This window comes from Schistocerca piceifrons, chromosome 5, assembly GCF_021461385.2.
Source record: "Schistocerca piceifrons isolate TAMUIC-IGC-003096 chromosome 5, iqSchPice1.1, whole genome shotgun sequence".
NCBI classification, from domain to species: Eukaryota; Metazoa; Arthropoda; class Insecta; order Orthoptera; family Acrididae; genus Schistocerca; species Schistocerca piceifrons.
Window position 1 is genome coordinate 383,340,365 of NC_060142.1, and position 576,716 is coordinate 383,917,080.

General features: G+C 42.0%; 4 protein-coding genes and 1 non-coding gene across 8 annotated transcripts in view; 3 read left to right on the forward strand and 2 right to left on the reverse strand.

Annotated features, from left to right (window-relative positions):
* The first annotated feature begins 22,707 nt into the window (after nucleotides 1-22,707).
* On the forward strand, nucleotides 22,708-100,526 carry LOC124797907 (eEF1A lysine and N-terminal methyltransferase homolog). The gene is made up of 11 exons (XM_047261028.1): nucleotides 22,708-22,927; nucleotides 23,026-23,148; nucleotides 35,877-36,093; nucleotides 36,186-36,410; nucleotides 48,273-48,535; nucleotides 74,277-74,463; nucleotides 74,546-74,726; nucleotides 74,841-75,022; nucleotides 75,100-75,235; nucleotides 75,437-75,565; nucleotides 98,850-100,526. The coding sequence occupies exons 1-11, from the start codon at nucleotides 22,836-22,838 to the stop codon at nucleotides 99,131-99,133; spliced, it is 2,019 nt and encodes a 672-aa protein (XP_047116984.1). The 5' UTR covers nucleotides 22,708-22,835; the 3' UTR covers nucleotides 99,134-100,526.
* A 44,763-nt stretch (nucleotides 100,527-145,289) lies between these two features.
* LOC124797897 (SUN domain-containing ossification factor) lies at nucleotides 145,290-403,468 on the reverse strand. 2 transcript variants are annotated; one of them, XM_047261013.1, is made up of 9 exons: nucleotides 403,337-403,468; nucleotides 375,373-375,583; nucleotides 375,163-375,293; nucleotides 162,298-162,794; nucleotides 154,347-154,582; nucleotides 151,235-152,779; nucleotides 148,357-148,611; nucleotides 146,793-147,033; nucleotides 145,291-146,709 (listed from the first exon to the last, which is right to left on the reverse strand). In XM_047261013.1, exons 1-9 carry the CDS (start codon nucleotides 403,393-403,395, stop codon nucleotides 145,844-145,846), a joined length of 4,041 nt encoding a protein of 1,346 aa, XP_047116969.1. In that variant the 5' UTR covers nucleotides 403,396-403,468; the 3' UTR covers nucleotides 145,291-145,843. The 2 variants fall into 2 exon arrangements, with proteins under 2 accessions (XP_047116970.1, XP_047116969.1); XM_047261014.1 differs by lacking the exons at nucleotides 375,163-375,293; nucleotides 375,373-375,583; nucleotides 403,337-403,468 and adding exons at nucleotides 163,913-164,132; nucleotides 177,393-177,546 and having other exon boundaries at nucleotides 145,290-146,709.
* Trnai-aau lies at nucleotides 257,169-257,241 on the reverse strand. Its single transcript has one exon. It is a non-coding gene; the product is annotated as a tRNA-Ile (tRNA).
* Nucleotides 403,469-404,023: 555 nt separating the features above from the next.
* Nucleotides 404,024-455,050, forward strand: LOC124798284 (E3 ubiquitin-protein ligase MARCHF2-like). Of its 3 annotated transcripts, none has more exons than XM_047261608.1 (5): nucleotides 404,024-404,222; nucleotides 404,392-404,524; nucleotides 433,825-433,988; nucleotides 434,649-434,863; nucleotides 453,839-455,035. In XM_047261608.1, the coding sequence occupies exons 1-5, from the start codon at nucleotides 404,157-404,159 to the stop codon at nucleotides 453,999-454,001; spliced, it is 741 nt and encodes a 246-aa protein (XP_047117564.1). In that variant the 5' UTR covers nucleotides 404,024-404,156; the 3' UTR covers nucleotides 454,002-455,035. The 3 variants fall into 3 exon arrangements, with proteins under 3 accessions (XP_047117564.1, XP_047117563.1, XP_047117565.1); XM_047261607.1 differs by having other exon boundaries at nucleotides 404,024-404,246; nucleotides 453,839-454,959; XM_047261609.1 differs by lacking the exon at nucleotides 434,649-434,863 and having other exon boundaries at nucleotides 404,024-404,246; nucleotides 453,839-455,050.
* Nucleotides 455,051-503,405: 48,355 nt separating this feature from the next.
* The window catches only part of LOC124799005 (adenylate kinase isoenzyme 5), a 466,936-nt gene continuing 393,625 nt past the window's right edge, over nucleotides 503,406-576,716 (forward strand). Inside the window, exons 1-2 of the mRNA XM_047262541.1 lie at nucleotides 503,406-503,427; nucleotides 571,927-572,103. Coding sequence (XP_047118497.1) covers nucleotides 503,406-503,427; nucleotides 571,927-572,103 — 199 coding nt within the window. The remainder of the gene's footprint in view (nucleotides 503,428-571,926; nucleotides 572,104-576,716) is intronic.

Here is a 576,716-nt window from a genome sequence, read left to right on the forward strand (position 1 = left end):
ACTTCCTGTCAATCTCATTTTTGAGACGTTTGTATTCCTTTTTGCCTGCTTCATTTACTGCGTTTTTATATTTTCTCCTTTAATCAATTAAATTCAATATTTCTTCTGCTATCCAATGAATTCCACTAGCCCTCGTCTTTTTACCTACCTGATCCTCTGCTGCCTTCACTACTTCATCCCTCTGAGCTACCCATTCTTCTTCTACTGTATTTCTTTCCCCCATTCCTGTCAATTGTTCCCTTATACTCTCCCTGAAACTCTGTGCAACCTGTGGTTTAGACAGTTTATCCAGGTCCCATCTCCTTAAATTCCCACCTTTTTGCAGTTTCCTCAGTTTTAGTCTACAGTTCATAACCAATAGATTGTGGTCAGAGTTCACATCTGCCCCTGGAAATGTCTTACAATTTGAAACCTGGTTCCTAAATCTCTGGCTTACCATTATATAATCTATCTGATAGCTTCTAGTATCACCAGGATTCTTCCATGTATTCATCCTTCTTTCATGATTCTTGAACCAAGTGTTAGCTATGATTAAGTTATGCTCTGCGCAAAATTCTGCCAGATGGCTTCCTCTTTCATTTCTTACCCCAATCTACATTCACCTACTACGTTTCCGTCTCTCCCTTTTCCTATTCTTGAATTTCAGGTACCCATGACTACTAAATTTTCGTCTCCCTTCACTATCTGAATAATTTCTTTTATCTCATCATACATTTCTTCAATTTCTTCGTCATCTGCAGAGTTAGCTGGCATATAAAGTTGTACTACTGTAGTAGGCATGGGCTTCATGTCTATGCTGGCCACAATAATACGTTCACAATATGTTTGTAGTAGCTTATCCACATTCCTATTTTTTTTATTCATTATTAAACCTACTACTGCATTACACCTATTTGATTTTGCACTTATAACCCTGTATTCACCTGATTAAAAGTCTTGTTCCTCCTGCCACCGAACTTCACTGATTCCCACTATATCTAACTTTAACCTATCCATTTCCCTTTTTAAATTTTCTAACCTACCTTCCCGATTAAGGGATCTGACATTCCACGCTCCGATCCGTAGAACGCCAGTTTTCTTTCTCCTGATAACGACGTCCTCTTGAGTAGTCCCTGCCTGGAGATCCGAATGGGGAACTATTTTACCTCCGGAATATTTTACCCAAGAGGACACCATCATCATTTAACCATACAGTAAAGCTGCATGCCCTTGGGAAAAATTATGGCTGTAGTTTCCCCTTGCTTTCAGCCATTCGCAGTACCAGCACAGCAAGGCCGTTTTGGTTAGTGTTACAGGACCATATCAGTCAATCATCAAGACTGTTGCCCCTGGAACTACTGAAAAGGCTGCTGCCCCTCTTCAGGAACCACACGTTTGTCTGGCCTCTCAACAGACATCTCTCCGTTGTGGTTGCACTTACGGTACGGCCTTCAGTATCGCTGAGGTGCGGAAGCCTCCCCACCAACGGCAAGGTCTGTGGTTCATATGGGGGGGGGGGGGGGAAGGGGGGCACATGTGATACTGAGGCGTTAAGCTCCCGGCTTGAACAAACAAGAGCTGGTGCAGGACCCTGGCACAGTTAAAGCAGATTTGAAGAAGATGAACAAAACTACGCGCAAACTACAGAAGCAAGTTGACGCTTTTGATTCAAACATTCCACACACATTCTTACGCTCGCGGAAAGATGAGATGAGCTACCAGCATGGTTAGAAATACTTGAAAACCTAGCTGAAAATAAATTAGAGGACACAGCTCCCAGTGCATTAATTGAATCTCAGGACTATCAGTCCATGCCGCAAACATTAAACTGGCTTGATGCACATAACATTTCGCTACATAGGAAGGTTAATAGTTTACATCAGGAAGCAGGCAGTATCAGAAATTTTTCTCCATGTAATCAGTTTTAAACTAACGTGCAACAGCAACAGTCACCTAATTTTCAGCCTCACAATAATATAAGCTGACTAAAAAGAGCGCGTGAGATTGATGCAAACCAGCCATCACACAATCGAACCTTCTCAAAATCTCCAACACAAAGGGTTCGACTACAAACATTTCCTACTTAAGGAAATTCAAGGTGTTTAGAAATAATCACACAGACCTGCATCCCCTCGATTGGGTGCAGCAATTTTCATTTTTGCTGCCACCAAACTGGCTAGTGATGCATAAGCTCGAATCATTCTGTAGCTTTTTAGAGGGAGGTCCTTTGATGCATATGAGACCCATAGCAACGCATTGTTACTCCGACGAAGAGTTCCAAAATGTGTTTCTATCTGTGCATTGGTCGGAAACGACTCAGCGAGGTATTAAAGACCGGCTTATCAGTTTACCCAATTTCGAACACTCCAGTTTTCCCATTATCACCCAGTTTTTTTAGTATGGTTCAACAAAATCAGTACCTGACCGAACCATATAGCCAATCTGCACTCATACTGTTACGCACCTCAAGACTTCCGCGCTCATTACGAGTTTCCCTTCTCACCGGTCAGCAAAAGGAAAGTACTCCAGCACTCAGGGATTTATTGTAATTATTATAAATTCAGCAACCAGACTACTCATTCGCCAATAACAACCTTAATAACAGCAATCAAGGTAACAACTCATTCGGTTACAACGAGCAATCCCACCCAGTCTATAACAAGAGAAATAAAAGATTTGGTTCCAATAACGATTTTCATGGACATTTTAATAAGAGACAACATTCTGATAACCAGTAGATTCAGCAGCAGCAACAATGCCAGAATTTCGACACCAACAGCCACAGTCTCCAGACGCAATTCTTGCCGCAGCTGCAGCAGCCCGGAAACATTCAACAATACGGTCTACAAGCTCTACTACCAGAGTTCAGTGTGCCGCTGCCCAGCTTTGCCAATATGGCCGAGTCTAATAATTTTACGCAATCGCAAGGGAATAATTTCACAAAAGCCCATGGTCGCAGTCACTTCGAAACAATCAACAGCAAAGTAATTTTCACCATAAACATACAACGGAATAACCAACAATTTCAGTAAGAGAAACTTCATCAGAATCAGCCTCAGCCGCCTCAATTAATTTTTAATGAACCTGACATTCGTTTCCATGCACCGTAGCATACTGAAGGCCAAAACAACCATACAGTACAAATAATTGAACTACCACAGCAATCTTCTGCCATCAATCAGCCCACTAGTAATGCATGATTAGAAACTACCGACATTGTTCAATCGGACAACGTACAATGCCATTCTGCTACTCCTCATACCGTTCTGGAAAACGTCATAACTTTCGACGACATTACGGACACACTATTACAAGAGAGACACCAACCTCAAAATAATATTTTCTCATCCCATAGTTTAAATTAAAATTGGCTTGTATTTATTTTCTGCAGTGATCAACTCTGTTTCAGGTATAACGGTGATAAATGAAACAGCATTTCAAAAAGGTAACGCCGACAATATCTGTCCTACTTTTCCCCTTGGTAAAACGGAAGTTCGAGGCGCAGTCTCCAACAAGGGAGTAGATGTGAAACTACAAACACACCTATCTTTGGTACTTGCTGATCACACATTTCATGCTAACTTCTGCATCGTTCCCCTCTTAACAACCAACGTCATTCTTTGCATGGATTTCCTTGTCGAACATGACGCTGTTATCAACTTTAAGAAGTCATTGCCTAAATTGAAATCTGATACGCAACAGCGAGCTGTTGCTTTTCAGAATACTTTGTCAACTGAGGAGCAACTCGTTAAAAGATTAGAGGTCATTTCATCATCTAAGAATATCAGTTGGCAGATGACATTTTTATAGACACTTATTTCGATAGTAACAATATCCCTTATGAATTTGATTATGACGTTATGCAGACGATCAACAATAAAGTAAGTGATGTAGAGCTTGGACCGACGATGAACGCCAACAGTGTAGTATATTCTTTTAGAGCTCTCTGAAGTGTTTAACAATGTATCATAACAATGTCCAGTTTTGTTTTCGAATTCCAAGTAAAACCGCACGCTACATTTAATGAAAAACAATATTCCATTCCGTTCATTTACAGAGATCAAGTCAAACAAGAACTTCAGGCTATGTTAGACCGAATTATCATTAAACCAGCCGTTATTCAATATATTAACCCTCTTCACACTTTTTAAGAACAAAGATGACTCACTTCGTCCTGTGATGGATTCTCGTCATATCAACGAAATCATCATTACTGAAACCGATCGTCCGCAAACGCTGGAAGAGCTCTTGCAAAAGTTTTACGGAACGTCGGTCTATTCTACTTTGGACGTAAAATCTGGCTCTTGTCAAATTCAACTACACTCCTGGAAATTGAAATAAGAACACCGTGAATTCATTGTCCCAGGAAGGGGAAACTTTATTGACACATTCCTGGGGTCAGATACATCACATGATCACACTGACAGAACCACAGGCAACAGAGCATGCACAATGTCGGCACTAGTACAGTGTATATCCACCTTTCGCAGCAATGCAGGCTGCTATTCTCCCATGGAGACGATCGTAGAGATGCTGGATGTAGTCCTGTGGAACGGCTTGCCATGCCATTTCCACCTGGCGCCTCAGTTGGACCAGCGTTCGTGCTGGACGTGCAGACCGCGTGAGACGACGCTTCATCCAGCCCCAAACATGCTCAATGGGGGACAGATCCGGAGATCTTGCTGGCCAGGGTAGTTGACTTACACCTTCTAGAGCACGTTGAGTGGCACGGGATACATGCGGACGTGCATTGTCCTGTTGGAACAGCAAGTTCCCTTGCCGGTCTAGGAATGGTAGAACGATGGGTTCGATGATGGTTTGGATGTACCGTGCACTATTCAGTGTCCCCTCGACGATCACCAGTGGTGTACGGCCAGTGTAGGAGATCACTCCCCACACCATGATGCCGGGTGTTGGCCCTGTGTGCCTCGGTCGTATGCAGTCCTGATTGTGGCGCTCACCTGCACGGCGCCAAACACGCATACGACCATCATTGGCACCAAGGCAGAAGCGACTCTCATCGCTGAAGACGACACGTCTCCATTCGTCCCTCCATTCACGCCTGTCGCGACACCACTGGAGGCGGGCTGCACGATGTTGGGGCGTGAGCGGAAGACGGCCTAACGGTGTGCGGGACCGTAGCCCAGCTTCACGGAGACGGTTGCGAATGGTCCTCGCCGATACCCCAGGAGCAACAGTGTCCCTAATTTGCTGGGAAGTGGCGGTGCGGTCCCCTACGGCACTGTGTAGGATCCTACGGTCTTGGCGTGCATCCGTGCGTCGCTGCGGTCCGGTCCCAGGTCGACGGGCACGTGCACCTTCCGCCGACCACTGGCGACAACATCGATGTACTGTGGAGACCTCACGCCCCACGTGTTGAGCAATTCGACGGTACGTCCACCCGGCCTCCCGCATACCCACTATATGCCCTCGCTCAAAGTCCGTCAACTGCACATACGGTTCACGTCCACGCTGTCGCGGCATGCTACCAGTGTTACAGACTGCGATGGAGCTCCGTATGCCACGGCAAACTGGCTGACACCGACGGCGGCGGTGCACAAATGCTGCGCAGCTAGCGCCATTCGACGGCCAACACCGCGGTTCCTGGTGTGTCCGCTGTGCCGTGCGTGTGATCATTGCTTGTACAGCCCTCTCGCAGTGTCCGGAGCAAGCATGGTGGGTCTGACACACCGGTGTCAATGTGTTCTTTTTTCCATTTCCAGGAGTGTATATCCCAATAGCACAAAATACACTGCTTTCTTATGTTTCGGTAACTGCTTCCAATTTTGTAAATACACTGCTGTCTTATGTTTCGGTAGCTGCTACCAATTTTGTAAATTGCCTTTTGGTTTAACAATTAACTCCACTGCATTCATCAGTGCGATGAATACTATTCTTCCAAGTGAATTAAAAGGCAGAATCACCACATAGGCTACATTGACGACATTCTAATTGCAGAACCTTCGTGGTCGGAATATAATTCTGTTCTTCGCATGCTAGAAGGTGTCACCGTGACCCTCAGTAAATCTCATTTTGGCAAGGCTTCTATTAAATTTCTAGGACACTTAATTTCGGCAGATGGCATTGCGCACGATCCCGACAAACTACAAGCCATCCGTAACATTACTTCACAGCTTCCTCCTCTTTTGATCAGCTTTTTTCACCGTTTTATACTACACTCTGCACTAGATACCCTAGATTGTCATCATACTGGTAAAATTACTATATTGTCGTGGAATGACCAAGCACAGTCCAATTTTTTGAATCTAAAAAAATGCTTTACTTAAAGCTGCACTCCTATCACATCCTGAGCCGACAAAGAATCTTTCGATTGCTACAGACAGCTCCAGGACTGCTCTTAGTGTCCACGTATTTCAGGAAATGTAGGAAAACGGCACAACTGTTAAGAAAAACATCGCCTTTTTAGTCGCATCCTCACATCGGCTGACAGAAATTATTCCATCACCGAACTCGAAACATTATTTGTTGTTTGGGCTTTCACTAAGTTCCATCACTTTATCTACGGCAGACACACATCAGTTTACACAGGTCACAGAGCTATTCAGTTTCTCTTATCATCTAAAGTCAAACATGACACCCTTAGTCGTTGGAAACTTTATTTGCAGGAATTTGATTTTACGGTTGTCTACATCCCAGGAACCCAGAATACTGTAGCAGATGCACTTTCACACTCTCTGTGCAGTAACCAGCAAGAAATCGCCGCTAATTTCTGTCAAACCAATTTCAACCTTCTTTATATTAAACAGGTAGCTTTTGAAAATTTTATTTCAGCGTTATTAGAAGAAATCGTCAGAAAGTAGAGCAAACATGATGTCTGGAAAGAGAACAAACTTGTGCGGCGTGACGATCCAGACAACAATCAGTTCTCACTACACCGTGCACAAATATTCTGTTTCGTCACTCTCGTCCTGACAGCGACAACTGGACTCCCTGTATACTTGCAGAACTTGTTAATAAATTAATCTGGTCTACACACTTGAGTTACCCCATTATGGTGCTCGCAACTACTTCTTGATATTACGACAGAACTGTTATTTCACAAATATGGAAAAGGCATATTCGACGAGCCTTGGCAACTTGCAGAATTGGATAAAAGCTAAATCTTCTAAATTGCTACTCTGTAGCCTATTGTACCCATCACATTAAGACAAATGGCAGATGTTGAACTATTTGAAACCATTTCAAGAACTAATAAACGTTTCTGCTACTTAATCGTTGCTATAGTACTACAAAATTTGTATCTTTCACTCAGTTACGAAAAGCCACTGCTAGAACTGTTTCTAATGTTTTTACTACACATTTTTTTGCTTCATGTTGGACATGTTCAGAAGGAAATCTCCAACAATGGATCGAAATTTCGATCAGTAATATGGAAACGCAAACAGCAAGATAGAAATATTACACCCATTATTATCTCCAGATACCATGCTTCTTCCAACGCAACATGAAAGAGACTGGAAAACTTTGTGGTAACTGCTGTCACAAAATACATATTGATTGGGACAAGCACATTTCAGATTTTCAGGACATCATTAATTTCATAAGAAACGACTCCATTTAGCTTTCGTCCTATCTTGTGTTGAAAAACACAAATCCACCTAACAAAATTAGTGATTTGTTGTCAAGTTCTTGTCAAAAACAACACTGAGCAAGTCAAAGCAGTTACTGAGCTACTGAAACCTTTCCTTTCCTTCAAAACCATAACAGCGATGTCTGACAAAACACAGAGGAAGTTTACCCTTAAGCGGTTCTCTTCCCCTGGCATGGATTTATCCCCACTTTCGTAAGAAAACTGCCTTTTAATTGCTGTATATCTGCATTCTGTTAACTCAGCAACGTTTCCTAAAGATGCAACCAATTCCTCTTCTTCTTTCTGAGCCTTTTCAAAACTGTTGGCTCTATATTCCTCATTGGCACTAAGTGTTGATTTCATTAATTTTACTGAAGTGCTTTACATTCTGCCCAACACGCAAAGAAAACTTAAATTTTGAGATTTCTTTCAGGGGACTAGATACTTCACTGAAACACTTTAGGTCATTTCTTCACATGTTTTTTAACTCTTACCGCAAGTCTTTTGTTATCAAGCTCAGGTATTACATCCCCAAACATTTCAACTCCCAGCCCCCCATCTTGTATCATACAGATGCTTCAGAGTCAGGTTAACGTGATTCTTAAGTGCTTCACAGAGGCATAGAATAATCTACATCGATTCTCCACAATCCACTGCATCCATGCTAGTCATTTCCGTTCATTTCCACTCGCAAACAGAAAGAGGGAAAAACGACCGTCTCTGTGCCCCCATATGAGCCCTAATTGCTCGTATCTTATCTTCGTGGTCCTTACACGCAATGTAGTTGGAGGCAAGTGAATCACTCTGCAGTCAGCTTCAAATGCCGGTCCTCTAAATTTTCTCAATAGCGTTCCTCAAAAAGAACGTCACCTTTCCTCCAGAGATTCCCATTTGAGTTCCCAAAGCATGTCCGTAACATTTGTGTGTTGTTCGAACATACCAATAACAAATCTAGCAGCCCGCCTCTGACCTGCTTCGATGTCTTCCTTTAATCCAATCTGGTAAGTATCCCAAACACTCGAGTAATACTCAAGAACAGGTCGCACTAGCATCCTATATGCGATCACCTTTACAGATGAACCGCACTTTCCTAGAATTCTCCCAGTAAACCGCAGTAGTTCATTCGCCTTTCCTATCACAATACTCACCTGCTCATTTCATATTGGATTGTAACGTTACGCCCAGAAATTTAAACGACGTTACTGTGTCAAGTAGGACAGTACTAATGCTTTATCCGAACATTATGGGTCTTGTTTTTCCTACTGATTCACATTAACTTGCATTTTTCTACATTTGCTAGTTGCCATTCGCCGCACCATCTAGAAATTTTGTCTGAGTCATCTTGTATCCTCCACAGTCACTCAACTTCGACACATTACTATACAACACAGCGTCATCAGCAAACAACCGCGTAGTGCTGCCATCCTGTCCGCCAAATCTTTGTGTGTATAGGGAATAATAGCGGTCGTATCACACTTCCCTGGGGTACTACTAACGATACCCTTTTCTCTGATGAACACTCGTCGTCGAGAACAACATACTAGGTTCTATAACTTAACAAGTCTTCGAGCCACTCAGATATCTGTGAACTTATACCATATGCTCGTACCTTCTTTAACAGCCTGAAGTGGGACACTGGCTCGAACACTTTCCGGAAATCTAGAAATATGGAATCTACCTTTCTTCTTCAATGATACGAGCTTGAGTACCACTCTTCTTGCTCTACACGTCTCTCCTGCTGTCGTAATATTGTTCTCTACGAGCTGCAAGCGTTATGACAAGGTTATTTAGTATCTGAAGTAACGAAGTCCTGTAAGATCTCTAAAAAAATCTTCAGTTGCAGCTGTTTTGGAAAACGTCGCCTCTTAACGAAAGATTTCTTTCGGAAAGGAAACATGCTACGGAAAAAAACCCCAACAAAACTGATCTCCACCTCTTTTCTTCGTAATTATTTTAGTCTTGAGTTGAATGATTAATTAATTTTGAGTCGAGAATGTGCAATTCACATTCCCTAAAGTTTTCCATCATTTGGAAGATGGTGAAAGCCATGAAAAACACTAAAACACCTCCTTGTCTCGCTGTAAACAGAAAATGTGACAATTATTTCGCTAATGTCTTGCAGAAGTACCTTAATTTCTCATATAGTTAAGTTATCATTTATAATATCTGACCAGATTCCCAGATCGCTAAGATCATTGACAATTTGAAAGCCATTACCTTCCTTATATGATTTTCTTTCCTCTTGGAGAGGAGTTTCTTCTGCAGAAACGTTATTATTAGGTATTTCCGCTAGTGGAACAGTTTCATCGACTAGTTCTTGTCTATATGAAATCTATGGTTCTTCAGCATTATCAACTAACAAAGCTTTAATAACATCACTTTTTAACATCACCTTCATTAAAACACTGTCAGTTCTGTTTAAGATTATATTTTATGGAAATACCTATTTTCGTCTGTTCAATGGCAGAACGACTGCTGTGGTATTCGTCAAGACTGTCTTATTTAATAAAAAATAGAATCAACAACGAAGATGCTCTCGACAGTGGATGTAGCGTGAGTGAAGCCTGTTAACATTTTAAATTTGAATAATTTTTTTTCTTGTTACAGGAAAGCACAGTTTATTAAGTAAGAACAAATATTTACAGGGTTCATGGTCCCCCCCCCCCAAGCTCAGGATCCCCTGGGACTGCAGTGACTGCAGTACCCTTAAAGAAGCCCTGCAGCGCTCAGAGCCTCAACTCTGCTGGTACCTGGTGTTACCCAAGCAAAGAATTCTGACAGGGTGGCCTAGCGTCCCAATGACATGGTCGACAGTGGTGTTGCTCAGGCTGACGAACCATGGGCTAATGGCTGTTGAGAAGCAGCTGGTGTTGGTGGACCCCATTGGCACAGATATGAGAACACCTCAGTTCATACCTCGAACTGTGAGATACCAGCAGTTTCCCCAGCAAGTGGTCTTGTACAAACGGCGGCAGAGTGAAGGTGATCTGACGGTTAGGGTGTCAGGCACTAGTCGTTCGTTCACATTCCGGTTACGATGATTATAGCTGCTCAGAAAAGTGTCAGCGACCCAACAGTAAAGACCAACTCACAGTGGGCATCGATGCATAGCTCTGCCAGGTTGATGCCCTGCTCACCTAGTGTATGCAAAGAGGGGTCCAGAAAAATGTGGATGTTCTTTGATAGTCAAAAGTAATGGAAAAAAAGGATGGACCGTCACAGTTTTGGCATGGAGGGAAGGTTATTTTATGTGTCCAAAGTGACTTCCATACACAGCCAAACAACGTCGATGCCAATCACCTGTTGACAGAGCTAAAGCTGTCAGTGTTTCTGGTGTGATAGCCACACAAGATGCCTTGATAGTTTCTCATAGCTCGTTCAGTGTAGCTGTCTTCTGTTGATGAACTCCATTTTTCAAGGTTCCCTATAGGTAGAAGTCAAGAGGTGTAAACCCTGGAGTCCACGGTGAGTACTCAACAGCTCCTCTCAGACCTATCCATTGTCCAGGTAGATTTTCATCCAGTAGCCTCTGACATCTCTGTTGTAGTGATGTGGAGCATCATCTTGTTGTAGGTAAAATCGTTCATTTCCGAATACCTCTCAGATGGCAGGTATAATCGATGTTTGCAGTATATGGAAATACACCTCACCAGTTATGGTACCTTCAAAGAAGATCAGGCCAATCAAACCACACAATGACAACCATGTCACACATTAACACCCGGTAGATTAACATATTTGTCCATGTGAATGTGACGATTTTCAGGAGCCCAGGACATGCAGTTGTAGTGGTTTACAGTATTATTCAGTTGGAATTCCACCTCATGAGACCAGATAACCGTACCTGGAAACCATTCAGCCTCATGAAGCATGCTTACAAACTTCCCACTGTACTCCACCCTTCAATACAGGTCGTCCTCATTTACAGCGTGCAGCAATTTCGTAATGTACACTTTCCGCTATACTCTCTTCAGAACTCGCTGTGCACTTGATTGGCTTACCTCGCTTTTACATGCATCTTGCTTCATAGATTTTTGAAGTGACCTAGTAAAATGTTGCAACACAGCAGTGCTGGAAGCTGGATTTTATGTTTTAGATCGGCCATACCTTTCCTTATGCAAATCCTGATAGTACCGTCTGCTTCAAATTTATCGCGAATATGAATAATTGTTGAATATGTTGGTGGCTGAGGTCCATACGCATTATACCATTGCCATTGTGCCTGCGTCATGTTTTCATACTTCCAGTACTACTTTAATACGGCCTTTTGTTACTCAGATAACAATCTTACTTCATTCACTGCTACATTGCTATCTGCCAGAAATACATGCCGAGATCTGTTGAGAAAACAATGCACTATGCTACTGTGCAAACTTGCAACGGTATGCCATTTTCTTCCAAAGATATGAGCTATCAAAGAGTATCTATATTTTTCTGGACTTCTCTTATATGGCTAAAATGGGACTGCTAATGCAGAAGACAAGTACTGACACATACTTCAGTGTTATAGAAACTTCCTGAAGAAGGCTCACTGCCCAGCGAACTGTGTCACTACTAAAGAAACTGCAAGTATGGTGAAATGTTCAATTGACTGGCAGTGACTCATTCCCTGGATATGGCACTGGGCTCCTATCTATGTTGCGACATTATACTAGTCATCATTAAGGAATATGTATGCAACTGTGACAGGAAACTAAATAAATTATATACATATATATATATATATATATATATATATATATATATATATATATATATATATATATATATATATATATATATCCTTTTACAGCTTATGATAAATCTGTGAAGCATACACCCCTATTGTGTGAAGAAATTGGATATCCACTTTTTGTGCTGTTTGGGAGGAATCCATCATGTAATGAATTGCAAAAGCAACTCTCCCAAAATGAGGAAATTACTGTAAAACCATCAATACTGCTTATGCAAGTAGGAATACCATCACACAGTCTTTCAGTATAGTGTTTGTGTGTGTGTGTTTTTTCCATGAAAGGCAGGGTGAACTCCTCTATAGCATAATACTGCCCCCACCGTCCTGCACTGTGCAAAGCATGTTTAGAGTAGTTATTCTCTGGATGTCAGTGCATCTGCACACATCTGTTGTCCTGATGTAACAAGAAATATGATATATAGAACTATGCAACATGTTTCCATTGATCCACACACTAACTGTGATGATCCCCTGCCCATCGCACCTGTAACTGACAGTGTCATTGGGTCAACATGGAAACATGAAGGGGTCATCTGTTGCAGAGTTCCATGTTCAACTATGTGCATCCTACAGTGAACTCTGAAATACTTGCAACAACACCAGTATTGTTCTCTCTAGTCATACCTGCCACACATCACTGTCCCAACTGCTTTACAGAATGGGCAAGCGTCTGGCATCCATGTTCTGTGATGACGTGTGGACATCGAACACATTGTTGCCTGCTCATTGTTTCATCATCTCTCAATTACTTTCTATAGATCCTCACTACAGTAATCTGTAAATAACCAATCAGCTTTGCCTTTTCCAAAATGCTCTTTAAAAGGTGCCAGGCCATAACTGTCTGCTCTTTGTCAAAGCAACTTCTGTCATTGAATTTTCCCAGTTGTGGCCCATATTGTTGCTAGAATGATTCCCTGTTCAGTCAAACCATTTGAAGTAGCCTATCTGTAGGTTCTTTCTATAAATAATTGAAGACATACACAGAAAAATAGGCTAACCATCAAATGTAAGAGCTTAGAGGTAAGTATTGCCTTCTGTTACTGTGTTTGGAAACTATCAAAATTGACATTTGTCTGACCCCTAAGTGATATTTAGGGGTGAAACCAATCTCAATTTTGATACTTCTAATATCCAGAAACAGATAGCAACACTTATCTCGAAGTTTTTACATTTGAAGGTTAGACTGTTCTTCTGCACATGTCCTCAGTTTTGTAGTATTAGGACTGACTATTCACTGAATTAAGCAAGATTTGAAGTATTTGTAGTGTATGAACATGCAAAGAAGACAAAGAATTTCAAATTGTTATGACTAACCAAAAATATGATAGTCATGAGTGAAATCAAAGTACCTCTGGAGACATATGGAAAGAATTGATTTCAGTAATTGCCTGACAGTATGCATATGAGAAAAGTCATATATGAACAATTTTTTATTTATTTGACATTGGATACCAAGTCTTTACAAGCACTCAGAATGCTTATATGTGCTATTATTAACAATTCTAAAAGCTTCACACATTCAAAATAATGAGGACACAAATGAAAAAGAGACTACAGTTATGTGTAAAGAAATTTTAATAACAATATTATGATTACAGTTCTTGTGAAATGGTGCAATTGTACATAATAGCTATTGACACTACCATTGAAACACCAATCCCAGGACATAAGAAGGGAGTGGATGGCTTCAGTGTACAAAGTCTTAGACTGCTGACATATCCACCTTACATGGTGCTCTGCCCTTCCTTGTCACTGGTGAAACTCTGACTTTTCGGAAATTGTTTTAAGGATACTGACGATATATTCATCTCATAGGGAGATATTGGGGCTGTAGGGAGAATGCTCCAGGACTTCGTGTCGAAATTTTTGAAAGAGAATCTCCTTGGCCATACACCTTGCCTCATAATGCTGACACCACTGGAATATTGTGTATCATGCAAGACACTGTTCTCCAACACCTTTCTCATCTTATGATACATCTGTGAAGCATACACCCCTTCTGTGTGAAGAAACTGGATATCCACTTTATGTGCTGTTTCGGAGGAATCCATCATGTAATGAATTGCAAAAGCAACTCTCCCGAAATGAGGAAATTACTGTAAAACCATCAATACTGCTTGTGCAACTAGGAATACCATCACACAATCTTTCAGTAAACACATTGTCTGACTGGGATTACATACAATGTCGCTACAGTGAATATCTTCTATTCATTTGGCTTACCTTACATATATAATACCACACATTATTTTTTTTACACATTTCAGTTCCCTTATATTGCTTCATTAGTTTATAATACATATCACACAATACATTCTCTATCATAAGTTAATTATTATGTTGCTTAATTTATTACATATTGATTTCTACAGTTCTATGTCTTTGTAAATTAAAAGTGCTGTCATACAAGTTGATAGCCCACAACTCACACATACTAGCATATTTTGCAGTTAACACATTTCTGTTGACAAGTAAACTAGTTGAATGTGACGATGGGGAAGAAGTAACACTAAAATAATAACATTTGAAGTGATCAGTGTAGCATCGTAACACATTTTACAAAATGCAATAGATTTATATTTGTCATTATGGAGCAACTTTACTTTTCATTTACGAAAAGAGGAAAATAATAACAGAAAAATAAACTGCCTGAATACAGAGTAATTCTAGAGTCCGTAAAAAGACACTTCAAACCACTCATAGTAACTTTAAAAAAGGAAATTTCTTGCAGTAAATGAAACTTGAATTGTGTCAAAAATGGTTAATCAAAATGTATTCACAGAATCTTTAATCTCAAGTTACTATTAAGAGTATACAGCAAATAGGCTTCAGGTAAACTCATAATTTCTGTTCCACTACAATGTTTCTATCAAACCAAAGCTCTGTGGTAGTTGTTCACTGGAACACCAGAAACCACATTATGTGAGAAAACAAACTGTTGTATATTAAAGATGTTTAGATTTTCTATCAAGAATCACCTCCCACCTATTAAAAATAAACACTTTTCCTTACTAAATCCATAACATCAGCCCTACAAGGTTTCTTCAGTTATAAAGTTCTTGGATGATAATGTTATTTGGGAGACATAGTAGGAAAAGACAGGGAATACATTGTACTTAAGGAATAAGAGAAATACGATTTCCAGTTTTTTTACAATTTTCAACATGCTGTTCCAATAAAGAATAACTCTCTCCAGGCATATCCACTTCATGGATATATGTCATTTTCTACTAATATTGAAAAGCATAACCACATTAATGAATTACAGTTTTGTTACTTAGCTGATTCTGTTGCTGGCCTCCTTATCTTGTTTTTGGGGGTGTGATGGTCTCAGATACTTCCTGTACAAAGAAATCAAAACTTTCCAGAACTGTAAATATTTGTTGAGTTCTTAACTATGAAATGAAGAGTTTTCACAATTTTAACTTCTGTATTATGAAACGTTTCACTTGACTGACTGAAAAAAATTACTGCCGCCAACTTCCAATCTTTAACTCCATACAAAACATGGCTACTCTTTACAACATCTACAGCAGAACTTGACTGTTACCTACAATACTGGTAACTGAAATGCAACTGCCTTCTTATAGCTCTTCCTACCAAGCATGCACAAGATCAAAGATTCCATAAAAATTCATAGAATTAATTATTTACATCTCTGGTAGAGATCTTATTTGAATCAGATAACATATTTAATGAAACTTAATAGAAATAAATTTACATTTTTCGCAAAAAACTTAAAAATTATCCTACTCACATAAAATATAAACAATCAATCATGAAATATTGCATTTTAGTAGGTTTTCCATGAACTTTTTCACATACAAATGAAAATATTAATACCTATCAGTAGTAGAGGGTTCAAAATGTGTATCCAGCTTAATTATGCCACAACATTCATTTAATAGTTGATTTTGTAAGAAACATTTTTTCTATTATGGAGAATGTTCGTCAACTTGCCAGACAATTTAAAAAATTGAAACAAAATAGCAAGTACATGTAAATATGAAATAATTTACTTTTGATTTTGAGGTTACTGTGCACAAATAATATTACTAGTGTCAAAAAAATTTAACTACCAATGCTTTTTATCTTCATGTACCCAAAAAACACAATGTCATAACTGCCCAATTTTCCTGAGTCAGTCCATCACTTCAAATTGCAATATTTTTTGTGTTCTTTCTTTAACCTATGTTTTTATATTGGAAATCAGCATTTTTCATCTACTGAGAAGTGGCAGTTGAAATTAGTATGCTAATTATTATGTGCCTTATATTTAGTGTTATTAGACAAATATCATAGCTTAATTTTTAGAAATACATACGTTTTAATGAGTGCTTGAAATAATCTTATCTACTGACTTCTGATTAAGCAGCATTTTTTCTGTGTTTTCTGAAAAACACAATGCTTTTTTTCATTTTTCTTATTTTTTATCTATGTATGTTTCGATACCCATGTCCCATTTAGTGGTCTCAATTTCATCTCAGTAAACTATTATATAAAGCTTTGTTTGTTTCTCTATTTCAGGCTTAAAAAATATAAAATATGTTTCTTATTTTGTTGTGATTTTCAGGTGACTAATCACAATAAAATAAAAAGTTCTTGTTATAGCATTTATACGCAAAGTAGAAAACCAAGCAAAAGGTTGTATAATATCTTACAGAAATAAAATGGGACTTATTGCAGGTGTCGAACATGTACGGGTAAAAAATGAGAATAACGAAAGAAACACTGTGTTTTGTAGAAGGCAGTTGAAAACCAAAAATAAATCAGCATATGTGTGGGTAAAATTATAAAGATGGACCATAATTGTGGGTACTCTTTAGAGCCAAAATTTCCTGTATCTTTTATGTTTTAAATATATGCAAGAGTTGTTGATAACACTAGCAAATATAAATAGTAGATCTATCTCAATAGATCTATTTTTTTCAGGTCATTGTAAATATGATAAGAAGAAGGTGAACAAATGTGAGGAACTGAGAGATGACTTAACTGACTCATTACTCTAGATGTCACCTAGTTCCAAACTTTATTTGGAATTTATGTTACTGCCTCTTGTATGAAAGACATGATTTGAAAATATCTATGTATTTTCACCTAAATCCATATCACTGTGCTTTTTTTCAAAAAATAATGAATGTGTTACATAGTTGTGATAACTGTGGAATCAAGGAACCATTTTTTGCATGTTTTCTTGCACTGAATACACTTTTGTAGATACTTCATGTAAAACATAATCCTAATGCCCAATTTACCATCTCTAAAGCAGAGCATGTAAAGCCTGATTAACAAGTTTCTTCCCAAGAATTTTATAACATTTTCATATGTGAATTTTCAATAATACTTGAACAAATGGACACAGTATTACTGACACCAGTCATATCGTAATTCTTAACACAAAAATCTATTAGAATAGTTGATTAAGAGGTGGGTACATCTCTCTCTCAGCAATAAACAAATAATATGAGCAAACTTTTTAAAAATAAAAGTGTAAAATGAAAATGAACAAATGTTCATCAGAATATGCTAGGGTATCAGAACATTAATATGTAAGCAGCTGACTGACTGCCATACAGCAAAGTTATGACTCATACCACCTTCATTTGGAATAGCAGACACATTCAGTTCAGCAACTTGGAAAGTCAGAATTGTCCGCTGAAAAGAAGTCTAGCTACAGAATGAATTGCAAAAGAAGAAGATAAATATAGCCACATTATATGAAACAAAACTAAATTATGGGGAACAGTGGATCTACAAGAATATAAATTACATCAAAATATAAGAGAAGCAACTATCGCCACAGTAGAGAAGAAGTATTACACGTATATCTTTTATAATGAGAGGCTTACGTTAGTGCAATTTAAAATATCTACAGGACATATGACAATAGTAGAAGTTTACAGTCCATAAGACGGCAGAAAAGAAGAGATGAGGAAAATCTATGAGAAATTGCGATCCACCATCAGAGAGATTAATAAAACAGATATGCCAAAACTCTCTGGAGACTGGAATGCCTGAGTTCAGAACACTCCTATCAAGGACATTGTAGGATACTTTTGGAAAGCCAGAATTAACACTAATGGTGAGAAGAAACGAGAATATTGCACATTTAATGCCTTAAAGGTAACTAATGCATTCTATAGGAAAAGGGATATTCCTAAGTACACTTGGAGACATAGGGGTTCTAGATCAAACATTGACTATTTGGTAGCTAATACAAAAGGAGTATCTCTAGTGAATGATGTAACAGTATCTAGAGGATGTGATATATACATCGGTCATTATCTGCTGATGTCCAAAATAGCTCTTGGAATAAGACAGACAAAAACTAAGAACGACATTATTACTGCAAACTAAAATGAAGGAAATTATAGAATTATGCTGTTAAAGAAAAATCAGTAGCTGGTCTCTCTCTATCATCAAATATTGAACATATATTTGGTAGAAAATGAAATATAGTAGGACATTAATGAAGAACAGCAGAGCATAAAGAATTGCATGAAAAGAGCTGTAGCTGAAGTGAAACAGAAAATAGTGTATGAAAATTAAGTACAGCTAAAAACAGATAAATTAGAAAACAGTACATAACTGCTAGAAACACAGCCAAATGTCTAACAAGAAGAGCACACTCAGAGACAGTTGGGAAACATTTGTGACGTGGAACATGATGTAGATGGGGCCAAAGGCTTCGCCTATAAATTATTAAAGGACTAGCTGATAAACCTATCACTGTCCAGGTATTCATTTTGCCAATTTTCTACTACAAGCGAAAATTAAAAATGTTTGTAGTGAAACATCCAAGTAATCATGAAAACACCTACAAAATGATGAAACCATTATGGAAAGAAACGCATAATTTATAAATGTATGAGTACAGTATCCAAATTAAGGAACATTACCCCAGACAGTTTCTGTAGGCTGGACACAGCTGCTTCATGTGTCTACAACACGATTATGTAGACATCTCTATGGAAATGCCTTTGCATACCTCTATAACTGGCTACAGTTCTGTTTTCGCCTACAACCATTTGTGCTTCACAATTGAAAGCTGTCAAAAGCGCTCTCAAGTGTCAGGAGTTTTCTTAATTTGAATCGACTGTATGAGTGTCTTAGTAGTAAAGAATAAAAGTATTAAAGCTCCATGCGCACCAGTTTTTCAGGCATCTTATTGTTTATAACGCCATATCTTCTGAACTATGTTAGGTAGGTGGTTCTTATCCTCATAAAAATCGATGCCTGACAGTAAAGGATATGTGTGCCAAGTTGGGTCAAGATCGCTCCAGTGGTTTAAGAGGATATGTGGAACACACACACACACACACACACACACATATTGACCGTGACTGGGCCAAATATCTCACGAAATAAGTGTCAAACGAAAAAACTACAAAGAACAAAACTTGTCTAGCTTGAAGGGGGAAACCAGATGGCGCTATGGTTGGCCCGCTGTTTTATAATATGTATGGATTTAAATATACCTCAAAGAGACAACACACAAATAGATGTAATAACACATGGTGAATGAACTGAACGCTATAAAAATGTCTAGTTTAATCCCAAGGCAAGCATTTCTACTAATCTTGAAGATTATTAGTAAAAAGTATTGACTTCCTTGCATTAGGAGGCAATATTAAAAAAAGAACAAAAAGTCACTGGGACTAGATGGCATAAATATAAAACTCATAAAGAATGGAGAATTTTTACTCTCAGACTCGGCCTTCTTCGTGTGTTAATCGTCTGCTGGCTGACAATGGGGTTCCCTGATCCCTGGTTAATAGTTACTGTCTCTCCTGTATTTAACAAAGGGGAAAGTAATAAACTCACAAACTGCAGAGTTATAAGTATATTGAATTCAACCTATAAACTATACACAGGCATATTAAGTAATGGATTCAAGCCAATAGTAGAGGCACTCTTGCATGAAGAACGTGACGATCAGGATAGTTTCTGAAAAGGGAAAGCTTGTATTTACAACGTATTGACTATGAAACAGCTGCTAGAGGACAGAAGGGAATATCATTTGCGCAGATATATGGCATATGTAGATCTAGAGAAGGCCTTCGATAAAACAGACAGGCACGAATTATGAAATAAAATGGCTCTACCAGGCTACCTTAAACACATAATAAAGTGTATAAAAAGTTTATAACATGGCACTTACTTCAGGCTCAATTTACCCAGTTACAGTAGGAGAAATATAGTTATTAATCAGGAAATAAGGCAAAGATGTGTATTATAACACAGGCTTTTTAACATTTATGTGGATGATATCCTACACAGATGGAAGCATGAGGCGTGACCCGGAATTATGTCAAGAAGGACCACTTCAAATGTTCTAGCATATGCTGAGGACTAAATGATTATGTAAAACACTGAAGATAATGTTCAAACAGCTATCTATTTACAAAATAACTTTAGTAAAGAATACAATTTTAAAATTTCTACATCAAAATCAGTAGCCACAGCATTCCACAGATATGATTAATTAAATGACAAAAGTTTAGAATGGGTTCAACTTCATCGCTATTTAGACTGTGATATCTCGTGTGATTATGATAGATACTTAATAAATTAGGATGTTACCAGGAAATACGCAGAACAATTTGCTGAAAACAGCACTGACCGAAACACAGCTGAAGCTATATAAGACGATGGTAGTGCTAGTTATCCTATATGGCAGTGAAATGTGCATGTTCAGACAGAAAGACCACAACCACATACAAGCCACAGAAATGAAATTCCTTAGGGCACTACTCGGACACACACGCTTTGATAAAATAAGAAACCAAGGTATGCAGAATCAGTTACAAACATTTGCAATATGGGATAAAGTGGACAAATATACAGGATGTTCGGAAATTTCCGCTACAAATTTCTAGGAGTTGTAGAGGGGACTGAATAGACAGTATTTTGAAAGTACCGTTTCCGTGCTACAGCCAATTGAAAATATGTTTGCTAGGTATGCAAGCAACAGTTTATTTATGTATAGGGTGCTTACATCGAATCGGCTGATGTCATTTGATATCTGTCACACCCCTCTGGCTTGGTTCGTGCTTCATTACATGTCTGTGAGTGTTAAAGCAACATGGCTGAATACACATTACCAGAATACACCGACATATACTTCTGTATGGCGAAGTTCATGACGATGGAAAAGCTGCTCATTGCCTTTATCAAGATCGTTATCCACAATGTCTGACTACATTGCATACACTTTTGCCCACAATTACGCAACAGCTTCGAGAAAGGAGTAACTTCCCCAACAGCATGCTTGACTGTGGTGATCCAAGGAGATGTAGCATACCCGAATTGAAAGTGGCCCTACTGTAAACAAGAGTGTTTGTGAAAATTGATTAAGTTTCCTTTCTGTTTCTTTCATTATTAATTAGTGAAACTGTATAACAAGTTATGTACTAGGTCACATCTAATAAATAAGGATAATTGTCAAAGTACTTTAAAGTTTCAGTGCCTCTATTAATTCGAATTAAGATACAAAGTTCGTTCGGAAATGCATGCATGTCCGAAGGAACAGGCACTGTGGCGATTATAGTCGACATGAGATAGAGGAAATGTATTCGTAGTTGCGAATATGGACTACCATCAGCTAGATAATCGCATGACGACAGTGAAAATTTGTGCGGGCTCGAACATGGATTTCCTGCATATCACGTTAACAGCATGTTTTAAAATTTTTGCAGTATGGGAATGGTACAATTCTGGACATGAGCTCCAATGCAAAATATTATCTACTCAGTCCCCTCTAAAGTCCTAGAAGTTTCTACTGGGAATTTCTGAACACCCTGTAGAAGCAAGTGGGAAGATCATTTAGAAAGAATGGATAATGCAGTGTCTCCGAGAGTGACACTGTCACACAGACCTATTGGCCAAAGACACCCAGAAAGCCGACACAAAGCTGAACTGAGGTCTTTTTTATTTTTATTTTTATTGGCTTCCGGCATATAAACTGAACTGAGGTCAGAACAGGCCGAAAGAATATTACCTGAAGAATGATGATGATAATCACTATTCTCATAGTCCTAAGAAAACATCATCATGTGTTGGGGCTAATTAGTGTTAAGAGGCTATTATTATTATTGTTATTATTATTATTATTATTATTATTATTATTATTATTGGCACTAATATGGACACTTGTATCAAGCGTTATTATACTGGCAACCAATATTGTAATACTATCGAATAAACATCTCTCTGACACATGAACTGAAATAGGAAACAGCATAATAAATAATTATATATTACAAGAAACAGTATCCCCTGCCACGCATCTAACAATGTGTTTTCAATTTATGGGTATAAATATAAAGTGGAAAAAGTCGCAGTGCTATATGACGCATTTATTCGAGTCGGTGTGGTATCGATACTCTCGTAGTGCCAGAGCACTTAGGTAATTTAAAATGAAATGAGGAGGTGTGAGGGAATGTCCTCTGGTTAGAATATTTTTTGTTGTGTTCATGTAGCCGCTAAGCTTTCAGACGCTGAAAGCTTGTTAACCTGTTGCGCAGAATATAAATGAGCCTTTTACCAAAGTCTCACGAAGAATTTAGTCACAAGGATTTCTGGAATTCGTTTTTCAAGAAACGGGGAACCAGGGCTTTTGAGTGGTAAGGCACTCGTTTCGGCGTAACCTATATGACATGTAAACATGATGTTGACACCGGTACTTTGTGTATAATAAGCGTTAATGGACCTTAATTTGCAGGTACGGAGAGTACCCGGAACTATGTGGCCTGTTGCACAAATATATCAAGCCAAAGGACATTATTCTTATGATAGGTTGTGGAAATTCCTCACTGAGTGCAGATTTATATGATGTTGGCTACAGGTTCGTAAAAAACCAAAAAAATTATTGGGTATTAACGTGTAAAATATGTGTAGCTTGGAGATCTGCAGTTAAAATGATGGGGAAAGATGAAGAGAATCAAGTTGGCGACGGGTAAAAAGTGTTCGTCGGAGGTGTGTCAGGTTGAGGGGTTCCGATGCACGTCTGTGGAACATTATGTAATTTTTTTTAACACATGAAGTGTCATATTTACTTACTTTAATTCGCCCATGGATCATCTATCAGTGACATACGAATTGTCATGGTAATGAAATAAAAATCAGTATCACAAAATATAGGTATACACAGAATAAATAAGTATGCTCTGCAACAGTAGGACAGTGGTCAGGCATAATCTTGATGAAGAAACCATCCTGGCATTTGCCTGAAGTGATATAGCAAAACCCAAATCAGGATGAATGCAGAGGCTGAAGTCTGGCTCCTCAAGTATGAGGGTCAGTATCATAACGGCCTCACTGCCTCATTCAATTGGTTCATGTTACACAGTGTTCTTTGATTTACACACAGTGTGCTTCAGTTGATATGTAAAATCTATTTTTGCTGTTTATCACTGCATACACTAATACGTGCTGAGTATTTCCGTATTAATCAACTTCAAGTAGAGCTGTTAGTTGTTTGCCACTTGTATTTTGCCAACTTTTAGAATTAGGAAAGTATAGATACATTCAGCTTGCACGTGTTAATTAATGTATATAGGGCTTCTTGCTCGTCATTTAGGTTTCACAGACTTTGTCAAGCACTTGTACAACTTTGTATTTAAATTATTTGCTAAAATAAGATTTATTACAGGGTAGTGCAGATCATTTGTTGTCAAATTTCATTATTGCATCAAAATTCAAATGTGTTGGTCACAAATTTCATCTGTAGGTAAATATGCAGTGATTAATTTTCCCAGCTCATTCAGCATATACCCACAAGAAGTTTGTATAAAAGCACACGCAACTCAAAATAATTCCTTCTGTGCATGAATAATTAACCTCCAAGTGAGAAGTTACATGAAGATAGTGTACTCAATATGTGCACTTTGGAACTTTGATCCCAACAGACTCTCCTCCCTCATCCACCCCAAATTGTGGCGTTAGTGACAAATGGACTACAGCATAATTTGAGAACTGTCTTATTGTTGGTAGCACTTACGTTAAATAACTTATACACATCATCATTATGATGTGGACCCTGTTATGTGGGTGATTCAGCTATTTATAAAAATAATCAGTCATTGTTGACTTACAGTCCATAGGTATTTCAAACACTTTTCTTATCAAACAAATAAAATTGCAAGGTAAATTCGAAAATCTATTCTGATATAGAGAAATCTGAGGAGTGTTCTGATGCATGTTATAAATGTCAACTCAGACTTCAAAGAGGGTGGGGCGTAATGTATCCTTTACTCAGAACAAGATGAGCTGTGCTTCTTTATGTTCATTTTGAATTAGTAACTTGTATAAACATTTACTGCTAGTTAGTTCCATGGGTCATTTTGCATGATTATGATGTGGAATGAGTCGTCTTACATTATGATCACAACTTAATTTCTACGTATGGGTATATTCTGAACATGCACAGAGGCAATGAAACAGTCATTCTTCCCATGCTCCATACGTGAGTGGAACGGGAAGAAAACCTAATAACTGGTACAATGGGATGTGCCCTCTGCCAAAGACATCACAGTGGTTTGCAGAGTACGATGCAGATATGGAATAACCTATTTGCTAGACCACTTTATTGCCAAGGAGTCGGAGACCCTGTCATGCATTAGATGTGTGGGATTAAAACATTAATAAATAAAAATAATAAAATTTATTTGAATCAGATAATTTCCCAGTAGGATGTCAGTCACATTTCCAAGAATTATCCAGAAAATAAAGTAATTTTAAGACAATATAAGATTGCTGGATTACAATGTTCCCTGTTATGCATCCAGAGGTTAAGTAAAATACTACATAATTATAGCAGAATAATTGTAAGTGGACACTTCATCAAAACCCGCAGAATGTGTATGCCCCAGTAGAAGCAAGATTCACTAATTATCCTGTTGTTGCAAAGGTAGGTAATAATCCTTGGAATGTAATAGCTGAAAAACATTTTTGCTTTCCGTGGACAATCCTTACAATGGTGCATGTTAACTTGCCTGTGAATTGCTTTGAATTATTTAATACATTGGGAAATGAGTATGTTAAGTATTACAGGACTGCATCTTTTTCGTGTTCTGTTAGAGATATTAATCTCATAAATTTTGCATTTGATGATTTATGTGGAAGAAAGAAGTGATCCAGCACTGCAGTCAGAATTTGAGAGAACAGTAGGTGATTCATGAAATCAGATTTCCTAAAGAGTATTTACATAACATTGTCAGTGGCGAGGTTAGCAAATAAAACATTATGCTTTTAAATTGCTTAACAAAAAAGAGAAAGAAAAATTGAAGCTCCACTCAATGAAGATTACATTGGTAACAAGAAGGGAAGACATACAAGAGAAGAAATTCCGGCACTGAGCAGTTTGACAGGGTGAAGAAAAAATAAAAGTACCTTCCTTACATTTGTGGACACATACAAAGCCTTCAGTATTGTGAGGTGGAAATATATGTTGGCAATCCTTACAATATTATGGCCAAAGGAAGTCTGATGAGCTGTCTAAAAAGTCTACCAAGCAAAGTGGGCATTACAAAAGTGAAAGATCAAGAAAAAGTTTTTATTAAGGAGAAGTTAAATTAGGCTAGTTGATTATCAAGACTGTTGTTCCACTTGCATGTGGGAGAATCAATAAACCGGAATATATGTTAGAGGATTTATTGGGATGATATTGGCATCCAACATACCCTTGTGGCTGAATGTTTATTGAAAGGAATGGACAACATGCTTAGCATAGAATACCTGATGTTTTTCAGGACCTCACTGACAAACTTGCAGAAATGATAGGTCACACAGTGGATTTTTTATTTTTATTAAGGTTACAGTAATGAATAGTAATTGAATATATAAGAAACTATCAGCCTCGATTGTGGTAATGAAACCAACCTTTACCTAGATTTCAGTCCAAATAATTGAGCCTTCTTCAGAAGATATTCCTGAATCTATAATTTGTCTAAGAGGGCATGGTCTAGAAATGAAACTAAAACAGCCTGAGTAGGCCATGCCCTCTTAGACAAATCATAGATTCAGGTATATCTTCTGAAGAAGGCTCAATTATTTGGACTGAAACCTAGGTGCAGGTTGGTTTCAGTATCGCAATCGAGGCTGATAGTTTCTTATATATTAGATTATCATGATTGCTGACTGTGCTGCAATGTTGAAAGCAAAAGAATAATAATTGCACAAAAATTACTTACTATTGTTATTAGTGTTATGACTGTAATTGTCATAAATTGTTCAAAAAGCCTACTTTGTGCCCCAGTACATGTTGCACACATTTGTATCAATACCTGACCAGCTCCAGAGAGCATGTCAGGATTCTGTCAGATTTTGTGGAATGCATAAGTGTTTCGGCCTGTCAGCTCAGCTCTAGTGGTAGTTGGAGTAATGTAAACCTGCTCTTGGCATTTCCCCATAGAAAATAACCAAGGGGTGTCCACTTGGTCATAAAACACCTCTTCCTCATTCTACCAAGGGTTCCCCGAAATCGAGCATTAGCTGTGCTCACGTAACAATGCTGAACTGTGCTGGAGCTCCATCATGCTGCAACCAGAGACTTGTGTGCATAGCAAGTGGGGGGGATTGTCCAACAGTTCCCGTAGTGTGGTCTGCAGGAACTGTAAATTACCTGCTCCAGTTAACCCAGGTGAAATATTACAAATCCTAGATGATCATAATCCACAATTTCTGCCCACATGTTTATGGAGAACTTTCGCTGGTACGATCTAACAGCAACCGCTTGGAGACTCAAGTATTTCCAGAGTGACTGTTCCTGCTGTTGAAATATCTGCCACGTGTAAAGAAGGCCCCATCTGTAAATAAAACGTGTTGAAGGCAACATTATTCAATCTGTGGTATATGAACCATTGCATTTGATGTGGGTAATAAGCTGGTCATAAAAATCTGCATCTTTTGAAGACTACACTTCTGGGCTGTAATAATCTCCAAGGAGATACAGGACCTTATATAGTAACTTGGCACACAGCACATGTGATACTTCAAGGTTCACTGCTAAATCTACAGATCACTTTGCCCTCAAAATCTGGTTCTTGTATCATGCCTGCAATCACCAGTATGCTAAGAACGTAAACTCCGTTTCTTGTAAGCATCCACGAATTACAGCAAATGTACTGCGATGTGGCTGTTTTCTGTAAGGGAATAGATTTTTGTAGATATGAAGAACTGCTCTGACGCTACCTGTTGCCTCACTGTCATTAAGCTCATTAAATCTATACTTCATGCATCGTTGAGTGCTAACAGCAAGAAAACTTGAATTAAGAACTAGTAAGCTGCACGGCACTGAAGATACACTTACAACAATTCAAGTGACAGGATTGATAAAAACTCTACATAACAACTTCACTAGGAGATGCAAAAAATGGACCACTAGGTGGCAGTGCACATCATGGGTGTGCACATAAAACATAAATGGCAGACCAAAACACATATGTTCTTTAACAAAAGATGATCATCTTTATGTGACCTACCATCCCTCAGTTTTTTGGTGAGGTCCTGAGAACCTTGTATAGTAAGGACAAATAGAGTTAGGAATAGAACTTAAAAAGAGTGGCACAAAGGAGAAAAATGTCTTCCTTAACATCAAAATTGGGAATGATTTGGTACTGGATGAAATCTCTGCAGTCTTTTCGTGACTGCAAAAAGTTTTTCTATTTCAGGGGAAAAACACACATATTTGTTAACTGTGGTAGTAGCAGCAATTCAGTCACAATATAGTGGCAGTTGCAGTGTGGCATGCATAGTTGGCACAGAAGCTTCGAAAGAGTCTAGGATCGCTATTGAATCAAATGAAATCATACTGTTACCATTGGTGGAGACTTTAATCAGCCAACAATTAAATGCGAAAATTAGTGTTGTTAGTGGTTGGTGTGATGAGACATCTTGTGAAACAGTACTAAATGCCTTATCTGAAAACTACCTAAAATTGGTAGTTAGGCACCCCATTCATGATGGAGATACATTGGATCTAATGGAAACAAATGGACCTGACCTCTTTGAGAATGTCCACATCGAAACTGGTATCAGTGACCATGACACAATTGTTGAAATAGTGATTACCTAAGTATAAAGGACAGCTGAAACAAGCAGAAAGATTTATATATTCAGTAAACCAGATAAAAAATCATCAGTTATCAATGAGGAACTTGAAACTTTCAGCACACTGCAGGAGCATGTAGAGGAACTACTGCTGAAGTTTAAATGCACAGTTAACCTTGCACTGGATGGATGTGTACCCAGTTGAACAGTTCATAGTGGAAGGGACCCTCTATGACATAGTCACTGTACAGAAACTTCTAAAGAAAAAGAGATCACTGCATAATAGGTGTAAAATGTAGTGTAGGGCTATAGATATAGAGGTGCTGGATGAAATGTATTTGGCTGTCAAGAGAGCAATGCATGATGCCTTGAATGTCTACTGTGGCTGAATATTGTCAGATGATCTTTCACAAAACCTGAAGAAATTCAGATATGTAAAGGCTGTTAGTGACACAAGTCAGTTTCCAGGCACTCATGAGTGAGACGGCAGTTGAATTGAGGGTAGAAAAGATAAAGATGAAATATTTAACTCTGTTTTCAAATGTTGCCCCAGTTTAATCCTTGGACCACCGAAACATGAGTGAAATAAGAGTGTGATGTTGAGAAACAGCTGAAATCATTAATACTGAACAAAGCTCCAGGATCCAATGGAATACCTATCATATTCTATACTGAATTTGTGGCCAGTTTTAGCTCTTCTTGTACGTATAATCTATTGTAGAGCCCTTGAACAAAAACTGTTTCCAGTAATAGGAAGATAGCACAGGTCACACTCGTCCACAAGAACAGTAGTAGAAGTGAGCCACAAAAATACCATCCAGCATCCTTCACATCAATTCGTTGTAGTATCTGAACATTTTCTGAGCTTAAACATAATGAGGTATCTCGAACAGAATGGCCTCCTCCCTGCTAACCAGCATGGATTCAGAATACTTTAGTCATGTGAAACTGAGTTCACACTTGTATCGCATGATATACTGAAAGCTTGGGATCAAGGCAGTCTGGTAGATGCAGAAGTTCTTGATTTCCAAAATGTTTGACTCAGTACCACACCTATGCTTATTGTCAAAAGTATGATCATAGGGTAATCAAATGGAATGAACTGAAGACTTTCTGGTAGGGAGAATGCAGTATGTTGTCGGAGATGGTGGGTCATTGTTATATGTAAAAGTAACTTCAGGTATGCCACATGAGTGTGTTCAGACCCTTGCTGTTCACATTTCATATAAATGACCTTCTTGACAATAGTAACCTCAGACTTTTTGCAGATGATCCAGTTATTGTAATGAAGTAGCTGCATAAACAGTCAGTCAGACCTTGATAAGATTTCAAAGTGTTGCAAAGATTACCAGCTTGCTTTAAGTGTGCAGAAATGTAAAATTGTGCCCTTCACAAAATGAAAAAAATATAGTTCCCTATGACTACAGTATAGTTACAGTTGGAACTTGCCACCTCATAGATACGTGGGTGTAACACTTTTTTGAGATATCAAATGGAATGATCACATAGGATCAGTTGCTGGTAAAGCAGGTGGCAGACTTCAGTTTATTGATAAAGTACTGAGGCAATCCAGTCTGTCTACAAAAAAGATTACTTGCAAATCATTCTAGAATATTTCTCAAATGTGTGGGACTCATATCAGATAGGACTAACAGGGGATATTGAGTGTATACAGAGAAGGGTAGCACAAATGGTCATAGGTTTGTATTACCCGTGGGAGTGTGTCACAAGTGCTGAGGAAACTGAACTGTCAGATTCTTGAAGAAATTTTACTAACAATGTTTCAAGTACTGGCTCTAGGGGTATGCTACAACCCACTTATCACCCCCATAGTGATTATGAGGACAATATTAGAAAAATTACTGCATGCACGGGAATGGAATGGGAAGAAACCTTATAACTGGTACAATGGACATACCATTTGCCATGCACTTCCCGATGGTTTGCATAGTGTAGATATAGATGTGTAGAGTGAAGAAACTATGCCACACTTGGCAGTCGGCATGTGATTCCTCATCCCCATTCAAGACAAAATTGTATCTACCAAATGTAGTCCTACCAATAGGTTTAATAGAAAAGTCATTTAAAAAATAAAGAAAGAGGCTCTGACAGTGCTGTAAGTATGCGCAACATGGTGAAGAACAAGTAGCATGAACTCTGAGCTGTGTTGGAGCTGTCTCATTAGCTCTGTGAGACAAGGCAATATCATGAGGAACAGATATGCCTACTCACTGATGTTTGGTGATATTTGATGCGAACATGACTCAGTGTGATTGTATCAAATTTTTGCAGTTAAACATCAAATTGTATCTAATTTCCACCGAGCGAGGTGGCGCAGTGGTTAGCACACTGGACTCGCATTCGGGAGGAAGACGGTTCAATCCCGCGTCCGGCCGTCCTGATTTAGGTTTTCCATGATTTCCCTAAAATCGCTCCAGGCAAATGCCGGTATGGTTCCTTTGAAAGGGCACGGCCGGCTTCCTTCCACGTCCTTCCCTAACCCGATGAGACCGATGACCTTGCAGTTTGGTCTCTTCCTCCAACCCAATCCCACCTGTTACTGTAGCCTTTATTTAAACATAAAAATATAACATGAACTACTTACAGACGTAAAGGACTACTTTGATTCGTCCACGTCACAAATAAAGCCTATAGAAAATAATAGTGGATACAGTAACATCATCTTTATCCAGTGAAGTAAAAAAAAACTTGCAATAGGTAGGCTACACTACCTGGTTCTCCTCCCACAATTTCAGCCCGCAGGTTTATACCAAAGTGCACCTGAAAGTCACGTTTACGAGTGACATGTAGGTTGTGTTACACCAATAATGGCTGTTGCGAAGTGTGAAAATAGCTCTAAGAGTGAAGCTAGATTCCTCAGTCCATATATTGTTGTTTATAAAATGTTCATTATGTTCCACTTGGTGTAAAAGCCATTCACGAAACTATACCCATTAAATGCCGTTGTCTGGCTGCTTGTGTTTGGATAACATGTAATGGTAAGGATTCAGTTCTTCATTGTGCAACACTTCAATAACCAGTCTTTCATATATTTGGAAATGCCTTGCAATACCATGGGTATGTCACCATGGTGATTGGTGAACGCTTTCAAGAATCACGTCCTCTGTATGTGCTGTGTGATAGGCTTGAACGACCTCTGTCCATTACTTGTTGACAAAGGTTACCAATTTCCCAAGGATGTTGTTCTGAGTGACAAGAAACATCCTTATCTTGATGGTGCCTTTGAGGGACCATACAGGATATGCATGAGCAGCAGCAGCAGCAGCAGCAGCAGCTTGGTTGTCAGCTGCACCCAGCACCGATCGATAACATATTCATTGTTTGTGTATTCCATTGGGAAGCAGCCCTACATGAACCAGTTACGTTTGTGCACTGCGTGTTTAGTAGACACGTGCATGCAGTTTAATGGATGTCACTGTCATGTAATAGACTATTGTCGTATGATAGAATGATGTCCTGCTTATAAACAGTGAGAACTGGAAATTAGCGTTTAAAAAATAAAAAAAAAGAACCTGATAAGGATTCAAACTATAGCTCGATTGGATGTGGGTTTGATGCCCCACCATCTAAGATGACTGATGCAGTAGTGTGGGCTGATAAACATTTCCATGCATATGTTGTCAAAATTAATCTGATCGGATTTTTCTAGATAAAATTTTGTCTTGAATGTGGATTATGAATTGCGTGCTGACCGTACAGTTAGGTATTTTTCTTCACCCAGTAGGTGTAGCAGATAAGTTTAATAATCATTTCCTAATGTTGCAGAAAATGTACATACACAGCTCAAGAGAAGAATCTCAGCAGTTTGTTGAAAAAGCAACTCTCGTAAGATTCAGATATATGATTGTATCTCCAGCTCCTCCTTCTGAAATTAAGAAAGTTATGTATCCTCTCAAAAATACCTGTGTGCATTTGATGGTGTTTTCAACACAGTACTAATGATTTGTTCCCATACAATTGTCATCAGCCAATTCGATCACTTGACGGGTTCGATTCATGGCGGGGTCAGGGATTTTCACCTGCCTCCAGATGCCTGGGTGTTTGTGTTGTCTTCAGTATTTCATCATCATTTATGACAGTGGTGCAGTTGGACTGAGCAAAGGTTGGGACTTTGTATGGGTGCTGATAACCGTGCAGTTGAGCGCCCCACAAACTAATCATCATCATCGATCACTTGATGATTTGGCCTCTTTGAGCTGGCGTGCAACACAAGATACCCACAGGTTCTTCCAGTTCTGCCAATCTTGAGCTCCCTTTTACCAATTCAATCAAGATGTTTTTATTAAGTCTCTGTCCAATGTTCTTCCCCTTGGTAGTTTTTGGTAAATTGGGCTCCAGTCTAGTACTTGTTTCAACCACCTGCCATCTTTTGTTAGTGACATGACCAGCTCAATGCCATTTCAGGGTATTCACTCTTTCTGTTACGTCACTGACCTTTGTTCTCTGCCTGATGTAAACTCGTTGCGTAGCCCAGCATTGATCTTTCCATTTCTCTTTGGGCTACTGTTAGTTTTCTGACAGTGAACTAATTTAATGTTCGTCTCACAGCCACAAGTTGTGACTGGTAGTATACATTAGTCAAAAACTGTCTTCTTCAGCTTGGCCAACATCTTGGACTTCAAAACTGAAGGGAATCTTCCATAAGCATGCCAGCCTAATTGAATACATCAAAATATATCTGGTTTTAGGTCTCCTTTCATATTTTGCAGATGACCCATATAGATATATTCTGTGACGCTTCGCAGTTGCGTCAGACAGATATATAGTATTTCCCTCCCTCTTAATTTTATCACAGTTCATTTTTAGTCCAATTTCAGAGCAGACTGACACAAGTTCACTAACCAATATTTGGAGTTGTTCTATACTATTTGCAAGTAGTAAAATATCATCAGTGAACCTGAGGTTATGTAATCTCTTTCCCAGAATTTTGATTCCCTTTATTTTCCAGTCTAATTTGAACGTTGATTTTTCGAGGACTGCTGAAAATAGTTTTGGAGATATAGTCAGCTTGTTTTACACCTGTTTCAATGGTAAATCCATTGGTTTCTTAACTACATATACAAATGCTGTGGAAGTTTTGTGTGCGTTCTATAAGACTTTTAAGCCTGTCCTATTCCTTGCTCTGTTAGAACTTCAAACACAACTGTGTGACTTGAATGCCTTTTCAAAATCTATGAAGGTAAGGCAAAGAGGTAGCTGGTACTCATTTGTTCTACTAATTGTTTTGCGTGGAGTGAGGATATGATCAATTGCACTAAACCCTGCACAGAACCCAGCATGCTCAATGGGTTGGATGAGGTCAAGTATACTTCTCAATTTGATAATCAAAATTCTAGTAAAAAAATTTTCTACAGTTTGGACAGGAGGCTGTTAGGGTGCTAGTTATTTAAATCTTTAGCACTACCTTTCTTATGTATTCTGGCTTTATTCCAATCTTGTTCCATTGTGCAAATAACTTTAAAATATTGACTGAGATGTCATCACTGTCTAGTGTGGTCCCTTTTTTATCTTGTCTGTAGCATGTTTGACTTCTGAGGTGATTATTTCTGGTATTTGGGAAAAAGAGGCATCCAGTTCATCTAGATTAAGATAGTGACTTTATCGTACATGTTACTGTAAAAATTCTCAGTATATTAGAGTATTTTTTTCTTATCTGTAATTTGCCCTTGTTCTGTGTCTGATGCTATTAGCTGATTGGAAAGAATCATAAGCTTTTGTTTGGTCATCTTTAAACGAGATTTATTTTCAAGACTGGTTTTTAGCATACTTCTTGATGTCATCTTTCAGACTCTTTTCAGTGCCTTGCACTTTTGTGTATATTCTGTCTTATTTTTGTCTGTTAGGACTTTTATTATTCTTCTCTTGTCATCAAACTTACTGTTTGTCAGCTTCTTTGATTGGTTTTGAGATCTGCAAAAGCCACCCACTTCAACTGTTGTGATTAGTGTCTGTTACTGCTTCTGATTCATATTCTTTTAATTTTATCTTAATTCTTTCTTGAAATCTTCTTTCCATTCCTAGAGATTTTTGAAATTAAAAATTTTTCTTTTTCATTAAATAAGTGCCAATCTTTTATCTTCTGTATTCAATTCAGTGCCTGCTCTTATTAATCAGTGATCACTATTTGTATGGAACCTGGTCAGCACAGAGATATCTTAAATGTTTTGAGGTCTGTAAAGTCTCTTTCAAAGTTGGGACCCCCTAAAGTTGATTTGCAGGTAGGATAATATAATAAGCCCTACTTCATTGTCTGAAATATGTAATTTATCACTAACTCAAGGAATTTTTCTTGAGATATTGAAATATGTCACTGTTAAATAACTCTAAGAAAGTTGATAGGTGAGATGTCAGTACAGTTCTTCATTAATGACCTTCTGGTTCAGGATGTGTCAGAAAGTGATGTACCGTATTCTGGAATAGTATCCCACCTAAGCAACAATATTATCTTCAGTAAATAACCGTTTGCATTTCAGGAAGGTTGCTCTATTGAGAATGCCATTTACACATTCACTCATCAAATTTTACAAACATTAAATAACAAAGTATTGCTAGTTGATGCTTTCTGCACCCTGTCTAATGTTTTGTGAATCACAATATTCTCCTATATGAAATGAAGTTTTATGGTACTGATGGTGTAGCCAACCAGTGGATGTCCTCATAATTTGTTGTAAATAATTCACTGCAGTTCAAAAGGAACAATTATGTACATAATTACAGTGGCGGAAGAAGAAAATGACATTCATCACTCCAAATTAAGAATGTCTTTAATACAAAAAAGGGGTGCACCATGCTGCACCCAAAATTTTCAGTTACGTACCCAGTAATATAAAAGTCTGACAGACAGCAAAGTAATATTTGAAAGCAAGCTAAAAAATTATCATTGATAACTATTGTGTTGAAGAAATTCTATTATTGTAGTGTGTAAAAGGGCACGGGTAGGAATTACTAACTTATACCTGGAAGCGGGAGGGGGGGGGGGGGGGGTCGGTGATGGCTTGTCAATATCAACATGCAGCCTTATATAATTTGTGATGTGAATGTATAGTGACTCGTTCTTCCACATCATTGAGTTCTATCATGCAAATGATCCATGGAACATCAAACTAATCTATCACATTTCATGCAAGCTACTGCCTCGGACTGTGGTTGGTATTTGCTAAAAAGCTTTAGAGATGCTTGCTTTACTAACTTCAGATGACTAAAATAAATGAGAGACCAGCAGACTCCGCAGATAATATTCTGTGGCATAATTAACACTTGAATAAGTAGGCCTAAATAAAGACATTCCCTCTTCCTTTATATTGTAAAACCCAAATCATGATGCCTGATAGACTAAATTTTTATTTGTGATATTATAGAATAAATGGAAAATGCCATTTTAGTATGTATTTCATTGTTCATTACAGTGAGCAACCAATCATTAGTTGATAAATAATTGCATTATAGTAGAGTTATAAAGACAACATTTATCACAAATACTGATCTGTGTTTTGTTTTTAATAGGCATCTAACAAATATAGACATTAGTCATGTTGTTATACGGCAGATGATTGAAACACATGGCAAGGACCGGCCAGATATGGTTTATAAACAGATGGATGCCTTACATATGACATTCGATGATAATGAGTTCAGTGTTGTCCTCGACAAAGGAACACTTGATGCTTTGATGCCGGACAACAGTGAAGAAGTTCAGAAGAGAATAGATAAATTATTCAGTGTATGTACAATTTTTTATACTTGTAACTTTTATCTTGCATTAATGGCATCCATTAAAATATATTAAATCTTTTTCTTATTATTATTGTACAGGAGATAGATCGTGTCCTGCGGGTGGGTGGCCGTTATGTCTGTGTCTCTTTACTTCAAGAACACATCCTTCTGAAACTGTTGGAGTACTTCCCAGCTGCAGGGTGGATGTTCAGAGTTTGCAGATGTATTGAAGCTGAAAGAAAATCACCTGATGGAGATGGGCCTGCCTTCCCCGTTTTTGTAGTAATTTGCACTAAGTTTAAGAAATTGGCCAATGCAACACCAGTAAGGAAACATACAAATGTTATTAAACTAGTAATATTTGTAGTTGTTTATGTTAGTCCATTATTTTGGAAACAAAATTTATGATACAGTAAGAATTGGAGGGGTTGGGAGAAGAAAGTGCTACCCCACAAAAGTGTATGTTGAAACACATGGCAAGGACCGGCCAGATATGGTTTATAAACAGATGGATGCCTTACATATGACATTCAATGATAATGAGTTCAGTGTTGTCCTCAACAAAGGAACACTTGATGCTTTGATGCCGGACAACAGTGAAGAATCTGTAGATTTTATCAGCTTTTTACTTAACTTTTATCCAACAACTTTGCTCTCATCTGTGTCCTATTATTGCTATCCTGTTTTTCTTTATCTTTAATCTGCATTTTACTCAAGATTTTGCTTTTTTGATATTTCCAGTTCTTTCTTTGTCTGCTTCTCTCGCATTTGGCCACAGTTTTTGATTAATGTCCTGTCTTCAGTTCCCCATCTTTGATCTGTGGTTGCTCTTGCTTCAGTGATTAGCAGCTAGTTAGTTATTTTCTCTCATCCTACATATTCTACATTTGTATTTTGCACCAGTATAACATCCCCACGTGTGGGTCCGGGGGTTAGAATAGGCCCAATGTATTCTCTGCCTGTCGTAAGAGGCGACTAAAAGAAGTCTCTCACATTTTGGCCTTTGTGATGGTCCCCTGTAGGGTTTGACCTCTAGTTTTCCAAATTTTCCCAAAAAGTGAACCAACTGGGGAAGGGCGCCTTATATGATGCATCGTGTCCATCACGTGCTGAGACTTCTTGCATCCTTCGTCGACATGGATTTACACTTCCGCTCATTCTCCAGCTGTTGGGCGAAGTCACCCTCCTGCATGTGTTTTCCTCCATCCACTGCGCAGTATCATTTTCTGTGCTGACGATGATAAAGGACCTGTTTGCTTGGCTGCACCTGATGTCCTGCATGGTAGCCAGTCCGTTGTGGTGGGGCCGCCGTGTACCCTGTAGGTTGTAGCCCCCTGACCACACAGGGATCGCTCTGCTGATGCCTGTGCCGTTAACTCCCCACGAATGCCAAGGAGTAGATGCTCGTCACCCGGGGGCAGCGGGACTCCCGGCAGTGGCCATCCTGCCTTTGTTGCAGCTGGGTGGTGCCCATGGGGAGGGCTCCTGGTCGGAGCGGGTGGCATCTGGACAGATGGCACGCGATGAAGCGTACCACATCATCACTTGCTGGTGATCACACACCAGCCATCTCCAAGTGTTCCAAGTCACAGTACAATGCTTGGAAGTACGACCCTAAATCATTTCCCTCCCTGGCCACACCATGGGAGGGATGCCATGCTAAGGACGGCAGCGAACCTTGTTTGCCCTGGTACCTAATATGTAAGAGAGCTGATGGGGACTCCTTTGTTTCAATGAAGCCTCAGTTTTTTGTTGAGCATTTGGAGGACAAGTTTGAGGAGGTGGAGGGCTTGTCAAAAATGTGGTCGTTGTCAGACTTGATAAAAACGGCATCCTCTACCCAGTCACGGGCATTACTTGCTTTTGAAACACTGGGGTATGCTTCCATTACCACCAGGCCACATAAGAGCTTAAATATGGTCCAGGGTATTATATTCCACAGGGACCTTCTTTTGCAGTCTGATGACGAGCTGCACTCCAACTTAGAGCGCCGAGGTGTTCATTTCGTCTGGTGTGTCCATAGGGGTCCGAGGGATAATGAGATAGCCACCGGTGCCTTCATCCTTAGAGGGTGATACATTGCCCGAGAAAGTCAAGGTGATGGTCTACCACCATGATGTCAAGCCATATATCCCTCCCCCGAAGCGGTGCTTTAAGTGCTGGGAGTTTGGCCATGTGTCATTCCACTATACTTCCAGCATCATGTGCCAAGATTGCCGATGCCCATCACATCCCAATACTCCATGTGCCCCACCTCCCATCTGTGACAACTGCGGAGAGCATCATTCACCTTGCTCGCTTGACTGCAGGATTCTCCAGAAAGGAAGGAAAATTATGGAGTACAAGACCCTGGACAGACTGACCTACACCGAGGCTAAGAGAAAATTTGAACACATGCATCCTGTGCGTATGACATCGTCTTGTGCTGACGCTCCAACAGTTCTCGCATTATCAGCACCGTCAACCCAGGTCACCTCTCAGAGCCGCAAGACTACACCTGCCCCTTCAATGGTGGGGGGCATTTCCCTCCCTGTTGCTCCTGCACCACCTACTTCGGGAGCAACCATCAGGGACGTCCATACCCACTTCTAAGCCGGAGAACTGTAAGTCTTCTTCAACTTCGCTCACTAGGAATGTTCCATGCCTTCTCAGTCTCACGATGTCATCCTCCAGTGGAATTTCAGCGGTTTTTTCCACCGCCTGGCTGAGCTACGGTAACTGTTAAGCTTTACACCTGCTATCCGCATTGCTCTCCAGGAAACCTGGTTCCCAGCAATGCGGACCCCTGCCCTCTCCGGCTATAAGGGATATTACCTTAGTGACTATAAGTGTGTCAGGTGGAGTTAGGGTTTATGTTCTAAATTCAGTCTGTAGTGAACATGTGCTCCTTCAAACCCTTCTTCAAGCTATGGCTGTCAGAATAAGGACGATGCAGGAAATAACTGTCTGCAATGTATATCTTCCTCCAGATGGTGCAGTACCCCTGACTGTATTAGCTGCACTAATTGATCAACTCACTAAACCTTTCCTACTTCTGGGAGCTTTTAATGCCCATAAGCCCTTGTGGGGTGGTACTGTGCTTACTGGCTGAGGCAGAGGTGTGAAAAATTTACTGTCGCAATTCGAACTCTGCCTCTTAAATAGTGAGGCCACCACACATTTCAGTGTGGTTCATGGTAGTTACTCGGCCATTGATTTATCAATTTGCAGCCCAGGACTTCTCCCATCTATCCACTGGAGAGCACATGACGACCTGTGTGGTAGTGACCACATCCCCATCTTCCTGTCAATGCCCCAGTGTCAGGCACATGGATGCCTGCCCAGATGGGCTTTGAACAAGGTGGACTGGGGAACTTTCACCTCTGCTGTCACCACTGAATCCCCCCACACAGTAACATTGATGTAATGGTTGAGCAGGTGACTATCACAATTGTTTCTGTGGCAGAAAACGCGATCCCTTGCTCTTTAGGGCACCCAAAGTGCAAGGCAGTCCCTTGGTGGTCGCCAGAAGTCGCTGAAGCAATTAAGTAGCATTGGCAAGCTCTACAGCGGCATAAGCGGCACCCTTCCCTGGAGCACCTCATAGCCTTTAAACAGCTCCGTGCCCGTGTTCACAACCTTATCAAACAATGGAAGGAGGAGTGTTGCGAGAGATACGTCTCCACCATTGGGTACCACATGGCACCTTCCCAAGTACGGGCAAAGATCAAATGTCTTTACAGGTACCAAGCCCCAACACCTGTCACCAATGTTACCATAAGTGGCAGGTTATGTACTGACGCAAATGCAATTGCCGAGCGCTTTGCTCGAGCCTCTGCTTCGGAGAATTACCCCCCAGCCTTTCGCACACTCAAACAGTGGCTTGAACTGAACGTCCTCTCATTCACTACATGCTGCAGTGAATCCTACATTGCCCCATTTACAGAGTGGGAGCTCCTCAGTGCCCTTGCACATTGCCCCAACAGAGCTCCTGGGCCCGATCCCATCCACAGCCAGATGATTAAACATCTCTCATCTGGACTACAAGCGACATCTTCTTGTCATCTTCAACCGGATCTGGTGCGATATCGTCTTTCCATCTCAATGGCGGGAGAGCACTAGAGCACCATCATTTCGGTGCTCAAACCTGGTAAAAACCTGCTTGATGTGGATAGCTATTGGCCCATCAGTCTCACCAACATTCTTTCTAAGCTGCTGGAATGTATGGTACGTTGGCAGTTGGGTTTGGTCCTGGAGTCACGTGGCTTTGTCAGGGCGGCTTCTGCCAGGGTCGCTCAGCCACTGATAATCTTGTGTCCATCGAGTCTGCCATCTGAACAGCCTTTTCCAGACTTCAACATCTGATTGCTATCTTTTTTTTACTTACGTAAAGCATACGACACGACTTGGCGACATCATATCCTTGCCACATTGTATGAGTGGGGTCTCCGGGGACCACTCCTGATTTTTTATCGAAAACTTCCTGTCGCTCCATACTTCCCGTGTCTGAGTTGGTGACACCCATATCCAGGAGAATGGAATGGAGTCCCGCAGGGCTCTGTATTGAGTGTCTCTCTATTTTTAGTGGCCATTAACGGTCTAGTAGCAGCTGTCGGGCCCTCCGTCTCACCTTCTCTGTATGCAGGCGACTTCTGCATTTCGTACTGCTGCTCCAATACTGTTGTTGCTATGCAGTGCCTCCAGGGAGCCATCCAGATGGCGCAGTCATGGGCTCTAGCCCACAGCTTCCAGTTTTCAGCTGCAAAGTCGTGTGTTATGCAATGCACTTCTGTCGGCATCGTGTCGTTCATCTGGAACCTGTACTTTACCTTAATGACAATCCACTCAGTGTAGTGGAGACTATCAATTCCTAGGAATGGTTTTCAACACTCGATTGACTTGGCTCCCTCATCTTCGTCAGCTTAAGCAGAAGTGCTGGCAGCACATCAATGCACTCTGTTGCCTGGGCAACACCAATTGGGGTGCAGATCGCTCTACGGTGCAGCATCTCTACAGAGACCTTGTCTAATCCCGAATTGACTAAGGGAGTGTGGTTTATGGTTCGGCAGTGCCTTTTGCTTTGCATTTACTTGACCATGTGCACCACTGTGTGGTTTGATTACCGACAGGAGATTTTAGGATAAGTCCGGTGACCAGCATACCGGTGGAGGCTGGTGTCCCAGCACTGGAGATCAGACGTGCGCAACTGCTCGCCAGTTATGCAGCACACATTCATAGTTCCCCTGAGCATCCGAATTACTGTCTCCTTTTTCCGCCCGTGGCAGTCCATCTCCCGCACCGGCGGCCCAGATCAGGGCTAAAGATTGCGGTTCTCATGTGGTCCCTTCTCTCCAAACTGCAGTTTTCCCCTTTACCACCACTACTTGCAGTCTGTTCACGAACACCTCCGTAGTGTACGCCTCGGCCACAGCTTCATGTGGACCTTTTGCATGGCCCTAAGGACTCCGTTAACCCTGCCGCTCTCCGCTGTCACTTCCTCTAGATTCTTGACGTGTTCTGGGGCTCTGAAGTAGTTTACACCGACGGCTAAATGGCTGATGGTCACGTAGGCTTCGCATATGTTCATGGAGGACATATTCAGCAGCACTCGTTGCCGGTTGGCTGCAGTGTTTTCACTGGAAAGCTGGCGGCCATATCTTGTGCTCTTGAGTACATCTGCTCGTGCCCTGGCGAGTCATTTCTCCTGTGTACTGACTCATTGAGCAACCTACAAGCTATGAACCAGTACTACCCAAGCCACACTCTGGTAGCGTCCACTCAATAGTCCATCTATGCCCTGGAACAGTCCTGCCGTTCCGTGGTGTTTGTGTGGACCCCAGGACACGTCAGAATCCCCGGTAACAGTCTTGCCGACAGGCTGGCCAAACAGGCGACACGATAGGCATCTCCAAAGCTGACCTGCTTTTTGTCTTACACCACAGGGTTTTCTGGCTTTTGGAGACGGAATGGCATAACTGCATGCACAACAAACTGTGTGTAATTAAGGAGGCTATGAATGTGTGGAAGTCTTCCATGCAAGCCTCTCGCAGAGAATCAGTTGTCCTCTGCCAGCTCCACATTGACCATACGTGGCTAACGCGTAATTACTTACTCTATCCCGAGGACCCACCTCAGTATCGCTGTGGCTCCCAAATGACAGTCGTTCACCTCTTGCTGGACTACCCACTTTTAGCTGCTCTGCGGCAGACTTTTAACTTTCCCAGCACCCTGCCTTCGGTGTTAGGCAACAGTGCCTCCACAGCAGCTTTAGTTTCACATTTTATCCGCGAGAGTGGGTTTTATACTTCTATGTAGATTCTAGCGCATGTCCTTTGTCCCTCTGTGTCCTCCACCCTAGTGCTTTTAGGGTGGAGGTTTTAATGTTTTTCAGAGTGGCTAGCTTTCCTTTTTTATTCTTGTGGTTGGCCAGCCACTGTAATCTGCTTTCATGTTTTACTCTCTTCTGTTTCTAGTGTCTCTCTTGTTTTCTTGTCCTCTTTTGTTCCTTTTAGTGTTTGTTGCCTTCCCTTTGTTCCTGTGGCTTTTTCCTTTCTTTCCGTTTTGTGTTATATGTTTCGTCCATTTTATTCTCACACTTGTGGCATTGTTTTATTAGGAACAAGGGACCGATGACCTCGTAGTTTGGTCCTTTCTCCTGCCTTTAAACCAACCAAACGGGAAGACACCTGCCCTGTTGATGGTTGGAGGTACTTCCCTCCCTGTTGTTCCCGCACCACCTACCTCAGGAGCACTGCCCCCCCCCCCCCCCAACCATCGCGGACACCAGTCCCCACTTCTTAGGTGGAGAAGCATAAGTTTTTTTTCGGCTCATCTCACTCGGAAGAGGTCCCTTGAGCTCGCTTCCCAGGTTTCTGCTAGTGGGAAAGATGACAATCATCAGTGGCGGAAGTTGAAGTGCCCAAAAACAGCTGGTTGTAGGGCTTCATGATCATCCTCAGTCCCTGAGACTGAAACAGTGAAGCCCTCCCAGCCAGAGAAACCCAAGGAGCAGCAAGAGAAGCCCAAAAACAAGACCCCCAAGACCAAGCGAATTGCAGTGGCACCCACACCACTTCTACCTACAAGCTCTGATTCTGAGGATGGGGTGCAGATTCTGGCGTCTGCTGAGGACCTAGATCTCACTGGACCCTCAGATACAATGGATATAGGCTGCTCAGGAAATAAGTTGGTGGCGGCAGGTGACCTTGAGGCGTAAACTTCCTCATTGAATGCTTGATGCCTTCCCAGCCTCAAGATTACATTATCCTCCAGTGGAATTGAGGCGGTTTTTTCCACCACCTGGCTGAGCTACGGCACTTGTTACACTTTACACCTGCTTTCTGCGTTGACCTCCAGGAAACCTGGTTCATGGCAATGCAGACCCCTGCCCTTCGCAGCTCCAGCGGGTATTAAAAGAACTGTAGTGAATATAATAGTGTGTCAGGTGGAGTTGTCTATGACCTGAACTTAGTATGTAGTGAGCCTGTGCCCTCTCACAGCCCTCTTGAAGCTATGGCTGTCAGGACAGGGATGACACAGGAAACAAATCTCTGCAACGTATCTCTTCCTCCAGATGGTGCAGTACCCCTGAACGCATTGGCTGATTCCTCAACTCCCTAAACCTTTCTTACTTTTGGGAGGTTTTAACACTCGTAACCCCTTGTGAGGTGGCACCATGCTTACTGCCCGAGGCAGAGATGTCGAAATGTTACTGTCTCAGTTCGACCTCTGCGTCTTAAATACCGGGGCTGCCACATATTTCAGCATAGCTCATGGTAGTTACTAGGCCGTTGATTTATCACTTTGCAGCCCAGGACTTCTCCCATCTATCCACTGAAGAGCACATGATGACCTGTGTGGTAGTGACCACTTCCCCATCTTCTTGTCACTCCCCTGGCATCATGCCCATGGTCACCTATTCAGATGGACATTGAACAAAGCAGACTGGGTAGCCTCCACCTCTTCTGTCACCGTTGAAACTCTCCCACATCGTGCCATCGATGTCGTGGTTGAACAGGTATGGTACCATCGATGTTGTGGTTGAACAGGTAACTAAGGCGATCGGGAAATGTAAACCCTCATTCTTTGGAGTTCCCCCGGGGAAAGTCGGTACGGAAAATGTAAACCCTCATTCTTTGGAGTTCCCCCGGAGAAAGTCGTTACCTTGGTTGTCGCCAGAAGTTGCTGAGGCAATTAAAGAACATTAGCGAGCTGTACATGACATTAGTGGCACCCTTCCCTAGAGCACCCAATAGCGTTTAAATGGCTCCCTGCCCGCGTTCGCCAGCTTAACAAAAGGCGGAAACAGGAATGTTTGGAGAGGTATGTCTCAACCACTGGGTGCCATACGTTACCTTCCAAGTCTGGATGAAGATCAGATGTGTTTTTGGGTACCAGACCCCAACAGCTGTCCCTGGCGTTACCATCAATGGCATGTTACCTACCAATGCGAGCTCTTTGCTGAGCACTTTGCTCGGGCCTCTGCATCAGAGAATTACCCCCCAGCCTTTTGCATTCTCAAACGGCAGATGGAAGGGAAAGTCCTCTCGTGCACATTGCCTCAACACAGCTCCTGGGCCAGATCAGATCCACAGTCAGATGCTTAAACATCTCTCGTCTGACTACAAGTGACATCTCCTCATCATCTTCAACTGGATCTGATGCGATGGCATCTTTCCATCACAATGGCGGGAGAGCACCATCATACCATTGCTCAAGCCTGGCAAAAACCCGCTTGGTGTAGATAGCTATCTGCCCATCAGCATCACCAACGTTCTTTGTAAGCTGCTAGAATGTATGGTGTGTCAGTGGTTAGGTTGGATCCTGGAGTCATGTGGCCTACTGGCTTCAAGTTACAACAGTTTCCACCAAGGTCGCTCTACCACTGATAATCTCGTGTCCCTCGAGTCTGCCATCTGAACAGCCTTTTCCAGACACCACCACCTTGTTTCTGTCTTTTTTGATTTGCGGAAAGTGTATGACACCACCTGGCGACATCATATCCTAGCCACATTGTACAACTGGGGTCTCTGAGGCCCACTCCCTTTTTGTACCCAAAATTTCCTGTCGCTTCGTATTTTCGGTGCCCAAGTTGGTGCTTCCCATAGTTCCCCTATATCCAGGAAATAGGGTCCTGCGGGGCTCTGCATAGAATCTATCTCTATTGTTAGTGGCCATTAACGGTCTAGCAGCAGCTGTCGGACCCTCCATCTCACCTTCTCTGTATGCAGAGGACTTCAGCATTTCATACTGCTGCTCCAGTACTGGTGTTGCTGAGCGTTGCCTACAGGGAGCCATCCACAAGGCGCAGTCGTGGGCTCTAGCCCACGGTTTTCAGTTTTCGGCTGCAAAGTTGTGCGTTATGCACTTCTGTCAGCATCGTACCGCTCATCCAGAACAAGAACTTTACCTTAATGATGATCCACTCACTATAGTGGAGATGTATTGATTCTTGGGACTGGTTTTCGATACCCGATTGACTTAGTTTCCTCACCTTCGTCAGCTTAAGTGGAAGTGCACATCAATGCCCTCTGCTGCCTGAGCAACACCAACTGGGATGCAGATCACTCTATGCTGCTGCAGCTCTACAGAGCCCTTGTTCAATCCCGCCTTGACTATGGGAATGTGGTTTATGGTTCGGTAGCACCCTCAGCATTGCGTTTACTCGATCCAGCGCACCACTGTGGTGTTCCAATTAGCGACGGGAGCTTTTAGGATGAGTCCAGTGACCAGTCTCCTGGTGGAGGCTGGGGCCCCTCCATTGGAGGTTAGGTCTGCACATTTGCTCGCCAGTTACATTGCACATGTTCGTAGTTCTCCAGTGCATCCGAATGACCGTCTCCTTTTCCCATCCACGGCAGTTCATCTCCTGCATCAGTGTCCCAGGTAGGGGCTTACAATTGCAGTTCATGTCCAATCCCTAGAATCTGAACTGGAGTCCTTGCCTTTACTACCTATACTTCAGGTCCATTTGCGTAGACCTCCATGGTGTACACCTAGGTCGCTGATTCGCCTGGACACACATGGCCCTAAGGACTCAGTTAACCCCGTGGCTCTCCGCTGCCACTTCCTGTCGATTCTTGACATGTACCGAGGCAATGAAGTGGTTTACATCGACAGCTCAATGGCTGATGCTCAGGTCGGCTTCTCGTATGTCCATGGAGGACGTATTGAACAGCACTCCTTGCCCGATGGCTGCAGTGTTTTCACTGCAGAGGTGGTGGCTATATCTCGTATTCTTTAGCACATCCATTCATACCCTGGGGAGTCGTTTCTGCTGTGTGCTGTCTCCTTGAGTAGCCTACAGGCTATCGACAAGTGGTACCCTTGTCATCCTTTGGTACCAACCATCCAGGAGTCCAGCTATGCCCAGGTGTGGTCCAGTTGTTCAGTGGTGTTTGTCTGGACCCCAGGTCACGTCGGAATCCCAGGCAATGAACTTGCCGACAGGCTGGCCAAACAGGCTACACGGAAACAGCTTATGGAGATCTGCTTCTCTGAACCTGACCTGCGTTCTGTGTTATGCCACAGGGCTTTTCAGCTTTGGGAGACCGACTGGCATATCAATGTGAACAAGAAACTTCATGTCAGTAAGGAGACTACGAATGTGTGGAAGTCTTCCGTGCGGACCTCTTGCAGGGAATCACTTCTCCTTTGCTGGCTTCGCATTGGCCATACATGGGTAACGCATGGTCACCTCCTTTGTTGCAAGGACCCACCTCAGTGTCGCTGTGGCTTACGAATGACGGTTGTCCATCTCTTGCTGGACTGCCTACTTTTAGCCGCTCTGCGGCGAACTTTTAACTTTCCCAGCACCCTACCTTCGGCAGCTTTAGTTTTACATTTTATTCATGTGGCTAGGTTTTATCGTTTGATCTAAGTTTTCGTGCATGTCCTTTGTCCCTCTGTTTTAGTGCTTTTAGGGTGGAGCTTTTAATGTGTTGCAGAGTGGCTGGTTTCTCCTTTTCACTCTCATGGTCAGCCAGCCACTGTAATCTGCTTTCTTGTCTTACTCTCTTCTAACTGTTTCTATTGTGTCTCTGTTGCTTTCTTGTCCTCTTTTGTTCCTTTCAGTGTTCATTACCTTTCCTTCATTCTTGTGGTTTTTTTTCTTTCTTTCCGTTTTGTGTTGTACGTCTTGTTTGCTTTATTCTTACCCTTGTGGCATTGTTTTATTTGCAACAAGGTACCAATGACCAAGCAGTTTGGTCCCTCCCCCTCTCTTTTAAACCAACCAACCAGACATTTCCCTTCCCTCTCTATACGTGTGTTTCATCATAATATGACCATCTACTCTAATTTTCTTTCCAGATAGGGTCCCTTTCATCCTGGTTTCTGAGTGACCTGCCCTTCTCTTTTAACCTTCCCCAACTAATTCACTTCTTCTCCTCAAGGGAAGAACTACTATTTCTGAAAACAAGAAAGTGTAGTAACTTTTACTTCTGTGTGTCTTATGTCAGTACTATTCATGTCACATCCTGAAGGTAAGTAATGGCCAGTAATCCTGTCTTATAATGCTAATTTGTAGTTATGTTGTCAGATGCTTATTTTTGCCTTGTATTCTTTTTGCGTACATTTTAGCATCTTGAGTGACTCTGACACCACCTGTACAACACACATTCAACTTGAGGATATCTGTTGCTTTTATTGGCACTGAGTTTATAATCTAACAATTTTCTCTCTTTGTTATTTTCCTTTACATTCATTTTTGTCAGACAGTGCAGTTGAATAAGTGTTCTACTGCATTTTTTGACAGAATTATGAAAATGATAATTACTACTCGCCATATGGTGAAGATGTTGAGTCGTAGACAGGTAAAACAAAAAGACAACTTTTTGTTGTGCCTGTCTGTGACTCAACATCTCCACTATATGATGAGTAGCAATCTATCCTTTCCATAATTTTGCTATTCCATTGTTTTAATTTTATATGTAAGTCATATTTAACAAACCAGCTGGTAATCTACGTATGTTTCATTAATTTAGGCGCTTCCTAAACCACAGAGGCTGTCACTGTGTGTATTACGCATGCTACATTAGTCCTTAGTGTAAGCGCCTTTTACCTTCATGGCCATATCTTTTATCTGTTACAATAAAAATTTCCTTATTACCATAACATGTTTTGTATTTCTCATATAGATATAAAATATGTATATAAAAGTTGCCAAGACCTTAGTTTTAATCACAAAATGGGCACAATTTTCTACAGGTTCTGGAAGTGTGCTTTACTTGTGAACAAATTCAGAGAGTAAAGACACAATCAGATGTTGTTATTGCTGTGAGGTCTGTGCAGCAATCGGCAATGGTGTGTGCCCGATTGAGTCGTGGCACTGTTGCAGGCCATGGTGAAGTATCATTAGATTTGCATCGACCTAATGAAGATACACCACGTTATACTGTTTATGTACTGGATCAGCCATACTCGAGAGAGACCAGTCGTCGCTTCGCAGCTTTCATTGTACCACAAGGAAGGTAAGTGAATATTAAGGCCTCTGCAATGCATGAAAGTATTGTTTACACACTACTGAGACATGCCTCCATCCCATGTATGTGTCTGCCTTCAAAGCTAGCGGAAAAAAGGTTACTGTCAATTTAGAGTACTCACAATTGTGCGTGCATGAACTGTGTGTGTACACTTAAGTCTGCCACTTTACAACATTCTCAGTGGGTGTTAGGCTGCATGCACAATAAAATTGTAGAGTTGATTTGTGTGTGTGTGTGTGTGTGTGTGTGTGTGTGTGTGTGTGTGTGTGTGTGCTTACCATTTATTTGAATTGTCTGAGCTTTGGGTAGGTTAAGAGCACTTAAAACAGCCCTCTCTGGAATTCCTCTGTCTTTGCAATTCTTCATTTTTGAAATTTGTGACAAATGTCTCACTGAACACTTTCTGCAAGTTCAACTCCTCTTATTTGTTCTTAAAACCAAAAATATCTTGCTACAGTGTGAAAGACATTGCTCCCCTGTCACCCTATGTGGAATGTTCTTATTTTTAACTTTTCATTCATGTTTTGTTTTTGTACTGTTTTCTCCTTCTGGTGCTTGATATTTTATTTCATAATTCGTCGTAATCTTAGATAAGTGTAGCGGCTTTTACCATGTGGTTGACTAATGAGTCACCATTCCGTTTTTCTCATTTAGTTCATGTTAAGAATCTTCGGAAAAAAACTGTTTTCTATTCTGGATTTGCAGATTTTCTTTTGCATGTTGCTAGGGACCTGAAAAATTTGCATTTGTGATAAATACAGATAAAGATGCAAATTCTGTCTCATAATGCAAATTCATGATTAAATGCTATTTCATAGAGGATTGTGTCCAGATGAGCTATTTTATCTGAGATAAATCTGCATGTACTGGGAAATATTGAAAAAGTAACATATTTTTGGTTACTGGTATTTCACATATGCCGAAGCCCAATTTGGTGTGTGTGTGTGTGTGTGTGTGTGTGTGTGTGTGGGGGGGGGGGGGGGGGGGGTGTGTAAGAATGCCTTTGGAAAATAGAATGCATAAATGCAACTAATCAGTGCACTTGTAAGTTACACTCTGGTCCCGTATCAACTGTAGGAGGTTGAATGGTCACTGTGAGGTACATGCTGCCTATAGCCACATAGGTTTCACCCCGTAGGACCTAGCATTTTAGAACAAAGCAACGCATTTTTATGGGGTATTTTGAACCACAGTTGCGTAAGATTCTAGTAGAGTTTGGGCCTAAACCACCTCATTAGTGATGTTGCCAACCTTGACAAGGAATGGTGCTGTAGCTGTTACTGAATGCTTTGTACTGTGTATGAATCATTGTTTTCATTTCATATTTTAATGTGAGTGAAGACTCTAACACTCACAACACCAGAAAGGATTGGCGATTCTTGTGACCATGTGTCAGTTCTGCTATCACAGAAACACACATGACCGTCCTGCAAGAATGAGGTGCGGCTTCTACACCTGCACCATTTCTTTCCCCTCAGGTGATCAGTGTTTTCATTTGTTAACATTTGTGGGAGACTGCCACCTTTGTATTATCCGCACTATAGCAATTGGAAAAAAAAACTAGGTCAATGTATTTTGCCTGCATTGAAAGTGTTCCTGTAAAGCTAGCTAAGACTTCGTTGGTTCTATGTGTAGCATTTTCAAGTACAGGCCACACAGCTGTGAATGCCCACAAAATGTTTCTGAAATACGCTAATCAGCTCTTATGCTATAGATACGAAATTGATGTTGTGCAGGTATTGAAGTTATCAAACTGGGTGGGAATAGAAAAATAATGCCAAGGAACTCCTTAAAACACACAAAAAATAGAAGATATAGTTTTACCACAAATAGTTGCCAATTTCTTAAAAAATTCATGTGAAGCTTATTCCATTCTATGATGGGCTGAAGTACAGCAACAGACCTCCACAATTGTATAAAAAGAGACAGTCTCAGTTGCAGAGCTATTTTTATTGCAAATAATGCATTTCGCCTGGTTAAGCTGCTTCCGATTTTCTAAATGAAAAGGAAAAAGCAAGAGTGTAACTGTAACTGTTACCGCAGGGGGGAAGGGGGGGGGGGGCGGAGCATGGTTTTGAGCTGCACAAAACCTTTTTAAAAATTACTTATAAAAATTTAAAAAAACAATTTAACACTAATGAAAGGCTATCAAAACCACACACATAACTAACTGATGGGGCATTTAATCAGGACGATAGTAATAAACCATCTAAAGGAAGAACTGTCGAACAAGATACACTGAAACAAAACCAAGTTTGTACACTTAAAAAGATGAAAACCAAGCATAAGTCTCTTGGTAGCCTTTATTGTTTTAATGGCAACATTTATTTTATTATATTTCTTAACCTTAGTTTATTTTTTAATTTTTTATCCTATGTGCTCTCACGCATCTTAACTAAGATGCTGTGTTTTGCCTGTAGCCACTTATTCTTATAGTCTTATGCCTGGATTTGTTTAATTTTTACTGACACTAGTGCCTTCTGTTGTTTTGTCCTACTAATATGAGCAACGTGGTTTTCCTGTGCACTCTGTTTTCAATGTAGCCATCTATTAGACTGTTTAGTCACCTGATATCCAGGACATTCAATGTGTATTCCTATGTGAAATGCATTACTAATAGAGGTAGTCAGCACATGCATCAAACTCACTCATTACTCATGGTCTAGCAGGTGCTTGAGAGTGGGGTAGCAAGTAATTCATGACTCAAGTGCAAGTGCTCATACCAAAGCGACTAGGCGTGCTCAAATCCAAAGGAAAATCAAAAAAATGTGATAACGAATTATGTTACCGTGAAAACTACACGCATGAGACTAAGACTTTCAGTGAATACATTATTGCATCAACATAAATATTTTGGTCTTAGTGTTTTCTTGCTCTTGTGTTTACAAACACCGTAGTGTCTTAAAATGGCCGCACTATTCATCCATTGACCATGTCCCTAAAAGAAAAATTTTTGTCTGCTATAATCATATTCTGTAGGGTCATTTCATGACTGTTCTTTGCAAGAAATAAAATTCTTTATGATATTCAAATGAAAAGTAAAATAAAAAAATAAAGATAGTTGAATCACCTCAAGCTGTTGAGTATCTCCATAAGATAATTAACTTGTCACCCGTTTTGTTAATTCGTAACATAAAGTCAAAATTTCGATCGATACAACTAAACCTGCCCTGCGAAAATCTGTTTCACTTGCAGCACGAGTGGTGGGATTTCTTTTGGAACTTTAGATTGTTTGAGGAAGGCACAGGCATTAGCCTTCGGCCAAAATGTGTTCTTGAAGTCATCACCTGGCTCATCCATGTTTAATTGTCTATAGTTCGTCTTTACGTTTAGAAGTTGATGAATACCAGCTCTGGCAGTTCTTTATGGGAGAGGGGATGGGAGTCTTCTTTTTCTTCATCCACAACTATGCTATCTAATTTCTGTCACTCTTTTCCACAGAGTACCTTACTTCACTACAGGCGAAGTAAGTTAATGCTCTAACGCTTTGGGCAACTTAAAGTGGTGAGTGCTTTGGACGACTTAAAGTGGTGAGGTATGTGTGTAAAGTCCCACTTCCTTAACGATACGACTTACTTGAGATGGTCAGTCGACTTTCCTTGCTGGTTAGCTTGCTGCTGCAACCTCCTTTTCTCTTCATCTCTGAAGTATATTTGCTAGGAACAGAAATTTCTCAAGACTCTTTGTGCTTATAAAAATAAGCAGACGTACATAGTTTCTTTTGCTTCACTTAACAACGTATAGCTAAACATCAAACTTTTATAAATCTCATTCTCCACATAATCAAACACAGTCAAGTAAGTCTCCTTGTGTCGCCACAGAATACATAAACACTCTTTGTTCTTTCACTACGGCTTCCATGGTGCGACCGGCAAACACACGTTGGTGCCGTTTGATTGCTGCGTCTACAATCGTCCCATGATAAACTTCAAATCTGCACACACAGACAGGTGATGTGCAGTAATAGGGTTCCTTTCTCCCACTGACAACTAAAATATCGGGTGTTCGAGACAGTGGAAGGCCAATGGTTCTAGAATTTACACAGAAATTCTTGAAGCACTACAATGCTTCAGGGATAATACTACTGAAAGGTGGAATTTCTGCAGTAAGTCCATGTGGCGTGTACAAGCTTGAGCTTGGCCATTTGCATTGCTACATTTCAGCAGAAACCCAAGGTTATTAAGCCAGTGAGGTCATCAACTAGCCGAGCATTCACAACATTAGTAATAGGCTAAGAATCTCACCCCTATTATGGGTACCGACATGTCCGCAATTGTAATGTCCCATGCCAGGTCACGCCACAGAGATCCAACTTGATTTGCAGTGTACTGCACGTCAGTATGTAGCATTATTAGCTGCAGTCAGGCAGAAGGTGGTTGGTGGTCATTTGCTGTGTTACTGTGTGCACAGAAGTACACTAAATATTTTTGTCCGGACTTGAGTTCACTTATGAACATTTACTGTGACGTAGCCGGGCAGTCGGCTGATAGGCCTACTTCCGACTGGCAGTGGCATTTAGGCGAGCACAAGGCATTGTGCATTCACACATCTGGTCTCCAAATCTTTTGTGACACCAACAGCCGGCCGTTGTGGCCGAGCGGTTCTAGGCCCTTCAGTCCGGAACCGCGCTGCTGCTACGGTCGCAGGTTCGAATCCTGCCTTGGGCATGGATGTGTGAGATGTCCTCAGATTAGTTAGGTTTATGTAGTTCTAAGATCTAGGGGACTAATGACCTCAGATGTTAAGTCCCATAATGCTCAGAGCCATTTGAACCATTTTGGCACCAACAGATGGAGGGTTGAGTCCTCCCAGATGCTGAGGAGGTACTTCACAAGAAGCTTCTCAATTTTTTGCTGTAATGGCCTCTGTTCTTGCTGCAATGTTGGTGAATCAACAGCTCACTTATCCGCTTAACCAGCAAATTGACCTTGGCCACCAGAACATAATCAGTGCGTGTAGCAGTGGGCATCGACAAGCTGTTGCATGATGCTGTCACTGCATTTACGGCATGGGTGTTATTGCTTTGAGTATTTTATAGGCCAATTCAGCCACTGTATCCAATACCTTGTTGGTTTGAGATGCTTATAACAACAATCACTTGGGGTGGCAGATGACTACTCCACAATGTATGCAGAAGACTATCAGGCACAGTATTGGTGTCAACCTTACTCCATAATTTCTCAAATATTCCTACAGTCTCTTGTCGCCTATGTCGTCTTGTGTTAAAACTTACCTGATGTGTTACTCGTGAGACACATACCTTGTGGATCAGTTCCATCTTAAGTTTAAGTTTCTTGTAAGCACCCGTTGCAACAGGAGCAGTGATTATGTCTTCAATCTCTGTAGTGTATTCTTGTATGAGAATTTTTTTTAACTTAATTCAGATGTACAGAAAGGAAAAGCTTGTCAATGGAGAATACAGTTTGAGAAATTCCATCTGTAGGTAGTATTGTCCCCGAAAGTATTAACTAGGCTCAACATGTAGCTAAGTAACTCTTTATAACAAGGAAGGTGCTATGTTCCACCGAAGAATAACAAAAACATCATTGCAAAACACAGCACTTGTAGAGAGTGACACGAAAATAATCACATGTCAACACGCATTCGCAACACTGCACTACACTGGGTAGTGGTGATCTTGGCTGCTACATATTGTTTAAATGCCTCTGAGCTTGCTGTAATTAATCAAATCTTGTCCTCATTATCCCCATAATAGAGATACAAAGAGGTTTGTTGTATATTATTAGTCATAATTTAAAGCCAATTCGTGAAACTTTGTAAGCAGGCTTTCTTGGGATAATTTTCAACTATCTTAAAGAGTCTGCCAGTTTCTTCAGAAACTCGGGGCCACTCTCATATGGGGTCAAAGAAACCTGTGACCATCCGTGCTGTGCCTCTCTGTACATGTATAGTATCCCCTGTTAGTCCAATGGTCCTACATACTCGAACACTATTCAAGGGTCACATAAGTGATTTATAAGCAATCTCATTTGTACACTGATTGCACTTTCCCAATATTGTATGAGTAAACAAAAGTCTGAACCCGGCTTCACCCATGACTGGGCCCATGTGATCATTCCATTTTATATCCCTACAAAGTGTTACACCTGGGTGTTTTTACGAGTTGGTCAGTTCCAACTGTTAGTTACATGTTCCATAGATCACCAGCAGTTCTGACATCAACATGATGTGGGACCAGTCAGTTTATGGGATATGTATACATGACTGTCAACATTAATGAAAACATTATTTTATCCGTACACATGCACCTACACCTAAAAGGTTTTTTGTCGTTTTTATTTTGCTACAAAATTTTAAGTAGAAATTCGTCAATGGAGGAGCAGCAGTTGTCCAGGAGATTTAAAACTTACTTTGCTACCTGTCAGACATTTTACGTTTATGGACAAATGATCAAAACCTTTTATTGCTGGTTATTGAATTCCTCTCTGAGGCTCTGACAGCTTTAACAATGTGTAATAAAAGTCATTTTTCCCAATAGTGTTACAGGTAAGTATATCACTCTTTCTCAAATTGTGATGGAATATTTATGACAAATTTCATTAGCAAAAATGTATGTTATGAAGGCATAGTTGCGATATTATGAGAAGGAAAGTTGCTACTCACCATATAGCGGAGATGCTGAGTTGCAGATAGGCACAAAAAAAGACACTTACAATTTAAGCTTTCGGCCATTAAGGCTTTCGTCTAAAATTCTCTCTCTCTCTCTCTCTCTCTCTCTCTCTCTCTCTCTCTCTCTCACTCACACACACACACACACACACACACACACACACACACACACATGACTGTAGTCTAAAGCAGCTGAAACCACACTGTGAGCAGCAGCACCAGTGCATGATGGGAGTAGCGACTGGGCGGGGGTAAGGAGAAGGTGGGGCGGGGATGGGGAGGGATAGTATGTAGTATGGTGAGGTTGGCAGGCAGTGAAGTGCTGCAGGTTAGGCGGTGGGCACGGGAGAGGTGGGGAAGGGGGGGGGGAGTAGTGGAAAAGGAGAGAAATAAAGACTGGGAGTGCTTCTTCCAGTTAGTTTTCATCAGTATGTACACAAATTTGGAGTGTTCTACTCTACTTACTGACTCCTGATCACGTGTCACACTGAAGAGGGAATGTGAAAGTATCACTGCTTGCCTGTCAGTCATGCAGAGAGAGCTGATTTTACTGTTGCACCCACTCATTTTGTTCAGGGTGTGGGCTATGCTGAGAGAGTGGTAATGAGAAGTGATAACAACACTCTCCGGAAACATATTTATTCTGCCAAATGAGTAAATGAACAAGTGACAAAAATGAAATTGGATCGCAATGGCCATTGACCAGAGATCGCAATTACTGTGTTTGCGTAACAGTTCCACTCGAACACTGTTCCCAGGGAGGGGGGGGGGACGACACTGATAATAAAAGGTAACTAAATAAAACAGTTATGAGTTTCACTGTTGAGAATTCACACACTTACTTGGTTGCGGGAGTGTGGCATAGGATTCAGTCCGGACTCAATACTTCAACTCAGCGGAGGTACAGAAATCATGCGAAGTGTCTATACTCATGTAAGAGTGGTGTCGTCACACGAACGCAGTTCCTGGAATTGCGATGGGCAAGCCCAGTGGTATGGAGGGAGATATCCAGAGCCTGATGGGAAAGGGCACAAAAACCCGGCATGTAAGCTAATCTGGCCTCAATGCCTGATGGGGCGGAGGCACAGGGACAGGAATATGAGACCGGGAGCTGCAATGGGCAAGCAGTCGAGCACGGGAGATTGTTTCCAGAGTTCAGCTAGAGATGACATGCTGATGACTCGGCTCACTGGAGACAGGGTGTATACAGCAGGGGCGCCTGCAGAACTGTTAAAGACGCACCACGGGCATTTGAAACGGATGCAGTGGCTGCAGCATGTGATGTAGTTTGCTGGTGGCTGTGGTGGGGTTGGCCTGTGCTCTTGGGGTGAGTGCAGCCTGGATGGCTGGGCCTTCGGTCTGAGCAAAGTGGGGTGGGCCACACGTGGCAGCATGATGACAGCTGGCACGGTGCGTGCGTCATTGGCAGCCACGAATGCAGGCTCTGTCTTGATCGATGATGGAGGAGGAAGCATTGTCCATTAACAGATCTTCCACAGGGTCGAAGAAGTGAATGGTGGCAGGAGCATTCAAGACGTAAGCTTGCCTGACTGTCGATTAACACTTTCACCAGCTTGTCGCAGTACTTAATGTCAAATGTTCCCTCACCGCAGGTGATGACACAGTGTGGACCTGAGTACAGCTGCTGAAGTGGTCGCTGTACTATGTCAATATGTAGCATGTGTGTGCAGCGCTGTAGGTCGGCATGTACAAATATTTTGTCGGTGCCGTGTGATAGGAGGTAGTCCATATGGGCGTGCAGACATTCTGCCAGTGGAGGGGCCGATGCGTTGCACGTTAATGGTATCTTCTCCATAAAATAATCAGGGATGGTGAGAGATTGTCCGTACATAAGGTAAGCAGGTGAAGTGCTGATCTCTTCTTTCAGTGTTACTCACAGGCTGAGCAGTACCAGCAGGAGTGCATTTGCCCAGGCTGCATCATGGCAGGTTAGGGTGGCTTTTAGTGTTTGATGGAGCTGCTCAACTGTGCCTTTAGATTTTAGGTGGCAGATGGCAGTTGTGTGTAACTGCACATCACACAGTTGGGCGACTTGTTTGAACAGCACATAGGAAACTGCCGGCTGTGATCCATTCTGATGTGACTGGGGCAGCCATACCGTGTGACCCATGTGTTAACGATTGGCATTGTCTCGGGCCAGCACGTGAAGTGGTCTGCTATTGTCAGCAGATAAAGCTTGCCTTGGGACAGAGGGAACAGGCCTCACTGTTGACATGGACATGCGCAAAACATTGTGTCATGTCGGGAAAGGCACCAACAGGTGTGTGGGTGTGCCTCCCAACTTTGGCATGCTGGTGTACACTGCAAGTGTGTGCCCATTGATGGAAGTCTTCCTATAGTCATGGCCAGACAAAACATTGAGCTATGAGTGACACTGTGGTGTCACTTTTGCCTGTTGAAACTTCACACCAAATTTTGTGGGCAGAGCCAACCAGGCACTAGCCTGAGCTGTAGGCTGCTGGAGGTGTCATGGCGGAGGCGGTCCAGTTGTTTGTCATTTTCCTGTTCTTGGGCAGTGTTCTTGAAATTCACAGGAGGAGAGATAATGGCACAATTGCAGGATGAGAAGTCGGTGATTGTATTGTCAATTCCAGAAATATGGTAGATGTTGGTGAAGAACTGTGACATACACTCCAGCTGTCACAATTGGCACGGCATACATTTGGTATTATTGTTTGGAAATGGGGGAATTAGTGGCTTGTGGTCGGTGAAAATGATGAAGGGACGATCTTGTACCAACAGGTGGAAGTATTGTACTGCCTCAAACACCCCAAGCAACTCACCATTGCAAGTTGTCCATGCACATTACGACTCTGAAAGCTTGCACAAGAAGAAACCGAGTGGCTGTCAACTGCCACTGATGCGTTGTTGAAGCACTGCATCATGGCTCTCTGGCTAGCGTCCATGACCACGGTCAGTTCAGCGTTGTGCGAGGCTTTGTTTGACTTAAGAAATTTTCTCTGCATTGCCTCCATTCATTTAACAGGAATCCTTCCCTTCGAGGTAGGTCTGTGTAGACCACAGTCAGGGGTTGCAGTGCCGTGAAAGTGTTAGGCACTTGCCAAGATAGCACCATAAGTGTTTGTGCATCTGTGGGCACAGCATGTTGAAGGTCCTCTGTACCTCGTGTGGTACTGGCATGGGTCCACGAGGGATGAGTAAATGCTCTAGAAACTCAATTTCCGTGACCCAAGTATACTTTCTGAGGGATTAATGACAATGCCGGCCTCTCAGGTGCTGAAAGATGGTTGTTAGGTGGTGGCCGTGGAGTTTGGGAGACTTCGAATGTCATCCAGAAAATGCTGCCAGGTGTGGGTGATATTCTGAAGACCGAGCATCATGTATAAGCTTTTGAAAAGCCTGCAGTGCATAATTGCTGTTTTTCTGAACGTCTTCATGTGCTACGGGGTATCTGCACGAACGCATTCATGCAGTAGTTTGGTAAATAAACTGACCCCACCAAAGCGTGGCTAAAATACTGCAGGTGCAGTACTGGATGTGGGTCTGGCACCATTCATGCATTCAAGGTACAATAGTCTCCACAGGGTTGCCACGAATTATCTTTCTTTGGCAGTAAGTGCAGGGCCGAGGACTATGGGCTGAATGATGGTTGAACAATGTCCTGTAGCAGCATGGCCTTGAACTCGGCCTTTGCTACAGTAAATTGTTCGGCACAAGCGAGGTGGATGGACCAGGTGTAGTCCAGTATCATGGGCCATTGACATACCTCTGTGCACCAGGTGGATGAATGAGGTCTGGAAATTTCTCCAGAATGTCTGTGTACAGTCTGGGAGACTTCATTTAACACAGAAGAAGGCAGCCAGCTGTCACTATCCTGCTATCTTCAAATTTATTCTTGAATCGATCAGCAGGGCATTTGCGAAGTCAGCTAATAAATCGTAGTGGCGGAGTAAATCCAAACCCAGGATTGATTCATTGCCACCAGCCACAGTAAATGTCCATGGAAATGTGCATCACAGTCCAAGGTCTAAATTTCAGTGAGGAGTGCTGGTACGTTTTTATTGTTGAATTGTTTCCTGCTGTAACAGGCAGTGCCTCAGCCTTCCAGTGGTTTCTTAGCTTAGATTAGGAGAAAATAGACCTATCAGAACCCTCGTTAACAAGGTACTTCACACTGTGAACCCATTCCATTGCGAAGAGATGCCTGTATATTGTACTGCAGCCGAGTGCAGCTAGGCTTGGTTGTAACTGGAATTTGGGTGCGAGGAGGGAGGCAAACACTTTGTCGCTTCACTGCAATGCAGGAATGATACCGGAAAAGCCCGCTCAGCTGCTGCTCTAACATTGTCAGTGTACCGGAAAACGGCTGGTACTGCGCTTTCGGTTGCACGAGCCAAATTGCCGATATCAGGATCTGCTGCCACTAATGGTGCCAACTGGTTGATCTGCATGCTGAGTGCTGTCACCTGTGCAACCAACTCCTGGACTAGATGGGGCATCCTGGCGTCTTGTGTCGGTGGCTGTGAAAGACACGTGTTGGTGCGGAGTCAAATTTGCTGCCATGGCTACAGCATTGGGCGCTGTTCTCAGCGCACCATGCACCCTATCAGCCAAGTCCATGACGGCATCCAGCTGCATTTCTGTTTACACGGCAGTGTTTACTTGCACTTCTGCTGGAAGGCTGCGCATCAAGACGGTAACAGCGAGTTCAGGACTCCACAAGTGGTGCAGCAACTGAGATGGACCTGTTGCCACACTCCTTGGAGCAGCAACTGATGCACCCATTGTTCCTGTGACTATGAAATTCACTGGATTGTCTCCTCTTTTAGTCGATTACATGAAGACTGCTTCAGCGGTGTGGCGACTGTGACCCGTATTTCAGTGGCGTAGTGTTGATTTAGCTGGCTCATTACGTGTCCAAAGTTGACGAGGTCACAGGCTGAACCATATGATTTGGTTGCAGAGCCAAAAGGGCAGCAGCCTAACCAACACACATCCTTTGCTTGCCGCTGCTCCTGTGACAGTAAAAGGTCAGTGTGGCCATGCCTTGTGCATGGAAGTTTTCCTCAGCTAGTTCTGGGTGGGCAGATACCAGACATGTGGAGAGTACCTGTAGCTCGCTCTTCGGCCTCTGGTTGTGCACTAACAGCTCATCTAATTTTTTTCATCTGTCTATTGCGTTTTGCAGTTCTTCCAAAGCCGTCATCTTGCTTTAGGGCCTAGTTCATGATTGTTTGTTCACAAACTAACTCTTCATACGTGAAGATGTAAGTGTTCGATCAGTTGCCGTTCCATGGCACACACACCAATGAAAGTTCGTCACCACGTATTTAGCCTAATGAACACATCAGGGTAGCACACACGTTTTCTCCATAATTTAGGGGAGGGTCTTTTTTCAGAGAACCACTTAAGAATTTGGAAAATATCATTTACTAACTTTTCCGTTGCCTTCTCTCTAGTGAGATTTATTATAACATTGGTTTCATCTCAAAAAGTACAAATTTTGCTTGTTGAATATTAAGTGGAAGGTCGTTGATATATATGAGGAGTAAGAGCGGACCCAAAATTGAGCCCTGTGGGACTCCCTTTGTGATTTTAATGCAGTCACTAAAATTTTGTACCTTTCCGACATTGCCTGAATTATTCACCACAAGCTTTTTCACTCTGTTTGTGAAGTATAATTCAGACCAGCTGGGTGTAAAGTAATCAGTTCCATAAAACTAGAGTTTTTGTAAGACAGTGTCATGGTATACGCAATTTGAAGGCCTTGAAGGGATCACAGAAAATACAATCTTTAGATATATTATTTCTTAAGGCTTTTACAATTTGATGAGGAATGTATAAATAGCATTCTCAGTCGAGCAACCTTTTTGGAATTCTAACTTTGATGTGCGGAGTAAATTGTTTCCTCTTAAGTGTGTGACTACTCTTCAGTACATTACTTTCTCAAATATTTTCTAAAAAATGAGTGTCAGGAAATTGGATGATAAAGTGCTTAAGTCTGTCTTATCACCTATCTTATAAATTGGTTTCATAATTGCGTATTTTATCCTGTCAGGAAAAACTCCAAAAATTGCCTGTGACTCATAGATCCTGTGTCATAAGCTATGTTTTGTTTTGTGGAATGCAGAATTTTACATTTCTGAACATTTAAAACAAGTTGCCAGTCTTTGCACCATGTTGAAGTCTTAACAAGATCTGAATTAATATTAATGCAGCTTCTTTCAGACAGTATTTCATTATAGATAGTGGTATCATCTGCAAAAAGTCTGAGGTTATTATTAATATTGTCCACAAGATCATTAATATGCAACATGAATGTGAAGGGTCTACACACCCTTTCATAGGGCACATCTGGAGTTACTTTTACATCTGACAATGACTCTTTCCCAGACAGTATGCTGTGTCCTCCCTGCAAAAAAGTCCTCATTTCAGTCTTAAATTTCACTTGATACACCATATGATTTGTACTTCCGACAATTAGTGTAGATGTGATACCGAGGGAAATGCTTTTTGGAATGCTGCATCTACCTGACTGCTTTGATCCAAAGCTCTCACTATGTCATGTGAGACAAGCTTGAGTTGGGTTTTGCACGATTGACGTGTTGAAAATACTTCCTGCTTTGCATGGAGGAGGTCATTCTGTTAGTTTCCTCATTGTGTTTGAGCTCAGAAAATATTCAAAAATTCTATAATAAATTTCTGTCAAGGATATCAGATGGTAGTTCTGTGGATTACATTTACTACCCTCTTGTAAACAGATGTGACCAGTGCATTTTTCCAACTACCAGAAAAGGTTTTTTGTTCAAGGCAGCTGCAATAGATTGTAATTAAGAAGGCCTAACTCGACACCAGCACATTTCATTCGTCTTTTCAGTAATACGAAGATTGAATTATGTGGAAAAGGAGTTAAGCCTTTCAGCTTTGGCTTTTCTATCCTCAGTTTGTTGCTGTCTCGCTCATGAGTGACAGTGCACTAACTTTGCTGCCATTATCAGGTTTTACATATGACCAGACTTTCTTTGGGTTTTAGGAAAGTCCATTTGACAATACTCTGTGATAGTAGTCATTGAAGGTTTCATGCATTGCTCTCTTGACTATAAAACATGTTTCATTAAGCATCTCTCTATCTATAGCCTTCTACTTTATTTACATCTATTACACAGTTGCCTCTGTTGCTTTGAAAGTTTCTTTATGGTAACTATATACCATGAAGGGTAGCTTCCATTATAAACCATTTTACTGGACACATATCTATCCAGTGCATGGTCAGCTATTATTTAAAACTTAAGCCATAGTTCCTCCACATGCTCCGGCTCTGTGCTGAAAGTTTCAATTTCCTCATTGATATGACACTATTGATTTTTTATTTAATTTACTGAATATATACAGGGTGTTACAAAAAGGTACGGCCAAACTTTCAGGAAACATTCCTCACACACAAATAAAGAAAAGATGTTATCCGGACATGTGTCCGGAAACGCTTAATTCCCATGTTAGAGCTCATTTTAGTTTCATCGACCTACGCTCAATGGAGCACGTTATCATGATTTCATACGGGATACTCTACCTGTGCTACTAGAACATGTGCCTTTACAAGTACGACACAACATGTGGTTCATGCACGATGGAGCTCCCGCACATTTCAGTCGAAGTGTTCGTACGCTTCTCAACAACAGATTCGGTGACCGATGGATTGGTAGAGGCGGACCAATTCCATGGCCTCCACGCTCTCCCGACCTCAACCCTCTTGACTTTCATTTATGGGGGCATTTGAAAGCTCTTGTCTACGCAACCCCGGTACCAAATGTAGAGACTCTTCTTGCTCGTATTGTGGACGGCTGTGATACAATACGCCATTCTCCAGGGCTGCATCAGGGATTCCATGTGACGGAGGGTGGATGCATGTATCCTCGCTAACAGAAGACATTTTGAACATTTCCTGTAACAAAGTGTTTGAAGTCACGCTGGTACGTTCTGTTGCTGTGTGTTTCCATTCCATGATTAATGTGATTTGAAGAGAAGTATTATTGAGCTCTAACATGGAAAGTAAGCGTTTCCGGACACATGTCCACATAACATATTTTCTTTCTTTATGTTTGAGGAATGTTTCCTGAAAATTTGGCTGTACCTTTTTGTAACACCATGTATATCTTTCTGCTTGTTTTAGTTGTCCTTTTTCCTTGATAATCATTGCTGCCACAACCATGTCTTGCTCACTGATAAGTTTCAATGTGGACATTCTCAAAGAGGTCAGATCTGTTCATTGCCATTAGAGCCAATATGTTTTCATCATGAGCTACTAAAACTGGTGGCACTAATGTGCATTTCGTGCAACTGTTTCAGCGTCATGATCGGCCTCATCTTAATGCGGCTGTTAGATGTGTTAACATGGAGCTGGAGGGGGTGGTGATGGCAGAGGGCATGGGTCACATTTCAGTGGTGCCAGTGAGATCCATCAGTAGTCTGGTTTCACTAGGCATGGCCTGCACCTCTTTGGCGGGTTCGTGCTTCGCTACCAACAGGGCCCTAGACTTTGCAGAATTCTTTCCCTTCCATTCTGCATGTCTATCCTCTTTCTATTTTTTCCCCTCCCTTGGGGAACATGTCTGGGTTATTATTGGAAATGTTCTGCATTCTGTTGCTGACATACGAACAGTCTCACCTTTGTTTTTCTCTCCCTTTTCTTTTCTTTGTTTCCTTTCTCCTCTCATTCCTCCACTTCAGTGTTTGAGGATCCTCTTTCTTCTTCTTCTTCTTCCTCCTCCTCCTCCTCCTCCTCCTCCTCCTCCTCCTCCTCCGTGTGCACTCCTGAAGGCCAGCCCACGCGACTGACGGGTAACAGGGGACTGGGTAACATATAATTCCTAGCCCCGGGTCAACAGGTAGTGTTCACACGTACCCTCTGGCCAGGCCCAGGGAGGGGTGACCTGAGCTATGAACAATCACCTAAGGTGGGTGCACCCTCTTGGGAAGGGGTCCCCAGTTAGAAGGAGCGCACCATCGGAGATGCTGGCTATCATGGGGATTTCCTTGCGATGAGTCAATCATCTTCCCACTCAATGTCTACAAAACATAAAAGCAATGAAGCTAATTATTCAAAGACCCTTCCTGCTGCACCACGGTTCCTCATGGTCTCACATACTGAAGACTCAGTCCTTTGCCTCCGTAAATCCGTGTATTATTTAGAAAGGTGTAGATGTAATTGCTGGCCCTGTGAAAAATTGCTCTCGTTTACGGAATGGCACTTTGCTTTTGGAGACCAATTCTGATTCTCAAGCATAAAAAGTGCTTCCCGCCCCGCTTCTCCACAGTTACCCTGTTCATGTCAAGGCCCAAAGAACTTCGAATTCTTCCTGTGGTGTAATTTACACCAGGCTCCATGAAGGACATGTCCATGCAGACATGTGACCTCCAATTTGGCTCTTAGGTTGTGAAATCGCCCAGGGTCAAGGTAGCATTGCCATCCCCCTTGTCCAGCTGTGCAACAAGCCATCAAACTCTTGCCTCAAGGGGTGAAACCACCAGCTACCCCACTGGTAGGCCGGAAAGGACAGGAGGAGTACTCCCATGAAGACTTCCTCTGTCCTTCCAGCCAAACAACACCTGAGTCTTCCTCTAACCGGAAAGGCTCAAAGAAGTCCACTAAAGGCAAATGGTCTTCTCCTTCACCACCTTGAAGATGCTCTTCGATGGTGGCGCCACATGATACTTCACCCAGCCAGCCTCCATGTCACTGGTGTGCACCAACAACTGTTTTTCAGCATTGGACTCCACAGACCCCTTGTACTCTGCCTTTAGGAAATGAAATTATGCCCTCACGACCGCTTTGAGCTTCCACATTTCTTCTGACTCGTTTTGACCTCCCTGTGCGGTCTGCATTCCATCTCATGAGGGCCAATCCATATGAAGTGGTTCAGTGATGGTTGCTTGACCATTTTTAAATATTTTAATTTTTTATGTGAGATTGCCCTATATTTGAAAAGTTCAAAACAGATTTTTAAAATAATTTATCTTTCACCTTCACTGGATGGCGGCCATTTTTATTTGTAGGTGCGAGACAATTTTTCAGTCTGGAGACATTAGCGAGCATTTGAATATCTCTGCACTGTGTTAAGTTACAACATTGCAATTGACATGATTGTTTTTAGAAAAGTGTCCTGTTTTTAGAAAAGTATCCTGTACAAGATTGTCTATTACACAAAATACCCTAAATTCAAAAATAACCAGTCAAAATGACCTCCAGAGTTTGGCATCCAAATATTCAAATATCCAGTTTTTAGGCCCAAAAATAAGTTATGACTGCATGATGAGTTCGTGTAATAAATGCCCTGGCAAGGAAACCGTAATTGAATTGTTTCACGAATATGAGAGGAAATGCCTGACAGTATTACCTTCAAACAGTGGGTCACAATTCACAGTGCAGAAATGATAACAGTGGTTAAATCTCAGGAAGAGTACTTGGAATCTTTAATTGTTAAAGTACAAAAACTCAAGGCACCACTATGTTTATAAAACCCAAAGTGAGTTTTTGAAGGACAAAAAAGCTCAACTTCATGAAACTGAATGCATAGTGGTAGCTGATTATGCAGAAAATTTTACATTTGTGATTCAGGATGCAATACACGGGTACCACTGGGTCAGTGACCAGGCAACTGTGCATCCATTTATTCTCTACTTTAAAAATGAGTAAGATGAAGTTTGCAGTTCTTCAATTTGCATTCTAAGCGACTACTTGGAGTACAACACTTTGGCTGTACATGTTTCAAAAGTATGTAATAAATTACATAAAAGGAAATTTTCCCAAGGTTGAGAAGCTGATATACTTTTCAGATGGAAGTGATAGTCTGTATAAGAACAAAAAGAATTTTTCCAATCTGTGCAACCACAGAGTAGACTTTGAGTTGGAGGCTGAATGGCACTTTTTTGCATCTTGCAATGGTAAAAATGCTTGTGATGGAGTAAGAGGTACAACAGAACGTGAAGTAAGTAAAGCCAGCTTACAAAGACCAACCACAGACCAAATTCTCACAGTACAGGACATGTATGTCTTTTGCAAAGACAATATTAAAGGCATTACCTATTTTCTGATCAAGAAAGTAGTGGTTCTGCATATGAAAACAACACTTCAAACCAGATTTGAAAACTGTATAGCAATAAAAGGAACAAGTCATTACCACAAATTCCTCGACATTGCAGAAAACTTGGTTCTATGTTATGTAACATCAGAAACAGAAATTTATGAGGATCATTGAGTCAGTAAAATTACATCTGTCTTTAACTTTGAATGACATAGTGGCATGTGCGTATGATGTACAGCAGAGGTTGAAAGAATGCGTTTGGAAAACAATGTTACTTTTGCACATTTTTACCACCCTGCTGGCCCAAGAACATAATTCAGAAATCTAATAGTAACAAAATTTGGATACCAATGAAAAATGTTTTAAGGAAACTTTCAGTGCTTGAACCACAGCAACTGGGAGGTCTTATTCTATATCACAGAAGCTGTCTGAAGAAATAAGTGTTTGTAACATTCACCACCAGGTTTAGGAACAGTTGCATCTTGAAGAATGTTAATTGAAAATATTTATTTTAAGTATGTCAAAATAATATAAATGTTACTTTCAGTGATGGTTCCACTTTTTGTATATAATTCAGTACCTTCAATAATTGATTACATTCCACCAACCATAAGATCAGTTGCAGAGTAATGTGAATTATTTCATTTTCAAAAATTCATATCTTTGTTCAGTCGGATATCAACATTGAAATTTTTACCGTGCATTGCTATCATATAGGTGTACAAACTTGCAAAAATCATTTTTATATTCAGTCCCACCTGAGATAACTAACCCCAAACGTTACAAAAAATGAAAATTTTCAGATTTCAAAAATTTATAAAAAATTAAGGAAACATTTGTCAGTGTTCTCGCTGTACATGAGGATAGTAGTGTATGATATCTAACCATAGGAAGAAAATACTCTCATAAATCACTCCTTGTTTATTATTTTTGGGCCTAAAAAGTGGATTTTTGAAAATTTGGATACCAAACTTTGGAGGTCATTTTGACTGGTTATTTTTGCATTTAGGGTATTTTGTGTAATAGACAATCATGTCAATTGCAATGTTATAACTGTTAAGATTCTCGTCAGTTGTTATGATAGGTGGCCAGTGCTAAATAGAAACACATATTGCAGGTTTGACAGTGAAGTCTGTAGGAAGCTAGCAGCATAGTCTGTATCTGCAACAACTGAAATAGTTAGTAGTCATTGGTAAAAAATAATAAATATTGTACTTAACTTGTGTTGCAGGCTTCTTCATATGCTGCATACATAAATTACAAACAGATATCTAGAGAGGCAGTACATATGCCATAATTCACTAAGCACCTTGTTAGAGGTTGCTTCCTATCAGCTGAAGGCTATGCCATGTTCCAAGTTGACGTCCTGAGCAAGAGTGGATGAGAGCTCATTAGATACTTGTCGCAAGCCACTGAGCAGTGCCAGTTGCGACTCACGGGTCCAGCGATATCTATTACGTACCACGGTCGATATCTGCAACCCCTAACGAGTGTGGTATCCAACGTTGATACCACAGTAACTTAACCCAGTGCAGTGATATTCATATTTTTGCTAATGTCTCTGAACTGAAACATTGTCGCGTGCTTGCAAACGAAAATGGCCCCCATTTTTCAAGGTGAAAGGTAATTTTTTTAAAAAAAACCTGATTTGAACGTCTTAATTGTAGGGTAATCACATATAAAAAAAATTACAATATTTAAAAATGGTCAAGCAACCAACTTAATTTTTATTGGACCACTTAATTTGGCTTGACCCATGGAAGTGTCAAGCTGTTCATACAGGATGACATTCAGTCAACCCATCTTCCCTGACTACCCATCTTAAATCTGTTACAGTTCGCCTTTTCGTTCCCCACCTGACTTTTTCCCTATGTACCATATATGTCCCTCCATCATTTGTTGTCACCAGGGCAGACTTCCTTCAATTTATTGGGCAGCTACCTCCCCCATTTCTGCTACTCGGTGACTTTAATGTGCATCCCTAGCAGCAGGAAAAGACAGTTTTATTTACAAAACAAGTATTGATATGCTTGTTGTGGAGGATGGCCACACAAACTTGTCGTGCATCATCCACTTTGGGGTTCTCCCAGGACATGTCAGAAAGGTGCTCTCTTGGCTGGCCTCCTTAATCAACTTAACCTCTTCTGCCTTAACACTGGAGCACCCACCTTCCTCTCAGACTCCTTGCACATCTATTCCCATTTGGACCTCTCCTTGTGCACTGCCCAGCTTGCCCCTAGTCTTGAGTGGTCCACTCCTCGACACCTACTCGAGCGACCATTTCCCGTGGGCTATGCGTTTGCCGACTCCTACCCCATCTGCGTGCACGCCTAAATGGCAGCTTCCTAAGGCTGACTGGCAGCTTTACTCCTTCCTGGTGAACTTTGAAGAACAAGATTTCCCCAGTTGTGATGACCAGGTAGAATGTTTCACAAACGTTATCCTTACTGCTGCAGAACATTCCATTCCCCGCACTTCCTCAGGCGCCACAGCCTTTTCAATTGTGTCCTGTGCTCAGACTCCCTCAGTGCCCTTCAGAGTACATGCGCTGTACACTGCCCATCCCCTAGTGCAGCGAGTCCAAGAAAACTGTCACTTGCTCACTCTTTGTGGAGCCAGTGTTATGTTTCTGTGGGTTCCTGGCCATGTCGGTCTGCCAGGTAACAAGGCTGCTCACGCTGCTGCCAAGGCTGCAGTCAACATACCTATATTGCCTCAGATGATCTCTGTGTTGCCATCTGTCAGGAGGTGGTGTCCCTTTGGCATCGCTAATGGTCCTCCCTTCACAGGAATAAGCTCCGGCTTATTAAGCCTCTCCCAGCAGCTTGGACGATCTCCTCTCAGCCCTCCTACCAGGAGGAGATTGTTTTAACTCGTCTGCGTATTGGGCATTGCCTTTTTAGCCATCGTCATTTGCTAAGTGGTGCTACCCAACCACTTTGTGCACATTGCGCCCAAGTTTTAACTGTCTGCCGCTTTCTGATGGAATGCCCTTTTTTAACCACTTAAGTTCCAGCTTGGGTTTGGTGCCTGATTTATCAGCCATTTTAGCAAATGACACGCGGGCTCTCTTCTATTATGTTAATTGGTACCGACATATTGTCACTTTTTAACTCCCCTCTGTTTTCATGTTCTGTAGTTTTGACTTGGGCGCGTATGACCCCAGTTGTTTTTTGCACCCTAAAGCACAACAAAACCAAAAACCAATCAATAGGTATGGGAAGGGGAGGCTGGTAAAGCTTACAGGTGACAGTGTAGTGGGTGGTGGTGGGAGTAGTTGGTGTTAGAGCTGCATCTTTTTTAGATTGAAGTCAGCTGATAGGTATACTTGTTTAAAGGAAGCCCCTCTAACTAAGGACTCGTTTTCAGAGGATGCCATGTTTCCAAGTAGAGAAGGAATTACCATATTTCATCAAAATATAGGAAGTATTAAAGATAAAGTTAGTGAGCTGCTTATAGATGTTGACTCTGAAATTACTGGTATGTCGGAGCACCACTTAAATAATTTGACAAGTCGGAGGCTTCCTTTACCAGGACACAGATTAGCTGGCTGTTTTTCAAGGAGTTCCTTGTGGGGTGAGGAAGTGGCTATGTACATAAAAACAGTATTCTATTTGAGTCCATAAACATATCATGGCACTGTGCTGAACAGGTATTTGAATGTTGTGCAGGGGCAGTTGAATTTAATGAAACTAAACTTCTAATTGTTGTTGTTTATAGGTCCCCTAACTCTGACTTCAGAGCAAATCTGCTCAAGCTAGAGAGGGTTCTTGTTTTGCTTTGTAGGAAGTGCCAGAAATTAGTTATATATGGTGACTTGAATATAAATTTTGTTTATAATGGTGCAAGGAAAAGGATGTTGGTAGATCTCCTAAATTCATATGATCTGATGCAGACTGTGTTTTTTTAAAACTAGGGTGCAGCGGAAAAGTAGCACAGCCATAGACAGTATTTTTATTCATTCTTCATCACTAGATGGCCATTCTGTTAGTAAAAGGGTGAATGGCCTTTCAGACAAGGATGCACAAATTTTAACACACAAAGGTTTTTGTACTCAAACGTCACATGTAATTACAAACTTTGTAGAAAAGTTAATCCAACAGCAATAGAGTTTTTTAAACCTTGTCAAGGAACAAGAGTGGCAGGATGTTTATAGTGCTGATAACATAGATGATAAATATAATGCTTTCCTTAACTCATTTCTCATGCTCTTTGAGGGTTGCTTTCCATTAGAACATTCTAAACGGGGTGCTAATAGTAATAGGCAGCCTGGGTGGCTGACTAGTGGGATAAGGAAATAAAAGTAGAACAAAGTGGGAATTATATCAAAATATTAGAAGTAGTCACAATCAGGCTACAGTAGCCCATTACAAACAGTATTATAAGGTGCTTAAAAATGTTATTAGGAAGGCAGTGTGTATGTGGTATGCAAATGGAATAGGTAATTCACAGGATAAAATTAAAACCATATGGTCAGTTGTGAAGGAAGAGTTATCAGCCGAAGGTCGTCGATATAAAATCAGTTCATAGTAAAAATATTTCTATTACTGATAAATCAGATATATGTACAGTATTCAATAATCGTTATTTTCTACAGGGAATCATATAACTTTTTTGGCAAATGACTTTCTGAGATTGATGTGTGAAATACTACTCGGTGATCCAGACAAGGGGGAGATTGAGTCTATAATTAAATGACTGAACACTGAGGACTCTCATGGATATGATGGAGTGCCTAGCAGAATGTTAAAGCACTGTGCGGCACATGTTAGCCCTGTATTCAGCCATATTTGTAATTTTTCCTTTAGGCATGGCCAGTTTTCTGAACGATTACTCAGTAGTAAAGCCGCTTTATAAAAAGGGAAAAGGAATAATGTAGAAAATTTTAGACCTATTGCCATCAGTGTTTGCTAGAGTTATTGAAAAGGTTGTGTATGTAAGGATAATTGAGCATTTTATATCATACAATTTGCTATCAAGTGTACAGGTCAGCTTTAGAAGTCATTTAACAAGGAAAAATGCTATATTCTCTTTTCTCTGTGAGTTACTGGATGGTTTCAAACGCTAGGCATATTTTTTGATTTAACTAAGGTGTTTGTTTGTGTTGATCACAAAATATTGCTCCAGGAGTTGGATCATTATGGAATACAGGGAGTAGCTCACAGTTGATTCACCTCTTACTTCAGCAACAGACAGCAAAAGGTCATTATTCACTATGTTGAGAATGGCTGTGATGTGGGTTCTGAGTGGGGTATGGTCAAGTGGGGGGGGGGGGGGGGGGTGGTGACCCAAGGATCAGTGTTGGGGCCACCCCTGTTCCTTATTTATATAAATGATATGCCCTCTAGTATTATGGGTAATTCTAAAATATTTCTGTTTGCTGATGACACTAGCTTGGTAGTAAAGGATGTTGTTTGCAACAGTGGCTCGGTTTCAAATAGTGCAGTCCATGACCTAAGTTCTTGGCTTGTAGAAAATAAACTAGTGCTAAATCACAGTAAGACTCAGTTTTTACAATTTCTAACACACAATTCAACAAAAGCTGACATTTTAATTTCACAGAATGAGTATACGATTAGTGAAACTGAACAGTTCAAATTTCTAGGTGTTCAGATGGATAGTAAATTGTCGTGGAAAGCCCACGTTCAGGATCTTGTTCAAATACTTAATGCTGCCATTTTTACTATTGGAACTATATCTGAAGTGAGCGATCATTCGACACAAAAATTGGTCTTCTTTGCTAATTTTGATTCAATTCTGTCATATGGTATTATATTTTGGGGTAACTCTTCCATTCTAAAAGTATATTTTGCTCAGAAACGGGCGGTTCAGGCAGTAATTGGTCTAAGTCCATGAACCTCTTGTCGACCCATGCTCACGAGTCTGGGTATTTTGACATTGGCCTGTCATTCCTTGTTAACAATATTAGCTTATTTCCAAGAATAAGCAGCTTTCACTCAATTAATACTTGGCAGAAATCAAACCTGCATTTGGATGGGACTTCTTTAACTCTTGTGCAGAAAGGTGTGCAGTATACTGCTGCATCCATTTTCAATAAGCTACTGCTCAAATTCAAATATTATATCAATAATCAAAGTGCTTTCAAATCGAAACTGAAGAATTTCCTCATGGGTCACTCCTTCTATTTTGTCGATGAGTTCCTTGGAAAATTAAGCTGATTCTTGTTGTATTGTTGATTGCATTTACTTTGACTTATGGATTGACTTTTTTTGGGTTCATAAACATTTTATTTTCGTCTGTTATTACTTTTAAGTTGCAATTTCAAGTACTGACATGTTCTGTGACCCTGGAGATTTGCTCCTCAAGCTGGTCCTAAGGAACTTCGTGTGCAAATGAAAAAAATAAATAAAAATGAGTAGGGTTTAGAACTATCTGTTCTAGATAGTTTCTAGAGAGGGCATTTAATAATGTTTTACAGGATGTCTTGCCATGACCACCACTAGCAAAACTGTAATTTTACTAGCTGATGGTTGGTTGATTAAATTCTTCACCGATGAGCAGGGTATGATTGAAAAACTTACACACTAGTTAATGGAGTTTTGTAAGTTTTCTGTTACATTGGGTTATAAGTCTGGTGGACAATAGGACGACATATTTACAATTTGTGCCCACCCCTACTACTAAGTCTTGCCCAGATGAACTCACGTGCCATTTCAATTTATATCTTTGTGAATTTGAGTTTCTTGTCTACTGTGACAACTACATTCACCACCATGACAAATATATTCACCACCATTTCCCATTAGCATATCCTTTCGATATACACAGATTTTCCCCAAAAATGTTACTGCTGTCAATTTCAGGTTTCAACCATCTTTCTGTACCTAGTATTATGTAAGCTTCACTGCATTTCAGGAGTGCTTCAAGCTCTGGTGTGTTGTTGTGAATGCTTCAGCAGCTAATTACTAGGATTTTAATACTCACCACTATTCTGTTTTCGTGTTCAATAGTTTTGACTTGGGTGTGTATGACTCCAGTTGTTTTTTGTGCTCTGAAGTACAACAAAACCAAAAACCAGTCAATTGGTATGGAAGGGGAGGCTGGCCAAACTTAAAGGTGACAGTGTAGTTGGTGGTTGTGAGACATCACTTGCGGAAAAATTCCTGTAGCTTCGGTGGATAAAATGTAAAATGTGGTAGACGGCCCGCGTCATTTGCTAAAATGCCTGATAAATCAGGCAGCAAACCCAAGCTGGAACATAGGTGGTAAAAAAAGGGCATTCCATCAGAAGGTGGTGGACAGTTAAAACTTGGGCGTAATGTGTACAAAGTGGTGGGGTAGTGCCACTTAGCGCATTCTCTTGAATCTTACACTTATACTTCTGGTCTCCTACAACTGTCATGAGCTGGACTGGTTGGAGAGCCACCTAACTTAAAAAGCTCTTGTGAGCACCATCTACACAGTCAGCTGCGTGGGTAGCCGCCTCTGATGTGTAGTGCACACCTGACCCATTTAGGGGGACCCTACCAGTTCTCAGCCCTATGGCACAAGTCCAGGAAGTTGCAGCATAGCTTTTCACAGAACCTTTGAAATATTTGATTCAGTCCTTCCACTCGACTCAGAACCAGGGGGCCATGATCAATTCTGGGGACAATGCTGCAGATTATGAGCTTCACTGAAAACTCCATGCACAAGGTAATGAATAAGATCTTCTTTTACTGCCATCTTTAGGCAGAGATGTTGAACTATCATAGCCAAAATGTTTCCTGTGATACATCAGAGTAACGATGTCCCGACAGAATGCGAATGCAAGAAGTCAACACCATGCTGTTTTTTGACTCTTGAAAGAGGAAAGTTCTTTCAAGTATCATTGGGCAGGAAAGGGTTCATACAAAGTTCTTTGTAGGTATACTCCTTCCCAATTCATCACATTGCAAATTTAAATCTTATTTGGCTTTCATACTTGTGTACATCTAGTCTTGATAGTGACTGTTAGATGTGAGTATGAAGTGTGTTTTCTAAGGTAAAAGTATCCCTAGTCTATTTTAGGTACTTCATGTTGTCCTTCTTTACAGAGAAACTGAGTGGCTGTTTGCAACCCCAGAAGGCAGAGTTGCATTGCTAAAGTCTGCTGGCTTTGACAGGTTGGCAGTAGTAGCATTACATAGAGATCACACGTATAAGGGTTTGGATGCAGTACAGGAAGAATTGTGTGACAGTATCTTGCACTTAGCGCCGCCAGGATGTCGACAGGGTAATCAGGTTAAGTATCTCATTTCTTATTAAATTGTAATTATTTTTCATTAATTGATTCCATAGACAATCTAATTTTTGTATTTCATAGATTCCCTTCCTATCAGTTGGATCTGATGTTGGCCGTAGAGAAGTCTGTTACCGAGGCCATAGTCAAATGTCAGGTGACTTTGTGGTAGAAGAAGCTGAAGGTGATGGTGGAAAACTATTTAGAAGACTTATTTTCCTGAACAATCAAGGCACAGTACAATCAGAAGCTCGTTTGAAGATACGTAAGTATTAGCAATGTGTCATCATGCAGCAAAAATATTCAGATAAACCAAACTGGGCAATGTTGTTTATGTTAAGTATTGCTCAGGATGAAGGTGGTTTCTCACAATTTTCAGTAAAATCGAGGAAAGGAAAGCCAAAGAAAGTTGTTGACATTGGATATTTGGCTAGTGACTACCTCATTTATATGACTGTTGGAGTGGCTCTGGCAGCACCAGAAAATTCCGTGTGTCATGTAGCAGTAATTGGTCTGGGAGGTGGTGGTCTATGCAGTTTCATACAACACTGTTTTACAAAGGTAAATATTGTTTTCTAAGTCCTGTTATATATCTTACTTTAAGAAGCTTTTAACATTTATTATGATTTCCTTCACAGATTCGAATAACAGCTGTAGATATAGACCCTGTTATGTTGGAAATTGCAACAAATTATTTTGGGCTGGTTCAAGATGAGCGCTTGGGTGTATACATTCGTGATGGCATTCAGTATATTCAACAGGCTGCAGAGAAGGGTAAGGATACAAAGTGTACACCCCCCCCCCCCCCCCAATCTCTCTCTCTCTCTCTCTCTCTCTCTCTCTCTCTCTCTCTCTCTCTCTCTCTCTCTCTCAACTATTCTCCTCCCCTCCACTCATGTGACACACACACACACACACACACACACACACACACAAGGGGCAGGTTAAAATAGTAATATTTGTTTTTAATTCCAGGTACAACATTCGACGTAGTGTTGTTTGATGTTGACAGTAAGAATCATACACTTGGTATGAGCTGCCCTCCAAAGGAATTTCTGGAGCCAGATGTTCTGCAGGCAGTTAAAACATGCATTGGAGAGACAGGTCAGTTTACTATAGTGCTGCAATAAATTTTTGTAATTATGTTTGTATGAAATGAGGGTAGTATTACCCTGGAAGTATATTAATTTCTTTATAGAGTAAATTGTATAGGATGTAGTCCATACAAGTTTAAATGTGTGCATGTAGTATGAGGGGGATTCAGTAAATAATGCAACTCACTTTTTCTTTGCCAATTTCAGTTGAAAAATTTCTTGTGAAAATATTTGCACTTCAGACCTTACAGTTCCATGAAGTTCAGACTGTTGGCAACACTACACACAGCCTTCAAAATGGCATCTGTAATGAAAGAATTGTCATTGAGTATCTTTTGGCAGAAAACCAGAGCATCACAGATATTCATAGGCACTTGCAGAATGTCTATGGAGAACTGACAGTGAACAAAAGCATGGTGAGTCATTGGATGAGGTGACTGTCATCACAATGAGCTTGTGCAAAACTTTCCAGTCTTCCGTGTGCCGGCCAGCCACACACTGCTGTGAGGTGATGAACGGATCTCCGTGAAACACCTGGATACTCAACTGGATGTCTGTTGGTGGTCTTGACACACTTGTTCACCAGTTTGGATACTCAAAGGTGTGCACCCGATGGGTTCCTTTCCACCTAACAGAAGACCATAAAGAGCAACAAAGGACCATCTGTGCAGAATTGCTTGCACCTTATGAGGCTGATTGTGACAATTTTTTGTCAAACATTGTCACAAACAATGAAATAATGATTCATCACTTCAAACTGGAAGTGAAACAGTAATCCATGGAGTGGCGCCACATTACCTTTCCTCCAAAGAAACAGTTTAGTGCCGCACCCTCAGCAGGCAAAGTCACTGTGACTGTCTTCTGGGACTCTGAACAGGTTATTTTGTTTGATGTCCTCCCTAATGCTGCAACGATCAACTCTGGTATGTATTGTGCTATCCTCAGCAGATTGAAGAAAAGACTTAAGTGTGTTATTCACAACAAAAGTGCAAACAAAATTCTTCTTAGCAATGACAATGCAAGGCCTCACAAATCTGTGCACCCGAGAGAAGCTCGCAAAACTTCATTGGACTGTTCTTCTTCATCCATTCTACAGCCTGGATCTTGCACCTTCAAACTTCCATCCGTTTGGTCCAATGAAGGATGCACTCCACAGGGAGCAGTATGTGGATGACATTGGCTCCGACCTCGAGAAGTAGAGTAGCGCCATGCGGACATACAGGCTCTCTGTGAGGTGGCATAAGGCCATTGCATTGAAAGAAAATAATGTTTAAATTTTGTAGCAAAAGAGTGGAGGATAATGTGTATTAGAATCCTGAATGAACCCAACCTGCTTTCAGAAAAAAGTCTGCATTAGTTATTGAACATCCCTCGTAGTACAAAGTGCCAAACTGCCCTGACATTGTATTTCAGTTGAACTTCCTACTATATCTTTCATCCTGAAGATAACAGTTCAGTGGAGTACCAGGCTCCTACATCAGGTTTGAATTTTGGGGAAAGTAACCAATGCAAACATGATACTTTGTCAGTCTCTGAGGTGTGCTCGGGTAGCATATTTAACAATGCAGTGGCTTGGTATGATCCAGGTTAGCGTTTTTATTCCAGCACACAGTACTGTGTTTTCACAAATTGTCATTTTTTCAGTATGCCTTCATCATGTTCTCATCATGTTGTCGTTTCCTTTCTTCTGCATTCAAGGCCTTCTAAATTTAGCATTTTATTGTTAAAAAAGTTTGTCTGTTTTTTCCAATTCATTGATGTTGTTTCTTTCTAGTTCTTTCATTATTTGTGTAACAATAGCATATTGTTGATTTCTTCTTCCAGAAATACATGAATATTTGTTTCGTTAGCTTGTTCTCATTCATTCGGCAGAGGTGCCTAAAAACTTTAATCATCTTTTAGGTATTAATGGTGATATTTTCTCTATTCTTTTAGATCTCCTCATTACTTCTCATTTTCAAGCCATCAGTAGTTTGTATTGCACCCAACATTCTGATCATACAGCTGTGGTATAGTCTTTTAATTTTGTTATTCTACATGTGTGTTTCTTGTTGTGAATATTATTTTCCAAATCAAGTGCTCTCTCAATTTTGTTAATTCTTGCATCTACTGCAAATCTTTCTATTTGCTATTTCTTTCAGAAGATTTGAATAATTGCATATGTCAGATTTTCTGAATGTATTCCAGAATAGTCTGCAAAAGCCTGACAGTACACATTAATTCCACATCCCTAGAATTTTTTTTCTAGAACACAGTTTAATATAATTTTTTTTAATGTCTAATTCCATTGGGAACCATGTGGACCAGGACTATATTATTGTCACTATATTTTGGATAAAGGGCAGCATCAGTTGTATAAAGATGTTCAACATAAACCATCCCTTTGTCTAACACCTGTTCTTATTTCAAATGGCTGAAACACTTCTCCCATAAATTTAAGTTCAGAAATTGTATTTGTTAAGAGTTTCACATATCATTTGCTAATTTTGCCTTAACATTAAATTCTCTAATGATTTTATCTATTGATTCTCTGTCTACAATGCCAAACGCTTTCTTGAAATCAATAAATGATACTATTATAGGTTTGCTGATTAAAATTTTCTGACGAATTATTGATTTTAAATTAAAAATCTGTTCGATGCAGGCTCTTCCCTTCAAAAACCACCCTGATATTCTCCCAATCATTTGTCTAAAATTTCTACAACTGTGTTCAGGAGAATTTTTGATAATATTTTGTATGCCACTGGCAAAAGTGACACTCCTCGGCAATTATTGACATTTTGTTTGTCTCACTTTTTGTGTAATGAGTGAATTAATGCTGTTTTCCATTCTTCTTTGGAATGTTTTTGGTTTTTCCAATTGTTGCCAAAACTTTTCTTTGCTTCTGACCATTTCATTAATTCTGCTGCACTTTAATCTTTGTCACTTGCTTTGTAGTTTTGAGTGGTATGATCACTTCATGAATTTCTTGCTCTGTTGGTGAGAGATTTTTCACTCTTTGGGTTTTTGTTGTAAAATCTAATGTAAGTATTGGAACTAGACAGTTTAGGAGTGTCAAAACATTTTGATAGTATTACACTATTTTCTTTGTTATTTAATCCTATTTTGCCATTTTCCTCTTCAGAGCAAATACTTTGTGCTTGATACTGTTTAAGTATATATTTAAAAGTTTGGTAAAAATTTCTAGTGTTGTTGTTAAAATTTTCTTGTGTTTCCATAAACTGAGATTTTCAAAGGTTCTTGTGCTTTTCCATATTATTTTTTTGTTTCTTTTCTTTGTTTGATTTTTTCTGAAAATGTTGTTTTCTTCTTTTAATGTCTCCATTTTTAGCTCTTTGTTTTAGTGATTCTTCATGGTCGTTGTTCCACCATGTCTTCCTGTTATTCTTGACCAGTCGTAAAGCTTTCTCTGCTGCTTTAGTAATTTTTACCTGGAGTTCATTCCAGTCACCTTCTTTTGTTATCTAAATTTCATCTCCTTTTTTTTCTGTTGCAACATTAGCTATAGTGGAGTTGCATGAGACCAAATTCTGGTTTTATTTTTTTGTCTTAAAAGGGAGAAATAGTATTTTAATCTTAGTAGAGAAGTAATAATCTGAACTGAATTCCCTATTTCTGATTACTTTGGCATTCACAATTTCCATATTTCTTTGTATGATAAGTTGAAATTTTCATAGGTTTGGAGATAGCCAGGTTTTGGCTTTTCTTAACAAGGTAGGAAAAGTTAGATTGCTACTTACCGTAAAGATAACACCCAAAGTTGCAGACAGGCACAATTAAGACACTTACAAATAAACTTTCATCCTCAGCCTTTGTCGGGAAAATAAAAATGCATATCATTCATTCACTCAAGCAAGTAAAGCTCATGGCACCAATTCTGGCAGCTCAGAATGCTTACTTGTGTGAATGAATGATGCGGGTTTCTTTTTCCAATGAAGGCCAAGACCGAAAGCTTGTGTGTAAATATCTTTTAATTGTGCCAGTTTTCAACATAGCATGTTATGTTTATGGTAAATAGCAATCTTCCTTTTCTTACAGTCTTGATATTTCTAGCTGAAGTTTCCGTTGTTTGGTTTTGGCTCTTCTTGGTAGGTCATGAAAATGTGTGGACATTAATTTTAATGGGAACATTTTACACATATTGATCAGTTTCGCACCATTTCTGTTTTATTCTTAAGTGTGTTGGATATTCGCCGACAATATTTTAAAATTTCTTTTCATTCCCAGCTTGCACATTGAAGTTGCTGAGGAGGAATTTAATGTTGTTTTTAGGTATGTTGGAGATTTCAGTTTCTCGTAGATCCCAAATTGATTTTCTTTCTGCAGGATTCTTCTGTTGCTATCATTTATAGATGGATGGTGATTTATAAGGATATAACTTTTGTTCTAGCACTTTTTTGTAAACATGGACATTCTTTCTGATTTCAATGTAAATTTAGTTATGCTGTCTACGATCTTTTGTTTACGTAAAGTTCTGTTCCTGACAGAGGCACGTTTTCTGTTATTCTTATTGCTGGTTTTCCTTTATAAATTCTCTAATGTTGTGTCTCAATTACATTCTCATCTAATAATCTCATTTCCTGCACTGCTAAAATTTGTATGTAGTTCTTCTTTAGAAATAACTCCAATTTCTTCAGCTTCCCAATTTTCAGAAGAGAATTTACATTTAGTGTTCCAAAGTAGTGCTACATCTTGAACTTAAATGTAGAAGGCTTTTCGATGTAACACACTCTTCATCACCGTAAATGTTAAGTCTCCCTAGAATCCTAGGTCCCAGTGCATTACAAAATGTAATGGTGGATTCCTCATCAGAGTTACCATCTGGGGTACTGCATCCATTGCGCGAACTTGCCATTTTGTGATTTGAAGTTACAAATTGTAGAAAGCAGGAAATCAAGGATCATCCTTGAATTCCAAAAATAAGACAGGGTTGTTCGCCTGGAATTTACTTAGTCAGGTACCGTTAACATGTGGAACGGACTCTGTCGGGGGTACCACTGTTAACATGTGGAACAGTTGTTTCTTCTGTCCATTTTAGCCATGGAGAGGAGGTTGTCTCTTTTGTCAGCTCTGCCATCTTCATCTTCACTGCCAATAAGGTATTTACTGTAACCTTGTGGCAAGGGCCCTTACGTGGTGCTGTCAGCCATGCCAGCTGAACCAAGGGTGTGTGTGTGTGTGTGTGTGTGTGTGTGTGTGTGTGTGTGTGTGTGTGTGTGTGTTTTAACTCATCTGTCATTTCTCCTTTATTCTGGCTTGGGACAGGCAACCTCGGAATCTTCATGACCCAAGTTGACAGAAATGACTGATTTTGTTGCTGTTGTTATGCCTTGTGTAATTCATAGTATGTATAAACTGAAGAGATGAAAATTGGTTATGTACCAAGGACTGAAACTTTAAGATATTGCTATTTTGGTGTACGTGAAAGTTTGCTGTCTAGTTTGAGTACTACCTGTGTTAATGATCTGCAAGATTCTTTCCACTATCGAGATATTTTCAGTTTTCCAATTAAAGTATGTCAGGTGGGCTCTGAAAAATCTGTAACACTTTGTCAGAGCAAGTTTGAAATGTGGCTTTCAGTGATTATTCACAATTATTTTCATGGTTTGTAAACCCTCCCTACGTAGTGTCTAGAACAGTAAATCAACCTCTACACTGTGAACGCTTTACTTACAGGCAACTGTATTTAATGATAGTTCAGAAATAATATGTCACTAATTTAAACACTGTTTTGCATTATATATAGCAAATTTAAGGGTTCTAATCAGTCACAAAGTCTGACATTGCCACTTCTGTGTAGTCATGTAAGGCAGGTTTCTTCACCTAATTTATGTAATGAATATTTCAGTTGTTTAGTTCCTTCACCTGAAATTGTCTGACTTTTCCCAATATTCAACTGTTATACAATATTGCCTGTAAAGAAATTAGTTTGTTGTGTGCTGCTAATGGCTGCCATACATGCATCATTCTGCAGTCTTCAAACTGCTCATTACTCAAGATTCTTCACAGTTAGCTTCACAAAATTATTTCCCATAAATATTTAATTATCAGAATTTAAGTATTTCTTATCACTTTCAAACTATTTATTCTTCAGAATTAATCTTTTACCCTTGCTTCTGGGCTGCAACCTAACAATCATCCTTCATCACTAGTCATCAAATGACTAACTCCAATGTCTCAAACATACTCAGTCTACTTGGGATTCCCCGATGATTGGTATATCAACGATACTGCGATCACCAGAAATAACGTACTAATGTAGACTTCAGTGAGTGTATTGGCAGTGGCACCCTTACAACTTTAATTTTCCCACTGACTAAACCGTTTGTATGAATTTCTGGCAGCGCAATTGGTTTCTTCCACCATTTTTACATCTTGGACCTATTGCTCTTCTGTTCGTTTTAACTACAAAATTGCTCGGGCTCATGCTCAATAGAAAACTTTCTTGGTCCTCCCACGTGACTTACCTGGTAGCCCACTGTATGCGGTCCCTCAATGTCCTACATGTCCTCAGTGGTACTTCCTGGGGAGCAGATTGAACCATCCTCCCCCGTTTGTACCAGTCCCTTGTACGTTCGAAACTAGACTATGGGTGCATCTACATTTTCGTCCCTTATGCTATCTCCATACTATCCATCATTGTGGCATCCATTTGGCCACTGGTGCCTTTTACACTAGCCCAGTTGACAATCTGTATGCAGAAGCTGCCAAACTACCCCTCCCCTTCCACCGTGACTTTCTCCTCAGCAGATATGCATGCCGTTTGTCTGCCATACGTGGCTGCCCACCCTATGCCTCCTTCTTTGACGACTCCTTTAAGTGCCAGTAGTGGGCACATCCCTTTTCTGTTGTCTTCTGGAGTTCACTCTCGGCTCTTGCTCCGGCAGCTCAACTTCATGTTACCAACCACTTTCCCAATGGGTGTAAACCCTTCGCCACCTTGGCTTCGTGTGCTGGCCCATGTTCACCTTGGTCTTCATTCGCTTCCTAAGGACAGTAGTACTGCCTCACTCTGCCTTCAGTTTCACGACCTGCGCACGAAACTTTGTGATAGTACTTTTGTGTACCCTGATGGCTCTCGGACTGACTGTGGTGGTGTTTTCACCTTCGTCATTGGTACCAATGTTTTTCAGTATTGGCTCACGGAACACTGCTCGGTATTTACAGCAGAGCTCTTTGCCCTGTATCAGGCTACACAGTACACTCAGTGACACAGGCTTTTCAATTGCTTCATCTGCTCAGACACTCTGTGCCCTTCAAAGCCTGTGTGTGCTGTACACCATCCATCCCTTAGTGCAATGGGTCCAGGAAAGCTTGTCACTTGCTCTTTCCTCCGATGATGTGTGTTGCCGTCTGTCAGCAGGCAGTGTCACTTTGGCATCGCCATTGGTCCCCCCTTCTTGGGAACACACTCAGGAGCATTAAGCCTCTCCCAGTGGCTTGGATGGCTTCCTCTCAGGCCTCTCACCTTAAGAGGTTGTATATCAGGGACTGTCTTTTTAACAGTACCATTTGTTAAGTGGTGATCCCCCACCCCTTCGTGCTCATTGCCCTCAGCCTTTGACCGTCTGCCATTTCCTGATGGAATGCCCTTTTTTAACCACTTCATTTGTGTTTGCCGTCTGAGTTATCAGTCGTTTTAGTGAACGAGCAGGCTGTCAACCACATTTTGCTTTTTATCCGTTACAACAGTATGGCTAAGGACATTTGATCTTTAGTTCAAGACCTCTGTTTCTCTAAGGCATATTTTATAGGCCTTTTTTTCCACGTCCCTGTTTTTAGCTGTCTTCTCTTTCGTTGATTGGGATTAATGTGTAGTTGTTTTTAATTCCTCTTTGTCTTCATGTTCTACTGTCCTGACATGAACGCATATGACCCTAGTTGTTTTTGCGCCCTAAAACAAAGCAAAACAAAACCTACAATTATCAAAGTATTTAAAAGGAGATAGGATTTGTTCCCAAAGGAAGTTGGAACAAAAGTGTGACAGATGAAAACAGGTAACATCATCCTTTCTCTCAGCTCAGTAAATTTATCACATGGTTGTTTATGCCTCTGAACAGACATTTTAAAGTTTATTGTTGATTCTTGAAGACAAATCAACAACACAGGTAACATTAAACCACTCGAACTGATCATAAGTGTTGTATGGTGAGTTAATGTGAAAGTATGAACTGGACTCTGTGAACAGCGTGTTCCGAATGACACCATCCTTTACTTCTCTTAAAATTGGGATAATCTACATTGTACTCATATCGTAACTAGAATCAGAAATTTTGTCCTTAAAACTCATACCAAAAGCTTCTTGATGCATTATTAGTTACTTTTGTAGACCAAATCTCATGCAGTCTTTTGAAATGAATAATCTAGTGAAGGAGCTGCAAATTTTTCAAGTCATATATATTTGGCAACATCTAAAGCCCAGTTGCACAGTAGACCCTAAATATCTAAAACTAAATTATTTTTAAATTGGCACTGACGCAAATAGTTCTCTAGCTGCTATTGTTCCAATAATTTACCAGTGCCTTTTCAAAAAGATGATAATAATAATAAATAAATAAATAAATACTTTCTGGCTTTCATTTACAGGTAGTTACTCTCTCATTCAAGAATGTAACTCTTCCCTATTTCACAACCATTTCACACATAGGATGCTCTTCATGCATGTTTTCTGTTGATGACATCAGCTGGAATTTATTGTAGATATCTCCAGGAGCCTGAAAAAAATTATTTATACTCACAAAGAAGAGCCACAAAAATGAATAATCTATTCATTATAGTGCAACTCACATCTGTTGGTAATGGTTACTTGTGCTCACTCTTATTTATTGGTCCTTAGTTAAAAATTACTTGCATTTTGGACCATCTTAATCTGTAGCAACGACATTTCTTTTAGAGTGTTACTCATTTCACATCTTCAACAGCACATAAACCAGCATTTCATCATACGTCAATTCACATAGTGGTTATATATGTGTTGAACAGTTCATCAGCAAGTATTAGACTTACCATGTAAACCACATGATTTGTCACATAAAGCTATACCTCCCATTCCCTCCATGTGAAGTTCCGTAACAGTTTTTCCCATAAGGAATTTACTTTCTGCAGCAGTGTGTGTGCTTATTTGAAACTTGCTGTCAGATTAAAACTGTGCGTCAGACCAGGACTGGAACATGGAACCATTGTCTTTCAATTGTTCTATCAATGGAGCCACCACACTCAGTTCACGACTTGCTGTCACAGCTTTGTTTCAGTCAGTACTTCTTTTTTGTTTTTGGACCATCTTACTTCTACATGCAGTCAATGGCTCATTTCCCACATGGGAGGAAAAGAAAGAATATCATTTACTACTTAAGCACTTTTAGCAACTGTAGTTGTATATATCAAAATATTCAGCAACCAGTTTTATAAAAGAAATTTAATTTCTTAACTGTTTTCAGGCACTTATTCGGAAGGTTGAACAGAAAATAATACAAATAAGTAGAAGTTAGATAATAATTTTGAAATTAAGGATGAAAAGTTTTAAAAAATATAAAAAATTAAAGATCAAAAAATAGTTTGTGCTCATAACTAATGGATCATTTGTGAGTGTCAACAATAAGATGCATGCAGTGTATTGCTGTCACTCTTCAAAAGCATAATGGCAATAAGTAATACAATACTGAATCCATCAATACAGTAAGAGCTCATAAATGCTTACATGTGGTTTATAGTACTGGTACAGAAATAGTATATAGGAGCCAAATAGCAAGTACAGACATCATTCCAGAATGGGAACTATTCAGCATATCAAGAAGTTGGTCTCGGGGAGGGGCAGGGTGTGTAGTGCGATAAAATAATAAAAAAACAAAACCGTACAAAACTATAGTTGTCATTAGGCGTAAACAGAAATGTAAATGCACTTAAGCAGCATAGTAAGATAAAATGTGTTAATACCAACGACGAGAGGTGCTGTGGATATGAAATTTTGAAACTAATCTCCAGACAGCTGTAGTGGGATAAGTAGCATGCTAGTAGGGAACCTGTCAATAGAAATAGAGGACAAAGTGCATCATAGGGCTGGAAACCTGTGGCTGGAGTAAGTGGAGAAAGAGTCCTCAATCGTTGGCTACTATTAACTATCAGAAAGTGACTGTAGAGGAAAAGAAGCTCAAGTGCAGTTATATTACAGTGAAACAATTAGTACTGGAAGCATGTTTCGTGAAAGAATTGTATCTAACAGCTTTTATACAAGTTACACAGTTCTGTACATTTAAGAACACATCACTGAACTGATGTACAGATGTCAATAGCATGGCAGCAGGAAATACAGCTGTGTTGTAATTGCAGTGCTTCATTATCAGTTCCTGAAATATAGTTGATTCTCCTCTCATATATAATTAATTACAGAAACCTGTCAACTTTCATAGATAGAATGTAATTACTTAGTAAGCCACAGTTAGTGGCACAGTTACAAATGGTATGTTACACTCCGTAAGTTACAATTAATATGTTACTTTCAGTAGTTTGCAGAAGGTTGCTATAATCATGAAGCAACTAATTATCACGATTGCTACACCTTATCAGTTCTAAGAATTTAGCTGTTCAAGCTAATTTTGTTCCTATTCATCACATTTCCCCCATGTATCCCTCCCTTCCTGAAACCACCATCCCAAGTGCCTCCCCCCCCCCCCCCCCCCCCCCCCCACACACACACACACACACACACACACACATTGCATTTTGCTCACACAATTTTGCATTTGTCGTTCAGCTTCTTTATTTCTTTCTCCCCACCCCACCCCTTTCTGTGTATGCAGAACTCATTCACCCTCCCCCCCCCCCCCAGTTTGTCCCCCCCCCCCCCCCCCCACCTCTTGCAGCCAGCCAACCAACCATTCACCCCCACCAGTTTCCCAACTCCTCCCCCCCCCCCCCATACCACACACACACACACACACACACACACACACACACACACACACACACACATTTTTTTAAAGATTGCAGTGCTGTACAGTCAGCCTCCAGTATATAATTGGGTTCTCAGAGTGTAGGTAGTTAATTACCTGACCCTGTTAATTTTTGTAGGCAGAATATTGTCATTTGGTAAGTTACAGTTCTTACTAAAATTAGTTATTTGCTGTTATATTCAGTAAGTTGTAGTCAGCAGGTTGCGATCAGTACCAAGTTTCTGTACTCAGATGGTCACTAATTTGCTATTCGTAACCACTAAATGTTTAGTAGTATTTTACACACTATAGCTTGACCATGCATTGTTGTTTGGTTGCTGTTACATTTGCAGTCGCGTTTAAACAGCTGCTCACAGCTACAATTAGTCCACCTTTTACTATTGGTACATTTGTTACTGTAGTTTGTTCTTTAACTTTTTTATGCAGATTTTAGTAAGTTTATCTTCTATATTCATAGGTTGTTAGATATTACAGTTCTAAGTAGTCAAGGATTTTCAGTTCTAAGTGGTTAGCTACTTACAGTCCCGGACAGTTAACCATTTATTATTGCAGATACTAAACCATGTACAATCTACAGGTGGTTATCTCCATGCAAACAGTGACCTAAAGATGCTCTATTCTGAAAGTTACAGGTGCTCTACTCTGTAGTTACAAGTAATGTTAACGGTTAATAACCACTTTGTCATTCATGATCAGGTAGTCGAAACTATTGTGCTTATTTCATACATCTTATGGTGTCACTAGTTATATTTACTTCATGAAGTATACTTAAGACTTTGTATACATACCTGAACTGGTTTCTCCGCTGTATCAAAAGATTTCTATGATGCCCACTTGTCCTTTCTTGTAAGGTTAATTTTGAGTCTTCATTTTTGCTACTGGTTAGGAATTGTTTCTCCATCTACTCCAGTTATTGCTTTTCACTCCTTGACGCATCTCACACACAGTTTGTGTGGTTGTATTTCCTGATGCCATGCTGTTGGTATTAAATCCACTAGACACAATTCTTTCATGAAATGTATCTGCGAGATGCTTACATTCTAGTACTAGTTGTTTCACTATAATATAATTGCCCCCGCACTTCCTTTCCTCTAGAGTCACTTTCCGACTCTTAATATTGGCTACTGCAGCCACAGGTTCCAGCCCCATGATGCTCTTCACACTCCTTTTGCTGCAGGTTCCCTACCTGCATGCTACTGATCTCACTGCAGCTATTTGGAGATCAGTTCCCAAATTTTCCATCCATAACACCACTTTTCATTGGTATTGACATGTTTTTTTATCATTATTGCTTACTATGTTGCTTTTGTATATTTACATTTTTGTTCACATCTCATGAGAAGTATAGCTGTGTACAGGGTGCATTTGGGAACAATTGACAAGAACGAGGGAAAGGAATATGGTAGAAGAAGAATGGGTAGCTCTGAGAGATGAAATAGTGAAGGCAGCAGAGGGTCATGTTGGTTAAAAGACAAGGGCTAGTAGAAATCCTTGGGTTACAAGAGAGATATTAAATTTAATCGATGAAAGGAGAATGTATAAAAATGCAGTAAATGAAGCAAGTGAACAGGAACACAAACGTCTCAAAAATTAGATTGGCAGGAAATGCAAAATGGCTTAACAGTAATGGCTAGAGGACAAATGTAAAGATGTAGAAGCATATATCACTAGAGGGTAAGATAGATGCTGCCTACAGGAAAATCAGAGAGACCTTTGGAGAAGAGAGAACTACCTGTATAAACATAAAGAGCTCAGATGGAAACCCAGTCCTAAGCAAATAAGGGAAAATGTTGAAAGGTGTATAGGGGGTCTATACAAGGACGATGTACTTGAGGGTAGTACTATGGAAGACGACGTAGATGAAGATGAGATGGGAGATATGATACTGCATGAAGAATTTGACAGGGCACTGAAAAGAGGCCCCGGGAGTAGGCACCATTCTGTTAGAACTGCTGATAGCCTTGGGAGAGCCAGCCATGACAAAACTCTTCCATCTGGTGAGCAAGATGTATGAGACAGGCGAAATACCCTCAGACTTCAAGAATAATACAATTATTCCAATCCCAAAGAAAACGTGTTGACAGGTGCAAAAATTACTGAACTGTCAGTCTAGTAAGTCTTGGTTGCAAAATACTAACAAGAATGCTTTACAGACGAATGGAAAAAACTGGTAGAAACAAACTACAGAGAAGGTCAGTTTCGATTCCGTAGAAATGTTGGAACACGAGGCAATGCTGACCCTACGACTTGACTTAGAAGTTAGGATAAGCAAGGCAAACCTACGTTTATAGCATTTCTAGACTTAGGGAAAGCTTTTGACAATGTTGACTGGAATAGTCGCTTTCAAATTCTGAAGATGGCAGGGGTAAAATACAGGGAGCGAAAGGCTATTTACAATTTGTACAGAAACCAGATGGCAGTTAAAAGTCAAGAGGCATGAAAGGGAAGCAGTGGTTGAGAAGGGAGTGAGACAGGGTTGTAGCTTATCCCCAGTGTTGTTCAATCTGTATATTGAGCAAGTAGTAAAGGATATATTGAGCAAACAGTAAAGGAAACAAAAGAAAATTTTGGAGCAGGGATTAAAATCCAGGGATAAGAAATAAAAAGATTGAGGTTTGCTGATGACACTGTAATTCTGTCAGACAGCAAAAGACCTGGAAGAGCAGTTGAATGGACTGGACAGTGTCTTGAAAGATGAACACCAACAAAAGCAAAACGTGGATAACGGAAAGTAGTCAAATTAAAACAGGTGACGCTGAGGGAGTTAGATTAGGAAATGAGACATTTAAAATAGTAGATGAGTTTTGGTATTTTGGCAGCAACATAACTGATGATCGAAGTAGAGAGGATATAAAATGTAGACTGGTGATGGCAAGGAAAGTGTTCCTGAAGAACAGAAAATTGTTTACAATAAGTATAGTTTTAAGTATCAGGAAGTCGTTTCTGAAAGTATTTGTAGCACACTGGACTCTCGTTCGGAGGACAATGGTTCAATCCCCCATCCAGCCACCCTGATTTAGGTTTTATGTGATTTCCCTAAATCGCTCCAGGCAAATGCTAGGATGGTTCCTTCCCTGTCCTTCCCTAATCCGATGAGACCGATGATCTCGCTGCCTGGTCTCCTCCCCCAAACAATCCAATACAATCCAAGGTATTTGTATGGAGTGTAGTGATGTATGGAAGTGAAACGTGGTCAATAAACAGTTTATACAAGAAAAGAATACAAGCTTTTGAAATATGCTACAGAAGAAAGCTGAAGCGTAGACAGGTAGATCGTGTAATGAATCAGGAGGTACTGAATAGAAGAATCTGTGTCACAACTTGACTAGAAGAAGTGATAGGTTGGTAGGAAACATTCTGAGGCATCAGGGGATCACCAATTTAGTATTGGAGGGAAGCTTGGAGGGTAAAAATAGTGGAGGGATACCAAGAGATGAATAATAAACTAAGCATATTCAGGGTGATGTAGGTTGCAGCAGTTACTGAGAGATGAAGATGCCTGCATAGGATAGAGTAGCACGGAGAGCTGCATCAAACCAGTCTTTGGATTGAGGACCACAACAGCAACAACACAATTTTGTTTTATTATTTTATTGTACTTTTGCCTCTACCCTTAGACCAGCTTCATGATACACATGTCATAGCTGATTAGCTCCAATACTGGCGTGATGTCTGCACTTGATGTTTGGCTTCCTTATACCATTTTTGTACAGGCACTATGAACCACATGTCTTACAAGCTCTTATTGCATTACTGGAGTAATTATTGCAGTACTTACTGCTCTTGAATGTCTTAGGACAACAGCAATGTGCTTCATGCATCTTATTGTTGACACTCACAAATAATGTGATGGTTAAAAGTATGTACCATTTTTTTCTGTTAATTTTAAAAATTTTCGAACTTTTCATCATTAAGATTATTATTCTAACTTCTGCTTATTTGTGTGTATTTTCCTGGGGACAGCATTTGGAAGAAGGGCACTAAGTGCCTGAAACCAATTAAGAAATGAAGCGTCTTTTTATGCAACCGTTATTTGAGTATTTCAGTATAAGAATGTAAAGCAGGGGCTTATATAAGTAAAAACTATGAGACATTCTAAAACATAAGCAAATATTACTTTCAACACAAACTTATGTTATTTAAATGGACACCCCATATTATTTCTTATACGCAATCAGTAACATGAAATATCACAAAAAGAATGGCGTTGGTTGCATTGCAGTACATCAGTTGCAGCCTGAGAAATTGCAAAGTGAAGTTGACACTTGAAATAAACGAAACGCGCACTATTTCACATCCTGAAGTGCAAGCATCAACCCTATGTTATTCATAATCGTTGTGAGATTGACATACTCTGATGTGACAAATGCTGTATTTATTGCTGTTTACACTGTTAGTAAGTGGACAGGGAAACAATACAGATGTCCAGTCACACACATCGAAAAATAAGGAAAGAGTTCGCTTGTTCATGCTTTATCTATATTACAGTATTAGAATGGACATAGCGGTATGAAATACTAAATATCAATGGCCAGGATAAACATAATTAATAGCAGACCAAGGATCTAACAGAGAGGTAAATGCTAGTTGTACATCATTTACATAATGGTACATGATATTTGCAGGACATGTCACTGACAATTTTAATCACTATGTTAAATTGAACTTGGCACATGATGAAACGATTACATAAACATAAAATTGTACCTACAAAACAAACATGCGTCTTCTCATAAACATACAGTATGTACACTGAAATGCATTCACATTTCTCACAGCAATATCACACCATACATTGACACTCAACTTATGGTGATGTTCTACCTGACAAAGCCAGTGTGGGTTTTCCAGTGAGCAGTAGTGCATATAGTGTAAGTTGAACTCCGACGGTTTGTAGATGTTACTTCATTGGTACAGTACCCTACGAATAGTTGTAGCTGTGCCACAAAAACCACTGACAGTATTCCAGGCAAATTTGAGAGTCATGGCTATGAAGCCCTTGATGTAGTGACATATTCTGTGGATGGTATTTATGCCTGTGAAAAGCACACAGCACGCTTGTTAGAGAGATGTCCACTGGTCTCTCCGTTGCATGAGAATTGACACGAGAATTTATTGCGGGGCCTGCCAGAACACCTACACAATATGATCAAAAGTATCCAGACACCCCCAAACACATAAGTTTTTCATATTAGGTGCATTGTGCTGCCATCTATTGCATGGTACTCCATATCAGCAACCTCAGTAGTCATTAGATATTGTGAGAGAGCAGAATGGGGTGCTCCGTGGAACTCATGGACTTTGAACGTGGTCAGGTGATTGGTTGTCATTTGTCACGTATCTGAACGCGAGATTTACACACTCCTCAACATCCCTAGGTCACCTGTTTCCAATGTCATAGTGAAGTGGAGATGTGAAGGGACATGTACAGCACAAATGTCTACAGGCTGACCTCATCTGTTGACTGACAGAGACTGCCGATAGTTGAAGAGGGTCGTATTGTGTAATAGGCAGACATCTATCCAGAACATCCCACAGCAATTCCATACTGCATCAGGCTCCACTGCAAGTACTATGACAGTTAGGCAGGGGTGAGAAAACTTGGATTTCATGCTAGAGCGACTGCTCGTAAGCCACACATCATGCCAGTAAATGCTAAACGACACCTTGCTCGGTGTAAGGAGCGTAAATATTGGATGATTGAACAGTGGAAAAATGTTGCTTGGAGTGACAAATCATGGTTCACAATGTGGCGATCCGATGGCAGGGTGTGGACATGGCGAATGCCTGGTGAACGTCATCTGCCAGCGTGCATAGTGCCAACTGTAAAATTCATGATGTTTTAAACACCTTCTTGCTTCCCACTGTTGAAGAGCAATTCAGGGATGGCGATCGCATCTTTCAACATGATTGAGCCCCTGTTCATAATGATGCACGGCCTGTGGCAGAGTGGTTTCACGACAATGACATCCCTGTAATGGACTGGCCTGCACAGACTCCTGACCTGCATTCTATAGAATACCTTTGGGACATGTTGGAGCGCCGACTTAGCGCCAGGCTTCACCGACCGACATAGATACCTCTCCTCAGTGCAGCACTCTGCAGCCCATTCCTTGCAATTCCCAAAGAAACCTTCCAGCACCTAATTCAACATATGCGTGTGACAGTAGAAGCTGTCATCAAGGCTAAGAGTGGGTCAACACCATATTAAATTCCAGCATTACCGATGGAGGGCACCACGAACTTTTTTGTCATTTTCAGCCAGGTATCCGGGTACTTTTGATCACATAGTGTACTTTGGCTGCATTGTGTGTTAATCATTTGTTCCAGATCCACATCCTTGGAGATGTGTCCTGTCACACAAAGCCTTCTAACAATATTCGTGAAAGTAGTGCGGGTCAGGTATTGTCTATTGGGGTAACGGTGGGCATACAGTTGTGGCGCATGTGCCATTTTGGTGACGTTCTCCATAAAATAACATGTCAACCATTACTTCACTTGTGAAAACCATGTTGAATGCGTAGAACAGATGGACAGGTAAATTAATATCAGGTTTACAACTCAACATCAGTTACAGTGTACACATCATGCCAGTTACAGTGTACAGTACACAATGCTATTTACCTATACACACCTCTACACAGATAATCCTGCTTTGTAGTGAGCGCCACACAATGCCAATTGCAGTCCGTTCCAGTGTACAACTGCAGAGGCGAGTGGTTAGTGTAACAGGTCAACTTACACCGACTATTACTATTCTATATTGTATAAGTATATAAATAAAACACTCAAGAGGAAAACCATTACATACAGATCAATGTTTGTAGCAGGAGACCATATTATTCCTTTGGGCCCTCATGATAACAGTGATAACAAGATTATGTACATCAATCCTATCACGATTACGAGCAATGTGGGGTTCACACTTGCATCTAGGGATGTGCAGTAGCAGTGCATTCCAGTCATTTCAATGTAGTTGACTAAATGTGATACAACCAACGCCATTGTTTTTGTGATTTTTCAATTTATTGATTTATAAGAAATAATACAGGGTGTCCAATTAAGAAGCATAAATTTATGTTGAAACTAATATTTGCTTATGTTTGAGAATCTCTCATAGTATTTACTTTCATACCCATGAGTCATGTTCCAATACCTATTGTTGTCCCAGAAGTATTTGCCCTGAAACATTTAAGTGGGTCATCCTGTAAAAATATGTATTTTGTGTGTGTACATGTGTGCAATCAATGCCGTTTATACTCTGTGAACAAGCCAAGTATTTACTGCAAAATAATGCTAGTAAAAAAAAAAAGACTTCCCTGCCTAATGCTGTCTAAATCTGTAGAGTAAATTTTCTACATAAATTATGTAAATTTCTTAGAATATGTAATTTGGTCCCTAGCCACAATGAGATTATATAACTTTCTGCCATTTACTTGAAGACTCGGGTAAATGATAATGCTGTGATTGAAGGAACAATCAAGGCACAAAGAGCTGCTGAAATAAGAACAGTTAACATGTACAGTAAAACGTTTAAAGAGGATGGTCACATTTTTTCAATTAGTGGCTAGAATGTGGGCAACAAATTTGCAGGGGAAATGTTTCTAAAATTCATACAAATAGTTGATCAGACTCTAGAAAATATATAACATAATAAACAGATAAGAGACATTCTTGACATAAGAGTAATATTAGTAAACTTTTTAAGAGTCAGCCCCTACTGCACAGTAGTTGCAAAGGCAAGCATAAACATGTAGGTGGTCAGATCCTGATTGAAACATGCTTGACTACCAGTAGGATAATGTCTAAAACAATCAACTACTATGATAACAAGTCATCATATGACAACTCCCAAAAGTCTTGAGAATTATTCTCAGGTGCAAAAATTCCAGAGGAGACATCAAAATTAGGATGGACAGTTGTTGACAAGACAGTGAATGAAGTACATAACAGTTTGTGAGTGACATAGTAATAAGTAATAATGATTAATGCTGCCAGGAAATAACTGCTATTGCTGAAACTTGGCAAGACTTTGGGGCCTGAGAGAATCCCCTGTGAGATTTTGTGCAGAACCTACAAGTGAATCAGCTCCACTCTTAACCATAATTTACCACAAATTTTGTGAACAGAAAACTGTTATAACTGGAAAACAGCACAAGTCACATACAAAAGCCATCAGAAGTGAACCACAGAACTAGCCTTCTACTTCTGTTTGCAGCGGAATTCTGAACTTATACATAAATGACCTCTCAGAAATTGGCAGTTGGAAAGACTGTGAAAGAAACAATTGACAATTCAAAAATTGGCTAATAAACTCAATCAGAACATTGTTGGATTCAGAACTCATATGGAGGAACTGAAAGCAATAATGAAGAGATGGAAATTGTGCTTCTGTCTTAAGACATATTTTAAGGAGTCTGATGCCCAGGTAATAAGTGGATGTAGCCTTCGCAGAATGGGCAAGCTCAGACGGGACGTCTTCAAAAATAATATATGCCACTCAGTACATCTCTTTACCGACCTACACAGAGGTGGTTACTTCCACAATTAACATGGATCAGATGATCACTGTATGTTCCCTCTGTCTTTTCCCTGTCATGCAGGTCTAAGTAGTTGCTGTTATATGAGAATATTAATACATACAGTGTGCAGTGGGCCCCCACATCCACCTGCCCCGTGAGTAGAGTCACTGAGTGCCTGCTATTGGCAGATCATAGATGTCTTCTGAATATGGAGTTATTCTCAGACATTGGTCATTTGATTTGCTCTCTTACCTTCATATGAGCTGCCCAGCAGGTAGTTACTGATCGGCATTCCAGTGACCATAACTTATTTGGATATTGCTGCCAGACAGAAGAATGCACAGTAGAAAGTTGTGCAGGTGGGTTCTCAGCAAGACAAAGTGGGCAATCTACTAGCTTTGAACACCATGACAGTGTCCAGGAGTTGGTAGAGCCTAATCACACACACAGTCCACCATGATACTGAAGCACCTATCACACAGACTTCGGGCTATCTATTAAGGTAGCCTTTTTCTTGGTGGAATTGATAATGCCACTATGTTACTTAGAGCAGGCAGGTGGTTCTGCATAATTTAAAACACAACTTCTCACCCCTGAGTACTGAGGGCCAAAACCATTGAATTTCATAAGTAAATGTCATGGCAACTGTTTCTGAACACTACAAACCAGTACAGCAGTATGGGAGGCAATTGTGAGGATTGTAGAGAGAGCTACCTGAGAGACATCAATCAGACTGCAGCAGAGCATTTCACCAGAGTAATCACACTAAACACCAGTATTTGGCTTCCTTACCAGTTGCTTATGACAGTTGACTGAAAGAATAGTCAGACAAGTTTAAAGCTTTCATCTGAGGAAATTGTTGTCCAAGCTGTTCTCACACTGCTTTAAATTTCCCTGAATTGGGAATCAAGGATTATCTTTTAAATGTTTGATCAGTTGGTGGTGATCCTGCATATGCTCAGATAATACCACCACCACCACCACCAATACCAGCAGCATCTCTACAACCAAATCGCCATTCTCATGGAAACCAAAAAGTTTCATGCAAAGCCCAATTTGTGCTCTTCATATATGATACTCTGAATGCCATCAGTAGAGGTACCAAGACGGGTTTGATACTTTCTGTAAAGCTTGTGAAGCTTGTGATTCGGTATCATGTTGCCGCTGATTAAAGAAAATATGTTCGTATAGGACATACAGCCAGCATTGTAATCACATTAAAAGTTCAGTAGGTAGAATACAGCACATTACTGTGGATGAGTTGTTATCTACTGATGTACAAACAACATATGATGTGTTCCTGGAAAATGAAATGGGATCATTAGAGTTACACATTTACTTAACAGATAATATTGGCTGCAGTCAGACTTTTGTGGATGGTTCATGAATCTATGAGAGTTTTCAGATTGTAGTAGTACTGAGTTAGGTCAGCTTAGTGCAATGACTACTTTTATCTGCATCAAAAGCTAGTCATCAGAGCTGTGCACTTCAATAAATGTAAAAAATTAGTAGCTTTTTGTACATGATAAATGTGAAACAACTAAAGACAGTAGCAATATAAATACCTGGGAGGAACATTGTTTAGGGAATGTTCTCATACACTCAGCTGCGTGTATAGTACAATTGCAGGCTTCTATTAATTGTTAGGATTCTGGGGAATTGCAGTTTGTCTATATTTGATGTAGATTACAAACCACTTGTACAGCTCATTCTACGGATATTGGTCAAATGTATGGAATTTGTATTAGTGCATACTAATGGAGGATAGTTTTTCTTGTGGGGCAGCCACAACTGTATAAGTCCAGTTTGTAAAATGAAGAAACTGCACAACAGTTGCTGAATCGACAACCTTTTATTGGATACAGGTCTAGTTTCAGGATACTTAGTTCTTCCATCTAGTGTAAACTGTAATAATGAAAATATTGTATTACAAGACTGTGGGAAAGTATCCTCAAGTTCAAAAACATGTCAGATAAAGAATTATGCAGATGAAATTTTTAAAATGAGAGAAAGTAAATTGAGAGGAAGAACAGGACGTTACTGAGAAGTAAAAATCACTTAACCATCTGAGGTCATCCTAAACCCAGCGTTGCCATGGAACAAAATTTCGATTTCAAAATAATAAAAAGGGACCTAGGAAAATTTAAAAAAAAAAAACTAACATCACGACCAAACACTGAAAGTTACCAGATTTATGAAATGTGAATTGCAATAAAGGCAGAAGATAAATCACACATTGTATGGAACTATTTACACAAATTCCAATGAAAATGTTCACCGGTGATGCCCAACTGGGAACACTGACAGGAAAACCATGTAATAGTAAATACTTGCTAGCCACATGTAATAAGGCTGTATGTGACTCAGAACACAGGTGCAGTATGAAGCAGGTATGTGATTGATGAACTGTTTAAACAAAAAAACTGGAAGGAACTGCAGAAAACAAAAAACCATCACAACATTAGGAGGGATGAGAACTTTGTACATTTAGAAACAAGGAAGAACATTACATTACATGCACACCTTATCCTGCATGAATAATGTTATAACTAACAAATTTTTTTTTTTTTTTTTTTTTTTTTTTTTTTTTTTTTTTTTATATACACGGAAAGTTATCTGAGAACAGTGTGTTAATATACAGTACTGATATCATCAAATTGATTTCAAATGCAGCCTTGCTGACCTCAGTAAGACAGAAAACTCTACTTTTTACACAGCTTTGTGAAACAAGCTGGGAGATTTCTCCTTAATAATTCTCTCTCTCTCTCTCTCTCTCTCTCTCTCTCTCTCTCGCTTAACAGGTTGTGTAGCCATCTTCGGAATGAAATACATCACTGATTACACATATCAGGGATCCAACTGTTTGTTGGTAGGCTTGTAGGAAGATTAGATGTCTATGCACAGGTCACGTAAATAATGGGCCACTAATCCACTTACATGGTGATAACCCCCAATAGTGACTCAAATGGTTCCAAAGCATTTACATCAGGCGATAATTCATGGTGATGTTGGGTCAACTTGTGAATTCCATGTTCAACAACGTACGATAAACATTGTGATCTTTTGTCAGATATGCCGCATATCACCATCTGTCCTACTTTACAGAACAGACAAGCCTCCAACCACCACCTTCTGTGAGGAAGCATGGATGTCTAAACACTTAGTGTCTAGTGGTAGTTTCACTGTCCTAACTCTTTCCACAGATGCTCACGACAGTAGTACATGAACATTCAACCAGCTTTGCTGTTTTCAAGGGTCGCATAATGTTTTTAAGGTGGGCAGTGGGATGAGTACTCACCCTCCCTCCCACTTGTGGTTCCCCTTGCATGGCTGTCTTCTTCCCCTTACATGCAGATAGCAGCTCAGGCTACACATCTGATTATACTCTTAATGGGTCATTAAATGTGGCAAAAAGTTGAAAGCACTTCAGAAATATTTTAGGACATGTCAGTGTTGCAGATGCAGCATGCACGCATTATCCTACAATAACATTTGACAGTTAAAAATGCAACAGAATTGCATCATAGGCTTAACGCAATTTTTATGTGTGAGTGTGTGCCATTTCTTCTAATGTTTGATTAATTATGAAAATATCTAGTTTGACCAATACAAAATCAGTAGTGAAGGTCCCAAAATCTTTCTTCTGAGTTTGTTATGTGATGAATGAAGCATCCATGGTTCTAAATCTGACTGTAGTACAGTAGCAAGATGTGTGTAGTTAATGCTAGGTTAAGTAATATATTTCACAAAAATTTTCCTTTATTTCAGAGCAAGTCCTTGTTGTTTTATAATTTTGCAAGTACAGCAATTTCTTCTGTGTTAGGGTTCTTCGTGCTGAATCTTGTGTGCCGAAATGTGGATTTGAGGATGCAGGCGCTCAAGAACCTCACTGCAGTCTTCGATTCTGTAAGCTCTTTCAAACTTGAACAAGAAGTTAGTGAAATAGTGTTTTGTTGTGGCTTTAAGGTTGTAACTGGTGATGAGTGGCGTAGTTTGATTGAAGCTGCTGCGGTAAAAGTTAATGCTCTTGCAAAGAAGCGAAAATTGCAGACAGATAATTTGGTCGATGTCACTAACCTTGTCAGTTCCCTTCAAATTAGTACATGAATCCTGAAGAAGTAATTGAAATAGCTGTTAAAACATCGTGACTTGCATTGTTGTGATAAAAGTACATACTGTGGAGTTTCAAAGCTATACTGAAAGTCAAAGCTGGTGACATTACATTGTGTCATGTATAAATGTATGTGTTTCATAATTTGTGTGGCTATTCGTAGTCACAGGTTTGTAGATAGTTTTCTATTCTGATTTGTAAATTTGTAATTAGACATATATGTCAGCAGAACTATTGTTTGTCAACTTTTGTATATTGTTGAATGGAAAAGAATGTTATTAAACAGAGTACAAAGTGGGTGATCACAGTTCATTGTGTTTTGTACAGTAGTATTACTGTGAAGTTGCAGAGCTAGTGTGTCATTTGTCTATCTTCTATCACTTGCTTAAATGACATAGTGTTGCCCCCTGCACTTACCAGAATGTCACTGTTCAGGAAATTCAAAATGGTAATGATAAGAAAAGGTAAAACAAGACTAAAGAGAATGTTACCTTGGCATAATTTTTTGAGAAGATGGAGCTTAGAACAGGTGAACAGTGCAGAATGGAAAGAAAGTGTTCTCACATGGTGCTGTATATATGATTGCATCTTAAGTTGTAAAATATCTTATTGAAATGTTATAGACTTACCTGTTAGTTCTCTCCTCATAGCATTTAATGTTTAAATGATTTGATCTACCTATAAGACACAAATAAGAATTCTGGCATGGCTTATTGATGTATAACATCTTTAACCATTAGTCTTTGTATTGTTATTTGTTTATGTTCAGTTTATGACAAATTTAAGGTGTTTGGAATTACTGCAAGTTCATTTTAATGCTGCATTGCACATACAGCAAAATGGAAGTTTTCAACTACTAAGGTGTGTCTGCCATGGTACACAACTGTGTCCATCTGTAAGAATTTCTGATTACAGTAACTGATATAGAATGAATAGGTTGTGTGTTGCTACATAGGTATTAATTTTGAAAAGTCAAGGAGAAGTCTTCCAAATTATAATACTAGTATGAGTTTTGGAGATTTACAGACTGGCCTCACCTTCATAAATTTGTAGACACGATTATATGCACTTTATACTTATGCTGTGATGATCACACTTTATCTGCTCCATTCTATTAAACCTTGTATGTTGCATTCTCCCTGGCTCTGTAACGGTAATATAGTTTGCACTATATTTGAAAGATTGTAGGTATATTTTTTTGTGGGGAGGTTCCTGGAGGACACAGAGTATGAAAAATGGAAATGATTCTAGTAAATAGTTTATAATTATTGGAATGAGACTGATTTTTTGGCCTGATGCATAATGAAAGTAGTCAGTTTGCAGAATTTGTGTGTGCTTCAAAATTGTAAATACCTTACAGTAAATGGATTTATGTTAGCAGTTGAGAAATGTTTATTGTATTCATTTCATCTTTATGTGAAGAAAAGCTTTAATATTTCATCCTCTGCAAATTCTCAGGAAATGTTTGACTTACACTGCAGATCATGGAAAATAGCTACTATTGACATTGAATTTAGCATAATTCCACCTTTCATAAGACTTGAGGGTTAGAACAGAATAAGTAAATATTACAAAATTTCTGAATGTTTTTGATGTTCTAGATTGTTAAAATAGTAAAAACAAATATTTAAAAGTCATAACAAATGTTTCCTGTTATTTCAGCACAATTTTCACTTATCTTGCCATCAGCAACATATAATGAAAATTATTCTTGTAGCTGAAATAATGGCAACAAAGATGAGTGATTTTTCTGTCATATAAATGTGAAAAAGAATAAATGTGTGCTTCACAAAGATATTGCTAAAAGCATTAAGTATTTCACGCACACATATGCGCGCGCGCACACACACACACACACACACACACACACACACACACACACAAATTAGCTGGACACCGTTACATATGTGGAATACATTTTAAGCTGTGTGGTGCAGATACATCGAAAAAGTGTTACAGAAAGCTGTTTACATGTAAACGGTTGTGAAGAAACGGGCTCTTCCCAAACTAGTAACTAGCCTCAGGATGTTGTTCACATTGCAGAAGTGCTAATTATGTGAAAGCTATAAATGTACAGGGATATACTAAATTAAAATTGACCTGTATCATGTAGAAATCAGTTCAGTCTTACACAATCTTCAGTGCATAAAATACCTCTCAGATATCTTGAGCTGGAGGAATGAATGAGAACTACCAATGTTAACATAAAATACACCTGAAGTAAGTTACTCTCCTCTACATAAAGGTTTTTAGTTTTTCCAACAACAGTTGTTTTACATTGTCGAAGTTTGGACCCTAATAAATGACACTGTTGGATACATGGACCAATAAGATGCCTTGTTGCCCATAGGCATAGCCCTTGTTGTTTATTGCCTACCTCTGCTGACTCTGACAACATATGACCCCTCAAATTGTTCAAGATGTAATTTATCTAAAATGACATAATTATTTTATTTACATTTCACCATAGACACTTTAAAATGTGACTCCAAATGAGAGAACACTTTCAGATAAGTGAATGTTGATAACCAGATTGAAGTTTTAAACATGGCTATGTTGTCAGTTACTGTTACAACGTGAAATTAAAGCAGTAAACAGCCCTCGGTCTCAAATGAAGTCTTTTTGTGACTGAGAGCTGTTTATTGCTTTAATAACCAGATTGTTAGTTAAAAAGTTCAATAGACTAGTACAGATTGTGACATAACGTGGCCATTTCATGGCCATCCACAGAGGTTTATCCAAGAGGAGATAAGGTTCATTTTTGAATACATCAGATTAGTTGAGTTTCATAATATGTCATGCCCCCAAGAAATAATTTGACTGGAAGGACACTTAAACTTTTGATAGTTACACAGTCAATATTTTTAAAGTACTATAGATTACTTCTATACGTTAAAGGTAAGCATATTTCACTAGTATATCCAGAGCACATTGCTTTGTATTATCAACGTTATTATGGGTGTAGCAAGCTTTCGGAAACAACCATCAAAATTAGCTGGTAGAACCAATTCTTAAACTAAAAAGTAAATAAATAAAATAAAAAGCATACATCCAATTGTCTCTGCTCTGCAGTTTGGTTCAATATTGTGTAACATGGCAATTGGACTACCGAACTCAGTGGTTGGGAGTCGCGCAGGGCTGCACTCCATTTAGCTTAAGAAGGTCCAACACCTTTTCAATCATGATATTTCATTATTTTTTCCTGCTGTTACAACAGAAATTTATATCTTTCCTGGATCTGCTGATGAAGACACCTGTGTTATAGCATGACTGTGTTCTTCATACACTACTACAGTCACTCAACCATGTAAAACTGAATGAAGTCTCAGCAAACCTTGGTGGATGAAATGCAAACTTACTGTGGAGATTAAGATGTGCACAAGCTAAGGGACAATTCTTGTGGGAATTGGGGACGTATAAAGCAGCCATACTTGTAATGTGCTAGGTGTTGGATGTGTCTGTTTCTGTAGCTCAAAAGGGCTGTGCTAGAAAGAAATACAGAAAAGTCAGGTACTATATTTCAGTAATGTTCTGTAAAGGCTGACATCCCCAAAGATTACAAAACAATGCCGAAACTGCCGCCTCAACAGGAGAAAATTATAATTTCCCTTGAACAACCCGTTTGCCAAACAATGTTGTATTTACTAAAGCCACAGTGTTACCTCTTGCATGCAGTTAAGTAGAATCAGAGACAATCATTCCTTGAAATGAGAATTTTGAAATTAATAAAAAGTCCACAGCGGATTGCAGGAGAGGGCAATTGCCCCCCCGTTATGGACACCTGTGAGCCATTTACTTAGAGAGCGTTGCCAAATATTAAACATTGTACTCTGTTAACGGTTGTTAATGGTGTTCTACAAATCCAATTTTCAATTACCTCACCAGCAAAAAAGTTGCTTGAAACAGATTGGCACAATGAACACATTATGATTTCTGCAAAATAAATAAAAAACAAATTCAAACCTGAAGTAAATGAAAGATCAGGCTGCAACATTCTCACTCAGATACAATCCATCACTACAGAATTCATCATTCCACAAATTAATTTATTAAGTGAGTGGTTCAATTCACTTATGGAACTGGAATCACATCCAGAGAAAATATGGTTCAGATTATTTTCCAGGCTTTTAGAATTAAGTTTCCTGTGATTTAAGAAAATTACGTCAAGTAAACAACAGGATGATTCTTTTGACAAGGTCACAGCACAATTTCTTGCCCCAGTGCTTGTCCTATGTAAGTCTGTGATCCATCCCTGATATTTGATGGTTGTAACTGGCAGCTTTCAAAGCCATTGGTTACCATATTTACTCAAATCTAAGCCGCACTTTTTTTCCGGTTTTTGTAATCCAAAAACCCGCCTGCGGCGTAGGTAGGTGCCGCCACAATTAACTTCTGCTGTAAAATTATGTAGTGCTACACAGGCATGCTTTGCAGGCACAAAGATAAATACTGGCGACAAAACCTCTGTGTCAGTAAAAAAAAAAGGTCGAAGACGAGCTTTTTTCCACCGCCCCGAGTTTCGACCACTGCATTTTCATACATTATCCAACGAAGTAAATACAAATTCCGTATTGTTCATCTTCGAATGTAGCAGCATTTCAACGTACTATGAAAATCTGACTGGCAAGATTGTTTGGGTTGTTTGTCAATATGGCCAACTCTACGTTCTGAATTTTTTCCTACCTGTGACAAGAGATCGTTGCTAATAAGAACTTTTAAAATTTTATGAATTGTGAATCGCATGCAGCATTCTTTTCACCATAAGAATAATACTGTACGAATATAAACATTTCGTCATGTATTCTTTTGTGTTTGCTGCTATCTCATTTAAATCCTGTCTGCCTAATAAACTATGAAACTAGAGTGAGACAACAGCAAACGCAGAATAATATACATATCATTTCATGTTTATATTCATATTGTTCTTATGCCCAATAGTGATACAGTCAGAAATGAAGCATGGCAATTGACAAGATTTTTAAATCTAAGATGACTAATTTCTGTGCAGAATGTAATGTACTACAGAGGCATCTGCAAAGATTTTCAACTGGAGAAAAATTTTCGCTAAACACTCGTTCAGAACATCATCTATCATACGCAATTTTTTTTAAATAGGTGGTAGCGCGCACAAAAGCAAGCCATGCCGCGAGCGGCGACAGGTCGTAAACACTCACTATCAGAATGCTACAAACAATGCATGACACAGTACAGTTATGCATTTTCTGCTTAGAGTGTTGTAAACATCTATAACAAAGAGGACGGCACTTACCAGATCAAAGAAAAATAAGCAATCAATTCAAACCAGACGAAGCACATGAAAAAGGAATGGTACCCGGAGCACCTGACATAGCAATGGCTACATGGTAAAGCTTAACTGCTAAGCTTAAGACTCGAACCAAACTACTGCAGCTGTATCGTCATTCATTCGACCTAAATTGTGTCTCATATTACAGTGGACCAACTTTGTTTCGATTTGGAGGTGCGGCTTAGATTCGGGAAAATATTTTTCCTTGATTTAGAGTCTCATTTTTCAGGTGCGTCTTAGATTCGAGTAAATACAGTACTTTTTCAGGCAGAAGGATTGAAGTGGAAGGAAGACTGATGAATAAAAAGGACTGGAGAGGTCTATGAGGACTTTCGTTGTCATCCAGTGCAGTAAGCCTCCCCACCCCCCCCCCCCACCCCCCTCTGCAATCCGTGGTTCTCAGTGACTTTCCCGAAATATACCCCTTTCCCTAGACCTCTCCAGTCCTTCTTTTCCTTCAACCCTCTTCAACCCTTCTGCCTGAAGGAGCCACTGGCTTCGAAAGCTTGCCAATTACAACCATCCTTTGTGTGTCTGTTCTGCCACCGCTTGGTGAGAAGATTTTTTATCTATCCCATTAAATTATTTTGTCAATAATTGAGTGTTCCCATTGTTAAATTATCCCTGGTGTTTGGGATGATAAGAGTTTATCTCCCTTCTTTTCATTTCTCCTGTTTATTTTCAGTCAATTTCGAAATAAAGGTATTAATTTCATGTTTGAATATTTTACTATGATTTCCATGGTGTTAACAAATATGGAAGAGAATGTTGTTGAAGATGAAATGGGAGATACGATACTGCGTGAAGAGTTTGACAGAGCACTGAAAGACCTAAGTCGAAACAAGGCCCCGGTATTAGACAACTTCCCATTAGAACTACTGACAGCCTTGGGAGAGCCAGTCCTGCCGAAACTCTACCATCTGGTGAGCAAGATGTAGGAGACCGGCGAAATACCACCAGACTTCAAGAAGAATATAATAATTCCAATCCCAAAGAAAGCATGTGTTGACAGATGTGAAAATTACCAAACTATCAGTTTAATAAGTCACAGCTGTAAAATACTAACACGATTTCTTTACAGACAAATGGAAAAACTAGAAAAAGCCGACCTCGGGGAAGATCAGTTTGGATTCAGTAGAAATATTGGAACACGTGAGGCAATACTGACCTTATAACTCACGTTAGATGAAAGATTAAGGAAAGGCAAACCTACGTACCTAGCATTTGTAGACTTAGAGAAAGCTTTTGACAATGTTGACTGGAATACTCTCTTTCAAATTCTAAAGGTGGCAGCGGTAAAATACATGGAGCGAAAGGCTATTTACAATTTGTACAGAAACCAGGTGGCAGTTATACGACTCGAGGGACATGAAACGGAAGCAGTGGTTGGGAAGGGAGTGAGACAGGGTTGTAGCCTCTCCCCGATGTTATTCAATCTGTATATGGAGCAAGCAGTAAAGGAAACAAAAGTAAAATTCGGAGTAGGTATTAAAATCCATGGAGAAGAAATAAAAACTTTGAGGTTCGCTGATGACATTGTAATTCTGTCAGAGACAGCAAAAGACTTGGAAGAGCAGTTGAAGGGAATGGACAGTGTCTTGAAAGGAGGATATAAGATGAACATCAACAAAAGCAAAACGAGGATAATGAAATGTAGTCTAATTAAGTCGGGTGATGCTGAGGGGATTAGATTAGGAAATGAGACACTTAAAGTAGTAAAGGAGTTTTGCTATTTGGGGAGCAAAATAACTGATGATGGTCGAAGTAGAGAAGATATAAAATGTAGACTGGCAATGGCAAGGAAAGCGTTTCTGAAGAAGAGAAATTTGTTAACATCGAGTATAAATTTAAGTATCAGGAAGTCGTTTCTGAAAGTATTTGTGTGGAGTGTAGCCATGTATGGAAGTGAAATGTGGATGATAAATAGTTTGGCCAAGAAGAGAATAAAAGCTTTCGAAATGTGGTGCTACAGAAGAATGCTGAAGATTAGAGGGGTAGATCACATAACTAATGAGGTAGTATTGAACAAAATTGGGGAGAAGAGGAGTTTGTGGCACAACTTGACTAGAAGAAGGGATCGGTTGATAGGGCATATTGAGAGGCATCAAGGGATCACCAATTTGGTATTGGAGGGCAGCGTGAAGCGTAAAAATCGTAGAGGGAGACCAAGAGATGAATACACTAAGCAAATTCGGAAGGATGTAGGTTGCAGTAGGTACTGGGAGATGAAGAAGCTTGCACAGGACAGAATAGCATGGAGAGTTGCATCAAACCATTCTCCAGACTGAAGAAGAAGAAGAAGAAGAAGAAGAAGACGACGACAAATATTCATGTAAAAATCACCACATGCACATACTATTTTTCATCTTTCAACATCTAATATAGTACCATTAATAGGTTCTGATATTTGATACTTGGAAAATATTAACTTTTTAATTGTTAATAATATTGTGTAAACCAGGGACATCATTAAATCTTTGTTTTAAAGCTAGTTCTGAAAATGAAGCAAATACAAATATACGTAAAACTACCTACTTCCTTTTGAACCACAAGTTGTGCAACATTCAGATGTGATTTAAAATAATCACTTCTTATTCATAGTGAACTTCTTAACATCATTGAAGTTTCTTTGTGATAGTATTTTTTTCATTTCCTTATTGAAATGTCCACACCTTTCATTTGTGGACTGAGTATGGGACAAAGAAATTATTATACTTTTTGTTATGTCATAATTATTCTAGAACTGTTTACATAAAGTCATCCTTATGCTTTTTTTAAAGAGTTTCTACACATTCACAGACTATTCGTTTACATAAGTTATTTGTAGAGTTCGTACACTACAAAGTTTTCATGGCACCACAAGAGAGATTTACAGAATTAATAGTGTAATGCATGCCGTACAAAATTGACTTCTTGATCCCAATCATGTGTAAAAATTATGCCAACATCTTAAACAATTTTATTGGAAACAAAATTTTATGAAAGGTTATAAAAGTGAATTACATCAGTTGCCGATGGACAGTGAAAATCTTCTAGAGATCAATGTGCCAGGACTATGTCCTTGACATTGGTAATGGTGTTTAATTAGAGACAGGTCCAAGAAAAGATACAGTAGTGAAAAACAGGAAAAGTTTACAAGATATAGACATTTTGTCTAAGAACACTAGTTTAAATGAAGCATAGGAAAATGGAGGAAACCAGCTAGGTCAACACAAAGGAGTCCAGTTCAGAAATAAAAGGATTTGAATCTACCAGGTCGTCCTGGCTTATTGTTTACCCTACCTCATTCCAGACAAATGTTGCAATGGCTCATTCAGCTAGGTTGTTACTGATATCATATTAAACTTCTGTCCAACAGGGCAACAGTGTTTTTCCCGAAGGAAACAGGACTTTTACAACATGAAGGTAGTTAAATATATGCACAAGAGAGAATAGTCATTGTAGTTTGTAAATAGTACTGCCAATAACTTTTAACTGTTTGGTGGAGGTATTTCTGGATATTTACTCATATAGGTTGTCATAGGTGGGAGTGCCCGAGCCCAATAGAAATAGATAGGGCTTTCAAAGAGATTCTTAAGATTTCACAAGGCTCGAGATTCTATGTGAATGAAAATAAAAATTCAGTGTAAGTTTGAGCAATGAAACTAAATATAATCTGGGTACCAACTGCAAGCCACTAAGTTGTGCATTTGGTGGTAGGGATATCCCAGGTACATGTGACTCACTCATCATTCATTACCCAGTGTGCTTTGAGCTGAGATGGCAAAAACATAGCAACAAACAGCATGTTGTGTTCACTGTTACAATGGGTGCAGTTTAGTTACAAGTGCACATCATGATCATAGTTTAAGAGTACAACACTGCACCTATGACTAGCTCGAAGCATTTAAAGATACCAGTAGTTTCACAACACTGGTTGCTTATGTAATGGGAAATTTACAGCTTGTATTTTAGTGCTCATTCAAGATGGAGATTATATTGATCAAAGTTTTGCACATAGTTCACTGAAGTCTACTTACCATGCCAGCTAAGAGTTAGCCATTCCTCCTGTGTGTGTGGCATGTTTAATGGAGCTGTTTGTGTTTCAAATCGTACATTCATTTGGTACAATAACAATGTGAATTCATTTTGGGCATTGATATAGTATTTCTTCTGAATAGTTGGTATTCAGTAACGAGGCTTCATTCCATTTAAGTGGAAAATTGAGCCATCCTAACATAACAGTGAGAAAAACTGCTACATACCACAGAAGAGTATGAGAGAGATTTTCCAAAGCTTGTTATTTGCACTGTTTCCCTAGTGAAGATTTACAGCAACTTAGTTCTTGCAGAAAAAGCTGTTAAAGGACTCACATGCCTGGATGTGTTGAAGACCTGGTATACCTGCCATTGTGGGAACATGCTGAAAATTTCATTTTTTCAACAGGATGAAACACCACTGCACTGGCACCTCCATGTAGTGGTTCCAAACATTTGGCAGTAGTCTCAAATGCATTGTTTGCTGCAGAGCTGCTGATCTTTTCATCTTCATCCTTTTCATAGTCCATCATCATCACACTGCTCTTGCTCAATGCTATACTGTTACAAAACAAGATCACTAATATGATCATCACCAAGGTCTTCATCGGTAACAGCAGCTTCACCACCACCTTCTACTAGTCAGTAGATGTACAACATCAGAAGGCCAGATATCATTGTGAAGAGTTTGCTGCTGTAAAACTTTTTCTTCTATTGTAGAGCTTGAAAGTGCTGGTCCCTTTGCTTCTCCTAACAAAACCAAATCCACAGAGTGTCAGCCAAGAGCTTTATTTTTTGTTTTCTCAATGCTTTTTCTAATTTTTAAGCGTTATCACCAACTACAGTTACAAAAACAGTTGACGATCCTTTGGTTCTTTTTCTGGTCTTAAATGGTTCACTGTCCAGCCCCATTTCAGAGGCTAGTTTAGTAACTGACTCACCTTTGTCAGAACACTTAGTTTCTGTTCAGTTGTGCACACAACACGTTTCCTTTTCCGATTTGTAGCAATTTTTAGTCTTTCAGAATCCCTTGCACTATATAGTCACAACTTAATTCCAAGTAAATTCTCTAAAACTAAATTGAAACTTTAAAATTAAAACAAATACAGTGATAAACTTAAAAAGCACACAGGTAAACAGCAGACTGTAGAGCGCAGTACAGTAGTTTGTCATGTGACACAACCGGACACTTGTCACAGGAGTAAGACTGATCAACAATTCTGGCATGCTGTTTGGTTTGAAGTACAGAAAGATGGTTGAACATGTGGTCAGATAATCCGAGGAGTCAGTTAATTGAAGGTGGGGTAATCAATGTTCTACTGTATGTGCCTTCTACCCTAACAACTTTGGGTCAACTGTGATGCTGCATAGCAACATCAGTGAATGGAGTAACACTAGACATGCTTACAACAATACATACTAAAGAGCCAAAGAAACTGGTACATCTGCCTAATATTATGTAGGGCCTCTGCAAGCATGCAGAAGTGTTGCAACATGATGTGGCATGGACTCGATTAATGTCTGAAGTAGTGCTGGAGGGAACTGACACCATGAACCTTGCAGGGCTGTCCATAAATCCCTAAGAGTATGAGGGGCTGGAGATCTCTTCTTAACAGCATGTTGCAAGGCATCCAGATGTGCTCAGTGTTCATGTCTGGGGAGTTTGGTGGCTAGCGGAAGTGTTTAAACTCTGAAGATGTTCCTGGAGTCACTCTGTACCAATTCTGGACATGTGGGGTGTCACATTGTCCTGTTGGTATTACGTAAGTCCATCGGAATGCACAGTGGACATGAATAAATGTAGATGATGAGACAGGATGCTTATGTACGTGTCAACTGTCAGTTGTATCTGGATGCATCAGGGGTCCCGTATCACTCCAACTGCACACACCCCACACCATTGCAGAGCCTCCACCAACTGGAGCAGTATCGTGCTGACATGCAGGGTCCATGGATTCATGAGTTTGTCTCCATACTAGTACACATCCATCTGCCCTATACAATTTGAAACAAGACTCGTCCGACCAGGCAACATGGTTTCAGTCATCAACAGTCCAGCGTTGGTGTTGATGGGCCCAGACGAAGCGTAAAACTTTGTGTCACACAGTCATCAAGGCTACATGAGTGGACCTTTGGCTCCAAAAGCCCATATTGATGATGTTTCATTGAATGGTTCACATACTGACACATGTTGATGGCCCAGCATTGAAATTTGCAGAAGGGTTGCACTTCTGCAAGTTAACTGATTCTCTTCAATTGTGTTGGTCCCATTCTAGCAGGATCTTTTTCTGGTCGCAGCAATGTTGGAGATTTGATGTTTTACCGGATTCCTGATATAGTACACTTATGACATGGTCATCCAGGAAAATCCCCACTTCATTGCTGCCTCAGAGATATGATGTCCTATCACTCGTTTGCTGACTATAACACAACATTCAAACTCACCTAAATCATGATAACCTGGCTTTGTAGCAGCATTAACCAATCTAACAACTGCGCCAGACACTTGTTGTCTTATATAGGCACTGCCGACCACAGTGTCATGTTCTGCATGTTTATCTCTGTATTTGAATATGCGTGCCTATACCATTTTCTTTGGTGCTTCAGTGTGGTATGGGTTTGACTATCGTCTAGATGTTTGTTGGGAATCTGATGGAGGGTACATTGAACATTTGTGAAAGGAACATCAAAATACTGATAGTAAATGTAACTGTAAAAAGTACCCCAAGGTTGTATTTGCACTCCTGTAATTCCCCCCTTTCCCAGTCAGTGGTATGACTGGTTTTGATGTAGCCCACCATCAGTTTCTCTGTTGTACCAAAGTTTCTTATGATTGACACAGAAAGAAGGAACAGTCTAATTTAAAAAATGAAACACAGTGGCTTAAGAGTGAAGTAGAGGAAGTGTATGAATTTATAAGTCCAGCTGTAAGCAAGTACAGTCCATTGCATGCAGACATTGTTTATGCACAATTGGCCTAGGGTGTTCTATGCTCTGCATTTTATTAGGCTGAAGTGTTTCACACAGTCACATATTCAAGGACTGAGTGCAGGGGGTCAGATGTAGGAATCCTACATTGCTGTCCTGGAGAGGGTCTTAGTGGATGCAGTTTGCCATTACCTTCCTCTGACCTGTTACAAAGTGTCAACTGTGTGCCTGTGTCATATGGATGACTGTAATGAGTGCTTCCACATTATAGTGTTAAGTTTATGTTATTGTAGATGAAGGGAAAGGTGAGTGTGAGACTGGTACCAGCACAAGGCCTAATCCTTTTGAACAGCACCTCTCCATGTGCTGGCCAAATATTGACAGTAAAAATATTCCACAACGAGGATTCAGATGTGCTTACCTCAGAATCAAGCGCAAGTGTGTCAAACACAAGTGTATGTTAATGACAACATAAAATATATGGAGGTAGGTTGAAGTATTTGTTTGGTGTATTTGTGAATTTTGTACTCCATTTCGCCTGCTGTTGTGTATGGCATTTACTTTGCAGCAAGAATTGTATTACCCGGCAGGTGCAATTTTAAGGCCTGCGTCATTACCCTTGGCATCTAGAGTCATACCTAACCCCTACCCCTTAAGCCTGCTTTTGTGAATTATGTAGATGGTAGATGTTTTTACCTACGTATGTTATTTATATAGTCAGTAATCTTACTATTTACATTACTGAAATGTAACAGTTGTTTTTCAAGTTCATAAGAATCAATTTCTGTTTCATTTTCATCAAATAACATTTTTATTGTAAATGTGACACTAAGGGATCAGTCACCTGTCTGTGTCCAGAAAAAATCTCTCTCTCTCTCTCTCTCTCTCTCTCTCTCTCTCTCTCTCTCTCTCTCTCTCTCTCTCTCTCTCTCTCTCTACCCCTGTTTGCGAACATGTTTTTCTTCATGTAAGAAATTCAGCATATCATCAATAATTGGTCTGCTGCAGTAGAAATACATTTTCTACGTGTTGAGTGTTTTTTCACTTAAGTGAAGTGATCCTACATCGTGTGACAGTCACGTCTGCGTAATGACAGATAAGCAGATCTGTCAGCTAGGAAAAAAAGAGGTAGCGCAATAACAAGTGGAATAATTCCTGTAGTCACTGGTACGTGATTGGCCCCATTTTTAGGTTAACTTCTTCATCCAGGCTGGCAATACTTGAAGATGTTAGAATAAATAAAGATCTGAATATTGCAAGAATGCAGGAATTGTGGAATAAATTTAATTCCATGCACCAAAGTATTAGAATGTTGAATCACAAAAGCAGTCATGTTGTGTACCAGCTCTGCTGCAATTTCTGCACAACATTTTATATGAGCACAACCAGATCCAAACTGTGGCAAGGAGCAGAGTTGACCATACTGCTCAGCATAACATATTTGATTTTAAGGGTTGCGTCAATACCCTTGGCATCTAGAGTCATACCTACCTCCTACCCTTTGTGCCTGCTTTTGTGATCTACATAGATGGAAGATTTTTTTTACCTGTGTATGTTATTTATATAGTCAGTAATCTCATTATTTACATAAATGAAATGTTGCAGTTGTCTTCAGTCAGAAACTTAGTTTGCTGCAGCTCTCCATGCCATACAATCCCGTGCCTTCATTTTTCTACATAACTACTGCCACTTACCTATCAAATTGGTGATTGCTTTATGGTTCAGGCTGTGTCTGCTTGAGCAATCCCTTGTGCCATAAATTTCCTTTTCCCTATTTTGATACAGTGCCTCCTCATCATTTATTCACCCTCCTCAACTCATCTCTAGCATTTCTCTATAGCACCATGTTTCAATCCCGCGTCCGACCATCCTTATTTAGGTTTTCCGTGATTTCCCTAAATCGCTCCAGGCAAATGCCAGGATGGTTCCTTTGAAAGGGTAAGGCCGACTTCCTTCCCCATCCTTCCCTAATCCTATGAGACCGATAACCTCGCTGTTTGGTCTCTTCCCCCAAACAACCAACCAACCACGTTCCAATAGCTTTTATTCTCATCTAGTTTGGACAGTTTATCGTCTATCTTTCACCTCTGTGCAAGGCTACATTCCAGATAAATACCTTCAGAACTTGCACTTCAATTTATATAAAATGATAACAAATTCATCTTTTTCAGAAATGGTTTTCTTTTTAAAGCCAGTCCACAATTTGTACGATCTCTACTGTAGCCATCATCAGTTATTTTGCTGCTCAGATAACAAAACTCGTCTACTACTTTCAGTGTCTATTTCCTAATCTAGCTTTCTCATAATGTGCCTGGTTTAATTTGTCTTCATTCCATTACCCTTGTTTTACATTTGTTATTGATCATCCTATAACTTATTTGCGGGACAATTCATGCCATTCAACTGCTCTTCATAGTCCTTTGCCATCTGACAAAATTGTTAGCTAATCAGCAAAGATTGTATTTCTTCTCCCTGAACTTTAATTCCCTTTCCAAATTTCTTGTTGGATTCCTTCACAGCTTGCTTAGCATACAAGTCGCTTTTACCTTCAGTATTTCAAAGTGTGTATTCCAGTCAACATTATTAAAAGCTTTCTCAAAATCTATGAGTGCTACCATTCATCTTCTGTTGTATTCATTTCCCCTGTTCCATCCAGTGTAACCTAATGCTCCCTCTGTAGCATCCAGCTCTTTCAATTTATCCAGGTCTCATCTCCTTGATTTCCTACCATTTTTGCAATGTCTTCAGTTTTAGTCTACAATTCATAACCCTCTGTCCTGTGGAAATGTCTTGCAGTTTAATTGACATCCTCCTCGGTAGTCCCCGCCCAGAGCTCTAAATGGGGACTCTTGTACCTCTGGAATACTTCACCCCATCTGGAAGTATGCACTGTCTGGCACACTCAGTGGTGAAAGGGTTAAATGTGTTATCAGACTATGGTGGCAACTTAACCATAATAGACAAAACAACACTACATCATGATGTAACTAGGGAAACCATTGGAATTATTAATGAACTCAGTACGCCTTTAGAAGGGAACTGCAGAATGTCTGTCAGAATGATGTATATGAGGCAGAGGATGTAAATTCTAAATTTCCTTTTTCCCAGTTAAATGTGTGAAATATAGCACCATTGGTAAATGATAACAAAAGACATTAACATGACTGCCACAAAGACACAACAGAGCCTCACTCTTAATGGTCTGGCTGTGAAACATCCATCACTATGCACGTGGCAGTCAATGTGTTGCATTTGGTAGGGGAAGCAGAGAACTATACCTAATGAGCAGGATAAGCATGAAAGTGCAACTATCACATCATGGAAGGTATTGCTTTTTATTGAAAATGTTGTATAAAAATCCAAAAGCTTGTATGTCATGTCAGAAGTTAATAAATCTCAAAATAAAATCAAAACAGTGTGTACCAGTTAGTAAGGAAACAAGATGATCTAGTAGTAAGAATTTTTCACAATATCAAATATATAACAAGATTTTTTTACCAATCACCTTATAAACATTCCAAGAAATTTGGTTCAATCAGCTCAAAATAAAAAAAATGTTGCAGAATTTACATCTATACCTGCACTCCACAAGCCTTCTTACAGTGTGTGGTGGAGGGTACTTTGTGTACCACTGTCACTTCCCCCTTTTCCAGCTCCAGTTGCATACGGGTCATGGTGCAATGCAATCAAGCTAATGATTTAATAAGAATACTATGATAGCAGAGGGTATCAATATCATCAGTTACGTAATGATAACCTTGTAAAATACATCTCATAAAAACTAGTTATTTCGTACTTGAATATTTGTATTCTACATATTTGAATTTATGTGGAAACATTTTACTTAAAATTTTGTAAATTCATTTAATTGATTTTTAAAGATGTAGTGACGGTTATAGTCTAAAATGTGAAATCTTTGGTTTGTGTTATATCTCTGATCTTCAGTCTTGGCAGGAGTGCCATTGAAAATGTATTGAGTTCTTAGACAGTATTGAAAATGTAGGTCAAGTGCTTCTGTAGGCAGAAATGTGTGTTAATTTTTAAGTGTGTGAAATGTTTCTGATTGTAAATGTTTTAAAGTTCAGAAACTTTACCTCGTTCAATAATTTTTTATAACTCACCTGAATTTCTCAATGATTTCATCAGTTTATTTTACTTCATATCAGAAGAGAATTCATGAACAGCATGCTCCTATAAAAGATGAGGCTATCAAGAAGAAACTCGGCTAAGTAGTATTACCTAACTTTTTATGTGGATGTGTCCTTCGATGCAACTTACTCCAAGATAATGAATAGTGTCTGGTTTGGAGACAAGTCGTGGAATATGCAGCATTAATGCAGAATGAATGATTGCTGGTAAGCCTCCGTGTTGGCCTAAATCTCTCTAATTCATAGTGTTTTCACAATTTATACACATAGGGGAAAGCAATATATTGGTTGACTCTTCTAGGAATGTACACAATTGGAATTTTAACTGCAGAATGCCTCTTGAAGTGTCCGCCACTGCCAAGGGCACCTATACAATAGTTTGTTGGAAGGGGGAAGGGGAGGGGGGGGGGGCTAGGCCTAGGACTAAGACAAATGGCAACTTGTAAGTAGCCATATAAAAGTTCCAATTCTGATCCTTCAAGAAACTGCATAATACTAACATTTAAATAATTTTGTTGAAAGGAAGCAAACCTGACTACACTACATTTTTTCCTTTCCCTGAGAGCTGGAAGCGAGGGGGGGTTCTGCTATGGTAGTGTGGGCCCACCCGCCACCATTGCCCGTAGATATGTGCGCGCTTCACCACTGGAGGTGACCAAATATTCTTTGTGATGCTTTTGTGCTTATTAAATGAACCTGTAACAAAACATGCTGTTCTTGTCGTATTTCATCTCTCAATCTTATGTGGTGCAGATCCCATACTGGCAAGCAATATAAACAAGTGTTTTGTAAGCTATTTTCTTTATTGTTGGACTAAATTTTATGCTGATTCTTTCAGTGAATCAGTCTGGCATTTGCCTTACCCGTGATTAATTTTATGCAGTTGTTCCACTTCAAATCACTCCATACGCATACTCCTAGATATTCTGTGGAAGTAACTGCTTCCAGTGGTTGTTCTGCAGTTGCATAGTCACACAGTAAGGGGTATATTTGACAATCATGGCCCTAAGCACTCAGTCAGTTTGAGAGCACTCCAATTTCTTCCACCGTAGACAGGAAAATAACCAAAAAAAGAAACATTTTTCGGGTTGATAAGATTTCAAGCAAAATATTAAAATCATGTTACTGTGATAAAACTACTGTGCTCAACCTTTCATTACTCAATTATTTCCACACCGTGTCTTTCCAGAAAGACTAATGTATGCCATTGTTAATTCTCACTGGGGAACACCCATTGTACCATGGGATGGACCTGATCAGTGATAATTGTCACAATTCATGGCAGTAATGCAACCTTGCAGAGTAACCATGGGGCCCATGGAATACCACAGTATAGCTGCCCAAATCATCACTGAACCTTTGCCATATTTCATTTGTGGGATGTAACTCTGCAAGGACTTGGAAACGTGTGAAACAAGATACGTCTGACCAAATGGTTTCCTTCCATTGTTCCATATTTCAGGTTTTGTGGCTTCAGCACCACATTTTTCTGTTATGGGCACTTGCATCACTGCAATTGCTTGTGTGTAGAGCTCCCTTCATGTTCTTTTGGTGCTGACAGAGCTCACAAATGCAACATTCAGTGACTTTTGCAGCTGTCGTCATCTTACTTCAGTGACAGTCCACAATCAGTCAACTCTCACTTTCATCTGCATTATGACTTAGCGGTTCATTATTTTCTCCTTCCCTTGTATGTAGCACAAATTGATGTGGTGCCTCTTGAGACACCAAGCATTTCAGCTCTCTTGATGGATTTTTTGAATGGGGACAAATTATTACTGAAATTAAATTGTGGAAGCACTCATAAACAAACTTCCATCTCACACTCGCGAAGCAGAAATAGTACATTTTGCTGACCACACAATCAATCAATAAGCTAATTAAACAATGTAAAATGCAGGATGAAATAAAACATATAGCAGAGATGCTGAGTCACAGATATTGTTGTTGTGGTCTTCAGTCCTGAGACTGGTTTGATGCAGCTCTCCATGCTACTCTATCCTGTGCAAGCTGCTTCATCTCCCAGTACCTACTGAAACCTACAGATAGGCACAACAAAAAAGACTATCACAAATAAAGCTTTCGACCAGTAAGGCCTTCATCAAAAAAACATGCACATGCGCGCGCGACTTCAGTCTCGGGCAACTGAGGCCACACTGCAAGTGTGCCCATAACAGAAAAACACCACTGCATAATCGGAGTGGTGACAGGGCGATGATAAAGAGGAGGCTGGGGTGGGAAGGGGGAGGGGGAGGGATAGTAGGTTAGAGGTGGCGGCAGTGAATTGCTGCAGGTTAGATGGAGGGCAGGCAAGAGGTGGGGAGGGGCGGGGGTAGTGGAAGAGGAGAGAATTAAGAAGACTGGGTGCGATGGTGGAATGAGGGCTGTGTAGTGCTGAAATAGGAACAGGGAAAGGGCTGGATGGGTGAGGACAATGACTAACGAAGGTTGAGGCCAGGAGGGTTAGAGGAATGTAGGATATATTGCAGGGGAAGTTCCCACTTGCAAAATTCATAAAAGTAGTTGGTGGTGGGAAGGATGTCATGTTGGGAACAGTGCTCAGCAAGGGTACCGTGCCCAGCAACAAGATGGTCCACTTGTTTCTTAGCCGCAGTTTGTCAGTGGCCATTCATGCAGACAGCCAGCTTGTTGGTTGTCATGCCCACATAGAATGCAGCACAGTGGTTGCACCTTAGCTTGTAGATCACATGACTGGTTTCACAGGTAGGCCTGCCATTGATAGGATGGGTGATGTTTATGACCGGACTGGAGTAGGTGGTGGTGGTGGTGGTGGTGGTGGGAGGATGAATGGACAGGTCTTGCATCTAGGTCTATTACAGGAGTACAAGCCATGAGGTAAGAGGTTGCAAGCAGAGGTTGTGTAGATTCTGTGGATGGTAGAATACTAATGTGGGAGGGGTGGGAAGGATAGTGGGCAGGGCATGACAAGAGGTAGTCGAAACCCTGGCGGAGAATGTAATTCAGTTGCTCCAGTCCTGGGTGGTGCTGAGTTATGAGAGGAATGCTCCTCTGTGGCCGGACAGTGGGACTTTCGGGAGATGGTGGGAGACTGAAGACATAAGGCATGGGACATTTATTTTTGTACAAGGTTGGGAGGATAATTGCAGTTTGTGAAGGCTTCAGTGAGACCCTCAGTATTTTTCGAGAGGGACCACTCATCACTGCAGATGCGATGACCATGGGTGGCTAGGCTCTATGGAAGGGACTTCTTGGTGTGGAACAGGTGGCAGCTGTCAAAGTGGAGGTATTGCTGGTGGTTAGTAGGTTTGATATGGACAGAGGTACTGATGTGGCCATCTTTGAGGTGGAGGTAAACATCTAGGAAGGTGGGTTGTTGGGTTGAGTAGGACCAGGTGAAGCAAATAGGGGAGAAGTAGTTGAGGTTCTGGAGGAATGTGGATAGGGTGTCCTCACCCTCAATCCAAATTGCAAAGGTGTCATCAGTGAATCTCAACTAGGTCAGGAGTTTAGGATTCTGGGTCTTTAGGAAGGATGTATGTCTGGAGTACAGCATTGTATGGTAGTGAAACATGGACTGTGGGAAAACCGGAACAGAAGAGAATCGAAGCATTTGAGATGTGGTGCTATAGACGAATGTTGAAAATTAGGTGGACTGATAAGGTAAGGAACGAGGAGCTTCTACGCAGAATCGGAGAGGAAAGGGATATGTGGAAAACACTGATAAGGAGAAGGGACAGGATGATAGGACATCTGCTAAGACATAAGGGAATGACTTCCATGGTACTAGAGGGAGCTGTAGAGGGCAAAAACTGTAGAGGAAGACAGAGATTGGAGAACGTCAAGCAAATAATTGAGGACGTAGGTTGCAAGTGCTACTCTGAGATGAAGAGGTTAGCACAGGAAAGGAATTCGTGACGGGCCACATCAAACCAGTCAATAGACTGATGACAAAAAAAAAAGGAAGGGTTCCTCTAGATAGCTCATGAATAGGTTGGTGTAGGATGGTGCTATGCGGGTGCCCATAGCTGTACCCCGGATTTCTTTGTAAGTAACGCCTTCAAAGGAGAAGTAACTGTGGGTGAGGATATAGTTGGTCATAGTGTGTAGGAAGGAGGTTGTTGGTTTGAAAGGTGGTGTTCAATAGCAGTAATGCCATGGGCATTAGGGATATCAGTGTACAAGGAGATGGCATCAATAGTGACGAGCAGGGCACCATACGGTAAAGGGACAGGAACTGTGGAGAGTCGGTGGAGGAAATGGTTGGTATCTTTTATACAGGAGGGTAGGTTGCATGGTAGGTTGAAGATGTTGGTCTACGAGAGCAGAGATTCTCTCAGTGGGGGCACAGTAACTGGGCACCATGGGGCATTCTGAGTGGTTGGGTTTATAGACTTTAGGAAGCATGTAGAAGGTAGCAGTGTGGGAAGGGGTAGGGGTGAGCTGAGAGATGAACTCTGGAGAGATGTTCTGCGATGGCTCAGAGGATTTGAGGAGTGATTAGAGATCCTGCTGGATTTCTGAAATGGAATCATTGTGGCAAGGTTTGTAAGTGGAAGTATCTGACAGCTGACGGTGTTGTTCTGCCAGGTAATCCTTGCGGTTCACAACAACAGTGGTGAAGCCTTTGTTCACAGGTAGGATTATAAGATCGGGATCAGTTTTTAAATGGTGGACTGCTGTTCTTTCTGTGAATGTAAGGGTAGTTCGCATGTTGAAGGATTTGGGGAAAGACTGTGAGGCAAGGGTTCGAGGTTAAGAAATTCGGGAAAGTTAACGGGGATATTTGGGGGGCAGTGGGTGTGGATCACGGTTGGATGGAGGAATGAACTGAGTCAGGCAGGGTTCAACATTGGCCTTTGGTTGAGTCTGATTGGTAGGTTTGGTGGCAAAGAAGTGTTTCCACTGTAGAGACAAGGAGAAGGAGAGAAGGTCTTTAACAAGTCCTGCAGGACTGAATTTGGGCCTTTGGAAATGACTGATATTTCTGTGGGGGCTAAGGCTTCTGAAGGAAAGGTTTATTTCTGTATTATGGGTCTGTTTATGTTCTGGATTCTGTGTGGTGGTGGGAGGGAGTTGTGGAGGGTGGTGTAAGCGTAGTAGGTCTGTGAGACAGAGTTTGTCATCTGTGAGGGGACATGGGGGAGGTTTGGAGGTTGTTGTAGAGGTGGAGAGTTTTTTGAGGTGGTGTTGTGCATGTTGCTCTAGCTCCTTGAGGGCAAGAGTTTCAATGTGTGTTGTGGGTTCCAGGAATTTGGGATTGGATAGCAGGAGAATTTTGTGGATGGAGAGAAGGTACTGCAAGGTGATTTGGGCTTGGTTGATATGACTTTGAAGGACTGTGTTGGGAGGGCTAAGGATTGGCAGAATCTGAATAGGTGGAGCTCGTTGTGGAAGGATGGGTGGCAGACAGAGATGGATAATTTGATGGCAAGGCCATTTGGAGAGGATTCCATGAGCCAGGCAACAACACAGGAACAGTATGTGGGATTGAGTTCTAGCTAGGGATAAGGAAACTTTTCTGTATAAATGCAGATAGAAGGAGCAAGGATCCATGGTGGAGGAGAAAATGCAAAAAATTAAATAAATAATTAATAACTACATCAGAAAAAATTCGGAAAATACACCCAAATACACATGAAAAATCACGAGAAGGATGAAACAGATGCAAAAGGGGGAAACAAGATGAAATCAGAGGGAATCAATGATAGTGAAAGGCGAAAATACACTAAAATTGGCATGAAGTCACAATGAGATTAAAGAAAAGATATAAATAATAAAAGAAGGGGGACAGCAGATGTGTCTGGATGAGGTGGAATTCAATACTTGACTACTGTCTCTGGCCACTGAAGCCTTCCTGCGTGCAACTGTGGACGACAGGAGAACCGGTCTGGGTAGTGAGAGTAAGGAGGTGGCTAGAGTGGGGAGGGAAAGGGATAGCATGATGGGATGGTGAACAGTAAAGTGCTGCTTTGGGGAGCATGCAGGGACCTGGTGGGTACAGGGTTGGAAGCTAGATGCAGTTGGTGGGTTAGATGGGGAGGTGGGGGCAGAAGAGGAGAGAAGTAGAGAAAAACAGGTGCATTAATGGAAGGGTGGCTGAAGGACAAGGGCTAACGAAGACTGAGGCCAGGGGAGTAATGGGAAGATAGGATATATTGCAGGGAGAGTTCCCACCTGCACAATTCAGAAAAGCTGGTGTTGGTAGGCTATGAATCAATCATTGAAGTGAAGAAACGTACTGTTGGGCAGCAGGCTTAGCATTTAGGTGATCGAGTTGTCTCTTGGTTACAGTTTTTCAGTGGCCATTCATGTGGACAGACATCTTGTTGGCATGCCAAAAGGTAGTCGACACCCTGGAAGAGAATGGGAGTCAGTAGCTCCTGTCCTGGGTGGTACTGAGTCATGAGGGAATGCTCCACAATGGTCAGATGATGGTACTCGGGGAGGTGGTGGGTGACTGGAGAGATAAGGGAGGGTAATTTTGGTCTGTGAAGGGCACAGTGAGATCCTTGGTATATTTGGAGAGAGAATGCTCGTCACTAAAGAAATGACGGCCATGGGTGGCCAAGTAGTTCTAGGCACTTCAGTCTGGAACCATGTTGCTGCTACGGTCGCAGGTTCGAATCCTGCCTTGGGCATGGATCTGTGTGATGCCCTTAGGTTAGTTAGGTTCAAGTAGTTCTAAGTCTATGGGACTGATGACCTCAGATGTTAAGTCCCATAGTGCTTAGAGCCATTTGAACCACTTTTTCGCCAACAACTCTGCAAATCAGACTCAACCCAAAGTCAATGTTGTACCCAGTCTGACTCAGTTCACTTCTCCATCCAACGGTGACGCACCCCCCCCCGCCCCCCCCACTGCCCCTCCAAATCTTTCTCTGTTAACATTCCAATTTTTTTTTAACCAGGAGCCTTGTCTCACCGTACTTCCCTAAATCCCTGAACATGGAAGCTAACCAAACACCTGTAGGAAGAACTGCAATCCACCACCTAAAAACTGATCCTGACCTTATAATACTACCTGCTGACAAAGGCTCCACCAGCTGTCAGATTCTTCCATGTACAAACCCTGCCACAGTGATCCCATTCCAGAAATCCAACAAGATTTTCTGTCTCTCTTCAAACCTTTAGAACAACCTCCGAGTCTCTCTCTTCCCTCACCTCTACTACTTCCCACACTTCTACCTTCTACATGCTTCCTAAAGTTCTAAACCAAACCACCATAGATATCCCATTGTGGCTGGTTACTGTGCTCCCACTGAGAGAATCTCTGCTCTTGTAGACTAACACCTTCAGCCTATTACCCGCAACCAACCCCCATGTATAAAAGACCCCAACCATTCCTTTCACTGACTCTCCGCAGTTCCTGTTCCTTCACCATACGGCACCCTGCAGACACACTTAATGCCCATGGCCTTGCCACAGCTGAAAGCAATCTATCCTGGTGCCTGACAGATTACAAACCTACAACTTCCTTCTTGGTCACCATGACCAAGTATATCCTCATTTCATGGCTCTTATCCCTGTAACAGACTTATTGGAAGACCTGTCCCATTCAACATACCACCACCATCATCTGTCCTGTCAAAGGCAGGGGTATGTGGGAAAGCACTCATGTGACCTACAAACTAAGCTGCAATGACTGTGCTGCATTCTGTGTGGGCATGACAATCATAAGTCTGCGTGAACAGCCACCGGCAAACTGTGCCCAAGAGACAACTGGGCAACCTAGTTGCTGAGTGTGTGGCTCAATACAATGTTTTGTGCTTCAGTGACTGCTTCACAGCCTGCACCATGTAAATCCTTCCTGCCAACACCGCCTTTTCTGAACAGCACAGATGGGAGCTCTCCTTGCAATATGTCCTACATAACTTCCCTGGCCTCAACCTTCGTTAGTCCCCATCCTTCACCCACCTATCCCACTCCAGCATTACAGATCCTTTATCCCACAAACAACATATCCTTACAGCCTCCTTTTCCCCCTCCTCTCCTGCCCCAGCCCCTCCCTCACCTAACCTCCAGACTGTGTATAGCTGCCCTGTCCTGTCCTGTCCTGTCCTCACCATGTCCTTGCATACTCCCACATGCAGTACTTCACTCCCCCCCCCCCCCCCCCCTGCCACCGCCACCACCACCACCACCACAAAGATTGCTGCTCATCCCATTGTGCTTGCAATATGCCATCAGTGGCCATTGGTGCGTGTGGTCTACTTTAGAAGGAGGCCTTTTGGCTGAAAGCTCACATATAGACATCTGCACCAGATCCATTTTACAATACTGAATACATGTTTTATTTCCAGCAGTTCACACTAAAATTAACAGAAATTTTTAAAGTATATTAGCAGCTTATAAGACCAGTTTAGGATGCTTCAAAAATTATGACAGCAGTAAGTATCCAAAAAATGCTGCTTGAATCATCATGTGCCATTTGAAACCCTTTGTATAAAGGCTGCATCCAGACTTCACCATTCATTAGTCTTCAGGTATGTACCATAATCTTGCTCCGATATGTTTTCTAAGATCATCCACACTCCTCCACTAGTTTGTCTTGTCTCTTCATATCTTGTAATTCAGCAAAGAACTTCCTTGGTGCATAAAGTATCCATTTATGTGATTATTGATCATATGCACCATAATTTCATTTGCACAACACCAATCATAGAACAACAAACATGTGGTTCCTGAAGATGGGTTGCAGCCTTTTCAATAGCTGCAGGGGCAACAGTCTGGATGGTTGACTGAACTGGCCTTATAATATCAACCAAATCAGCATTGATGTGTTGGTGCTGTGCACGGCTGAAAGCAAGTGGAACTACAGCTGTAATTTTTTACTGATGGCATGCAGCTTTAATGGATTGTTAAATGATGATGGCATCCTTTTGCGTAAAATATTCCAAATATATAATAGTCCCCCATTCAGATCTCCTGGTGGGGACTACCCAGGGGGATGTCATTATCAGGAGAAACAAAACTGGCATTATACGGATGGGAGCGTGGAATGTCAGATTCCTTAATCAGGCAGGTTGGTTGGACAATTTAAAAAGGGAATGAATAGTTTAAAGTTAGACATACTGGAAATTAGTGAAGTTCGGTGGCAGGAGGAACAAGACTTCTGTTCAGGTGAATACATGGTTATAAATATAAAATCAAATATGAGTAATTTGGGAGTAGGTTTAATTAGAAATAAAACAATAGGAAAGTGGATAAGCTACTACGAACTGCATAGTGAATGCATTATTGTAGCCAAGATAGACATAAAACCCATGCCTACCACAGTAGTAAAACTTTATATGCCAACTAGCTCTGCAGATTATGAAGAAATGTATGATGAGGTAAAAGAAATTATTCAGATAGTTAACGGAGACAAAAATTTAATAGTCGTGGTGGAATGGAATAGGACAATAGGAAAAGGAAGAGAAGGAAAAGTAGCAGGTGAACATGGAATGGGGAAAGGGATGAAAGAGAAAGCTGCCTGCTAGAATTTTGCACAGAGCATAACTTCTGACACTTGATATAGAATCGTGAAAGAAGGTTGTATACATTGAAGAGATCTGGACACTCTGGAAAGTTTCAGATTGATTATATAATGGTATGAGACTTCAGAACCAAGTTTTAAATTGTAAGACATTTCCAGGGGCAGATGTGGACTGATCACAATTTATTGGTTAGGAACTGTAGATTAAAACTTGAGAAATCGCAAGAAAGTTAGGAATTTAAGGAGACGGAACATGGATCAACTAAAAGAACCAGAGGTTGTAGAGAGTTTCAGAGGGAGCATTAGGAAACAATAGACAAGAACGGGGGAAAGGAATACAGTAGAAGAATTAAGAGATTACATAGTGAAGGCAGCAGAGGATCAAGCAGGTAAAAAGAAGAGGGCTAGTAGAAATCATTGGGTAACACAAGAGATATTTAAAGTAATAGATGAAAGGAGAACATATAAAAATCTAGTAAATGAAGCAGGCAAAAAGGAAATCAAACGTCTCAATAATGAGATCAACAGGAAGTGCAAAATGGCTAAGCAGGAATAGCTTGAGGACAAATGTAAGGCTGTAGAAACGTGTATCCCTAGTGGTAAGGTAGATGCAGCCTACAGGAAAATTAAAGAGATCTTTGCAGAAAAGACAGCCACCTGTATGGATATCAATAGCTCAGATGGAAAACCAGTCCTAAGCAAAGAAGAGAAAAAGCACGAAAGTGGAAGGAGTACACAGAGGGTCTACCCAACAGCGATGTACTTTGTGACTAAGCACGCTGGGATATTTTTATTTCCCCTCTTGTTTTGCCATCTGCCTCCTTAAAATTCATTTTTTTTCAATTTTAACTAATTTCCGTTAACATACGTAAATATTATCTGCATTTCCATAAGACAGAAAGGTTGGCTCTCAGTTTTAAAGAATATATCACCAGATCTAATTTCATGCTTAGTTTTATGTGTGTAATTGATTTTTTAATTTATTTTGACTATTCCTAGTTAGTATCTTTCATTGTAGGGAGAAATCAGTAATTGTTTTGTAACTTAAATTATATTGTTGACATATAAACAAATATAAATTTTGAACTAATTATAAACATTTGAAGGAACATCTAATTGTATTCCTAAAGGATCTACGAGGCATGTTTTTTAAGTAAGTACCGTTTTGAAATTAAAAAAAGACGTGGTAAGATATCCCAATAATTTTATTTTTACGTGAAAGCCTGTGCCTTAATCTACTTTTCTACATAATTTCCGCCAGTATTGAGGCACTTGTCAAAACGTTGTACCAGTTTCTGAATACCCTCCTCATAAAAGTCTGCTGCCTGACTTATTAACCACTGCATCACCACTGTTTTGACTTCATCATCGTCTTGAAGGAGCTGACCGCCCAATTTTTTCTTCAAGTGCAGGAACAGATGGTAGTCACTGGGCACAAGATCGGGGCTGTACGGAGGATGATCTAGAGTTTTCCATTGAAAAGATGTGATGAGATCTTTCGTCTGATTTGCCACATGCGGGTGGGCATTGTCTTGCAGCAAAACGATGCCCTTGCTCAACTTCCATGGACTGTTGCTTTCATTCTGGTGTGACATAGGCCATCCATGTTTCATTGCCCGTAACAATTTGGCTTAAGAAATCATCTCTGTCGTTGTGGCACCGCTCAAGGAAAGTCAATGCACTGTCTAAATGTTTAGTTTTGTGCACATCAGTCAACATTTTCGGTACCCAATGTGCGCACAGTTTTCAGTAATTCAAGTGCTCAGTCACAATACCATACAAAACACTACAAGAAACATTAAGAAAGTCATCCCGCAAGGAAGAAATCATAAAGCGACTGTTTTCTCTCACCTTATTGTCCACTTCCTGCACCAAACTTTCATTAACGACCGAAGGACGCCCACTACGTAGCTCATCATGCACTTTTGTGCGGCCATCTTTAAATGCTCTCACCCACTTTCTTACCATTTCATCACTCATAATGTTTTCACTGTAAATCGCATAGATCTCATAATGAATATCGATCGCTTTTAGGCCTTTAGCACTAAGAAATCTTATAACAGCCCATATTTCACAGTCGGCGGGACTCACGATTATCGGAGGCATCTTAAACACTCAGTATGAAACGTAAACAGGGAAGAATCAGGCTGCAATGGTGTCAGTGTGTAGGTTAAGGTACAGGCTTCCATGTAAAAATAAAATTATTGAGATATCTTAGCACATCTTGTTTTAATTTTAAAATGATACTTAAAAAAACACGCCTCATATTTGGCTCTATTTGAAAACATGTTAGCAAAACCAGCCCTTAATTAACTCCAAAGTAATTAACCATTTTGTCAAAAGTATTGTTTGCATAACTATATTGGTTGATTTCACAATTTAAACAAATAATTCAGCCTAACTCAGTAAAAGAAACTGTTAAAAAGAACCAATTTTTCGATGTGTTCAGTTAATTTAATGACTTAAGTTTTAAATGTAATTGCTGTAAATTCAACATCAAACAATGTGAAGTTTCAGTAGGGGAGAGTGGGGGCACTCTGAACCACATGGCACAATGAATCAGGTAGCATAATTTCAGTATAAATTGGTAAATTATTATTTTCCTCTGTGCACATGTTGTCAGTACTGTTCTACAGACTCATACTCTCTGCTGGAAATATCACTACTGTCCTACACTCGTACTCTCTGCTGGAAATATCACTTTGCCACAAAGAAAAATGATCCTAATCCTACTCCTAATGATCCAAATCCCCAAGACACTTTCCAAATTGAACCCTGCCTGGAACAGTTCCGTCCTCCGTCACAGCGGGACCCACCTCCTCTTCTTCAAAATCACCCTCTCCAAACCTTCCAGGAATTTCTGACTTCCAGCCTTGCCTCTCAATCCCTCTTAAAAAACCTTAATCCTACTCCCAACATCAACACTGCTGAAGCCCAGGCTATCCGTGATCTGAAGGCTGACCGATCCATCGTCATTCTTCCGGCGGACAAGGGTTCCACGACTGTGGTACTTGATCGTCAGGAGTATGTGGCTGAGGGACTACATCAGCTTTCAGACAACACCACATACAAAGTTTGCCAAGGTAATCCCAATCCTGATGTCCAGGCGGAGCTTCAAGGAATCCTCAGAACCTTAGGCCCCCTACAAAACCTTTCACCTGACTCCATCAACCTCCTGACCCCACCAACACCCCGCACCCCTACCTTCTACCTTCTTCCTAAAATTCACAAACCCAATCATCCCGGCCACCCCATTGTAGCTGGTTACCAAGCCCCCACAGAACATACCTCTGCCTACGTAGATCAACACCTTCAACCCATTACATGCAGTCTCCCATACTTCATCAAAGACACCAACCACTTTCTCGAACACCTGGAATCCTTACCCAATCTGTTACCCCCGGAAACCATCCTTGTAACCATTGATGCCACTTCCTTATACACAAATATTCCGCACATCCAGGGCCTCGCTGCGATGGAGCACTTCCTTTCATGCCGATCACCTGCCACGCTACCCAAAACCTCTTTCCTCATTACCTTAGCCAGCTTCATCCTGACCCACAACTTCTTCACTTTTGAAGGCCAGACATACCAACAATTAAAGGGAACAGCCATGGGTACCAGGATGGCCCCCTCGTACGCCAGCCTATTCATGGGTCGCTTAGAGGAAGCCTTCTTGGTTACCCAGGCCTGCCAACCCAAAGTTTGGTACAGATTTATTGATGACATCTTCATGATCTGGACTCACAGTGAAGAAGAACTCCAGAATTTCCTCACCAACCTCAACTCCTTTGGTTCCATCAGATTCACCTGGTCCTACTCCAAATCCCATGCCACTTTCCTTGATGTTGACCTCCATCTGTCCAATGGCCAGCTTCACACGACCGTCCACATCAAACCCACCAACAAGCAACAGTACCTCCATTATGACAGCTGCCACCCATTCCACATCAAACAGTCCCTTCCCTGCAGCCTAGGTCTTCATGGCAAACGAATCTGCTCCGGTCTGGAATCCCTGAACCATTACACCAACAACCTGAAAACAGCTTTCGCATCCCGCAACTACCCTCCTGACCTGGTACAGAAGCAAATAACCAGGGCCACTTCCTCATCCCGTCAAACCCAGAACCTCCCACAGAAGAACCACAAAAGTGCCCCACTTGTGACAGGATACTTTCCGGGACTGGATCAGACTCTGAATGTGGCTCTCCAGCAGGGATACGACTTCCTCAAGTCCTGCCCTGAAATGAGATCCATCCTTCATGAAATCCTCCCCACTCCACCAAGAGTGTCATTCCGTCGTCCACCTAACCTTCGTAACCTCTTAGTTCAACCCTATGAAATCCCCAAACCGCCTTCCCTACCCTCTGGCTCCTACCCTTGTAACCGCCCCCGGTGTAAAACCTGTCCCATGCATCCTCCCACCACCACCTACTCCAGTCCTGTAACCCGGAAGGTGTACACGACCAAAGACAGAGCCACGTGTGAAAGCACCCATGTGATTTACCAACAGACCTACCTACACTGTGAAGCTTTCTATGTGGGAATGACCAGCAACAAACTGTCCATTCGCATGAATGGACACAGGCAGACAGTGTTTGTTGGTAATGAGGATCACCCTGTGGCTAAACATGCCTTGGTGCACGGCCAGCACATCTTGGCACAGTGTTATATACCGTCCAGGTCATCTGGATACTTCCCACTAACACCAACCTGTCTGAACTCCGGAGATGGGAACTTGCTCTTCAGTATATCCTCTCTTCTCGTTATTCGCCAGGCCTCAACCTCCGCTAATTTCAAGTTGCCGCCACTCATAACTCACCTGTCTTTCAACAACATCTTTGCCTCTGTACTTCCGTCTCGACTGACATCTCTGCCGAAACTCTTTGCCTTTACAAATGTCTGCTTGTGTCTGTGCACGTGCGGTTGGATATGGGTGTGTGTGCGTGTGTATACCTGTCCTTTTTTCCCCCTAAGGTAAGTCTTTCCGCTCCCAGGATTGGAATGACTCCTTATCCTCTCCCTTAAAACCCACATCCTTTCGTCTTTCCCTCTCCTTCCCTCTTTCCTGATGAAGCAACTGTTGGTTGCGAAAGCTTGAATTTTGTGTGTATGTTTGCGTGTCTATCGACCTGCCAGCACTTTCGTTTGGTAAGTCTCATCATCTTTGTTTTAGACATATTTTTCCCACGTGGAATGTTTCCCTCTATTATAAGTATATATATATTTATCGTATTGTCTTTATTCTAAATTTTTTGCTCATAATCGTAAATGTTTAATTGAAAAGGATGAGCTTTTCCCAAATTGTCTGCAAGACCAATAAAATAAACACTGCTTACTGGGCTCTTCATGAAAACATTTTTTTTTTTCTGTATCCAAGTCATGTAGTTCGCTGATTTCCCCTGTATTGTTGTTGCCTCCACACCTAACATTTATCGAGATGTGTCAATTCTGGCTTGGAGAGATGTACTAAATAAGTAGAGGCTGAATTCTGAAATTTCCTTTTCTTGAAAAGAATAATGTGTACTGACAAAGTGAAGGCAAATGTGCTAGAATGCAAAAAAAATATAAATATTAATTTGAAACAGTGGTACATTATATACGATGTACCACACTATTTTGTAGCTTGTTCAGTATTAATCTAGAAGTAAACAAATTTATCTTCCAACGAGACAGTTGTACTAATGTAAGCCTACTGTCACAATTATTCACTGATGGAAAATGTTACATCCTGAACACCTGGGCCAAAGGCTCCAAACTGACAGTTTCCATGCCTGTGGGATTTGTTAGTTATAGTTTCAACCCCGTGTGTGCGTATTTTCATAACAGAGGGAAAAGAAAAAACATTGCCACAGATGAAGTGTGATGTTGGTACATGGTGGCTGTATGGCACATCTGTTATCCAAACTTTTTGGGTGGAGATTGCAACACAGGGTGCCTAGAGAACAAACGTATAGGTCTTCCAGACACTGAATAAGGTCATATCACTGGCTTAAGGGACATGGGAGCACCATGCTGACAGACCGCATAGGCAGTGGCTACAATGCAATAACTACTCCACTAGATGAATGATTGACTGTCTCTGAGATATATATGAATTCTGCATAGCATGACACAATGAGTCACTGGGAACAGATTACTGATAGGTAGGTAGACATCTGGAGTTGCCTTTACCGTTCACTGCTGATATATCATAGACTTGTAGACTTGCATGGTATAGAGCCAGAGACAACTGTAACATAATGGCATTCTCCAGTGTCTGGTGCAAGTCTTGTGTCTGTTTGACGGGCAGATCGAGGCCGACCTCTCCGTCGACAACCTGATGGAAAATAACAGGGAGCAACAATCGTCGATATCCAAACCACTCAATCTCCTGGAATCATGCTGTATGGATCCATTTGATATTACAAAGACTGATTTGGTATTTGCAGAAGTGATGTTGTACAAGGGTACCAAATAATGTATTCCTGCAGGGCAAAGCTGGGCACCATACTGCAGTCTCAAGGAATGTACAGATACCTGACTGGCCTGCTTGATAGCCTAATTTGTCACCCACTATACAAGTCAGATATGTGATGGAAAGATGTGTACTTTCATAGCAGCTTCCAGGCAACCTTTCATGAGCTGTCACAGTGTTTCAGGCTGCGCAATAAATTATTCAAGATGACAGAGGCCATCTGCTTCCATTCCACAACAAATAAGTGTGTATTTATGTCCATGACATCATACAGATGGGCATCAGTTCCAAATGGAATGAAAGTTACATCATTTAACACCAACTGTCAGGCCTGTATTTAGTGCACGATGACCCTGGACAAAAAATATCTGCTGACACCCTGCCTGCCCTGACTTGAAATACATATATCTATTGAAGTTTGCCTAACATGTGGGCATGTTTTTTGTCAAGTTATAAAACTACAGCCATGCTTTTTATAAAAATTACAAATAGAAAAACAAATGTAAATGGAAACACACTAATTGTGAAATAAAAACAATACTAACAATTTAAATTTCATTCAGATAGGCACCAGAGGGCAAAGCAGATTATTTAAATAACATGGAGGTTTTTCCTTGCTCTGTCATTTGCAAACAAGTTTGGTTTCTTCATAGTCCAGTTTCAGGACTCCAAGATAAACAAATTGAATAATTATTATTGCATCTTATGCAAAAAGTTACCTTTGTTGCGTAATTGGAAGCAGGAGTGAAAGTATTTTTTAAGAGCTATGTTCAAATTTGGATAAAAATTCTCTAAGTTGCTATGTTTTAGCACCTTGTTCAGTTCTGGAAGTGAGTGACTCACTTTTATTCTTTACACCAGAGATGTAACTTTTGAAGTATGAACATTCAAGTATAAATTCCGAATCTTCAAGATCTGAACTGTAGACTTGCTGAAGCCTGGCTGATGCTTCTTGGATTGCTAGTGGACTTAGCTTCTTCACATCTGAAAAAAAAGCAGATGGTCCACTGAAGTCCTTAAAAGAACAAACGTTTTCAGTCCTTTTATCAAAACAATGGATAGTTGCAGCTCATGTGGTTCATTCGTTTTTTCAGTGTGTGAATCACATTCATTAAAAATTTTTTATCCTTAACTTCACTTTGTTGAATTTTAGCAATATTACAAAGATACTATTTTCTTCTGACCTAGGTTCTTGAAACTTTGTATCCAATCTTCGTTTCTTCCCAAAACCAACCAAGAAACTGTACAACTTTAACAGTGGCTATGCCCATGTCTACTGCTTGCTATTACTAACTACAATGAATCTTTTTAAAATTGAATCCCAAATTTGTCTCCAACCCTTTCCCAAAACTACACATTTCTTCTTTATGCCTCTAGCTCCAGATTTAAACAAAGACTTCCCACTTTCATTCCCAATGATTGACAACAGTGCTCCGATGATTGCCTGGCAATCTTTGTTCAAGCATCTGCAAGCTACATCTTAAGCAAACAATCACATTATAGAGAGAGATTTACCAGTCAAGTTGTCTCCATTGAATATGCTTAAATGATCCCATTCCTGACTAGAACCACTGAAAAGTAAATGTTTCTTGCAAAATGTCAAAAGAATTTGCATAGTTACAACATTTTGCTGCACATGAATCCACCAGATTCAGTCTGTGCACTCAACAAAGAATACGGTAAGCATAAGGGGAGAGTGCTTTAATTCTAGCTTGCAAGCCTGAGTAAGTAACTGACACATTTGGCACATTGTCTTAATTCTGTCTTCTACATTTCCATTATGCCCAATTCAAATCTCCAAAGTAAGTGGAGTACTGCAACTGCCAGGTCCTGGTCACAATGTTCTGGATTGAATTAAATTCAAGAAATCAGTCTTCTGATAATCCCAGTTTGACATAACTCAACACACAGCTTACCTGATCACTGTGTGCAATATCAGAACTTCAGTCAACAATGACAATATTTAGCTGCAATAATTTCTATAACATTTCTTTAACTACTCTCTTCCATGTGCTTTCGATAATTCCCCATATGAAGCAAAACACAGCTCTTTCCCCACGATTTTGGTTACTTTCTTGTGTGCAGCAAAAGACCAGTATGATGATTTTTCCATTTCCAGGACCTTATATTGGGACATGTGCGTACCAAACAAAGCATAAGTCAGCAGTAAGTTCCATACCCATTAAAAAGTTACCGTAATGAACACTTACAAGTGCATTGTCATCACCATGGAAATGTAGTACCTGTGAAGAAACTTTCTCCACAACAGCAAGAACTCTGAAACATTATGCTTCTCGTTGTGTGAACAATTTGCCGTCCATCTTGGTCAGAGCCAATCTTCTGTTTTTAAAACTAAGAACACCATCTCAGTGCCTTGAACTGTTTTCATGAGCTGCAATTAACTCTGGACACTTCCAGTCTGAGGTACCACAATATCCTGCCAAGTCTGATGTTCTCTCAGAATACATGGTGCACAAAATAATTTTCCCTATCTTTCTGAATATCTCTCAATTTCGTTGTGTGCCAGCTATCTCAAAAAAAAAGCTAGTACAGCATTTTATAGTACCATCTTTGAACTAATGCTCTGAGTTTGAAAAATCTGTTTCTACATTTTGTTTTATTCCCTTTGTTGTGGCAATAGCAGTCTAACAAGTAACTGAAAATATCGACTAACCTGGTGCCCATGTGACAGACAATCTAACAGCATCTGTGTTTTACTCCTGATTTTGAGAGAGCTCTGGTTTTCTGTTTGAGTATTTTCTTCCTTGATATTCATATTTGATTAAAGTAATGAACCACAGACCTTGCCGTTGGTGGGGAGGCTTGCGTGCCTCAGCGATACAGATAGCCGTATCGTAGGTGCAACCACAACGGAGGGGTATCTGTTGAGAGGCCAGACAACCATATGGTTCCTGAAGAGGGGCAGCAACCTTTTCGGTAGTTGCAGGGGCAACAGTCTGGACGATTGACTGATCCAGCCTTGTAACACTAACCAAAACGGCCTTGCTGTGCTGGTACTGCGAACGGCTGAAAGCAAGGGGAAACTACGGCCATAATTTTTCCTGAGCGCATGCAGCTTTACTGTGTGGATAAATGATGATGGCGTCCTCTTGGGTAAAATATTCCGGAGGTAAAATAGTCCCCCATTTGGATCTCCGGGCGGGGACTACTCAGGAGGACGTCGTTATCAGGAGAAAGAAAACTGGCGTTCTATGGATCGGAGCGTGGAATGTCAGATCCCTTAATTGGGCAGGTAGGTTAGAAAATTTAAAAAGGGAAATGAGTAGGTTAAAGCTGTATATAGTGGGAATTAGTGAAGTTTGGTGGCAGGAGGAACAAGACTTTTGGTCAGGTGAACACAGGGTTATAAATACAAAATCAAATAGGGGTAATGCAGGAGTAGGTTTAATAATGAATAAAACAATAGGAATGCGGGTAAGCTACTACAAACAGCACAGCGAATGCATCGTTGTGGCCAAGATAGACACGAAGCCCACGCCTATGACAGTAGGACAAGTCTATATGCCTACTAGCTCTGCAGCTGACGAAGAAATTGAAGAAATGTATGATAATATAAAAGAAATTATTCAGTTAGTGAAGGGAGACGAAAATTGAATAGTCATGGGTGACTGGAATTCAGTAGTAGGAAAAGGAAGAGAAGGAAACATAGTAAGTGAATATGGATTGGGGTTAAGAAACGAAAGAGGAAGCCGCCTGGTGGAATTTTGCACATAGCACAACTTAATCATAGCTAACACTTGGTTCAAGAATCATAAAAGAACGTTTTATACATGGAAGAAGCCTGGAGATACTGACAGGTTTTAGATAGATTATATAATGGTAAGACAGAGATTTAGGAACCAGGTTTTAAATTGTAAGACATTTCCAGGGGCAGATGTGGGCTCTGACCACAATCTATTGGTTATGAACTGTAGACTAAAACTGAAGAAACTGCAAAAAGGTGGGAATTTAAGGAGATGGGACCTGGATAAACTGAAAGAACCAGAGGTTGTACATAGTTTCAGGGAGAGCATAAGGGAACAATTGACAAGAATGGGGGAAAGAAATACAGTAGGAGAAGAATGGGTAGCTTTGAGGGATGAAGTAGTGAAGGCAGCAGAGGAAAGTAGGTAAAAAGACGAAGGCTAGTAGAAATCCCTGGGGGACAGAAGAAATATTGAATTTATTTGACAAAAGGAGAAAATATAAAAATGCAGTGAATGAAGCAGGCAAAAAGGAATACAAACATCTCAAAAATGAGATCGACAGGAAGTGCAAAATGGCTAAGCAGGCATGGCTAGAGGACAAATGTAAGGATGTAGAGGCTTATCTCACTAGGGGTAAGATAGATACTGCCTACAGTAAAATTAAAGAGACCTTTGGAGAAAAGAGAACGACTTGTATGAATATCAAGAGCTCAGATGGAAACCCAGTTCTAAGCAAAGAAGGGAAAGCAGAAAGGTGGAAGGAGTATATAGAGGGTCTATACAAGGGCGATGTACTTGAGGGCAATGTTATTGAAATGGAAGAGGATGTAGATGAAGATGAAACGGGAGATATGATACTGCGTGAAAAGTTTGATAGAGCACTGAAAGACCTAAGTCGAAACAATGCCCCGGGAGTAGACAACATTCCATTAGAACTACTGACCGCCTTGGGAGAGCCAATACTGACAAAACTCTACCATCTGGTGAGCAAGATGTATGAGACAGGCCAAATACCCTCACACTTCAAGAAGAATATAATAATTCCAATCCCAAAGAAAGCAGGTGTTGACAGATGTGAAAATTACCAAACTATCAGTTTAATAAGTCACGGCTGCAAAATACTAATGCGAATTCTTTACAGACGAATGGAAAAACTATTAGAAGTCGACCTCAGGGAAGATCAGTTTGGATTCTGTAGAAATGTTGGAACACGTGAGGCAATACTGACCTTACGACTTATCTTAAACGAAAGATTAAGGAAAGGCAAACCTATGTTTCTAGTATCTGTCGACTTAGAGAAAGCTTTTGACAATGTTGACTGGAATACTCTCTTTCAAATTCTAAAGATGGCAGGGGTAAAATACAGGGAGCGAAAGGCTATTTACAATTTGTACAGAAACCAGGTGGCAGTTATAAGAGTCGAGGGGCATGAAAGGGAAGGGAGTGAGACAGGGTTATAGCCTCTCCCCGATGTTATTCAATCTGTATATTGAGCAAGCAGTAAAGGAAACAAAAGAAAAATTCGGAGTAGGTATTAAAATCCATGGAGAAGAAATAAAAATGTTGAGGTTCGTCGATGACATTGTAATTCTGTCAGAGACAGCAAAGGACTTGGAAGAGCAGTTGAACGGAATGGATAGTGTCTTGAAAGGAGGATATAAGATGAACATCAACAAAAGCAAAACGAGGATAATGGAATGTAGTCGAATTAAGTCGGGTGATGCTGAGGGAATTAGATTAGGAAATGAGACACTTAAAGTAGTAAATGAGTTTTGCTATTTGGGGAGCAAAATAACTGATGATGGTCGAAGTAGAGAGGATATAAAATGTAGACTGGTAATGGCAAGAAAGCGTTTCTGAAGAACATTGAGTATAGATCTAAATGTCAGGAAGTCTTTTCTGAAAGTATTTGTATGGAGTGTAGCCATGTATGGAAGTGAAACATGGATGATAAATAGTTTGGATAAGAAGAGAATAGAAGCTTTTGAAATGTGGTGCTACAGAAGAATGCTGAAGATTAGATGGGTAGATCACATAACTAATGAGGTGGTACTGAACAAAATTGGGGAGAAGAGGAGTTTGTGGCACAACTTGACTAGAAGAAGGGATCGGTTGGTAGGACATGATCTGAGGCATCAAGGGATCACCAATTTAGTATTGGAGGGCAGCGTGGAGGGTAAAAATCGTAGAGGGAGACCAAGAGATGAATACACTAAGCAGATTCAGAAGGATGTAGGCTGCAGTACGTACTGGGAGATGAAGAAGCTTGCACAGGATAGAGTAGCATGGAGAGCTGCATCAAGCCCATCTCTGGACTGAAGACCACAACAACAATAAAAGTGTATAAAACATCATCTGCATTCAATTTTGGATAACACTGTGCAACAATGAAAATTTAAGTTGAATGATAATAGCCAGTTCCTAACAATTCTAATATTCCTGGTCTTTCTGGTGTGCAATATTTTGGTTATCAACATTTTGATACCAATTTTAGTGATCTTATTGTCTCCCTTCACTTCAACTTCAGTGACTTTATTAATGCATGTGATAATTTTTGCACATTTGTTTCCAGATTAACCACCAGTTGACATTGGCTTCACAAAAACAGCAAATAAGTCTATTTATTAAAAAGCTTACAGTTGTTATTTTGGGTGCAAAATAGGTGATCAGGATGAACCCTGGGCTGCACATGTGATCTGCAACACTTGTGCCAGGAACCTCAGGAATTGGGTGCATGGGAAAGGATGTCCAATGCCCTTTGCAGTGCCCATGATTTGGCGTGGGCCAACTAACCTAGTCAGTGACTGCTACTTTTGTATGGTTCCTCCTATCAAGAAGGGAATATTGACCCATCCTAACATTTCATTTGCTGTATGTCCAGTTCTACATGGGGGAGGACTGCCAATACCTGAACCACCGACAGAGTACTAGATTACTTCTGATTGAGATTCTGAATGTCCTGAACCATGTATATCACAAGATTCACAGTTTCTTCCAAATTATCAACAACTGATGATCTACAAAAATTCTCTCAAAATGAGTTAAGTGATCTCATTATAGATTTTGAGCTCTCTAAAGCTAAGGCTGAGATTTTAGCATCAAGATTGCAGCAGTGCAATTTTCTGGAAAGCAATGTAAATGTTTCATTCTACTGCAGAAGAGTGCAACAATTCACTCCTTTTTTAAACATGAAAGATAGTTGTGTAGACATGGTGTAATGAAGACTCTCAGAATAAATTACAACCCTGATGAGTGGAGATGAACTACTTATTTGTCAAAGTTGAGCTTAAAAGCAGTGCTTTTACATATTGGTAATGAGCTTCCTTCTATTCCAGTTGGGCGTAGTGTGCATACGAAACAGTCATACCAAAACATGAAAATTTTACTAGAAGCCATTAGGTATGACTCAATGGCAGATTTGTGGTGCCTTTAAAGTGGTTGCACTGCTTTTAGGTATGCATTTAGGGTACACTAAATATTGCTGCTTTCTCTGTGAATGGGATAGCAGAGCTCATGTATCTCATTACAGTAAACATGAATGGCCCACCAGAAAATCTCTTCAACCAGGTATAAAGAACATTAAGAGTGAACCTCTAGTAGACCCTAAAAAGATTCTGCTTCCACCCTTGCACATCAAGTTGGGTCTCATGAAAAACTTTGTTAGGGGAATGAACAAAGATGGTGACACGTTTAAGTACTTAAGGCAAACATTCCCGTAAGTGATGTTAAAGTAAAGGACGGCATCTTTGTAAGCCCAGAGAACCGAGGCTTTTTAGATACCATACTTTTGACAGAATCGTACAATGCGTGCATGGGAATGTTTTAATACAGTCTGTTTACAGTTCTTAGGGAACAAACGAGCAAGGAGATTGTAGATAACATGTTGTCATGTTATGAAAAACTTGGTTGCAACATGTCATTGAAAATGCATTTCTTGACTTCTTTCCCCAAGATTGTGGTGCAGTAAGTGATGAACATGGGGAGTGATTTCATCAAGATATTGCTACATTTAAGAAGAGGTATGCCAGAAAGTGGAGTCCTACTATTTTAGCAGACTGGACTGTCATAAGGGATGCTCCCGAGTATGTGTATAAAGGTCAAGCCAAGTGAAAACTGCTATCATCTGAATTTATCTCTCAACATACCTAATTGTATATACTGTACATATGGACATTTAGCATTTGTAATCCTTTATATACATTTGTGACCAGTTAATTTATATATTTTCTTTTGTGCTTAACATACACTCCTGGAAATGGAAAAAAGAACACATTGACAACGGTGTGTCAGACCCACCATACTTGCTCCGGACACTGCGAGAGGGCTGTACAAGCAATGATCACACGCACGCCACAGCGGACACACCAGGAACCGCGGTGTTGGCCGTTGAATGGCGCTAGCTGCGCAGCATTTGTGCACCGCCGCCGTCAGTGTCAGCCAGTTTGCCGTGGCATACGGAGCTCCATCGCAGTCTTTAACACTGGTAGCATGCCGCGACAGCGTGGACGTGAACCGTATGTGCAGTTGACGGACTTTGAGCGAGGGCGTATAGTGGGCATGCGGGAGGCCGGGTGGACATACCGCCGAATTGCTCAACACGTGGGGCGTGAGGTCTCCACAGTACATCAATGTTGTCGCCAGTGGTCGGCGGAAGGTGCACGTGCCCGTCGACCTGGGACCGGACCGCAGCGACGCACGGATGCACGCCAAGACCGTAGGATCCTACGCAGTGCCGTAGGGGACCGCACCACCACTACCCAGCAAATTAGGGACACTGTTGCTCCTGGGGTATCGGCGAGGACCATTCGCAACCGTCTCCATGAAGCTGGGCTACGGTCCCGCACACCGTTAGGCAGTCTTCCGCTCACGCCCCAACATCGTGCAGCCCGCCTCCAGTGGTGTCGCGACAGGCGTGAATGGAGGGACGAATGGAGACGTGTCGTCTTCAGCGATGAGAGTCGCTTCTGCCTTGGTGCCAATGATGGTCGTATGCGTGTTTGGCGCCGTGCAGGTGAGCGCCACAATCAGGACTGCATACGACCAAGGCACACAGGGCCAACACCCGGCATCATGGTGCGGGGAGCGATCTCCTACACTGACCGTACACCACTGGTGATCGTCGAGGGGACACTGAATAGTGCACAGTACATCCAAACCGTCATCGAACCCATCGTTCTACCATTCCTAGACCGGCAAGGGAACTTGCTGTTCCAACAGGACAATGCACGACCGCATGCATCCCGTGCCACCCAACGTGCTCTAGAAGGTGTAAGTCAACTACCCTGGCCAGCAAGATCTCCAGATCTGTCCCCCATTGAGCATGTTTGGGACTGGATGAAGCGTCGTCTCACGCGGTCTGCACGTCCAGCACGAACGCTGGTCCAACTGAGGCGCCAGGTGGAAATGGCATGGCAAGCCGTTCCACAGGACTACATCCAGCATCTCTACGATCGTCTCCATGGGAGAATAGCAGCCTGCATTGCTGCGAAAGGTGGATATACACTGTACTAGTGCCGACATTGTGCATGCTCTGTTGCCTGTGTCTATGTGCCTGTGGTTCTGTCAGTGTGATCATGTGATGTATCTGACCCCAGGAATGTGTCAATAAAGTTTCCCCTTCCTGGGACAATGAATTCACGGTGTTCTTATTTCAATTTCCAGGAGTGTAGTTATGGTACAAAGTACAGGGTGATTCAGAAAGAATACCGCAACTTTAAAAACGTGTATTTAATGAAAGAAACATAACCTTCTGTTATACATCATTACAAAGAGTGTTTAAAAAGGTTTTTTTCACTCAAAAACAAGTTCAGAGATGTTCAATATGGCCCCTCCAGACACACGAGCAATATCAACCCGATACTCCAACTCGTTCCACACTCTCTGTAGCATATCATGCGTAACAGTTTGGATAGCTGCTGTTATTTCTCATTTCAAATCATCAATGGTGGCTGGGAGAGGTGGCCGAAACACCATATCCTTAACATACCCCCATAAGAAAAAATTGCAGGGGGTAAGATCAGGGCTTCTTGGAGGCCAGTGATGAAGTGCTCTGTCACGGGCTGCCTGGCGGCCGATCCATCGCCTCTGGTAGTTGACGTTCAGGTTTCATAACTAACCTTTTTCGTAGGACTCTCCATACAGTTGATTGTGGAATTTGCAGCTCTCTGCTAGCTCTGCGAGTCGATTTTCCTGGGCTGCGAACAAATGCTTGCTGGATGCGTGCTACATTTTCATCACTTGTTCTCGGCCGTCCAGAACTTTTCCCTTTGCACAAACACCCATTCTGTGTAAACTGCTTATACCAACGTTTAATACACCACCTATCAGGAGGTTTAACACCATACTTCGTTCAAAATGCACGCTGAACAGCTGTCGTCGATTCACTTCTGCCGTACTCAATAACACAAAAAGCTTTCTGTTGAGCGGTCGCTATCTTAGCATCAACTGACGCTGACGCCCAGTCAACAGCGCCTCAAGCGAACAAATGTACAACTAAATGAAACTTTATAGCTCCCTTAATTTGCCGACAGATAGTGCTTAGCTCTGCCTTTTGTCATTGCAGAGTTTTAAATTCCTAAAGTTGTGGTATTATTTTTGAATCACCTGTATTTTCATTCGTGTAATATTATCTTCATTTTTTACTTTTGTACTTACAGAATGGCACTGAAATTTATCAATGCATAACTCACAACGTAATTCAAGCAATTATTCGCTTAAAATTTGTTATGCTGAATCTTTGAACATGGATGCATATTTAGCGAGTCATTTATACAAAAATATAGATTACTTTTTTAAAAAACTAGAGCTACATATTTATGAAGATGATGATTTTGTATCATTTTACACTGAAATAAACACAACTAACTCAAAAGCACACACTTTCACTTCAAATTTGTTGTTCAGTGTTACAGTTCCCACATGCAGTGACCCTGATAATGGCAGATAAGCTCATCAAGACAGGTCAAGGACACTACAGCTCCAAGATACTTGCTTATCAGGTGTTTCAGAACTGGTGTTACCTTCCAGCTAAGTGTTGAGGCACTTCACACCTTATGCAGCTCATCACCAAGCTGCATCATACCACCTGCACCGCTTATTAAATTATTGCAGCGTTGTACATGGCGCAACAACCTGATTTTTGGTTGCAGTTTCTTGAGCTTTGCTTTGAAGCGTATCAGTATGGCACTTCAGATGTTAATATCCAATTCATCTTCCCTATTGGATGCATTTGACTTATGAGCTTTATGGTTACAGATGTTGTGTGTAACATACCTCCTTGAGGACACACACACACACACACACACACACACACACACACACACACAGTACGCTACGCCAAGCTCGAAAACTGACAAACATCCACATTCAACAAGGTCCCTTTTGCATTATTGCATCACCTACAGTCACTGGTTTCCCCAACCAAGTTTTCTGGTTCCACACTGATCTGTATGAGCTAGTTACTTCTCAGGTTGAAAAGCACAGTGATTCCCAGTACACCCTGACCTTTCAACTGACAGTTACTGATTGTGGATCAACTTTATCATGTTCTATCATTTAATGACACAAATTTGCCACCACGAACTGGACAACATGGTGTCATGGGCACAGTTATGGATGCCGCTGCTAAAGAACGGCAGCTTCCACTTCTAGAACAAGTGTGTGCACTACGCTGTAGCATCAACACTAGGGAGCTCTAGCAACTTCCAGCAGCCCTCAGCCTACCAGATGCTGCACTCAAAACTGTCGGTATCATTCACACTTCAGACAGCTGGCCCACAAATGGATCCAGCCATGCGATTATCCAAATGGGAGCTGCGACTGAAGTTAGGCACAACTACTTGCGCCAGTGTACAGCACCTACCTACCACTGCGAACACTTCTACCCCTATTAGATGAAGATGTGCCACCCATATTCCACCATATGATAGGTGTATTCCCCATATTGGGGATGTATCTACCTGAAAAAGCCAACAGGCACACTGTTGTTCAGTGTTCCAATGTCACATCAGCTGTACATTACAGACACATGGAATGTGCTAGTTTATGTAACTGACAGACGCTCAGACTTCAGTCAGTATCCTCCCTGCAACATTAAGAAACTATTCATACATAGACTCGTGGCTCACAGTAAAATGCCTATGTTCAGTCACCGAGATACAGTCTTGAATTTATCATTCTCAAAGAATTTCTGAAGGGCTTTTCTGATCTCTAACATCACTGAGCCCACACTTGGTGTGGATTTTCTCCACTGTTCGAACAGAACTGTGTCCATATGGGAGGTTGATCTTCACATAAACAATGAAATTGTACATGGTCATTTGATAATGGCCACAACACTGTAGGTAAAATGATTGCTGTGTATTCTTTGCATCCCTGTTTGGGTTTCAGAATGATGTTTTATATACTGATGCCTTAGTATGTAACATATCAGTAGATATCAGGGAAATTAAAGTACCACATACTCAGAAACAAAGTAAAGCAGTACCTCATACTACTGCTCCTACAATTTTACCAGAATATTTAGACACGTGTGTGTGTGTTTTATAAACTGGCATACTTATCGAAAAAGCAATTTCCAGAAAGGAAGTGATTTTGTATGTGAAAAATTCAAATAGCACTTACACAGAACAGATATGCATATCCATTTTAAATGCATACCTAAATAGGCACACTATTTAGAGAAATTTTGAAATACTTTGTTAGAAATATTGCTTTCAATTTAGATTTCCTCCATTATTACTGAACAACAGCACCCAAAGAATTATTTTTATTGATGTGGATAAAGAAGTTCATCTGTATATACATAGTTGGTCCACAGTGCTCAACATGTCATAATGGAAAACAGAAGGTAGTAAGGTGACTTAATTATTAACGAAAATAGCTAAATTAATTATAACATACATGTAGCAAACATTTGAGCCATTTTTCCTTTTTTTCTGAAGTCATGGCAACATCATCAGTGTCAAACATTCAGTTCATTAATGTCACTCCAACATTCATTGTAATTTAAAAAAAAAATCTTTGTGCTGTAACTCGAACAATGAATGAAGATCCAGAGACATCTTTTCACTATTCCTTACAATACAATGTAATGGATAGAGAACCACTCGCTGTAGAGTTGAGGTACCTATCTGCAGTAATGGCACCATATACCTTAGCTGTGTGCATGCACACACTCTGGAGGTGTTTTCTTGTTTCACTAATTCTACCCCAGATTTAGTACTGAATACAGGCAGTGGTGCAGGATATCTACATAATGTCTTATGCACAGAACTGATCTTTACAACCATCATGCACAGACACTGGCAGAAGCAACTGGGATGTTCATTTCTGAAACAAGGTATTCTGATCACAAACATCTTATGTTCTTTTGCCATCTAAAATCCTTAAAAATATTTCAATACAATGTTTTGGTGCTAAGTACAAGTTGATGATAATAAATTCTTTTGCCTTGATAGTAGTTGTATTTTCGGGTTGACTATATCTGTAACTGTCTAGCCAAACACATCAGGTTAGACATTGTCTAATGCCCAGTTGTTAACATTACAGTACAATGATTTGTTTTAAGAATCTCAATTACACAGCAGCAGTATTGAAACAAGAAGTGATGACTGTGAAATGTAACAATGACAGTAGTGACAGCAGCAAATCGTGATATAGTTAAGTTATTGGGAGGTCAATAGGCAGTTAAGACTGGAAATATTGCAAAGCTTTTTGATGATCTCCTCCAGAGCAGTACAGAACACACACATGCATGTCTACATTATTCTGGACATTTACTTAATCATTATCTTAAGGAGATAATGATTTACAACTTTCAAATATTTTTGAAAAATCATGATTTGGCACAATAGCTGTACGTCTTTTACTAAAACTGGTTGTTTTAATAAAATGACAGCTATTATAACAAATCATAATTTTTTGTTACTCGTTTAAGTTAGGGATGAATTTTTAAATGATAATACTAAAGACACCACTTTTTAACTTTAAGACTATTCAATAAGTGAGAAAAATGGCACACACTGTACCAGAAACTTTTATATTTAGAACACAATGGAGTTTATGGAAATAAAAACTAAAATAGACTTTTTATCTGTTCTGGAAATACCTGAATCAATCACTTCTCCCCAGTTTAATCTTCAAGTACATGAATTTACTGGACTTACACTCTATCAAATGTAAAATTTACAGATTCTCCCTGCAAGCTCAAACGTTGTTTTAAAAATTTAGTTTGATTAATCTCAGTGATATTGATCTGTATGCTATTAGTTTCTCTTTCCAGAATAAAGACATAACAGATCATGAGTTATATCCACACCAGTATACTGCAGCACCCTTCGGTGTACATGGTTGTTTTGAAAGAGGATGAATTCTATTCATGTTGCTTTTGAAAGGCATACAATTTATTCAATACTATTGGTGTTCCTGTGGTCAGGAATGTCAGTCTATAAACAGTGTGTGATGACTTGTGTTTTCTGATTTTACATAAATACATACATTACAGACATAAATAATACACCAGATAAGACAATGTCTAAAACAGTACAAAAAATAAATAAAAGGATATAAAAGAAAAATATATTGCAATTAGATGTTTTAAATACAATAAAAATTACAACAAAAGTTTCTGGAATGAAATTGCATTTGTTCAGACTTTAATCTCAATTTATTTACATAATTTAAGTAATTCAGTTTTTGAACAGTGACTGTATTCTCCAGCTTCCTATTTTCTTTAAGCCACCGGTTTGCTTCTTGCTACCTTCTTTACGTATTGGATCTACTGTGCTGCTCAAATTACTTGTCCTTTCTAATGAATCTGGAGTTGCATGACTACTGCCATCACCATTCTGCACTGTTTGTGTTGATGTCACTGTATGACTAGAACCATTGCCCTTTCTACTACTGTACCACTCCCAGTTGTCAGACTTCAATTTAGCCTGCAATGTCGGACTCTGCTCTGAGCTACGACGACCACTTCTTGCAGCCATTGCAGTCTTCATAAACAAAGGAGCTGACAGATTGCGAATCTTTGGACTCAGACCCTGATGTTTCACTGAACCATTATTGGGTCCTAATACTGGTACAGACTCACTTAGGTTAACCTTATCATTCACTTGTTTGTTGGAATACAGAACTTCGAGCTGTAATAACCCTCGCCCCCTATTGTGTAAAGATGAATCTGAGGAGTCAGAGTATTGCACTGCAGAACCTGTAGTTTTCAATAGTGATTCTGCACTTGAGTACTGTATATTGTCTGATGATGTGCACTGAACCACATTTGATAACTGCTCTGCTTCAGATTTAAGTTCTTGATGGTCTGATGAATGAAAACCATTTATAATTGATGGATTATTAGCTTCAGGAGATTTCTCCTGAAACAGAGGATCACTCTGTGTATCTGTTGGCTTCTGTAGTTCAGTGTTGTAGTCTGATCTTGGCAATGAATCTTTTTTCTTCCGTCTTCTTCGTTTATTCTCCAACCTCAATACACTGCGGACACCTCCATCAACTTCTGATGCCTGATTATCTGGGATGAGTAACTCATAATAGCTACCTGAAATATGAAAATTTATTTAGATAGTTTCTGGAGTATCGGATATTTTCTTTATAATAAAATAATAAACTTTCAACACTTACCTGAAACTAAAGTATCTTCACTTGGACGCCGCTTCTTTAATCTATGTATTTCATGCCCAGTAACTCCTTCAACAGATCTCCTCCTCTTTTCAAATCTATTTAACTTTCTGCTTCTATATCCAATGCTAAATCTTCGTTGATTATCTTCATTCAGCTGTAAATTTGTGTGATTTGCATGATGCTTCAAGTACTGAAGCATTACTGCAAACACCACTATGAAGAAAAGAGGCTGCATCAGGGCCTATAAACAAACAAACTCCTTCAAATTACTTTATTCTAGCCAGCATATCTTTGCAATTATACAGTGCACATTAGGAACTAAGGAACTCTTTATTTGTGTTAGTGAGCAGTAATATAAATACAAAATGAGAAAATTTATGTTTGAACTTCACTGTCTGCAAGAATAACAACACTCTTACCAATTACTTCAGTAGTGATAATATAAAATTAGATTTGAATCATGCAGTATGAACTGTAATCACTAATTCACCAACACATTCAATTCAATGTACTTCAACGTTCGTTCATAAAGCTAAGTTTAAGGCACAGGTCACCATTAACAGTGTCCATGACTACACTGCACAACTCTGCAGCATTGACACGAAGTCTGGAGATAAGCTATTTCACAGCACCTGCACCTCTCCCTCTCCTCTCCCCCCTCACCCCCCATTAGGCAAATACTGGTGATTAAAACTTTTTCTGCAACCTGGGACCTACATTGTCTCGTGCCTCGTTACAGAGAATAACATTATTACAATTCATTCACAATTTGTTATCACAGTCACCCACATTTCTGTGAAAATTACTTCACAACATTAAGCCTGTAATAAGAAACAAACAATATGTACAACACACAATAATGCACAGACCATATAATGAAACACACACACTTTTATAAAAGTGTGTTCAGTCTATTCTGTCAGTGTACAGTACAGCAGCATGTAGCAAATGCAGAACTGTTCTATTACAGCAGCATGTAGCAAATGCAGAACTGTTCTATTACCAGTATTGTTCAAAATTCTGACAACCTTGATCGCAGTAGTGCGTACAGTAATGCACCCTCAACTGTCTTACAGGCTCAAGAATTCCAAGAGATTAGATTACTTTTTCCGTAAGTGCAAAATCCTAGCAACCAGGCCCACATCACTATCGACCAGTCTCTTCACATGCCCCAGGAAAAGAAATCCTTTCATGCCACGTCTGGTGACCACGCTGGCCATGGAACAGGACCACTTTGACCAATTCACTATCGTCCAGGCTAAAGGCAATAACATCATATTGAGTTGCCAGAGACTGTGTGTGCCTTATATCAAAATACACAGTAGGTGTCCGCAGTATTCCTGACCTACCTCTGAAGGTTCATCTCTCTAGTCCTGCTTCATTCTGTAATACAGAAGTACATGGATACTTTGTAACCACTAAAGAAAGAACCAGCTGTAGACTTCAGACTGTGCATGGATGAATGAAGTGACCAACTATTTGCAATGCTTTGTTCTATATACCAGTATATTTGTGCACTGAATGACTTACAATAATTCAAAATTGTACAGAATCATTTACTTACATAACCTGTGGCAGCCCAACTAGTTCTTTCATTAACTATAGTTTCAACTGTTGCTGAAAGGATCGCAAGTTGTTGTTTTAGCTCAACAATCTCTTCTAGTCTTCTTTTCTCTCGTTCTTCTGCTTTACGATTTTGATCCAGAACGACTGACAATGTACGATTGAAAGACTTTTGCATATCCTCCACTTGTTTCTTGTACCTCTTACTAAGTTCTTCGAGGTACTGGCCACTCAGGGACATATTGCGCTCCAGAGCCTGAAATGAATTTTTTTTAAATTGTAAGTTGCCTTTCAATTTATAAAGCTTGAAACAGTTATGCACAAGCAATATCTTTACACTGAATTAGCGACTCAGGGGATATTTCCAGCCTGTTTTTAATATGGTATACCACCACTCATGTATAAAATTGGAGATAAAGCAGACAACCCAATTACAGACTTTTCCTCTCCTTCCAGTCTTTCCAAAAGTCTTCAAAAAACTTTTTTATCTAAAAATACTGACTCATGTAACCAAGCAGAACTTGTTAACTGCCTCTCAGTTTGGCTTCTCTACAGAATTCTCGACAGAGAAAGCAACACCTGTTGAGGACAAAATTCGTGTTGGCAAACTGCAATGTTATGGAATCTTTGGTGATTGTATAGAGTCTTGCAACATAAGGTGTAGGGTATCAGTAACAGACTGTATCACAAGGCTGAAATTAACCTCAGAATGGGGAAACAATTTCTGGAATCCCACAAGGATTGGTACTGGTTCCACTCTTGTTCCTAACCCAATGACTTTAAACAGCAGTTCAGAAACTCTAATGTTTTGATGATGAAAAGATGGTGTCCAAACTCAATTTTACTAAACACAGTTCAGATCCTAACCAAACAGGCCTCCAATGGGTTCGAAGCGAACTGCTTAAAAGCTGAATCTTATGAAGACACATTATGCAATTTGGAATAAGCAAAAGTGACCTGCTCGCACCAAAAGTAGACAATGGCCTTGCATGAAATGAAACACTATATAAAATTCCTAGGAGTGGATAATAACTTAATTTTCAGTCAACACACACCAACCAATCAAGAAGCTCAGTTAAGCATGATTACCCTAGACGCCCCACTCATCGTGTCAATCTATTTTCATTCTTCACTGCCTTACTGTATTATCTTCTAAAAGTAAATAAATTGTGTGTTCAGTAAAAGCAAGCACTAAGAATTCTGCAAAAATTATGTAAATGTACATTTTACAGATGCTTTTTTAAGGATCTTTGAATTCTTACACTCCTCCAAATACACTTACACCTTCATTATTTTTGTTGCTGAAAATAAAAATCAATTTCAGATTGACTATGATTTCACAAGAGAAGACTCACAAATAAAATTAATGTAGATTTTTGCCTCTTTGTCTAGGGTTTGAAGTAGTGTTACATATTCTGGTATAAAGTTATTCAAACAAGCTATCAATGTGAGGAATTTGAAACCCCAATAAGTTCAAAACAAAATTAAAATCCAGCTCATGAGTCACTCTTTCCCCGAAGTATTTTAATATCTAGAGTGAACATTTGGTTAGCTACATGGCAAGTAGTAGTGTTCACTGAAAAGCTGCATGAAAAGTAGCAATGTACCATATATGTGACTCTGTATTTAAAGATAATTTTATCTAAAGAAAAATTCGCTCAAAAAAGAAACTAGGAGACTGCTGCCCAATATTCACATTCATGAAGCAAATACTGCCAAATGAGTCGATAAAATGTGTAGCACTGAATTACTGTTCAGAACTATTAGTATCTTACTCACGGAGAAGAGAGGGTAGATGGATCCTGGGACCTGAGTAACTTTAATTTTTTTTTCATACTCCCTCTTCCTCCTCTCCCCCTCCCCCCCCCCCCCCCCTCCCAAAGGAAGAAGTAATAGTTTCAAAATCTAACATAGTGCGATGTACTTGCGTGTGTCTCCACAGCAAGTATTAATCAATATTTAATGACATTTGTAATTATTTTCGTTGAAAAATCCCAATGTAATTAAATGAATATTAGTACGACTATGGAGGCATCAGCATTTTTCAAAGCAGCAGCTTCTAATTTTCTCAATTGACTGTAGATGACTTAAGTATGAATAGCATTAAACAGCATAGGATTAGTTTATTGTTAATACAGTGTACAGCTTAAGATTTTATAATCAGTTTGTCTTCTATTAAAGTGTGCCTCGAGTGCTTTCACATCCCTCACAGTTTCTCCTCCATGAAATCCATGGATGATAAATGAATTAACGAACAGTGTGCAGGACAGTGCATTTAGAACCAAGTGTCTCGTTCATAATGGTTTAATGTTTCCATGTGAAGAACAGTTTAAAAGCAGTGACATTTAAAAATTAAATGATAAATGTAAACTTATATGAATTAGCTACACAAAATGTCAATTACAAGACATGCAACACACTCATTACAATAACTTTCTGTAATAGTTATTGCACCTAAACACTAGTAATCTCGATTCAGAAACAAATCAGTTTCATATTGGTTCAAGTGGCATTACCTCTACACCTAATACTTTAACAATGATAGGATGTTGCCCCTCATCTCCATTCAACTTCTCTAGTTTGTAACAGTGGAAATAACTACATAAACATTTTAAATACATGTGGTGTTGGGAGATGCTGGTGCTCTATTTATTCACAATGCTGTTTATGGCAATTGAGAAACCCGTGAAAAGCAGATTTTCAAATGTAACGACCTTTGAACTTTTTACGTTTAAATATAAATAGCACAAGATAGGAAGTCAACAGCCATGAAGCCCAGTTATTATAATGCATGAATTATTCTGCGAGAGCGCAAGCGAGAGTGAAAGCGCAAGCATTCTGTCAATAACAGAATCCTGAAATCATTTGAAGACATTTACCTTGATCTTGTTTGCAAGCCTGACAAAAACTGATTCTTTCTGGACTTGCTGTGTCGGTAAACTTGGTGGTGCCATAGTTGTAGCTACAGCTGGAGCAGTGCTGGTGTCAACAACTCGCTCCAGGTCCTTCAGTTCATTAAGCAAGCTGTCCAGTGAAAGATTATCTTGCGCTGGTTCCTCTGCTGTAACTGGCATGGTGACACTCTCTTCCAACACCAGGCCAAAATCTTCTACTTGTGATGTACTCGAGTCTACTAACTGTTCCTTAGTTTCAACAGCCTTTGTCTGAGCACTTCCATTTGCACTGTCTATTGCTTGTATCACTGAAGATGCTTTTAACACTGTATCTGGTGCAGGTGGCAGCTCTGTAACTACAGTTTCTGAACTGGGTAGTACTTTACTAGCTGTGAGAAGAGAAGGTGCTACATCTTCATCATCAACCCTCTCCAGTGTTTTAGTTGGCTTAATTTGTGCAGCAACTGATGAGTCAATATGAGATACTGTTACAGGCACAACATGAGAGTCTATGTTCTCTGCAGTGCTACTAATATTACAGGGTTCGGTACTTAAACTAGTAGTCATTGTACATGTTGGAACAGGTTTCAGGACGTTTTCCAAATTATCTTCCACGATGTGAGATTCTGTGTCTTCTTTTTCTGTACTTTCCAAAACAGGACTAGCATTCAGTTCTTCACTAACATTTAAGGCCACTCGCTTTTCAAATACTGCTAACATATTACACAGGGCTGCTATATATTTTGGGGGGAACAGTGCCATAATGTAGCCTCCTGGATCCACTTGCCTAATGCCAAACATTTTTCCAGGTTTAAGAGGGAATGGAGCCCCCAACTTGCGACTTGGGAAATCTAATCCATATGGAGCACACAACTTTGAGTCCCTGATGGTGTCCGAAACGAAAGGCGATTCTATTAGTGCATGCAGATTCTCTTCTTCACAACTAAGTAACTTAAATACATCACCATACAGTGAATCACTACAGTTGTCACACACAACAATATGCCTAGGACTCCTACAAGGTTCTGCACTGGGGACTTGTGAATGAAAACTTTCTGTTGTGTTGTTCTGCATGTCTGTATTATTTCGAGAGTCTCCACTTTTCCCTAGAGCTTCTGCTGCTTTTGTGACAATACTTAATATTGCATAACGAGCATTATCAAATATGGTTGATGGTTCTCCTTTACCAATATCAAGTGGTTCATCATCATCTTCAACATCATCATCGTCTATATTTTCATCTGGCTCTAAAACTTGATCCACTGTTTTCAAAACTTCAAACTCGCTAGTTCCGTATGCACGAAACAGTGACACTGGGCAGAAATGTTCTGAGCCATAATGGGAGTGAAATTCTACTTTTATAAATTTTCCAAACAAGTGGGGATGTAAGTTAAAGCTCTGGATTGTTCTTTCATCTTCTGCAACAAAATTGCCTACATTTTGCCAGTCTCTAGTTGGAAACCTGTCACTAACATACACAGAGAACTCTCGTGGTGGTGATGAAAATAATTCGAAGTTGGCAATCTCAATCTGAAACAAAGGTGAAGTAGTAGTTAATAATTTTGAGGACCCATAATCAATTTACAAATACTATGTTTTAAAGTTAAAACCGATACTGGGTGGTTATAGTTTAAGTACAGCTACTCATGGAGGTCCAGTGTGGTCTGCATCATCATATGGCAGCATGAATTCGAAGCTATACAAATGCATTAATGCAAAATCTATTAATGTTGCATTTTTTTTATTTTTTTCCAAATTGTGGTCACCAGGTGCAAATCTGGCACTGTACAGGATCTTCACAGTGTCCCTTGTGCACATTTTGAACAAATTGTGTAAGTAGTAGTTAATAGTAAAATCAACATTATGCCTTTCTTACTTGTGTGATCTTTTCTGCCCACATCCCTTTCCTAACCATTAAAATGGAAACATTTCTATACATTTTTTCCTTTCATTCATAGTGCCAGATTTGCACCTGGTGGTCAAAATTGGAAACAATTTTTTTCCAGCATAAATTGGTTCTGCATTAATACATTATAATACCTATCTAGTTTTGTTTGTGTAGGATAATTACAGCACACACTAGACCTCAGAGTGACACTTTGATCATAACAATCTTGTATTAGGTATCATAACTTTATAAATCTACAACCAGAATTAATTACTTCTCAACACTAACATATAAATGAGGCTATAAAGAAATATACTATCAGAGAGGTGTCACAACCGTATTTGATGTCTGTGTGTCGAAAATTTCAGATATTTTGCTGTAGCTACCTATAAACGTGACAAAAGAATGGTAGTTTTCTATTTTTACATTAATTTTGAAGTTGTTTTGATTAAAATTTAAAATAATTTAGTTCAATATGAAGTAATTGGAGAGAGAGAGAGAGAGAGAGAGAGAGAGAGAGAGAGAGAGAGAGAGAAATCTAGCTAAGTGGTAGCAGGAGAACACACACAGAAAAGGTATTACAGTTCACAAGATTTTGGAGTCAAGGACTCCTCCTCTTGACAGAAAGATTGAAGGGGAAGGAAGAGGGGTGAAGGAAAAGGACTTTTGAGATTTAGTTTGGGAATGTTGGACAGAAACCAAGGTCAAGGGAGACTTGGCAGAAGGGATGAGAAAGAAAGACCTCTCCAGACCTTTTCCTTCATCTCTCTTTCTTCGCCTTCAACCCTTCTGCCAGAGGGGAGAGCCACTGGGTCCAAAAGCTTGCAGACTGTATTACGTGTATTCTCCTACGACTGCCTAGAGAATAGATTTTTTTATCTATTCAATTACCTATATTTTAAAACACTGATTTTTTAATTGATATTAGTTCAATATCAGAGTGATAACCACAGCAATTTACAGGGAAATTCTTGGATGCAGCAACACACAAAATAACACTCTCTCTAGGAGAGAGAGAGAGAGAAGAGAGAGAGAGAGAGAGAGAGAGAGAGAGAGAGAGAGAGAGAGAGAGAGATATCAACTAGTGGGTAAGCCTGTTTTGCATTATTTTGTGTTTCTATGCTCCACACATTGACCCACTGTAGGTGAGTCGTTGCCTTTCCCTTATTTCACGCAATGCAACATAAGATTTAATACTTCCAAACTCACCTTTTTTGCCTGTATAGCTTCACACAATTCAACCACAAACCAAATTCGACTGGTGCAAGTGTTCAGAAGGTACTCATCTCGAGATGGAGATAATACTGAACTGGCACTTGTAGCTTCAGGATTAGCTGCAACTATTTTTGCACCACAGTCTGGAGATGCGTAATTTTTTGAATGCAGTTTAGAACTTCCAGCTGGCCGACTCTGGGTGACAGGAGGAGATGTTGCATTATTCTGATCTACAATGAAGAGAAATTTATGTAATAAATCATTATCTATTATACCAATTGTCATTATTTTGCTAAATTTTAATGACATTCATAATGAGTAGGACAAACAGATGAGTTCAAAAGGAAACATTTTAAAATAATTTTGTTTTGTTGTATATAATAAGCTTTATAGCAGGGGAGTTCTCTATCATTATGCAACACAGCTCTGGATAAAAGATGTGGTTGAAGTCCTTTGTATCAGCACACTTGCCATGTTCTTAGCTTGGTCTGATTAGAATAAATAATACAAAACAAAAAAATTGTAGCCTACACCTATGATATCACTTGACAGCAGCCAAGGGCTTCCTGTCACATCCAGTATTACAACACCCTTATCACCATTCAACTTACCATAGGCAAAACTGTGTGTGCTTACTACAGTGCACATTTTACTTTGGGGTTATCCTCGTTTCAGAAACACACTAATTAAAAATGTAGCCATAGTATTTTCTTTTCCACTTTTCTTCTTTCTCATCAATAGTGAGTGTGATTGTATAGTTGCTTCATCCAGCACTCCCTTGTAGTGCATTGGGACCTAGCTACGATTGGACACAGTAGTAAGGCTACTACACCAGCACACAGTACTGAACACGGTAATAAGCATATGTAATTGCTTTTCTGGTGACAAGGCAACTAACCGGCTTTAGCAGTCAATTGGTCAGTCAATTCTTTTTGTCAGTTTTTCCAGTAAAATGACAATCAAATGAAACTAGTCTCCGTGGGTACGTCAGATATACGCAGGTTTCATTCTGCAGGTTTGAGTGGTTTCACTCTTGTGAGACAACTGACTGACAAGTCTCTGACTATTATGTCATTTATATGAACCTTTTCACTCAGTCTCCATGTTTGAGTTCATTGTCAGTTATACATGTACCATAACTTGAGTTCACATGTTATTTGTCTGTAAGTAAGTTATTTTATTTCACAGAGAAGTGAATAAAAAGTACTTCTAAAACGAAATATTTTCAAAGTTTCTGTGTTTATTTCTTAATTACATTCTTCTCATACTTCTGGTGCTAAATGTACAGTTTTGGTTATTATTAAACAGTTAATAACTGGTGCTACATTATGAATTTACTTTGTTTAACTTTATAAGAGCTCTTCCTGTTGTTTTGTGTCCATCACTGATGTGTCTCTCTCTCTCTCTCTCTCTCTCTCTCTCTCTCTCTCTCTCTCTCTCTTATTTGTAATTTGTTAATTTTCTTTGCATTTCTTTAATACAGTTTCAGCATGTGAATCATCCTTGTGTATACTGTATAGTTCATTGAATTAACACTGAGGATCACTATTTATCCAGTCATATGTGTTCTTTCATTCCCACACCATTGAGTGTTTCAGTATTTTGATCCAGGCATGAAGTCCACTATCAAATAGAGTGCTATTCATAAATATGGATGAAAACTGAACTAAAAGTTACTTATTGGCACTTAACAAAAAGCAAATATTGGAACAACAACAACAGTGACAACAGATGTTAAAGTGCAGTCAATACTAATGATTTATCTGTGTCAAAACAGTCAAATGTTTCCATTCAGAAATGAATCTGCTGGGTATCAGGCGACTGTGTCTACTGTTTTCATTCGATTGCTCCCAGAGACTGGTTTCACTCAGAATTACAACTGACACAATCAGTTCATTCAGTTTCTCCCGTATACTGCACTCAAAACAATGAACGAATAATTCAACCCACAACCAAATGAACCTATTGTTTTTCAACAACCAACTGATTCAATTCTTTTCATTCTGTATTTCCCTTCACTACTTTTATCTGGTAATTTTCAATACTTTATTCCAGAACCTGCGTTTATCTCATGTAGTCCACATGGAGTCAAATTCAGTAAATTTTACCTAGAATAATTCAGTTGAATGCCAGAACAAATATTCAGTAATGGATTATATAAGCTTACTGAGAAACTGAACTTGGGCCACAAAAATTAAGCCACATAAAAAATATTTTCTTTGATAATGGTTACACTTCTGATGGATATTGCAAAGCCATTATATAGAGCACTCTTAAACAGAATACTGATTAACAGAATAAAAAGTTTGTATTCTTAAACTGTCACAGCCAAAAAATTGCAACTCTACCTGTGAGTGTCAAAATTCATGTAGGTAGTGCAAACTATGAAGCCAAAGTGGATAGAACATGAGATGTTTGTGCCTGTGCTACCACAGGAAATCAAATTTAGCAAAACATGCACTGGAAATGGGACTCAACTGTTTACACACATTAGATAACACTAGGAAACATAGTGTCTTAACTTTTTTAAATTAGATATTTCAAGCCTCAGGTCATAGCATCTATAAAGATGGAGGGTGGTGAGTACAGTTTGGGATCCAGCCATCATAAGAATTCAAGCAGACACATGGCCTTACGTGGGATGGACAACCACTGATGACACAGCCAGTTGCATGACTTTATAATGACGAGACCATCACCAACACAGAAGTCTGTTAACAGTAATACTTGATTCAAAACCTTATGGAAAATTAACTGGAAGCTCAGACAAATTTGATTAAATTATATTGTATGTATCAAAAGGCAAATTAACTTGAGAAAAATATAAAATCAGAGAGAGGCAGAATGCCTGACCAACCACTGATACCTTCAGGTGGTGAAATTCCAGTACCACCATATGCACATTTTAAAGTGAACAAAACTACTACTACATTTTGGAGCTATTAGGTCCTTCCTCTGGAAGAAAGAGTGTTTAGATTGTGAAAATTTAGAAACAGGGTGGGAGGCAGCTGATCAGTCATACCTTAAGATGAGGAGGACCCACCCATTATTACAATTTTTACTCTTTTTTTTTTACTTTTTTAATTATTACACGATGTGCAGGAAGCAATCAAACTTTCTATTCAGATTATTAATGTGAATTGCATTCACAGTACACACAGATATATTAACTACAAAACTAATCACATGTAAAAAATGAAAGCTAGACCTTTCACTGGTTATCTATACTTATCTCTATCTCAATACTGATAAGCAGACAGAAATACCTGCCACCAAAATTGTTCACAGTACTGGGATAACTGTTACGAAATGAACACTCGATAACATTGCTGCATTCAAAAACAGACGTGCATTAATAGAAAAATATCAACATACATGTTGATTTGCTGTTGCTGCTACTGGACACAAAAATTAAAGTATTATCCCTAAGAACATAAACTACTTACAGCAGCTTTGCATGAACCCTAAACAGTGGTAATTTGTCCCTTGAAGAATAAAAACAAAAAAGAAAAAATTAAACCAGATATTTCTCAAGTTCCCACAATATTAATGTAGGAGTAGATTTAAGTATTGGTCAGATTTACCAAAAACCATGTGATATCACATTAATATTAATGTCATAGCAATTATAATCACTTTGTAAATTGAGTGGTCGAATAGGCATGAACAGTTTGCTACCACCTCTAAAGCAACGAAGGTAGTGTGGTCAGTATAGCATCATGTTACGATGGAGTGGACATTTAGCAAGATGAAGCTTCTCCTACGTTTGACATTAAAGAGTATCAAAATATCACTTTCAAGAATACCTGTGGATCATGTTTTTACTTCTGCAACAGTAGATCTACACAGTGCCATTTTAGTAAGGATACAACAAAATCACTCAGAAACATTCACAAAAATATTCCTAAAAGTGTATTGAGGATATCTGAAGAGACAGTCTGAAGAATGAAACAAGAAAACCCATGTTTATTCTGACTAATCTTAATACCTAAATGATCATGATGGCAGATAGCCCTATTACAACATATAGCCTGTCATATCTGAGAATGACAGAATATTATATTAAATGGGTTTATAATGTAACTGGATAGAGAGAAGATCTATTCACAAAGCAGCAGCAGAAAATATACATGTAAAAGTTAAGGAACTTTGCAGGCTTTCAGAGGCAGTAACTTTCTTCTGGCAGAAGGGATGACAAGGTTTAGGAAATGGGGAGTGTTTGGAAAAGTAGTCCAGAACCCTGGGGCAGAGATTGAGAAGAGAACGGAAGGAAACACTGATTGTTGGGGACTGCGTTGTTTGAGATTTGAAAACAGGGTTACTTAGAGGTGGATGACATAATACTGACAAAACACCATGGGGGTAGTTATTAACTCCTGCTATTAGGAGCATAAATCTATGAGCAATGTATGTGATAAACGTACAGTGGAGAAAAATAGACAGGTCAGAAAATAAAACATATTGGAAACTAAAAGAGACTAAAGAAAGGAACAGCTACTGAGAAGAAATGCTGAGACAAAAGAAATTAGCATAAATTAAGGCCGGTTGGATAGCAAGACCAAGGACATTGTGTAATGACAGTTCCTACCTTAATTGTGAGAGGCTAGTGTATGGGAGAAGAATCCAGATAGCAGATGTGGTAAAACAGGCACCAAGGTCATGATTGTCATGCTGTAGAGCATGCTCTACAACAGGATATTGTCTGTTGCCATTGTACGCCCTTTGTCTATGTCCATCCATCTTGACTGATAATTCGGTGGTAGTCAAGCTAAGTAAAGGCCAAAAATTGTTTGCATAACAACTGGGACATGCCAGGTGTCATTTCACAGGTGTCTCTCCCCTTGATAGTGTATGATTTGCCACTTACAGGGTGATATAGATGGTGGAAATAGAGTGCACAGTGCAAGTCTTACAGCTGGGATGGTCACAGGGATGGGAACCATATGGGTGGAGGAGTAGTACAGGATCTCCTCAGGATACTGCGGACATTTTGGGGTGACAAAAAGTTATTTGTGGTGCAGTGGGCAAAAAGTTGGGCAGAATGGACCTCATTTAAGGGCATTATTTTAAGAAATCATACCCTTGTCAAAGTAGCTGACTGATAAATTCAACACCAGGATAAAACTGGGTACAGGTGAACTACTCAGATGTTTTTGTGGAGGGCTCAGGAGTACCAGGATTGGATGCGACGGCCCAGCAAATCTGCTTTTGAACTAGGCTGTTGTGGTAAATGTGTCTAGTGAAGGCTGAGGTGAAAGCGTCGTACTCCTGTAAAGAGTCCACATCTGAAATAATACATTCACCTCTAACGCCAAGGTTGAAGGGAGGAAACATTTGACATGTTAAGGATGCCAACTGTCAAAATGCAAGTGCTGTTGTTTGTTAGTAGTTTTAACGTGAACTTAAGTGTTGTTGACCCTTGGTGAGAGAATAGGACATATGAAATCTAAGTGGGTGAATGTATTTAGAGGTTTCAAAATTTTTAACAGGCCAGCCTTACTATGGGACCATATGTGAAAAATGTCTTAAGTGTATCAGAAGGCTTATGGACTCCACGAAGAACCCCTCCAAGTGTCCCATGAAAAGGTTGGCTTAGGAAGGAGGCTTCCTTTCCTACAGCCTTCCTTTTGATCTGTTTGTTTGTCTATCCCTCAAAGGTAAAGTATGGCTGGGAAGTGTAAAGTTCATGGAGGTGAGCATGAAGGATGTCTTAGCTTTGGGAATTAGGTGGGCACTGGTTGAGAAATGGTCAGCAGCAGACACCCCATGTACACTATGTACATGAGGGATTTGGCATAGTGAGAGGTGGCAAAATGGGAACAAGCAAGGTGGAGTGGGACAGGCGCACATTTCAGACTACTCTGCCAATCTTCTGCCAGGAGGAGGAGGAGCCATTGAGGAGGGTGCCTTGTTTGGGGAAGGAGACCAGACAGTGAGGTCATCGGTCTCATCGGATTAGGGAAGGACGAGGGAAGGAAGTAGGCCGTACCCTTTCAAAGGAACCATTCTGGCATTTGCCTGGAGCAATTTAGAGAAATCACAGAACACCTAAATCAGGATGGCCAGACACAGGATTGAACCGTCGTCATCCTGAATGCGAGTCTAGTGTGCTAGCCAATGTGCCACCTTGCTCGATAGGAGTTACTGGCTCTGAAAACTTGCAAATATTTACGTGTATCTACTTAGTTGCATTGTATTTTCACAAATTTAAAACTGATTATTTTCGTTGGTATACAAAATGGATGGTAGGACAAGATGTTTTAATAGTGTAAACTTCAGCTCTGTAAACAATTATTTAAGATGGTCAGAACAGATTAGATTTACTTTCATTCCAAACAATCCGTGGTGAGGTGGTCCTCCAGGATGTAGGACATGTCAGATAAACAATAATACATGACAAATATTTACAACTAAAACAAATAAGCTAATTTACCTTCCACAGGTCCCAAGTGGGATGATTATCTTTTTTGTTGCAAACACTGCACTAACATGATAAGAGCACAGGTGTGCAGCCAATGGCCCCTGGGCCAGATCCAGACTGGTGATTGGTTTTGTTCTGGCCCGCAGAAGAATTTCATGGGAGAGTGAACAAGGCACTGCAGAATTTCGCAACAATTTTTTTTTAAATAGCTATTGCAAAATATCGTAAGTAAAGAAATAATGTTCACTATGCAGAAGTAAATATTTTAAGATGGGGTGAACATAAATGAATGTACTCTTAAAAATGTGTATTTTGAGGCATGGAGTTTCTGGAAAGGGGTGCCATTCTTATTGGTGCACTACCTCATAAACATTAACATCACGTACGCTACTGTATCAATTCTCTGCAGTAAGTGCACTGCCGTTGCGTCTCGTGACGAGGTGGCCTGCAAGCTTAAGCAATTATGTGGATCAGGCCCAAGAGTCACCAGTGGTTGCCTATACATCAATTGGAGAGTGTGAAGGTACATGTTACATGTGCTACATGTGTAACACTGAAGCAAGGAGTTAGTGGAGGCAGTATGAAAGAAAGCTACAGCATTCAAAATGCAAATGACATAACTTTACTGACAAATCTGTAAATGTATTAATCTAGTTGAACATTGGCAAAAACTCAAAATAGCTCTTCGGATAACGTAAGTTCAAAAAATAAGATGGTTTCTGCATTTTTTTATTTACTTTATCTGAGCAGTTTCCTTCAGCCTTTGATATTTTTAGATTGCTGACAGCGAGATAAAGAAACAGGCATCAACATATTTTACCTAAAATACCTTCATCTGGGAGGCAACACTGCTTTCATTGTTTTCATCTTCAAATGAGCTTCTGAGAAGAATAAGCAAATAAGTGGATATGGCAGAAAGTTAATCACATCAAGACCAAAATGATTTGCGAGTAGAATGCCATAGAGAAAGACTAAAGATTGCAGTAGAGTCTGTATTGAAAACTGATTACTATATTCAAAATTAAACTTCCCATGAGTCTGAAGTACAAAAATTTGTAATCAATGTGTACAAACATTTCTAACCTACAACAATGACATGTCTTTCTTGGAAGAGCAACCACCCATGAATTAAACTGCTCGGTAAAAAATGGAAATCAGGAGGAAAGAAGATGAGTGTTTTAGAGACTTATGGAAGAAATGAGCTCATGATTAATCAGAAAAACTGGCAAAAGATAGGCCAATCAGGAGCAATGGAACAGGTATGCTAGGACAGGATAAAACAGGAACAGCAGCTACTTCATGTCTGACATGTGCCGTGTCATCTACGGTCTCACATCCAAAACCAAAAAATTCATTATAAAGCAATGTACAGTTTGTGCCATTAACATGTATTTAATTCATCTCTATACTATCCATTATACATTTTGCTGCATACAATCTATCACATTCCTTGCTTGCATACCACAAGATACTGAAGACCAAACCAATGCAGCATTGAAAGATTACAAAATTTGATGTCTTTACCTCTCTTTTTCTGCTCATCTTCTGCAAGATGTTTTAGCCTCCACTCACTAAAGGATGGTATGTCCTCTGGTAGTGAGTGTTCAGTCTCTGCCTTGCTAGGGTCAGGTGGACCTTGATCCTCTGTAGTCCTGGATGCTTGCACTTCTTCAAGACTGTCATTGAGAAAAGGTCCAGAGTCTTCTTTTGCAGCAGCCTGTTGCAGTGGCTGAGAAGCTTGCCCCTGCGGCCTCTGCTCCACCACTTTCGGTTCTGCCCGCACTACATACTTCTGGTGCTGTTTATCTTCCTCAGTTTCTGTAAGATTGGTGACATCTGCCGACAGAGTGGGTGTTGTCACCTCAGAGGCAGCAGGGCTCTCAGCTGCAGACTTGCTGACGGTGAGGTTGTCAGTACGAGATGGCTCATCAGGTGCATCCACAGAGCCCGCCCGCTGCTGGAGCTCAGCTGCCGCCGAGTCGACGAGCGTAAACACTACAGCTTGACTAGTCTCCGACAATCTGTGAAACAAAGCACTAAGTCAAGTCGGGTCATCACTGTATACTGAAGGAGCTCGCCACATGCGTATCTGGGAGTAAGAATTACGTGACAATTCTGATGTGATGTCACTGTCAGTTCTGCCTTTTGACATAGATAGTCACAATATCTAACCCTCTTACCTGTACCTACAAATGGATGGGAACATCTTAATAATGTGAAGTTAATGTGAGTTACCTGTAACTCTGAAAAGGTGTACAACTTGTTCATTCAGAACCACCTGCTGGCAGTGAGGAGACTGATCTCACTTCATTTGAAGTCTGACTGACAACCGAGTTCCTGAAAAGTGATCCCTTTACCAACACACTAACTAGTGTCGAAGAAGAAATTTTAGGAACACTCCACAACAAGTTCGCCTGTTCTTCCTGACAGTGTTAATTGATCACTGATAAAAACCCCACATTACAACCGTCTAAGGTAGGCTACATCAAAACACTCAGCAACCAGTTGCATAAAAGAAATTTCACTTCCTCAACCGGTTTCAAGATTTAGTTCCCTTCTTTTGAAGGTTGTAACTATCGCATTATGAAACTAATTAAGGGAAGAAAATTTCTCTTGTGCAACTGGTTGCTGATTATTTCGATATATACAACTACAGTTGCTGAAGGTGGATAAAATACTAATCCGTCCAAGATACTAACTCCAACTCTCTGGCTAGAAACTACCACGAAAAAATTGTTCTGTTTCACTATAAAGCGGCAACCAATTACATCCTCTTCACTGGCGTAATGTATTAGAAATGAGTATAAAGATAATGGTGTGTGTAGCTTTATGCCTCCAATACCTGGTATTCTTGCCTGAAATCATACCAGTTATCTCACAAAGCCAATCAAAGCTTTCGTAAAAGCATTACAACAGTGCAAGGGGAAACTCAATCTTGTCATTCTCTGATATAACATCACATACTCCCAGTCATGTAGGTGGCGAGGACCATTTAGAAGAACAGCAACAAAGGAAAACGAAACAAAAATAAATATGAATGTGTGCTGAAAAAGGAGAGTTAGATCCCTTTACACCGATCAAATGCATGCTACTCAACACCGCAGAGATGTGCACCATCGTGGCGAGACTGGGGGCTTACCGGTGGTACACCGGAGGGAAGGCCCAGATGATGCAGATGACGGCGACGTAGAGGAGGGCCATCTGCAGCAGGCGGAAGGACGCGCGGCACCCCCAGTAGCAGGGCCCGTGGCCATCGCACGCGGCCGAGGACACAATGACGCACGCCGAGGCGGTCGCAGACGGGGAGCCGGCCAGCCGCCTGAAGCCGCACACCGGCGCCTCCATCAGCAGCAGCAGCTCTGTTCAACCAACACGCGCCGCCGCCTCAGCACTCGCGCACGTCCGCGCCCGGCACTTAAAGCTCTACTGCACAAGCGCGTGCACTGACAGGACAAACGCCGCAGCATGGTCTACAGGTGGCCTCCTAACGCACGTGTACGCTGACTAACTCATTTGTCCCAACCAATACTACACATTCCTCGACAACTTTATGATATTGAAATTCGTAACTAGACTTGTGTGTGTGCTCTAGAATTTCAGTTCCCGAATTTGCCGGGGTGTTACACATTTCTCAGTTATCTCGACCCAAGACGTCATGTACCGTTCGTCAAACTTTTCTCGATCGCACTGCTTCCGAGATGTGAAACGGTAGACGTGTGAAAAGTTTGGGCCGCTGTGTGTTGTGTAAGGACACTGCAGGGCTGGATTTACGGACGATGGCGCTCTTATTGCCCAAAAAATTACTATTTCATATTAAAAAACGTACGTAGCGATGGAATTGAAAAACCTGCGATTGACTCCCCATGTAACGGGTGACCAAAAAGTCAGTATAAATTTGAAAACTGAATAAATCACGGAATACTGTAGATAGAGAGGTACAAATTGACACACATGCTTGGAATGATACGGAGATTTATTAGAACCAAACAAATACCAAAGTTCAAACAATGTCCGACAGATGGTGCTTCTCATCTGATCAGAATAGCAATAATTAGCATAACAAAGTAAGACAAAGCAAGGATGATCTTCTTTACAGGAAATGCTCAATATGTCCACCATCATTCCTCAACAATAGCTGTAGTCTAGGAATAATGTTGTGAACAGCACTGTAAAGCATGTCCGGAGTTATGGTGAGGCACTGGCGTCGGATGTTGTCTTTCAGCATCCCTAGAGATATCGGTCCATCACGATACACTTGCGACTTGAGGTAACCCCAAAGACAATAATGGCACGGACTGAGGTCTGGGGACGTGGGAGGCCAAGCATGACGAAAGTGGCGGGTGAGCACACGATCACCAAACGACGCGCGCAAGAGATCTTTCACGCGTCTAGCAATATAGTTTTTTTTTTGTGCTAGTAAAACCCCATGTCATTCCAAGCGTGTGTCAATTTTTACCTCTCTATCTTCACTATTCCGTGGTTTATTAAGTTTTCAAATTTATACTGACTTTTTGATCACCCGGTATATTCGTCAAAGTTTTAGCTTGAATCCCATCTTCCTTTTTGTTTACTAGTTCGTTTCCTATTCGTGAAACACATGGCTTTCTCATACCGCTAATCGTGTAGGGCAGACTACTTTTTGAAAGGCAGTAATAGGTAAGATGCATGGCGATGACAGCTGACAAGTAAATCAGTCACTTTATACGAATCGATGCGCCAGACAATAATACAGCAGTTGCGACCAACGCCTTAACCATCGGACGGACGCGCCTATGTATAAAGTGCGTCACTAACAAATGTCATGTACAATTTCATTGTCAGTTTACAATTGCGAGCCCATACTGCTTCAGCTAACACGGTGATAGGTTGGGTTGTCACGTGTCCAAGTGAGCAGTAGTAATATAAAATAAACAGCAAGCTAGGGGAGAAAATTTTACGATTTGTGCAAAAAGAAAGAATGAGACCCAGATTTCGAGCTACCGGTACAGTTCCACCGTCAGGCAGTTGTCTAAGAGCTAATTAGCAATCGAACAAGCGGATGCCTGGGATCTGATGCAACTGCACTGTTTAATGCTTTGAGTGCGTCATTACTGTACACTTGTACGCGGCAACAGAGTGATATAATGAAAGTTTATTTGATTATTTGTTAAACAGTGATGTTGCCCATACATGTTTATCTTGGTACGTAACAAAGACAGCTATCCTTTACATGTGTATAAAGTACGCCATGCGCTCTGCTCGTGTCTTAAAAAATGGTGCACCCACTCGAAGATTAACAACCGCCCTCAAATTGATTTCAACAACTACCCAACGACAGTGCTACTTGTCTTCCATGCATTCAAATTAAATGCATTCTTTCAGTGCCCAAGGACTATTGAAACGCGCACATGGATGTCTCCGGCGTTCTATGCCGCAGACTGTCTTGCCTATGCGCATATATCGGCCTTCAACTACTGCATACTTCAGTAGGTGCACGGTATCACATTACATTCAGTAATTCTCTCTGCTCCCTCGTCTTCTCAGTACCCCATTTTCCACTCTATCTATCCACCTTAAAGTCTCTATGCATTTTACTTCCCACCGCTGATGTGGACAGTGAGATTCCTTTCTCGCACAGTCTCAGGAAGCACACGCGATAAGCCAGCAGCTACTTCCTCATTTATTCTGCTAGCAACACAGCACACTGAAATGGAACGTTTCGACAACTGTTACAACAACACGATTATTACACATTTTTTCATATGTGAGGTTGGCAGGAGTGGTCCGAAGGCGCCCTACTCATAACTATTACGAACGAGGGAGCCTAGTGCTCAACGAGAATTTACACTGCGAAGGGACTATTTCAATGACGGTATTGTCATCTTCAACACGGTAACTGGCTAGTCGATGGTGGTCGCTGCAAATGCTGCGTTGGGATCATGAATCAGGAATTTATACACCCTCGAAACACGTGATATTGAAGTCGAAGCAGAAAGAAGTATCCCCGACATTAATGATAATACCAAATATTGGTGTGGCCACTATGTTCACTCAACATGAACTCAACGTGCAAGCTAGTTATAAGACCTGTTGTGAGAGGGAGTGTACCGTAAGGGATCTTGGGTAATACTGTCGTGCTTTATGCTGTGACGTTTATCCTGTCAGCGCACAATGAAAAGGATGGCAAACTTTGTAATTTTCAAGAGCTGTAGTTTCTGTTCCAGTGTCACTGATCATGATTTTTTTTATTGTGGTGGTGGGGAGGGGGGTGGGTTACTGTACTCTTTCTAAATATATTTTCATCCTGCAAAACCTGATGGTAATAAAGTACTGTTACTGTTTGGTCTTAACTGTTACTTCAGAATAATCGAAACAGGACCCTGATAATACACAGACGATGCAGTCTTTCCCGCAAACTAATGTACACCTTGATCCACTTCGACTACAAAAACTATCCTTACTGTTGATTGCAGCCTTAATTCCCATAGTTGAAATTGTCAACACAGGTAGTATTTGTAGTGTAAGCTGGATCTAAGTAGCCACTAATCACAGAACATTATGATGCTGGTACACGCCGTTTTTTCCCCCCACAATCTGCGGATGCTTTAATTTTTTCGTGTTTGTGTTTTAACTTGCGGATTCCCGTCTACACTCCGCTATCTGTAACTTCACGGATCTGTCAGTGTGGAAAGTGCAACTCGAGCGCGTACGTCCATGTGTATGTCCACATTTGCAATACGCACAAACTTGTATGACATGGGGTACTACACGGTCTCACGTGAGTTCCTCTCCGCTCACAGATCGATTGCCGAGATGGCTCTCGACGCGCCCTTTCATTTCTTCCGTCATTTCTGGTATATTCAGTACGATGCACCAGAACGGCTAACGAAATTGACAGGTTTTTGCTCACGGACGATGCCACCATTGCAGTGCGCGCGTGTGTGTGTGGCCACTGTCGCCCAAGATCAGGTCGCAAACGCTTTTCTAATTCTTCTCTCGGCCGAATTTGAATTGAACGCTGCCAATTGCCTTAACATTTATTTAAAAATAATCGCACTACTATAATTTTTAATTATTTATACACTTTTAAGCACAAACTAAGAATTGTATATGCACCCTAACTCTAGTGCGTACTTTGATTTGTAAGATAACGATGTAGTTAGAACAAAATTAACACCTCCAGTGCTAGCTGCGGGCATTTAAAAAAAATGTCTATCGCGGAAAACTCCACACACACACGCATCCTAACGGTTCACGCTAATGAAATGGATTCAGTGTTTCTAGACTTTCGGAAATTTTCCGATTCAGCACCACACTAACGGTTAGTAATCAAGTACTTTCGCGCAAGATAATCTGGACTCAGAATCTCTTCACAGACATGGGTTTTACAGATGATCCAGCATCCAAAATAACTTGCAAACACCCAAGCAGTACTGTTCGTGTAGCGAGGTGCCACAGAGCCCTTGTTTATGTTACATATTAATGATTTAGAGAGAAGTATAAATTCGAATTTCAGTTTCCGCACTATTCACCAAAGTTGCGCTGATACCCAATCAGATCATGGTCAAATATCAGCTTGATAACTCGTTTTAAAAGTAGAAATACGTAAACGTTTTGATCCTAACAAACGCAGAACTGAAATAATCCTTTAAATATGTGAAACAGTCACACTCAGCAACGTTCATGTCACATTGTCATATTTCGTAAATATATCCGAGAGTAATAATACTCGGGAATATTAAGTGCAACAATTACAGTCTCTTTTGTACATGAAGCACACGACAGGAATCGTTCCACTGATAGGGTACCAGAAATCTTACGCTGTTTTTATCTAGGAAACTTTAAAAGTCATTGAGTGAAAAAGGGTGATCAGTAAAAAAAGGCGCACAGCGCACAACTAGTTGTTGCCGTCGACTTGCAAGCAGCATATTGAAGAAATACAAAATACTTACGTACTGTGTATCTTACAGCGAAATACGTGCTGCACAAAGCAATATAAGGGTGAAGTATTACTGGCCGTCAGCAGCAAGCAACCACGTAAACGCGAGCAGTTGGCTGTGTAAGTTGACAGTCCAGCCGCTCAAGGTCAGCGTGCGCCCGGCCCGACATGCAAGCACCAGACCACTGCTCTTTGCGCCACAGAGTTGAGCTGTTTCATATACGAAACAGCATGTGAAAATAATAATAAGAACTGCAACGCATCCTCCTCAAGAAGTGCTCGCAACAGTTGTGAACGCGTGTGTGAGCAACGGGTATCAGACATGATCCAGCTCCACAGCGTGGCAGCTTTCAGAGTGATTGTTTCTTGTTTATAATTATACCAAGCGTAAATTTCAGGTACTGTTGTGCGGAGGGGAGGAGGTAACTTTGGCCAGCCAATGTTCTGGGACTGCAGCGAATTCCAAGACATCTGTGGACATGCACCTTTTCCGTTACATGCAGAACGAATACGCTCTATTCAAATAAGAATACCAATGATATACTCCATTTCTGGGCTAAGATTTTATGGCATCTAATAGTTCGTTAAAAATTCGGTTTAATTTCCTTAACTGGTGTATCGTATTTCAGTTCCTTTTCCGTAAGATTATCTTATTTCAGATTTGTTCTCTTTATGCAATTAAAAACCTCCTAATAAGATACTTTGTTCTCGTTTGATATCTGTTCGCATTTTTGCTCGCATATCTTAACTGTATTTGGTGTATAGCATCTCGTGAATGTCCACCCACGCCGTTGGAATCTGTGATACGAATTGTATGCTCAATTTTCCTCAAACTAAGTTTTCGAATAAAAGGCACACTTAAGAGTCGCCCCGTGCCAAGAGAGAGACGCATTTGTCGTGCGGATGATTCAGAGATTTTGCAGTCCGACGTGTATTCACATGAATCCTCTTTTACCCTGAGAACACTCTGCTGACAGCGTTTACGTTCCATTATTAACAAGAACTGAACCTGACTGTCGGCATCCCTGCGAGAGAGGTTCCACAGTCGCGATCTACCGTCTTTGATGAAGCAAGCACAAGTTTATGAAATGCTAAGCTCCTTCAGCTGTTTGCCGTTACCAATCCTTGCTAACCTGCTACTACGCTGGAGGAGTACGAATAGCTTAAGGAATGCTAGGGATGTAAAGGCATTAATATCCGTTCTACAAACGGCAATGGAAGTGTGCAGCCTGAACTACTGTTCAGTACATGCGACGGACGAGCCCGCTGCTAGCTCACTGCTATGTTGATAAGACTGTGCTGTCTGTGGTAACATCGCCCTTGCAACATGTCCCAGTCAGTATTTTTCAATAGGGCAATGCCCTGTTAATACATATCTCGCACAAATCTGAAAACTTCTCGAGTTGCGCAAATATTTATTTCTTAGGTCCTGTTGCCGTCCATGTATAACAGCCCACACGTGAAGAAAGTACGATGAACCGTGTACCAACCGAGATGGAGCATATGCAGTTATTTTCAGGAGCTGGACCCATTCTCTCCAGGTATGGGGTTCAAATACCAGTCCGGTCATCGTGATAAAGGTTTAGCAAGGCTTCCCTGAATCACCCATCGTGCAACGCCTGGATGGTGTTTCTTAACACGCCATGGCCGATTTCCGTCGCAGCCTTCTCTAATTGAGCCAATGTAGCAGCACATGTTTTGTATCCCAGTGTCTTATCGTAAGCCTTATGCAACTTGTGTTCTCGTTTGCCGCAGGAATTAACAAAACCTGAAGACATAAGCTTGCAAAACAGCCAAAGTCTCCGAGGGGAGTTTTAGGGAAGCCTGATTCTTCCGAAAGTACAGCGAGAACTTATTGCCTGTACGTCATCGACCACGGACGACTACTTCTCTGCATCCATTTAGCGCATTCTCATGCACGTGAGCGTATCTCGACGCCCGGCAGGGCTTCGCGGGTCACGCCAGCCCGCACGCGAAACCAAAGCCTGTTACTGCATTCCGGCAGCTTCTAGCACCACCTAACAAGTGGAAACTGCCGTGTGCAAGGTCAGCCAAGCTGTCGCCTTTGTAAAAATAAAGCAACTAATACATCAGTACCCGGGCTGTGCTAGGTTCTGATCCATCCTACATCTAAGCTGCATCGTGTACTGACAGTTGTAGTCGTATATTGGCCAACACCGGAGCTAATGACGAAATGACATTATCAAAAGGAAGTATGCGATCTTATAAATGTTTATACAATAATTTATTACGTCTAGATCGTCAAATAACTAAAATTTTCACATTACCGATTTCGGCAATTTATTGCCGTCTTCAGACGTTAATTCATTAGAAGGTTCGTTATGATATATAAAAATACAAGTTATGCACTCTGAACATCACGAAGTCGCATAAAAAGTCACTGAATTACACGTCGTGTCGTCACATCGTGGAAGTACATAAACCGACCCACAGCTACTCATCAGCTAATCCAAAAAACACTTCGTGAATGCAGCAAACGTTATGAAACATTTATCGTCTCCATGCCAGACTGTAAGGAGCAGTCAAATGAAAACGAGACAGGTGGAAAACATTAAATATATTTTTTATTATTTCAAAAATAATCTAACCATTAACACAGTCATCGCACTGTGAGACAAGGCGCTAAATGCCTTCGTGGAAAAATGTTTCGACTGCCTATGGAACGGTAGTTGCACCCTGGCGTACACCTCTTCGAAACAAATCGATGGCCAAGAACGCCTTTCTCCAGGACTACAAGAATACGAAAATCGTCTGGGGAGACATCGGCACTGTATGGAGGACATGTACGGACTTCCCAGAGAAGCTTCTGCAGAGTACTCTAAACAATCTGGCAACATTTTGGCGGGCCCACATGTTGCCAAAGTTCAGAGTACGCTGCAGAGGTTACACTGGAAAGCCCTTACACATTATCGATTCCGTTCCGACCTCTCCCCACGAGATTTCCTTACTTTTTGGAGCCCTGAAGAAAAGCATTCGTGGCCGGCGATTTGCTTCGGATGAAGAGGTGCACGTGTGGGTACAATCCTAGTTCGTAGGCAAGCGCAGAAATTTTTCCATTAAAGCATTGATCGTCTTGTCTCCTAGGGGGATGAAAGTTAACAGTTCTGGCGATTACTTTCGAAAAACGTTTACTTGCTTTTTCCATATGTGTCTCATTTGACTACCCCTTATACGGTTGCTAGTGAATACTTATATGTAATGTACATACACAGTAACCAACTGCCACTATAGTTAGCGTTAACTCTATGAAGTTAACACGTAATGACCATTTGGCTAATACACAAACGTCTTGATTTTGTGGAAAACTGAACTTGTAAGGGGCAACAATCAAGCTCCGTTGGTCTGCTTTGAAGTTATTGGAATCATCGAAAGTCCTTGCCAGTAACTTCGACGCTTAACCCAATTGATATTTGTACTGAATCTACCTAGGGAAGTCTTTCTGAAATATGAGAAGTGTTGTTAAGAGTTAGCTTGTACGTCACCAAGGGGGGACCCCGCTGGATGGTTAACTGTACGTGAAAACTAATGCTACATGTTTATTACAACTACTGCGCCAAAATGCGAAACATACTACGTTTTGATGTGAAGACCGCAATAATAGATAGAATGCCATGTGATGCTCGCAGAATACATGTGGTGTAAGTCTAGAAAAATAATTGTTTTTAGAAAAGAGGCGTAACGGATCTTTTCAGAGGAATAGCGAACGATGTCCCTAGCTGAGCTGTTTGTTGCCAAATGGCAGCACTTCACCTGGCAACTGAAACAGTTGTTAATTATTTCAGACTACAACTGAAGCAAGATCACACTCCGTGCTGTGTTTCGATGTTTTGCTGTATTACAGCGGATGATCATGACTATCGTCAGAAGTGTGTTAAAGAAGAAGCTAAAATAGCATTTTAAAAGAACTGTGAAACAAAATTAATTTTCTGCCATTTGTATGTCCTGTTTTAAAACAACCTGTTTTGAAACCTACAGTAAAACTTATTTATTTTTCACTAATTTAACTTCGTGTTTTAATATTTTTTGTATTACGTATTTTCGTTATAGGGCTGCGAGAGGAAATCGGAGAAACCAGTGAGTCGTCATTAAATCACAGAGGAAGAAACGAACACGAAATACGGAGCTCGGGAAGACCAATAACAAGAAAAGTCTCCGAAATAATGGTCAAGATTACACAACCAGAAAAGGAAAACTGACTACAGGGAAAGTTTTTATTCTGAGAATCTGCTCACGCCGATTAAAATGCTCCTCAAGATTAACTGAAGGGAAGTCCATGAAGTGTTTTAGTCTCTGAAAGCTACGTGACTATTCACAAAATATTTATCTTCTAGGACCATTGCAATCTTTCAGTCATCAAAGAAACGGCCAGGAAATGGTTCTGTAAAAGAAATCAACGCCATTTAGGCTTTTCCTAAAGACGGCAAACCAAAGCAAGCAGGTTTACAAATAACTTTTTTTCTTAACACTTTCAGATATTTGATGGATGACAGTACCGCTGCGTAACAAAGCCACAAGTTTTTGCAATAGTTAACCCGCGTGGCAAGACCAGCCTAGACAAAAATTAATGATATTGATCATATAAAATAATTTCCTGCGTATTAGTCATTACACAAGAAATAAAAATCACACAAGGAAATATTTAAACGCAGATTTATATATTTCCAAAATTTACAGTATGCACAGCTAGAAACACAATGAAGGACATAAAATAAGAGTAAAAGAAAAGCTATTACAATGGCTTTTCAACTAAATTTAATCTCTATTTAAAGCTACAATCAAAAGACACATGCAGCTTCTGTCATGAGATTAACAAGAAGATTTCAGTAAAACACAATGAAGCTAAACTGTTGTACATGAAAGAGAAAGAGAAGTGAACTTATAAGCTGCCCAGGCTACGGAGGATTTGAAATTTCATGCAGCAAATATTTCAGATGACATTTGATCTACGCAGGCAGTCCAGTTTCCGAAACTGTCCACATCATTAACATCCAAGTGCAACCTGTATGTGAACAACTTTAGGACACATTCATTTAACAGAACAAATGAAGATGTGGGGTGAAACGGAAGCAGGAAGAGATCAGAAGACCTTTCATCTTTCCTAGTGGAGTATATGAAGGAACATGCAAAACATTTCATTTCAAGCAAGTGGTTTTAGATTCAGACAGCTGCAATCGACAGAATCTGAGCACAAAAATAACAGATCAAATTTCTTGTGTCAGGGCATTCTAACCTATTAAATGACCTCGACTAACTTGATAGAAGTAAAGAATTGGAAATCAGTCGCAATTATTCGCCAGCTGACTGGGTAACCAGTGTGAAATGAAGAAAAAGTAGTTCAACTGAAGCGTACTGACATATAACCAGCAATAAATTGAAAAAAATTGTAAATCGAAAGAAAACTGTTAATAAAGTTCATTAGCTGGAAATTCAATGGCGGAAATAGGAAAAAGGATGTGGATTTACACTAAAACCTGAATCCTGACAAAATTTGATGAAATTATTTTTTCAAACAAAAAAAAAAAGAAGATCAGCAGGACACCCACCAGAAGAACATATTCCATGCATTTCAAACACCAGTCAAACAAATTGCTCAGAATGGCGCTGATGCGGGAAAACAATGATAAATGTGTGTGAATATGTAAATAAATGTTATCAGTAAAAGAACTGAGATGGCAACATTAAAAATGAAAATGTTACGTTTTGCATTAATTATTTTGTAATAATTTTTAGCAGACTACTGAAGCAAGTCCATAATTTTCGTGTAAAAAATACTGTAGTCTTCAATGTTTGTTCTATGTATTCCATTCCGTATGGAGCAAGTGCAGCAGTTTCCTGTTTGCCAACAAGCTACTCTTAGGTTTGTAAAGTTTATGCTATTTTATTCTCATATATATTTCACTTCTATGTATCTGAAACCGTTTCTTTGAACTTGCACCACTTGTATTCTGAATGCCTCGTAAGAGTTCAAGTCACTGAGTATTGCGTTCCAAAACACATTTCGATCATCAGGCTGCGGTTAACCTTAGCATTTTGAAGGGGAAACCAAAGCACCATACTGAACTGTTGAACTGTCCAGCGTTAGTTACAAGAACCTTCGCCAGAAAATCTTATTAAATACGAGGGCGGTTCAGAAAATAACCTCCGATTGGTCACAGTGCGGGTTGTGGGGGGAGTAGCGACGCCATCTGTGCGTTCACGCACTCAACTGGTCAAACGGCATCAAGCCGTGGTCGAGTGAACGTTGTACCTGCGCTAGTTTAGTTTTTGTGGCAGTTTGAAATGTGTGCTGCAATAGAAAACCCCGCCAAATGTGAAGTGCGTGCTGTCATAAGGTTTTTTACAGCCAAAGGATATTCTGCAGCAGCTATTCATCGTGAGCTTTGTGCCGTGTACGGACCAAGAGTTATGAGTGAAGGAGTTGTCCGTGAATGGGTACGTTTATTTAAAAGTGGACGAGAAAACGTTCATGATGAAGAGAGGAGTGGTAGACCATCATTGGTGACTGACGAACTCGTTCAGACAGTTGATTCAAAAGTTAGTGAAAATCGACGTTTCTCAATGTCGGAGTTGTCTACTGGTTTTCCACAGATTTCTAAGACTCTCTTGTACGAGATAGTGACAGCAAGATTGGGTTACCGTAAGTTCTGTGCACGATGGGTGCCCAAAATTCTTACCGACCACCACAAAACTCAAAGAATGGCCTCTGCATTAGACTTTCTGTCACGTTATGAGGACGAAGGAGAACCATTGTTAAACAGAATCGTGACCGGTGACGAAACCTGAATTAAGTACGTGAACCCTGAGACAAAAGATCAAAGATGTGGGCACATTCAAATTCGCCTACCAAACCAAGAAAAGCCTCGCAAGATTTTTCTGCCAGAAAACTGATGGCAACGGTGTTTTGGGATGCCAAAGGGGTGTTGTTGGTTGAATTCATGGAACGTGGTACGACCATTAATCAAGACGTGTACTGTGAAACAATAAAAAAGTTACGACGGGCTATACAGAACAAACGCCGTGGTATGCTGACTTCCGGTATCGTTTTTTTTTTGCACGATAACGCCCGTCCTCACTCTGCTCGCAGAACAACGGCCCTTCTTGAGTCCTTCAAGTGGGACGTTATCAACCATCCACCTTACAGCCCAGACCTGGCGCCAAGTGATTATCACCTCTTCATGCATTTGAAGAAATGGCTCGGGTCACAGCGGTTTGATGACGACGAAGAGCTCAAAGATGCGGTCACAGGCTGGCTCCAGGCACAAGCGGGTGATTTTTATGCAGAAGGAATTTCAAAGCTTGTGAAGAGATACGATAAGTGCCTCAATCGCTATGGAGACTATGTAGAAAAATAGTGCAAAGATGTAGTTGTAAGATGTATATATTAAAATATTTTTATTTAACTTGGTGTATTTTTTTAAATCAACCGGAGGTTACTTTCTGAACGGCCCTCTTAGTTTTCTTCTCATAGTGGTAGACGCGGGAGTACAAGCGATGGCACTGGATAACTTTCCAGTAATTGCAAGCACAGCCGGACACATTTCGGTTCCCAAATGAGCAGAAAAATTTATTTTACTCGAAATGGGTCGTAACATGGGTAACAAGCTACTGGAAAAAGACACTGACATAAGAAAATTGTCGAAAATACCACTCATATTAACACTGCAACATCCTGCGAGATACTTTTTGGATTTACTCTCCTTTTGATCAATGTTCTTTGCGTAACTTTTCCGTAAGTGGATTCCTCAAATGCAGCGTAATTCCGGATGGTCTGCTGAAAATCCTTCTACGACAACCATACCCTCTTCACTGCACTCAAATAGTTCTGTAGATCTATGAAAAAAGTGGAAGGTAGAGTACCACATTAGGCGAGGATGGATGTTCAAACAATTTGTACATCAAATCCTTGTTTCCACACTGCTACAGCATCTTTGTGAGAAACTCGATTGACACAAAGACGTACCTTTGTAGTTAAGGCCTCTTTTTCATCCAGTGGGTACAGAAGACATGGGTATTTCTCAGCTTCGGTAGTAATCTTTAAAAGGGCACTCATTATTTAGTGACGTCTGGAGGCTACATTCAGATCGGAAACCTAATCAATAGGAGTAACCACTTGACTATAATCAGTCTCGAAGAATAAAATATCTCCTTTTGGTGCAGGTCTACTTGCATCAATCCCCATTATTGATTGGTTAGCAGCTTAGAGTAACTGGATTTCAACCATACTACGCGTGTTTCAGGGCAGGAATTGCATTTTCGCATTTTCATATTCTCTCTCTCTCTCTCTCTCTCTCTCTCTCTCTCGTGTGTGTGTGTGTGTGTGTGTGTGTGTGTGTGTGTGTGTGTGTGTGTGTGTGTGTGGTGTCGGGGAGGGAATTCAAGACAGTCCTCAAGATACCAACTTACTGTATTGTTCGTGGTACAGCACGCTCAGCTGAACAAAGGAAGTGCGTATCTATGAGTTCACTGGGATTTATGGGAGCGGAGAGATTTTTACAGACGCTTCCTTCCGCGATTCTGCATGACAGTATTACGTCGAACAGCTGCTGTGTGTCATAAAAGCGCAGACGGCAAAGCGCACTCTTACTTGGGATCATATCTCAAACTGAAGTGCAATTGCACGTGCGACTGACATAAGCATGGCTGCGAACTGTGCGCCAAAAAACATCCAGGTGCTACTTACTGAGAAAGCACTGCAGTTGTGGCGGCAGATTGCGCGAGAAGAAAATGTCCGATTCCAGTACGATGCCAGTTGATCTTTCGTACGAGAACCCATTTCTCTGTGGTAAGGATTGGTTACAACGGCGCCGGAGTTCACACATAATGGTGGCCGAAGTAGAACAGCTGAGAGCGCGAGCCGCTTGGGTTCGCCGCCGCACCTACGCGGAAGGTTACGTGTCACGACACCATGGGCTGGCGGCGGCCTGGCCCAAGGTTACGAGTGCTAACAGGATTGGAGGCCCCGCGCAGATACGGCACAGCTGATGGGGGCCGGGCTGGGGACGCGTGCGAAATCTGACGCAAGTCATGCGCCGCGCGCTGCAACTTTGTGACGACGGTACTAGGGACGGAAAAAAAACCGACCGGTTAAAATCGATACCAGTGCTTTATTTCTGAATAATCTGTATTTGTTTGGTCTGTTATAACACATTTCTTTTTACTGAAAACCAGGTATAAAACCAATGTATCGGTTTGCCATAGCAAAGATATTAAAATTTTTTGTTTTCGAAAATAGCTGTTTAAAAAAAAGAGTTTGGTAGAGAATTCTGCGGCTTCTGAAAGATTAATATCGTCTTTGCACGATTTTTTTTCTGATGAAAGTAGTCAACTTCCAGAACAATACAGTATGGGTGTATTTATGAACAGACTGGACACTGGATCCGTACCAGGTCGGGTTGACGGAGGAGATAGAGAAGATCCAAAGAAGAGCGGCGCGTTTCGTCACTGGGTTATTTGGTAACCGTGATAGCGTTACGGAGATGTTTAATAAACTCAAGTGGCAGACTCTGCAAGAGAGGCGCTCTGCATCGCGGTGTAGCTTGCTCGCCAGGTTTCGAGAGGGTGCGTTTCTGGATGAGGTATCGAATATATTGCTTCCCCCTACTTATACTTCCCGAGGAGATCACGAATGTAAAATTAGAGAGATTAGAGCGCGCACGGAGGCTTTCAGACAGTCGTTCTTCCCGCGAACCATACGCGACTGGAACAGGAAAGGGAGGTAATGACAGTGGCACGTAAAGTGCCCTCCGCCACACACCGTTGGGTGGCTTGCGGAGTATCAATGTAGATGTAGATGTAGATGAAAGTATTCTCCACAGACTGGACACAAAGCATTCTCCACAGACTGGACACAAAGTATTCTCCACAGACTGGACACAAAGTATTCTCCACAGACTGGACACAAAGTATTCTCCACAGACTGGACACAAAGTATTCTTCACAGACTGGACACAAAGTATTCTCCACAGACTGGACACAAAGTATTCTCCACAGACTGGACACAAAGTATTCTCCACTGGATTAATTCATTACTGAAATTTTAAGTGTTGTCATGTAATTGTTCCTGACAGATCTTATGTTTTGCCCATTATCCGAACAATTCATCTGAATTTTTTAAAAGGGCGTTTTTCGTTTTGCCAGCAAAAGTCAATTATATCCAAATCCCCATTTAAAAAGTAATGATATATTTTACTAAAAACGGATTTTTCATTCTAAACAGTAGAAGAAAAAGATGCTAAAGATTTTACACAAAAGTTAACTGTGCCGTTTCTATAAAATAATAAAAAGAGAATTAAGGCCTGAATAAACTTTACATTTCATTCATAGAACAGAAGTAAGTTTATCTGTCGCTGTGTGTCTACATAATATGCCTTTATCTGCTTGCAGCCCCTACAAATGGATAACGTAACACGGAAAATACAGCTCTCCAACCTTAGTTTTCACCCTGTATCATTGACTACTCATAATGGCCAAACAGTGGTATGAAATCCTCTACAACTTTATTTTTAACATATTTAAAAAATCAGGAGTAGGAGAAGACTAATTCTTTGTAGTATTCAAATTTATCATTACTTTTCGAGAACAGCACAGAACGGTGGAGAGACCATGTTTTCTTGTATGTACCTATTTTGATTCTATGCAACATGAAACGTATAACGCAAGAAACAGAAGGAGTCGTCTTTTTTTTCAATCTTTGTGCCATATCTACGTTTATTGTTTGAAATAATAGCAATAAAAAACAGAAAATCTGTTACTTCACAAACCGATTATTTTGAGCTATTTGAACAGACAGGTTAAACTGAAGAAGAAAATAACCGGTTTTACTGAAAACTGGTTGTTTCAGCGATAACCGCCATCCCTAGCCGGCACCTGCCATGGAAGCTAGGACTGTAGCGGAAATCAAAGTTGGAGACTGAGCGATTGGTTTGTTGCATGAGATATTTATTTACCCTTGAAGGCAAACTGAAAATCTTGCCAAGGTGGGCAGCGTGCAATCTCAAGTGGAGTACTGTCACACGCTACACGGAATTAATTACCAACTGGAACACAGCAGAAACTGGCGTTCAGAGAATTTCTTACCCTTGTTGCCTATGTCGCTTCGCTAGTTATATCCGTACAACTAAAGGATCCTTCATAGACTGTGCCGGTTTTGAATCGCGTTGCGTATATTTGTTCTACATGAAATGTATTCGTAGTTGCTAATAAGGACAACCATCAGCTGTATAACGGAATGACAATGAAAATTTGTGCTGGAACCGGACTCGAACCCGGATTTTCCGCGTATTAGGCTGTACGAGCACGCCCCACAGCTGGACCCAAGTTTACATATATCGTCAACCATGTGTCGACACCCTGTACTCATGCATTCATTATGTCTATTACCGTGTAGATGAGACATTTTAATTGAAAGTAGCTTGCCCATTGTCGGCTAGTAAATAACGATATTGCAGTGCCTGTGTTGTTCAGAAGTACGATGCAATTCCCTCGGGCATGCAATACTGCGGCGACCACAGCCAGTATGAAATACATGAAATGTATTTGCAGTTGCGAATACAAAGAACCATCATTTGTATAAGGGAATAACGACAGTGAAACTTTGTGCTGGATTGGGATTCGAACCCAGCTCTTTACGCTAGCGGTCGCCGTAACCGCTTTGGCTACCCGTGCACGAATCATGGCCAGATCCACACTTCCACATGTCGTCCTTCCTGCGTCAAAATCATCTGACGGTTGTTCGCTTACCAACTGCGAATACATTTCATCTGTTTCACAATAGTCGCTGCAGTCCAATACAGTATATTTTGTTTGTCGATTGAGCACATTGTTGTGTACCATTTCGGTGTCCATAAAAATTCTCTTGTCGCTTCGGTCTGAATTTCTCTCATTTCTTCGTTGTGTACCTAACCAAAGAGGAGAGGTTGACTACAGCACTGCAACTGCTAAAAGTGGAAACATTTTATCAAAACTGACAGTTATGCAGCAACTGCCAGATGTCTTCGCGCACTTGTAGACTGCAAATTAAGCACCTAATGAATTAACAGTTAGCAGACTTACTGCCAAGTTCAATGAAAGGGGTTCAACACTGAACACTAAGAGTTCTGGGCGCCTTCGTTCTGGACGATCTGCACAAAACATTTTGTTTGTAGCAGCCGTTAGCAAGAGCGCCCACAGGATAGGTGGTGGTGGTGGGCCAGACCTGGGAATATGGAATATTTTTAATATTTAAGTTCCAAGTCCGACGCTGTTAAAAACCTGCGTAATATCCGACTTCTATATCTTTTCTGGAAGTCCGCCTCCGTAGCGCAGCGGTAGCCATACCGCCGAAGTGGCGTCAACTAAATAGACTTGCAATACGGCGGCCGAACCCCCAAGGGGATATCCCGGCCAATAAATGCCATACGATCATTTCATTTCATCTTTTCTTGGAAGAAAAAGATCTGACTGCACTATTTTTTTTCCTTTTCCTGAGAGCTAGCCTCGGAGGGGGAGGGGGGAAGCGGCCACCCCTTGCCCTTACCCGCGCGTATGGGCACCCTTGGCTGTTAGAACAGTGAAGTCGGTTCTTCGCCATTCACAAGAATTGGGAATGACTAGGTTTGCAACGTCCAAGACTAGGAAAGTCGAACTATGCCGCACATTTTGCCCTAAAAGCCAGAAAACCTATATATGAGTGTCAGTTGGGTATTTTCAAATGATGAAAGACCTCAAAAGCTTTGACAAAATTTCAAGCTCACAAAACAGAAGAAAATGCTACTACCGTCAAAAACACCAGAAAAATTCCCTCAAATTATCAGAAATACAAGCGGCAATATCAACCTTGTATTTCCACTGAAGAAAACTTCTACGAAACTAATACCAGATAGCATTTCAAAGCCTCTGATAAACATTACGTAATTACAACCCTCCCACACTATTGCTGAGAAAGACGGAAGAATAGCCCTAAACAACAAGTAAAACGCAGAAATCATGGCAGAAGCATTCAACAAGTTCTTGAACTGTGATGAACCTGAAAAGCTTTTAACAACAGACACATGCACCTCTGTAAAAACCAAACCCGAAAATATAAACCCACCTACAGTACAAGAAATTAGAAATTGCACTTAAAGAAATGAGAAACTAGAAAGCATGTGGGGGAAATCAAGTGTGTGCGGAAAAGTGGAAGTATCCTAGTAAAACAACTCAGTCATCTTTACATATTATTTTACAAAAAATTTAAGCGACAAAAAATTCCAGATGAATGGACCTCAGCTATAATTAACCCACTTTGTAAGATAAGAGACAAAAGTGATCCAGACAACTGTAGGTGACTCGTTCTTTGACTGTACCAACAAGACTTTTTCCAAGATTTTACACAATTGGATCACACAACAGCCGGATAAGGAACTGGGGGAATACCAAGGAGGCTTCAGACCTCTGAAGCTATGCCGAACAAATAATTACTCTGAAATCAATCATGGCTTATTACCGCAAACGAAACAAGCCTCTCTCAATTACATTTACGGCTTCTAAGAAAGCATATGATTCTGTTCAGAGACCCGCACTGTTAAAAAATTTTGAGACGTTTCGGACTCCAACCAAAGTTAAACTGATACAGCTTACTAAATAAGTAAAAATTCGAAAATTAAGTCCTGAAGGGAATTTACTGAATCATTCTTGGTAAAATCTGGTGTAAGGCAGGGAGATGGCCTGTCACCCCTTCTTTTGAATTATGCCCTTGAATACATAACGAGGGAATGGTACAAGTACAATACAAAGAACATTAAGATTGAAAACAAAAGGACGACAAAGTTTAACAACTGTTTAGTATTTGCTGATGACCTCGCTCTTCTCGCCGACAACATTCAAGAAACCAAACCATAAATACAATCATTACAGGAAATAGTCCACAGTATTGGCCTTAAAGTATCTTTTGAAAAAAAAAAAAAAAAACAAAACAAAAAAAACCAGAAATAATGCTAACCGAACCGCCAATGGCAAACAAAATTAAACTGGAGAAAAACAAAAATTGTTGAAAGGTTCAAATACTCTGGAGAAATAACACACAATCTCAATGAGAAACCATCATGACAGTAGAATAAACCAACTGATTAAAACACATCGTATTAACAAAACACACATAACAAAAATGCATCTCAATAGACACAGAACCGAAACACTACACAATAGTCACACAACCGCAAATAACATCTACTAGCGAAACTATATTCAAAACAACTAACACTGTAGCAAGACATTACTTAAAACAGAAAGGAGGATAGTCAGAACATTTATAAATAAAAAATATAAAAAAAAAGGAGTTTAGAGTATAGCTTCAAATGAAACAGTTTATAAAGAAACAGAACCAGTGACAAATTACAATGAAAAAGAAACGGATCTCTTTCCTAAGACATTTGATGAGGGCAATAGAAAACAGAACTAGCAGGAGAATAATTGCGAAGTTATGGAATAGTATGAGCGGCATTAGATGGATCGCAGAGAGAAATGAGGACATCATCAAATTACAGACCACAATGGAGGATTTGAAAGCCAAGACAGACCCACTCAAGGTACTTCAGGGCAAACATATCACACTATCAATAAAAATTAACAGAGAATCGGAAGGGTGATTTCGGGGGAGCAGAGAAGGGCACAATCTGAAAGAACGAAAAAGTATTGGGCCAACAGAAAAAGCAGAACAACCTAATTCATAATAATAACTAAAGTGATCCAATGTAGTCCACAAAAAATTTAAAAATAATCAAGTGCAGTCATTTGTTGAGAGATCAACTTTAATCATGTTTGAACTAAAACTCCCAGTAAACAGCCTCTACATTTCCCAATTATAATAGCAACTGGAAGTGCTCAGTCTTCTTCCTGAGGTAATCTTGTGACAAACTAAATACATAAAATGCATTCGCATTGGCGAATACTAACAACAATCAACCGTACAATGGAATAACAACAATGAAAATTTGTGCTGGACCAGGACTCAAAGCTGCTTTACGCGAGCGGTCGCCTTACCAACGGCTATATGAACACAACTCAATCCATATGTCTAGAACCTGCACTAGTACAATCATTATGTATTAGAGCATGAAATCCGGGATTCGAGTTCCGGCCATGAACACATTTTCATTGTTATCCCATCAAACAGCTGATGTCCACATTCGCGACTGCGAATACTTTTCATATATTTCATAACGGTTGCAGTCGCCGCGGTGCCTGTTTCTTCGGACACATGCGCAAATCCAAAGGATCACTGCGTTGTACTTCTGAACAACACATGCACTGGACTATCCTGAAACGGAAACAGAGATTGAATAACTTTGGCCATTTCAACTAGAGTTATAAAGAAAGAATACTTCTCGCATGAAATCATTTTATCAAGAACGTTACTTTTCTCGGAAATCAATTCGCGGAACTACTGATATGATAGTCTCCCTACAAGGCTACGAGCTACGCGCGAGCGTGATGCAGTGGGACGTGTTAGCATCGGCTAATTGGCACATTCTACCATACTCCGCCTCGCTCGCTCTCTCTGGGAATACATGATTTTGACAGTATTTGGATCGCTCGATGTACGTGAAAAATGTGGGACAGTCCTAACAGCACTGACTGGCATATTTATATGTCCTTATGGGGTATCTCCTTATTCCGCCTTATGGCTATTCCTCGCACTAACGACAGACCTTAGTCGTGCGTCCTCTACTTCATCGCTAAAAACCCAGACAAGTCGGACTTTCACATATTTGGCCAGACACGACCGCAAAAAGCTGGACACCTGGCAAGTACGGCGATTTCTCCAGCATGATCTCCATTACCACTTTTTAAGAATTCTGTTAACGCAGCAGCTGAAACAAGCCTCCCGTGAGAAAATGCGTCAGTTTGTAGCCTAGTTTCTGAGAAGGTGCTTTTGCAAGGAACATCTTTAGTGATGAGACTGACTTCTTCATCTGATTTGTGACTAAGCAATACTGCCGTATCTGATAGTCGGAAATCTTTGCGTTGTCCAAGAGAGGGAAGAAATGCATCCACAGTGAGTGATGGTTTACTGCGGCTTTTGAGTAGGCGACATAATCGGCCCTTATTTTTTTTTCTACAAAACGAAACTGAACAACCTGTGACGGTTCATGGAAGCCTATATCGTATCTTAAGAGATTTTTGTTATCCTCGTTCCAATAAAATGAACGTTCAAGAGATGCGGTTTCAGCAGGACGGTCTCACCTTCACACTTCCCGCGAAACATCCTAGCTGCTGCCTGATCGTTTTACCCATCGCCTCATTTCGCATAGTGGTGACCAACAATGGCCAACGAGGCCACACGCAGTTTTTTTTTCCTTTGGGGTTATTTCCAATCATTGGCGTGTCAATCCCCGAAACATCTGCGAGTTAAAGGAGATTCGACGTGTTGCCGGAATTCAAGTAAAGTCTTATCAGGCAGTCATTGAGAATTTCACGGAAGAGGTCTTGCATGCCAACGCAACAGATGTGGTCCATATGCCAGACATTTTCCATGCCTGGAATGGAAAGGTTTGATGAACAAATTCATGTATTTTGTTAATGCGTTATGAAAGAAAAAGTTCATAATCTGATATATGAAAACCGGTGCACTTTTTAAAGGACCATATACCTCGCACGGCGATACTGAAATCTTCTTCAGTCGTGTATGTTGATTCATGATCTGTCGTCTCAGACGCGGGCAACAATACCGATGGAACTTATCACGGCTTGCTACAGCAACAATTAAGCGTTGTCGGCACTTTCGTTTGACAGCACTCTCATGTAAGAAATGTTTATTCAAGTGTAATGTGTGTCCCTCCACTTTTAGTCCAAGCAGTCCACTGGGCGCTTAATTCAGGTGCATTATTTTTCCTAAAAATCTAAAGTCTTGTTTGCACGTCCAGGCACCATTTAATAAACTAAAACCCCTTAGACGAAAGAACTTTTCTTAGAGTTTCCTTGCTAGCGTGGAAGCTCTTTGCAGTGTTGGTATTTCATAGTATTGTTCTAAATATCGCAGAAATAGTGTGATAGCACATTCGACAATGTCAAAGAAGCGGCTATCCGCGAAGACCTTTACCGCTATCACTTTTCATGCTCATACTGCGAGGTATCAACGCGCACTACTTTGAACTGAAATGTGGCTATACTTACTCGAACAAACTAGTACTCGCTATGGCCGGATCTACGCTCTGCTATGTGGAGTAATAAGTATTTTTTAAGTAACAGTTACACTTACTGCTCTGAACATTGAAACGGGAAACAAAGTCTTTAAGCGAATCATTTCACCAATAAACTTGGCAATTTCTATTGTTTTAAGATTCGAAGTGAATTTCCGATTTATCCTGGATTCAGCCTAAGTTACACAATTCTTATTTTCCTACAGCACTGATGGAGTTTCCTGCACTCTTCATAAAAATTTTAAATGTCGTTTTACAGAAGTAGTAATAGAATAGCAAAACTTTTTGAATGGCTTTTCTTGCAAATTTGACAATTTACGTTAACCTCACTGAATTCCAAAGCACATCTCACGCTTCGTTATGACCAGACTTCTGGCTCAGAAGCGTTGATAAATGCAAAATGGCTCACATCCGGAGTAAATGAAATGCATATAAGAGAACGCACTCACAGAATATCATTAAAGACTGTTCGGGATTCCGACTGTCATCTGAAAATGTGCGTTCCCAGTTTCCATATCTAGCTCATCTAGCTGGGACCACGTCGGGACACATTGAGATTTATTCAGAACACAACTGGAATACTGGAAAATCAAATCTTTTAGGTGGCCTGGCCTGTCTTCGGCGTCAAAAAACAACTATCTAGTATTTGAGTGAGGTAGAGTGACGATTGACAAACGTATAAGAAGATCTCTTTCAGCTTCTCTGTCCTTACTGTGTGTATTGGAGAATATTTTCATGACGATAATTTCAATGCCAACTGTTAAAGATTCCAGCAGCGCTTGATATAGTATTGTGGAGAATATGGACAGGGCATCCAGTTCCTTCCACATTTTTTCCCAATTGTTCTTTGATTTGGTAAAACACATTCCGATGACCGCGTCGATGAAGCCCCCCGAAGTTGTTATTGGTACTGTCTCCACAAGCGATTAACTTATCTAATGAAATCTGCGTTTGTCTTAATGGGTCTAGACAAAACTTCAATACTGTTTGATGTTTCGTTATTCAGTCAATAAAACTTCAACAGCTTTTGTTGGAATCCGTCAGTTTCAGTGAAGTATTGACCAATTTAAGAAACATCTTTTCAGTCTAGTGGTTCGATGCGTCGGTGCCCATGCCGTGAAATGAAACTTCTTGCAATTGTTTTATGCATTAGGACACAGAGTATGGCGCGTGATTTTTTTTTTACAATCGCCGTACAACTGAAGGACTGAGGACGTTTGACAACCTTATTATCCGTACGTACAATCTTGACGAAAGCCCACTCTTTTGTGAAATCGTCCGAAAAGTGACACTTTCTTCATCCTTAAATGTAAGCTGTGATAAGTTTATTAGACGATGAACAGTCAACAACAACACTTCAGTCATCTTAGTACTCATTACTATACACTTCACGTCCTATATACCGGCAGTAAACACTTCAGACGTCACTAACTTGCTCTAGTCGTTCGTATTACGTTCAGAAAGAATCGTCTTATCAGACCGCTATTCAAATGGTAACTGCCCGATTCTTCCGCGTGGTGCTGCTTAGACAGTTCCAGCAGCCCCGTACTGCTGGAGAAGGCTGATATTTCTTGAGCGATAGCGCTTGATTTAGGAAGTGCTTGCATCGTCGATACAGGATACAAAACATGCAACGCCATCTGTGAGACGACCTTGTCAGCATAAACTTCTTGACGAAAGTAAGACTACATTTACATGTCGCGCTAACAGATGGCGTTACTTCTGTATTTGTGCTGTTTTGCAAAATCGTGACAAAATTAAGTCCTGCCGGGATGTCGGGACAAGAAGGTCCATAACGGTTGGCAACCCTAGCATACTTTTTCGTTGTTTCAGGAGGCCTTGGGAAATTCCACTAATCCTCCCCACTCTGGACAAAGCTGAAGCGATTTGTAAACACAAGCGGCATTACTTTGTGGTGGGTTGAGGTAGCTTAGGAGACAGCGTACATCGGCCGTCCAGAGTATGTTCATATCTGGCAACGCTGTTGCTATTTCACGTTTTGATTTTTGCACTTGTATACTCAAACTTAGAGCCTTCACCTTCAGTATACTGTCTCAAAATTATCGGAGGCGGAGTCAGAGGTACAATTTCGACCCGAATTCGCGACCTTTCCGAGCCAAATGCGAAGCTCAATTCACCCCTCTTCTGAAGGAAGTCGGAATTGCGACGCAACATTATAAGCAACTGCATGGTTTTTTTTTAACACCTTAATTCGTCTGCTAGTTGTGTTGCTGTCAGTGCTGTGGAAACTACGTACATGAAAGCCATATCCAGTTATAAAACTTTCTCGTACAAATATTAACAGAACCTCAATAATGGGGATTAGGACCAACGTAGTCTTATTGGTAAAGATACGACTAACATTGTGAATGTTTAAAAAACAATCTTGTTTATTAGTGGCTAATAAATTTCATTACCTTCAAACATGCTAAACAGATTTCAATACAGAGTAATATCTGAAGCACTAAAAACCTGTCTCCACAAAACGAAAGATATGGAGGCATGTATTGAAGTAAACAGGAACAAAGCTCCTTCCTAGGCTGCATCCCTGATCGAATTGGAAGCACTATCCGTCGAATACCATTTGGTACCTTTTGCATGGCTAGGAAAACAAATATGAGGAACAGCACTCACTGCTCCTGTGTTTTTAAGGCTTCTAATAAATTAGTTACAAAGCTAACGACAGATCTACGTTACACAGGCTTCTGTTTGTTCTCATTCCAACAAAACTGAACAATACGAACAGCATATAAAAGGAGGGTCTTACACCGAATATTTCCACCTCTGGAAAATCACATTCTATAAAAAGAATCTTTGCAATTAATTGTTTGTAAGTGTTTTACCTTTAACAGAAGTGTCAAATCATTTAGATCTGCAAATAAAGTTATTGTCATAAAGAAAATAACTTCCTGGTCAGCGCACTTAAATATTAGCGATTCAGTGAGCCCTCCAATTTTGCCAATTGGCTTATATCAGTCACAGCTTCAAATTCTCATAATTAAATTACGATTTCTTCCGAAAAATTTATGTAAACTTGGCCGAACACACATGTTGCTGAAAGGATACTTTTCCTAGTTTTCCACTCGTTCAGTGAAACTACCACCTGAACAGTTCATTTCAAGGACGGCATGAAATTAAGATACCAGATAGATAAGACACTTTAAGTGAAAACTAATGCAGAATAATGTAACACCTCTAGTGAACATGACAATGGGCTTTCAGATATTCTTGTGCCATCTTTCCGCTGTGGAACTTGCCGCATAAACAGGCCAGTGAGACTGCAGTTTCTGTATGGTCACGAAGTTACTTAGCGGAGGGCTACAGTTCTACGCTGGAGGGCTAATTGCACTAATGAAACAAAGTCGCCAGATGCAAACAACAACGTTTACGCTGCTGACCTGTACTCACAATGACAACGCAATAAATATGCCGTGGGGGGATCTAACCTCCATGATCTGGCATTCAGGACGCTCCAAGTACAGAGTCGTTCCGAGGAGCTTTCCCAATCCGGTTTGCGGGTTCCACGAAAGGGATAGGTCGTGAACCACGCTAGTAAGGTTAAATGAGGGAAGAGGATCTGAGAACTACCACGGCCCGATCGGAAACTACAGGAAATTTAAGAGTATTTCACGTGCGACGCATGCGCAATATTGGGTGCTCAGGGGAAGCCAATATCAGGGAGGCAAGATCCGTTCGCCGCATATGCTTCCGCCCCTCTCCCCGGACTTGGCAGGAGCATACTGGGTTTAGCTGACGCAACTATGCACAACAAGAGAACTATGTAAAGTATTGTTACTAAAAGTCAGCACAATAATTGGTTGTTGCTGCCATTTTTGAGACGGATGGCTACATTTATCGGGGGTACATAAACTCGCAAAAGAATCAACGCTGGAGTTCTGTAAATCCTCCAATGCTAGAGCAGGCGGTGGGCTTTTCACGTGCCACCATGTCAAAAATATACCGTGGGTGACTGTTCGGGGAAACGGCCGTCACCGCAATCTCAGATTCTAGCAGAAAGCAGTCTGTTCACAGTGCAACAAATGAATCACCGATACTATGTTTGACAACAACAATCGCTAAGAAAACGAAACATCGAGAATCATCATCCCGAATGACATGAAGGCATAATTGTACTTCTTAAAAGTTTCTGTCAGTGCAGAAGACTGCCATTTGTCACTAGAAGAATTAAAAAAATCATTTGGACTGAAGAGTGATGCTACATGATCATACAAGTGAGTACGAGTGCGGCGAAAACGACATGAGGCGCTGCATCCCACTAATCACATGGTAGAGGGATTCTCATTTGGAAGACATTTACAAAGGATGAAAGGTATCCCCTCCCCTAATAGTATATCATGTTATCACTCGCGGGCGACACGGAAATCTCGTGTCTGATCACGCGCATCCGCTAAGAAAGTTGAAGTTGTGACCATTTTCCGTAGCGAATATGTAAATCCAGGTTTTAGTTTTTAAATTTAAACACTTTTCTTGCGGAAGTATAACATTTATAATTACTTTCCAGACGAGTTTCGCCCTTTTAAAGGCAATGTCAGTGGATATTTTCCCAGAATATAAATTTCGCTTTTAAAAATGAGTCTCATAGATCCGAAACAGTTTACACCGTAACTCCTATACTCTGTCCTGCCAAGATCTACAATTCTCCTCCTCTCATCTATGGTTAGCGGAGGCACTTCCACAAAAGGATCTACTTGAGTATGTGCTGACTTTTTATAACTTAAGTGGGAGTGCGTCATCTAACCTACGATCAGATGAGAGGAAATACAGATGATGGCAGGGCAAACAAGTAACTAAGTAAAATTTTATTTATATACAAATTATTCGATATGTTTCGGATCTATAAGTATCATTTGTATAAGCAAAACTGTATTATTCGAGGAAAAATCCACTAAATATGCCTTCCATGTTTCCACGAAATAGGTTACCAGTATTCTAGCCCACTTCATACTGTTCTGTGGTGAATTTTGCACACGAAGTCTCTGACTGCGTCAACTCCGAAATACTACAAGGGTAAATAAAACAATTTCCGCATTGGCAAAATGCCCCCCCCCCCCCACTATCTTGCAAATTACATATTGTAGCGTCGGCCGGTGTGACTGATCGGTTCTAGGCGCTTCAGTCTGGAACCGCGCACCGCTACGGTCGCAGGTTCGAATCCTGCCTCAGGCATGGATATGTGTGATGTCCTTAGGTTAGTTAGGTTTAAGTAGTTCTACGTTCTAGGGGACTGATGACCACAGATGTCAAGTCCCATAGTGCTCAGAGCCATTTGAACCTTTTGAACATATTGTAACGTTGAAAGGACATATAGGGGGTCCAAAAGTCACGACAGGAAATATTTCATTATGTTGTATTGAAACAAGAATAACGCGAAAGGCAGAGAGCAACATGAAACGGCTCCCTAGCTCTAGCAAAAATTGTATTTAAAGGACAGAGATACGTACAAGAATGGAACATAGAAACAAATTTTCTTTCTTACTTCTTATATATTTCTTAAATATTTCAAACTCAGAAATTAGTCACGTCGTGTATTCATGTAATCAATTCAGTGTGACAGCAGGGTAGAAAAGACGGTGACCTTTCTTCAGTCAACGATGCATGCAGATACTGAGGAGTGATGTATCTGCATATATCTCACCGTTCGTTCCTTTTCGTTCATCCGTACGCTAAGGAGGAGACGCTCAATTTATTCCGAACAGCGGTGTAAAAGCAAATGTGCTGCGTAAAACGGAACAAATGTACAGTTCTGCAGAGCAGCGCAAAATTAGACTAATGAAAAAAAAAAGACACCAAAGACGTGCTGGCAGACGGCATTTTCTAATGTAGGCGAGAAACTGAGCGGTAATCACCGAAAGTAAAAACCAACAAATTGTTAACGAACTGTCTTAGCGATCTTAAAAACAAATTAAATTGTAAATATCTTTGACTACAGAGCACTGATGACCTTTACTTCAATAAAGCGAAACGTGTCTGACGAGAAAAACACGCATTTTCTTGCAGTTGTAAAGACGGAACGAAAATCCTATCGGGAATTTTACAGCACTTACGGACAATATGGCCACAGAAATCAAGAATGTAACATTACTGTTCTACATACATCTCCATTACTGAAAAGCTGAACGGTAGTTTGTGGCTTCAACCATTGGCTATGCATTCTTAAAACGTTCGCGGTAGCTATTCTTTACGTTCACAGTCATTTATTAAGGAATGGTCTCTCTCTCTCTCTCTCTCTCTCTCTCTCTCTCTCTCTTTCCTGGACAGCGGGTTTCAATTCATCAGTATTGTGGAGTTGCCGAGAAGAAACCTTTGTTCTTGAGATGACCCGCATGAAAAAAATTAGGGATATAGAGGTCAGGTGATTTCACTGGCCGCGTTTTATCACCGAATAGTGGGAGCAATCTGTGTGGAAAATGGTGCCTCAATGTAGTAATTTCATTATCAGCCTTATGGGCTGTTGATACCACAACAATGTCTCTGCAGCTGCAGAATGAAGAAATTGTTAACCACGGCCGCCTACCGCTCGAAAGTGACACTGACTGGCCGGCCGTTGTCTTCAAATATGGTTCACTGATTTCATTCCATTGAACTATCAATAGCACATCAGACAACCTTTGGGTTGCCGTGGTCCTTTTCCATGCATTAGCTGAAGGATGTGTGTTCGAGTAGTATCGGATATTTTATTTACAAACCAATTTAGATGGAAGTCTGTCTCAGCAGATACCACAGGATCTGTACAAAGAGCGTCATCGTCATCAACTGCGTCCAGCAATGTTGAGCTGAAATTGCGCTTACTCACTGTCTCCCCACTAACTACTGAGACGCATGCAGCTTATAAGGTTGAAACTTTGAATCCTGTTAATCCTCTGCAAAGACGAACGAGGAATTTGCTGCTGAACAGCGACGATTAGATCCCTGTGGGCTTCGCTGCAGACCTGCACGAACTCGACAGATCTTTCCCATCATTCGAATGCCATTTCTGGCTACAGAACCCGTCTCATGCCATTGCTTTATCCACTTGGAAATTATCCTTCTCTCTGGAACATGGACATCGCAGTGCCTTCCACGGTGCACTGAGCGTTGAACACGACAGAACACTGCCTGAAATTTACTGTTTCCAGTGGCACACACTATTTTCCTTCACACAGTAGCTGACATTTTAACAAATGTTCTGTATATTCACAATATAGTCAGTTGTATGCAGAAGAAACTTTTTCAGATTGACGAAGAATATTCAAGTTGATAAAACAGTTTCAGAATAGAACGTAAGAAACTGTAATGAATCGCAACGGAATGAAATTGGTGGTACGGCTTTTTTTCTGATGAGCAGTAAGCATTTGTTCGTAAATCAGGTGCACGGAAAACAACTTGCGTTATTATTGGTGTCGACTGAGATGACATCGAGATCACTGTTGTCTCAGCAAATAGCCCACTGTTTTTGACGAACTATCTAACAGACGCCGATACAATTACCCATTAAATGCAGGGTTCAAACCAACAATTTCGCAGCTCCGACACTCGTGTATCGTGTCTTGCGGGACAAAGGATAAATTAACATGCTTTGCGTGATCTGATGCTTGTGAGCTGTATTGAGGTTACGGCCGATGAAACTGAACAGGAAGCGGAAAAAAATACCGTATTCCAGAGAGCGTTAACGCTGATTAGGCAAAGGAAACAGCCTTCACCATTCTTATTCCAGAATCTCACGATACGAGTGAGTAAACGGGTGTCAACAATGATAGTTATCCGATAAGTTGTTATCTGTTGGCCCAACACATGAAGAGCAGGCCCAACACATGAAGAGCATAAACAAACGCGGATGAGAAACTTACAGGCAGTAACTGAAATGTATATAGCACAGGAGTTCACAAACTCATTTATGACTATCAACAGACCATTACGACAGAAAAAGGGGGGTCAGCTGTTCTTCCAATACAAGCAAGCTATTTGTACTCGCTTCACCTGTAGCCATCTGGGTACAAAATTTCCGTTAAGGTACATATATGTAGATAGTTATTTTTCTCTTAAATATGTACAGCCTGTTTGCTAAGACTAACTGTTGCTCAACAGCTTTAAAAACTTCCCTTTCATACAGTGAATCAGTTCAATATGTCGTGCAGCGTTGCGCGTGTACGTTAGCGTGACCAAACGTCCCGGAAAACCGGGATTGTCCCGGTTTTCATCCCTGTGTTCCGGTGTCCCGAAAATTTGTTTCGGGACGCTCAAAAGTCCCGTAATTCAGTTTTTAAATACATTTCGTGAAACTTTCTCAAATTTTTGGGATTTCGCTATATTAAAGGAAATACAACACAAGAAATTAATGTATTTTAGCTTATTTGTCTAAAACTTCCATTGTCCCATACTAGTAATCACAGTATCAGTATTGATACACTCAGGCAATAATTTACTTTGAGCGGTAATTTGGCCAACAAGTGGTAAGTTGTATTGTTGTAACAGAGCTATGAAACCGTCCGATTGTCGCGCCACTTACACACTCATTGTCACAACAGTGTAGTAGTTGATGTTTTGTCCAGACAAACTGCAATAGTTTTTTCTCATTAGTGGTATTATTGCTGCAGTACTGTGAAACGCAATGCCGAAACGTGCCTGCCAAGTTCAGTGACTGTTATTCCAAGGAATGGAATTGCATTAAGAAAGGTCGTTTTGATTACGAAGCAGAGTGTTACGTATGTAACTGTTTTATTAGTATAAGTCATGGTGGACGTTCCGACATAGTTGATCACATCAGGTCAAAGAAACATTAACAGATACAGTGCACCGAGCTGCAGTAAAACTCTACAAAATTATTTTGTGCAACAGCAGTCAAGTGAAGAGACGAAAGTACCAGCAGCCGAGCTTAACACTAGCTTACCACACGGTAAAACATCACCAAACTTATAGATCTAGTGATTGTACTAATAAGCTTAACAGCATTATGTTTGATGATTCTTCCATTGCAAAAAAGTTTGGTTCAGCAAGAACTAAAGTGTCAGCCTTAGTGAAAGGAGTTATTGCTCCCCAGAGTGTAAAGGAAAGCCTTGAATACATCAAAAAAGTCTTCTTTCTACGGGATATCCACTGATGTCAGCTATCGTAAGACCACTAAAATATTTCCGTTTGTTGTTCAGTTTTTCGATATTAATCAGGGAATTCAGACCAAACTTTTGAAGGTGAGTTCCCTACATAATGAATCATATGACGAAATTTCAAGATTTTGTATGAATACTACCGAAATGTTTGAGCTTGGGAAAAATAAATGTGTGGCATTTTGTGGAGAACACCAACACAAACTTTAGTGGTTTAAAAAGACAAGGCAAATGCAACGTATTTACCAAATTAAAGGCAACATTGTATGAAAACACTGAGGGCATGAGGTGCCCTGCACATGTGTTACACAATAGCGTGCAGACATCTGCTGACAGTTTAAACTGTGATGTTGGAACTATCGTCATGAAGGTGTACTCACACTTTTACATACATACTGTTAGAACAGAGAGGAGTTCTGTGATTATGTGGGAACTGAATATATGAATGTAATGTGTCACTCGAAAACTCGCTGGTTATCACTGTTTCCAGCAGTTGAAAGAGTAATCCGCCTGTTTGAACCGTTAAAAGATTTTTTCGTAAAAGAAGACAAAGCCCCCAAAATATTGGTTCAGTTTTTAAGTAACCCTTTAAGTGAAGCCTACTTATGGTTCATTCACAGCCAGCTTAGCACTTTGCAGCATGGGATGAAGGTAATTGAGGGAAGCACGAAAAGTGTAATAGAGGTAAATGATGTTTTGAAAAATACTCTGGAAACTGTTACTAAGAGGAGAGAACAGCAGTTCATTTCTTTTAATGTTAAATCTGTCCTTAAAAGAACAGAAGTATCAGAAGCAGTGGAAAGGTTTTTTAGAGAAAGAGTTTACAAGTTTTATGACACTTGTGTAGAATATCTCAGCAAGTGGAGCGCCTCATATTTACCCTCATCGCCGGTGTTTGATTGGATGTTACTGAAAAGTGCCAAAATGGGAAAGTGTTGAAGATACAGTTTCTTATTTGAAGAGTAAAGAGATTGAAATCGATGATTCCATTCTCTTTGATCAGTTCGGCATACTGACAAATTTTGTTGAAGAAAGTCTTCAGAAGTGGAATGATGAAAAAAAAACACCATTGTAATGTCATGAGAAGTGGGTGAGTTTTTTTAAAAGCTGTGACTGTCTTCAGCATTACTCTGAGTTGGTAATAATTGCAAGGTATTTATTTGCAATCCCAGCCCATAATGCCAATGTGGAAAGAGTATTTTCGTTCATGAATATCCTGTGGACTGACGAAAGAAACAGAATGGAGGTGGACTCTCTTGAAGCAATCCTGCAGATCCTGTACAACTACAAAATGGATTGTGCCGAGTTTTATACTGTGTCTCAAAGAACAAAGACATGATCAAGAAGGCTGGAGGCAGCGAAGAATACCCTTGTCTCCAAGGACAGTCAATTCCATCTACAAGTGCTCACTAATATTAAAGTTCATGTTAATATTAATTGATTAAAAGTTGAATGGCTGTAAAATTTTGTAAAATCGTAATATATTTCTTTATTACTGTATACGTTTATTAAATGTCATTAATTATACAGATAATCTAGATTATATCAATCTTTTGTATCCTCTTATTAGTTATAATAATCGGGTTAACAAAATGTATCAACAAAACAATATTTAAAATTAAGAAACCTGGGTACATGTGGAATGAGGTGTCCATTGGCACCCGGGTGAATGTGTCCCGGTTTTCACCGAAAGTAGTTTGGTCAGCCTAGTGTACGTGCAAATTTCGAGAAAATTCTCCCGCGCGTCAACGTTTGAACGAGTGTACATGGTTGTAAAAAGGCAGGAAGGTCAGTTTCTGGTCGACGACCACATCATTAGAGCTGGAGTATTATGTCTGAACGAAGAAAAATGGAAGACATCGATAGTGTTTCGTGGAAGGCTCTTTCCCGGCCTTCATCTCATGAGTTAGCGAAACCACGGAAACGAAGATCCAATATACTCGTACGAGGATCTAAGCGTTGGTCTTCCAGAATATGAGTCTAGTGTCCAAACTATTGCAACACAGACTCAATATGGGCCAGAGAAGCTTTGGACTGACTTCTGAAAAATGTTCAACAAAATTTTTGTTGGTTTCTGGAAATGAGATCATACGACTGCAGTTTGACGAACGTGCTACAATACGTACTCTCGAGCGTTGTAAATACAGTACAGTCTTTGTCAGGGATATTATGTTAGTGTACTGTAGAAGAAAAGTTTGGCGCGTTGCTGGTAGTACTCAAAAACTAAATTACAATAATGAGAAAACTAAATGAGAATAATAAAACACTTTGCCTTCTAATTATTTCCGAGCGCGTGGTCCAGTGGATTCAACTGTATTTCACTGACTGGCACATACATCAGAGTATGAAATTTTTGCTGCTGCAAAGAAAACAGTATCCATGGTATATTTATTCAAGACCGCAAATACATGAAGCACTTAGGACAAAAAATAATAAATCCACAATCTAAACAGCTTGTACAGAAAACCACAATAATTCCTTGTCCAGTGCTTTCAGATAGTGCCCTTACAGTAACCTTCTTTAGAGAGTAGTCTCCCGGAAATTAGGAGTCTGAAACGTGAAAGTAAAAACACATTTTTGCCATCAACAGTACGATTTTATGTTTATTTTCTATCGGTTTCGATTATTGCAATCATATTCAAGGAGGAAAACATTGTATGTACTTCAATGGATCAACCATACATTTAAGCCATGTATGGGCTATACAAATGAAGATACAGAATTGTCATAATAACCTGTTTTATCACAATCTATATAAACACGCTGTGTTTAGGCGCAATTAGCGTAGTGCCGGTACAGAACGAACATACAATTGTGCAGGTGATAGGACAAATATTAGTCTTTCAAATTAACAACTGTACAGACTTACCCTACGAAAAACTCCATCGAAGTAAAAGGTTTTGCGGGGTGTAGTGAATACCAGTGAACCAACAAGTACGTAATTCGTGAATGAAAAAGAGTTCTCAACCCCAGTTCGAATGTCCTCGACCATAGCGTCGGTCAGATGTTATCGTGAAACAGTGAAGTGAAATGGAAAGTGATAAATACCGCTGATTGAAAGAAGTCGACACCGTTCAAAATGGCTTAGTCGTTATATAGAAACATTACGTTTTGAGTGTAAATAGCAACCATACTGCTTCAGGTGTAAATCATTTGCGATAGACTGCAGACCAATCCTACCAAATCTACATAGATACTCCGCAAAACCACCGTATGGTACATGGTGGAGGTGCCCTGTACCACTACCTGCCGCTATCCTGTACCACTCGCAAATACAGCGAGGGAAAGATGACTATATACCTCTGTACGAGCCCAAATCTCTATAATCTTCGTGGTCCTTATGCGGAAAGTACGGAGGCGGCAGGTGAAACTGCTCTACAGCCAGCTTCGAATGCAGGTTCTCTAAATTTTCTCAATAGTGCTCCTCGAATAGAATGTCGCGTTCCCTCCAGTGATTCCCACTTGAATTCCTGAAGCATCTCCGATACTTGTGTGTTGTTCGAGTCTACCGGTAACAAATGTAGCAACCCCTCTCTGAACTGCTTCGATGTCTTCCTTTAAACCGACCTGGTGCGGATCCCAAACACACTAACAGCCGTCAACTATTGGTCGCACTAGTATCTTGTATGCGGTCTCCTTTGCAGACTAACCACACTTTCTTAAAATTCTTCCAATAAACCGTAGTCGACCATTCGCCTTCCCTACTACAGTCCTTACATGTTGATTCCATTTCAAGTTCATCTGCCATGTTACGCCCAGATATTTAATCGACCCGACTGTGTCAAGCAGCACTCTACTAATGCTGTATTCGAATATTTTAGGCTTTTCTCCTACTTATCCGTATTAACTTACATTATTCTTCTTTTAGAGCTAGCTGTAATTTATCACACCAACTAGAAACTTTTTTCTAGTCTTGTATCCTCCTACAGTCACTCAGCGACGACACCTTCCGATATACCACACCGTCGTCTGCAAACTGAAGCAGACTGCTGGTCACCTTGCCTGCCGGTTCATTTATGTATATAAAAAGTAACAGCGGTCCTACCACGCTTCCCTGGGCCAGTCCTGACGATACCCTTGTCTTTGACGAACATACTGGGTTCTGTTACATAAGGAGTCTGTTTATTCTTGAACCTTCGTTACCAGTGGGCACTGTACCAAATATGCTGTACGGAAGCCTAGGAATATGGAATCCGCCTATAGCCCTTCACCCATGGCTCGCAGGATATCATGCGAGACAAGAGCAAACAGTTTCACAGAGCGATGTTTTCTAAAACCTTGCCGATTTGCAGATAGAAGCTCCAGAGAATTTATTATATTCGAACTTAGAATACGCTCAGGATTTTGCAACAAACGGATGTTTAAGATATTAGTTCGTAATTATGCCCTACGTAAATCTCACGTAAGGTCTGCGGAGGTAAAATAAGATAAATTGGATTCGTAAGTTTTCCTAGCTCCATTTGAACAGGGAAGGGGATGTCCAGCAGTAGTACACTGTACCATCCGCCATGTACTGTATTGTGGCGCGCGGAGTATGTACGCAGTTGGCATGACTACTGGACAAGTATTCCGAACACAAATAGATATGATCCTGGTGAAGACTGGTGCGTAAACACGGCACTTTACTCCAGACACACTCGCTGTCGAGGGACAGAATCAGGAGGCAGATGTGGGTGCTGGAGACTTACGAACTAGTGGGCCGCTCGAGTCGAAGAGGCGCGAGGTGTCGCGTGGTGGGCGGTGGCGGCAGGCGCACGTGAACGCGGCCGCCGGCTCGTGCACAGCACCGGCAGAGGACGACGATGCCGCCGCCTCCGCTGTCACTGCCGCCGCGTTGGCGGTCGCGGCCCAACTGGGCTAACCTTGGCGCTCGCCTCGGCGCCGGGCACGCCTGTATGCGGAGCGCGCGCCGGCTCGCCGCTGCTTATAAGAGGCAACTCGCTAGGTGGTGGAAGAGAGAGAGAGAGAGAGAGAGGGCGGGCGGGCGGCACTGCGAGAGCGGAGCCGGCCTTCACCTTGCACGGCGCTGGGAATCACTGCAGTCTCCTGGCGGCGAGGTGAAAACCGACCCACCGCTGCTTACTTTTTTACTCCAGTTTTGAATGCACGCCGTTGCGGGTGTTCTAGATGCACTGACAGCACCAATACCGACATTAACTGCCTGGATTTAGTGAGAGTGGTGTTCAATGCATCAGTCGGGATAGCCATATTTTCACTCACGCACAACACATTTGTATCTATTTATACATCTACACATCGGAAATCACCTTATTGTATATGGTGGAGTGAGGGAAGAGATTGTTGGTAATCTCCAGTGTGAGCTCTAATCTCTTTAACAAGTTTTTTTGGGTCTCTTCTGTCTCTGGTACGAACTTTGCAACTGAGTCCAAACTAACTTCCTGATGAGCTAGATACTTTAAATTTTAAAAATTGCGCTGAACTGGATGACAACGCAATATTACGCGCTTCCTTATCTGTCTGTTCAGTGGGGATGGGGACGAAAAGTTTGACAACATCTGACATCCCGGCTGCCGGGCAGGACCAGCGTATTGTGCGGATAGCGCCGCAATGCGTATCAGGAGGTATGTGAGTGGATGAGCACAGCTAAGCACACACACACACACACACACACACACACACACACACACACACACACACACACACACACACACACACACACAGAGAGAGAGAGAGAGAGAGAGAGAGAGAGAGAGAGAGAGAGAGAGAGAGAATACTTGTAAGATTTATAACGAAACAGGTGGGGCACATACAGCAGACAATAGTCATGAACTAGTCATGCAACGATATGTATTGCATGTAACCTAAGTTTTTTTCGTTATAAATTTTACAAGTAGCCTCACAGCTATTAAAAATCCACAAGCACAATTTTTAGTATTTGTATGGGGTAAACATTCTGTCTGGCGCTAGGAGAAATTACTTTATATCTTAGTCCGATTTAAAGACATGTTATATTAAGAATTTATTTTTATTTAAATAATTATTCTACCTTCATAGTCTTTTTGCAAGATACACATAGGCGGAAGCAATATGTAGGCTCACTCTTCTAGGAATGTGCGCCTCGGAATTTTAGCAGAGATATCACACTGCGGCATTCAACACTTCTTGTACAGTCTGCCACTGGAGTTGGATGACCATCTCCATGGCGCTTTGGCTATTACTAAATGAACCTGTGACGGGATGCGGTGGTATTGGATCTTCCCTATCTGACTCTAGCAATCCTGTACGGTGCTGGTCCTAGATTATTCAAAGAGGGTTTGGAAGCTACCCATTTCATAGGTGGACTACACTTCCTGAAGCTCTTCCCAACTGATCTCAGACTGGTATCTGCCTTACCTGAGATTAGTTTAAAGCGATCGTTCCAATTTTAATTGCTCTGTACGCCTTCTCCCGGGCACTTCAGGAGCATGGCTGTTTGGCAACATGTGCCCTAGGATACGTTCGCTGACGGCAACTTCCAACCCCCGCAACAAGCGTCGACCCTTCTGGCTTTCTGCAAAAATTTTCTAGTGCTGTGAACACTCCGTACAAAAACAAAGAGCCTCACCCACTAGGTAATTTAGAAATATAGTGAAGTTATTTTCTCGTAACACTCCATCGTGGCAAGACCGAAGTTGCTGTAACGTCTTTAGGTTTATCTCCGTTAATGAAGGCATACTGTATTCCTTTCCCTTGGAGCCCTTGACTCCAATCAGAAAGCTTGTTATATTCCGCATGCTCGTTACCTGTTCGTTAGGCGACAGTGTGGAGCTGTATGACCTCTTGAAGTCAAGGAACACAGTTTCAGCCTTCATACATTTATATTTACTGTCTTTTCTTGGGGAGTACAATATTTGATGGTAGTACGCCAGCAACTTAAGAAATGTGGGTGAAAGTGGTTTGGAAAGATTGCGAGGGATCGTTTGTACATTCACGAGAAGACCAAAGGTGAGAAGCCACCACGAGACAGCGCAGAGTGGATAGTATTGGAGTGGAAACAGAAGAATGTGAGAAACGCCTGAATTCGTGTACTTTAGGAGAGACTATGACATTTTGTGCTAACAGTAACTAGTTTTTAATTACTTTCGAACATCAGATGGCTATAACATACGATACATCGCTCACTATATATGCCTACATACTTATTACCCCCCCCCCTCCCCCGCCCAATGTTTGACGCTTACAATTAAAATTTCATGTACTGCAACGTAATATCACGACAGAAAATTCCAATATTCCTTCGCGTATTACAGGAAGTCCTTTTTCTTCGTAGGCTGTACTTTCAGATTGGAAAAGCACTATTTCATTACTCAACTAATTTCGCCTCCTTGGGTATTCTCAAGCTACATCACATTAATAACTGTGTTTCCTATAGTACATTATAAGCAGAACATCAATATCGCGAAAAAGTATATGATAACGTCATTAAGGAGTGCTTTGTGCAACCATAGGTTATGTGAAGTTCATAAGCGAAACGGAGGAAGTGCCGCACATTTGCTTTTTGACGGACTACGAACTTACATAACACAAAGCACGTTAGCGTAACTACTGAAGTGGAAACATACAGGCATTGTTCAACGTCTCAAAATGAAATCACTGAGGAGTGTCGCACATATGTCCAAAGGATACACGAAATTTTAAAAGTTGTTGGTTGTTAGATAAAATTAACGGCACATTTCCGGTAAACTGAAAGCTGCCTTCTCTTGCAGGAAATTCAGCTAAATTGCGACACAGTGGGACATCTATGATTCAGGCACTACACACAGTGATGTGTCCTTGGGCTCGTTACGGCAACGAGTTGCTCATTCCCGAATCAAGAAGACTTCGCTCCTGGAGTTCTGCAGGATGGGTGCCACTAATGGGTACTTTCACTTTCAGCCAGTCGTGACTCACTGCCCCATGAACGTCGGCGAACCAGCACCTAAGTGGTGGTTAAATGTGCAGCGGCACCAAGTGTCGACGGCTGTTATACTTAGTCTGCCCTTCCCTCAGTTCTAAACGCTGTCTGCCCTAACGGCAGGAAAGCATTCCAATCGTCTCGACAGTTATGTTTTGAAGACGTGTACTGGAAAATTTGCACCGTACGTAAGAATCTGCGTAACTTTGGGAATTCGTGTCTGCTTCTGTGGCTTGTTGACTGTACATACTTCATAAAATACCATATCTGATACATGCTATTGACCAGTAAAAGTAATCTCCTTATTAACCACCACCATTACATAAAATAAGGTCTCACCTCTTAAGGAGCCATTGCTACGGCTTCCTCTATTCCAAACGAAAAGCTTCAATTCCTTACATACTTGAGTGTCCACACGTAGTGCTTCACGGTATATTCTAATGACAATTATGCTCTCGGAGCAACTCCTGGGTGAATGAAATCTGCCAACAGGGAATGACACTTGGAAACGCCACTTCATAATCTACTGCGCTTTGATAAAGCTGATATGATCAACATGGATCATTTGTAGCCACTTTATTTCTGACGAATCACAAACACTGCACTAACGCACGCCTTGTGCAAATGCACTGATACTTTCTATCGCAACTTCTGAGCGCGTGTGTGTGAGAACGAATTCTCTAAGGATTGCATCGACCTCTTAATCCCTCGAGAGAAGCACTGAAGAAAAGTGACACCCCCGTATAAAAAGGGCAAAAGAACGGACCCGAAAAATTACAGACCAATATCCCTAACATCGGTTTGCTGCAGAATTCTTGAACATATTCTTAGTTCGAATATAATAAATTTTCTTGAGACCGAGAAGCTTGTGTCCACAAATCCGCTTGGTTTCAGAAAGCATCCCTCGTGCGAAACTAAGCTTGCCCTTTTCTCGCACGATATACTGAGAACTACGTGCAACAGGCAGATTCATTTATAGATTTCCTGAAAGCGTTTGACACTGTGCACCATTGCAGTTAATTACATAAGTTACGACCAGACGGAATAGGTTCACAGAGATGAGAGAGGCTCGAAGGCTTAAGTTATACAACCCAATATGTCGTCATCGACGGAGAGTGTTCAGAGCCAGTATTGTCAGGACTGACCCAGGAAAGTGTGATAGGAACGCTGTTATTCTCTCTGCATGTGTAAATGATCTGGCGGGCAGGGTAGGCAGCAGTCTGCGGCTGTTTGATTATGCTGTGGTGTATGGTAAGGTGGCGAAGTGGAGTGACTGTAGGAGGATACAAAAAGACTTAATTTCTAGTTGGTGTGATAAATGGCAGCTAGCTCCAAATCTAGAAAAACCTTAGTTAATGCGGATGAGTATGGAAAACAAACGCGTACTGTTCTGATACAGCATTAATAGTGTGCTGCATGACAGTCACGTCCTTTAAATATCTGGGCGTAACGTTACACTGCAGTATGAAATGGAACGAGAATGTGAGGACTGTGGTAGCAATAGGGAGAATTCTAGGAAACTGTGGTTCATCTATAAAGAAGGCCGCATATAGGACGTTAGTGTGACCTATCTTGGGTACTACTCGAGTGTTTAGGACCCGCACCAAGTAGGATTAAAGCAAGACATCGGAACAGTACAGGAACTGACTGTTAGACTTGTTAGCGGTAGGTTCGAACAACACGCAAATGTTACGGAGATGCCCTGGGAACTCAAATGGGTATCCCTGGAGGGTAGATGAGGTTCTTTTCGAGGAATGCTACTGAGAAAATTTGGAGAACCGGCATCTGAAGCTGACTGCAGAATGATTCTGTTGCCTCCAACATATATTGTGCGTAAGGACCATGAAGATATGAGCAATTAAGGGCTCATACTGAGGCACAAACAGTCGTGGTACGGGGCACACTCCGCCAAGCGCCGTAGATTGCGAGGTATCGATGTAGATGTAAACGAAGAATCAAAAATCAAACTTTGTGGTGAATTAAACGTATATTGATGGACAGCGACTTGAAACCGAAAAGCTGCCTTCCAGACACGATTCACGTCTCAGTCGTTAAGTGCAACGCCCTCAAAACACGAGGTTTCGGAGCGAGTACCGCAATTTTAATCTCTCTCAACAGCGCACAACACATTGCAGAGTGAAAAATTCATTCTAACAGCAACGAAATGGTAGTCAAATGCGCAAAACCGGTTAGTACTGTACTACTCAGCAATACCACTCGTTCTGATATGAGTCCTAGTCAAAAATAAAATCTTGTTCGGAGCAACAAATAAAATTGTCAGCCTTAATCCAGAAACGTATAGTGATCCCTCCTGTGCCGGACGTATTATATTTAGAGAGGGTTTTACCCTTAGGTCATCGTTCCATATAATCAGAGGAAATACTGAAAACCACCTCAAAGCTCCCGCAGTCCCGCGCGAGATCTCACGTACCAGGGCGACGTCCGCCGCGCGCAACAGATTACGCGGCGTACTGCTCCGCGAGTTTAATCTAAAACTTTTACTGGCGGACACGGGTTAATTTCCTACACTAGTGCACGTCTGTAATATCTGTGTAAGTAAGGGTTGTCAGCAAATAGGGTTAAGCTTCTCACCGCTCTAAAGTCAATAATTACAAACCCGGTAGCAATCCAACTCCCACGAGTCAGATATCCGACCACAGGACTAACTGTGATATATATTCACCCGCTATCAACTATATACTGCCACCAACTGGTTCCTAACAACTCCCACCGATAATCTTCCCACAACACAGCTATAAAGTTCAAAGCAGTACGAAACGAAGCACATAAAACGTCACCCTCAGATTTGCGTGGAAACAATTGAACGTCATTAGTACCAGTTCACCCCAGCCAAATCTGTCACTTATCTAACACCATTTCCAGGCAGGTAATGGCACCAGAACCAGTTCTAAGCCCCCTCTTTACCGAAAAAGTTCCCGCTCACTAATTCACATATCTCGTTCAGAAGAGCAGGGCAGTGCCGAAGTGCAATTCGACGACCGTGCACGGGAACTCACATTCGAATGCTTTGTGGGCTTCCGTACCAGGAAAGCAATCGCGTTTTTATAACGTAGAATCACTCCACAACTCCGAAATGGTAAAACATTAACTCCGCCGGAAGGTGGTCCACGACTTGCCACGATAGCTGAGCTGCCCGCTCCCGAAATTGTTTGAACACGTTAAATACTGTGTGGCCGCCGGTGACCACAGCATCACGCCTATCGCTGTGTGCCAGGCCTAGCGTTGAAACATCCATCACTAACGGGTGAGGCAGTCAACGTGTTAACATAGGTCTTTCAACAAATCAGCATACCGAGCAGACAGTTGCCATGCTCCTGTTTACAGCGCTTCAGCTGGCTGCTGCCTCGTGGCAGAGCATCAATAAATCTTTTTGCAGCGTCCGTCATTGGTAAATTTATTACCGTGTAAGCCATCATAGTTGCCTCATTTGGAAGGATTACGGAAAACCATTTGGGAGGACTACGGACAATCCAGCCAGTGTACTTCAGGCCGAACAAATACGCCATTCACCGGCCGCCGGAAATTAGCTGAGGCGACTGGCAGTACAAAATCAGTGCTAGAATAACTGGGTAGCTGGGACACGATGTATTAAAATACTGTCACCTGTAGCTGTCGTTGTCCTCACAAGGGAACCTCCCCATCGCACCCCCCCTCAGATTTGGTTATAAGTTGGCACAGTGGATAGGCCTTGAAAAACAGAACACAGATAAATCGAGAAAACAGGAAGAAGTTGTGTGGAACTATGAAAAAAATAAGCAAAATTTACATACTGAGTAGTCCATGGCAAGATAGGCAACTTCAACGACAGTAAGAGCTCAGGAGCGCCGTGGTCCCGTGGTTAGCGTGAGCAGCTCCGGAGCGGGAGATCCTTGGTTCAAGTCCTCCCCCGAGTGAAAAGTTTAATTTTTTATTTTCAGACAATTATTGTCTGACAAACTCTTATGTTTTCATCACTTTTTGGGAGTGATTATCACATACACAAGAAAACCTAAATCAGGCAAGGTAGAAGAATCTTTTTACCCATTCGCCAAGTGTGCAAGCTAGGTGGGTCGACAACATATTCCTGTCATGTGATGCACATGCCGTCACCAGTGTCGTATAGAATATATCAGACATGTTTTCCTGTGGAGGAATCGGTTGACCTATGACCTTGCGATCAAATGTTTTCGGTTACCATTGGAGAGGCACGTCCTTTCGTCTACTAATCGCACGGTTTTGCGGTGCGGTTGCAAAACAGACACTAAACTTATTACAGTGAACAGAGACGTCAATGAACGAACGGACAGATCATAACTTCGTGAAAATAAAAAATTTAAAATTTTCACTCGAGGGAAGACTTGAACCAAGGACCCCTCGTTCCGCAGCTGCTCACTCAAACCACGGGACCACGGCGCTCCTGTGCTCATATGGTCCTCGATGTTGCATATCTTGCACATGGACTACTCAGTTTGTATATTTTGCTTATTTTTTCACAGTTCCACACAACTTCTTCCTGTTTTCTCGATTGATCTGTGTTCAGTTTTTCAAGGCCTATCCACTGTGCCAACTTATAACTAAATCTGAGGGGGGTGCGATGGGGAGGTTCCCTTGTCAGTCCGAACAATGGTTTGATGCATCTCTCCACGCTAGCATATCCTGTGCAAACCTCTCCACCTCTGCCTAACTATTCCAACCTACGCCCAACTGAACCTGCTTAGAGTTTACCCTCTACAATCTCCATCCCCCCTCACCACACGCACGCACCCACCTACCTACCTTCGTTGCCGAACTGTCGATTCCTTGATGCTTCATGACGTCCTAGTAACTGACCACTTCTTTTAACGAGTTTGTGCCATAATATTCTTTTTCCGCAACCTCATTAGTAACTTATTCTATCCATCTAATCTTCAACATTCTTCTGCAGCACCACAATTCAGAGGCTTCTGTTCTCTTCTTTACACGAATGGTTATCTTCCACCTTTTACTTCCGAATAAGTCTACTCTTCAGGCAAATGCCTATAGATATTAACAAATTCCTATTTTTCAGAAATGCTTTCTTGCTACCGCCAGACTACATTTTATATCCTCTCTACTCCGGCTGTCATCAGTCACTTTGGTGCCTAAATGGCGATACCTCATTACTCTTGATGTCTTCCCTAACCTAATTCCCTCAACACCGCCTGATTTAATTCGACAACTTCCCATTGTTATTGTTTTACTTTCTTTAATGTTCATATTATAATCTCCATCCCTTCTATTCAACTAACCTTATGCTAAGACTATTCATAAAGACACGAGGGTATTTCAGAATCGACACACGGCACTGCAGACTAGATTACAGGAGTCGCACACTGCCAGTGATATGGAGTCGGCACTAAGTCGAACGTGGAGAAAGCAGCGGAGACGCATTGGTTGACGAGCGAGACTGTGCGGACAACAGCCGCGCCCGATCTCTCCGCACACTGTTGCTGGCAATTAAAACGGGTGGAAAGCCGCGGAATGCCGATGGAGCAGCAGCAGCCGCCATGCCTCCACTGCGGAACGCATCGTTAACTTGCCGTCTGTTCCCTGGAAGACCTTTCCCCTACATCGGCGCCCGAGTGTCGCCATAAAACGCAGAGATCGGACCTTTATGGAGGAAGGGGGCGGGAAAAATGATTCCGCTAATGAGGAAACTCAATAGTGCGCTAAGGTGAAAGCTAGCCTTGCTTTCGTTGTAGCTACTAACAAGCAATGACGTCGGCCATGGAGCAGAGTGAAGTGTACTAGGTTGTGTTACGTTCCAGTCACGTAATAACACTTCGGGAGAAATTTCCACAACGTCGTGACAGCATCGTCGTCACGTATTCGTGTCTGGTTCCTAGCCGGTGAGCTAGTTAACGCCGCAGCACTAGACCCGATACGTGTGATTTCCGATACAAGCCTTTAACGTCTTCCGCATACCTGCCAATTATAGGAGTTGGTTAGACGGCTTCTACCAGAATTCGGAAAAAACAAAGCCCAGTTGCTTCCAGTATCACTGTTGCTGATAGCAGGTAAAGCCTAGAAAACGTCTGACGTATTTGTTTACACGGGATTCCGTTTTAAACTACTAAAATCTAGGACGTATAAACGCAATGGCGATAACGTCAACAGCCAATCTAGGGTGCAAAAAATCGTTTTGAGAGTAACTTCCAACACAGCGCTAGAAAGACACGTAATTTCTTATTGTACGTATAGGATGAAAAATACCACTGTAAGAGGTCCATGACTATGGAATTTATCGCTAGCGCACTCGAGCAGATGTAATTTCTATGGATTGCTCACGCGCTGCCTGCGATATGTAAGCCATAAGAGAATCTCAGAACAGAGAGCAGTGTTGGCTGCAGTAGGAACTGTACGGCAGTAGGAGTTAAGTAGTAGCGAGCAGTCTGGTGTATAGAGTTGGCTGGGCCGGTCGTGGGGAGCGATGGCGGTGCCTGAGGTAAAAGCAGCCTCGCGCATATGTGCTATTGTTATATCAAGTCCCATGTAAATGTCTTAAAAATCTCTTAATAATAATCTTTCTTATAAAAAGTAACTTTTGACAATCATCTCAATTTAAAGACTTTACTAATTTCTCCAATCCATGGTCATCCCGATTATTGTAAAGAAAAATCAGTTGTTTCCTTTTATAGATGACAAATCTAGCGGCCAGCATTGCACTGGGCTGTGCCAGAAATTTTTTTTTTTATAGGAACAGATATATACGCGTTATCCGGCGACTTCATTCATTCAGGTAAGAATTTTCAATTTATTCAGAATGATCTTTCAGGGCCATGACGCAGCACTGCTGACGTTCAAATTTACCAGTTGATTCACAGTCGGTTAATTATTGAAAGGTTATAAGTGGGCCATATTTTTGAGAGATTAGTCACATTTTATTATTGTGAGGTTACTGAATAATAAACTGTTGGGTAGTTACACTGAATGTGAATTTTATACTTATTATTACTGTTGGAAGGTTACACTAAATGTCAATTCTATATAACTATATAATTTTTTGTGGAGAGGTTACACCACAATTGCCACATGAATAGGTTTGATATAAACAATGCCAAGACAATCTGTTCAATAAATGGTAATGCTCTAGGGAGACAGCAAATTTCATTACTGAACGATGTGAGAAGCAGTCAATTGCAGCTTTACGACTAATCAGTAAGACATTTTCTAAAATGTTCCAATTTGCTGATACTTTTCTTTGCTGCGAACAATGTGAAGTGACAACAAATTCATCTGAAGAGGCACTTTATCGTTCCGTTAAAGGCATGAGCCTCGGCGGCAAAAGGGATAACAGACCACAATATTACAACTTTGGGGTTTGAACAACCATAGGATTGTTTTGTTTTTCTTCTTGAATTACTACTTTCACTTCTGACAATTATTTGTCTACGTATACGTGAAATCGTTAAGCTCCACCGTGGTCGGAAGTCCACGGTAAAATGTAGATCCCTCAAAAGCAGACTGAATATGTCAGCATGAAATGCAACCAGGTGTCTGAGCAATGCCTGGACCCCTCTGATAGTACGAAAGGTGCCGCACATCTTATCATCCCCATCTGGCAGATCGCTCCCTATCAACTTGGTCCTATGCGTATCGGGCACCGCACGCCGTTATCTTGGCCTTTAGCGAGTTACACCGTGGATACGAATGCGGGAGATATACGCTTTCCAGAATCTGGATATGAACAAAATCTAAACAATATTGTTAGATAATCAGTATGAATCATGCGTTCCATAGTATACAGTCTTTCCTACGAGAATAATCACAAACAATGTGAAAGTAGTCAGTCATAACTGGCTACACTTCTAGACTGCTCCTTTTTGACAGCAGAATCTGAAAGACCAGTAACAACGTGTAGAAAAATGTTTATCATGCGCAGTATCAGAGTACAAAGTAATGCGTGGACATGAGAGCGTCTATACATTGTTCTGACCACCGACAGACGCTACATCAACGAAAGCTGTATGCTCCATTGCCCATTTTGCTTGATGTCTAAGGAGCAGGTACTGAGGGCACATTTCAGTAACTGTTTGTGAGTGGCGCCAGACGAGGGTGAGACAACAAATGTCAGTTCGCCTTCTGTCTGCACCTACTTATACGCACACTGGCGCCTCGCCAAGCCGGCATTAGCGCGTAGCCAAAAGAACTCGTGCTGCGAATGCTTCAGACGCACACTACCTAAGTTCTTTCTACGGAATCACACACCGATCGTAACCAGGAGCGGCCTATAAACTGAATACCGAATGCCGTAGTTTCGATAGCTTCGCAACATTACGGTTTTGTAGTATTTTGCGAAATAATTGTGTCATATTTCTATGTTACACACAAAAGCCTTTTTAGTAGTATCTAAGGTGGTGACACGAATGAAATTCTGAATGGCAAATCTCGCAAACTGTCACACGAAGTCTCTCTTTCTAAGAATCATACCGCACGTTTCTTGGTACAGATTCATTTCCAAATATTCAACTCAAGAATTACTTTCAGATGTCAACGCGACGAAGCACGATGAGCTGACTATGAGGTTTAAAATGTAAACTGACAGCTGCTGAAAAACGTTATTTTAAAATACTTTACGCTTGGGCCCACAGCTCTTGTAATGATGAAATTTTCCTGCTCAGGACTGTTTTTATACTTAAAAGAATAAAAATTTCAATCCTTGTAGCTAATTCCCCCAACCCGCCCTCCAAGGGCACGATCTATTTTCCACACAGGAGTGAGATAAAGCTACAGGCAACAGTGTGCGTAATAAGAATGCAGTGCAGGATTGGGCACAACGACCACAGGTGTTGACTTCTAAATACAGAACGAGCATAGTACAACTTGCATGCAGCTTTTGTCGCAGTCGACGGACGCTTCATTTTTAAGAACAGATGTTTTCAAATTCGTTCAGCGGGAGGGTGGATCACTCTTAAGAAAAACATTCGATGGTAAAGAAAGAAACACAGCTGCCTACGATGTAGATTGACTGGCACAGAAGCGAAGTACGCTGAAGCTAGTGGGCAGCTTAGAACGTACGGACCTTGTAACTGCAACCTTGCCTCTGCGTCGAGGCATTAACCTTGAACCACTATAAAACGCCTTTGCATACTGCCGCTGACAGATCACAGAACCAGAGCTTACGGTTTCAGACAACCCACAACACCAATTCTATCTTGGATAAATACGAAATCCCACTATTCTGAGGAAACACTGTATCCAGGTAAGATCGATAAAACTTTTCGAAAAATTTTAGGATTAAGCGTGATGACAATGTTAAAATATGCCATCGATTGTTGTGAAGCTGAAAACTGACATCAGGAGACCGTGAATCAAACTACAAGGTGATTTCTCATTGAAGTTAATAAAATCAACCGGCAAAATTACATACCCTGCTTTAACAGAAACAGCCATTATCCGCACTGCCCGTCAGCAACTGTAAGCATAATGAGATACTTTTTTTGTAGCTTCGTACTGACCAACTAGATTCACTTGAATTCTTTCTTCTGCTTGAAAGCCTGCTGAGTTTAGTATATTTTTACTGTTATTTCCAGTTCTTGCTTTTTTTAAATGTCCTATTACTGCAATCCATGCCACTTAATTTTTTTCCAGGAATACAGAAATATTTATTTGGTTAACCTGTCCGCATTCGTTTGTTAGAGGGTCCAAAGCGGAGTAGCTTCGACTTTGCTATTATTTGTGGTATCTTCTCTTTTTTGAGTACATCTTATTACTCATTTCTCAACGACCTGCAGTTTGAATTGCACTCATTATTGTTTCCATAATTCGTCTTCCAAGTGTTTTTATTCTGTCCAGATTATAGTTCATCTTTAAGCATCAACACGCATATAAACATTCTGGCCTTACCCCTGTGACAGTGTTTTAATTTTCTGTTCTAGACATGCTTTTATCGTTGGAGATGATATTAGTCAAACCATACGCTCTTTCCATGGTATGCTTTGTTAATTTTGTTTATTTATTATAAGCACGTTGCGTAGAGTTATGAGAGCCAAAGCTACTTGATAATGTAACGACTCACTACATAGCCTACAAAAAGCTAGTTACAACATTTGTAAAGCAAAAGAAACAAAAAAATGTGGGAGTATACGAATGCATACCACGTGATAGAGAAGCTTTCGCAGCTACTGCGAGGAAATCCTTACGAGACAGAGTGTGCTACAAGTAATTCTCTCAACTGAATTTGAATACTTGGGGTTAATCACGTTTTTCCAATTTTGCTGGAAGCCTATTGAAAATTAAACCTGCAGAACAGAGGACACCTTCGTGTACAATGTTTCAGGAAGTGTTACCAAAGAACAAATATTTTTTTCAGTCTAGCATTCACTGAATGAATGTTGCAGCTTCTTAGTCGATACTGCGAACAACAAATCCCGTGATGGATTATAGGTACAGGGCTGGCAGAGTTGGAATTCCTGGACACATCAACAGTCCCTACACGAAGTTCGAGAAATGACATCACAGATCCGCCTGATTGAAGTAGGAATGTTCTTTATGAGTGCACAGATTTGCCCCAAAATAAGATACCACATGAGATAGAATGTAAACAAAGTATTAGGTCTGATAAAAAAGATTACATTTTCTTGCTGTGTAACACACCTCCGCTATTTCAGAATTTTTCAGCAGATGACCAAAAAACTACCGACTTGAATCTTATCTCACTATCGACAGTTAAAACACACATGTAACGAGTAGTGGTGTATCATAATGAACGGTTGATATTGGAAAGCCTTGACAGCTAACATGTTAAAATAAACGTCATTTATTAAATTGGTGCATAACTTTGTAGCGTTTTTGTTTCGCGTGTTGGTACTCCAGCTGCTATGGGTTTACTCATCGACTTATTTTTCCATTTCTTGTTCACTGTTACTATTTGAGTTTAAATAGTCTTTTTGTTATTTGGAGATAGTGAATGGCTGTGGACGCTTGAAAATGGAGTACCAAGTGGAGACATCTGGACATTTCCGACATATTCTTCCGTTTGACTTCAATATAGGGGTGGCATCATTCGGAAGCAGCCATAAACATCTGCGCCGTTGTGTAGATGGGGAATAATGTCATTGGACAGAACAGGGTAAGAAAATGGGTTTCTCGATTCAAGAATGATCGTTTTGACATCGGTGACTCTTCACACACAGTAAGACCTTCGGGTTTGATGAAGATCGTTGAAATGCATTGATCCACTGTGATCCACGCCTGTCTACTCGAGAACTGACGAATGTGATTAACCTGATCATTCCATCATCGTGCGGCATTTGCATGCAATGGGGAAGGTTCAAAAATCGTGCGTATGGGCAGCGCAAGCTCTAAGCCAAAATTACAAAAATCAGCAGGTGGCCTTATGTACATCTCCCCTTGTTCGTCATCAATTGGCTTGTGAACAACATCCATCATTTGTATCCTGTGTCTTTACTGTTGACAAGAAATGGTGTATCTACGCTTTCAAAATAAAAAGAAAGGAACGGCTGAGCCCAAACAAAGCAGTAACTCTCCGTACGAAGACTAGCGCACATCCACAAAAGATAATTTTATTCATCTGGTGGAACAGTGACTGTTGTGCTGCGAATTGCTTCCCCGAGATTTAACCTTCACAGCTAACAGTCACTGTCAATAAAAGACGTCTTGCAATCCCTGTTATTCAAGAGATCAGCTTCTAACTGAACCACTCGCTAGGTCTCCATCGGCCAAACGTGACGCGCACTCCCTCTTGTGGACTTCGGCCACGTCCACGGTTCACGCCCACAAGAGCCGCTCAGCTCCTACTTCACTGCCTACTGCGAGCTATCGTCAATCATTTCAGTGTGAGCTGAAGGCGCCATCCGTCCTATTCCGTCAATGTTGCATTCGATAGGTATGAAACGAGATTTCTAATTATTACCTACCCGACAAAATTAGTAGTTATACAGTCTAATATAATCATTATGTAGTTAACAACGTAAGCACTTATATTGTACACAATTTTACCACACAACGAAGGAGATTATAAATTTGACCACATCCAGGTATACACATAACCAGCCACTAATTGACGAGTATTGTCCTTTTAATGGTTAACGTTAGGCAGAATGCATGTAAAATGAGCTACTGAGATACCAATTGTATTAGGAATGGTAAACGGGCGACCGAGATAAACAGACCTCAACAACAGCACACAGAAAATCGGATTTTTGTTTGCAGATGTATTTATTAGTTTGCAGAGCATCGATAAACCACGTCTCCAATCATTCCCCCTTTTCAAGAACCAAGTTTTCCTGTAGAGTACCGGATGAACAAGACGCCACAGGTGTCACCTATATCACAAAAATTAAGGAGAACTGATAACTTTTTGCATATCTATGTTAACTACTTTATTCTATCTAGGCACAAAAGCACGGAAATAGTGCAATACATTTATGCATCACTAGTTTAAAATTTGTGATGCATTGGTCCACCTTTTTAATTTGTGTTACATGCGGATGGAAAGGTGCATATGAAGAACCGCTGCGGGTTTCTATATTGCATCTCGGAAATGTGACATCATAATCCGCTGAGACGCAGATTTAAGCACTACAATAATTTTTACAAATAAAATTAGTCCTCTATAATCTGAAGTTTCGGCACACACAAAACGGAAAGGAACTTCATTCGCAACGCTTCCAACAAAGACAATAGCTACGTCAGTACATTACCACCAGTATCACAAAGCGTTACCTGCGGCAGAATAATTATTTTTGCACAGATATTAAGATATATATATTTTTCTCAGTTTCGTTCTTTACACATGACAGCTGAAACATCACGAAGTGTCCTATGTTTTTCGTAACTTAGTAAATTACTGCAATTTAATAATGTCCGATTGCGTATAATCCAGCATCCAAAGACCCTCCGAAACTTACCACGCATGTGAAGTCTCCTTCCGAAAAGCTGCTCTTACATTCTCGTCCCAGCTTCGTCTGGACCATGGCAGAGCCCTATCTGTTCGTCGGAGGGCGCACTGCGTACGCAGATGACGTCAACGAGATGTTTACGTCGTCCATGTAAGACCTTGCCTAACATAATCCAGCGGGAGCCAGCGACCGTTAACGAAATGAGCAAATAGTTCGCAACAGAGCGCTGAATTACACAATCGCCAATTCTGCTCGATTTAAGTTAATCCATGTTTAATAGACCTACTGCAAAGAACACAGCGATCATTAGGTGACATGTCGAGAGCAGAACCATTTGAAAACTCTGTCCACTACGTACATCAAACTGAAGGAGCAGACTAGTTTTCCACAGATTCAAATGTTACAGATTTGATATCTTATATTTTTAAAGCTGCTGGCTTCTACTGAGAGACTGAATAACAATGTTAAATATAATGCTGACTTTTCATTAAAAACATTTCTGCGCAGTAAACAAAGCAGTTTTATATTAATGATTTTTAGGTCAGGATCCTCCGTATAAATTGAATAATGGCAATATACGTTTTGCTAGACGCGTTTGCCTTTATTCGGATGCATAAGACGAATCTAACCTAAAAGCCCTTAATATCAGTAGGAACTGAGGACTTAATGTCAATAACATTAAAGATGGAAGGGAAGTAACATCATTTGATGTAGGTGCACTGTATCTGAAGGACACACGTGTCTGAATATTTGATGAGGAATATAGCTAAAAAAAATAATCATTAACTGAATTGTTGGATTATTAAACAATTATGCTGTTAATAATTTGATACTGTCGAGTAAATCAATGTAAAATGCAAACAAGTACTGGGAATAGCATTTGGCGGATTATCAGCAAAACAGCTAATTCATCATCTTTTGCATGGACCGTTTTCCCTCAGTTAACGTTTTACAGCTATTCATTTGGGCACGTTAATGATCAGTCTTCTCCAACTTATACATAGTTGTGTTTATTTCATCACATATTCAACGGAAATGAGTCATGCGGTTCCACATGTTCTGTCAACTACAGACAGCTGCTAAATAAATAGACCCTCCCAGGAAAGTCGCGCTAATGACAACACGTATCAGACATAAAGAATTATTGTCTAGCTAGTGCGCTGACAAAAATAACGTCGAACCTACGCACGAATTCGTAGCGTTACGTCTGTAAAGAAACAGTGAGCTTACGTTTGACAAAATTAAAAGACAAATTGCATAAAATATCTGATACAAAAGCGATAATCGGCATGGCAGAAAACTCCGTAATTAATGAATTGTAGCAACTGAACAACCTACTTGAAGACGAGTATGTGGAGACACTGTTTAGTAGTTCTGCAACCATAGTGAAAATGTATTTGAACATAGCTACGATTTCTGTTAGAGCGCTTATCGATTCTGTTCCCAATCATCAGTTGGGTTAGTTACTATTCACCTCATGATAAAATATTACCGCATCAGGAGATGGCCCAAACGGCCGGACCGGTGATGGAGATTATAGTCTTGCGATATGGAATGTATAAAGACAGTACCTATCAATACGTGTAAATATTTTACATACTATCAAAATCAAAGTTTCTGCACTCATCGTACAAGACAGAAGTGTCCAGTTTATGGCGAGATAAACAGTGACGAAATAAGAAGCGCCACTTTTCGGTCGAAAAAGCTATTTATTATTAATATACGGGAGTTCAAAGCATTCAAAAAAATTCGAGTGATCTGCCGACGTTGTATTTTCAGTGAGGCCCTTATACTGAGAAAATAAAATATCGGTAACTATTCGTGACAGGAAGATTCAAATACTAGACCTATTTGAGAAACGCTTAAAAGAGAAGTAAGAGAAGAAAATCAATCCCATTACTTTACGAAAGAGAATAGAAGATTGCAAGATGAGTTACACACACGAATGTAGAAACTGTACGAAAATTTTCAGTTTTATGAACCAACAAAGAAATATATCAACTGAAGTGCGACTTTGGTGGTTTTATGGATTGATGTACGAAAACTCTTGAGTGGTGCTGCGTATCAGGATTTCTACAAAATAGGACGCACGTGACCTCTCAGTTTCATCCACTATCAGCTAAACAATGTATCGCAACAGGTCTACTGTTTCTCTTATCACTGGTCCCGTCTTACATGTCGCTAAAGCCTTACATTCGGCTCTCTCCATAAGTTTTTCACTGGAGGATCTGAACTAGCAGTGAACAAAGCCCGTCCTTTAGGTCAGTTACAAAAATGCAGCACTTTTCAAATACGACGCCAAATTAATGCCTGATTAATTACCTTCTTAACAAGCAAAAATAGCACAATTCCAGTTTAAATCCTATAAACTTAACTGTCGTTACCCGACGTAAGTATATAGCTGCGATCTTTATTAACGAATTATTTCTACAAATATCATTTGGAAGTAATTGCTACAGAAAAATAAATGGCCAGCGGTGGATTCAGTCAGGCGGCAACACTCCAATTAAATAGTGAAATCGTGCGGTAGCGTTCTCGCTTCCCACGCCCGGGTTCCTGGGTTCGATTCCCGGCGGGGTCAGGGATTTTCTCTGCCTCGTGATGGCTGGGTGTTGTGTGCTGTCCTTAGGTTAGTTAGGTTTAAGTAGTTCTAAGTTCTAGGGGACTGATGACCATAGATGTTAAGTCCCATAGTGCTCAGAGCCATTTGAACCAAATAGTGAAATACAAAGAGTAGTCTAAGAGTCTGTTCACAACGATTACATTACTGACAGCGCTCATGTTTAAATGTAATTCAGTGCGGAACGACATTAAAAATGCAACAGCTAACTACAATGCATTTTTCCGCCAAAGTGTTCAGATAGTGTGTTTGAAAAAGTACAACAGTAACTGTATCTTTCATTCTGTGCCTCTTTCAGTGGCCCTCCCCTTGCTGACAATTTCATCAACGTATCTTTTCAGTTTTGTGGCCTTATATCGGTAATTTATGCTCTCGCAGTTTCCCTTTTCACTCAGGTTTATTCATCATCATGATGGCCTTTTGATTTCTGTTCCTAATACTATTTATTTATGGAAAGTATTCATATGTAATCTCTACAGTAAATACAAGATTCAAAGTATGTGGCAATTATTAAGGTTGATGGAATTTCACCACTTCATTAGCTCCTTGTATGTATAAAGAAATTCACGCAGTATGTGCCATTCAATAAAAATACCAAATCTGGTACTCTCGTCTTATCCTTCAGATTCGATTCAGGAGGCGCTGCGTACTGCAATTTTACTCTTTATCACCTGTCGTTGACAAAAACCTCAGTGGTGACACGTTTCCAATACTAAAAAGACCATATTCAGCCAACAATTTGATCGGCAAGGATGAAAGGGTGGCGTAGAGCTACAATGTTTGCTCCAAGTACTGTGGAATATCGTAGATCACACAGTGAGGATATGATAAGCCTAAATATACATTCTGTAACTAAGACTACCTCCCGTAAGTATTGGTTGTGATGGTGGTAGCGGATAAGAAATTTAATAAGCACTGCAATTAGAGTAGCTGAAATTCACATAGGCCCTAGTCACACTGCTGAACTCTTATACCGCGAGACATAGTACGGAACTTTTGGGTAAACGTAGTGGACAATATTTGGCACTGAGCAAAGGAAACACCTGCAATGAGAGATTGGTCCAATAAAGGAATCTGGCAGATGAGATTTTCGGTCTGTGCACATCGTCCCTATGCTAATGACTGACACTAGCGTTATCTCAGAACGGACTGAAGAGCCTGAAAGACTTAAAACGGAATCTTTCCAACGGTTTGTAACTACAGAAGACAGTTGTGATGAACGCTTGCAGAATAGTCCGTCGGATTCTGAGACAGTGCAGTTAACTTAGCGGAGACAGGTAAGTATGGAGGTTTCCACGCCCAGTGTCAATTTAAATCTTTTACGGTTATTGGCGGCGTCATTGTGATACACTGAAATAGCTATAAAGTCAAGTCTTTGAAGTAAAAACTCCACAAACAAATTCACAGCATCCAGATATTGATTGCCCCAGTTATTCATCTATCGATATATTGTCTACACATGGGGTGCATAGGGGGCTCAAGATGGCATTAATCACATGCCGAAACTGGTCTTCTACATAACTTCTCAAAACATACGGGTGATTGGCGATTTTCCTTTGGTAAAAGCTTCAGTTTAGTCGACCTGAGGAGGACCGCTGCAAAGACGATCGAAATGGCAGGTTTATACCAGTGTTACTGTGATACAATGACGCGGCCTGACATCCAGAAGCATTTAACTCAAATTAGTGATAACTTGTTTTAACTGTTAGTATATCAATATCTCAGAAGATGAAACAGTAGCAAATAAACGAGAGCCATTTGAAATTGCGCATCGCACAACGCTTACTGGAAACGAGGTAATCCTCTTGGGTACAATTGCACATTTGTGACTTCTCGAATTTACTCGTCTTGCTTTTAGATTCCATACGCACTTAGTCGTGTAGTTTCTTTTCTGTAACCATGACGCCTTCTTCATGATGCCCTTTAAGCAACATCCTTGTTGATACAAATGCTTCCGCTAAGTACCTACGCAAGAACACTGTGCGAAATCCAGCGAGCCATTGCATCATGCGATTCCCCAACAAATGTTGAATCATCTTCAACGTCCGGAACAGCGGGTAGAAAGCAGTGTACGCTGGCCCGTCGCGCTCGGGAGCCAGTAGCCGTATTTCTCAAGTGGGAATCTCGGTCCGGCGAGCCGCGCAGCGCAGCTCAGCGCCGGAGGCGGCGTCCTGGTTTTAATCAGCGACGGCCGAGGCGCAGCGCAGACAGTGCGTCTGCTTCCGGCGGACACCGCCCACGGCTGCAGCAGTGGCGGTGGCGGCTGGCCGTATGAACACAATGGGCTCGGCCGACGGGAGACCGGTCGCAGGCTGCACCAGCAGGCCGGCCGCCGCTGCACCCAGGAAGCGGCGAAAGTGCCCGCCAGACGGTATCAGCGCGGCGAGGAGATAGCCGCTCCGGCCCGGCCAGGGTGAACGGCCTACCGGTATTGGCAGCGGCAGCGGACAGGACACGCCTACCATCGCCTTTGCCATCCGTCCGGTCACGAAGCGGCTAACCGGCACTAATTGCGAGCCGATGGAAAGTTCTCCCTTAGATCGGCACACCCTCTTATCTGGCGATCGGCGCCTGCTCGCTCTGGCGGAACCGCACCGGAACCGTTAAATTTGGTCTGCAACTTCCCATTACATTTCTTCTGAATAAGGTTCGGCTTGTACCTCCCGATACGGTTTTCAGCAGGGTAAGGTCCTGTTATCAGTGGTCTGTTGATCGGTTACTCATTTATAATCTCACAAATTTAAATTGAGCCCTGAAACACACAAACTATGTACTTCAATGCTAGCAGTAGACTTCTTGTGTGATACATTAGGGAATTAAAACAACCCTGCCACCTAGTTTGTTAATCCTCCTCGAAACGACACTGAGCCTAAATTTACTTAACGTTATACCCCTGGGCATGAATAATTTTGGGCCCGATTAATTTTAAGGCAACGCCAAGCAAACTATAATTATTGGTAGTCTCCAAGAAGGCGGTTACAGAAAGCCCTTCGTTTCACTGATGTTTTGGGGGGCTAGGCCGCTCAACGGCGAGGTTACCACCGCCATTACAAACATTAAAGGAAACTAATATCGGTAAAACCGCTACAGAGACATTGCCACACACATACCTCAATCGCGTTGACCCACACAGTCCCCTTTGTTTGAAGTACAGGAGGTACATTACTGGCAGTTAGTTGGCGCTTAGGACCAGCGTGGTAATTAACGAATCTAGAGAGTTCCTTAGAACTCGCTGGCAAGACAGCCTTTTTTAGGAACGACCTTTTAGAACGGCAATAGCATATACTACCAACCCTGAGAGGCTGCTCTTTTCTTGGTGGGACAGAGCTTTTAAGTAGGACCCAGCAGGATCACCCGGCCTCACTTTTGTCGGTGTCGTGGAGCAGTGAACACGTAGCGTTCGTTCGGTTCCGTCACACAGGGTCTCGGGGACAATCGCTAGCCGTCGTCCAAACAACTTGGCGAGATGTTACAGCCTACCTAACACGCCATCACACTCCATCATTGCTGCTCATTGTTAGCATTTCTCACAAGCTTGTCTCAATTTACAGGGGATTCGCTGATCACATTTTCGTAACTTTTATTTTAAGTGATGCTTGATAATGCGTGAAGTTTATAATAAGCACTAGTGCCATCTTTCCTGCCGTATTCGATGGTTGATATTGTCTTCTGATGCCTTCATAATTTTGAATGCTGAATATATTGCAATTATGGGGTCAAATTGAGCCTCTTATTGTTGTGACTGTGGTACCGGTACCGCCCATCCTCTTTTCTTACATCCTCGCAATTACTTCGGTTAATCAATGTTCAAAGTGACAGCTCGAGTCTTTCCTGCAATTAGGATAGACTCAGATGCTTCCAAGAGCAGACGGTATGGCATCACCTCCTTTGCGTGCCATTTGTTTGCGGAAGCCGTAGGCAGGTGACGTAACGCCACAACTGCAGTAACAAGAAAGGGTCAAGGTTCGATCCCAGCGATTGAAGATCAAATATCTTGAGCGATCCCGATGAAGTACTCATCTTACAGACAACAGCGATCAAAAAAAACCTGCCATAGTGGCTGAAGAATTAATTATCAATAACTTGAGGACGCAGAAAACAATTCGAGCCACTGTACAGTACAGAAAAGTACAGCCTCAAGGGATTGTTTTGTTTTAGGGCGCAGAAACCACTGTCATACGCGCCCATGTTAGAACCGTAGAAAACGAAGACGAAAATGTAGTTAAAAACGACTACACGTTAAACCCAGTCGACGGAAGGCAAGACAGCTAAAAAATAGGAACTTTCTCTTGGGGAAAGGGCCATAAAATAAACCACAGACACAACGGAGGTCCTGAAATAAAGATTAAATATCTTTCGCCACAGTACTACGAAGAATAAAAAGTAAAATGCGGTCGACCTCCCGTGCGTCGTTCGCTAAAACGGCCGATAACTCTGACGGCAAAGAAATTAGAACAAAAGTGAATAAAAAAAGGGCATTCTGTCAGAAAATGGTAAATCGTCAAAGGTTGATGACACTGAGAAAGTGGTGGGAAATATCCACTTCACAAATGGCGATGATTAAAAAGACACTGCCCAATACGCAACCTAGCTAAACCGATCTCCTCGCGGTGAGAGGCCAGCCAAGTCGCTGCGAGAGACTTAATCCCCCGGAGCTTGTTCCCATAAAGTGAAGACCAGCGATGATGCCAATGTACCACCACCTGCTGACAGACAGCAACACAGATCAGAAGGAATGGAAGAACTAGCGGGCTGATGTACGAGAACTGCAGCCTTGGCAGCAGCGTCAGCGACCTCGTTTCCCGTCAGACCCCCCCACATAAACATCACAGTGGCTCCATAAAGAGTGAGCAAGTGAAAGCTCTCCTGGACCCGATGCACTAAGGGATGGACAGTGTGCAGCACAGAGGCTCTGAAGGGCACACAGTGTCGGAACAAATGACAATTTAAAAACCTGTGTCGCCGGATTTACCGCGTGACCTGATACAGGCGAAGAGCTTCGCTGTAAATACTGAACAGTGTTCCGGAAGCCGATACCGGACGTCGTTGGTGCCAATGACGAAGGCAACCCGACACCACGGTCACTCAGAGCCAACAGTATACACAAGTGTACTATTGCGGAGTTTCGTGTGAAGGTCGAGAAACTTATGGCGATAGGGCAAGTATGGAGTAGTGTCCTCCTTAGGAAACGAATGAAGTCCAAGGTGAACAAGGGCCGCCGCACGTAGCCAAGGTGGCCAAGGGTTCACATCCATCGGGAATGTGGCAAGGACCGTGAAGTAAAGCTGCCGGAGCAATAGCCGAAAGCGAGCTTCATGAGGTAACAGAGGGACGCGCCCCACACTGGCGGCCAAATAAGTCATCGAAGGAGGATGCACAGGATGAGTGGCCAGGCATGGCAGACAAACGGCACGCGTATTCGCTGAGAACATCACGTCGGAGTGACAGCGGTATTTCGGCAGCTTCTGCATACAGACTCAACCGGGCTAGTGTGAAAGGCGCCAGAGGGCAAACGGATGCCACAATGTGGATTGCATTAAGGCGGCGTAAAATGGACAGACATGCAGATGCATAAACGAAACACTCATAGTCTAGCTTCGAACGTAAAACGGATCGGTACAAATTGTGGATGGTAGTCCAATCTGCTTCCAAGAAAGTACCGCTGAGGACTCGCAGGACATTAAGGAAGCGTGTACAGCGGGCGGCCAGGTATCCTCAAGGTATATAAACAGATAAAATCGTTATGTTCTTCCTCCATAAAATAAATGAAAACACGCGGTAGTGAACTAGTTGCCTGTTACGATTTCCCAATTTTTCAGTTCTGCTAACGCAAATGTTATCGAAACACACACACACACACACACACACACACACACACACACACACACAGAGACAGAGAGAGAGAGAGAGAGAGAGAGAGAGAGAGGCAGGCTTTAAAAAATCCGTTTTTCGATGTCTAAACACTATGAATTACTTTAAGCATGATGACCACTTTTGAAAAGATGAAACGCTCTGAAGACAAAGCATCACAAGGTCTGAACAACTTCCATAAACAGTGTGCTGCAGTTCGTCTCCTGACAATACGCACGTAAGCGCTTGGATTTTTACTTTCAGCTGTGAAACATGGTGCTCCAGCAACGAAGATCGCTATGGAGTCTCATAACACAGGTCTACGACATAAAAATTCTTTAAGCGATTTTATAGTGTTTTCAACGCTGATTTCGGGAAAAATAGGGAAAAAATTCCATCACCTACAGTTATTTCACAAACTGCTTCTCTAGTTTTACCTTTTTCCGATATTTCAGCACTCTAGTGAGTTTGAATTTTGATTTTGAGGATCTCCATAAACTTATTTAGCCGTTTTTGTACTAGATATACGTAAAATAAAGAGTAATTAGGAGAAACCAGTAGTATTTTCATGTCAATGCCTGTCTGTCGCGCCGCCCCTTGCCCCTTCCCCCGCCATCGCCAAGCAGTGAACTTCTGCTATTGTCCTTCAGTTCACAGTACCTCTTCACTCTGTGCTGTTCACGTGTTGTTACTAGCGGTTTAAAGTAGTGACTGTTTTCTTGTGTTGTGGAATAGTTTTATGGACAATTGACAATGGCTACCAGAGGATGTATAAGCCCACCAGATTGCTTCTACTACATTTAACTATACCGTTAAAAAGCAACAAAGAAACATTTCCGGTTTTGTCGAAAAAGTATATTTCCCCTATTCTGGTATAAAGTTAGGCTATCAAGGTAAGTCTTGGGCCCCACACAAAGTTTGTTCAGTGTGTGCTGAAGAACTGAGGCAATGGTTTCAACGTAAAAAGCAGTCCTTACGTTTTGGAATACCAATGGTTTTGAGGGAGCCCAAAAATCATAGCGATGACTGCTATTTTTGTTCTTGAAACGTACGATGTTTCAATTTGAAAAACAAAAAGGATATTTTTTACTCTAACATTCAATCAGCCATTCGCCCTGTTCCTTATGGACCTGAAGTACCAATACCCTCTCCTCCAGATTCTTTGGATGATATAGATGGTCACGAGGTGATGGTGAAGAAGACAGATTGCTACGATCCTGGCACATCCGATCCCATTCCATTCTCACAATCTGAACTAAACGATTTAGTTACAGACCTAGGCCTTTCTAAAGAATTTGCAGAGGTTTTAGGATCTAGATTGAAAGATAAACATATGTTGGCTCCGGGTACATCCTTTCTTGGTATCGATCGGTGGAAAAGGATTTTGTATCTTCCTTCTCTCAAGAAGGTGACCTGGTGTTTTGCAGTGATGCTCCTGGACTTACGGCACATTTCAAAACAGAATATGCTCCTGATGAGTGGAGACTTTTTATAGATTCTTCAAAAAGAAGCCTTAAAGCAGTACTTCTACACAATGGCAATAAGTATGCTTCTATACCAGTTGGACACTCGGTTCACTTAAAAGAAGGTTACGAAAAACTTTAACTGGTTTTAAGCAAACTCTCCTATTCAGACCACAAATGGACACTATGTGGTGATCTAAGAGTGATTTCAATGCTGCTTGGTCAACAAAGTGGCTATACCAAGTTCCCTTGCTTTCTCTGTAAATGGGACAGTAGACACAGAGCAACACGACATAAAAAAAGCTTGGCCCTTGAGAAAAACCTTACAGGTAGGGGTTAAAATGTTGAGAGGAAAAGCCTTGTGGATCTCAAAAAGGTGTTACTTCCACCACTTCACATTATATTGGGGGCTGATGATACAATTTGTTAATGCATAGCCAAAAGAAGGGGAGTGTTTCACATATCTTTGCGGACAGTTTCCTTGTTTATCCGAAGCAAAGCTATAGGAAGGAATCTTTGTAGTACCATACATTAGAAAACTAATGACAGATCCCAACTTTGTGGACAAAATGGAAACAAAAGAAAAGGCAGCATGGACGTCTTTCAAATTAGTTGTTACCGGTTTCCTATGAAACAAGAGAGATCCAAAGTACTAGACAATCGTCGCAGACATGCTCGACAACTTTAAGATGCTGGGCTGTGACATGAGCATTAAAGTCCATTTTCTCCACTCACATCGTAACTACTTCGTTGCAAACCTTGGTGATGTAAGTAAAGAGCACCGCGAAAGATTCCACCAAGACATCAAAGAAATGGAAAGAAGATATCAAGGAAGATGGAACGTCAACATGATAGCGGACTGCTGCTGGATGATAAAGAGAGATGACCCTCAACGAGTCCACAGCCAGAAAAGCAATAAAAGAAGCTTCGACAGAAGGTGAAAGCGTTATTATAAGGACTTATGAGCTTAAAGAGAAATGGAAGTGTACTGGAAATTTAGTTCAGAACATGATTTATAAATAAAATTTTATAACGTTGGGAAAAATGTGATACATTGCTTAAATTTTCTTATACACAAAAATACTCCCTTTTTGTGAGAAAACCTGACCTGACAGAAAAAATGGATTGCATTTTTGAAATACTAAGTACATAAGTCAGTTATATTTCAAACAGCTTTCAAAAAATATTTTTGCATACCTTTGTAACCTTCGGTAACACGACTCATCACTATCAGCTACGCAATACAACTTTATTCACGAAAATGGTATCCATCCTCAGTCTAATATCACTTTAAAGTGAACAATGGAAGAACGTTCTCATCCGAAAGCACAAGAAGGCAAGAAGTAACCGTCAGCTTTTAGTGTACTTCGATAACGAAGTCCGGAAAATAAGCAAAGTCTATGTCCTATTTATTGGTTCAGAATACTGCTACAAATAATAATAGTCGCATGTCGTCTACCGTCGATTCACAATCGCTTCACCGAAACGGTTCGGACCTGGAAATAATAGCCACTCTATCTCTTCCTTGAAGCTATGCTTCCCTATCAACCTGGTTATTGTGAACGTATCCCGGTCCAAATGCACCTGCTGAAGGATGGATCGCACGTAAAAAAATAATTCTGTGTAATTTTAGTCATCTCTTCGCCGTAAACTGGTCCCAACGAGACATAACCGGTCAACGTCCTTCAAACTACTGAAAGGACTCTGGAGAAAGTTGCAACTGAATAATACAAAACGAAATAACATTGTTTCCTGTGAGTTACTGATTGACGTAGCTCACGGCCTCCTTGTACTAGCCCAAGTTGTACTGGGAACCAACCATGCCGATATCCATCTGCCTCCCATTGATAGACAGAATCCTAGGAGGGGAAAGCTGAAGCTGCAGCACGTTGTGTGTAAAAATAAATTGCCCACTATCGAGGACACAACAAAACTGCTGCGTCTAGAGAGAAAGAGTCTTAAAAATAGAAAGCCTGTGAAACAGGTTCAGGTTCCTGGAGAAGCTAGCTGCGATAGGAGGGAGTAATCGGCCGAAAAACACATACCATAAAAGTTATGGCAGTCTCCAGAACGGGTTTCTGCAACAAAGACGAATATTCAAGATAAATGATTCAACGCTACGTTCACATGCCATTGAATCTGGGAGTAAAATTCAGTTCACTGAGATCTGGACGTACATTTCGCTGTTTAGCACGAAAGAGCGGAAACTGGAATAAGTCATCCTGTGTTCCGGCAGTCAGGACACGCAAGATGTCAATTTGCATATGCAACGTGTGTCAGTTGGAGCAGGAAATCACATGTCACAACTCGTGACATACGTGGCATCCAGCTACAGTGCAGCATTCATTTTTTACATCTGCGTCTCATCCTGTTAACAAGTTCGGCGTTCACGTTAAACGAACACGCGCACGCACAGCGCGCGCGCACACGCACACACGCACACACGCAAACACGCACCCACACACACACACACGCACGCAAACACACACACACACACACGCACGCAAACACACACACACACACACACACACACACACACACACACACACACACACACACACACGCAAACACACACACACACACACACACACGCACGCACGCAAACACACACACGCACGCACGCAAACACACACACGCACGCACGCAAACACACACACGCACGCACGCAAACACACACACGCACGCACGCAAACACACACACGCACGCACGCAAACACACACACGCACGCACGCAAACACACACACGCACGCACGCAAACACACACACGCACGCACGCAAACACACACACGCACGCACGCAAACACACACACGCACGCACGCAAACACACACACGCACGCACGCAAACACACACACGCACGCACGCAAACACACACACGCACGCAAACACACACACGCACGCAAACACACACACGCACGCAAACACACACACGCACGCAAACACACACACGCACGCAAACACACACACGCACGCAAACACACACACGCACGCAAACACACACACGCACGCAAACACACACACGCACGCAAACACACACACGTACGCAAACACACACACGCACGCAAACACACACACGCACGCAAACACACACACGCACGCAAACACACACGCACACTTACCAACAGGAGGAACGTCACTACTCAAATCTATAAGGAGCTGTCCCTGATACATTTATTGTTCTGTCTCTGCTAGTAGCGACAAAAACGTTCACTCAGCAAAATCCAGTTTCAAGTCCTCAAGACATCAATTAGATTACCAAAACCAAAGGGCCATTTTTACTCTTTCGTAAAACATATGAACACTCTCGTCAGCGCCACTGTCAATTTGTACCATTTTATTTTATCTGTCTCGATTAAATGTTATTTAACCGTCATGATTGATTTTTAGCATTACTTTCAAGTTTGCTCTATTAAAGTCTTCTTTTCGGTTTTATCTACACTATAGGGAAACGCTACCACATCATCCGCCAAACTCAGGTGATTCAGATATGTACCAATGGAACGTATTCTTCCTCCTTTTTGCCCAGTTTAACGAACCTAAAACTTCCTTATAAGGGCTGCTGAGAGTAATTTTGCTATTGGATCTCTCTGCTCCACTTCTCTCAATCCTGAAATTACCACTGACCTCTAAGTCGAATGGACGTGTATATTCTTCTTCACAACTTTCGTGTGATACTACTTTCCTGTAGACTACAGCATCATCGGCAAACAGTCTAATGCAGATGTCAATGCCATCAACCATATCGTTTATGTAAATCATAAAAAGCAGCGGAATAATTACGCTGCCCTGGGGCACACCTGATGTTACGATTGTTTCTGTTGAATTCTCCCCATTCAGGACGACATACTGCTCTCTGTCAGAAAACTTTCTATCCTACCGCATATCTGTTGCTTAAATGACTTTAGTCTCAGAGGCTACGAGTACAGATTTGGTTGAAACAAAGTCAAAATTTGAAATATCAGTGTCTTATGTACGAAAATAGTGATGAAATTATGTTGTGTATTACCGATAATAGACTAATTGGTCTATGGTTTTTCTTATTCTTGTATTTCTCTTTTCTTAAGAAACGAAATCCATCTTTTAAGCAAGTGTCTTCATTTTGTGCCAGTTTTCTTCAAACTTTTAACATTTCTGCTATACAAACGCCATCTCCCGGCACATTCGCTTTCTCCATACCTCAAATGGCTTTGTACACTTCCTCTGTTGACGTTATATTACCAATTCATCCCTGTAACTATACAGACGTTCCAAGAAGTCTATGTCACTTTTACAGTTTTCTGATGTTGCAGCGCCATTAACATACTTAATGGACGAATTACGCCTGACCACCCCCAGTCTGGTTTACTTTGTCCATGCCCTTATTGCTCTCTGTTGCACTGACCATGAAAATGAAGTCTGTACCAACCGCATCATCCAAGTCATCTTTCCAAGACCACTGCGGCTGTGACACTCGAGAATGTTTTGTACACACATCCTCGCTCTCTCGACCTCATATGCTGTCCAGAACTGCTGCTTACAAAGTTTATTTTAAAAACTATTAGCTTTGATCTCAATGAAGACGTACAATGCTCTGTATTCTCCTTAAAGAGATAAATTTCCCTGACAACAACATGACTATCTCTTCTCTCCGGACTACTCGTCTCCCTGCATGACAGGCGAGCTTCTGAAGATTGGAAAATATCCAGAGGAACAAGCCGTAAGTTCAAAAGTTGAGAAGGTCGCTGAGAAATCACTTTAAAGTCCGTCTGAGACCGAGCTAATTAAAAACGGTAGTTCTCCCTCAACTGCACACGGATGCATGAGGACAGTTACCTGAAGGGGCAGTCACATCTGAAAAAATGATTTAGGGCAACTACCGAAAACCAAAATCGCGATGGCCCAACTGTGGTTCAACCAGAATGCGGTCAGTCCGGCATGGTTCAGACAGTACATCCAGATACAGTATTGCGTCATGCATGGTGCGGCGCCTAAATACGGACAAATGAACATTTTTTTAAAGCAAATTTATTAAAAGAAAATAGAAATGAAAATCCTTTTACGTTAAGTTGTATTATCCTTCAAGAATAACATAAGTCGATATAATCCGCTTCAGTCCCAATGACAACCTCCAATCTTGTACTGAATCGATCGCACGCACTCTTTAAAAAGAGTTCTGTCCATATTCGCAAACTGTTCCGATAGAGGTGTGTAGAGATGTGCCATTAGGGTGCCTCGTCTTATTGGTAACACTTTCGACTACGCTCCAAACATAGTAGTCGAGGGGGTTCAAATCCGGGCTATTCGGGATCCAGAACTCCTTTGACCAGAACATGTCAATTTTATCTGAGAGCCAGTTTTGGACTAAATGGCTCGTATAAGGCCCTCCTCTGCCATCTGACGCATTGTTCGCTCGCTGACATTCTATGCCGACGCCAGTTTCCTCGGCGATTGGTCCGGGTCCTCCGAAATCAGCATCTGAGCCTTTTTGACTGCTGCTGCAGTTCACGACAAGCATTTTCTCGAATGAGATTTCCTCGTCGGGTTAGCGGAACCTTCCCCAGACTTCTCCGAAGCATTATACTTGGGCACAATATCGTGAACAGTTGATCTCGGGTACCCGAAGAATCTATTTCAGTGGGCGAACACCCTGCGCCAATACTTTCGATGATCGCGGCTCTTCGATCGTACTCTGCGTTTGTTCGTAACATCTCTGCCATTTTGAGGTTCTGACTGTTTACTAGATGCCGGTGGCTTTCATGAACGCCAATCGCGACCTCCGGTGGAACTACGATATGGCGGGAAATTCAAATTGAAATTTGTCTGCATTTACGCACCGCACCTTGTAGTTCATGTCCGGCGCACTGCTCCGACGATTGTGTGTGTGAATTCCTTACGGACCAAACTGTTGAGGTCATCGGTCGACGATTGTGAATGTTTTCAGAGTACGGTTTCAATGTACAAATGAACGTATTAAAGTTGTGTAATGCAGCGTGACAAAGCCAGAGATATAAGCCCTGAGTTAAGTCGTAGCTCTTCCACACGTGAAAGTAGTTCCCGATTGCGGTGGAAAAAGTACATCCGAGATACGGGGTATAAAATGCCCGGCGCTGTAAAGTTAACAGCCATGGCTCCGCGAGGAATAACGAAACAATACTTGTGAAAGGCGCCGCGGTACAATTTCCGATGAACGCCGGCTGTCGGAGAAATGCTAGAACGGGTGTCCCGTTCCTACCTTACGTAACGCTCTCACTGCACTAACGGTGATCTGAAGGACGTTGCGCAAACAAACTGTGGTGTCCTCTGTCTCGCCTTTTAGATTATGTCAAACACGAGATTACTGGTTAAAGGGCGAATAATAATGAAGTGCTACGGTAATTTAGTGTCGTACTGGATTTGACACATTAGAAAGTCACCTCTCAAACAAGCAGTGGAATTAAACTTTGCACAAAAGACGAAAATTTGTCTGAAATACAATTTGTTAAAATTCTTCGCCGGGACGTAATTTACTCAGCATTACGCGCAAACAAAAACGTAATTTTGACTATTTCGGTATGATTGTAGTGTGTCAGCCTGAGTCCGCAGAATGCCCACACACCACCAAATTCTTGATATCACCCTCAAATGGAACTTTCACTCTACAGCGATGTCTGTACTGAAACAAACTTCCAGGTCAGGTCAGAGTTCAGAAAGTTGCCCGCTGTAGCCACAATCTCGGTTCCGCGTTACAAGGTGGTCAACAGTTTTCAGCTGTCAACAAGGTTAATTATTTTTGTTCTGGAAATTTACAGTTGTCGGGGCAACTGTAAGGTAGATTTCGGTCTGTGTTGAGACTTCTTGTTTGTTAATTCTCTGTAACTTCGGAAGCGAAGTTCAGCACGGAGGAAAGGAACGTATCTCAGACACGTAACCAGTAACAGAATGGCAGTCTGCGCCTGCATATAACAATATTACACGTCATTCCCAAAAATTAGAGAGCCGGGATCATCCTACATGCTGAGGACACTATACTGTATATCTGCGAATGAGGGTTACTAATTGCGCTTTGCATTATCTCCAACATGAGGGAAATATTTCACGTTTCAATTACTCTAAAACGGAAACGTTCCGTAGGAATTATAATAATGTAAACTGCTAATAATGACAGCCAATGAAGAAACATAATTGATGACGTCTCCCTTGGCGTGAATCAGTAAATCGCGTAATTTCAAAACTGATAACAGACTCACATAATAAGACATATCAAAGCTACTGTCACTGACAAAATTTACACGTCTCATGAAAACAAGTTTTCTACGACTTTAGTCAATTTGACTAAGTAACGAAGAACTAATCTTAATACCTTGTGCAGTGTGCTATCTGTAAGTTATCTTATCAGGAATAATATTGTAAACACTATTTTTCCAGTTTTTAGACTATCATCATAAAGAAAACAATTCCCTCTGTCCTTAGGTAGACGACAGCTGCGTAGCGTCTCTAAGAGAACCTGTCCTTTCTTCATATATCAACAGTACACTGGTTTATAGTTAATACTGTGTGCTCCGCATGCATACTGCTGTCACATTTGTAACCCAGGACGGAAGCGCTAGTGACATTGCAGATACATTTTGTCGGAATATTTCAGGTCCGAATTATGCACGCTTCTGATTACAGAAACTGCCACTCGTAACGCTCCTGTATGTATTGACAGCGACTTCACGACTTCAAAATGGCTGTTTTCGCTCACCACCGCTAACTGCGTTTTTGTTGATTCTTGCATAGTTAAGCTGGTTATTTACTATTTAGACGCAACTGTACTACTCATACGTTGTCGAACTGTACTGACACTGCTTGCGATTCTACAATGGAGCACCTTCGCGGTAATACATCTGGTTTCATATTCATAATATGTCCTGAGTTGTGCTTATTTTGAAGACCGAAGCGAAGTTCCTCTTCGACCTTTAACCTTAGCGCCGCTTGCTTCTTGCTTCTGCAATCCCACACCGGAAGCCCACAGAGCGTCCAGATTGGATGTGACAGCAGAAGATGTCTTTTTACTCAGTTTCATTTTTAGCTAAACACGTATTCCTCCTGACGTGTCACTGAGCTATCTGCCTCCGTATCCGAGGTTGCTAACGCACACTTATGCATGGCGCTCGACTCAGCTTGTTCGATTTCTGACAGAGGAAAATGGTATCACCAACAGTTGGCTTGGTTACAAGGCGAGCCGAGGAATGATGCGTGCCCAATTACTGATAACCTGAATGCGCCAATGTGCTGAGTTACATTTCAAACATCTGTCTCCGTGAATGTAGACAAGTGTCCATCACATGGGGACGTTAAGCTCTGCAGTCCCCTGTTGCTACTGAAGAGTGAGCTGTACGTCGGCGCCATGTTTCACCCTCTCCCTTCTCCGTCCGTCGCCGACGCATTCCCCATACATGCTAATCAGTTACCTACACACAACAGATATATTTGAGGCAACTCACTTCGTGAAAGGAAGCTGCCACTGTGACAAAAAATGAAAACCTTTACAATTAGGAAGCTGAACCTGACAGTCTCCGAACTAACAGTTTTCTATTTCACTTACATCTTGCAGAAGCATATCTCACTATCGCAGTCATCCAACACAGCTGTCGCTATTAGGGTACTTTTCCTTACGTAATTTCTATTTTGTGAGTTTGTATACTGTATTTAGCTGACAACTATTTCCTAACAACAGAAAAAGGAACCAACCGCATGACTGCTCGTTCTGCTGCATGATACTTATTATTCCAGACACTGTGTGCAGCCAGATTTTCTCCCTTGGCATCCGAAGCTACACGAGGTTTCTGCGGGAGATAATGCGGCATCGTCTTCAACGACTGGCAGTAAAGGAGCGATAATATTTTTACTGCACGGGCAACCTTTTACCGTGAAGTTCACATTTTACAACTTTATTCCGGCAACTTTGTGGCAATCTGCCTGGCACCGGTTTGCCGAGGAGGCAACAGAAGATATGTATCGGCACAGCAGTGAGTACACGAATTATTCACATCGTAGCATAAACTTCAACCAGTTCAACAAAAACAGGGCAGGAATATGGCGCTCCTTTGAACTACAGCCTTGTAAACTTAACATCAGCTGCTTCTTGATGGTTGTTAGATAATCAGAACACTATTGTTGGGTACCAGAATTTTCGGTTTTTCAGGATGTACCAGTTGGCAATCGGTGTTACTGAAGATAGTTCGTTTTAAATAAGTAATATATTGCGTAATTTGCTGATTTTTCGGGTTTCGCTACTAACTGACCGTGTAGTTCCACTTTACCACAAAGCTTATGAGTAAGGAACTAGTTAACGCAGGGTGATGTATGCTTAATCTTGTTCGACAGCACTGACCAACTAATCTTGTCAAATATAATAAACATTTCTCCCCGATGTAATCGTCTTGAAGATCTATAGTAAACTGCCCATCCACTGCCACTGAGCTCTACTTAACGGAATTTGTCGCAGTGAAAGAAAACAGTTCGTCTAAGACCGGTAGCGCAATAATACGACGTAGTTCGTTAGTAATGTGAGTTGTTTCTTTTTGTCACAATGCGCCATCGTCCGTCGTACATCTGTTTTCTGACAACGGAGAACTGTTTTCAAGGGGCAGACTGCAGAGTAGCAAACGCGAGGACACTCCGGGGAGAGATCACAACCGCTAGAGGCACACAGCGCTACCGCTACAGAGTTTCTTGAAAGAAACGTCAGGTGGGCGCAACTCATCCCTTGATAGGCATACGAAATATAACCCATACTGTCCGAACAAACGGTAGCTTCTGACGCCCGGTCAGTGAGAATGATCCGTCGGGAGAAAACGGGACTTTCAAGCGTCGCGCGGGTGTCTTCCAGACAAATAGCAGCGACGACAGTGGTGGAAACAATGCCGCCATTGCTTTCTGGACCAGTAAATGACTTTCTGCAAAGCCAGAACCATTTCGCTGTCGCTGCAGTTGCTATAGCGCCCTAATCAAATCCCAGAAGTTACCCCATTAAACATTCAAGAGGTGAACTAGGTGCGTCGATTGCGTGCCGCATCAATTCGTTCATAATACCGGAAACCATTCATCAAGCATCTGAATGCATCAGAACTTAATATAAGGCTTTCCCGGAAATCAAATGGTGTTAGGGTCCTCCACAGGATGTGTTAATTTTTGGTTTCTTCGAAACGAAGTACATTTCTAGAGACTTTGGGCCCCACAATGAACGTCAGCGATACACAGCACTAACTACCGCACGTGCCATTAAATGTGGACGTCAAATATTAGTGAAGCTCAGATGGAGATAAAATTTTCTTCAAAGCAACTTTACCTATCAGAACCGAATAAATGGAACCTTCACCAATCTGACCAGACAAGAGGCAAATTTTATTCATGTTTAGTCGAAGCCCTTATAGAATGAACAAGAAATAACTATTTGCAAATGAAACTACGCCTCTCTCCTACTGTAGACTGTCCCACACCTACTAAGAATTAAAAAAGATAACTATTTCAAGGAAGAAATTCGAACTAGTTAGACCTAGGGAACAACGGGAAAACACTATGATGGATGGAGGCGGGCTCTTTAACTCTCTCGCTTGACTTAAATGCTTCTAGATGCAGATTATCCAGGGTAATTGCACATACACTTCTCAAATCTACTGAGATAGGAATTTAGCTGATTCCATGCTCCGCCAAAACATACTAAATTATAGATGAATGTTTGCCCTAAAGTGTCCAGAACGTTCGTGCTATCGTAACAGTACCTCCTACACTTCGGAAACCTGCGCACAACGAAAAATGCATTGAGCATCAGGAATAGATTTTTCCAGTATGTTATTTGCTTTTATAGTCGCGCTTAAATGAAGTGACACTGTGCTCTCTGCGTCAGAAGCTGCTGATATTTTCAACATATATCCAGCGTCTACAACCACACACCAGTGAATGTTTCTGTACATGATACAGTTTCTAGGTCACTGTATCCTATAAGAAGTAACGATTGTATTACTGGCTCTTTGTGTTATTGTAATGCTGAACATGGACTCTCGTCGATATGTTGGTGCCTTGCTGCCTCAACTGACGAACCAAATTACTGTATATAGACGCTATGTCCACACAGTGATTTATGGCAAATGATAGAAAGTCTGAGTGCCAGTATGGTTTTTGCTAAAATCACGTTACAATACGTGCCTACCATCAAAAAACGTTCTGAGCATAATTCATGATTTCTCAGTGGCAATGACAACCAAGTAATCAGACTACAGACGTTTAATACTGCCTGTAGATCGAATGAGTGATAGTTGTCAACAGAGAAAGCGTTTACCATTCTTGTGTGATACTGTAACAGTTTGCTGTCACAGACAAACAGCTGATGGCGAGATTCATTTCTGGACCACGAGCGTACAACAACGACCAATAAAGGTAAGAAAGTTATATTACTCTAAATTCAAATTGTGATGATACTTTTCTTTCTCCATGTCTTCAATCCTGTATGTACTCTGTTAGAGTGAACAGCGTGACGTGGACTTGTGGTCGACTAGGCACACCTGGGAGACCACACAGGTTTAAAATGATAATTTGTAGCTTAATATGCTACTATTGATAATATTTGTCCCCAGGAGAAAGAGGTGTTACATACGTATACTGTAGTAAAGGCATGGTAGCAAAACAAAATGCCATAACCTTATGCAGCCGAAGTACAAAAAGAAACCTATGTACTATATACTGGTTCCTTTAATAGCTGCCTCGCCATTGTTTACACCCATGACAAAAGATTGAAGTACTTGCCTTTAACACAAGTGAAGGGCGTTCTTTGTTAACCTGTGCCTATGTGCAAACTTAAAGAAGGCATTGGGTCCGTAAGAATCCGTGATCACTTCGGATATCTGCAATACTAAATAAGACCCCCCCCCCCCCACACACACACACACACACACACACACACACACACACACACACACACACACCATTCTCTCTCTCTCTACCACTTCTATATAGTTCCCACTCCCATAAGGCGTTAACTATAATGTCTGCATCGCCTAAGGCGCACTCAACCATGCACCATGCATTTACCCTACAGGTTAATGGGCCAATGCTGTGTACGTGCTGATAATATACCCAGGTGCAATAAAGCATTGAATCCCTCAAATTATGCAAGCAGTCCACATTTGGAAAGGTGGAAGCCCATTGGCAGCAGATACATAAACGTGAATGACAAGACATCTCACTGACGATCCAAGACAATTATGATGAATTTGACATAGCCCCACTTCGAAAAACGTTGAGAGTATCAACATTAATTCCACTGTGTCTTCTATCATTTAAAGTTTTTTCACTCGGCAATAACAACATGCAAACAACTCCGCCCAAAACTCAGTTTATGGCAACTTACAAGACCGCTCGAGCCACTCTTCCACTTGGCTTTAGCTCAGCTATGCAGAACACTGGAGCAGGCTGGAAATACCGAGCTGACCGGTTGTGCTCACCATTTACCTCCACACGCCGCTTGCCGTGGATACGACGCCGGTGACGCTCCTTTCTCGAAGTTTGTGATGCGTTCTCAAATTCCAAAGCGGACAGTGGTTCGTCGATAAGGGTGTCAATATAGCGAGTGGCGCTAGTATGAGGCGTGCCTAGAGATGCAGCAAGGTGAAGCGGGGTAGCGTGGGCCGTGGCGGCGAGTACCTGCGCTAGCGCTGCGGCGCGCCGACGTGCCATCGGCAGCGGACTGGAAGGGCGAGGGCGGCGCGCGCTCCTGCTCCGCCGGCCGCAGTCGCCCGCCTGGCGCAGAGTGGCGTGGCCCGTCGACGCGCGCGCGCTCTCGCGGCCGGCCCGCCAAGCGCCGCCTGTCATCGATCTCGCACGCGGGCTTGGCCTTCCGCGGATGCGGGCAATGCCGTCGCCGACGTCGGCAGAGCGTCGCGACTCGACGGCGCCGCCGCCGCCACAACCTGCCAGGTCCTCTCGCTTTCCTCCCTCGCCCAACCTGTCACATCTGCCCACTAATATAGGTCTACCACTCGCTGAGTCAATAAATAGAAGCCGGAAGTCGAATTTCCGAAACGACGATCAAACTCTGAACTAAGGTCGCTGCCACGCCTACAGGAACAATAGTGTGCGGATCTACACACTCTTGGCATCCTACCACAACGCAATACAGTCTAGCCGCCATCCCAGTTTGTGAACATCTACATCTACATCCATACTCCGCAAGCCACCTGATGGTGTGTGGCGGAGGGTACCCTGAGTACCTCTATCGGTTCTCCCTTCTATTCCAGTCTCGTATTGTTCGCGGAAAGGAGGATTGTCGTATGCCTCTGTGTGGGCTCTAATCTCTCTGATTTGATCCTCATGGTCTCTTCGCGAGATATACGTAGGGGGGAGCAATATACTGCTTGACTCCTCGGTGTAGGTATGTTCTCGAAACTTCAACAAAAGCCCGTACCGAGCTACTGAGCGTCTCTCCTGCAGAGTCTTCCACTGGAGTTTATCTATCATCTCCGTAACGCTTTCGCGATTACTAAATGATCCTGTAACGAAGCGCGCTGCTCTCCGTTGGATCTTCTCTATCTCTTCTAGCAACCCTATCTGGTACGGATCCCACACTGCTGAGCAGTATTCAAGCAGTGGGCGAACAAACGTACTGTAACCTACTTCCTTTGTTTTCGGATTGCATTTCCTTAGGATTCTTCCAATGAATCTCAGTCTGGCATCTGCTTTACCGACGATCAACTTTATATGATCATTCCATTTTAAATCACTCCTAATGCGTACTCCCAGATAATTTATGGAATTAACTGCTTCCAGTTGCTGACCTGCTATATTGTAGCTAAATGATAAGGGATCTTTCTTTCTATGTATTTGCAGCACATTACACTTGTCTACATTTAGATTCAATTGCCATTCCCTGCACCATGCGTCAATTCGCTGCAGATCCTCCTGAATTTCAGTACAATTTTCCATTTTTACAACCTCTCGATATACCACAGCATCATACGCAAAAAACCTCAGTGAACTTCCGATGTCATCCACCAGGTCATTTATGTATATTGTGAACAGCAACGGTCCTACGACACTCCCCTGCGTCATACCTGAAATCACTCTTACTTCGGAAGACTTCTCTCCATTGAGAATGACATGCTGCGTTCTGTTATCTAGGAACTCTTCAATCCAATCACACAATTGGTCTGATAGTCCACATGCTTTTACTTTGTTCATCAAACGACTGTGGGGAACTGTATCGAACACCTTGCGGAAGTCAAGAAACACAGCATCTACCTGGGAACCCGTGTCTATGGCCCTCTGAGTCTCGTGGATGAATAACGCGAGCTGGGTTTCACACGATCGTCTTTTTCGAAACCCATGCTGATTCCTACAGAGTAGATTTCTAGTCTCCAGAGAAGTCATTATACTCGAACATAATACGTGTTCCAAAATTCTACAACTTATAGACGTTGGAGATATAGGTCTATAGTTCTGCACATCTGTTCGACGTATCCGACCTTAGCAAATCAAATTTAGCCCTTTCCTTCCTCTTCCCTCTTTCTCCTCTGCATCTAGAGCTGCATAAACACTTTGCAAATCTCTCAAGGACGTCCCTCGGTTCGAACAAGGACTCGGTGTTCCAGCTGAATTTAAGAGCTTTCCGTACCACTGTCGTTACGACGGTGAAAGCATTCGATTATGTTACTCTTAGTTTGGCCACTATTGGATTATAAAAATGAAAATGAGGTTCCTCAACAAAATGCATGAAACAAGAATGCAGAATGACAAGAGCCACCCCTGGCGAAAGCAATATCTGGACGATCCTCAGAATCACATTTCTGAACTGCAAAATCAAATGCCACTTGAATTGCGTTCTTGAATTCAGCAACATGTGTGGGGATACTGTACCCAGCCGCTTGCCAGGACTTTTGAAGCATAGGCTGATATACTGGAACAGGCAACCGGTTATGAATAACAAAATGAAGTTTCATAATGAAAATTCTATTTCTTTACTGAGAGTTGAAGTCACTGCAGAGTGTCCTTACAGAATTTGTTTACTTCCTGCATACATTTTGTATTACCGAAAGAAATATACATCCATAGGCTGTACGTATTTTGTTGTTTTTGGCGGAATGATCAATGCGTTTACCCGCAAATGAATCATTTACTATCGTTGTCTCCTTGTGAGCACTCCGAGAATGACAAAGTAGTATACACTTCAGTTATTTGTGACACTGTCATTAACAACATTCACGAAAAAGGATTCTAAATGGTCTTCCGCTTGTGCTGACCTCCAAATGTACAAGATAACAATTGTTGATCTATATGAAACGTAAATTAGTTACAAACTACTGCGTCGACGTACTTTATTCAATATGTTAACATCACTACAGATATTCGGGTTTAGGTTATGGCATATTCTATATGCCTGCCATCATTCTCGATGATGTGGCGGACGGTTAGCCAAATTCTGCATGAACCGCTGAAGTGTCCGAACATCGATGCTGTTGATGACCACCTGAATGGCTGTTTTCAGTTCAGCAATGGTTTTGGGGTTATTGCTGTACACCTGGTCTTTAATATAGCCCCACAAAAGTGGATCGCGTGTGTTCAGATGCGGAGACTATGGTGGCCAATTCAGGCCCATGCCAGTGGCCTCTGGATACCCCCGAGCCAAAACGCGGCCCCTGCTTCGATGGGGTCGATCTCTGTCTGGTATGAACCACATCTTGTCGAAATCAGGATCACATTGAATAATGGGGATGAAATCATCTTCTAAAACCTCTGCACGTACTGCTCGGTAGTCACCGCGCTACAAGGAATATTGCACCGATTATTCCGTGACTGGACACTGCACGATGCACCCGCCCCCCCCCCCCCCCCCCCAAATGCGCTAATTTTTCTTGTTGACGAACCCATCCAATGAAAGTGGGATTCGTCGCTAAACCAAACCATACATTGCATACTAACTCCCATCATGCCCGCGACCAACCGTGCAATTTGAACGTCCTAACGGACACCGTTCAGAAGTTATGACTATTTTATTTCATATAGTTCAATAATTTTCACCCTGGGTGTTTGGTGGAAGATTCTCTTCAGTACTGAAAGTACTTCCTGAAGAACCAAATGTACAGTTTTTTTTAAAAATTAGATGTCAACTCAAAGAGCCGCACCAGAAATTAGTTCATGACTAAATCCACTTTGTCCAATGTTCCAAATGCAGTGTGACCGTACCTGGAAACTCGCAGGTTTCTGGTTTACGTCTTCGGCAAAACGGGTCCCACACTTGCGAATATCTTGGTCTTCCCGTACATCTATTACTGTTATGATAGCAGTGATGTTTTTACGGCACATTCTATATTCTTTCTTGAGACGTGCTAAGAAAGATGCAGAACATTTAAACCTTGTGTGCCGAAGTTCTCTTGCTTTTTGCATTACCCGAAATTTCAGGTACCAATAATGAGCACATTTTCCTTCATTCCTTGCTATGTCAAATTTGGATACAATGTGCCATTTTATCTTGTTCTCTGATTGCCTTGTTTCCTCGGAATGGTTGTTCATTACGCCTTTTTCCTCCACAATATCAAATGTTACTTTGATGTTACATGTGTTTTTTGTAGATGGATGTCTCTTCAATAACGAATTGTAGGTTGTAATTTTACTTGGAGAAGTATGATAATCATCATAAATGCATTCAAGATGTTACTCCGAAAATTTTGCATTTCTTTTCTGGTGAACGTTCATAGTCACCGGAACTGTTAGTTTCTCTTTGAAGAGTACTGCTTCCGCCACTGCCACCACCACTACGATGTTGAACACTTTTAACCGCGTTATCGTCCGTAAAGTCGTTTTCTTTATCCACTATCCTCTTCAGTGCAACATCAGTTGAGTGGTCAAATCAATATTCATGTTACCGAATAAAAAGATCCACCAAAAACATCGTGAAAGTGTCACCATCCTGTCTTACACCGTCTTCCGTTGGATTACACCTTCTTATCTTGGATGCCACAATATACACTCCTGGAAATGGAAAAAGAACACATTGACACCGGTGTGTCAGACCCACCATACTTGCTCCGGACACTGCGAGAGGGCTGTACAAGCAATGATCACACGCACGGCACAGCGGACACACCAGGAACCGCGGTGTTGGCCGTCGAATGGCGCTAGCTGCGCAGCATTTGTGCACCGCCGCCGTCAGTGTCAGCCAGTTTGCCGTGGCATACGGAGCTCCATCGCAGTCTTTAACACTGGTAGCATGCCGCGACAGCGTGGACGTGAACCGTATGTGCAGTTGACGGACTTTGAGCGAGGGCGTATAGTGGGCATGCGGGAGGCCGGGTGGACGTACCGCTGAATTGCTCAACACGTGGGGCGTGAGGTCTCCACAGTACATCGATGTTGTCGCCAGTGGTCGGCGGAAGGTGCACGTGCCCGTCGACCTGGGACCGGACCGCAGCGACGCACGGATGCACGCCAAGACCGTAGGATCCTACGCAGTGCCGTAGGGGACCGCACCGCCACTTCCCAGCAAATTAGGGACACTGTTGCTCCTGGGGTATCGGCGAGGACCATTCGCAACCGTCTCCATGAAGCTGGGCTACGGTCCCGCACACCGTTAGGCCGTCTTCCGCTCACGCCCCAACATCGTGCAGCCCGCCTCCAGTGGTGTCGCGACAGGCGTGAATGGAGGGACGAATGGAGACGTGTCGTCTTCAGCGATGAGAGTCGCTTCTGCCTTGGTGCCAATGATGGTCGTATGCGTGTTTGGCGCCGTGCAGGTGAGCGCCACAATCAGGACTGCATACGACCGAGGCACACAGGGCCAACACCCGGCATCATGGTGTGGGGAGCGATCTCCTATACTGGCCGTACACCACTGGTGATCGTCGAGGGGACACTGAATAGTGCACAGTACATCCAAACCGTCATCGAACCCATCGTTCTACCATTCCTAGACCGGCAAGGGAACTTGCTGTTCCAACAGGACAATGCACGTCCGCATGTATCCCGTGCCACCCAACGTGCTCTAGAAGGTGTAAGTCAACTACCCTGGCCAGCAAGATCTCCGGATCTGTCCCCCATTGAGCATGTTTGGGACTGGATGAAGCGTCGTCTCACGCGGTCTGCACGTCCAGCACGAACGCTGGTCCATCTGAGGCGCCAGGTGGAAATGGCATGGCAAGCCGTTCCACAGGACTACATCCAGCATCTCTACGATCGTCTCCATGGGAGAATAGCAGCCTGCATTGCTGCGAAAGGTGGATATACACTGTACTAGTGCCGACATTGTGCATGCTCTGTTGCCTGTGTCTATGTGCCTGTGGTTCTGTCAGTGTGATCATGTGATGTATCTGACCCCAGGAATGTGTCAATAAAGTTTCCCCTTCCTGGGACAATGAATTCACGGTGTTCTTATTTCAATTTCCAGGAGTGTATAAAGCATTCCGAACATTAACGGTTTCGTTCATTTTTTCTGTATATATGTGACAATACTGACACAGGCATACTGAACACGTCAACTACTTATTGAGATAACTCACTGACTGGCGTGTTAAACCGCCTTCCTCCGAAATTGTAAGTGCTGTTGTATACACACCAAGAGCAACACAATCACACGTCTTTGCAAGCGTCATTAGAAGTGTGAAATGGGTCTGTGTACAAATGTTTAAATGCAAATTCCTGTTCGAGCCGAGAGACGTTATTTGTCAGTACAGTGCTTGGTGGAGGGTACTTTGTACTGTTACTTGTCGTTTCCTTTCCTACTCTCCTCCTCTCTCCTTCCATTCGTGGACACTGCGCGTGGGAAGTGTCCGCCTGGTTTATCTTCATATGCGCCTCTGCTCTATGTTGCAATGACTCTTGTGTGAAATAAAATCGACGTATTTCACACAACAGATGCAGGTGAAAAAGTCGACTCCGTCTTCTTAGGTTTCCGAAAGGCGTACCACACTGTACCATATCGTCGATTACTAACCAAGTTACGTTCACTTGATGTCCACAAATACACGATTGGCTCGACGATCACTTAAGTGATAGAAACCAGAAGGTTCTTTCGGCCGGTGAATGTTTCACAGAAACAGGAGTAGCTTCGGGTGTGTCCCAAAGAAGCGCAATAGGACCTCTAATGTTATCAGTCTACGTAAAGGATTTATCAGATGGGACCAGCAACACAATAAGACTGTTCACAGACAATAATGCTGCGTATAGAAAAGTATCGTTGTTGGACGATTGTAAGGGAACTGAGAAAGACTTCTGATAAATTTTGCACTTGGTATAATGAATGACAGCTCTCTTTAAACGTACATCTACATCCATACCCTGCAAACCACTGTGAAGTGCATGGTAGAGGACACGTCCCATTGCACCAGTTACTAGGGTTTTTCCCGTTCCATTCACGTATGGAGCGTGGGAAGAATGTGTTTAAATGCATCTGTGCGTGCTGCAATAAACCTAATCTTGTACTCACGGTCCCTACGGGAGGATACGTAGGGGGTTGTAGTTTATTCCCAGAGTCATCCTTTAAAGCTGATTCTAGAAACATTGCTAAGTAGGCTTTCTCGCGATAGTTTCAGTCTATCTTCAAGAGTGAATGATTGCAGTTCCCCCGTCTTCTATCATTAAACCACAGTCTGCTACCTGCTTTATCCACGACTGAGACTGTGTGGTCATTCCATTTCATGTCTCGAAAATATCTGATAACCAGTGAACATATTGACCACACAACAAAGCATTTGTATTTATTAGTGATATTAAGAAGCGATATGAAATGGAACGATGACGTAAAATCAATATTATGGAAGGCGAATGGACGATTTAGATTTGTTGCAAAGGTTCTGGGAAAATGTATTGTATCTATAAAACAAATCACGTACAACGCGCTAGTGCGTCCGTTTCTAGACCATTATTCCCTTCAAGTCCATATCAGGTAGGCATGACAACAGATATCGAGCGAATTCTGAGACGTGCAATGCATACGAAATTAAGATAAATGCTTGGGCAACGTCAATGGCAATGCCAACGCGAATGACGACGTAGTTCTCGCGAAACACTGGTGCGCAAAATTTAGATATCCTGTACTCGAAGAGGGCTGTGCGACCATTCTGCTGCCACCAACGTTTATTTCGCGTACGGATCATGAGAGAGATAACACAAGTCAGGAAATATACATAGTCATACAGTCATACAGTTATACATTTTTTCTTCACTCAGTACGCGAATGGAAGAGGAAAAAAAAAAGATCGATAATATTGATATGGTGTTCCATCCTCCAGGCACCGTATAGTAACTTACAGAATACAGAATCTATGTAGATGTAGACCAACGTTGGAGACAGTAGAATCATTCAACAGTTTTAAACGATTATTGGTTCTTTAAAGATTCTGAATACCGTGTGACGAATAGAACGTCGTTCTTCTTTAAATCGCTGGGAATATGAGCGACGCTCTCATTGTGATGGTACGCGTTGGTTCCACAAAACTTAGCACCACACATCGCCCACGGTCGTATTTAATCTGACTTGGGAGGATTATGCACTCGCGCAGCACTCAAAAGGCACATTCCACAAGCATCGAACAGCCGGCTTCCTTTGTAGCTACACTGTACTTTTCTGGCGTTATCCCCATAAATCTATATTAATTCCCCCTGTTGAATTTACGTTTTCTTTTGACTTCATATAGATTTTTCCTGTTTCCGATACATATTTAATCGCTGTTACGGAATGCACCACCAGAAGAATAATGATGAATTTAGAAACTACACATCAAGACTCCCCATCCTCCCTCTTCTCCTACTGCACACCAACGGTTCCCTCTCCTTTCTCTTCTTCTTGAACGACATGTTCCATCAAAACCATAATCCTGAATGTTCATTCCATGCCCTCTTTCATCTCTAGGAACTCATCTGCATAGTACTCGTACCTTAAACTCTCTTAGCCCACAATTTCCCCACCTGAATCCACCATCGGCACAAACTTCCATAATCCCTAACTTACAGCTTTACATCCCTAATGCAATTTAATCACTAGCGTTTTACCTTCCAGCACCATTGACTTTTATCTCATAAGAAGAACCTGCATCAAGAACAAGAATCACCAATATCGTTGTCGCGCACTGTGCTGTATCTGCATCTATACTCTGCAAACCACTGTGAATAGTGTGGCAAAAGGGTACACGTACCACTTGTTAAGGCATCATTCCGTTCCAACTGCGTATAGGGCGCGGGAAGAATTACAGGTTTAACAGCTCTTTACGCAATTAGGCTACTCTTGTCTTCGAGGTCACTACAGGAACGGTACGTATCAGGCTGAAAAACCTCGATTTGTCTCTTAAAACTGTTTTTTCTAACTTTGTAAGTAGTCTATTGCGAAATAAATAAAATGTCGAGTGACTACGGCCTCCCGCCGGGTAGACCGTTCGCCGGGTGCAAGTCTTTCGATTTGACGCCACTTCGGCGACTTGCGCGTCGATGGGGATGAAAAGATGATGATTAGGAAAACACAACACCCAGTCCCTGAGCGGAGAAAATCTCCGACTCAGCCAGGAATCGAATCCGGGCCCTTAGGATTAACATTCTGTCGCGCTGACCATTTTTCATTTTTTTTTTCCCGATGTAGTTCGTTGCGTTTGGTCTGGGCGGACGTCACAAGACATCCGTTCAAGTTGATCGTTGATTCTTTGACCCAGTTTTTTTTTATTACAGAGAGCACGCAGCCCTCTGACCGAACACGCTGAGCTACCGTGCCGGCATCACTCAGCTACCGGAGGCGGACTATAGCGAAATAATTGGTGCTTATCTTAAAGACTCATCCCGCTCTCAGGTTTTTCAGCACTTCCGTGAAGCTCTCCTGTAATTCAAGCAAAGCTGTTACAATTCGTGTCGCCCCTCTTTGTATAGGCTGAGTATCCCAGTTAGTCCAATTTCGTGTGGGTTCCACAAGTGAATTGTACACTTACTGCATTTTCTCAGTATTCTGCCAATGAACCGAAGTCTCCCATCTACCTAACCTCCCACTGAGCCTATGTGATAATTCCATTTCATATCCCTAAAAATTGTTGTATTCAGGTATTTATATAAACTGACTCATGGGATACCGTTTGTCTAAGTTTTGCAAAGTGCACAATTTTACATTTCTCGACCTTTACAAGAAGTTGCCAATTTTAGCACCACTTTCGGATCCGATCACGATCGGCCTGGATATTTCATACAGTATTTCATTACGTGCAACTGCATCATCCGCAAACAGTATGAGGTTGCTATTATCACTGTTCGCCTGGTCGTTAACATACTGCATGGACAACAAGGGTCCCAAACGCTTCCCTGGGGCACCCCTTAAATTGCTTCTACTTCTGTCGATGACTCTCCGTCCAAGATAACATGCTCTGTCGTCCCTACTAAGAAATCCTCGATCCAGTTACGAAATTTGCTAATAAACGTTCGTGTGGTACCTAGTGAAATGCTTTTCGGAAGTCTATATATATTGCATCCGCCTGATTCCTTTGCTCCTAGGCTTTCCTTACGTCATGTGTGTAAAGCGCAAATTGAATTTCGCATGATCGATATTTTCGGAATCCATGCTGGATGCCGCGCAGGAGGTCATTCTGTTCCAGATGCCTCATTATGTCTAAGCTCGGAAAATCGTTTATTCTGTATCAACACAAAAGTGTTTGTTCTTTCTTTAGAAAATTTAATAGCCATTTAACTCCACTGCACACGGATAAAAACGTAGCGGCTGAGAGTCCACTCTCCTCCCTGGTTATTCTTCTCGATGACCTGCCGTTCTTAGCTTCCCAGTAAGTTATTAATAGCACCACGCATTCTCAAGAGAAAGAGAAAATGTCTCCCACATTATTCGCTCTATGCGTTTTCTCCCCGATCCCTCCTCCCTGCCAAGCTGCATTTGTGCCCGTCTCCACCTACCTTCGCTTCTCACATCAATTACCACCACTCGAACAGGAAGAGCGCCTTACCTTGTGCTGTTGATGCTGGCTCGCTAATGCAGCCTCCAGCAGAGAGAGACAGTGGAGTGAGTGGCGCTGCCCTGCTCTGACTTGCGATATGCTTTCTTACCTGTTCCTTACGCAACATGTTTTTACCATCTGTTACTGCCATGTTAGAAATTTTACAAGTTGCGCCCATTACTGCACTAGCAACAGCAGCTCTTGTATGTATGAGATCAGTGATTCGTTTACTCGTAAATCGTGTGGTAAACACTTCATTAAAACGGCTACACACACGTAATCATTGTTGATTCGACATGGTGAAGAATACTGTCCCTCAAATCGGCGAGATGTTTTCCTGTTTTGGAAATCATACGGGCGACTGTGAATGTGTTTCGGCAACGTATGTAGAGGTACGCTCGCTTTCGGCTAAGGTCAGCTGTTACTGATGAAATTGCAAGCTAAATTCCGGCGTGAATAGTCAAATCATCGCGGCAGAACTGTTACACTGTGCATATTTTTTCCTCCCATATGAAATGGTTCTATTAAAAGTAGACGGATGGCAAGAACATTTAGATGGCCTTTGCTTGTGAGTTAACGCGTACACAATAACTTTTTCGTAATCTGTGATGCTATTGATCAAAGAGAATTCTTATCGCTCGCCTCTACAATGATTTTTAAGTTGATTTAAAAAAAAAATCTACATTTCAGTTCTTAGTTTTTCTCCTTAGAAGCGCTTCGCCTTATTTATATCAAAGAGTCGACTTTCTCGTTACTGTTTGGATTTCCTTGTCTATGCCGACAGTTTTCTGATCGTTGTCGTCGTCTTATTTCTCGTGCACGACATTTAGCGCACCTGTTGTTTGTGTATAAAGCCTTAAATGGCAAAACGTACAAATAAAGGTGTGTGGCGAACGTCGTATGTTACAGGAATAATAAGAGACAACAAAATTGAGAACAGGCTTGTCATTGCTCACGTGAAGACAACGGCAAAAATGGTAATCTGGTAGGGCGATCAACAAAACTACGACTGTATTATGATACAAGTAAAGCAAAAAGTATCTAGTGCCAGCAAAGTAAAAATTAAGTAGCTAAACATTGCGTAGATGGTCTTCTTAATCGCAAAATTGTAAGGGGTAACTGCGGACAGGGGATAAGGAGATATGTTCCAGTCTTCATTCGCCTAGAAAGTAGAAGATATTTATACACTCTAGCGAACAAGATAATTATTCTTGAATAACATCCTGTCAGCATTTGATTCATATGAACTACACACTGTAAATGTCTTTCTTATGGTTATTATGAGGTATGACGAACACTGCTGACGCGTATAGTTTCTTTCCTAGAGTGCATCCATCAAAGCCTTGTTCAAGATTCTTCAGCAACTGCGTTTTTACGTCGAAACAGATGATTTTGTTTGTCTTCGAAGCACGTAACGCTACAGGGCAATACTCATGTGACACAGATGCGGACAGTAGGAAACTACCTCCTCACAAGCGGTTGATACTGGGTGCTTTTTCAGCTGGCCCCTGCGCTAGCTCCGTTACTACAGCGTATAACTCGCATCTCTGAACCGATAAACAGAGAGAGTGCGCAAGTAAAATCACTGCAACATTACCGTTGTACTAACTACCAGCGTTCGCAACCGAAACGAAAATGTTCTTCCGTAAAAGTAAAACCGCGACACTGACAAATATGCAACAGAACACAAGACTAATCTGACTGAGTTGGCGGCAACAGAAAACAGGCCTTACGATATACCCGCCACGTGCCTTCCGTCGCGCCTACCCCAAGCGATTCTTCATCGTAGCTCCCCGTGATCGATTGGAAAACAAAGCGCTGTCACAGCAGCGGCTGTGACGTCCGTCGCATTCCCGCAGCGATCAGCAGAAATCTAGCGCCGCTCCCCGCACAGTAAATTTACGACCACATGCGAACACAGCGTTATCACGATAAAATAACACTGCTATATCGCAGGCGCTGCTTCCAAGGAAACGAGTTTCAACAAGATTAACTGTAAACTGAGAGTATGACACGAACGACGGATTTGTCTTGTGAAGCTAACAGAAAGCTGACGATATTCCGGTGTGGATAGCCGCTTCCCACTTCGTACACAACAATGTGCGAGTATTCAGGGGTAGATCGTACTCTTCACCTTTAAAGCTCCCACTAAGGACGAGAAGGTTAACGTGTGGGCCCGGAATAACACCATCCGAAAGCTTACTAGTAGCGTTTGGGCTGCGCCTATCGATAACCGCTGAAAGTCAGTCTTTGTTCTTTGTTTCTTCATAGTAAAAAATCTACTACCTGTTAGGTGGATCTGCTACTGCCAAACATTCTGATATTGCTCTGAATGAGAAAGAGTACGTAATTAACGGAATGCCCGTGACTACCTTCAGTTAGACAGATATATGGTCTTATGGAAAGAGTACTCCCAGTGTCATTAAACGAACAACAACCGGAGAAGTCGAAAACAAGCAAGAAGAACGCATAGATCACTGATACTATTGGCATAATCACTGCTTCTTCTCCCTCGGCGATACGTGTCGGATACATGGTGAAAACTCAATCTTGAAAGACATCGGGTCCAGCGTTGATATCTTTTGCAACGTGCCAGTGCCGTTCTGAAGTGGCATCAACTACAAAAGCAATATGAGACATTAATTTATGACACACAGTCTCGAAATATTGGTTGTATTCTCGATTACTACCGCTCTTGGACGTCAGCGGTTTATGAAACTATGTGACTGGAGACTTGTTGGTGGCGGACTATTATCTACAATTACTACTCAACCATCACTTACTGCATTTCGCCGTTGTCGGAAACATGCGGTGACTTTGCAGTAAACAATTACAGCGATAACTAAGGAAAAAGCATGGCACTATCAACTCTTCAAGGTTAGTCGTGCGTATCCTACCAATCCAGATGATGCCCAACTCAAGGTAAGCCGACCGAATCGCCCTCACTCTCAAGTTGAATAGTATTGCGGTCGACTAGACTAGCACTTACTTCGTAAGTCACTGTATAATGTGCTATGTTTACCGTACTAATACTAGTGACTTCCAATTCTGTTTCTGTTCTGTTAAGCTGTAGAAAAATGATTAATTCATCTTATTGTATACCCATAACTACTGTGTGATACCCGCGACGGAAACAACGTAACTTTTGCGCTGTCTCACTCTAGTACCGGCATTCTAAATGTATTAAGAAGGGTTTCGTGACAGCAACATCGCATTTATTTCAAATATTTCCGTTTAAGTTCCGTGATCATCACAGTTATAATTTCGTGTAGGTTAAACTCATTCGTTTCATTTCATATTGCTCCGTAAGGTATCTACAAATGTTCCCACGATGAGACAGACCCCAAAAGTTTACAAGTGATCTAGTAACCGGATACTATCGGGTCCTTTCACTGCTCATTACCCTGCATTTATTCACATTTAAACACAGTTGCAAATGCATTGATTGAGTGTTCCGTTGCTTCTTGGTAGAATATTTTATACATCATGAATGAAAAAACACAAGACACTGCTCCAATATTCTAACACATTGTAGAATGTTACAACAGTGTCGTGTGTTTTTTTTTTCCACTCATAATGGTTGCGATTCATTACGTCGAATGGGAATACAGTCGTAAGTCGTACCACATTTCCCCATACTCATGCGATATTGAGAACGATAGTGGTACTACAACGATTCCACGTGGCACACACTACGTTGCTTTCGTCGTTCCGTATAATTTAATGGATTCCATCGGCAAACATTCTTCTCAAGACAGTCACATAACTGTGAAGCTACTTCGTGTGATCTTGGTTGTCGGTCTACAAAGGGGTATAGGAACCAAGGAAGAAGGAATTCACCCGTTCATGCAACTTCCAAGACAGTGGCTACGAGCGCAATGAAAAATGTTCAATGCAATTATTACGTTCTGTATTCTTTCTTTCTGTCCGCCATAAACTGAAGGCGTGATGAATAGCTAATAAAGATCAGAAATGAGCTCCGTATACTCGCTTTAAACTCGCCAGAGAGTCCTGTGACGTCATCTCCGAACTCACCGCCTCCGTGCGCCCGCAGACTGGACTCGATTAGTGTCTCCGTCGCAGCCCATTCATCACCTGAGTCTGTTGTGTGGTACAAGTGGACTCGACTCGCTCAGCAAGGAGAGCGAGTACACGAGTTCGCAAGTATAACCGCGGACTCGCGTCCTACCGCCACATACGCAACTGCTTTGAAAGAAATTTCCGCCATTAAAATGTAAATTATTACTCATTTATTTTGTACAATCGTGATTAGGGCTTTATATCTTTTCTCAAGTGCAAGTTGAAATATCACAAAATGTCCGACCTGTCTAAATGACAGAAGCAAGTTATACACCTGATCGATAAACAGTGAATTTTGTTATGTTTATACATACGTTTACATAGATAATTTTTTAATATTTATAATGTATTAACAGAATTCTAACAATTATGTACACACATTTTCGATGAGTTACCGAATGTGTAACGACAGTACGAGGAAACATGACATCAGGATGAAGTGCAATCTAGGATGGCTACTCAAATTTGGAAAAAGAATCCCTGAAAATTCCACGCATGATGAGGAAGATGGTGCAAAGAAGCTCCTGACAAATCAATGGAAAATTAATGATGAGCGGGCAAGGGAGGGGGCAGCATACCACAATAATGATTTTTCTTTCCTCTCAGCAGAGCTATGTACCAGCCATAAGCAGCGGTTTAACCGCAGTTTTTAAACATCGATAATTTATATGAAACAACATTAAAATAACCAACACACTATGAAGTATTTTAAAATTTGTGACTTGTAAAACTCAATAAAATTAAATTTCAGTGGTAGGTTAAAAACGTAGGATTCTCTGACATTTTATGGAATTGCTGAAATTCGCTGAGACTTTCCTCATTTTTCGAGGTAAAATGTAATTCCCTGAGAATTCCAGGCTTTCCAGAAGAAGGATAAGCTATACAACCCGTTGTTATTCTATAATCACAAGTTGGCATGAACAAATAAATACAAAAATAGCGTGCTTTTTGTTGAAGGGGTACAAAAGTGATGTTACTGTATGCCCAGTTTTTGTTTGACACACCACATACTTTTTCTCATGGCCGAGTTTTAATAAACAAGAATACAACCATTTTGTTTGGTTGGGACGAAACTTGTATGTTTTTCGTCTGAAGCGTGAAATATAACGTAAAACTTATTACATATATCACTCCTCCTCTAACTGAATACGTTTGCAGTTGTGTAATTTGCACCAATGAATTTATTTTCGTCTTTTACAGCGCACAGCACCACAGAACGCAGCTTCGTTAAAAGCTATCTGATCCCGACAGTCCGTCATTTCGCCTTGTCGGCGCTACTTTACAGCAGCAAGATCGTGTACTCATCTTTCGTACTAACAATAAGTCACAACTAGCCTTAAACTCCTGCATGCTTCAGTAAGAGGGAACGAGTCGACGAGTATGAAAGGACTGCAGCGCCACAGTTCTCAGACTCCGCATACTCACCAACTACAACGGGAACGAAGGAAGCCCGTGGCCACTGATGTAACAGCGGCGTCTTGATTTGTAAAGTATGCAACCGAACATTAGACTCGTACTAGCCCCGTTTCTGATCCCTAATAGCTAAAAAACTATGTCGCTGTGTAGAATTAACAGTAGTGTACATACAGAGTGTCCTCGATTTAGAAGAGTTACGTTGTACACATTAGGTACAGTGTTATTGTTTCAGGAACTATATTACTACACGGCTAACACGGTTCATGGTGCACGATCCCAGTTGCAGGTTGCCTATCTAACGGTTTCCAGGGGGCAACAAAAATTTGCTTTTCATTTTTTCATGAATTTAAGACTATAAATTGTTTTTCATAATGTATGCATCAGGAGGTATAATTTTGTAGTTAAAGTACACAGTACGACGATTATTACAGACAGAACGTGCGTATACGTCTTGAGGCAGCGTATCTCACGGCGCGGAAATTACCCAGACTATTCACTCAGGTGACGGAAGCGATGGGATACAGCCTAATATCGTGTCCAATCTGCTTTTCTGTTGAAGTGCAACAGCTCGACGTGGCATGGACTCAACAAGTCGTCGGAAGTCCCCTACAGAAATGTAGAGCCATTCTGCCTCTATAGCCGTCTATGATTGCGAAGGTGTTGCCGGTGCAGTATATTGTGCACTAACTGACCTCTCGATTCTGTCTCATAAATATTGCACGGGATTCGTCTTGGGCGATGTGGGTGGTCAAATCATTCGCTCGACCTGTCGCGCATTGCCATCCATAAGCACATGTTGTTTGGGGACATGAAGTCCATGAACGGCTGCAAATGGTCCCCAAGTAACCAAACAATCATTTCCAGTCAGTGATCTGTTGACTTGTACCAGAAGACCCAATTCATTCCATATAAGCATCGTCCACAACATTACGGAGCCACCACCAGCTTGCGTAGTGCCTTGTTGACAACTTGGGTTCATGACTTCGTAGGTCTGCAACACACTCTAACGCTACCATCAGTTCTTACAAACGGTCTAAGCGCTGCAGTCATGGACTGTGCGGCTGGTCCCGGCGGAGGTTCGAGTCCTCCCTCGGGCATGGGAGTGTGTGTTTGCCCTTAGGATAATTTAGGTTAAGTTGTGTGTAAGCTGAGGGACTGATGACCTTAGCAGTTAAGTCCCATAAGATTTCACACACATTGTTTTCTTACCAACTGATATCGGTACTCATCGTGTCAGGCGATTGTTTTCCAGTCTTCTAGGGTCCAACCGATAACGCCACGAGCCCAGGAGGGACGCTGTGGCCTTAACAATAGCCATCACGTCGGTCGTCGGCTGCCACAGCTAATTCACGCCACATTTGGCCGCAATATCCTAACGGATACGCTCGTCGTAAGTTACACATTGATTTATACGTGTTTTTTTTTCTTTCTTTTTTTTCCGAGCAGCGTTGCTCGTCTGTTAGCACTGTCTACTCTATGCAAATTGCGTTGCTCTCGGTCGTCAAGTGAAGGTCGTCGGCCACTGCGTTGTTCGTGACGAGAGATAATGCCCGAAATTTGGTATTCTTGGCACACTCTTGACATTGTGGATCTTGGAATATTGAATTTTCTAACGATTTCCGAAACTGAATGTGCCATGCTTCTAGCACCAACTACCATTACGCGTTGCCTGTTAATTCCCGTCGTGCGGCAGTAATCACGTCGCAGACCTTTTCACTTGAACCACCCCAGTACAAATGACAGTTCCGCCAATGCACTGTCCCTTTATACCTTCTGTAGGCGACACTACCGACGTCTATACAGGCGCATATCGCTATCCTATGACTTCGTCACTTCAGTGTATTCATCCAATGAATGAGAGCACTTACAGCGAATCCAACAAACTGAACACATGATTTCCAACCATTTCTAGTTTACATGTTAACGTCAAATATTCAACGCATTAGCTCATTTGTAAAGCTATCAGACTTTAAAGGTGTTTTATACATGGCAGATAGACTATAAAGTAGGGTGGTGGTGGTGGTGGTGGTGGTGGTGGTGGTGTTACTGGTGGGCTAGAAAATGTGAACACTGAGAAAGACCGCCGCAGTTCGGAACACCACACGAGGAACAGGCAGAATCCCTGTCTGGGAGTCAGTGGCGAGTGGCGAGATTATCTGTTGGTGCTGGCGGCGCGGCATTCCTAGCGACGCACCGGCCGCGCTGGAGTGGAGCGGACCTCCGAAGCACGTGGCGCAGTGCCCATCGCGCGTGCCACGGCTGCCTGCAGGCGTTCCGGTCTCCTTCTTTCAGCAGCGGCCGTCTTCAGGCGCGCCTGCTACTTTGTATAACTTACCACAAATCTTGCACGAGCCACCGTAGCTCAGTCGGCCATGCTTCAGATGAGTACTCCACATTCACACACATTCGATCAAACAAGCCATCTTGCAGTGCTTTGCAAAGGTGCACCTGGAGTCGCTATAATTTCCCCCACTTCCTATTCCATTGGCGAATGACGCTTGGGGGCGACTGTCGTCAATAAGCCCCCAAATTATCTAAAATTTCTCTCATTTTACCGTTCTGCTCTATAGTGAGAAGAATTTGGCAAGAATTACCTAATTCTCATTGCAACGAACGCTCAGAGAAATCCGGTAGTAAACTTCTACGAGATGCATAACGGCTCTGTTGTAGCGTCTGCTTTTGGAGTTTGATAAACCTCTTCCTAATGCTTTCACGCTTAATAAATGCCGAAATGCGCTTTGGATCTCCCGTATACCCTCTATTAGTGCTGCTTGACAAAGAACACAGAGTGACGAACAATATTCAAGAATCGGTCTAACGAGTGTTTCCTAAACTATTTCTTTCGTAAGTGAAATACATTTCCTTATTATTCTTCCAATAAATCTTAGCGTGGCATCTGCTTCTGCTGCATCTAGTTTTATGTTAATATTCCACTTTCAGTTGCTCCGTGGATACACTTAGAAATGCTTGTTTCTGTATCCAAACAGCAATGGCTCTTTCCACCTATTTATGTGCAATCCATAACACTCATTTAAATTAAAGACATTAGCTACCAGTGGGTACTGATTTATATCAATGAGGAAACGTGAAAATTTGTGCCGGAGCGGGATTCGAACCCGGGTCTTCTGCTTATTACGGAGATGCGCTGACCACTACGCCATCCAGACACAGTGGTCACCAGAACCGCACGGACTACCCTAGCACGTCTCCCATAACACCCCAACTTATACCACACACTACTTATGTAATATATATAACAGACACCACATATACAGAGTGTTCGTAAATTCCCGTAACAAAATTACCCGAAGAAATTTCAATATCAATCATGGATGTTTTTCGTCTACAAAACTTAAGCAAATCCACATTTGCTTCACCCGTGTAGCTGAAGATGAATACCGAAAGACCGACATAGTTCACAACTATTCCACCTGGCCAACAAAGGAAAAGTATAAACTTACCTGAAGAAACTGAAATTTATTTTCATAAATGTGCATTGCCAAATGTGCATCCTAAATGACCAACCAAAGCTAACCAAAAAAAATTTCTAAGGAATTTCCAGAATTTACTTTTTACAATAACACACTAATTACACTCGTGAAAAATATAATACTAATAATAAACAAAAGACTACAAATTTCTGTTGTCATATCCTATGTGAGCGCACCCAATCAATATAGTTGTTCTCAATCATGTAAGTCAGTTGTTGTGCGTTTATTGCTTAAAAATGTCCTCCAACTGTGAATAAAATATTTAATATAAATTCATTTATATAAATTGAAGTATATTATTTTCGTAATATTCGGTATAGTTTAATTAACCAGTCGCTACTGAACTTATAAATAACCATACACAGCACTCAACAAATTCATGCTAGGCAATTTTAATTTTTTAGTCAGACAGGAGCTTGAACTATAAATAGTATATTCAGAACCAGTAAGTAATATGTAACTTGGACCACAGATATACGAGGGAGTGCTGAAAACTAGTGCCTACGAATTTTTCATGTAAAAACTCTAAAAGCTTTCTAAATAAAACGTTACTGTATATGTGCAGCCCTCTGCTACTAGAGGGCTCCGAATTGTAGCTTGTAACACGGCGGTGCGTAACGTGAGTGTGTCGGTGCGCGAGAAACAGCTTGTTGGAATCGGGGTTCGAAGAGTTCGTCACTTCACTTGGAGCACCCTCTCCTCCTTCAGCACGGCAATGCCAGACCACACATGAGCGCTGCGACATCTGCAGCAATCCGACGTCTTGGGTTCGCTGTCATCGATCGTCCTCCATACTGTCCGGACTTGACCCCTTCCTATTTTCATCTGCTTCCAAAACTTAAAGAACACCTTCAAGCACTTCACTTTCATAGAGATGAAGCGGTGCAAGCAGAGGTGAGACTGTGTCTCCATCAACAAAGTCAAACATTCCGCAGTGACGGTATCAAAAAGTCAAACATTCGATAGCGACGGTATCAACAAACTGGTCTCGCGTTAGGAGAAATGCTTTCGTCGGAGAATAAAAATTAAGAATGGTAATAACCTTTGCTTTATTTTAAAAGATTAAGAGTGTTCACATAAAAATTCGGAGGCGTTATGTTTCAGCAAGTCGTCGTAATTTTCCGGTGTAAACATAGATGTCAGTCGGCACCATGGCCGATACTGCGCTGTTTATGTGCAACATACAAGTGTAAAAAGTGTTTGTGCTACGATTATAAATACGAAAATCGTAGCAACAACACGCAGAGTAAGAAGTACGTACGTCTAACAAGAAATATATCATGAATATACAATTCGGAATGCACAGTAAGTAAACGAAACTGTTATTTGGCACAGGTCAATGGAGCGTCCAAATAGCTGTTGTTGATTCAACTATGTACTTAGTGAAGAGTGATATAAGAAACACGCCAACTGAAGATCGGTGAAAGCCTGAAACGCATCCCGGCATAAATAAAAGTATATAAAGTGGTTGGTTGCTGTATATTCAGTGGGTTAGTGTGACCGTTCTTCCTTACTCTTCCCCCTACGACCGTATGTCCTAAGAGTTGTTTTTGAAACGATACACTCAAAAACTTTCGAATGTATAAGAATGTCGAAGTCTCTCTTTAGGATGAAAACTGCAATAAGCACTTTCCTGCATAACAGAAACTCAGCAGGAATGAGAAATGTTGTGTAACACAAATTTCGTAGCACCTGTATACAGTAATATTATCTCGTGTCAGACGTAATCTCCTACCAAATGAAATCAACATACACAGTATTTTCACTTCTGGACAGTATCAGTCTTTTAGATGAATCAAATGGATTTTTGCTGTACAAAATAAACACAAAAGAGAGATACATTTCTCATTCTAAACCGGTAAGCAAGTAAGTATAATCTTGACATCCTGTAGCACTGTTTTACAGAGTAGAACTGTCAGTTTTAAAAGAAGAGCTAATAATAAGCCAGTAGAACCATACCAACGGAATATTCTCGAAAGACCTATATTACTTGAGCATATACTGAAGGGGAATTGAACGGATGTAGAACTACGGTTTTGTTTCAAATGCATCGGTAGCTTAATGCGACGCCAAAGAATGCTAGCATATTTAAAGCAATCTTCACTAGCAGAACTGTAGTTCTACAAAACACTGACTCATATATTACAACTTTTCGTTCGCTTTTGTACTTCTTCCTTTTTTAAAGACCGTTACGTTGGCATATTCCGACCAGTAACTACTAATTTAATGGAATGAGCATGTCAGCCAGCTGATGAGCCAGAAGAACAGATCCACAATGCGCTGGAAGTCCTACACCATCCACTACCGTTACTATCCCGCCGCCAGCAATCGTAGTAATTTTTTTTCCTAGTGCCGAAACGGTCGCCAGCAGACACGTGCTGTAGCGTAACAAAGCAGCCGTATATCCAGGAAATACGCTATCGGAAACTCGCTCAGTTGGGCTTTGCGAACGTTGACACATGCGGCCGTTCACTATCTACGCTTTACGTCCCTGGGAACAACTATTTTCTGTTCTGCTGCCCCTGGACATTTCATATTTTTTTCCCTGAACGATAGAGTAGTCTACTGGAAGAACGATTAGATTTCAACGTCCCGTCGGCAACGAGGCCGCTAGCGACAAAGTGGATCGAGACGTGAACAAGGAGGTGGCAATAATCCCATATTCTTCCTGGACAAAATAATATGAAAAACCCGGTTTAAATACTTATTGTCCAGAACAGGTTTTATGATCTATCACCAACCAAGATCATCAGCAGAAATTTACACTCAGAAGTGGTGGGTAAAAGGGGGGGGGGGGGGGCGGCGGCAAGAGTTTGCAGGAGAAGTCTTGGAAACGATTACTCGCCCCGCTGGAACCGTTCTTTCCCTTTGTATAGACTTCTCTTCCCCTTCCAGCCGGTGCTACGGTGGACCAAAGGCATTACAACAGTTATTCAGGATTATCAAAGGGCCCTCGCAATATTTCAAGCGTCGTCCTTCACAAACCACCCTCCTGGCGACTAAGCTTCTGCAGCAACCTTGCCAGCCTGTGGGCGGGCCCACATGTTGTCAAGGTTGTTTCGAGTACGGTGCAGAAGTTTCCCTGGGAGCCCTTTACACATCCTCCACTTAGTACCGATCTCTCCCCGTGAGATTTCCATATTTTTGGAGCCCTGAAAAAAGACATTTGTGGCGCACGCTTGGTACAGTCACGGTTTCGTAGTCAACTGCAAACATTTTTCCATGAAGCACCAACCGTCAGTGGGATAAATGTATTAACAGTTATGGCGATCACTTTTGAAATAATAAGTAGTTTACTTACTTTTTTTCCCATCTGCATCATTTTCATTAAGGAAACGCAAACCTTTGTTTCTAGCATTTGTAGACTTAGAGAAAGCTTTTGTCAGTGTTGACTGGAATACTCTGTTTCAAATTCTAAAGGTGGCAGGGGTAAAATACAGGGAGCGAAAGGTTATTTACAATTTGTACATAAACCAGATGGCAGTTATACGACTCGAGGGACATGAAAGGGAAGCAGTGGTTGGGAAGGGAGTGAGACAGGGTTGTAGCCTCTCCCCGATGTTATTCAATCCGTATATTGAGCAAACAATAAAGGAAACAAAAGAAAAATTCGGAGTAGGTATTAAAATCCATGGAGAAGAAATAAAAATGTTTAGGTTCGTCGATGACATTGTAATTCTGTCAGAGACAGCAAAGGACTTGGAAGAGCAGTTGAACGGAATGGATAGTGTCTTGAAAGGAGGATATAAGATGAACATCAACAAAAGCAAAACGAGCATAACGGAACGTTATCAAATTAAGTCGGGTAATGCTGAGGGTATTAGATTAGGAAATGAGACACTTAAAGCAGTAAAGGAGTTTTGCTATTTGGGGAGCAAAATAGCTAATGTTGGTCGAAGTAGAGAGGATATAAAATGTAGACTGTCAATGGCAAGGAAAGCGTTTCTGAAGAAAAGAAATTTGTTAACATCGAGTATTGATTTAAGTATCAGGAAGTCGTTTCTGAAAGTATTTGTATGGAGTGTAGCCATGTATGGAAGTGAAACATGGACGATAGATAGTTCGGACAAGAACAGAATAAAAGCTTTCGAAATGTGGTGCTACAGAAGAATGCTGAAGATTAGATGGGTAGATCACATAACTAATGAGGACGTATTGAATAGAATTGGGGAGAAGAGGAATTTGTGCACAACTTGACTAGAAGAAGGGATCGGTTGGTAGGACATGTTCTGAGGCATCAAGGGATCACCAATTTAGTATTGGAGGGCAGCGTGGAGGGTAAAAATCGTAGAGGGGGACCAAGAGATGAATACACTAAGCAGATTCAGAAGGATGTTGGTTGCAGTTAAGTACTGGGAGATGAAGAAGCTTGCACAGAACGGAGTAGCATGGAGAGGTGCACCAAACCAGTTTCAGGACTGAAGACCACAACAGCAACAACAACAACATCATTTTCATTTGACTACTCCTTATAATATGGAGTTAGACGAAGGTAACACCGAAGAGGTACACGAGTGTCAAGGTTGTTCAATTGCGTACAGACGAAAAATGTTGCCTCAAGACAGGAACAGATGAAGACTGTATTTTGCAAATAGAAGAACAGATGAATATAAATAGGAATTTTTGTTTACAAGAAGCATAATAATAACACCCACATAATCCTTTCCGACGCTTATTACTGAGTCCTGACAGAATGCGCTTCTACTACGCAACTCCTCTTTGTCTTGACCCTTATGTCCTTGTGTACTGTCTTGAGACATTGTCAAAATTTCTGTTCAACTAGCATTCAAGGTGCCGTCGTGATGTATTAAGTCTCCACTGCGGTTTACTTGTATAACACTCCAGGTTTGTATGTAGAGTTTTGAAGAACGTGTTAACTCGCGTAAAATTTCGAAGCTCTTCTCATGAAGATTTCTGATCTCTTTTTATTTCCTTTCGCGCTCTGCGACCTAAATCTAGACTTGATAAATAGTACATCTACATCTACACGGTTAATTTATTTCTAAAAAGCAACAGTATGATCACACAACCACTAGTCTAGCGTATCCTCTTAGCTGTGAAGTTTGTAACAGACACAATTAGAATAACTAGAGTTTTTTTAAACAGATTCATGTACTTTGCAACGTCATAGTGTCAAAACTTGATTCCTTATGGGAACGGAGTGTCCTTTTACATTTACCTGAACGCGAGAAATAAAATAGCCCTGCGCGGCGATAAGCAGAAGAACTGCATTCGTGTTCACGTGTTTCGTAGTTTATCTCTGTCAGGATTACAACATAATGTGTCTAGGAAATAATTAACTATAATTTTACTGGGATGGAACACAAAAAAAGGAGCGACAATGGGCACGAGGCTCGTTGCCGATGTTCTAAATAAATTATTGTAGGTAAGTAGTCGGTGGCAGGGCGATTTCGCTGCGCTGACGCCGAGAAGCCATTTGGCCTATCTTTATGGATGTGCTGAGGCTAACTTCTTCTTCACAGCCCGTCTGCCCTGATAACCTGCACAGCTTACTGCACCGTCACTGGCGTCGCGACCATCGCCTGATTTCCCGTCACCACCACCCACGCCCCCTGCAGCCCCTTCACTTACCGACTGCCACGTTACGTATCTTACACGAGTATGAGATCGCTTGTTCAGCAGGTTGAAAACATTCTGCTATTTTTCGTAAATAAATAAGTAGGGTCGTGGCGAAAACCTTGCGAGACAGACAAGGAAGCTGGTGCAACACTTCCGTCCGAACAACGAACATACAATGAACAGCCAAAACTTATGACCACTGCCAACCGCGACCTTGCATGCCGCCTGGTGGCTTTGCGGGCACGTGAAGCGGTAACAAAAGTATGTAAGCAGAGCAGACACGTAACGGGGGATCACTCTGGTGATGATATGGGCCGCAAATGTGGAAATCCACTGAGATAAGCGACTTTTGACAAAGGGCGGATTATTATCACGCAGAAACTGTGAACAAGTATTTCGAAAACGGCGAAGCTGGTCGAATGTTCATGTGCTACTCTCGTGAGCACTACGGAAAGAGGTAGCATGACAGTGAAACTACCATTACGCGCTAAATGGTTAGAGATCCACCACTCCTCACAGAACGTAGGGTTCGGGGGCTTGCCTGCTCATTAAAGAAGGATAGATGGTGATCTGCGGCATCTCTCCCGAAAGAGCACAATACTGTGCACGAATAAGTGTTTCGGAGCACACCGTTCATCGTACATTGTTCAGGGGGTATACGCGGACAAGAAAAAAAATTCCCGGATTTTCCCGATTCAAAATACACTTTTTGCCGGGTGAAAGTAAATTGTTTTCCGTCTTAAGTGACATACACTTTCCCTCGACGCTGTAAAACTTTTCAATCCTTTGAAAAGTGAAGGTTTTATATACCGGCATACAAATTCCCGGCATATTAGGAAATGAAACCCATCAAGAAACAATACGGCAACCATTATAGTGCATATTTTCGTATTATGAAAGTATAAACACAAATTCACGAAATACAACACGATACCTTCCGAAGCACTGAAATCTAGATTGCTACGCGCTTTTGTCAGCCAATTACAGCTCATGTCACGCGATCTCGGCAGCCAATAACAGCACATATTCAGAGCGATAGGATATGTGATGTAGCCAGCCAATAGTAATATCACTGGTAAGTAGCGCGAACAAACAAATGAGAAAAGTTAATGCTTTAAATTTATATTCACACAAATAGCTACAAGAAAAGTAACCTTTCACATACAATATTTGTCAATATGAAAGAATTAAAAGAAATATGACAAACTGACCTTCAAAACATGGTCTTTTTTAGCGTGTGTTACCCTGTAAGATACAAAACACAAATGTGCCAGCAAAATTTTAAGTAATGCCATAAATGGCTGGTCTTTTGAGCCCGAAGTTTTAGTCAGTGCATGGTCCTCAGTGTTAAATTTTGAATGACAGTCTAACACTCCGCGATGTAAGAAATTCATGGCACATTCTCGCATGTAACATAACTCATCTTGCTTAAAAGGAAATTTACTTCGAAAGTAACGCTTCTCAAACCACCATTCGCAATGTTTCCCAACTACCTGTTTGAAATGTAAACAGTTGGCACGTCAAGCTCATCGAAACGAGGCTCACGTGAAAGACGCATCGAAAGCAGTTTGTTGTTACGAAGTATTGCAAAGTCTGTGGGACATTTTGCTGTCGGCAGATGCTTGTGTGTGCACTGTGTTTTGTTGTTGTAAATGGTGCATTTTATTTGCAACTGAAATTTTATTCAGGTGTTACTCTCGCTTTCGTTTTATTGCAACAGCATTATTCTGCAGGAGCTGGCTAAAGCAAAATTCTTCGTTAGAGTACCAGTTCTTACAAGTCAAAACTAAAAAATTTAACTGAAAACTTAAACAATGAAGAATTCGCGGAAGTCTAAAAAAATCCCGAGTTTTTCCCGGATTTCTCTCGTACGAAAAAATTCCTGGGTTTTTCCCAGATTTCCCGGTTGTCCTGGGGCGTATACAAATTCAAATGGCTCCGAGCACTATGGGACTTAACATCTTAGGTCATCAGTCCCCTAGAACTTAGAACTACTTAAATCTAACTAACCTAAGGACATCACACACATCCATGCCCGAGGCAGGATTCGAACCTGCGACCGTAGCAGTCCCGTGGTTCCGGACTGTAGCGTCAGAAGCGCACGGCCACCGTGGCCGGCGGGGCGTATACACCCTGATTGTTGAATATGGAGCTCCGCTGCAGACCCACCCCACGTCTTACCATGCTGACCCAAGGACTTCGTCAATTATGATTGCAGTGGACACGGAACCATCGGGATTCGGCCGTCGATCAATGGCGAGCGGTCGGCTCTTCAGGTGAATCACATTTTTGCTACACCAGGTCGCTGGTTCTCCCCACAAACGCCGTCATCGTGGTGAAGGGCGGCTCAAAACATGCAGCGCGCCACGGACGCAGGCTGGTGGGAGTAGAATTATGCAATGGGAGATATTCTCCTGTGCTTTGCCACGGACCTGTGGTAGTAATCGAAGACATGCTGACAGCTGTGAACCAAGTGCACGTCTTCATGGTTGATGACTTCCCCGACGGCCATGTCATCTTTCAGCAGTAAAATCTTCCAAGTCTCGGAGCCAGAACCGAGCATTACAGTGAACTCACGCTGATGTCATGGTGATCAAATTCGCCCGACGTAAATCCTATGGAGCCCATATTGGTCGTTACCGGGTGCAATCACTGCATCACTGCGTACGCCAGTCAGGGGCTCGTTATTTACGCGAATTACATGACCTATGCGTAGACATCTAGTGCCACATTCCTCCACGAACCTACCAACAAACCATCAGATCCATGATATGCAAATCAGTGATGTATATTGTTCCAAAGATGGACAAACAAGCTATTAAGCAGGTGGACATAATGTTTTGGCTCATCAGTGTATTACTGCATGATAATGTTTTTCTTCGAGGTGACGTTCTTGGATAAATGAATCTCTTCAGCTGCAGTCCAGTTAGCTGCCATTTTTCAAAACAAGACGAAAGCTGGCTATCCCTGAACGTTTTAAAAACGGTTGAGCTGATACATTGGAGTGAAAATCGATTTTGCACGAGGAAATCCGGCAGCTTAAATCGGTTTTCCAAAATCAGTATTGGAGTGTTTACTTGACGAAACAAAAGCGGTTCTAGGATATTCGTTTACGAAAACACAATTTTAGACCCCCATGTAAATGTAGTACGTGAGTAATTAAATGCAACATGACACAGTCTTCATAAAGACAAACATTTGAAAAAACGTTCTCGAAGAAATCTGCTGATTCCGATCAAAATAATGAAGATCAATTCGACATCTATTGTCATATTCACACTCACTACACAGCAGAGGCGAGCCCACTGACAGTCGGTTTACAAAGCTGTTCACTTGGTTTCCAATGTTTGGTTACCTATACAAGTACATCAGCATTAAGAAAACAACTATTAGAGCTTCGTGTTATAGTTGATCATAATTGACTAGGTTCGCGTTAAAATGTGGCAGCTGAAACATGGACAGGGTTACGGTTTTCTGGGGCCGGTTGCGCTAGGAACTGGATTCATCACGGAATCTCCGCGTTTACCATTACTGGATGGGACGCAAATGGGGGATCAAGAAGTTATACTTGCAACCAGAAGTGTATGTAAATTTAAACTGAGATAATGTCTACTAACGCAGAGTGTTGATTCCGTACAGTCAGCATGAGAAACATCTCTCTCTCTCTCGGAAATGCAGTCAGTCTCGATGCTCAAGTTTAACAAATACACAACCTCAATACATGACACATATGCATTTACAGCTATGATGCGATGCGGTGACGCTATCTTATCTGCCTGAGATGTGGCAGTTTTTGACAGCGAAATTGAGATATTTTATCTTCGTGTGAGATAGGGTTAATGAATTATCCTCTTTACATTACACAAGGTCGTGACTTTTAACGTTCCTCACCGTATCTCATGCTACAGAAGTGAAGAAGGTTTGCACTGGCTGGGAGTCCCGCGAAGTTTATCTCAAGCTGTTAGTCCATTGACAAACTAAACACTTCAGTTATGATATGCCATGTTCTGAAATGTACCCAACAGAAGCAGCTGTCATTACTGTATCACTATGTCGTCTACTTCCTATCATTGGTTTCGTTTCAAAAACATCCGTCAGAGTCGAAGTCTAATAATCCTAAGGCACAAGGATCATCTTCGACATGGTCAACTGGACAGTCGACGTGTGTCATTTCTTATAGCGCTGTTTTCTGTTTCTTGTCAACGTCAAATGCTGCAAAAAGTTTCGATTTAATTTATCTTTTCTTAACCAAGACAGTGAAGAATGGATTGTTGGATACGAACGCCTCGTATAGTGTAAACTGTGTTCCGTGCGTTCTTTTACGTTCAGGTTGTTTCCATAATTTGTATTGTAATGAAACTGGAGCGCAAGATCTGGAATCACCTAAACATGACTACAAAAATCTATCTCCTCACATACAGGTCAACTGTTTTCCATCCAAATGATGTTCCTCGCGTACGTGAAGTTGAGCTACCATCGCTGGGTCGCCGCCTGCATTCCTTGAATGCACTGCATCATCCACGATCGTCTTGTTATTCTAAATACAGAACGAAATCTGTCATCAGTTATTCGCGTAGAACTATGATGAAAGTTTGGGCACTTGAAAATCCGAAGAATCTGCAGACTCAGAAGTCATGAGTGAGTATACAGCACGCGAATGTCTGTCGGTCATTGGGAGATCACGCTTACGTTGAAATGTTAGAATGTTAGACCGTCAGCAGCCGAACAAATGATTTTCTTAGTATTGCTTCTCTGTTACTGAACCTAACAAACTCGGTACGTTTCATACAAAATCTTGGGTATAGCCCCCTCCCCCTCCCCCCTCATCGTCACATCCCCTTGTTTTATTATTATAATTATTATTATTCTCAATGGGTGTGGCGCTTAACATCTCTCTGAGAGCTATTATAAATGTAACTTTATTTCAATTAGTTGTGGCCCAGACTGAGGCCATAATGATGCCACACCTAAATTAATTAGGGCAAATAGGAAAACTCTAAATCATAAGCCTTCGGCCTATGCTTTTCTTGAGCTGATTTCAGCGATCAGCCACTGCAGCCCCATACTCTGAAGGAACCTACGGTGTTTCAAGGCGCGCGCGCGCGCCAAATGGTGTTTACGGAATTAGAGTCGAAGTCTATCTCGCATGTGAGATATTTGTTGCTAATGGCAACGTTGGACGAACATAAGAGAGGCGATATGTATCATGAGGCGACGCAACGTTGTAGAATGGTAATAATGTTATTAATGACGTCCGTTTAACCCTCCTAGTTAAGCTGCCTGTAATTTTCCTACATCATTTGAGGATAATGCCTTTACTGTTCCTACGACAGCGCCGCGACAGAGCCCTTCCCTTGTCCTTACCAAAACTGAGCTACTAGTACGCCGTCTTAAGGCCCACGATATTGACGGGGCGCTACGCTCTCGCCTGCATTTCTAGTTTGCGACGGGTGAAAGACTGCTACAGAACAAACATTGAACGCCAAACCAAAGAAATTTCGACGCTAAACAGAGATAAAGTTGTAAGGGATTTTTCAGTGCACGTACAAAATTACGAATTCGTAAGGAAGCACTGGGCGGACCTCCAGAGGAGAGGGATTTATGAAGCTGAGGCAGTGGAGTATCATACAGATACAGTATGTTTCATCAAGACAACGTACGTTTGGAATACAATGCAGTTCATTTAAAACAAAGAAGGAACAAGTATCATCGCTAATGAGTACTCCCCTGAAAATATGATAGCAGTAATTTATTACGTGGAGGAACATTTGACGAACATAAAAAAGGAGTTTCATAGTAGCCTATCACTAAGTTCACGGGAAAGGAACGCAGAGCAGACGTGCAGACTTAACGAATTGCAGACAAACGGTAACTGATTCACAAACTTCAAAGAGATGAGAAGGATAGATCAACTTGAAATTTCTTTCGAAACAACACAAGCGTATTAATGTCAATAAATGTAACAAATACTGTGCTTTCAATGGCTAGCGAAAATTCTTAAATGGAGAGCTACGACCTTGCAATAGGAGACGCACAGTCAGGACATGATACCCGCGAGCAGTAGTGAGACAATTGTGGCATCGGTGGTGTGATACATTTGTTCGGCTCACAAAAATCAAATGGCACTAAGCACTATGGGACTTAACATCTGAGGTCATCAGTCCCCTAGACTTACAACTACTTAAACTTAACTAACTTAAGGACATCACACACATCCATGCTCGAGGCAGGATTCGAACCTACGGCTGTTGCAGCTGCGTGGTTCCGGACTGAAGCACCTAGAACCGCTCGGTCACAGAGGCCGGCCGTTCGAATCACAAAATGGTTTACGTATTATTCACTGTTTTGCGGAAAGTCCGCGGTTTCTTGCCTTGTATCCCACGTACAGAATATAGAACATACACTAGAAATTGCGTAGTTTTAAATTATAGTAAACAAGGAGGACACAGTGAGATGGTACGTATCATGTACGTGCATTATTTTTGGCCCCTAGCGAGGAAAAATAGCTGACCATATCCTGATTCATGATTCGCACACAAAAACCCTACGCTAGAGTTCATATTACCATGAAACAAGTTGCCATAAACATCCTCGGTAAGTGTGCTAGTATTTCTTATGTGCAAAGGAACAAAAGTACTCTTCTACCTATAGCTATGTGTTGAGAGTTTGTCACTTTCAAGATAAACAACACAGACCAGGAAACTTCCTGGAAGATAAAACAAGTGTGCCGGACCGAGACTCTAACTCGGGACCTTTGCCTTTCGCGGACAAGTGCTCTACCATCTGAGCTACCCAACTCTACTCATGACCCATCATCACAGCATCAGTTACGCCAGTACCTCGACTCCAACCTTCCAAGCTTCACAGAAGCTCTCCTTTCTCCCAGAAGTGCTAGTTCTGCAAGTTTCGCAGGAGAGCTTCTGTGAAGTTTGGAAGATAGGAGACGAGGTACTGGCGGAACTGAAGCTGTGAGGACTCGTCGTGAGTCGTGATTGGGTAAATCAGTTGCCCGCGAAAAGCAAAGGTCCCGAATTCGAGTCTCGGTGCGGCGCACAGTTTTAATCTGCCAGGAAATTTCATATCATCGCACACTCCGCTGAAGTGTGAAAATTTCATTCCAGAAACATAAAGTACGAGCTGAACACATCACTTTGCACTGATTTGCTTCATCGACTTATGTGAAACTGACTGTGCATTATATAGGAGTTGATAAGTAAGATTGTGATCGCTGTCATAGCGCCAAGGAGCTAGCCTTTAATCTCCCTTATGCAAATTTTGTGAATATTTTGCAGAGTACTTTCTGATTACATGCTGCTTGTGCTAGTTAAAGGTTTTAAGCACTGTCTGATTGCCGTTGATATCCACTCCGTATACTGTAACTCACAAAACGTTCCGTTCTGCACATCTTGTGCAGTCATTATCAACTAAAAGTATCCTGCTCCCATTGCGCTTGATGATTTATTCTAACAATCTTCATTATACCATACAGCACCCATCTTGAAGTGAGATGGTGACTTGCAAGAGGTTGTTAAGAAAGATGTCTCAGCACTACGATAACATAATGAGAAACTACAGGAGAGCTGTTTGTATGTCTGCGCATTCAGATTTAAGAGGAAATTTCATCACCTTCGTAGCTCAGACACGTTTCTAGTCGTCACATCACAGTTACCGCCCTAAAGGACGAAAACTACTGTGGCAAGTTCCTTGATCACTTTATATCAGTTGACGCAGATCGGTACATCAAGCGTACATCAAGCGTTAACGTTCTTTACTTCAATTACATATTTGTTTTTCACAGCGTAAACATCTAAATATCTCTCTCAGGGATTACTAGACAGGTACGCGAGAATCATTGTCTGCATTGGTGGGAGGCACACGAATTAACGATTTTTGTAAAACAGGCGAATATTGATTAACCTTGCAAAGCGACAAGCACTGGAATTATTGACGCGCTTAAAGTGACCTTTCCACTATCGAACGGTTATGCGAGAGTACAACGCATGTCGACACTAGCACGTAAACTGACCGCCATCTTTCGCTACCTTCTGATTAACACTTTTGTGTTTTTTTGCTCTACAGAAGATGTAATAAACAAAGAGCATCTTCAGGGCAGCACCCACAATTTTGGTGACTAATTAATTATTCAATTAAAGAGGATCACGCATTTGGACATGAAGTTTTTGCTTATGTGTATTTCATTTGTTTTCTCGGAGGCGCCATTTTCCCATATGTAAAGTTTCATATTAAGCGTAAAAAAGTATGCAGCAAATTGGCTTTTCAAATCACAAACCTTTGGATTACTAGCCTCGCACTCACCAGAGTATCGGGCTGGGTGGCGCAGAGGTTAGCACAATGGAGTCGAATTCAGGAAGTGTGTGGTTCGAACTATGGCGAATTTCGGAACGGTTCCTTTGAAAATGACACAGCCTATTTTCTTCCCCATCCTTGCCCTATTCGAGCTAGTGTTCCGTCTCTTGATTACGTCGTCGTAGATGTGATTTTAAGACGCAATCTTTTTTCTCACTCTAGCCAGCAAGCCAAGTCATACGACGGTTATTACAATTATATTCCTCTACATATGTGAAGAATTTTAAGTGAGTTTCCACACCGGTTAGAGGTTGTGAGAGGCTATTATCTTTTCTGCCTAGGATATATAACGCCCTGCCTGGATACAAATAACGTTTTTTGCGAGTGTCCCACGACCCCTTCCACTACCATCTACCAAACCAGTCTGTATGCAGTGATAGAGTGAGTCCGATATAGCACCACAAGTTCCAAGAGTTACAGTCGTAGCCAAATTCATGAAGTATGAGCTACATGAACTTGGTTTGCAGTATCCAGAAAAGTACACGTAGTGACGTACGTCCAGCGTCTGACACTCTTTGTTTTTCCAAGACAGCACAAGCCAAATTATTTTAATGCCGAGATAGAAAGAGGTGTGAAGGTGCTAAAACCAACACCCGTCTATGCAGAAAGTTGGTGGGTGTGATCTCTCTGTACCAGAAATTTACAGTCTTATTAGCCACGGGTCTCCTACAGAAGGTGAAATTAGGCAAGTGTTCGCAAAGTGTGAAATACTTTCGGAATTTAAGATGTATTAAATATATTATTGGATATAGAATTAATACTTCACATTTCGCTACTTTAAACTTGATCATACCATCGTAAGAAGACGTGTAATCGTCAAAACGAGGAATGATGAAACTTTCTAATGTCAAGAGAAACTTCTTACAGATAATGATATACGGTATACATCCTCGTATTGCATCTATGAAAAAAGCAAGGCGATAGTGGAACTAGATGATGAAGATTACAAAATTCTGAGGCACGTTCCAGCCAACTTCGTACTGCTGGATATGCAATTATAGTTTACTGTTTATGCAAACAGTTGGCTGTGCGAAGTACAACATCCCCTAAAATCTCTAATATGTCCGAAGTTGTGCTCGGCAAATTGTCTTAACCCACATCTAGTACTGGAAAATGTATGTGTGCAGTCTTCACCTAGCTGCAGAATGTCATACACGCTTACAGAACCTCGATATCTGTCTGCGCAGTGCCCCAGAAGTCCACAAACACCATATAGCTTAATACGTACGTGTTCGTTGTTCGCGATCAGATTTCGCCTGTAACGCCTACGAATCAGGTGTATATCTGAAGATCAAATAAGCAAAGACGATCCCTGGAGGACACATTGTGTCTTTGTTATTGCACAATTCCGAAAAGACGGAGAAAACCGACAGAGACGATGCGCACTGTAGCCCTGGCTCATTAAGAAGCTCACGGAAGGCTCTTGTCAGATGCAAATGCTGTGAAAGCCTAGAATGTAGACTGTGTCACAGCAAGTACACTTGACTGGATTGACGATATTCGCTATCCGCATTGCATCGTTTATTTAGCATGTGAGTGGTACCTATCCGTCCAGCAGTAGTAAAATGACTTCAGAAGTAATATCACTGGTTGTATGAGCACCCGTATGACGTTTACTGACATCTGGTACTGTTAGCCACTAGGTAATTATGACTTTATTAGAAATGACGACGATACTGGTTTACTGCGCAGGCCAGTGACGTTTCTATAGTCATATTTACAGAATTCCGACAGTAAGGGATGAGCTCTTTTTCGAAACCAGCACACAACGGCTCAACACACACACAAATTCTTTTCGGATCAGTTATCTAGGTCAAAGCTCAATTACAGCTGTGTGTAATATGTCGATACCTCAGTCGCTTAAAAGAAGTTAATGTGCCCATATTGTCGAGAAATTTCCATTCTGTTACTGAATGCACACACTTGACATTTTGCCACACGCATTTAGCTTTTACATTTCTTTCGGAAGGTTTTCAGTGATTGCTTTGGCTCTTTCTTTTTCTCGTGCTGGCTAGTTGCTGGCCGAAACTGCAGGACAAGAAACGTGCAGCGACACCATTTTCGGTATGACTTAATCAGCGAAAAAGGGTTACTCCTATCGTAGCTAGAGCTAATCATATTTCATTCTATCCTCTGCATCCGCATTTACTTCTCCACTGTCCCCTCATGCATACATACGAAAGCTTCCATTACTCGACATCATTCTCCGATGAGGTAATCGCGTAATCCACTCTACTCATCGCAGTCTGGTTAACAGATAAGTTAATCGAATCCCTTATCATATCTGAGCTCTGAAAAATTTGTTAAAACAATGGTTTATCTGCTCTTTTAATAACTGTGACATAAACTGTAGCCCTCGAATACCTACTTCAGCCAGTTTATTTGGTTTTAATAAAACTCGCTAAAGTAACATTAGTTTGCGTACAACAATTACATATTGTTGTTATTAAGATGTGAAGGTTGCGAGCTTTCCCAGTCCATTAGAACCATCAAAAACGTGCGAGCGGTGCCTGTCCATTAGAACCATAATGCGATGCTACACTGGGGTCTGCTCACAAAGGAATGGCATTCGCATTGGCCATTGTAGGTACGAATGCCAACTGTTGTCGGTATTCTCAGTCAGTGACTCCCTGGACTTATCGAGCATACTTAGCAACGTTGGCTGGAATATAAATGAAAGACAAAGCGTAGAGGGACTGAAATTTATAATTACTGATGGTAAATAACAACCATTACAGATTAGTTTTACTATGGTTGTTTACAATCGTTGGAGCACACACTCCTCTGGTGTGACGTGCCTACTGTACCTAAGCTGTAGAGGAAAAAATGTAAAGTCGACCGAGTCACAGTGATTCCGAAGAACGTAACCATGAACCAGAAAGTGTCACAACTTTCCAAAGCCCTTTGAAAAGATGATTTCCTCGTTAAGCTTTGAGCAGCTCCGTCTAATTTCGCTATGCAACCATTCATCATTTATTTTTTCAAACGCTATACACTACTAATTTGGTCATCGAGAAACAGCGTGTATCCACACAGTCGGAAACCAATACATTCGATGCTGACTATTACGAGTATACGTGTTCTATAGTGTTTTGGCGGGTGCACTGCTCACTTGTCAGCCACAATGCAAGTCAATCCCACTCTGACAACGAGGCTGCCATACAAAGAGGTTCGGGAGGAGCAGTAAATATTTTAGAAGATGGTACGTCTAGAGTATTTCGAATAAAAAATTCCATATAATATATGCCAATTGCTTATTGGTTACACAGATGCAGCTGGTAGAATGTAACCCAAACAAAATACTCACGGAAGATACTCTGAAGCGCCAAAGAAACTGGTGTATGAATGCGTATTCAAATACAGGTATATGTAAACAGGCAAAATACGGTGCTGCTGTCGGCAACGCTTGTATAAAACAACGAGTGTCTGGCGCAGTTGTTATATCGGTTACCGCTGCTACAATGGCAGGTTATCAAGATTTAAGCGAGTTTGAACGTGGTGTTATAGTCGGCGCAAGAGCGATGGGACACAGCATCTCCGAGCTAATAATGAAGTACGAATTTTTCCAGTACGATCATTTCACGAGTGTACTGTGACTATCAGGAATCCGGTAAAACATCATATCTCCGACCTCGCTGCGGCCGGAAGAAGACTCTGCAAGAACGGTACCAACGACGACTGAAGAGAATCATTCAATGTGACAGAAGTGGAACCCTTCCGCACATTGCTCCAGATTTAAATGCTGGGCAATCAACAAGTGTCAGAGTGCGAAACATTCAACGGAACATCGACGATATGGGTTTTCGGAGCCGAAGGGCCACTCGTGTAGCCTTCATAACTGCACGACACAAAGCTTTACACCTCGCCTGGGCCCATCAACACCGACATTGGACTGTTCACGACTGGAAACATGCTGTCTGGTCGGAAGAGTCTCGTTTCAAATTGTATCGAGCGGATGGACGTGTGCGGGTATGGAGACAACCTCATGAATCCATGGATCCTGCATGTCAGCAGGGGACTTTTCAAGCTGGAGGAGGATATGTATGGGTGTGGGGCGTGTGTAATTGGAGTGATATGGGACCCCTGATACATCTAGACACGATTATGACAGGTGACACGTACGTAAGAATCCTGTTTAATCACATGCATCCATTCATGTCCATTGTGCATTCCGACGGACTTGGGCAATTCCAGCAGGGCAATGCGACACCCCCCACGTCCAGAATTGCTACAGAGTTGCTCCAGGAACACTCTTCTGAGTTTAAACATTTCCACTGGCCACCAAACTCCACAGACATGAACATTATTGAGCAAAGCTGGGATGCCTTGCAACGTGCTGTGCAGACGAGATCTCCACCCCCTCGTACTCTTTCAGATTTATGGGCAGCCCTGCAGAGGTCATTGTGTCAATTCCCTCCAGCACTATTTCAGACATTCGTCGAGTTGCAGCACTTTTGCGTGCTCGTGGGGGCGTTACACGATATTAGGCAGATGTACGAGATTCTTTGGCTCTTCGATGTATTAAACAAAGGCAAATGATTAAGTTCAAAGCTGATTTTCATAAATGCTACCTCTGACTTCAACGTACTTTCGAGTTCTATTGATACCACCAGCTACAGCTCTTCTAGGATAACCTTGAAGTCATTTTATGAGGGCAGCACGATTCATAATCCGTACGATCAATTCGTCTCTTGTGTCCAGGGACCTCGGAAACTAATAATCTTGACTACTTCTGCCGTTTAACCTTTCGGGGAGTGTCATGTGTAGAAGGTGTGTCATCTGATGGCTAGAGTGTGTGGGGACCCATCCATGCTGGAACATTTTATCCGTCTTCGTAGCCAAAGGATCCTCTTCCAAGATTGCTGGAAGCTTGTTTACACAAAAGTCTAGACAACAGGACCCTGATAGTCGATGTGGTAAGATAACAGACCCCATCAACTGACTATCTAATATACTACACCACACATTTAAGAAGCGTTCTTGAAAATCTGTCTTCACTAAGGTATGTTGGATTTCGCCAGATCACCTGAAAGAGTGACGAGTGTTATTGGTAACACCACCACGGGTGGAAGTGGCTTCATCAATAAACAGTACCAGTGGAATTATTCGACAATTTGCAATTGGTTAACGGCCAAATTCGAATCGTCTACCTTTGTGTCCTACTAAAAAGTGTTGATTCCACTGAAATTGATAAGGACAGAGGCTGTGAATAGGTAATGTCCACCATATTCTTGTATATGAACTACCAAACTTGCAGAAATTCTGCGTGTGTTTGTTGAAGGATTACGATCTAGCAACAGAATAATGTCTTCTATTTGACCAACACAATGTTATCTGGATGTTCAGATAAGGCGTGACTATTGAGGACTGCGCCAGTCTCGCGCATTACGGTGAGAACACGAATGAATACTCTTGAATCCCTTAAATCTCGCACTCTGCTGTTATCAAATCGTCTAGGGTATCTCTAAGAGCAGTAGCATAATTTTTATTACAAAACTTGTACACAAATGTGAGAGGTGTTCACAAAGTAATTCAACGCATTTTCTTCTCGGCCAATTTTGCTTGAAAAAATGGAGGATTTGTTGTGGGATATCATGGACTGTTCCTGCTTCAGCTCCTATAGTTTCATTAAGTTCCGACTGCTGGCGGCGCCAAACGTAGCCTTCAAACTGGCATTTGGAACGGAGGTGCGTTCCAAGCACAGAGGTGTCATTCAGTTTCTTTTACCGGAAAACCAGAGCATCGCAGGTACTCATAGGCGCCTGCAGAATGTCCCGGTAGTGGAAAAAAAGCACGGTGAGTCGCTGGTCGAGGCGTCTGTCGTCATTCCATCAATGCGGCACAAACGTGTCCCATCTCCCGCGTGCCGGCCGGCCGCACACAGCTGTGACTCCTTTAATGCTGGAACGTGTGGATACTCTCATCCGAAGTGATCAACGGATTACAATCAAACACCCCGCTGCTCAACTGGACGTCTCTGTTTGTAGTGCTGACACACACTACAATTTTTTGTCGAACATCGTGACAAGCGACGAAACATAAATTCATCACTTTTAACCCCAAACAAAACGGCAATCCATGAAGTGGCGACACACTAATTCCCTCCGAAGAAAAAGTTCAAAGCCTCACCGTCTGCCGGTAAAGTAATGGCGACAGTCTTCTGGGACTCTGAAGAGGTTTTACTATTCGATGTCCTTCCTCATGGTGCAACGATCAACTGTGACGTATACTGTGCTACCCTTAGGAAATTGAAGAAACGACTTCAGTGTGTTCGCCACCACAAAAATGCAAACGAACTTCTCCTTCTCCACGACAACGCAAGGCCTCACACAAGTCTGTGCACCCGAGAGGAGCTCACAAAACTTCATTGGACTGTTCTTCGTCATCCACCCTACAGCCAGGATCTCTTACCTTCCATCTGTTTAGCCCAAAGAACAATGCTCTCGGCGGGAAGCAGTACGTGGATTATGGGGAGGTTATTGCAGCAAGACGTTGGCTCCGATGTCGACCAGTGGAGTTGTCCCACACAGGTGTACAGACTCTTCCAGTAAAGTGGCATAAGGCAGTCGCACTGAACTGAGAGTATTTTGAAAAATAGGGTTCTGTAGCCAGAAGAGTGGGGAATTGTGCAGTGGAATTCTGAGTAAAACCAAGCTGCTTTCAGAAAAAAGTGTTAAATTACTTATAGAATGCCCCTCCTACTATAGGACATAATCAAGCATTGGTTAATAACGTTGAGCATGCTTAAACGGTACAGTAGAATTGATCAACAAATCACAATCATAACTCAAATATTCAGTTACGTAAAGTCAAGCGCAGCTTCACAACCGGAACTTCAAAACAAAAATGACAGTCGATAAATAACCCGTATCAACTGGAATACCTACACGCGAAATGAAAACTCATCTCTGTAGTCTCTAACCAGCTGTTTCTCTGTACTTATAAAAACTGGACACACATTACACGCAATGTTTTATTCAAATTACGTGTAAACAAGCAGCTTCCTAAAATATTCGCTATTCCTTCTATAGTATCCCATACTGCCCACAGCCCAGCCTCTGAGGAAAGATATCTGGATCAGGGGTTCCCCAATTTTTCCTCTGACGGAACACTTTGGGAATCGTGGTACATAGATGAGGCACCTTATTTATTCTGAGGGTTGATATAATTTTAAGAAACGGGAAAAACTTGTTTTATTCGGTGGTTATTTCAATTTTAAATCGTAACTAATAACACGGAAGTCATAATAAAATTTAAAAAAAAAATCATAAACTATATCGTCAAAACCTCGAAACAAACGCGCTGTTATTGATAGTTTTTTACGGAGCACTTATTCAGTTTCCGCAGAACACCGGTGTTCCTCGGAACACAGTTTGGGAAACCCTGATGCAGACGGTCTCGCAAGGTGATGGATCGGCTAAGTCTGCGAAGATTACGCCCCGCGGGGCGGCTAAAAATTAATTATCAAAAATTAAGAGCGGCGTAAACAACAGGTAATAATAATTCTAGCCACGGAGACCCATAACAAAACGTTGTAGCGGAGTGCCTGGAGTGATTTATTTAGTAAAATCGTGTTAAATACAATGTGATGTTAATCTAAATGTATCTTTTACTATGGGCCAGGGCTGAAATTTATCTCGTGTTCTAAGGAGCGTCATCCATAATGCACTTGTTGCCGAGGCACGTCAAATCCAAACAGATGAAACAACACGAACACAAAACAATAACAAAACGGCTTTTACACGTAAATGGCGCAAGAGTGCTGTTTTCCTTTCTATTGTGCTGACTGTTAGGTTGTCTTATGTAATATTTCCGTTGTCACTAGTGCTTGTTTTCCACAATACAAGTTTTATCAGCTCGTCGCTTCATACATAATTAATGATAACAAGTTTGAGTACATTGGCCTCAGCACCATATACACTAACGTTTTTCTTCAGTTCGCTGTACTAAGAAGCCAAGCTTGCCGTCTTGTCAGAATGGTAGTGAGTATTAACGCATTAATACTGAACAGCCTTTCATCAATTTACGCTCATGGCGTAAAAAATGAAGTCGCTTATCGGTAGAACATACAATATTTATAAGACGTAGTGCATTCTACTGTATACTGCCTTCCGAGGCCATCTCACTTCACGATTGGCATTCTGTAATCTGAATGCCACCAGCGGAGTGACACTGTATACTGAGGTGCCAACCCGTGCCGGTTTTCCGGCATATTTTACACGCGTTGTCAAGTGTGTCACGTGGTACAATGCTGGTAGGGCATCTTCTAGTTCATACACTAACGCCGTGTCTCGCGATTTCTCGGAGGCCTTGAGGATCGATAAACGTATTGACACTATTGTACAGATGTAGGTAGAAGTCAAGACCACGGGAAACACGAAAAAGACAAGAGTGACAACTACCTCCATCAGCTTCAGAATGAACAACAAGATTTGCACTCCCGTCAGTTGTACTAAATCTACGCACACTTCAGCGCTCAAAGCTGGACAGTCCGACGTGCCACTAAATATCTTAAGAAACAATAACATCTAAAATGGCAGAAACCGGATTTAAATAAAATTTTGTATCGATGTCCGTTACGGGTCTCTCGGACAAAGATATTGTTAAACTTAAATGACAGTACGGACAGAAAGTCGTATCTGTATTTCTGCCAGCACGTAACAGCAACAAACGGCTTATAAGGCCATCATCAGGCTTTAACTAAATATCATAGGCAAAGAAGTTACCATGTTTATAAATAACACTGGAAAAGATGTTACTCATCTAGACTGAGGAACAAAAACACAGTATATGTCGTCTTTGATAGTGTGGTGGTAATGCAGTTAAAAGGTAAAAAGTTGTGCAATAAATAAATACAGTGGAAAAGGAGCGAACAGGAGAAACATTAAGACTATACCAGAAAATCGTACCTATACAACAGTTTACATTAAATAAACAAACGAAATAAAATAATGGAAAATTAGTAATGAACGAGACTATTTCTACTTGTTAAAATTTTCCATTCAGTACAACGCAGATCCTCGTAGGGGCATGAAAAACTGGCATTCTTGTAACCATAAGCTTATCTTTAGGGTCTGCACTAAGCTTGCGAACATATTTAAGAAATGAGTTTAGCGGGGACGGAGCACTGACTAAACTGAAGAAGAACGGCAGGAGCAATCGCTAGCGGTCTCAATAAAGGAACCATCCTTGCATTCGCCTTGAAAGCTTTGTGAGAGACTTGAACGGGAAGAGAATGTCGCTCGAATGGTTAAACTCCCGTGGACTTTGAAATCCATGGATTTTACTCCCCACGGAAGAACACCTCTACGCAGACAAAAGTAAAGGTGGAGAGACGGAATCGATGAGTACTTGATGCGGATCGGCATAGAAGGCGGTTTGGCGACAGAATGCAGGCAAAAAATCCTGTGGAAGAGAAGCCTTCTGGCTGCGTACGGTCCTCTGGGTGTGATCGTGTGAAGTAGTAAGTAAGTGTACGCCTTTTCTATGTCAACGAATGATACGAAAGTATCCTGATTTTCTTTTGCTTCCATCATCGAGCGCAACGTAAGGCTTTCCTAAAGCCAAAATAATCGCTATCTAGCAAGTCCTCAGTTTTTATTTTTATTCCTCTACAGATTATCCTTGTTAGCAATTTACATGCACGAGCTATTAAGCTGATTGTACGATGGTTCCCGCATTTATCTCTTCTGGATTGAGTAGATGATATTCCTCCGAATGTCAGATGGTATGTCTCTTGACCATAGATTCTACACAACAACTTGAATCATCGTTTTGGAGAGACTGCTCTCAATGATTTTAGGTTTTACGAAGGAATGTTATCTGTACCTTCAGTCTCGTTGTCTTACTGTAATAATGTATCCCGTATGTCTTGCAAATTGACACACATGTATCGTTGTATTACTTCAGCAGACAGTTCCTCGCCCTCCCAAATGCCTTCAATGTACTCCTTCCACCTATCCGTTCTCTCTTCTGTGTATACCAATGCAATGAAGCCCTTGCCTTTAATTTCGTCGGATGCTATTTTGACTTTTCTATATGATGAATGTGTCTTTTCTAAAACCATTTCGTTTTCGATTTCTTGACAATTTTTCAGCAGCCAATCCGCTTTACCCTCCCTGCATTTTTTGCTGATTTCATTTCTACGTGACTTATTTTACTGTGTTTTTTTTTTTAACTCAACGTTTTGTCTTTCCTTCTTTCGTCGATCAGTTGAAGTATTCCTTCTGTTATACAGGGTTTTTCCTTTCTTGTAACTATGTGTGTGTGTCCGACTTCCATGATTTAGCATTTTTAGAGAAAACCATTCCTCTTCAACTGAATTACCTGCCGTGGCACTCATTACCGTAGAATCTACAGTCTCAGATACCTTGGATAGCACGTAGCGCGTCACCATTCCTCAGTACTTCAGTATCCCGCTTTCTTACACAATGACTCTTCTTGACGGCTCTCAAACTTGAGACTGGTCTTCATCATTAGTAAATAGTGATATGAGTTTACCCCAGCTGCTGATTTCACCTTACAATCCAACACCTGATTTCGGATTCTCTCTCTTACCATAATCTGTTATCTTCCTGTGTCTCCTGGTCTTTACATCTCCTACTCTTATGAGTCTTGAACATTTTGTTTCCTACAACAGATGAAATTTATTGCAGAGTTCAAGGAGATTTTATCGTCTCTACCATCGAACCCATAGTCGCCTGTAGCTCTGTCTATCATGCTTCCCTTCCTACACCGTTCCCCACGATGTTACGATTTTCTTTCCCCTGTACACATTGTTCCCTCGTATACTCATTCTGTCTCGTCGTAGTATGCTTGCGTTGTCAGCCTCTGTATCTGAACAACAGTCGAAGACGTTTATTTGGTTTCGTTGATGTGATGATGACTATCGTGAAGAGGAAGGGAATTAATTACACAGTCTGACGAAAAATGTCAAGTAGCCAGGAGGGAAACGAAATGAAACACGACGGGTTGAGAGGGTATGTGACGCTATTGCAGTGATAACAAAATCGAGTCAAATTTAGAAAGAATTTCATAATATGAACCCACTTATCAGTAAGACGTTGTACTCCCCTCTGGCATTGACTCGTTTGGGAAGGGAGTCTCTCCTGAGACAAGATGGTCCTCGATACTCCTGGGTACTGGCACTGGCACGGAGTCGTCCACCCACGCATGTTCTATCGGGAACTGATTTGAGGATGTGACGCCTTTCAACGCGGCAGTCCATGCTTCCCGGTTACATCACTCCACACTCAGCCGTTTGTGTTGTGGTCTTAACAGCAGACTACATATGTGACAGTAATTGCCCAATCCGGATGCTGATAGTCTCTGACCAATGTGCAGGATGCCGCAGAGTGTTACAAGGAGTCTATTACTTGTTTTCGGATGGCAAACACAGGCGTAGAGACGTTACGATGTTCTTGGTGAATAATACGGCACGATCCTCCCTTGTGGTGGTCAGGCGTGGTCCGTTGTATCTTGACGACGAGTATGCCTGCCCTCACGTCCCCATTCAGTCCAAAATCAGCCTACTGTCACGTCCGAATGCCCACACATCTGGATATTGCACGATTCAACCATCTGTGAAATGGAGACTCACCATGAGGTCCCTTTCACACGCTCTCAGGTGCTGATAATGCTGTCTCATTTGAGTACGCGGCGTCTCCTTGTTTCCACAGTAACCACAACATCTGACGCTGTTCACGCCCCTTATATACCATACCAGGCGTGGTAACTACACTAAACACGTACAACACTAACGCACTCTGGTGGTAGCTCTACTTGTCACAGAGAACAGCAACTCTAATTATTTACAAACATGAACGAAATTACATTGACATCGTACAATGCCTTTTGCGTTCTTTTTTTCATGCCGTGTTCACCGTCATTAGTACTCCAGTACCCTGATGACGTTCGATGATGCAGATGCGAGAATTTTTTTCAATGGCAATGACGATATCGTATGTAATTGTGACAGTAATGGTTAACTAAACTGATAAAATTTTGCTGTCACGGAGGTAAAATTATGACCACTGTGTAAGAAAAGTTAAAATTAGGAGCTAGTATATGTAAGCTGCCGTCGGTACTGATGGGAGTAACACTATGGCTCAGTTGTTCACAACATATCACCCTCTGTGCTACCTTCATATTAATAACCACTCCTAACCCGTTATATCATTTTCTGCTGCTGTTGCTATTTCCCTATATTATGCCGACCAGAACGTGCTGTAGCAGACCAGTGGGCGTCTCGCTTGATCCAGGCTGGAAGTATCCCCCCACAGCGGCTGGGGCGACGTTTCAATTAGCCCAGATTCGCCACAGGACAAGCCTGAGAGCACGTTGGCCGAGCACCCGGCAACTAGCGTGCGCTGCATCACGTACGCAACGCTCGCACCCGCTGGCACAACTCAGCCGACGTGCATGGCGCTGGCGACACACCCACGCAGAGAGGGAGAGCATACTACAGTCTAATGAGATAAATTAATTATCCAACGAAGACACGGAGCCTCCTTCCTTAAAATTAGAGCTCTTGCGGCAAAAGAATACAAGCACTGCAGAATCCATATCACTCCGGAAATTGCAGACTAAACTACGGATAGAAGGAAACGTCTTACTGGTAAAAACTATGTTCTTTCAACATTTTTCGACGAAACTGAGAATCAAGATTCGTTACAACTTGCCACAAATGTTAGAAAAGGAATAAACATGTGTCATCTCAGAAACATACCTTAGACTGTGGTTAAGTAGAACAATTCGCCGTATTCTCCCACCCTTGTGATATGTCCCACTTCAACGCGAGAAAGGGTCTGTCTAATATGAAATATATGGTAAAGAATTTACGTCAAGTTGAACCCTTGAGTAGTTTCGCGAGGCGGGTTGTTAGCGCACTACCCACAGAATAAAGATGACACCTGGGTTCGACTCTCGATGCTGCAGACAGTTTTAACTTCTCACAAATGTTCATTACACAATACATCCAGCTCAAACTTAAATAAACTGAGTGGCCAGAAGTCGTGGGAAGTGCTATCCCATTTGAAAATGTGCCATGTGTGGCACAAGAATGATACGGGTAGATGAGGTGTACGGTGTGATACACTACGTGATCAAAAGTATCCGGACACCACCGAAAACATACGTTTTTCATATTAGGTGCATTGTGCTGTCACTTGCTGCCAGGTACTCCATATTAGCGACCTTAGTAGTCGTTAGACATCGTGAGAGAGCAGAATGGGGCGCTCCGCGGAACTCACGGACTTCGAATGTGGTCAGGTGATTGGGTGTCACTTGTGTCATATGTCTGTACGCAAGATTTCCACACTCTTAAACATCCCTAGGATCACTGTTTCCGATGTGATAGTAAAGTAGACACGTGGAGCGACAAGTACAGCACAGAACCGTACAGGCCGACCTCGACTGTCGACTGACATTGACCACAGACAGTTGAGGAGGGTCGTAATATGTAATAGCCAGACATCCAGACCATGCCCACAAGTGTTTGGCGAACGGACGTCACGTCGCCTCCGTAGTCATGCAAGTTGATCGACGGTGTACTCTGAGTCAGATCGCTGGCAGTTTGGATGTGGGGAGTCACGAATCCGTATTTACCTGGGCTCTACGGGGAAAAATTCACCACACAGGCTTCGGCTGTCGAGGAATGATTTGTATACCTCCGTGCCTTCCCCCGACCTTTGGCGACTTGACGTACACCAGTAAACCCCTGACTCTTTGAAGAATCGACTGCCACATATAAAACAGCTTCACTTTGCAAGTGAGTTGATGCGTTAAATACAGTGGTGTCCAAAATAAAAGCAACGAACTGCTATTTCCCCTTCCTCTGTCTAATCCACGATATAATCATACAAACTGTCAACAATTACCGTACGATCGTGTTCTCCATGGAAAAAGGCATTTCAATCAACGGAAAAGCACGCCAATCATGACGTCAGGGTACCCATGAAACAGAGTAGTGTTTGCTGTGTAGTCCCCCATACACAATTGCTGTGTAGACAGTCACAGATAGTGCAGAATGGCACAGAGAAGACGCCTACTGGACTCTGCGGTGAAGGGCCATAGGAACAATGGAAGCAGGACAGTTGCAAACTTCGCTTTGCAACAAAGCTGACAGTCTAGGGGGAATGGCTCATGCCTCCATGAATGCACTGAGACAGCTGAACTCAAAGCCGTAGCAACACTTGAATGAGGATAGGCTGATCTCATCAGTCTTTACTAGCTTTCTGCGATTTTCTGATTTCGATATTCTATGAAAGTCACCCCATGTAGCCTTAGCTATTAGACACAATTCCATGAATAATATGCGTAATACATTCCTAATTGTCATGTACTCAAATTAGCTAATCAAAAATTACTCGCATAGCATTATGTCACCATGAATGTCGCCTCGAATCATACGGGTGCATTTAATAACTGTGAACCGGACACAGTTCCAAGTACTTTCATGCTGTTTATTCCTGTAATGTGTCATTTCCTCTCGTTGCATTACACAACCATTTTCATAAATGTTAATCTTCAATTCATTGAAAGCAGAAAGCCTTTTCGTCTACAAATATCTGTTCTCTATTTTGGTTCAAATGGCTCTGAGCACTATGGGACTTAACATCTGTGGTCATCAGTCCCCTAGAACTTAGAACTACTTAAACCTAACTAACCTAAGGACATCACACACATCCATGCCCGAGGCAGGATTCGAACCTGCGACCGTAGCAGTCGCGCGGTTCCGGACTGAGCGCCTGAACCGCGAGACCACCGCGGCCGGCTCTCTATTTTTAATATGATTTTTGTTTTCCTTGTGTTATACATTCTTCATCATTGCTTTTTCCGGCGGCACGTCTCCAAAAATTCAGTTCCATCAACAGTAAAATTCTAGGAGACCGTTAGCTTTTGTACTGCAACTCGTACGTTACCTGTCTATTGACCTGGAAATAAACTTTTCAGAAAACAGCAGTTTCACTTGGCAATTCGCCTTTGACGCTTTCCATTCACCCAAGTCGAGCTATAAATAACGTACTACAAGAATCTATTGTTTTATACTCACGAACTGTCACACTTTGGAGGAACTCTTTCATTGCTTCTGCAAAACACAAAGTTGTGATGATGAAAGCATTAATTTCTTACATTGTCCACATCTACGTATTTATACTCTGCCAACCAATGTATAGTGTGTAGCGTAGCAAACTTCGCACCAATTTGTACGTTTGTACGATACGAAATTGTATTCTGAAGCACCAAACAGACGCACAAAATTCTTAATCTCGATTATCTTTTTCTAGTGTCGCTCTAACCTGCAATATTACGTTGCGTAACTACGTCGAGTGCAGACTAATATTCATGTGATACAGACTTATGGACTTACATCACCCGCATCCCTGTGACTTCAACATAAAACGCCACAAACTGATTACACAACTGGACCGGCCAATGTCGCGAATCACATGTTACGAAATTTGCATAGTTATCTCTAGGAAACACTGCTGGAACCCCGACTACTAATTGCTTTGGTACTACTGTACCGAGCAGAACTGAGTTATCCCATTTAGCGCCGATTCAGCTGGTGCATTTGCTTCGGGCTCACATCTGCTGTAACGAGAAAGTGGATAAAAACTACTCTTTTTCTCTTTACCTAATATACCACAAATTCTAACGCAGACACGACTGTTAAAGATGCAGAATAAGTGTCAGTTCCTAATAATTATTACAATAAGAACTGCTTAATCAAGTCCGTTTTGTTAGGAGAAATATTAGCAATTAAGACAGTCATTGCTGAAAGAATGTATTCAACGGCGTTATACGTAATTTACTGCTCACTCCAGGATAGTGTCATCGGAAAGAACAGTAGCGTACCGTACTTCAAATTGCATTTTGCCGTTCATCTTCATTACATTATGAGAGCCTGCATTATTCCATGAAACAGGGAAAAGAATTAGAGATATCAGAAGATCGATGAACCAAAACATCCGTTAAAAGACCTGCTCTCACTCACGATCTGGGCCTTTGTGGCAACTGTGTGATTACGTAGGTTTCAATCAAATCATGTGCGGACGCGGGCAGAAAACTTGCCAATTTACGTCAACACAATCGATGTAGAATGCAATTACCTGTGGTCTTGTCGAGTGTCACAGAACAGGTGGTATTGTCAGCTTCGCAGTGTAAGAGCACTCCACATCAAAATAACGAAAATGTCCAAGACGGCCGGATGAAAACGTCATGAGGTTCAATGGAGAAAGTTGAAAACTGATGCCAAAGTCAGCGTTGTTCAATAGTGCAACACCTTAAAGAAGAAAATTTCGAAATGGACAATTCTATCTTTTGGAGCTATAAAAGCCTTACAACAACATGCAGGTAAAAAGAAGCGAAAAGAGGAGAAATGATATTACAATAATATGCACTACTGACAACGGTTTGTACTGAAATGTCAGAGTAAAAACAACCAAATGTAACCACTACATAAGAAACTGATCAGCTATCGGTTAGTTACGTAACTTTTACGGACAAATAATTCCAATCATTTCGGAAACTCTCATTTTACTTGGTGTTTAATATCTTCAGTTGGAGCTAAGAGCTTGTATTACGATAACCTACGTTAAAGGATGGAAAATAAATGTTGTGATGCACCAAAGCGAAGCACAAACTGAACTGAGCCAACAATAGCATTATGAACGACCTATAGAGCTTTGAAATCAGCTTGGGAATCTGTTACGTAACTGAGAAGATATTTCCATAGCACTTTCAGTATGGGAAGCACACTGCTTTCAGTGATGGCCGATCATCAGACAAGTTCACGTCAGTTCACCGGCTTCCGAATGCACACATAACCAGAGAAACGGCGATGCAATGAGATATATGAAAACGTCTCTCTTCAGAGCTGTCTTGCATAACTTTCTTTGCTATAATTTACGTGCATTAGACGATGAGAAAATAATAACCGCAATATTTACTTGAGAACAGTTGCGCGGAAGGTACTGTTCCTGCCCCTAATCTTCAGTTGTTATGAAGAAGCTCGAAAAACAACTGCACTAACTGTAGCAGGAAAACAACAACTCGATGACATCGCATTGAAATAGAAAGAGAGTAAGACTTTTGTGTGTTATATTAAAAAATGGAAACTCATCTGCACGAATGAGATACCTGTGAGATCTCCACTTCTAGTAGTAGTTTCATCATACGTCGCTAGAGTAACGAAGGTTGGAAAAATGTGCAGGTGATTCCCGATTTGAAGCGCTCATCGGACAGACGTACATAATTATAGGCCTATATCGCTGACGATCTTCTTTTTTAGAATTATAGTACATTTTATGTGTTCACCAATTATAACGGTTCCTCCATGATTGTCAGCATGGATTCCGCAAACAGATATCTTATGCAGCTAAGCTCACTCTATTCTTCCATAAGATCCAGAGCGCCGTAGGCAACGGAGCCAAGGTTGATGCCGTGTACCTTGACTGCCGGAAGGTATTCGATACAGTTCTGGACTGACGTTCAGTGAACAAAATACGACTTATTGATAATCGGACCCAGATTTGTAATCACGTGCAGAACTTCCTTCCAGAATGAACTCAACACATCGTTTTTAACGGAAAATAATCGACAGATGAGAAGGTAATTTCGGGAGAAACTCAAAGAAGCATTGTAGCAACGAACTGTTCACAGTGCATACACTGCTGGAAAATATAGATGCAACTCACTCACTCAAAGACAATGTCATTTTATTGACAGGTAGTTCATCGTTGTAGGAGTGTACGATACGGAATTCAGATAGAATCAAACACACACGTCACAGGAAAGTGTGCCCAAACAGTCGCATGAATACACAGTGTATCAACCGTTGTCGGCCACGCAGGCGTGTATTCTCGCATGCAAACGACCATAAAGCTGCCGAATGGGGTTCTGCGGTAGACTGTCCCAAGCATCTTGCACCTTTTGTTGCAATTCGACATTGGTTCCTGCAGGTTCTGAAGAACGACTAAGTTCCTAATTGAACATGTCCCACACTTATACTATTAGTTCAATTAGTGAGAGATACGGTGATCTTGCTGGTCATGACACTTATTGTAAGCCAAAAAGAACATATTGCATCGCAACAGCCGTATGTGAACGTGCACTGTCCTGCTACAAAAAGCACTTCACCCTCCTGCCGGAGAAATGTCCGCTAGTTGTAACTGATGGCCCTCCCACATCATGAAGCCTGGGTGGGACCTGTGTGTCGTAGGAGCATGCACTCCGTAATAGGCCGCCCACCATGTCTACGCCGTACAAGTGTACGTCCATCACCCACTTACAGAAAGAAGCTGCTCTCATCACTGAAGACAACGGAATGTCATACTACTCTCCAGTCAGCTCTTTCACGACACCAAAGTAGCCGTGTTCGGCGGTGTCAGCAGTAGCGTGCGCGGAGGCACTTGTGATCTTAGCCCTGTTACAGGCAGACGGTTCTCAACGGTCCTTGGTGACACAGCAGACGCAAAATGTGCTCCGATTTCTTCCCTGGGCGATGTTCGGTCAACCTCCGCCGCTAGCACAACACGTCGATCTTGACGTGCGTCTGTACTGTGCGAACGTCCATAACGTGTTCTACGGGAGTGGGAATGTTCCACAGACCACTCAAGAAAGAAGCGACACACCACCGATATGCTGTGTCCAACATCAGCGAGTTTGAAGGGTTCACACTGTGGTCTTCTGAGTGGCGTGGTGTCCTTTCGGAGAATTGCTACCCAAAATGGATGTTCTGCATCAGTTGTGGGACGACGCTGGTATCAGTGGTGACATGAACATTGTCACATCCGTAGCCGAGGTTCTGGAGATCCACGCAGTACATACGCCCGCCAGGGTCGTCGTACTGTAAGGATAGTTGTGGTAGATCGTACAGCTACCACAGCACAGAAAAGAGGGCTTGTGAGCCCAGACGTGTCAACACGAACTTGTGCGAACCTGTTATTAGCAGTGGGGCTACGGGGACACACAACTCTAGCCCGTCTTCCACTCACGCCACAGCATCGATGCGCACGACTCAGGGACTTTTGCCGTCAGAGGATCATTTGGAAGATGGAATGGTGCGCCATGGTCTTTAATGATGAAAGCAGATTCTACACGCATGCAAGTGATGGTCATTTGCGCGTACTACGTAGACCTGGCGAGTGCTATAATGTAGAGTGCACTCGTCCAAGACACACTAGCCCCATCCCACTGTAGTTCCAACAGGATAATGCTCGCCACCACACCGCCCGTGAAACTCAACGTGTCCTAAAAAATTAGCAACAACTTCCCCTACCAGCACGATCTCCGAACTCGGCTCCAATCGAGCACGTGTGGGATATGATGGGACGAGACGTGACTCGTGCGACTCATCAACCAACAACAACTCTTACAGAACTATGTGAACACGTCGACCACGTGTGGCATAACGTGTTCCAGGACAGTAACCGCCATCTGTACGATCGACTGGATGCCAGAGTCAGCGCCTGCACAGCCGCCAGTGGAGGTTACACTATGTACTAATATGGGTGTTTCTGCATGGGTCGATACCTGGTAGCTCAGAACCGCTTGTGCCGTTGATTTGAAAATGCAATCATATCGTGTACTCCACATGAAGTGTTGCAACAATAAACGTTGAGTGAATTGGAAACCTCTAAACGGGTGTCCTAATACTTTTTACCGGCAGTGTATGCGAAACTACTCTTAGATACATTACTTTTTGAAGAATTTTGGATGAGGATGGCAGAAGTGAGATTGGACGATAGTTATAGGCATCTGACCTATCCCCCTTTCTATGCAATGATTTAACAATAACTTATTCCAGTCCATCGGGAAAAATGCCTTGTTTCAGTGAGCTATTACATATGTGGCTGAAAATCCTACTTATCTGTTGGGAAAACGACAAATCAATACACAATACTAAACCTCTCTTATAAACTAGTCTGAAAGTTTATTAATGATCTAATGGATAACACTGGGAACAGTGTGAGGTTTTTAGCGGATGATGATGCCTGCAGGATGGCTGCAATGCCAGAAGACTGTAGCGAAATGCAGGAAGACCGTCAGAGGATCGAAGATTGGTGCGGGGACTGGCAACTGACTCTGAATGTTAATAAATGTAATGTTTTGCGCGTAAATAGGCGAAGAGATCCATTACTGTTCGTTAGCGTTACTGGCGACAAGTAACTGGAAACAGTAACTACCTAAAATGCCTAGGAGCAATCACTCGGAGCGACATGAAATGAAATGAGCACATAAAGTAAAATTACAGGAAAGCAGATGTACGGATATGATTCCCTGTCAGATTTTCAACACAATCGACAATTGTATTCATTTGCAAAACAATATTTCGATCGGTTCTTGAGTACTGTTCATTAACTGGGGTCTCTTACTAGACAGGAGAGACAGACATTATCAAACGAAGAGTGGTGCGTTTCATAGGGGGATCTATTACTCGCCGCGAAAGCGTCACGGAGATGCGCCACAAGATTTGAACCGCCGTCCTCTTCAATGTGCTGACCACTGCACCACCTCGCTCGGTGTGTACATTCCAAGATGAGTCAGCCAACACATTACTACTTTCCACATAAGTCTCGCGAAATGAACACGATGAGAATACTAGAGCTCATACAGACGTTTACCAACAAATGTACTCCCGAAATTTCGTTACTCTACATTAATTTTTTTTTGTATTGCGATTTTTTTCCTTCACTGTAGTTTACGAGACTGTGATCGATATTCGCACGGACCTGGTTTTTGATTATCGATACCACGGAAGTAGGACGCCAAACTCCTGGAATTCTTGAGTGTGTAAGACGGTCAACAGTGTGTCGTTATAGACTCTGCCGTCACGTTGGTGGTCGAAATTTGGAAGAATACCTTCAACGGAACAGTTCTGCATTTGATACGTGCTGCACTGCACGCTGACAGAGCAGACTGAACACACTGTGATAAAAGTGTACGTGTTTCGTTTGAGGGTTGTCGCATTACTCTGTATTGTGTGATATACATTTTTGGTTGTTGCATATTACTGATTTTTCCACTGTATGAAAGTATTTTCACTTAAACAAGGGTGGCTGTGGTGAAAAAACGAATAAATCATAACTAAATTATTGCTCTGGGCCGGGCCGCCTGGGACAGTGGGTAACTTTTGCGAAAATATTTAGAAGCAATGCCTGAAAAACCCCTGGAAGTTTGTCGGCGGATATCTGATTCACCCCGTAGATTTATTAATACGATTTTGCGATCGACAGTACGTTCTGAGGGTTCGCATTCTTCTACAAGGATGCTAATTCGCGGTGACGCTGTATCAAATGTCCCCCCTTCTACTTTCCTCCACAGTAGTGGTGAGTGTCACCTACCTACATACACTATGTGATCAAAAGTATCCGGACACCCCCAAAAACATACGTTTTTCATATTAGCTGCATTCTGCTGCCACCTACTGCCAGGTACTCTATATCAACGACCTCAGTAATCATTAGACATCGTGAGACAGCAAAATGGGGCGCTCCGCGGAACTCACGGATTTCGAAAGTGATTGGTGATTGGGTGTCACTTGTGTCATACGCCTGTACGCGAGATTTCCACACTCCTAAACATCCCTAAGTCCACTGTTTCCGATGTGATAGTAAAAGAGGAAACGTAAAGGGACATGTACAGCACAAAATCGTACAGACCGACCTCGTCTGTTGACCGACAGAGACCGCCGACCGTTGAAGAGGGTCGTAATGTGTAATACGCAGACATCTATCCAGATTATCACACAGGAATTCTAAACTGCATCAGGATCCGCTGCAAGTATTATGACAGTTAGGCGGGAGGTGAGAAAACTTGGATTTCATGGTCGAGAGGCTGCTCATAAGCCACACATCACGCCGGTAAATTTTAAAAGACGCCTCGCTTGGTGCAAGAAGCGTAACCATTGGACGATTGAACAGTGGAAAAGCGTTGTGGGTAGTGACGAATCACGGCACTCAATGTGACGATTCGATGGCAAGGTGTGGATATGGCGAATGCCCGGTGAACGTCATCTGCCAACGTGTGTAGTGCCAACAGTAAAATTCGGAGGCCGTGGTGTTATGGTGTGGTCGTGTTTTTCATGGAGGGGGTTTGCACCCCTTGTTGTTTTGCGTGGTACTATCACAGCACAGGCCTACAGTGATGTTTTAAACACCTTCTTGCTTCCCACTGTCGAAGTGCAATTCGGGGATGACGATTGCATTTATCAACACGATCGAACACCTGTTCATAATGCACGGCCTGTGGCGGAGTGGTTACACGACAATAACATCCCTGCAATGGACTGGCCTGCACAGAGTCCTGACCTATCCTATAGAACACCTCTGGGATGTTTTGGAATACCTGCTTCGTGCCAGGCCTCACTGACCGACATCGATACCCCACCTTAGTGCAGTACCCCGTGAACAATGGGCCGCCATTCTCTAAGAAACCTTCCAGCACCTGACTGAACGTAAACCTGCGAGAGAGGAAGCTGTCATCAAGGCTAAGGGTGGGCCAATACTATATTAAATTCTAGCTTTACCGATGGAGGGCGCCACGAACTTGTAAGTCATTTTCAGCCAAATGTCCGGATACTTTTGATCACATAGTGGACGTTCCATTCTTTATTTATGCAACCAACAACACACAGCATTTCACATGCAAAGACACTTAACTTGGACTATTAGAAATTTAACATTACTTATACAGGTGAGAAAAGGTGACATACTGATGTTTTGCTCACAAAAATTTTTGATGCTCCTCTTTAGCGACTTGTCATTATTTATAGGGTAAACTTTTCAAGAACAGTAGTACATAACAGCTACATTTGTTTTCTAGATATTTTAGATAAATTAAACCATGCGGCCAAAAGTTACCGGAAGGTTTGTCCTATTCGAAGATTTGTCATGTATGACGCCCGACTGTAGTGAATATGGCAACATGGCGCGAGTTAATCGCCTTGGAACGTCGAATGATCATCGAGAGAAGAAGCGTTATTCATATCATATCAGATGTCAGACAAAAAATGCTATTCCGAAGTCGAAAGTGTCTAGGATGAACATCACGGAGACAACGTTTCCACCAAGCGTATACCGCCGCATAGGACGGCCCCAGTGTTTCACGAACGTACGTCACGTCGCCTCCATAGAGCCACACGATGGCGATCAATGATTCAGTGTCAGATAGCTGCCGATTTCAATGTGGGGCGTCAGGAATCCATTATTACCAGAACAGCACGGAGAAAAACGCCCCGCATCGGCTTCAGTAGCCGACGATCGACGCCACATCCAGCGCCTTTCCATTGCATTCTCTCTCCCTCTGGCTCTGAGCACTATGGGACTCAACTGCTGAGATCATTAGTCCCCTAGAACTTAGAACTAGTTAAACCTAACTAACCTAAGGACATCACAAACATCCATGCCCGAGGCAGGATTCGAACCTGCGACCGTAGCGGTCTTGCGGTTCCAGACTGCAGCGCCTTTAACCGCACGGCCACTTCGGCCGGCTCTCTCTCTCTCTCTCTCTCTCTCTCTCTCTCTCTCTCTCTATATATATATATATATATATATATATATATATATATATGTTTGCCTGTGTGTATAAGGGGGATTAGGGGAACTGTCAATACACACTGCATTTCCTTAATTTATAGATTTCACGAGAAAAGAGCTTTCAGTATACAAAATTGTTCAAATGGCTCTGAGCACTGTGGGACTTAACTTCTGAGGACATCAGTCGCCTAGAACTTAGAACTAGGCTACTTAAACCTAACTAACCTGAGGACATGACAAACATCCATGCCCGAGGCAGGATTCGAACCTGCGACCGTAGCGGTCGCGCGGTTCCAACTGTAGCGCCTAGAACCGCTCGGCCACTCCGGCCGGCTTCAGTATACAGAAAATGGAGTTAATGAGTTTTGAATCGTATCAGAGAATGTCTAAATAGCATTGGTACGAGACGATCCCAAAATAAGGCGCACGCTACATTCCTTTTATACATTCTGTCCTCCTCCAAAAATTTTGTTTGAATATCGCAGTATATTACTAAGCTTGGTTACTTATACGGGGTTGTACAGTTTAATGTGAACTTCGGAACCAATTGCAATTTAGCAGTTTTCAAATACACGAATCACTGTCAAAGGTGAAACTACCGATAAGTGACACAAAAAAATCTAGGAACGACTGGGGACTGAACTACGAGACATTGGATCATCAGTCTCACAATTAACCAGTCAGTCACCGAGCGGCACTTTCTCAGATTGTTAGTAAGTACGTATTTGACTAGGAGGGGTATAGAACAAGCTGTTTCTTCCCTCTTACCATTGCGGGGCAAATTTAAGGTAGCAACAGTGCTGCAGAGTTAAAGAGAATGCAGGAGTATCGTGTGACTAAGCAAGGCCGTTGAGGTATCTGCTTACAGACAAGGAACAGCCGCATAACACAACACGATCCCCCAAGGTTAGTTCAGCGAAGCACGAAGTTCCAAACCCGGTGCAGTCGCCTTCCGGGACGCGAGAAGTACGATTATTTGCAAATTCTTGAAGGCTATCTCACCACTACTCCCCTCGGAGGTAGAGTACTCTTTACCCAAAGGAGGCCACAGCACTCTGAAGGACAGCCATCAAATCTGGCCATAGGTGATAAATCGGCCAGAAATATGTTACATATCTGTCTCGGGCTATAAAGATGTATATACAATAAATATCTCTGCATAGAGATTACATTGAGTAATCCATATATATTTAGTAGCGCGAGCACAAACGTCCATCCAGGCGAAGCTTCTTTCTACTCAAATTAGCGCATGTGCTTGACGATTTCAACACATCAGGGGTGGAATGCATTTCCCGCATGGGTGTTTCGTCGAACATGGAAGACGCGTGTCACAGTGTATAGGTTTTTGACGATGGTACTACACATCTGTACTGTCTGCCCAACAATAGCATCTGTTTACGAAGTGAACGGCTATATCGTAGCGTTCAGTTACGTGTATTCGTCAGCAATGTCTATCAACAAAGAAATTTATAGAGTTACAGGGGACTAAAAATTTATTCAGGAAGGCCGTTTCAAAAGATTATCTTCGTATAAATATTAATGTGGAGAACTGCTCAGCCCAGAAACTGAGAAATTTAAGTTCCAATAAGGTGAGGATGCTTGCGTTAACTGCAATGTACATGTCAATCTTATGGCACGACAGTGAGTGATTCGTCGTCCGTTTGCCCACTTGTCTACGAAACGTCTTATGTTTTAATGCTTCAAATCAATATAGGTTAATATGTAATGCTATTCTTTTATTTCTATACATAAGAAAATACTATAGTGAAACAATTTCATCACATAAGAACGTAATAAAAATTCAAACATAATGTATTTTTCAGTTTCAAAAAATACCTTATGAATTACTATGCATAACCGTATCTTGCCTAGAGACACGTATTATCAGCTTCACGAGCAGAACTCCAGTCTTACATCACAAGAACGTTGGACAACATTGTGCTTATGCGCCCACAACATGGCAGCTTTGGCACATGCCCTTTTGTTACTACGTGCTGTTTAAAAGAAGCAAATTGTGGACAGCACTTACGACGGCGCATCACATGGGAGCTTTACCTGCACATTACAGGGGCACAATAAAAAATATTGGACTAAAGAGCCCGTGAAACTATATAAAAACTCACATAAGATCATCCAAAAGTAAGAAGCAATTATTTCTCTTGGCATGCCCTGCAGAAAGGTCGAGTGATCAAATTGCTGAGAATGCCTAAGGAACACAGAACTCGTCTGACATGAACTGAACTGGCCTGACTAACACACCAGTATTCTAGAATTCACGAAGGATGTTAACCACAGATGACTCTTCCTAGTTTTTTTTTTTTTTTTTTACTTTCTTTGACTGGTTTATCGATAACGCAAATCTAGCGAGATAGCACCATGGTTAAGACACTCGAATATAGACGGAACCTTTCGAGTGAGATTATATTTGGCTCTTATTCAGGGTTCAAATCCATATCCGACCAATAGAAGTTAGCTTTTCGTGGTTTCACTGATTTTTTTTGGGACGAAACTCATGATAGTGTTTTAAAACAGGGCTACAGCTGATTCTTTCCCCCACCTTTGCCCAGTTCAAGCTTGTGCTCGGTCTTTAATGTCTTAAATCATGCGAGGCGGGGCAACAATAAGACACTGGTCTCGCATTCGGGAGGACGGGTGTTAAAACCACCATCTGAACATTCTGATTTGAATGTTTTCCTAAATCGCTTAACGCAACGGCAGGAAAGGTTCTTTTAAAAGGACATGGTCGAGATTTGCCTCCCATCCTTGTCTTATCCGAGCTTATTCCCTCTTTCTAATGACCTAATTGTCGACGGGATGTTCAACACTAACCTTCCTTCTTTCTGCTGACACCGAAGCCGTTAGAACATTAAACCCTCATTCTCTCTATTCTAACTTTCGGAAGAAGCACGATGCAGATTCTCATTGGGTTATTATTATTTATGCTTTCTGGAGTTTATTTTTTCCTAATAACTCCACGGAAATTTATTTTTTCCTGAAAACTCAACGGGAGTTTATTTCTTCCTAATAACTCCAAGGGAATTTATTTTTTCCTAAAACTCCATGGGAATGCGGGCGCGACATCTCGAATAAGACCCCACTGATTCCTTCATCAATCTTGCTCAATCCGAGTCAACAGGAGGTAAGCTCTTAAAAATTACCCTCGTTCTTTGTGTTTCTTTTGAGTCCTTGTGCAGCGTGCGTACCTAGTTAGTAGTCTGAAAGTGTACAAAATGGGCGTGAAGGATCGCAAGAATTCTATAGGCGAACCTACTACGTAAAATTTGTACCACTGTCAGCCAACTAATCAAGTTATGCGTCTTGATCGACAGTGTGTCCTGTTTTATTTCGCAATTAGAGGCTGTTCGTCCAAACAAGCTCCTGACATCGCGATCGTTTTTTCCATTAGCGTAAACTAGGACCTTAATGTGTTTATTACTGTATTACGGTCGGCAACGAACACGCAAGAGCTGCAATCAATACACTTTCGGTTAATGAAATTCCGGCTTCCGGCAGGAATTAACACGCTATCTACTAAATTTATAACGTGTATGTGTGTGTGTGTGTGTGTGTGTGTGCGAGGAGAAAGGGAGGGGACAGGATTAATAGGAAGACGAGAGAGAGAGAGAGAGAGAGAGAGAGAGAGAGAGAGAGAGAGACAGCTCGATTGCTACTGAATTTATGTTTTACATTAATCATATTATCAAGAACTTAACTGTCCACGGTTATTACAGCATATGACCTCAACGTCCGTTCGTAAATTATCTGTTATCTCCTTACGTTCCAAGGTATATATCTAGTCGCATTAATATAGCTTTTACCATCACCTTGGTTCACAGTGGATCAAAACTATCAGTATGCAACTGCGGTAATTATGAATTGGCATTTATACATAACGAAGCACGAAATCTTACAAAAACAGGTACAATATTCACACACACACACACACACACACACACACACACACACACACACACACAACAAACGTGCATGTGAAACGGATTTTAGACTGTCTTCCGGAAAGTGACTTCTGAACTTAAACAGAAGCGGCACGGAAAAAAAGTCGAAAATATATCTTCCTTCCTAGTTCGTAGAGAAACTAATTTCCATATGAGCGGAACAGCACTATGTAACGCAGATATCACTTTACAAACATTGTTTTAGATCAAGTTTGGCTTCATTGCGAACCACATCGTCATTAATGTTTTAATGCAGCTGTTTCCTTTAGTGACTGGTCATCCTACCTGAAAATGGGGATTCCGAATGTAGCCATAGTTTCATTTTTTTGCTTTTTGTTGTTTTTTTTAAGTCGGTGATTACAAAATTACAGCAAGGTAAAGTGTTTTTCACAACCAGAACCGAGATCCGGATGGCTGGACATGGATTTGAACTAATTCTCTTGAATACGAGTCCAGTGTCTTAGCAATTCGGCATCTTGGTTGAACTGTACGTAGTTTGGACTGGATGGAGAGAGAAAGTGACAGGTCGAAGTATTCGACCATTCCTCGCGAAAGGCAGGCGTGCGAGTCGACGACTGGCACAGAGTTTACTCTATCGAGTATATTGAACTGAAATGAATTCCTTGGTAAAAGAAAAAGATATTATTTAAAAATTAAACAAACTGAATATATTTATTCCGTCATAGTAAGACGGTGTCGTGGACCAGCGTTCGAACGACAAACTTGTCTTTGCGAACAGTAATTTTTCAATTGAGCCATTCGTACACGCATCTCGAACAGGTTAACGAGCGTCATTCCTATCTTCAGTTTAAATCTTTCAGAAAGTTACACACTAGTGGACATTCCGCTGCAAAGGGAAAAATTCGTACTGATTTGTATCTTCGCGGGCAATGTGAAATTGTTTTGCAGTGTCGGTGATAGACTGCATTCCTTAGGTAATTAATTTTCTCTTCTTCCGACGCAATTCCAAAACTTTGACCACTGCTCCCCTAGTGAACAGAAGTATGATTACAGATCGTCTCCAAAATACATTTCTACAGAAACTATGATCTCTTCATTGGCCTTTTTTCCAATCACACACTACTATAGTTTTGCGAGTGGATAAAAGTCAGAGGGGCGTAAAAAATCTGATAGCGTGGATGTGCCTGATACAGCATTATAGTGCCACGACACTTCTTTTTCTCTTTAATCCAGTCTCTTCTTACATCTTTTTGCTCTAATTCGCCACCTATTAATTTATCTCTTGCAAGTAATCAATAAAAATCCATTCTGTGTCTCACAAAACTTAGCCTATGCTGATCATCCAGCACTATACTGTATAATTCCTAGACCTGCTTAATCTTTCGTTACAGTTTGTAACGTCCTTCAAATAAACTATTTTTAAGAGAATTGCAGTCGCATTTCAACCGAGTCATTAATTTACTACGGATTAAAAATAAATGTAAATGTATCACGACTGAATTTCTATTGCTTGCAACTTGTCTAAAAGAGTGTTTTATGACGCACGGTAATCCACGTCATTTGAACGAAAACACTAATGTTTTAGATAATCGTACCAATTAAACTACGCCGCAGATCAAGCTGACATTTCAGCTCCATTACTCAGGTAATACCAACATAAAAAAACCAAATTAATTTACTATCAATGCACCTCCGTGTTACGCCTATGATGTTTTTCATCTTGTTCTCTTAGTGTTCGTATAACGAAACAGCTTCACAAGGCTGCGCCACAGAACACAAGGAAGATAGACAAACATATAAATTATTTCCTCTGAAAACAGGATTACTCAAGGAGGCAAATCTCAGCTGCAAAGGTTTAGTTTAGATATGAGCAACTGACCAAAATAGATGGCCTCAGAGCTACCGGTACTGGCACCCCCGCTTAAGCGAAAATCCTCATAAAAGAATAACTCGCGACTGGGGAATAGCATTTCAAACCATTGTACACATACTACAAACTGCAGTGAGCGGATTTTCTGATTGTTAAGTTTCCTCACAAGAATGATTCTGTGCGGTAATTCTTCAAGAGGTGCCCAGTAAGTATTATTTCAAAACTGAGAACATTACTGTGAGTGTTAAACAAAGATTAATAGTATCACTCAAAACAGAATTTAAGATCTTCGACAATATTATTAAAGTTTTGCTTGTTACAGCTCCAAGAAAGACAAGATTTTTATATTGTATCTGTAAGTTGATATTGCAAGAAATGATCCTGTAGTTCCGTTGACTGACAGTTCTATGTACAACCCGGCGACTGTGGCTAAGAGATATTCATTTATATAAGAGGACACTCAAAAAACTAAATGTTGTCTAAATTATAACGTCCGTTATTTTTACATATTGCTGTTGGCAACATTGTTTTTGCATATTTTGTTATCAGTAATCATTGAGGTCATGGTTTGATACTGTGTTTTCATTTTCCAGGTATTTATGGAGTATCGGCAAGGAAAGATACAGTATGGAACAGCGTGTGCTGATTGTGAAAACTCACTACAAGAGTGGTAAAAGTACCGAGGAAACTATTCGGAAATTTCTTAGTATTCTTGGACACAAACCAAATGAATCCACTGTTCGTGGATTGCAGAAGAAATTTGAAAAAATCCGGTTCAATACTACACATCAAAAGACCTGGGCGACCTCGAAGTGGCCGGAGTGAGTCAAATGACGATGTGCGTGATCCTGTTACTGTGTGTCCGGGAAAGTCATGCCGCCGTCGTGCTCAAGAAACTGCCGATTGTGGTGATCAGAGAAGGCTTTGTGTGGGGTTTGGAGTGGGAGCTTAATCGATCCTCACTTTTTTTGAAGATGGACATGGAAGGGCTGTCACGGTGAAAGTAGTTCGTTATTGTGCGATGCTTTCCTCTGGTCCCATTTGGTTCAAATGAACATCGTCCATTTATGGTTCCAACAAGACGGCACAACATGCCACACCTCAGGAGACACAATCGCTGTTGCGTGAAAAGTTCCCGGACAGACTAATCTCGTTTCGAGGAGATCAATCCCAACCACCTCGATCTTGTGACGTGACACCCTGTGACTTCCTATGGGGGTACGCTGTCACGAATTTATTAGAACGAACCCCGTACACTGCTGGAACTCGGACAAAAAAATTCGACGTGTCCTCGACGAAGCTGATGGGAAAAGAGTGAGTGATTGTTAATTTCTTTAACCGAGCGATCGTGTTTATGGCTAGTTGGGTGGGGGGGGGGGGGGGGGGGGGAGAGAGATGAGGAGGGGATGGAGGGAGGGCGGGTGTCATATGACTGATATTGTGTTTCACGTTTAAACCTCAACATCTCCTGAAGAGAATGGAGTGTTTTAAGTGCTTGTATAAAAAAAATACATTCATTTTATAGTAGCTTCAAATCCGGCGTTCTTTTTAAGACACCCTTTATGACCTGAGTTTGCTGCACCAGTATATCACCTAGCAGCCACACGCCGCCATGAAGAAAACTAAAAATGCTGTAGTTGCGTAAAGTTTGCTTCACTTATTTTACTAAGTGTTGAATTCTACTGTAATTTTCAATGAGGCAGTCCCGAAATAATCTTACTCTAAATCAATACGCAAACGTGTGCGAAAAAAAAAAAAACCTTTGGCTTAAGCCTGGGAGATCGGCATGAGTAGTAAACTTCGAACAAGTCTTTTTCAAATATTATGTAATATTTAGAAAACGAGTATGATAACTTTCTTCGATTGCAACTGTTCCCTGAGAGCACCTGGAGTGTCATTCGCCGCACCTTAACGGGGAAAATTATTTATATCTTCAGAGCGAATCTGTATTTCTATCATAAATTATTATTACGCTATCGAATGGAGTCAGCATGATTGGATTTAAAGTCAGACAGACAACGATTCAGATCTATACATTTATATATCATCGCTATTATTCAACGTATTCAGCGGTTTAATCATGTACTGCTTCCGGGTTTAAAGCAGACCTGCCCCGACATCACAGCGCAACTCAGCACTGGCGTGAATACGCGAGTCAAGAGCGGGTGCCCTGTTTTAGAAATATCACTGGAGGTAAATTATGAACCTTAATCATCATTCGATGTTGAGTTGTAAAGTGCCACGGAAAACTGTTAACAAACGCGCTATTGGTTTTACAGCAATAGATTTTCTTTGTACTTGTGCAAGGAGTTATCCAGAAAGCGGCTTGTTACTTTGCCGCAACTACTTGCTAAATTAAGGGAGAAATTACTCTCGGATCTGCTGTGCCAGTACCGACAGCATGACTGTACCCAGAAGTAACAACAAACTTGTAGTGACTTTGCCTGAGACACCAGTCTGAGAAGAAATATAAGAATGAAAAGCGGTTCTTTTAGTGATTTCCTGTTAACAGAGCAGGGAATAACGAACCAGTGAAATTATTATACGTTTAATGCTCAGCTGGCTTATTTTGCACTACTCCTTGCTCTTTTACCATACTCGTAATCTCACTTCTCCACTTCACTGATGCTGGGGTTGGAGATTTTACTGAGCAGCGTTGCATGACAAATGAGACCACTGACACGCAAATCGCGGATAGTTCACGAGTACAGTATATTCATTAGTGACACTGAACGAATTAGGTTTTTTCTTTTCATTTTTGCGCTGCCGTTACATGAATTGTGTAAAAGGCAGTCACATGAAAACGACACAGATGCAAAAAAGTAAGTAAACTCTCCAGTATTTCAAAAGTAATCACCGTGACTGTTAAAAAGTCATTCCACTGTGAGACTAGATGATCAATGCTTTCAAGGAAAAATGTTTGCGGTTGCTTACGGAATCATGTTTATACCGAGGCGCGCACCTCTTCGTCCGAAGCAAATCGACGGTCACGAATGTCTTCCTTCGGCGACCCAAAAATATGGAAATCGCATCGGGACAGACTGGGACTGTATAGAGATTGTGTAAGGGCTTCCTGGAGAAATTTCTGCAGTGTAAACCAAACAGCCGCCCACGTGTTGCCAAGGTTGTTTCGAGTACTCTGCATAAGTTTCTTTGCGAAACCCTTAACACATCCTCCATACAGTCCCGATCTCTCCCCCATGCGATTTCCATATTTCTGATACCCTGAAGAAAGAAACATTCGTGGCCATCGATTTGTTCGACAATTCTTATTCCCTGCAGGGATAACTAGGATCACTTGATTGTACCATGGGCATATTAGTGAACGAAATGAAATGAACAGCAGATAATAATGTTCATATTATAATCCAACTTTAGACTTGATGGTCTACCTGTTGCAAATAACACACTAAAATACACTGAGAAATACGAAAGATGTTCATATAAAAAGATTACCGGCTTGTTTATATCATCCACTCATTCTCATCTAGCTTTGGTTTGGTTCTGACTGCTGACAGTCAGCACTGTTCCTACTATTAAATCACGGGCGACTCTTCCCTCTTGCATCATATACTATTCTGTAAAATGCAGTTAATTCTTATGACGTAGTATTATCATTTTACTCTCATTTTCGAACTGCCTTTTCTTACGTAGCTACGCTCGGTGTGTGTGTTATGAGGTATTGTACGACATAATTAGTTTCTTTAATTTCAGTCGATAACCATAAAAAATTGCTAAATCGATTTCGGTCTATGATGACCATGTTTTGTGATACACGTCCCCCGAATAACTATATCGTCAATTTCAATTCCGAAAGGTGCATTTAGCTACGTGCTATAACCAGGTGGACTCACATTTGGATGAAGCCTATCCATAACACCTGGATAAATATACAGGGTGTATCAAAAGAGAATCATCCCATTGTGCACATCTATATTTCTGAAACGAATAAACATAAACAATGAATTTTGTTTTTAGGCGAACGGGAAACTCAAAGTTTTCTTCATATTTTTTCATAGGTACCCAATGTGCCCCCTTGAGATGCACGGCATATGTCAATGCTGTATTCAAATTGTTCCCACACTGCATCGAGCATGTCTTGAGTTACAGCTTCCACAGCTGCTGTTACGCGATGGCGCAGTACAACTTCATGTGGTTGTTCTGTACCCCATATTCCCACATTGTGACATTTCACCTTTCCATTTCAATGGAATGTTTCCTCGTCACTAAACACTAAGCGTGGAAGAACACTGTCATCCTCCATCGTGCCAAGAACGAAATTACCGAACTCCACATGTTGTTGTTTGTCACCCTCACAAACAGCTTCCAGCACCTGAATTTTGTGTGGTTTCATGTGTAAACGTCGACGCAATACACGCCAGACGGACACGGGGCATGCTGAGTTGTCGAGCTGCACGGCGAACGGATTTCTGCGGACTCCTTGTGAAACTATGGATGATGCGTTAGATGTCTGTGTCAGACATTCGGGGACTGCCCGTCGATTTGCCTTTACACAGACAACCTGTTTCTCGTAATTGTTCATGCCACCGTCTAATACTCCGTGCTGTACGAGCACCCACGCCATACCTAGTACGAAAGTAACGCTGAACAGTTATTACTGACCCGCACTGCGCAAAACGTAGAACACAAAACGCTTTCTGTTGTCCTGACACCATTTTTATTAGAACTGAAGTGGGTGCAAACTGCAGCTACCTACCTACCTAGCGGGAACCATGTAAAACTCTATTAAGAGTCTGCTCTTTCAACAGTACGTTGTTCACGCACATATCTCAAATAACATAATAGTTATGATTTTTTAGACCGGATGATTCTTTTTGATACACCCTGTAGTTTTTCGGAAATGAAAATAGCCAGTCGGCAATTCGGAAGATACGTTTTACAGATCTGAAGATGTCCATTAGGGACCGAAATTGATAGCCTGACAACAATTTTTATGGTAATCAACTAAAATAAAAGAAACAATTTCTGTGCTTCTTGATCAATCTCTTTATTCGTGACTACGTCTCAGCTTGTAAATACTGTAGGGCATTCTGAAACGACAGCAGCAACAGCCAACTGAACAAAAAAACCAATACCTAGAAACAAATAAAATTATTACAGTTAAAGTTATTCGATAAACCTATTTCACAGAAGATGTTGGATAAACTTAAATTACTCATGACATTTTACATGTGATAATGCGAAATATTGTTAGCGAATCTTTTCATATGCGATGCGTCTGAAAGGCGAAAAAGCGAAAACAACCGTTGTTGTATGAACTAGCCTACAACGAAAGATAATGTTGTTAGTTCATGTTTGTCATCCTGGGGAGCTCTCCATACCTCAGATGACTTGTTTTCGGCGTTTTCTCGCCTACATTTATACTGGTATGGTGTTTATTACAATACTCGGCAATGTGAATTTAAGACCTGACCAGCTGTGTACGCCCAAGAAACAAGGAGAGGAACCAGTAACAGCTTGCACTTCAGTATTTTAACAAGAGGAGGGCTGTTATATGCCAATGCCCTGCAGAGCAGAATATTTAAACATTTGACCGGCAGTTTTATTCGACAATACTTATTGAATATTATTTCCTTAGAGTGTAATATGTATGAATCTACGTTTCGTCTAAGTCAGGCGAGTACAGACTTGCTAAGGGCAGCAAGAAGGAAAAAAATGTTATGTAATTAGTTATATAAGGAATCGCCCTATCCTTTCAGGGAAGGAATGAAACATCAGTAAAAATAAAAATAACAAGAACAAACGGCCCCTCAGATCAATAGATGGTCACATGCGGTACGGAGGGCAGCAGTCTATGCATCCCTGGTCTAAATAAACAACTGGCCACCTTAATATCAACGTTTCATTTCTTTCGTAAAAACCTAATGTAGTCTGTCTTTCCTGAAACTATGTCGTCTCGTTCGCACACACGGTGAACCTGTACTTTCAAAATCCCACGGAATTTTTTTGTGTATATTGTTTTCTTGTTAGCCTTTAAGTCCAGTTTTGTGCAACAAAATTGATGCTGCCGAATAACAGTTTTATCCACAACATCAGTGGAATATGGTACCGACGAATATATGAGGAGGTAAACATCTGAAATTGCTCTCTTAAGGATTTAAAGTCACGGACGTCTTTAAAATATCTCAAATCACCGTTATCGTTCTTAAGGACTGCAACGTTTCAAACGACTGGGAAACGAAGACGGAAAAACACCTTTTCGCTTCAGCGAAGACGGTGGACGCTATTTATAACCGGAAGGGTGCAGCGCAGGTAATTTCATCTCTGTGGATGTTTGCCAGGAGCGCCCGCGTCGTAGAGTAATACACAGTAACAAGGTAGAAGCTGAAAGCTAGTACATGCGCTGAAATGCATCTAGCGCAACAGACGCCAGAGAACAGTGCAGTAGATCAATATCCTCATTAAAAAGCCTGCAATTTACGTCACCATTCTTAACAGACTACTAGCGACAACAGGAATGCTAAAAGACGTATCTGCAGCACAGCATATGTATTTGCTTAATAGTGATCTACGGGGTATTCTGCGGAGTTGTATCTATTTCATGCAGAATATTTCGAAGAATCGGGAGAACACCCGGAAGCACACCATCAGTCAACAGCGCCGAGAAAATTTAAGAGACCATAAATATCGCTTGATTAGCTCGAATCCTCTTTTAGTAACGAACTGCGAATTTACACGTTTCGTGTGAACGTTTTTACATGATACCTTTCGACACCATCTATTCCGACGCTATAACAAGCGGAGTAACATTGCTTACGAACGATAACGTCTTCGTTTAAGTTCAGTGTGGTACCTACGGCTCAAGTAAATTTCCAAACATTATCACGTTGATTAAGGGGGGTAGGACGTCAAACTGGCCGACTTGGAGCAGGAGAGGCACCACAGGACATTTTAATTTCCACTGTGTATACTTTTACAAATAAATTCATAAAACTTTGTCAGCATGACCGGGAATGGTTCAGGATTCACGCTCATAGCAGTGGAAGTTCAAAAATATAACAAAATATATTTTTTTTTACATGTGAAGTGTCATAATTTTTTCACTTACTATTGGCTGCATTCGTTGCTATAGGTACACTTTTCTTCATAAGTAAGGAAGGTTCTTCGATGAATTTTCCACAACATTCAAACCATACTTACATGTGTATGAAACTCTAGAATTTTCCAAATCTATTAAAAACTGTGCTAAAATTGTGATAATTAACCATAAAATTTGAGTTTTTTTCTAAACATTAAGTTTAAAATGTAACAGCTCATTCATATTTTCATTAATTAAATAAATTCTACAGTTTCATACACCTGTAAGTATGGTTTGTATGCTGTGCAAAATTCATCGAAGAATCTCTCTTACTTGTGAAGAAAAGTGTACCTATAGCAACAAATGCAGCCAATAGTAAATGAAAAAAATGATGAAATTTCACACGTAAAAAAAAAAAATAATTTTGTTATACTTTTGAACTTACATTGCTATGAGTTTGAATCTTGAATCCTTCCTGGTCGTATTGAGAAAGTTTTATGAATTTATTTGTAAAAATATAGACAGTGGAAATCAAAATGTCGTGTGGTGCCTCTCCTGCTTCTAGTCGGCCCGTTTGACGTCCTACCCCCCTTAATGGATCACTTCAGTGGCAACGCGTGCTTCCGAAACGACAAGGGCAAACCAATGAAAAGGCGAGTTATATCACACAGAATACACCGGGTATTGACTTCGAGACATGACGCAACACAGCCCAAGCGGAAATGCGATACTGAAAGCGAGTACACAACTGCGAAATCCTCCCTCGAGGTGCTGCCTATGTTATGGTTTATGGGGCTCCGCCGCCTGTTTTCATTACCGACATGTTTCCTTGGGAACTGCACTCGCATGGCGTAATAGGTTACGCTTCGCAGGCTTAATCGACAGTAGGCGACTCGGCTGCATACAATACCAATTAACTGCAAGCAGAAGTACTACAGACCGAGGACTAAAAAGTGAAACATGGGAGTGGCATTTCCATGTCGAATTTGCCCTTACAAAATCCATCACCTATTCACAACGAATTTAACCCAGCAGATAAAAAAATTTAATCGCGAGATTTCTTCACGGTCTACTGAAGTGGGATCAACTGAAAATAAGACAGCCAAAAGGACCTTGTGAACCTATATAAAAAAATAATTATCCACTAGAATATGTCGACGTGTGAATGATTACCTGCAGCGATCCACTGCTCAGATGCTTCACGTGACGACACTCCCTCTTGCCGACCGCACAAGGTTATCGACAAACCTACGTCGCTGGCATTTGTTGACATATCAAACACAGTAGCCAAGTGGACTTCGAGAACAAACCTTCTGTCCAAGAGAAGTAGTAACTGGAAGCTAGCTGAAGAAGACTGGTTGCCACCACCGTCGTCAGAGCAAGCACTGGATACACGTACTGTGCAGGAGTTTAGGCAGCTGCTTCAACCCTCTCCCTCACGCAAGCATGTTCGTACCTGCTGAGCTATAAACTCAAGGGTCTGCGTAGCCTACCACGCCAAGCACATAAAAGACGCCAGCGCCGCTGCTCCACTTAAATTTACCCCGGGCACTGTACATCTACGCCTGTACTGTGCTATTTACTCTGTAGTGCATGACAGAGGGTACTTCCCATTTTACCACGTATTAGTGTCTCATCCATCAGATTTGCGTATGCAGCGGGGGGATAATGCTTGATTATAGGCCTCAATTAGAGTAATCTTGCTTTTCCGGACCTTAAGGGAGCGACACGCAGGTGTTTCTCAACCCAGAGACTAGTATGATGCAATTCTCCTCAGTAGTCTTTGTTGTGCAACGGGTTGTAACAAAAAATGGTTCAAATGGCTCTGAGCACTATGGGACTTAACTGCTGCGGTCATCAGTCCCCTAGAACTTAGAACTACTTAAACCCAACCAACCTAAGGACATCACACACATATATACCCGAGGCAGGATTCGAACCTGCGACCGTAGCGGTCACGCGGCTCCAGACTATAGCGCCTAGAACCGCACGGCCACTCCGCCTGGCGGTTGTAACAAAACTCCTAGTTTCCTCACCTAATACTCCGAAGTAGGCTTTCGTGGGATAGCAGACGTCTATCTTTGTGAACACTCGTTGTGATATTCCCGAAAGGTCCTATTTTGAATGGGTTTCACACTCCTGAGCAATGTTCAAGGCTGCGTCACACAAGTATTTTGCAAGCAGTCTTCTTTGAAGACTGATTGCAAGTTCACACACAAGCACTAAATTACAACAGACTCTTCTTTTGGAGGTGGACAGCTCTAACGCCAATTAAAAATGGCTGTCCTATTCGAAATACAAAGGTATTCAAAGTGATACGTGCACCGCTTTTAGTTACGCGTTTGTAGTGTATGGAGGAAAGTGTAAAGATTTCGCATCAAAGCAGGAACGCAGTCCACTTTTCCAATCAGACCAGCGACATTGTTAAAGTAAGTTCTACCGTTATCAAACAGACCTCCCAAAAGAGAAATGCTACGAAACATACAACAAAGAACGTATTTTCTATCAAGGATGATGCGTGAATATTATTTTTTTAAAAAAAGGAGACGTTATTAACTTCTTTGTCTTCTATACTTTCATAAAACGAACAAACCAACCATATCCGAGCGGCGTGCGAAATGTATTCATCGTCTTGAAATAAGCTTTATATAGCCCGTCTGAAAAGAGAACGCAGATGCGAGATTTTGGATTTGGCTATAAAATAAAGGCAAGTGCAAGGGAAACTCCAAATAAATCGCACACATACTCATCTTGGCCCATATAATTGAGGCTCATAATGTCTATATTACAAGAGAAGATTCAGCTCTTCAGAGCACTTACACTTGTTGAAAAGCTCACACATACGATGCACCATTTCCGAATTGTTTCTACACTGAGAAAAAAAGGAAAATCACAGAGACAACTCTTACGAATTACAGATCGTGGCAATGTTTACAGCCGTTTTTAAAATGTTCAAATGTGTGTGAAATCTTATGGGACTTAACTGCTAAGGTCATCAGTCCCTAAGCTTACACACTACTTAACCTAAATCATCCTAAGGACAAACACACACACCCATGCCGGAGGGAGGACTCGAACCTCCGCCGGGATCAGCCGCACAGTCCATGACTGCAGCGCCCTAGACCGCTTGGCTAATCCCGCGTGGCATACAGCCGTTTCTGGGAGTAGTACCAGAGGTCCATCGAGCAGTCTTGCTATATCCTCTCTCTTCCTCTACTTACGAACGTTGCATTACACTTATTTGTGTACTCACCAGCGTCTCTTGTGAACAGCCTCAGAGAGCTAAACACATCGTCAGCCAGGATGTTAATGTGTATCGTAAATATTAACGTCCTTCTTACATTTTCCTGATGTACTACGGACGCTATTTATGGCATACTCATGTCAGTCATTCCCTATTAAGAACGACGTTCTGGATCTTTTTCCTAATAAGTCGTCAATACAATCGCATACCAATTTTCTTTATTAGGAGGCAGTGCGGAAATATTAATAAGTCTTTCGGAAGTCAAGAAACTTGGCAAAAAAAACCCGGTTCCACGACCTACAGTCGTCGAGATGTGATCGGACAGAGAAAAACCAAGTTTCACACGGTCGGAGCCTTTGGAAACCACGCTCAATCCTGCAGATGAATAAGTTGTTCTGCCTCTCGAATAGTCTTCGTTTCATAATTCTCCTAAAATTCCCTGTCCGCCGAGTATTATAACCCACGTGTGGCATTTAGGACTATTGTGATGGTGCTTAGAAGCTCCAGATACAGTTCTCGCACACCTATAAAGGAGATACGGACGAACAAGGCTAAAATAAAGGGCTACAGTCGAGAAGGAGCAAATGGTTCAAAATATAATTTCTAAAAACAAGGTTCGATTTTCAGATGAGAATAATCAATTTGTTACATATTGATACTTGATTTATACAATAAGAAAAACGCACCACGTCGAAAATGTACAGCGAAGCAACGACTCGGCGGAGCGGTGGTATGAGAAAATATGTCGCGCACCTGGCGCAGGGAGAGTTATCCATTATAAGAAGATGAACCGTTCCCCTTGCGTATGAAGATACTTCAAGGTAAGGAGAGTCCGTCTGCAGATATCAACGGCATCTGATGCGATTCAGATGAATTGGATATTCACATCTAAAAAGAGGAATCCCTCAAAAATGAAAAACCTATCGGTCCAGGAGGTAAATGAACGCTTTTTCACTTCGGCGGTAAACAGATCTAACAAAATACAATACCAAGTAAGTGTGCACACGAACCATTAACTTTGCTTTCTGCGAATTTTGTGAACTTGTACAAATCTTCAGTCTAGACCAAATATGTTCTGTAGGACAATCTTTACTGCTATCATATTTGGTGCAGGTTCGTAAGAATCTGAAAAAAGATCGTATTTCAGAACCGCCAAAGAGCTGTTGATAACTAATTATTTACTAGAGGTTTTGATCACCTAACAATCTTCAAGTATCATAAAATTACTTGCGACAGCCTGCATGGCAACGCTCTTACTCTGTCATCAAATAAAATGAAACTCATCCTTCGTCATTGCCGACAACAGTTAAGTGCGTGGTGATTATGCAGAATGCACTCCACACAGAAGGGTGAAACCTGATGATGAGAAAGTCTACTAAGAAAAGTTAACTGTGTCGAAGTATTTTACCCTTAAACTAAATAAAGCAATTTACTACTGACGGCAGTGACACTCGATGGTTTTTATTTTATTTGCGTCACAGTAATAATGATGGCATAAAGACTGTCGTAAATAATTTTATGAGACCTAAAGAATGTCTGATGATCGAAATCGTAAGCCGAAAAGATTTATTTATCACTAACACTTGACGTTTCTGAAATACGACATTTTATAAAAAGATTCGTAAAAGTCTGCATGAAATCTTATGTCCATATGTGTACGTATCTCAGTAGTGCAGATTAGTGCATGTTGAATGGAATGTAGTGACTGTAAAGGCAGGTTCTTACATTACAGTAATGCAAACACCAATCTAAACACCGGGTTTCCACCAATAAAAGGGGATAATAAAAACACCAATAAAGAACTTTTAACATCCCTCTTCTTCATCCTTAACAGCCTATCAGAATTAGACAACAGCCACGTCTGCAGGTATACAAGAATCAAAATTTTCTCTTTCAGCAGTAAACAAAAACTCCCTGAAGGAGGTCACTTGCAACAGTGACCGAAACGTCGGTAGTTTTACATATTGACAATGCGGAGAAAACCCAGACAAATTTTATTGGTTGTGACAATGGGCGCAAAGACCTACGTTTATACAGGGTGTTACAAAAAGGTACGGCCAAACTTTCAGGAAATATTCCTCACACACAAAGAAAGAAAATATGTTATGTGGACATGTGTCCGGAAACGCTTACTTTACATGTTAGAGCTCATTTTATTACTTCTCTTCAAATCACATTAATCGTGGAATGGAAACACACAGCAACAGAACGTACCAGCGTGACTTCAAACACTTTGTTACAGGAAATGTTCAAAACGTCCTCCGTTAGCGAGGATACATGTATCCACCCTCCGTCGCATGGAATCCCTGATGCGCTGATGCAGCCCTGGAGAATGGCGTATTGTATCACAGCCATCCACAATACGAGCACGAAGAGTCTCTACATTTGGTACCGGGGTTGCGTAGACAAAAGCTTTCAAATGCCCCCATAAATGAAAGTCAAGAAGGTTGAGGTCAGGAGAGCGTGGAGGCCATGGAATTGGTCCGCCTCTACCAATCCATCGGTCACCGAATCTGTTGTTGAGAAGCGTACGAACACTTCGACTGAAATGTGGAGGAGCTCCATCGTGCATGAACCACATGTTGTGTCGTGCTTGTAAAGGCACATGTTCTAGCAGCACAGGTAGAGTATCCCGTATGAAATCATGATAACGTGCTCCATTGAGCGAAGGTGGAAGAACATGGGGCCCAATCAAGACATCACCAACAATGCCTGCCCAAACGTTCACAGAAAATCTGTGTTGATGACGTGATTGCACAATTGCGTGCGGATTCTCGTCAGCCCACACATGTTGATTGTGAAAACTTACAATTTGATCACGTTGGAATGAAGCCTCATCCGTAAAGAGAACATTTGCACTGAAATGAGGATTGACACATTGTTGGATGAACCATTCGCAGAAGTGTACCCGTGGAGGCCAATCAGCTGCTGATAGTGCCTGCACACGCTGTACATGGTACGGAAACAACTGTTTCTCCCGTAGCACTCTTCATACAGTGACGTGGTCAACGTTACCTTGTACAGCAGCAACTTCTCTGACGCTGACATTAGGGTTATCGTCAACTGCACGAAGAATTGCCTCGTCCATTGCAGGTGTCCTCGTCGTTCTAGGTCTTCCCCAGTCGCGAGTCACAGGCGGGAATGTTCCGTGCTCCCTAAGACGCCGATCAATTGCTTCGAACGTCTTTCTGTCGGGACACCTTCGTTCTAGAAATCTGTCTCGATACAAACGTACCGCGCCACGGCTATTGCCCCGTGCTAATCCATACATCAAATGGGCATCTGCCAACTCCGCATTTTAAACACTGCACTGACTGCAAAACCACGTTCGTGATGAACACTAACCTGTTGATGCTACGTACTGATGTGCTTGATGCTAGTACTGTAGGGCAATGAGTTGCATGTCAACACAAGCACTGAAGTCAACATTACCTTCCTTCAATTGGGCCAACTGGCGGTGAATCGAGGAAGTACAGTACATACTGACGAAACTAAAATGAGCTCTAACATGGAAATTAAGCGTTTCCGGGCACATGTCCACATAACATCTTTTCTTTATTTGTGTGTGAGGAATGTTTCCTGAAAGTTTGGCCGTACCTTTTTGTAACACGCTGTACATAACCATTTCCAGTCAGTGATCGGTTCAATTGGACCAGAGGACTCAGTGCATTCCGTGTAAACACAGCTCACATCACTATGGAGCCACCACCAACATGCATAGTGCCTTGTTGACAGCTTCGGTCCATGGCTTCGTGGGGTCTGCGCCACACTCGAACTCTGCAATCAGGTCATACCAACTGAAATCGGGACTCATCTGACCAACTCACGGTTTTCCAATCGTCTAGGGTCCAATCGATATTATCACGGGCCCAAGAGAGGTGCTGCAGGTGACGTCGTACTGTTAGCTAATGCACTCGCGTCAGTCTTCTGTTAGCATACCGCATTAACGCCGAATTTCACTGCACTGTCCTAAAAGACACGTTCGTCGTATGTCCTTCATTGATTTCTGTTGTTATATCACGAAGTGTTGCTTGTCTATTAGCACTGACTACGCAAGCGCCGCTGCTCTCGGATGTTTAGTGAAGGCCGTCGGACACTGATTGTCCGCCCGCGATACGAGGTAATGCTTGAAAGCTGGTATTCTCGGCACACTCTTGACACTGTGGATATCGGAATATTCAATTCGCTAACGATTTCCGAAATGGTATGTCTCACGCGTCTGGCTCCAACTACCATTCCGCGTTCAAAGTCTGTTAATTCCAGTAATCACGTCGGAAGCCTTTTCACATGAAGCATCTGAGTACAAATGACAGCTCCCCCATTGCATTGCCCTTTCATACCTTGTGTACGCGTTACTACCGCCATCTGTGTGTATGTGCATATCACCTATCCCATGACTGTTGTCACCTCATTGTATATTTTCAAAAGGACAATTACCCCGCCGTCTTTGCTTCCGCAACGCACGTGACGCCCAGTGTTGTCGGCGGGCCACCGCCTGGCTGTCTCCAGCAGTGGCCGTCCCCCTCCTTGTTGACACGTCCCGGCGCTGCAGGCTGCTGCATTTTTAGAAAAGCCCATTAACGCCCACTGCGGCAGCGACCAAGCGCCGCGACGCGGGCCGCCCGCGCGTAGTCGGCTGCCTGGATGACGACAAAACTGCGCCGCCAAGGCACGTGATCCGGCGCCGCGAAGCCACGCTTCGCCACGTCACGTCGCGAGCCCCGCGGGCGACGACGAATATCATCCAAAGTGACGCCACATCTTCTGTTTCGCACACTTTAAGGCCGTCCTTTTCTGATCGGTGACAGTCCGCTGAATTCGTGCCGCTACGGAATGTTTACACTGTTTGCCAACCTCAGCTACGTAACAATATTGTGCACCATAGCAATAACTAGCTACCGTGCAAATAGTGGTGATTACTCTGTGGTGCTATGCGTGGTGCCGTAGTGGTTACTACTACTACTATTATTATTATTTAAAAAAAGCGAATAGGCTGCGTCTCCTCCTTCTTGCGGCTTGCCATCAACTTTGGTGTCATTTTTGCGACACATTAACTTATTACACGGTCTTTTCTTTTATAAGCTACTAACGTTTCCCGACCACTCGTTGTTGTGGCTCAGTCTAGTTATATGGGAAAGAAATAAAACACAAAGCAAACGTTTCTAATGTGTATGGGAACTGGATATACGTCCTAATCCCCTTCCTCTCCCTTGTCTCTGTTCATCTCCTCCTCGTTCCCCCTCTCTGTGTCTATTACTGCCTCTCCTCTTTCGCTGTCTATCTTCTGCTGCTCCCCCTCCCCCCTCACTCTCCATCTACTCCTGCACCCCCCCCCCCCTCCTTCGCGCCGTCCCACAATCTCTCAACCTCTCTGTCCACCTCCTCCACTCTTCTTCCTATGTACATTTCCTTCCACCACTCTGTCCATCTCCTGTTCCCCCTCTCTCTCCTCTATCTGAGATTGTGCATTCTTTACTGTTAATTGTTATTCAGACTCTGTAGTACTATTCTAATTATCAACCCATAGGCCATAAATACAACTTTCCTTTTTGTTAATAATGTTTCATATAATAGCCTATATCCGTCCGAATGTTCGTCCGTAGCGTGTAAAAATCTGTAGTAAATTGGTCAGAACTTTTCGACATTTTTGGTAATAAAATTTAACCTTTATGTACTACAAATTGACTTTTATATTACATATACTGAAAACGGGTATATAAGGCCACACATGTATTCGAATGTAACGTTGTGTCATAATGTAGAAGCACTCGGTGAAAAACTTTCGAAAATTCAAGATTTTGCATACACGAACATTTATATAGATGTAAATGTTCGTTTGTACAAAATCGTAAATATCCGAAAGTTCTCCACCAATTGCTTTGAAATTTTGACCGGACATTGCATTAGAACGTACGTGCGTTTTTATATACGTACTGGAGGAAAGTTGGAAATTTGTGGTAAGGTCTTACAGGACCAAACTGCTGAGGTCATCGGTCCCTAAACCTACACACTACTTAATCTATTTTAAACTAACTTACGCTACGGACAACACACACACCCATGCCCGAGGGAGGACTCGAACCTCAGACGTGGGGAGCCCGTACTGGAGAGAGAGAGAAATAAGGGGGGGGGGGGGGGAGGAAGGGGCAGATAAAAAAAAATCTACATTTACTTTATTATTTATATAAAAATAACCTGGCTGCCCTGAGAGAAAGAGGCGAGGCTTGTCCCAACAGCCAGTGCCCTACGAGCCTATTGCAATCTTTATCTCACAGCTTCCTGCGTGGAAAGGGCTACTTTCAAGTGTGCGATTATTACTGCCCTTTACCGGAGAGCAACCTTCTTGAAGGAGGTCTCTTGCTGCTATTGCTACGACACTCAACCCGGGGAAGATGATCTTTTGTCATCTCTGCAGTTTCATCAGTGAAGGGAAAGAAGCGACATATCACAGTAACGTAGACCCTATGCTGTAATCACAGGTTATATCCCTACGCCTCCAAACAGTTTTCTGGCGAAGCCCATTATACCAGACACAATTATGTAACATATTGATACAAACAGGGAATTTGTCTGACTTGAGGAGTAGGTTATATATCTAAATTTCACCGTTGAAAAAAGTCAACGTAAAGCGCCTTTACCTACGAAGCAAAATAATCAAAATTAATCTGACTCATACTAAAAATCTAGTATTCTTACAAAGTTTCGTCTTTTTTGTCGATTTGCTATGATATTTACATGAACACTTATGATTCCATCATTACGACACGCGCTTATCGTCAAAAATTCCAACAACGGAAAAACTTGTAAAAATTGACCTAATGTCCTTGAAGGTAAAATCGCAATCACTGCATTTAAAGCAGAATTATTATGCGTCTTAATTGGATTAATTTTTTAAAATGGCCGCTTTTGGGTCAACATGAACCATCCTCAGATCTGATTCCTTCGGTTACATGAAATGATTATTACGTGATGTAGCATGTAAAGTTTTCTGACAGTTGGACGGGTTATTCTTGTAACCGATACAATCAGATCCGAGGTTCGAAATGAACCGAAACCGGTCTTTTGAAAAATTAACGCAGTCAAGAGAGATAGTAAACTAGCTTTACAGAAACTTTTATATCGTGCGATGTAAACGCTTACATGATTAGTTCACCTTACCAAGCACTTCCCCCCCATGAACCATGGACCTTGCCGTTGGTGGGGAGGCTTGCGTGCCTCAGCGATACAGATGGCCGTACCGTAGGTGCAACCACAACGGAGGGGTATCTGTTGAGAGGCCAGACAAACATGTGGTTCCTGAAGAGCGGCAGCAGCCTTTTCAGTAGTTGCAGGGGCAACAGTCTGGATGATTGACTGATCTGGCCTTGTAACATTAACCAAAACGGCCTTGCTGTGCTGGTACTGCGAATGGCTGAAAGCAAGGGGAAACTACAGCCGTAATTTTTCCCGAGGACATGCAGCTTTACTGGATGATTAAATGATGATGGCGTCCTCTTGGGTAAAATATTCCGGAGGTGAAATAGTCCCCCATTCGGATCTCCGGGCGGGGACTGCTCAAGAGGACGTCGTTATCAGGAGAAAGAAAACTGGCGTTCTACGGATCGGAGCGTGGAATGTCAGATCCCTTAATCGGGCAGGTAGGTTAGAAAATTTAAAAAGGGAAATGGATAGGTTAAAGTTAGATATAGTGGGAATTAGTGAAGTTCGGTGGCAGGAGGAACAAGACTTTTGGTCAGGTGATTACAGGGTTATAAATACAAAATCAAATAGGGGTAATGCAGGAGTAGGTTTAATAATGAATAAAAAAATAGGAGTGCGGGTTAGCTACTACAAACAGCATAGTGAACGCATTATTGTGGCCAAGATAGACACAAAGCACATGCCTACTACAGTAGTACAAGTTTATATGCCAACTAGCTCTGCAGATGATGAAGAAATTGATGAAATGTATGATGATATAAAAGAAATTATTCAGGTAGTGAAGGGAGACGAAAATTTAATAGTCATGGGTGACTGGAATTCGTCAGTAGGAAAAGGGAGAGAAGGAAACATAGTAGGTGAATATGGATTGCCGGCCGAAGTGGCCGTGCGGTTAAAGGCGCTGCAGTCTGGAACCGCAAGATCGCTACGGTCGCAGGTTCGAATCCTGCCTCGGGCATGGATGTTTGTGATGTCCTTAGGTTAGTTAGGTTTAACTAGTTCTAAGTTCTAGGGGACTAATGACCTCAGCAGTTGAGTCCCATAGTGCTCAGAGCCATTTGAACCATTTTTTGAATATGGATTGGGGGGAAGAAATGAAAGAGGAAGCCGCCTTGTAGAATTTTGCACAGAGCATAACTTAATCATAGCTAACACTTGGTTCAAGAATCATAAAAGAAGGTTGTATACCTGGAAGAATCCTGGAGATAGTAAAAGGTATCAGATAGATTATATAATGGTAAGACAGAGATTTAGGAACCAGGTTTTAAATTGTAAGACATTTCCAGGGGCAGATGTGGATTCTGACCACAATATATTGGTTATGAACTGCAGATTGAAACTGAAGAAACTGCAAAAAGGTGGGAATTTAAGGAGATGGGACCTGGATAAACTAAAAGAACCAGAGGTTGTACAGAGATTCAGGGAGAGCATAAGGGAACAAGTGACAGGAATGGGGGAAAGAAACACAGTAGAAGAAGAATGGGTAGGTCTGAGGGATGAAGTAGTGAAGGCAGCAGAGGATCAAGTAGGTAAAAAGACGAGGGCTAGTAGAAATCCTTGGGTAACAGAAGAAATATTGAATTTAATTGATGAAAGGAGAAAATATAAAAATGCAGTAAATGAAGCAGGCAAAAAGGAATACAAACGTCTCAAAAATGAGATCGACAGGAAGTGCAAAATGGCTAAGCAGGGATGGCTAGAGGACAAATGTAAGGATGTAGAGGCTTGTCTCACTAGAGGTAAGATAGATACTGCCTACAGGAAAATTAAAGAGACCTTTGGAGAGAAGAGAACCACTTGTATGAATATCAAGAGCTCAGATGGCAACCCAGTTCTAAGCAAAGAAGGGAAGGCAGAAAGGTGGAAGGAGTATATAGAGGGTTTATACAAGGGCGATGTACTTGAGGACAATATTATGGAAATGGAAGAGGATGTAGATGAAGATGAAATGGGAGATACGATACTGCGTGAAGAGTTTGACAGAGCACTGAAAGACCTGAGTCGAAACAAGGCTCCGGGAGTAGACAACATTCCATTAGAACTACTGATGGCCTTGGGAGAGCCAGTCATGACAAAACTCTACCATCTGGGGAGCAAGATGTATGAGGCAGGCGAAATACCCACAGACTTCAAGAAGAATATAATAATTCCAATCCCAAAGAAAGCAGGTGTTGACAGATGTGAAAATTACCGAACTATCAGTTTAATAAGTCACAGCTGCAAAATACTAACGCGAATTCTTTACAGACGAATGGAAAAACTAGTAGAAGCGGACCTCGGGGAAGATCAGTTTGGATTCCGTAGAAATGTTGTAACACGTGAGGCAATACTAACCTTACGACTTATCTTAGAAGAAAGATTAAGAAAAGGCAAACCCACGTTTCTAGCATTTGTAGACTTAGAGAAAGCTTTTGACAACGTTAACTGGAATACTCTCTTTCAAATTCTGAAGGTGGCAGGGGTAAAATACAGGGAGCGAAAGGCTATTTACAATTTGTACAGAAACCAGATGGCAGTTATAAGAGTCGAGGGGCATGAAAGGGAAGCAGTGGTTGGGAAAGGAGTGAGACAGGGTTGTAGCCTCTCCCCGATGTTATTCAATCTGTATATTGAGCAAGCAGTAAAGGAAACAAAAGAAAAATTCGGAGTAGGTATTAAAATTCATGGAGAAGAAGTAAAAACTTTGAGGTTTGCCGATGACATTGTAATTCTGTCAGAGACAGCAAAGGACTTGGAAGAGCAGTTGAACGGAATGGACAGTGTCTTGAAAGGAGGATATAAGATGAACATCAACAAAAGCAAAACGAAGATAATGGAATGTAGTCAAATTAAATCGGGTGATGCTGAGGGGATTAGATTAGGTAATGAGACACTTAAAGTGGTAAAGGAGTTTTGCTATTTAGGGAGTACAATAACGGATGATGGTCGATGTAGAGAGGATATAAAATGTAGACTGGCAATGGCAAGGAAATCGTTTCTGAAGAAGGAAATTTGCTAACATCGAGTATAGATTTAATTGTCAGGAAGTCGTTTCTGAAAGTATTTGTATGGAGTGTAGCCATGTATGGAAGTGAAACATGGACGATAACCAGTTTGGACAAGAAGAGAATAGAAGCTTTCGAAACGTGGTGCTACAGAAGAATGCTGAAGATAAGGTGGGTAGATCACGTAACTAATGAGGAGGTATTGAATAGGATTGGGGAGATGAGAAGTTTGTGGCACAACTTGACTAGAAGAAGGGATCGGTTGGTAGGACATGTTTTGAGGCATCAAGGGATCACAAATTTAGTATTGGAGGGCAGCGTGGAGGGTAAAAATCGTAGAGGGAGACCAAGAGATCAATACACTAAGCAGATTCAGAAGGATGTAGGTTGCAGTAGGTACTGGGAGATGAAGAAGCTTGCACAGGATAGAGTAGCATGGAGAGCTGCATCAAACCAGTGTCAGGACTGAAGACCACAACAATAACAACAACCAAGCACTTTCCCTCGCCAGCTTATATGTATAGCTTTGCGCGCAGCGCGCTAGCCTAACCTGAGCAGCGGTTGGTTGGTTGATTCGGCGGAGGGGACCACACAACGAGATCATGTCGGTCCCATCGGATTAGGGGAGGATGGGGAAGGAAGTCGATCGTGCCATTTGAAAGGAACCATCCCGGCATTCGCTGAAGCGATTTTGGGAAATCATGGAAAACCTAAATCAAGATGGCCGGACGCGGGTTTGAAGCGTCGTCCTCCCGAACGCGAGTGCAGTGTGCTAACCACGGCGCCACCTCGCTCGGACCGTGCAGCGGTTTAATGACCGTTGGTCCAGTAAACAGGTCAGTATGCGTGTGGTTTCTACGCGGTTTTGCCGGCCGAAGTGGCCGTGCGGTTAAAGGCGCTGCAGTCTGGAACCGCAAGACCGCTACGGTCGCAGGTTCGAATCCTGCCTCGGGCATGGATGTGTGTGATGTCCTTAGGTTAGTTAGGTTTAACTAGTTCTAAGTTCTAGGGGACTAATGACCTCAGCAGTTGAGTCCCATAGTGCTCAGAGCCATTTCAACCATTTTTCTACGCGGTTTTCTACGCTCGTTTAGGTAAACGGAGGGCTGGTGCCCAGTCTCAGGAGATACGATACATGTTGTTGTTGTTGTGGTCTTCAGTCCTGAGACTGGTTTGATGCAGCTCTCCATGCTACTCTATCCTGTGCAAGCTTTTTCATCTCCCAGTACCTACTGCAACCTACATCCTTCTGAATCTGCTTAGTGTATTCATCTCTTGGTCTCCCTCTACGATTTTTACCCTCCAAGCTGCCCTCCAATACTAAATTGGTGATCCCTTGATGCCTCAGAACATGTCCTACCAACCGATCCCTTCTTCTGGTCAAGTTGTGCCACAAACTTCTCTTCTCCCCAATTCTATTCAATACTTCCTCATTAGTTATGTGATCTACCCATCTAATCTTCAGCATTCTTCTGTAGCACCACATTTCAAAAGCTTCTATTCTCTTCTTGTCCAAACTATTTATCGTCCATGTTTCACTTCCATACATGGCTACACTCCATACGAATACTTTCAGAAATGACTTCCTGACACTTAAATCTATACTCGATGTTAACAAATTTCTCTTCTTCAGAAACGCTTTCCTTGCCATTGCCAGCCTACATTTTATATCCTCTCTACTTCGACCATCATCAGTTATTTTGCTCCCCAAATAGCAGAACTCCTTTACTACTTTAAGTGCCTCATTTCCTAATCTAATTCCCTCAGCATCACCCGACTTAATTAGACTACATTCCATTATCCTTGTTTTGCTTTTGTTGATGTTCATCTTATATCCTCCTTTCAAGACACTGTCCATTCCATTCAATTGCTCTTCCAAGTCCTTTGCTGTCTCTGACAGAATTACAATGTCATCGGCGAACCTCAAAGTTTTTATTTCTTCTCCATGAATTTTAATACCTACTCCGAATTTTTCTTTTGTTTCCTTTACTGCTTGCTCAATATACAGATTGAACAACATCGGGGAGAGGCTACAACCCTGTCTTACTCCCTTCCAAACCACTGCTTCCCTTTCATGTCCCTCGACTCTTATAACTGCCATCTGGTTTCTGTACAAATTGTAAATAGCCTTTCGCTCCCTGTATTTTACCCCTGCCACCTTTAGAATTTGAAAGAGAGTATTCCAGTCAACATTGTCAAAAGCTTTCTCTAAGTCTACAAATGCTAGAAACGTAGGTTTGCCTTTCCTTAATCTTTCTTCTAAGATAAGTCGTAAGGTCAGTATTGCCTCACGTGTTCCAGTGTTTCTACGGAATCCAAACTGATCTTCCCCGAGGTTGGCTTCTACTAGTTTTTCCATTCGTCTGTAAAGAATTCGTGTTAGTATTTTGCAGCTGTGACTTATTAAGCTGATAGTTCGGTAATTTTCACATCTGTCAACACCTGCTTTCTTTGGGATTGGAATTATTATATTCTTCTTGAAGTCTGAGGGTATTTCGCCTGTTTCATACATCTTGCTCACCAGATGGTAGAGTTTTGTCAGGACTGGCTCTCCCACGGCCGTCAGTAGTTCCAATGGAATATTGTCTACTCCAGGGGCCTTGTTTCGACTCAGGTCTTTCAGTGCTCTGTCAAACTCTTCACGCAGCATCATATCTCCCATTTCATCTTCATCTACATCCTCTTCCATTTCCATAATATTGTCCTCAAGTACATCGCCCTTGTATAGACCCTCTATATACTCCTTCCACCTTTCTGCTTTCCCTTCTTTGCTTAGAACTGGGTTTCCATCTGAGCTCTTGATATTCATACAAGTCGTTCTCTTATCTCCAAAGGCCTCTTTAATTTTCCTGTAGGCGGTATCTATCTTACCCCTAGTGAGATAGGCCTCTACATCCTTACATTTGTCCTCTAGCCATCCCTGCTTAGCCATTTTGCACTTCCTGTCGATCTCATTTTTGAGACGTTTGTATTCCTTTTTGCCTGTTTCACTTACTGCATTTTTATATTTTCTCCTTTCATCAATTAAATTCAGTATTTCTTCTGTTACCCAAGGATTTCTACTAGCCCTCGTCTTTTTACCTACTTGATCCTCTGCTGCCTTCACTACTTCATCCCTCAAAGCTACCCATTCTTCTTCTACTGTATTTATTTCCCCCATTCCTGTCAATTGCTCCCTTATGCTCTCCCTGAATCTCTGTACAACCTCTGGTTCTTTTAGTTTATCCAGGTCCCATCTCCTTAAATTCCCACCTTTTTGCAGTTTCTTCAGTTTTAATCTACAGGTCATAACCAATAGATTGTGGTCAGAGTCCACATCTGCCCCTGGAAATGTCTTACAATTTAAAACCTGGTTCCTAAATCGCTGTCTTACCATTATATAATCTATCTGATACCTTTTAGTATCTCCAGGGTTCTTCCATGTATACAACCTTCTTTCATGATTCTTAAACCAAGTGTTAGTTATGATTATGTTGTGCTCTGTGCAAAATTCTACAAGGCGGCTTCCTCTTTCATTTCTGTCCCCCAATCCATATTCACCTACTATGTTTCCTTCTCTCCCTTTTCCTACACTCGAATTCCAGTCACCCATGACTATTAAATTTTCGTCTCCCTTCACAATCTGAATAATTTCTTTTATTTCATCATACATTTCTTCAATTTCTTCGTCATCTGCAGAGCTAGTTGGCATATAAACTTGTACTACTGTAGTAGGTGTGGGCTTCGTATCTATCTTGGCCACAATAATGCGTTCACTATGCTGTTTGTAGTAGCTTACCCGCATTCCTATTTTCCTATTCATTATTAAACCTACTCCTGCATTACCCCTATTTGATTTTGTGTTTATAACCCTGTAGTCACCTGACCAGAAGTCTTGTTCCTCCTGCCACCGAACTTCACTAATTCCCACTATATCTAACTTCAACCTATCCATTTCCCTTTTTAAATTTTCTAACCTACCTGCCCGATTAAGGGATCTGACATTCCACGCTCCGATCCGTAGAACGCCAGTTTTCTTTCTCCTGATAACGACATCCTCTTGAGTAGTCCCCGCCCGGAGATCCGAATGGGGGACTATTTTACCTCCGGAATATTTTACCCAAGAGGACGCCATCATCATGTAATCATACAGTAAAGCTGCATGCCCTCGGGAAAAATTACGGCTGTAGTTTCCCCTTGCTTTCAGCCGTTCGCAGTACCAGCACAGCAAGGCCGTTTTGGTTATTGTTACAAGGCCAGATCAGTCAATCATCCAGACTGTTGCCCTTGCAACTACTGAAAAGGCTGCTGCCCCTCTTCAGGAACCACACGTTTGTCTGGCCTCTCAACAGATACCCCTCCGTTGTGGTTGCACCTACGGTACGGCTATCTGTATCGCTGAGGCACGCAAGCCTCCCCACCAACGGCAAGGTCCATGGTTCATGGGGGGATACGATACATAGACAGTTAAAATACGATAACATAGAGAACAAAGTTTACATGATTCACAAAACAGATAGCGCACACGACTTCCGCCCTTAGGTTTTGACGATTGTGACTACAGAAAGAGCATTTGGTCAAGGAATTAAAATAAAATAAATCTGCGAAATACCGAAAAACAGCGGACCCCATACGACGGGATAAATACTAATAAAGGAGAGAGACGGGATAAATACTAATAAAGGAGAGAGAAGCGATTTTTCTTATTCTCACATGACTCTTTAGTTGGTTGCATGATCTTCATGACCAGATATCTGACGTCGACAGCAGGATAAAAAAGGTCGCCTCTACATTATTTCAGGCATTACAGTCTACAGTGGAGCGCATCCATGTCGCTCACGTATGTTTTATTGAATTCATCTACCTTCCACTAAGTTGTTTTCCCAATTTTTTCTTATATCTTCGCATGCAGGAAAGATATTTACTCGATTAGACTGGCTGTATGTCCCGCTTCTCTCCATTCCGTCTTCAATTACAGTCCGTTCCCTGATATGCATTTTTTTTCCTCTTCTAGTACCTCCCGTCACTCATAATGTCACACCTGCCTGACAAGAAGCCACATTTTTTAATGTTAATTCTAGATAAACCCCAGCAAACAGGAGTGTAATGACTGGTCAAGTGTGTGTCTTCATTCCATGACTGCTGTATGGGACGAAATGTAAATTTTTATATTTAACTGCGCAGATCTGAAGAGTTCTAGGAAATCTTCAACACATAAGGAACCTGAATTGTTACTTAATGGATAAAAGATTAGCTTATCACAAAACTACCGAAAGTCGTGAGATAATAGCATACAATACATAAATTCGCTCAAGTATCTCAGGGAAGAGCAGATAGACGGAATGGACAGTGTCTTGAAAACAAATTACGGGTTTGAACATAACATCAACAAGCATCTCTGGAAGATAGAAATTTGTTATCATCGAATAAAAATTTTGTTGGGAAGTCTTTTCTAAAGATATCTGTCAGAAGTGTAGCCTTGTGATGAATTGAAAAGTAGGCCATTAACAGATGAGACAAGAAGAAAAAAGAAGCTTTTGAAATTTGGTGCTACACGAGAATTCTGAAGATTAGACGGGTGTAGCAGATAACTAATGAGGAGGTACTGAACAGAAATGGACAAAAAATAAATTTATGGTACAATTTGACTGAAAAAGGACATGGTTCATAGCCCATACCACGGAGTATCAATAAATAGTCAGTTTGAAAACTAGAGGGAAGCTTGTGTGGTGGTGGAGTTACGCAGAGATGAAGAGGTTTGCACAGGACACACTACAGTGCTGCTTCAAAGTAGCCTACGCATTCAAGATCATAACAACTCCACATCTAATGTAATATCATACCAACGGTAAAGCGTTAACACTTATTTAAATCAGACTCTGCAACTTGTTTTCTAACAAAATTAAAGTTATTGTCGGGTTAAGGAACAGAAGTTCTATCGCAATTTCACTGTGTCCAGCGAGAAAAATTAGCATCTCGAATGTCATGCCTTTCACCAAATCCAAAGCTGTGAGCGACAACGCCTGTTAACGACAGATATCAGAGGCGACATTTCGTCGTCGACGTCAACATTCAATAAGTGATGCGCGAGTAACGTACCAGTATATTAGCAATATTTAGGGGCGGTGGGATGTGTAAGAGAAGATGCGATGGGTTATTTTTACTGACACTACGCCTCTCTTGAGTATGGAAACACATTAATTGAGCCACAGAACACCAGACTAAATTAACTTGGTACGGTGGTTCAAGACTAGTCCTCAAAAGTTCGGCTACAGTATAGGGCTCATTTTCATGGGAGTACTTGGGGCGTCCAGCTGTTGGGTGAACGCTCTTGCTTCATACGCCATTTACACTGGAAAAGATAGCTGTTTCTAGGAATTTACGAGTTCACGTTGGTGAACTAAATTCATTCGCCATTTTGATGAGTTTTTGATGTATTTCGACATATGGATTGGCTACCCATATAGCTAAGACATAAAACCAATCTAACACATCTGGCAGACAGTTAAACTATCTGTGAATGTACAATACTACCTGTCGATATCGACAAGGCCATGGCGACTATCGAGACGACATGGCTAAATGTATCTGGTCGCGTTTTCCGCCTAAAAGTTGAGTACATGTTGCATAGTATCGACGCACATTAACGAGCTACAGGAACGGAGAACACGACGAAAGTTGGAGTAAATCGTCCCTAGAAATCGAGGTCATGAGCGATGGAGCACTAACTCAACAGTGCAACGACTGAAAAAGGCATCAGCCATGGTCTACTTAAAGATACCATTTCTGACCCTTCCCGAAGCAGCGGGCTGAAGGCGACAGTACACAATGTTAGGTGCGTGTCTCCTGACATTTGGTACATCAGTGTATATGTGCCTCTAGAAAGCTAATTATATATTCCACAAACGTAAGCTCTGCAAATATAAACGCTAAAGATAAGGGGAGATATTAGCAAAGTAACTAATCAAGACCTATTCGGAGACAGGTACGCCAGACGTGCGTCATATAAGATCTCACTAGAATATCGGGCGGCACACAATTGACCATCTCGTGGGTCATGCTACCTAACTGTAAATCAAGTTGGCAGTTGGATATTGGAGAAGTATGCTTTTTAAGCATTAATTATTTTCACTCCTTTTCTTATAAGTGTAAACATAATCCAGAACTACCTAAGCGAGGGATAAAGATAGAGTGGCTGTTTCTCCGGGAACAATGAAATAAATTACCTAATAGCATATTTCAGTTCTGCTTGCTCACACTGCCTGTGTAAGTTGTGGGTAGGGGTATTCTTCCACACATCATTTTCCGCGTACCAGCTTGTAGCGATTTTCATTTTTCCCAGCTTCTTTTAGAGATTTACATTAGAAATTGCGGATGTATTTCTCCCTATGTAGTACATAAATACTACATTTAATCACCTTAAATTAAATTTTGAAAGGGGATGAAACCAATCTCGGCATCGCTTGGAAAGCAGTCGAAGTTGTAAACAAAGACTTCACCAATTCACTCTGTCGTGTACAGAGCCCCATCGCTGCGGAATATCAGAATGTCTAGACGTTGTTTCTCTCTCCCGGTAGGGCGCAGAATTCTTGGCAAACCATGTAGAGCTATGCGAAAAGAGGCAGGGAACGGCGATCGGCCTCGTTTGCAGAGACTTGAATCCCTGCCAACGAGGACACGGATCGAGCGCAATATACTTCTAGCTCGACAACGATAACAGGTAGAAAAAAGAAAGAAGAAAACGAACTGGACAATCAAGTTCTCCGACAGAGGGCGATGCAGAAGCTCCTCATTTATTTGTGAATCACTTCAGTACTGCAGCAGAAGTTATATATGGCTAACAGTCAAGCTCCGATTTTTTCTTAAATGAAAGTCGTACATGCGAGAGGGGCTGGGGTTCGTGACTTCACATATATGCCAAAAGAGAATTATTGAAGTTGATGTGAACAAGTTACTGATAGCCTTGAGAGAGCCAACCATGACAAAACTCTTTTATCTGGTGTGTAAATGCATGAGACAGGCCAAATACCCCCAGACTTCAAGAAGAATGTAACAATTCAAATTCCAAAGAAAGCTGTTGCTGACAGGTGTGAATATTACCGAACTATCAGTTTAATAAGTCGTGTTTGCAAAATACTACCACGAATTCTATACAGAAGAACAGAAAAGCTGGTAGAAGCTGACCTTGGGGAAGATCAGTTTGGATTTCCGAGAAATGCAGGAACACGCGAGGCAGTACTGACTATCACTTATCTTAGAACATAGGTTAAGGAAAGGCAAACCTACGTTTATAGTATTTGTAGACTTAGACCAAGGTTTTGACAAAGTTGACTAGGATACACGCTTTGAAAGTGTGAAGGTAGCAATGGTAAAACACAGGGAGTGAAAGGTTATTCACAACTTATATGGAAACCGTACGACAGTTATAAGAGTCCTAGGGCATGAAAAGAAAGCAGTGGTTGAAAAGGGATTGAGACAGGGTTGTATCCTAACCCCTATGTCATCCAGTCCCTGCAATGAGCAAGCAATAAAGGAAGCCAAAGAAAAATTTAAAGTTGAAATTGCAGTTCAGGGAGAAGAAATAAAAATCTTGAGGTTTGCCCGTGGCACTGTCTGTCAGAGACAGCAGAGGTCTTGGAAGAGCAGTTGAACGCAATGGGCAGCGTCTTGAAAGGAGGATATATCATGAATACAAACAGCAGCAAAACAAAGAATATGGAATACAGTCGATTTAAATCAGGTTATGCTGAGGGAATTAGTTTAGGAAACGAGACATTTGAAGTAGTAGATGAATTTTGCTATCTTGGCAGAGAAACAACTGATGATGGGCGAAATAGAAAGGATATAAATTTTAGACTGGCATAGCTAGTAAAGCATTTCTGAGGAGGAGATATTTGTTAACATCGAATATAGACTAAAGAATTAGGAATTCTTTCCTGAAGGTATGTGTTTGGAATGTAGCTATGTATGGAAGTTAAACAAGAACAATAAACAGTTTAGACAAGAAGAGAATAGAAGCTTTTGAAATGTGGTGCTACAGAAGAATGCTGAAGATTAGATGGGTAGATTACGTAACTAATGAGAGGTACTGAACAGAATTGGGGAGACAAGAAATTTGAGCCACAGCTTGACTAAAAGGAATAATTTAGAATTGATTCACAGTAAAGATCCATTTTATGGAGAACTAAATTTGTTTCTGCCGCAACTACTTCATATTTCATTGCTTTTACACACCTTTCGTCCTCACCGCACTTTAGAAACACGCATTTCCTGCCGCGTTCAAATAGAATCGTGATCACCGACTGCAAATTGATTTCAAAATGGTTCAAATGGCTCTGAGCACTATGGGACTTAACATCTATGGTCATCAGTCCCCTAGAACTTAGAACTAACTAACCTAAGGACATCACACAACACCCAGTCATCACGAGGCAGAGAAAATCCCTGAACCCGCCGGGAATCGAACCCGGGAACCCGGGCGCGGGAAGCGAGAACGCTACCGCACGACCACGAGCTGCGGACAAAATTGATTTCCTACACTCTCTCAGGCTTTATACCAAGTGACGAGAGTTTTCTGGTTGTTTGTAAAACTAACTACAATCACAGCGGTTCACGACGTACAGAAGTGGTGGTGATCCGCGCCTACCGATGACGCAGATGACAAATGAAACGTTTACAAACAAGAGCCTACTTCCTAGTATTATGTAACAGCGTATCACATGATTCTTGATGCAGGACGCTGTAGAAGTTGGCACAGTGTTGGAGAGTGCAGGTAGCGTGTTTGCTTCAGGAATAACACACACCCCACACGTGAATCGGGAGAAGTCAAAATTTGGAAATTCGTGGTAAGTTCCTATGGGACCAAACTGCTGAGGCCATCGGTCCCTATGTTTACACATTACTTAATCAAACTTAAACTAACTTACGCTAAGGATAACACACATACCTATGCCCAAGGGAGGACTCGAACCTCCGACGGGGGGAGGGAAGGGGGGGGGGGGGGTGCCGCGCGAACTGTGGCAAGGCGCCCGAGACCGCGTGGCTACCCCGCGCGGCAGGAGAAGTCATTAGGGAGTTCTGTAGATTGATAAAACGAACTTTGTTGTTAATTAGTTTGCAATTGTATATTGATCTGCCTTATTTACTGAGGTCAATGAGTTGGGCTATAGACCAAAGAACCGGCAAAAGTGAAAATGAATAAAGACTGCCTGAAACAAACATTACAATTTTACATATTTAAGTTTTTGCCTGGAAGTTCAAATGCAGCTTTAGTACTACATCCATAATGTCTAAACTACCTTAGACACTATAGAGCGGTTGGTCAAACATATGGAAGCAACGTGCGAAATGCATGCTTGAACCTAAATGGAGATGCTAGCCTGCACGTTGCGCTGTTGTATTTGACCACGAACGGCACCTGTGCGATGTCTTCAAGATGTTGCAAGTGTCAGTCGTGGTCAGAACAGTGTTCTTTGTAACTGAGGGTGCATTGTGTCGGAGATAAGCGAACTGAAACGTGGACAAATTGGTGGTGCACGTATGGTGGATAATTCCGTAATCAAGGTAGCCCAAATGTTTTGGTATTTCATTAGACACTGTGTCGTACACATGGAAAGCGGGAAAATCATCATGCGCTAAGTCACGTGCCGGATGATCATTGAAGCAGACTGTGACAAAAAAATAAAAAGTAAGGGGACGACAACAGCAAAAGTCACTGCAGAACTGAATGTCGCACTCGCAAACCCTGTGGGCACCAAAAGAACACGAAGGCAGTTCCTGAAGCAGGGAACTGCAGAGCGAGCTGGAATTTCAAAACCACACGTCAGTGATGCAAATGCCCTTAGCAGGAAAACCTGATGCCGCAGCCAGAAAATCTGGAATACGGAGCAATGGGAGAATGTCATTTGGTCGGGTGAGTCTTGTTTTACATTGTTTCCAATTACGAGTACTGGACGAGCTTATGCCCCAAGAGTGAAACACAGAGGGGGTTCGGTGATAATTGGGCCAGTCATGTCGTGGTATTCCAAAGATCCCATGATTTCTCTGCAAGGTCGCATTACAGACAGGGATTATGCGACCGTTTTGGTTGATCAGGACCGACCGATGCGACAATGCTTGCTCCCCTATGGTGATGATGTGTCTCAAGACGACAGGGTCCCTGTCCACACTGCTCGCACCATCCAGGACAGGTTTTGTGAGCGCGAGGATGAAGCGTTGCATCTCCCCTGGCCAGCACAGCCACCAAACTTCAATATTATCGAGCCTTTGTGGTCTACTTTGGAGAGAAGTGTGTGTGTGATCGTTATCCACCTCCGTCATCGTTACCTAAACTCGCCACTAAAACGGTGTATAGGACCGGGTCTCGAACCAGAACTTCATCTGTAAAGTTATAAGTTGCAAAAAACAGCGAAGCTGACGGAGCATTTCCGACGACGATTCGACAGAGGAAATTGATAGCAAAACACACGAAGTAACAAGCTATAACCTCGAGTAACACTCGCCTTTCCCAGTGCCGACAGTTTCGAATAGCTGTACCTGTTAATAAAAGAAGTTCGTATGACATTTTATATTCGGAGTAGTATATCTCTTTTAATGCATCCCGTCATACCAAAAAGTTTCGAGACTGTATTAATAAAAACAAAGATAAATATTAAGATCGTGTTTCTAATGCTTAAAGTGTTTTACATAGCCCGTCCCCATCCCTCCCTCTGAGTACAACGCATACACCGTTCAAACAACCTCGTAAAACTGTCAGAAAAGTCCTCCTTTGGGATATTCTTCAACTGGCTCGTCCATGATGATTTTCTCCGGAAAGCCATTGTCCCCGTTTTGCATTTCAATCAAGTCTTTTTTGTTCGGAAGTCAAAGTGTGCGTCACAAACTTTGGGGACATTTTTCTCTTTTCCAAAACATTCTGGAGAAAGTATTGAACACTTGATTTAAAGATGTTTTTCCATTGCGACTTGTGACACAACACCGTTGACAAACTACGGTCGCACGTTCACTCCTTAAAAAAAAACAAAAAAAAACTGTATGCTCGCAACCATCTGGTCGAATACACAACTCTTGTTTACAGCTGTTAGTTCATGCTGCCACTACTGCGTACACGTCGCTTATACGCCAGGAATAAAATAAGAGTTGGAACTTCTTGGACGGACGGTGTATGTTTGTGTCTTTAAACATTCTGTATTTATTCCGAAAAATGAACTCGTATGTTGTTTTCAGTGATATTCGTGTAGACACAATGCAGCATTTGGCTACTGCTTTGTTCTCTTACACAGTTCTAATGTGACACATGCGCAGAATACAGGAAAACAATCTAGCGTGTTGTTGTTGTTCAGTTCCATCGTACACTTGTGCACATTATTTATGGATGGCAATGTTAGTAAAAGTAGGATCTATCTGCAGTCAGTATTTCTTCCATCTCACATACTTAACGATGCACCACAACGCATACGTGTTACCTTCGCGCGGCGACGTCCTAGAGGTTATCCCTAACAACGCTACTTTCATCAGATTTATGGTAATTTCTGACATAGCACGGTTAAGGCGACTTGCAACATCTTTTACACAAATGACTGAAATACTGAACGTTTGCTAACAAAGAAGTCAGCACATCTGTAAAACAATTTGCTGTTAATCTGTTCCAATGCATCATCGAACTGCAGTGTGTTCCAGATGCATCGTAAATCTTGGATGAGAGTATCGGATTCTATATCGCGAAAAGAGCTCAAAAAAATGAAAATGTAATCACAGTTGGATATCGCAGTGCAGCACAACATCCTGATTTGACCGCAGGTACTCCTGCATTTTGCGAGCTGACAGTAAGGTTGATGTATGCGGTGCGCATTGACCACGAAAGTACCACAATTATCCCTTCCGTTGGCTCGCTTTCAATCAAGCAGATGCCGCGTATCACTCCACAGCAAAATTTTCAGTAGCTGGATGTTCGTAAATAATGGAGTTCACATTAAGAAGCGAACAGGGAATGTCGTTCTTCAGAAGAAAAGCACTTCTAGAGCAGCGTTGCATGTCTGTGTCGACAGCCAACTTCTTCAGATCATAACGGTGAAGATATTTCCACTTGCACGTTCATTGCTAAATACGAAACAAACGATACGTACAATGTTATTAACTTCTTCGGCCCCTCCTTGTTTTCTTACGTCAACCGTGGATGACATTCCTTGGATGGGTAGCATACGCGGGTAGAGTTTTAAGAGCAAAAATAAACTGTTAGCGGTGCTGGTGACGTAATCTTAACTCACTGTAAAGCTGCACATGGATACGCCGCAAAACCACACGTCCACTGCCCGCTCAAGTTGTTGCCCTTGATGTCGCAGTTTCCACGCAAACAGATTATGCAACTAGTCAAAGCAGGAATTGAGCTGAGCCAAAAATAAGATGTGAAAGGCAGACAACAGGCTACACGTTACCAAACAGTTCGGGAATACACCAGAAAACCACGAAAAAGACACGAAAGACTGAACAGAAGACTGCATATGTTGGTTAGGAATTTAGGCTGCCAGTAACATTTGTCTTATCGAAAGAAACCAACGAATAAAATGTGACATGTCGGTGTTGGACGAAAACACGCGAAACTGCTCAGTGACACAATAAACTGTTTAAACCATGCGGAAGCAATGAGGCAAAGTCATTCTTGGAACCACCTTCCAAAACTAGCCTCTAAAAGCTTTTCATTTTGGTAACTGATAATTTTGGTATATGAGTTAGACTGGAAAAATCAGACGACAGTTAGTAATGTCTTACAAAAATAAATTACAAGTTTGATCAAATAATACTACATGACAATAATAAAAAAAAATGTTTTGCTTAAGGACCACTGTATGAACATTCGTTCTTCCTTTTTTTCGCTATAAAATATTTTAGGGTTTCATCGAAGTCTATATTCTGTAACACATTGCTTTCAGAGAACCTAATGAGAAGCAAGTTCAGTCGTTCGTGCAACACAGAAGGTCTACAATTCTACAAACCTTTGGTTTCGAAAAACATCGCTCACCTGTAGCGTTTGTGACAATTTCTTTTATTTCGCAGTAAGCCTTTACTGGGAACTCAACGAGGAATCAAAATCGGAGACTTCATACCACGAGAAAGTATTGTATATGGCTTATCGAGTATTGGGAAGTTATAATCTTCAACTTGTTTCTTTTACGAAGCACTGCTTCTTCGACATTATCATCATCGTGATATTTTATACTCATATGGACAAAACTAATTCCCAGAACATATCGAATTTCTTCATTTGCCACTTTCTCGTAGTGATCGAACGCTGTGATGTTAAAAAAGACAAGTAGCGATTTCAGAAGTCCTCTGGCCGTTCGAAGCTCTACTGTAATGTTTTACGAGGATTTGTTGGTATTCTCTATCTGTTCTACGACTACAGTCCAGAAGCCTGTCATAATGACTTTTTTCACGTGTTAGGCACCAAAAATTTGCACTCTTGAACAGTTCAGGCTTCTTATTGCTATTATCAGCAGGTTTTCTCTGGTAATACGAGTCTGTTGTGTTTTGAACACTCATGGACATCCACTTCATGCTGCTTTCTTCCTTTCTGGCTCATAGAAATACCAAATAAGTATCATATCGCAAATATACAAGAAAGTAGGGGAAAGTTATTAACTACCATAAAACATGAGAATTAAAGCTTCCTTTATGAAACGAGAATGTCGGGCATTCCCGAGAAGTATGAGTATGGCCTACAGAAAACATGTTATACATTAATGTTTCGAGACATAAGTCATACATTTCTGATGACAAACGACTGCGCACTTGCTCTTGCTTTGATAGAACTTAACACTTTCCGATAAAACCTAACACTTCCGTGCTTCAGGCGCGAGCGACTTTCTGGTCAAAATCGACTGCCCAAAGTGCGTGCACCTTTTGTGCCTGCGTGTAAATCAGCAACCAAACACGATGCGAGTGTGTCTATGATGTCAATGATTATAGATTGTGCCGAATGTGGAGTTCTAAATTTCTGAGTGTCCTGCATATATACTGCGCAGAAACGGGGCACTATGGTGGCGTCTGCTAACAGCGGAAGTTAACCTATTCTGACCAAGCTCAATAGTTTGGACAAGAAGAGAATAGAAGCTTTCAAGATGTGGTGCTACAGAAGAATGCTGAAGATTAGGTAGGTAGATCACATAACTAATGAGGAGGTATTGAATAGAATGGGGGAGAAGAGGAATTTGTTGCACAACTTGACTAGAAGAAGGGATCGGTTGGTAGGACATGTTATGAGGCATCAAGGGATCACAAATTTAGCATTGGAGGGCAGCGTGGAGGGTAAAAATCGTAGAGGAAGATCAAGAGATGAATACACTAAGCAGATTCAGAAGGATGTAGGTTGCAGTAAGTACTGGGAGATGAAGAAGCTTGCACAGGATAGAGTAGCATGGAGAGCTGCATCAAACCAGTCTCAGGACTGAAGACCACAACCACAACAACAACAACTGCACAGCAAGCAGCTCTCACAACACACGCAATTTTGGCGCTGATGTGTAAACGAAACTGACGGAAAATGACCGCTCGAAAGAGACGATACTCAGTACAGGAGCAAAACGCCATGGGCGCTGCCGTAGACTCACTCGTATCGAGCCGCACGGAGTGGCCGTGCGGTTAGACGCGCCATGTCACTAATACTGCGGCCTCTCCCGCCGGAGGTTCGAGTCCTCCCTCAGGCATGGGTTTGAGTGTTATCCTTAGCGATAAGTTAGTTGAAGTCGTGTGTAAGTCTAGGGACCGATGACCTCAGCCGTTTGGTCCCTTAGGGATTCACACACATTTGAACTTGTATCGAGTAGTCAACTGAGGCCAGGAATCTACCGTGTAAAAGGGGTTTTATAGGGCTGATTGTGGGGTGGGCGCCATGTAGGCCGTCACAGCATCCACAAGCGGCAGGTTTACAATGGTCCTTCTGGTAACACCGCGTGAGATGGAGGGGGGGGGAGGAGGAGGAGGGGGAGGAGGCGGAGGAGGGGGAGGAGAAGGAGGAGGAGGGGTTCGCGCTCGATCGTATTTCGTTGGCCTGGCCTATGCCAGTATTGTTACTGTTGTGTCAAAGTATGGTTTCAAGCACAGCTCTATAACGTGCATGACTATTCACCTCGGTATAACTACTGCAATGTACATCCACTTGAACCTGATTACTGCAGTCAAAAATGTTGGTCTGCCTCTACAGTGTTCAATTTTTATCCCCCTCTCCCCCATCTCTCTCTCTCTCTCTCTCTCTCTCTCTCTCTCTCTCTCTCCCCCCTCCCCCCCCCCCCCCCACCCTCCCACTGTTACCCCTGATGCTTCACCGCTGTGTAAAAGGTTAAGGTGGTATAGCCAAGGGCGAAAAGAGCAGCTTTTTCCAACGAACTTTTTACTTAAAGTGCTAAATTATTATAATTAATCACATTTTTGTGCCAGTGAATGGGGGTTCTTAATGGTTTAGAGCCCAAGGGTAGTGTAGAACACACCTGCACATTCCTGTTTTATGAAGGCCAATAATCACTATTAGTTCCTGACGGTAACCAAGATAAATCTCAGTAGCAAAATGAAGAATTACAATCAAAATATGGAAAATACCAACTATCAGAACCTGTTTCTCTTTACATTATCTTACAGAAAAATAAGAGATAATTAATAACAATAATAATTTTCTTTTGGGTGGGCACCACAGCCTCGTTAAGTCTGATAAATGATATCATTCTACTTTATTCAGCACTACTATTACCAGGCATGCGCCATTTTCAACTGCAAACGTAGTAATTATCACAGACGTGGGTACGTCGTCATACAAAACTAGCATGCCATGAGTAACTACGCACAGCACTGTCGTCAAAGTGCAGGATCTAAAATATAAACTGCATGCGATGATAGTGGTTGCAGCTATGCATCACGAGGTTTATCTGCTTGTTATCTGTCCTCTTTGTTGCTATTATCTAAGGGTGTTTCCGTAAGAGCGTGCAAAAATGTAACAGGTCATAGAGAATGCTCCACTGAACAATTTGAGTTAGTAAACTTGTCTACCACTTTGTCTTCCAGCTTATTTACAACTAACATGCGTACAAGTTTACGTGTACTATGCTGTTTATTTACGTGACATTCTTTATTCCCCGCAAGGAAACAAGGAGGACGAGTCTGATTACTAGGAAGTAATGATGCAGGTCTTGTTTATCTTATTTGTCCATAAGTTGGCTCTGTTGTAACGTATTTACATTGTTCCGCGACAGAACGCACTACGAATCAACGAATGATCCATTCATTACCCAGCGCTATTCAGAGACATACAGCACAATACGATGGAACTGCACCGGTACAGTTTCGCAGACCTCACTGACACGCATCTTGCACATGGGGAAGAACATTGCAATGTTCTCTATGCTGAAAGGCTGTACAGGGAACGATTTCCTAACAGGCAGCGTCCGTGGTTCAAATGACTCTGAGCACTTTGGGACTTAAGGTCTGAGGTCATCAGTCCCCTAGACTAAGAACTACTTAAAACCTAACTAACCTAAGGACATCATATATACATCCATGCCCGAGGCAGGATTCGAACCTGCGAACGTAGCAGCAGCGCGGTTCCGGACTGAAGCGCCTAAAACCGCTTGGCCACAACAGCCGGCGCAGCGTCCGTCACGACGAGCGTTTATTTCTCTCAATAATTGTGTCAATGATGGTATTTGCAGTTAACTGTAGCTAATGTCAATAAAGTACACAGCAATATGGTTTTATTCCTATTATCTCCTTAAGCTGGTTTCTCCGACCCCAGGTTCCCTACCTCAGATTGTTCAGTGGAGCATCCTCTATGTCTTGTTAAATTTTTGCACGCATTTACGGAAACACATTTAACAACGGTGTGGCCGTGTGTCGTGCGGTGGATTGGATTCAGAGGTACAATATTCATGTCATTTGAGAGGATTAGTCTCCTCAGATTGTCTCCTACAAAGATCTCATATTATGGGACTAGCGAGACAAGGTTGCCTGTAAGGATGATAAAGCACGGATTTTTCCGTAGTTTATAGATTACGCCTATTCAACATTTCTCACTGGATACATTCATTCTGAGAAACAGGAACTCTAATTCTCTTTCATTATCTGCGTGCGATGTACCTGATATCTTCGATTTTAGATCAGAGCGAACATGCACATCCCCACAGTCCCCACGAAGAGTCGCACGACATCCCTTGTAAGTACCAACGGCAGAACCGAAAACTACACAGTTTTCGATTACAAAGACTTTTCTCGTTGTTCTCGAGAACTGACCTCGGTTGTCAGCTTTCAGTTCTTACTTCCAAGTTCTCGGTTTTAGTTCTCGCTTCCTAGTTGGCTCTTTTCAGTTCTCGCTACGTTTTCGCTTCCTTTGGCCGAAACGAGACGCGAGTTTTCGGTTTCATATTTGCACTTGTTTTCATTTTGTGCCTGCTGCCTTCTATTATAGAACTTCGGGCAACGTCATTGACTTCTTCATTTATTAAACAAATTAGATGGTTGAAATGAAATATGTAAAAAAAACATGTAATATATTCGCAACAAAAAATACATACAATTACTAAACGAAATGTTGAATTTTCTCGCGTCTGTGATCTAAAGGCAGCGTCAGCGACTAGTGTAGTGGAGGTCCTGCACTGATATGATGGACTTGGGTTTCAATATGTGACGTCGCTGGACACTCCTTTTTATGGATCGGATTGCTTGTATGAACCGCCAGATTTCAAAATCTAATTCTAATGGAAATAATGTGTAACACGTGACGTATAATTTAGTAACAATGAGCAGATTCAAATGAATTTTCTGATTATTTATAGAAGGCTTGAAGACAGATTAACCAAACTCTTGGTGGTGGTGGTGGTGGTGGTGGTGGTGGCTGCAGCGGCGGCATTAGGTATAGGGTTACATGTATCGGAAACGACTGATATTAGTGTCAACTCCATAATTTTCAGTGTTACTGAACCGACTGCCAAAATACCTCAGTTAAGTCGAATACAACATTCTGAAAACATTTAGAAACGGACTCTTTAGGAATCTTCTAACAGGAACTGTTCTGAGTCATCAATCATCTTCGTTTACATACGTATACAAAAATGGGTGAACGTAATCTTTATTATCTAGAAACAACTTCCATCCAAATTCCTCATGTATTGTCTTCAACTTGTGTAGGGAATACCTGAGGCGCTACCTTCAATTCATCAAGTGAGAGTGAGAATAAAATGATAGCCGCAATTTGCTGCATTTAACTGGCAGTGCATTTCACAATTTTGACGGTGAAACTGCCGTAATCGCAGTACAAAAAAATAATTTTGAACGTGAACACTGCACTTGGATGGTTTACATCCTTATTTATGGTGCGTAACTAAGCGAGAGGATTATTATTTTTAAAAAGGGAGCGGGGTTAATACATCTGTTCACGTTCTCGGTTCTCGGATATGTTTGATTCTTTTTGTTTCTGGAGAACAAAGAGATCGATTCCTTGAAGTTCTTGTTTCAGTCCACCTCTGCTCCGAGAACTGAATAACAGGTAGAAACGGTTTTGCTGCACGTTCGCGTGAGGGGCGTGCAGCTCACACGTTTGTTCATTTGCAGTCGCCTGGAGGTTGACCAGGGCTACCCCATAGATACGGATGCGTTACAGAGCCCTCGGCTACCCTGCGCGGCTTGCAAACATTAAAAATCACTTGAACGTTCAGGAAATTCGCCACGTTGTCGTCTACAAATGAGTGCAAACAGCACCTCAACGCAGGGTATTTCCGTAAGAGGGTGCAAAAATTTATCAGGACATAGAGCATGCTCCACTGAACAACATAAGGTAGGGAACCCGGGGTCGGAGAAGCCGGCTTAAGAACATAACAGTAATAAAATCACATTATTGTGTATTTTTTATATACATTAGTTACAGTTAACTGCAAATACCATCATTGACACAATGAACGTACCATTTGTAGTGTACCTTACAAAATGTGCTGTAACTGACGGCCACCAACCTCAATGTAAGCATGACATCGCTGAACAAGATTCTGATGTACCCTGAAAAATATCCCTAGTGTGTTTCGAATCACATCACTTGCAGCTACAATTCTGGCATCTCCGTGTCCACTGGGGTCTCGTACGCAAGTGCCTTCAGATATCCCCATAAGAAACAATCAGGGTGACCTTGCAGGCCATGGAATAGGACCTCCCCTTCCATTCCATTCCAGCGACCAGGAAATAGAGCACTTGGGTGTTTGCGGACATCAACACTGAAGTGAGGCGGTGCACCGTCGTGTTGTATCCACGTCCTCTCACGAACAGCCAAGGGGACAATGTAAATACAATATGACAGGGTCACGTTATGGACAAGTAAAGTAAACAAAACCTGCATCATGACTTCCCAGTAATCAGACTCGTCCCCTCTGTTTCCTGGCAGGAAATAAAAGAATGTACATGTACTTGTAAATTAACAGCACACTACGTGTAAACTTACACGTATGTTCGTTGTAAATAAGCTAGAAAACAGTAATGTTAGACAACGCGGTAGACCACAAATTCTTCAGTGGAGCATTCTCTACGTCCTGTCATATTTCTGCGCGCTCTTACGGAAACACCCTGTTTATTTACTCGATTCGGGGTGTCCTTTCTTAGCCGCACGGAGTGGCCGCGCGGTTAGAGGCGCCATGTCACAGTTTGTTCTTAGCATAAATTAGTTTAATTAGTGTGTAAGTCTAAGGACCGATGACCTCAGCAGTTTGGTTCAAATGTGTCTGAGCACTATGGGACTCAACTCAACATCTGAGGTCATCAGTCCCCTAGAACTTACAAGGGGAGACCGCCAATTGAGAAATTCAGATTCGATTCATACTGCGCATAATAAAAGCTCATGGCCAGAGGTGTAATGTGGCAAAGCACCAAGATGCACTTCTCAGCCGTTGTCGAGAAAATCGACAGTTAAAAGAAACCGTTGCCGTGAAATACTCTCTACGACTAATAATTATTCACAGCGTCGTGGCGCAGCGGTAAGCGCTCGGATTTGTAATCCGAAGGTCGCCGGATCGAATGTCGCACCATGCAACTTTTTTTTCTAGTATTTGTTTTTTGTAATTCAAATGTGTACACACACACACACACACACACACACACACACACACACACACACACACACATATATATATATATATATATATATATATGTCAGTTGCAACAATTATGCATATAATAAGTTGTTGAAAGTCGTTTGTCGTGGAAAAACTGGCGACTTCGAACATCATTATGTTTTCCGCAAACAAAGTTGTATTTCACAAATATTATTAATTGTCTTCATAATGTTAACCACGCACAGTTAACGGAAGATCGAATGTCGCACCATGCAACTTTTTTTTTTAGTATTTGTTTTTTGTAATTCAAATGTGTACACATATATATATATATATATATATATATATATATATATATATATGTCAGTTGCAACAATTATGCATATAATAAGTTGTTGAAAGTCGTTTGTCGTGGAAAAACTGGCGACTTCGAACATCATTATGTTTTCCGCAAACAAAGTTGTATTTCACAAATATTATTAATTGTCTTCATAATGTTAACCACGCACAGTTAACGGAAGACGTAGAAACGGTATTCCGAAACGAATACGTATAGCGTAAGTCAAACGTTCGAATTAGAGTAGAGACCCCACGAACACAAATTCGCTGTGGCAGGTATGAAATATAAACTCCGTTACTCGCTCGTTACACTTGAAGGACAGATGTTGAATGGGCCGAAACGAGCCGCCGCATAACAGCGTAGTTGCCTGCTAACTTCGAAAGAAGGTAGATGCGGTCCCTAGCGCAGCTTATAACATCGTCGAAAATCAGTGCGGACGGGAGAGCTTTGGTACACCGTGTTAAAAAGCGGAAAAATAGAGGCGGTACAATTGGAGAGCGATCCGTCTTCATCAACATGCATAAGCAATTCATATATATATTACAAAAAACTAATAATAAAAAAATTGCATGGCGCGAGATTCGATCCGGCGACCTTCGGATTACGAACCCGAGCGCTTACCGCTGCGCCACGACACTGTAGATAACTATTAATCGTAGAGAGTATTTCACCGCAACGGTTTCTTTTAACTGTCGATTTTCTCGATAACGGATGAGAAGTGCATCTTGGTGCTTTGCCACATTACACCTCTGGCCATGAGCTTTTATTATGCGCAGTACGAATGGAATCTGAATTTCACAATTGGCGGCCTCCCCTTGTTAGAACTACTTAAACCTAACTAACCTAAGGACATCACACACATCCATGCCCGAGGCAGGATTCGAACCTGCGACCGTAGCAGTCACGCGGTTCCGGACTGAAGTGCCTAGAACCGCACGGTCACCGCGGCCGGCAGCAGTTTGGTCCCTTAGGAATTCACACACCTTTGGCCATTTGATTTAGCTCCTTCGCCCTACAGTTGAACTATGTTCCGAAAACCGACATTAGGGATTACTCTTCCTATGCTGTTAAGGTTCTTCCGAACAATTCTGTTCCTAAAGCCAGCGGAAATATTAGTGTACAAGAACACCAAACTTATCGATTAGTCAGTATAGTTATGTTCTATGTATACGACATACAGAAACATGTCTTGGGGTCCACCGAAATTTTTTTGTTGACTGACAGCTTTCATCGCCTCTCATTAAAAAAAAAAAATTAAAAAATAAAAAATAAATAAATTCTCACAAGAATACACCAAAGCGCAAGATTCATAATATTCACATGTTGCCAAAAAATGCCGCACAGTGTCTAAAAAACATGCGTTGGCGTATTTATCTCGTGTGATGCAATGTTAGGCGCTAGCCACAAATCTCGGCTTCAACAGACCGTGGAGGCGTTCGGATAGAACTTCCAAGGGCACATTTTTCGTCAAAGGCTCCACTATCACCACAAAGCTTCGTAGCCTTCCCTCGACTATTTGCGCATTTGCACTGCGACTGATTTAAATGTGGAGACTAAACCAACAGATAGCAGGCTGCAGAAAATGTGGGCATTTTGTTTACCGTAACACGCCCATACAAATTATTAAGTTTTTCAAATGCATGGTGGCCCCTGAAAATCAGCTTAAGTACGAAACTGCTTACGTAATACATCATAAATGAAATGAAATTACTTGATTCTGATCCATACATATTTAATCTATCAAACACTAAAATAAACTAACATTCAGTATCATATTTAATCTGAAGAATGCTAAATGAAATGGTCGTCAGAATCTATCATAAGATATATTGTAATAATTCCGGCCAAGTGGATAGTGCAAGATCAATTTTCAAATGAACATTCCGCTTCTATATCCCATCCTTCTTAACAGCAAGCAGTATAGTTTGCTCTGTTCTTTTTTATGACTAGCAATGCTTAAATGGCAAGACTTCATAAGCGACGGTAATTGACGCAGATCATTAGGGTATCCTACCAAGAGCTGCAGATCGTCGGTGTCGCTACACCATATAGTTTATCAAGTCCATGTTCGTGCTAGAATCTAGGCGCTTTGCTTACGCTAAGGAACTATAATCGATGCAGAATTTCCTCCATAGTATCTGTCTTGTGAATATGTCTATAGGTAATATCTACAATCGATGCCGCGGTGTTATGTGTGTAAGCTGAGTAGGATAAGTGGGACTAGAGATGCATTTGACTGAGGAATTTCAAGCAAGTATGGCAACAACAATGATGCAGCGTGCACGACAGTGTTCAATCGATTGATCTCAAATGTTACGTTGATCAAACGTAGTTACTGCTTCACTAAGTAACCAAATCGTGAGGGTTACATTTTGTACCTACCTTCCGCGTCTTTAACATCAGCAGTAAGAGCAGCCGCTCTTCAATTGCGAAGCCAGAAAATATTTCCACATTTATGCTTGAGGTTTTCGAAGTATCCGACATTTGCATGTTAGGAATGGGAACCGCACTCTCCTTATCACTGCATTATCGTGCGTAGCAGTTTTGACACTCACACAATCCACTTCTTTGGAATCAAATTGAATACACTTCAAGAAACAACTACTAGAAAAAAGAGTGAAGGTTAGAGTTTAACGGGCTACTGACAACGAGGACATTGTATACGGCGGACAACCTCGTAAACGAGTGAGGTGATCGGGCATTTTAGTTTAAAAGGCATCATTCCAGCTTTGGCCTTCAATGAGTTAGGAAAACCACGAAAAACGTAAATATGGACGGGCAGAGAAGTATCCGAACAGCTGTTCTCCCTAATTATCGTCTAGTGATTTACCACTAAGCCATCTCGCTCGGTAGAGTTCCTGCAGAAAGGTTATAGTCCTGAGAAAAAAGAAAGATAATAATAAAATCCACTTGGGTATATTATAAATAAGGTTTTAATTAAAAGCAAACTTGACCTCTTGCGTCCTTGAGAATCCGTAATGGCCAAACAGGCCATACGTAAATTAAAATAGAAGTCATACGTCAACATGTCATGTACACAAGGAAACAACAGTAGAATTTAAGGCCCGTCTACAATGCACTGTAGTCGCAACATAAGATCAGCTACAAGACGGGGAAGGAACTCATCCGCGTTCAACTCAAATAACAAATAAAAACCACAGAAAGTATAAATCAGGATTCCCATACGGAAATTTGAATCCCGTCCCTCCAGAACACGAGTCTAATGTCGCAACCACGTCTCAAACGATATTACACCATTAAGTGAAGTAGTCATTAGCAGGCATAATGTCGCTTACCAGCGACGCGCCCGCGTTTACAGACCTGTTAACAGACTCACCTAGCCGAGTATTGGACTTCCTTACGTGTAACAGATTATCTCTGCAACTTGAATTACTACACGGACACGAAAATTGTCACAGGTGGCGGACACATTAAGTGTGGGAAATAATTCTACAGGCAATGATGGCTCTAATTCTGTCCCTTTAGATTTGTACTGTGACAGTGTGCCATTAAGTAATACTTCAATTCTGAGAATCCCAGGTGTCAGTGGTCGCTCAGTGTCATTTTACGTGGGATGGAAAGAGTATTTCAGCGAATCGTAAAAGCTTACATATCATGAACGTGTTTTCCTAATTCGTAATGGTATATAATGGGTTCGTCAAATCGTTGGTCATACGAAACCTACAGAAAAGTAACAGCCGTTTGCTTGTATTTATACGTAGGCAGTTTAGAAAAAGATTGAACGAATGCAGCGCGATCTATTGAATGTTTATGAAGCTACATAAATCGTTGCTTTGATTCAGTATTTGCCTGATTATGAATGGAGCAAACAATAATTGTTTCGAAAATATTTAAATATTTTCTTCCGCCAGTTACTATGGCCATGCTGTAATACGTCGGCTGTGTACAAATAGATCTGCAGCTGCTCTACAGAAATAAGTGGAGGAAATGCTAGAGAATGGTGGCCGTAACACTTGAGTACGATGAAGAGTGGAGTGGTGGGCCTGTTTTCCAGACCGATTCAACAAATGGAGCCGAAACTGCTATCCGATAGATAATTGGTACTCTGGCTGATGAATTTCCTATTTACACGACTGTTACGGAAAAGCTCACATAACGCAAATTGTCTGGCTACAGTCAATCTTCCACCACAACTATGCGAGATCGCACACGAAGGAAGGAAGGAAGATTAGGATTTAGCGACCCGTCGAAATGAGGTCATTAGAGTTAGCAATCACACACAACTCCGGAACCAAGATAAGATTCAGCATTTCTATTAGGAATTTCCGGCCAACCATCCTACAGTCTGAACCTGTTATCTCTTCTCGAACTGGAAATAACAAAGTGGTGTACAGTGATTTGAGGAACTCGAGACCGCCAGTTTCAGCCGGTTCACTTTGCAAACGAAGAATTTTTGTGCAGAGCTGTTGAAGAAGCTAGAATAATGTTATCAAAAGTGCTTAGAAGTGAACTGTAATTAATTTTTGGAAATTTGTGGTTAAGATCTTATGGGACAAAACTGCTGAGGTCATTGGTCCCTAAGCTTACCCAATACTTAATGTAACTTCGACTAACTTACGCTAACGACAACACACACACCCATGCCCGAGGGAGGACTCGAACCTCTGACGGGGGGAGCCGCGCGGACGGTGACAAGGCGCCTACGACCGCGCGGCTACCCCGCGCGGCGAACTGTAATTGCATGAGGAATTTAAGGAGTCTTTAGTAAATTAAAATACGAATAAAAGCTTCTTCCGAATATATTTTCTAATGTCCAATAGCTCTCACTTTTCGAATACGCCATGTACCCCGCTTGTGGACCCTCAACTGACAAACAAGCACTGTGTGATCAAAAGTATCCGGACACCTGGCTGAAAATGATTTACAAGTTCATGGAGACCTCCATCGGTAATGCTGGAATTTAGTATGGTGTTGGCCCACCCTTACTCTTGATGACAGCTTCCACTCTCGCAGGCATACATTCAGTCAGGTGCTGGAAGGTTTCTTGGGGAATGGCAGCTCATTATTCACGGAGTGCTGCAGTGGGGAGAGGTATCGCTGTCGGTCGGTGAGGCCTGGCACGAAGTAGGCGTTCCAAAACATCCCAAAGGTGCTCTACAGGATTCTGGTCAGCACTCTGTGCAGGCCAGCCCATTACAAGGATGTTATTGTCATGTAACCACTCCGTCACAGTCCGTGAACACGTGCTCGATCGTGTTGAAAGATGCAATCGCCATCCTCGAAATGCTCTTCATCAGGGGGAAACAAGAAAGTGTTTCAAACATCAATTCAGGCCTGTGCTGTGAGAGTACCACGCAAAACAACAAGGGGCACAAGTGCCCTCCATGAAAAACACGACCACACTATAACAAAACTGCCTCCGAATTTTACAGTTGGCACTACACACGCTGGCAGATGACGTTCACCGAGCATTCGCCATACCCATTCCCTGCCATCGGATCGCCACATTGTGTACCGTGATTCCTCACTCCACACAACGTTTTTCCACTGTTCAATCCTCCAATAGCTACGCTCCTTACACCACGCGAGGCGTCGTTTGGCTTATGAGCTAAGCGTGTGGCTTATGAGCAGCCGCTCCACCATGAAGTCCAAGTTTTCTCACCTTCCGCCTCACTGTCGTAGTAATTGCATAGAATCCTGATGCAGTTTGGAAGTCTTGTGTGATGGTCTGGGTAGATGTCTGCCTATTACACATTACGAACATCTTCAACTGTCGGCGCTCTCTGTCAGTCAACAGACGAGGTCGGCCTGTACGCTTTTGTGCTGTACGTGTCCCTTCACGTTTCCAATGCACTGTCACATCAGAAACAGTGGACCTAGGGATGTTTAGGAGTGTGGAAATCTCGCGTACAGACGTATGATACAAGTGACACCCAATCACCTGACCACGTTCGAAGTCCGTATGTTCCGCGGAGCGCCCCACTCTGCTCTCACACGATGTCAAATGACTACTGAGGTCGCTGATATGGAATGCTTGGCAGTAGGTAGCAGTACACTGCACCTAATACGAAAAACATATGTTTTTGGGGGCGTTCGGATACTTTTGATCACGTAGTGTATTTTGAACAGGAAGAAGAAGCCTTTCTCTGTCGTATAGTAACCGTTATCAGACTTGAGTACGTCACTACAAACTACAGAGTAACACTGTCGTGTTTTGGGAATGAAAGGTACACCACTGACTCATTACGCTCCTACACGGCAAACAGCGAACAGTTGCAGCTACTGTGAGCTACTGCGAGATCTGTAGCCCAAAATAAAATCCAAGAGGAGATGGAAATTTTCAGAAGGTCCGAATTTGCTATACGTTAACTCCCGCTGGGAGAACAATCCAGATGCTGGAACACTTACCTAACTCCAAGTATTTTTAACATTTTTTTTGTCCGATGAAGAATTACTTACGTGAATCCACGTTTTCTTCGGATGACGAGCTGGTGAAGGTAATGCAATGAATCAACTGGATTGTTCACCGAGCGGGCGTTACCGTATAGGAGTGTAATAAGCCAGCAGTAGACCTTTAATTCCTAAAATACTGTCATCGTCAGTTTCCCTACATACATTTATAAAGTTGCGGAAATACACGACTAAAACTGTACATCGTATGTAACGAGGTGGCACGATTTGTGGTAAGTGTAAACTACTGCCCACGAATCAAGGGTGGCGCAGGGAAACGCATGTCTCGTTCTTCGTGTGTGATACGAGCCGTATTAACAATGAGACGAAGCGGTACAAAGATCCATGCAGGCGACGAAGTGCTGTATTCTGTAGATTCATTTCAATGTACAGTCCAGGTTTACCTCCGATATTGAACATACTTTGCATATTACATTCAAATCAAAATGACGACCGGAAGGTCATCACGACAAAACAAGGCCGTCGGTGAACGTCGCGACGGCTCGTGAGTAACAATTCATTCCGTACGAGGCAGGGTTTGCTGCAGCCCATCACAAGGATATTTGGAGCAGAGTTGCCCACTACTAACCACTGAAAAGCGGCCAATTGCATTGGCTGAAGACGCACAAAACTGATTCGTGTAGAGTATTAAAAAGTACAAGAAACGTATTCGCTACTGCGAATATGATCAGACTCCAGCTGCACAATGTGTTTGTGACAATGAATATCTATGCTGGTCCAGGACTCGAACCCGAATTTCCCGCTTTAAGCGAGTGGTCGCTTTAGCCGCATGCATGTATGAAGAACATTGCAGAGTATATTGTAAAAACACAGGCACTGCAAAATATACATCAGTACGAAAGGCTTTCATTAAGTAATGTAACAATTTTTTTGTCGGCCAATTTCGGTTGAAAAAATGTGGGATTTGTTATGGAACATCGTAGAACATTCCTGCTTCAGTCCCTATAGTTGCCTGGTTCCGATACGTGGCAGCGATATACGCAACCTTCAAATTTGTGTCTATAGCTCTTTTGGCGAAAAAAAAAAAAAAAAAAGAGTATTGAGGATATTCATAGGCGCTTGCAGAATGTCTAAGGCGACCTGACAGTGAGCAAAAGTACGGTGAGTTGCGGAAATACACGACTAAAACTGTACATCGTATGTAACGAGGTGGCACGATTTGTGGTAAGTGTAAACTACTGCCCACGAATCAAGGGTGGCGCAGGGAAACGCATGTCTCGTTCTTCGTGTGTGATACGAGCCGTATTAACAATGAGACGAAGCGGTACAAAGATCCATGCAGGCGACGAAGTGCTGTATTCTGTAGATTCATTTCAATGTACAGTCCAGGTTTACCTCCGATATTGAACATACTTTGCATATTACATTCAAATCAAAATGACGACCGGAAGGTCATCACGACAAAACAAGGCCGTCGGTGAACGTCGCGACGGCTCGTGAGTAACAATTCATTCCGTACGAGGCAGGGTTTGCTGCAGCGCATCACAAGGATATTTGGAGCAGAGTTGCCCACTACTAACCACTGAAAAGCGGCCAATTGCATTGGCTGAAGACGCACAAAACTGATTCGTGTAGAGTATTAAAAAGTACAAGAAACGTATTCGCTACTGCGAATATGATCAGACTCCAGCTGCACAATGTGTTTGTGACAATGAATATCTATGCTGGTCCAGGACTCGAACCCGAATTTCCCGCTTTAAGCGAGTGGTCGCTTTAGCCGCATGCATGTATGAAGAACATTGCAGAGTATATTGTAAAAACACAGGCACTGCAAAATATACATCAGTACGAAAGGCTTTCATTAAGTAATGTAACAATTTTTTTGTCGGCCAATTTCGGTTGAAAAAATGTGGGATTTGTTATGGAACATCGTAGAACATTCCTGCTTCAGTCCCTATAGTTGCCTGGTTCCGATACGTGGCAGCGATATACGCAACCTTCAAAATTGTGTCTATAGCTCTTTTGGCGAAAAAAAAAAAAAAAAGAGTATTGAGGATATTCATAGGCGCTTACAGAATGTCTAAGGCGACCTGACAGTGAGCAAAAGTACGGTGAGTCGTAGGACGAGGCATCTGCCATCATCGCAACAAGGCCGCGAAAAACCTGGACTGTTGGTTGGTTGATTTGGGGGAGGGGACCAAACAGCGATGTCTCCCATCGGATTAGGAAAGGATGGGGAAGGAAGTCGGCCATGCCCTTTGAAAGGAACCATCCCGTCACTTGCCAGAAGCGATTTAGGGAAATCACCCTGGACTGCTCTTACTCATCCACTCTACAGCCGGATCTCTCACCTTCTGACTTCCATCTGGCCCAATGCAGGAGGCACTCCGCGGGAAACAGTACGTGGATGATAGGGAAGTTATTGGTGCAGCAAGACGTTGGCTCCGACGTCGACCAGTAGAGTGGTACCATGCGAGCAAACACGCCCTTCCAGAAAGATGACGGCCGTCGCGTTGAACGGGGATTATGTTAAAAAATATGGTTTTGTAACTAAATGACCGGGGAACAATATAGTGTATTGGAATTCGGAATAAAACCAACCTGCTTCCAGAAAAAAAAAGTGTTGCATTAAGAAGAGCGTATGTCTGGTCAGTAGTATGTAAATTACGAGTATATTGTCACGTCGATCATAAACGATAGCAAGGATATCAAGAGGTTTGGGAGTAAGTTCTAGAAAAATCTGGTTGTAGCTAAGTGATGTTCTGAGGATATTTAAACTATGAGGAAGCTGGACATTGGGTTGAGGTTTCATGTGATTTTCAGAACGGCTACAAGTTGTTGGACTACCAGATTTTGCCGTTTCCGTACTCTAAAAGAAGACCTATCTCCCAACATGACATTCGCATCAGTCTGGCTAAGTCTAAGACTGCATGGCATGAGTAATGTCTCGGTGCACCCACACATCTTGACGGGCTCACAAGCCCCCAAAATCTGACCAAACTGCAAAATCTCTGGGACAGCCTGGAAAATTGCGCCAAACGACAGAGAAGATAAACACATAATCTGGTCAGCTGCACAGGATCTCGCGGTGGGAATGGTTTGATAGTGATGATGTCTTCTACAATCAGAAGCTTGTGCAGGTTTCGTTACAGCGAATCGTAACTCTTATCACATCTCATGAAAGTATTACACATTATTAAGAGGAAAGGTGACTACTTTGTAACCCTTGAACGTGGTGAAGTTAGTAGATACACTTCGCAGAAAAAGAAATATGATTGTCACACTACGACTGGCTGTTTCCCAAACTAAAGCTTTTGTTATCGGCCTCGTTTTAAGGAGACACGGGCTTGGGGTAGTAAGAGGCCACGTAAGCCAACGAGAAAAGTAATTCGTCACTATCTGCAAGTGTGGGCTGGTATACTAAATGAAAATCCATACTTCGATTATGGTGGAATTATGTAAAGAAACACTGTAGACGCAAGCAGAAACTTGCAAATAAGAGTACACTATTATTTCAGCAGCTTTCAAAACCAAAATCTCTATCGTATGAAATGAATCGTAAGTTGTATGGGGGCTGGGGAGAACTAAAAGACAGGAAGAAAAAGGTCTAGCGTTTAAGATCACGTCGAGGTCTTTGGAGAGGCAAAATAAGCTTAAATGTAATACGTCGTGGCTGGGAATCGCACATTGTCGTTTATTATAACGGAAATATATACACGGGTAATGGTGAAAAACGGCGAAAAGTCAACATCAAGATGGTCGGACTGAAATATCAACCCTGATTTTCCCAAAGAAGAGAGCGCCTTTCTCGGTGAAGAAAAAACGAAATGGTCACAGAAGTACCAGCATCGGTCGAGGAAAAACGGCAAAGATGCAGTTTTTCCTCCGACAGTTTCCTTATTTTGGAAGAAGTCATAAATAAAAGCTGTCATTGCTTTTGATAAATGCTAGTTTAGACGCTGACCCACATTTAGTCTATATAAACACAACAAACTACTTTAAAAGAATGCTCAAGATGATCTTCGCGGCTTTAATCGGTATCCTCGCAGTTGCTTATTCTGAACGAGTTACAACGCATATTCTTGTTATGTTACGTGCGTACGAACCCACGAGTATTCAGTCCGAGTCCTCTTAAGCACTAAATGAATCATTGCGCTTGAATTAGCCCATGCCCGGTACCACACGAGATCGTTGTCAAGGCAATATCCAACCAGTCTAACGACTTTCCCGTTCGTGCTTGGTACACTGCACAAGCCTTCGGATTGGCTTGCGACCTTCCAATGGGCGTGTTCACCGAGATTCAGAAAGTGGTTCAAGGGAGGATGGCGGCGGGGGGACAAATTCTCTGATGTAAATGTCGATCTCACTTGAGCCACTACAGCGAGTACTTAGGAAACATCGCAAGTGAGACGCCGTACTCACGCCTGCCATAGCCGCTCGCCGAGATCACCGGCGACTCGCTGACGCAACAGCAAGTGTTGCTCTGGTGCGGGCCGCGCCTGTACTGGGTTGCTGGACGTGCCCGCTCAAGCCAGTGCCACGCTATGCTTTCTGACGTGGCGCGATCCTTGTTGGAATTGCGTCCTTGCGGCTCGTGCCGACCCACACACACAGCCGCTGCGAAACGTCACGGCGCGCGTCAGCGACACGCCTCCGGTCAGAGTTCCGCGTAGCGACGCGACGCGACCTGAGTGCGGGACAGCATCTCGGTCGAGAGGGGAATCCCCCGCCACAGGAGCTAAGACAACAACGTCGCGGAAGATTTTCGCGGATAACGAAGTCCAGAAGTGGTTGTTTACTGTTAGGACGAACCAAGAAATGAGTGTAGTCCTCGGATGCAAAGCCAATTGGCTCGCTAAGGGTCACGCTCTTTCATTTTCTCCACTGCTAGTTGGCGTCTCCACGTTCACGACGCAGAAGAAACACGAATGTCAATATGAACAGATTTTTATTTCCCTATTCCCCACATTCTGCTGACATCTACATCTACATGGCTACTCTGCAAGTCATGCTCAAGTGCCTGGCACAGGGTTCATGGAATCACCTTCACAATAATTCTCAGTTATTCCACTCTTGAAGAGCCCACGGAAAAAAGAATACTTATGTGTGATTTCCCTTATTTTATTATGACGATTGTTTCTCCCTGTGTAGGTCGACGTCAACAAAATATTTTCAGAAAGTTGGTGACTGAAATTTCGTGAGATGATCCCGCCGCAACGAAAAACGCCTTTGTTTTAAAGAAGTCCACCCCAAATCCTGTATCATGTCAGTGACACTCTCTCCCCTAGTTCTCGATGGTAGAAAACGTGCTGCTCTTCTTTGAATTTTCTCGATGTACTCCGTTAATCCTGTCTGGTAAGGATCCCACACTGCGTAGCAGTACTCCAAGAGAAGACGGACAAGCGTAGTGTAGACAGTCTAGTGGATCTGTTGCATCTTCGAAGTCTTCTGCCAATAAAACGCAGCCTTTGGTTCACCTTCCCCACAAAATTTTCTATGTGTTCTTTACAAATTAAATAGGTCGCAATAGTAATTCTTAGGTATTTAACTGAATTTTCGGCCTACGGATTTGATTGATTTATCGTGTAACCGAAGTTTAACGGATTCTTTTAGAACTCATGTGGATGACCACACGCTTTTCATTATTTAGCGTCAATTGAAAATTTTCGCACAATACGGATATTTGTTCTAAATCGTTTTGAAATTTGTTTTGATATTCTCATGACTTTACTAGTCGATTAACGACAGCATAATCTGCAAACAACCCAAGAAGGCTGCTCAGGTTGTCTCCTAAATCGTTTATATATATAGGGCCTCCCTTGGGGAACGCCAAAAACCACTTCTGTTTTACTCGATGACTTTCCGTCAATTACTACCAAATGTGACCGCTCTGACACGAAATTACGAATCCAGTCGCATAACTGAGACGATATTCCATAAGCACGCAATTTGATTACAAGCCGCTTGTGAGGTACGGCATCAAAAGCCTTTTGTAAAACTAGAAATACGGAATCAATTTGAAATCCCTTCTCAGAGTTCTTGCCATTCATTCGTTATATACTGACGGAGTGGGAAGTATTACGCGCCATGAAGGACCACAGTCCGATGTTTATCAAAATTACTGAACATGTTCACCACATAACGGATATTAAATGACTAAGCTTTCATTCCACTTGCAACTGATGTCCATCATCAACACCAGTATTAGGTGTGACCCTCACAGGCATGCATATATTCTTATAATCGTCGAGGAATGCAAGCAAATACGCTCCGAATGTCATCTTGAGAAATTTCTTCGCATGACTGAAACATGGGTGTCAGTTCATGAGGATTTTTGGCTAGAGGTTGGTACAATAATGCACGGTTTTCAATGGCACCCATGAATGCTCTATGGATGAAAAATCAGGGGACGGGACAGATGAGTTACGGATGCGTACATTCCTTACATTCCTCAAGGTCTTTGCTGTATGAACTGCAGTTTGGAGTTTTGTATTATCCTACTGGATTTTGCCACTTGGTGCTCTGGTCAGGAAGAGTATGACTACAGGGTTTAGATTTCTTGTCATATACAGGTGAATATTCAGCCTCTCTTCAACAATTGCCAAATCAGTTCCCTTGTCATGTCCAAAGGCTCGCCACAACCGTGGTCACAGGTGTTAGAGAGCCACATACGTATCCCGATAATTGCTGCTTCCTATGGCTTCTCACCAGATCGTCTGCGGACACGTTGGACTCCACCTAACCGCCACAAACATAAGCAAGTCTCTTTGGTGAGCAGTACAGAATGCCATAAACTGCCCCTGTTGACTCAGGCGATAAACCACTTAAGTCTTTATAGCCAGAACACGTCGAAATTTAAAATCAGAGTTCAGCTGCTGGCACCCGTCTATTCGTCAGAGCCAGTTGAACAGTCCTGCGGGTTTCTCGCGATGTAGTCCTTCTTGACGGACCTGTGACTACTTTTCTCTCCACGTTGTAGTCCTGAGCCCGCCTCGTCACCACTTGTACGGCATTCACTGCACTACAGCCAACTAACTGCCTGTGCCTTTGGTCGATACGATGCTCCCCTTGCCTCTCATGCCAATGGTTCAGCCCTTCTCAAAATCCGAAAGACGGTGATAAGCTGCACGTGCACATCCTCCAGGTTGCGATCTCCACCCTGCTGTAACGTCAGAGGTACCAGTAGTCACCGTGAGCTCACACCACTCTTCGCCTTTAGGAATTGCTTCTTTCTGCACTGAAAATTAGTTTCCATGAGGAAGAAATTTTAACCATAACATCCATCAGATATGGTAGTATCTGAGCACCAGTTTGGCAGCGTTCTGTCAACGTGTCCACGGAGTTACAATTTCCATTTACGACAGTGTATTTCGAAATTTTCTCACCTCATCCAACTTCTTGCTTCAAACACATGGTGGAACAAGGAAACAGGAAAACTCTAAATAACTTCCACAAAAGTAAAGGAAACGAATTTGCAAGTTATATTGTTGATGGCAAACAATAAATTACAACCATTAACTATCGAAAAACAACAAAAAATTATTTCCTAAACGTAAGATCGGTTAGATGATGACCATTCAAACATTTGCATTCCAGATGAGACGATTGAGATTTTGCATGGCGCTTTGAAAGACTTCCACGGAACTGCAGCGTTCTCCTCGAATCCTTGTTTTCAACTCAGCAATAGCCGTTGAGTGAGGTAGCTCCGCAACAAAAAAGCACACCGACAAGTCTGACTATCTTGGTGACCAACGAATGTCTCCAGAGAGTAAAATTATCTAGTTACCAAAATGATGTCTACTGGCTGCCACTGATGCAATGGCAATATGAGGCGTGGCTCCATCTTGCAGAAACTAAGGATTATGAACATTGGGAAAGTTATGAAACTGTTCTGCTACAAAAGCTTCGGCCATATCCTCATATTGTTCTGACATTACTATCTCTCCTCAACGAAGTAAGGCCGCACCACACCTCCCATTCATACGCCACACCCAACAGTAACACTTACGCTGTTAACGGTCATTCGTGCAATAGATAAGGCTTTTTAGGTGTCCAGTATCTAAAATTCTGGTTGTTTACAAACCCACTAATATGAAAATGGGACCTCATGCGACATGAAACAACTGCAAAAAAAAGAAAAAAAACTGTTGTCGCGCAATGTGGTCTGATGGTTTCAGTTCCCGCGCAGCTTGAATGTTATAAGGGTGAAACTTTAAATTAGTGTGAAGAATTCGACGCAGTTCTGTTTAACGTTGCCGTGTGTTACGTTACCGATCGCCGTGGAGTCCTTCTGAATGAAGCCCGAAGTTCTTCAGTGTTTTCTCGTATTGGTTGAGTGCATTGTCCTCCTGGTGTAACCTTTTTCAGAGCTGAATCCGTCTCATCGAAATTTTTAACCCTTATCCAGATGGCATGGCGATATGGAACGCGACCATGACGTCCTACATCGCAATGATGTAGGATTTCCCATAGAGCAACGTCAGACATAACATTCTTGTAAAATGCCTTTACGGCAAATGCACACTGTTAATCGACCACTGTTCCTCGTTAACTAAAATGGGGCAAGGAGCTACACACAGAGATATGCCACTCTCACCTTTCTGTTAACTCGTCAGGTCTACCACTACTACTTTCAATATTTCCCGTTTCTCCGGACGTTATCTCCTCTTCTAATTCACTCATTTTCTACACCTATACCTCGTCGAAGCAACCGTTCTATGTTATCATCCACTGCTCCTTTGATCTCCCCATATCTTATGTATCGCTCTTCAGGCTTCTCAGGCATACTTCAAGTGTTCTGCGTAACACCTTCCTTTCTGTTGTATTTACCCCAAAGGCGATGCGTTTAAAGATAAGTCCCATCGGATTCAGATTCCTTCTTGTCATTTCTTTTATCAGGCTCCTGTCCTCCGTCACTTATCGTAGTGCTTCTACATTTGTTTTTCTTTCCCTTCACCTTGGTTCGCTCATCTTCCACTATATCAATATTTCTGTTCCCTCCAATCGGGTCTTAAACTGTGTTCCCAGTCACCAGCATTCATATTTATACGGAGGTGCACTCCGTACAAACAATTAGGCCTATGCGAAGGATTTCTGTATTCCTACACTGATGCATTTACTTGAAACATCAGTTTTAATAACCACGATTGCCTGTATTGCTAGTAATATTTCTCTCTTGATTTTCACTATTATGCATTATCTTCTGTAACATCGGCGACGTATCAGAACCGCTCTGCTCGATTAATTTCAATGCTGTCAGTCCTAACTCCATGTCGATCTCTTTAATTTTTTTTTCTAACTGCTGTTATTTCAATTTCTTTCTTATTTACTTACAAATTTCTCTTTATAGTGAATCAGATGACAATCTCAACTAGTTTATTTCCTTTTTTCGGCATCTGCTACTGTCCCTACATAACCAGTCTGATGTTTTGCATAACTGAACTTAATTTCTTTAATTTTTAAATTGTTTACGTAGCTTCTTCAATCCATATACAAAAGAAATAAGAGGATAAAAACCTGTATTACTCCTTTCCCGATTCAACCCTCCTACACATCCTATTTATAACAACTTTCGAGCACTAGTTTTTGCAGAGTTAATTTATTCTTCTAACTTTCCAGTCCACCTCAGCAGACCCAACGCATCTAGGCGACTAAACTAGAAATCACATATCGTGGAGCCAGGTGCATGATCATGGTATAAATCTAGCACTACTAAAATCTACGGTGGCTCTTTTCACACCTTGGTACGTTACAATGTTAATGTTTTAATAGGAACATGTCAATAACAGATCTGTTCGAAAATACAGTGATCTGATATGGCAGCCAATCGCTGACATGGCAAATAGAGGAGAATGGGAAAGAAGAAACAGGCCTCTCGGGTTTCCTTCTTTTAGTGCAACAGGATGGATTTCTTTTAGAAAAGGGTTGGCTTCTCATTGGACTAGAATGTTTTAACTAGGCAAAGTGAGAAAATACAACTGTGTCGTGGAATAAGACAGATGGATGCTTATGATATAATGTTCAGGAGTACACGAAGCGTAAGCTGAGGTACGGCGCGCGATCACGCGCTCAGTTTCTAGCCTCTTGCTGGAAACTGAATTCAAAACAAATTCCTGGTCTCCACCAGCTGTCTCCATCCTTCATGCTTTGCAAGTGGAAATATCTGGAGCTCTGGCGTAAACTTCTGCAGCTTACGGAATTAGAGGACTCATAATTCTGGATTAGTTCGAAAATGGTTAGCATACGCAAATGAACTCCCAAGTACTCAGGACATATGGCGGCAGAATATACACGGTCTTTTTATTTTTTTTAATTTTTTTTTAAATTGGCGTGGCCTACTAAGGGCCACATGAAATAACTTATTTGATCTTTATTTTCTCCTTTCTTTCTTTCCAGTAATTTTTCATTCTTTCTCTACGCTTTTCTCTGCTTTCTTCTGTCCACATTGCATCTTCCTTTTTCTTTGTATACTCCTAGAAGCCCTTGAAACCCTTTGCTTTTGCTGTGAACCTTTCTCTTTCTCCTGCTACTTCCTCCATTATTTCTATCTCCCTCAGTTCTGCTTTAACTTATTTTATCCACCTCAATGATGTTTTGGAATTTCTGTCAAGGAAGTTAAACATTCTTTTTATTATCCTGTTTTCATGAAGTCTTTTTAGGTGTCAACAGGATGCAACTCTTCTCTTCCTCTTCCTGACTGATATTCGCTCTATTTTTTCATAAACTTCTTTATTACTTCATAATTTTCATTTCCAAGTCCCATATTTTGGCCCCATGATATTCCCGATTATTTTCCTTTGCTTCTTTTCTATTTCACCTCATTGTTGGCTGTATTTAACGAAAGGCATTCTGATGCATAAAGGCATTCTGGTTTGGTGACAGTATTGTACTGCCGAAGTTTTGCATTTGTGGAAACAGATTTCTTGTTACACACGCTTTTTGTTAGTCGAAAAGCCACCTCCACTTTCCTTGTCCTTGCTAGGTTAGCTTCTTTGTCTAAAGCATTTGGTTGTATTATTTCACTTGGATATATAAATTTTGTAGTCTTTTGTATTCTACCATAATCAGTTTCCATATGTTTCGCTTCACACCTGCCACGTACTCTATTTTCTAGTTGTAAATATACTAAATGGGTGAAACATTACTGTCTGAGTATCACTTATAGAGTGACAGCGCTAGCGACAAGAGTCAATCGTTAAGATACTGTAAACACATTGGCGAGGAGTTGCTATCGAAGTCCTGCCTGGCTATTACGATTTGCGATTCCCACAAATCACCAAAGGCGAATGCCGGGATGGTTCCTTAATTATAGCCACGGTCCGCACGTTGTAAATGAGCTAGTCTTCAGTCGACAGAAGTCGCGTTAAACCTAACTTCCATCCTTTTCTTGTGGTCACCACTGCTGTAACAATTCGAAAGTAACTGAGCACAGTCGAATATAGTGTGCTGGAACAATATTCGCACTTAGTGAGCATTAACAGAGCAATCATATGCGACTCATTTATATATATATATATATATATATATATACTTACTTATCGCGAATGGACCCAGAAGGATCATGCAAAGTTCTCTGACGTCGTTTCTTCCATACTTCTTTCATTCGTTCTTCATGTTTTCTTTTTCTTTCTTCTGTCCATTTTGTTCCTGGTCTCTTTAGTGCTTCCTTCTCCGACAATACAATCCACTTTTCCACCTTATTTCTAAAAGTTTTTCTATCTTTGACACCTTTAAGTTCAATATTTGCTTTTTGTAAATCTAATTTTACTTGGCTAATCCATGGTGTTGTTGATTTGACTTTTTCTATGTAAGTGAGAATTCTGTTGGTGAGTCGTGTGGGGGGAAGTCTAGTGACATGTCCATAAAATTTTAATCTTCGCCTTCTTATGTCTGCTGCCAGGTTTGATATAGTTTCTGTGGTTCTTCTTGATTGTATCCGGTATCCTTCTTCTGTTAATTTTGGACCTAAAATCTTTCTCATAATTTTGCGTTCTTCTTTTAGTATTTTTTCTAAATCACATTTTGTGTGGAGTATGAGCGTTTCACTAGCATATAGTGCTGCTGGCTTAATTACTGCGCAGTAGTGTCTGATTTTTGTGTTCGAGGAGATGCGTTTTTTATTGTATATTTCATGTGTCATACCATATGCTCTCTTCATTTTCTGTTGTCTGATCTTCTGTGCAACTTTCTCTCCTCCGGTTGGCTCCAAAATTTCACCTAGGTATTTAAAATGTTTTACTCTATTTATTTTTCCATATTTTGTGTTCAAACTGTGTATATGGAATTTCGTACAGAAAAATTCTGTCTTTTGAAACGAAATTTGTAAACCTACTTTATCCGCGCATTCCTTAAGGATCTCTATTTGTTTGGTGGCGATTTCTTCATCATCTGCAAGTATGGCCAAGTCGTCCGCGAATGCTAAACAAGATATCTCCACGTTGTCTTTGGTTCTACCATTGGTTTCCAGTAGGATCGATTTTTTAATTCTTTTTCCCATTATATATATATATATATATATATATATATATATATATATATATATATATATATATATATATAAATAAAAGACCCACGTTGGGAGTATATATGGGCGTATAATTCCACTGTTGTTATTTCAGTCTGCATTCATTAGTGGTAGTTGCTTTTTAACCCCTGGAAATATGTTTATGTGAAAAAATGTTGTATTGCACTTTGGTTCGGAAACCACGTTAAATTGTATATTCCCCTACAATTCGTTGCATACGTCAGTACATAGTTTGGACGAACACGACAAACCACATCCAACAGAACCAAATTCGTAAAAGAGACCTGTGGTGTTCAAATTAACATTCGGGATGAGTTAAAAACGCTTGTAACACTCAATAATGACACCATTATAAAAATGTACACACATGGTCACGCCTGCGTAACACATTTGTTGCACATGAATAGGTCGACCGAAGTCTGGCAAGACTGAACACTATTTGAGTTTTAAATTGTGGGATAAGGGGTGCATGGTTGAGGGTGGGTGTAAAAAGGCGCCGGCCGATGTGGCCTAGCGGTTCTAGGCGCTTCAGTCTGGAACCGCGTGACCGCTACGGTCGCAGGTTCGAATCCTGCCTCGGGCATGGATGTTTGTGATGTCCTTAGGTTAGTTAGGTTTAAATAGTTCTAAGTTCTAGGGGGCTGATGACCTCAGATGTTAAGTCCCATAGTGCTCGGACCCATTTGAATCATTTTTTTGTAAAAAGGCGCTTTACTGCTACTTTAATCCATTACCATGAAAATCTTGAATATGTCACATTAAAGTCCGAAGTAACCGCGGTAGCGTAAATTAGCATGAACTTAGTCCAGTGTTCAAAACACTATGCCATCTCATTTCGTATACGTATTACTGGCGAAGTGAGTAGATCAATGCTTGGCTAAGACATGAGGTTACTCTGATATAAAACATACTAGTTTTTTTTTAATTGAATCCTGCAGCAATAATCGCTGGAGACAGGTTGTGACCTAAAAGAAACAGCAAGAAATGAAAAATCACAGTTTTAGTTTTCGTGCATTTGTGTGAAAAGCATGAGTGCAAACTCCAATGTATCAATTAAAAAATTCCGTCGCCGGACAGTTAGGAATCCATACAAAATTTAAGATTAGTTTGGAACAGACAGTAACGTATCTTCCACAGGAGATAATTTCGCTGCAAAGAAGAAAAAATAGCCGCCGTGGGAAAACGCGCAGTGGGAAGCAGACTACTGGTAAACATTAAAATCCAGACGCGAGCACGGGGCTTAACTCGAAACTGCGAGCTATGGGCACTAAGCATGGCCAACCAGATGACATTCAATGCGTTTTCATCCTTTGAGCAGCTACGGAGTCTAAAGAACGGGGAATAACCTTTTTTAAAAAATTTCAAATGATTTGGAATTCTTTAAAGTAGATAATGGAACACGGGATGAGGTGGAACGTATCTTGCAGCACACTTGCATTTTCAAACATTGGAAGAGCTATAAAATCTTATCCGCGATGGCCGGAGAACTCGGCGACTGTGTGAACTATGACGATGAGAGAGACGCTGCATCCATTCACAATTCCGGCAAATGAACTATTTATTTTGCGCACCGAAATTGATCTTTAGTCTTGTGCAAATTACTTGTTTCACACAGAAAGGTCGATTCCATCCTCAATACTTGTCGAGACCGAGCTGGTGTTCGGTCTCGTCGACGTCGAGAGCACGTTAAATCCATACCATGCTTGATTCATGGACAGTGGAATAACTTCACAGTTACGTATGTACGAACTCACAGAAACTTCTGTTAACCGGTACACGAAACAATCAGTTGTAATAAATACTAAAGACAATGCAGTAAGCTTCACCCCTATCAGTACACAGGAACTTGATGCTATCTAATGTCGGAGGTACACTCCAAGGAGATAGAGAAAGTGTATGAATTAATACGTGATGCTTATATGGTTTCAATATACAGGGTAATGCAAATACAACAAGCCACTAAAGATGTTTCTAGAACATGTAAATATACCGAGGAGGCTCTCGAAAGAGGTGCCGCAAACGTTTGTCCTAGTGCATGCTCCAAATGTGAGCAAACACGTGACTCCAGACGGTTCATGTGTTTACGTGTGCGTTTCAAGCTCCTCAGTCTGCGCTCTGCTGTAGTAGCGACCAGACAACTTGCTCGTGAAGCTATCGAGACTTTTACAATGTAAACGGCAGTATAACAAGTGGATTCGATTTTCGTTTACGGCGAGAGCGACATCTACGACTCTCGTGGATATTAAATGCCGTATAACATGGCCCTGCGCTGCATAAGCTCTGTATATCCGAAGTGCAGCATTATCTCTCCGGAAATGCTTTACAGCGTGGATCAGTGCTCAAGGTATCCTGATAATGGCAAGCCCTCACGATCTGTCTTTGCAAACATTATACAAAAAATTTAGAAAGTGGAGATATTAGGAACAAAGGTGCGGCAATGAAAAAGAACAGCAATCGAAGAAGAAATTTCAGCGGCTGTAAAACAAAATCCACGTAACGCTACGAGGAATCTCTGGAGTGGTAGTAGGATCAACCACAGCGGTGACATCTGAATTCTGCGTTCAGATGTATGTCAGCCTTTCCGCATTTCACTCCATCAGCAATGTCTTCAAAAATCAGTTACACTTTATCTGTATGGTGTTTCTGGAAACTGCAAAATGCTGCGGCGTTTTTATACAAAATTTTGTTTACGGATGACTCACTGATTACAATTCTTTGCAGTATGCACTACTGATCAGTAGAAGATCCAAGCCGGTTAAAAAAAGTGAATAAAGAATGATCTTCGACTGTCAACGTAGGGTCCGCACATGTCAAGAATCGCATCGTTGGTCCCTCTTTCATTTATGGAACCCTAACTACCATAAGCATTAACAATTCCTAATAGATATAATGTCGGAATCATTGGAAGAAATCCCACTGGACATTAAGTGGCAAAATGAATGCCCCTCCCATTCCGCACAGATAATTATGGACCTTGTTCACAAAATACTTGGAGATAGTTGTGTCAATCGTTCGGGAAACACACGTTCGCCAGACTTTACAAGCTCTGCACTTTTATCCACGCGGAAAATCAAAACGAGTTTAAATGGCAATACTTACGTCGCTCGCGGATATTAAATGCCGTATAACATGGCCCTGTACTGCGATAAGCCCGGATGATATCCGAAGTGCAGCATTATCTCTCCGGAAATTATTTACAGCGTGGGTCAGTGCTCAAGGTCAACACTTTGATCACTCCATACTAAAGCCATAACAATAAATACATGAACCGTATCGGAGTTAATGTGTTTGCTTAATTGTGGTGCAGTAGGGCAGATGTCTTCGGGGATCCTTTCTACTGACGGCGAGACACTAGTTTGCGGCGTCATTCTCTTGTTACTATTAGTTCAAGTTCCACAAATGTTACCCCTTTGGAGTCATTTTATACGCTCTTTCCCGTGCCACGAAAAAATTATTCACTACCATAAAAGAAAGAATGTAATTGGTGCATAATTCGGGGGCTATAAATGCTGAAAATTACTTGCATGAGTCAGAAACTTCGCCACACTGTTCGCTACAACTTTGCGAAAAACGCGTCTCGATGTATTTACACGTTCGAAATTTATTTGGAGTGGCCTGTCTTAATAAGTGTCTCACCTGGTACAAATCTACCCCAAAGAAAAAACATATTTATTTCCTCTTGATCAGGGGTCCCCAAACTTTTCCTCTGACGGCACACTTTGAGAATCCTGGTACTCTGATGGAACACGTGATTTGTTGTATTCTTCTATCGTCGAAGTGGTGTTACAATTCTACGCCTCTAGCAGAAAGTGTGAAAGTCTGATTCATCCGGGAAACAACTAAGTGTTTGAAGTGCTGGGAGGAAATAGGAAAGTTCAAATTTAATCTTCTAGTTGTGTTACGCAAAGCAGATTTTTTTTTTTTTGGGGGGGGGGGGGGGAGGGGAGAGAGGGAGAAGGAGAAAGGGGGGAGGGGGAGAGAGAGGGGGAGAGAGCACTGATGTTTAGTTTGGAACTATTTGTATCAACTGCCACATAGGGTTAGTGAAATTTCTGTTTCTGGAAACACGATCTTTCGGAATCGCTATGGAAAGAAGTCGAAGATCTAAAGGTTATTGGTTTTACTAATAGAAGAGGTTTCTGCAAGTGAATAATTCTATAATTCCTATGCCGTGCAAAACTGTGCACCCCATATTACCGTTTTTTGCATGCTCTCTTTATTTCCAAAAAGATACACTTTGATTTTTATGAGTGGAAAGAATGTATGACATCTCGGAAAAAAATCTTATGTAATTGGCCAAATCACCCACTCGGAGTTAAATTCGTTTCAAATACTCATCACTCTGATAACAACAGCTTAGACGCAGTCATAATTTTATCGTACTGACAATTTATTTAGCAGCAAGTACTTTTGGGCGCCAGTTTTTTTCTTCAAACTGAGTCACACTGTACCTAATGCAACGCACTATCCCCCCCCCCCCCCTTCTTACCGGGACGCATCGAGGTCACTATAGACTGTGCAACTAGAAAAGAACGAGAATACAGTAACGTATTAGCAATGGCCTGGCTTAATGAATTTTGGTATCCCTATCTGGCAGCTCGTCTATTTTGCAAATATCCTTCCATTGAACGAGGTTTTCAACTTTGGAAAAAAAATAAGTTCGCAGGGGACAGGTCTGGAGAGTATGAAGGATGGGGCAGCACACTGATTTCGTTTTCTGTGAAACAGTCACGCACCAACAGGGATGAATGCGTTATCGTGATGCAAGAGTCATGAATTGTCTCGCCGCATTAAGGGGCCGTTTCCTTCTCACATTTACTCGCAGGGGCCGTAACACGTCCCGATAGTACCATCGATTAACAGTTTGTCCCTGTGTTACGAATGCTTCAAAGTCAAAGACGACTATCAGCATGATTTGACATTTGACCTGACTTGATAGGCTTTTTTTTTGTCTTGGAGAACCTTCCCCAACCCATTGTGAAGATTGGTGGTGGTGGTTAGTGTTTAACGTCCCGTCGACAACGAGGTCATTAGGGACGGAGCGCAAGCTCGGGTTATGGAAGGATTGGGAAGGAAATCGGCCGTGCACTTTCAAAGGAACCATCCCGGCATTTGCCTGAAACGATTTAGGGAAATCACGGAAAACCTAAATCAGGATGGCTGGAGACGGGATTGAACCGTCGTCCTCCCGAATGCGAGTCCAGTGTGCTAACTACTGCGCCGCCTCGCTCGGTTGTGTGAAGATTGAACCTAGGGCTCTAAATCATGACTGTAGACCCATGTCTCACCACCAGTTATGATTCCCTTAAGGAACATCTCGTTCTCATTTGCGCGATCCAAAAGCTCTTCTCAGATTGCGAGGCGAAGGTCTCTGGTCTTCATGAGCCGTGGGGCAAATTTGGCAGCAAATGTTACATTTTCCTGCAATCTCTCGGACAGTCAGTCTTCGATTGGCACGCACAATTCCGTTGACGTCCCTCACATGAGCGATGCTGGTAGACGGCAGGTCATCTTTAACTTTCGTCCGGCCATTTTTAAACCGTGTGAACCATTCGAAAATCGAGTATTGCTTAAGCACTCGTCACCGTAGGCTTCCTGCATCATTTCGTGTGTCTCTGTAAAGGTTACATTCACAAACTGTGCGACACAATGTTCTACTCGATACTCCGGCACTTCCATATTAAACGCAGGCGTGTGCAGGGATACCAACCGCATTTCGCTCCAATACACCATTGGCTCGGAATTACGAATATTCCGGAATTTTTTGAACAGACCTCGTCCATCTCGTTGTTGTTACTCACCGCTGGATCTTCGTCCCGGGTTCTCTCTCTCCAGATTACTCTGTGGACTTTGTTTATCTGTGGTGCCCTCTCCACTTGCGCGTTTTCTCGTTGTTTGTTTTTCTATTCACACTCGGCGGGCCGCTGTTGACGGCACCAGGCTGGTCGGTCCAACCTCAGTGGGTTACTTTTGAGCTGTTCCTGACATTCGGTCGAATCCCATTCACTATAACTGGAGACGAGGTAAAAGGTTAGCAGAGCACCATGGACACAAAACTTGTCAAACTTTTGGAACACCAACAGCTGCTACTGCAGGAGCAATCGCAACATCAGTTCCAATAGCGATAACAGCAACAGTAAAATGAGATACTGTATCAAGAAATTCAGCTTCTGAAGGATCAGTTGCAAATACAGGGTACTCACTCAATATCGAGGGTAGTCAGGTTCCAGACAGAGAGCTGCCCACCCCTGTTCCCGCCATATAACGATTGTGACATGTTTGGAATGTCTGAAACAGCACTTCACCACCTTTCAACAAGCCACTAATGACAGTTTCAGTCGTCCTAACATTCAAGGATATGTGCACGTTGCTCTATAATTACTATTTACAACAGTTCTATGTGGCCATAATGCGACTTGGATTCATCAATACCTAGTCAGCCATATCGCTCATGGATGGTTGATTTATAAATATTAAACTACAGACTGATTCTTTAATTAGAGACATAATGGTTCATTTCACTCCTAGTCCGGAAGTACATACATCAACACTCAAACTAGTCAACCTGTAATTCGAAGATACTTGGAAAATTGCACACTCTTTCAGAATCCCACAGGCAGAAAATGAGAGCCTCATGGCCTGACTACAAGTAGCCAGAGTCAAGACACCACAGGAATGTGAATTACCCATAAACCACTTCCAAGACGGTTGTGTTGTGATTCATCAATGTCATACATATCACTGACCTCCGAACAACCAGTTATATCCCATTGGCGTGGGCAGTGGAGTTTTCTGTCATTCTCAGATTGCTTTACAGCACATGCATATGCAGAGTATCTGGACCACTGAGCATACTGTACCCATTGTGGAAAGATGGATACCTCTGAACAAGAGGCTGTAAATTGTCATGACAATGACATTCAGTTCCCCGGGTGCATCAAGGATGAACTCCAAGCAATAGTTGCTCCTGGCAATCCTTTTATTAACAGTTGATTTTTAAACCTCACAGCTGCAAACAAAGACATCCAAGACCTGTGTCCTTGGTAAACCTCCAAATGTATGTTCATCTAGGTTCCACAGAGTACACCAAACCCTTCCATATGTTAGTAGCATAAGGTGACAGTTCCCCTCCAAGCTAAATTCACAATCGGCAAAGCCTACAGGAAGGTCGCACGGCTGATAAAGCTGTTTGTTGTAGATACTCGATCAGTCAGAAACAATTTCAGTCTGGATTCACTTTAATTCTCCATCACTGCAAAAATTCAGGCCATCTCTGACATGGTTTCTTTCCAGGAACTTGATGACGTTCGTGCCACATTTGCACCATAGATTTCCTGGCTCATATCTCCTTATGACCAGATGCAGTGCCCTGTTTCTGCCAGGCATAGCCCATTCTGATCTCCAGGCAGCTGTTATATATGAACACTGTTAACTTCATGAGGCTAGGGCGAAGAACCAGTTAAAACAAGCACTTGGGCCGCACCCCTATCAGTGATTTATGGTGATTTTAAATCAACAATTAATGTCTAGGCATAAGTAGAAACCTACCCTATATCACATCCAAAACACCTCCTCACAAAGTTTGTGGGAGGAAAATATTTTGGTAAAATCACTCTTGCCGACATGTATTTGAAAATACCTCTGGATGGAGAGTCACAAAATACTGCAATTTTCAACACCCTTCAGCTAAAATAAATATAATTGCTTGCCTTTTGGAGTCTCTTCTGCTCCTGCAGTCTTCCACAGATCCCTGGAGTTAATTAATTACTTGTTCCATTGATGAAATTCATGATAAAAATTATGATGTACAAGGTGTCAAAAGAACAAACATAGAACACCTATAAACATTTAAACAAAAACATAAAATAACAATTATATGGCTGCTTGATGGCCTTTTACAGACTTCTTTTCTTTAATGATTAATTATTAAGAATTTCTTTATGATAGAGAAGGAGTTGTGGAGGAGAAAGCACTACAAACTACATTTGAAAACATTGCTGTTATCTGTCAAAACATTTTATTTCCGTGTGTAGATTTCCAAAGAATTTTACAGCTGCATATTTCACCCTTTACCGTGTCAAAGCTAGATTCATATCAATGAATGAAGATACACAGTGCATGTTAACTTACTGACTTCTATATCTATTTGGCAACTATTCTTGTGGCAAAAGTAACAATGTCTGTACCCATCTGCAATGTCTATATCAACAACTTCACTGCCATGGGCACCATATGTCAGTAACACCTGCAAAAGCTTTGCACACTATTTACTGTGGCTAAGGTGCTGCTTCGACAAGTGCCAGATTTTTGATGAGCAAGGGAAGCACCTCAGGCATTCGCTAAACAAGGAATCCAACATACCATTCAATGTCACAGCTCTCGACCTTCTACTCCACCCCCTAAACTTACAAGAGCTGTAAGCTTTTTTGGATAAGGTGAATTGTTATTCAAAGCTCTTCCCACAATCACCCAATATTGTGCAACCACTAATCCATTTCTTCCCAGTGTTGCATACATGCAACATGAAGTTTCCAGTAACTTATGTTTCTCATGGGGTGTTACACTAATTGTGAAACACAAAAATTACAGACAGAGAACTTTCAAAGGCTTTTTAATACATCCACGATGAGTTTTATATAATAAGTTTATTATGACTGCAATTTAAGACCCTAGCGTTACGTTTGCACAACACTGGGAAGTAATGGGTTAGACCAATTGTAGAATAAATGCTTTTGGTACATGTGGACAGTTGCCTGTGAGCCACTCTCAAGCAGTTGAAGTGTATGTGGTAATTAGCACACTGTCTTACACCATTTTCACCATTGTGTTCTGGTTATGGATGCCTCTCCATATGGCACTGATGCAGTGCTAGCACTTACAAACAATTATGGTACTGCGTAACCTAACACTTACGCATCAAAGATGATGACATCCTCTCAAAGGAACTACTCACAGACGGAAAAGAAGGTATCATCTTACCTATTTGAGATTAAGTTCACTATAATTATGGACCGTAAACACTGAGCACTATTTGGGCCATGCTCCAGTCTTCCACAATGGGCAGTGCAATGGCTCCAATGTCAGGAATTTTTCCTCACTTCCTACAATTACGCCATTAAGTTGAAGCCAACTGCACAACAAGCAAATGCAAATGCTCTATTTCTCCTTCCTGCATAGGCAGACCAGCCTTTGACCAGCAGGAAATCTTGGTTTAACACAGATGCAGAATGGAGACAGACCTTTCAAAGATTTCCCATAACACCTTCATGAATCACTGCACACAAATGAAGTGATCCGATCTTGCGACAAGTCATGCGCTCTGTGCTCCATGATCGGCCCACGTACATTTCAAAGAAGAAAACTCAAGATCTTCAGACTTGATCCTTCATCTGCGACTGTCTGTCAGTTAACAATGATGTTCTCCCACTTGAACCTGAGAGATGCATACAGAGTCATTACCCTAGCCACCCTGTGGCCTCAAGTTTTACAACTACTCTGTCAGGGGCCTTGAGAATATCACAAGTGAAAGCTTTAGGAGGTAACATGCTTACTGGCTTGTTCTAAACAAGGGCATGGAAGCCATGACGTGCAACTGTTCAGTTTGTGCCTGGTATCAGGTAGACCATGTCAATTTTTTGCCCCCTGGTTCACTCCCTGTTGACACTGGGACTGCATTCCTTTGAACTTCTTTGGCCATTTCCAGGCTCTATGTGAATGCATACTCTTAATACTGGTATGTGGTAAGCATGGTGCCTACCACATCAAAAGCCACAATAAACATGCTAGTGCAGGTTCAAGCAATGTAAAGGCTTCCCTTAATTGCAGCGTCAGATAATGGGCCCCAATTCATGGTGGCAGCTTTCAACCAACTATATACGTGAAAAGGCATAAAACAACTTTTTAGTCTGCCATTTCACACATTCTCCAATGGTAAAGCCAAGCATATGGTAAGGACATTTAAGCAGCAAATGTTGAAAGCAGTGGGAAACATCACTGCAATGGTATCACTCACAATGTACCAGAGCAGGACCACTGCCTTCCAAGACTGTAGTCCATTGGAGTTCCTCCATGGGAGACAACTGTGAACTTCATCTCCTGACCCCAAAGCCCTGCAGAATGCTAGGCCCGGCACTCAGGGCAATGTCTGCCAGGCACTGCAGTGTAGGAATGCTTGTATGGAGCAGAAGATACTTGGACGCTAGCAACAGCCGTTAAAGCACATGCACAGTGCATTATTTCAATTGACACTCTGAAAGGTTTGGAGTGTCCTCATACAAAACTAACTCTCCCCATTCATACCAACTGCATCACCACCCAGGCATGCTCTGAATTAGAAAGCTCACCACTGCCAGTCCCACATCCTCAACCATGTAAGTTGTGGCCTTGAAAACCAATGGCAATTTCGTTGGGCACAGACGTGGAGCCTCCCATGCAACCTCCGCCACCACAACCAATGATGTCCTCACTGCCACATTTTAGCATACTTCCAGACATGCCAGGTTCCTTACACCAGTGGTGGGCTTAAGTGCTTTGCCACCAACCGTGCCACCAGTTCACCTTCGAAAACATCATGCAGGCCATTCCTGGCTATAAGCACTCATTTCATGGGGGAGGAATCTCATATCCTGGCCTGACGACCCTGAAAGCCCAACAGAGAATACGGAACTGGACCTCAGCCACTAGATGGAGCTGTTGCATCTGCAAGTGCTTGCAATGCCCACAACAGCATGACATATCATTCTGCTGGCCAATAAGAACTCATAGTTGCCCTAAGTTTCACTGTGCACTGGCACCAGACTCAGCAGTGTATTTGCTTCACTACCATCTTGTTGTCATAATCAATCACTGGATTTCACTACATCTCAGGTTTTCTCTCTCCAGATTACTCATTAGACTTCGTTTATCTGTAGTGACATCTTCAATTGCCCATTTCTTTGTTGTTTGTCTTTCCGTTCACACTTTGCGGTCCACTGTGAAGAAGATCTGATACAGTTATCCAGAGCCCACTGTAGCCAGAGATCATTATTACTTCTTTCCAAGAGAGAGTCAGAAATGGTGCCTGTTACAAATCAACTGCAGCATACTTTTCACACGGAACAGAATGCAGAATATCAACCCATAACTTTCCACACCCTCCTTAATGAAAGTTTGCACTACACACAAAGTGCTTTGGTGGTTTTCCTTGTACCAAGATTGCATGGCAGAGCCTGAAAACTGAGCAACACAGCAGGTACAAGTACACCAAGTGGATCCTGTTCTATCCTCTGATGAGCTGTGTGATTAAGTGTAGAGTCTGACAACCAATGCATTTCATAACCAATTGTTTATGAGACATGGATACAGACTGGTCATGTGGACATAAATCAACACTGGAAGATGAATCAGAATCTGTATCATCCAAAATGGTTCTCTGAAACTCAAAGATGCTGCCACTGGAGTCGTCAAACTGTTTTTCTGTCGTGAGTATCACTTCCTTTATTTTTATAAGAAAAAAATGGTTGCCTCCAGACTGTAAACGGCATACGAGTTATAAGGGAAGAGCACCGCTGAAAAGAAGGGCATGGAAGCTCTTGGAAGTTAATCACTCTACAATATCTAGGTTCGCTTGGATGACATACTGCATAATTGTGCAAAACACACAACCCCTGTCCACTCCCACCTCCACCACACACACATTCTTCTGTAAAAAACCAGCTGATTCTGTTAAATTTCATAATCAAATTTTGTGGGAGCAAAACTGGTATCTGCCTAAAAGTGTTGATGTAAAAATATTTCAGTACTACTTTAAAACACTAGGGGTTCGAAGGTGTGACATAGTCAAAAACACAGAATGTGGCCCAGGAAGTACACAATTGCCTTTTTTTATGAAATAAATTTAAGAATTTCACTTCTTCAAGAAATATGGCAGAGTGCCCATCAAGTTGATTAATGACATAGTTTTTAATTTACTAGAAACAGAATACTATTCTCGAACAAATTTTCAAAGAGTGTGTTCAAATGAGTTTTTAATGCACGAGAATATGAAACAGCATTTTTGATTTGTCTTTCCAATATTAAGCAGAAAGTAATTAAGCAGAATATAATGCAATGTTTAATAGAAATAAAACAACTGTATATGCCATGTTAGATACATTATTAATCACAACACTATTCTACAATAGTTTTACTATACCATGGACAGAATTAACAAAACCCAGCTCCAAAACCATTAACCAGCAGAAAATCTGTCTGAAAATTTAAAACGTGTACCTAACATATGGTGAGTAAATACAGCATTACATTAGTGAGATGTTTTACAAATGAATCCATTAAAACTGAAGAAAGAGGTCAATTTAATTTAGATTTTTGAATAGATATTAACACTATAAGATGCAGCCAACAGTAAAAACTACCATATAGGACAACACTGTACATTCAAAATTTAAATGACACATTTGCAGGGGAAAAATGACATACATCAGAAAATGGCAAAGGAACAGTGAAACCAAGCTGCAGTCACACGTAATTCATGTATAAAATCCCCCCCCCCCTGTGTCGTACCACATTTAAGCAGAAATTTAAGCTTTCAAAGATTTACACCATCTTCAGCATCAGGAGATGATCGACTGCATAACTTAATGTGTGCCTGTTTCAAATGTGATGTGTCTAGAATGTAGAGAGAATTTTATACTAGAGAGCCACTGGAAAAAAGCAAGAGAGGTTATACACATTTCAAGTTTCTTCTAAGTAACTTAGCAAGAAAACAGTCACCCATACCATCTTCTTCTCATTTTGTGGCATGATGCTTTGTTAAAACAAAATACTTTTTTGACATGATGATGCACATCTCTTGCAGTGTGTAATGTATCACAACTATCAACATTGCTGTCATAACTTTCCGATTTACACATGAGTATTTCAGAAAATAAATTGAATTCAACACATATCTGGCATAAAATCCTGAAATAATACAGACCATAGGTTCTGTCTGATCAAAATCTACTCATAGTATGGTTACAAAATGAACATTCATTAAATCTGTACATCCATGGAATAGTGAAAAATGTTGAACAGCTCATAAAGTTAATTGACTAAGAAAATACATCAGGCAACAGCACTTACCTTCAAGAGATGAAATACAAGTACTGCTGATGATACCATTCAAAGTATTGTATAAGGAAATCATAGCTTTCAGAACTGTTATTTTCTACATCACAGAGGAAAGCTGGATATGTTGGGGTAGGTTGGAAAGGAGGGCACAGTCAGTAGGACACCAGGTTAGGAGAGACCCAACCTTTCTGAGGACAAGAGGAGATATATTTTTATCTGCAGTACTTGGAATTTAACTTGTAAGGTAAGTATTGGACACCCACCCTCTAGCTTTATAGGCTAATTTTATAGGAAAAAATATATAATTACAAAGAGGCAAAATGGCTGGCTTTCTGGAGGCAAAATTCCAGTACAGACAAAATACACATTAAAAATCGAGGTAAGTACTAACCAGACATTCTGTCTTTTTGTAATTTTCTAATTTTCTCACAGGAATTGTTCTTTGGAGTATATATAGTAATCACAAAAAAGAATGTACTCACTCTTTGGCTACATCTCCAATTTTAACATCATCTTCTTGTTTAATCTGAGTGGGCAAGTGGACATCTTGTGCTTGACTAGGAACTGCTTCTTCAAAGCTGGAGTGTATTTCTGCAGTAGTAATCTCCTCTTTCTGAAATCAAATGAAAAGAAAATACTGTTTACCTAGCTAACACATATTATTAAATAAATAATGAAAAGAAACAAAATACCTTTTCATTTCTTTTCAGCATCACCTTCTCAAGACCAATTCCAGGCAAATCTCTGGTATCCTGAAAATCTGAGTTTTGTTCTCTAAGAGGAACTTCTTTTTCAATCTCATTGTGGTTAAACTGTTGGCCATTACTATGTTCTGTTTTTCCTATCACTCTATGTGGCTTTGGAGCAGTTTTTTCAGGATTTTCCACAAGTAAAACTAGACAACTGAAACAGAGAAAGACACAGCTTATAATATTAATAAAATATTTTTTTTTTTAATTGGCAGCATTTAAAAGTATTTATCTCTGAAAGATATGAGGAAATTATTCTCAGTGGAATCCTTTTGCAGAATTAAATGTCATTAATTCTGAAAAAGAAGAAGCCAGACTTCCATCATGCTGTAACTACCAGATTAGTGTGGGTTCCGCTTCCTAGTTCACACATGAAGTTTGGTATGATTTGGCCACTAGAAGCCGCCAAGCCTGCTAGCGCGACAGCAGTTGCTTGCGCAACCTGCTGGCTCTTAGAACTAATGACAATAAAGGCCAGAGTGAAAGGCTCTGCCAGCCATTTGTGATGCATATGGTGGTGGTGGTGGTGGTGGTGGTGGTGGTGATGTTCGATTTGTGGAGTGCTCAACTGCGTGGCCATCGGTGGCCATACAAAGTCCCAATTTTTACATAGTCCAATTTTCATACACAGTCCAATCTAGCCACTATCATGAATGATGACAATGATGATGAAATGATGAGGACAACATAAACACCCAGTCCCTGAGCAGAGAAAGTCCCCAACCCGGCCGGGAATTGAACCCGTGATCCAGAGGCAGCAACAACAGGCACTAGACCACGAGCTGCAAACAGGTGGTGGTGGTGGTGGTGGTGGTGGTGGTATGTATAGGGCACTGAACAGTGAGGTCATCAGCAGCTGTACTCAACTAAAAGAGTAGAAGTGTGGTTATCAGTTGTGGGAAGCCTGCAACAAAATGTAATTAAAAAATGGGATACACAGCCAACCTGGGACTCTCTCACTCACACTGTCACACGCAAGATGAATGTCTCAGGGCAGTGTGTAAGTAAAGAACACAAATGTAACTACATAACATCTAACATACTGGAACAAGTAGCTGTGCCTACACGATCCACTGAAAAATAAAGGATGAAGCAACCACCCCCAAAAACACATTAAAACCTTCTATCTCAGCCACTATTAAGAAGACCAGACATCACACAGAATCTTAGAACACACACCACATTGGATTCATCACCACCTACAATGGACAGCAGGTAAATTGGTAAGCAGCCCTCATGGTTCGGTATAAAGAGCATTTGGTTAAAATATGGTGTACAGAAACCTGTACACCACAAGCACTGCAAACTGATGGTTCTTCATGCTCTAGGAGGAATTCACGCATCAGAGGACAGTGTCCTGTCTGGAGGTGCATTAAAAGTACTTGTTCCTATCACAGTGGCCGGAAGGAGGAACACCATGGTTGTCACTGGTTTCACAGGCCCCAGCTTGTTGTTTACGAATCCTAACTGCTCCTCCTCCCACAGACACATGATGTTGTTTCTCAATAGTGCAGTAGCTGCATGAATAGGGGCAGCACATTGACAAACTGTTACTTCTGAACATGCATCCTTAGCTACTGCATCTGCTGCTTCATCACCCGGAATGTGAACGTGGCCTGGTACCCAGTAGAATGACAATTCCTAGTCATCCCTCTGTAAGAGGGAAAGAGTGTCATCAACCTGAAGATATTTTTCAGCTGGGTACATTTAATCGATAGCCTGAAAGGCACTTAAGGGGTTGGTGCAGATAACAGAATTTGGTATCAGAAAGGCACCTCATCATCTCCAGTGCCCTCTAGATCACATATAATTCAGCATCATACATTGTAAATGTACCAGGTGTGCAAATCTGGATGACACACACTGAAAATAACACAGCACGACTTCAGGTCACTTGTGTGTAGTCGTTGTATGTACTTTGCCTCTCATGTGTTTACACTTTTTCATGTAATGAAGTTACGGTGTCCTTGGGTTATAACGCTTTGATGCTGAGGATGGGATTTGACTCCGCATGTTTCACTTCAGTCATTGTTCCTTTGAGTTTAATTTCCATGGAGGCAGTGCTTATATTGCTTCTTGAGCAACGGCAGGCACTGGCAGTTGCTATTTCCAGTTTAACAACTACAGTGGCACAACGTGCAGGCCCCAAGAATGACACGTTTCCACCACCATTCCCTGCATATAACGATGCAGTAGAAAATTGGGATGCTTACAAAAAATGACTGCAACAACATTTCCAGACATTTAGGGTAACAGATGCAAGCTTGTGCAAGACTCATCTTTTGTCATGGATCTTACCTCGCGTGTATCAGTTGTTGTGTCAGCTTGCCCACTTACAGGAACCTTCAAGTCTTTCTTTTGTTCAGATGTGTAAGTTACTTTCTACCTATCACTGTAAACACACTCACGTTACTGCTGCTAGTGTGCAGCTCTGCCGTCGCCAAAAGCCATCAAAACAATCTTACAGAGCATGGGGAACAGAACTACATGGACTTAATCGTTGTGTGACAAATGTTCATATGGAATCCCATGCAGAATAGGCGGTTTTAGATGCAGTCATAAACCTTGCTCCCGATAGGGAAGTTCTAGAGCGAGCTCTGCAGTGTGAAAATCCTACACTTACGGAAGCATTAACATAGCTCAATCATTTGAAGTTTCACATACTGCAGGTAGTCAGATAGAAGCCTGGTCCGAAGTTTCACAGATCAGTTCCTCCAAGCCTTCAGTCAGTTTGCAAGGGAACAGAGAAGTTACTACAGCAGTTTAATATACATTTTAGCATCATATAGGTAATTGTCATTCATGACAACAATAGTCCACATCATAACAGCAAAAGACCCGTGCTTCAACATGAATGGAATGTGTGCCCCAAGCACTGGGTAATGTGTAATAGGTGCCACAAAAAAGGACACACTGCTTCTGTGTGTAATTTTCTTCTGAACCTAAGTGAGGATGAGCAAATATGGATGTGAACAGTGTGTCAGCAGTGATCGTATCTCCAAGCAAGTTGTACATTGAAGTCCATGCATTCAATAAACCAATGAGAATTCAGATAGACATGGGTGCAGAACCAATGTTGACAAATTCTCAAACTTATGTAGAAATTGGTTCTTGCCCTCTGGCTCCAATGTCATGGTGGCTGTTGAGTTATAACAAACAGTAGATTCTCATTCTTGGACAGTTTTATGCACCTGTGACTAACAAGGCTGTGGTTCATTCATTAACATTCATATTTATGGACAATGTTTACACTGAAAATCCTTTTGGTTTGGACATTTTTAAACTTTTCAGATTCTCCATTGATGATGAATGATGAATTGCATCTGGTTTCTGATCAAGTTCCACATCAACAGTTAGATGCTCTCTATGTCCAATTTTCCTCTTTATTTTCCCCAGGACTGGGTTTTGCAACAGAATTTCAGGCTCCTATTACAATGAAACAGTCTGCCTGCCCCCATTTCTTCAGGGCCCACGCAGTATTAGTAACTTTATGGGATCACGTAAAAGCAGAATTAGATTGTGTACAATCCCTTGACATTATTCAACCTATTTCTCCCAGTGATTGGTCAATGTTGCTGTTGATAGTAAAAAAAAAAAATCTACAGGTAAATTACACCTCTGTGGTCATTAAAAAAATCAATTAATGCAGAGGCAATCATTAATACCTACCCTTTGCCATGCCCTGACGAGCTGTTCACAAAACTATTGAGGGGCCATTATTTTTCAAAGATTAACTTGGCAAATGCATATTAACAGCTGCCACTAGACAAGGAATCTAAAAGCCCTCTAGTTATCAATACACCATTTGGGGTTTATCAATACCAGCATTTGACTTTCGGTGTGGCAAGTGCACCAGCTATTTTTCAGTGCTTTTTAGAGCAACTTATTGCATCAGTTTCATGCAGCATCAACTATTTAGATGACACAGTAGTGTCTGGTGCCTCTACAGAAGGAAATTTGCAGAAACTTCATGCTCTATTTAATGTTTTACAGTCAGCAGGGTTAAAGCGCAATTTGGACAAGACAGTTTTTCCAACCATCTATTATTTATTTGGGTCTTGAAGTGTCAAGTGCTGGCATTAAATCATTGTGTCAGCATATTTATGCTACTGTCACGTTGCCATACCACCCGTCCGTCAAGCAATTTCAGGCATTTTTAAACAAAACAGCGTACTACAAAAAATTCATTCCAGATGCTGCCTCTGAGGCACAACCACTCCATGTGGTATTACGTAAAGATGTTCCTTTCCAATGGGCCCGGCTTGTGAGCAGGCATTCAAGATGTTGAAATCCAAGCTACAGTTGGCCCCTTATTTGGTCACTTTTCAGCCAGGACAACACCTTGTGTTAGCCACAGGCACCTCTCAGTTTGACCTTTGCACCGCCCTTGCTCATAAGTATGTGGACAGATAGAACATCCTACTGCACACGCCTCTACAAACTTAAATTCAGTGCAACAGCATTATTCTCAGATAGGGAAAGATTATTAGTAACATTGTATGCTCTAATGAAATTTCATGTTTTTCTGTATGAGCCTAAGTTTCACCTGATCACAGACCACAAATCTCTGGAGTATCTTTTTAATGCTTCAGCATCCTTGCTGGACAAAGCCTCACATCACTTACAGCGGTGGGCTGTCTTCCTGTCACAATACAATTATGAAATACATTTTTGACCTTCAGCGTAATATACCAACTGACAACTTATTGCATTTTGCGAATGGTCTGGATACAGAGGAAATGCTTTGTTTTCTTTTAGATGTGGAAGCTCAAAATGTTGTTGATGATTTTCCTATCATTAGTACTAAAACTGCGGTCCTAGTAGCCAAGGATCCTGTTTTACGTAACGTTGTTTCTTTTGTGCATCATGTCTAGCCAAACAAACATCCGGACTATGCTTCTGATCCTTTACGAAATTATCATCTTTCTGTTTGGGATTGAGTTCAGCTGTTAGCTACAGAGGACACCACTCCCCGGGCTGTAGTCCCATCCACCCTTTGACATGATGTTATGCGTTTATTACATGTGGACCACTGGGGCGTGTCACATACAACAGCATTGGCATGCAGAAATGCTTTTTGGTTAGGCACTGATTGGGATATAGTGCGAGTTGTTGCAGCCTCCCCACAGTGTGCCACCCATCATCAGGTGCCCCTCCCCCCCCCCCCCCTCCGTCTCTGTCACAGTGGCCAGCGCCTTAGCAGCTTTAAGAACAAATTCATGTAGATTTTATGGGGCCTCTTTGGAATTTCTATTGGCTTCCTGTACCTCACACTTATTCTAAGTTTCCATATGTGGTGCATTCTCTGTCTACTTCTTCCATGACAACAATTTCAACCTTCCATCGCAAAAATTTTTGCAATGGAAGGTCCTCCGTACACATTTGTTGCAGGTAACAGCCCTCAGTTCATATTTCAGGAATTTGAAGATTTTTGTACAAAAGTGGTATTCACCATATCATGGCTCCTCCTTTCCACCCTCAATCGAATGAAAAAGCAGAATGACTAGTACAAACATTTAAGACTCAGATGAAAAATTACATTTTGGAAGTGTCATCGGAAGAGTTTCTTGACCAATTCCTCAGTTCTTATTGGTTTATCCCGATTGGATATAAAAGTCCAGCAGCGTTGTTGCTCAGCTGTCAGTCCTGGACTCTGCTATATCTTCTTCAACCTATGCTAGGGCATCCACTAACACTGGCGCCGCACAGCTTCCAGCCAGGCATAGCTGTTTGGACTTTTTGTTTTGGTCATCGAGTGAAATGGGTGCTGGCAGTCATCAAGTGTCACTGTGGCTGATGTCTCCGCGTTGTCTGCAATGCTGAGGGGAGGGCATTGTGATACTTCAACCAGCTATGATCCTGCATAGATGGCTGTGCACGGGAAGTGCCTCTGCCACTCTTGCAACCTCTATCTGCCAGGCCACCTCCAACATCACAGCCGGTCTCCTCGCCTTCTAAGCTGCCACTTCCAATGCCTTCACAACTGTCTCCTCTGCTGTGGGTGCCCCCTTCAGCTCTCGGGGGCCACGGTGGGACACCAGCTCCAGTGCTGTCGCAGCCGACGCCTCCCCCGCTGCTGCCTCCCTCACAGCTGGCGCCACCTGTTCAGCCACCTTCGCTGTAGCCTTCTCACCAGCATTAGACTTGGACATGGAAAAAGAAACCATGCCAATGTCACTTGTCCTACCATATGGTCTCTCACCTGTCCGCGCTCACGCCACTTCCAACCATTCGCACCAGTGGCTGTGCCTCACATGACTCAACAACCAATGTCAACAGCAGAAGAAATGGCCATGAACAGAGTGCTCCCTACTTCGCAAAGGAAGAGCAGTGCTATAACTACCACACTTGTATCCGTGCCATTTCACAGTTTGCACATAAAGTATGTGCTTGATTCAGCCAACAGAGGCCACTCAGCCTGCTAATATGACAGTAGTTGTGTGCGCAGCTTGCCAGCTGCACTCGTTGTTGGATCTAATGACTATACAGGCCAGAGTGCAAGGCTCCAATGGCCACTTTGTGTGTTGTCTGTTGTATGCACTTTGTCTCTCTTGTCTTTATGCCTTATCATGTAATAAAGTTACAATGCTGTTGCAGAATATGAATTCAATTAATGGGCACAAATGGTCTCCAAGTAGCTGAATGTAACCATTTCCAGTCAATGATCAGTTCAATTGGATCAGAGGACACAGTCAGTTCCATCAAAACACACCCCAAACCATTAAGGTGCCACAAGCAGCTTGCACCTGTGCTTTGTTGACAATTTGGGTCCATGGCTTTGTGATACCTGTGCCACGCTCAAACCCTACCATCAGGTCTTCCCAACTGAAATCGACTCTCATCTGACCAAGGTACAGTTTTCAGCCGTCTAGGGTTCAACCGATATGGCCACAAGCTCAGGAGAGGCACTACAGGTGATGTCATGCTATTAGTGAAGGTATCTGCATCGGTCGTCTGCTGCCACAGCCCCTTAATGACAAATTGTGCTCCACTGTCCTAACAGATACATTGGTCATACATACCACATTGATTTTTGTGTTTATTTCACACAATATTGCTTATCTGTTAGCACTGACAACTCTACACAAAAGCTACTGCTCTTGATGGTTTAGGGAAGGTCATTGGTCATTGCGTTGTCTTTGGTGAGAGATAATGCCTGAAATTTGGTATTCTCAGCACATTTTTGATAACAGTGGATCTTAGCATAGTGAATTCCCTAACAATTTCCAGAACAGAATGCCTCATGCATCTAGCTCTATCTACCATTCTGCGTTGAAAGTCTGTTAATCCCCAAAGTGCGGCCATAACCACACCAGAAACCCTTTGTTATGAATCACCAGAGTACAACTGACAGCCAATGCATTGCCCGTTTATGCCTTGTGTATGCAATACTACCACAACCTGTATATGTGCATATCGCTATCCCATGAGTTGTCAGCTCAGTGTAGACTGCATTTCCCTATTGTGTACTGAGTGACAGTTCTCTTTAGGTATAGAGTGCTGCAAGAAAATGTTCATAAATAAGAATAACCATTTACATGCGTCAGTTTACAATATTAGAGGTCATGCCATATCAGTGCCTGGGAAACAATATGAAATTGGGTGAACATATGTAAACAGTAAACAAGCGAATGGGACACTTACAGTTGTTAGGAGGATTGTCAAACACTTACTCTCTCACAAATACCGCTTAAGTCTATTAAATAGATTCCACATAAGACATTGGTTTCACATATACAAGAGTACTGCTCCAGTAGTTGGAATACTTATCAAGCAGGTCTGACAGCATATGTTCAAGGAATTCAGAGATATATTGCTACAACTGTAATAAGTTGGAATGGCTCTGACAGGAGGACTGGTCATTTTTCACGGATATGACATGAACAATCACTCAAAGCAAAACAGTCTAGTAAACATGGGCTCTGACACGCATACCTTAAGAGCTACAAACACTTGTTCAACTGAAGAAATGTGTTTCACAGTAACAAAGAAGAACAAGTAACGGACATTGGAGACTATACATTGTAGAGGGAGCTCAATGTTAGACTACAACATGTGCATGTAGACTGTAGCAGCTGTTCAGAGATGAAGAGAGTTGGGGCACTATCAAACAGAATAAAATCTTTTTGGGTCATTATGAAATACTAAAATGACATAAAACCAATGCTTTGTCTGTCTTTGCAGTGATCCTCTTCGGATGATTAAACTGCTGGGTTCTGGGTATGGTCTTCCCTACACAAGCAGTCTTATTTCAGTTATCAGATGGCAACTAATGTCAAATTCTGGCATGTCACTGGATAGTTTGAAGTCAATATGTCTGTGTACAAGTGGCTGTATGATAGACTACTGCCTGTCTACTCTAACAGGTGAGTGACAGTCTTCAGCGAATCGGCAGCTTGTATTCAGGGCCAGCATTTTTCTGTGGCAAGATGCTCATTCTCTTGTGACTGGTTGTGAACCTGAGTTCTGTGGAGCAGCAAACTCTACATTGGTGAATGCAATTAGCAGTCACATGGCATGGTACGAATGCTGCATACAAATGGGCAACACAGACAATAAGCAATAACCAAACATCGATAGGGATGTGGCTAATCTGTCAATTTCCAAGAAGCTCGTGTCCTTTTCTGGCAGCAGTGGATGCTACACCAAAACGTAAGGGAGCCTCCTGAAATTATTAAATGCCCCAACAGCATGAAGAGGATGGATGACTACAAGCTGCTCAAGGTCTGAGAGCATGCGATTCCAGTCCACTGAGCTGCATGTGCTCACCAGCCAGCAGCTCCAAAAGAGCTGGGTTGACTAGAATAAACAAGTGCCACAACAGAACTGCCAAGAGGAATTGACATTTTACTGCAAGAAAACACTGACCGGGGTGACAAGCTGCGAGCAACAGCAATTTTCATCCTCCAATGCAAATCTGGGAATCTACTGCAGTTGTTAATTTCTATTCTTCATTTCTGCATTATGTCTATCACCAAAATATTTTATAACCTGTTCCAAATAAATCTAGTTTGTAGCTTTTGTTGTATATCTGTGCATCTTTTGCACAAAGCTATGTTTTGCACACTTCGGTGCAGCACAATTACCTGCCATAAGAATTGCTATATCAGGGCACACGGCCCACAAACATGAGAGAACTGTGCCACAAGTTACCTATGCCTGAGGACACAGGAGCCACAACAACACAAGCAAAACAAAATGTTTCTTTATGTCAATAACAAGCCATGTTATAGAGAACAACTCTACATGCCACCGCAACAACTCCAGGGACTCACCTCACTGCAGCATCACTCCTAGGAGGTGCAGCTAGTGCAGAACTATTTGCCGTCATCACACCACGCGACTGTGAATATTTCATGAGCAATTCATCCACCCACCAGTACTTAAGCCATTGCATGGTGCATATCTGGTAGCACAGTCAATCTATAACTGATGTCTTCTAGAGTTACTTGGAGCCACCAGCAATCATTACCTTGGCTACACAGAGCCTTGGCCTCTCAACACTCAGGCATCATTACTGTGATTGTATTTAGAGGTGGTCATCTCAATGAGTTGTCCTTAAAAAATTACTCTGTCATATTGTTTGGGATTTACCCATTCCAAGTGAACAGTTCAACTTTGATGTAAACTAGAAGAAGTGTTTAGTAAGACACAGGCTTTGTTTGATAAACTGTTTTGGTGTGCTTTTGAATTTATGCTCCTAAATGGAGGAAAGTGAATTCCTGTTATTAGTAACAGAACTGTTGTTCACTGTCTACCAGGGTATTAGTTTTTCCCCACCAAATATTAACTGGGGGTTAGTTTTTCCGCATCAAACTCAGCGTGGACCTGGATGACTGTTTACAGGGGACATTGAAAATTACTACTTGTCAGATGGCTAACAGGAATACTTAGTTCTGAATATAAATAATCAGATAATTTGTATAAATAGTGGCTAGTAGGGTATGTTTGTTACTTTCTTTCAAATTTAGAGGGATTCCAGATTGACTATGTCTGATGGGAGCTTGTTGAAGGTCCTCACATCAGAATATAAAACACCACTCTAAACTCTAGGCGAAGAGTCAATGTCTATTTTATATCTTTTTTGTGACTGTGTAAATCACATTCAACTCAAACTGATTTTATTACCAGGAAGAGGAGGAGAAGATTGGTGTTTAACGTCCTGCCAACAACAAGATCATTAGAGACATAGCAGGAAGTACGGAGAATGAAATTGGCTATGCCCTCTCAAAGAAACCAACCCAGCATTTGCATGAAGCGATTTAGGGATATCTCAGAAAACCCAAATCAGGATGGCCAGATGTGGGTTTCAACCGTAGTCCTCCGAAATGCAAGTCCGGTGGCTAAGTACTGTGACACATCATTCGGTTTTTATTATTATTGTCAGCAAACAACAATATGGAGTAAAATAATGTTGTAGTGAGTGAGTATAAGAATTCCCAGATTACTGAAGGGGCATCTGCTAGATGAATGGTTATTATATAACGCAATATACTTGCTGCTTACTTTCATTGAATGAATACTTTCTCTATATTAGCAACATTTTGTCAGAAGGTAATTCCGTAAGACAACAAAGAAGGAAATTATGCAAAATAAACTATCATCCTGTCCTTCAAGTCAACCCAGTTAGTGACACCATGGAGTGCAAAACAGGCTGTGGTGTGCTTCTTGATTATTTCATCTATGCAGTGACTCAATTTTAATATGATAATGGAGTGTCCTAGGTAGAATGCAAATAATGGCAAAATGAAGGGTAATTACTCACAATATATGGGGGTACTGAGCAGCCAAAAGGCATACAATCAACACCAAAATCACCATGAAGAGAAAAATGTGGGTGAATACTAAGGGAGTGAAGTGGGGACAGCGATTGAGATGTGTGTGGGCCAGCCACTAGCAGAGACTGATGCCTGACCAAATGTTGGGCAGGATCTGTTGTATACTCGATTCCCATCTACTGTTACTGGAGAGGAAGATCTAGATGGCTGAGTTTGTGAAACAGCCAATAAAGTTGAGCATATTGCACTCATCAGTATGCTCCGTTCTTGGCTGGTTTACTTTGTTCCTCTTACTCACTCATATCAACATATCCCAAGACTGTAGTTGGGCTGCAATGACAGGACAATGTAGCCGTGCATATGCATGAGTATGTTTTGATAACCTGTTAGTTTCAAGGAATGGCACAGTCTGAAAGTTTTAGTAACTGATTTTAATTTTATTTATGTGTTTGTTTGACAATTAAATATTTCAGTGGTCACGTGAAACTCAACTCATGCTTTTCTCACATGACATCCTGAAAACCCTGGATCAGTCAGTCAGGTATGCTTTCCTTATTTCCAAAAAGCATACAACTCAGCACTACTCACTAACAAAATTACAATCAGATACTATATTAAATGAGTTTGTGACTGGGCTGAGGATCTTTTGGCAGGATACAGCCTGTCATCTTGGATGTGGAGTCATCAACAGATACGGAAGTAACTGCAAATGTTCCCCCGGGAAGTGTGCTGGGACACATGCTGTTCATGTTGTATGTTAATGACATAAAACTAAACTAAACTCCGCCCAAACAGGTCATGAAGGCCCAACAGTACCGACCAGCCGCCATATCATCCTCAGCCTGCAGGTGTCGCTGGATGCAGATATTGAGAGGGAACCGGCGTTACCACTGTGGCACGGCCATTGGCTATGTTAATGACACATGGCACACAATATTAACGATAAAATCAAACTGTGGAAAATTCAGGATGAAATACACACACACACACACACACACACACACACACACACAAATTGACCACAGTCACTGGCTGCCAAGGCCAGACAATGAATAGCAGCACGTTACAGGAGAAGCAAACTCAGTGGTCGGAGTAAGGAGGCAGCTGGGGTAGAGAGGGGGACGGATAGAAGGGTAGCGATGGAGGACAGTAGAGTGCTGCCTATGGGAGCATACATGAACGAGGTGGGGAGCGGGTAGTGCAGCTAGGTGCAGTTGGGAGGTTAGGAGGAAGATTGGGGAGGGGGGGGGGGGCAGAGGAAAAGGAAAGAAGTAAAAAGACTGTGGGTACATTGGTGGAACAGAGGGCTGGGTAGTGCTGGAATGGGAACAGGGAAGAGGACAGGTGGGTAAAGGACAACAAGTAACAAAGGTTGATGACAGGACTGTTACAAGAACATAGGTTATATTGTAGGGAGAGTTCCCACCTGCATGATTCAGAAAAGCTGGTGGTGATGGGGAATATCCAGATGGCAAAGGCTGCGAAGCAGTCATTGAAATGAAGAACATCATGTTGACATTGTGCTCAGCAGCTGGGTGGTCCAGATGTTTCTTGGCCACAAATTGTTAGTGGCCACTCAAGAGGACAGACAGCTTTTTGGCTGTCATGCCCACATAGAATGCTGCACAGTGGTTGCAGCTTAACTTGTAGATCACATGACTGTTCTCACACAAAGCCCTGCCTTTGATGGAATAGGTGATTCCCAAGACTGGACTGGAGTAGGTGATGGTGGGAGGACATATGGGACAGGTCTTGCATCTATGTCTATTACAGGGATACGACCTGTCCCATACATCCTCGCACTGCTAGCTATTCCAGTCCAGTCACAAACATCACCTATCCCATCAAAGGCAGGGCTACCTGTGAAACTAGTCATGCGATCGACAAGCTAAGCTGCAACCATTGTGCTGCATTCTACATGGGCGTAACAACCAACAAGCCATTTGTCCGCATGAATGTCCACTGACAAATTATGGACAAGAAACAGCTGTACTATACAGTTGCTGAGCATGCTGCCCAACATAACATGCTTCATTTCTATGACTGCTTTACAGCCTTTGCCATCTGGATCCTTCTGACCAACACCAGCTTTTCTGAATTGTGCAGATGGGAATTCTCCCTACAACAATATATCCTACATTCCTGGACTCAACCTACGTTACTCATTGTCCTTTACCAACCAATCCCCTTTCCTGTTCCCATTCCAGCACTACACTGCCCTCTATTCCACCAATGCACAATGCACCCATAGCCTTTTTACTTCTCTCCCCCCTCCCCCCCCCCCCTGCTCCGTCTAACCTACAGACTGCCCCTAGCTGGCCTAACCTCTCCCCACCTCACACCGGTATGCTCCCACAAGCAGCACTTTATAATCCCCCCACCCTGAGATTGTGGTTATGTGTGTGTGATTTGCATTTGGATATGTGTGTGTGTGTGTGTGTGTGTGTGTGTGTGTGTGTGTGTGTGTGTGAGAGAGATCTAATTCTCACGAACACCTGTTTGACCGAAAGCTTTGTTTGATAGTCTTTTTATTGTGCTTATCTGCAACTCAGCACCTCTGCTATATGGTGAGTAGCAACTATCCTTTCATGATATTGTCAATATTAATGGTAACTTAAGACTTAGAAAGTAAATTTTTCAATGTTGTTTCTCAATACAGAACACTGTGGGAGGCACCAACTTGGACATGGAAAGTACAGAGCGATAGGAAATTTTGTATAAAAATTGCGAGTGGGCCCCGAAGGCCCCACTCATACAATGTGGCACCAGGTCGTGTCATAAGCTTTTCGTAAATCAAAAGAGACGACAAGCAGGTGTTGGTGTCTGGAAAAGGTTGTTCGGATGGCAGACTTGAGGGAAACTACATTATCAATGGTAGAGCGACCCTGGCAGAAACCTCACTGGCATGGAAGCAGTAGGCCACATGACTTCAGTACCCAACACAACCGCCAACTTACCATATGTTCTAACAGCTTACAAAGAACGTTGGTGAGGCTGATGGCTGATAGCTATCCACGTCAAACGGATATTTGCTTGGTTTGAGCACCGGAATGATGGTGCTCTCTCACCAATGCAATGGAAAAACGTCATCACACCAGATCCGGTTGAAGTTGATGGGGAGATGTCACTTGTAGTCGGACGACAGATGTTTGATCATCTGACTGTGAATCTAATCTGGCCCAGGAGCTGTGTCGGAGCAATGTGCAACGATGCTGAGGAGCTTCCACTCTGTAAATGGAGCATTACAGGGTTCACCGTGACGTTCAGCGAACGAGAGGGCTTTCTTTTCCATGCACTGTTTGTGGGTGCGAAATGCTGGGGGATAATACTCCGGCGCAGAGGCTCAAGCATAGTGCTTGGCAATTGCATTTGCACTGATAGATAACACACCATTGATGTTAATGCCAGTGACACCTGTCAGTGTCTGGTATCCACAAACACATCTGATCTTCGTCCAGACTTGGGAAGGTGACGTATGGCACCCAATGGTCCAGATGTAGCTCTCCCAATATTCCTGTTTCTGTCATTTTATAAGCTGGTGAACATGGGCATGGATCTGTTTAAAAGCTATTAGGTGCTCTAGGGAAGGATGTTGCCTATGTCGCTGTAGAGCTCACTGATGCCCTTTAATGGCCTCAGTGATTTCTGGCAACCACCAAGGTACTGACTTTCACCAGGCGTACCCTAAAGAACATGGGATCATGTTTTCCACCACATGAAACAATCGTTCTAGTGAACCGCTCAACTATCACACCTATGATACCATGTGGGGGAGATCCAATGGTGGCAGCAGAAGTGAAAGCTTCCCAGTCTGCCTTGTTTAAAGCCCATCTTGGTAGACACCTGGGGAATGGCAATGGGGGAATGACAGGAAGATGGGAAAGTGGCCACTACCACAAAAGTCATCTTGGCTCTCCAGTGGACAGATGGGAGAAGTCCTGAGCTGCAGAGGGATAAATCAATGGCTGAGTAAGTGCCATGAGCCACACTGAAATGTGTGGGGGCCTCAGTATTTAAGAGGCAGAGGTCGAGTTGGGACAGGAAAGTTTCGACATCTCTACCTCGGCCAGTAAGCACGGTGCCACCCCACAAGGGGTTATGGGCAATAAAATCTCCCAAAAGAAGGAAAGGTTTAGGCAGTTGATCAATCAGTGCAGCCAATGTGTTCAGGGATACTGCACAAGCTGGAGGAAGATATACGTTGCAGACAGTTATTTCTGTGTCATCCTTTTACTGACAGCCACAGCTTCAAGAGGGGTTTGAAGGGGCACAGGCTCACTGCATATGAGTTCAAGACATAGACACAAACTCAGCCTGACACTCTACTATAGTCGCTACGGTTCTTGTGATATCCCCTATAGCTGCGGAGGGCAGGGGTCCGCATTGCTGGGAACCCGGAGGGCAATGCATAGGCTAAAGCAGGTGTAAAGCTTAACAGTTGCCGTAGCTCAGCCAGGTGGTGGAAAACACCACAGCAATTCCACTGGAGGATGATTTTATCGTGGGTCTGGGAAGGCACGAAGCACGCAAGGAGACAGGTTACACCTCAGGTGACCTGCTGCCACTAACTGAGTATTTGTATCCATTCCTATTGTGGGTGAGGCATCAGTGAGATCCAGGTCCTCAGGGGACGCTAAGATCTCATCCTCAGGTGCAGAATTGGTAGGAAGTGGTGGTGTTGGGGCCACTGGAGGGTCCTTTTTCTTAGCAGACTTCTTTGTTTGCTTGCCCTCTCGCTTCTCTTTAGGGGCTTGCTGGGAGAACTTCTCTGAAGTAGCTTCAGGCACAGAGGAACACCGTGAAGCTCTTTGTCCAGCAGCTTTTGGCTCCTTTAGCCACTAGCGACTGTCGGCTGTGGCATTAGTGGGACCCCTTCCACACGAGAGGAGCTGGAGGAGGCTGTTGCTTCTCTGGCTGGGGAGAGGGGACCGAAGTCTCCTGCATTTGGGAGGGGGGGGGGGCGCTTGCTCCCAAAGTAGGTACTTTGGGAGCAATGGAAGGAGATTTTCCCCCTACCAACAAGGGGGTGCATGTATTCTGGAGGCCCACAGGGCCCACTGTTCGTGGCACAGAGTGTGGTACAACTGGTATTTGTGATGGCGATGGTAATGTAGCTACAGCATATGTGGATGTAAACCAAACGGGGTGTAATCGTTCAAATTTATGTTTAGCCCCCTGGTAAGTCAACCAGTCCAGGGTCTTGTATTCCATGATCTTCTGCTTCTTTTGGAGTACTGTGCAGTCTGCGAGCAGGGGGAGTACTACTCTCCACAGCTGATACAAGTGGGAGGAGGCGCACATGGGGTATCTGGATGCAGTGGACGTTCGCAGTCTCGACATGTGGTGCTAGAAGTGCCGTGGGAAGACACGTGCCTGAATTTCCAGCACTTAAAGCACAGCATAGGGGGAGGGATCTATGGTTTAGTGTCAGAGCGGTAAACCATCACCTTTTTCATGCAATGAGTCACCCTCAAAGGCCAAGATGAAGGCACCCGTAGCAACGCTGTTGTCTTTGGGTCCTCTGTAAACACGCCGGATGAAATGAACATCTTGCCGTTCTAGACTGGCATGGAGCTCATCATCAGACTGCAAGAGGTGGTCACGATTGAAAATAATTCCCTGAACCATGTTGAGGCTTTTATGGGGAGTGACGGAAAGAGGAATATCACCCAGCCGGTCACAAGTGAGTAACACCCTGGATTGGGCTGGGGATGCTATCTGAATCAAGACTGCACTGCTTCTCATCTCGGACAGCGCTGTCACTTCCCCAAACTTATACTCAAGATGTTCAACAAAAAATTGAGGCTTCATAGCTAGAAAGAAGTCCCCGCTCATTCTGCTACAGACTAAATACGGAGCGAATATGGCTCTCTTCTTTCTGTAGCTCTACATTCCTCCCATGGTCTAGCGAGGGAGAAAACAATTTAGGGTCATCTGTGTCAGCATTGTACTCAATCTTGCCCTTCTTAGAGACTGTTGGCGCCGTATGGTCACCAGCAAGAGATGACTTATTCCGCTTCATTGCGGGTCATCCGCCCTGATGCCACCCACTCCAATCAGGGGCTCTCCCCACGGGCGCCACCCAGCCACAGCAAAGACCACCTGGCATGATGGCCGTTGCCAGGAGTCCTCATGCGCCAGGAAGACGGGTATCTACTCCTTGGCATACATGGAGAGTTTACAGCTCAGGTATCAGCAGTGCGAGCCCTGTATCCAAATGTGTACATGACGGCCCCACCTCAATGGACTGGCTGCCATGCTGGATATTGGGTGCAGAGAAATCCAATATAGTCATGGGGGTGAAAGATGACTGGAGACAATGGAAGAAGATGACACACCCCAGAAAGTGTCCTCACCCAAATAGTTGAATTGCAGGTGGAGATGCAAATCCATGACAAGAGGTTCAGGAGATCGAAGGGCACTATGGATAACTCATGCACCATGTAAGGCATCCATCCCCATATGGCCCGCATTTATGTATAATTTGGAAGGTGGCAGGTCAAACCATAAAATGGGACCTGAACTTATAGGGCTGAAAAGTGAGAGACTCCATTTAGTCGCCTCTTATGACAGGCAGCGATACCTCAGGTCTATTCTAACCCCCGGACCAGCAGGGAGGGCGTGGATGGGGTCTCCAAGACTTGACCCCTAGAGTAAGAATAGTTTGAGCCCCATAATAAATTATAGGCATTTCAATCACCCAGTACGAGAAATGGGTGGGAGAGGTGCGCAATAAGAGCTGTGAGAGCCTCAGAGTCTATCGCATTTTGCAGAAGCAAGCACAGTAATCAAATAGTGAGCTTCTGACCCACATGAAGTGCGATGGATACAGATTTTAGGTCAGTTACCAAGGAGAGAGCAGGGTAGTTATGTGTATTACGAACAAACACAGCAACCTCTCCCTTGGCTCTTCCCTCAGTCAGGTCATCCTTTCGGATTACGGTACAGCACCATAGCAAAGGGCTTCAGTGACTTAGAATTGTGTTTACTGTAAACACAAACACAGTGGGTATGCCTCTGCCAGGAGTTTCAGTTCCTACACTGAGTCCTGAACCTACTTATGTTCCACTGTGGTATGGGAGCCATTTATCACTGGGGTTGCACTTTCACTCTTTCTTTGTGCCATGATGGGGAAGTAGCGGAATACCGGGAGCATCACAATGGTGAGAACTGTGGCTTTATTTGATGTTCTAAGGATGGCAGTGGGCTCTGAAGCAACTGCAGCTTTACAAGTGCAATGAAAAATGCAGGTACTAGTAGTAACACTAGAACCTCCTTTTGTACAGATGCACTGGCTGAGGAACTAGGCTTTTTAACGATTCTCAGGTGGCTCCACTCTTACATCCTAAGATGGCGTGCTCAAAGTGCTGGCATTTAGAACAGCGTGTTGAGTTGGGGACATTAAGCCATACACTTAGGCAAAGGAAATCTGCTTGATATGCTATGGAAGTTTCGTGCTACTAAACATAAGGATGGGGGAAGACAGATTTTACTAGATCCCCATCCACCCTTTTCCATATATTTTGCACATCAATGATCTCTTCTTGAGTCCAGTCATCTTTAAAGTTCCTCCTTGGGAATGTCTACTAGATCTCTTCATGACACAACACCTTTGCTATAGTTCAAGGTGTGTGAAGCTCCATTTCTAGGGCATATTTCCCAAGACATTTAGCTTTTAGGTGGTTGGTTGCTAGTCAGGAAATAACAGTTCAACAAACAGCATGCCATTATGCAATTGCCTTACTGATTTTAATGTATTTGTGAAGCCCTTTAAATCTTTTTGAATGCAAAAAGGCAAAATCTTTTCAAAGCTGCCCACTTTCCATTTCACAATCAACAACACATTCTGAGCAACTGTATGCATTCTGTTACTATTCCATGAAGAACTCTGTGTAAACCAAAAATCTGGAGGACTTGCTCCATGAGTCCTCTTGTTTCTTGGGTGTTGGTACCTACCAGTGGGCCAACCATTCTGCTGGGAGGAGAATTTTGAGGGCTTCATCTTGGTCCCATGAAGCAGTTTGGAAAATAAAAGTCAAGCTAGACAAAGCCCTATGTGGCTAAGTAGGCCTTATACAAGTGATGTGTGGCAGGTTCTCCAGAGGTTGCCCACTAACGACTGTTCCACTTCAACATCCGTGCATCTCACCAGTGAACAGCACTCCTTGACATTGAGGTTTTTTTTGTAGAGGTCTTTACCATCCTTGCGATCCGAGTGTTCAACCCAAGATCCCTGTTCCCCGTGACACACAATGTTCCACTGTTGTGCCACACAGTGGTCGCTGAAGCTTGCCCAGAGATTACAGTGACAGAGGATTGGGGCACTTACCAGTTCCCAGCTCAGGAACCCTGGCGTCAACAATCCTGTACCCAGCTAGTGAATGCTGAGCCACTGAGGGCAACTGTAATTATCATGTGATGTGTGACTACATAAGAGTGCTGCACTTGAAAGTTGGCATGTGAAAGGAAGGTGTTTCATTTTGAGGCAGTAGTTTCACACAAGGTGGCACTTCCATGTGGTAAATATTGATGTCAGAAAAGTTGTTGGGTTGGTTGGATGTGTAATGAACACAACAGTGAATTTTAACAGTCTTATGTTTATCAAGAAGGTGCATTACATGCCAAGCATGATAGCTTTTCCTTAAGAATGCATTGGTAAAACATGTTAAACTTAAAAAAATTGGAAAGCTCTATGAAAATTGTTAAAATGGCTCCTTTCCATAGCAGTGATGGTTTTATGTGATGCTGTTAGGAAAACCAATTGCGACAATTCACCAGGGACAGGTGATCTTTAGTATCATTTGACTTTTTATTTTATTACTTGGCTGTGTGATTTTGCGCCCGTATGAAATGATCCTTCAGTTATCGAATGCTGAGAAGGACAGTAATGCAAAGAAATGCTAAAAACCCTGAACTAGCAGATGCCTGAAGAAAGGTACTAATTACTCCACAATGCCTACTTACACAGTTTCAAGAACCAATATTAAATGAGAAATCTAAGAACATACACCTCTTAGGGAAAAAACACAGAAGTTTTGCTAATCATAGTGCCACTGACGCATTTAAGCAGTCTTTGTTCCCATACTCCATTGATGAATGGAAAGAGAAAGTATCATCTACTATGGACTTCACAGTGGTTTGCAGAGTATGGATGTAGATGTAGATGTAGATTACAGCTTGTCCACTGAATTAGCAACTGTTCTCCCTCTAATCCCATGCATTATCCTACCCTTATCTCTCCTCATGATTAATCTGATCCTCATTTGTTTCAATGGTAGAAATAGTTCAGAGTGCCAACACAATATGTTTCAGAGAGAGTTAAGTCTTTCATCCATGGTAACTTCCTTGTAAATCTATTCCACATCCTCTCCACATAATGTCTCTAAGCATTGAAACTGGGTATTTAGTTATGATTACGTGCAAACAAATTTTGGGCTTGAGGCTGATTGTCGTTCAATACAGTCCATAGTATTTCAAGTGGGCACTACCAGTCATCCTTTGGGGAGCCACTGGAGACTGACAAAGATGTCTGTGAGTATTCCGTGCCCGAGTCAAAATCAATTTGACATGTGGACCTCACTAACTAGTGGCACCACCCTCACAGAATTGTCGAACTCAGGAAGGAAAGGAAGAAAGATAGGGTTTAATGTCCCACCAATATCAAGGTCTTTACAGGCGGAGCTTAAGCTTGGATTGTGTCAAGGATGCGAAAGTAAGTCAGAAGCCATCCTCTTTCAAAGGAGCCATCCCAACATTTGCCTGGATTAATTTAGGGCAATCATGAAAAACCTAAATTTGGATGTCTGGACAAAGGTTTGAATTGATGTCCTCCTCAATGGGAGTCCAGTGTGCTAACCACTACACCAACTTGCTTGATGCAGAGGTGTCCTCTGAATTACTGCTCACTGTGGCCTCGGGGAACACACTGTCATCTTTGATTAGAGTAAATCGTGGAGATCATAGGATTTCATGCACTGACCAACTGATAGCAACTATCGTGGTTCATCAGATTTTCCACCAGGGTATATTTACACAGATTCTTTAATAATAGGATCTCAAGAAGGCATTGCTTTGGTCAGAATAATTGTTTTATCATGCACTTTTGAACGCCCAGTGGGAATACAAAGTTTGACAACGGCGGACTAGCTTAGCAGTAAAAGGAGAGTGCAGTGTTGATGATCAGTGCAGCATTCTTTCATGGTGCACGTCGTCTGATCTATTTAAGCCATACCACACTGCAAGGAGTTTTGAAAATTCTGGCCTTCCATAGTAAAAAGTGTCCACTGATCCCAGAAGGCCTGCAGTCTTTTGGATGAAAGTGGTTTGCCATTCACCATCCAAGATAGTTTCCTGTTCCCATCAGGATGCTTGATATTGGTGACTCCTCTTGCCTCTCACCTTTATTTTAGTAGGTATCCATGAGAGGTGCCCCATCTCTTCATGGAGATTTTACATTATTAAAATGATTGTGGTCTGTGTTCTGCTGGTGGCTGCACATCACCCACCAAGAGAGTTATGGTGCTTGGATGGAAACAAACAGCCTCATGCCAGGCTTCAAGGGCAGCCACTGAAATCAAGCATTTTGGTGGTTTGCGGACACACTAAAATCAACCCCATAGAGAACAGGAAACTACATACCATAAAGTAGCCTATTTCACAGAAACGTCAATGTCTAGCCATATTATACATACTGTATCATCACATTGGCAACACTGTCAGAACACAAAGGTTTACATCCATGTCACAAAAATGATAGGTAGAATCAAATGCATTAGTTCTTAAGTGCAAAAACAGGTACATTTGATATTTGTCAATTAGAGCACCACCTACCACATATGGGAAACAATAGTTTGAGTAAAGCATACATATTTTTTGCTGTAGAATCTGAATATGCAATAAAAATGGGATGTTCCCATTTTAAAATACAAAGTTGACCTTGCCTGTGCAGGTGGTGTGGTAAGGAGGTATCCAATTGGTTATAGACAGATGGCACCTTTCCTAGTATTAACTCTGCACCAAGAATATATTTTCCAAGAATTTAGTTGTCTCAAGTTAAAACAAAATACCCTGCATATTGTGGAATAGGTCACTGTCAATCTTCAATGGCTCTGCTGAGAATGACTGGTAGGTGCCCAGTTGAAATATCGTGGAATGTATTGAACAACAACCAACAAGCAGCTGAAAGCCCTAAATTTATCTGAATATTCCACTCACCTTTTTTATGTTAGACATTGTCAGATAAAACAATATTTAATAATTTTTTTCACATGCAACTCATGAAAGTTGGGTTTCTACGAGTATAAACAAGCTGCAAAATGACCTATTTATTTATTGTTTTTCTGAGGGTCACCTCACAATGATATAAGATTTTTCATCAAAATACACGGAAAGTAGGTAGCTACAAAGGTTTTATGATGATAGGGCCAGCCACCGACTGTGGTCTTCTGAAGAAACCACCCCACCATTTTCCTGAACTGATTCATGAAAGCCACAAAAATCTGAAATAATTATTGGGAACTATATTGTGCAAATAATATAGTGATGAATATAAACAATTCTCATGGTTCTTGATTACTAATATCGGACAGGAAATCATCCAAAGTATCCATAAACAATAATTCTCCATACCCTTACTCTTTTATGAAATTTAAGGTATTTCCTGCTGTCGACCTGAAAACTGTTAAGTATAACTATAGCAGAGTCACTGAAAGAGGGTCCCTGACAGTTGCTGCTAGGTTTCAACTGTGAACTGGATGAAGGATGGGAAAGACCCACCATGGTTTAATAATGAAATTTGGTGGATGCTGAAGAAGTGAAGGCTGTTGCAAACTCGGTTCAAAAGGGAACGTGCAAATAACGACAAGCGAAGGTTGGTAGAGATTCATGTGTCTGTGAAAAGATCTATGTGTGAAGCATAGAATAACTACCACCATTATATCTTAGCAAAAGATCTGGCAGAGAACATGAGAAAATTCTGGTCATATGTAAAATTCTTAAGCACGTATAATGCTTCTATTCAGGCCCTTGTTGACCAGTCTGGTGTGGCAGTTAAGGATAACAAAATGAAAGCCAAAGTTTTAAATCTAACATTCAGGAAATCGTTCACAAAGGAGAACCGTACAAACATTGCGTCATTTGACCGTCACACAGACTCCCACAGAGACGACACAGTAACAAGTATACCTGGTGTAGAGAAACAACTGAAAGATTTGAAAGCAAATAAGTCACCAAGTCTGTATGGAATCGCACTTTGATTTTACATCGAGTACTCTATGGCTTGCACTTATCGTGAATCTCTTGCCCAGCAGAAAGTCCCAAGCAACTGGAGAAAAGTGCAAGTGACTCTAGTATATAATAAGGATAAGAGAATGAACCTGCAAAATTACAGACCAATATCCCTGCAGAACCCTTGAACATATTCTCAGTTTGAATACAATAAAATTTCTTGAGCTTGAGAGGCTTATATCCATGATTTAGCACGGTTTTAGAAAACATCGCTCGTGAGAAAGTCAGCTTGCCCTTTTCTCACAAGATATAGGTACTGAGAACTATGGATGAAGGGCAACAGGCAGATTCCATATATCTACATTTCTGGAAAGCTTCTGACATGGTGCTCCATTGCAGGCTGTTAATGAAGGAATGTGCAAATGGAATAAGTTGACAGGTATGCGAGTGGCTCAAAGACTTTTTAAATAACAGAACTCAGTATGTTGTCCTCAACAGTGAGTGTTCATCAGGGACAAGGGTACCATCAGGAGCGCCCCACGGAAGTGTGATAGAATTGAGAACTGTTGTTCTCTATATACATAAATCATTTTGCAGTCAGGTTGGGCAGCAATCTGTGGTTGTCTGATGATGATGCCGTGGTGTACGGTAAGGTGTCAAAGTTGAGTGACTGTAGGAACATACAAGACGATTTACACAAAATTCCCAGTTGATGTGATGAATGGCAGCTAGCCCTAAATTTGGAAAAATCTGAGTTAATGCAGATGAGTAGGAAGATCAAATCTGTAACGTTCAGTTACAGTATTACTAGTATCCTGTTTGACACAGTCAAGTAATTTAGGTATCTGGGCACAATGCTGCAAAGCAATATGAGGTGGAAAAAGCATGTGAAAACTGTGGTAGGGAAGGCAATTGGTCAGCTTCAATTTGTTGGGAGAATTTTAGGTGAGGGCAGTTCACCTGTAAATCGGACCGCATATAGGGTGCTAGTGCGACCTATTCTTGAGTACTGCTCAAGTGTTTGGGATCTGAACCAGGTTGGATTGAAGGAAGATGTCATACCAACCCAGAGGCGGGTGCTAGATTTGTTACCAGTAGGTTTGAACAACACGTAAGTGTTACAGAGATGCCTTGGGGACTCAAATGGGAATCCCTAAAAGGAAGGCAGTGTTCTTTTCAAAAAACACTATTACGAAAATTTAGAGAACTGGCATTTGAAGCTGACTGCTGAATGATTCTGCTGCTGCCAACACACATTGTGTGTAAAGACCACGGAGATAACATACAAGAAACATATTTGTGAGTGGGACAGGAAAGGAAATGACAAGTAGTGGCACAGGGGTACCCTCTGCCGTGCACTGTATGTTGGCTTGCGGAGTACCTATGTAGATACAGATGTGCAAATGGCTGTAGGCAATAAATAGTTGACTACAGAGCTGTGATGACAATGTCTTGTTGGCATAGAGACATATACAAAATTATGTTACATGACAGGCTGATGCAGGTGTGAGAAGCAGCCAAGTGCACTGCAACTGTCAGAAATCTTCTTTCACCAACTCTACTACAGCATGTACATTTTGAAATCTAGCATTATGGCACAGCGTACAAAATGCTGCCCAACACAATATTCATTAATCTTTGGGGCCTTGGATGTTTCACACAAAATAACATTCACACATCTCTTTGAATACAAGATGTAATGTTAAGATCAATTTCTTCAAATTGTTTTAGAGAGTAAAAAATCAACCTGATATGAGTAAATTATGTACACTCATAAATATCATCTTTTACTGATAAATGTGCATCACCTGTTGTCTCATTATAACTGTTGTGCACAATCGGTTCTCATCTGATCCTCTACTATTTAATGTTATCAAAGAGCAATCATGACCTAACTGAAGCCTTTGATACAGCTTTGGCAACTCTCACAACTAAACTGTCAGCTTTCCACCTAACCTAGACAACTTTAATGCAACGGGTCAGCCTGTCACAACAACCTACATCCTAAAAAATAATATACACTCAAAATATATTGTCAGTGTTCCATTCTTTTTCTGTTTGTGCACTACAACATCACCATTTACATCACAGATCATAGCAAATGAGAAGCATCGGTAGGTTCAATTGACCCGCAATGAGCACAATACTTTGAACCACTCATTATTTTCTAAGTACAAATCTCCTATTAAATCCTAATCTACAAATGTACAACTAAAAAAAGAAAGACAGAAAGAAACCTTTCGTTATAAATGTCTGCATATTGTACCATCTTTTTGATGCAAATGCTGAATTGTGTTAAAAAAGCAGATTGTAAGCAGATATTTATTGGTGTGTTAATATGTACATGAGGAATAATCTAATCTTCCACCTTTGCTCATAATTTACTAAAATTCCTCTTTCTGCAAATAGTTCTTATTCTTCATTCCTGCTTTTTTCTTCTTCTCCCTAGTATTTGTCCCATCTAGTGTAAAGTTCATTTTGCCACAATTTGGCAAATTTTATTTTATTTCTTAACTTTGGGCTGGATGTCCTCCCTGACATCACAGTCATCAAGATAATCTAAGGATGGGGAATCGTATGTGCCGTGTCTGTTAATTGTGTAAATTTTGTGCTATGTGTTATCATATCTTAACTGGTTGCTTATTATATTCTCTGAAGTAGAATTTGGGAGCGAGTCTAGCATTTGCCTAAATGAGTGAGAGGAACCACTTAAAAACTGCATGCAGTTTGGCCAGAGTGCCAGCCTACAAACAGTTATCCGGGTCTGGCCCATCTCTCTGTCTCATAAATTAACACATTGCACATTATGTTATACTAACATGTCATTCACATTCCTGCTTCTAAAATACTGAAATTTAACAGTACATCATACCAACAGTCTAGGCTTCTGCAGCACTGCCATTTAAGTTAAAAAGTTGCTTAGTTTACAGAACAGCCTTATGTTCAATACCCTCCTTCCCAATATTTTTTCAGCCTTGCAGAGGAATGTTAAAACTATGGCACTGAAATGTTGGAAAAAAAGAGTACTCATGAATACAAAGTACTACAACATCAGAACTTTTAATGTACATACTACACTAAATCACATACGCCTACATGAAGCAATATTAATAAAGCTCAAAAATTAAATCACATATCATCCTGATGCCTACACAATATCATGTCATGTGCAACTAAGTGCAACATAAATAAAATTCATAATGAATTAATTAATAACTTGGTAAAAAGAAAGTATGCTGTTTTTGCTGAGCTGCCTAATTAAAAAATTACATCACTTCAGAAGCAAACCTTTTTATTTTCCAGAGGCTGACACTGAATTTAAATCTCACTGAAAGACAATATCAGATTTATCAAAACTTCTCTTTTTTTCATGGTATGTATATACTAAATATCATAATTCTGTACTGGACCATTGTGAGATATATGCAAATACTACACATCAAAATATTCACCTGAGGCATGTCCATTATTTAACATAGGTTTTCTGATTTTACTTTGTAGCTTTTGTGAAGATATGTGTTTTAAATATGGCCAAGTGCATTAAATATGATATGAATGTAAATAACTGGCTAAGCTTCAGGACAGTCTGTTACCACAACCTTCATATTTGTTGGCTTCACTGACCTAATGTAGACCTTGGTATATGCTACAGTGCAGCCTGTCACCACAAATAGGATTTCAAGAGTGAGGATGGAGGTAGGGAAAGTTTGGGGAATCCTACACTACACACTAATAGAATGATTATATTACTGAGAACTTGCTGTTGTTAACTTTTATCTCATTGACCTGAACACATGGGAAGCATACAAATGGAGCTGGGAGATTTTGATCAGTGTCCTAATTGGAATTATAGTTTTCAAATAAATCTGTAAGTTTTTCCGAAGTAAGGGTGATAAGTATTTCAGTACCACTGCACATTTTCTAAAACTCAAATTATGAACAAAGGTAAAAGATTGGATTATTCCTCATGTACATATTAACACACCAATAAATATCTGCTTATTTAACACCATTCAGCATTTGCAACAGAAAGGTGGCACACATGTGCATGCAGAATGACCAGCACATTTACAAACAAATTATGGACAGCAAGAGCAGCATCTATGTTCTAATTTTGTTTTTTTCTTTACAAAAAAAATTGGAGAACCGCTGTATTAGAGCATTTTGATTTTGAACACCTTCAACACTGTCATGAATGTCATTTTTTGAACACATCTCAGATGGAAGATTATTTTACACAAAAAAACTGAATGTCAAAATAAATGTAGACTGAGAAAGCCTGGGATCCATTGATTCAAGAAGGGCAATAGCATTTTAAACACAAAGGAAATCCTGGATCTTAACTGTTTCTCCTGTCTTCAAATATCAGAAGTAAAAACAGGTAGGCCCTCAAGTTAATTATGCTGTCAGCATTGAGAGGAAATGTTATTCTCCAGAATGTGAAATGTGCAGTCAATACCTGGTTTTATCTCTAAATGTCAAGCCATAAAATGGCCATACGCAAATGTAACAGAAAAAAAACAGTGTTACCAGTAAATAAAACAGGAGTACAAAAATTAACTGAAAACTGAACCTCGGGTCTAAAACGCAACCCACAAATCACTCGTGTTCATAAAGTCGAATGCAAACCAACTTCATCAGCCAATAAAAGTAAATAGCGTTTAGTAGCTGGGGGGCAGGCAGGGGTGGAGAATACAATGAATGCGACATTGGTTTTACAAGATTAATATAATTTGGATTAGAATGCGGACACACATAGAATCCATGGCAATAATTTCGTGGCAATGATGATGACATGGGAGAAAACAGCATTTATTTTCTGGCTCTACAAAATAATCCTTCAGTCTTTCGTTCGAAAATTGTATTTACTAACATACAGCTTATGACAGAGGAAAACAACTGACCTTGGCATAAGCAGAATGCAGTACAAACATAAACAGATGAAAGAAACACTATTCTTCATTTTATGAAACTTTTACTAATTTCCTGCAAATTCATTTTTCGTAAGCGTTTGCAAGTCAAAGTAACAAACTTGTTACCACCATAACAACTTGACGTGTACTGTATTATCTCCGGTTTAAATAAGTCAAAACGGAGCTTTTTAAATATTACCATTGTTTATGCTTATGAACTGCATACATTTCTGTGAACTCAACATGCAAAAAGTTTTAAACTTTTTTTGTTTATTTTTTTTTTTTTTTGTTTGGAATAGTGCACTGATTCGCATGGCTTTTTCGGTTGGGAGAGTTACTGATATGTGTAACTGACAACGGACTTTCTTCCTCTCAGATTACAATTTCATGGCGCTGTTGGCTACGTCACGTTAACAATAGTGACTTACAAATCGAAGCTTACAAATCTATTTTAACGAATCTACTGACTATTTACAAACTTATCGTAATTTTTTAATCATTTGGGTGCGTTCATTCAACTAGTGACATTAAGAGTGTACAAGAAAAACAATATCAACACCGTATTTAAGAATAATAGATCACTTAATGAATAACTAAAGTAATTTTGATTTTGTAAAACATCATTGGCGTCTCCTCTATTTTACATCTTTGACTATTTTGACAGCCCGTGAACCAAAGATTAATGTTGTAGCTACGTTTGAGTTTATGATGTACCTCAAAATTGCTCGTAAAATGTTCAGTTTTTGGATTGATGCGAAAGAATTTACTGGAGCGAAGTGTTTAAGATATAAAGTGGGCTGAGTACCAAAATATGGACGGAGAAAGGAAAGGAATTTCACATTGCAACGACCTGTTTGATTCACCAAATACGCCCCAGGCAAGCTCTGTTTGTAGTACAGAGGTAAGGTAGGCAAAAGCTATTCATAGGAAAGATGGTAGTGAAGTTAAAAGAAGTATAAAACTACCAACATTCGTCGGACATGCTTGACAGGAGCATGATATTATATGTTATGACATAATAACGGAGTAAATATAACTTATTGCAGGAGAGTCGTTTGTACGTCAGCCCAATTGTGATTCAGTTGCAACAAAGTGAACCAAATAGTACAGGAAATGTGTCGAAATCGCTCCATTCAACTTCTTCAAGCTCGAGTGTCGTATGCAGAATTTGCCACGATGGTATGCCCTAACTTAATCGTTTATAAGCAAAAAAATTTAACAAGTATGTCTGTTATATTGGAGTATCTGCTCTATTCTTTTTAAAAGTGTTGATGATTAGACTGCAGGAGCAAATGGAAATTTGGCCAAAGCTGTACGTATTTTTAGTAAAATTATGGTGCATTTCTTTAGCCTTCTTTTCTCGCAGTTTACTTGGAACGAAAATTATCGGTACATTTTAATATGTTCTGGCGAAGATGCACTGTTTTGAATGGAAAACAGAAGATTCTTCGGAGCGGAAAATATGTTTCGGTATGCTTGTCAGCAGCTGCAGTAAATTTATCAGTAGTAGTCCTCAATTTGCAGGAGGCCATTTTTATTTGAATTAATTCTTAGTTAAGTTATCGAATAGCTAAGTTTGCCCTCTAGGGCATTATCAAGTAACCTGGTGGTAAGAATAGTAACAAAAACGGTAGGCAGCTTACAACAACAAAAAATTTACAAAATCATACAAAAAATACTTTATAGGTGTGGGTGCTTCCATGATGACAAAAGGCAGGCTTGAAAGAGATTTCAAATAATGTATTTTCATGTCTTCATTAGAGTTTTTTTACTATTTTCGTATGTATGCACTGTATTTTGATCAGAAATCCTTCCCACACTTTGCAGGTGCTGTGAGCCTTGTTACACATGCTCGCTGCCTAGACAACTTGGCTGCACACCATAAAGTATGGCATTAAACATGCCAAGAAAACTTAGAGATAATATCAGATGCCAGCTATTTGTACTCTGTTTTGGTGTATATTCATTAGTATGATAGTTTTAGGTGACATTAACCAGCGTTTTATAGAGCACGTTCTTTGCAAATGTGCCTTATGATGAAAACACACTGGAAATTATTGAAATATTTCAGATCTTGTGGAAATTTTAAAAACCAACTTTCTCATCAGAATGTGAAAATATTTTGTTGGCACCAACCTACATTGGGAGAAATGATCATCATAATAAAGTAAGGTAAATCAGAGCTCGCATAGAAAGATACAGGTGTTCGTTTTTTCTGTGCACCGTTTGAGATTGGAATAATACAGAATTATTGTGAAGATGGTTCAATGAACCTTCTACCAGGCACTTGAGTTGATTCGCAGAGTATCCATGTAGATGTAGATGATAGGTCATGTAGCATTGAAGGGATTGCCGAGGTTGAGGGACCAGTCTAGGGGGTTGACAGGATGGGTGGTATGATTGAGATTTACTGTGTTATATGCAAATCTGAAAAGAAACATGGAATGCAGATGGCAGGAGTAGGAAAGTAGTCGTGTTGCACATAGGTGGTAATGTGCTTAAGAAGTGGCAGACAATGCAGAAGATGTGTGAGCAGTGTAGTAGACAACACAATTTGTAGCAGGATGGGTTGTACAGAGAAACAAAATTAGTACCACAAGTAATAGTACCAGCAAAACTGAGGGCTAGGGTGCTACAAGGAACACATGATCACATGTTAGCAGGTTGTGGAGGACATAGGGCTACCAACAGGAGAGTAGTGGAGAGATATTGGTGGAAGAATAGGAAGACAGGTGTGAACCAGTATGTGCAGTGAATCTTAGTGTGGATTTGAGTTGAATGGGAGTACCATTGCAGAGGTTACCTGAAGCATTAACACTGTTTGAAATTCTTGGGATTTATGTCTTAGGTCCTTTCAGTGAAGTACCTGCAGAGAATAAATAGGTACCCATATTACAGATCACTTTTTGAGATATGTGTAAATAGTAGCAATGCCAAACAAACTGGCAGCAACAGTGGCTCAAGGGCTGATAAATAACTGGATACTCAAGTTTGGGGTAGCTGAAATGATAATACTGAAACAGGGGACCACCTTTCTTTGATATGATAAGAGCAGACATGAAATGAGCAGAGTTACAGAAGTGAGATTACAGTTTGTCCAACAGGGTAGTGAGAGAGTCAGAATTCCTGTGCATTGAAGCTACTGTTTGGTCAGAAAGGGCAGGATGATTCCAAGGAAGTCATTAGGCCTGAGTTGTACTTCCAGCAGGTTGTGGCATGTTGGTTGTACTCTACTTTTGACAAATAGTAGTAGCCAGTTGTTTTGAGCAGGAAAACAAGATATCAGGGTGGTTAGAGTTGGATGGGAGTGGATTATTAACAAATGGGTCATCATGTGAAATAATGGAACTTACTTTCCATCTACCTGCCACAATTTCAGGAATAACCCATATAAGCATTTCGCAGTCTGTTGTATTGGCCAGAGGAACCCTGTGGGAATGTTACCAGCTATGAATCTGTGTTAAACCATATGTTGGCATCAGAGTTAATACAGTCCATATACAAACTCATTGCTGGTCAGGGGGCTGGAATCTCTGTGGAGACACTGATGCAGCATGTGAATTGTATAGGGAGAATGAATACTGGAAGGGAATGACGTTGACTATTTCCATATCAGTTACTGCAGTAACAGTTACTCTGCTTAGTGTAATCCTTGTTCACATGCACAAAAAGTGGAGAACAAGATAATGTTCAGCCTGAGCCATTATTCAAATTCTGGTAGACTGGATTCCCAAGTATTCAGAGGCACTAAAGAGAATTGTAACAATAAGTTAAGTTGGGCAGAAAACTAAGGGGCTTGGGGTTAAGTGGTGCGTAAGGGAAACACCAGGGTATTTCAAATTAAAGATAGCTTAGTTAAGGTGGAATGAGGAACTGGGTCATGTTAAGAGGGAGGACAATGTAGCACACCGACCAAATTTGGTCAGATGCACAAAATAAGAAGCAGGTTACAGCAGACTCAGCCACAGGTAAGCGCAGATGTTACGCCTTGCAAAACACCACAGCCTTCACATGTTGTGAGGCAAGCCAGCCAGACAGACGAGATGTGACAATAGTTGACACAGCAGCACCCAGGCAGAAGAAGATGAAAGCCTTTTCACACAAGCAGCTGGTGAGGTGTTGAATAAATATGCCATAGGGCATACCAAAGCCCAAGCAAGTGCTGGCCATGAGCATACAAATACCTAGCCACTTTTGTACTGAAGTCACCTTGTGTTGGTATCGTAGCACTACCATGGTGGTGAGCAACCGCTGTGACATTTGGAGTGCCATCCGGAATGCTGTACTGGGTCTGAAGTTCCACCTCACATCAGGGTAGTTCGCCCCGACACCAAGACACACAGAACCACTGCAGGGCCAGCCAAGTCCTGGAACATAATGCACCAACCACATCACTACTGCACTGGGTCACAGTTGCATCACCCATTGTTGCCAGCTGGGCAGTGCTGCAGGTAACAGCCACATGTTACACCATGCTCTATCAGCATTGCAGAACATTGTGCATACACGTGCAGTAGGCAACTGGATGTCTTGACTGCACTGCTGCTGCTGCTTTTAATGAAACATGGTAGAAAGCTGTAATACAGGAATTTGAAAAGTGTGGAACAATCTCTCTGACTCTGGTCATTTTTCATTTAGTTCCTCAAACAGTCTCTGAAGGAATATCCTGAAAGTTTGTCCCAAACTGATACCTTTGTGGTCTGGAAGAGCTTGGCTATTGTCTCGACCAGCACTATTGCCAACGTCCAAACGGCTATCTTTGGCACCATCTCCTAAAGACAATTTACTTTTCCCATTCCCTCCAAGCAAAAAGTAAAGCACCATAGTCCAGGGAGACTCTCCTGAATTTGGGGCATGGATTTGTGCCCTCAAGTCTTTCCAGAGAGCCATCAGAACAACCTCCATCTGTTGTAAGGTAATGTGGATCAGTGGATACCCCTGCTGGATAATCCCCATCCTTAAAACCAAGAGTGCTGTACTAAGGGTATGTTTTCCTGTATTTGGCTCAACTTTTTCTGGTTCTGAGTATTGTAAGAATTGGGAATATTTGGCTCTTCCTTTATTCCACGTCTTGGAGATAGAAGAGATCTGTTAGGAAGTCATTCTTCGCCTTCTCTTTCTGTCCTTTGAGAAGTTTTCTCCTGTGGTCCAGACAAGGATTTGATCTTGAACAAGTCCAACTTAAGTGGTGATTTCCACGTCTTTGTTTTGTTTTGTTCTTTTTTGTTCCATTTTGATCCTGCAAGAATTGGGGATTTATTCGCTCAACACCGCAGAGCAACATGAAGTGCAAGGCTAATTACTCAGGGAGCTTGCCTGGTATCCCTGAGGCACCATCAATGATACAACTTCACCACTGCCATGCAGCCCTTGGCATGGATTGCATCACACCTTGGAGTGAGTGTCTTGGGAATTGGGGAAGGGTTATGGAATTGGATATGGGAGAGATGGTTGTTTTGAGACACACTGTCTGGTTCATCCACTGAGGTCTGTCTGGCATGGGAGGCCCCACTAGTAGTTGCACTAGTCAGCATAGCCCTCAGCTTCAAGAGATCCTGCAAGCATCTCCACCAACATAACCAGTGCTTCAAGGTGGTGCCCCCAGAAAGGTTATTTTTAGTTTTGTTGAGTTGGTTATGAGAGTGTTGGCTGCATTCCCGTAAGACAATCACTGCAATATTTATTTTTCGTGACAGTCCAGCACACAGTAGCAGCAGCTATCTGTGGCTTTGCCAGCTGCTTGAAGAACACCAACTTCTGATGGCTGTGTGATGGTACAACTGAAGCAACCAGCTTACATTCCTACATTGTGGTAGTTGAGCTTCCATGAGAATCAGCTGATCTGGAATAAGAAGGGTTATTAAACCCATCTTTCTGATTACCTGCAAAATATGGAATTTTAATGTTGTGTAGAACATCTGAAAAAGATATGAAGACTGAACGGAAAAGCTGCTCTTATATGCCATAAACTGTGAAGTTTGTGGTGCCTATTGACCTCGTTGGTGTATCATATTTAAGGAAGCAGTAGAAATGTGCTTTTGAACTTCAGTAATTGAAATAAAGCATTTGCTATATGCAGCTTGGCAGTCTATTTTGAAAGGCATTTGGTGAAAATATTACACTCTTCTTGATTTGGCAACCACAGTTGGCACCCCTAATCTTCCAAGCATGCTATTTGAATTCTGCAGTTGTATATGCCCACCACAACTGCTGCCAGTATAAGGAGACTGATCTGTTTCTCAAAGCATCATGGACATTCTGTGAACCAATTAATTTGGAAACCAAAGAGGCTATGATAGTATTAGTGCAATGGAATAAATTTAGTGAAAGATGGAAAATACAGATTCTCAAAGCTTTGTCTGCCTCTGTAATGTGGTGGTCAGCATGTCTGGTTATTACGCAGTTGCCAGTGCTGGTAGGGGTTTTTCCTTTGTAGGACGACTGGAACATGGCCCACTCAGTCTAGTGATACCAACTGATGAGTGACTTGAGTGAGTGTAGTGGCTCAAACATCAAGAAATCTGATAATGGCTGAGATAGTGGTGTGCTGACCACAAGCCACTCCATACATGTCCAGAGACAGTTGGCATAGAATGACAAAGTGGTCGGTCAGTCCCATTTGGTCTGTCAGGGCCAAAATACAGGGCTTTGCTATTGCTTTGCTTCAAAGTATTTTGTAGATTAGTTTTCTACGAAACTAATCATACGTCGCCATACTGGTAGCAATGTTAAGTTTGCTTTTGATTCTAATCACAGAGAAAATGGATGTGGCATACTGCAATCTATACAGACGGTGTTAAGTCTAACTTAAATTTGAGGACACATTTGTCTCTACATGTTCCTTATCCATGGGAATTGTATACACACTTAAATACAAAGACTGATAAGTGGCATTCTCCTGATCAATACTGCTACAGCCGGTACGTGATAAACTTTCTGAAATCCAAGAAATTTTGTGGATTCTGTAGTGTCAGAGTCACATGATACTCTTAATTTAAATGATGGAATAGCGTAGTTTCAGAGCCACATTGCATGTCGATGCAGTGGAAAACAATGTAGCTGAAATTGTGTGTGTCATAAATAGTAATTTGAAGTATAGATAACCAACTTTCCTGTACTCCAAAATTTTCTAAAGCTGTGTGCAGTCATCTGAGAGTATGTTGGTATATTGGTATGTTCTGTATTCTTTACACTGCTTTAAGTGTTAGAAATTAGACAGAATATTCACTGCCTCATTTGTGGAGCCCCAAAGCAGCTAGTCATCAAAGTTAACACATTTCTGCAGAAACAATGGCAAGCAACCTTATCACTGCCTGCCCATTTATTGCTTTTGCAAAGTATGCAGTACAAGCACTGATGCCCAGCAGTCAAGGCAGCTGCTGCTGCTGGTCTGTTGAGTGACAAACATTCAAAATAATAAACTAAAGCCAGTCACTGTTTCCCACTCTGTTCCAGCCAATGAAGTATCCATCTTTGTACCTTCAGGTCCACAGAGATCAGGGGAATCATCAGCTGAAATCACACTTTCTTTAGCTTTAGATGATGGTGAACAAATTGTGCATTATAATTATACAGAAAGATGTTAAAGCCAATTTATCCCTAATCTACCTTTCAGGAGAAAATGGGGGAAGGAAGGAAGGCAGGCACGTGACATTAATACGTGCTGCACTTCATTTGTCTTCCTTACAATACTGTAATACTTGGTTAGTGTAATAAGCTATTTATTTTGCATGATACAGAATACACCGATAGCCTGAATGACCAGTCCATGTCTTGTAAACATTGTAGGTTGTCAGCCAAAAGATCCACAAAGTAAATTTGCAATTCTGCGAGAGTAAAATGGCCACCAAATATAACAGAATAAGTCACCGGTAGATTGTATCAAAGTACCAGCGAGAGTTGGCAGTAAAAGCTCAGGACAGTCTGAAGTGATTGGGCTCTGCTAGGCAGTGACAAGAGTATGTGAGGTAGACAATGTCGGTGATTCTGTCCATGTGCTAACCGTGCTATGCTATCTTGAAGCAGTTGATAAAGTCTGTGGTAGCAATGATCTTAGGTTACTGATCTTGCTGTCACCCCCCCCCCCCCCCCCCCCGCCCCCCCAAAAAAATCACCTTAATTAACGTATAGGGTTAAAAGTGCACCTACCAACAATGGGACTGACGTAATAGGAAGGGCAGGAAGAGTGTGCGTGTGTGCGTGCATGCGTGTGTGTCGGCCAGTAATGTGTTGACGGAGGCAGCTTGACATAGGGCAATGTCGGTGGTAGAGGCTCCATGATTTCAGTGTCAGCTGCATATAGCAGTGGTGATATCTCATAACTGGAGTCAGATGTTGGCATCCAGATGACTGCCTTCTCACTGAAAGCAAACTGTTCAGATAATGAAAGGGATCCCTCTCTGTAGATACCCACTTGGCCTGTGATATTGGTCAGGGGCTCGATGTGGCCTTGGTCATAATTGGCCAGCTAAAGCATCAGTGATGGTGCCACAGTCAGCAGATGCAGTTGATTTGTGTGCCTCTCTCCAGCCTTGTGCTGTTGCCTTTGTTACAAACATTTTTTTGGTTGTGGGTGGCTATGATGTTGCTGGGGAGCCAGACTGGGACCCAGCCAAAAGAGTGGACATGAACCCACAGAGTAACAATTGCTGTTGCTGTGCTGGTGTGGCCGAGGTGTTAGTTAAATAAAGTTAAGTGTCCAATGATGGCAATCACACAGCAGCCATGGGATCAGTGTGGTCCTACATGAAGCCAGGAACTGAGTTGCAAGCTCTGAGACTGTGTTTTTGTGCATCTTTATTTTGAACAAATGAAGTTCTCAGGTTCCCCATTGGAGGCTGGATGGAGTGACATTGTTGTAAGGTGGGTTACGCAATTCTGCATGCATAAGACTGGAAATGACTTGAGTACTGTTGACTGTCACAATGGTTCCCAAGGACGCGGTATGTGGCAAAGATATTCTGTAAGGCTCTTATAATTACTTGTGTATATGGTGCTGCTCACACTAGATAAAAGAATTTAGAGATTGGGATATGTAGTTCATCCTAGACACAGGAATTGGTTGGCAAAGTTAACATGGATGCTCTCCCACCTGGCACGGAGGTGTTGACCATCTGCCAGCGGTCATAATGCAGAAGGCTGGTGATATGATGAGATAGTGACAGCAAGATGACTACCCCACAGCCATTTTGCGTTAGGCAATGTAGGAGGAGACAACAGCAAGTGCAATAACCTGATTTCAGAGAAATTTTGCTTAGTGAATGAGGGGGCAAAATAAATTTAAAAAAAAAGGGGGAGAGGAGGAGGAGGAGGAGAAGATTGTCATAGTTTTTGAGGTATTCCTGAGGTACTTTATGTGCCTTTTACTGCTTGGTATCACCAGACGAAATGGTGGCTTTTAGCAGTTAGCATCACGACTTTTTAATTTTGCACTCTGTAGTTGAAACCCAATTATTACTTCTTTCATTTGTGTACCGAGGTTGTAGGTGACTATATGAATGTTTTACAATGTGCATTGATATAAGGTTGTCCTTAATCATCTATTAACAGAGTGAGGTGGTGCAGTGGTTAGCCCATTGGATTCGCTTTCGGGAGAACAATGGTTGAAGCCCACATCCAGTCATCCTGATAAAGATTTTCTGCAATTTCCCTAAATCGCTTCAGGCAGATACCAGGATGGTTGCATTGAAAGGGCATGGCAGACTTCCTTCCCCACCCTTCCCTAATCTGATGGTACCGATGACCTTGCTGTTTGGTCCCCTCCCCCACTCCAACCAACTCGTCTACTAATTTTCAGATGAATGAATTAAAAAACAAAAAAAAAGAGAAAATTATTTGAAACTGTTTTCGGTTACTGTTGTATACCTTGATTCATAGTCAATTAAGTGCCAGTTTTTGAAGGAGTGATCAGTTTTGCATGATTTGCTGTGGAATTATTGCCAACACATGCAGGTGTTGACAGATGTGAAAATTACCGAACTATCAGTTTAATAAGTCACAGCTGCAAAATACTAACACGAATTCTTTACAGACAAATGGAAAAACTGGTAGAAGCCAACCTCAGGGAACCCCTCTGCGGGTCCGGGGGTTAGAATAGGCCCGAGGTATTCCTGCCTGTCGTAAGAGGCGACTAAAAGGACTCCATCCCCCTCAAGGGGGTAGTTAGCGTCTGCGTCCGGAGACGGACGGTTCCACGACCTATATTTGTGGTCTTTTTGGTTTTTCACTCCTCGTTTCTTCCTTCCTTTGGTTGGTTCCTTTCTTTGTTCTTCTCCATCTCACTGTCTTCCTTATTCTCCTCCTTGCCTTCTCCTCCTTGCCTCCTCCTCCTTGCCTTCTCCTCCTTGCCTCCTCCTCCTTGCCTCCTCCTCCTTGCCTCCTCCTCCTTGCCTCCTCCTCCTTGCCTCCTCCTCCTTGCCTCCTCCTCCTTGCCTCCTCCTCCTTGCCTCCTCCTCCTTGCCTCCTCCTCCTTGCCTCCTCCTCCTTGCCTCCTCCTCCTTGCCTCCTCCTCCTCCTCGCCTTCTCTGGTCTCCGCCTCGGCGTTTGAGACAGTCTGTCCTCTCTCTCTTCCTTTTCCTCTTTTTCCTTCCTCCCTGTGCGCACCTGAAGGCCGACCCACGCGTTCGCACGCGTAGCCGGTGACGGGGTAACGCATAATTCCCCGCCCTGGGTAGACAAGTAAGGCACGCTCGTACCCCCTGGTAAAGGCCAGGCCCAGGGTGGGATGACTGCCTGAGCTGATACCTTCTGACCATGCCGATTGGTCCCTCCGTCTGTTTCTCGGGAGGTGTGACCTGAGGTGTAAACATTCACCTAAGGCTGGAGTGCCCTCTGAGAGGGTCCCCATAAGGAAGGAGCGTGCCATCAGAGATGCTGGCAGTCATGGGGGATTCCTCCGCAATGGATTTCTCTTCTTCTCTCTCGACTTCTGCCCACAAACGGAAACATGACCAGCCACCAGTGACAAAAGTACTACCGCCTTACCCACAGTTCCTCGTCGTTTCTCGATCTGAGGACGGAAAGGATTTTTCCTCTGTCAACCCTTTCGTTATCCAGAAGGGCGTAGATGCCATAGCCGGATCTGTTAAGTCTTGTACAAGGTTGCGTAATGGTACCTTGTTAATAGAAACTGAGAGCGCCTTTCAGGCACAGAAACTGCTTCGAGCCACACTCCTGTACATGTTCCCTGTCAGGGTGGAGGCTCACCGAACTTTGAATTCGTCTCGTGGTGTGGTCTATACTAGATCCCTCGACGGATTGACTGACGAGGAGATTCAATCTTTCCTCACTGAGCAGGGCGTGACGGCTGTCCATAGGGTCATGAAAAAGGTCAACAATGACCTTGTACCGACCCGGACACTTCTCTTGACCTTTGATAGTGTTAAGCTGCCATCGCGCATCAAAGCGGGCTACGAGATTATTTCTGTTCGCCCCTATGTCCCGACACCTACGCGCTGCTACCAGTGTCAGTGTTTTAATCACACTCGCCAGTCTTGTTCCAATGCGGCTGAATGTGTCACTTGCGGCAGGGATGCCCATGAGGGTGACTGTCCACCTCAGTCTCCTCATTGTGTGAACTGTCAGGATGACCATGCAGCGTCCTCCCGCGACTGCCCCATCTATAAGGAAGAACGCTGTATCCAAGAAATTCGGGTCAAAGAGAAAGTGTCCACCTCGGCTGCTCGCAAGCTATTAGCTAGTAGGAAGCCCACGCTGCTCCCAGCGGAGAAATACAGTCCTGTCCTTGCCTCTCCTCGGACTACCAGGGAGGTGGCAACCCAGACATGCGATCTGACCTTCAGCACCACGGTCGTCCGTTCGGCCAGTGCTAAGATCGCGCGGTCGACGTCTCCTCTTCCTCCCATCACCCCACACACACAAGCCCCTTCATCAGCTTCTGCTAAGACGAAGACCCAGAAGTCAGATGCACGGGCCTTCAAGAAGGAACCGTCCCGTGCAGACTTCCTACGTACCTCGACCTCCCAGCCATCGACCAGTACTTCCACCAAACGACCTTCCAAGGAGGCTCATAGGAAGCACAGTTCTCCTTCTCCGCCACGGCGCATTTCTTCTCCTGCGCCACCCAGCGGTTGCCGCCCCAGGCTGTCATCCGTTTCGCCTGGCCGCACCGCTGGTAGCCGTTCACCGGTGGAGGAAGCTCCCCCTCCCGGCCATCTTACCAAGATGGCCGATGAACCTATAGAACCAATGACTGTCCGCCTACTGATAGCGGCAGCAGTGCTCGCTCGAAGCCAGGCCCTCAGCGGCCTTCGAGGTGACCCCTTCTTTCATCTTCCTTTTCTTCTTACGATGGCACTTGTTCACTGGAATATTCGCTCCAACCGAGAGGACTTGAAGTTGCTGCTCCGCTTGCACCGTCCGCTCGTCGTAGCCCTCCAGGAAACGAAGCTACGCCCATGTGATCAAATTGCCTAGGCACACTACACCTCTGTAGGTTTTGACCTACCCCCTGTGGTAGGTATTCCGGCTCATGGAGGGGTTATGTTGCTGGTCCGGGATGATATTTACTATGATCCCATCACATTGCACACCGGCCTGCAGGCAGTTGCCATCCGAATTACTCTCCCCACTTTTACATTTTCCATTTGTACCGTTTACACTCCATCATCGTCTGCCGGTACCAGGGCAGACATGATGCAAATTATTGCTCAGCTACCTGCACCATTTTTGTTAACTGGAGACCTCAACGCCCACCATCCCCTTTGGGGCTCTCCAGCATCCTGCCCGAGGGGCTCCACGTTAGCAGACCTTTTCAACCAGCTCAATCTTGTCTGCCTCAATACTGGCGCCCCTACTTTTCTTTCGGACCCATCTCACAACTATTCCCATTTAGACCCCTCTATATGTACTACTCAACTTGCACGCCGGTTTGAGTGGTATGCACTGATACATATTCGAGCGACCACTTCCCGTGTGTTATCCATCTCCTGCAGCATACCCCCTCTCCGTGCTCATCTAGTTGGACCATCTCCAAAGCAGACTGGGGCTCTTCTCTTCCAGGGCGACCTTTCAGGATCAAACCTTCACAAGCTGCGATAGTCAGGTCGCACATCTCACGGAAGTCATTCTCACTGCTGCTGAATATTCCATCCCTCACACTACTTCTTCTCCACATCGCGTACCGGTCCCCTGGTGGACCGCAGCATGTAGAGACGCTTTACGTGCTCGTCGACATGCTTTACGCACCTTTAAACGCCACCCTACAGTGGCGAATTGTATCAATTATAAACGATTACGTGCACAGTGTCGTCGTATTATTAAAGAAAGCAAGAAATCCAGCTGAGCTGCTTTCACAAGCACCTTCAACAGTTTTACTCCTTCTGTTGTCTGGGGTAGCCTGCGCCAGCTATCTGGCACTAAGGTCCACTCACCAGTTTCTGGCTTGACGGTCGCAAATGACGTCCTTGTGGCCCCTGAGGATGTCTCCAATGCCTTCGGCCGCTTTTTTGCAGAGGTTTAGAGTTTTGCTCATTACCACCCTGCCTTCCTCCCCCGCAAACAGGCAGAGGAGGCTAGGCCACCTAACTTTCGCTCCTCGAACCGTGAAAGTTATAATGCCCCCATGCACCATGCGGGAACTCGAAAACGCACTTGCCCGGTCACAGTCCTCCGCTCCAGGGCCTGATTCTATTCATATTCAGATGCTGAAGAACCTTTCTCCTGCGGGTAAAGGTTTTCTTCTTCGTACTTACAATCGCATCTGGATTCAGGGACATGTTCCCGCATGCTGGCGCGGGTCTATTGTTGTCCCGATTCCTAAGCCGGGGAAGGACAAGCACTTGCCTTCCAGTTATCGACCCATCTCGCTTACCAGCTGTGTCTGTAAAGTGATGGAGTGAATGATTAACTCTCGTTTGGTTTGGCTGCTCGAGTCTCGACGCCTACTTACCAATGTACAATGTGGATTTCGTAGGCGCTGCTCTGCTGTTGACCATCTGGTTACCTTGTCGACCTTCATTATGAATAACTTCTTGCGGAAGCGCCCGACCGTGGCTGTGTTCTTTGATTTGGAGAAGGCTTACGACACCTGTTGGAGGGCGGGCATTCTCTGCACCATACATACATGGGGCCTTCGCGGTTGCCTCCCTCTTTTTATTCGTTCCTTTTTAATGGATCGACAGTTCAGGGTACGTGTGGGTTCTGTCCTGTCAGACACCTTTCGCCAGGAGAATGGGGTGCCACAGGGCTTAGTTTTGAGCTTCGCTCTCTTCGCCATAGCGATCAATCCAATAATGGATTGCCTCCCAGCTGATGTATCAGGCTCCCTTTTCGTGGACGATTTTACCATCTATTGCAGCGCGCAGCGTACATGTTTCCTGGAGCGCTGTCTTCAGCGTTCTCTTGACCGTCTTTACTCCTGGAGTGTCGCCAATGGCTTCCGTTTTTCTACCGAGAAGACGGTCTGTATTAACTTCTGGCGCTACAAAGAGTTTCTCCCACCGTCCTTACGACTCGGTCCCGTTGCTCTCCCATTCGTGGAGACAACAAAATTTGTAGATCTTACATTTGACAGGAAACTTAGCTGGTCTCCACATGTCATATTTGGCTGCCCGTTGTACCCGTTCTCTAAATGTCCTCCGTGTTCTCAGTGGTATGTCGTGGGGAGCGGATCGAACTGTCCTACCTCGTCTATATCGGTCGATCGTCCGCTCCAAGCTGGATTATGGGCGCTTCGTATACTCCTCTGCGCGGCCATCCATCTTACGCCGCCTCAACTCCATACAACATCGGGGTTTACGACTTGCAATCAGAGCGTTTTATACTAGTCCCGTCGAGAGTCTTCATGCTGACGCTGGTGAATTGCCACTCACCTACCGGCGCGATATACTGCTTTGTCGGTATGCCTGTCGGCTACTGTCAATGCCCGACCACCCGTCTTATGTTCCTTTTTTTGACGACTCTCTCGACCGTCAATACGGGTTGTATGTCTCTGCCCTGCTACCCCCTGGAGTTCGCCTTCGTCGCCTCCTTCAACACCTTAATTTTTCACTCCCTGCAACCTTTTGAGTGGGTGAGAGCCACACGCCACCTTGGCTCCAGGCTCAGGTTCGCGTTCACCTTGACCTCAGCTCGCTCCCAAAGGAGGTTACCCCTGGTTCGGTCTACCACTCCCGTTTTGTCGAACTTCGTTCGAAGTTCATTAATACGACCTTCATTTATACAGATGGCTCCAAGACCAATGACGGGGTCGGGTGATCTTTTATTGTCGGGGCACAAAGTTTCAAATACCGGCTCCATGGCCATTGTTCGATCTTCACAGCTGAGCTCTTTGCCCTCTACCAGGCTGTTCTTTGCATCTGCCGCCACCGACATTCTGCTTATGTCATCTGCTCCGATTCCCTGAGCGCCATCCAGAGCCTCAGTGATCCGTATCCGGTTCACCCTTTCGTGCACCGGATCCACCGCTCTCTTCAGCAGCTGGTGGACGCCGGATCTCCGGTTAGCTTTATGTGGGTTCCTGGCCAAGTCGGTATCCCTGGGAACGAAGCTGCAGATGCCGCGGCCAAGGCTGCGGTCCTCCAGCCTCGGACAGCTTCTTGTTGTGTCCCTTCGTCATTTGTCGGCACATTTTATCGCTGTGGCATGCCGATTGGGCTGCACTTACGGACAACAAGCTTCGGGCCTTGAAACCTCTTCCCGCGGCTTGGACGTCCTCCTCCCGCCCTTCTCGACGGGAGGAGATCGTTTTGGCCCGGTTACGAACTGGACACTGCCCGTTCAGCCATCCCCATCTGCTGACGGCTGCGCCGGCGCCGTTCTGTCCATGTGGGCAATTGCTGACGGTCCACCACATTTTAACGTCCTGTCCGGATTTTAACACACTGCATCTTGATCTTGGCCTGCCATGTACTCTAGATGCCATTTTAGCGGATGACCCACGAGCAGCTGCTCGCGTTCTTCGTTTTATCAACTTGACAAACCTCTCTAAGGACACTCGATTATGCTGGTTTTTTTTTTTTTTTTTTTTTTTTTTTTTTTTTAAAAATCCTATGCCTGTCAGTCTGTCTTTTCCCTTTTAGTTGCTGTTTTAAACTTGTGCCTTGCGGTGCATTCCTAACGTAGTCTGGGCACTAATGACCATTGAAGTTGTGCGCCATACAAAAAAAAAAAAAAAAAAAAAAAAAAACACCCTCAGGGAAGATCAGTTTGGATTCTGTATAATGTTGGAACACGTGAGGCAATACTGACCCTATGACTTATCTTAGAAAATAGATTAAAGAAAGGCAAACCTACATTTCTAGCATTTGTAGACTTAGAGTAAGCTTTTGACAATGTTTACTGGAATACTCTTTCAAATTCTGAAGGTGGCAGGGGTAAAATACAGGGAATGAAAGGCTATTTACAAATTGTACAGAAACCAGATGTCACTTATAAGAGTCGAGGGACATGAAAGGGAAGCAGTGGTTGGGAAGGGAGTGAGACAGGGTTGTAGCCTCTCCCCGATGTTATTCAATCTGTATATTGAGCAAGCAATGAAGGAAACAAAATAAAAGTACGGAGTAGGTATTAAAATCCCTGGAGAAGAAATAAAAACTTTGAGGTTCGCCGATGACATTGTAATTCTGTCAGAGACAGCAAAAGACTTGGAAGAGCAGTTGAACGGAATGGACTGTGTCTTGAAAGGAGGATATAAGATGAACGTCAACAAAAGCAAAACAAGGATAATGGAATGTAGTCGAATTAAGTTGGGTGATGCTGAGGGAATTAGATTAGGAAATGAGACACTTAAAGTAGTAAAGGAGTTTTGCTATTTGGAGAGCAAAATAAATGATGATGCTAGAGATAGAGAAGATACAAAATGTAGACTGGCAATGGCAAGGAAAACGTTTCTGAAGAAGAGAAATTTGTTAACATGGAGTATAGATTTGTCAGGAAGTCGTTTCTGAAAGTATTTGATGGAGTGTAGCCACGTATGGAAGTGAAACGTGGATGATAAATAGTTTAGACAAGAAGGGAATAGAAGCTTTCGAAATGTGGTGCTACAGAAGAATGCTGGAGATTAGATGGGTAGATCACATAACTAATGAGGAGGTATTGAATAGAATTGGGGAGAAGAGGAGTTTGTGGCACAACTTGACAAGAAGGGACCGGTTGGTAGGACATGTTCTGAGGCATCAAGGTATCACAAATTTAGCATTGGAGGGCAGCGTGGAGGGTAAATTGTAGAGGGTGACCAAGAGATGAATACACTAAGCAGATTCAGAAGGATGTACGTTGTAGTAAGTACTGGGAGATAAAGAAGCTTGCACAGGATAGGGTAGCATGGACAGCTGCATCAAACCAGTCTCAGGACTGAAGACCACAACAACAACAACAACAACAACAACAACAACATGAAATATTCACCATTGTTAACCATATTTCTTTCCTGAGTTAGATTAATACAAAGAAGTGTTGCTGTGGCAAAGCTGCCCTTGGTGGTATTCAGAAATCTGTGTTTCGAATTTTCCCACGATTGGTATTGTCCAAGTGAATGCACCAAATCATTCTTGAAGAATGACCATACGAATATAATATAAGAACTGATATGAGAATCAAAAAGGATTCTAACCCCTCAACATACCATATACACACACATGTATAATGTAATAAATGCGTGAAACTTATTGTGAAGTCCAGTTGTAACATTACAATTAATGTAACCCTCTTGTGTCCCCTAATTTGATAAGAAACGTTCAAGTAGTAATCTTCTATGGTAAGTAAATGAAAACAATTAAAAAAAATAAAAACAATGATCAGGTTTTAAACACGGGGCACAAAATTAAGAAGCCATGATGCTAACCATTTGGCCACCATTTCATCTAAGGATATCGTGCAGAAAAGGCGCATAAAGTACTTCAAAAAGATGTGTTCGCTTTTTTGTGCCTCTTCCACTGAGCGAAGTTCTTGAGAAATTGGGTGATTCACAAATATTAAACTGTTGTGGGTAGTGTGAAAGGACATTTCATTTAATGTTTCTACAGTAAATTGTCTTTATAAAAGTGAACATTATTTCACCGCCAATTCCTGCTCTTTTATTAAACTTGCAACAAAGTTCATTTGGGTTAATGTGACATGCATTGTTTGGACCTTGGACAGAAGTGTAGTCAATATTTTAAAATGGAACCACCCGTTAGGAGGCTATACAAACTGGGTTGTTCTTTCATTATTCAATTTTTCATTTGTGCATATGTACATTGGTGCTCAAGTTGAACTTTGGTGGAAACAGTAGTTAACTTCAACATTAGACATTTACATATTTGATAGCAAACAGCAGTACGAACATTGCATTAATGTATTTCACATTACCAAAAAATTTACATACTGTAGCAAAGCAAATTCTTGAGTCTGGAAAGGAAATTAAAGGTTTGAGATGGGTGATTAGGTGGAATCTTTGAGATGGGTGATTAGATGGAATCTAGGACCGTAGAGACATTGGTGAAATTTTTGATTCCCAAAACAGATTGCAGGAACATTTTTCTGTGTGGGAATAAAGCATCTGAAATGAAGTCAGTTTTGGTGGCATATGAGACAGGTTGTTCATACCAGTCAGTTCTGTGGGAGAGTACTGCCCCGATGCTGTGCTTTGAAGCATCAGTAGCCAAGATAAGTAACATGAACAGGTTGTAAGTTGATAGACAGGAATCATACATATGACTCAGTTTTAATTTTTGATAATCGTTGTGGGGCTATGGGATCATTCATATTTTACTCAATTCCTCTATAAGTTATTGAGTGGTCTGGCAATCTGGGCACCACTTGATATAAATTTGGCATAATTAATTTTTTCCAAGAATTGTTGGAGGTATTTTTAGCTTGTAGGCACTTGACTTTTGTCTATGGCTTCTACATATGGTGTGGTTGGTTTTAACCTCTGTACCTCACGATATGACCTAGACATTCAACTTGGATTTGGAAAAAAAAAAAAAACAAATCGTGCTTATTTACGCTGATGTCCCAAAGAAACTGGTATACATATTCATATTCAAATAGAGGCAGAATAAGGCGCTGCAGTTGTTAGATCGGTTACTGCTTCTGCAATGACATTTTATCAAGATTTAAGTGAGTTTGAAAGCGGTGTTATAGTCGGCATGTGAGTGATGGACACAGCATCTCAGAGGTAGCGATGAAGTGGGGTTTTCCCCTACAACCCTTTCACAAGTGTACTGTGAATATTAGGAATTCAGTAAAACATCCGACATCACTGTGGACAGAAAAATCCTGCAAGAACAGGTCTGACGACAACTGAGAGAATCATTCAACATGACAGAAGTGCAGCCCTTCTGCAGACTGCTGCAGATTTCAACGTTGGGCCATCAACAAGTGTTGGCGTGTAAACCATTCAATGAATCATCATTGATATGGGCTTTTGGAGCCAGAGGCCCACTCGTGTATCCTTGATGAGTGCATGACATAAAGCTTTACGCCTGGCCTGGTCGTGTCAACACTGACATTGGACTATTGATGACTGGAAACATGTTCATGTTGCCTGGTTGGATGAGCCTTGTTTCAAATTGTATTGAGCGGAGGGACGTGTAGGGGTATGGGGACAATCTCTTGAATCAATGGACCCTGCATGTCAGCAGGGGACTGTTCAAGCTGATGGAGTCTCTGTAATGGTTTGGGGCGTGTGCAGTTGGAGTGATATGGGACCCCTGATGTGTCTATGCCGATGGGCTTGAGCAATTCCAGCAGGACTACTGGACACCTCACAGGTGCAGAATTGCTGCAGAGTGGCTCCAGGAACTCTCTTCAGAGTTTAAACACATCCGCTGACCACCAAACTCCCCAGATATGAACATTATTGGGCATATCTGGGATGCCTCCGTCCCCTCGTACTCTTACAGATTTATGGACAGACCTGCAGGATTCCAGGTGTCATTTCTCTCCAGCACTACTTCAGATATTAGTAGTCCACGCCACTTTGTGTTGCGGCTTCTGTGTGCTCGCAGGGGCCCTACATGACATCAGGCAGATGTACCAGTTTCTTTGGCTCTCAGGGTAGATTACACTTCTATCCCTTGCCGTAACATGTGGAAGAGCATACATGGGTTTTCCTGGTTGGTGTCCCCCTTGTACTAGTGACAATTACATCTACGTGTAGTTAACTGTGCTAAGACTCATTTGAATTAGTATTCCAAGTAATGTTGCAAAAATTGCAGTGTGCTACAGATTCTGAAAGGTAGTCTGTTAAATCTGTGTGATCCGACTGACATTTTAATAACCATTACAGGTTTTATGTTTGTTTATCTAGCTGCAATTACCAGTATGCTGCAGCTGGCTTTATCTTGGAAAAGTAGGTACTTCTGACAAGAGTTCTTTTGGCTTTGTAATGGGGTACACATCAGTGTTAATGTGTTCAGTTGCTTTGAAACCACTGCAAATGTGGAGGGAACCATTTGGTTTTCATAAAATTGTTAAGAGTTGCCCATTGACTAGATGTGATATGTGTGAGGACATCGTGTTTCACTAAACAGTTTTACTGTGTTTTGAGGTGTTCTTGTTTTGTTACTGGGGCTGGTCGGGTTTAGAAATGATGAAGTGTTGCAAGAGTTATTAACTGAATGTGTGCTACATAATTGTTGAGACATCATAAACCGGAGAACAGAGATCAGAAAATCCAATGCTTGATGTTCAGAGATTATCATATGATACCATAGCACATAGGATGTTGAGGTCATCTACTATTAGAAACCTGGAAGCGATGGAAGCTTCAATTTCAGTTAAGGTTTGTGCTTTTACTGAAGGCACAACAAAAATCGCAACTGAACAACTGGCTTCTTGTACAATTTTCTTACTGTATGTTCACCACCAAATGTGATGCAATGTTTGCTATAGAACTTCAGTCTTGCTGAAATAGGATGAAATGGCAGTGAACCAATCTATACTCAGGCTTCTTCATTTGTGGTAGACTGCCGTGCCAATATCGGCAAGAAAATTCATTAGCTGTGTATTATTAATGAAAGACAGAATTCCTGTGGTCGTGCCATAAAAGGATTCAGCTCTGACTGAAGAATGTGTTCTGCTATGTTGGCATGCTTGGGGCTTTGTTGATGGGGTGCACTCAATATGGCCTAGCAATTTTCCTTTATGTATCTGTGTTTATAACAGTGCACACAGTTCGTTTCCTTGTATGTCCACTTAGTGCAAGGGTGCTTTCAATAACAGTGCGGCTGCTATAGTTTTTTCATTACTTGGGTGTCAGGGTCTGAACTGTGAGACCTACAAAGATGATGAACCTCATGTGTTCTAATTGTGCGTAGTGTGCCATGAATGAGAACAGTTTTGTAGAAGACATATCAACTTCATCTAAAGATTGCTGGCTACAGTAGACATTTCAGCAGTTTCCAGAATGAGATTTTCACTCTGCAGCGGAGTGTGCGCCAATATGAAACTTCCTGGCAGATTAAAACTGTGTGCCGGACCGGGACTCAAACTCGGGACCTTTGCCTTTCGTGGGCAAGTGCTCTACCAACTGAGCTACCCAAGCACGACTCCCACCCTGTCCTCACAGCTTTACTTCTGCCAGTACCTCGTCTCCTACTTTCTGGCAGAAGTAAAGCTGTGGGGACGGGGCGTGAGTCGTGCTTGGGTAGCTCAGTTGGTAGAGCACTTGCCTGCGAAAGGCAAAGGTCCCGAGTTTGAGTCCCGGTCCGGCACACAGTTTTAATCTGCCAGGAAGTTTCATTTCAGAAGTTTCTTAAATTTGCTAACACTTCCTTGGTGCAGTTTGCTAGTTCAGGTGGTTTTGAACAAAATTCTTTATTTGGTGCATACCTAATTATTATGTCTTGTACAAATGATCAAGCATAGGATAGTTTGCATCTCTCATTTTCACACTTGAACTGACATTGTTAATAGACTTTCTCAGGATAGTTTACATCTGTCTTCAAGAATCTGCCAGTTAAGTTTCTTCAACATCTCTGTAAGCCTCTCCCAAGTGTCAGACACATCCTTTCCTGTATACATTCAACACCCCCATTAGTCCAATTTGGAACCATACCCACACACTTAAGCAGTATTACACACACACACACACACACACACACACACACACAAAAAAAAAATCATTTCTGCCCTTTTTATTGCTCATGAAAACCACACATTGCATGTTGTACCACCATACAGACCTTCAGAGGTGGTGGTCCAGATTGCTGTAAACACCAGTACCTCTTATACCCAGTAGCATGTCCTCTTGCACTGAGGCATGCCTGTATTCATTATGGCATACTATCCACAAGTTCATCAAGGCACTGTTGGTCCAGATTGTCCCACAGTGATATGATGTAGCTCACTCAGTGTGGTTGGTGAGTCATGTCATCCATAAACAGCCCTTTTAATCTATCCCAGGCATGTCTGGAGAACATGCTGGCCACTCTAGTGAAGAAAACATGAAGTCAATCCCGAGTGGTCCATTCGGCACATTGTTGGGCCTATCTGTACCATGCTGCATGGTGTTGTGGTTGTGAAGATGGACGTCGCCATGGACGTTGGGAGTGAAGTTGCACATCATGCAATCTATTGTGCACAGTTTGAGTTGTAACATAATGTCCTGTGACGGCATGAAAAGCATTATTCAATATGGTGGCTTTGCTGTTCGGGTTCCTACGAGCCATAATCTATAGGTAGCAGTCATCCACTGCAGCAGAAGCCCTTGGGTGGGCTGAGTGAGGTGTCGACATTTCCTGTCTCTATGTATCTCCTCCATGTCTGAACAAGATCGTCCTGGTTCATTCTGAGACACCTAGACACTTCCCTTGTTGAGAGCTCTTCCTGGCACAGAGTAACAATGCGGACATGATCGAACCCCGGTACTGACTGTCTAGGCATGGTTGAACTACAGACAACACAAGCAGTGTACCTCCTTCCTGGTGGAATGACTGGAACTGAATGGCTGTCGGGCCCCCTCCACCTAATAGGCACTACTCATGCATTGTTGTTTACATCTTTGGGTGCGTTTAGTGACATCTGAACAGTCAAAGGGACTGTGTCTGTGATAAAATATCCACAGTCAACATCTATTATTCAGGAGTTCTGGGAAGCAGGGTGATGGAAACTTTTTTTGATGTGTGTAGTATGTGTTGCTTGCACAAGTGACTTGTACAAGACCCCTTTGTAAACTGAATGCGTTTCCTCAGTAGTCTACTAATAAATCGAAGTCTGCCACCTGCTATACCTACGATAATCGTGTGATCATTCCATTTCATATCCATACAAAGTGTTACACCCAGTTATTTGTATCAGTTGAATGAGTCCAGCTGTGACTCACTGATATTACAGTTGTAGGATACTTTCCTTTTATGTAGTGCACAATTTTACATTTGTGAACATTCAAAGCAAGTAGCCAGTCATTGTACTGGTCTGAAATCTTATCAAGGTCTGACTGAATATTTATGCAGCTTGTTTCAGATAGTTAGTGAAAGTGAAACACACAAATTCCAAGCTGTACAGTGGGCCATAAAGTAATGGCAGTTCCAATGTTATCCTACAGGAGCAAAAGCTGGGTTACCACAAAGGAAAGAAAATAAAATGCAAACAGCAGAGATGAGGTTTCTAAAAAAGACAAAAGGCTGCACAAGAAAAGAGATGACTAGAAACAAAGGTATTAGAACAGAATTAAATATTTTCAGCATGAATGAAAAAATTCAAAAAGGTTGTAAATATTGAAAATAACACCTCATGAGAATCCCACATCACAGAATTCCTCTGAAGATCCTGAACTAAAAGCTGAATGGGAAATGAGATATTGGAAGACCTAGAAAAAGATGGGAATGATTTTGTTTGTGAGTTCAGAACAGGCAACAGCCTAATCCTTGAAAGAAAGACGATGATGTTTCAGATGGTACTTTGTTATAGATAACTACATCATCTGTGAAAAGTCTGAGGTTACAGTTACTGTTGTCCACAAGATTATTAGTATAAAACATGACTAGCAAGGGTCCTGACCCACTTCTGTGGGCATGCCTGAAGTTTCTTTTACATCTGTTAATGACACTCCATCTGAGATAGCTTTAGATGCAGCCTTCCTACAAAAAAAATAGTCAGTCCAGTTACAAATTTCCCTTTATACCCTGTACAATCATACTTTTGACAATAGGTGTAACTGTGGTACTGAGTCAAATGCTTTTTGGAAATTGAGTTATACTGCATCTATGTGAGTGCCTTGATCCCAGGCTTGCAGTACTTTGTGTGTGAAAAGTGCTAGTTTGGTCACACATGATGTTTTTGAAATGCATTCCAGTTCATGTGCAGAAGGTCATTCTGTTAGAGATACCCCATTATGTTTGAGCTCAGAATATGTTCTGAGATTCTAAAACTAATTGATGTAAAGGATGTTGGATGGCAGTTTTATGGACCATATCTCCTACTCTTCTTGATAGATGGGTATGACCTGCATTCTTCCAGCTACTGGATGTGGACCGGATGAGGTGATGTGGTTCACACTGCACTCTCATTTGGGAGGATGACAGTTCAGACCCACATCAGGTCATCCTGATTTTGGTTTTCCATGATTTCCTAAATTGCTTCAGGCAAATGCTGGTATAGTTCCTTTGCAAGGGCATGGCTGTCATCGCTTCTCATCCTTCCCTAATCCAATGGGACCGATGACTTCACTGTTTGGTCCCCTCCCCCAGATCAGTCAACCAATCAACCAACTGCACATGGTTTTTTGTTTGAGGGATCTACGATAGATTGTAGTTAAGAGGTGTTAACTCAGCTGCAGATGCAGTAGAGTGTCTGATAGGGGTGCCATCAAGCCCTGGAGTTTTTTTTGCAATTTGAATGGTTTCAGCTGTTTCTCACTGCTCATTTTCCTCGCTTTGTCATTCTTACTTTGGTAATAATTTTTGCCATAAGTGCCTCTGTTCAGTCATATCAGTATTGAAATTGACATCGTCAAAGAGGTCAGGTTTTTCTGTTGCTATTAGATCTAATATTTTTCCACCCTGATTGTGGTTCCAAACTATCTGTTGTAAGTAGTTGTCAGAGAAGGTGTTTTATTATTACTAGTCTGGAAGCAAAGCTACAGACATCTGTAGTAAGAATTCTAGTCTCCACCTTCTGGCTGCAATGCTGTGAATGGTGCAGTGGTTGCTGTGTTGGCATGATGAGCCACTGTAGTGGAGTGCTCTAGTGCAGCCTCCTTCTCTTGTTGTTCCAGGATTGCCTACAGTTGAGTATGCTGCTACTCACGTTGCTGCGATGTTTGTGCTTGTTGTGCCTGTGGCTGCTTTCGAAGTGTCTACTGTCTAAACACTCACCCTAAATTATAGCCCTCATTGCCTTTGATACACACAATTGTTGTAGCAAGTTATTTCACTACTTTGTACACAGCTCAACATATAGTGATAACTTGCAGAACCAACCCATTCCTTGCCATCCATGTGCCACTTATTAACTACATAATTTATGTCCTGGCTCATCTCCACTAGATAAAGTATGTCAAATTGCACCTCTTCTCTAATCGTGACCTACCTTGGCTATTCGTCCCTGGCTAAGATTGAAAGGCACACCATGGGCTTTGAGACTGGAATGCTTGCCCGGGGGCTGAGTTTTTTAGTCGCATTTTACCAGAAGACATCTGCCTTTTGAACAGAGGTCACTTAAATTTTGCTCAGCAGCATTATTCCTTGTCATTGACCTTCCCTTCTTATCACCACATTGTTGAGCAGGGAGTGGGCACTGAACTTCATTCTAGCCTTCGCAACTTTATTTTGATACTTATTTAATCAGATGACCTGAAAAGAGGCCACAATTACAAGTGCTAAGAAAATTTTCTGCTGTACAGCCATCTAGTTCAATTCAAATACGGTCCTTGATGGAAAGACAAATATTGCTCTACACTCGGGGACAGTGATTAACTGAAGACAGCAAGTGAAGGTAATGGCAAGAGTTCGTGAATTCTTTTATTCTTGCCACACCAGCCACCTATGATTGGCAGGCTATCATTAGGATCTTGGATATCGACAGATAAAAATATATCCCCACCAGACAGAATGAAGGGGTTCTTAAAACATCATCACTTGATACAGGAGAGGCAGTTAGTAATTATTTCTATGAAATTTCTTATGGCAATAAAGACCTTATGCTGCTGTTCCAAAAGAAACTGCAAAAAAGGGACAGCTGGATTTTAGATGAATTGTAAAGAGCAATACAACAGTCACTTGTTGAAGTGGGAATTGAATAATGCCATGTCTGTCAGTAGAGCTCAAGTTGACATTGCATGGGGTATAGTGTACCAAGAGAACTCCATAGCTGGTGCTTTTTTGGAAGTTTGCCAGTTTTCCTTCCTTGTAGTGTGCCCCCCCCCCCCCCTCCCCCACAAGCATTTAGCAAATTACTCTATCGATTGTGGCTTTAACTTTGACGTGCGTATGCTTTGTTCATCTCGTCCTTAACGTACCTGGAAATGGGTTCGAAAAAGTACTTGTACAGCTGGTATAAGAGACATGTAATAATCTGAAACTTCCTGGCAGATTAAAACTGTGTGCCCGACCGAGACTCGAACTCGGGACCTTTGCCTTTCGCGGGCAAGTGCTCTACCAACTGAGCTACCGAAGCACGACTCACGCCCGGTACTCACAGCTTTACTTCTGCCAGTACCTCGTCTCCTACCTTCCAAACTTTACAGAAGCTCTTCTAAGAGCTTCGGTAGCTCAGTTGGTAGAGCACTTGCCCGCGAAAGGCAAAGGTCCCGAGTTCGAGTCTCGGTCGGGCACACAGTTTTAATCTGCCAGGAAGTTTCATATCAGCGCACACTCCGCTGCAGAGTGAAAATCTCATTCTTATGTAATAATCTTTTGTCAATATCTGAAGATGGTAACTGTGCTTACTGAAACTGATAACCAACAATAAAAGTTCTAGAATGAAAGTCTCACTTTGCAGTGGAGTGTGTGCTGATATGAAACTTCCTGGCAGATTAAAACCATGTGCCGGACCAAGACTAACTCAGGATTTCTGCCTTTCGTGGGCAACTGCTCTACCAGTTGAGGTACCCAAGCAAGCCTCCTGACCTGTCCTCACAGCTTCAGTTGGTACGCCACTTGCCCGTGAAAGGCGAAGGTCCCGAGTTCGAGTCTTGGTCTGGCACACTGTTTTAATCTGCCTGGAAGATTCAACAATAAAAGTTGTTTACAGGTGATATTGGCTAAGTAGTTCACATTCTCCCAAGTAACTATTATGGTATGTACAAGCAGTTTAGAGAAGACTTCAGAGAATACCAAAAAACTTCATATGGGTTCCTACCTTACTGAAACTGATCTGTCACTCCCTGAGTTCAGAGGGTATTGTTGGCCTCCTTGACAGTCTGACACTACTTTAAGTGGCTATTCAAAAATGTTGTTGCATATATAGCTCTCTTATCTCTGTCTCTCTCTGAACTGTGCTCATAGTGCTCTGTGGCTGCATGTTACTTATACAGCAGTCATGTCGTGCAAAGCAGTTGCTCACTTTTTAGTTACAAATATGCGATGTGGTTCTGTTGGTGTAAAACTGTGTAACCATGCTAGTCAGATGTCCAGTGAGGCACTATTTGTTCGATTTATTCCTCCAGCCACACAGCTTGTCAGCTGCACTTAAGTACTGAAGTTGGAGGAAAGCGCAACAAGAACAAGCTTTAAATTTTTGAAGAGGAAGTGTATTCATTTCAGTCATACTCACAGTATTTAATGTATCTTAGTTGTGACTTCAGGGTGTTAGCCTCTACATCAGCACGTTTGCAGTTTCTGTTCCTCCTATTTGATGAAAGCTTTCTTGGTTTCAAGACATAAGTGTGAGAGCATTGAACATTGAGAATATTCTGAAGTGCTTAAACAAAAGGGACTGTGCAGCTGATAGGTGCTAACTTCATAATAGGGTATCATCTATGGATCAGTTTGTTTTATCGGAAAATTTTTAATCCAGAACAACTTGTGACAATTACACTTACACAGAACTACCCAGTTTCTAACAATTCAGTTGCAGTTCCTCGGTATGAAATTTGCATTAAGGACAGTCAGCCATGGTGTCTTATGTATTTGGCATCATTGTTCACTGATCAACAGAGTGACTATTCATTAATAAGCCTGTAGTCAAAGTAATTGTGACGTCACGATGTGGTAGACACTGTCTTCCTGCTAAGTTGGAACAAGCAGCTTCTGTGTTTGATCTGCAGAGTAATTACAATTTTAAAGACACTTGGATACAAAAAGATGATTAATGCAAGTTATATCTTTTCATAAATTTCAAAATATTTTAACATGTTAAGTTTTAGCAGTGACAAACCCAGGCAGTCGTGTTAGTTGCTCCCCTGTCTTCACAGAATAAGTTTAGAATATACATACATAGGGAATAACTGTCACACAGTTGGACAGGATCTCTATAACTCTCAAAGAAGACGTGCCCCTAAATTGAAATATCACACATATTCCAATTTTCTGGTTGTTCTATAGGCTATCCAGTGAATGCAGCAAACAGTGAAGTTTGTTTAGGGTTCCAAGATACCACTTTTTCCCCTCAGAAATCAGGGTAAGAGGAAATACTTCTATGTACCTGGTCCTGTCAGAATAAATGGTAGCAGTAAAATAAAAGTTTTATCCATTATGGATGTAGAAAACAGCGATTGTGACTAATAAAGGTTTTCAGAAATAACTGACCACTTGCCTTTTATGAACCCTTAATTTTCATTTATCATGTCTGGTTTCAAATCATTGTCTCATGGTACACACTTTAATAAAAGTTTTAGTAGCATTGTAAGGTGTGTGTAGCTCTGGCAAGACAGAAAAAAAAGTAACAAGTTAAGCGTCAGATGTGATGAGTTAATAGGAGTTACTACCATGCCACAGACACAAGACCCCCCCCCCCCCCACCCGCAATGCTACAGACATTCATTGAAAGTATGTACTGTCTGAAAATAGCTTGGTAGGCAGTTTGAAACTAGTCCTTGTAAATAAAAATTGAAGCAGCACAAAGGGCAATTCTTTGTATTTACCTCTGAAAAATATAAAACAGTGTCAGTGTTACATATGTAGCAACCAAATAGGCTAATGTGGAAACAGCTGAATACAGCAACCAGTTATGTTCACTAATATCATTCTTTAGAGACAGTTATAGAAAGGTGACAAAGAGAATGGCTGTAAATGGTACACTGGCAGCACAGCTGATCTCAAAATTTTGTGAGCACACAAATGTTATGTCTAAACTCATGATGGAAGATGTAATGCCTACTTACACTGGTTTTGTGTTTCAGATATCTATATTTTTTATATTCTGTTGTGAAATAACTTTCTATCTCTTTAGGTTTTAACCTCAGTTTTACTATAGTATTCTATTTTCATTTTTATTTTATTTCCTGTATTAGAGCAGTTTTAATTATCTCAGGGAAGCCTGTAATGCTGTAATGTAAAGAGTCCTGTAAGCAGTAACAAAACACACACACACACACACACACACACACACACACACACACACACACACACACACACACACACAAAGCAGCCAGAGATAAGTCTTTTTGAAGTGCATATCTGCTACTCATCATCTCTGTTATATTGAGAGTAGCAACTGTTCTTTTCTTAATATTGTCCTGTTTTTTTATGCTTCCATTATAGTGTTGGCTTTGTTTTCTTGGTGGATTGGGAAGCTTTCCCCCTCCTCAGCAGTGCTAGTTTGTGCCGAGTCATTGAGCTGTTCCTTGGAAGACATTCAGTATCTCACCCCCTTCTATAACAGATTGCAAAATTTCATCTTCATTTCCTTAAGAGGTAAAAAACCTATAGGAAACAACTCATGAATTATTACTATTTAAGTTGCAGAAGAAGCTGATACACACAGCTTCCTCAGTCCTTTATCTGAAAAATTTGTCATGAATGATTCAATATACTGTTGTTGAAACAGGTCTTGACCTACCTGTGACACTCCATAGTTTCGCTCATCACTTAGCTGTTCTCTTCAGTAATGGATATGTTATCAGCCATCCCATCTATTAGCTGCCCATCACTTAGATGAGCTTCAATATACTTTTTTTCCCAGTAAACAGTATTGTCATTCAGTGATTGCTTTAGCAGAAAGTACATATTTTGGGAGAAATCTGTACACAGGACAGCACTCAGTTTTAAGACACATGTGTCCTCGTGTGCATGCTTGAGCCTGCCTGCCTTTAGTGAACAGAGACAGATAAAATTTCAATGAGTGCTGTATTCTTTGTGCAGTTGGCATTGTACATAATTTGTTATTATTTAATTCACCTGAATTGATAATTTTTCTTCTTCTTCTTCTTCTTCTTCCATGTAAGGCTAGCAACTTCGTGAACATAGCATCACTATGTTCTTGTTACATACAGAAGTTACAGCAAGACCACATTCTTGCCAGTTATGTAATTGTGACCTGCAAACAAGACTGTAAGATTGGTTTTGTTGCACCTTGGTTACGTTATGTATCCACCATCCAAGAAATGTTCTTGACATCTTAGTTAACATTACCTTTATTTCTTTATTTTGCAGATGACAAGACTGGAATGTTAATTTGTCCATGTGACTGTTTAGGGGCACTAGGACTGATTCATATTAGTTGCCTTGAAAAATGGCTGTCAACTTCAAACACAGATAAATGTGAAATATGCCAATTTAGATTCAAAATTGTACGGAAACCTGGTTCATTTTCGCAGGTGAGCAATATTTTGTGTCATCAGGTACTTTGAATGTGATAGTTTTAGCACAGACAACAAAAGGTACTGTTTTACATGCTCAGTAATCATTATGTAAGGCCAACATAATCTGAATGATAGCTTAAAAGTTCTACTCTTTGATAGGGAAGGGTGTAACAGCTTTACAAAAATAAATTAGATAAAAATTAGTTTCTGTTTTTTGGCACTTTTAACAAGGAACCCATTCTGGAGTTAAAAACAAATTGTCCTATAATAAATGTGCATCCACTGAGGGTATAAAATTTAAGTTTTTAACTGCACTGAGACAGGTAGACTTGCAGTTAGGGAAATTTTGGAGTGCAAACAGCAACAACAGATTGCAAGAGTTGGGAACAGGAGTAATAAATATCTGGTAGCAGATTTTGGAATATCTGGTAGCAGATTTTAGAATATCTGTTACAAACATAATCTAACTGTACACTTCACATGGGGATGTTGTGAGCCGTGGAATAGGCAGGATCCCTTAGATCACTTGCAGTGACCCTTTTGTAGAGCATCAAACTAGGCTGCATGTCCAGTAATGATGTACTGTGTCGGTGTAAATGTATCCATCTGGTCACTAATGTATTACTATTTATAAGTGTAGATTACATTACAGAAAATCTGAAATTTCTATTCCAGTGGTTGAAGAGCAATGACAAAATGGGAGCAAAAACAGTGTTGGGGGATCTCCTGTGTCTTGCTTTACTTACGCCATTAAGTCTTGCCTCCGTCTATATATGCAGTTTTGGCGCCTTTATATATATGAGCCATGGAGCATGGGAAGGGGTAGGTCTTGCTGTGGTTGGTTGTTTCCTGCTGATGGTATTCCTCCTGTGGTGTGGCGTGACAGCAAGGTATGTGAATCTTTGTGGCAGTTGATGCAAGACTTCTGTAGTAGATATAATTATTGTATATTCTACTTGTACTATTAATTTCCTTTTTTTCTTGAATGTCATGCCAGTGGTGAATTAGAAGTAAAGCAGATGACCTGCTGATAAATCTCAACTATATTACATTATTCATATCTCAGAACATAAGTTATGTTAAAGAAGATATGGTTGCACCTCCTGTAATTGGTTATATCCAATAGGATTTATATGCAAAGCATTATTGACAGATGGTGCCAGTCGCCATTTATGCCACATCTCATGTTTGTCAAAAGTATTGATATTTAAACATTGCACAATTAAAGTACTTGAGAACTGTACAGGAATGTTCGAATGTGCATCTAAGTAATAAATAATTATGACAATGATGAGCCAATAATGGCAAAAAGCCAAAATGAGCTCACCATGTAACTTTTATCGCCGGCTGCTGTGGCCGAGCGGTTCTAGGCATTTCAGTCCGGATCCACGCTGCTGCTACAGTCGCAGGTTCGAATCCTGCCTTGCGCATGGATGTGCGTGCTAACCGTAGGTTAGTTAGGTTTAAGTAGTTCTAAGTTTAGGGGACTAATGGCCTCAGATGTTAAGTCCCATAGTGCTTAGAGACATTTGAACCATAACTTTTATCACTAAGAGTAAATATATAAATAGTGCGGCAAAAAACTTGTTTTTAAAGCAAAATAAAGAATTTTTGCTGCACTAGGTAATGTGACAAACTTGGCTCATAAGGAAAAGTGAAGTTCATCCTGTGTTTTTTTGTGAGTATTGTTGTCCTCGTAGGTAACAATGTTAATGAAACCAATGTGGTCCTACTTCCCAATTAGGCTACAGAGAAGCAGCAGTTCAGTCACATATATCTTCATAATTCTTCCTGTAGAGGAACAACACAGTGAGAGAAAATTAGTAATGGTCTGTCAAATCATGACAAAACAGATATTAATACTGAAAGGAATTTAGGAAGTCATATTCCAATGTAGTAAACATAAGACTGAAACAGTGGACCACTTGCAAACAGGAGTTCTGGACCAGTAAGTAAATAGTTTATTTGTTGTTGTCCTCAGTCAGAAGACCGGTTTGATGCTGCTGTCCATTCTAGTCAATCGTATGCAAGCCTCTTTATCTCCAAATAACTGGTGTGACCTACGTTCATTTCAACCTGCTTATTGTATTCATCCGTTAGTCTCCCTCTGCTTGAATTCATTGATGCCTCAGTCTCCTACCAACTGATTGCTTCTTTTGGTCAGGTTAAGCCATAAATTTCTTGTTTCCTCAATTCAGTTCAATACCTTCTCATTAATTATGCACCCTACCCATCTAATCTTCCCTATTGCTTCTGTAGCACAACATTTCACAAGCTTCTGTTCTCTGAACTGCTTATTATTCATGTTTCACTTCTGTACAAAGTGACTCTCCAGAAAAGACTGTGTAACACTTAAATTGATAATAGATGTTAATAAATTCCTCATTTTCATAAATGAGTTCCTTGCTGTAGCCAGTCTTCATTTCACATACTCTCTATTTTGGCCACTTTCAGAATTTTGCTGCCCAAATAACAAACCTTATTTACTTCTGTTAGTGTTTCACTTCCTAAGCTAATTCACTTGGTGGCCTGATGCAGACTATATTATGTTACAGCTGTTTAACCTTTGTTGATGTTAAGCTGATATCTGTTACACTATTCATTGTGTTCAACTGCTCTTCCAATCCTTTTTTGCGTCTGCCAGAATTACAACGTTGTCAGAAAATGTCAGTTTTTATCTCTTCTCCCAGAACTTTTTCTTTCCAAAGCTCTCCTCTGTTTCCTTCACAGCTTGCTCAATTCACAGATTGAATGACATCAGGGATAGGCTTCAACCCTGTCTCACTCCCTTCTCTACTACTGCTTCCCTTTAACAACTTGCAGACTGATTTCTGTATGAGTTATTAACAACCTTTTCCTCCCTGTATTTTGCCTCTTAACACCTTAAAAATTGCAATGCATGTAGTCCAGTCAGTATAGTCAAATGATTTTTCTAAATAGGCAACTGCTTAATCATGGGTTTGTCAACTTCCTATGATAATTGCTTGCCTTGCATGTTCCTACATTTCTCCAGAACCCAGACAGGTATTCCCTTAGGTTGGTTTCTACCAGTTTTTCATTCTTTTATAAATAATTTGTCGGAAATTTGTAACAGTGACCTAAGAAACTGATAGTTCCGGACTGTTACAAAAACTATACGTACTATAACTTTTTGTACTGTAACGGTCTGACGACACATTACACAGACTAAATAACATCCCACTCAGCAAAGAAAAATACGAAAAAGAATTACAAACAATACAACTCATAGCCTCAAACAATGGTTAAAACAGATATTTTACAAAAACTCGACCAAAAAATTAAAATGCAAATAAAGAAAAATGAAAACAAGTAGAGAACACAAATACCAAAGGACCCCACACACACCACAGCCCATATGGGAACACAAAACAGCAACACTCATGACATGAGTAACAGAAAAAAATGGAACACTCTTAAATACAAACACAAAGCAACACACAAGATAGCAAATATATTAGAGAAACAGGGTTTTTCACATAGCTTACAGAACAAGAAACACAGTCCAATAACATTTACAACAGACAAACCAGATAAATACCAATGAGGGGTTATATACCAGCTAGAGTGCCCGAATGTAAATCACTGTATTTGGGGATGACAAGCAGGAACTTCAAAACTAGATATAAAGAACATATAAGAAGGTGGAAATATGAAAATAGCCTTCTACCTTCACTGAACACCTGATAAAACATAGACACAAACCATCGAACATGGAATGTGAAATGGCAGCTATCAGAGTGAATAATCACAACAAAAAGCTCCTGACACTGCAACGAAATTTTCACATTAAAGAACCATTGCAATGGAAAAGGCACTCGGTGACCAAATCCATATAAACAATAACTCTGATCATGCTAGCCACCAAAACAATAACAGAGATCCAAAATGTAACCAGTATATATATATATATATATATATATATATATATATATAAAAATAGAGGGAAACATTCCACGTGGGAAAAATATATCTAAAAACACAGATGATGTGACTTACCGAACGAAAGTGCTTGCAGGTCGAGAGACACACAAACATACACACGAAATTCAAGCTTTCGCAACTAACTGTTGCCTCATCAGGAAAGAGGGAAGGAGAGGGAAAGATGAAAGGATGTGGGTTTTAAGGGAGAGGGTAAGGAGTCATTCCAATCCCGGGAGCGGAAAGACTTACCTTAGGGGGAAAAAGACAGGTATACACTCTCTCTCTCTCTCTCTCTCTCTCTCTCTCTCTCTCTCTCTCTCGCTCTCGCTCGCTCATGCTCGCGTGCACACACACACACATCCATCCGCACATACACAGACACAAGCAGACATTTGTAAAGGCAAAGAGTTCGGGTAGAGATGTCAGTCGGGCGGAAGTAAAGAGGCAAAGATGTTGTTGAAAGACAGGTGAGGTATGAGCGGCGGCAAATTGAAATTAGTGGAGATTGAGGCCTGGCGGATAACGAGAAGAGAGGATATACTGAAGGGCAAGTTCCCATCTCCGGAGTTCTGACAGGTTGGTGTTAGTGGGAAGTATCCAGATAACCCGGACGGTGTAACACTGTGCCAAGATGTGCTGGCCGTGCACCAAGGCATGTTTAGCCACAGGGTGATCCTCATTACCAACAAACACTGTCTGCCTGTGTCCATTCATGCGAATGGACAGTTTGTTGCTGGTCATTCCCACATAGAAAGCTTCACAGTGTAGGCAGGTCAGTTGGTAAATCACGTGGGTGCTTTCACACGTGGCTCTGCCTTTGATCGTGTACACCTTCCGGGTTACAGGACTGGAGTAGGTGGTGGTGGGAGGGTGCATGGGACAGGTTTTACATCGGGGGCAGTTACAAGGGTAGGAGCCAGAGGGTAGGGAAGGTGGTTTGGGGATTTCATATATATAATAGAGGGAAACATTCCACGTAGGAAAAATATATCTAAAAACAAAGATGATGTGATGGTGGATGGATATGTGTGTGTGTGTGTGTGTGTGTGTGTGTGTGTGTGTGCGCGAGTGTATACCCGTCCTTTTTTCCCCCTAAGGTAAGTCTTTCCGCTCCCGGGATTGGAATGACTCCTTACCCTCTCCCTTAAAACCCACTTCCTTTCGTCTTTCCCTCTCCTTCCCTCTTTCCTGATGAGGCAACAGTTAGTTGCGAAAGCTTGAATTTTGTGTGTATGTATGTGTCTGTTTGTGTTTCTATCGACCTGCCAGCACTTTCGTATGGTAAGTCACATCATCAGAGAGAGAGAGAGAATGAAAAATATCAAACGATACACACAGTGACTGCTGGCAATACTACACATCAAAAACACCTGTTGATCGCAAAATGGAAAGTGCAAGTGATGTAAGCGATGTGTTGAATCAAATGTAGGTGAAAGATTGTTTGAAATTGGCCAATTGGAGCAGAAAAACTAACGAATACATTTCCAGGGCCACACGCATGAGCAGACAGCGCTGGAAATCATAAGTAACACCAAACAATAATGTCACGTCACAAAATTTGTGCTACAAAAGTTGATACGTAAAAAAAAAGAGAAAAACAGGACAAAATGGAACATAGCAACATATTGCAACTACCACATAATACATTTATTATATGTATAAAAAGAAACATGTATTACAGGCCACTGAAGATACTTCACAAATAAAAAAAGCAAAACGCACATGGCAATAAACAAACTGCCTTAAATTAGTTGCATAGACGGAACATACCTCCCTGAATTTTAAAGCAATGAAATAGACAGAAAAAATGATGAGGATGAGAAAATGATAGCGAACAGTATTCCTTCCTTTTGTATTTCTGATTGTTTGTGACCTTTCATTACGAATTTCATCAGCGCAACATAAGCAGCATTCTGGTATGATGTTTGAAGATTGGTTTGCATCTAATGATCTGATTCAATCTTGTACAACCATATTTTAAGGAAACACCCTAATATATTGAATACTCAGATATGTTTTCACTATTCCTGCTTCTTAAAGTGGCATGCCTTTCTCATCATTTGCTTAATAGTAGTAGTATCAAAACTGTTCATCTAGTTACATGCTGTTTGCCATCTCTTCTTTTGTTATACTTCTCCTTCTTATGTACTTAAACAACCAACATAATTGAAACTTCTTGGCAGATTAAAACTGTGTGCCCGACCGAGACTCGAACTCGGGACCTTTGCCTTTCGCGGGCAAGTGCTCTACCAACTGAGCTACCGAAGCACGACTCACGCCCGGTCCTCACAGCTTTACTTCTGCCAGTATCTCGTCTCCTACCTTCCAAACTTCACAGAAGCTCTCCTGCGAACCTTGCAGAACTAGCACTCCTGAAAGAAAGGATACTGCGGAGACACGGCTTAGCCACAGCCTTGGGGATGTTTCCAGAATGAGATTTTCACTCTGTAACCAGTAATGAATATAATCACATATTGATCAAATTCTGCATACTTCATCTGAGAGCTGATCAACATTAAAATTTACTATTATCAACCAAAATTATCAGAAAAAATTCCTTCCCTTTTGCAATGCTTGTTAAATTTCCATATGATGATCAGCACATGCAAGTAATTGTCTGATCGATTACGAAGCCATTCATACAGTATGCAGAATATCTTACTGTACACCTGAATTAATGCAGTATTAGAAAAGATACTACAAGATTTCATTAATGTGCGCACCCAGTGCAAGCTTATCATAAATGTACAGAATCAAGCAAGTACAGTGTACACATTTTTAATGCATTATTGCCAGTGACTACTACTGAATAAGTAGGGGGAAAATGAATGTCAGAGTAATGAAGGTGAACCTAATGGTACATGAACAAATAGTAGTTAACACAGCATACATAGACTTCAAACAGTGGAAAATCTAGGATAGAATGATGACAGTGTTATGAAAAGGATAGATTGCTACACACAATGTAGTGGAGATGCTGAACTGCAGAAAGGCAAAACAGGAGGACTGTTAAACAATTTGCTTTACGGCTCATATCCCTGTAGTAGACATAGATGCAAGACCTGCCCCATAAATTTCCCCACAACAACCACCTACCCCAGCCTGGTTAAAAGCATCACTTATCCCATCAAATGCAGGGCTACCTGTGAAACCACAATCTACAGGCTAAGCTGCAGCCACTGTTCTGTATTCTACTAGGGTGTGACAACCAGCAAGCTGTCTGTCCCCTTGAGTGACCACCAACAAACTATGGCCAAGAAACAGCTTCACCACCCAGTTGCTGAGCACTCGGCCCAACGAATCATCCTTCATTTCAAAGGCTGCTTCACAGCCTGTGCCATCTGGATCCTTCCTACAAACACCAGCTTTTCTGAATTGTGCAGGTGGGGTGCTCTCCCTGCAATATATTCAACTTTCCCATAACCCTCCTGGCTTCAGCCTTCATTAGTTACTGTTCTTCACCCAACTATCCTCTTCACTATTCTCATACCAGCACTACACAGCCTTCTATTCCAATGCACTCAGTCTTTTTACATCACTCCTCTTTTTCACCCGCCCCCCCATCCCCTCCAATCTGCCCTCTGTCAATCCTCCTGACTGCACCTAGTTATCCTACCCTCCCCCTACCTCATCATTGTGTGCTCCCACAAACATTTTACCATCCCCCACCCCAACCCTACTAATCCTCCCTCTCTCTGACCCAGCCTCCTCTGTATATTCCCACCATTCAGCAGCTTCTCCCATAAAATGCCCGAGCTCACAATCTGGCTTCAGCAGCCAGAGAAAATGTGTGTGTGTGTGAGAGAGAGAGAGAGAGAGAGAGAGAGAGAGAGAGAGAGAGAGAGAGAGAGACTGGTCAAAAGCTTACTTGCTTAGCAGTCTTTCTATTCTGCCTGCCTGCAACTCAGTGTCTCCCCTGTATGCTAAGCAGCAGTCTCTCCTTTCCATAATATTGTACATAAACTTCACTCAGATTAGTAATACACATTGATGGTGGCTATGCCTAGAGCACATGAAGTAAAAGAAAGCATCTGCAATCCAAGTGTACAATGAACAAATACAGTTGTACTTGACAGCAAGAAAAGATAACGTGAGATACAATGATTGTTACACAGCCCTAAAAATACTGAGCCTCCAACATCGTAGACAATTTATACATGTCTTATTCATTCAGGAACTTCAGTGCTCAGTATACTTGACCAATATACACAATGACAACATCCATTAAAACAGAGTACAGTGCCTTCCATCTAGAGCCAAATAATCAAGTTGTCTGCACTGACTGTGCATACATAGAGATGTGCACTTGTTCTTACTTGCAGCCACTGTCAAAAGTCACTGCTGCTTTTCTACTGCCACACTGGCACATATAAAGCCTCACTTCACTCAGAGGTCACCTCAGCACAGTAGTGTGCATAGCCAATGTAACTATAGTGCCAAACATAGCACATTTTTAAATTTTTTTTTCACTACAGTGCTCCTACCGGCTATTTTCTGATTCTGTAGCAAAGTTTTGCTAAACTTTTTCTCCAACTAGGGTGAATTTTTCATAAGCTTCTTGCCTTACATATTATCAATTTCCCTTTCTCGACAATAGAAAAGAAAACTAATAATGGATGTGGAATAAGAGTGCTCTTGAGAGGTGGGGTGTGAGTTGGGGCAGATGTTTCCGTTTCCTTTTACTGTGCATATCACAGCTGAGTAAATTAAAAATGTATCTTAACATAAATTTTATAGCATACTGAACAATAAGCATGGCCTAACTTATGATTCTTCAGTTTCTCCTTGCATATTTGTTGTTAAAGAGTCAACAGTTGTCCTGCTGGTCCACAGTGTCCAAAAGGCACAATATTTTGGTGTTCAGACAAGTTGCCATCGTCAAGTGTGCTGAGGGCGCATAGTGGACTTATATCCCCTCCCACTGGAAGCCATTTCCTCTGTGGTCCTCACCCAAGGGCATGTGTCAGCAGTCGCCGAGATGCTTGCGTCGGCATCTGTAGTAGTGTCAGTGTAGTTGCTTTGTCCGCACTAGTTGCCAGATTGTTGTTTGCTGAGCGTCTTCTTAAGTAGACTGTGATGGTTCCCAAGCCTTGCTATGAACATACAACAATTTTAGTGCAAACTTAGAAATACTGGGACAGTGTCATTACAGAAGTCTTTCAGCATTTACGTTTTAATGTATGTTTGCCATCTGTATTATCAGATATTTTAGCAGATACAGCACAAGCTGTAGATTGTACTTTACTTTTTATTCATTGTAGTAATATGGTGAAAGAAATTCAATTTTCAACTATTCGAGCAACCTCCTCAGAGGGAAAGTGATCATAATGCTCTGAGCCTAATCGACCAGAGTACAGTGGTAGCTAAAAATGAACTTTAATTTTATTTGGTAACTGACCATTTTAAGTAATGACACAGGCATTTATGACCTAAACTGTATTGCATCCTGAAGAAGCAGCAGCACTACCACAGATGCCACTGCAAATGTCTCTGCGATTGCTGACTTGGACCCTCAGGTGTGGATTGCGGAGGGAACGGCTTGTAGCCCTCAGCAGCTCAGCCCATCATTGCACATGATAATGGTGATATGTCTGGTTCCCAAAATATTGTGCCTGTTCGATATGTTGGACCAGCAGCACACCCGTAGACTGTTCAATCGTGGCATATTATATCAATTAAAGTCAATAAGACACACATTATCAGTCAAAGATGCTAGGTGTAGTAAGTTCAGATTTGACAAATGTAAAGGTCCTGAGTTACTGGTGGGTCAGTTCTGATGATATAAGCTTTTAGGATACATCGTAACCTAGACCTATATCACAATTTTACAGTTTTCTTGGGTAAATTTTCTGTAGAACATTTGCAAAATTGATGCCGAAAGTAGAAGGCAATCCTGGCAAAAGAAACCAACAGTTTCTACCAAAGTAATTTCAGACTTCAAGAACTTTAAAAAAGCCTATTGAGAACAATATTTGGTTTTGTTTTATAGAAGAAAGATGGACTTGTGTGCCAGCACTGCTGCAATATTTGTTGCAGTCAGACATTGCGAACTGCATTTGCAGAAACTAGACCCACAGTGTCTGCTTATTTTCTAAAATAGGATCCTTTCTTAGTATAACTTTCCAGTCTAAGTGGACAAAGTGAAGTATGAAAGAGTACCATACTCACCAAAGTTCATTATGGTCTCAAAGTGTGTGATGCAAAATATCAAAAACACACAGCTGTGAATTGGAAAGTTCTTAAATTTCCCAGTTATTTTAAAATTGCACTATATATATTTTGCTGCAGTCATAGTACAAATATAATTACAGACATCAGTCCCAAATACATTGAGAAGAATGTGCCTTTGTGTGACACTGAAAACATTGGGCCCTGACCCAAAGCTCGCAAACTATACATCTAAGAATATAGTCTTTGTAAGTATCCTTCAGACAACTCAGGTGGCAGTGATGAACCTGGTTCATGAATGGATGTGGTTCTTGTTGCTGATGAGACAGCTCAATAGAAATAGATCCAACCACATGAGGCCCACTTGGCATACTTAAAATGACAGCAGGGTCCCAGTCCACAAACATAAGTGTACATAATCATCGCATTATTACTTCATTTTTGTCCAAATAAAGGGACATCTGCTTTCATTATTAACATATGTGACAGTGTTTTTGTGTAATCTTTTCCTTTCATGCTGAATTAACTCTTCGAGTCCCAACAATATGAAAGACAATATACGAGGGCCGTTCAGAAAGTAACCTCCGGTTGATTTAAAAAAATACACCAAGTTAAATAAAAATATTTTAATATATACATCTTACAACTACATCTTTGCACTATTTTTCTACATAGTCTCCATAGCGATTGAGGCACTTATCGTATCTCTTCACAAGCTTTGAAATTCCTTCTGCATAAAAATCACCCGCTTGTGCCTGGAGCCAGCCTGTGACCGCATCTTTGAGCTCTTCGTCGTCATCAAACCGCTATGACCCGAGCGATTTCTTCAAATGCATGAAGAGGTGATAATCACTTGGCACCAGGTCTGGGCTGTAAGGTGGATGGTTGATAACGTCCCACTTGAAGGACTCAAGAAGGGCCGTTGTTCTGCAAGCAGAGTGAGGACGGGCGTTATCGTGCAAAAAAACGATACCGGAAGTCAGCATACCACGGCGTTTGTTCTGTATAGCCCGTCGTAACTTTTTTATTGTTTCACAGTACACGTCTTGATTAATGGTCGTACCACATTCCATGAATTCAACCAACAACACCCCTTTGGCATCCCAAAACACCGTTGCCATCAGTTTTCTGGCAGAAAAATCTTGCGAGGCTTTTCTTGGTTTGGTAGGCGAATTTGAATGTGCCCACATCTTTGATTGTTCTTTTGTCTCAGGGTTCACGTACTTAATCCAGGTTTCGTCACCGGTCACAATTCTGTTTAACAATGGTTCTCCTTCGTCCTCCATCTTTGAGTTTTGTGGTGGTCGGTAAGAATTTTGGGCACCCTTCATGCACAGAACTTACGGTAACCCAATCTTGCTGTCACTATCTCGTACAAGAGAGTCTTAGAAATCTGTGGAAAACCAGTAGACAACTCCGACATTGAGAAACGTCGATTTTCACGAACTTTTGCATCAACTGTCTGAACGAGTTCGTCAGTCACCAATGATGGTCTACCACTCCTCTCTTCATCATGAACGTTTTCTCGTCCACGTTTAAATAAACGTACCCATTCACGGACAACTCCTTCACTCATAACTCTTGGTCCGTACACGGCACAAAGCTCACGATGAATAGCTGCTACAGAATATCCTTTGGCTGTAAAAAACCTTATGGCAGCACGCACTTCACATTTGGCGGGGTTTTCTATTGCAGCACACATTTCAAACTGCCACAAAAACTAAACTAGCGCAGGTACGACGTTCACTCGACCACGGCTTGATGCCGACTGACCTGTTGAGTGCGTGAACTCACAGATGGCGTCGCTACTCCCCCCACAACCCGCACTGTGACCAATCGGAGGTTACTTTCTGAACCGCCCTCGTAATTTTAAAATTTTTAATGACATTAAATATTACCATAATAATAAGCAATGATTATAAGAAGAAATATGCAAAAAGTAAACTAATTTTAAGGAGGTGGTTTTAGTTTGGAGCCACTGGAATGTACAATTTTCAACCACGAGCATGTCGTGTTATATTTGAAAGCAAATTCATATTTTGCATGGACACAATCCCCATCTCGAAATTTCTGTGAGCTCATAATTCCTAAAACAACTCAAGTCTTAATAACAAGAAAAAATGGGCATAAAATTTAATAAATGTTGTGTAAGGGTCTATGGGTTGCACGCAGCCGTACGGTACGTAAGGAGTGCTCACCAGCCGACCCGTCTGGAATGCAGACAATTTGCTTGGTCAGTACATGCGTATCCAGCCGCAGTGTGAGGTGACACAGAGTACACCACTGGCCGACGTGCACGGAATTAACTAGCGTGGCCTCGGGTGCGAATATCTCTCTTTTCTTAGAGCACCATAGAGCCTTTCGATATGACCGTAATTAGGGTGTCGGACACACTGATGATGGGTGCATGTAGCGTGTGTGTTTTATAACCTGCCTTTGTCAATAAAACTGTTTAAACTTACTTCTCATGTTTGCATATTACTGTACCTCGAGGACCTACCACCTTACAAATCCTGACAAAACATTCGTGTAATCATCATCCGGGGCACAACACAAACAACCCCCTTATAGTTGTATACTGCTCCAGTGGTTTCATTTCAAAGCAACTCATAAAAACAGTAGTCAAACTCAGATTTATGTTGCAATAACTTTAGATACACTTACATATCACTGTCAGTGATCTCTGTATGGCCACTATAAAAAGTCAAACATGCCACAATCTCCTATAATTGTGTAGCACAGTTACTGCACTGACTGTTGGTTTGAATGCTGTGAGTGCTACAATGCACAACATTCCTAAAAGTATCTCGGTGTACCTTTAGATGTATTTGTCTTGCAACAACAACAGCAGCTGTTGTCGTTTCATGCTAAAGGCACTGATACTTCAAAACAAAATTAATAAACTGGCAGTTTCAGGCAAAAATCACTGGTACACGAAGTGTTAATTTTCAAGTGAATGGATCTTGCTTCGGAAAAGATGCATGCAATGTATTTGATTTAGTGTTCTACATTAATATTAGTGGTTCATGTTTTAGTAAATTCCATGATTATTTCATGTGTCAAATTACTCACACAGTATGGTTTATAGTCATCTCCATCTTGTTAAAAAAAAAAAAAAAAAAAAAAAAAAACCTATCTAAATGCAAGCTGCCACTAAACTAACACTGCAAGAATGACATCGCGGAACCACTAAAAGCTGCTGTCATCACAAGTCTTTGTGCTCAGTGCCGATTGTTGTGACCCCACAAACCTAGAGCCTACTAAAGAGGTAGACAGAAGATCTTGATTTGATCCAGCCACCTGCTTGCTGGTCTTCCCTTTGGTCTCTTGTCCTTGATATTCTCTTCCAAGATTATTTTAAAGAGTTTTCTCCATCTTATATCACAGTATGGCCAGAGAACTGGAGAATTTTGTTGTTGACATGAAGAGAGAATTGCTGGAGATATTGAGTTGTTGAGTAATGTACACATTTAGCCTTTGTTCGTTCCATTTTATGCGCAACTTTATGCACCAGCACCAAAGCTGAAATGCAGAAATGCACTAGTATGCTGCTTGTCTCAGGCCTTAAGGGTCCATGTTTTGCAACCATTAAAGAAGGCAGAAAACAGTCGTTTCAACAAGCTGCATCTTTGTGGTGTCAGTTATCAATCTGCTCTGCCAGGTCTTGGTGAGTTTCTTCATAGCCACTCAATGCAGCATGATCCATCTTCATAGCTTCTCATGTCTCAGATTGTTGATCGAAAGGAAGGTGACAGAATGCAAGATTCCTTGTTCCTTCAATCAGCCTGTGAGTTGAACCTGTGCACTTGTCAGCCAGTCATCATGAGTCTGGATTTACTGAGATTGATGACTAAGCCATGTGATAGACTAATGTCATTTACTTTTGTTAGTAGCACAGCAAGTTCATGTTTGCTGCTGGCTAAAAGCGTGGTGTCATCAGCAAACTGGAGTTTGTTAAATTTTACCACAGATTGAGATGGCTTTGGTCGAACCATCAAGATCATTCTTAATGACATGTTCTTCATAGATGTTGTACACTTTGTGGGAACAGAACACAACCCCTCTGACAACTTTTGGTACACTAAAGAAATCAGACTTGCCAGGACTTGGCTCCACAGCTGTTAAGTGATTATTGTACAGAATTCTGATCAGTGTTGTCAAATGTGATGGGACACAAACTCTGCAAGCATCTGCCACAACTTTTCCCCGATAACACAGTCAAAGGCTTTCCTGTATTCAAGGAAGCAGATGGAAGACAGGATCTCAGAGTTCTTGCAATTTTTCATTTTTCATATTTTGAGAATCTGTGCAAGAGTTCCTTTTCCTGCTACGAAACCTGGATGTCCTGAGGGTATATGATATTGAATGTATGGCTTCAAATGCTGGTTCAAGAGTCAGAGCAAAATTTTACTTGTATGGGTTGTGGGAGCAATAGTTAGTTAGTGGCGCAGTGCCTCATTCCACCTTGCTTATGTAATGGGATGAAGAGACTTCAACAAGTATTGTGACCACTTCCTATTTTCCTATCTTCATGTACACGATGAATGCAGCACACCACCACCTTCCTGCCGCATTTCTTCAATCTTCTCCTCAGACATACTGTCTTAGAGCAGAGGCTTTATAGCCCTTCAGATGTTGAATTGTTTATTTTGCTGCACAAGATTGTAGTTTCTGGTGTAAGTTGCTCAACTACTTGATGGTCCACTTTTAATTCCATAATAAAACTTTTCATACTACTGTTTCCACTTCACAACGGTGTCTTCCATGTCTCTGATAGGATTGCCATTTTCATAGTTTACCACCACCCCACAAGGATTAAATTCAGCTACTGTAAAATGTTTGTGTATTTATCAACAACCAGTTTAGGCCAACAATCTCCAAATTCTGAACATAATTACGTCAGGGTAAAGGAATGTTCCTTGACATGCAGCACATAATGAATTGCAAAAACTCTCTTGTACACACACACACACACACACACACACACACACACACACACACACACACACACAAAGGTGGTCCATTGATTGTGACCAGACCAAATATCTCATGAAATAAGCGTCAAACGAAAAAACTACAATGAATGAAACTTGTTTAGCTTGAAAGGGGAAACCAGATGGCGCTGTGGTTGGCCCGCTAGATGGTGCTGCCATAGGTCAAACGGATGTAAATCGGGTTTTTTAAAATAGGAACCCCCATTTTTATTACATATTCATGTAGTACGTAAAGAAATGTGAATGTTTTATTTGGACCACTTTTTTCGCTTTGATAGATGGCGCTGTAATAGTCACAAACACATGGCTCACAATTTTAGACAAACAGTTGGTAACAGGTAGGTTTTTAAATTAAAATACAGCATGTAGGTACGTTCGAACATTTGATTTCGGTTGTTCCAATGTGATACATGTACCTTTCTGAACTTATCATTTCTGAGAACACATGCTGTTACAGCCTGATTACCTGTAAATACCTCATCAATGCAATAAATGCTCAAAATGATATCCGTCAACCTCAATGCATTTGGCAATATGTGTAACGACATTCCTCTCAACAGCGAGTGGTTCGCCTTCCATAATGTTCGCACTTGCATTGACAATGCTCTGATGCATGTTGTCAGGGGTTGTCGGTGGATCACGATAACAAATATCCTTAAACTTTCTCCACAGAAAGACATCTGGGGACGTCAGATCTGGTGAATGTGCGGGCCATGGTATGGTGCTTGGACAACCAATCCACCTCTCATGAAATATGCTATTCAGTACCGCTTCAACCGCACGCAAGCTATGTGCCGGACATTGATCATGATGGAAGTACATCGCCATTCTGTCATGCAGTGAAACATCTTGTAGTAACATGAGTAGAATATTATGCAGGAAATCAGCATACATTGCACCATTTAGATTGCCATCGGTAGAATGGGGGCCAATTATCCTTCCTCCCATAATGCTGCACCATACATTAACTCGCCATGGTCGCTGATGTTCCACTTGTCGCAGCTATCGTGGATTTTCCATTGCCCAATAGTGCATATTATGCAGGTTTACGTTACCGCTGTTGGTGAATGATGCTTAGTCGCTAAATAGAACGCATGCAAAAAATCTGTCATCGTCCCATAATTTCTTGTGCCCAGTGGCAGAAATGTACATGATGTTCAGATTCGTTGCCATGCAAGTCCTGGTGCACAGAAATATGGTACGGGTGCATTCGATGTTGATGTAGCATTCTCAACACAGACGTTTTGGAGATTCGCGATTCCCGTACAATTTGTCTGCTACTGAAATGCGGATTAGCCGTGACAGCAGCTAAAACACCTACTTGGGCATCATCATTTGTTGCTGGTTGTGGTTGATGTTTCATGTGTGGCTGAACACTTCCTGTTTCCTTAAATAACGAAGCTATCTGGCGAACGGTCGGGACACTTGGATGATGTTGTGCAGGATACCAAGCAGCATACATATCACACGCCCGTTAGGCATTTTGATCACAATAGTCATACATCAACACGATATCGATCTTTTTCGCAATTGGCAAACAGTCCATTTTAAGGGAACCCGGAACCTAAAAATGATGAAATTTTGGGTTTTCAGTTTATTGTGAAATAAAATACTACAGATCTTCCTCTTTAAAATGACATATTAATCTTACCTGTAGCTCAACTCCAAGTATTGAAAATATTGTTTTCAATAATGTGCTGTAGTGGAGATGTCGCAACATTGAATTTCCATGGATACATGCTCATTGAAAATATCGTTTTTCAAAACTTCCAGTCTTTCCAAAGACTTTATATTATGTTGGCAACACGATTTGATAGACAATTGTTTTGTCTGCGTATTGTAGTCTTTGGATACTGTTGTTTACATTGAGCATTTGGTGGTTATTGCACAATTTGTGTTGTATTTCTATTGTGTAACTGGAACTTATCAAATATGCCTCGATTTAGTAACAGCGTTTACAAGGGGAAGAAGCCTCCTCCGAGGTACACTAGTGGAACTGTGACAATTTCTCTGACCTTGGGGAAATGATTCTGAAAATAGTGAGGTTATTCATGAAGTGAAATCTCCTCCTGTCTCTAACACAAGCAAGAAGTTGCATGGATCAACTGAAAAATACTGCAGTTTGTTGGAGAATTGTAGTGAGGATAATGTGAATGAAATAATTAACATTTCATTGCTATCAAAGTTGACTGAGAGTTCAGTACTGTGTAAGGAATGTTGCAAATTGAGTATGTCAGTAAATGTCAAGCGACACATAGGACTTACAGCAGAAATCTGTCTCCATTGTACTAGTCGTCATTACAGTGTTTCATTTTGGAACTCAGAATACATTGAAATAGGCCAAGGTGAAACTGATAGTGAGAAAAGCAAGTACTGTGGTGTAAATATTAGATGTGTTTATGCTCTAAGGTCAATCAGTAAGGGATACTCTGCTGGTCAAATGTTTTGTGGTGTAATGAATCTACCACCACCACCACCATCGAAATTCTCAAAGTATAACTTGGTTGTTGGATCCTGTGTTGAAGATATTGCCCAGGAATCCATGAAAGAAACAGCAGTGAAGGAAGAAATTCCAAATGTTCAGAATCCTCGGGACCTGACTGTCGCACTAAATGGTACGTGGCAGAAGTGCGGGCACACTTCACACAATGGGGTAATAATGGCAACAAGTGCTGATACTACAAAAGTTATAGATGTTGTAATTAAATCCAAGCACTGTAGGTGTCCTAAAAGAGTGAAGGATGAGCATGCAGAAAACTGTCGAAGGAATTAGTGGGTCTAGTGGGGCCATGGAAGTTTTCGGTGTGAAAGACATTTTCAGTCGCTCTCTTCTGTGCTACAAGGTCAGATACCTACAGTTCCTGGGTGATGGTGATTCGAAGTTGTTTGCTGCTGTATCTGAGCTGAAATCTTATGGAAATGATGTTACCATTACTAAACAGGAGTGCATAGGTCACGTTCAGAAATGTATGGGAACAAGGCTGCATCGACTGAAGACCACAATGAAAGGCCAAGTACCCAGTGATGGAAAACCTTTGGGTGGAGCTAAAAGATTGACAGACGAGGTAATCGACAGATTGCAGAGAGACTATGGACTGGCAATAAGACAAAATACTCACAGTGTTGATGCAATGGAAAAGGCTGTAATGGCACTTTACTGCCACACCTTATCGACTGACGAGGAACCTTTACATGGACTATGCCCACAGGGACCCAATTCTTGGTGCAAGTACAACAAATATCAGGGATCTGAACATGTATACAAGTGTCATCACAGTCTACCAGAAACTGTCATGAAGGCTATAAAACCAATTTTCAGAGATCTTTCTGCAACTGAACTTTTGAAGAAATGTCTCCATGGACGTACACAAAATCAAAATGAGAGTGTGAATAATGTAATTTGGACCATAATCCCAAAAAAATGTTTTTGTGGAAATTCATACTCTTCATTTTGGAGTATATGATGCCATTGCTACGTACAACAATGGTAAGATTATAAAGTGCAGTGTGCTGAAGAAGCTGGATGTGATGCCCGGAAAGTACATGGTGAGTGCAATGATGTTGATAGACAATGAGAAGAAATGGGATGCTGAAAGGAAAGAAAAGGAGTGTGAGAGGCAAGCCAGACAAAGAAGGAAAGGTGTGAAAAGAAGGCTAGATGGGGAGATGTCAAGTGACAGTGAAATCCCCTCTTATGGTGCTGGACTCCACTAAAATGTTAGTGAAACTTTGAAACTCGTTTTCCACAAGTCCACTTTTTTGCCATATAAGGAACATTTTCTGCTAAACTATTAGAGATAGAGACTTAAATTTTCAAGGAATGTAAACAGTGCCAATATACACCTTGTATCATAGCCTTTTTGTGATACATAATTGATAACAGATTTTATTTCAAAGATACTATGCCAAAAAATGTCAATTATTTTCAGTAACAAAATAATTAATATCTTCCCAAAAAACACCAATAAATTAAAATCCATATGGTACATGGTATTAAATATATGTAATATTATACTGTAACAGTTTCATCATTCTGGTGTTAATAGTTCACAAGAAAATGTTCCTTACATTTAACATTGGAGGTATAGGACGTTCCAGGTCCCCTTAACACAGGTAATGTATCACGAAGCAAATACCGTCCACACTGGCGGAATGTTAAGTGATACCACATACTTACATGTTTGTGACTATTACAGCGCCATCTATCACAAAGCGAAAAAAGTGGTCCAACTAAAACATTCGTATTTCTTTGCGTACTACACGAATATGTAATAAAAAATGGGGCTTCCTATTTTAAAAACGCAGTTGATATCCGTTTGACCTATGGCAGTGCCATCTAGCGGGCCAACCATAGCGCCATCTGGTTTTCCCCTTTAAGCTAGACTAGTTTCGTTCTTTGTTTGATGCGTATTTCGTGAGATATTTGGCCTGGTCACTATCAATGGACACACTGTGTGTGTGTGTGTGTGTGTGTGTGTGTGTGTGTGTGTGTGTGTGTGTGAGATATTTGGCCCGGTCACTATCAATGGACACACTGTGCGTGCGTGCGTGCGCGCGCACATGTTGACATTCCATTAAACTATTCTGCATATAGGACACCAAAGGCACATAGTAAACTCTGTGTATATTCATTTCAAAATGTATGTAGTTAGATAAATGTATTTAAATGCACAGAAGTAGTAATAAAATGTTCACATTTTTTGTACCATAAGTAGGAATTATGAAGGGAATCCTGACGTCATTATTGCTTTTGATTTCCAGGTATCATTGGAAGCTGCTGAAGGAATGGCAGAGGAAGTATCAAACAGTTCATGTTTTGTTAACTGGAAAGAAAACTCTCACTGAATGTATTGAAAAGCAACATGCACCAGCAAACAGAAATGCTACTCATCATGAAGATATTGAAATGAGTGTCTTTGTATGATGGATACTCTTTTGTAATGTTATTTATTTTCTGCTGCTCTATATTTTTAAATATGTATATTTTTAATTATGTATATGGAAGTTACTAATGTAATGTAATGTTGGAGGGTGGCAGATTGTTTCAAATAGTGACATCAGGGATCCAAGAGATGTAAGAGCTCCTAAGGCAGCCATTGCGTATTGTTAAACTGAGCTCCAGTGCTTCTAATATTCTGTGCCTTGTGTTACACGGTTAACGATTTTATACATTAATATACATGTTATATTTTATGAAGTGCCTTGGCTGTTGGTATAAACAACAGCAGATCACAGTTGTGTGTTATTATAGGTGATGTCTGTTTTTAGACTGATAAATGTAAGTGAAAAAACCAGTATTAATGACAGCTTTAGAAGGTGTAAACAACTATTTTGACTCTATTTCTTTAACTTTCTAATCAGTAATTTTAGTGCCTTTTTATGTCATTCCTGTCTTATGTAAGTATTATTACCAATGTTGAAGTACAAAATGTTATAAATGTCACTTACCTTCTCTAAAAAGTACTAAAAATATGAACAGCCAGGAATTTTCAGAGTTACGATAAGAGCACAAAGAAGTGTAACAGTATTGCATGCAAATACTGTAATAATATTCACCCACATTATTTTTAGTGTTTCATCATGTTGTGATAAATGTACACTAATTTTTTTTTGTAAATCTTTGAAAGAATAGTGATTTTATGAACTATGTTGTATATTTTTTTGTTGTGTATCAGCTTCAAACCTGCATTCTGTGTTGAGTGAGCGAGAATTCCCTTTGTTTCCATTTTCAGGGAATTTTTAGTCTTGTATTTCTGGAAGTTTGTGGTGCGGCAGCTGCTGCTGCTGCTTGTTGCTTCACTTTATAAACTACATGACATAATCACTAATAAATGAAAAAGTCCATGTCTGAAACTGTGAGAAGAGTGCCTGATCTTATGTTAATGCCTCTTCCATGCATTCTTTCCTGAATCTGAAGGAAAGGACATGAAATTGTTACTCATGCTGGTGTAGTGTGGCAGTGGGAGTGGAGTACAATCTTTGATACTGGGATACGCGAAATTCCTCTCGTAGTAGTAGTAGTAGTAGTAGTAGTAGTAACAGAAAAGTTCTCATGTTGTGTCACTGGACCTGTACCTGGACTGTCAGTGCATGTTTTTGTAGTTCACTATTACATCTCTGTATATGAGGCAATGCCCTGACTGGTTCATCATCCAGTCCAAAATTGCGAAGGATAGAAACAGGAAGTTTTGGAGAGGGTGTGGCTCTTATACTGTAGGCACCCTTTGGAAAGGGATTATCCAAAATTCCACTCCTAAGGGAGTGAAATAGGGGATGAAAGGCTTTTTGAAAGTGTCACTATTAAGGGAATTTTGAAGCTAGAACAACGAAAATTGTTATTCGGTTTCTTGATTAGAAAATAAAAAATAAGTGTTTCAGCATTTTTGGAAATTCAAGCACTAATGTGGTAAAATTAAGGGTGACAGTTTTCTTCGAAAGTAATCACTAAAATACTTCTAAAGATTTTTAAGGCTACATCTGACAATTGGTATTTGGTTAGAAATAAAAAATAAATGTTCCTGGAAAGTCAACCCCTAAGGGAGTGCAACAGGGGATGAAAATTTTTAAGAAAATATTTTGTTACATTAAAAGATTTTTAAAGATAAAATTATGAAAATAGGCTTTTCACGTCTTGGTTGGATATGAAGAGATATTTGTTACAGGATGAAAGGTTGCTAAGGAAATATCTCCACAAGAATGCAAAAGGTACAATTAACAAAATCTTTGGACTCCAGCTACCAGAATCGCTTCTTCGTCAGAAGTACATTCAGAAAAGACCAAGTTTATAAGGCCTTAATTATCACGAAAAGCTTAGGTGTTGCAATTTGTGACCAATGTAAAAAGTTGATTAAATAAAAACAAAAAAGGCTCTGCAGTCAATAGTCTATGTGAGCGAAGCAGCAGGCTGTTGCCCATTACACTTGCAACACAGATAAACTCTTAATTACAAAACTTCATTTCTCTACACTTTTTCAAAGTCGTGGAATAGAACAGGTATACGGGGGCTTTTCTGAAGGGTACTACATACAAGTAGGTATTTTGACTCCTGAAATTTGCCATTTTTGGCATTGCAACACAAAGTGTGTGGCTAGACATTGCTGCAACAGCTTTTTATGCCCACTAATCTTACCCATTTCTGCTTAATCTTGCCATGCAAATTTTCCAGTAAAACTCTGTAAAAAGAAAGTCTTGGTTGTGATTTGTATGTTTTTACAAACAGCCAGCCTCATATTCTCCACTGATAAAATTATTTCACTTTTTATATGCACTTATACCTCCGCCACGGTTATGAGTGGAGTTAAACTTTATAATCATAGTGGTTTCACATTGTCTGCAGTTTCATAAAATCGGTGTACTTCAGGAACACTTCACAATGATTTTAAACATGTTAGCAATTAGTTAATTTCAAGGTATAGTCGGAAGCAACCAATGTTCTTTTAAGTAATGGTTACTTTCTTCCTGCTGATGCTGATATGTTAAAAAGAAAGAGAAAAGCTGTGTTCTGTAAGTAGCCTAATCACACATTCAGACAAAAATTTTAATTTGTGTCGTGTGAAAATTTGGAGATTGTTGTTATATTCATTGGAGTTACTGTCTCCATGCAGGGAAAAATTTTAATGTTGATAAAATTTGTTAGTGGCGAGGAACTTGTTTCAGAGCACCTTATATTTTAAAAGCTGTATTCCTAGAACCGTAACATGCCTATTACATAATGAAGTTGATGACCTTCATATTATAATTCAGTTCCTCTAATTCTAGTTTTCAAATCCCATTTCTCGGATCATTTTTTGTCTGGAGACAAAAAAATTACTACCCATTATGCACTTACCATCTTTGTATATAGAATTTCATTCAAGATTGTATTTACCCATTCATATAAAACCTAGAATTTGATAAGTCTTCATTTATCATTCTTTGAATTTTGCAAATCTTTTCTTCAGAAGAAACTTGGAATAGGTATCAGGCACATGCGAAACATGCCACATTTGTACAGGTACTTCAGATTCCCTGTACTGTATGTATGTGGTACTCCACAGCCACCTACATTTGTCAAAAAGAATACATGACAACTGGGAAGTTGCAGTATGACTGACTATTACATGTAATGTAGCAGCTACTGTCCTAGTACCCATTAAAAGGTGGATGTACATAAATTTATTCAGTGGTTAGTTTTGATGTATTATCATTTGGTGGTATATACTTGAGATCGGCTGGCTAAACTATGATAAACCATAGTCATCATGTGTCACAAATGATTAAACATTGTGACCTTTGTGTATGTACCTGCATAAATACTACTAATGTTTAATGATTCATTGCACATAACAAATGCTCCCCATTATTATTCAATATGCCTCAATTATGTTTAACCATGTGGTGGCGGCAGCAGTGAAACTAACAGTTGTATAAAGTTGTCATATTGGACTTTACAAGCAGACATGTCTTACTTTTTAAAAAACATTTTCAATTTGATTTATACTTAAAAAACCGGATGTTTTTAGTGCTTTGTTCTGTCATCACTATCCCCCTGAAAAAAGTACTCATCCTTCCATCACTTGATACAAAACACTATTAACAACATACTTTATTTACTGCGTGGCAAGTATTGTGACATACAAGTTGTTATTCCAGAGAAGAGTGTAGATTACATTAGATTAGATTAATACTAGTTCCATGGATCATGAATACGATATTTCGTAATGATGTAGAACGAGTCAAATTTTCCAATACATGACATAATTAAGTTAATTTAACAACATACTTTTATCTAAAAAAAACAGATGATGTGACTTACCGAACGAAAGTGCTGGCTGGTCGATAGACACACAAACAAATGTCTGCTTGTGTCTGTGTATGTGCGGATGGATATGTGTGTGTGTGCGTGCGCGCGAGAGTCTATATCCCTTCTTTCCCCCTAAGGTAAGTCTTTCCACTCCCGGGATTGGAATGACTCCTTACCCTCTCCCTTAAAACCCACATCCTTTCGTCTTTCCCTCTCCTTCCCTTTTTCCTGATGAGGCAACAGTTAGTTGCGAAAGCTTGAATTTCGTGTGTATGTTTGTGTTTGTTTGTGTGTCTATGACCTTCCAGCACTTTCGTTCGGTAAGTCACATCATCTGTGTTTTTAGATATATTTTTCCCACGTGGATTGTTTCCCTCTATTATATTCATAACATACTTAAGTTAATATAACAACTTTTTATTTTTTTGTTTTTTTATTTTATCTTTTTTAAATTTTTTTTGTTTTTTTCTTAATTTATACCTAAACATTCCTCTATGGAGTAGGAGGAGTTGTCATTCAGAAATTCTTTTAATTTCTTCTTAAATACTTGTTGGTTATCTGCCAGACTTTTGATACTATTTGGTAAGTGACCAAAGACTTTAGGGCAGTATGATTCACCCCTTTCTGTGCCAAAGTTAGATTTAATCTTGAATAGTGAAGATCATCCTTTCTCCTAGTATTGTAGTTATGCACACTGCTATTACTTTTGAATTGGGTTTGGTTGTTAATAACAAATTTCCTAAGAGAGTATATATACTGAGAAGCTACTGTGAATATCCCTAGATCCTTAAATAAATGTCTGCAGGATGATCTTGGGTGGACTCCAGCTATTATTCTGATTACACACTTTTATGCAATAAATACTTTATTCCTGAGTGATGAATTACCCCAAAATATGATACCATATGAAAGCAATGAGTGAAAATAGGTGTAGTAAGCTAATTTACTAAGATGTTTATCACCAAAATTTGCAATGACCCTTATTGCACAAGCAGCTGAACTCAGCAGATCATCAACGTGTTTCTTCCAATTTAATCTCTCATCAATGGACACACCTAAAAATTTGGAATATTCTACCTTAGCTATATGCTTCTGATTAAGGTCTATATTTATTAATGGTGTCATACCATTTACTGTACGGAACTGTATGTATTGTGTCTCATCAAAATTGAGTGAGAAAATTTCCTAAGAGAGTATATATACTGAGAAGCTACTGTGAATATCCCTAGATCCTTAAATAAATGTCTGCAGGATGATCTTGGGTGGACTCCAGCTATTATTCTGATTACACACTTTTATGCAATAAATACTTTATTCCTGAGTGATGAATTACCCCAAAATATGATACCATATGAAAGCAATGAGTGAAAATAGGTGTAGTAAGCTAATTTACTAAGATGTTTATCACCAAAATTTGCAATGACCCTTATTGCATAAGCAGCTGAACTCAGCAGATCATCAACGTGTTTCTTCCAATTTAATCTCTCATCAATGGACACACCTAAAAATTTGGAATATTCTACCTTAGCTATATGCTTCTGATTAAGGTCTATATTTATTAATGGTGTCATACCATTTACTGTACGGAACTGTATGTATTGTGCCTTTCAAAATTGAGTGAGATTCCGTTTACAAGGAACCACTTAGTAATTTTCTGAAAGACATTATTGACAATTTCATCAGTTAATTCTTGTTTGTCAGGTGTGATTACTATACTTGTATCATCAGCAAAGAGAACTAACTTTGCCTCTTCATGAATATAGAATCGCAAGTCATTAATATATATTAAGAACAACAAAGGACCCAAGACTGACCCTTGTGGAACCCCATTCTTGATAGTTCCCCAGTTTGAGGAATGTGCTGATCTTTGCATATTATGAGAACTGCTTATTTCAACTTTTGTCCAGTTAGGTACGAATTAAACCATTTGTGCACTGTCCCACTCATGCCACAATACTTGAGCTTGTCTAGCAGAATGTCATCATTTACACAATCAAAAGCCTTGGAGAGATCACAAAAAATCCCAATGGGTGGTGTTTGGTTATTCAGATCATTCAAAATTTGATTGGTGAAAGCATATATGGCATTTTCTGTTGAAAAACCTTTCTGGAAACCAAACTGACATTTTGTTAGTACTTCATTTTTACAGATATGTGAAGCTACTGTTGAATACATTACTTTCTCAAAAATTTTGGATAAAGCTGTTAGAAGGGAGATTGGACGGTAATTGTTGACATCAGATCTATCCCCATTTTTTATGCAAAGGTATAACATAGCATATTTCAGTCTATCAGGGAAAATGCCCTGTTCCAGAGAGCTATTACACAGGTGGCTGAGAATCTTACTTACCTGTTGAGAACAAGCTTTTAGTATTTTGCTGGAAATGCCATCAATTCCATGTGAGTTTTTGCTTTTAAGCAAGTTTATTATTTTCCTAATTTCAGAGGGAGAAGTGGGTGAGATTTCAATTGTATCAAATTGCACAGGTATGGCCTCTTCCATTAACAGCCTAGCATCTTCTAATGAACACCTGGATCCTACTATATCCACAACATTTAGAAAATGATTATTAAAAATATTTTCAACTTCTGACTTTTTGTTCGTAAAGTTTTCATTCAATTTGATGGTAATACTGTCTTCCTGTGCTCTTGGTTGACCTGTTTCTCTTTCAATAATATTCCAAATTGTTTTAATTTTATTATCAGAGTTGCCGATTTCAGACATGATACACATACTTCTGGATTTTTTAATAACTTTTCTTAATATAACACAGTAGTTTTTATAATGTTTGATAGTTTCTGGGTCACTACTCTTTCTTGCTGTCAGATACATTTCCCTTTTCCGGTTACAAGATATTTTCATACCCTTAGTAAGCCATGGTTTGTTACAAGGTTTCTTACGAGTGTATTTAACTATTTTCTTGGGGAAGCAGTTTTCAAATGCATTTACAAAAATGTCATGAAATAAATTATATTTTAAATTGGCATCAGGCTCACGGTACACCTCATCCCATTCTAACTGCTGTAGGCTTTCCCCGAAATTTGCAATTGTTAAATCGTTGACTGAACGTACTACTTTGGAGGACTGTTGAGTATTGCTGAATGGAGCAGATATGAGTGTTGGGATGGCAATAATAAAACAGGCTTTCTTGTTACAGAAAGATGTAGTCATGAAATTTCAGTCACCAACTTTCTCGACCAAATGTGAAAATATTTTGTCTTCCACCTGCATAAAGAGAAAGGACTATAGTAAAATAAGAGAAACTGGAGCTCATGTGGAAATACTTAAGTGTTCGCTTTTGCCACATGCTATTGGAGAGAGGAATAGTAGGGAGAGAGTCTGAAAGTGTTTCTATGAACCCCCTGCCAAACTGTGAAGTGTGAACAGTAGTCATGTTGATAATATTGGTAGATTAAAACTCCGTGTCAACTATAATTGCAGTAAATGTTTGCAATTCAGTTTAATTGAGACATCAGAAATGATTAGGTTTTGTCTCATCAATTGTGACCATATAGAGTGCATAGCTAGCACGTTACATATAACAGAACTTATTACAATATCCAAGCACACAGAAAAGAAACTTTAAACATGAACACCACAGGTTGTCCCAACCCTCCCATCCAGGTGGTCCACAACTCTTTAGTGAGTACGTGCTCATCTACCACAAGGAGCTGGCCATTTGCAGCACTACTTCCCTAGAAGACTTCCACAACACCTTTCCTCCTCTACCTTTCCACTGATGGTCTTCCTGGTGCAGACCCCACTTGAACCTGGTACATGATTTAATACCCTAGTTGTCCATTTCACTCCAGCGCACTCTGCACCTTTTCATTAGTAAGTGACTCACCACTTACCCAAATTTTTCAGAAGTACAGTTCATGTCGGGAAGGTTGACAAGTGTGGTGTATGTTCCCCCTTTTGCCCCCCCCCCCGCCCTCGCTTTTCGACTCCCCCCCCCCCCCCCGCGCCCACTTTTCGACTCCCCCCCCCCCCGCGCCCACTTTTCGACTCCCCCCCCCCCCACGCCCACTTTTCGACTCCCCCCCCCCCGCGCCCACTTTTCGACTCCCCCCCCCCGCGCCCACTTTTCGACTCCCCCCCCCGCGCCCACTTTTCGACTCCCCCCCCCCCCCGCGCCCACTTTTCGACTCCCCCCCCCCGCGCCCACTTTTCGACTCCCCCCCCCCCCGCGCCCACTTTTCGACTCCCCCCCCCCCGCGCCCACTTTTCGACTCCCCCCCCCCCCCCCGCGCCCACTTTTCGACTCCCCCCCCCCCCCCCCCCGCGCCCACTTTTCGACTCCCCCCCCCCCCCCGCGCCCACTTTTCGACTCCCCCCCACCCGCGCCCACTTTTCGACTCCCCCCCCCCCCCCCCGCGCCCACTTTTCGACTCCCCCGCGACCACATTTCGACTCCCCCCCCGCGCCCACTTTTCGACTCCCCCCCCCCCCGCGCCCACTTTTCGACTCCCCCCCCCCCCCCCCGCGCCCACTTTTCGACTCCCCCCCCCCCCCCGCGCCCACTTTTCGACTCCCCCCCCCCCCGCGCCCACTTTTCGACTCCCCCCCCCCCCCCGCGCTCACTTTTCGACTCCTCCCCCCCCCCCCCCGCGCGCTCACTTTTTTACTCCTCCCCCCCCCTTCGCGGGCTCACTTTTTTACTCCTCCCCCCCTTCGCGGGCTCACTTTTTTACTCCTCCCCCCCTTCGCGGGCTCACTTTTTTGCTCCCCCCCCCCCTTCGCGGGCTCACTTTTTTGCTCCCCCCCCCCCTTCGCGGGCCACTTTTTTGCTCCTCCCCCCCCCTTCGCGGGCCACTTTTTTGCTCCTCCCCCCCCCTTCGCGGGCCACTTTTTTGCTCCCCCCCCCTCGCGGGCCACTTTTTTGCTCCTCCCCCCCCTTCGCGGGCTCACTTTTTTGCTCCTCCCCCCCCCCTTCGCGGGCTCACTTTTTTGCTCCTCCCCCCTTCGCGGGCTCACTTTTTTGCTCCTCCCCCCTTCGCGGGCTCACTTTTTTGCTCCTCCCCCCTTCGCGGGCTCACTTTTTTGCTCCTCCCCCCTTCGCGGGCTCACTTTTTTGCTCCTCCCCCCTTCGCGGGCTCACTTTTTTGCTCCTCCCCCCTTCGCGGGCTCACTTTTTTGCTCCTCCCCCCTTCGCGGGCTCACTTTTTTGCTCCTCCCCCCTTCGCGGGCTCACTTTTTTGCTCCTCCCCCCTTCGCGGGCTCACTTTTTTGCTCCTCCCCCCTTCGCGGGCTCACTTTTTTGCTCCTCCCCCCTTCGCGGGCTCACTTTTTTGCTCCTCCCCCCTTCGCGGGCTCACTTTTTTGCTCCTCCCCCCTTCGCGGGCTCACTTTTTTGCTCCTCCCCCCTTCGCGGGCTCACTTTTTTGCTCCTCCCCCCTTCGCGGGCTCACTTTTTTGCTCCTCCCCCCTTTCGCGGGCTCACTTTTTTGCTCCTCCCCCCTTTCGCGGGCTCACTTTTTTGCTCCTCCCCCCTTTCGCGGGCTCACTTTTTTACTCCTCCCCCCTTTCGCGGGCTCACTTTTTTACTCCTCCCCCCTTCGCGGGCTCACTTTTTTACTCCTCCCCCCTTCGCTGGCTCACTTTTTTACTCCTCCCCCCTTCGCGGGCTCACTTTTTTACTCCTCCCCCCTTCGCGGGCTCACTTTTTTACTCCTCCCCCCTTCGCGGGCTCACTTTTTTACTCCTCCCCCCCTTCGCGGGCTCACTCTTTTACTCCTCCCCCCCTTCGCGGGCTCACTTTTTTACTCCTCCCCCCTTCGCGGGCTCACTTTTCGACCCCCTCCCTCCCCCCGCGCTCTTTACGACTCCCCCCCCCCCCCCCCTCCCGTGCACCTTTCTCTGTGGCCTTTCGTGGGGGTTGTTAGGGAGAAGATAAGATGTCTATCTAAGGATACACCAGTCCCCTGTAGGAGTAACTGATGTTACCTTGAACAGTGCTGTCTCCAATGACCCGGACACTGTCACTGAAAATTTTGTTCTGTATTATGCATGAGCCTCTGAATCTAAGACAATTTGCCTTTCATGTCCTCAAACAGTGGTGGAGTGAATGCACTTACCTTTCACTACACGCCACCTGGAGCCCTCTAATGCTCAATTCAGTGAGTCTGAATTCTTCAGTGCCATAGCCCTTTGCTCTGATACAGCCCTGGAACCAGACTGCATCAACAACCAAATGCTCAAAAATCTGTCGGTGGGTTAGGTCAGTGTCATCTCCTTACCATGTTCAACCATATCTGGAGCGAAGGTAAGTTCCTATCTCAGTGGTGAGAAAGCATCATTATCCCAGTACTGAAACAGGCAGATTTGTCCCCTAGAGATGGACCAACTTTTTGGGACTGCCCCTTCTATGCCAAGTTCACGTGGCTTCTCCATCTCCGTCAAATTAAGCAAAACTGCTGACTACACCTCAAATACACTTCACCACCTCAGTAACATCAGCTGGGGTGCAGTTGCTCTTCATTGAAATGTCTTGGCTCAAACTCGTTTAGGGGTTCAACCGCACGCGTCGCATTACATGCCCTAAATTAGATACTCGTGACCCTTTGATTAAATTGTCTGGCTGATGGCAATGATTTAATAAGGTGTCATGCTCCCATTGTTCAATGTGTTTTGTGTGGAGGAAATGATGATCTGATGCTTAACTGAAAGTACTGATAATTTAAATTCATTATATCTTTTAAACAAATAAAGTTCCAGAGTTGATACGTACAACATTTGTCATTTTAATGATATGCTTCTATATGAAATGTCGATCTTTAAGATCGACCAAAGCGTTCAGAGTTTAGCATTCAGGTCTTCATTGCAAAACTTGTTAATATCACTTTAACTGTAAGTCCTAAACTATTATAGATATGATCAATATTCAAGTTTTATTGGGATCACGATGAAAATTTATGAAGGATGGTAGACTAAAATTACTGTGGCTTAATTCCCTGAATTACTACAGAATTTATGAAAATGTTTCCATTTATGCCTGATCTTAGGTCCTCCATATTTAACACTGCTATGTCTCCCTGGCCACTAATGGCTGCTATGGGATTTCCCTATGATGTAGGTTCCTGTCTGTCTCACTCGCACACTGCAGCACTTAGGCCTCATTCAGCATAATAGAAGTCCGTGAATTTCCCCATCTCATGGCGAAGCTGTGCTCTTTGTGGCACACAATCCTGGGCGACAGGGATCGTTTCACAATTCCTGAAGGCTGACTCTTTCGGCCATATATTTAAATGAGAGCAAAATGCTCATTAACTCACAACTACTCCTCTAACTTTACAGACACCAGATCCTGTACCAGTGTAATTATAGGAGTCTGGCATATGGTTTGGCATTTCCCTTGGCATTGTGGTCATCGGACCCAATACACCAACTCTGGGATCCAACTTGCAACAGGAGCCTTTCAAACTAGCCCTGTGAACAGCAAATTCGTGGAGGCTGCGGCCCCTACAGTATGGATCAGGCGCCAACAACAGCTACTCAGTTACGCCACACATGTTTGCAGTTCCCTTTTGTTTTTTTTTTTTTTAGTAGGGAAATCCACCCCCCACACAGACTCAGAACTTGGGTCACAATTGCAGTTAGACTACAGTGTCTCTGCTCTGAACTCAAACTTCCATGACTGTCATCTCTTGTCAGGGAGCAATTGTGTGTGCACCCCCATGACATGTAACTTTTTCTCAGATCTGTCTTGATTTATTCTTTGGACCAAAAGATTCAGTAGACCTGGTTTTTGTCGTCTGTCCCTGGCTGTCCTCGACACATTTTCAGATTTTGAAGTGGTGTACACTGATGGCTCAGTGGTTGGTGGACGAACCAGTTGTGCACATACATATGCAAGTTGCAATGAAATACACTCCCTGCCGAATGGATGTGGTGTCTTCTCTTCTGAATTGGTGGCCATCAAAAGAGACCTTAGTCATGCCCATTCTTGCACCGGCAAGATGCTTGTAACCTGCAGCAACCCCCTGAGCAGCCTTTAGGTTATAGACCAGTGGTACCCTTGTCGGCCATTAATCATGACAATCCAGGGTCTTTTTTCTGTCCTCCATCAAGTTGGATGGAGGAGGAGGAGGAGGAGGAGTGTGCCCCACAGGCACAGTGATGGCAAATTGTGACCAGCCATCAAATAAGTGGTGCCTTGTGGGAGCATTCACCTGGTGTCAGCTACAATAGCAGTCCATGTGACTTGAAAGTTTTCATTGTATGGGATGTGTGATGCTGGCACTTTCTGGACTCAGCAAATCTTCAAATGTTTAAGTGTTCCATTGGAGTCATCTTCTTATGGTCAATTATTAGCCACCTCCCGTATGTTGCAGGCACATAGGGACAGAATTTTCATGTGTGTGTTTAATTTGTGAGCTCCTAAATCCAGTAGTATATGTGTCAATTTCACAGATTTAGTGCTTTATTCATATGACTTCAGAATACCACAAAAGAGTGCTGTTTTTAGATTGTAAAATGCTTAAAGATGGCGAGTAATCCCCCCTTACCTGCTTCTGAGCTCTTCACATGTTTCAGCATCACCTAGCATACTGGTTTTATGACCACAGACACATTTATATGTACAGTAAGAGCTCTTTGTCACTATGACAATAAAGGCAGTTCAACTACAATGAACAATTCAGTCATAATTGAGGCCCTGTTGTTCCTGCACAACTTACTTACTTCTGGAGCACCCCCCCCCCCCCCCCCACACACACACACACACTATCACACACTCTCTCTCTCTCTCACACACACACACACACACACACACACACACACACACACACACACACACACTCTCTCTCTCTCTCTCTCTCTCTCTCTCTCTCTCTCTCTCTCTCTCTCTCTCTCGACGTCAGCCGCCACTTCTCGGCCGGAGAACTGTAAGTCTTCTTCGGCTCCTCTTGCTATGAAGGGATTCTTTTGGTCACTCCCTTCCCAGGTTCCTACCAGTGGCAAAGATGTCACCTGCAAGTGGGTTTAGCAATCATAGGGTGCTGGTCGTAGGGCTTCACGGTCCTCCTCAGTCTCTGAGACTGAATCAGTGAAGCCTTCCCAGCTGGAAAAACCGAAGGAGCAGCAAGAGAAACCTAAAAAGAAAAAGACACCCAAGAACCCAGGCACTGCAGTGGCACCCACACCACCATTACCTACAAGCTCTGTGTCTGAGGCTGAGATGTAAATTCTGGCATCTGCTGCCGACGTAGATCTCGCTGAGTCCTCAGACACAATGAATGTCGATTGCACAGTTACTCATCTGGTGGCAGCAGGTGAACCTGAGGCATAGACTGCCTCGTTGAGTGTTTCGTGCCCTTCCAGTCTCTCAATCACGTAATACTCCAGTGGAATTGTGGCGGTTTTTTCCACCACCTGCCTGAGCTGCGGCAACTGTTAAGCTTTGCGACTGCTTTCTGCATTGCCCTCCAGGAAACCTGATTCCTGCAATGCGGACCCCTGCCCTCCGTGGCTATAAGGGATATTACAGGAATTGTGGCGACTATAATAGAGTGTCAGTTGGAGTTCGCATCTATGTCCTGAACTCAGTATGCAGTGAACCTATGCCCCTTCAAACCCCTCTTGAAGTTGTGGCAGTCAGGATAAGGACGACGCAGGAAATAACTGTCTGCAACGTATATCTTCCTCCAAATGGTGCAGTACCCCTGAATGTATTGGCTGCACTGATTGATCAACTGCCTAAACCTTTCCTACTTTTGGGAGATTTTAATTTGCATAACCCCTTGTGGGGTGGCCGAGGTATGGAAGTCGAAAATTTACTGTCACAACTCGATCTCAGCCTCTTAAATACTGGTGCCCCCACACATTTCAGTGTGGCACATGGCACATACTCAGCCATTGATCTCTTGGTTTGCAGTCCAGGCCTTCTCCCATCTGTCCACTGGAAAACACATGACGACCTGTGTGATAGTGACCACTTCCCCATCTTCCTGTCACTTCCCTGGTGTCATGACAGTGGATGCCTACCCAGATGGGCTTTAAACAAGGTAGACTGGGAACCCTTCACCTCTGGTGTCACCACTGAATTTCCCCCACACTGTGCCATCGATGTTGTCATTGAGCAGGTCACTACAACGATCGTTTCTGCGGTGGAAAATGCGATCCCTTGTTCTTTAGGGTGCCCCCCAGTGAAAGACAGTCACTTGGTAGTCGCCGGTAGTCTCTGAGGCAATTAAAGAGCGTTGGCGAGCTCTAGAGCGACATACACAGCACCCCTCCCTAGAGCACCTAATAGCTTTTAAGCAGCTCTGTGCCCACATTCGCCAGCTTATAAAATGGCAGAAACAGGAGTGTTCAGAGAGGTACATGTTGACCATTGGGTGCCATACGTCACCTTCCCAAGTGTGGATGAAGATCAGATGTCTTTTTGGGTACCAGATTCCAACAGGTGTCCCTGACATTAACACCAATGGCATGTTATCTACCGACGCAAATGCAATTGCCGAGCACTTTGCTGAGCACTATGCTCGAACCTCTGCATCGAAGAAGTACTCCCCACCCTTTCGCATCCTCAAACGGTGCATGGGAAGGAAAGTCATCTCGTTCACTACACACCACAGTGAACCCTATAACACCCCATTTACAGAGTGGGAGCTCCTCAGTGTCCTTGGACACTGCCCCAACATAGCTCCTGGGCCAGATTGGATCCACAGTCAGATGATTAAAGGTATGTTGTCTGACTACAAGCGACATCTCCTTGTGATCTTCAACTGAATCTCGTGCAATGACACATTTCCTTCGCAATAGTGGGAGAGCACCATCATACTGGTGCTCGAACCTGGTCAAAACTCGCTTGATGTTGATAGCTACCGGCCCATCAGCTTCACCAACTTTTTTTTAAGCTGCTGGAACGTATGGTGTGTTGGTGGTTGGGTTGGGTCCCGGAGTCATGTGGCCTACTGGCTCCATGTCAGGGCAGCTTCTGCTAGGGTCCCTCTATCACTGATAATCCTGTGTCCCTCAAGTCTGCCATCCAACCAGCCTTTTCCAGACGCCAACATATGGTTGCCGTCTTTTTTGACTTACGTAAAGCATATCCTTACCACATTGTATGAGTGGGGTCTCCAGGGCCCGCTCCTGAGTTTTATCCTAAACTTCCTGTGGATCTGCACTTTCCATGTCCAAGTCAGTGCCTTCCATAGTTCCCCCCATATTCAGGAAAACTGTGTTCCGCAGGGCTCCATATTGAGTGTTTCTCTATTTTTTTGTGGCTATTAACTGTCTAGCAGCAACTGTAGGGCTGTCCGTCTCACCTTCTCTGTATGCAGACAATTTCTGCATTTCATACTGCTCCTCCAATATTGGTGTTGCTGGGAGGCACCTACAGGCAACCATCCACAAGGTGCAGTCATGGGCTCTAGTCCACCACTTCCAGTTTTCAGCTGCGAAGTCGTGGTTGTGCATTTCTGTCGGTGTCACACCTCTCATCCAGAACCAGAACTTCACCTTAATGATGGTCCACTCACTATAGTGGAGACATATCGATTCTTAGGACTGGTTTTCTACACTCGATTGACTTGACTACCTCTCCGTCAGCTTAAGCGGAAGTGCTGTCAGCACCTCAATGCCCTCTGCCGTCTGAGCAACACCAACTAGGGTGCAGACTGCTTTACTCTGTTGCAGCTCTACAGAGCCCTTGTTCAATCACGCCTTGCCTATGGGAGTGTGGTTTACAGTTTGGCAGCGACCTCAGTGTTGTGTTTACTCAATCCAGTGCACCACTGTGGCGTTCGCCTAGTGACGGGAACTTTTAGAATGAGTCCGGTGACCAGTGTTCTGTTGGAGGCCAGAGTCCCTTAATTGAAGGTTAGGGGTGCACAACTGCTCACCAGTTACGTTGCACACGTTCGTAGTTCTGCGCATCCAAATTACCATCTCCTTTTCCCAACCACGGCAGTTCATCTCCTGTATCAGCGGCCCACGCCAGGGCTTACGATTGTGGTTTGCGTGCAGTTACCACCTCTCATCGAGGTCCATTCATGTACACCTCCATGGTGTACACCCAGGTCTTCTGGACCTTTCTCATGGCCCTAAGGACTCTGTTAACCCTGTGGCTCTCTGCTACCACTTCCTCTTGATCTCGACATGCACCGGGGCCATGAAGTGGTTTACACCAATGGCTCGATGGTTGATGGTCACGTAGGCCTTCTGCATGTTCATGGAGGACATATTGAACAGCACTCCTTGCCAGATGGCTGCAGTGTTTTCACTGCAGAGCTGGCAGCCATATCTCGTGTTCTTGTGCACATCTGCTCATGCCCTGGTGAGTCATTTCCCCTGTGTACTGACTCCTTGAGCAGCCTACAAGCTATTGACCAGTGCTACCCTCACTATCCTTTGGTAGCGTCCATTCAGGAGTACATCTATGCCCTGGAATGGTTCCGTCGTTCAGTGGTGTTTGTGTGGACCCCAGGACACATCGGAATCCCAGGCAACCAACTTGCCAACAGGCTGGCCAAACAGGCTACGCAGAAACAACTTCTGGAGATGGGCATCTCTGAAACTGTTCTGTCTTATGTCACAGGGTTTTTCGGCTTTGGGAGATGGAATGGCATAACAATATGCACAACAAACTGCGTGTCATTCAGGAAACTACAAATGTGTGTAAGCCTTCTATGCGGTCCTTTTGCAGGGAATCAGTTGTCCTCTACTGGCTCCACATTGGCATACGTGGCTAATGCATGGTTACCACCTCGGACCCACCTCGGTGGTGCTGTGGCTCACAAATAACAGTTGTCCACTTCTTGCTGGACTGCCCACTTTTAGCCACTTTGCGGAATTTTATCTTTCCCAGCACCCTACCTTCAGTGTTGGGTGACAATACTTCAACAGCTACTTTAGTTTTATGTTTTATTCATGAGGGTGGATTTTATCATTTGATCTATGTTTTAGTACATGTCCTCCACCCTAGTGCTTTTACTGTGGAGGTTTTAATGTGTTGCAGAGTGGCTGGCTTCTCCTTTTCATTCTCATGGTCAGCCAGCCATGGTAATCTGCGCTCTTGTTTTGATCTATTCTACATGGTTCTTGAGTCTCTCTCTGGTTTTCTTGTCTGATTTTGTCCATTTTAGTGTTTATTGACCTTCTGTTATTCTTGTGGTTTTCTCCATTCTTCTAGCTTTTTTTGTATGTCTCGATTATTTTACTCCCACCCTTGTGGAATTATTTTAATTGGAATGAGGGACCGATGACCTAGCAGTTTGCTCCCCCCCCCCCCCCCTTCCTCTTTTAAACCAAACAACCAACTAACCAGTTACTTCAAGGTGCTAGAATAGGATACCAAATTTATTGGCTGTTATGGTTGTTAATGGTGAATGTACAAACTAGACCATGTTTGAATGTGGCCTGCACCGTAAAGACTTTAAATTGCTTCATAAATGAAATGTACCAGTTGGTTGGCAGATGACAGATATTATCAAGGACTCTTTTTAACTGATCACATGATATGCACTCCCCACCCCACAAACACAATCAAGCGAATGGGTGCCCTTGGTGGAGATCCTAGGCTTTCTAACAATTTGTAAGTGTTCTGTGTACAGCTTTTGTAATTGTGAAACCTAATGCAAAGAATGTGTATGGACTTTCCACTCCAGTTACAAAGCAAGGTTCTTCTGTCTTGACCTGTTTCTCACATTGTAATTACAGGGTTGGTAGAAAATTAACAGTTAATAAAGGAAAAACTAAAAATGTTAGAAAACATTCATTTATTACCTCAATAAAATGCAGTTGGAAGTTCAGTTTTATTAAGTTTTGAACATCAAATGCTGGAAGGTGATGTCCAGTGTCAATACACAGCTGCAGCTGGCTTCTAAAGTTCAGCATCACCTTCTGGAGCATATTTTGTGGAATAATGCCTATTTCAAGGCATATGGCATCTTTGAAGAGCCATTGAACAACGTTTATAAACTTAAGTTTTGAGATAACTTCAAAGAAAGAAGTCATATGGACATAAGTCAGGTAAGGGTGCAGGTCATGGAATGTCACCATATTGTGAGATCAGACAACAAAAATTTTCCTTAAAACACTCATTGAATGTGTAGCAGTGTGGGCCATGGCACCATCCTGCTGAAACCAGATGAGCCTCATATGCATTTGTTGATGTGATTCAAAAAAGTTTTGGATCATGTTCAAATACCATCCGCTATTAATGGTAACAGTGGGGTTGTTCTCCAACAAAAAAAAAAACAAAAACAAAAACAAAACAAAAAAGTCTGATTTCCTTGGCACTGATCGTGCACCAAACCACGAAGACGTCTCTCATGAATTTCCACGGGATGCACACAATTCCAATAATGAATATCCTGTTTATTAAAACATCCAGAAATGTGCATGTGAACTTCATAACTGAAGAAAATGTACACTTCTTGAGGAATTTTTCAATCAAGTCTTCACAGGTTTGTCATTGATTTTGCTGGTCCTATTGTGACACTTATAGAGCACTCACCATTTTATACAGATGAAATTGAAGGTCTTTGTGGAAAATTGGATGCACAGTATGACCAGGACAGTGCTAGCAATGGCACATGTACAGTCCTCTTTGCTCTAACACTCTTTTTCGTAACACTGCCACATTGATGAAAGTTCTCTACCCACAAAAGAACAGATTTATGATCGGGAAGACTGTTTCAAGGGGGGATTTGACAATGAGTAAGCATAGTTACGCTGTACTGCAATTATAGACCAGTTTTTGGAAAAATTGGTTTCCACAGCAAAAGCACATTGTTTGTTCAACCATGACATATTTACAACTAACAGCAGTACCAACATAAACGTCCACTACTGCTGTGACCTTGGAGTCCATCCCCACTATTCCTTGCCCTGGCACACGCAGAGAGCTAGGGCAGAAGACATGGTGAACTAGGGATGACTGCCATCAATGCTTTGTTTGTCATCAGTTACTAGAAATGACTAGACATTGAACCAAGGACAATATCATTTAGTTGGAGAACTGTGTACTAGAATGCAAGAAGCACTAACCTACAGATTGCTAAAAATGAGCTATTGACATATTTAGATACTATTGTGCTATATTTATTATCCCAAAAAAATATCAAAAATTATCCACTTATACCCTGCCAATATGCAAAAGAAATATGTTGGAATGTTTCTGAATCACAGTTTTGCAATGTGAGGGGAAACGAAGCCAAGTTGTACCATTATGTCAGCTTGGTTTACCCAATAGTGCACCCACCTGCAGTCACGTGTTTGTGTTGACAACATGGCTGATAGTGAAAATTATTATGTGCCTAGCAGTTCTGAGAAATACAGAAAAGTGCAAGAAATGAAGATAACTATTCATAGAAGGAAGAGAAATGCAAAAAGTATGAAGAAACTTGGGGCTAGACTAACAAGGAGAGGTCCTCAGTTGGGGGATTGAGGTTTTTGAAGCCATTTATACAGTGATGATGTAGCTTACGGTCCTAGGTATCATAAACTGCAGCCATTCACCCTCATGGGTTCTCATATCTGAGTAATCAATGAAAAATTTTTTTTGGAATTTCACATGCTGTAATGTAACTTTAAAATTACTACTAAACAGACTGGTTGTGTAGCATAATGATTGAGATACAGTCCTGACATGCGAAAGCTTGTGGGTTCATGTCTCGCCGGATGCTTTGAATTAAAAAAATCATTATTTTGATTCAGGTAATTGATTTAAATGTAACTTTTTAATTTGTATTCCTGTTACCCTTTTTCCACATGGAATCTTTTTTTTCCCCTGTGATTTTAATATTTCATGTATTAATTGTGACTTAATTTCTTCCATTTTATCATCCAATGTTTTCATCCTTGTTATTGCATTCATTATTTCTGTTCTTTATTTTGCTTTTGTTTCATTTCACTTACAATCCCTTCTTTTGTTTAAATCTTCGTTTGCGTTATTTTGTCCACAATGCAGTAAGAATTTATGTTTTAAATATTTGTACGATATTTACCATCCAAAAAAACATACATCTTGAAATGGAAAAACACTTTTGACACCATTGAGCAGAAACTATAGATAATTATTTCATCTCATATTTTTTATTTGGTTCACCTTGCCAGGACATTATCTCTTATCCATATATGTACAGTAGATAACTTTCATTTAGATCACCCTGTCAAGATATTTAGTTTCTCACCACATTTTTTAAATAGTGTTTCAGTCTTAGCCATCTCCACAGTGACTAGTCCTCAATGAAGATTGTGGCCTGCTTACAATTTTGGCTGACAATGTAATCTCTTGCCCATCGCAGCAGTAAGCTAAATGAATTGTACGACAGTTTCTAACATTCTTCATGGTTTTGCCCAAAACTAAATTATTCATAAATTTATAAAAATCTTTTTCAAAATCACATGTCACGAGAGCCCTCTCTTCAGTGTTTACATCAATGCTCTCCTTCAGGCAGCAATGCTGCTTGAATCAGATGTCGCAGTTGATTCTACCAAGCTCCACCCCTAGCTTGGGATATTCATGGAGATTTCTGTAGTGCAGAATATCTTGCTGCTAATTCCCAAGTGTTCTCAACAGCTTAGGCATGTAAACATTTCGTGCAACTAGGCACTCTTAACACAGCGGCAAGTCAATGTGCGCCTCATGAAAACAGGTGAGGATATCCCAGTTCCTCCTAAAGACATATCTCTCGCCCAGCATTTCTTCAATTTTATGAGTTCCTCTTCAGTTAGCCATCAAAACTGGTCCAAATGGTAGAGTTTGTTGCATGGCATACCTGTAGAGGTTGTTTACACCCATGTAGAGAATGTAACTTAAATCGTCAGATGACCTTCACTTTTCCTCACTCATTTATGTTTAATTTTCCTTGATGTACCTGTGTGTGCACTGGCAAAACCCTTGTGAATCTCATATTCGAAGAGGAGCATCATGTTAGCATCAGTCAACAGTCTGATTCACACACATGTTCTTCTTAACATTATGTACAACAAAAGTTCTGGTGCTGTGGAATGGCAATCAGGATCCAGAGAGTGTGTTCCCAGGCATATACTCTGAAATTTCTCAAAAATGTCCATAAGTTGTTGTACATCTGTGTTCATGTGTAATCTAGTGCATTCTTCTAAATCAGGTATGCTGAAACCCTGCCAAACATTCACTGCATTCTTATACTCCGTATCTCTTATGGCAATGCCTTTACATCCACTGGAGAAGGCAGTTTTGGACAATGTGGTTTATTGGAATCTTTCCATCAAATCCTAATACTCATATGGAAAGACCCACTTCTTCGTCACAAGCTGAATATTTACATCATTGGGATATAAGGCTCTGGTGATATGCATATCCTCCTGCCACATCATCTCGGCACGTTTCTGAAGAGATGTATGTGTGAATCAAAGTGAATCCAGGAAGTGGATGTGTGGGATTCTCTTGGAAAATGAAATGTACTTCTCAATGGCTCAATGGTGTCAGGAATGACACTGACTTTACAATCCTTCAAAAGGAAGTCACGCAAGTGTTCACTGAGAAAATGTTTGTGTGTATTAAATTAGGGATGCAGAGGAGGATAGAGATCTGTGCTATTCAGGAATCCATTTGTGCAGTGTATGTGGTTAGACAATAGCTGGAGAGCAGGATAGAGAGAGCCCACTTCAGTATGCTGGTCCTGGGGCTGAGTGGACGGCTGTTTAGATGGACAGATATGTGGTTTTGACATGCCGCCGGTGGCGCTCGGACGCTCACTTTGTAAGGTGGTATTGGATTAGTTCCAGCATTTAGTACTTGTTTTGGTGGTTATTGGATTAAGAAAGAAAGAAAGAAAGAAAGGAAGAAAGACAGACAGACAGACCTGATGGATGTGTTATTAGATAAGAGCAAGTGGTAGTTGTTGAATGATGCTATGTGTTCAGATATTGGAGTCTCTAAGCGGCAGCACAAGATTTTCTTATGTGGAAATTTATGCACTCTATAGATAGTGATATTCGACCACTAGTGACAACAGTTAAGAGTGGAAAAATAGGTCCAAATCGAGTGCTGGCAGAATGTTGCGGCAATGGTAATAATATTTAATTGAAGTTGGAGGTGGTAAATATGGACCAGGCTTTGAATATTGGTGTGTGTGTGTGTCATATGTGCTTGATGCTCTGTATAAAAGTTTGACTCTTTAATTGCGTTTGGTATTGCGGGGTGTGTGTAAAATTAATTTTACTCTTGAAAGTGCGAGAAATATGAGTTGATTGTTGTTTAGACAGAGGCTACGTTTGTAATTCGAAAAGAGGGGATGAGAATGGTAAATTGATTGATGGACATGGTTTGTGGGGTGATATATGTGCCTCAAGATAGGGTTGAGGACATTTGCCTATGGCGATGGTGGGACAGGTGTGAGGTTAGGTGCGGTGGGAGGAGTAAATTAGATCTTATTTTTTAAAAAATGTTGTAAAGTAAGAATAATATTGAGAAGGTTTTAGATGGCTAGTCACGCGACGAGGCGAGAGCAGGGATGTGTAGTTATGCTTAGTTAAAGTGCTGTGTAATGTCGTGTCAGGAACAATGCGCAATGTGCTACTGTGTCATAGGAGGTAAAGACATGCGCTGCTGCTATGATGTGTCTAGCGTATGGAGACTGCACTTTGGAATTATGCTACATTGATATGAAGTTGACTTTCACCCACGTTCGGTGGTCGCGGCTTGGGGTTGTGATGGATCACAGTCCTGGACGGATGTCTGTGTGTGCTTTGACAGCTGACGAGCGTGTCGACCATGCCAACTCACGCTTGCAGAAGCCGAGCAGGGGCTGTGTGAAGTCTGAAATCAGACGGATGCATGACTTCACGATCCTGTGAACATGGTGCGTATCCTTTGTCTGGTACGTGGTCGACAGGTCCCATCCTGTCCAGCGTGAAGTGCTCACGGCCGTGCTCTGCGAAAACATGTTAATGTAGGTGGACTCTGCGGCACCGGTGGGCGAGCGCACGCTGGCCCGGCGGCCACACCCCCAGCCTCCTGGTAGCAGCCGCGGGCTAATGGTGATCAGGGCAGCCTCCTCTACAGGCGACGATATGAACTAAGTCAGTCGGAGCATGGACCTCGTGCCGAGTGCACAGGGTGTTGCCGCGATCTCGAGGATGTGTAGTAAGTCAGTTGGGGCACACCTGGATGAACATAATACCTGAAATAGAGTCCTTTTCCCACCTTGTGACTTAGCTTAGTCCAAGTGACGCGATTTTAATAATGTAGCGGTGGAAGCATAAGTGACCGCGAAAACTCAAACTTCGTGGACTTAGGTTAGTGGATGTGGCCCAATTGGCCGATTTTCGGGCCATCTTTAATCACGTAATGCCGGTGAAGATATGAAATAACCCAGTTGGACATGTACATGATATAAATAATAATAATTATAAATAATAATGTATGTCTGGGTGCTGATTTAGAAATACGTGGCCAGATTCGACTGTCCAGCAAAGCAGGTTGCAATTGACCTATCGAGGGGTGTGACGTCAGGGCAGATTCCACTTTCGAGTAAACAACTTTGGCAACAAACGTGTGGCAGGGCGTTGCCTGTCCCACTAAACCGCATGGTGGATCGTGAACCAACCGACCGATGTTTACGCCGGCTGAGTGGCGCCTGTGACGTCAGCGGCGGTTTGCTCGCTGGACCGGGGGCGCGCCTGGGCTACCGCTGACCGATGGGGCTGAGGGGGGGGTAGGTCCCTCTGCTGGTGACAATGTGAACTAAACCATTTGGGCTCTGGATTTCGTGGTGTAACCATCTTGAAGATGTGTACTAAGTCAGTTGGAACAGACCTGCAAGATCATAATGCTTGAAATAAAGAGTCCTTTTCGTAATTTGTGACTTAAGTTAGTACAAGTGGCGCGATTTTAATAATGTAGCAGTGAAAACATAAGTGACCACGAAAATTCAAATTTGGTGGACGTGGCCCAATTGGCTTTCTTCCCGCCATCTTAAATTACTTTACGGCGATGTCCTCGGGTGGCTGAGATACGAACTAACACACAATTGGACTCCAGACCTCGTCGCGAGCACGGTGGATGCTGCTGCGATCTCAAAGATGTGTACTAAGTATGTTGGAGAACAAGTGATGACCGTACTGTTTGAAATAAAGACTTGAGTCCATTTCCCACGAATTCACAGGAAGTGACTTAGATTAGTGGAAGTGCAGTTTATTATTATTATTTGACGCGATTTTGATAGCTTACGAGTGAAACCATAAGTGACCGTGAAAAAATTCGAACTTCATAGGACGAGGTGGCCTATTTCGTATGTGTGACTGATTATCGTGTTGGAGTTTGAACTTGTGAGCGATTTTTTGTTATGGTTGTAAGGGAAACGGCATTCTTGCTGCCAGAATCAGGCGTATTGAATAAATAATAATAAATGATGGAACTTGGCGCGTTTTTTCTGTTAGTGGAGGTAGACCAACAATAATAATAATAATAATAGATGATAAATAACAATAAATGATGATAAATATAATAATAAATGATGATAAATATAATAATAAATGATGATAAATATAATAATAAATGATGATAAATAATAATAATAAAGTGAAGCCCGCCATTATCCTGTTGGAATTCAAATTTGCCGCCATTTTTTCTCGACGCTTAGGTTACTGGACGTAGCCCAATTGGTCTATTTTCCCAGCCAAAATTCAAAATTCCCGCCATTTTTTATGGAGGTTAGGTTAGTGGACATAGCACAATTGGCCTATTTTCCCGCCAAAAGCTGCCATCTTGGATGACGTCATGCGCTGTTGCCAAGTCTACGTGCCGCCATCTTGGCTGACGTCATCGCCGCCATCTTGAATAAATTTGGCAACAATGGAAAGTGGGGTGCACTCTCTTAGTCCCACTACTTAAGAGCAAGTCATATACGCCTGCTTCAAGTGCACCCTAGATTCTATTGCCTCCCACATTACCTTCAGAGAAAGGCAAGTACCATATGTGGCAGTGTATCAAGTTGTATGCTGGTATGACTTCAGTCACAACCAATTCAAGTCATACATAAGGAATAATCCAGCGAGATTATGCTCGCTGAGCTCAAAAAACTTGCTGCGGTAACTGATGGAATTTATTGCAACAACATTCCCAAGACTGACTCTCAGGAAAACGATGTCCTGTGTGAGGAGGCAGTTGCTTGTCAGATTTGTGAGCATCGGCTAGCTAGAGACGCGGAAACTTCACGTAATGAGCACTGTAATCTACTAGTGAAACCCTGTGGCGCAGCTCATAATTTACGCAATTCAAACTACCAATGGCCACGGCATGTACCTATCTTCTTGCCTGCCCGGCTAGCTGCCCGATCTCACGCGCTGCTTCCCGAGAGGGAAGGTGTGATGATCTCCGGCACGACGTGCCGGCAAGCCTGTGGATGGTTTTTAAGGCGGTTTTCCATCTACCTCGGCGAATGCAGGCTGGTTCCCCATATTCTGCCTCAGTTACACCACTTTGGCAATTGCTGCGCAAACAGTCTCCACATACGCGTACACCATAATTCCATGATTGCTCTACCACACAAATTATTTGGGGTACACTTGTCTGGTATGAGACCTTCCCGGCAGGGGGGGGTGGGTGGTTCCACTGGGAACCTAACCGCATAATAAGCCTGGGTTCGGTGTGGAGTGGGTGGACTGCTGCGACCTGTTGTGGGGTTGTGAACCAATGAGGGCTACTCTGGGAGGAAGACTCTCTGTTGTTTCTTGGTCCCCAGTTTAATACACACAAACATTTTCTCAGTGAACACTTGCGTGATTTCCTTTTGAAGGATTGTAATGTCAGTGTCATTCCTGACACCATTGAGCCATTGAGAAATACATTTCATTTTCCAAGAGAATCCCACACATCAATTTCCTGGATGCACGCATACATCTCTTCAGAAACGTGCTGAGATGATGTGTCAGGAGGATATGCATATCACCAGAGCCATATATGTGAATGATGTAAATATTCAGCTTGTGACGAAGAAGTGGGTCTTTCCATATGAGTATTAGGATTTGATGGAAAGATTCCAGTAAAACACATTGTCTGAAACTGCCTTCTCCAGTGAACTTAAAGGCACTGCCATAAGACATACAGACTATAAGAATGCGGTGAATGTTTGGCAGGGTTTCAGCATACCTGATGTAGAAGAATGCACTAGATTACACATGAACACAGATGTACACCAACTTATGGGCATTTTTGAGAAATTTCAGAGTATATGCCTGGGAACACACTCTGGATCCTGATTGCCATTCCACAGCACCAGAACTGTTGTTGTACATAATGTTAAGAAGAACATGTGTGTGAATCAGACTGTTGACTGATGTTAACATGATGCTCCTCTTCGAATATGAGATTCACAAGGGTTTTGCCAGTGCACGCTCAGGTACATCAAGGAAAATGAAACATAAATAAGTGAGGAAAAGTGAAGGTCATCTGACGATTTAAGTTACATTCTCTACATGGGTGTAAACAACCTCTACAGGTATGCCATGCAACAAACTCTACCATTTGGACAGTTTTGATGGCTAACTGAAGAGGAACTCATAAAATTGAAGGAATGCTGGCGAGAGATATGTCCTTAGGAGGAACTGGGATATCCCACCTGTTTTCATGAGGTGCACATTGACTTGCCGCTGTGTTAAGAGCGCCTAATCACACAAAACGTTTCCATGCCTAAGCTGTTGAGAACACTTGGGAATAAGCAGCAAGATACTCTGCACTACAGAAACCTCCATGAATATCCCAAGTTAGGGACGGAGCTTGGTAGAATCAACTGCGGCATCTGATTCAAGCAGCATTGCTGACTGGAGGAGAGCATTGATGTAAACACTGAAGAGAAGGCTCTCGTGGTGTGTGGTTTTGAAAAAGATTTTTATAAATTAATGAATAATATAGTTTTTGTCAAAACCATGAAGAATGTTAGAAACTGTCGTGCAATTCATTTAGCTTACTGCTGCGATGGGCGTTATGGTGCAAGAGATTACATTGCCAGCCAAAATTGTAAGCAGGCCACAATCTTCATTGAGGACTAGTCACTGTGGAGATGCCTAAGACTGAAACACTATTTAAAAAATGTGGTGAGAAACGAAATATCCTGTCAGGGTGAGCTAAATGAAAGTTATCTACTGTAAATATATGGATAAGAAATAACGTCCTGGCAAGGTGAGCCAAATGAAAAATATCTATTATTATGTGGGGGACTACGTATCCTGCTGTTGATTCTACTAATGACTCAATGGAATGGCGCCGGATGCCTGAGCATCAATGATTTGTACAAAATAGAGGAATATATCCAGTGGCCTGTGTTGTGAATTGGCAGGAGCCAATTCACGGGGTTTGGAGGAAGCTGAAAGGCACGCGTTTAAGCTCACGCAGGCGGGCGTGAGGTCTGGAACATTACAAGGAAATGAGAACTTAAAAAAACGGACGCAGTTGCTGTAATACTTAACTTTAATCCATAATTGTAGAACATCGCTCTTGATGATACAGAATTATAATCTCAATATAAACTGGTAATGGCGCCTTGCTAGGTCGTAGCAAATGACGTAGATGAAGGCTATGCTAACTATCATCTCGGCAAATGAGAGCGTATTTGTCAGTGTAGCATAGCTAGCAAAGTCGGCTGTATAACTGGGGCGAGTGCTAGGACGTCTCTCTAGACCTACCGTGTGGCGGCGCTCGGTCTGCAATCACTGACAGTGGCGACACGTGGGTCCGACGTATACTACCGGACCGCGGCCGATTTAAAGGCTACCACCTAGCAAGTGTGGTGTCTGGCGGTGACACCACAGCCTGTGATTAGAAACTGTCTGATATTTAGAAGATTATTTGCACCACCGAATTGTCATAAGGAACAACGACCCTCACATATAAGTACGGCTAATGGTCTTGGTTAATATGTTTTCAAGTGAATGGGATTAACTAACTACCGAAATTATAACAAGAGGAATCTGATTACTGCGTATCTATTTTACATAAACCCTCACACATGGAAAAAGCTAAACATGGTGAATATCTTCATTAAAAAGAACAACAAATACATGAAGTATTAAGTTAGCTCAGTTAAAAGTGCTACTTGTATAATGGGTCCGCAGGGTTCTGGGAAACACCATGTAAAAGAGGCGTTGCTTCCAGAGATAGCGACTGAATCGATTTTATATTACGTGGCAGACATAATTGCGTTACCTACTGCATTGAGGAGAGGTTAGACATGAACCAGAATAAGTGCACAGGGCGAGTTAACGAGCAAATTGTGGAAACTGAAGAGTGTGTGTAACAAACGTTGAGACCATAATCATGAAAGAACTGAAATTAAAAACATTACAAATCGTGAATACGGCTGCGAAACGACGTTAACTTGATCACAAGGTTCCTAAACTACACACAATGCCAATCTAATTTAAATACTCATCATTCTGTCTGCTGCCTCAGATCTCGAAGAAACACCATCTGCTCTCCATCGATCTGAGAACCAGAAAGCCGCTGTTCTCTACCAACCTCCAATGCTCTCTGTTCCGATCTCTGAAACCGAATGTTCTCTCTGCTGCTCTCCCAAACTAAATTCCCTACACACTTTTTGTCTCTCCAAAACTGACGTCTCGCCAAAAATTATTCTCCCAAAAATTTGCGTTGGCCAATCAAATCTCATTCTTATTTGCTGACCTATTGGAATAAAGAAAATTTTTCACTTGACTCCCCTCCTCCCGTCTTAAGAGCCTCAGAAAGCTCCGTGCTACGAGGGGCGTTTGAAAAGTCCGTGAGATGGCACCACCAGCGCGTATAGAGGCCATGTTTAGTTAGCAGCATCTTTGGAAAGGATGCACACGAAGTTTCAGCCATATTGGTCTATTTATTTGTGTTTGGCGTTCGCGTGATTCAAGGAAGTCGAGTGATCGTCAAAAAATGGACGAAGAAGAATTTCGTGTGATGATTAAACATTACTTTAAGAAAGGCAAAACGCCTCAGGAGACTAAAGAGAAGCTTGATAAACATTACGGTGACTCTGCAACTTCGATTAGAACAGTTTATAAGTGGTTTCAAAATTTCGGAGTGGCCATATGGGCACAAGTGAGGCTGAACGTTCTGAACGCCCTGTGGAGGTTATGACTCCAGAAATCATTGATAAAATCCATGATATGGTGATGGATGACAGAAGAGCTAAGTTGCGTGAGATTGCTAGTGCTGTGGGCATCTTGAATGAATGGGTACATAATATTTTGCATAAACATTTGGACATGAGAATGCTATCCGCAGGATGGGTTCCGAGATTGCTCACTCTTGACCAAAAACGGAATCGTGTGAAGTGTTGCAAGGATGGTTGGTTACAGCTGTTCAGGAAGAATCCGCAGGATTTTAAGCGTCGTTTCATCACTGAGGATGAAACATGGATACATTACTACCCTCCTGAGACCAAACAACAATGGGTTACCAAGGGAGAATCTGCACCAAAAAAGGCGAAGACCAGTCCTTTGGCCGGAAAGGTTATGGCGACTGTCCTTTGGAATTCACAAGGGATAATCCTCATCAACTATCTGGAAAAGGGTAAAACCATTACAGGTGCATATTATTCATCGTTACTCGACCGTTTGAAAAACCGAGCTGCAAGAAAAACGCCGGCGATTGGACCGCAAAAAAGTTCTTTTCCATCACGACAGTGCACCAGCACACACCTCAGCAGCTGTGATCGCAAAATTAATGAAAGTAGGATTCCAACTCGTTTCACATCCCCCCTATTCTCCAGACTTGGCTCCCTCGGACTATTATTTGTTCCCCAGTTTGAAGAAACGGCTGGCGGGACAAAGATTTTATTTTATTCAAACGAGGAGGTGATTGCAGCAACTAATAGCTATTTTGCATTCTTGGACACTTCGTATTATTCGGAGGGGATCAACAAATTAGAACCGCTTTGGACGAAGTGTATGAGTCTAAAAGGAGACTATGTCGAAAAATTGAAAAGGTTTACCCCAAACACGTAAGTAGTTTTTATTTTTGCAGAGACTTTTCAAACGCCCCTCTTACATATTAGCGGCCAATGAGAGCTCTAGTCTTGGAGTTAGCCCATGAGATACGGGCAAATGTTTGTTTCTTCCTCTGACATTCTGAATATTTTAGAAAGAGTCTTAAGAGTAAAACTGAAGTGATATCAGGTGTTCCCCAGGGAAGCGTCCTGGGACCTCTGCTGTTCCTGATCTATATAAATGACCTGGGTGACAATCTGAGCAGTTCTCTTAGGTTGTTCGCAGATGATGCTGTAATTTACCGTCTAGTAAGGTCATCCGAAGACCAGTATCAGTTGCAAAGCGATTTAGAAAAGATTGCTGTATGGTGTGGCAGGTGGCAGTTGACGCTAAATAACGAAAAGTGTGAGGTGATCCACATGAGTTCCAAAATAAATCCGTTGGAATTCGATTACTCGATAAATAGTACGATTCTCAAGGCTGTCAATTCAATTAAGTACCTGGGTGTAAAAATTACGAACAACTTCAGTTGGAAAGACCACATAGATAATATTGTGGGGAAGGCGAGCCAAAGGTTGCGTTTCATTGGCAGGACACTTAGATGATGCAACAAGTCCACTAAAGAGACAGCTTACACTACACTCGTTCGTCCTCTGTTAGAATATTGCTGCGCGGTGTGGGATCCTTACCAGGTGGGATTGACGGAGGACATCAAAAGGGTGCAAAAAAAAAGGCAACTCGTTTTGTATTATCACGTAATAGTGGAGAGACTGTGGCAGATATGATACGCGAATTGGGATGGAAGTCATTACAGCAAAGACGCTTTTCGTCGCGGCGAGATCTATTTACGAAATTTCAGTCACCAACTTTCTCTTCCGAATGCGAAAATATTTTGTTGAACCCAACCTACACAGGTAGGAATGATCATCAAAATAAAATAAATCAGAGTTCGAACAGAAAGGATTAGGTGTTCGTTTTTTCCGCGCGCTGTTCGGGAGTGGAATGGTAGAGAGATAGTATGATTGTGGTTCGATGAACCCTCTGCCAACCACTTAAATGTGAATGGCAGAGTAGTCATGTAGATGTAGATTAAAACTCTTTCCATGCGTCTGGTAAACACTTTTGGCATCAGTAGTCCTATGTCTGTTAGGGGCTTAGCTTCATCATCAATTAGTGGACATTCAAATCTCAGGTGGCACTGGTATGTCAGTTGTGAACGTCATCCCCTTCAATCTTTAAGCCGTCTTTTCGAGACGGGTGCCAGGGCGTCTGCAAGAGGCTTGTCTCCACTGTTAATAAGTGAAGCATCCTCCCTGGCGCCTACCGCTTTGAACGAACCATGGCGAACCACTGCTGGGCTTGTAAGGTGCCTGCCCAGGACAGAGGTTCTGCTGTATGCATTTCTTGAGCTTTGTCTTGTCCACAGGGCACACGGGCTGCCTTGCTTGAGGAGGTGCGCGACTTGCGTGTCACTTGGCCATCCAAAACATTACCTTATACCAATGAAACTCTGTTATTTCAATAAGATCTGCCTTGCTTGTTCCTTGACCAGTTATGAGGAGTGTCGAATTATGTGTCAAGATTCTGTTAAAAGGGGCTAATAGCGAGAGTGACTGCAATGTGTGCACGTACACTGAGGTGGGAAAGTCATGGGGTAGCGATATCCATATATACAGATGACGGTAGTATCACACACGCAATGTTAAATAGGGCAATGCATTGGCGGAGCTGACATTTGCACTCAGGTGATTTATGAGAAAAAGTTTCCGACGTGATTGTGGCTGTACGAAGGGAATCAACCGACTTTGAACGCGGAATGGTATTTGGAGCTGGTCGCATGGGACATTCCATTTCGGAAATCGTTGGGGAATTCAATACTCCGAGACCCACAGTATTCAGAGTGTGCTGAAACACCTAATTCATGGCAGTACCTCTCATCACGGACAATGCAGTGGCCGATGGCCTTCACGTAAAGACCAAGAGCAGAAGTATTTGCGAAGAGTTGTCAGCGCTAAAGGATAAGCAATAGTGCGTCAAATAACCGCAGAAACCAATGTGGGACGTACAAGAAACTTATCCGTTACGACTGGGTCGCGAGATTTGATGTTAATGGGCTTTGGCAGCAGATGACCGGCGCGAATGTCTTTGCTAACAGCACAAGACCGCCTTTAGCACTTGTCCTGGGCCCGTGACCGTATCAGTTGACCCTTAGACGTCTAGGAAATCGGGGTCTGGTCAGATGAGTTCTGATTTCAGCTGGTAAGTGTTGATGCTAGGGTTCGAGTACAGCGCAGACCCCACGAAGTCATGGACGCAGGTTGTCAAAAAGGCAGTGTGCAAGCTTGTGGTGACTCCAAATGGTTTGGACTGTGTTTACGTGGAATGGACTGAGTCCTCTGGTCCAACTGAACTTATCATTGACTGGAAATGGTTATGTTTTGCTTCTTGGAGACTATTTGTAGCTATTGCTGAACTTCATGTTCCCACGCAACGATGGAATTTTTATGGATGACAATACGCCATGTCACTGGGCTACAATTGTTCACGACTGGTTTGAAGAACATTCTGGACAATTCGAGAGAATAATTTGCCCACCCAGATTGCCCAACATGAATCCCACTGAACCTTTATGTGACATAATCGAGAGGTCAGTTTGTGCTCAAAATCCTGCGCTGGAAACACTTTTGCAATTATGGGCTGCTATAGAGACAGCATGGCTTAATATTACTACAGGGGATTCCAATGACTTGTTGAGCCCATCTACAACGAGCTGCTGCACTACACCAGGCGAAAGGAGGGTCCGAGATGATATTAGGAGGTATCCAATGACTTTTGTGACCTCACAGTGTGTGTGTGTGTGTGTGTGTGTGTGTGTGTGTTTGTATTTATTCACTTGCTTCTATTTCTCCTTGTTTCCACTATAGAAAGATATGATTAAAATGTAAATACTGTATACAGAATAATCGAAAGAAAATTATTAAAATGTAAATGTTATATAAAAGAGTAACTAGTGTAGTAGAAACAAAATCGGAAATGTTTTAGTGTAAAGAACTGTACCAGTTAGACATAAGTTTCAGAAAAAATTATAAAAAGTAGCTTTGTAAAAAACCTGTGTAAATACGTAACAAAGAATTACAGGTTGCATTTGTAAAGAAAACCATAAATATTGCTAATAAACAACAAAAAATATTGTAAAGAGTTGTACTGTAAAAAATAAATTGTTGATAATAAACCGTTAGTTAATATGTTGTGTCACTTATTATTTCAAGACCCTTTCACTACAGGATTACTGTTAATATTAATTAATTTATAACACACCTGAACCTCTCCCCGTGATGCATTGACTTCGAATGAGGAGGCCCTTTGCAGATAAACTAGTTGTAAAGATGGTAAGGAGGAGAGGGAGCTGAAATCTTATTGGTCATAGGAGTTTTGTTACCATTTTAATGTGCTCCCATTGATCTAAGGGTTTCCCACCAATTTGATATCATGTTAACTTGAAGATATCTCGCACAATTTTCTAACGTGCGTGGGTAGTTCGGAGGTTCACCTGGTGGCCTTGGAACTTAATTCGCAGATTTGCTTAAATTTCGTGAGTAGGACAGGGGTTCTCCTGGACAATCTTCATCAATTGCCTGTGATTCCCAGGAGGGCAATTGCCTGTGATTCCCAGGAGGGGAGGGGAGGGGGACGGCGGCGGCGTACTGGGTATGAAGTTGAATATAACTAGCACGCTTTTGTAACCTGACACTGAAAGTCCTTATCAGTGACCTTGAGGTAAGATCATTCTATGTCTCAACTACTGATGCTTGTGTTATTTCGAAAGATGCAAAATCGTGACTCTTCGGATCACACTGCTCGCCTTCAACTAGGTTCTAATTGAGTGTTACCTGTATTCGTTGAAACCAACAATTCACGTCGTTTTTGAAACCGACTGTCATTGGAAAAGTGTGACAATCACCTCTGGGCCTTGTCGATTACAACCTTTTATTTTGGACTATGTTTCTTGCGCCAGGTTACCTGGCTGCTAGTGATTCACCACTCCTTGCTGATGTGTTGGACAGTCTGTGTTGATACACCAACAATGGGTCACTTCACTCGTGATGTCGTCGTGGGGATGTCCAAACCTGATGGTTTTTTTCTGACATTTTGCCACGTTTATACCGACCAGTCTTACTGCGCTGAATCCATATAAGCAATTGGCACTCACACATCACCTCGTTTTATTACTTACGTCCGTGGTAGAAGGTCACACAACCGCTTGGTCCAAGTCCTACACCATCTACAGCGTTTCAAAGTTAACAATGTGCTATTTTAAGGGGTCACTGATACTTTTTCCTTACTACATTCTGTTCGAAATTATTATGGGTTGACAGTTTATCAGCAACACTGCAGATTTATCAGCAGCACGCAGAGGTGCAGAACAAAGTCGCCACATTGCACAAGGAACATATGCGTAATATTACACTTTATCCCACCACTCAATATACCCTGCCGGAAAAACACCACCCTCAACGACAAGGCTATTTTACTGACAAATTAAGTGACAGGTAGTTCATGATCGGAGGAGTACATAGAAACCAATTCAGGCCACATGAAACACACATGTCTCAGTAAAGAGTGTCCAACAGTCGCACATAGAGTATCTTCCTCTGGCAGCAACACAGGCGTGTATTCTCTCATGAAAACGATCATAAACGTGTCAAATAGCATCCTGCGTTAGACTGTATTAAGCATCTTGCGCCTTTTGTTGTAATTCGGATATGGTTCTTGCAGGACCTGGAGAACGAGAAAGTTCCCATATGTGGTCATTCAGCGAGAGATTTGGGGATCTTGCTAGCCAGAGCATTTATGTACACTACGAAGTGCATGTTGCGACGCAGCAGCTGTATGCGAACGTGCACTGTCCTATTGAAAGAGCACACCGCCTTACCGTTGAAGAAATGGCAGTAGCATGGGGATACCAGTCTGTGCAGTATAGCGGGCTCTGTTATCTCTCCCCTGAAGCAACACCATATGTGAGATGTAACTAATGGCTCCCCTTTGGGATGGGACCTGTGTGTCGCGGACGAATGCACTCTGAAACAGGCAGCTCACCAAGTCGACTCCATACATATGTAATTTCATCATTCTGATCACTAAAGACAACAGAGCACTATTCCACTCTCCCATCAAGTCTTTCACAGCAGCACATTTGCTTGACAGTGTCGTAATATCAGTGGTAGGCTGGCCAGAGGCAAACGTGATCTTAATCACGCTATGTTCCCAGTGGCCCCTGATGACATAAAATGTGCTCGGATTTTGTACCTGGATAATGTTCGGTCGGCCACTGCTGCGCGCACATTGCTTCGATCTTGACGCGTGTCTGTACTACACGGACGTCCAGAATCTGGTCTACAGGTGTAGCAATGCTCCACAGAACACTGTTGAAAGCAGTGGCGTATCAACGATACATTGTGCCCAAAATGGGCAGCAATCCATCGATACTTCCACCCAGCCTCTCACAGCCCCATTGCTCAGATGGGTGAAACTATTCAGCAGGTGTACGTACTCATCGATGTGCCATGGTTGTAGCTTTAGAATGAATATTGCAAAATCTGTTCACCTCTAACCGCAGCACAGTTACTCCTGCAGAGTCAAAACAGAGGGTGCACAGACAGGCCTCTTGAGGGCCATCTGATGGCCGATGACGGTGACAAATGAATCACTAACACTAAAATCCGTCAGTATGCACGTACTATACTCTGGTGTCAATGAACGCAGTCCTTGAGGGAGCTGAATTTTTTTCTGGCTGTGTGTAGTGATGTTATTCACGTTTACATTTTAGATTTAAGATGGTATAAGGAGAGCTCACGAAAATATAAGGAAAGTTCACGAAAATGCATTTTCTGATGACGTTATCGAATTTCCAACGAACAAGAGTCCTGTTTTTATTGAAGATAGGTAGACATGTTACACGAACGAAATCGTAAGAATAAGTCAAGTTTTCATCTGCTCTAAAATGGAACTCAGAGTTCACTGACATGAGATAATTCGAGTAAACGTGTTACATAACAATCCATTTGTACATTAAAGAGTTACTTGAAGAAAGTCACCTTTTTTAAAGATAAAAAATATTTCGAAGTGATTTTCTTGCACGAATGTACGCTATTTTCTTAAGGAAATGTTTCATGTTGACTATGAAAAATGTAATGAAACGTGTAGGACCTTTGAATTCTGATCAACGATATCAGAGAAATCAGCCTGTTGCTGAAACGAATCTGAGAAATTGTATTTTCAAACGTTTATAACATACACAAGCGAAGTTTCTCTCAGCAGACTGTTCTCTTTTCTCTTGCCTCCTTTGAAATGAGCAGACGTATTTTATGCAAGTCTCTCTGTAGTAGACTAGGTTTTGATTTATAATTACATATGTTAAATATGTTATACAGATTATATTTATGTTTCCTTTAAAAGGAAATATACTCCCTGCAGTTATATCGTGGTGCCGGCCGTGGTGGTCTAGCGGTTCTAGGCGCGCAGTCCGGAACCGCGCGACTGCTACGGTCGCAGGTTCGAATCCTGCCTGGGGCATGGATGAGTGTGATGTCCTTAGGTTAGTTAGGTTAAAGTAGTTCTAAGTTCTAGGGGACTGATGACCACAGATGTTAAGTCACATAGTGCTCAGAGCCATTTGAACCATTTTTTTATATCGTGGTACACAATTTATAATTTTTTGTAATATTTGTTTCAGATAAGCGGGCTGGATCTGCGACCTCAGCAGACGGAATGTGCCGAAAGCGATTCGCATCCAGGCATTGATTTCATTCTGCTATAAGCAAAGCGCGTCCCTGAGATTATTTGCGGATTATTTAACAGCGATTTGCGATCATTATGAGCAAGAACAAATTACATATGAATCTGCTGCTCTAGCTTCTGTCAGATACAAGCCCCATAAAACTGACGGTGGTGTCAAATTATTACAGCTCTTAAATGATAAAAACTTCAAGAAACAATTTTATTATGAAATTATTGCATTCATTTTAGACGCGTATGAGATGCAGCAGGAAGAATGCCCGTCACCGTCAACAATGACATACAAGAAATGTATTCGCAGTTGCAAATATCGACAACCATCAGCTGCAAATGGATTGACGACAATGAATATTTATACCAGACGGGGACTCGAGCCCGGATTTCCCGCTCGTGGCGAGCGGTCGCCCTACAATCATTCATTTTTTTTTTTTGACCTCATTTTGTTCGTGATTGTTCGTTCTATTTGTTCAGGCTGGACATCCCATGACGCTTGTTGAAGTTCATCGTCGTTCCATTAACTCAATTTTTTATTACAGAGGAAGGCCAACTCTCTGACCGTGCAGCCGCATGTATGCATGTCCGAAGAAACTTAGCATCTTATTCGGAATAACACAGACACTGCAATATCGTATCAAGACTGGATAACAATTTAGACACTGTAGTAAAAGCTATTAACACTCAGATAACGACGACATTAGTCGAGGTCAAAACAGAGATTTCCAATTTAACTGACAAGTACTGTAAAATACTAGATATTGTCAGTAAGTTATCGGATTATGTGAAAAAATTCAAAGCCATAAAACAGAAATAGAATCTAACTTCTAAAATCTTAGTCATCAAGTCAACGAACTGTCACTTGAGCAAACTCAGGCAATATCTCAGATACTGACTGCACAAGGAAAAAATTTTAGTAAGATATTTGATGAGAAGATTTCTGAGAAAAACAGAGACATTAAGGAAAAAGCGATACGTGCTGTGGTCCAGGCATTGAGTGATGTAGTATCAGAACCAAGACCTGGAGACGAAAATGTTCGTACAAGACTTGGTCATAAAATACTGATTTCTTCAGTAATTACCTGACTGATGCACAGAGGTTGACACCCAGGAAACAGAACTAAAACAACTGGTCGAGCAAATAAGAAACGCACCGCGTGAAACAAAATACCTGTCAACACACATGATACAAACGTACGGAAATGTTCCACCGTACAACCAACACACTTCGAACGACTTAGGGCCTAGTAGCCCATCTGGCGGATGTAGATTTGATTGTGCGGCAGTTGCACCTACGTTAACTGCCACACTTCTAGAAGAAAGTCTTCTGAAGCACTGGCAATTCCAAGTTTATATACCTGAGAAGAAATTCCCTTATCCGGCAATTTTCATTTGCAGTTTTAAAGGAATATTGCCTAAGACATGGAATGAAAGGCAAAAGATTCAATTCGCAGCCTCATATGTGTAAGGCAGCAGCTACATCTGAATCCTGTTCAATATTTCGAACAATTTACACAGGTATTCTTGAACAGATAATGGCTGCACCATACTCAGGCGCGCTTGAGGAAAGAAGTATTGAATCCTGAAGCTTATAATCCAAAACAAGGGATTCTCAGGAAATACCGCAAAAAAATTAGAAGAAAAACACACTATTGGGGTAATTCCATAGCACATAAACATTTAATTGGAATACTAAAAAGAAAACTGCTGATTAGTATTCGACGATAGATCATCCAAGCACCTGAAGACACTATGAAAATTTTCTATCAGTTGCAGATTCTCTTGATCTCATACAAGAAGACGCAAAATTTAAATGGCAACGGTGGCGAGGGCAGTGTTGCACAAGTCAGCACAACAATGGACGGAATCAGCCGCGCGGGATTAGCCGAGTGGTCTGAAGGCGCTGCAGTCATGGACTGTGCGGCTGATCCCGGCGGAGGTTCGAGTCCTCCCTCGGGCATGGGTGTGTGTGTTTGTCCTTAGGATAATTTAGGTTAAGTAGTGTGTAAGCTTAGGGACTGATGGCCTTAGCAGTTAAGTCCCATAACATTTCACACACATTTGGACATTTTTTTTGGGCGGAATCATGCTGGTAGCAGCGGCGGCGCCACGCCTCCTCCGGACCACAGAACTGGCAAAGCGCAAAATCATCATCAAACCGGTTCTAGATTTGCACATAGGAACAAAAACAGTCATAACCGGTATCGCCCTGGATATTGAAAAACAGAAATATCAATAATCAGGGATACTGGGAGCACAACACAGTAACAGGAATCAGTGGCAACCAAATTTTCGGGAGCCACCGTCGACAAACTGTTCTCAGCTTGATTGAGGCAACGGAAGAGCGATCCCAGTCCACGAATCAGGCATCAAACTAGAGGCGGTACTATCCTGCTCACGGATATCGGCCGCGGAATGGAATAGAGGCTAAATGAATATTGCTGTAACGAACATGATTCGTCCCAACGAATGGATGGACGTAAGAGACAAATTATATAATGATCCTATGTCAACTGTAGAATGTTATGAAGAACAAGTGTGCGCAGCAGTAAACGCTGTAATGGGAGGTATACTAACCACTACAGTTCCTGACACGGGGGAGAAATTAAATGTTCTTGCTTCATATTTTTTCAGTAAGATATTTCTGAAAAAGATTACCACTTTGCCAGTGCAAAATTGTATTGTCCCAGGAGCCATTGCCGGATGAACACGAAGGGTTGAAAAGCAGGCACAGACTGGCGTTTGCCGGCCGGAATAGTCGAGGGGTTCTAGGCGCTTCACTCTGGAACTGCGCGACCGCTACGGTCGCAGGTTCGAATCCTGCCTCGGATATGGATGTGTGTGATGTCCTTAGGTTAGCTAGGTTTAAGTAGTTCTAAGTTCTGGGGGACTGATGACATCAGAAGTTAAGTCCCATAGTGCTCAAAGCCATTTGAACCAGACTGGTGTTTTGTTTGAAAGCGGAGTGATAGTGCACGTTTTCCATAGTTACGGGTTTGTCTGTGTCCTGTATGCTAGGTATGCGATTTACACGAAGGGGAAATGCAAAAATTAGCAATTGACCCTAAATAACTAAAAGTGTGAGGTCATCCACGTGAGTGCTTGGAGGAATCCGTTAAACTTCGGTTACACGATAAATCAGTCAAATCTAAAGGCTGTAAATTTAACTAAATACCTAGGAATTACAATTATGAACAACTAAAATTGGAAGGAATACATAGAAATTGTTGTGGGGAAGGCTAACCAAAGACTGCGTTTTATTGGCAGGACAATTAGAAAATATAACAGATCTACTAAAGAGACTGCCTAGGCTATGCTTGTCCATCCTCTCTTAGAATACTACTGCGCGGTGTGGGATCCTTACCAGACAGGACTGGCGGAGTGCATCGAGAAAGTTCAAAGAAGGGAAGCACGTTTTGTATTATGGCGGGGGCGTTTTCCGTTGCGGCGAATCTTCTCACGAAATTTCAATTACCAACTTTCTCCTCCTATTGCGAAAATATTTTGCTGACGCCGACCTACATTGGGAGAAACGATCACCAAAATAACATAAGGGAAATTAGAGCTCGCAAAAAAGATATAGATGTTCGTTTTGTCCGCACGCTGTACGAGATTGGAATAATAGAGACTTATTGTGAAGGTGGTTCAATGAACACTCTGCCAGGCACTTAAACGTGATTTGCAGAATATCCATGTAGATGTAGATAAGTGAACCTCTGGAGTGGAATATGCCTTTTAAATGTTGCAGGGAAAGAAGTTATTTTGAATCTGACACATACTAAGGCACGAAAGGCAAATATTACCAGAATCTGAAATTAATGAGAAAAATCAGCTAAATGAAGTGGCAGACGGAGATCTTGTTGACTATGGTAATGACGAACTCATTCAGATGATGTAAACTCAGATTCACCTGATACGAATAAAATTCTCGATAAGGCACAAGAACCTCAGTACCGTAGCGAAAGGCAGAAAATTCAACTATCTGACCTGTCATTTGTAAATGTATTTTACTGTAGATTGGAAATCATTAAAGATTTGCACACAAGATGAATGTCGTTTCCCGTGAGACTTTTACTCGACAAAACTATTCCATTCCATGGATGAAGGAGGAGGCAGTCGATCAAGAAATACGCAAAATGCCAGCTTGGAACAACATAGAAACTTCAATGTTGTCGGACAGTAGTCCACACCTAGCAATCAGTAATGCAGAAGGAGGTGTGCGTTTGGTTCTGGATGCTCACAACATAAATAAGATCATAATGCCTGTTACTACCAGACCAGAGGTATTCGAAGAACAACTTCAGAGATTCCATGAAGCAAAATACTTATCCATGACCGATTTAAGACCGTCGTTTTGGCAGGTTGCGTTATCGGAATAGTAACGAAGATATATAGGGTTAATTTTATCCGGATGTTCATACCATTTCAAATTCTGCCTTTTGGATCAGACACTAGTTCAGGTGTATTTATTGCACCCCTTCATACAGTTTTAGGCCCTGATTTTTTAGACAAAGTCACAGTACATGTTGATGATTTATTGATTGCTGTATCTACATCAGAACAGCATATTTTACTGTTGAAAAGAGTACTTAAGAAATTTTCGGCATCAGGTGTCACTGCTAACCTTGACACGTCTAAATTTGCCAAGGAAGAAATAAAATTCTTAGGGATGTCATATCTTGTTCTGTTATTGTACCTGATCCAGACAAAATATGTGCAGAAAAACTTTCCTCCTTCTGCCACAAAAAAGGGGTTTTGCAGCCTTGCATCATTTTTCGGGGAATTTGTTTCTAACCACCTGCTGAGCAATCAGAGACTATCAAATTTGTTGATGAAAACTGCTCCCTGGTCATGTTCACAAAATGTCAGGAAGCTTTTGATAACATAAAGAAAGCATTAGTATCTTCCAACGTTCTCCACCATTACCGAGTGAGGTGGCGCAGTGGTTAGAACACTGGACTCGGCTTCGGGAGGGCGACAGTTCAAACCCTCGTGTGGCCATTCTGATCTAGGTTTTCCGTGGATTCCCTACAATGCTTCAGGCAAATGCTCCTTCCCCATCCTTCCATAATCCGAGCTTGTGCTCTGTCTCTAACGACCTCGTTGTCGACGGGACGTTAAACACTACCTCCTCCTCTTCCTCTTCCACTTCCCATCCAGATATGAACAAGGACTTTTGTACTGTGTCAGACGCATCCTGTTCAGGACTCGGTTCATTTCTCTTTCAAGTAATAGAGCATGAAGAGAAGATTGCAATACATATCATTAGCTCTGCGCGTAGAGAAAGATGTATGGAGTGAAGAAGTATTTTCCTGAAATAAAGAAATCCCTCAAAGACAATTTATTTTGTAAATCTCATATAAGTACATATGTATGAATTTGTCTTTTTAATGTGGTAATGATTAGTATTATTTAATGTAACATCCATGAAATTATACGGCAGGGCAATGTTGACAAAATATGACACATCAGCTGAAAGCTGAAAAATCTAATATTTAACTCTATGTTTTAATATATTGTGTATTTACAAGAAGAATTACTAGTGATATCAAGAAGTTGACTGAAAAACGAATACGAACCTTATACGTGTGGTGAAAATACGCTACTCGAACTTATCAAAGTAATATTATAGAGAAAATATTTATTTATGTCGTAAATAATAACCTAGAGTTTTAGTTTTTCTTACAAGACAAAAGAACTTTCACAAAATCGAAGGGCTGGAACCTGTAACATGTCAAATGTTGACAATTTTCGTATTGTGCAAAGACGTAGTGGTACGCACTTTACAGAATTAGTAGTCTTCTGGACGACAATGGATCGATTTATATCTAGCTTTATGATTTAGTTCGAGTAACTAACAAAAGCAAACTAATATTCTACTTAGAGAAACATGATATTAAGTTTGCCAATTTTACTAAAACGTGTTAGGCAGAAGACTGACTTGTTCCTTTTTCTACAATTTCCTTGCGTTTATTCCTGTGTGCATGTGTATCCATGGTATCATAGACAAAGGAGAGTCAAGCGTCACTTAAGCGAAAGTTGAGTTCGTGATGGATACAGGTTTTCATTTCTATTCAAGACCGTTTGCGTCATTCGCTTTTGCTGACGTTTTGACATTTAGATTTTTGCATTTATTTCTGGTAGGGACCTTGTATGACGCTACTGGTGAATCTGCAGAACCTGGTGTCCTAACCTTTTCCACAAAAGTAATTCTAGGTCGCGCCAAGACAAGAGCGTCTGACTGAAATGTTCCACACTTGGTTTCCACATAGGAACATCGCCATCACTTTGCGTCAGAGGAAAGCAGTCTGTGAATAACACGTTTCGCCAGTGTCCAAGTTGCCAGTTGATATGGAACTGTAGAACGGAAACCGACTTGAAAGTTGTTGCCGTGTCAAGCGGGGTACTGGAACAGGACGTCTTGGCCTTGAGGTCCTTTCTAGTAACCTGTCCTTTACAGTGTAATCGGACACAGCGTCTCCAGTGGCCCTTCTGAGATCGTCTTACAGTGCTCTGGCGGTATGTATGCTGTGCCGCACGCAGAGATAACCAGATATGGGTCATCACGTGGGGCTGTAATGCGTCGGCGACCTTGCCCAACTCGCTTTGTATACTGACCTGTCTCCCTGTGTCCACAACCTATGGATGACACAGAAGAGTCATGCGCATCTATAACATTATGATAGGAAGTCCATCCTTTTTGGATAAAAAAGACCGCTCTTGCAACTTATACTGGATTAGGATGTCGCATTGCATGTGCTTGATTGAATACAAAGTCCACAAGTGACAAGTGCCGTCTGTGTACCTTGCTAGAAAACACTAGGACACCGGAACTCATTTCCTTTTGAGGTGTCATCTGACACTGTCGTGCATCACACAGCTCATAGATGGCGGTTGATTTGAACTGTTGACGGCACTGAAAGCGAAGATCTCAAGCCACGCAATAAAACCACAGGTACCGCCTGTATCAAAATAGATTTAACATAAACATAAATAATTCTTGTTGCATAGGCCAACGACTGGAATGTTTCCCCAAATGGACAGAAATCTCAACGTGACTGCCAGTCTACACCATGTGATCAAAAGTATCCGGACACCACTAAAACATACGTTTTTCATATTAGATACATTGTGCTGCCACCTACTGCCAGGTACTCCACATCAGCGACCTCAGAAGTCATTAGACATCGTGAGAGAGCAGAATGGGACGCTCCGTGGAATCCACAGACTTCGAAAGTGGTCAGGTGATTGGGTGCCACTTGCGTCATACGTCTGTACGCAAGATTTCCACACTCCTAAAACATCGCTAGGTCCACTGTTTCTGCTGTGATAGTGAAGTGAAAACTTGAAGGGACACGTACAGCACAAAAGCGTACAGGCCGACCTCGTCTGTTGACTGACAGAGACGCCGACCGTTGAAAAGGGTCGTAATGTGTAATGGCAGACGGCTATCCAGACCATCACACAGTAATTCCAAAGTGCATCAGGACCCACTGCAAGTACTATGACAGTTAGGCGGGAGGTGAGAAAACTTGGATTTCATGGTCGAGCGGCTGCTCATACGCCACATATCACGCCGGTAAATGCCAAACGACGCCTCGCTTGGTGTAAGGAGCGTAAACATTGGACGATCGAACATGGGGAAAACGTTGTATGGAGTGACGAATCACGGTACTTAATGTGGCGGTCCGATGGCAGGGTGTGGATATGCTGAATACCCGGTGAACATCATCTGCCAGCGTGTGTAGTGGCAACAGCACAGGCCTAAATTGATGTATTAAGCACCTTCTTGCTTCCCTCTGCTGAAGAGCAATTCGGGGATGGCGACTGCATCTTTCAACACCTGTTCATAATGGACGGCCTGTAGCGGGGTGGTTACACGACAATAACATCCCTGTAATGGAGTGGGCTGCACGGAGTCCTCACCTGAATCCTATAGAACTCCTTTGGGATGTGTTGGAACGCCGACTTCGTGCCACGCCTCATCGACCGACGTCGATACCTCTCCTCAGTGCAGCACTACGTGACGAATGGGCTGCCATTTCCAAAGAAACCTTTCAGCACCTGACTGAACGTATGCCTGCGAGAGTGGAAGCTGTCATCAAGGCTAAGTGTGGGCCAATACCATACTGAATTTCAGCGATGCCGATGTAGGGAGCCACGAACTTGTAAGTTATTTTCAGCCAGGTGTCCGGATACTTTTGATAACATAGTATTTGTCAAAAAGTAAACAAAAGTTTCACACTGGAAGTTTTTCCTTATAAAACATTGTGTAAAATATATATATACTTATCTTGTGGTTTTATGGACTGCCTCATGTTTGTTTCTTGCTGCTAAATATCTTTTTCAGTGATGGTGAGCAGCTTAGAAAAATACTCCTCTTTCATTCGAATGAAACTACGAAAAGAATGTCCATCGTGAAATCTATATGATAATATAGATTGACGGCAAAAAAAAAAAAAAAAAAAAAAAAAAAAAAAAAAAGAAATCGCACCACTGCGTTGTGCGACACAAACGAAAGTTGGTAGGCTTTTTTCTACATCTGAAAGATGATGCCTATCAGATGTCGCACTAGTCGCATGACAGTGGCGCTCGTAGCGCCACTATGCGAACTTAAATAAGATTTGCTCTCCCCGTCGGAGGTTCGAGTCCTCTCTCGGGCACGTGTGTGTGTGTGTGTCTTGTCCTTAGCGTAAGTTAGTTTAAGTTTGATTAAGTAGTGTGTAAGCTTAGGGACCATAACCTCAGCAGTTTGGTTCCATAAGATATTACCATAAATTTAAGATTTGCTTTAAATGCACGCTGAAACGGTCGTGAGCGTTAATTACCATTGAGTTTGGACGCGATGAGATCATGTTAGTTACGAACGCCATTAAGGTGACAAAGACGCCATTATCGACATCTCACTGAGTTTGAATGAGGTCGTATAATTGGGCTACGAGAAGTTTTGCAGAAATAATTGGCAGGACTGTAGCCACTGTGCTGGCAGCGGTGGTCACGAGAATGTACGGTCACAAGAAGACGGGTCTCTGGAGAGCCGCCTGGTACTACTGAAGGGAAGATCACTGTGTCCGGCGTATGGTTTTGGCACATCGTACTGTATCTGTAACAGCAATTGCAGCAGCAGTTGACACCACAGTGACACAACGAACTGTTACAAATCTGTTACTTCAGGCACAGCTCCAAGCCAGACGCCCTGTAGCGTACATTCCACTGACCCCAAACGACCGCGATTTAAGACTTCAGTGGTGCAGACCGAGAGCTCATCGGAGGGTAGGGTGTGTTTTCTGATGAAAGCTGGTTGTGCTTCGGTGCCACTGATGGCCGTATGTTGGTTAGAAAGAGGCCAGTCTACATGCAACCTGTCTACATGCTAGACCCAATGGGCGTACACTTACAGTTATTGTCTGGGGTGCGATTTCGTACGACAGCAGGGGCACATATATTGTTATCCCACACACACTGACTGCAAAGTTGTACGTCAGTCTGGTGATTCAATCTGTCATGCTGCCATTCACGAATAGCGTTCAAGAGCCTTTTTCCAACAGGATAACGCTCGCCCACATGCCGCTTGTAACCGAACATGCTCCACAAAGTGTCGACATGTTGCCTTGGCCTGCTCGATCGCCAGATCTGCCTTCAGTCGAGCGCATGGCAGGCGAAGGTGGCCGAGCGGTTCTAGGCGCAACAGTCTGGAACCGCGCGACCACTACGGTCGCAGGTTCGAATCCTGCCTCAGGCATGGATGTGTGTGATGCCCTTAGGTTTTTTAGGTTTAAGTAGTTCTAAGTTCTAAGGGACTGATGACCTCAGAAGATAAGTCCCACGGTGCTCAGAGCCATTTGAACCATCTAGCGCATGTAGGACACTGTCGGACGACAACTCCACCGTCATCCACAAACAGCATGAACCGTCGCTATACTGACCGATCAGGTGCAACAGACATGGAACTGCATCTCACAAACTGACACCCGGTGCCTGTACAACACAATGGATGCACATTTGCGTGCTTGCATTCAACATTCCGGCGTTTACACCGGTAATTGTTAACAGCATTTCGCATTTGCAATGCCTTTTGTCGCGCTTACATTAACGTGTGCATTGCAGTGTTAATCATTTAAATACATTACCTAGACAAACGCATTCCCAAAATTTCATTGCTCTACATTAATTGTTATTTGGTTGTGATTCTTTCCGTCAGTTTACGTTACTTCAGAGTGAAGATAATCAATACAATGCGTAGAATATGGATATCATGGATGCGCAACTGAGAGTGGACAGTCTACTTTAACTATACTCAATTTAAAGCCGAAAATGAGATAGAGATGCAATTGAGGTAGCACTAGATGTATCTCAGATCTTTGTACAGCTTCATGTGTAAGTAGGCTGTTTAGGTTTTTATGTTGGTAACGCCACGTAGCACTCTGCATGAAAATCACTGACTGTGCTGTGTGCAGTCTGTGGCTGGTTTGCATTGTTGGAATTTTTGATATTGTAGTGTTGGGCAGTTGGATGTGAACAGCGCGTAGCATTGCGCAGTTGGAGGTGAACCGCCAGCAGTGGTGGATGTGGGGGGAGAGATGACAGAATTTTGAGAGCGGGCGATCTGGACGCGTGTCCATCAGAAAGAGTAAATTTGTAATACTGTATATCATGAACTGATATATATATATGATGACTTTTGAATATTATTAAGGTAAATACATTGTTTGTTCTCTATCAAAATCTTTCATTTGCTAACTATGCCTATCAGTAGTTAGTGCCTTCAGTAGTTAGAATCTTTTATTTAGCTGGCAGTATTGGTGCTCGCTGTATTGCAGTAGTTCAAATAACAAAGATTTTTGTGAGGTAAGTGATTCATGAAAGGTATAGGTTATTGTTAGTCAGGGTAATTCTTTTGTAGGGATTATTGAGTCAGATTGCGTTGCTCTAAAAAAATAATATTGTGTGTCAGTTTAGGGATGAGCAGAATACGTAAAGAGAGAAATGTCTGAGTATATTCAGTTTTGTTCAGCTGTTTGAAAATCAAATGACGTAGAGGTTTATCAGCACTGTCATCTTTAATTTTTCTAAGGGGACGTTTCACGTGGAACTCGTCTGGTGACTGACAGAGACCGTCGACTATTGAAAAGGGTCATAATGTGTTATAGGCAGACATCTATCCAGATCGCCACACAGGAATTACAAACCGCATCAGGATCCACTGCAAGGTCTATGACAGTTAGGCAGGAGGTGAAAAAACGTGGATTTCATGGTCGAGTGGCTGCTCATAACCCACACATCACGCCGGTAAATGCCAAACGACGCCTCGCTTGGTGTAAGGAGCGTAAACATTGGACCATTGAACAGTGGAAAAACGTTGTATGGAGTGACGAATCACGGTACATAATGTGGTGGTCCGATGGCAGGGTGTGGGTATGGAGAATGCCCGGTGAACGTCATCTTCCAGCGTGTTTTTCATGGAGGGGGCTTGCACCCCTTGTTGTTTTGCGTGGTTGCGTGGCACTATCACAGCACATGCCTAAATTGGTGTTTTAAGCACCTTCTTGCTTCCCACTGTTGAAGAGAAATTCGGGGATGGCGATCGCATCTTTCAACACAACCGAGCACCTGTTCATAATTCACGGCCTGTAGCAGGGTGATTACACGACAATAACATCCCTGTAATGGAGTGGTCTGCACAGAGTCCTGACCTGAATGCTATAGAACACCTTTGGGATGTGTTGGAACGCCGACTTTGTGCCAGGCCTCACCGACCGACATCGATACCTCTCCTCAATGCAGTACTCCCTGAAGAATGGACTGCCATTCCGCAAGAAACCTTCCAGCACCTCATTGAACGTATGCCTGCGAGAGTGTAAGCTGTCATCAAGGCTAAGGGTGGGTCAATACCATACTGAATTCCAGCATTACCGACGGATCGCGTGTTATTGTTTGGTATTGTGATTTTTTCCGTCAGTGAACGTTATTTCAGAGTGAGGATAATCAGTACAATGTGCAGGATATGATTATCATGGATGCGCAACTGAGATTGGACAACCTACTTTAACTATATTCAATTTAAACCCGAAAATGAGATAGAGATGCAATTGAGTTAGCACTAGATGTATCTCAGATCTTTGTACAGCTGCATGTAGAGTTCATCTACCAGCAACATACTGTTCAAGGCATCGAAGAGTTCACAATCTTCTTCGCGATTTTCTCTGCTCTTCGACAATCGCTAGAAGAGCTACTGCAGCTATTTTACCCGCAGTAAAGAAACTGATTTGCGAGCCAAATGCAGCCGAAAACTGCTGCTGTAAAGCGCTGCTGTCACAAATCACGATGAGGAACATATTCTGTGAGACGTAGCAAGTCGTTTCCGAGTGTGCAACAACCATAACGGACACCACGTCGTCCAGTGTTAGGATGGCTCCAGGCTTCGACGCCTACCTCAGGCTCTGACGCCTTCCCCGCCCGGCGCTGGAGCGTCCAGACGAAGCGCCGACCTGACCACCGACTCGCGGCGTGGCGTGGCGCTGCCGGCGCATGCGCAGGGCGCGTGTCCGCGCCGCCCCGGCCCGAAGGCCGGCATCAATTATGCAAAGGGCGGCGTCCAGTGCAGTCCCTAGTCCAGTTAGCGCGCTCCCTCGGCCAGGGCAGTCACTCAGCGGCCGGTATCAGCGATCCAGCACTCAGTCTGCGCTACCAAGTTGCCTGCCGGCAAGTTCAGCATAGGTGCCGGGGGGAGGTGGAATGTCCGCTCGGCTCCTGCAGCAGGTGCTACGTCGGCCGCGAGCATGAAGACGCGTGCGCCCTGAAGGCTGGCGCCTTGGCACCGGCTCTTCTGCTGGAGGCGTGCATGGCGTCATGGGCATCTGCCTCGACACAGGTGAGCGTCTGCCTAATAGAGGCCAGTGATCGTCACACTGCGGCCCGAATCATGTGTTCGGGAGGCCCACGGTTCTTTGCTGTATTTTATGATAATATTCATTCTAGCTAATGACAGCGAATCCAGGAAGTAACTTAATGTTAGGAGCTTCTTAAGAGTGTATTTGTTTTGGTCGCATGGGGACCGTACGAACTTCCCCTCGCCGATTTGATTCGTATTTTCAAGAAAAACGAGTTTGAACATTTTACCCGCACTAGTAATCAAGGACTCGGCAACCAAGAGAATAAGCGCTTAATTTCATAAGCGCGAGGTCTGTGGATCGAAACTCGCATTTGTTACTTCTCTTTTATTTCATTCCCAACTAATTCTAACAAGAGATACGCATGCTACGCCGGGAAATTGTGTAATGCCCGAGCACCCATTACGAATGTAGCCCAAGTTTGTTTTACAACAGACAGATTGATAAAACCATTCACAGGCAAAGATACGGCGTTCGTTACAACTGCTGTATGATGCAGTAATTATTGCTCCCCTTGTTTCTGTAATGAGTGTCATCCTGATCCATCAGCAAAAAACGGTTCAAATGGCTCTGAGCACTATGGGACTTAACTTCTGAGGTCATCAGTCCCCTAGAACTTAGAACTACTTAAACATAACTAACCTAAGGACATCTCACACATCCATGCCCGAGGCAGGATTCGAACCTGCGACCGTAGCGGTCGCGCGGTTCCAGACTGAAGCGCCTAGAACCGCTCGGCCACTACGGCCGGCTTTGCTCATGTGACAGTTCGTTAACTTGATGAGTAAAGTTTTAGAAGTGAGATTCTATTTCGCACCTAGAACCGCTCGGCCATTCCGGCCGGCTCCATACAGCGCTCCGTAAGTTACACATTATACTTGCCACACTTGTAGATAAAATACTATAAATAAAATGACTATACCGATTTTATTGAAAGTTCTTGTGCATCTGTTTTTTCCAATCTCATTATTGACAGTTATCTTATTAATAATAATATGATTGTTGTTATTCATTAAAAGTTTTTGCTTGTGACAGTGTAAGCTATCTCTAACTTTACGCAAACTTTCAACATAGAATTTCGTAAACTTTGAACATAAGAATTCGTCTGCGAGAATGTGTTGAAAAATTTGACTGCGAGAAAGTAAATTGAAAGCGTCCATATGGTTGCCTTTCTGTTTAAACATTCGTAATGGACGAGTGGCAGGAATACTGTCTGAATTCAACACTATGCATTATTAAACTTTTAAATTGGTAAACTGGCCCTGGAAAAATTCGTTGTTCCATATTTTTATTATTTAATTTTGGCTTACCTGTTCTCCAATGGAAACGCCGTGACACTGCTCATATTTGGCAGGGACTTTATTGCGACAATGATTTGGGATTAATCATAACATCAAACGTAACTAGTTTTCAGATTAGAAATACTGAAAAATTATCCTTTTCTTTGCTTCACAAACATTAATTCACAAAAAATTACAGTTCTTGAGTGGACAGACGTAAGTAGTCTTTAACATCAAACGAGACTTTTTCAAAACTGCAACTCGTTGACATGACATTAAATATTCAACAGTTATTCCTACCCCCAAATTCAGATTTAAAATTATGTATGACTGTTTATCTTTACCTATATACAAGTCTCTGGATCTCCGAACGAAGAATGCGTAACGACAAGCTGCCAAAATAAAGTACAAGATCTTAAATCAATTACCTTAAATTAAATCTTCTTCTATTACTCATCAAAATAATCGTAATGAAATATTCGTCTCAAAATGCTTCAGTCTCTTTCCTCACCTCATATCATTACTTAGTAAAAAAAATGGTTCGAATGGCTCTTAGCACTATGGAACTTAACATCTGAGGTCATCAGTCTCCTAGACTTAGAACTACTTAAATCTAACTAACCTAAAGACAACACACACGTCCATGCCCGAGGTGGGATTCGAACCTGCGACCATAGCAGCCGCGCGGTTCAGGAGTGAAGCGCCTAGAACCGCACGGCCACAACGGCCTGCTTAATCAGTAAATCAGCACGTTCCACTTCCTCACAATATAACTGCAACCGTACCACTCTGCCTGTGTTGTACTATTACTCATTACACACCACTGCCACTACTATCTCTCTTCATCTTACGATTAACAGTGCGCGTCATCTCCCGCGTATCTTGCTAAGCAGAGATGGTCCGAGGAAGCGTCCAAGCGGCACAACATCTCTGATGGCACTCCGCGCTTGTGACTTCAAACAGTACAAAAGCGTTACCGGTTCATGGCATCCAAATACTAGAGAAATGGCCAGAAACTATGTACAGCTCCCTATCAATACGAAAACTATTTTCTCCTTTTTCAGGGTAAAGATCATGAAAATAAAAAAATGAATCTAACACGCTCGGCTCCGCAGCATAGTGTACAAGCTGGTCCAGCGTGTGCAGACCTTTTGTTTCAACGATTATTTCAAAGACGAGCAGAGGCCATTTTTCTTAGTGAACCTTACAATGCATTTTGCAGTATATATTGTTGATGCGATGTTCGGGCATGATTTAACAAGAAGTTATCTTCATCGAAAGTATGGCTAAGTGCTGTGTTTATACAATGAGCAGCACAAGGAATCCTTTCTTGATTTTCCAAAGCCTTTATTACGTTACCAACCTGGTCGGAGACAAAAACAAAACTGTGCAACATGAGCGGCGAAATGTCCCAATCAGCGATCCTCTGTTCAATTGCTTTCATAATATTTACTCCCGTACTAGCGACCATACAAAATAGATAACACGCGTAAAACTTTTAGCTCTGTTGTCCAGAAATCGGTTAAGAGTTGCGTCTTCCTGTTTATATTATGTTGAAGGGGTAGTCGTGCTCTACAAATCTTGTCAATTCGAATCAAATCGGTGGGGGAAAGTTCACGCGGTCCCCTTCTCAGTATAAAATAAAAAAAGACTTACAGAGAGGGTAATATTTTAAGATGCGCTTAATTTTAATTGACGTTGGTGAATTCGGCCGTGAGCTGAGTAGTTTCGCGCTTATGTTAGTTGCAGAGTGGAATGTAGTGCGGCCACTACGGGGTTAATAGAAGTGAGAGGGGGAGTTTTCTGTTGCTTGTCTTCCAATGATAAGCCACGAACGTGCGCCACTAGCACCGATCAGCTGCTACGGTATAAATGTCAGCGGAAGTAATATGAATTGATGAGTGTGCATTACAGAGACGGTCGGCTTCAAATGTGGTACACGTTCGTAGCAAGTAATATGAAACCAAATTAAGGCTGTTGTAGTACAATGCAATGACCAAGAGAAAAGTGACAAAACATTTGTCATCGTGTCTCCTTTTGCAATGATTTATTAATTAACACACTAATTTATGTATGTTACCAATTAATAGCGAGATTGGTAAGGGAAGGTGTGGTAAAGCGGTCAGGATGGGAAATTGAACGTTGTATATTTTTTGTCATGAACAGCGCTGCTGCCTGGCGAGAAGCGGTCAGACTAGTTCTTATACACTCCTGGGAATTGAAATAAGAACACCGTGAATTCATTGTCCCAGGAAGGGGAAACTTTATTGACACATTCCTGGGGTCAGATACATCACATGATCACACTGACAGAACCACAGGCACATAGACACAGGCAACAGAGCATGCACAATGTCGGCACTAGTACAGTGTATATCCACCTTTCGCAGCAATGCAGGCTGCTATTCTCCCATGGAGACGATCGTAGAGATGCTGGATGTAGTCCTGTGGAACGGCTTGCCATGCCATTTCCACCTGGCGCCTCAGTTGGACCAGCGTTCGTGCTGGACGTGCAGACCGCGTGAGACGGCGCTTCATCCAGTCCCAAACATGCTCAATGGGGGACAGATCCGGAGATCTTGCTGGCCAGGGTAGTTGACTTACACCTTCTAGAGCACGTTGGGTGGCACGGGATACATGCGGACGTGCATTGTCCTGTTGGAACAGCAAGTTCCCTTGTCGGTCTAGGAATGGTAGAACGATGGGTTCGATGACGGTTTGGATGTACCGTGCACTATTCAGTGTCCCCTCGACGATCACCAGTGGTGTACGGCCAGTGTAGGAGATCGCTCGCCACACCATGATGCCGGGTGTTGGCCCTGTGTGCCTCGGTCGTATGCAGTCCTGATTGTGGCGCTCACCTGCACGGCGCCAAACACGCATACGACCATCATTGGCACCAAGGCAGAAGCGACTCTCATCGCTGAAGACGACACGTCTCCATTCGTCCCTCCATTCACGCCTGTCGCGACACGACTGGAGGCGGGCTGCACGATGTTGGGGCGTGAGCGGAAGACGGCCTAACGGTGTGGGGGACCGTAGCCCAGCTTCATGGAGACGGTTGCGAATGGTCCTCGCCGATACCCCAGGAGCAACAGTGTCCCTAATTTGCTGGGAAGTGGCGGTGCGGTCCCCTACGGCACTGCGTAGGATCCTACGGTCTTGGCGTGCATCCGTGCGTCGCTGCGGTCCGGTCCCAGGTCGACGGGCACGTGCACCTTCCGCCGACCACTGGCGACAACATCGATGTACTGTGGAGACCTCACGCCCCACGTGTTGAGCAATTCGGCGGTACGTCCACCCGGCCTCCCGCATGCCCACTATACGCCCTCGCTCAAAGTCCGTCAACTGCACATACGGTTCACGTCCACGCTGTCGCGGCATGCTACCAGTGTTAAAGACTGCGATGGAGCTCTGTATGCCACGGCAAACTGGCTGACACTGACGGCGGCGGTGCACAAATGCTGCGCAGCTAGCGCCATTCGACGGCCAACACCGCGGTTCCTGGTGTGTCCGCTGTGCCGTGCGTGTGATCATTGCTTGTACAGCCCTCTCGCAGTGTCCGGAGCAAGTATGGTGGGTCTGACACACCGGTGTCAATGTGTTCTTTTTTCCATTTCCAGGAGTGTACTACATCGCTATTGTTATTAGTGACGTTGACTGAGGAAGTTTTTTCCGTTTCATTTTCGTAAAAAATTTTTTTGTTTTCATGTATCTGGTGTAAGATAAGTAATTTATGTTATTCTTGTTACCCCACTTGTACGAGAGTAATAATTTTTAGAGCCTCAATGTTCAAAAACGTCCTTTGGCTTACAAATGTGCCGGCCTGTGTGGCCGTGCGGTTCTAGGCGCTTCAGTCTGGAACCGCGTGACCGCTACGGTCGCAGGTTCGAATCCTGCCTCGGGCATGGATGTGTGTGATGTCCTAAGGTTAGTTAGGTTTAAGTAGTTCTAAGTTCTAGGGGACTGATGACCACAGATGTTACGTCCCATAGTGTTCAGAGCCATTTGAACTATTTTTGAACCTACAAATGTAATTCATCGTTATGTGTTTCAGTCTGGTAGATTCTTCTGTGGATCACTAATGCCGACATGGCGTCCGTTCGAGAAAAGTGGCTACACTACTCACCGAGAAAACTGACCAAGGTGTTCACCAAAAATATGAATTAGTTACTTCCAAAAAACACTCATAATACAACAGATAAACCTTACTTCTAAACCCTTTTATATACATAGCTATCATCTAAGATTCTTTCCCTCTGTGACAATTTTGAATTAATGAAGTTATATTAGGTACAACCGTTCCCCGTCTGCTATATTTGGCCCAATAAAAAAGTCCTATTGAAAACCGTCTGCTCCAGGTGCTTGGCATTGTTTCAAATACTAGGGCGTGAAGATGCCTGGAAAATGTGCCCAGAAAACAGAAAAAACGAGCATGAGATCTTGTTGCGATGGCACTAGCCACAGTACTCGCTTCGGTACGGAAAACTGGTCACTATGTAAGCCTTCGTAAAAAATGCCTGTAGTTAGAATATATTCTTTTTCTTTTTGCTTTAAAATGTTGGCTGTGATAGCTTACAATATGTAGATTCAAAATTTGTATGTGGTAAGCTTCTATCAGTAACAATGGTTTGATGAAAACTGAATTTCTCTAGGGTTAGCCAACCTCCTCGCTTTCCGTTCTATGTGACCCGAGTTGTTGCCCTATGTTGCCAATATTAGCTCGTGAGGAACGACCACTGATCTAGACCTAAGGTTTGCAGGTGAAAAAATGTGACCAAATAGGTACGACGATACAGGCAAAAAGTGTGTCAATAACAAATTCTAAAATTATTATGAAATGCTTATATTAATCATCAAGTCACAAACAAATCACTGAACATACAGCTCTAGTTCAGTCACTCATTCAGAAAACTGTTGAAACAGATAACATTCAACATTTCAGCGCCAACATTTTTATTTATTTTTTAGTGATACGATCACAGCAAATATAAATAGACAAAGGAATGAAATCTGCACCGACCACCCCGTCTTTTGCGTCTCCCCTGCACCTGGGAGATGGGCTCCACAGTAGTGACGTGGGACACTTTCCCGTAGCTCCATTTGCAGCTAAAGTCTAATAACTTAATAACTACTAAGCTGAAACATTTTATTTTGCTACCAGCTACCAAGGGCGCCCATAGCTACTGGCAGGGGGGGGGGGGGGGGAGACCGTGGCATTCTACTAGCTATCGAGGAAAGGAAAGAATTTAGTATATTCAGATTTTTCTCTCAAGAAACGACTTAAAAGTCAGTATGACACAGGTTTTTAACATGGTCGGTTTTGAAAAAATTTTAATGGCTGTTTGCATATCGCCATTCGTGTTCCAAAATACGTCCTACCCTCCAAATTATCATATGGGCTCCCTTGCCATTTACGATTACAAACGACCATCTCCAGGCACAGAATTCTTCACCTTAGCATCGAATGATGACGTTGGTTCAAATGGTTCAAATGGCTCTGAGCACTATGGGACTTAACTTCTGAGGTCATCAGTCCCCTAGAACTTAGAACTACTTAAACCTAACTAACCTAAGGACATCACACACATCCATGCCCGAGGCAGGATTCGAACCTGCGACCGTAGCGGTCGCGCGGTTCCAGACTGTAGCGCCTAGAACCGCTCGGCCACCCCGGACGGCGATGACGTTGGAAATGAAAGTTATGTAGTGAATCAGTTACTTTAAGGTCAAGTCTGATTGAAGAAATTTTATCCTCTAAAATAATATTTGTTGCAATTAAGTCGTTACTGTGATTAATTTCTTCCTCATTACAAAAGACAATTCTCATACCAAATGTTCCTGTAATCGCTAATGAACAATTTTCATCAGAGAAAGAGGATGAAAATTTACACATAGAACGGATTCATAGCATTCAGTTCTTGTGAGACACAACATGAAGTAATGATTGCTATCGACAGACGATCTCAAGATGGTCCCATATTTCTCGATTTCCAGAAGGCTTTTGACATCGGTCCTCACAAGTTACTTCTAATCAAATTGCCTGTGGAGTACCGTCTCTCTTGTGTGACTGAATTCGTGATTTCCTGTCAGAAGATCACAGTTCGCAGTAACTGACAAGAGGTCAGCGAGCGAAACAAAAATTATATCAGGAGTTCTCCAGGCAAATGTTACCGGCTCTCTGCTGTTTCTAATTAGAGTCCTGCATGACCGAGTACGCGAGCACGAAATACGAGATGGGGCGAGCACACCCTAACAGGATAGGCTGCCCGCACTAGTTCTAGTGACCGAACATTGAAGCCGTGACCGAATACGTAGCATGGAACTTAAAACACTTGTCATTATCCGTGTGAGACTGCAGCCAGTACGGGCTTCTCATTTGTGGTGTGTCTCTCTCTGTAATCAAGCAGCGCGAGGAAGCCAGTGCAGTAAGACCTAAGATTGAAACCATTGTTTACACATTGAAGGAATGGGAAGGTCTAAAAAGCCAAGTGTGGAGTACATTTCTGTTGGTTGTAGACGAAAACAGTGCGACAACTGGGTTCGTATCGTGCATAAACGGCTCCACATTATTGTGTTTCCAGTCGAGAAACCCTCATTTAAAGGAACACGGTTGCAGGAAACCTCGGTCACAAAGATACAGCTCCCTCAGGAATACCAGCACTAATAAAAAATAGCATTACAGCAAAATGTGTTGCAATCTGTGCTAAAGATATGAGACCTTCTAATGCTGTTTCCGGTGAAGGTTTCAGAGAAGAAGTTAACGTGGCAGATATCATGCCACATCCCTCTACTATAAGCTGACATGTCAAAGAAAAAGCTGATGCAATGCGAAGCAGCATAATGCCTTCTGTTATTGCGGAAGTTATTAATAAAACAAGTGCTGCGACAGTTGATATGTGGACTGATTCGCGTAATCAGGAGCAGTGTTTGACACTTACAACACATTACTTTAACACAGATTGGTCTCCTGTGAACAACGTTTTATTTACAACAAAATTCCCTGACGTTGAGAAGACGGGAGTAAATATTATGAAAGCAATTGAACAGAGGATCGCTGATTGGGACATTTCGCCGCTCATGTCGCACAGTTTTGTTTCTGTCTCCGACCAGGTTGGTAACGTAATAAAGGCTTTGGAAAATCAAGAAAGGATTCCTTGTGCTGCTCATTGTATAAACACAGCACTTAGCCATACTTTCGATGAAGATAACTTCTTGTTAAATCATGCCCGAACATCGCATCAACAATATATACTGCAAAATGCATTGTAAGGTTCACTAAGAAAAATGGCCTCTGCTCGTCTTTGAAATAATCGTTGAAACAAAAGGTCTGCACACGCTGGACCAGCTTGTACACTAAGCTGGAATCCTTACACACTCAGTATAACGAAGTTGCTGCTTTGCCGACGCAAAAGCACTCCGCTTACAGATTGAAAGAATATGATAGTGAGCTTGGAGACCATTTAAAGAGGCCACAGATGAATTAGAAGGCGAAAATGAACCGTCAACCCAGTTAGTTCTTCTTCGGTTTCACAAACTGCAACAAATTTGCAGTGTCAATGACACTGACTGTCAGGTGAGTAATTACTGCAGTTAAAAGCACTGTTTCATGATGACACGCGATAGATTTATAATTAACTCGCGTAATTGATGTGTAGTAACAGATATGTATTTTTTAAGAGGAGGCACAAAGGATTAAAAATCGACCCTTGACTTTCGTTTGTGAGAAGACTGTGATCACTTCCAGACATAAAATTGCTACATCTCCTATCCGCGATTGTGTTGAAATATCATATTACTTTACAAGTGCTTTATGAATTTAGCGGTGTCACGTACTCCTTCTTGGAAACGTTGCTTTTGTATTAAAAGAGAGAGAGACAGGGATAAATACATTGTGTGTGTGTGTGTGTGTGTGTGTGTGTGTGTGTGTGTGTGTGTGTGAGTGAGTGAGTGTGAGAGAGAGAGAGAGAGAGGCGTTGTATTTGTACAGTACAGTGCAGCGAGCCGGGGCGAGGCGAGGTGAGACGTCAGCGGTGACCGGTCATGCTAGGTTATCCGCGTGTCCGGAATCCGGACAACAGACATGGGGCGAGTACGTGACCGAGCCGAGTCGTGTGGGGCCGGACACGAGCGGCTCGGTAGCCCCGTCAACAGGCGAGCCGTGACCCGTCAAACATGGAGCGTTGCAGCACTCTATTTCTAATGTATATACATGATTTTTGAGAAAATGTGAACAGTCCCCTTAGGTTGTTTGCAGATGATGCCGTCGTTTACCATATGGCAAAGTCATCAGAAGCTCAATACGAAGTACAAAATCATTTAGATAAGATATCTTATAGAGTGAAAAGTGGTAACTGACCATGAACAATAAGCAGTGCGATATATTCCATAAGAGTAGTAAAACAAATCCGTTAAATTTCGGGTATGCGAAAAATCACAGAAATTTAAAGGTTGTCGGTTCAATTAAATGGCTAGAGATTGCAATTATGAACAACTTGAATTGGAACCATCGTACAGAAAATGTTGTGGGGAAGGCGATACTAAAGGATTGTAATTAACTGTAACATTTGGGCTGCATTCAAAAAGTATGGACATTAATCAGTCAACCTGCGATCTTTTTGCCAGAACACATACAAGATGCAACAAATTTGCTAGAGGGATGCGCACTCTACTATTGCCCGTCCTCTGCTGGAGTATTGCTGCGCGGCATCGTATCCTCATCAGGTAGGGTTGATGGAGCACATCGCAAAAGTTTAAAGAAGGGTAGCTCGTTTTGTATTATCGGGAAATAGTGGATATATTACGATCTGAGGTGGCAATCGTTACAACAAAGACGTTTTTCGTTGTCGGAAGATCTTTCTAGAAAATTTCAATCTACAGCTTTTTCCTACGAACGCGAAAATGGTACGTTGACACCCTGTAACATAGGGAGAAGTGATCATCGTAATAAAATAAGAGAAATCAGAGCTCGCACGGAAAGATTTAAGTGATCCTTTTTCCCCTGTACTATTCAAGAGTGGAACGGTCGGGAAATAGTTCTAAAAGTCGTTCTGTGAACCCCCTGCCATGCACTAAGATGTGTATTGCAGAGCAGCGATGTAGATCTAGAGGAGGAGACAGTAGTATAAACTATTTTGTTCAAATCTATTCCAAAATGCTATCGGACAACGCACCTCAAGTTCTAAGAAATCTGACACAGTAGTCCTGGAGGGTACTCCTGGTGGAAAATTGGCTCTAATTTCTGTTGCATTACCAGGGAGTCGCAGGCGGCAGTGCGTCCTCGAATCGGCCTATGACGTCCACGATCAGGAAGCACAGCCGGCGCTGTAAACACCTCTAAGTCGATATGGGTGCTGTTCCGTTTGAATATTCAGCCGTGTAATCTGTACCCATTACGAATTGGAAGTTGTGTGGAGTGCTAATACGTTCGTTAATGTCTAGCCTTTCACAACACGAAGTTTATATCATCAATTAATCTAAGTATTCGATTGTGTGTATGTTGCAGTTACCACGCGCACCGCAACAGGTCATATCTGAAGCTGTGAACTACATAAGCAGAAGGGCGATTTTTCAGAAATAGTTCCACTTAATTTACATGCACAATCGAGTATGTAAAAATAATTACACATTATCAGCAGGAGAGCGAACTCTGAATCTGAATAATGTAGTTTTCTTTCTAGAGAAGTTTATTTCTCCAGATCTAAATATGGGTAAATAAACTTCTCTAGTGAGAAGATTACATTGTTCAGAAATGATTACAGTTACAGCAAACAGTTAATCACACCAACGAGACCATTATTGAATACGTAAATTCTGAATGTTTTTCGTCCTAGTCCGGAAATGCAGTTTAGGAATACTATAACGTTTTTGAAGAACGAACGTTTCCTTTATGAAAATCTGCATGGACTCCAAAGGCAAGAAATCCGAAATTCACCTCGATTTGTTTGTCTATGACATTCAAAGTATTCTCGAGTTGATGCCGTGTTCCTTGACTTTAGGAAGACTTTCGATATAATTCCAAACTGTTGTTTGGGTAACAGAATACGAACCTATCGAGTATCGGGCCAGATTTTTTTTGATTCAGGGTTTCCCTGGAGGTAGAGCTCAACGTGTTGGTTTTAACTGGAAGAAATCTACAGACGTAAAGTTGATTTCGGGAATATCCCAAGAGAATGTTGCAGCGCCGTTGTTATCTATCAAGTTTGTGAAAGATGCAGTGGACGATATGAAAAGCGCCATGAAGGTTTTCACGGACGATGCTGTTGTCTGAAGGAGGATTGCAACGGCAGAAGGCTGTAGCAGAATAGCAGGAAATCCTACAGGAGGGTAGACGATTCGAGTAGCGACTGATGGTTGGACCTAAACATAAATAAATGTAGCATATTGCGGATAAATAAACGAAGAAAATAATATTTGTAACCGAACCACAAGGCCGTTTCTACCATTACATCACTTCTGTCATTATTTCTGTCTCATAAAAGACATTCCCCAACTCAAATGTTTCTATATTTGATAATGTACAGTTCTTGTCGGAAAAAGATGAAATTCTATCAAGGAATTATTACCATAAAGTATTTTTTCAATCTATTGCAGAATGCTAACGAACAAGTCATATTACATTCTAAGAAATCTGTTGGCTAGAGATCACTGTATCCAGTAACCACGGTAAAATACCTAGGAGTAACCATCTGGCTCGAGCTGAAGTGGAGTGACCAAGTAAAGTAAACTGCAGGAAAAGTAATGACGGGCTGCGATCCATTGGAAGGATCTTAAGGAAATGTAATTCATCCACAAAAGTCATGGCTTACAAAGCATTTGTAATACCGATACTTGCTGATCAGTTTGGGTGCCTTACTAAGTAGGTTCAAATGGCTCTGAGCACTATGGGACTTAGCTTCTAAGGTCATCAGTCCCCAAGAACTTAGAACTACTTAAACCTAACTAACCTAAGGACATCACACACATCCATGCCCAAGGCAGGATTCGAACCTGCGACCGTAGCGGTCGCGTGGTTCCAGACTGTAGCGCCTAGAACCGCTCGGCCACCCCGGCCGGCCTTACTAAGTAGGATTACTAGAAGGGACAGAAAAGATGCAGCGAAGAACAGTAATTTTCGTCCAGGCGTTCGGTTAGTACGCGCAAGAGCGATTCGGGGAAGCTCAACAAATTTCGCTGTCAGACGCCAAAAGAGAGGCATTGTGCATCACAGAGAATTTTCCTGTTGAAATTCCGAGGATCGCATTTTTCAAGAAGATCCGGGCAACATATTACTTCCACCACATACTTCTCCCAAAATGATTACGACGAGAAAATCTCATAAATTAGAGCTCATACTAAATTTTATCGGTAGTCATTCTTTCAGTCCGTCTTTTGCAGGACGAACATAGAAGGGAGGAGAGAGAAAGAGAAAGAGAGAGAGAGAGAGAGAGAGAGAGAGAGAGAGAGAGTGATGCCAGAAGTACCCTCCGCCGTACACCGTAAGGTGCTTTGCGGAATATAGGTGTAGATGAAGCTTCAGAGGCCTTCTGTCAGTTACGGAAGCACCATTCAGTTTGTCAATATTATTGAAGTTCATTAATAATACCGGTAAAGCTCCCGTTAACGATTCATTATCGCGAACACATTATCATTATAAGCAATAGTACTCTCCAAAAGTTAAAGAATCCACCACGCTTTTATGAAGTATTCTCACGCTTTGTCATAGTATTTAACTGACATCGCAACATAGCTCAGCGTTCCTACCTCCACACAATGTGTTTCGCATTTGCATCCGACACTACCTCGCGGCAGACCCAAACCAGTGCTGCAAACCCATTTTCTACCACGTCCTTACACGACATATGAAAAGTCCCGTCGCTCATCTTGAAAGTCCCTACGAATGCAAAAAATTCTAGACTGACAAAAATAAAATAAAATAAAAAAGTTAATCACGTATTGGGTAGTAGTATTTCTCCTATCTTAACAAATTTGTGTGCTAAACGGTCACTGTTTTCAAACAAAATATTCGTAATGTTATTTGGGAAGCTTGCTGCTGTTAGTGTTTTGGGCAGTTTTAGAATCGACGAAAATACTTTTATGAGCTAATCTACATGACCTGCTGTTGACAAGGATAGTGAGTGTTGCCAGTCTTATTTCATCAGCTGTGATGTCCTCATCGAGCTTAAGACTTGCGTTGCTTGTAGTTTGTTGATGCACCTACGATGAAAGCACTGACAGTTTATTGAATTATGACACTAGACTTCTGTGCGAATAGCGATTTGTGTGTTTCGATAGTTTGCTTCTTCCAGCACCCAAACGAATATCACGTGCCTTGTAACGAGCACGATAACTGTTCTTGGTATCTGCAGTTAACCACCCTTTGAACTGTTCTTCCTCTTGCCACACTTACGTATATTTCAGATTTTGGCGTTTACTCTCACTGTTTTTTAACACTCTTTTCTTTTTCGGTGCTGAAGCCATAATAAAAAAAAAAATCTAATGCACAACCCCCGCGCCCAAGAAAAGAAGCTTTAGAAGCTTATTTTTAACAAAAGGAACTGGACGGATCTGTGAGAGCTGTTTGTCCTTTATTTTCAACATGTGAACACACAACAAAGACAGCAACACAATCGCCACCGCGGAATTTAACCATCGAGCGGGGGCGCTCATGCATCAAGTGCTCCAGTCGCAAGTAACATTGTTTTGTACGGTTCGACTATTGTTTTACAATTTATAGTCCGTGCCTATTCCTTTATTAATGCTTCAGATAGCACAGTAATAAGTTGTGTTGTCATACGTCAAAATGAGTAGCTGTTATATAAATTAAACTGCAAGTTAGGTGAGAAAAAATTTACGATCCCTGCAAGAAAATGACCCAGATTCCGAGCTAGGACTGCAATACCACAATGAGGCTGTTATCTACGAGATAAATAGTGTCTAAATAAGCGATTGCCGGGGTCTGATGCAACTGTACTGTTGAATGCTTCGAATGGATAATTATTGTGGTGTAACAGTTTTATGCGTCAACAGTGACATGATGAAAGGTTTATTTTATTATTGTTTAAATAAACAGTGATTTAGCGCAAATGATTAAGTTTATTTTATCGCTGTTTAATTAACCTCCGATTGAATTGTGATTCTGCTCATACATGTTTGCCTTGGTAACATAAAGATAACTACTCTTTACGTGTGTACGAAGTGCTCTGTACGCCCGATCGAGGGGAATGTAACTGTGGAAGTAACCGTGGTGCAGAGATTACAGTAGACGCTCTAAAAGTTGCCTGCTGGCTGCTGGGCCCCTGGTTTCGGTCGTCGCATATCGGCCCCTTTCGGAGCATTTTTCGCTAATTGTTTTCAGTTCGCGAATGTTGCTAGCGTTAGTATTTCTTCAACATTGGCCATTTTTCTTCTAATCACTGCCACAAATAAGTACTATATTTGAAAATGATTGTCTCGCAATGCGCATTTCCGAATCTGTTACTTCTCTTTGAAATTTGTGCCTTAGGAGGCAGCGTGCGCTATACGACAAACAGGTCAGTTTTTCCCCGGTGGCGTACCCTCTCCAGGCAGTGATTAAAATACTTTTCTTCTGCTCCTAGTTTCGTCCTAAGGTGGACCCTTATAGGTAACTTTTGGTACGCATTGGTGACAGACGTATGCGATGTCTAAGGTTTGAATAATTTGGCAATTTTTTCTTTTTTAGTAATTTTTCTTTCATGAACAAAATGTCCCTACTTCCTAATGTTCCGCAAAATTGTACGAGAGCAATCCCAAAAGAAAAGTCTCCTATTTTTTTGTAAGTACATAACTCTGTTTGTGTGGCAGTTGGTCACACTGTTATAAGAGTGCTTCACGCGCTGTGTGTAAACATGCGCACGCCGCGCTGAGGCGGTCTTGGCTTGGCAGCCGTTGAGAATGGAGCTCCCGTTGGATGTTACCGCCAAGTGCGAATTGCGCGCAGTTATTCGGTTTTTGAACGCAAAGAGCACTGCGCCGGTTGAAATCCATCGCCAATTGACGGAAGTGTGTGGTGAGTCGTACATGGATGTCAAAAATGTTCGTAAGTGGTGTAGAGAGTTTGCAGCTGGTCGGACCGAAATTCACAACGAACAAAGGAGCGGGAAACCGTCAATTTCTGAGGAGACAGTGTAGAAAATGGCTTTGAGCACTATGCGACTTAACTTCTGAGGGCATCAGTCGCCTAGAACTTAGAACTAATTAAACCTAACTAACCTAAGGACATCACACACATCCATGCCCGAGGCAGGATTCGAACCTGCGACCATAGCGGTCGCTCGGCTGCAGACTGTAGCGCCTAGATCTGCACGGCCACTCGAGCCGGCGACAGTGTAGAAGGTTGAGCAAAGCGTGCGTGCAGATCGGCAGATCACCCTGGATGATCTCTGCACGTTGGCTCCTGAGGTTTCCCGAAGCACCGCTCACAGAATTTTAACGGAAACATTGAACTACGGGAGGTGTGCGCAAGATGGGTGCCACGCATGCTGGCTGAGGACCACATGCGGCAACGAGTTGAAGCTTCCCGCTCATTTCTTCACCGCCTTGCAACCGAACAGGACAACTTTCTGGAGTCAATTGTCACGGGTGACGAAACCTGGGTATACCACTTTACACCTGAGACCAAGCAACAATCACGCCAGTGGCGGCATCCTTTTTCAGCATGGCGGCGAGATGGTATGACATGGGCATGCAAAAACTGCCACAGCGTCTACAAAAATGCATCGACAGAAATGGTGATTATGTCGAAAAATAGCTAAGTGTTCAAGCTGTAAACTGATGTACACCATTGTAGAAATAAACAGGTCTATGTACTTATAAAAAAATAGGAGACCTTACTTTTGGGTTTACCCTCGTATTTATTTTCTCACGAACCGGCTTTCGACTTCTCAGGCCGTCTTTAGGTGGGAGCTGCATGTCGCAAATATTATTTGTATAGAAAATACATAAGTGACAAAGTGTTTGCATAGGATACATAAGAATAATATTATAATAATTACATTAACTAGAAAGGGAGTAAACAAAGAAAGTTTTTATGTGGAGATACGTATAACAAATGTTATACACGAACTTCCAGCATGCTGGAACATCTTGAGTCGGCAACTTTTGTTAAGCACTAGAACTAAAAACAAGTCGAAGTTGCAACTTGGACTGGTTTTCCGTTATATTAAATGTTATACGTGTAACAAATGTTATATGTATGTCCACATAAAAACCTTCTTTGTGTATCTGAGCCTGAACCATATCGGACGAATGATCAGAAGCCAGTCATTTGCACCACTGCGCATTGTCAGAATGGAGTCAGGTATGGGACATCAGTCAGTGAAACCGAAGTCATTCATGTAGAATGGAGTAGACATTGAGTTATACTTCAAAATTACGAGGGAAGGTCGGAAAGCAGCGCACAATAATTGTATTACGAGAAAGTTTGATAGGTAACAAAATAAAAAAAAAAGAAAAAAAACACAAATGAACTTCCATCTTTTACCTAATTTTCTGTATAGTCACCAACGTTCTCAACACATTTCTCTTATCGTGGTACCAGTTTCAATAAGCTCTGTTCGTAGAAGCCCTTTCGGTTGGAGTATAGCCATCTGTGGACTGGTGATTACACTTCCGCATGTCGCAAAACCTTGGCTGGTCAGATATTTCTTCATGGGATCAAACAGATGAAATTCCGACGGTGCAAAAATGGTTCAAATGGCTCTGAGCACTATGGGACTCAACTGCTGAGGTCATTAGTCCCCTAGAACTTAGAACTAGTTAAACCTAACTAACCTAAGGACATCACAAACATCCATGCCCGAGGCAGGATTCGAACCTGCGACCGTAGCGGTCTTGCGGTTCCAGACTGCAACGCCTTTAACCGCACGGCCACTTCGGCCGGCTCCGACGGTGCAAGATCCGGACTATGTGGTGAAGCTGGAACACCTCCCAGCAAAATTTAGCGATTTTCTCGTGAACAGGAACAGCAACATGCGGGTGAGCATTATCGCGAAGAAGTTTGACAACGTCAGCATTAATGTTGCGGTGCTTGTCACGAAGGGCACGATACAAGTTTAATGTAGGCTGCAGCATTCACAGTGGTCCCGTGTTCTACAAATTCCACCAATAACACACCGTGCATATCCCAGAACACTGTAACAAGCGCTTTCCTAGCTTCTTCGTACCGGGGGAGGAGGGGGGGGGGGGGCTCCTTATTTTCACTCAGTATAATCCTGCTTGGTTTCGAGCGTGTAGTGGTACGCCCACCAATAACCACCAGTGACAATTCCTTTCAGAAGGTCATGATCTTCTTCGGAGTAACGCGAAAAGTGATCCAAGATTGTCATCATTCGCAGGCCTTTGTGGTTGTCCGTCAAGTTCTTAGCGAGCACTAACTTAACAAAATTTCAGCGTCTTATGCACCAGATCGTACATTGAAATATAGAAAATGTTTAACTGTTGCGACAAGGTTTACAGCTGCACACGCCGATCGTTCAAAATTTCTGCCTTAATAGCTCCGACATTCTGCAGAGTTGCAACTGTTACCGGCCGCCCGGAGCGTGGCGTGACACTAAGGATCACTCGGCCCTCTTGGAAGAATGCACACCACCTGGAAACATTGCTACGTTCCATACAGTCGTCCCCATACGCGTCACGCACGTGCCTCTGAATTTCACTCGGTTTATGCTCTTTGGCTCACAAATATCAAAATACACTTCGCTGCTCTTCACAAGTTCACGACAGTAATATACGTGCCGTGTTTGTATCGTAGTTCAGGCTTCTCCCACTAGAGCTGACATGAAAACAAAATATCGTCTGTAGCGCAAACTTCAAACTACATCGTCGTGACATTTCAACATTCCGTCTGCAGTACCAGAGGAGAAAAAAATTATTGTGGGTTACCACAAACCAAAATTAAGGCACTTTTTTTCGCTTTCCGAGCATAGCGGTGCCGAGAGAGGAGCACCATGACCGCCGTGGGGAGGGCAACAAGTAGAGTTGTTGCAGTACTTTTTACTAAGACGGTTGATATTTTTAATAATATCGGGAATCCGATATATCAATATTAAAAAAGAAACATAATTATCGACGCTCGATACATTGAAAGAATTATCGATGTATGGACGGAGAAAATATCGACGTACTGGCCCGTCACATCGGATCTCGACACTAATCCGCCGGGCGGATTCGTGCCGGGGACCGACACGCCTTTCCGGTCAGGAAGCGCGCGGATTGCCGGGCGGGCTTTTATCCCCCTTAGAGAAAGAATTGAAAGGAAAACGATGCTCGTTCAACGGTAACTGCAGGTAAACAGCACAATAATAGGTGTCCGATGGGTCCGTCGTTCGGTTTCGTCACTTTCCGGATTTGCCTGGAAAACTTCATGTCGACTTCCTGTTTTTTTTTTTTTTCATTTACACGAAAGTCAGCGACCTGGCAGCTGTAGTGTCAAAGTTGCGTGGCGAAGTTGAACGTTGCAGTTCCTGTTGGTAGCGCCGAACGCCGATTAAGTCATCATTTCCCCTTACACGTCTGCGCCCACTGCAATGACCAATCTTATCATTTAGATTTTTATTCATCAGTATGAGGAACTGTTTTTGAAGAATACCGATGTGAAGAAATAGCACACTAGTTGTGTTAAAAATTGTTTTTTTTTCACATCGGATATCTTGTTATTTCATCACACCGCGCCCCCCTTTCCACCCCACCCACCCTTCCGCAAGTGCAGTCGGACTTCTACTTTGTGGCATCTGTAGTTGTTTTACACAGTCAAAGAGAAATACTGGATGTGATGAAAATGCAAAAAGTGGTAATTCCTTCACATAGAGGAAGTAAAATTATATTCTACTACTATTTCAAAAGAACAGCTTCACATATTTATCGAAAATTGGCGAAAAAATATGATATAAAATAAAAATAATGGCGCTCGATACTGCCATTTCGATATCGATATTTCGTTGAAAAAGTACCTCCCATATGTATCAATACTTTATGGAAGAAGTAACGATATATTATCAACAGCCCTCCTTTTGACAGTACCGAATGCTTGTTCTGGGAGTAGATGACGCGTGGGAGGAAGAGGTTTCGTGAAAGCGCATATGTACATCTTTCTTCACATATGCAAGGGTTAACATACGTCCCGATGTATCGGAAACGCCACCGTTATGGATCTTCTTCTCCCGACATTCGGACAAGACCCAATTTCGCCCCGATTTTGGAAAATACTGTTTCGACTTGGCTCAAGCACTGACGTAACGCCATCTGTTACTACAACATGCAAATGCAGACTCAGTTTTATTACGTCAACAAGTTTATGTTGACAGATTAGTCTCACAGATGGCTTTGCATGTTCTGTATCTTGTATCGACGATGCAAGCACCTCCTAGATCTAGCGCAACCATTCGAGAAAATACAAGGCTTCTCCAGCAGCTCGGGGCTGCAACTACACTCCTGGAAATTGAAATAAGAACACCGTGAATTCATTGTCCCAGGAAGGGGAAACTTTATTGACACATTCCTGGGGTCAGATACATCACATGATCACACTGACAGAACCACAGGCACATAGACACAAGCAACAGAGCATGCACAATGTCGGCACTAGTACAGTGTATATCCACCTTTCGCAGCAATGCAGGCTGCTATTCTCCCATGGAGACGATCGTAGAGATGCTGGATGTAGTCCTGTGGAACGGCTTGCCATGCCATTTCCACCTGGCGCCTCAGTAGGACCAGCGTTCGTGCTGGACGTGCAGACCGCGTGAGACGACGCTTCATCCAGTCCCAAACATGCTCAATGGGGGACAGATCCGGAGATCTTGCTGGCCAGGGTAGTTGACTTACACCTTCTAGAGCACGTTGGGTGGCACGGGATACATGCGGACGTGCATTGTGCTGTTGGAACAGCAAGTTCCCTTGCCGGTCTAGGAATGGTAGAACGATGGGTTCGATGACGGTTTGGATGTACCGTGCACTATTCAGTGTCCCCTCGACGATCACCAGTGGTGTACGGCCAGTGTAGGAGATCGCTCCCCACACCATGATGCCGGGTGTTGGCCCTGTGTGCCTCGGTCGTATGCAGTCCTGATTGTGGCGCTCACCTGCACAGCGCCAAACACGCATACGACCATCATTGGCACCAAGGCAGAAGCGACTCTCATCGCTGAAGACGACACGTCTCCATTCGTCCCTCCATTCACGCCTGTCGCGACACCACTGGAGGCGGGCTGCACGATGTTTGGGCGTGAGCGGAAGACGGCCTAACGGTGTGCAGGACCGTAGCCCAGCTTCATGGAGACGGTTGCTAAAGGTCCTCGCCGATACCCCAGGAGCAACAGTGTCCCTAATTTGCTGGGAAGTGGCGGTGCGGTCCCCTACGGCACTGCGTAGGATCCTATGGTCTTGGCGTGCATCCGTGCGTCGCTGCGGTCCGGTCCCAGGTCGACGGGCACGTGCACCTTCCGCCGACCACTGGCGACAACATCGATGTACTGTGGAGACCTCACGCCCCACGTGTTGAGCAATTCGGCGGTACGTCCACCCGGCCCCCCGCATGCCCACTATACGCCCTCGCTCAAAGTCCGTCAACTGCACATACGGTTCACGTCCACGCTGTCGCGGCATGCTACCAGTGTTAAAGACTGCGATGGAGCTCCGTATGCCACGGCAAACTGGCTGACACTGACGGTGGCGGTGCACAAATGCTGCGCAGCTAGCTCCATTCGACGGCCAACACCGCGGTTCCTGGTGTGTCCGCTGTGCCGTGCATGTGATCATTGCTTGTACAGCCCTCTCGCAGTGTCCGGAGCAAGTATGGTGGGTCTGACACACCGGTGTCAATGTGTTCTTTTTTCCATTTCCAGGAGTGTATTTAAGCGCCGGCTGGAGTGGCCGTGCGGTTCTAGGCGCTACAGTCTGGGGCCGAGCGACCGCTACTGTCGCAGGTTCGAATCCTGCCTCGGGCATGGATGTGTGTGATGTCCTTAGGTTAGTTAGGTTTAATTAGTTCTAAGTTCTAGGCGACTGATGACCTCAGAAGTTAAGTCGCGTAGTGCTCAGAGCCATTTGAACCATTTGAACTATTTAAGCAGCACCACGACCGGCCGTTGTGGCCGAGCAGTTCTAGGCGCTTCAGTCTAGAACCGCGCGACCGCTGTTGTCGCTGGTTCGAGTCCTGCCTCGGGCATGGATGTGTGTGATGTCCTTAGGTTAGTTAGTTTCAAGTAGTTCTAAGTTCTAGGGGACTGATGACCTCAGATGTTGAGTCCCATAGTGCTCAGAGCCATTTGAACCATTTTTGCAGCACCACGGACAGTTTCCATTTGAATAGCGATGTGAGAAGACGAGACTGTCTAATCTTGATACGAACAATAAGTGCACGTTAGTAATGTTTGATTTTTTTATATAATATAACGCCCCAACCGTATAAAGATGTTTATTTAATTTACTGCGGTTGAGACTGTTGTATTTTATTTTAAAAAATATATGCGCTGCCTTCCAATAGAAACAGGATAAAATGTTTGAAGTGTTTACTGGGGGTATTAGGGCGTCAAGCGTGTAGTGATGTGTGCTTCAATGACTAAAGTGTTATTGTCGGCTTTTTTTATTAAATATATGTATTACAGTAAAGAAATATTTTACTTCGCTTCTACACCCCTATCTCAGATTGTCCCAGCGCGGTCGCAGATAGATATATCAGCCCTAAATTTGCTACACATTCATAGCACACCCCAAAGGCAAAGAAACAAACGCACATCTGTCCATTGTGCACTGAACGACTATTCACTAGAGAGCTGAAGAATGGTACATCGCATACGTCGTCTGAAGTTGCCAAAAGCTGAAACATACCGAATTACGCTAGCAAGTTCCGAGCAGAACTATGGATTTCAGATAACAAGAAACAGAAGCAGTACGCCTAACTATCGGTTTTCACAGGCGGGTGACGATTGACAATGTATTTCGCCGTTAGATAAAACAAATATAGTCTAATCTACAACAAAATTTTATTAAGTAAATGAAATAAAAATGACGCAGATAAATAACTCAAAACTAAAATTAATGACGCCTGCTCGAGCATTTCTTCCACGACCAGATGAACACTGAAAAATGAGTAGGTCGAATGCAGATGTAGGAGTCAACAGAAGTGCTGTGAAGCCCAAAAGAAGAAAATTATTAGTAAAGAAATGCAGATGCCAAAGGAAACTGGGTATCCTTTGTCTGGTTCGATTATTCGGTTCGAAATCACGTAATGACATTCGTGTAAAGTTATGACAAAATCTTGCACTGTCTCTAATGGCCTAACGCATTAATCTGTTTCCACTTTGCGGTACGTAAACGGAAACGGCTGTGGTCGGCTATCGAGAAGGCTTGCTTTCCAAAAAGCTGTGACTACGATTTATGGCTGAATAAAGCAGTTTTGAAATCACTGTAATTTCCTGCAGTTAAATCGTAAATAAAGCTGTTGAAACGCAAATAATATGGCAAACGATGAAACTGGAAAACATTACGTGCAGTACAGTATAGTTACTTCGGCTCCAGAATAAAATTTGATAGGTTTTTGTTTCGTATGATCTTAATATTAATATATATTGACCATAGCTTCAATATCGAGAAAGAAAAGGTATCGAGAAAAAACTTAAAATAAGTTACAGATAAAGCAGAAAAAAATTAATTTTGAGGAGCGTGGCAAGAAGAGGAGTAATGTAAATGGTATTAATGACACACCCAAAGAAAATAGTTGGCAGTTGATGGTTGAAGGTTGAAACCAAAGTTTTCAGGTATTCTGCGTATCCAGTTATGCTGGCCACTGATGCGTGTCACCCTCTTCAGCATCAACTACAGGCTGAAGATGGCGCATTGGAGCTCCGAAACTGGTTGTAACAAAAATAAAGTCATAAGGACAGCTGGAGGAGCTTCATTTTCTCACCAAAGAAAAGGGGCTGGTGGGGGAAGGGCACCACTTATCTTCCCACGTGTAAACGCCGCGTAATCACAATCATTCAAGCGACCATGGCACGTGACGGGCAGCGCATGTTTTGTTTGATCTGTATTTATTTTTTATAGTGTGTTTTTCTCAGATATACTGCTATCAGGTGTTAAGGGTGCTGTGTAGGAACTGTTAGGCCCTCATAATACTGACATTTTCATTGTTCCTTAATCATAAATTTTTACGCCTCTGAAGGGGCTTTGCAATTTGCTGACCAATTCCAGCGCTGCGTTTGCCGCCTGCTTCACGATACCGTAGATAATTTGCAGAGAGACACCAGATTTTATGAATGATTTCTATTCCCAACTTATCCTTTTGGAACTATATTAAAATTTATGATGTTTGACGCCCCAGAAGCCTGCCGCCCTCGGTGGTGGTATAGTTAACTCCCCAGCCCCACCCCCTCTAGAGCCGGCTCTGAAAAGCAATTAACTAAGCAATAAAGTGTATATAATTGAAAATGTATTTATCTTTTGTAGTGATTGAGCGCGATTCCAGTGTTGAAATTCCAATATACACTGAAACGCCAAATAAAGTGGTATAGGCATACAAATTCGTATATAGAGATACGTAAACAGGCAGAATACGGCGCTGCGATCGGCAACGTCTGTAAAAGACAACAAGTGTCTGGCGTAGTTATTAGATCGGTTAGTGCTGTTACAATGGCTGGTTATCAAGATTTCAGTGGTGTTTCGGTGGTGTTACAGTCGGCCCACGAGCGATGGGACACAGCATCTCCGAGGTAGCGATGATGTGGGAATTTTCCCGTACGACCATCTGGCGATTGTAGAGTGAATATCAGGAATCACGTAAAACATCAAATCTCCGACATCCCTGCGGCCGGTATCAGATCCAGCCAGAACGGGATCAACGACGACTGAAGAGAATCGTTCAATGTGACAGAAGTGCAACCCTTCCGCAAACTGCTACAGATTTCAATGTTGGTCCATCAGCAAGTGTCAGCGTGAGAACCATTCACCTAAACATCATCGAAATGGGCTTTCGGAGCTGAAGGACCACTCATGTACCCTTGATGACTGCACAATGCGTCTCGCCTGGGCCCATCAACACAGACATTGGACTGTTGATGACCGGTAACATGTTGCCTGGTCGGACGAGTCTCTTTTAAAATTGAATCAAGCGGATGGACGTGTACGGGTATGGAGAAAACCTCATGAGTCCTTGGACCCTACATGTCAGTAGGGGACTGTTGAAACTGGCGGACGTTCTCTAATGGCGTGGAGCGTGTGCAGTTGGAGTGATGTGGGACCCCTGACACTTCTAGATACGAGTCTGACAGGCGACGCGGACGTCAGCATCCTGTCTGATCACCTGCATCCGTTCATGACCATTGTGCATTCCGACGGACTCGGGCAATCCCAGCAGGACAGAATTGCTACAGAGTGGCTCCAGGAACACTCTTCTGATTTTAGAAACTTCCCTGGGCACCAGTCTCACCAGATAAGAACGTTATTGAGCGTAGGTGGAAGGCCTTGCAAGTGCTCTTCAGAAGAGATCTCTACCCCCTCGTACTCTTACGGATTTATGGACAGCCCTGCAGGATTCGTGGTGCCAATTCGCTGGAGCACTACTTCACACATTAGTCGAGACCACGCCACGTCGTGTTGCGGCACTTCTGCGTTCTCGCGGGGGCCCACGCGATATTAGGCAGTACCAGTTTCTTTGGTTCTTCATTGTAATTCGATCCCAGATTCTTGACATGCAATTTTGAGTTTGATTTCTGATCACCGATATTGCAAAAATAATTTTGATCCAATATATTTCTGTCAAAAAGAGTCCTTTTACTCATGGAAATCAACCACCTCATGTTATACAAGAATCAGTCTGTTTTCCAGACTACATCCTCACGCCAACGAATTCTAACTCACAACTGACGTAACAAAGCTTGCCTCTGCCAAAGGCAGCAGGAAAGTAAGACATAATGAAAAAGAATAGATACAGCTCAAGTGATCTACTAAATAAATTATGAACTGAACATAATAACTGGCAATACTCAAATTAAATATTTAATTTTGTAAAACGAATTAGTTAATACACGTTACGATTTTTTGATGAAAGATAGAACAATTACAATTCGATTGGATTTTATGATACTACCAAACTTAATTGGATTGACAGAACGACACCCAACATGAGATACGCAATAGCTCGTCTCTACAAAATATAATGAACTAACGGATACGGCCTCGAAACCTTCTCAAAAATAATAATTGATTTCAGATTGTTGTTCCACGTTTTTACGACTGCACTGCCTGACAGGTATCCCTGATAACTTTATAAGTCTCTGTGTATGACCTCTCGGTAATTCGCACGTAGACGTTGTCCTGGGTGTATCCCATTCACAATCGCCGAGATGCTCCTACAACAGACCAGTATTTCAGCAAGTCGATTACAGTTGCTGCTGGTTCAGTGGTTTCCTTAGCCGTATGCGATCCCACTCCATCCATAGCACGCATTTTACACTACAGGATATTGATGCTGTAGGAGAGCTGTAACAACATAGAAAACGTCACTTGTGTCAGTCCGTACCTGTATGTCAGTATTAACATCGAAAACTAAAAATACGGACAATTTTTTATTAGAATCTTAGACGATTTGAGAATGAAACTGAATTTTAAAAGAGAGCCTTCAGCACGAAGGATAAATACAGGCACACTGAGCTTACAGAAGTCATGGGAGGCCTCCTAATATCCTGTGTTTCAGTGTTGCATTCCCCTGTACACACACCACAGGAGCGCGCAAAAAAGAAGGGATGAAAAAGCATAGTTATGCTTTTTTGTTTTGGATCACTTTCAAATTTCGTCGAATCATTTTGAATGGTCCCTAATGGTTCCACTCTGTACTCAAAAGTAAAACTTGCGGTCACGCTGCACTCCAAGGGTTGAGACCACGTTCAGTGATTTTGCAGCCCCTTGATTTCCTTAGAAAAGCATTGACTCTTTCGGGGGTTATCAGCAGTCTCAAAATTTGGGAACAACACCCTCCTACTGTACATTGCACTGCAAACTGTCATTTTCGAGCGCGAAATGTGTGTAAACGAACAGCCCTAGGAAAGAGGTGGTTCCATTTACACCTTTCATGCCACCTCGTGAATCCATTCTAGTCCATTCTGAGTGGTGGTGTGTCTGAAAAGTTTTTTCCGGCCATCTGCAAGAAACCGCGTGATTTCAGCGCTAGGCGTCTCTGTTGTGACCTCCATCGCAGAGGCGTCAAAAGAAGAGGTGAAATGTGGATGAGAGGGGTTGTCGTGAGACGAACGAGGTGGCGTAGGCCGGAATCGTGGTGAAATTTGGTGCCAATGTGGCACCATGAACCCACCTTACAGCTAACTGAACATTTGAGCTCTGGCCTTTTTTCTGCATGTTTCAGCACCATGCTGTTTGGAATGCAGTCGAGCCAGAGGGTGACGTCGAAGGGTGCTACGCTTTTGCACCGTTACAAGGTTGTAGCGACCTTTAAGCCACATTTCAAACTTTTGCATCGCTATGGGAGGCAATTAAGGGGTTTAAAAAAATGACGCTTCAATTACGTTGCACAGTGTACATCTTATTGTTAGTAGAATCACCTTACATGAAATGCGTAGGAAACGAACTTTCTAAAATGTGTTTTCCCTTTAAAATTCATCTTTCGCGTGTTAACTGCATTGTATCGTGACCTGGGGTAGTTTCATGTTAAGATAAAGAGTAAATATTTAAGATACTCGTGTGCATATATTTCATTGCTCCACAGTCTTTTTATCAGACTTGACAGAACTTTTTGCTCTACTTCTACAACTACACTCTGCAAACCACTGTGAAGTGCACGGCAGAAAGTAATTCTCATTAGAACAGGACAAGGGAGATGTGACCACATCTTGAAGAAGTGGGGCTGTCGTAAAAGTGCTGCAAATGGCTGTTAAGGGGAGGAGCAGACAGTAAAATGTCTTGTAGAGACTAACCACTCCATGTTTTTAAATGTGGGCTGAAAGACTTGCACGAATTGTCAATAAGTATTGCGGTCTGGTTGTCAAATTTGAGCACAGACCTGTAAATACATTGTATATGTTTAGCAGGGTGTTTCAGCGGATGTAAAAGATATTTTGAGGAATAAAACGAAGATAGAAACCTATGTCCAGAAACGTCATCCAACGACGCTACAGAGCATCGAAGTTATAGGCGCCGGCGCCAGTATATGTATGTATTATACAGGATGATCACGTGATAATGCTACAAACTTTCAGGGATGATGGAGAAGGACAAATGTATTAATTTGAGGTAAGTGACCCTGATCAGGAAATGAACGAGTAGAAAGTTATAAGCGAAAATGGTTCTGATACCTATGACAGCGGAAGACATGTACCGGTACTATTGTTGCCAAGATTGTGGGAAATTAACTTTCAGAGGTGGTAGTATGGGCCAAAAAAAAGTCTAATAAGCATGGGCTCTAAAATAGTTATTTTACGAGCTATGAGCACTTGCTCGATAGAGGAGACGGGTTTCACAGTAGAGAAGATGAACAAGTGGTCAGAGCTCCTCAGGTAGGGATTTTAGAGCGCTTGTTACTGGACTTTTTTGTTTGTTTTGGACCGTACTTCCACCTCTAAAGTTGCCTACCCTACAATCTTTGCAACAGCAGTGACGGTAAAAGTACTCGTATTCCACTGTCAGAGGTATCAGAATTATTGTCGCTTATAACTTGCGACTAGTTCATTTCTGGACCAGGGAAGATAACCTCAAATTGATTCATTTATCCTTCTTCACCATCCCTGAAAGTTTGTAACATCATCACAGTATCATCCTGTATATGCATACACTGAAGAGCCAAATAAACTAAGACACCTTCCTAATATCGTATAGCGCCCCCGTGAACATCCAGAACTGCCGCAGCACGGTGTGTCATGGCCTCGACTAATATCTGAAGTAGTGCCAGAGGAAACTAACACCATGAATCCTGCAGGGCTGTCCATAAATCTGTAACAGCACGAGGAAGTGGAGATCTCTTCTGAACAGCACGTTGCAAGGCATCCCAGATATGCTCAATAATGTTCATATCTAGGGAGTTTGGTAGCCAGCGGAAGTGTTTAAACTCAGAAGAGTGTTTCTGGAGCAACTCTGTAGTAATTCTGGACGTGTGGAGTGTCGCATTGTCCTGCTGGAATTGTTCACTCCGTCGGAATGCACAGTGGACATCAGACAGGATGCTTACGTACGTGTCATCTGTCAGAGTAGTATCTAGACGTATCAGGGGTCCCACATCACTCCAACTGCACACGCCCCACACCATTACAGAGCCTCTACCAGCTTCAACAGTGCGTTGCTCACATGCAGCGTCCATGGATTCGTGAGGTTGTCTCCACACCCGTACACGTCCATCCGCTCGATACAATTTGAAGCAAAACTCGTCCGACCTGAAAACTTGTTTCCAGTCATCAACAGTCCAATGTCGGTGTTGAAGGGCCCTGGTGAGGCGTAAAACTTTGTGTTGTGCAGTCATCAAGGGTACAAGAGCAGGCCTTTAGCACCGAAAGCCCATGTTTCATTGAATGGTTCGCACGCTGACACTTGTTGATCGGCCCAGCATTGGAATCTAATGCAGTTTGCGGAAGGATTGCACTTCTATGACGTTGGACGACTCTCTCAGTCGTCGTTGGTCCCGTTCTTGCAGGATCTTTTTCCGGCCACAGCAGTGTCGGTCATTTGATGTTTTACTGGATTCCTGATATTCACTCTACACCCGTGAAATGGTTGTACGGGAAAACCCTACTTCATCGCTACCTTGGTGATGTTGTGTCCCATCAGTCGTGCGCCGACTATAACACCACGTTCAAACTTACTTAAATCTGGATGATCTGCCATCGTAGGAGCAGTAACCGACCTAAGAATTGCGCCTGACATTTGTTGTCCTATATAGGCGCTGCCGACCGCAGTGCCGTATTCTGTCTGTCAGCATATTTCTGTATCTGAATACGCATGCCTATACCAGTTTCTTTGGCGCTTCAGAGTATATATAATTATAAAGGCGTCGGCACCTATAATTGTTACGGTCTATAGCGTTGCTGGGTAGCGTTTCTGGACACAGATTCCTGTCCTCATTTTGTTCCTGAAGACACTTTCTACGTCAAATGGTTCAAATGGCTCTGAGCACTATGGGACTTAACATCTGAGGTCATCAGTCCCCTAAAACTTAGAACTAATTAAACCTAACTAACCTAAGGACATCACACACATCCATCGCCGAGGCAGGATTCGAACCTGCGACCGTAGCGGTCACGCAGTTCCAGACTGAAGCGCCTAGAACTGTTCGGCCACTGCGGCCGGCACTTTCTACGTCCCCTCGATCTTTGTCGGTGTAATTTTGAAGCATCCTGTATATAAATTAAACAATGGTTTGTGGTAATGATCAAATGAGTAATAACAATCATAATTTCGGTTGAAATTTGGGTGAAGGTTCGGTGTCAAAAGAATATAGCACCAGACAGCCATGTGCTACGACATCCGCATACATTGCATTTGATTTTATAGAGTTGTAGTAATAGTTGTATTATTTTATTAAAAGTAGCAAAAAAAATACTGAAATTCTTACAGCGGCGTGTTTGCAGTAAATGAGTTTTATGAAAATTTAATGAATTTTTTATGACAGATAACTTTAATTTGCAGTAAACAAACGAACTCAGAGACTGTTTGCTTAACTTTGATTTGATTAACTTGTAATTTATTAAAACAGTAACATGTAGACACTGTAGAGTCTTGTACTGTAAGCAAGCAAGGGAGAGGGTGTTGTTGTGGGCGGCCAGTATCCTCTTTCTACCACACAAATGCACACATGGAGTAATGCAGTTCTTTATTTGCATGATCTGGATACTTAACTCTAATAGAGTCCTCTTTTTTGCCACAAGCTCTTCAGTAATAGACAATATCGGTAATCTTGCTATTACAGACTTTAGTCTCGCTGCTAGTCCCGATGTGGTAGCTATGTACTGTCGTAGCCAGTGATGTGATCTGAGCCCACACTGCAACAACTGACAAGTGCCAAACTGGAGTGTGAATGAGTGAGTCAGTGCGGCCCTCCGGTCAGCGGCGACGGTCTAAATACTTGCTACCAAGAGGGCGTTGGTGGCGTGTTGCTTTTCGCTGTGTCTCTGGCCTCTCCCGTGATAGGTGCGCTTGATCCCCCCTCCCCCCCCCCCCTTTCGCCCCTGAAATGCCGCACCGTTGTTGTGCAGGGAAGTTGCGAACGACAACGAGGAGGGAGGCACGACGCTGGATGTAGAGATGAGCCAGGTGTCGTAATTGTGGAGGATGGCATACTCCTGACCATCCCCGCCATTTGGCTTGTGAGGCGACTGGAACATCCTCCGGAAAACTGCTGCCAGGGCACACGTTGAGGCCTGAGGGCGTGTCTTGGGGCGATGATGGGTCCAGATCCATCGTGTCGGAGAGCGGAGACATTGGGGGCGAGGGCGCATTGTCCATCGGCTCCTCCTGGGGTGCCTTGGTGGCACCAGTGGGCGGCTGCGAAGGCCGCACAGTCCCATGAGATCGCGAATCTGGGGGAAGAAAAGCAGCAGAATCACGGGAATGACATGCACGAATTTGCTTCTGGTGGTGGCGCTGCAAACCATCGGAACTTGCAATCAAGTTCCTGGATCACGCCTCTTTCCCAGCGCCCACGGTTGCCATAAACTCTGAAAAGAAAAAGATCGCGCGGCGCAAAGCGGTACTTGCGGACGATTGGTGGCGTCAGAAGCTGTGGTGGGTGTAGGAAGTGGAGCAGCGTCCGATGGCGGTGGCCATCCAGAAGCTCCGCCGGTGATGGTCCGTCTCGTGGGTGGGAGCGATAGGAGGCGAGAAAGAGTTGCAGCGCCTGTTCCCGCGTGTGGGTGTTGCGAAGCTTGGCCATCTGTTGTTTGGAAGTGCGCATGAAGTGTTCTGCTTCTCCTTTGAACTGAGGGTGAAACGGAGCACTTGTTAGATGGCGTATGCCATTTCGTTCACAAAACTATTCAAAATCATGTGAAGGGAACTGTGGTCCGTTGTTCGACACTAGTACTTCTGGCACACCCATGCAAAATATGGAGGACAACGCTTGAATGGTGCTACGTGATGTGGTGTGACCAAATTCCATCACTATTTGTATGGTCGGAAGTTCTTTTTAGTGACCAATCACAAGCCTTTACAGTACTTGTTTCATCCGTCAAAGCCGGTCCCTACAAGCGCTGCAAATGGGAACTTACTAAGAGAGTCTACCACTATGAGCCAACGAGTGTTTCAAAATGGTCCTACAAATTCCATGTGCACTCGTTGCCATAGCGATTGAGTCTTAGGGCAAGCTGAGAATCTCTGACGGCCAGTGTGGCCGAGCGGTTCTCGGCGCTACAGTCCGGAATCGCGCGACCGCTACGGTCGCAGGTTCGAATCCTGCCTCAGGCATGGATGTGTGTGATGTCCTTAGGTTAGTTAGCTTTAAGTAGTTCTATGTTCTAGGGGACTGATAACCTCAGCAGTTAAGTCCCATAGTGCTCAGAGCCATTTGAACCATTTGAGAATGTCTATGCCGCAGTGGATTGTTTTTCCGCGCATGCGCGACACTGTGATGTAATCTTCAATATAGGCGTCCATGCCCTGCCAAGTACAGTGCCATCGCGCTAACTGTTTACTGCGAACAATTCCCCAATGTCGTTGGTGGAGCAATCGCAACGCATCCTTTAGCAACACTTTGAAAATAAGCAATCGTGACTGTCCACTGTGATTTTGAATTAGAATTACACCTTCCTGAACTAAAAGGTTATGCCGGCGTGCGAAATGTCGATGCAGAACTGAGTTCTGGATACTGTTCAGTGAGTGAGGCCAAGACCTGCGAATTTAATGCAAAAAAAAATCTGGGTCTGCTTCCGTGACCTGTGCATTTTTTCTGTAGTGCAAGGGAGAAGATTCCAGCAATTGAGTCCTGCGCATCGGTTTGGCAACAAGACGCAGCAGATGCATCAAAATCAGTTTGCGCCAATCGGAAGGCGAGATAGGGCGTCTTCATTGCCATGTTTTGCCGCAAGTCTGTACACAATTTCATACCGATACTGCGAAAGCAACAAAGCCCATCGTTGCAATTTTTGAGCAGTGCGCGTGGGAACCGGCTTTGACGGATTAAACAAGGACTGCAAAGTCTAATGATTGGTCACTAAAAAGAACTTGCAACCATACAAACAGTGATGGAATTTGGTCACACCATACACAATAGCGAGAGTCTCTTTTTCAATTTGTGTATAATTGCACTGAATTTGAGTGAGCAACTTTGAGGCAAATGCAGTAGGTCTTCCTGGTGCACCAATTTTGTGCAAAAGCACAGCGCCGATTCCGTAGGAAGAAGTCTCGATTTGCAACACTACTGGCTTGGCAGGGTCAAAATGCACTAAACATCTGTCACTGAACAAAGCATTTTGAGTGTCTGAAATGCGTTGTGACACTCTTTGGTCCACACAAAAGGTACATTTTTGCGACGCAAGCTGTGCTATGGAGCTGCGATCTGTGCGGCATGCGGTATGAACCGAATGTAGTATGTCATCTTTCGTAGTACTGACTGCAGTTCAGACACATTGCGAGGAACAGGCATATCACAGATTGCAAGCAAATGGGATTGGAGGGGGTGCACACCTTGACTGTTAATCACATGACCTATGTACTGTAGTTCACTTTGAAAAAAGTCGCATTTTTCGAGACGACACTTGAGTCCCGCTTCTGACAACACTTGGAAAAAGAGTGCGCAAATTGGCAATGTGTTCCTCTGGTGTATGATCTGAGACGACAATATCGTCAAGGTAGTTTGAACAAATTGGCACTTTTGCCGTCAGCTGTTCTAAGTAACGTTGAAAAATGGCGGGTGCAGAAGCACTGCCGAAGCATTAACGCAAATAATTGAATTGGCCTAAGTGTGTATTTACAACAAACATTTCTGTGATTCTTCATCCAAAGGAATTTGCAAGAAGGCGTCACACAAATCTATCTTAGAAAAGTAACGTCTTGCACCAGTCCTGTCCATGAGTTCCTCAGGGCGAGGTAACGGGTAAGTGTCAACTACTGTCTGTCGGTTGACTGTAGATTTGAAGCCAGCACAATTGCGAATGCGACCAGAAGGCTTAGGCAACAAAACGAGAGGACTTTGCCGTTTGACTAGCTTGAATGGGAGCAATTACACCACTATCTTGCGATTCTTTCAATTCACTGGCTACTTCGTCTCTTAAAACAATTGGAACGGGGCGGACCCGGAAAAACTTAGGCTGTGTATTATCTTTCAGTGCAACACGCGCTACGAAGTTATTAGCTTTTCCCATTCCTGTGGAAAATAGTTCAGGAAATCTTTAAGCATCTTTGTCTTCTGCTGCCAGAGCAGACACTGAAACTACATTGTTTTGGATGCTAAGTCCAAACAAATCAAAGGCATCTAAACCGAATATGTTCTATCTCTTGATCTCAACACAATAAAATTCACTGTCCTAGTGTGAGATTCATGTCAAGCAAACTACACTGTCCAATTACTGGAATTTCCTGTCCGTTGTAAGCAGTGATGTGCTTGCTAGATTTAGAAACGGTTGGTGAGCCTAACTGTTCGTACGTGACACGATTAAGCAAAGTTACTGAGGTACCTGTGTCGAACTGAAAGTTCACACGACGGCCAGTAATTCGTAATGAGACAAATAGTTTGTTAGAATCTCGTTGCACAGCACTAGGGCGAAAAGGATGCACAACCTTAATATTACTTTTGTCACAGCCTGTTGTAGGTTTTGAGAACGTAGCGTCAACTGCATGTGCACCAGCCTGTTATTTCTGGGAGCGGGCAAAACTGGCGTTTTTGTGCCGTTGCAAATGAACTGATAGGACATGGCCTTTATTTCCACATGTGTGACACGTTGCGTTACCTGATGAGCGATACTGTTTTTTATGGCAAGCAAAACATCTAGAGCAAGACTTCACTACAAGTCTGTTTACATGTCTACGTGGCTGTGTACGCGCTCGTTGTTGCGGCTGCTTGGGGTGGTCGCGAGCAGGGGCGACTCGACCCGACAAATCGGGGCCTGGTCAAACTTATCGGCCACTATGGCACCCGAATCATATTGCTCTAAGATTTGCAAGACTTGGAAAAGTGACGGATCAGAGTACTTTAAAATCTTTTCCCGTATTCTTCTACCTGGAACACTGAATGTTATTGCATCGCAGATCATTAGATTACTGTAAAAGTTGTCACAACTACACTTAAATTTACAATTCCTATTCATGCCCGTTTTTTTTCTGTGCAACACTGCCGGTACGTCTGTTCCGGCTTTTTCTGGAAGCGAAAGAACTGATATCCAGCTGCAGCTACTTGGACTTGCTGTTCATAATATTGAATTAATGCAGAGATTGCTTGGTCATAGCTGAGTTCGTCGGGAGACGCGGCTGGGCATAGTTTTTGTATTAACCTGAACGCTGGGAACCCCGCAATCGAAAGGAAGTATTATAACAGCACAGTACCTTGAACGTGATGAAATTGACAACGTGCTTGGAACTTAGCCAGGTATTCAATCAAAAAAATTGCTCTGAGCATTATGGGACTCAACATCTGAGATCATCAGTCCCATAGAACTTAGAACTACTTAAACCTAACTAACCTAAGGACATCACACACATCCATGCCCGAGGCAGGATTCGAACCTGCGACCGTAGCAGTCACGCGGTTCCGGACTGTAGTGCCTAGAACCGCACGGCCACCGCGGCCGGCGGTATTCAATCCATTCCTCTTCTGTGTCCTTAAATTGCCAGAATGAGGTCGGCAGCACTTGTTGAGGTGGTTAGTTGGTCGGTTGTGGTTGTACGGCCGACGCAGTTTGTGCAGCCAGTACTTGTTGTACCATCGTCAGTAAGGCAGCAGTTTGTTAGTTCTGAGACCGAAAAACTTGTGTTAGATCCATCACATTGGCCGTCTGCGGCTGAGGCGCGGAGGCAAGGGGTGAAGGGAGCAGTGTAGCCACGGCTTACACAAATACGTCACAGCAAAAACCAAAGCAAAGCCTCTTAAAAGAGAAATTTGATTAGTTCTGCTGGAGTACATGCAAGAACACGACAGCAAATTTGCAAATAGAAACACTTGAACATGATAAGTTCTGAAAGCTAAAACACAAGAGGAGCAAGAAAAATCTTCGGTCAACTTGATTTTTATCGATCGCCACTGAATTATCGCATCCTTATCGCCACTGTTGAGTCTTGTACCGTAAGGAAGCAAGGGAGAGGATGTTGTTATGGATGGCCAGAATCTTCTTTCTACAACACAAATGCACACGTGGAGTAAAACGGTTCTTTGTTTACATCAACTGGATACTTAACGTTAATAGGGTCCATGTTTTGTGGCACAAGCTCTTCAGAAATGGTCCTCTTACAGACGATATCGGTAATCTCGCTATTACAAACTTTAGTCTTGCTGTTAGTCCTCATCTGGTCGCTATGTACTGTCGTAGCCTGCAACTAACTGACAGACGCCAAAGTGGAGTGTGAATGAGTCAGTGCGGCCCTTCGGTCAGCGGCGGCGGCTTAAATACATACTGTCGAGAGGATGTTGGCAGCGTGTTGCTTGTCAGTGTGTCTTTGGCCTCTCTCGTGATAGACGCACTTGACTCAGCACCTACTATCGATCTTCGTGCTACATCTTTGCCGACCAGTGTGCTGGTAACAGATTACACGCCGGCCGTTGTGGCCGAGCGGTTCTAGGCTCTTCAGTCCGGAACCGCGCTGCTGATACGGTCGCAGGTTCGAATCCTGCCTTGGGCATGGATGTGTGTGATGTCTTTAGGTTAGTAGGGTTTAGGTAGTTCTAAGTTATAGGGGACTGATGACCTCAGATGTTAAGTCCCATAGTGCTTAGAGCCATTTGAACCATTTGAACAGATTACACAGACTCACCACAAGTGAGCGACCCTGTGCTCCAGCTCACAGTTTCCAGTCATCATATCATGAATTTAGGTCACGGGTGAGCCGTATGCGGCTCGCAATTGTATGTAGCAATGGTGAGTAGCAATGGTGAGGAGTAGCTCAGAGCGCTGTAGGGAAATTGCCGAGCGCTGGAGGGGAAAATGTCATTCTAAACTGTAGCCTATGCTCACATTTTTGTAAATATTAAGTGGGGCTGCTTACGCCCACACTTGCATGGTGACCGTTCAAAAAAATCTGCTGTCACTTCTGCTTTCGTTAGTATCTAAAAAGAATTCCACTGAAAATGCAGCGGTTTATTTTCGTCTGGCTTGTTATCCATTTGTAACTTTCAGAAAAGCCTCATGAGTGGCGAATTTTGAGTAAAACTTATACATATCTCTGGTTTACTATGTCAGAATTTACTTATTTTGCCAAACACAGAATTTACACTGCCTCACCTCACTAACATGTTGTGCAGACACAACTGTGAGAGAATTCTGAAACAGTGGTTGAATAAGTTTATTAAGTGAGGAACTGAGGAAAAGTAAGGTCCGTACCACATGAAAAAGCACATCCTTAGTAAAAAATAAACATGTTATATCTTTACTTATGTTGTTCCAAAACCCACAGCATTTCTCGTTCCAGCAGCTACGGATGGCCCTTAAAAATAACATTCTTTTACCGAAAATATCTATAATTATTGGAATAACACGGTAGATAATGAAGTTTTACATAATATAACCATATGGTAAAATACTCTCCTCTTTGCATGTTATCATTTGCCTCAATCTCATTTCGATATCTGAAACAGTTTATAAAATATGAGGAATGTTATGGGCATTTCACTCTGGCTTTATCGCTGGCGCGACGCTATCGCAAATGAGTGTGCTGCATGAGATCAATTTTCTCGAGATTGCTGACAGTAGATACCTCTACCCAAGTCTACAGTAAAATTCAGTATGTTAGGGAATTTCATACGCAACAACATATTACATTAATATGCACCAAACGCAAAATCATTGCGATCTCCATTTTTCATTGCACACTTTTCCGAAATTCCCGTAGTTCCTTACTTTCACATAAATATCACAATAACTATGAAAATTAACGAAATGATGGGCACACCATCATGAACCTGACATATAAAGCTATGAGTAAAGCAAAAATGAATTTTTTTTTACCGAATAGTTTCTGTAAAGTACTTTGAGAAATATTGAACGGTGCGCACCTCGATTCTTTCACCGGCGACCTGCCGAAAGGTGGAAAACACTTACCGGCCTCCCCTTCCAAATAAATGAATGGGCTGGCCCAGCGCTTTGGACGAAAACTGGTCACTGTACATGGACCATCGTACCCTGCGCGAACTGTACTGTGCGGTCGGCAGAAGAAATTCGGGAGGGAGAGAGAGCGAAGCGTTCGCATTGTACTCCACCCATGACGTACTTTCGGATCATTTCATTCTGTTGTTTGCATTATTTTAGTTTGGCTTGTGTGTAATACAATCGATATATGTTAAATTCAAGCGATTTCAGCTTTTAAACTGTTTAAAATGAACAAAGAAATGATGGTTTAATTTATTTGGTGATACATAAACAACTCATGCCTATGCCAGCCATCAAAAGTATTTTTCGATCAATATTTAGAAAATGCTTGCTAATAGTGTTTCTGGATATTAACATTAGATTTGTTTAAAAAATTAGAATGATCTACCTGTTACCGAAACTCGCGAAGTTATTCCCTTTTTCGTTAACTGGAATTGCCTGTCTTACTTCGTATTTTATTTTTCTATTCTTTCTCCTATCCACAGTAGTAAAAAAAAATGTTCAAATGTGTGTGAATTCCTAAGGGCCCAAACTGCTGAAGTCATCGGTCCCTAGACTTACACACTACTTGAACTAACTTAAACTGACTTGTGCTAAGAACAACACACACAGCCATGCCCGAGGGAGGACTCGACCTCCGGCCGGAGAGGCCCCACGATTAGTGACATGGCGCCTCTAACCGCGCGGCTGCTCCTCGCGGCCACAGTAGTAAATAATTCTTGTCCACTGTGGACTTATTGCAACACTGCAACCGTTGAAACTGAAGGTCGTTTATAATGAATCAGCTGCAGCCTGTTGGTTTTATAGGCGCTTATTTTTCCACGGTGACATTTCAAGAGACCTTACTTCCGTCTTCAGATGTTTGCATTTATTTGTGTCGTCAACATTATTTCTTTGTAAAAGGCGTTGCAGAATTTTGCAACGGAAGTTTTTAAGGTAGCTGTTTTGAGACATCGTACGTAAAGAAGCAATGATCACGATGCGTAAATAAATGTACACATCTGAAGACAAGGTCAACATAAAATGAGTGTACTCTCAAAACACCTGCTTTAAGGCAAATTTTGTTGTCGTGACATGTTGAGAAACGAGTGCCATTCATATCGGCGCGTAACACCATAATCATTAACGTTATGGTAGGAAGAGCTGTTATCGTTGAGACAACAGGTTTTCAACTATATAGTTTTTTTGTCAACGCCATTTTAACTAGACTGTCCCAAAATAATCGGTTTCTGAAATAACCGATTTTCAGTTTTTTATCCCTATTTTTTGCTGTAATGAACGTATAAATCAATTAAAAACTGAAAAATTTTGACTCCCTCACTTTCAGGATACACGGAATAAAACTAACAAATCAATTAAACAAATACAAGAAAAAATGGCTCTGAGCACTATGGGACTTAACTGCTGTGGTCATCAGTCCCCTAGAACTTGGAACTACTTAAACCTAACTAACCCAAGGACATCACACACATCCATGCCCTAGGCAGGATTCGAACCTGCGACCGCAGCGGTCGCGCGGTTCCAGACTGTAGCGCCTAGAACCCCTCGGCCACTCCGGCCGGCAATAAAAGAAAACTTTTCTCGAAAAGTGATAAGTGGCTCACTACTACAAAAAATCACTAGTTTTCTATTGATCCTAATTTTTTGAAACTCGGCTCAAATACACACATCAGTTCCCAGAACTCCTGAAGACAGACATTGACTGTAGATATTGTATCACAGAGACAGTCTCTTTGTCTATTCAGAGATGTCTCTAAACCCGCCCAAAGATATAAACAACCAAGCATGAGCAGCGTTTATTAGAGGGATGGGGTCCGACAGCCGATCAGTTCCAGTCATTCCACCAGGAAGGAGGTACACGGCTCGTGTTGTCTGTTGTTCAACCATGCCTAGAAGGTCAATACCGCGGTTCGATCACGTCCGCATTGTTACTTTGTGCCAGGAAGGGCTCTCAACAAGGGAAGTGTCCAGGTGTCTCGGAGTGAACCAAACCGATGTTGTTCGGACATGAAGCAGATACAGAGAGACAGGAACTGTCGATGACGTGCCTCGCTAAGGCCGCCTAAGGGCTACTACTGCAGTGGATGACCGCTACTTATTTTCTTTTTTTGGCTCGGAGGAACCCTGACAGCAACGCCACCATGTTGAATAACGCTTTTCGTGCAGCCACAGGACGTCGTGTTACGACTCAAACTGTGCGAAATAGGCTGCAAGATGCACAACTTCACTCTCGACGTCCATCTTTGCAACCATGCAGTGCGGTACAGATGGGCTCAACAACATGCCGAATGGATCGCTCAGGATTGGTATCACGTTTTCTTCACCAATGAGTGTCGCATATATCTTCAACCAGACAATCGTAGGAGACGTGTTTGGAGGTAACACGGTCAGGCTGAACGCCTTACAAACACTTTCCAGCGAGTGCAGCAAGGTGGAGGTTCCCAGCTGTTTTGGGGTGGCATTATGTGCGGCCGACGTACACCGTTGGTGGTCATGGAAGGCGCCGTAACGGCTGTACGATACGAGAATGTCATCCTCCGACAAATAGTGCAACCATATCGGCAGCACACTGGCAAGGCATTCCTCTTCATGGACGACAGTCCGCTCCCCATCGTGCACATCTTGTGAATGACTTCCTGCAGGATAACGACATCGCTCGACTAGAGTGGTCAGCATGTTCTCCAGCCCTGAACCCTAACGAACTTGCCTGGGATGGATTGAAAAGGGCTGTTTATGGACGGCGTGACCCACCAACCACTCTGAGAGATCTACGCCGAATCGCCGTTGAGGAGGGGGACAATCTGTACCAACAATGCCTTCATGAACTTGTGGATAGTATGCCACAACGAATACAGACATGGATCAATGCAAGAGGACGTGCTACTGTATTAGACGTACCGGGGTGTGTACAGCAATCTGGACAACTACCTCTGAAGGTCTCGCTGTATGGTGGTACAGCATGCAATGTGTGGTTTTCATGGGCAGTAAAAAGGGTGGAAATGATGTTTATGTTGATCTCTTGGTTCAAATGGCTCTGATCACTATGAGACTTAACATCTGAGCTCATCAGTCCTCTAGAACTTAAAACTACTTACACCTAACTAACCTAACGACATCACACACATCCATGCCCGAGGCAGGATTCGAAACTGCGACCGCAGCGGGCGTGGTTCCAGACTGAAGCGCCTAGAACCGCTCGGTCACAGTGGCCGGCTGTTGATCTCTATTCCAATTTTCTGTACAGGTTCCGGAACTCTTGGAACCGAGATGATGCAAAACGTTTTTTGATCTGTGCATAATGTTGTGACCGGGGATCATATCACTAATAACACGAATATTCAGAGTAAAGGGTGAAAACTGAGACTGAACAACTGTTTCCCACGTTAAATTGTCCGTTTCTAAGGGCTACGAGCAGAGGCATGTTTTGTAGACAAAGGCATCAGATCAGCTGCTTTTTGTTTTTATTGTAACAATGAGTTATCTGTCATTTAAGTTTTTGCCTTATATTACGTCAAAAGTTTGCTGTAGCTTCACTCGTTTTTAATCTTTTGAAAGCAAAACGAGAGTTGAACTTCACTGATACCGCACTTGGTAAAATACTTCCACCCTAGGGATGATGCCATTCTGTTATGCAACCGACGTTCGAGGACAACAGTGAGAAACTACCATAAGGCCAGATGAGGCACGTCTTGCATATTGCATGTACACGCGTACCATCTAATAGACCATGCCACATAGTAACAGCTACGTTATTGTCTCGGCAATGCTGTAGCAATCCTTATGCCGTGTTGCTCTTTTCTGTCTTTAGTGTCATTAAATAGCTCTGATCGCTTTTCCGATTTTCTATTGTAACGCAATATTTCAAAGCAGTTGGAGTGCTATGAATGATAGTTACTCGGTTTTTAAGAAAGATTTATTTAAAAACGAAAAATTTTAGCACTGCTGCTATGGCTAAGCGTTGTTTCGTTTTTTTACCTAGTTATTATAAAAACACCTGTTATAACCGAAACCAAGCAAATACCGGAAAATACCGGTTGCATGAACTAAAATGCCGGTATCGGTTTAACCGGTCCGTTTTTGCCATCCCTACGTCACAGGCGATATGGTTTTGATTTTATTCATTAGGAGCTCTGAAGTCACGTCACGCGACGAGTTGGCCGGCAAGTATGTGGATTAGGCCCATAGATCGCCAAAGATTGCCCATGCCTGATCTAGGTCATAATCTCTACGTAGAATTTATGCAACACAGATTGACCTTGGATAGTCGACTGTAAAGCACGGGGAAAGTTGCTAAAGCGCAGTTTTCTCTGCGCCCCTACAGCTATCGTTGTACAGGACCTTGCACGCAATTTCGCTACTTACGTGCTGCTGTAGTTAGTACGTGTCTGATTTATCCAAAGTTTTATTTACAAGACGCTCATAGCAGGTGGGAATTACACTAATAAAAGTAATTAATATATTCATTTTTATTTATGGATAGTGCCTCAATTTCCTGTGACTTCCCGTTGCGACTGAATTACTGAAATGAGTGACGCACACAGTTGCAAAAAAACGTGAAATCGATTTCGCATATACCATGACTGGTAATATCTAAAATATTAGCATTACATAATAGAGTTACGAAATTTCTTTAAAAAAGTCCCTCAATCTGTGAAGCTTAAAAGAGGAATATCAGAAAGACAGAATTGCAGAGACATGTGACATGTTCCTACTTTCGAATCTACTCGATATCAATCTACATTTTATGGTATCGACGGCTTTTAGCAGCTGTTACAATAAACGGTAATCCGTGTCGCTTGTTGTTTGACAAGAATAAACTTCCCAAAAGTATGCCGGCATATGAACCCCCTCCACGCTCCAACCATTTGTGCCGCTGACGACAAAGGGAGAGTGAATACAACGAATGGCTTAGAAGTTGACAAAAGGTCGCATTTCGGAGAATTTTCGCTTATCGTGGCTAAAAGCGATGTCCTAACGCGTACTAGGTTGGCGATGGCTTCTTGCATATATTTTGGGGCGTCTTTTTGTGTGTGTGGCTGACGTGATAGCGTGATACTATTTGCAAATGGTCCACTAGCCAGATTACTTCGAATAGTCTACATTCTCAACACCGAGTTCTTCGTCTGGAAGCTGCAGATAGCAAACTCATACTGGCCTTTCAGTACAGCAAGCTGCAGCAGTGTTTAAAATAAGTAGTACGGCCCTACTAAATATTTTCAGGCGAAAGTAGGGTCGTTTCCCAAGGCAGGAGAGAGACATACGCATTCACGCCTTGTTTTGTTTGCGAAGATAAGCATTTTTAAATGTTCCTAGATCTTGATGGCACATTTTCGTGTTTGGCTGTTTAGCACATCTCTCCACTTTTCAGTTGACAAACTCAAAAATACGATTTTGAACAAATTTAACTGTGTCGTCAAGGAACTTACTCTTGAGGTAGTTAAACCGTATACCTCGTAGACAACTCCAGTGTTAGCCTGTGGTAACACCATCTATAACTTTGGTTAAAATTTGCAGTCTACATACGAGTATTTAGTCTGCAAATCACTACCGGTATCGCATAAGTAGCAGAGATTACTTAGCATTTAAAATATCGCTGTAACTGACTGTAATTAACTCTGTGTCAACCCAATGAAAGTTTTTTAAAGAAGTCTAAAGAAATTATCACTGTGAAATCTCAAAATCTGACTACTAATAATCAGTATGGAAAATCAAAATAATTCAGTCTTAGAAAAGTCCTACGCATAAAGCCTGAAACTAATTATGATGAGCATAGAGATGTTTTCTCCCTGTATTAACAGCACACGTTAATTTACGTCATCATCACCATCATCTTTCTTTCAAGGATTAGGCTGTTGACTGTTCCGAACTCATAAAAAAGACCACTCCCATCTTTTTCTAGGTTTTCCAATATTTCTTTTTCCCGTTCGGCTTGTAGTTCAGGATCTTCTGAGGAAGTCTGTGACCTGGCATTCTCATGAGGTGTTATTTCCAATCTTCACGATATATTTGACTTTCTTCATTCATGCTGAAAATATTTAATTCTGTTCTAACATCTTCGTTTCTAACCATAGGAACCTCATCTGTGCTGGTTGAATTTTATTTTCTTGTTTTTCTCTTGAGTTACTACAGCTTTCGCTTTCGTAGGATAACACAGGAACCGCCTTTATTTTATAGAATTTCATGATGGTTTCTTTTTGTACTTTATGGCCCAATGTTCTGCTAACGGTATCACAGACAGCTTGGAATTTGTGTATTTTATTTTCAATACCGGGTTCAAAATCTAAACTGACAGCAAAGCCTAAATAAGAGATTTAAGACACTTGTTCTAAAACATAGGCATCATTATGTCCAGACCATGAATCCAACAGAAGTAATGAATTATTTTCTGCAGCTGGTAGGAATACGTCTCGAAGAAAATGTTGCAAATTATTCTTTTCCATTTTTCAAGGTTTTGATACGTCGATTACTTGTTTTTTGCAACTGAACAATCCATTTTTCAATTTTTGATCCTAATTTGCCTTGCGGGTCTCGAAGACAGATGCATAGCTGCGGAAACAGTAAACCACTCATACTCCTCACTGGCATTATCGTGTATGAATGTGTCATTGCATTCATTGATTGGGCAACCGCCTCCGTCGTTTTTTCACCCCAGAATGATATAGTGCGGTGCGCACGCTGTTCTTTTTCGAAACCTGACTCATCATCGTTGTAAACAGCAGTTGCGGGAATAACAGCAAGTTTCGTCTTTACATCAGCTACGAATATCTCTATAGCATTGCCTGTCAGTGGCAGCTGCTCTAACATTTACGTGACGTGAACTTGGTAATTTTGACTCCCTATTCAGTACGATTTCTTGAGCCTGCGTAGCCACGTCGACGACGTCTGGAAATTAGCAATGTTCATGTCAGATGCAATTCGGAGGGCCCAGTCTTGTAGATCTCCATCCGTAACGGTGCATAGTCTCTCAGGAGCAGTTCTAAATCTTTCGAACAGTTTTTCATTCAGATGGTTTCGGGTTTCCGTTTGGCGCATATTTCTTACTTCATTTAATTCATTCTTCCATTTGTGCAGTTCACGCTCCGATTTTACGAAACGAAAACGCCTTTGCACACTGCGTGTAACTTCCAGCGTTTTTTCCCTCCTTCGTTTAACCAATATTTCACTGCCTTTTCTTTGTCGCTGAAAGCTGTTGCAGTACGTGTTTCTTTAGGGTTGGAAGGTATTCTTCTTCAGAACTGTTACCGGCACGCCTGACGTCGTCCGAACCACAATTCATGGAATCGTTACAGTTATTTCCTATTTCTTCTAATGTATCCACAATTTCAAACAATATGTCGATATCATTGGAATGAATGTCAAGAAAATCAACTAACAAATGACACATATGTAAGTCCTCAGGAGAAGTAGACGATTTCGGCTGGAAACCACGTTCTTCATATTTCATCGTTGCTAAATTGGGAACGTTTATTGGATTCCACATTACTGTGAAACTGGATGAAGAACAAGAAGAAGAAGGAGGAGGAGGAGGCCGCGGTGGTCTAGCGGTTCTAAGCGCTCAGTCCGGAACCGCGGGACTGCTACGGTCGCAGGTTCGAACCCTGCCTCGGGCATGGATGTGTGTGATGTCCTTAGGTTAGTTAGGTTTAAGTGGTTCTAAGTTCTAGGGGACTGATGACCCATAGTGCTCAGAGCCATTTGACCCATTTTTGAGGAGGAGGAGGTACTATTAGCAGGTATGCCTTACGAAAGCACAATAAATATTAATTCAGCTTCATCTGTATTGCCAATACTTACCAATTCTGCAAAAAGCTACTGATAATTTGTAATATATGTTAGTTGAGTGGCTAATTCGAGAGAATAGTCACTGTGTACTGTAGTGTCACAGAAACTATCCACGAACGGTAACCTGAAACGTTCTTTACAAATTGCTATCGTGTTGTGTCGTGTTTCCTGTTTACAAATGTACCGCCGACGTCGGCTGTGTGTGTGTGTGTGTGTGTGTGTGTGTGTGTGTGTGTGTGTGTGTGTGTTTGTGTGTGTGTACGTGCGGCGGGCGCGCGCTCCTAGTTGAGCATGCTACAACCGCAGTAGGGGTGTACATTTCTACCGCCGCATGGCGCGTTACGAATTTGCCAATGTTGAACTTTTTTCACATACTTGCAGTGCCTCTTAGCAGCTAAAATTTTGACAGTGCATTTCTTTCGTTGTCTTCATCCTGTGTAAAAAATTGTAGGATAGATTTCGACATGTCTTATTGGTCCATTCCCTTGTGAGAGTCATTCCACATTGTATTACTTCATGTTAAGAAAAGCAACATACAGGTACTTGAGGAGCGACAAAGCCATATGTACACATGCGAATCAGGAAAACCGTAGATAGTCAAAGGAGAAATGTTATGTAATTTTTTGGAGAAATCTTTTCTTTGCTTTTATTTTCTTTATTTTAAACTGACGGTTACATATTGCTGCGAAGTGAATTTCATTACCAAATGGTGAGAAGCTACCACCACAGCAGAAGCAACTTTTCCTCTCTTTCTTAACGTTTATTTGTTGTGAATAGCATTCATGCGCAACATTCAAGCCGGCCGCTGTGACCGAGCGGTTCTAGGTGCTTCAGCCCGGAACCGCGCTGCTGCTACGGTCGCAGGTTCGAATCCTGCCTCGGGCATGGATGTGTGTGATGTCCTTAGGTTAGTTAGGTTTACGTAGTTCTAAGTCTAGGGGACTGATGACCTCAGATGTTAAATCCTATAGTGCTTAGAGCCATTTGAACCATTTTCGCAACATTCATTTGGACATTAAAATAAGAAACCCACTACATGAATGTGATACTCTCCTCATATTCTGAGACGCCCAAGCTGGGAGAAAGGATCTTTCAGGGAGTGACGATGAGAGTTCAGAGAAGATAAATGGGAAACCCAAACTAGGGGAAACCAGAGTGTGGATACATACTTGAAATAGTCCCTGAGCTTGGATTTCTCTTTGCAGCGAAGGCAAATATAGACGGCTGCGGCTACACTTTACGCGGATATAATACGCACCTGATCGACGACCGTCCTCCGTAAGAAGCTTGAAGCTGTGCATCTGCTGCAGCGATTACGATCTTACAATGAAATAATGGGATGAATAATGAATGTCATGTACATCTTTAAAAGTGTAGTTCAGTCGCTGTTGGCCACTCTCGAACGACTTTCACTTTAATGGTATGAGTTGTAACATTTTTAACGTGGTCAGACTCTGTAATATCGTTGATGTGAATTAACCAAGTATTAAAAAAAAAGAAGAAAAAAGAGCGATCGCTGTGGTGCATTGCAAAGTGGACCAGCTGGGTTCAAAACTCTCTTCTGCCTCTTTTTTAAATTTTTTTCCCCAACATTATGAACTGTCCGTCCGGTCATTGAAATTTATGTTCACTTTCTGCAGTCTTGGCAGTTGTCAGACTATGCGTTGGTTACAGAATATGAGTCATCTGGAAACCACATATTACCGTCGCAAGTAGATTGATGAATAGTAAGAGCAAGAGAGATAACACATAGACGTCTCACAGAAATGAAAATAACAAATAAACGGGTTTTAACTACGAATTCAAGAGTCAAAACTTCCAAAACGGAACGCAACTTTAAAAACGTTAAAAACGTGTTTTGACAGAGCACTGAGAAACTGTGTGATTGTGAAACTGTTGCGTTAATTTGTTGCAAATTACGTGACAAACTATTATGTTTTAATCATTTCCTTGGGAGTGATCACATTCACAGTCATACGAACACCCAAATCGGACAATGAGGCATATCTGACTCACTCAACGCCAGCCGGGGTGGCCGAGTGGTTCTTTGCACTACAGTCTGGAACCACGCGACCTCTACGGTCGCAGGTTCGAATCCTTCCTCGGGCATGGATGTGTTTGATGTCCTTAGGTTATTTAGGTTTAAATAGTTCTAAGTTCTAGGGGACTGATGACCTCAGAAGTTAAGTCCCATAGTGCTCAGAGCCATTTGAACCATTTTTGACTCACTCACCAGGCGTACAAATTAGGTGCATCGACAGAAGATTCCAACCATACGACACACGTACTGTTACTAATACCGTTTATGACACATCAGACGTATTTTCCGGTGGAATATTCGTTTGACTTGTCACCTTGTCATTAAAGGTTTGCGGTTACCATCCGAAAGCCACTTCCTTCTGGCTACTAATAGAGTAGTTGTGCAGAATCAGCTTTCATTATAGGTCCCTTCCTTCGACCTCGCTGTTACAAACGGGCATTACACCAAGACACAGGTACAAATTTGAATACAGCGAACAGCGGGAAAAAAATAATGACACGGCGGAGCTTTGAGTCTACATCTACATCTACATGACTACTCTGCAATTAACATTTAAGTGCTTGGCAGAGGGTTCATCGAACCACAATCATACTATCTCTCTACCATTCCACTCCCGAACAGCGCGCGGGAAAAACGAACACCTAAACCTTTCTGTTAGAGCTCTGATTTCTCTTATTTTATTTTGATGATCATTCCTACCTAAGTAGGTTGGGCTCAACAAAATATTTGCGCATTCGGAAGAGAAAGTTGGTGGCTGAAATTTCGTAAATAGATCTCGCCGCGACGAAAAACGTCTTTGCTGTAATGACTTCCATCCCAATTCGCGTATCATATCTGCCACACTCTCCCCCCTACTACGTGATAATACAAAACGAGCTGCCCTTTTTTGCACCCTTTTGATGTCCTCCGTCAACCCCACCTGGTAAGGATCCCACACCGCGCAGCAATATTCTAACAGAGGACGAACGAGTGTAGTGTAAGCTATCTCTTTAGTGGACATGTTGCATCTTCTAAGTGTCCTACCAATGAAACGCAACCTTTGGCTCGCCTTCCCCACAATATTATCTATGTGGCTCGTCTGCTTGAGAGTCCTACACTGTGACCAATCTATCACGACGCCATCGCTGTTGTAAAATGCTCTAAGTTGCAGTTCCGTAGTTGGACCATTCACTGTTTCTACTTTGCTCTTTTTTCACAGTTCAGTATACCGTCTTCCTGTTTTCACGCTTGATCTGTGTTCAGTTTTTGACGGGTTGTCCACAGGGCGCTCTTCCCACTGAATCTAAGGGGGTGCGGTGGGGAGTTTCCCTTGCTAGATCGCCCGGAATCCGTCCTTGTGCAAGTACGGCTTTATCGATGAAAACTGGATAATAGTTGTCCAACACTTAAGTTTAAAAAAACGCAAAAAGGTAATAGTATAACCCTAAGGAAATATGACCGTGATTGGTGGTTTTTACTACACACCCATTCTGCGTCGGTCCAAGTGGGACGTCGTAATGACGACTCTGTATTCCTTGAAATAAAACCATTATGTGTCTTTTAAACATTAATCAGAATGCGCTAGGGAAGGAGGAGTACAGTTTCCGAGCGTGACGTTATAGACCTTGAATAAAACCGACTCGTATGTGTCTGTTAAGAAGTATTGACGTATCACAAGGATTCACACAGAAAACATGGCATTATAGATCATGAATAAAACCGACTCATTATTTTGTGAATTTAGAGAATTGATACATCGCACAGTGTGCTCTTTAGTGAAATATCTTCGCGTTCGTTTCACGGATTGAGTGTGATAGAATGAGCGTTTTTCCGTGTCCGTTTGTTGCGATGTGCGAAGAGTTTAATTCACCATGTCTCCGGGAACGATACGTTAGAATTAACGTTTTACTAATCACGTGGAAAAAAATCAAACTGTGAGCATGAAACTTCAGTGTCTCATGTCTCCTTATGAATAATTTGTCAGAGATCTTACATGAGCGGCTCGTTTTGGGTAACGTGCCGCGTTATATGGTGGTAATAAATTGCCATACAAGCGAGGGTTGTCATTCGAGATGAACTGCACCGAGCCCGTCTCGCAGTATTTATTTATTTCTTTTACCTGGCTCATTTGAAGATTTGTCCCTCACGCTGCAGGAGATGGCGCTTGATCGCGCATCCTTGATGAGCCTAGATGTTATTTAATTATACATATTCTGTTGCTTTATATCTATTTGTAAGAAAAACTAATATGTTGACGAATTACAGTGAAGGCACGCTTATTTCAAAGTTTTAAATGACATATTTTTACATATTTTGAAGTTAAAGTGTTACCCTATCTTGTATAGGTGCATGTGTGTGTCACTGAATCATCAGGTGATCGGTTCAGCCTTAATACTACAAATGGTAAGATGTTTGAAACAGGTACAGCCCCGGGCTGGGTACTAGAAGGTGTAATACTTGTCTCACACTATACTACATAATTTTAAATATTTTAATATTATGGCAAAATTGTGATACATTTTCGTATGGGCTTGGCTGGGATATTATAAGGTATAATACACATTTCACACTACACTACATAATTGTACATATTTTAGTATCATTGTGGAATTATTGCACATTTTCGTAAGTCCCATTCACTTTCGTTACATAGCAAGAAACGAAAAAGAAATTAAGTTTTATTATTGTGTTTCTCATACTGTTGTCAATCCCATTGCACTCAAAGCTATAGTGTACAATTTCGATGGGATTATTAATGACCCGTTTTACATGCTTTACTTTCTTGTTCTCAAATGCCTCACAATGTAAAACAGTTCGCTGCATTTAGGCTAGCCACGGCACTAGTTGCGTCTTCGTTCTCATCGAAGCTGAAAACATGGACTTCTATTGACAGTGGTTGAACCATTGATGGTGAAGTAGTCCTCTGCCAAACTTGTGATAAACTTATAGGACGTGCGATGAAACCTAAACTTGAACAACATTTACAAAACAACCGATTTATTAAGAATAAAGAACGGGTTTTTCAAACAAACTTGTTCTACTTACGCAGTTATAGCGTAAATAAATGTCCTGTGACTAGGGCATCCCGTCGCGTTGACAGTTCGCCGGGTGCAAGTCTTTCGATTTGACGCCACTTCGTCGACTTGCGCGTTGATGGGGATGAAATGGTGATGATTAGGACAACACAACACCCAGTCCCTGAGCGGAAAAAAAAATCTCCGACCCAGCCGGGAATCGAACCCGGGCCATTAGGATTGACATTTTGTCGCGCTGACCACTCAGCTACCGGGGGCGGACAGTTACAGGGTGAGCCTATGTCATCTAATGTGAATTTCACAAAGAAAAGTGTTTTATATTGTACACCGGAATGAACTTCAGATAGCTGAATTTAAACATTTCTAACAGAATTACAGCAACCGCAAAATTCCCGTGTGTCCACTCCCGGGAAGACTTACCTGGATTCTTTCTACGCTGACATATCCGAAAAAATCAGGGTTGTCATTGGCAGATCACCTATATGGATTTCTGCCGATGCGAAGGAGGCTGGAGCTCCGTATGCCACGGCAAACTGGCTGACACTGACGGCGGCGGTGCACAAATGCTGCGCAGCTAGCGCCATTCGACGGCCAACACCGCGGTTCCTGGTGTGTCCGCTGTGCCGTGCGTGTGATCATTGCTTGTACAGCCCTCTCGCAGTGTCCGGAGCAAGTATGGTGGGTCTGACACACCGGTGTCAATGTGTTCTTTTTTCCATTTCCAGGAGTGTATATATACGGTATTTGCTTCGTGATCGTGATACATTACCCGTCTTAAAATGGACCGTTTACCAATTGCGGAAAAAGTCGATATCTTGTTGATGTATGGCTATTGTGATCAAATGATCAAAATGCCCAACGGGCGTGTGCTATGAATGCTGCTCGGTATCCTGGACGACATCATCCAAGTGTCCGGACCGTTCGCCGGATAGTTACGTTATTTAAGGAAACAGGAAGTGTTCAGCCACATGTGAAACGTCAACCACGACCAGCAACAAATGATGATGCCCAAGTAGGTGTTTTAGCTGCTGTTGCGGCTAATCCGCACATCAGTAGCAGACAAATTGCGTGAGAATCGGGAATTTCAAAAACGTCGGTGTTGAGAATGCTGCATCAACATCGACTGCACCCGTACCATATTTCTATGCATCAGGAATTGCATGGCGACGACTTTGAACGTCGTGTACAGTTCTGCCACTGGGCACAAGAGGATGTATACTTGACGGCAATTTTTGAGGCTTTTCGTGCATCACCTTTTCTTGGAAAGTGAATATCTGTCTTGTTTTCTGTGAGTTCGATCACTATGGAGGAACCAATAGTTGATTCAGAGTTTATAGACAGTCTGAAGCTTGAAGGGATGGGAATAGAGCAAACATTCATTACTGTCCCAAATGTATGGCGCTTTTTACGGAGTAATCTGTTGTTTTACAGCCATCATTGTCCCAACCGTTTGGCTCTTTTCCGGAATATGCCAAAATTTCAGAGGTGGCTAGGGACCGACTTAAGAATGAAACGAGAAGCTATGATTTTTGCAATGATCACTGCACCACACACTTGGCGCTTTCTGAGGTAGTGGTTAGGGTGGCACATAAGAGCACAACTGAAATTTACTTGCACCTTTCGTTCTACGTAATGTACTAATTTACTCTGCCTGTCTAGGGAAGCATCGAGAAGGGGAGGAGGAAACAAGAGCTGAGACGTTATGTGATGTCACTTCAATGATTACCATATCGATTCAAATTTAAAAAGAACTTGAGAGCATGAACAGATTTATCAATATGATGTTGCAGCCCATCTGGCCTATAAACATGCACTTATTCAGTGAGGAAGGGTGTCATAAAGCCGTTGTACCCTCCCCTGACACAATGTGGCCCACAACTGTTGTAACCGGCCCTTGACATGGTTTGTTTTGTTTTAGGGTGCAAAAACAACTAGGGTCATACGCGCCCATAGACCATATATAACATAGACAGCGCATGTTCCTATCTATGCCGTACTAACGCTTGAAACCAACATCTAAGTCACGTGACTCGGGGCAGAAAGCCGATTTCCTGTCATTACGAGCTGTGTGAAGCTGAGAGTTACAATTTTTCTCATTTATAGCTGAAATCAAGCATTGATTTTGACCATTCAACAAACTGTAGTATTACTCTCACACAAGAAATACTGCACTTAACCTAGTTTCTACGAAATTCCTGATAAATCAGTGGTTATCGTTTTTACATGTGGTCAAGTTGAAACGTATTGACAGTTCTTTTAACAAGCGACAGAATGACTGTTCTTTAGTAAACACTTTTTTTTTTGCACTGTGAATTCTTGTAGTTCACCGATTCCGCAGGAGTGGAAGACAAAATAACAATTTCGAACGCAGCATTAGCTTTCTAACGATTCCACAAGTATATGTGTGAAATGATTTAGTAAGCTTTAGTAAGAAAGAAATTCGTTTATGTGCAAAATATCAGGAATTTACACAAAATAAGCACATATGTTTTCTGACTTTTGCTTAATCTAGTACAGATACCGAGACGATATTAAGATAGGAAGCGTAATATGTTACAAAACGTTGATTATAATGGTGTAATGAGCTAGATATTAACGATATGTCAGCTCTAAATCTTAGTCATTCAGCACGTTTTACATCTAAGTACCAACATCTACCCTGACTTTCAACTTATAGAAATACCTCTGCCAGAATTTTAAAGTAATGCACTTACACAACTGAGATTTTCGTCACTTTAACTTATTCGTAGGATAAAAAACTAATAAGACTAATGTGAGCATAAATGAAGGTCTTTACTTCTGCATCTAGGAAAAAGCGCAACATTTGATCTGTAACAAAAATGTCATGAATTGTGTACTTTAAATACGTAATGACATGATCGGTTTCGTACCCCGAGTCACGTGACATAGATGCTGGTTTCAGTAAAATGACGTCAAGCGCAGTCTATGTTATCTATAGTCTATGTACGCGCCTTCGATATCGTGGATACTGGCACTAAGACAGAGTAGGCGTCCGAGTTGGTCCCAGACTTCGTGACAGGGGCAAATCCGGGGATCTTGTTGGCCACGGCAGTACCTCAACATCACTCGGACAGTTCATAGCGACAAGTGCATAGGGGGAAAAACACTGTCCTGTTGAAAAATGGCACCAAGATAGTGTCTCATTAGAGATAACCTGAGGACGCAGGATGTCCGTGACATACCCTTCTGACGTCAGACTTCCCTCACTCTCCACCAGCCGCTACCTGAAGTGACACACGATGGCTCCCCACATCATGACGCCAGGTGTAACACGGCAGTGCATTTGAAGAACGATATCTCTCGAAAACTCGCTGGTATATTCGCCGACGATGGCCATACAGAGTAGTGCATAACCGCGATTCATCACTGAACACAATGTGACGCGATTCATGCTTCCCACTCACGACACCACTTCAAAACAGGCTGTCTGTGTTGTGGTGTTATCGCCAGCGTACACATGTCACGGTAATTCCCTACTCCAGCTGCTGCTAGTCTCCGACCAATGGTGCGGGATGACACAGATTGGTGCAGGCAGTCGTGGATGTTACGACTTGTTTGGTGCACAATACGGCCATCCTCCGCAATGGTGGTCAGATGTGGTCGAACAGAAGCTTGACGACGATTATTCCTGCCCTCACGTTCCCATGCAGGTGAACATCGGGGCACCATCCCACCCGAATGCTCCACAAATCTGGGTACTGCAGGTTTCGACCAGCTGGCCAAATGGAGACTCACAATGAGGCTTCTTCCATACGGTCAGATGTTGATAATGCTGCATCACACTAGTACGCTACGGCTCCGTGTATTTCACGGTGATGACGCAACATTTCAGTTCGTTAACGGCCCTTATATACTCCACCAGGCTTGGTCTCAAAGCTAGAACGAACACCACTAATGTACTTAGCTGGTCGTTCTGCCTTTCACAGACAATTGCAACCCTCACCATTTCCAAACCCGCCGATGGTGTCTAAATGTACGAAGTTTCACTGATATACTAACATGTCTTTTGGGCGCATCACTTTTTTTGTCAAGTGGGTCATTTGCTGCACGAGCTTATGTGGTGAGGCAATAAATATTGTCTCCAACTCCAGTCACATACAAGGAGCGGTTAAATGCAACTGAGACAGAAGAAAAAAGTAAAGTAACTGTTTATTATTTGAAAAGTAATCGCCACAAGTGTTAATACACTTATCCTACCGTGAGACAGGACGATCAGTGCCTTTATGAAAAAATATTTGTGGTTGCCTACGAAACCATGATTGTAACCAGGTATGCCTCTCTTCAACTGAAGCAAATCGACGGCCACGAATGTCTTTCTTCAGGACCCCAAAAAACATGGAAATCGCATTGGGAGAGGTCAGGACTCTATAGAGGAAGCGTAAGGGCTTCCCAGCGATACTTCTGGAGCCTGGTCGAAACATGTGGGAGGGTATTATGCTGGAACAGAATAACGCTGTCCGTCAATATTCCTGGGCTTTTGGACTTTATGGCGTGCTTCAATTCTTGCAATGTGTCCACGAACGGATGTGCGTTAATTGTGGCTCTGTGTTCCAGAAAGCCAAGGAGCAGCGGGCCCTTGCAGTCAAAGAAAAATGTCTTCCTGACTTACCCAGAACTGGCGTGCTTATTGTTTCAATTACGCTGCAGAAGTTCCGCTGAAAAGTCCTTACACGTATTCCGCACAGTCCCGATCTCTCCCATAAGACTTCCATATTGTTGGACCCCTGAAGAAAGACATTCGTGGCCGTCGATTTGCTTCGGACGAAGAGGTACAGGCCTGGATAAAATCTTGCTCATTTAGGCAACCGCAAACGTTTTTCCGTGAAGGCACTGACCATCTTGTCTCACAGTGAGACAAATGTTTTATCATTATGGTGATTACTTTTGAAATAGTAAAAAGTTTTCTTACTTCTTCCATTTGTCTCGTTTTTATTTGATGCCCCCTATATTCAGCATGCTTTTCTTTAAAAAAAATTTAAACCATAGTATAACAAATTTTATAATTTATGTCGTTAGGTATACTTCTTCCACATATGTACGTAATCTACACTGATGAGCCAAAACATTATGTTCACCTGCTTAACAACGTTTTGGTCCACCTTCAGAAACCAACATAGCAGCAGTTCCCGTAAACTAGGGCCCAGCGGTCTGTGAGAATGTAGCTGCCGCCTTATAGCGCCTCATATGATCATATCAGACGTATCCGAGGTGAATTTCCCCATAGCACAGTTCAGACTGGCCTGAATCATTGGCGCGATGCACGTTTTGATCAGGTGACGAGGTGTTTGGCCACGGCCATCGACAAGATACGTGATTCAGCTGGCCTGGTGACACGTTTTCATTGATGAACTGTACATCATCGTTGATCCCGCACCCACTGAGGTCGTAATTGACGATGCCGCTAGGTCAACATGAGAACTTGTAGGGATTGTCTCCTGCGGAGCCTCATGTCAACAATGTGATGTGTACGGTGTGCTCCGAAACACTTGCGCCTGAACCAGCATTGTATTCTGTCATCAGATCTGTCATAGATCGCCGACTTCCTACACTACAGAGTTAGCAAACACCTGACCTGCACTTTCTGCGATGAGGCATGTGTGTTCAACACTTTGTCCCCTGCTACGGTTTCCCCATCTTTTAACTACTTTCTTGCCGTAAAAGATTACGTTGAGTTAGAAACGATACGTTCCTTCATTAAGAATCATAGTGTGTGTTTCTCAGCATTAGTAGGTAAGGCAAAACAATGTGTGTAAACCACTGTGTGATAGCGGCAGGGAACGACCCGTTGATGAGCAGTATGACTTTGCAAGTTGCTTACGAATTCGTGTACTTTACGACATGCTATGGAGACAAGCATAAAATCTGAGACCCCGTGTTTTTTTTTTTATTATTATTTTATCAGCATGATAGACAGGGGCCACAACTATGTCAACAGACAGCAAACGTATAAGATACACTTACAATACAATTTTTGCTCACAGTGTGGTAATTCTTGAGCCTTTATTCTCTTACATACTTGATTTCATGTCGGCAGTAAATCTGGTCATAGTAAACATCCGGCAGAAAAGTTATAAAAAGGAACAAACCTATATGATTCTGTTTTAATCTGGCAAAGTATTGCCTAATTCGTAAACAGTTACTGCAAGAACATCTGCAAGAAACATTTGTTACTGTTGTGGACATTCTGTAAAATTATTTTTAAAAAAACTGCCAAAGCGAAGTCTTGGGGAAAGGAGGAAATCTCGGTTCAACTCCCGGTCTGGCACATTTTTCGATCAGTAACGACACTTTCAAAACAGAAATACAATATAAAAATAAAAGAAAATAATTTAAAACTCAAAATTGTAATAGAAATTCTATGTGTTGTTAATTCCATTTACTTTAAAATTTACTAGTAAAGATAGTAGTATTACGTGATTCAGTTGTCGCAGTCTACGAAGAAAAAGACACACAGTCAAATCGACTGAGAGACGTAGCACAGTGATTAGCGCATAGGACTCGCATTCGGGAGGACGACGTTTCAAATCCGTTCCGGCCATCCAGATTTAAGTTTTCTGTGACTTCTGTAATTCACTCAACGTAAATGCCATTACGATTCCTTTCATAGGGCACGGTCGATTTCCTTTCCCACCCCTTCCTTATCTGAGCTTGTTCTCCGTCTCTATGACCACCCTGTCGACGGGACATTAAACTCTAATATTCCTTCATTCCGCAGTCAGAGTGGGACAACAAAAAGAGGAAAAGATAGTATTGGTCAGTTGTTCGTCTCATCAGATATAAAATATGCAATCAACACCAGAAAATTTGAATGGTTTGCTGTGTTACAACTGAACTATGTTTCAGACCGGAAGTTATTTATAAAGTAAAAACCTGAACAAACGTACTATTGCCTAACATATCAAAATCTGTAGGGCACACACGCGGAGATGCTGCTTTAACCAAGAATGGCTTTTGTTTACAATCTTTCGTTAGTTTCTTTAATGAGATTTGAGTGTCAACTACTGAAGTAACGCTGCTTGTAGCTCAGGCCAGATTCAGGTCTCAGATATACTTCTGTAGCCAGCTAGTGAACATTTTGCTATATGAGAGTACAAGTAATTGATACTTCAGGACATCGCGAGGGAACGAACTGTGAAAACTGGCAACGAAGAAGAATGGGTGCTTTCTGTAGGTAACACCGGTCTCGAGAGAATCGTCACAAAGTCGCAGATAAGCTGGGCTGGGAGTCTTGCTGAGGCTATAGCGGAGTTTGTGTAGCCGCTTTACGAGTTGGGAGGCTCAAGAATTGTTGAACCGATAGCCAGGAAGTAATACACTGAAGCGCCAAAGAAACTGGTATAGGCGTGCGTATTCAAGCACAGAGAAATATTAACAGGTAGAATACGACGCTGCGGTCGGCAACGTCTGTACAAGACAACAAGTGTCTGGCCCAGTTGTTACATCGGTTACTGCTGCTTCATTGGTAGGTTATCAAGATTTAAGTGAGTTTGAACATGGCCTTATAGTCGATGCACGATCGATGGGACACAGCATCTCCGAGGTAGTGACGAAGTGGGATTTTCCCGTGCGATCATTTCACAAGTGTACTGTGAATATCAGGAATCCGAAACTTCCTGTCAGATTAAAACTGTGTGCCGGACCGAGACTCGAACTCGGGACCTTTGCCTTTCGCGGGCAAGCGCTCTACCATCCCCCAGGCTGTGGCTAAGCCATGTCTCCGCAGTATCCTTTCTTCCAGGAGTACTAGTTCTGCAAGGTTCGCAGAAGAGCTTCTGTGAAGTTTGGAAGGTAGGAGACGCGGTACTGCCAGAATCGAAGCTGTGAGGACGGGTCATGAGTCGTGCTTGGGTAGCTCAGTTGGTAGAGCACTTGCCTGCGAAAGGCAAAGGTTACGGGTTCGAGTCTCGGTCCGGCACACAATTTTAATCTGCCAGGAAGTTTCATATCAGCGCACGCTCCGCTTAAGAGTGAAAATCTCAATCAGGAGTCCGGTGAAACATCAAATCTCTGACATCGCTGCTGCCGGAGAAAGATCCTGAAGGAATGGGACCAACGACGACTGAAGAGAATCTTTCAGCATGACAGAAGTGCAACCCTTCTGCAAATTGCTGCAGATTTTAATGTTGGGCCATAAACAAGTGTCAGCGTCCGACCCATTCAATGAAACATCGTCGATACGGGCTTTTGGAGACAGAGACCCACTCGTGTATCCTTGATGATTGCACAACGCAAAGCTTTGCTCCTCGCTCGGGCCCGTCAACACCGATACTGGACTGTTGATGACTGGAACATATTATCTGGTCGGACGAGTCTCGTTTCAAATTGTTTCGAACGAATGGGCGTGGACGTGTACAGGTACGGAGAAAACCTCATGAATCCATGGACCCTGAAAGTCAGCAGCGGACTGTTCAAGCTGGTGGAGGCTCTGTGTGGGACGCGTGCAGTTGGAATGCCCCCTGATACGTCTAGATACGTCTGTGGCGGGTGACACGTACGTAAGCATCCTGTTTAATCACCTGTCCATTGGGCATTCCGACGGACTTAGGCAATTCCAGCAGGTCAATGCGACACCCTACATGCTTTGATCTGGTACAGAGTGGCTCCAGGAATACTCTTCTGAGTTTGAACACTTCCTCTGGCCACTAAACTCCCCAAACACCAACATTATTGAACATATCTGGGATGCCTTGCAACGTAATGTTCAAAAGAGATCTCCATCCCCTAGTACTCTTACGGATTTATGGACAGCCCTGCAAGATTCATGGTGTCATCTCCCTCCAGCACTACTCCTGGCATTAGCCGAGTCCATGCCATGTCGTGTTGCGGCACTACTGTGTGCTCACGGGGATCCTACACGATATTAGGCAGATGTACCTGGGTTTTTTTTTTTTTTTTTTTTTTTTTTTTTTTTTTTTTTTTTGCTCATCAGTGTATATAACATGGCAACGGCGGACATTAGGAAGAGAGGGATTGAAATTCGGATCGATAGTAAATCAATGACATTGATATCATCTGTAGAAATGAGGAAGAATTCGTGTGTTGAACGGAATGAACGGTATAGTGAGCACACTCTACTCATTGAGAGTAAACCAAAAAAAGGACGAGAACAACAAGGAGTATCAGAAGCAGGATTAGTGAGAAACTTAACATCAAACTTGGTGGTTACGAAATAGACAAAGTTGATAAATTCTATTAACTTGGACGCAAGATAGCAAATGACGGACGAAGCAAGAAGGACACAAAGTGCAGATTAGCACAGACAAAGCGGACATTCCTGGTCAAAAGAAATCTACCACTATCAAACATAATCCTTAATACCAGGAAGAAATTTCTGAGAATGTACATTTGGACAATAGCATTGTATGGTAGTGAATCATGGACTGCGGGAATACAGGAAGAGAAGAGAATCAAATGTTCAAATGTGTGTAAAATCTTATGCGACTTAACTGCTAAGGTCATCAGTGCCTAAGCTTACACACTACTTAACCTAAATTATCCTAAGGACAAACACACACACCCGTGCCAGAGGAAGGACTCGAACCTCCACCGGGACCGGAGAAGAGAATCGAAGCGTTTGAGAAGTAATGCTAAAGATGGATGTTGAAAGTTAGATACACTGACAAGATAAGAAATAAGGTTCTCTGTAGAATCGTCAAGGAGAGGAACATGTTGAAAACATTGACAAATAAAAGGCATGGACATAGGACATGTGTTGAGACATAAGGAAGTAACTCACATAGTCCTAAAGGGGACTGTAGGAGATAAAACTAGAGGACGACAGAGATTAGAATAGTAATAGAGAACGTGCTGCTCTGAGCTGAAGAAGTTGGCACATAAGATGACTCGCAAGGCGCGACGGATGACAGGTGTCTTCAAAATTTTGCGAAGAAGGAGAACATCTTCGGCAATCGAAGAATATTGTCGTTGCAAGTTACTAAGCAGCCTATTGGGAGGGCTTACTGGAGGTAAGGACACGATTGTACAAAAAAAGGGTCGAGAGATAAGGGACAAATCTGAATGAAACACACGGAGAGTAGCAGTGGCCTGATGTGTATACGGACTGAGAAAGAACAAAAGACTGCTCGGGTGCAACGGAGAACGAGAGCACGCTCCGCCAGCGAACAGCCATCCGATCGACGAAATGGTACGATATTAAAATAATGTGATGGAATGACTTGGAATAACTAAGTGGAAAAGGCCCACTTATAACACTATTAGTTTATGCTTCATATAAATTTTTTATAATTTTTTTGCTTTAAAATGTTCGCATATTGATACTATATTTTCTGTATCATCTTTTTCTTGTGCCTTTGTCCAGCATTGTCGCAAGGTCGGCGTGGATATGGTCGGATTTGGCATGGTTAATTTAAGGGGTGGCCGGATGCCCCTCCTGTCGCCACCTGTTGGATGAGATGGTGGTGATGAAGACAACACAACACCCAGTCCCTGGGCGGAGAAAATACCAGTGTCTGCACCAACATTGTTTACGTGGAGTGATAATTATTTGAAGAAGCAACTTAAACAGTAGCAAGAACGTAGGCATAATTAATACTTCTGCTTTTCCAATACTTCACGGTTTCATTGCCTGGACAGGTTGGCGAGCATTAGTACATATTTTAGACAACTAAATGAACTTGAAACTGAGTCGTCCTAGCTTCAATATAGCACTATTCATACTGCGTTTCTTTGTAACCGCTGGGTATGATCTCAGGAAAAGAATTGAACAGTCTGATTTACTTATCCATTAGACACGACACACCGTCAAATTCTGTAAAAAGGGTAACTGTACTGATTACATTTTCCTATTAACAGGACTATCCTCCCATAGGGCACTTTATTTAGAAATTAAACTAAATTTAGTAAGAGGGTAATACGTGCCAACATAGAGATAGGTTTTTCCGTTATTTAGCTAAAAGCAAAGTAAATTTAGTAAGAGGGTTATTCACTGGTGAGGGGTGCTCAAACACTTAAATATACGGGTATTTCAATTGTTGGAGCAGCGTTCGTCAACAGTGTGAAAGCTTGGTTACCTGTTCTTTATTGATTGGATACGAAATCCGTTTCATTGAATATACACTCCTTGTAATGGAAAAAAGAACACATTGACACCGGTGTGTCAGACCCACCATACTTGCTCCGGACACTGCGAGAGGGCTGTACAAGCAATGATCACACGCACGGCACAGCGGACACACCAGGAACCGCGGTGTTGGCCGTCGAATGGCGCTAGCTGCGCAGCATTTGTGCACCGCCGCCGTCAGTGTCAGCCAGTTTGCCGTGGCATACGGAGCTCCATCGCAGTCTTTAACACTGGTAGCATGCCGCTACAGCGTGGACGTGAACCGTATGTGCAGTTGACGGACTTTGAGCGAGGGCGTATAGTGGGCATGCGGGAGGCCGGGTGGACGTACCTCCGAATTGCTCAACACGTGGGGCGTGAGGTCTCCACAGTACATCGATGTGCCGTAGGGGACCGCACCGCCACTTCCCAGCAAATTAGGGACACTGTTGCTCCTGGGGTATCGGCGAGGACCATTCGCAACCGTCTTCATGAAGCTGGGCTACGGTCCCGCACACCGTTAGGCCGTATTCCGCTCACGCCCCAACATCGTGCAGCCCGCCTCCAGTGGTGTCGCGACAGGCGTGAATGGAGGGACGAATGGAGACGTGTCGTCTTCAGCGATGAGAGTCGCTTCTGCCTTGGTGCCAATGATGGTCGTATGCGTGTTTGGCGCCGTGCAGGTGAGCGCCACAATCAGGACTGCATACGACCGAGGCACACAGGGCCAACACCCGGCATCATGGTGTGGGGAGCGATCTCCTACACTGGCCGTACACCACTGTTGATCGTCGAGGGGACACTGAATAGTGCACGGTACATCCAAACCGTCATCGAACCCATCGTTCTACCATTCCTAGACCGGCAAGGGAACTTGCTGTTCCAACAGGACAATGCACGTCCGCATGTATCCCGTGCCACCCAACGTGCTCTAGAAGGTGTAAGTCAACTACCCTGGCCAGCAAGATCTCCGGATCTGTCCCCCATTGAGCATGTTTGGGACTGGATGAAGCGTCGTCTCACGCGGTCTACACGTCCAGCACGAACGCTGGTCCAACTGAGGCGCCAGGTGGAAATGGCATGGCAAGCCGTTCCACAGGACTACATCCAGCATCTCTACGATCGTCTCCATGGGAGAATAGCAGCCTGCATTGCTGCGAAAGGTGGATATACACTGTACTAGTGCCGACATTGTGCATGCTCTGTTGCCTGTGTCTATGTGCCTGTGGTTCTGTCAGTGTGATCATGTGATGTATCTGACCCCAGGAATGTGTCAATAAAGTTTCCCCTTCCTGGGACAATGAATTCACGGTGTTCTTATTTCAATTTCCAGGAGTGTATATATATATATATATATATATATATAGAGAGAGAGAGAGAGAAATCTTGAAGGAAGTACACTTTCACCTTTTTGCTTTATCTCTTGCTTCCTACTTTCTTTACAACTGAAGAAAAAATAACTTTTTCTTCGTCAATCACGATGATTGATTGACATTTGAAACAATTTAAAATTAAAAAAACTTTACAAGACTCAATTACCTTCACAGTTCTACACAGTGAAGAGTTGGTTTGTTTATGAATTATAAAACTTAAATTATAGGCTCAATTCAGTTTCAGCTAATAAATCATTGCCACAGTAGAACAAAATATAGTTCTCATACAAATTAAGCAATAAAATAATGATTTAGAAGACGCAAGAAAAAGTTCCACTTCATGTGCCTCCATAGAGAGCAAATTTATTTGTCAAATTTGCTCTTGTGGATCCACAGATTTTTCGAACAAATCTGTACACGACCCAACGAGTTTGTCAGCTTAACCTTGCTAATAAAGCAGACGCTGTTCATGCACGCTGTATTTTGACACCAGGGGGAATGGGTTCAAATGCAGATAAAGCATTTCTAACTCCGGCTCAGCCACTGCATTTAAAGAAGACGAGGGTCCAGGGAGTTATTTAAAATGGGAGAGAAATATATACATGAAAAACTGTTAAAGGAAATATTACACGTGGAACCTGATGATTACATTAAGTTTCTTTGAATGGATAAATGAACTTCAACTTCTTTGGAGTTACTTCGTCCTCATACAAAATAAGAAGTTACAAGTACGCGAAAATTTATTCCCTTCTGCTTGGTCCTCTAATGGTAGTTCATTAAAATAACACAACGTGGGAGCATACAGTCAATATCGAACGTGGAACCACTGGACAACTCCGATTCTTTTTATTTTATTGCACTCCTGCTTGGTTGTTGTGTATACAGCACTGATTTTCTTCTTAATTTTTTCCTGGATGACATATGGCTGGGAAAGAAGCGACGCCTCTATCAGTTTGGTAATTGCCATTGCTACAGTGACATAAATTGTAATAAAAATCTTTTTCACTAAACACATGGGGCGAAACATCATCACAAGCGACGTCTGCCATCTTGTCAAATTTTCCGTCAATCACAATTTCTCTCAAATACGTTCTATGTCTGACAAAAGTGTCAGATTCCACCATACACTGTGAAGTATTTGGCAAGCTCAGTAAAGTTTGACAATTTGTTTGACTGTGTAGGATATCACAGTTATCGCTGAAATAACAGGTTTTCGGTTATACCGGTTCTTTTCATCTCCAGTTTACCCCGACTGTTAAAACCGTTCAGAATAACCGGCTCCTGAAATATTTTCGGTTTTCTGTTACTGTTACTTCCTGTAATAAACGTAGATTTTGAATAAAGATTGAAATATTCTAATGAAGGTGAAGAGTAGGAGATTTTGATCGATATGAGGTTGTGCCCGAAATCGTTCTCTTTGTTGCCAGCAAAGATTGCGCGGCGATGAGTGGAAAGTTACAATTTTGTAACTTCCCTGCATCGTCACTTTACGATGGCATCCGTTTTTCAACCTGAAGCAACCGCAAAATGAAGGGCTGAGTTGTTATCCCAATTTTGAAGCATTTCAATAAAATTGTAAATGTATCAATCAAATATATCTTCTTCTCCAAGGAACATTGTGGACTTTTTCTCCTTACGTGATGTAAACAATTTGTTGAGCCTCCTAGAGGTTTTTAATTTTTTAAAGCAAATGGAGAGTGGTACTTCATTGCTACCGTACTTCATAAAATACTTCCAAACTAGGAATAATACCATTCTCCAATACAAATGATGTCAGAGGAGGACACACTGCAGACGAGATCGGAGCAAGTGTTGTACACTGGACGTATAAGCATACCGTCTAATAGGCCACGCCGCAAGACAAAAGTTACATTAGTTCAAAATGTTCAAATGTGTGTTAAATCTTATGGTACTTACTTCTAAGGTCATCAATCCCTAAGCTTACACACTACTTAACCTAAATTATCCTAAGGACAAACACACACACCCATGCCCGAGAGAGGACTCGAACCTCCGCCGGGACCAGCCGCACAGTCCATGACTGCAGCGCCGAGACCGCTCGGCGAATCCCGCGCGGCTAGTTACATTAGTGCCTCTGCATTGCTGTACCCATTCTTACATAATTTGTTTGTTGCTCGTTTTTAACTGCAGGCGTTGTCATGAACATCTACATCTACATCTACGTGGATACTCTGCAAATCATATTTAAGCGCCTGGCAGAGGGTTCATCGAACCACATTCCCAAATCTCTATTATTCCAATCTCGTATAGCGCGCGGAAAGTATGAACACCTATATCTTTCCGTACGAGCTCGGACTTCCCTTATTTTATCGTAGTGATAGTTCCTCCCTATGTAGGAAGGTGTCAACAAAATATTTTCGCATTCGGAGGAGAAAGTTGGTGATTGGAATTTCGTGAAAAGATTCCGTCGCAACGAAAAGCGCCTATCTTTTAATGATTTCCAGCCCAAATCCTGTATCATTTCTGTGACACCGTCTCCCATATTCCGTGATAATACAAAACGTGCTGCCTTTCTTTGAACTTTTTCGATGTACTCCGTCAGTCCTATCTGGTAAGGATCCCATGCCACGCAGCGGTATTCGGAAAGAGGACGAACAAGGGTAGTGTAGAGAGTCTCCTTAGCAGATGTGTTACATTTTCTAAGTGTTCTGCCAATAAAACGCAGTCTCTGGTTGGCCTTCCCCACAACATTTACTACGTGTTCCTTCCAGTTTAAGTTGTTCGTAATTGTAATACCTAGGTATTTAGTTGAATTTACGGCTTTTAGGTTAGACTGATTTATCGTGACGGCCTCACACTTTTCGTTATTTAGGGTCAACTGCCACTTTTCGCACCATTCAGATATTTTTTCTAAATCGTTTTTCAGTTTGTTTTGATCTTCTGATGACTTTATTAGTCGAAAAACGACAGCGTCATCTGCAAGTAACCGAAGGCGGCTGCCCAGATTGTCTCCAAAATCGTTTATATAGATAAGGAACAGCAAAGGGCCTAAACACTACCTTTGGGTACTCCAGAAATCACTTCTGTTTTACTCGATGACTTTCCGTCAGTTACTACTAAATGCGACCTTTCTGACAGGAAATCACAAATCCAGTCACATAACTGAGACGATATTCCATAAGCACGCAATTTCACTACGAGCCGCTTGTGTGGTACAGTGTCAAAAGCCTTCCGGAAATCCAGGAATACGGAATCGATCTGAAATCTCTTGTCAATAGCACTCAACACTTCATGTGAATAAAGAGCTAGTTGTGATGTGAATAAAGAGCTAGTTGTGTTTGACAGGAACGATGTTTACTAAACCCATGTTGACTGTGTCAATAAACCGTTTTCTTCGAGGTAATTCATAATGTTCGAACACAATATATGTTCTAAAATCCTGTTGCACATATACGTTAACGAATTCTGAAAGTTTTTCCGAAATTCTATAATGACCCAATATTTCAAAGCTATGAAAATGTTACGAGTAAACAGTACTCTTTTTTAAAAAAATCGTTTTATTTAAACTATAAAAAATTTTACGACTGCTGCTGTGGCATGTTGATATGCCGGTTATTTAGCGAGTTATTAGTCAAAAATGAAGAAAAAAGATCTGTTGTAACCGAGACCAAGCAAATACCGAAAAATACCATTTATTTAAAATCAAAACATCGTTTTCGGTTTTTAGACGTCGGTTTCTCCAATCCCTAGTAAAGGGGCTCTTGACATTGGTAAGCGCAGTGGGGGCAGGCTAACTACAGATGGTAGTAGACGACGTTACCGCTGAGTGGCCGCGAGGTTTGAGACGACATGTCACAGATTCCGCGGCCCCTCCCGCAGGAGGTTTGAGTCCTCCCTCGGGCATGGGTGTGTGTGTTGTTCTTAGCAAAAGTTAGTTTAAGGACTGTGTAAGTCTAGGGACGGATAACCTCAGCAGTTGGGTCCCTTAGGAATTCACATACATTTGAACATTTCTGAACGACGTTACCGTCCCCTCAACACCAAATTTCCGTTCAGAGAATCCTTGAAGCTGACACACGGTGCCGTTTCGTTCCGCCTACGGTCGGCCTGAAAGCCACTATTTGAAATAAACTGTGGGTTGTTTCGACATGCGGCTGTGACGTCCAGTGTGACGTAGCTTTAACTCGGAAATTCTATTGTTTTCTCCGCCGCGAGTGAAGCCGCCGACGTATCAAGAAAGGGGATAAAGAGATACCATCAAGCTACAGACCGATTTCACTTTTGCCAGTATTCTCAAAAATTGTTGAAAAAGTAATGTACAGGCAGCTTCTCAACCACTTGACCACAAATAACATATTATCAAGAACACAGTTTGGATTTCTGAAGGGTTCTGATATCGAGAAGGCTATTTACACCTACAGTGAAAATGTACTTAATTCATTAAATAACAAATTACACGCAGCATGTATTTTCTGTGATTTGTCAAAAGCATTTGATTGTGTGAACCACAATATCCTTTTAAATAAATTAGAATTCTATGGTGTCACGGGCAGTGCTGCAAAATGGTTCAAGTCATACCTCGCTAACAGGAAACAAAGGGTGTCAGTGCAAGTGACTACTGACTTAAGTCATCAGTCATCATCAAAAGAAATTACATGTGGTGTCCCACAAGGATCCATCTTAAGGCCATTGCTTTTTCTTGTGTACATTAATGATCACTCATCAGTTACACTGCCAGAAGCAGAGTTCGTTCTGTCTGCAGATGACACAAGTATTGCAATAAATAGTATGTCGAGTGTAGTTCTAGAAAGATCTGCTAATGATATTTTCATGGATATTAATAAATGGTTTAAAGCCAACTCACTGACATTAAACTTCGAAAAAGCTCACTATATGCAATTCAGAACCTCTAAGAGGTTCCCACACAGCATATGCATAAAGTATGAAGAAGAGCAGATAGAAGAGGTTGACAGTCTTAAATTCAGTTGGGAGGAGCACACCACAGAACTGCAGAAACGCCTTAACAAATCTGTATTTGGAATTCGAGTGTTAGCTGACATAGGCGACATAAAAATGAAAAAAACTTGCATACTTTGCCTACTTTCGTTCCATAATGTCATATGGTATAATATTTTGGGGTAACTCTTCAAGTCAAACAAAAGTTTTCAGAGTCCAAAAGCGTGTAATACGTATTATTTGTGGAGTAAATTCACGGACGTGCTGTAGAAACCTCTTGAAAGAACTGGGTATACTAACTACTGCCTCTCAGTATATTTACTCCTTAATGAAATTTGTCATAAATAATATATCTCTTTTTCCAACAAACAGCTCAGTTCATACATACAATACCAGGAACAAAAATGATCTGCACAAGGACTTAAAAGCACTTACTTTAGTTCAAAAAGGGGTCCACTACTTAGGAACACTCATCTTCAATAATTTGCCAGCAAACATAAAAAATTTTGTTGCAAGTAAAGATCAGTTTAAAAGGAGCCTGAAAGACTTACTAGTGGCCAACTCCTTCTACTCCATTGACGAATTTTTTAATAGAAACAAATGATGTATTGTATATATTGATACTATTAGTATTGTTATTTCATCTTTAAAAAAATATTGAGGTGTTCCACATCCTCGAGAATCTCCTCAGCACGGATCTATGGAAGGAAAAACTAATGTAATCTAATGTAACGGAGAGCGCGGCTACAGCATCGGCGCCCCGGGCGTGTTGCAGAGCAGCAGCGGAGCTCGGCGGCGCGGCAGGCGGAGGAGAGCGGGCGCGGCCCCCGCGAGGCCTGGACGTACGACGGGCCGCCGCGCACCCCGGAGCCCGAGGGCCGCGCCTCGCCGCTGCACAACGGCGCGCACGTCAAGTTCGAGGTGCCCAAGGTGCCCGTCATCTTCGTCCTCGGTGAGTCTGCCTCTCTCATCTACTTCTCCCACTTTTAGAATTATCCTCTGTGACCTCAATAACTGTACTCGGGGAAGGTCGAGCCATTATCGGACGCGTAAGCTTTTTCGAAATTCCAATACATGGCCTGACAAATATTGTGAAGCACCGTTGTCGGATGTTAGTGCAACTTACAGACGTTCACACCGTCAGCTGGTATGTACACTCATGCTCATAAATTGCAGAATGTGGTGCCACACAACGTGGCACTACACAAAACTGGCGCTAATAGCATAGGCGCATAGGGAACACACACGACACAGAGCTGTAGGTCCACGGTATTGGTGATAAGTTGAGAAAACCCTCCCGAAACACATGTGCTACAAAACGCAACTGTTTTCTGCGCATGTACCCCGACATCAATACGGGATATGATCATCATGCACACGTACACAGACCGCACAACGGGTTGGCATACTCTGGATCAAGTGGTCGAACAGCTGCTGGGGTATAGCCCCCCATTCTTGCACCAGTGCCTTTCGGAGCTCCTAGAGTGTCGTAGGGGCTTGAAGACGTGCAGCGATGCGTCGACCGAGAGCATCCCAGACGTCCTCGATCGGGTTAAGGTCTGGAGAACAGGCAGGCCACTCCATTCGCCTGATATCTTCTGTTTCACGGTACTCCGACGATGGCAGCTCGGTGGGGCCGTGTATTATCAACCATCAGGAGGAAGGTCGGACACACTGCACCCCTGAAAAGGCGGACATAGGGTGCAAAATGACGTCCCGATACGCCTGACCTGTTACAGTTCCTCTGTCAAAGACATCTGGTTCCTGATTCACGCCAGATGGAAACCCGGCGAGAATCACTGTTCAGACTATGCCTGGACTCGTCCGTGAACATAACCTGGAACCACTGTTCCTATGACCATGTACTGTGTTCTTGACACCAGGCTTGACGGGCTCTCCTATGACTAGGGGTCAGTAGAATGCACCTTGCAGGTCTCTGGGCGAATACACCATGTCTGCTCAGTCGTCTGTAGACTGTGTGTCTGGAGACAATTGTTCCACTGGCTGCAGTAAGGTCCCGAGCAAGGCTACCTTCAGTCCGTGGCCGTCTGTGGGCACTGTTGGTGAGATATCGGTCTTCTTGTGGTGTTGTACACTGTGGACGTCCCGCACTGTAGCGCCTGGACACGTTTCCTGTCTGCTGGAATCGTTGCCGTAATCTTGAGATACACTTTGTGGCACACAGAGGGCTGTGTTTGATCAGCCCCCAGTGGCCCTAGTATTCTACCCCTCATAACGTCATCAATATGTGTTCTTTGAGCCATTTTAAACACCCAGTCACCATTAGCACGTCTGAAAACGTCTGCACACTTACTCGCTCCACCATACTCTGACATGCACCAACACACCTCTGCGTATGTGGACTGCTGCCAGAGCCACCGTGCGACGACCGTAGGTCAAATGCACCGCATAGTCACACACCGAGGTGATTTAAACCCGCAAACCGCCCACCAGAGCGTTGTTTCACCATATATCACCGTTATCCTTAATTTATGAGCATGAGTGTAAATGACTAGAGTTGCAATTCCCTGTGACAGGTAGAATGGCTACAAAAATGGATTGGTGTTGTTCATCTTTAGCTTTCTTACTAGCGCTCGTGTGGTATCGATGGTGTCCAAGAAATGTTGCGACATACTTCAAGGGGCTGTGGAGGGTGTCTTGAGAAACAAATCGAGGATGTGAAACCGTATCCGAGAACGTCATCCAACGTCATTACAGAGTGTCGAAGTTAGAGGCACTGGCGCCTGCCACTAGAACCCCTTCATCAGCAAATATGACTTTGCACGCTGACGGACCGTAGGTGGAGCGTCTCGTTGCATTCGCAGGTGACAAGGCTTTTCTACGCACCAGCTAGCTCCATCTTCTCCATTGGTAATCACAGCAGTCAGTCGCAATCACTGAATAACAACAATATTGCAAGACATTCCGCCTATGGTCCGTCAGGGTACAAAGTCACGTTTGCTGGCAAAGGAGTGGTCCAATGGCAGGCGCCGGCGCCTATAACTAAGACGCTCTGTAGCAGAGTTGGTAGACATTTCCAGACACAGGTTTCTATCCTCAATTTGAAAAACTCTGCAGCCCATTGAAGTTTGTCCCAACACTTCTGGGCCGCCCAGTGTAAGGTCTGTGATAAGCTACAGATTTTGTGTCATCAGTGTGGAGTACGCAAATATGCGGCGAACTCGTGTGAGCTCTGAGAAGCTCATCTGCAGAAACCAGCACGGTTTTAGGAAACAGCGGTCATGCGAGACACAGCTGGCCCTCTTTGTGCATGATATACAACAGGCTCTAGATACCGGCTCCCAGGTTTATGCCATATTTCTCGACTTTCGAAAGGCGTTCGACTCAGTTCCGCACTGTCGCTTGCTACAAAAAGTGGGCGCTTACGGCCTACCCGATGACATATGCGGTTGGATGGAAAGTTTTCTAACAGACGGGGAACAATATGTCATCTTGAACGGGGTGACTTCAACAGAAACAAGCATAACTTCAGGTGTGCCCCAGGGCAGCGTAATAGGTCCTCTGCTTTTTACGATTTACGTAAACGATCTGGTTGATGGTATTGACAGCGCCATTAGATTGTTTGCCGATGATGCTGTAGTCTTCAAGAAAGTAGTATCACACGAAAGTTGTGAACAAATCAATGAGGAGTTGCAGAAAATAAATGTGTGGTGTAATGACTGGCAGTTATCTCTCAATATTAGTAAGTGTAACCTACTGCGTATATCAAGGCGAAAATCCCCATTAATGTACGAGTACAAAACAAATGCCCACTCTTTGGAAGCGGTAACGTCCGTCAAGTATCTGGGTGTGACTATTCGAAATGATCTCAAATGGAATGATCAGATTACACAAGTAACGGGTAAGGCGAACTCTAGATTGCGGTTTATTGGTAGAATCCTGAAGCGATGCAGTCCTTCAACAAAGGAAATTGCTTGCAATACGTTAGTTTGTCCAGTCTTAGAGTATTGTTCGTCTGTATGGGACCCTTACCAGTTGCGTCTGGTTCTAAAGATTGTGTGTACGTGAAATCTTATGGACTTAACTGCTGAGGTCATCAGTCCCTAAGTTTACACACTATTTAACTTAAATTATCCTAAGGACAAACACACACACCCATGCCCGAGGGAGGGCTCGAACCTCCGCCGGGACCAGCCGCACAGGCCATGACTGCAGCGCCTTAGACCGTTCGTCAAAAGACTGAGAAGGTCCAAAGAAGAGCAGCAAGATTCATGACTGGTACAGTTAACCATCGCGAGAGCGTTACAAATCTCATAGAAAGTTTGAAGTGGGACACACTTGCAGATAGACGACGAGCTAAACGGAAGGGGCTGCTCACTAAATTCCGCAATCCGATCTTCGCCGAGGATGTAGAGCATATATTATTACCACCAACTTTCAATTCGCGCAATGATGACCATTCAAAGATAAGGGAAAATAAAGCTCTTACTGAGGCGTTCAGACAGTCGTTTTTCCCTCGCTCGATCCGCGAGTGGAACAGAGGGGGCGGGGGCGAGGGGATATGACTTTGGCGCGAATTGTGCCCTCCGCCACACACCGCTTGATGGCTAGCGGAGTATATATGTAGATGTAGACGTAAATACTGTTGGCAGCCCATGAAGTATGAAAGGGACTTCACTGTGGGTCTCCATGTGGCTAACTGGTCCAGTTGTGCAATTCCCAGATCTGTGAGGCATCCGCATGTTGGACTGCATGGATCATAACGGCAGGCGTGCTCGTCGTCAGATTTCTGGTCGACCACGTCTGACCACCACAAGGGAAGATCGCCATATTGTGCGCCAGGCACATCGTGACCCCTTCATATCCGCATATGCCATCCATGAAGAAGCAAAAGACTCCCTGCAGCAATCTGTGTTGTCCCGCATCGTTGGTCGGAGACCAGTGGCAGCCAGAGAATCACTGTATCATGAGTAAGCTGCATTTAACACCATAACAGAAACGGCTGCTTTTGAGTGGTGGAATCATGGACTGATGACGAATGGTAACACATTGTGTTCAGTGATGAATCGCGGTTCTGCGCTACCTCGAATGACCGTTGTCAAACAGTATGGCCGCGACCTAGGGAGTAGTCCCTTTCTTCCAACGTTTTGGAGGCTGGTGGTGTTTCAGAGAGAACTGTGCTTTCACATCGGTACGTCACGGACATTTCTTGTCAGACTGTGTGTATTTTGAAGGTAGTATCGGAACATTCTTCACCATAACAACTACGATATTATCTTAATTAATAGAATTATAAGACCTCATGGCCTAAGAATACACACTAGTTGATTTCTTAATTTTTTGCATTCTTTCTCTTCTGGTAGTTTAAATTTTTTGGAGAATTGTATAGAACATGAAATTTTAACGAGTAAAAAAGTAATTTGCGGAGAGTTTTAATTATAAATTTCATAAAAGTTTATAAATTTGAACTTGTCCATCAGCTCATCTAGTTTGCCTACTTGTTCCTTGCTGGTACCTGTTGTTCGCTGGAAACTCGCGAATTCAGCTGCCCTCAGATGTGCGTCCTCACGTCTTCATCTATAATCGTAGTAAATTTACCCGCTT

Coding starts and splice junctions, on each gene's coding strand:
- LOC124797907 (XM_047261028.1), top strand. CDS start 22,836: ATGAGCCTTTTACCAAAGTCTCACGAAGAATTTAGTCACAAGGATTTC. Junction 22,928..23,025: donor GGAACCAGGGCTTTTGAGTG/GTAAGGCACTCG, acceptor CTTAATTTGCAG/GTACGGAGAGTACCCGGAAC. Junction 75,566..98,849: donor AACATGCATTGGAGAGACAG/GTCAGTTTACTA, acceptor CTTCTGTGTTAG/GGTTCTTCGTGCTGAATCTT.
- LOC124797897 (XM_047261013.1), bottom strand. CDS start 403,395: ATGAAGAATAGTGTTTCTTTCATCTGTTTATGTTTGTACTGCATTCTG. Junction 375,294..375,372: donor TGCTGAAAAGAAATGAAAAG/GTATTTTGTTTC, acceptor ATTTGATTTCAG/AAAGAGGAGATTACTACTGC. Junction 148,612..151,234: donor GGCTTGCAAACAAGATCAAG/GTAAATGTCTTC, acceptor AATTCATTTCAG/GCTCTGGAGCGCAATATGTC.
- LOC124798284 (XM_047261607.1), top strand. CDS start 404,157: ATGGACGGAGAAAGGAAAGGAATTTCACATTGCAACGACCTGTTTGAT. Junction 404,525..433,824: donor ATGCAGAATTTGCCACGATG/GTATGCCCTAAC, acceptor TTTATTTTGCAG/ATGACAAGACTGGAATGTTA. Junction 434,864..453,838: donor TGGTGTGGCGTGACAGCAAG/GTATGTGAATCT, acceptor TTTGATTTCCAG/GTATCATTGGAAGCTGCTGA.